This window comes from Macaca nemestrina, chromosome 1 (genome assembly GCF_043159975.1).
Source record: "Macaca nemestrina isolate mMacNem1 chromosome 1, mMacNem.hap1, whole genome shotgun sequence".
Lineage (NCBI taxonomy): Eukaryota > Metazoa > Chordata > Mammalia > Primates > Cercopithecidae > Macaca > Macaca nemestrina.
This window is the reverse complement of record NC_092125.1, coordinates 105,393,743-105,869,121: the sequence shown is the minus strand read 5'-3', so window position 1 is coordinate 105,869,121 and position 475,379 is coordinate 105,393,743. Positions and strand designations below refer to the sequence as shown.

At 45.8% G+C, this 475,379-nt stretch overlaps 16 protein-coding genes, 4 non-coding genes and 2 pseudogenes across 89 annotated transcripts; 10 read left to right on the top strand and 12 right to left on the bottom strand.

Moving 5' to 3' along the window:
- Positions 1–559: 559 nt before the first annotated feature.
- Positions 560–12,038, bottom strand: LOC105497954 (CREB regulated transcription coactivator 2). 9 transcript variants are annotated; one of them, XM_071085045.1, is made up of 14 exons: positions 11,328–12,038; positions 7,930–8,031; positions 7,740–7,853; positions 7,114–7,178; positions 6,399–6,467; positions 6,124–6,227; positions 5,636–5,665; positions 5,402–5,481; positions 5,228–5,277; positions 4,850–5,094; positions 4,094–4,497; positions 2,003–2,272; positions 1,346–1,532; positions 560–1,217 (listed from the first exon to the last, which is right to left on the bottom strand). In XM_071085045.1, the coding sequence occupies exons 1-14, from the start codon at positions 11,484–11,486 to the stop codon at positions 997–999; spliced, it is 2,100 nt and encodes a 699-aa protein (XP_070941146.1). In that variant the 5' UTR covers positions 11,487–12,038; the 3' UTR covers positions 560–996. The 9 variants fall into 9 exon arrangements, 8 of the variants coding, with proteins under 8 accessions (XP_070941146.1, XP_070941150.1, XP_070941170.1 ...); XM_071085049.1 differs by having other exon boundaries at positions 5,402–5,466; XM_071085069.1 differs by having other exon boundaries at positions 11,622–11,752.
- A 39-nt stretch (positions 12,039–12,077) lies between these two features.
- Positions 12,078–18,283, bottom strand: LOC105497955 (solute carrier family 39 member 1). 3 transcript variants are annotated; one of them, XM_011769522.3, is made up of 4 exons: positions 17,505–18,283; positions 15,813–16,031; positions 15,505–15,635; positions 12,078–13,723 (listed from the first exon to the last, which is right to left on the bottom strand). In XM_011769522.3, exons 2-4 carry the CDS (start codon positions 15,997–15,999, stop codon positions 13,067–13,069), a joined length of 975 nt encoding a protein of 324 aa, XP_011767824.1. In that variant the 5' UTR covers positions 16,000–16,031; positions 17,505–18,283; the 3' UTR covers positions 12,078–13,066. The 3 variants fall into 3 exon arrangements, with proteins under 3 accessions (XP_011767824.1, XP_011767822.1, XP_011767823.1); XM_011769520.2 differs by lacking the exon at positions 17,505–18,283 and adding an exon at positions 16,780–16,857; XM_011769521.3 differs by lacking the exon at positions 17,505–18,283 and adding an exon at positions 16,344–16,822.
- A 1,915-nt stretch (positions 18,284–20,198) lies between these two features.
- On the top strand, positions 20,199–26,112 carry LOC105497957 (cAMP responsive element binding protein 3 like 4). 3 transcript variants are annotated; one of them, XM_011769526.3, is made up of 10 exons: positions 20,315–20,750; positions 20,969–21,146; positions 21,384–21,630; positions 21,786–21,907; positions 24,441–24,533; positions 24,664–24,770; positions 24,887–24,955; positions 25,099–25,183; positions 25,358–25,454; positions 25,610–26,112. In XM_011769526.3, exons 2-10 carry the CDS (start codon positions 20,973–20,975, stop codon positions 25,801–25,803), a joined length of 1,188 nt encoding a protein of 395 aa, XP_011767828.2. In that variant the 5' UTR covers positions 20,315–20,750; positions 20,969–20,972; the 3' UTR covers positions 25,804–26,112. The 3 variants fall into 3 exon arrangements, with proteins under 3 accessions (XP_011767827.2, XP_011767825.2, XP_011767828.2); XM_011769525.3 differs by having other exon boundaries at positions 20,199–20,323; positions 25,099–25,454; XM_011769523.3 differs by having other exon boundaries at positions 20,314–20,750; positions 25,099–25,454.
- A 143-nt stretch (positions 26,113–26,255) lies between these two features.
- LOC105497958 (jumping translocation breakpoint) lies at positions 26,256–29,452 on the bottom strand. Its single transcript, XM_011769528.3, has 5 exons — positions 28,945–29,452; positions 28,751–28,788; positions 28,467–28,549; positions 27,581–27,660; positions 26,256–26,579 (listed from the first exon to the last, which is right to left on the bottom strand). Exons 1-5 carry the CDS (start codon positions 29,025–29,027, stop codon positions 26,423–26,425), a joined length of 441 nt encoding a protein of 146 aa, XP_011767830.1. The 5' UTR covers positions 29,028–29,452; the 3' UTR covers positions 26,256–26,422.
- Positions 29,453–33,275: 3,823 nt separating this feature from the next.
- On the bottom strand, positions 33,276–37,929 carry LOC105497959 (RAB13, member RAS oncogene family). Of its 2 annotated transcripts, none has more exons than XM_011769529.3 (8): positions 37,681–37,929; positions 36,291–36,351; positions 35,120–35,180; positions 34,806–34,883; positions 34,303–34,392; positions 34,117–34,182; positions 33,973–34,026; positions 33,276–33,797 (listed from the first exon to the last, which is right to left on the bottom strand). In XM_011769529.3, the coding sequence occupies exons 1-8, from the start codon at positions 37,802–37,804 to the stop codon at positions 33,720–33,722; spliced, it is 612 nt and encodes a 203-aa protein (XP_011767831.1). In that variant the 5' UTR covers positions 37,805–37,929; the 3' UTR covers positions 33,276–33,719. The 2 variants fall into 2 exon arrangements, with proteins under 2 accessions (XP_011767831.1, XP_070941234.1); XM_071085133.1 differs by lacking the exon at positions 37,681–37,929 and adding an exon at positions 36,554–36,963.
- A 4,792-nt stretch (positions 37,930–42,721) lies between these two features.
- On the top strand, positions 42,722–44,162 carry LOC105497960 (ribosomal protein S27). Of its 2 annotated transcripts, none has more exons than XM_011769530.2 (4): positions 42,722–42,796; positions 43,109–43,217; positions 43,561–43,671; positions 44,072–44,162. In XM_011769530.2, exons 1-4 carry the CDS (start codon positions 42,791–42,793, stop codon positions 44,098–44,100), a joined length of 255 nt encoding a protein of 84 aa, XP_011767832.1. In that variant the 5' UTR covers positions 42,722–42,790; the 3' UTR covers positions 44,101–44,162. The 2 variants fall into 2 exon arrangements, with proteins under 2 accessions (XP_011767832.1, XP_024653764.1); XM_024797996.2 differs by having other exon boundaries at positions 42,757–43,028.
- Positions 44,163–45,017: 855 nt separating this feature from the next.
- On the bottom strand, positions 45,018–208,061 carry LOC105498255 (nucleoporin 210 like). Of its 9 annotated transcripts, none has more exons than XM_071084909.1 (40): positions 207,801–208,057; positions 205,080–205,216; positions 194,760–194,891; positions 192,430–192,523; positions 190,654–190,804; positions 188,942–189,074; positions 187,109–187,267; positions 180,765–180,833; positions 178,794–178,900; positions 177,826–177,966; positions 174,545–174,682; positions 173,606–173,761; positions 158,826–159,024; positions 155,444–155,589; positions 150,351–150,572; positions 145,123–145,296; positions 129,451–129,643; positions 119,358–119,446; positions 118,724–118,828; positions 118,323–118,424; positions 116,316–116,444; positions 115,457–115,584; positions 114,211–114,343; positions 111,991–112,053; positions 111,424–111,603; positions 99,468–99,548; positions 99,248–99,379; positions 83,790–83,948; positions 81,405–81,496; positions 78,857–79,031; positions 76,453–76,628; positions 74,834–75,051; positions 71,798–71,934; positions 65,471–65,597; positions 62,567–62,716; positions 55,321–55,571; positions 54,449–54,653; positions 47,408–47,512; positions 45,339–45,413; positions 45,018–45,263 (listed from the first exon to the last, which is right to left on the bottom strand). In XM_071084909.1, exons 1-40 carry the CDS (start codon positions 208,001–208,003, stop codon positions 45,163–45,165), a joined length of 5,667 nt encoding a protein of 1,888 aa, XP_070941010.1. In that variant the 5' UTR covers positions 208,004–208,057; the 3' UTR covers positions 45,018–45,162. The 9 variants fall into 9 exon arrangements, with proteins under 9 accessions (XP_070941010.1, XP_070941006.1, XP_070941035.1 ...); XM_071084905.1 differs by having other exon boundaries at positions 45,124–45,263; positions 180,738–180,833; XM_071084934.1 differs by lacking the exon at positions 207,801–208,057 and adding an exon at positions 207,573–207,759 and having other exon boundaries at positions 45,124–45,263; positions 180,738–180,833.
- On the top strand, positions 47,811–48,664 carry LOC105497961 (large ribosomal subunit protein eL34-like). Its single transcript, XM_071085004.1, has one exon. It carries the CDS (start codon positions 48,258–48,260, stop codon positions 48,594–48,596), a length of 339 nt encoding a protein of 112 aa, XP_070941105.1. The 5' UTR covers positions 47,811–48,257; the 3' UTR covers positions 48,597–48,664.
- LOC139360424 (small nucleolar RNA U3) lies at positions 51,346–51,426 on the bottom strand (annotated as a pseudogene).
- LOC112429569 (U6 spliceosomal RNA) lies at positions 93,295–93,401 on the bottom strand. Its single transcript, XR_003021839.1, has one exon. It is a non-coding gene; the product is annotated as a U6 spliceosomal RNA (small nuclear RNA).
- On the bottom strand, positions 103,060–106,060 carry LOC139356667 (ribitol-5-phosphate transferase FKTN-like; annotated as a pseudogene).
- A 507-nt stretch (positions 208,062–208,568) lies between the features above and the next one.
- LOC105497962 (tropomyosin 3) lies at positions 208,569–249,327 on the bottom strand. 14 transcript variants are annotated; one of them, XM_011769533.2, is made up of 10 exons: positions 248,690–248,910; positions 247,965–248,090; positions 232,203–232,336; positions 228,881–228,998; positions 228,708–228,778; positions 227,213–227,288; positions 226,449–226,511; positions 226,201–226,270; positions 225,108–225,186; positions 208,569–211,569 (listed from the first exon to the last, which is right to left on the bottom strand). In XM_011769533.2, the coding sequence occupies exons 1-10, from the start codon at positions 248,804–248,806 to the stop codon at positions 211,566–211,568; spliced, it is 858 nt and encodes a 285-aa protein (XP_011767835.1). In that variant the 5' UTR covers positions 248,807–248,910; the 3' UTR covers positions 208,569–211,565. The 14 variants fall into 14 exon arrangements, with proteins under 14 accessions (XP_011767835.1, XP_011767840.1, XP_011767837.1 ...); XM_011769532.3 differs by lacking the exons at positions 208,569–211,569; positions 227,213–227,288 and adding exons at positions 212,466–212,903; positions 227,828–227,903 and having other exon boundaries at positions 248,690–249,069; XM_011769531.3 differs by lacking the exon at positions 208,569–211,569 and adding an exon at positions 212,466–212,903 and having other exon boundaries at positions 248,690–248,911.
- Positions 249,328–256,559: 7,232 nt separating this feature from the next.
- CFAP141 (cilia and flagella associated protein 141) lies at positions 256,560–264,820 on the bottom strand. Its single transcript, XM_011769555.2, has 4 exons — positions 264,471–264,820; positions 263,770–263,810; positions 257,797–257,926; positions 256,560–256,885 (listed from the first exon to the last, which is right to left on the bottom strand). The coding sequence occupies exons 1-4, from the start codon at positions 264,501–264,503 to the stop codon at positions 256,784–256,786; spliced, it is 306 nt and encodes a 101-aa protein (XP_011767857.2). The 5' UTR covers positions 264,504–264,820; the 3' UTR covers positions 256,560–256,783.
- An 85-nt stretch (positions 264,821–264,905) lies between these two features.
- On the bottom strand, positions 264,906–278,472 carry C1H1orf43 (chromosome 1 C1orf43 homolog). 3 transcript variants are annotated; one of them, XM_011769581.2, is made up of 7 exons: positions 278,160–278,469; positions 277,662–277,763; positions 272,325–272,442; positions 271,746–271,799; positions 270,299–270,465; positions 270,161–270,219; positions 264,906–265,843 (listed from the first exon to the last, which is right to left on the bottom strand). In XM_011769581.2, the coding sequence occupies exons 1-7, from the start codon at positions 278,223–278,225 to the stop codon at positions 265,648–265,650; spliced, it is 762 nt and encodes a 253-aa protein (XP_011767883.2). In that variant the 5' UTR covers positions 278,226–278,469; the 3' UTR covers positions 264,906–265,647. The 3 variants fall into 3 exon arrangements, with proteins under 3 accessions (XP_011767883.2, XP_011767885.2, XP_011767884.2); XM_011769583.2 differs by having other exon boundaries at positions 278,237–278,467; XM_011769582.2 differs by lacking the exon at positions 277,662–277,763 and having other exon boundaries at positions 278,160–278,472.
- Positions 278,473–278,666: 194 nt separating this feature from the next.
- On the top strand, positions 278,667–334,789 carry LOC105497966 (ubiquitin associated protein 2 like). 30 transcript variants are annotated; one of them, XM_011769566.3, is made up of 28 exons: positions 278,678–278,793; positions 282,893–283,022; positions 285,111–285,188; positions 286,752–286,862; positions 295,038–295,239; positions 295,650–295,745; positions 298,451–298,496; positions 298,913–299,025; positions 304,601–304,653; positions 306,294–306,379; positions 309,294–309,465; positions 312,123–312,321; positions 313,980–314,257; positions 314,422–314,594; positions 317,200–317,389; positions 318,132–318,186; positions 318,447–318,621; positions 318,984–319,056; positions 320,375–320,570; positions 320,658–320,746; positions 322,300–322,353; positions 323,269–323,350; positions 324,222–324,439; positions 324,922–325,027; positions 329,782–329,849; positions 332,038–332,235; positions 332,640–332,690; positions 333,480–334,123. In XM_011769566.3, exons 2-28 carry the CDS (start codon positions 282,933–282,935, stop codon positions 333,573–333,575), a joined length of 3,348 nt encoding a protein of 1,115 aa, XP_011767868.1. In that variant the 5' UTR covers positions 278,678–278,793; positions 282,893–282,932; the 3' UTR covers positions 333,576–334,123. The 30 variants fall into 30 exon arrangements, with proteins under 30 accessions (XP_011767875.1, XP_011767874.1, XP_011767868.1 ...); XM_024797998.2 differs by having other exon boundaries at positions 332,041–332,235; positions 333,480–333,717; XM_071084814.1 differs by lacking the exon at positions 333,480–334,123 and adding an exon at positions 334,157–334,789 and having other exon boundaries at positions 278,679–278,793; positions 295,038–295,206; positions 332,041–332,235.
- LOC112429534 (small nucleolar RNA SNORA58) lies at positions 323,048–323,183 on the top strand. The gene has a single exon (XR_003021826.1). It is a non-coding gene; the product is annotated as a small nucleolar RNA SNORA58 (small nucleolar RNA).
- Positions 334,790–335,678: 889 nt separating the features above from the next.
- On the top strand, positions 335,679–339,503 carry LOC105497969 (HCLS1 associated protein X-1). 3 transcript variants are annotated; one of them, XM_071084877.1, is made up of 8 exons: positions 335,679–335,697; positions 335,890–336,013; positions 336,562–336,824; positions 337,000–337,187; positions 338,541–338,592; positions 338,745–338,851; positions 339,004–339,094; positions 339,240–339,503. In XM_071084877.1, exons 2-8 carry the CDS (start codon positions 335,961–335,963, stop codon positions 339,323–339,325), a joined length of 840 nt encoding a protein of 279 aa, XP_070940978.1. In that variant the 5' UTR covers positions 335,679–335,697; positions 335,890–335,960; the 3' UTR covers positions 339,326–339,503. The 3 variants fall into 3 exon arrangements, with proteins under 3 accessions (XP_070940978.1, XP_011767886.1, XP_011767887.1); XM_011769584.2 differs by lacking the exon at positions 335,679–335,697 and adding an exon at positions 335,722–335,740; XM_011769585.2 differs by lacking the exon at positions 335,679–335,697 and having other exon boundaries at positions 335,857–336,013; positions 336,706–336,824.
- Positions 339,504–351,778: 12,275 nt separating this feature from the next.
- LOC112426569 (small nucleolar RNA SNORD59) lies at positions 351,779–351,849 on the top strand. The gene has a single exon (XR_003017956.1). It is a non-coding gene; the product is annotated as a small nucleolar RNA SNORD59 (small nucleolar RNA).
- Positions 351,850–374,434: 22,585 nt separating this feature from the next.
- On the bottom strand, positions 374,435–375,694 carry LOC139355969 (endogenous retrovirus group K member 7 Env polyprotein-like). Its single transcript, XM_071068702.1, has one exon. It carries the CDS (start codon positions 375,536–375,538, stop codon positions 374,435–374,437), a length of 1,104 nt encoding a protein of 367 aa, XP_070924803.1. The 5' UTR covers positions 375,539–375,694.
- A 25,669-nt stretch (positions 375,695–401,363) lies between these two features.
- LOC105498256 (aquaporin 10) lies at positions 401,364–404,529 on the top strand. Its single transcript, XM_071068701.1, has 6 exons — positions 401,364–401,468; positions 401,823–401,982; positions 402,890–403,027; positions 403,149–403,267; positions 403,497–403,714; positions 404,189–404,529. Exons 1-6 carry the CDS (start codon positions 401,364–401,366, stop codon positions 404,385–404,387), a joined length of 939 nt encoding a protein of 312 aa, XP_070924802.1. The 3' UTR covers positions 404,388–404,529.
- Positions 404,530–408,186: 3,657 nt separating this feature from the next.
- On the top strand, positions 408,187–432,259 carry LOC105497971 (ATPase phospholipid transporting 8B2). Of its 2 annotated transcripts, none has more exons than XM_011769588.3 (27): positions 408,187–408,250; positions 410,483–410,541; positions 410,903–411,016; positions 411,141–411,239; positions 411,539–411,600; positions 411,701–411,773; positions 412,050–412,120; positions 412,763–412,842; positions 414,236–414,394; positions 414,632–414,720; positions 417,737–417,933; positions 421,250–421,458; positions 422,918–422,961; positions 423,564–423,729; positions 423,881–424,069; positions 424,211–424,326; positions 424,647–424,811; positions 424,897–425,008; positions 425,149–425,254; positions 425,397–425,541; positions 425,729–425,912; positions 426,080–426,303; positions 426,562–426,645; positions 426,984–427,229; positions 427,373–427,511; positions 429,973–430,103; positions 430,365–432,259. In XM_011769588.3, exons 1-27 carry the CDS (start codon positions 408,220–408,222, stop codon positions 430,641–430,643), a joined length of 3,573 nt encoding a protein of 1,190 aa, XP_011767890.2. In that variant the 5' UTR covers positions 408,187–408,219; the 3' UTR covers positions 430,644–432,259. The 2 variants fall into 2 exon arrangements, with proteins under 2 accessions (XP_011767890.2, XP_011767889.2); XM_011769587.2 differs by lacking the exon at positions 408,187–408,250 and adding an exon at positions 408,887–409,165.
- LOC112429579 (U7 small nuclear RNA) lies at positions 419,138–419,197 on the top strand. The gene has a single exon (XR_003021848.1). It is a non-coding gene; the product is annotated as a U7 small nuclear RNA (small nuclear RNA).
- Positions 432,260–475,379: the final 43,120 nt, after the last annotated feature.

The window sequence follows — 475,379 nt, the reverse complement described above, 5'->3', positions numbered from 1 at the left end:
GGCACTACTCTTCTCACTATGCTGGTTGTGGGAGTGAGGAGTACGGAGGCCCAGAGGGCTGGTCCAAGGGCTAGCAACCCAATCCAGAAAGAGAAAACCTTCAGAACATACGTGACAACGAAGAATCTGTTTAATTAAAACTAAAATGAATGAATCGTGAAGAGTGGAGAGGGTGAAGTGAATTCCTGCAGTGAGGGAGGGAGGAGGAAGGCTTCCCTGAGACCCAGGAGCACTTTAGACCTGTGGGCTCAGCCAGCAATCACCTCCTCACTCCCTCACTGCCAGGCCTGGGTTTGAGGAAGAGGAATAATTTGACCAGTCAAAGCCCCCATCTGATGCTGCAGCAGGGCCCTGGACAGACAGGAGGGCACATGAAGTGATCTCCCCTACATGTAGGGGAAGCCTACGTCCATGCTAGGTACAAATTCCGAGGCTGTCGGGCCCTTCCACAAAGCACAGTGGTGCTAAGAAGATGCAAAAAGCCTAATAGATAAAAAGACCCATGGCTCTATAACTCCCTAGATCCCCAGCCATGCCCCAAATAATAACCAACCACACCAAGGGTTTGATATTTTTTTATTAACATATAATAATATATTTAATAAAAAATAGTATCCACTCTGGCTCTCTCCTCCATTGCAAGGGGAAGAGTGGTGAGGAGGGGCTGGCACTGCCCACCCCTAGGCATCCGGACAAGCCCTGCCTCCAGGGCTCCTCTCTATCCCCTGCTTTCCAACAGGCTCTGACCTCCAGACAGACGGTTCAAAGTTACAAGTGCTTTAGGCCCTCCCTTGAGTTCCCCCAGGCCCACCCCTTGTGCAGAATTCAGGGGCCACCTGGACAAACCCCTTGCTTTTTCTCATTCTTGGCATCCTTCATTCATGCTAGAAAGAGGATCTGGGGACAGAGAGCAGAGTCTCTACCTGCCAGGGGGAAGGGAGGAAAGGAACGGTGGTGGGGGATGGGGCCAAGAAGAGGGATGGTGATGAGGTCCCCTCATTGGAGCCGGTCACTGCGGAATGAATCCTCCACAGCAGGATCGGGCAGCAGGGCACAGGGGTCACTCAGCATGTTTAGCCCTTCCAGGCCCAGTGGCTCCATGCGTAGCTCATCTTCTAGCCCAAGCCCTAGCTCCAACCCAGCTGCTGACACCTCAAAGCCAGGCACTCCGGCCAGGGCTGCTGCAATCTCCTTAGAGAAACCTGGAGAGGAGTCCCCTGTGGGTAGAATAGACAGGTGAGGACCCCATGTCCTATAAACTTTTCCAAGACCCCTCAATCTCCTACTCATTAGTGAATGTGTCATTCCCTCCTTCCATTTTCCATCACCAGCCACCCCCACTCACCTGTGAGGATGATGTTAGGCCCTGAGCCATGGCGGGAACAGTGGGTCAAGTTCTGGTGGTTGAGGGTGTGGGGATCCTGAGGGCCACCCATTGGCCCCTCACCCCCTAAAAATCCAGGCCCTTCAGAAAAGCCAGGGGGATCCAGCACCAGGCTGGTTGATGGGCTCTCCATGCTGAACTGCTCCAGCTATGGACACACAGACAAATCTTGAGGAAGTAGGATTTAGAACTGGTATCCTGCCTAGCCCTGCTAACATAACCCCTTTGCCCAGAAATCTTCATCCACCCCAGGAACAGAGGCAATGACAGAGGGAGGTGGCAGCAAGCAGAGCGACAGAAGCGAGCACGGGGCCCGAAGTAAGTATGGGCACCGTACCTGCTGGGCCAGAGCATGTGCATGCCAGGAAGAGAACGGGTCAAGGCAGAAGTCATCAAAGAGCAAGCTGAGCAGAAATAGAGGGGCAGGAGTAGGGTCAAACGCAGGAAGAGAGGAGCCCCAAGCTGGCAGTACTATGTTACCTCCGGGGAGACGAGATCTCCCCACCACCCACCCCACCTAGATCTCCCCATTCACAGTGCACCAGCCATGCCATTCAGGCCCCATTGACCCACCCTCACCCCCTCCCCTGCTTTTGAGCAAGGAGCCTGAGTACTCACATTCCCCAGGTTGAAGTCACTCATTGGCCGGTGGTAAGACTGTTGCCCGTGCCCACTGGGCCCAGGTGGGTACAGTGTCCCGTAATGAGACTGCCTGCCTGGGGGCTGCCCACCTGAGGACTGCACTGAACAAGACTGAGAGGGCAGTCCTGGCTGCTGTAGAGACTTTGGGGTGTGTGGCTGGGTAGGCAGAACCAGACTTGGGGAGCTGTATGGGTATGGGGGCAACCGCTGGTCAGTCGACAGTTTACTGGTATCCAGGGGGACGCCCTGAAAAGAAGTAAAGAGAGGGAAGCTTACCGCTCAGTGTATACCCCAAGAATTCTTAGTCAGAGCTTCCCACCTTCTTTAGCTACAACCACTCCCAAAACAAATGTGACAACATTCTACATTCTCACGGGCATCCCTGGGGTTGAGTGCAGTTACTCAAAAATGGGTATTAGTTGGCAGGGTGTGGTGGCTCATGTCTGTAATCCCAGCACTTTGGGAGGTCCAAGGCGGGTGGATCACCTGAGGTCAGGAGTTCGAGACCAGCCTGGCCAACATGGTGAAACCCCGTCTCTACTAAAAATACAAAAATTAGCTGGGTATGGTAGCGGGCGTCTGTAGTCCCAGCTATTCAGAAGGCTGAGACAGGAGAATTGCTTGAACCCAGGAAGTGGGAGGGTGCAGTGAGCCGAGATCACACCACTGCACTCCAGCCTGGGCAACAGAGCGAGACTGTCTCAAAAAAAAAAAAAAAAAAAGTGCATATCAGAATGAAAGTGATATAGTGAGGCTAACACAGGGGTAATTTTAAATCTATTCCATAAGTAAACTATTCTCCTTTTTTGAGACAGGGCCTCACTCTGTTGCCCAGGCTGGAGTACAGTGGTGCAATCATAGTTGGAACTGAAGCCTCAACCTTCCTGGCTCAAGTGATCCTCCCATCTCAGCCTCCCCAGTAGCCAGGACTACAAGCGTGCACGACTGCGCCTGGCTGATTTTTTATTTGTTGTAGAGATTGAGTCTCACCATATTGCCCAGGCTAGTTTTGAACTCCTGGGCTCAAATAATCCTCCCACCTTGGCCTCCCAAAGTGCTGGGATTACAGGCATGAGCCACTGTGCCCAGCCTTAGAAGTAAACCATTCTTAAACCTTGGTACTTGAACTATTTATTGTTAGTAAATAAGGAACTAAGGTTGAGAACTGCTGTTCTATAGCTGTGAAGAGGCCCGAGGGAGTGGGAGAAGAAGGAAGGAAAAGGAGAAAGAAAGGAAGGGAAGTCAAGCTCACTCCACACTCTGGGAACAGAGCCCTTGCTCATCTGGCCTCAGTCTTTCCTACAAAAGCGGGGACCTGAGTAAAGATGGAACATAGATCACACATTCCAGGGACAGCAATGAAGGAGGAAAAGGATAGGAAGGGAGACAAGGGCTAAGAATTTCATCTCTGTGGAAAAAGCCCTAAACTAAGAGTTTCGAGTTCTAGTCTCAACTCTCCCTAACTTGCTGGGTAAACTTGGAAAAGACACTTTCCCTCTAGGTCCTACTTTCCTCATCTATTAAGTGAAAGGATTGGGCTCCACAGTAGGAGATTCTCTGATTCTACAAATTCTATGAAATTAGGAGGGGATACAGGGGAGGAGATGGGACAGGATAGAGGCATCAGATAACAGACAGACACGAAATGGATAGGAACAAAGGAGGCAAATAAAAGGAAAGGGTAAGCTACTATTTGTCAAGCATATACCTGGGCTATATGTGGTGCTAAGTATTTTATGTATGTTATTTCATTTGATCCTCATGAACCATCCTTGTTTTAGAAATGAAACTACTGAGGCTTATAGAAATTAAATAACTTGTCCAAGGTGACTGCTAGTAAGAGGTAGAGCCAGGATTTGAAACTAAAAAAGCTTAACCACAGCTTTTGTGTTTGCACTGTGAAGCAAAAGGAGACAAGATGGATAAACGATGGGGCAGGTGGAGGACAGAGGAATGGAAGGGGATGAGTATAGAGTAGGTATTTGAGGAAAGGAGGGTGGGAGGGAAACAACATGGCAGAAGAAAAGGGAAGGGAGACAGACGTGCAGGGAAGGCAGCCACGCATACCTGAGTGATGGAAGACAAGGTGGGTGACATTGTTGGCGAAAACTGTTTGGGCAGCTGCTGTTGGGACCTTCTGGCGTCGGCTGGGCCCGCGAGCAAACTCAGGGGGCTGAGGGGCACACGGCGGTGGTGGGGGGAGGCCCCAGGGGTAGAAGCAGGGTAAGGGGGGGCGCCCAAAACAGGAGATGAAGTGGAGGAGGAAGAGGAGGAGGAGAGAGCCGGAGCACTGAGTGAGGGGTGGCCCAGGGAGGTGGTGGGTAGTGCATGGCGGGCCAAGGAAGAGGCAGGCAGAGAGGGGTGGCTGTGGGAGCCCTGGAGCTGGGGCTGAGGACTGCTCAGGGAAGCCTGGAGGTTGGGATTGCTTAGGGAGGACTGCAGGGATGGGTGGCTGAGAGGTGAATGAAGTCCTGCAGGCACAGACAAAAAACCAGAGATGCCAACATTACTGATGGGAACTGGGCCCCTTTCCACCCAGAACGGGTAGCAGTGACCAGACTATGAAAGCAGCAACACAACGTCCTCCCTACTCTATCCCTGACAGCACTGCCCATCTGGGGGCTGCCCTTCCTCTTCTTTCTAGGAAACACCACACCAACCAGTTATCACTGGCTGAGAACTGCCGTGAGGGAATCCTGGGGTGCAGAGGTGACAGGCTGGTGTGGGCGGTCACAGCAGGATCTCAGGTGCTCAAACCGCCCTCCCCTTCATCCCTCCAGTCAGGCAGCACCCAGTGGGCACATGGCCAGGACAGCCACTCACCTGGTGCATCATAGCCTGGGCCCAGGCCCATGCCCCCGCTGATGCCCAGGTGAGTCATGGTGTGGGTCAAATTGGAGGTACTGTTGCCCCCACTCAGGCTAGGGTAGGCTGTCTCTTCAGGGTCCAGGGGGGTGGGCAGTGGTGGGGGAAAGTGCAGGTTGGTGAGGTCAGGTAGGGAGCCCCCCGTGTTCATGGCAGGTGGGAGGACAGGCACATTGGCAGGCTGGTCAGGAGATGGAAAGATGCTAGGGGAAGGAGAGAAAAAGAAAGATGTAAATAGGAGTGGGGTGCGGTGGTCAGGGAAGAGCAGAGATCAGTCTTCTACATCTCCCTGTACTTCCTTCCCCCAACTCTCAGCCAACCTCAGGGAATACTTACTTAATTCCAGGGACTTCACAGGACCGAGGTCGGGAAGAGGATGAGGATAGCTGAGGAAAGAAGGAAGAATATGGAAAATGAGGACAGTGCTCAGTGGAGAACCCTGGAAGGCCTGCCCCATGGCAAGGGGATAGCAGAGAGACTAGTGGGTGACACCCGGTGGCCTCCACCTACCTTCTTAGCATCCCATGGCTTCAGCAAATGCTTGTCATCTAGCAAGTTCTCCTCAATAGCAGGTACTTGAAAGAGAAAGACTGGTGATGGGAGAGTTGGAGAAAGAGCCCGTAAGGCAGGACAGGAAGCAGAAGCAGGCGGGAAGGAGTCCTGCTCCCTGAACCTGCACACAATCCCAACACCAGCCCAGAAATTGTTTGGCATCCAGTACCCACAGCAGTGAGGAACACATACCTTTGGGGTCCATTTCACCATCCAGAATACCTGCAAGGGATACAGTGGCGTTGGCTGCAGTGCCCACTTGCCTACCTGCTTTAAATAGCTCCGTGGAGGCCAGGCGTGGTGGCTCACACCTGTAATCTCAGCACTTTGGGAGGCCGAGGCGGGTGGATCACAAGGTCACGAGTTCAAGACCAGCCTGGCCAAGATGGTGAAACCCCATCTCTACTAAAAACACAAAAAATTAGCTGGGCGCGGTGGCAGACGCCTGTAACCCCAGCTACTCAGGAGGCTGAGGCAGGAGAATCACTTGAACTCGGAGGGCAGAGGTTGCAGTGAGCCGAGATCGTGCCATTGCACTCCAGCCTGGGCGACAGAGTGAGACTCTGTCTCAAAAAATAATAATGAATGAATGAATGAATGAATGAATGAATGAATAAATAAATAAATAAATAAATAAATAGCTCCGTGGTTACTCCCAACCCTGGGACAGGGCCACTTACCCCCACGTCGGCTGGGCAGGATGCTGGGAGGTGTGGGGCCTGGGTAGGTATCCTGGGGACTGGGGTTCATCACACTTGTATGAAGGGCAGAGTCAGAGCTTGTCCTATGGGGGGAGCAGGAATGAGCTGACACCAGTGACAGTCTTCCTGGTCCCTAAGCCCTGCCCAGCAAGGGAAAACACTAGCTGGGCTGGAAATGGGGGGTGGTGAGGGAACAGGGCCCCAGAAACTACAGATAAGAGGAGATGTGGCCTAAAGAAGGCAAAGGCCATCACCTGTTAAGTGCAGATGGTAGTCGAAACAACTGCCCCTTCTCTGCAGGGAAATTGCCCCAGGGCATCGTCCTGGGGTAGAAAAACAAAGTCATGAGGAGGAAGGCTGGCAGTGGACAAGAAGGTGGGTATAGGGGTTGGAAAATGTGGGGCAGCCAAGATGGAAGTGAAGATGGCTAGGCACCCAGATCATCCCCTTTTCTTTCTGGTTCTTCTCCTGTTTATGATTGACCCCTCCCCCAGTCAATCTAAGAGAGCTGGAAACCTCTCTGCCAGGACCAGCTGAATGGGAATCTTGGAGCCCAGCAGCTCTTCTGGGTATGAGCACCGAAGGTGAGATGGACAAGGGGAGAGTTTCAGAAATCTAAAAGTGCCAGAGCACTACATCTTGCACCCACCTTTGACAGAAGGTCACCATTTTCACCTGCCCCTCTGCCATTCTCCCCTCCCCCTTACACACACACCCCAAGCTGGCTACAGTTCCCATTGGTTCTGCTCTAGCTGGACTGGGAGGCTTGACCACTCGTGTCAACATGGCCAAGGCTGGACTCTGACCCACCTACTCCAACTGCCTCCACCTCTCTCAGCCCTGGCGTTATAGGAAGAGGTACTGTTGAAACCTTAGCTCAGTAATCCCAGCCCCAACCCAGAAAGGGCAGCTCCCTCCAGAAACATGTCAGAGAGTAGGCAGGAGCTTCCGCCTGCCCTGGACACTTACCTTCGCCAGCTAGACTCTGGGGGAGGAGATAAGTAGGCAGGACTGTAGGGAGAGCTGTCAATGTGAACAGCACCAGTTAAGGAAAAAAGTAGAGAGGACAGATGAGATAGAGGCCAGATGAGGAAAGAACAGTGGAGGCAGCAGATAAGTTGTTTTGAGAAACACATACCTTTCTCCTCTTCTATAAGGGACAACGATAGGATCAAAGAATGGAAGAGAAGAAGGGAATCAGGTCTAACGGGGCTGAAAAAATCCAGGAGAATGTCCAGGCAGGACTTCGAGGATACAGGTACACATGTCTCTGAGAGTGAAAACTCAGAAATGTGAGGAGAAGGGACGCAATCTCCTTTAGCAAGAGACAAGGAAGGCTGCCTCTGGCAGCAAGCTGATGTGAAGACAGCCAGAGCCAGCCAGAGACAGGGGGCACAGCCTCAGGAGCAAAAACTCCTTATCACAGGAGCAGGTGCTGATGCAGGAGCTATGGTTGTTTTCAGGGAAGCTGGGTAAAGAAGAGCTCCAGGAGAAGGATGGGACTGCACAACACTTCAAGTGCTTCCTATAAGTCCCTGAGGAACCCCATCCCACTACCTTTCAGACACTCCCAAGTCCCCTGTGAAGGATATGTGGCGGGGGTATCGGCGAAGTGGGGACACCATTCTTCGAGGATCTCGCTGCACCCGTTCCACCAGCCCATGGTGCCGTGTGCTTCGAGATGAATCCAAAGGTGAGTGGAGGGGGCTCTGCCAAAAAGGACAGAAGTCAGCAGAGGAAGCAGCCTAAAGAACCTCCACTCCTCCCTGGCTGGTGTCTACTCACCTGGAACTCGGCCAGGCCAGAGCCAATCTGGTTAACATTGGGCAGAGACCCACCATAATGAGAGCTCCTTGTGTACGCCAGTCGCAGTTTTTGGGCCTGTAACTGAGACATGGGGAACAAGTGGGAATGTCAGGAAGGTCCTGAGCACTATTTCCTTCAGTCATCCTTGCCATCTCTGTCACCAGGATATGCTGCTGCTGTCACTGCTTTTAAAATATCTAGGCCAAGCACAGTAACTCACACCTGTAATCCCAGCACTTTGGGAGGCCGAGGTGGGTGTATCACGAGGTCAGGAGATCGAGACCATCCTGGCCAACACGGTGAAACCCCGTCTATACTAAAAATACAAAAAATTAGCTGGGCGTGGTGGCGGGCACCTGTAGTCCCAGCTACTTGGAAGGCTGAGGTAGGAGAATGGCGTGAACCCGGGAGACAGAGCTTTCAGTGAGCCAAGATCGCGCCACTGTACTCCAGTATGGGTGACAGAGCGAGACTCCGTCTCAAAAAAAAAAAATCTAGGCCAGGCACAGTAGCTCACACCTGTAATCCCAGCACTTTGGGAGGCAGAGGTAGGAGGACTGCTTGACCCCAGGTATTGGAAAGCAGACTGGGCAACACGGTAAGACTCCGTTGCTACAGGAGGATCACTTGAGCCTGGGAGGTAGAGGCTGCAGTGAGACGTGTTTATGTCACTCTGCTCCAGCTGCCTGGGTGACAGAGTGAGATCCTGTCTCCAAAAAAAAAGTAAATAAAAATAAAGAAATAATCTTCCAGAAAAAAGGCCAGTGTTGGGGTTTGAAAGGTCCACTGAGATTTGGTGCAAATAACCCACCAGAGCCCATCTGCAGACTGCCCTCATCAATGATATCACTACTGTTTGACATCATCCTGCCAGGCGGAGACAGATATTCTGCTCAAGACCTGTCTCATTTGGCATCACTCTAAGCAGAGTCCCTGAGGGGCTGCCAGGAGCCCCCGGGCTACTCACAAGGGAGAGTGCCTATTAGGAACCTCTGCTTTCTTTCTAGATGCATCCAGGACTAATTGGGTCATTAAGAGGAAGGCTACAGATGGATGTCACAGAGCCATTACTGCCAGCCTTTTTCCTTCCCACTCTGGAGAGCACAGGCTTCTGGGCTCTGCCACTTGCCCAGCCTCAGGAAGGCTACACAAAGCCTGCACCTCCCAAACTAGAACATCCAAGGAATGACAACTCTCCTAGCTGGAAAAACAGCACCAAAACCAAGGGACATTCTTCCACTGAATCCTAAGGCTCCTGAATTGGCAGGGAAGCCTGGAGGAAGAGGGTGGAGAGAGCAGTAGCCCACTCCAGCATGGGCCAGAGCCATCTTCCTGGTCTCATCCTCACTTCGGGGAGATATGTCTGGCATAGACGTCAGACAGCCTGACATGGATTTAGCCTGTGTACAGATATCCTATCTCTGTGAGAGGTGAGCATCTATTTCCAAGGCTCAGCCCCTGCCACCAGCCAAATAAACAGGCCCAGGGCAAGGCCATGGGGAGGAGGGTAGCTGAGGAGGGGCAAGTTCTAAGAGCTTCCAGGGTCACACTCTTGTACAGAAGCCAACATCAGAACTGACGTTCTGTTCCAGGAGGTCAGCCTAGTGAGTTCAGTGGGCACTGTGCTGACCTCTGGACCACTTCAAGACCACTATCAACATATATGGCAACCCCAGTCTCTCAGTGGTATAGCCTCCCATGACCATCTCTGTCTCAAATGAGCCCTCCCACCTGGCCAGATAACAGGCTGAGTCCCAGATCTCTTGTCCCTAGCACTAGGCTTTTGGGTCCCCTGGCCATGTAAGCCCACTAGACTTTTCTGTGTAGCTGAGAAATTAACCAATAGGAGCAAGGTGGGTAGAGGGGGCCTTTTAAGAGATCAAGGCACCATAAAGAGAAGCCCCAGCTTTTGAGTTTCACACAGCCTTTCTTTGCACATACAAGCCCTAAGATCCCACGGTGCCTCTGCTAGAATCACAGTCCTGAGGGCAGGGCCTCACGCTATCAAGATCAGACTCCCATCTTCCTGTCTCTGTCCCCAACATGATGAAAAAGCTCCTAAAGGGGAGCAATCTACAGTTAGATCATAATCCTCACAGTGGTTACAGTGGGTTATGCACACACATGCATGTAAGTGTGCACATGCATGCACAGACACCCTCCCAGATTTGCCTCCCCACCTAACTTCTAACTCCCACAAACTAGGGCACATACTCCCTAGAGACTCAAAGGGGAAAGGACGAGGAAAAAAAAAAAAAAGACTAACAGAGTCAAGGGGGATACACACAAAAATACAACCAGAGTCACAGTCACAGATGCAACCACAGTCAGACCAGCAGAAAAAGGCTAGAGATGTTGTAGTAACGTTCCATCATCAACCCTTAAATTCCTTCTAGCTCTCTGCCATGAGGAATCACTGCAATACCCTTATTGCAGTTTTTTTAGAAGAATGTGTCCCTAAATTAAGACTGCATACCACCTAGGCAGACTCCCACCCCTTGGTCCCTCTGACATCCAGCCTTGGAAAGCAAGAAATCAAGGCCGGGGGGCTTCAGAGGCAGCCTGGCAGAGGCCTGAAAGTTCTCTCAAGAACTTTCTAGGAATGAATATTCCCCACACATAGAAACCCTCCAAGGCACCCTACACACGGACCCACAAAGCAGCCATCTCCCTAGAAAGCTCAGCAAACCATAGAGTTCCACACAACTTATGGTCGAACGGTTACCCAGTTTTAGGATTCAAAACTCTACCTCTCCTCCAAGGAGGCCAGGACAAAACACCAAGCAATGGACCTCACCTTCATTCACGTCAGGAAACCACAAGAAGTATTTGAAAAAGGAAGCAAAAGGACGGGACGCAGGAGGGGACTTCCTGCCCCACTATACACAGCACCGCTCGTTCAAACCACGCAAGGGGCCCTTTCCTGGGGGCACCAAAGCGCAGAGGGCAGAGGGACCAGTTTGGAGGAGATCACAAACTCAGAGGAGCCAGGTTACAGGCAAGCAGCCCTCCTCCCAGGCCATACTCCAATACCAGGCATGCTTCAGTAGCGTCCTCGAGGGGACTCCGTCAGGGATGCACAAGGACCACTCACCTCCTACCTCCGCCGGACCCATCTCCTCTCTCCGTCCACTCCCGCCTCACGTACTCGGGCCCCCAGTCGCCTCTACACCCCCAACCTCTCCAGTGTTTCGGTCTCCCCCGGCAAAATCCTTCTTCCTGTCCCTCGGCCCTCAACCTGCGCCTCCCAAACGGCAGCGCCCGTGTCCCCTGCCCCGTTCCGCCTCCTTCGCTGCGACGCCCGCCCCCGCCCCGCCTCTCCGGTCTCCGCTCTGTAACTGCTCAGCTCTGCTCGGCTCCCCGGCGCGGCCCCTCACCCGGGTGGAGCCGATGTCCATCATCACCTCCTCGAAGGCCGCCGTCTCCTCGGCCTGACGCTGCTTCTGCAGCGCGATCTTCTCACTAAATTTGCGCGGATTGGAAGCCGAGGCCGAGGCCGTGGCCGAGCCAGGCCCGTTCGCCCCCGACGTCGCCATCTTCCTTCCCCGTCCCTGCCTGCCACCCTTCCAGTACCAGCCGCGGCCTTCGCCGCGGCCCTGGCCCGGCTCCTCCAGCCGTAGCCACCGCCGCCTCAGCGAGCACAGCGAACCCGGCCCCAGCCTAGCCCTGACCTGTTGAGCGCGGGGGTCGCCGGGAATTGTAGTTTGTTTACGAGACTCCTTCACATCTCCAGTCACGCAGCACCGGGAGGAAACGGACTCCACTTCCCAGCAGCCCTGCTGACTCCGGAAACTGGGGACTTCGCTCCACCCTCTCGGCTACTCCCTGAGAGGCGCAAGCTGGGAAGAGTAGTTCTAAATTAGTCCTGAGACTACGAACGGAAAGGGGAGAGGAATTAGAGAGGAAAGGAAGAGTGAGGGGAGCGGAGAGGAGGGGGACCGGGAAAGAAGTACCAGACACAAAGGAGGAAAAATTTGGTTATCTTCAAGGAAGGGGACTATCGGGGCCTGAGTGAAAACAGTGAGACCAAGAATCTTAAAACAGCTGTAAACATCTGGGACTCAGGCCCTCTCAGGCTGGCCACATGCCCACCCCTTTCCCAAAACAAATGAATCAGATACTGTACAGATATCTAGAAACATCTTTTATTTGGGTAACAGGTCCCAAAACAGGTCAGTTAATAAAATAGATTCTAAAGAATATGGCCCTATGCACAGCCCTCCCTCCCCAAAAATAACGCTATGGGTAGGCATTGCCCTTCCCCCTTGGGCTCCTCGGGTGTATTTAAAAAAGTTTTGGCAGCTCAGTGTTTATCATCTGGGCATGGGACACCATGTCCATGTCCCCATATTCCTAGGGTACAGTAGCAGTAGGTGGCTGCAGCAACCTTCCTCCTATCCCAGCCCAGAAAATATTTCTGCCCCACCCCAGGATCCAGGACCAAAATAAAGAGCAAGCAGGACCCCTTCACTGAGGTGCTGGGTAGGGCTCAGTGCCACATAACTGTGCTTGGAGAAAGAGGAAGGGGATTTGTTTGGCACTTTAAAAATAGAGGAGTAAGCAGGACTGGAGAGGCCAGAGAAGATACCAAAATTGGCAGGGAGAGACCATTTGGCACTAGTCCCCTGGAAGATGGGAAGAGGGAGATAGATATGAGGGCAGGTGCTAAGAAAAGTAGGAGGGGTCCACTCCAAGTGGCAGGGTGCTGAAATGGGCTAGGACCAACAGGACACTGACTCTAGGTTTATGACCTCTACATAGCTGTCCCACAGCAGCTGGGTGCCCACCTCCAGCCTCCCATGTGAGCCTGTCCTTATGTATAGTGTCCAACTTCTGCTTCTAGCAGTCAAGTGTCTTCCCCAATCCTAATGTCCCCTGATCATGTCTCTAGCGACTTGACTATCTCTTGTTTCTTGGGACTGGGGCCAGCCTCTCGTCTGCCCACTTCCCTCTCATTAGTCAGATAGCCCCAAAGGCTCTATCTTTAGCTCCCAGAGAATTTTTTGGTCCTCAGTACTTCCCTTCCCCATTCCTTCCTATTCCCCACAACTGGGGGAGGGAAGGGAGAACAGGGGCACCTGATCATCAATCTCCCCTGCCCCTCTCTTGAAGCACCCTAGATTTGGATGAAGAGCAGGCCAGTGAGTAGGGCAAAGCCTGCTAGGAGCAGGATGACCTTGAGGATCCTTTGTTCAGAACTGGCCAGCTCCTGGGGCAGGATTTCCAGAAAGGTGATATAGAGAAAGGTGCCAGCTGCCATGCCCTCTAGCACAGACTGGGCCAGCTGGTGCAGAGGTCCCGCCGACTCAGCCAGAGCTGCACCCAGCCCGATGCCTAGAGGTGTCATGCATGAGAAGAGGATCCCACAGCCAGCCACCACCTGTGCCCTAAGGTGGCTCTGCAGCAGCCGCAGGGACAGGCTGACAGCCAGGATGCCCTTGTGGAGCAGCAAAGCCAGGCACAGCTCCATCGCCCGAGCCCGGTCTCGCTGCAGCCCCACCGCCAGTCCCTCAAACACGGAGTGGAGGGCCAGGGAGAATACCAGTACACAGGCACGCAAGGCTGAGGGGCTTGCTGGGGCTCCACTCGCCTGTGGAATCCCTGGCCCATCATGCCAATGCTGCGGCCCACCATTCACTGTTCCCAGCAGAGCTCTTGTTTCCTCAAGAGGTGACGGCCCTGACTGCTCCTTGTAAGCCAGTGTGATCTGCTCCATCACCAGGACCAGGAAGAAGCCCATGGCCAGGATGAACTCTTGCAGCGGGAACTGGAGCTGTGGGCAGAAGCGGCAGCAAAACGTTCAGGGAAGGAAGAGTGAGATGCAAAATCTGGTGGAAGCCCAGTTACACAGACTTAGGGTCCCACACAGATACAGGGCTACTCTCGGTCACACAAAGATAAAGTGAATTGGTAACACTGATACAGAATGATACACACACACAGATTATGGTGTCACTCACAGTGTTACATGTAGACCAAAGTTTCTCAGCTTTGGAACTATTAACATTTTTGGGCCAGCTGCGGTGGCTCATGCCTATAATCTCAGCACTTTGGGAGACCAAAGCGGGCACATCACTTGAGCCCAGGAGTTTGAGACCAGCCTGGCCAACATGGTGAAACACCATCTCTACTAAAAATACAAAAATTAAGGCCGGGCGCGGTGGCTCAAGCCTGTAATCCCAGCACTTTGGGAGGCCGAGACGGGCGGATCACGAGGTCAGGAGATCGAGACCATCCTGGCTAACAAGGTGAAATCCCGTCTCTACTAAAAATACGAAAAAAAAAAAAAAAAACTAGCCGGGCGTGGTGGCAGGCGCCTGTAGTCCCAGCTACTCGGGAGGCTGAGGCAGGAGAATGGCATAAACCCGGGAGGCGGAGCTTGCAGTGAGCTGAGATCCGGCCACTGCACTCCAGCCTGGGCGACAGACAGAGCGAGACTCCGTCTCAAAAAAAAAAAAAAAATACAAAAATTAGCAGGGTGTGATGGTGGATGCCTGTAATCCCAGCTACTCGGGAGGCTGAGCCAGGAGAATCACTTGAACCCCGGAGGCAGAGGTTGCAGTGAGTCAAGATTGTGCCACTGTACTCCAGCCTGGGCAACAGAGCAAGACTCTTTCTCAAAACAAACAAACAAGCAAACAAGCAAACAAACAAACAAACAAAAACACATTTTGGGCCAGATAATTCTGTCATGGGAGCTGTCTTGTGCACTGTAGATTAATAGCATTTCTGATCTCTACCTACCAAATGCCAACAGCAGGCACAATGTTCCCTCTATCCCCCTCCCCACTGTGACAACTAAAAATATCCCTAGACTGTTTCCTGAGGAGCAAAGCCACACTCCTAGTTGAGAGTCATGGATGTAGACATACATGAAATGGTCACACATTGGCCCACCTCCCCAAATACATAGAGCCACATATCACAGGACATTCAGGCTTATACGCAGCCACACAGAGACACAGGTCACTCAGTCACAGACACAAAGGATTACATCCAGTGCCACTTCCTCAGTTTTAGGGGAAAAAAGAGAGGAAAGAGCCCAGGATGACTTTCCTGCCCCACTATCCAACGGCCTCAGTTTTTCCTACAATAAACCAAGTCCTATGCCGTGGACTTGATCATTCCTCACAGCCCACTTCCTTAGGCCAAGGCCTAAAAAGGTCAGCAACACCAGGACCCAGGGAATCACCTCCTATCCTTCTCAGGCCTACAGAGACCTCTATCTCCAGCCCTTTAGGAAAGTGGTGAGAGTGAAGATGATTCTTGGAGCACTTGCTGGTAGCTAGAACTGAGAACCCACAGAGAAAGTCACACACCTGAGAAAAAATGTCTTACTGTCTCAAAGGGCATGTAGGGGTCACACAGGGAATGGGGAAGGGGGAGGGAACACAGAAAGAATTATGCCCCATAACCAAAAATCACTATTCATATCACATGCCAAAAGCCTTCCACAAAGTCACAGAGTGGCACATGAATCGATCTCCACAAACCAACACTCTTAGAGGTGTGTGATTTCCCTCCCGCATGTCACATGTCCAGGTCAGCGCTCACCGTCACGTGCAAGGCTGCCAGGGCCTCATCTATGGCAGCCAAGTAGTCAGGCAGCAGGTCCAGGAGACAGGTGGCCAAAAAGACGCCCCCCGCAAAACAGCTTACTAGGCTCAGCGCTTTCTGGCGGGAAGCTGGGTAGGGGTTAAGCACAGAGGAGAATGAGCAAACAAACCCCCTCCAGGGCCCACCACCCCAACCCAAACAATGGCTACCCTAGCCTTTCCCTCCTCCTTTGGTCACTCCCCACAGCCCCAGAGCCCTCCCTAAGCCAAGCATTCATAGGAGTGTGGGGAAAAGGAGAGGTTTACCTGAGGCTTCATGGTTAGCTCCTGGCCGGCGCAGCACACAGATGGGCACCAGGCTGCAGAGGAGGGTGAGCACCAGCAGCAGCACCAGGGCCCCCAACTTCACCTCCAGCCCCACAGGCACTGGAGGCTCTGAAGCTACCGCCTCTGGGCGCCACACCAGGAGCTCTGGCTCTCCCCAGGGCCCCATGGTGCTGCTGGTAGCTCCAGTGACTCTCAGACCTAGGAAGACAGACCACAGTGGGTGGGGAAAAATCATGCAAGGGAAGATGGGGCAAGGAATGGAGAAGCTTGGTCAGCAGAGTGCAGCTCCCTGGCCCCAGCCACTTTGTGACCTTCCCCAACCCAGGGTGACTCATCTACTCCTGTACCAGGAACATTCCTCTCTTCTCACACTTTCTTTCCCAAGTGACTTATTCAGGGAGACTGCAAGGGGGAAACCTAGGCCTGAGAAAGGCTGTATGGGTATCTCATCACCCTTTCACCTGGCGCCCCCAGCGAACTAGGAAACTAGGAGCCGCCTCCAAATAGGACCTGGAGCTGGAGTTCCCCTAAGGAATGTAGAGGCCAGGTCCCCAACTCCTGAACGGAGTGGGTGAAGCCAAAAAGGCTGGGGCTGTGCAGAGATGTCATGGGTATCTTCGTGGGTCGCCTGGACAGGGTAAGTTTGGGTGCTGGATCGCTCCATCGTTCCCCTTTTCCCAGCGTAGAGAGCAAGCGCTTCAGGCCCCAGGCTGGGACCTAGAGGCAGATGGCCAAGGAGAGGGGCCCTAAGAGTCTGCGGTCCCGGGACGGACTAAGGCGACACTGAGGGCGGTGCCTGAAAGTCCGGGCTCCAGGAGGCGGGGTGCGAGGCCGCCAGCGTCGCGGGAAGCAGATGAAGAATGCGTGAACTGGGACTCCTGCTCCCGGGCCCGGGGAGGCCTGGGCAGCCCGACCTGGACCCCGCTCCCAGAGAGCCCGCACTCACCTCCCGAGGGTCTCACTACATGGTCTCCGCGCGCTTCCGGCCTAGAGTCGGGAATTCCCGCCCCCTCGCATAGCTCCCCCTCCCCCACAGAGGCCGCGTACCCACGCCCGACTGCCAATGGCAGCGCCGAGTGGGCGGGGACAGACCGGGAGTGACGTGAGTTAGTAGCAATCAGAGACCGGGAGCGGGCGGAGCAGGCGACGAGAGGAGAGTGAGCGAGAGCGAGGGCGGAGATTAGGAAAAGGACCTCGGGGCTGGTGCCCTGGGGCGCATCTGTGGAGGACTGACGGGCCGGAGCGGGCCGGTCAACAAAGGCTTTGATTATATGGATATTTTTAAAAGAGGGAGACCCCGCACTGTCAAGTCTTCCGGCCCACATCTGAAGACATGTTCCTGGCCTTGGGCCAAAGTCTCATCTGTCTCTCAGAAGGCTCTGACACCCCGTCAGTGCCTCTTGGCGCCCAAGGGAAGGCATTCCCTTCTTGTCACCAATTTCCTTGCCTGCTTTCCCTCGCCAGCACCCACTACAAGGAAAAAGACAAAGCAGAATTGGAAAGCGGGGAAAGCAAAGAGAGAGGGTATGTTTTGAAAATCATCTCTTCTCGACTACTCCTGACACTCAGTGCAGCCTCCGCCTTCTCCAGGTGGGTGGGGACGTGGTGGGACCGGAATGCGGGGTGCTGAAGCCACGCCCAGGGAAGAGCCCCCAGCGCATTCCAGGCTACCTGCGCACCGCGCCTGCGGGCATCTGGCCAGCTCCCGCCACCCTCGCCGGTCTGCTTGCTGTTTGCTGTTCCTTGAATGCCCCAAGGTAGTTGTTTCAGCTCAGGACTTTCACCGTTTCCTCAACCTGGATTCTCGTGACTCGCAACCCTCTGCTATGAGAATCCTCTTCTAGCCTCAAGGGACGGTAAAGACAAAAGAAAATTTAAAAAGGGGGCCAAGCTGTTCTTTTATGCAAAGGTGAAAAAAGCTTCATGGCCTAAAGAAGGAGATGGGATCTTGCTTCCTACAGCAAAATTAATTTTAAAAAATGAAAGAAAGAAAGAAAGAAAAAAAAGAACAGTGTAATGCTTCTCACAAGGCTCCAGAAACGAAGGCCAGTAATTCCTTAAGTAAAAGAAGAATGTGAAGACTTCTTAAGGAGCTGGGTGCGGTGGTCCACGCCTGTAATCCCAGCATTTTGGAAGGCCGAGGAGGGTGGATCACCTGAGGTCAGAAGTTCAAGACCAGCCTGGTCAACATGGTGAAACCCCGTCTGACTAAATATACAAAAATTAGCCGGTCGTGGTGGCGGACGCCTGTAATCCCAGCTACTTGGGAGGCTGAGGCTGAAGCAGGAGAATCGCTTGAACCCGGGAGCCGGAGGTTGCAGTGAGCCAAGATCTCGCCACCGCACTCCAGCCTGGGCGACAGAGCGAGACTCCCCGTCTCAAAACAAACAAACAAACAAAAAATTGGCCGGGCGCGGTGGCTCACGCCTGTAATCCCAGCACTTTGGGAGGCCGAGGCGGGCGGATCGCGAGGTCAGGAGATCCAGACCATCCTGGCTAACGTGGTGAAACCCCCGTCTCTACTAAAAAAAAAAAAAAAAAAAAAAAAAATTAGCTGGGTGTGGTGGCGGGCGCCTGTAGTCCCAGCTACTTGGGAGGCTGAGGCAGGAGAATGGCTTGAACACGGGAGGCGGAGCTTGCAGTAAGCAGAGACCGTGGACCACTGCACTCCAGCCTGGGCGATAGAGCGAGACTCCGTCTCAAAAAAAAAAAAAAAAAAAAAAAAAAAAAAATTATTCGTAATTGGTATAATTAACAAGGAATTATGACTGGAGGGGTCAGGAAACCTGGACTCTGGTCCAAGCTCTACCTTTATAGTTGTCAAATATATACATATATATACACATACAGATATGTCATATATGACTAATAGTTGTATATATTTATGGTGTACAACATGATGTTTTGAAATATATGTACATTGGGGCTGGGCGCGGTGGCTCACGCCTGTAATCGCAGCACTTTGGGAGGCCGAGGCGGGTGGATCACGAGGTCAGGAGATCAGGATCATCCTGGCTAACACGGTGAAACCTCGTCTCTACTAAAAATACAAAAAATTAGCCGAGCGTGGTGGCAGGTGCCTGTAGTCCCAGCAACTCGGAGGCTGAGACAGGAGAATGGCGTGAACCCGGGATGCGGAGCTTGCAGTGAACCGAGATCTTGCCACTGCACTCCAGCCTGGGCGACAGAGCGAGACTCCGTCTCAAAAAAGAAAAAAACAAAAACAAAAACTTGTCAGCTCTATTTGCTGTAAGAACTATATGAGTAACATGAAAATGCCTGACTAGACCCTGTTCCTGTTTTTACTCTTAGCTCGTTCAAATCTTCATGAGGATAATTAACAGCAGTTTGAGTTCTGGGATTCACACTCCAAACTACTGTTTTACTCACCCAGCTACCCTTTTCTGAAATACTACTGGAAAATCATACCTGTATCAGTTAACCTCCATTATTTTATTTGAAGTGAATTCCTGGACCATGAGACATTAGACCAAAGCTAAAAATAAAAATAAAAAAATCAATCAACCCTGAGTTTTGGTATTACTGCTTTCAAGTCATGGATCTGCCTCCTCATAGGTAAAATTTGCAAAATATTACCCGCCGTGTGTGCCTCAGAACCGTTATGGATTAAGGAAGAGAACAATGTTTATGAAAACGTTTTGTAAATTATACAAATGTGGGACATAATGTTCCTGGTAACTGTATGCAAACAATAAGACAACAAAACAAACGCAAAAGCCTTTTTAACTTGTTGCAGTTTTCCTGCCCGGTGTCCCCTCCGCGAATGAGCAGCGTGCAGCGAGCATGTGCGCGCAGTTGCGGTTCTCCATCAACGCCACACTGCTCGGCCTGCGGACGGGGAAACCTGCCATCGCGCGCCTGCGGCCTGCCGAGCGAGGCTCACCGTTCCACTGGGGTCAGTGGGCTATTGACTCCCCGCCGGGGTGAAACCGGAGCTTCCGAGTCACGTGGCGCGCGAAGACAAACCAGGCTGCTCAGGGTTTCCCGTAGCTTTCCCCCAGCTTCCTGGCGATTCATATTCTGGCGCTTACCCCTCCCTTTGGCCCGGCGGAACCCAATCCCCGCCTGACAAGTAAGTCCCGCCGGCCGGACGCGGTGGCGCGCGCCTGTGGTCCCAGCTGCTCAAGGTGCTGAGGCGGGAGAATCACCTGAGCCCGGGAGGTCGGGGGCTGCATGGAACCGTGATCGCACCACCGCACTCCAGCCTGGGCAACTAAGCGAGACCCTGCCTCCAAAAATAAGAATAAAGAAAAAAAAAAAAAAAAAAAGAACTGTGGCCCCATTGGCCTGACTCTCCTGAACAGCCTAGCTGTCTCCGACCAGTTACGAAGGAGGCGGCCTTGAGAGGGTAGTGCCCATTGGCTCGATGTCCTGCCCTTCCGAAACCTAAGTCTTTAGCTTCCAATCAGGACTCAGCTTTGGGAAGAGCGCCACGCGGTGGGCGAGAGGATGCCCTAGTAAAGCCGCAGGTCTTTTGACTCTTTCCGCCTTTGTTTACAACCCTGTTGTGATCTCCCTGTTGAAAAAGCGAGGGCTAGAGAACAGGCATTCAAATATCCTGTGCTCCAGTCACAGCCTTTTCTATTCTTCCGCTAGGAGACACCAAACCCCGGGGAAGATTTACTATAGCTAAGAGAAAACTGAAGCAGAAAGGGCGCGGCTACCTACTTCTTAAATTCCTTTTGTGGACCCTCAGACTCTTAGTCCCCTACTCCCAGATACAGCGGCCCTACCGTGGCTCCTGGCAAGGTGGCACCCACTTTTGTAGTGTAAGGATGGGGGCGGGGTTTGGCTGGGCAGGTCCAGGATCCGAGATCCTGGAAGAAAGAAAAGGTGGTGTGTTTGGGGCGGTCAACGGGCTACGCTGGCTTGACAGGGCTGGACTCTTCAGAACAGGTAATGCTTGGGGGGCCTGTTTGTCTGAACCTGAGGGATAGGGCTGAAGGTGAAATATCCAGGGGACAGGTGAGGGGGCTTGCTAGTGAGAAAGCGCGGGGGGCGGGGGAGCAGGGACAATAGAAGAGGGAGCAGAGGAGCCCAGAAACTGTAGGGTGTAACAGGCAGCAGCCATCATTCCCTTTCTGCAACCCTCTGTCTCACACGCCTTCCTGCAGAAGCATGGATCTCGGTATCCCTGACCTGCTGGACGCGTGGCTGGAGCCCCCAGAGGATATCTTCTCGACAGGATCCGTCCTGGAGCTGGGACTCCACTGCCCCCCTCCAGAGGTTCCGGTGACTAGGCTACAGGAACAGGGACTGCAAGGCTGGAAGTCCGGTGGGGACCATGGCTGTGTGAGTGTGATGAGTGGGAGTTGGGGTGGGGTTGAGACACAACTCTGTTGTAAGAGGCTTCAGCTCCCACTTGGAGACAGGTCGGAAAACAGACCACCCCGAAAATAGATGTAAGTTGTATAATAACTATCTCCATGCCCAAGAAATGAATGGACTGAAAATGAAGCACAAGGCTGATGTCAGGTAGGACTTCCAAAATTCTTCCCCGCACATATATATAACCTTTTCCTACTGTAGGGCCTTCAAGAGAGTGAGCCTGAAGATTTCTTGAAGCTTTTCATTGATCCCAATGAGGTGTACCGCTCAGAAGCATCTCCTGGCAATGACAGTGGCACCTCTGAGGACCCCTGCCGTCCAGACAGTCCCCCTGCCCCCAGGGCAACCAGTTCTCCTACGCTCTATGAAGTTGTCTATGAGGCAGGGGCCCTGGAGAGGATGCAGGGGGAAACTGGGCCAACTGTAGGCCTCATCTCCATCCAGCTAGGTCAGTGTTCTTTGTGGGAAGGGGAAAATGGCCCTTCGAGACTGGCCCTAACCATGGGGTTAAGGGGGTTTACCCAACCTGTGCCACTACCCAGGCCCTGCTGCTGTCAGGGTCCCTAAGTATCCTTTCTCCCAGCTACCTGTTTTCTACTCCAGATCAGTGGAGCCCAGCATTTATGGTACCTGATTCCTGCATGGTCAGTGAGCTGCCCTTTGATGCTCATGCCCACATCTTGCCCAGAGCAGGCACCTTAGCCCCAGTGCCTTGTACAACCCTGGTGAGTCTTGGTGTCAGCCAGAACCACTACTCCTTGATTCATATGTAATGACACAGACAGGGCAAAGGGATGAGGGAATAGAAACTGATGATGAACTGCCTTCGCCCCAGTTTTTGTGGCATTGGGCCTGAAGACCAAGGAGACATGAACAGTTGAACAATTTTTTATTTTTTGAGCCAGGGTCTTACTCTGTCGTCCAGGTTGGAGTGCAGTGGTGCAGTCATGGCTCACTGCATCCTCAATGTCTTGGGCTCAAGCAATCCTCCCACCTCAGCCTTCTGAGTAGCTGGGACTACAGGTATGTGCCACGTCTGGCTAATTTTGGTAGAGATGGGGTTTTGAGGTTTCGCCATGTTGCCCAGGCTCAGGCTCGTCTGAATCTCCTGAGTTCAAGCGATCTCCCTACCTCAGCCTCCCAAAGTAATGGGATTACAGGCATGAGCCACGGTGCCCGGCCAACATGAACAATATGGAGTCTCACTCTGTCACCCAGGCTGGAGTGCAGTGGCACAATCTCAGCTCAACTGCAACCTCCGCCTCCTGGGTTCAAGTGATTCACCTGCCTCAGCCTCCCAAGTAGCTGGGACTACAGGTGCCTGCCACCACACCTGGCTAATTTTTGTATTTTTAGTAGAGACGGGGTTTCACCATATTGGCCAGACTGGTCTTGAACTCCTGACTTTGTGATCCGCCTGCCTCAGCTTCCCAAAGTGCTGGGATTACAGGTGTGAGCCACCGTGCCCGGCCCAACATGAACAATTTTAAAAGCAGGAAAGGACAAGAGAGAGAGAACCCTTGTGGGTAAGGTAGCAACAACTCAGTTAAGGTGGGGTGAGGGAATCTGGGGACAGGGCTCAGGAGAAAGCCCAGACTTTGTGTGCATTGTATTCTTAGCCAGAGCCATTATCTCGGCCTTGGGTCAGGACACAGAAATGGGACAGGCCACCTGGGAATCCCAACTGGTTATAGGTACAGGAAGGAAGAAAAGCAATAGCAGCAATGTTTCCACTGGAACAGTTGCCCAGGAGGCACCCACTGGCTAGTGCTACAGTGTAGCAGAGGTATCACATTAGATGCTTTCTCAAGGCCGGCTGGGCAGAGTCCAAGGCCAGGTAAAGAGGAGGCTGTGCTCAGACCACTGTTCCTCCCTTTCCTCTGAAAATTACTCCTTGTACCCAAAAGGCAGGGACCAGGTCCTAGCCTCTCTTCAAATCTGCAGTTGAAGCTGGGACCAAAAGCCAAGTTAAGCATCTTAGAATCTTTTTTTTTTTAAAAAAACAGAGTCTCTCTATGTCACTAGGCTGGAGTGCAATGGTGCCATCTCAGCTCACTGCAACCTCTGCCTCCCAGGTTCAAGCGATTCTCCTGCCTCAGCCTCCTGAGTAGCTGGGACTACAGGCTCGTGCCACCATGCCCAGCTAATTTTTTTTTTTTTTTTTTTTTTTTTTTTTTTTGAGATGGAGTCTCGCTCTGTCGCCCAGGCTGGAGTGCAGTGGTGCAAGCTTGGCTTACTGCAAGCTCCGCCTCCTGGGTTCACGCCATTCTCCTGCCGCAGCCTCCTGAGCAGCTGGGACTAGAGGTGTCTGCCACCACGCCCGGCTAATTTTTTGTATTTTTAGTAGAGACAGGTTTCACCATGTTAGCCAGGATGGTCTCCATCTTCTGACCTCGTGATCTGCCCGCCTCGGCCTCCCAAAGTGCTGGGATTACAGGCGTGAGCCACCGTGCCTGGCCTAATTTTTGTATTTTTAGTAGAGGCAGGGTTTCACCATGTTGGCCAGGCTGGTCTCAAATTTCTGACCTCAGGTAATCCGCCCACCTTGGCATCCCAAAGTGCTGGGATTACAGGCGTGAGCCACCGTGCCCGGCCACATACATCTTTCAAAAAGAAATACTAGTGAGAAAGTCAAGTTACTCAGTTGATGGGCTCAGGTTCACCACCAGCACCATCTACTCTCCCTACATCCTCTCTTGTGATTTGCTGTGAGACATATGGCTGCCTTTGGGAAGCTTCATATGAGAGGGGACAGAACTTTAGTCTGAGAAGCGGAGCTCAGACCCTAGGGGAGAATAGGCCACTGCCCCAGGGAATTCCCTGTGGTTGACATGCAACTGAATAACACACTCTGCTAAATGGAAGTTAATGGCTGAAAGTGAATCATGTGCTTGCTGTAAGGAAATTACGTAAACTTCACTGTAGTGAGTTCTTTCAGGTTCTCTTGGGTATGGGGAGACATGGACCAGAATAAGCCTTCCCTAGCTTGCTCAGAGTGCCAAGGTCCTAAGTCTCTGGGTGAAGGATATGACAATACCCTCCTCTCTCCCTTCTTGGCCTCAGGAAGTCCCTTTGGCTTGATCTAGAACCTGTCGGAATTAAGGTCTCTGCCCCTCACCTCACCTCTAGATTAAAGTTGTCTCCCAGTGCAAATAGGAAGCGCTTTCCAGAAGGCATGTAGAGGGAGTAGCCTGGGTGTTGCAAATGGGATGACCCCCTCCTCAATCCTATTGCATCTTCTCCTGCCCCTACCCCCAGCTGCCCTGTCAAACCCTGTTCCTGACGGATGAGGAGAAGCGTCTGCTGGGGCAGGAAGGGGTTTCTCTGCCCTCTCACCTGCCCCTCACCAAGGTAACATGCTTCCCCCTAAGGGTATCCCAACCCAGGGGCCTCACCATGACCCTGGCCAATATCCCAGGAGAAGCACTGGGGAGCTGGGGGCAGGTGAAGGACCCAGGACTCACACATCCTGGGCCTCCAGGCAGAGGAGAGGGTCCTCAAGAAGGTCAGGAGGAAAATCCGTAACAAGCAGTCAGCTCAGGACAGTCGGCGGCGGAAGAAGGAGTACATTGATGGGCTGGAGAGCAGGTATGCCTGGGTTATTTCTGGCTTCCTGTGGGCCATGTCTGGGCCCCTTCCTCACCACGGCAGGGAAAATAAGGGACTCAGGTTGCTGAGCCTTGTCCTACCTCCCCACACTCTAGGGTGGCAGCCTGTTCTGCACAGAACCAAGAATTACAGAAAAAAGTCCAGGAGCTGGAGAGGCAAAATATGTGAGTGAAAGCGTTTGTGTGTGCGTTTGTGTGTGTGTGTGTGTGTGTGTGTGTGTGTTTTGAAGGCGGGTACAGCACACAGGGGCGCCATTCTTGGCTCCTGGTACCCAGAAGATACTAACTCTTCATTCCTCCTTTCCCAGCTCCTTGGTAGCTCAGCTCCGCCAGCTGCAGACGCTAATTGCTCAAACTTCCAACAAAGCCGCCCAGACCAGCACTTGTGTTCTGGTACCATTAGTCTATCTACTCCCATCTGCCCCCACGTCCACCATCTTCCCCCACACTTCTATCCTTATACCCCGACTACCCAGCCAGATCTACTTCCCACATCCGATAACCCCAGCTGGCCTCCATTCACTCTGCCCCCTACTCCCTTCCTCTGTTCCTCTTGCTTCCTCCCAGATTCTTCTTTTTTCCCTGGCTCTCATCATCCTGCCCAGCTTCAGTCCATTCCAGGGTCGACCAGAAGCTGGGCCTGAGGATTACCAGCCTCACGGAGGTGAGAGGCAAGGGCAGGGAGCAACCCCTGGCTGAGCAAGGGATGGGGACTGTGTTCTCCAAGGTCGTCAAGAAGCAAGAGGGAGGTCCTGTCCTGTCTAGGGTCTCCCACCCAGGGGAGCACTCTACTACTGCCTTCTTTCCTTCACCTCACAGTGACTTCCAGAAATATCCTGACCCACAAGGACATAACAGAAAATCTGGAGACCCAAGTGGTAGAGTCCAGACTGAGGGAGCCACCTGAAGCCAAGGATGCAAATGACTCAACAAGGACACTGCTTGAGAAGATGGGAGGGAAGCCAAGACCCAGTGGGCGCATCGGGACCGTGCTGCATGCAGATGAGATGTGAGCTGGAACAGACCTTCCTGGCCCACTTGCTGATCACAAGAAGGAATCCTGGGCTTCCTTACGGTTTTGCTTCCCACTGGGATCCTACTTAGGTGTCTGCCCTCAGGAATCCAAATCACTTCAGGACACCCCAAGAGATGTCCTTTAGTCTCTCTCTGCCTCAGGCCCAGTCTGCATTTGTTTGCATATATGAGAGGGTACCTCAAATACTTTTGTTATGTATCTATGATTTTATTTCTTCTTTGGGGATAGGGTTGAGGGGAAATAAGTTTTGAGTGATAAATAAACGTTTTAACTGAAATTGTATCCCAGAAGTCTCATATAAGTAGTAGAAGAGGGGGAAAACAAGGGAGAAGTGGTGGGGAAGACTTGGTAGATGAGGGCCTTAAGTAGCCACCTCCTTTCCCTCTCTGCCCCCATGACTTCCTGCTCCAAGTTACAGAAGGGAAGGAAACCATTTTACTCTTTTTATTCTGCTCATTAATGATCTGAAAGAAGAGGACGGGGAAAAGGGGATTCCACCACAAGGCTCCAAAGAACCAAGAGTGCAAATCAGTCCATTTCACTTTCACTGTCTGAGATTGGGTCTCTAAGACCCAGGATAAAAGGGTGGAATGTAGCTATATGGACTCAATTTGCTTCCGGACCTTTTCCAGAGCCTTTCTGTCCAGTTGTCGCTGACGAATGATGACAAGACAAGCGAAGATCAGGGCCACAAACACAACAGCCCCTTCGAACTTCCAGAATAAGTGTTGTTCCATCAAAGCTGAGCGGCAGCTGAGGGCAGGAAGGAATAGTTATTCCCAGGGAAGGCCAGACAGCTTCTCCCTCTAATCTCCCTTCTACTTCAGCCTAGCCAGGATATATTCAAGAGGAAATCAGAGCCAGGCTTCTGTTGTGTGTATAGTACATAAATCCCTCTCAAATAGATCATTTAATTTATTCTCTGGATAAGCAGAGCTAGTATTAACCAATTTTACTGATGAGAAAATATGGCCAATAACATAATGCTGAGGAATAGAGCTGGAACTTGGGTTCAAGTAATTTGGCTCCAAATCCCGTCTTCCTTGTTTCTTATTTATTTTTGAGATGGTGTCTCGTTCTGTCACCCAGACTGGAGTGCAGTGGTGTGACCTTGGCTCACTGAGGTCACACCACTCCCCTGCCCAGGTTTAAGCAGTTCTCTGCCTCAGCCTCCCAAGTAGCTGGGATTACAGGTGCCTGCCATCATGCCCGGCTAATTTTTGAATTTTTAGTAGAGACGGGGTTTCACCATCTTGGCCAGCCGGTATTGAACTCCTGACCTCGTGATCCACCCGCCTCAGTCTCCCAAAGTGCTGGGATTACAGGTGTGAGCTACCCCTTCCGGCCTTTTTTTGTTTGTTTGTTTTGAGACACAGTCTCGCTCCATCGCCCAGGCTGGAGTGCAGTGGCATGATCTTGGCTCACTTTAACCTCTGCCTCTTAGGTTCAAGCGATTCTCCCTGCCTCAGCCTCCCGAGTAGCTGGGATTATGGGCACCCACCACCACACCGGCTAATTTTTGTATTTTTAGTAGAGATGGGGTTTCACCACGTTGGCCAGGCTGATCTTGAACTCCTGACCTTAGGTGATCCGTTAGCCTCAGCCTCCCAAAGTGCTGGGATTATAGGTGTGAGCCCGGCCACCTCTTCTTTCAAATATTCCATGCTACTGTCAGACCAGGGGAAAAGGTGGGACCATCCATCTAAAGTCATAGGAGCAAAGGAGGTAATCCAGAGAAGAGAAACAGCACTCACCTTTTGAACTCAATTCTCTTAGATGAGCTGCATGTGATTTTCTCTACATACCCTGTGGGACCACACTCAGGGGTAGTTTTCTGCCAGGAGAAAAGAAGCAAAGTACATGTTAGGAAGGGGCAACAGGAAAAACAAAAAGGCTGCCATTCAGAAGGTGCAGGTGCCCAACTATTATGGTTTGGAGTGATAGGCAACAGAGAGCTAATGAAAGAGTTCTGATGCGTATGGTGGAGGTGGTGGCTGCATGTTAGAACACTTCAGAGGCAACAATCTAGGAGAGGCAAGCATACATTCCATTCCAGAGCCTACTATACTAAAAGTGAATAAAACATAGTTATCATCTGAGGCCAGGCGCGGTGGCTCACGCCTGTAATCCCAGCACTTTGGAATGCTGAGGCAGGCAGATCATGAAGTGAGGAGTTAAGAGACCAGCCTGGCCAACATAGTGAAACCCGAGTCTACTAAAAATACAAAAATTAGCCAAGCAAGGTGGAACGCGCCTTCAGTCCCAGTTAGCTACTCGGGAGGCTGAGGCAGGAGAATTGCTTGAACCCGGGAGGTGGAGGTCGTGGTGAGCCGAGACCACGCCACTGCACTCCAGCCTGGGCAACAGAGTGAGACTCCATCTCAAAAACAAACAAACAAACAAACAAACAAAAAAACCATAGTTATCAGTTGAATACTGCCATTAGCTTGGAAAGAAAGGGGCACATTTTCAGGGGAAAGGCAAGTACAGATTTGGACATACACTGAGATCGCAAGAAGAAAGAAAAAAAGATGATGCAAAGGCAGCTTAATAAGACTTGGATGTTAAGATGTTGCTTAAGTGTTTGCTTGGATGTCCAAAAAAAAAAAAGGCGGGGGGTGTAGAGAAACAGATACTCACAGCCTGGAAATTAGAGCATGGAGAGCACTCTGTTGTTACCACAAACTCTTCCACCAGCCAGCATGGCAAATTTGAGGTGCTCGCTGAAAGGAAAGATAAATGCCAATCCCAGACCATTCAGAAAACATTTCTGCCAAAGGCTCTGCCCATCCAAATTCCCGGCACAGCGCTTGCCCTCATTCTATGTGGTGCCGCCCTTTTCCACCTGTGCTCTTGGTATATGGGGAAGATACTAAAACCAAAAACAAACGACGGAAGTGTCGGGTTCCCAGACAATCACCCACCTGACAGCTTCTCCTCCTGCACGGGAGCCTCTGCTTGACTGTAGCGGAGTGGGCGGAAGGGACGAAAGTCAAAATCCAGAAAATAGGGCACCCCCTCCTGCGCTGTCCATGGATAAGGTCTCCCCCAACCCAGGGGCCGGGAGCGATCCTGTCCTCCAGTGACCTCCTTTTCCCTCCCCTTACCCCTTCCTTACCAGAGCTTTAAGGTGAAAGCACAGAGCAACCAGCAGAGGTGGCGGCCCTGGGGGAGGCCATGCCTCCCGGAGCCCGCAGGCATGGAGCGCTAAGTGTCGCACCTGTCGGAACAGAGGGACCTACTCCGCAGGCCTCGTGCCTCCGTCAGAGCGCAGAGGCGGCACTTACTCTGCAGCCCTCCCAGAGGTTCCAGGTCAGGGCAGGGAAGGCCGAAGTTTCCTGTCGGAGCAGAGGATCTTTCGGGACGTCCCCGTTGCCACAGCGAGAAAAATCGATTACGCGTTTGCGGGCTAGGAAGGCGAGCGCCTTCTGCGGGGTCCACAGGGCGCTGGAGGAAGGGCCGGCGGGGGCGCACGGCCCTAGCGCCCGCTCACCTCCGCTCCCGCCCCCGACGCAGCCATCTAGCCCCGTGGATGATCCTCGGGCGCTGGCCCGAGCTGGGGGCCCGGTGTTCCCGGGCGCGTTCCGTCGTAGCCCGCTGGGGCTTGTAGTCTTCCGCGGTCGGTGGCGCCTCGCCTGCTGGGAATTAGCTCGGCGCCCCGTTGCATTGTGGTCCCGGTAGTCTTTGCGAGAATAGCAAATGGCGGTTGCAGAGGCTCGTCTGGATTCTTGGCTCGCTGCTCCCTGGCTGGCGCCTGTTTGTTCATTCTGGGCTGGTGAGCAGGGACAATACGTCGCCGTCTCAGGACTTTGCTCTCTCCTTAAAACCCTAGGATTCACCGTCAAGCTTCAGTTTGTCATCCTTCTGCAGCTGCCCCTTCATCGCCACTGATGGTCCAGTGGAGAAGCTGTGTTGGAGGTCAAGGGATGGAGGCGAAACTGCGCGTTCTCGTCCCTGCAGAAGCGGGAATATCCGAGGCACATGGCGAACGTGAAACTTTCTCCTTGTCTCTTGGCTCCCACTCCGCTACACAGATGAACGGTGTCACCTTCCCTCCTGTTACTTGCTAAGCCTACTCCGCAGAGCTGGTCCTTTGCATAACCTCTTCAAATGTTCTCAACTCTCCCTTGCTCCTACATAGTGGAGTAATCATAAGTGCAATGAGAAAAGCATGAGATTTGAAGTTCCAATAAGTGTTGAGTCTAGGTTCTGGTGGTTATTAACTCCATGATCTTAGGACAGTATCTGACTCGCAGTGTTCTGTGTGAAACGGAAATGCTAATATGCATTTACCAGGACTTTTTCTTGCGAGAGGCAAATGAAATGTGTCTCCATTTCATGAGTAAGTTCAGAGAATATAAGTGACTTGTCCAAGGTCAGCAAGCTAGTGAGTGGGAAAGCTGAGGCTTGAGCCTAGACTGTCAACACCCAGGCCAGAGATTCATTGCCTGCTTTTCATCCTATGTAGTGAAACCTTGATATACACTCAGACCTGCAGTGACTTGACCAGCACTCTGGGTTCATGCTTTACTGTCTGATAATGAATTTTCATTTACTTTTATTTTTTTTCTTAGGGTCTCGGTCTGTCACCCAGGCCAGAATGCAGTGGTGTGATCATGGTTCACTGCAACCTCCCCGTCCTGGGTTCGAGGGATCCTCCCACCTCAACCTCCCGAGTAGCTGGGACCATAGGCACGTGCCACCATGCCTGGCTAAAATTTTTTGTATTTTTGGTAGAGAGGAGGTTTTGCCATGTTGCCCAGGCTGATCTGGAACTCCTGAGCTCAAGGGATCCACCTGCCTCCATCTCAGCTTCCCAAAGTGCTGGGATTACAGGCGTAAGCCACCGCCCTGGGCCTTGGTAATGTATTAATCTAACCTAATTCTGCCCTAATTTGCCCCCTAGTTTCACATATGTGTTACCTGCAGCCTCCCAAGACATTGGGACCATGTGATTTTAGTTTTCTTAGATGCTCGATAGACAAGGAGGTACTTAAATAAACCTCATATAAACATGGGCGCTAATAAAATAATGTGGACCCCACCTCTGAAGATCAAAGGGCTTATTTCCATATTTTTTTTCTTGTTAATTCTGCTCCCCATTCTCCTCCCCCAAGGCATCTTTCTGGGCTAAAGACCACTGCTTCTACCCTCCCCAACAGCTTTAAAGGATAGAACACTTTATTTTGGGATTGACAGTGTATCTGGCTGGGCGCGGTGGCTCACGCCTGTAATCCCAGCACTTTGGGAGGCCGAGGTGGGTGGATCACCTGAGGTCGGGAGTTTGAGACCAGCCTGACCAACATGGAGAAACCCTACCTCTACTAAAAATACAAAATTAGCTGGGCATGGTGCCGTATGCCCGTAATCCCAGCTACTTGTGAGGGTAAGGCAGGAGAATCACTTGAACCTGGGAGGTAGAGATTGTGGTGAGCCGAGATCACACCATTGTACTCCAGCCTGGGCAACAAGAATGAGACTTCATCTCAAAAAGAAAAAAAAAGAACTTAAACATAAGCCACAAATAAGGCTTATCATTACTCCATCAATGCTTGGATACTTACTGCATTTATCAAGTTATTACATTTTGCTGTGTAAAAAATATTATGTATGGTGAAAGGGGGATATATATATTATATATTAAAATATACATTATAATTATATATTATATAATTTTATAATATATATTTATGTATTTTATATATTTATATTTTATAAATTATATATTATACTTATATTTGTTATATGTAATTATAAATTGTAATATATAATATATATATACTTAAGGATGCTGTTCATCAAGCCTGAATTTTCTTTTTTTTTTTTAAGATGGAGTCTGTCTCCAGGCTGGAGTGTAATGGCGCTATCTCTGCTCACCACAACCTCCGCCTCCCAGGTTCAAGTGATTCTCCTGCCTCAGCCTCCCGAGTAGCTGGGATTACAGGCACCCGCCACCATACCCAGCTAAATTTTTTGTATTTTTAGTAGAGATGGGGTTTCGTCATGTTGGGCAGGCTGGTCTCGAACTCCCAACCTGAAGTGATTCACCCACCTTGGCCTCCCAAAGGGCTGGGACTACAGGCGTGAGACACTGTGCCCAGCCCAAGCCTGAATTCTCATTTGCATTTCCAGTAGTTTTGCCATCTTTGTTATTCAGTAAGGAGCTGTTTTTGTTTTTGTTTTTGTCTTTTTGAGACAGAGTCTGGCTGTGTTGCCCAGGCTGGAGTGCAGTGGCGTGATCTCGGCTCACTGCAACCTCCGCTTCCCAGGTTTAAGCGGGTCTCCTGCCTCAGCATCCCAAGTAGCTAGGACTACAGGCACCCTCTAATTTTTTTTTATTTTTAGTAGAGACAGGGTTTCACTATGTTAGCCAGGCTGTTTTTGAACTCCTGTCGTGATCCACCATGCCCAGCCAAAGAGCTGTTTTTGTTAAAATTTGCTTGTCCCAGGCTGGGCGCAGTGGCTCACGCCTGTAATCCCAGCAGTTTGGGAGACTGAGGCAGGACAATCACTTGAGCCCATGAGTTCAAGACCAGCCTGGCCAACATGGCAAAACCCTGTCTCTACTAAAAACACAAAAATTAGCCAGGTGTGGTGGTACATGACTGTAGTCCCAGCTACTCGGGAGGCTGAGTCAGAAGAATCACTTGAACCCAGGAGGCAGAGGCTGCAGTGAGCTGGGATCATGCCACTGCACTCCAGCCTGGGCGACAGAGCCAGACTCGGTTTAAAAAAAAAAAAAATGTCCTTGTACCACCCAAGGGCTATATTAACTGACTATTGTGGCCAGACGTGGTGGCTCATGCCCGTAATCCCAGCTACTTGAGAGGCTAAGGCAGGAGGCAGAGGTTGCAGTGAGCCGAGATCACACTGTTGCACTCCAGCCTGGGAGACAGAGCAAGACTCTGTCTCTAAAAATAAATGAATAAATAAATTAAATAACTGGCCATAGTGCCTGGCACTTAGTAGACGCTCAATATATATTTAAATTACTCAATAGACATCTATGAATAAATGAACTTCTCATTTTCCTCACTAATAAAAGCAGATATTAATGCCTATCAAATACCTAAATGGATTGCTGGCAGAATCAAAGAAGCTTGCACAAATCACTGGATAAAACACTAGGTGCAGTTATTTCCCTGAGGCTAGGACTGTTAAGAGTCCTTCTCCCTTGGAATTTCCTGTGCTCAGGACAAGGCTCTGCCCACAAGGGCATCCAGACCCCATAGCGGAAAGAGGATATCCAGACCTTCAGATCACTCTAGCTCCTGCTCTTTGCTATTTTCCTTACCAACTGAACAGCGGGGAAGAGACAGCGGGAGGATTAGTCCAGGTTCCACAGAAACCCAGCCTGATTCAGGCAGATCAATCACTTTGAAGACACAGTAATTGGATTTGAGTGGAGAACAATTCTGACAATAATCCAAGTTACCCAAAACAGGAACATTTGTGCAAATGGTGGCCTTTATTAAAGACCATGAAAAGTGACAGAACAGGAGCAAATCTGCTAGTGTAGTGCCGAGCTAGCCCTTTGCAGGACCCTAAAACCTGATCTAGTAACAGAATAAATCAGTGTATTTACATTTATGTTTGCCCTGAAAACCCAGGTAAGGTCTGAAGCCTGAGGCCATCTCCCCTTCCTTTCCTCCTCCCTCTTCTTACCTCCTTACCTTCTTTCACTTCCTCAATCGGTTCCTCTCCCTTCTCCCTCCTCTCTCTTCCTTCTTTTCCTTTCTGCTTTTCCCTTTTCTCTTCTCCTTTTATTCCTCATTCTCTTTACCATCTACCTATGTGTCCCTCCAAGCCCCTCTGCTATTTCTCCCCTGCTCAGTCCCTTTGCCCCGTCTCCCTCAGGTTCAGCTTCCAGGGTGGGGAGGCGAGAAAGGGTCCTCAGCCCAGGGAGCACTTGTTGGTGTTCTTCTTGTCGCAAGTTTTCAGGTCAGTACTGGGAGGCTTGTTGCCGTTTCCCTAGAGGGAGAAGGGCACAGGGGTCATGGTGTGAATGGCTGGTTAGGGTGTGAGGGTATAAACTGTTTGAAGTGAATCCACCCTCATGAGAAATCTTAGCATTGCTCCCCTCAGTTCTTATCAACACCAACACACACACACCAGAGTTGTACCTAGTCCAGCAAAACCAACTTACTGATCTCCGGCCTCCTGACTTGAGCAAGATGTCCCGGGCCAGGGAGCTAAAAGCCTAAAGTGGGGAATAGAATCAGTTTGGAGGGAGGAGAATCTACCTTTTAATACTTCCTCTCTTGGTCAGGGATGGGGGTGTGGATCTCACCTCATCCACATTCATACTGGATTTAGCACTAGTTTCGAAAAATCGGATCCCGTGCTCTCGAGCCAACTATAAGGGGTGAAGTGAGAAGGAGAGAATTGAATTAAGGACAGCAGCCAAGTCCTCTGCAATGCAACCTATCTTGGCCCTCCCAGCCCAGTTCTAGAAATTGCTCAGCCTGGCCCTCACCTTATCGGCCTGCTCCTTCTGCACCTTCCTCTTGGCCTCCATGTCACATTTGTTCCCTAGCAAGAGGCGTTCCACCCCAGCCGAGGCATTCTGGGGGGGCAAAAGACAAGTAAAAGTTAGGTCCCGCCAGCTGGGTGCGGTGGCTCACACCTGTAATCCCAGCACTTTGGGAGGCCAAGGCGGGTGGATCACCTGATGCAGGAGTTCAAGACCAACCTGATCAACATGGTAAAACCCCATCTCTACTAAAAATACAAAAGTAGCTGAGCATGGTGGTGCATGCCTGTAATCCTAGCTACTTAGGAGGCTAAGGCAGGAGAATCATTTGAACCCGGGAGTCAGGTTGCAGTGAGCCAAGATGGTACCATTGCACTCCAGCCCAGGCAACAAGAGCAAAACTTCGTCTCAAAAAAAAAAAAAAAGTTAGGTCCTGCCTATCCTTATGGCTCCCTTCATTCTCCAGGTTCTATCCAGTTCCCCCATCTCTTCTGGAGGGTCCTCACCTCCTTGATGCTTTTCATCCAGTTCTGAATATTCTCGAAAGATTTCTCATCCGTGATGTCGTATACTAGGATAATGCCCTGGGAGATGACAAAATTCAACTTGGACCATATTCCCTTTGAGGCTTCCCACTGCCCTGTAAGTGACCCGGCAAGTTCCATCCAATCCATGGGTCTAAACACTAGGCCACGTTGGGCCCGCTGCAACCCACACTACACCCCTCCCATTTTTACCTGCCTCAACCCCTGACCCTTTGTATTCATAATATATTCTGTGGCCTCATCCTTCATCCTTTGTCCAGACCCACACTTCATACCATGGCTCCACGGTAGTAGGCAGTAGTTATTGTCTTGAATCGCTCTTGGCCAGCCGTGTCCCTAAAGAAGGAGAAGGTTTCATGGAATAGAAGAGAGGAAAGAATTCTCTAATGGAAGAATTCTTCCTCTCTCGCAAGAATTTAGCTTTTGCAACATGGTGGGGCAACAGAATAAGGAAACAGTAAAGGGGAGTGGGATTAAAGACGGTTGACCTGATTTCCAGAGATGGTAGTGGCCCAAGAAACAAGCTGTCTTTGCTTATTCATTGAATGCTTGCTATGTGTCCAGCACTGCATATGTATCATTTTATCTAATCCTTAATCTCTCCTTGTAAGACATGTATTATTGTCCCTATTTTACAAATAAGGAAACATGCCGGGGGCCGTGGCTCGCGCCTGTAATCCCAACACTTTGGGAAGCCGAGGCGGGTGGATCATCTGAGGTCAGGAGTTCGAGACCAGCCTGGCCAACATGGCGAAACCTTGTCTCTACTAAAAATACAAAAATTAGCCGGGCATGGTGGCGGGCACCTGTAATCCCAGCTACTTGGGAGGCTGAGGTGGGAGAATCACTTGAACCCAGGAGGCGGAGGTTGCGGTGAGCTGAGATTGTGCCATTGCACTCCAGCCTGGGCGATAAGAGCAAGACTCTGTCTCAAAAAAAAAAGAGGAAACAGATTTGGATAGGCTGAATAATTCATGAAGGTCAGGCAGCAGATAAGTAAAAGAACCGGATTTGTGCACCACTCTGCTCTTATATGTCATAGCATTATGCCTCCACTAAGCTTCATACCACTAAAACCCCTTCAGGGTCTACATTTGGCTCTCTGGGCTCACCATATTTTGGAGAAAACACTAGACTTAGAGTCAAGTCTTAATTCTGCCTGTGCCATTTAACGGTTCACAGCCTGTTTCCAAGTTATGACTGAACAGTTGTTTGTTGTCAAATTAAGAGGATGCTCTGTAGCCAGAGGAGGCAAGAGTTACAAAAAAGCTGGAACTAGTTGGGAGAGCAGGAAGAGAGACGAAGGACAGCTGAGTGCATCCAGAGAAATAGATTAGAAGTGCTAGAAAGAGCAATGAGGAAAGGAAGAGAAATGAAACAAAATAGAAGAAAAAGCGTGTAGGAGGTAAATGAAGTCTGGTGAGGCGTCCCAGAGGATTCACTTACCAGACTTGTAGTTTGATCTTCTTCCCCTCTATATCCACAGTGCGAATCTTGAAATCAATTCCTAGGGGTGGAAAGTATGCACTGAAGTTGAGACATGCATGCACACATGTAAAACTGTGTGATAGGAGGGACAGGAAGGGAGCAGTGTCAGCACCAGAAATTCTGCAGGAGAGGCACTTGGGGAGCAATCTTGTTGGAAATGCCAAGCTAGGAGAATTTTCCCAAAGCTGTATTTGTATAGCAAGAATACTATTTTTACTTACGTTTTATGGATTTTGGGAGGGAAAAGGTGATGAAAATTCTGCATGGAGGCTTAAGATCCTTAGGCCACCTCTTGGGTCCATTCAGCTATACCAGCTGACAACTCTCTGAATTCAGTCTCTGTCTCCCCACCAGATATTACTTTCACATTCCTCTTCTCTGTTTTCTTAGAGCCCTCTACTCTTGGTATTCCACCCACCCTCCTAGTAGAGAGTAAGGAAAAAAGTAGCTGAAGCCAGTCTATGTGAATTAACTAGTAGGCCAAACTTGGCACTAGGAAAGTCTGAGGCTAAACAGGATTACTTTTGAGACAATTAGGAAAGGGGGGCATTTTTCCTCTTCCTTTGTAACCAGAATTGTCATAAGACTCTTCCTGTCTATTTCCCAAGCCAGAGGAGATGAAGAAAGAAGGGAGGAGGGGAGACAATGTTCTTCTTAGTAGAAACTTGGGCACCTCCCCCAAGCCTGCTGGGGGCCCCTGGGAGGAGGATGAGTCACAAGGCTGACTCAGAGACCCCAAAAGTCCCCTCATTTCCACGTTCCTCACCAAGCTGGCTGCATATTCATGATCACAGTCCTTGGGCCGCCCTCCAGCACACCCAGCCACCTTGTTCCACCCTTCCCAAACCCCTGTTCAGCTGAGGTGCAGGGAGACTGGGGCAGGGAACCTGGGAAGTAGATGGTGAGCTGGGGACGCAGTGGGAGAGTTTGAAGGTCGGCTAGAGGGAAAGAGGCTAACAGATCGGTTCGGGAGAAAAAGATGTGGCAGACAGGGATACAGGAAACGTGGAGAATGGATCGAGAGAGTTCTAAGTGGTGGGGGTAGGGGAAGAGGGGCACAGAGACAAAGAGAGAAGAGTTCTTGTGGGTTTTGGGAAACTAAGGTGATGGCACCAAGAAAATGAGGAGCTGGCAGCAGTTGAAGAGTTACCTGAAGGCCTCAGAGAGGTGAGAGGTTTGGTTACCATACAGAGACATGCATGGGGGAGGGGTCAGAGCCAGGGGTTGAGGGACTAGAATTCAGGAGCCTTACTCTAAGGGGACTGAAAATTGGGGTCACTAGTAATCCGGGAGCCTGAGAAGGAGGTCACAAGACAGTAGGGGTCTGGGACATGGCCAGCGGGCTCACCAATGGTGGAGATGTAAGTGTTGTTGAAGTTGTCCTCTGCAAAGCGAATGATCAGACAAGTCTTGCCCACCCCCGAGTCCCCGATCAGCAGCAACTTGAAGAGGTGGTCGTAGGCTTTGGCCATGGCGGACACCGGGGGAGCCGGGGGAGGGGTGGGGAGCTCCCGGCACTGGTAGGCGGGACTGGACGGTTGGCAAACAGAGCAGCACGGAGCCCAGGCCAGGAAGAAGTTTTCCTCCCTCTCCGCCCAGGCTCCGGGAAAAGGAGGGGCGGCACCCCTCCGGGCTCCACCCCCTGCCCGCCCACCCTTTTGGACAGGCCAAGGCGGCCAGCCCGGCCTCTGCTCTCTCGGTTTTCCCTTCCCAGCTTAGGCCGGCCTACCTGTCTCGCTATTTTCCACAGCCTTTTGGTAACTGTAGCTCCCCTCTTACGACCTTACTCTTCTATTCTGAGGCGAGAGTCTGGGGTGAAGGGAAGTAGAGGTTTAACCACGACGACCAGGGGAAGAGAAATTTTAGAGGGATTAGGGGAAGAGAGAAAGAGTTTTGGGAATAACGGTGAAGGTAGGGAGGGCACTAGAAATTGAAAAAAAAAAAATGGGGCTGATTTTTGGAGGTGCTATTCAACGAAGCTAGAAGATGAGTTATCATCGGTTTCTGGGGCTGCGTAAAAGTCAGTCCTAGAATTTTAGCGTTAGTTGTCCAAGCCCTTAGTTCTATGGATCCCAATTCCCTTTGAAAAAAGCGGGATGCGCAGAAGTAGGTTATTTGTTGAGTCAGTCTGCCCTCTGGTGGAACAGGGTGAAAACGTAAATTAGTTTTACAGAATCGGCCCCACCGCCCCAAGACTGACAGTCTACCTAGACACGTCCTGGTGCTTCAGTTGGAACGACCTCTCTAATGGGGGCCGCATGTGTGATTTCTCTGACCAAATAGCTTAAGAAAACAGTGATTTGAACTAAAAATGTCATTCTTCACGTGGATCTTTTAATATGGCCCACTTAAGGTGCAGTACTCCTGAAATCTCACTCAATAGGCCATGAACGTGTAGCCTTGGTAACCAGGAAGCTGAAATATGGGCAGCATGGCTACAAAGAAACAAGTATATCTCTGCCTTTAGAAAAAAATTATTCTTGCTATATGTGTGCTGGGGGTGGAAAAAAATACGAAAAACGAAAGAAAGAAATTGTTTAAGACCCGGTGTGGTGGCTCACACTTGTAATCCCAGCACTTTGGGAGGCCAACGTGAGAGGATCCCTTGGGTCCAGGAGTTCAAGACTAGCCTGGGCAACATACTGAGACTCTGCTTCGACAATAAATAAATAAATAAATAAATAAATAAGCCATACATGGTGGTGTGCGCCTGTAGTCCCAGCCCCAGCTACCTAGGGGGCAGAAGTGGGCAGATCACTTGAGCCCAGGAGTCCAAGGCTGTAGTGAGCCATGATTATGCTACTGCACTCCAGACTCGGTGACAGAGTAAGATCCTGTCTCAAAAAATTTTTTAAATTTGTTTATTTTTAATTAATTAATTTTTTGAGACACAGCCTTGCTCTGTCGCCAGGCTGGAGTGCAGTGGGACGATCTCGGCTCACTGCAACCTCTGCCTCCCTGGTTCAAGCGATTCTCGTGCCTCAGCCTCTGGAATAGCTGGGATTACAGGTGCCTGCCACGAAGTCCAGCTAATTTTTGTATTTTTAGTAGAGACAGGGTTTCACCATGTTGGCCAGATGGTCTCGATCTCTTGACCTTGTGATCCGCCCGCCTCGGCCTCCCAAAGTGCTGGGATTACAGGCATAAGCCACCGCGCCCAGCCCTATTTTTTTTTTGAGACGGAGTCTCGCTCTGTTGCCCAGGCTGGAGTGCAGTGGCGCAATCTCGGTTCACTGCAAGCTCCGCATCCCAGGTTCACGCCATTCGCCTGCCTCAGTCTCCTGAGTAGCTAGGACTACAGGCGTCTGCCACCGCCTGGCTAAATTTTTGTATTTTAGGTAGAGACAGGGTTTCACCATGTTAACCAGGATGGTCTCGATCTCCTGACCTCGTGATCCGTCTGCCTTGGCCTTCCAAAGTGCTGGAATTACAGGCGTGAGCCACCGCGCCCGGCCTATTTTTTTTTTTTAATTATTATTTATTTTGAGGTGGAGTTTTGCTCTTGTTGCCCAGGCTGGAGTGCAATGGTGTGATCTTGGCTAACCGCAACTTTCGGCTCCCAGATTCAAGCGATTCTCCTGCCTAAGCCTCGCGAGTAGCTGAAATTACAGGCATCCGCCACCACCCCCAGCTAATTTTGTATTTTTAGTAGAGACGGGGTTTCTCCATGTTGGTCAGGCTGGTCTTGAACTCTCGACCTCAGGTGATCCATCCACCTCTGCCTCCCAAAGGCCTGGGATTACAGGCTTGAGCCACTGCGCCCAGCCTTTATTTTTATTTTTATTTTATTTTTTGAGACAAAGTTTTGCTCTTGTCACCCAGGCTGAAGTGCAATGGCTCAATCTCTGGTCACTGCAACCTCCGCCTCTTGGGTTCAAGCGATTCTCCAGCCTCAGCTTCCCAAGTAGCTGGGATTACAGCCACCCGCCACCACACCTAGCTAAAATTTTTTTTTGTATTTTTAGTAGAGACGGGGTTTCACCATGTTGGCCAGGCTGGTCTCGAACTCCCGACCTCACATGATCCGCCCGCCTCAGCCTCCCAAAGTGCTGGGATTACAGGCATGAGCCACCGCAACCGGCAAATAAAAAATTATTCAAGGGAGTCTCTCTCGAGCCTATTCTGGCTGCCTATAAAAAAATTAAAGGCTGGGTGTGGTGGCTCACACCTGTAATTCCAGCACTTTGGGAGGCTGAGGTGGGCGGATCACATGAGGTCGGGAGTTCAATATCAGCTTGGCCAACATGGTGAAACCCCCGTCTCTACTAAAAATACAAAATTAGCCGGGCGTGGTGCCACCTGCCTGTAATCCCAGCTACTCGGGAGGCTGAGGCGGGAGAATTGCTTGAACGCGGGAGGCGGAGGTTGCGGCGAGCAGAGATGGCACCATTGCACTACAGCCTGGGCAACAAGAGCAAAACTGCGTCTAAAAAAAAAAAAAATGAGGGCCGGGCGCGGTGGCTCAAGCCTGTGATCCCAGCACTTTGGGAGGCCGAGACGGGCGGATCACGAGGTCAGGAGATCGAGACCATCCTGGCAAACACGGTGAAACCCTGTCTCTATTAAATACAAAAAACTAGCCGGGCGAGGTGGCCGGCACCTGTAGTCCCAGCTACTTGGGAGGCTGAGGCCGGAAAATGGCGTGAACCCGGGAGGCGGAGCTTGCAGTGAGCTGAGATCCAGCCACTGCACTCCAGCCTGGGTGACAGAGCGAGACTCCGTCTCAAAAAAAAAAAAAAAAAAAAAAAAAAAAAAAAGTGTGCTGGTTGTTAAGAAGGCATCTTTTGTCATTTCACTTATCCCCATCACCTTCCGTGTCCATGCTTGTCCCTTCTCAAGCTAAACTATTCAATCTCCTTTTGTCTATTCTCTCACCTCTCATTATCTCCTTGAGTCTTCCCTATTTCTTTTCACTGACCAAACCATGTCTCACCTGTTTGTTTGTTTGTTTATTTATTTATTTAATTTTAGATCGAGTCTTGCTCTGTCACCCAGGCTGGAGTACAATGGCAGGATCTCGGCTCACTGCAACTTCTGCCTCTCAGGTTCATGTGATTCTCCTGCCTCAGCCTCCAGAGTAGCTGGGATCACAGGTACCCAACACCACACCTGGCTAATTTTTTTGTATTTTTAGTAGAGACGGGGTTTCATAATGCTGGTCAGGCTGGTCTCGAACTCTGACCTCAAAGGATCCACCCACCTCGGCCTCCCAAAGTGCTGGGATTAGAGGCGTGAGCCACTGTGTCTGGTCTATTTTTATGTTTTTTAGAGACAGGGTCATTCTGTCACCCACACTGGAATACAGTGGCACTATCCTAGGTCACTGCAGCCTTGAGCTCCTGGGCCCAAACCATTCTTCTGCCTCATCCTCCCAAATAGCTGGGACTACGGACACAAGCTACCACACCTGGCTAATGTTTCAATATTTTGTAAAGACAAAGTCTCACTATATTGCCCAGGCTGGTCTTGAACTCTGAGCTTCAAGCAATACTCCCACCTCAGCCTCCCAAAGTGCTGGGATTACAGATGTGGGCCACCATACTCAGCTTTACCAGTCCTTTAAATTACTCTTCAATTTTTGTGAATTGTCCTGATAAAAATCCATCAGTTCTTTTTATCTTATTTTGCCTGGATCTGGACTTTTCATCCTTAGCAATGTATTATTCGTGCTCACCTCTCTGAACTGTACTTATTCTGGTGTATACCTGCTTTCACTGGAACCTGACTTTTTTTTTTTTTTTTTTTTGAGACCGAGTTTGCTCTTGCTGCCCAGGCTGGAGTGCAATGACTCCGTCTCGGTCCACTGCAATCTCCTCCTCCTTGATTCAAGCGATTCTCCTGCCTCAGCTTCCCAAGTATCTGGGATTACAGGAATGCACCACCATCTCTGGCTAAATTTTGCATTTTTTTTAGTAGAGACGGGGTTTCACCATGTTGGCCAGGCTGGTCTCGAACTGCTGACCTCAGATGATCCACCCGCCTTGGCCTCCCAAAGTGCTGGGATTACACGCATGAGCCACCGCGCCCGGCCTAAATTGTTAAATTAAACCAATAGAAAAAGAGTTAAGAATATAGGTATTTAAAAAATAGTACGGAAGTCCTGGATATGGCTCCTTCTCCCTGGTGTTTTCCTTAACCTTTCCTATTAGGCTCCAAATGTCAAAGTATGACACAAAATTTTAAAAGTGTCCATTTATCCCTGGATAGTGATCAAACGCTGACCTCAAATTAGCAAGGTAACCCTTTCAACATGGTGACGCATATGTGTCACAACTAACAGTTAAAGACCTTCCGAAAATGGCAGCTCCCTTGTCTCTCCACCGCATCAGACCAAAGTAGGACCTTCCAAGCATGGTGGCACAAGATCCTTGCGTCATTTCCTGTAGTGTGCACAATATAAGGGGCAGGATTTCCGCTTTCGCTCTTTTCCGGCGGTGACGACCTACCCACACGAGAACATGCCTGTGAGTGCTTTGGTCCAGGTTTCGGCGGAGATCTCGCTGTTCTGTCTGCACGCTCCCCTCACGCTGATTTCGGATCGTAGAGGGTTCTCATTTACCCTCTGCACTTCTTAGGACATTAACTCCAGGGACCGCAGCGGCCCACGGGCCACCCGCATAGACGGGAGCGGAGAGGAGATAAGATGGCGGCCCAGCTGCGCAGACGCCAGGGGCAGCGAGGGGCGAGCTCTCCCCGGTGTGTGACAGTGGGGGCTGTTTTCGACCATCCCATTTTCGCCGTTGGTTTCTAAATCTCTGCATTTCTGTCCCTGTTAGCTCGCAAAGGATCTCCTTCATCCCTCCCCAGAAGAGGAGAAGAGGAAACACAAGAAGAAACGCCTGGTGCAGAGCCCCAATTCCTACTTCATGGATGTGAAATGCCCAGGTGAGGAGACGGCTTGCTGTAGTGGGGAAAGCACTGGGCAGTAACAGTTGGAAAATGTTGTAGTGTGAGCTGTCTCATATCCTTGAAGCTGTCCAGCAGCTTCAGTTTCTTCACCTGTGGAAAATATTTTCCCTGATACTCTTAAAATTTGAATGTATGAGACTCGCAGAGTTTTGCATCTTAGGAGAAGTGATTCATTTCAGCGTGATGTCCCATCACATTTCACATACAATCCCTACTTTTTTTGTGTTGGGAAACAATGTAATGGATGATGAGTTGGGCATATGTGCAGGAAAGATATGGATGTAATCGAGGAAAAAAATGTTATCTGTTTTTCTTTCAGGATGCTATAAAATCACCACGGTCTTTAGCCATGCACAAACGGTAGTTTTGTGTGTTGGCTGCTCCACTGTCCTCTGCCAGCCTACAGGAGGAAAAGCAAGGCTTACAGAAGGTAAATGGTGTACTAATGTTGTGATTTGGGGCTTTGAGTTTGTTTTCTAGAAATGGAAACATCTCTCAGGATCTTTCAGTCTTACAGTGACAGAGACCGTGTATAATGTAAATTTTTAGACAGGAAGTGTTGGATTTATAAATTTATTTTTTTTTCAAGTAGATACTACCAAAAACTACGTGTTAATCTCAAAGCACTACTGTCTAAAGCGGGGATCAATGGGTGATAAAAGGGCTCAAGTTGATATGAAGTGACCAAAGTGATATATAAATGAGTAGGTAGCTAAGAGTTGAGAAAAATAAAAGATGTGGTGGATCATCATGCATCTGCTTCTTTTGTGGGAGAGGTGGGCAGAATACCTGGACTGATGTCAGCTAATCTCTGAATCTTTTTCCACCAGGATGTTCCTTTAGGAGGAAGCAGCACTAAAGGCACTCTGAATCAAGATGAGTGGGAAACCATCTCAATAAACACATTTTGGATAAATCCTGTTTATTGTCTTGTTTAAGTGTTAGGAAGTTCCTGTCTCAAGTATTCAGGGGCAACCAGAAAGAGAAGAATATTAGAGTCATTTGGGGCACGTAAGTGGCCAATTACTTTAAAAGTCCCTTTGGGGGCATTTTTAACCACCTAAGGCTCATTGGGTAAATTTGTGTTTTTTTTTTTTTTTTTTTTTGAGACGGAGTCTCGCTCTGTCACCCAGGCTGGAGTGCAGTGGCCAGGTCTCAGCTCACTGCAAGCTCCGCCTCCCGGGTTCACGCCATTCTCCTGCCTCAGCCTCCGGAGTAGCTGGGACTACAGGTGCCCGCCACCTCGCCCGGCTAGTTTTTTGTATTTTTTTAGTAGAGACGGGGTTTCACCATGTTAGCCAGGATGGTCTCGATCTCCTGACCTTGTGATCCGCCCGTCTCGGCCTCCCAAAGTGCTGGGATTACAGGCTTGAGCCACCGCGCCCGGCCAAATTTGTTTTTTTAATTGTGATACTATCTCAAGTGTTGTGTTGGGTGTGTGTGTTTTTTTGTTTTTGTTTCTTTTAAGAGATGGAGCCTTGCTCTGTCTCCCAGGCTGGAGTGCAGTGGTGTGATCTGCAACCTCTGCCTCCGGGGTTCAAGCAGTTCTTTGTCTCAGCCTCCCAAGTAGCTGGGATTACAGGTGTCTGCCACCATGCCCGGCTAATTTTTGTATTTTTAGTAGAGACGGGGTTTCACCATGTTGGTCAGGCTGATCTCAAACTGCTGGACCTGGTGATCCTCCTGCCTCAGCCTCCTGAAGTGCTGGGATTACAGGCCGTGAGCCACCACGCCCGTCTGACAGTTAACTTTCTACAACACAGTCCAACACGCCAGTTTTAAGAAACAGCTTAGGATGCTTTATTTATAGTTCTCAGAAGCCTTATCTGGAAATTTAATGTAGAAGTTGTTGTTAGGCTTCTTGTCTAGGACTAGAAATCTTCATTCCCCTACAGTTAAAAGGAACTTGTCCAAGCAGAGATTAGTGTCTTATACTCCATAACCAATGTTGCAGCCGACTTTGGGCCAGTGGAGGTTGTAGACTCATGAAGTGAGGGGGAGAAGTTGTGGAGTTAAAATAACCTAAAGAAGAGGGAAAAGTTGAGTGAACTAAACGTGTATGTCTGAGCTTTTCAAAGAGGACAGAGGCTTTTTTACCTGGCTGTGGTGTTCCTAGAGTTGGTACATACACAACTGGAACTGTTTGTATCTTGTTTAGGAAGGCGTTGTATGCTGGAAAAACGACAAAGGAAATGTCACAAGGCATATCTGAGGAAGGCCTTAAAGGGCAAAGTCAACTCTAGAATGAGAATATTGCTAAAAATAATTTTTCAAAATAAGTAATAGTAATGCACTATTACAGGAAGTTTTTATCCCAATTTAATCCACTTTAGAGTTACCTTCAGCTTTTGGCTAAAAGGTGGGAAAATGGGCGGGCGTGGTGGCTCACGCCTGTAATCCCAGCACTTTGGGAGGCCGAGGTGGGCGGATCACAAGGTCAGGAGATGAGACCATCCTGGCTAACACAGTGAAACCCCATCTCTACTAAAAATACAAAAAATTAGCTGGTCGTGGTGACCTGCTGTAGTCCCAGCTACTTGGGAGGCTGAGGCAGGAAAATGGTGATTACCCGGGAGGCGAAGCTTGCAGTGAGTAGAGATGGCACCACTGCACTCCAGCCTGGGCGACAGCCAGACTCCCGTCTCAAAAAAAAAAAAAAAAAAAAAAAAAAAGGTGGGGAAATGGAATGTACATGATAGTGATGTGTTAACTTTTTTTTTTTTTTTTTTTTAGGCTGTGCATGGTGGCTCACGCCTGTAATCCCAGTACTTTGAGAGGCCTAGGTGGGCAGATCACGTGAAGTCAGGCATTCAAGACCAACCTGGCCAACATGTCATTAAAAATACAAAAATTAGCCAGTTGTGGTAGTGGGTGTCTAATCCCAGCTGCTCGAGAGGTTGAGGCAAGAGAATCGCTTGAAACTGGGCGGTGGAGGTTGCAGTGAGCCGAGATTGCACCACTTCACGCCAGCCTGGGTGACAGTGGGACTCCATCTCAAAAATCATCACAGGATATGGCTGGAGTATAGTGGCACAATCATGGTTTACTGCCACTTTGAATTCCCTGGCTCAAGCAATACTCCTGCCTGAGCTTCCCTAGTAGCTGGGACTACAGATGTGTGCCACCACCACACCCAGCTAATTTTTAAGTTTTTTTGTGGAAATGGGGTCTCACTGTGTTGCCCAGGCTGGTCTTAAATTTCTAGACTCAAGCCATCCCACCTTGGCCTCCCAAAGTGCTAGGATTACAGGCATGAACCATTGCACCCAGTCTGTTGTATTACTTGAATTATCCCTAACTATGAATTTCAGCAAAAGTAGCTGTTATACCTCAAGATTTAGTAGTGGCTTCCACTTCTGAGTGGTGTGTATTTGCCAAATCCAGAGGAGGGCCCCCCCGCCTTTTTTTTTTGAAATGGAGTCTTGCTCTGTAGCCCATGCCGAAGTTCAGTGGCACTATGTTGGCTCACTGCAACCTCCATCTCCCAGGTTCAAGTACTTCTGCCTCAGCCTCCCAAGTAGCTGGGATTACAGGCATGTGCCACCACACCAGCTAATTTTTGTTATTTTTAGTAGAGATGAATTTTCACTATGTTGGCCAGGCTGGTCTTGAACTCCTGAACTCAGGTGACCCACCCGCCTCGGCCTCCCAAAGTGCTGGGATTAGAGGTGTGAGCCACGGTGCCCGGCTGAGGAGGACCTTTAATCCACTAGGTTACTAGGACTAGAAGGCAAACTTAGTTTACACTGCTTGTTAAAATTACATGTGATAAGCAGCTAATTTTCATCCTTATTTGTGAAATAAAATGAAGGCAGTTTCAGCCGGGCGCAGTGGCTCAGGCCTGTAATCCCAGCACTTTGGGAGGCCGAGGTGGGTGAATCACGAGGTCAGGAGTTCAAGACCAGCCTGGCCAGGATGGTGAAAACCTGTCTCTACCAAAAATACAAAAAATTAGCTGGGCGTGGTGGCGGGCACCTGTAGTCCCAGCTACTTGGGAGGCTGAGGCAGAGAATTGCTTGAACCTGGGAGGTGGAGGTTGCAGTGAGCCGAGATCACACCACTGCACTCCAGCCTGGGTGACAGAGTGTGACTGTATCTCAAAAAAAAAAAAAAAAAAAGCAGTTTCCATGTCAAAGTCCATGGTATTGAATACAAGGACTGTTTACCTAAGAAGATGAAAGCTGTTGATGCCAGCACTGCAAAGAGGGTCAAGAGCAGGATCTGGTAAGAGCCAGTGAACCTCTTGAGGATGGCTGAATCTTCACAATGATCTATACATTGGCCATAACAAAACAAGATAATAGTTATTTTATAACAACCATGGACAGATGCTGCAGTTTTTAAATTTAATTTTTTTTTTTTTTTTGGAGGTGGAGTCTCGCTCTGTCGCCCAGGTTGGAGTGCAGTGGCGCGATCTCGGCTCACTGCAAGCTCTGCCTCCCGGGTTCAGGCCATTCTCCTGCCTCAGCCTCCCGAGTAGCTGGGACTACAGGCGCCCGCCACCACGCCCAGCTAAATTTTTTGTATTTTTAGTAGAGACGGAGTTTAACCGTGTTAGGATGGTCTCGATCTCCTGATCTCGTGATCCGCCCGTCTCGGCCTCCCAAAGTGCTGGGATTACAGGCGTGAGCCACCGCGTCCAGCCTTTAAATTTAATTTTTTGAGACAGAGTTTTGCTCTCTGTCCCCCAGGCTGGAGGGCAGTGGCACGATCTCAGCTCACTGCAACCTCCAGCTGATGCTGCATTTTAAAACTTACGACTAAAAATAGTAATAAGAGTATCTGTCAGAAGTATCCAAAACCCAGCTCAGAGAGAAGAGAGCTTCAGTTGTAAACTATGCTTGGTTCAACCACCTCTTTTTGACTTCTTCCTATCTCCAGAGTAGTAAAACTCCAATTCTTGAGCCTGTTATTTATTCCTCTTAGATTTAAAAGGATGCTTTAAATCCTCTGCTACTTTAAAATGCTGGTTACCGCTTCTTCCTCTTCCAGGGACGTTGTCTGCAGGCACTCAGAATGGTCCAGCGTTTGACATACCAATGTAGGCTTTCCTACAATACAGCCTCTAACAAAACTAGGCTGTCCCAAACCCTTGGTAATAGAATTGTTTACCTCTATACCAAGAAGGATGGGAAAGCACCAAAATCTGCATGTGGCATGTGCCCAGGCAGACTTCAAGGGATGCATGCTGTAAAACCTGAAGTTCTTACGAGATTGTCCAAAACAAAAAACATGTCGGGTTCCATGTATGCTAAATGTGTTCGTGACCGGATCAAGCGTGCTTTCCTTATCGAGGAGAAGAAAATTGTTGTGAAAGTGCTGAAGGCACAAGCACAGAGTCAGAAAGCTAAATAAAGAATGAAACTTTTGAGTAATAAAAATGAAAAGACTTAAAAAAAAATGTGGCCTGGCACGGTGGCTCACGCCTATAATCCCAGCACTTTGGGAGGCCAAGGTAGGTGGATCACGAGGTCAGGAGACCATCCTGGCCAACATGGTGAAACCCCATCTCTACTAAAAATACAAAAAATTAGCCGGGCGTGGTGGCGGGCACCTGTAGTCCCAGCTACTCAGGAGGCTGAGGCAGGAGAATGGTGTGAGAATGGAGTGAGACTCTGTCCCCCTACAAAAAAATGAAATGCTGTTTACCTTTAACCCCAGGTAACGTGCTTCCCTTCATGAAACTTGTGATAGTATGCTGATTCCATTTATAATTGTAATCTCTGTCTTGAAACATTTTATTTTCTTTATTTCTTTTTTTTGAGACGGAGTCTCTGTTGCCCAGGCTGGAGTGCAATGGCGCCATCTCAGCTCCCTGCAACCTCCACTTCCTGGGTTCAAGCAATTCTCTTGTCTCAGCCTCCCTAGTAGCTGGCATTATAGGCACCCACCACCATGCCTGGCTAATTTTTGTATTTTTAGTAGGGATGGGTTTCACCATGTTGGCCAGGCTGGTCTCGAACTCCTGACCTCAGGTGATCCACCTGCCTTGGCGTCCCAAAGTGCTGGAATTACAGGTGTGAGCCACTGCCCGGCCAAAACATTTTTTTTTAGATCATCAGTGACCACTTAAATCCACAGTACCTTTCTCCTACTCAGGATGTCATTTTTTGGGAGCACTCTGATTTGTATCTAACCTTATCCTCAATAAAACTTTAGACTTGCCTGTTTTTTCGTTTTTTTTTTTTTTGTTTTTTTGAGATAAGGTCTCAGGCTGGAGTGCAGTGGTACAGTCATGGCTTACTGCAGCCTCCCAAGTAACTAGGACTACAGGTGCACATCATCACGTCTGACTTTAGTTTTTTCTTTGAGATGGAGTTTCACTCCTGTTGCCCAGGCTGGAGTGCAATGGCATGATCTCGGCTCACTGCAACCTCCACCTCCCAGATTCAAGTGATTCTTCTGCTTCAGCGTCCTGTGTAGCTGGGATTACAGGTGCCCGCCACCACGCCCAGCTAATTTTTGTATTTTTAGTAGAGATGGGGTTTCACCGTGTTGGCCAGGCTGGTCTTGAACTCCTGACCTCAGGTGATCCAACCACTTCGACCTCCCAGAGTGGTGGGATTACAGGCATGAGCCATTGCGCCCGGCCTGTTTTTTTTTTTTTTTTTTTAACACCTGGATAATTTAAATTTTTTTCTTTAACTTTTAATTTTTGGTAGAGAGGAAGTCTCTCTATGTTGCGCAGGCTTGTCTTGAACTCCTGGGCTAGAGCGGTCCTCCTGCCACAGCCTCCCAAAGTGCTGGGATTACAGGTGTGAGCCACTGCACCCGGCCTCAAAATAATGTTAAACACATTAAGCAGGACTAAGAAATCAGTTAAAGTATAGTTAACCAAAAGAGAAAAAACCTAATTTGTGACATGATCATATCGTAGTTACCAAAATGTTAAAAAGCCTAATTTGTAATATGGTTGTGTGTGTGTGTTTGTGTGTGTGTGTTTTGAGATGGTTTCTATTGCCAAGTCTGGGAGTGCAGTGTTGCAACTGTAGTTCACTGTAGCCTCAAATTCCTGGCCTCAAGTGATCCTCCCACCTCAGCCTCCCAAAGTGCTGGGATTATAGGTGTGAGCCCTGTTCCTGGCATGTGTATTTTATTAATAGCAACAAAAAAGATCTAAGTGCAGGTCTGATTACTGTAATTTTGTTTTTGGCTCTTTTTCTTTTTCTTTTTTTTTGAGAGAGAGTCTTGCTCTGTCACCCAGGCTGGAGTGCAGTGGCACGATCTTGGCTCACTGTAACCTCCGCCTCCCAGGTTCAAGCGCTTCTCCTGCCTCGGCCTCTCAAAAGACTGGGACTACAGGAGTATGCAACCACGCGCAGCTAATTTTTGTGGTTTTAGCAGAGACGGGGTTTCACCATGTTGGCCAGGCTGGTCTTGAACTCCCAACCTCAGGTGATCTGCCCACCTCAGCTTCCCAAAGTGCTGGCATTACAAGCGTGAGCTACTTGCCTGGCCTTTTGGCTGTTTTTCTTTCTCTCTCTCTCTCTCCTCTCTCCTCTCTCTCTTTCTTTTTCTTTTCTGAGACAGCCTTTCTTTCTCACCTAGGCTGCGGTGCAGTGGTGAGATCTCAGCTCACTCCATCTCTGCCGCCCAGGCTCAAGTGATCCTCCCACTTCAGCTTCCAGAGTAGCTAGGACTGCAGGCCATCACACCTGGCTAATTATTTTGTATTTTTGTAGAGATGGGGTTTTGCATGTTGCCCAGGCTGGTGATTACTGTATATATATATTTTTTTTGAGACAGAGTCTTGCTCTGTCCCAGGCTGGAATGCAGTGGCACAATCTTGACTCACTGCAACCTCCACCTCCCCGTTCAAGCTATTCTCCTGCCTCAGCCTCCCAAGTAGCTGGGATTACAGGTGCGTGCCACTACACCTGGCTCTTTTTTATTTATTTTTATTTTTATTTTTATTTTTAGTAGAGACGGGGTTTCACCATGTTGGCCAGGCTGGTCTCGAACTCCTGACCTTGTGATCCACCTGCCTCGGTCGTCCAAAGTGCTGGGATTACAGGCATGAGCCACCATGCCTGGCCGATTACTGTAATTTTTAAGTGAGAAATATTTTTTAGATGTGGCAGGAGGAACATGAATATATCTACGGATTCTTTTTTTCTCTCTCTATACATTCTGAGAAACTTCTCTAGTAATGAACTATAGAAATGATCCCTGAAAGTATAGCCAATGAATTCTGTTGGTGACAAAAGCACACAATACTGCTGATATTATGATGGTTTACTGCCTATATTAATAATTAGTGAAAGTGCTAACTTTAAGTTAGTGGTCAGTTGAAAATAAAGATGCATGGCCGGGCGTGGTAACTCACGCCTGTAATCCCATCATTTTGGGAGGTTGAGGTGGGTGGATCATTTGAGATCAGGAGTGCCTAACATGGTGAAACCTCGCCTCTACTAAAAATACAAAAATTAGCCAGGCGTGGTGGTGGGCACCTGCATTCCCAGCTACTCTGGAGGCTGAGGGAGGAGAATCGCTTGAACCTGGGAGGTGGAGGTTGCAGTGAGCTGAGATGGTGCCACTGCACTCCAGACTGGGCGACAGAGCAAGACTCTGTCTCAAAAAAAAAAAAAAAAAAAAAAAAAAAAAGAAGATGCAATTTTCCTCCACTCAGGGTCATGGACACCTTGAATTCTATCTATGGACCTTTGTGGGGATCCATGGTCTCTAGATTTTAAAACTCTGCTTCAATACATTCTAGTGATGGTATCTAGAGATACCTTTTTTTTTTTTTTTTTAAATTCCTGAGACAGGGTCTTGTTCTGTCACCCAGGCTGGAGTGCAGTGGTGCAATCATGCCTCGCTGCAACTTCAACCTCCTGGGCTTAGGCAATCCTCCCACCTCAACCTCCTGCTAGGACTTCAGGTGCATGCTACCATGCCTGGCTAATTCTTTGGATTTTTAGTAGAGATAAGGTTTTGCTGTGTTGCTTAGCCTGGTCTTGAACTCCTGAGCTCAAGCGATCCTCCAGTCTTAGCCTCCCAAAGTGCTAGGATTACAAAGGTGTGAGCCACTGCGCCAGCATCTCAGTTTCCTCAGCTCTTGGGAAAAAATACCTACCTCCTAGAGTTATGAGAAATAAACCAAAAGCATATAAATGTGCTTAGGATAATAGTCAGTACAAATCAGATGCTCACATAAACATCAACAAAAACCTATTTCCCATTAGGAGATATACTATAATTTAGTTTAGATTGTTCCCAGTAATTAAGTAGTTTCCCTTGAGGGGTGGGGAAGCAGGTGTGACAAATACAATATAAGGAGACTGATGGTTCTCTTGCTTTTCTAACACCTTTTCATAACTATTCCCATCCTATCCAAATGTGGCATTGTTCCTATTCCTAAACTAGGTAATGCCTGAAATCAGGATTTGGGGGAGCTAAGTCTTGGTTCTAGGGTTAACATTGGCCCATTGCCTGATGCAAAAAGATTTAAATACTTTTGAAGACAACAAAACAGGTAGATTGGCCAGGCGCGGTGGCTCACGCCTGTAATCCCAGCACTTTGGGAGGCCGAGGTGGGTGGATCACCTGAGGTCAGAAGTTGAAGACCAGCCTGGCAAAATGGTGAAACCCCATTTCTACAAAAATACAAAAATTAGCAGGGCATGGTGGTGTGTTCCTGTAATCCGAGCTACTTGGGAGTCTGAGGCAGGAGAATCGCTTGAACCTGGGAGGTGGAGGTTGCAGTGAGCCAAGATCATGCCATTGCACTCTAGCCTGGGTGACAGAGCAAGACTCTGTCTCAAAAAAAAAAGGTTTAAAATACGGCAAATAGTATCGTTACAAGGCTGGCAAACTTGTGTTCAACTGACAACTATTCTTCCTCCTTCCTTTTTTTTTTTTTTTTTTTTTTTGAGACAGGGTCTTGCTCTGTCACCAGGCTGGAGTGCAGTGGCACAATCACTGTTCACTGCAGCCTTGAACTCCTGGTCTCAAGCAATCCTCCTGCCTCAGCTTCCTGAGTAGATGGGACCACAGGTCCATGCCACCATGCCCAGGTAATTTTTTTTTTGTACTTTTTTGTTGATATGGAGTTTTGCCTTGTTCCCCAGGCTGGTCTCGAACTCCTGAGCTCAAGGGATCTGCCCACCTTGGCCTCCCAAAGTGCTGGAATTATGGCGTGGGCCACCGTGCCTGGCGAACAACTATTCTTTTTTTTTTTTTTTTTTTTTTTGAGACGGAGTCTCGCTCTGCCGCCCAGGCTGGAGTGCAGTGGCCAGATCTCGGCTCACTGCAAGCTCTGCCTCCCGGGTTCTCGCCATTCTCCTGCCTCAGCCTCCTGAGTAGCTGGGACTACAGGCGCCCGCCACCTCGCCCGGCTAGTTTTTTTTTTTGTATTTTTTTAGTAGAGACGGGGTTTCACCGTGTCAGCCAGGATGGTCTCGATCTCCTGACCTCGTGATCCGCCCGTCTCGGCCTCCCAAAGTGCTGGGATTACAGGCTTGAGCCACCGCGCCCGGCCAACTATTCTTAAATATATAAATTAAATGTAAAATTTGGGTAGTGTTAAGAAAGCTACCTAAAAGTTGCATTTTGGGTAAGTTTGGAAGATTCATGCCTCAACTAGTTTGAGTAATCTTGGTCAAGTGGCTGAATGTTTCCCATTAACTAAACTGTGATAACATCTGTCCCCCCTTATCTGTGGGGAACATGTTCCAAGACCCTCAGTGGATGCTGCAGATAATATTGAACCCTCTATGTACTATGTTTTTTCCTTACTGAGTTGGGAACTTCCACTTTTTCACTTAAAGGAAGCACTTTCCAGCTTCTTTTTGGCATACCCGAATTGCAGGCATCACCACTCTTGTGCTTTGGAGCCATTATTAAGTAAAATAAGGGTTACTTGAAACAAGCACTGCACTGTGATACCTTGATACCAGTTGATTTGATAGCAGAGACTGCTACTAAGTGACTAAAGGGCTGATAGTGTGTACAGTATGAACACACAGGACAAAGAGATGATTCATCGTAGGGGACCAGAGCAGGACAGTGTGAGATTTCCTTATGCTATTTGGAACAGTGCACAATTTAAACCATTTATTTCAGGAGTTTTCCATTTATTTTTGGACCATGGTTGACTGTCAGTCAAGTGAACCTCGGAAAGCAAAACTGCAGATGGGGGGTACTAATGTAATACATTCTTTCTTCTTTTCCTCTCTAGATTATAAATAGGAATCTCTGATGCTTACCTGCACCCAACTTATCTTTCATAGCCCTCACTACCACTGCCTCACTTTGACTGGTGAGTACACAGGAAATATTGATGAAAACAGGTGATGCCATCTGCTGGAAGGAAGTGAAGTTGACCACTCTTACAGAGTAGATGGCCAGGCCAGGAGTGAGAGGAGAGCGGCTATGGCCAGTGACCACTAGAACTGGGGAGCTGGAGATGACCTTGGAGAAAAGATAAAACCTTTTATTTAAAAGAAGAAAATCAGTTTTGTATCAGTATGTTCCAATCTCAAACATATACAGTACAATAATTGTCAAGATCTGGATTTCTAGCTAGCTGGCCGACAAACAATAAATCATTTACTTTTTTGTTGTTGTTTTGAGAGGGAGTCTCACTCTGTCACCCAGGCTGGAGTGCAGTGGCACAATCTCAGCTCACTGCAACCTCCGCCTCCCGGGTTCAAGCGATTCTCCTGCCTCAGCCTCCCGAGTAGCTGGGACTACAGGCGCCCGCCACCATGCCCAGCTAATTTTTGTACTTTTAGTAGAGATGAAGTTTCACCGTGTTGGCCAGGATGATCTCGATCTTGTGATCCACCCACTCGGCCTCCCAAAGTGCTGGGATTACAAGCGTGAGCCACCACGCGCGGCCAGTCGTTTACTTTTTACTCCTTTAGGTATGTTGACAAAGCTCATGACCTAGATTTTGGACTCTGGGAGTCTGCCTGGCATTATGAAGGAGACGGGTTTTCTTCATTTGATTTTGTCATTTCCCATGGTGATTTTTATTAGGTCACTTAGTAACTTCTTTTGCCCTTGAAGTGCACATGAAAAATATCTTTTCAAATTCTTGATCTCTTGTTCTGTTTTGGTTCAGTCCTTAACATACCTCTAGCTTCCCAAGAACTCTGTCCACTCCCAGTACTCTTATCTCTCCGATATCTTGCTTGTGGCTAAGAACCAATTCTGACTGGTTAATATAAAAGGCTGGGATGAAAGGAATGAGGATTCGTTGCATTCCATTCTTGCTACGTTCACTGACCAGTGTAGCCCACCCATAGACTGAGGTGTCAGCCACACTGAGGGCCTGTAGCAGCTCCTCTGACTGTGGTCGAACCTTGATTATGCAGATATAAACCCCTGAAAAAAAAAGAGGAAAAACTGATCAGGAAGGTTCAGAGGCTCTACTGAGCCAACTGAATTAGGATAGGAAGGAAAAACTGTGACATGCGAATTCAGCAAAAGAGAAAATGTGAATTTAGTTTTGAGTGTTCAATATCAGCACAATATTGGTCACTATGAGGAGGATACCAAATAAAAACAGTCCTAGAGAAACCACAACTGAATTTGTTTACTGAGAATACCATTCTTTCTTTTTTTTTGGAGACAGGGTCTCGTGCTGTCATGCAGGCTAGAGCACAGTGGCACGATCATGGCATTCTGCAGTCCTGACCTCCTAGGGTCCAGCGATCCTCCCACCTCAGCCTCCCGAGTAGCTGGGACTACAGGCATGAACCACCATGCCTGGCTAATTTTTGTATTTTTAGCTGAGGCGGGTGGATCACAAGGTCAAGAGTTCAAGTCCAGCCTGGCTAACATGGTGAAACCCCATCTCTACTAAAAATACAAGGATTAGCCGGGTGTGATGGTGGGTACCTGTAATCCCAGCTACTTGGGAGACTGAGGCAGGGAAATTGCTTGAACCTGGGAGATGGAGGTTGCAGTGAGCTGAGATCACACCACTGCATTCCAGCTTGGGGACAGAGCAAGGCTCCGTTTCAAAAATAAAAATTTTTTTTGTATTTTTTTTGTAGAGGTGAGGCTTCACTATGTTGCCCAGGCTGGTCTAAAACTCCTGGGCTCAAGCCATCCTCCTGCCTTGGCCTCCCAAAGGGCTGGGTTTACAAGTGTGAGAAAGCGCCCCTGGCTAAGAATACCATTCTTATTCAACATGTCAGGGAATATTAAATGATATAACACATGCAGGGCACTTAAGAGCTGGGGATACAGAATGAAGGAGTCAGTGCTGGTGAACTCAGGAAAGGATTTGTGAAAGAAAGACAAGCTTTGAGCGTCATTAATAACTTACGCATCAGACCACCTCTTGGTGTCATTATTTTTAGTCAATGGTAGGAACTGTTTCTCTAGTTACCCATGCTTAATCCTTAGCTGTCTTCGTTTTTTTTTTTTTAAAGACGTAGAATTTCACACTGTTGCTCAGGTTGGAGTGCAGTGGCGCAATTCTACCTCACTGCAGCCTTAAACTCCTGGGTCCAAGTAATCCTCCCACCTCAGCCTCCCAAGTAGCTAGGACTCTAGGCATGTGCCACCATGCCTGGCTAATTTTTAATTCTTATTTATTATTATTATTTTATATATATTTTTGAGACGGAGTCTCGTCCTGTTGCCCAGGCTGGAGTGCAGTGGTGCAATCTCAGCTCACTGCAAGCTCTGCCTCCGGGGTTCACGCCATTCTCCTGCCTCAGCCTCCCGAGTAGCTGGGACTACAGGTGTCCGCCACCACATCCGGCTAATTTTTGTATTTTTAGTAGAGACAGGGTTTCACTGTGTTAGCCAGGATGGTCTCGATCTCCTGACCTCGTGATCTGCCCGCCTCGGCCTCCCAAAGTGCTGGGATTACAGGCGTGAGCCACCATGCCTGGCCTATTTATTATTTTTGTAGAGGCAGAGTCTTGCTCTTGCCCAGGCTGGAGTGCAGTGGCATGAACACAACTCACTGAAACCTTGAATTCTTGGGCTCAAGCAATCTTCCTGCCTCAGAGATAGGGCTACAGGTGCACGCCACCAGGCCTCGCTATTTTATTTTTTGAGAGACAAGGTCTTGCTATGTTGCCCAGGCTGGTTTCAAACTCCTGGGCTCAAGTGATCCTCCTGCTTCAGCCTCCTAAAACATTGGGATTATAGGCATGAGCCACTGCACCTGGCCTTAGTTGTCTTTACATCCTTTCCTTCATCCCTATATCCAGTCATTTCCAAATCTTGCTAACTCCTCCTCTGAAATGTCTCTGACATCTGCCTCTTCTTAGTATTTCTCTATTAGTCTGGTCTAGACCCTTATCAAAATGCATGCTTGGATTATTGCAGTTGGATAATTATGGATAATTAGTCTGGTCCAGACCCCCTAGTCTGGTCTAGACTCTTATCAATTCATGCTTGCGTTATTGCCCCTTCACAGGTATCCTTGCCTGTTATTCCACTTTTCTTTTTTTTCTTTTGAGACCAAGTCTCACTCTGTCACCCAGGTTGGAGTGTGGTGGTGTGATCTCAGCTCACTTCAAGCTCTGCCTCCCGGGTTCAAGTGATTCTCCTGCCTCAGCCTCCCACGTAGCTGGGATTACAGGCGCCCGACTAATTTTTGTATTTTTAGTAGAGGCAGAGTTCCACCACATTGGCCAGGCTGGTCTTGAACTCCTGACCTCAAATGATCCGCCCACCTCAGCCTCCCAAAGTGCTGGGATTACAGGCATGAGTCACCGTGTCCTGGTATTATTCCTCTTTTCTTTATTTGAGACAGGTTATCCATCTGTTGCCCAGGCTATAGTGCAGTGGTATGATCACGGCTCACTGCAGCCTTGAACTCTTGGGCTCAAGGGATTCTCCCACCTTGGCCTCCCAAGTAGCTGGGATTACAGGCATGAGCCACTGTGGCCAGGCTATTCCTCTTTCTCTTCTCTTTTTCTTTTTTTTTTTTTTTTTTGAGATGGAGTCTTGCTCTACTGCCCAGGTTAGAGCATGGTGGCGTACTTTTGGCTCACTGCAACCTCCACCTCCTGAGTTCAAGCAGTTCTCCTATATGAGCCTCCTGAGTAGCTGGGATTACAGGTGTGCACCACCACGCCCGGTAAATTTTTGTATTTTTAGTAGAGACGGGGTTTCACCATGTTGGTCAGGCTGGTCTTGAACTCCTGACCTCGTGATCCACCCTCCTCGGCCTCCTAAAGTGCTGGGATTACAGGCGTGAGCCACCGTGCCCGGCCTCTTCTTTTCTTTTTCTTATCCATTCTATATACTGCCACTAAATCCTTAAAAACTGCTTTCATTTTTTATTTTATTTTATTTTATTTATTTTTATTTTTTTATTTTTTTTGAGATGGAGTCTTGTCTGTTGCCCAGGCAAGATGGAGTGCAGTGGCGTGATCTCGGCTCACTGCAACCTCCGCCTCCCCGGTTCAAGCAATTCTCCTGCCTCAGCCTCCCAAGTAGCTGGGACTACAGGCGTGAGCCACCAGGCCTGGCTAATTTTTGTATTTTTAGTAGAGTTGGGGTTTCACCACGTTGGCCAGGCTGGTCTCGAACACCTGACCTCAGGTGATCCACCCGCCTCAGCCTCCCAAAGTGCTTGGATTACAGGCCCAGTGTTTTTTGTTTTGTTTTGTTTTATTTTGTTTTTGAGACGGGGTTTCGCTCCTGTTGCCTAGGCTGGAGTGCAATGGCGTGATCTCAGCTCACCACAACTTCTGCCTCCTGGGTTCAAGCGATTCTCCTGCCTCAGCCTCCCGAGTAGCTGGGATTACAGGTATGCACCACCATGCCTGGCTAATTTTGTATTTTTGTATTTTTTTTCTTTTTTTGTTGAGACAGAGTTTTGCTCTTGCTGCCCAGGCTGGAGTGCAATGGTGTGATCTCGGCTCACCACAATCTCCCCCTCCCGGGTTCAAGCAATTCTCCTGCCTCAGCCTCCCGAATGGCTAGGATTACAGGCATGTGCCACCACACCTGGCTAATTTTGTATTTTTAGTAGAGACGGGGTTTCTCCACGTCGGTAAGGCTGGTCTCGAACTCCCGACCTCAGGTAATCTGCCCGCCTCAGTCTCCCAAAGTGCTGGAATTACAGGCATGAGCCACCACGCCCTGCCCTAATTTTGTATTTTTAGTAGAGATGGGGTTGCTCCATGTTGGTCATGCTGGTCTTGAACTCCCAACCTCAGGTGATCTGCCCACCTCAGCCTCCCAAAGTGTTGGGATTACAGGCGTGAGCCACCGCGCCTGGCCAAAAACTGCCTTCATTTTTATTTTATTTATTTATTTATTTATTTATTTAGACAGAATCTTGCTCTGTCACCAAGGCTAGGGTGTAGTGGCATTATCATGGCTCACTGCAGCCTCAACCTCCTGGGCCCAAGTGATTTCATCTTAGTTTTGGGGGAAAAAAACAAACCAAACCAAAACTAAAACAAACTTCTCTAGGGCCCTATATTGCCTGGAATGTCCTGTTCTCTTCACATCTAGTTCACTCTTAATCATACTTCTAAAGGTCATTCCCTCTGTAAAACCTTACTTATTTTTGCCTCAGGTTTCATGTAGATACTCCTCCTTTCTTTCTGCTTTCTTTTTATTTATTTATTTGTTTATTTTTCTGAGATGGAGTCTCACTCTTATCGCCTAAGCTGGAGTGCAATGGCGTGATCTCGGCTCACTGCAAACTCCGCCTCCTGGGTTCAAGCAATTCTCCTGCCTCAGCCTCCCGAATAGCTGGGATTACAGGCATGTGCCACCACACCCGGCTAATTTTGTATTTTTAGTAGATACCGGGTTTCCCCATGTTGGTGAGGCTGGTGGTGAACTCCCGACCTCAGGTGATCCGCCCGCCTCAGCCTCCCAAAGTGCTGGGATTACAGGTGTGAGCCACCGCACCTGGCCTGTATTTTTTTCTATCTATCTATCTATCTATCTATCTATCTATCTATCTATCTATCTATCTATCTATCATCTATCTATCTATCTATCTATCTATTGAGAGACAGAGTCTCGCACTGTCGCCTAGGCTGGTGTGCAGTGGCATGATCTTGGCTCACTGCAAGCTCTGCCTCCTGGGTTCACGCCATTCTCCTGCCTCAGCCTCCTGAGTAGCTGGGACTATAGGCACCCACCACCACGCCTGGCTAATTTTTTGTATTTTTTTAGTGGAGAGGGGGTTTCACCTTGTTAGCCAGGATGGTCTCGATCTCCTGACCTCATGATCCGCCCGCTTTGGCCTCCCAAAGTGCTGGGATTACAGGCGTGACCCACCACGCCCGGCCTTATTTATTTATTTTTGAGACGGAGTCTCACTCTGTTGCCTAGGCTGGAGTGCAGTGGCACGATTTTGGCTCACTGAAACCTCTGCCTCCTGGATTCAAGTGATTCTCCTGCCTCAGCCTCCTGAGTAGCTGGGACTACAGGTGCCTGCCACCATGCCTGGCTAATTTTTGTATTTTTAGCAGAGATGGGGTTTCACCATGTTGGCCAGGCTGGTCTCAAACATCTGACCTCAAGTAATTTGTCTGCCATGGCCTCCCTAAGGGCTGGGATTATAAGCATGAGCCACTGCACCTGGCCTGATTTATTTTTTCATCAATAAGTTGAAGTCACGAACATATATGTGTCTATCCTGTAACTCATCACCTGGTAGGGTAACACTAAAAGTTAAAAGGTTTAGGCTGGACATGGTGGTTCGTGCCTATAATCCCAGCACTTTGGGAGGCCGAAGTGGATCACTTGAGGCTAGGAGTTTGAGACCAGCCTGAGCAACATAGGGAGATCCTGTCCCTACACAAACAAACAAACAAAATAAAGAAACAAAAATGGCTGGGTGCGGTGGCTCACGCCTGTAATCCCAACACATTGGGATGCTGAGGCGGGTGGATCATGAGGTCAGGAGTTCGAGACCAGACCAGCCTGACCAACATTGTGAAACCCCATCTCTACTAAAACTACAAAAATTATCTGGGCATGGTGACATGCGCCTGTAATCCCAGCTACTCAGGAGGCTGAGGCAGGAGAATAGCTTGTAACCGGGAGGCAGAGGTTGCAGTGAGCTGAGATCGTACCACTACAATCCAGTCTGGGAGACAGAGTGAGGCTCCATCTCAAAAACAAAACAAAACAAAACAAAAAAACAAACAAACCAAAAATTACTTTTCTTTGTTACTCCACATCTTCTCCTGCTATCAGGTATTATAAACAGTTTGTTGAATGAACCTTCCTTCAGTGGTTGCTAATGACCCAAACCATTCAGACTGCCTGATCTAGCATTAGAGGTTCTCTCATGATGAAGCACTACCTTATTTATACCTTACTTTTTTTTTTTTTTTTTTTTTTTGAGATATAGTCTTGCCCAGTCTGGAGTGCAGTGGCGTGATTTTGGTTCACTGCAACTTCCATCTCCCGGTTCAGGCAATTCTCCCTGCCTCAGTCTCCCCAGTAGTTGGGATTACAGGTGCCTCCTACCACGCCTGGTTAATTTTTGTATTTTTAGTAGAGATGGGGGTTTCATCATGTTGGCCAGGGTGGTCTCCGAAGCCCTGACCTCAGGTGATGCGCCTGCCTCGGCCTCCCAAAGTACTGGGATTACAGGTGTGAGCCACTGCGCCCGGCCCTATACCTTACATTTGATATGAATCCTTTCATTTTTAGATAAGCTGATTTACATATAGTCATCCTAACATCATGCCTATTTCCACTTTTCACTTGTTAATCCTATTCTTTAATTTGGAGTATCTTTCAGTTCAACAAAACATCCAAACACTGTGCTACATGCTGGGAATGCAAGATGAATGAGACACAATGCAGAGCCTCACAGAGTTAATGGGGACTAACAAGAAAATAGTAAATTGTAATAGAAAAGCACAGGGTATTCTAGGAGGCATGTGTTAAAAATTATTTGAATAGGGCTGGGGGCAGTGGGCTTAACACCTGTAATTCCAGCACTTTGGGAGGCTGAGGCAGGAAGATTGCTTGAGGCCAGGAGTTTGAGACCAGCCTGGGCAATATAGGAAGATCATGTCGCTTTTTAAAAAAAAAAAAAAAAAAAAGCATAATGTCATGTGCCTGTAGTCCTAGCTACTCAGGAGGCTGAGGCAGGGGGATTGCTTGAGACTAGGAGTTTAAGATTACAGTGAGCTAGGATCACACCATTACACTCCAGCCTTAGGCAACACAGCAAGACCCTGTCTCAAAAAAAAAAAAAAAAAAAAAAAAGAGTTGAATGGGTTGAATAAAAGTGTTGCCTGAGAAAAATTCCACAGTTATATATCAGATGAAACTACAGATATAAAAGCAGTCAAATAAGAATGGGACAATTGTACAAATAGATAAACAGAATGGGGAAACCAGAGTCAACTGGTGTAACCTACCTTTCTCCATACTGAAATCTGAATGGACATGAAAGACTTTACTTGCTGGAATGTCTAGCAAAGTATTACTGAACTGTACATGGCACAGCATGAGGGTTGCTGGAAGAAGTACTTTTGTAACGGCCAAGGCCTGGTTTGGGGTACAGAATCCTGAAAAGCAGAAAAGAGGTAAATAGCTTTGTCACTAACAAGAATTTGTAAAAAGAGACCATTATACGGCGGCAACTTTGGATCATAAAAAAACATAAGCAAGAAAGAGGGTCAATTATGGCTGGTTTGCCCACCTCTGCTTCAATCAAGGTGAAAGAATAGTGTGAGACCCTTGCATTCTAATTTGTGAATGACTACAGTGGGGCTTCCATTATCAATATCATACATAGGTGGTGTCTTTTTTCTTTTTTTTTTTTTTTTTTTTGAGACGGAGTCTGGCTCTGTCGCCCAGGCTGGAGTGCAGTGGCCAGATCTCCGCTCACTGCAAGCTCCGCCTCCCGGGTTCGCGCAATTCTCCTGCCTCAGCCTCCCGAGCAGCTGGGACTACAGGCGCCCGCCACCTCGCCCGGCTTATTTTTTTTTTTTTTTTGTATTTTTAGTAGAGACAGGGTTTCACCGTGTTAGCCAGGATGGTCTCGATCTCCTGACCTCGTGATCCGCCTGTCTCGGCCTCCCAAAGTGCTGGGATTACAGGCTTGAGCCACCGTGCCCGGCCGGTGGTGTCTTTTTTCAAAGATTTTTTTTGAATTCGTCAGTGGGAGTAAAAAAGATTACAAGGAAGTTAGAAATCTATTAAAAATAGGCCGGGCGAGGTGGCTCATACCTGTAATCCCAGCACTTCAGGAAGCCGAGGCAGGCGGATCACCTAAGGTCGAGAGTTCAAAACCAGCCTGACCAACATGGAGAAACTCCATCTCTACTAAAAATACAAAATTAGCTGGGGGTGGTGGTGCACACCTGTAATCCTAGCTACTTGGGAAGCTGAGGCAGGAGAATCGACTGAACCCAGGAGGCGGAAGTTGTGGTGAGCCGAGATTGTGCCATTGCACTCCAGCCTGGGCAACAAGAGCGAAACTCCATCTCAAATAGATAAATAAATAAAAATAAAGCAGTACAGTTGGGAGGTGGCTTTTAGGTCTAGGATAATTTGTTTTTCATATACAATATTGTAATACAATTACAATATAATTCCAGCCCCAAGCCCCTAGAACTTCATCACAAGTGGTACCTTAAGAGGAATCATATAGACAGCAAGAAGTGGACTGTTGTTATCATTGGGTCAGCTGCAATGGGTGGTATTCTTCTTGAAAAATCTTCAGCAAAATCAAAGGGACTGATGCATGAGGTTTCTCAATAAAATAAGTAGTGATTTTAGAAAGATTCTGGGGAATAAAACGGCAGTCCGTTGGCTGGGTGTGGTGGCTCAAGCTTGTAATCCCAGCACTTTGGGAGGCCGAGGCGGGCTGATCACCTGAGGTCAGGAGTTCGAGACCAGCCTGGCCAACATGGTGAAACCCCGCCTCTACTAATAATACAAAAGTTAGCTGGGCATGGTAGCATGTGCCTGTAGTCCCCGCTACTCAGGAGGCTGAGGCAGGAGAATTGCTTGAACCCAGGAGGCGGATGTTGCGGTGAGCCGAGATCACACCACTGCACTCCAGCCTGGGCGACAGAGCAAGACTCCATCTCAAGAAAAAAAAAAAAAAAAAAAGTCTGTTTCTAAAATCGTTAATTTGGACAACAGTGGGTGAATATGTTACAAAGAAACATTTAGTGTTTTTTATCTATAAAAGAACCTGGGAAATTTTAAAGATAAAATATTCTTTACTTATTTATCTATCTTTGTATTTATAATAAAATCAAATAGCTAATTTGAAAAAAATATGTTAAATGCTTGAAGAACAAAGCGCAAATAGAATTAAAATTATCTCTCTTTTTTTTTTTTTTTTGAGATGGAGTCTTGCTCTGTCGCCCAGGCTAGGGTGCAGTGGTGTGATCTCAGCTCACTGCAACCTCTGTCTCCCGGATTCAAGCAATTCTCCTGCCTCAGCCTCCCAAGTAGCTGGGATTACAGGCACCCACCACTGCACCCGGCTAATTTTTGTATTTTTAGTAGAGACGGAGTTTCACCATCTTAGCCAAGCTGGTCTCGAACTCCTGACCTTGTGATCCACCCGCCTCAGCTTCCCAAAGTGCTGGTATTACAGGTGTGAGCCACTGCTCCCGGCCATCTATTTTTTTTTTTTTTTGAGAGATGGGGTCTTGCTCTGTTGCCCAGGCTGGTCTCAAACTCCTGGTCCGAAGCGATCCTCCCACCACAGCATCCTAAATAATTGGTATTACAGTCATGAGCCACCACTCCAGAGTCCTAAAATTACCTTAAGTGGTTTTTTTTTTTGAGATGGAGTCTTACTCTGTCACCCAGGCTGGAGTCCGGTGGTGCGATCTTGGCTCATTCTAACCTCTGCTTCCTGGGTTCAAGCGATTCTCTTGCCTCAGACTCCAAGTATCTGGGATTATAGGCGCACACCACCACACCCAGGTAGTTTTTGTATTTTTAGTAGAGACGGGGTTTCACCATGTTGGTCAGGCTGGTCTTGAACTCCCAACCTCAGGTGATCTGCCTGCCTCGGCCTCCCAAAGTGCTGGGATTACAGGTGTAAGCCACCATGCCCGGCCTAAAATTTGTATTTTTAAAACTAGAAAGACAATAGTGACTAGGATGAGCCTATTTTAAAACCTTAGTCTTGTCATAATTTCTGAGATCTCATAGAGCTCTATGATTTATTTGTCAAGATGGAGTCAGTTTTGAAATAAAAAGAAAATCTGGATTACTAATCCAAAGGGATAAATGAATTGAGGGAAAATGAGAAAGATAAGAACAATCACTGAAACCATAAAAAGATTCCTGACCTTTAAGATTGACACCATTTCTGCCAGTGGTGATGAAGAGCTTGAATACAGTTGAATTGAGGGTGTTGGTGAGATAAGTCTTGAGGTCATAGCTGAGCATTAATCTTGATGATGCATTGACCACCACCTGTCAGCAAATCAAAGGAAAATCTGCACCTAAGTTCCTAGAGAATCTGATTCCTTCCAGATCCACCCCTCATAACTTATTTAACCAAAAGTATCTGTTTCACACAAGTACAAATTGCCCATCTCATGACCACATATTTGAGAACAACAAAATCTGTTTGCCTTTGAAAACAAAATAACTTTTTTGTTTTTTTGAGTCAGGGTCTTGCTCTGTCACCCAGGCTGGAGTGCAATGGCATGATCATGGCTGACTGAAGCCTCAAATTCCTAGGCTCAAGCAATCCTCCTGTCTCAGCCTCTAGAGAAGCTGGGACTACAGGTATGTGTCACCATGCCTAGCCAAAAAACGACGGGGTCTTGGCCGGGCACAGTGGCTCACGTCTATAATCCCAGCACTTTGGGAGGCCGAGGTGGATGGATCACGAGGTCAGTAAATCAAGACCATCCTGGCTAACACAGTGAAACCCCGTCTCTACTACAAAATACAAAAAATTAGCTGTGCCTGGTGGCGGGTGCCTGTAATCCCAGCTACTCAGGAGGCTGAGGCAGGAGAATGGTGTGAACCCAGGAGGCGGAGCTTGCAGTGAGTGGAGATGGCACCACTGCACTCCAGCCTGGGCGACAGAACGAGACTCAAAAAAAAAAAAAAAAAAAAAAAAAGACAGGGTCTCACTATGTTGTCCCGGGTGTTCTCGAACTCCTGGCCTCAAGCCATCCTTCCACCTTGGCCTCCCAAAGTGCTGAGATTACAGGCATAAGCTACCATGCCCAGCCCCAAAATAACATTTTTTCCAGAAGGAAGTCTTGGGTCCAATTATTCCTTCAGACATATCTTCCCTTTGTATGACTCCCTATTAAAATGCCTTTGAGGCCAGGTGTGGTGGCTCATGCCTGTAATCCCAGCACTCTGGGAGGCTGAGGCAGGTGGATCACTTGAGGTCAGGAATTTGAGACCAGCCTGGCCAGCAAGGCGAAATCCCACCTCTACTAAAAATACAAAAATTAGCCAGGCATGTTGGCGCGTGCCTGTAATCCCAGCTACTAGGGAGGCTGAGGCAGGAGAATCACTTGAACTTGGGAGGTGGAGTCTGCAGTGAGCCGAGATTGTGCCATTGCACTCCAGCCTGGGTGACAGAGTGAGACTCCATCTCAAAAAACAAACAAACAAACATACACATACACAAACACAAAACAACTGTAACTTTCTTTAGGACATTTTCTCTTTCTCTCTGGTTGCATATAATCTCAATCTTTTCTGAAACCTCAAAGTACATTTTTTTTTTCTCAAGAATACTTGTAGTGTTCTGCCTCATATTGTAAGTTTTTGTTTGTTTGTTTGTTTGTTTTTAAGATGGAGTCTTGCTCTGTCACCCAGGCTACAGAGCACTGGTGCAATCTCAGCTCACTGCAGCCTCTGCCTCCCGGGTTCCAGCAGTTCTTCTGCTTCAGCCTCCCAAGTAGCTGGGATTACAGGCATGTGCCACCATGCCTGGCTGATTTTTTGTATCTTTAGTAGAAATGGGATTTCACCATGTTGGCCAGGCTGGTCTCAAACTCCTGACCTCAAGTGATCCACTGACCTCGGCCTCTAAAAGTGCTGGCATTACAGGTGTGAGCCACCATGCCCAGCCCTTAATATTTTAAATTTAAGTGCAATATACTCTACATTCTCCTTAGTATTACCACAGGTTTTTAAAATCCAAGAACCTTAAAACCCAAATTAGTTACATTAATAGTTTAATAAAGAAAGGAATTTTGTCTTTTTCATATTTGTATTTCTGGAGGCCAGCACAATGCCTGACACTTAATAGGCTTCAATGAGTATCTGCTAATTAGTGAATAATTAAATGAGGATTCTACAAAGTACACAAATTAGAATAGGAGTAACCTTTTAACTTCCCTGTAGCATCTAACACCACAACCATTTCCTCCTTTGCCTTCTATGACACTCTTTCTCTCTGCTTTTCTAGTTCCTAATCCCTTCTCAGTCTCTTTTTCTAGTACTCGTTTCATGCTACCTCTGTCCTTGAACCTCTTATCTGCTTATAATACAAGTTCTTTTTGGATGTTATCCAAATTTTCCCTCTCTATCCTTATTTATTTTGTATTGAAGTTACCCTGATTTATTCATTAGTCTTCAAACACAACATGTACTTTTACTTGCCTTTTGTAATTATTTGTGCCATATATGTAATTGTTTATGTCACCACTAGACTATGAGCTCCTTAAAACAAGGTACCAGATATGATATGGACACATATTGAGTAATTTACTCATCTGTAAAGTTGGGGCCAGGTGCAGTGACTCACATCTGTAATCCTAGCACTTTGGGAGGCTGAGGCAGGCAGCTCATTTGAGGCCAGGAGTTTGACACCAGCCTGGCCAACGTGGCAAAACCCTGTCTCTACTAAAAATACAAAAATTAGCTGGGTGTGGTGGCTCATACCTGTAGTCCCAGTTACTTGGGAGGCTGAGGCATGAGAATTGCTTGAACCTGGAAGGTGGAGATTGCAGTGACTAGAGATTGTGCCATTGCACTCCAGCCTGGGCAACAGAGTGAGATTCGGTTATAAAAATAAATAAATACATAAAATAAAACACAGTTGGGATAATACTTTTTTTTTTTTTTTTTGAAACAGAGTCTCGCTCTATCGCCCCAGCTGGAGTGCAGTGGCCGGATCTCAGCTCACCGCAAGCTCCGCCTCCTGGGTTTATGCCATTCTCCTGCCTCAGCCTCCCGAGTTGCTGGGACTACAGGCACCTGCCACCACACCCGACTAGTTTTTTGTATTTTTTTTAGTAGAGACGGGGTTTCACTGTGTTAGCCAGGATGGTCTCGATCTCCTGACCTCGTGATCCGCCCATCTCGCCCTCCCAAAGTGCTGGGATTACAGGCTTGAGCCACCGCGCCCAGCTGATAATACTTTTTTTTTTTTCAACTTTTATTTTAAGTTCCAGGTTACATGTGCAGGATGTGCAGGTTTGTTACATAGGTTAATGTGTGCCATGGTGGTTTGCTGCATAGATCAACCTGTCACCCAGGTATTAAGCCCAGCATCCATTAGTTATTCTTCCTGATGCTCTCCCTCCCTCCATGCCCCCCATATTTACTTTGCAGAGTTAAAAGTGATACGATTAAAAGTGATAGGTGTACCGGATGTTAAAAAAAAAAAAAAAGACTGGGCTAGATGTGGCGGTACACACCTGTAATCCCAGCACTTTAGGAGGCTGAGGCAGATAGAACACTTGAGGTCAGGAGTTTGAGACCAGCCTGGCCAACATGGTGAAACCCTGTCTCTACTAAAATACAAAAATTAGCTGGGTGTGGTGGCAGGTGCCTGTAATCCCTGCTACTTGGGAGTCTGAGGTAGGAGATTTGCTTGAATCCAGGAGGCGAAGGTTGCAGTGAGCCAAGATTCAGCCACTGCATTCCAGCTTGGGCGGCAGAGACTCTGTCTCAAAACACAAACACACACATGCACCACCCCCCCAAAATTAGCCGAGTGTGGTGGTGTGTACCTGTGGTCCCAATTACTTGGGAGACTGAGGTGGGAGGATCACTTGAGCCTAGGAGGTGGAGGTTGCAGTGATCCGAGATAACACCCACTGCATTCCAGCCTGGGCAACACAGCAAGACCCTGTCTCAAAAAAAAAAAAAAAATAGATGGCCAGGCGCAGTGGCTCATGCCTATAATCCTAGCACTTTGGGAGGCTGAGGCAGAAAGATCACCTGAATCCAGGAGTTTGAGACCAGACTGGACAACATAGTGAGACCCTGTCTCTGCAAAAAAATAAATATAATTAGCCAGGTATGCTGGCACACGCTTGTGGTCCTGCTACTTTGGAGGCTGAGGCAGGAGGATGGCTTGAATCCAGGAGTTTGAGGCTGCAGTGAGCCATGATTGCATCATTGTACTGCAGCCCGGGCAACAGTGAGACACTATCTCTTAAAAAAAAAAAAAAAAAGAGATGAGAAGCGCCAAGCCCATAGTAGATACACAAAAAGTTATAGCTACCATGTTTGAGGAATGAAAAAAGAGTAATAAAGAAGTGCTTTGGGCAAAGAGGAAGGAGACATTACATATATTTAAGAGGGGAATAGAAATTTTTTTTTTTTTTTTTTTGAGTCAGAGTCTCGCACTGTTGCCCAGGCTGGAGTGCAGTGGCGTGATCTCGGCTCACTACAAGCTCCGCCTCCCGGGTTCACGCCATTCTCCTGCCTCAGCCTCCTGAGTAGCTGGGACTACAGGCGCCTGCCACCACGCCTGGCTAATTTTTTGTATTTTTAGTAGAGATGGGGTTTCACTATGTTAGCCAGGATCATCTCGATCTCCTGACCTCGTGATCCGCCCACCTCGGCCTCCCGAAGTGCTGGGATTACAGGCGTGAGCCACCTCGCCCGGCCGAAAATATTTAATTAAAAAAAAAAATTCCTTTACTTGATTACCTATCTCACCTACTGAAGAATATTACTCCCTCCAGCAATCCTCTGACTTAGATCAAATTTCGTTTCACTGAATCATTCCCAATTCACTATTTCTCTTATTAAAAAAAAATCCACAAAACAAACTCTTAACCCCAACTCCTTAAAAGAGCTTTCTATATTTGCTGTCTCCAAGTCTTTTTATCCAATTCTCCAATCAAACATTCATTCAGGTCACTCTGGGCGCAGTGGCTCATGCCTGTAATCCCAGCACTTTGGGAGGCTGAGGCAAATACTTTCTTCACTTGCCTTCCAGGATACCCGTATCTCTAGATTTTCCTCCCATTTCACTGGTTGTTTCTTTCTTTTTTTTTTTTTTGAGACGGAGTCTCACTCTGTTGCCCTGGCTGGAGTGCAATGGCATGATCTTGGCTCACTGCAACCTCTGCCTCCTGGGTTCAAGCGATTCTCCTACCTCAGCCTCCTGAGTAGCTGGGGTTGCAGCTGTGTGCCACCATGCCCAGCTAATTTTTGTATTTTTAGTAGAGATGGGGGTTTCACCATGTTGGTCAGGCTGGGTCTCGAACTTCTGACCTTGTGATCTGCCTGCCTTGGTCTCCCAAGGTGCTGGGATCACAGGCTCAAGCCATGGTGCCCAGCCTGGTTGTTTCTTATAAGTCTTTCTTATTGGTTCTTCTCTCAGAGCTCCCTTTTTCCCTTTTGTTTCTTTCTTTTTCCATTTGCCACTAATAAAAAGGCAATCAGAACTCTTAAGATTGAAGTGCTCCCAGAACTTAGTACTTAGATCTTTTTTCTATATATATATATTTTTTTTGAGACCGACTGTCACTCTTTTGCCCAGGCGGGAGTGCAGTGGCTTGATGTTAGCTCACTGCAACATTCACCTTCCAGGTTCAAGCGATTCTCATGCTTCAGCCTCCTGAGTAGCTGGGACTACAGGCGGCAGCCACCAGGCCCGGCTAATTTTTGTATTTTTAGTAGAGACGGGGTTTCACCATGTTGGCCAGGCTGGTCTCGAACTCTTGACCTTAGGTGATCCTCCCACTTTGGCCTCCCAAAGTGCTGGGATTACAGATGTGAGCCACCACACCTGGCCTTTTTTCTATTTTACGCTCATTCTTTTGGTGATCTAATGGCCTTAAATATCTCTATTCCAATGAGTCCCAGACTTTTATATCCAGCTACCTCAACATATCCAGTTGACATTTAAGAGACATATCCAGTTTTACATATCCAAAGCTGACTGTTTTTCCCTCCAAAACTGTTCCACCTACAGTCTTCCCCATTTCAGTTGACGGTAATGCTGTCCTTTCAGCTGTTCAACCAAAAACCTGAATCATTCTGGATTTTCTTATGTTCTAGATATAATCTGTGAGGAAACTCTATTGGCTCTACCTATGAAATATACCTAGAATCTGGTCAACTTCTTACTACCTCCTCTGTCACCACCCTGATCTGCCAACATATGTCACCTGGATTAGGGCAGTAGACTCCCAAATGGTCTTTCAGCTTCTACCTGGCGTCTACTATCTAGTGCCAACCAGTACCCACAGTGATCTCTTAAAACATAAGTAGTCATTCTGCTGGTTAAGAACCCTAAGCACTGTTTAGCTTTGTGTTCCAATAATGTTTGCTGGCTGGCTTCATATCTGTTTTATGAGTGTATTTCCTTTCCTATGATGTATTTTCTCTATGCATATCCTCATATGTGGCAATAGTCACCATAGTCTCTTAAACTCTGATACAGTTATGTTTACCTCTCGATATGTTTTCACTACTCCTGGGATGTCATGAAAAATCATTGCAGTCCCTGGACTCCTGGCCACTCCTACTCCAGTGACAATGTCTGTCTGTAGAATATTGTCAGCAGAAATCATCCATATCCCAGGTTCACCTAGGAAAAGACAAGAGAAAGCACTCGGCTGCAGCCTTTGATATAAATCACTCTAGACTTATTCATACTACAAATCAGCAAACTTTTCAAGCATGCAGATATCTCTTCCCGGGAGAAATGGCCAGCTTTGAAGATAACTGTTTTCTCAGTGTCAGGTTCCTCTTCATATATCATACCAGCAAAATAAAGAATCGTAAGAAGAGCTACTTAGTTGGAGAATGTAACTGTTCTCCTTAGGAAAAAGAAAAGCTCTTTTTACATACAGGGATAGCTTTCTGAATAAATTTTGTTTAGATGCTGCTAAGGACAAATTTGCTTTGAGCTACTGTTTGATGACAGCAAGAAAGACTGCAAAAAAGTGACTACTGGGAAGAGAAAGGATTTATTTATTTTGGCTTAAGTCTAAAGATGGCCGAGGAATGCTAAAAACTGGGTTAGACTTTGTACTTAGCCTGCAGGACTAGTGATCCTGGCATATGGCCCTTTCCTTCATCATATGATGAAGCCTCCCAAAATTCCAGATTGGAAGACTATAGGACAATCCTGTCAAAATCTAGCTAAAAAGAGTAAAAAATAGGTCGGGCGCTGTGGCTCACGTCTGTAATACCAGTACTTTGGGAGGCCGAGGCTGGAAGATCACTTGAGGTCAGGAGTTCGAGACCAGCCTGACCAACATGGTGAAACCTCATCCTACTAAAAATACAAAAATTAGCCAGGCGTGGTGGCACATGCCTCTAGTTTCAGCTACTTGAGAGGCTGAGGCAGGAGAACCACTTGAACCCAGAAGGCGGAGGTTGCAGTGAGCCGAGATCACACCATTGCACTCCAGCCTGGGTGATAAGAGTGAAACTCCGTCTCAAAAACACAAACAAACAAAAAAAGAGAGAGTAAAAAGTACTCTGCTTCATTGACAAGGGATTTATAATCAGGGGATTATAACTCTCATTGTCAACCTTAAAGTAGGGTTAGCTCATTGGTCCTGGATTGCATGTTGGTAGTGGTTGTTTGCAAATCAGCTGTTATAGCATTGGGGGATTCAGCTGTATAGAGCCCCTTTGTATCAAGGTCCAAAACACATAGTTAATGCTAAAGTCAGGTCCAGCATTTACATCACTTTACCTAAACATATGTATCCATAGTTACCAGAAGAGGCTGCAAAGCCAAAGCCATATATTACCACAAGCAGGTGTTACTTGGATGTATATATCCAGGCAGTGTACACCACTTTGGGATATGGTATTTGGAAACCCAAAGAATTCACTCATTTCCTAACCAAAAACTGATTTCTTTTTTTTTGAGAGACAGCCTGTCATTCAGGCTGGAGTGCAGTGGTGCGATCATAGCTGACTGCAGCCTTGATCTGGACTCAAGCAATCTTCCCACCTCAGCCTCCCAATAGTTGGGACCAAAGGCATATGCCACCACACTGGGCTAATTTTATTATTATTATTATTATTATTTTTTTTTTTTTTTGAGACAGAGTCTTGCTCCGTCACCCAGGCTGGAGTGCAGTGGCGCATTCTCAGCTCACTGCAACCTCCACCCCAGGTTCAAGTGATTCTCCTGTCTCAGCCTTCTGAGTAGCTGGGATTACAGGCATCTGCCACCACACTCGGCTAATTTTTGTATTTTTAGTAGAGGCAGGGTTTCACCATGTTGGCCAGGCTGGTCTTGAACTCCTGACTGCAGGTGGTCTGCCTGCCTTGGCCTCCCAAATGATTTTCTATGATTTTGTTTACTTATTTTGAGATGAAGTCTCACTCTGTTACCAGGCTGGAGTGCAGTGGCACGATCTGGGCTCACTGCCACCTCCGCCTCCCAGGTTCCAGAGATTCTCCTGCCTCAGCCTCCTGAGTAGCTGGGACTACAGGCATGTGCCACCACGCCCAGCTAATTTTTGTATTTTTAGTAGAGATGGGGTTTCACCATGTTGGCCAGGATGGTCTCGATCTCTTGACCTTGTGATCTGGCCCCTCGGCCTCCCAAAGTGCTGGGATTACAGGCATGGGCCACCACACCTGGCTTATAATTTTATTTTTAACTCAGTACTTAGGACAGAAATGCTTTGTTTTCAAGAGTATAGTTGGCCAGGGGCCAACCCCTTGTATGAAAATACAAAAATTAGCCAGGTGTGGTAGTGTGTGCCTGTAGTCCCAGCTACTCAGGAAGCTAAGGCAGGAGAATCACTTGAACCCAGGAGTCAAGAAGTTGCAGTGAGCCGAGATCATGCCACTGCACTCCAGCCTGAATGACAGAGTGAGACTCTGTCTCAAAAAAAAAAAGTATAGTTTATCTGGGTACAAGAAAAAACCTTATTACAATGATGATATGTTAGGACTTAGGCCTTCAAATGTGCCTCACAAAATAGCATACACACAACTAGTTCTTAGAACTAAAGCCTTATTGCCTTTTCCTTCCTGTTATCCTTTACTGTCCTTCAATATAGTCATTACCCTCCTTCAAAAGCTGGGAATGGAGGAAAAAACACCGTGCCCTGCACTATCTACAGGATATAAAATAGAGCTATGTATTCAATAGACTCTTGAGAAATATTACTGGCTGGCTTCTAATTGGCTGCCTAGTGAGTGAAACAGGCATTAATCTAAAAATTATCAGTTAACATTACAAATAATAAAATACTCAAAAGTATTTTCTTTCTCAGGCCCTGAGATTTTAGATAATTTGGAAACAAATATTCTAGGGGATTAATTGCTTTCTTGAACTTCTGGCCTTAAGTGACCTCTCCAGCTTGACCTCCCAAAGGGCTGAGATTATGGGTATAAACCACCACACCAGTTCAAGGGATTAATAACTGCTTTTTTGTTGTTGCTGTTAAATAACTGCGTTTTAATCTTCACAACTATCAGTTGTAAGGTTGAGAAAGGGAATGTATACATACCTTGCTGGCTGACAAGGTGAGTACTGAAGCAGATGACATCTCCAACAAAGGTAAGCTTGGTGTCCGGCTCAATGGCATGCTCTACAGCAACAGGAATATAATCTGCCATGCCTGGATGTCTCCGGTCCCAAAGCCCCACAAGTGTCAGCCCTCTGTTCACAGCCTGGGCCATGTAAGTATAGTTCTTATGCCCTGGTCCAATAAGCAGCAAGTCATCTCTGCAAGTAGACATTAAAGGTAGAAATCTTTCAAAAGAAAAGACAATAGTTACAAAATAGTTCTGGGGAACACCCTATCACATTTTATATTCAACAGCTGAAAAGTTCAGAAGGCATTCCACAATAAAGAGTGAGTAAGTAGGCCGGGCATGGTGGCTCACGCCTGTAATCCCAGCATTTTGGGAGGCTGAGGCGGGTGAATCACAAGGTCAGGAGATTGAGACCATCCTGGCTAACACAGTGAAACCCCATCTCTACTAAAAAACACAAAAAATTAGCTGGGCATGGTGGCAAGTGCCAGCTACTCGGGAGGCTGAGGCAGGAGAATGGCGTGAACCCGGGAGGCAGAGCTTGCAGTGAGCTGAGATCATCACTGCACTCCAGACTGGGAGACAGAGCGAGACTTCATCTCAAAAAAAAAAAGAGTAAGTAAGTATGGGCCAAGGATTAGTCTATTACCTTCACATGTATAGTGCCCAAGAAGGCTTTTTTTTTTTTTTCCCCCAGTAAAGCCTTTTGCTAATAATACTCCAATTAGCTCCCTATGGATCTTTTAGTGAATTAGAACTTGACAGATTTAAGATATCCTGAAATTTTTCTTAAGTGACAACTAATACCATTATCTAAGTCGGGTCTTTTTTTTTTTTTTTTTTTTTTTTTTTTTTTAAGACAGAGTCTTAATTGGTCACACAGGCTGGGGTGCAATAGCACAATCTCTGCTCACTGCAACCTCTGCCTCCTGGGCTCAAGTGATCCTCCTACCTCAGCCTCCCTAGTAGCTGGGACTACAGGCACCCACTACTACACCCAGCTAATTTTTGTATTTTTGTAGGGATGGGGTTTCACCATGTTGTCCAGGCTGGTCTTGAACTCCTGGGTCCAAGTGATCCTCTCTGCTCAGCCTCCCAAAGTGCTGGGATTACAGGTGTGAGTCACCCACCTGGCCTCACTTAAAAAAAAATTTTTTTTTTTTTTTTTTTTGAGACGGAGTCTCGCTGTGTCACCCAGGCTGGAGTGCAGTGGCCCGATCTCGGCTCACTGCAAGCTCCGCCTCCCGGGTTTACGCCATTCTCCTGCCTCAGCCTCCGAGTAGCTGGGACTACAGGCGCCTGCCACCACGCCCGGCTAGTTTTTTGTATTTTTAGTAGAGACGGGGTTTCACCATGTTAGCCAGGATGGTCTCGATCTCCTGACTTCGTGATCCACCCGCCTCGGCCTCCCAAAGTACTGGGATTACAGGCTTGAGGCACCGCGCCCGGCCTAAAAAAATTTTTTTAACAAAAGAAAGATCAAATTCCAAATTCAGAATGTGAGGGGAATTTACTGGAGCTGCTATATAATACTAGCCTAATCTGCAAGATTTCTACCCTAGTGTCAATACCATTCCTTTGACTTCCATACCTGTTCAGAGCCAGATAAAGCTGGGTATTGTGTGTGTGGAATTTCTCTCCGATACTATTATAAAACTGAACAGTGAAGGTGAGAGACATGCCCAGGGGAAATGCTGACAGGGTCCTTCCTTGGGCTGTGTATAGCTTGGGTTGGCTGCTCACTCGCAGGTATGTCACCGGTGCTACCTGTGGGAAACAAAACCTACTGGTACAGAAAAAGATGCACTGGAGAAGTGCTGTAACCATATTCTGAGACTTATAATCAATGATAAAGAGTGATGTTTCTCTTCCATAGGAAATAGTTAGCTTTTGATGTGAGATGACTTAAGTCAGAGTGAAAAGAAATATGACAGCATAGCAGCATAGGAAATTCTTTTTTTCTTTTCTTTTCTTTTTGTTTTTTGAGACAGAATCTCACTCTGTCACCCAGGCTGGAGTGCAGTGACATGATTCTGACTCACTACAACCTCTGCCTCCCGGGTTCAAGCAATTCTCCTGCCTCAGCCTCCCAGGTAGCTGTGATTACAGGCGTCTGCCACCACGCCTGGTTAATTTTTGTATTTTTTGTAGAGACAGGGTTTCACCATATTGGCCAGGCTGATCTCAAACTCCTGAGCTTAAGCAATCTGTACACCTTGGCCTCCCAAAGTGCTGGGATTACAGGCGTGAGCCACTGCGCCCGGCTTGAAATGGGTTTTTAATTTTTTTCTTTTTTTGAGATGGAATTTCGCTCTGTTGCCCAGGCTGGAGTGCAGTGTTGCAATCTCAGCTAACTGCAACCTCCGCCTCCTGGGTTCAAGCAATTCTCTGCCTCAGCCTCCTGAGTAGCTGAGATTATAGGTGCCTGCCACAATGCCCAGCTAATTTTTTGTATTTTTAGTAGAGACGGGGTTTCACCATATTGGCCAGGTTGGTCTTGAACTACTGACCTTGTGATCCACCCGGCTCAGCTTCCCAAAGTGCTGGGATTACAGGTGTGAGCCACTGTGCCCAGCAGCGTTTTTAATTTTTTTTTTTTTTTTTTTTTTGAGACGGAGTCTTGCTCTGTCGCCCAGGCTGGAGTGCAGTGGCCGGATCTCAGCTCACTGCAAGCTCCGCCTCCCGGGTTCACGCCATTCTCCTGCCTCAGCCTCCTAAGTAGCTGGGACTACAGGCGCCCGCCACCTCGCCCGGCTAGTGTTTTGTATTTTTTTTTTTAGTAGAGACGGGGTTTCACCAGGTTAGCCAGGATGGTCTTGATCTCCTGACCTTGCGATCCGCCCATCTCGGCCTCCCAAAGTGCTGGGATTACAGGCTTGAGCCACCGCGCCCGGCCGGGTTTTTAATTTTTAAAGCTGTGGGAATGTGAAGAGAAGCTGGAGCTTTATGAGGAAAGGACTTTAATTCATCCATTTCATGCAGAGTGCTCAATATTCATGGTTAAATAATCGATTACTTATCAGGAACACAATCTATATTGTGTTTCACACTGTAAGAGAGCTGCGATACAGTAAGTGAAGTCTAGGTTTGAATCATAGCTTTATCATTTTCATAGCCTCATGTAACTTTTCTGGGTCTCAGGTTTCTTATCAGTTAACAGTTAGATGGGGATTATAATGCCTATCTCACAGGGCTTTTGTGGTAGTTAAAAGAGATAATATACATACAACGACCAATATAGTATATAGTACATGTTTAATGTCTAAAAATTTTTTTTTTTCATGTTAAGACTAACTTATCTCTGAGGTCTTTTCTCATTTTTTAAATTCTAGTAGCAAAGCTTAATTTTTTAAAAAGAGACAGATTGTTGCTTTGTTTTCTAGGCTGCAGTGCAGCAGTTCAATCATAGCACGCTGCAGCCTCAAACTTCTAGGTCCTCCACCTCAGCCTCCCAAGCAGGCATGCGCCACCAAGTCTGGCTATTTTTTTTTTTTTTTCATTTTTTGTAGAGATGGGGGTCTCACTATGTTGCTCAGGCTGGTCTCAAATTCCTGGCCTCAAGTGATTCTCCTGCCTCAGCCTCCCAAAGTGCTGGGCTTACAGGCATGAGTCACCAAGCCCAGCCGATTTTGATAGCAATTGTTCTACACTCCTCTGACACGAACCCTTTTGCCAAAGCTGCTAGGAAGACAATCATATAAATTTAGGCTGATCTGTTTTATAACAAGGGGTCTAAAGTTCATTTTAATTTTATGGCTTATGTCAAGACTGGCCTCTTATAGGTTCATTTCTGACTCCTAGAGATTTCTTCTTCTTTTTTTTTTTCCCTGGTTCATGTTCTCTCATGATAGAGAAGTTTCTAATTCTTTTCTTTTTCTTTTTTTCTTTAATGCATGATAAGAAAATTTCTAGTTTTTCAAAAAAGGAACTCTGCTTCTTAAGGCCAGGATATGCCTTTTATTTATTTGTTTTTTTTAGTAAGTCCCTGAACTCACCTGGACCCCAGTTATGGTTGTTTGGTTGACTCCAAAAGGTTCTATAGAAGTGACTTCCAATACAGCAGTACCTGCAATGGAACCAGCTTTCAGGAGCCCTTCACCATCCTCCTCAATGACGGATGAATTAGGGAAACACTTGAGAACACGAGAACTCACAAAGGCAGCTCCTTCCCTAGGGAACAAGTAAAGAAAGTGGCATCTTTTGGGGGTCCTGTCTGACCGGAGAGAAAAGGGTAAAAATTTCCAGGATCACTGTTAGGGGATGTACTCGAGAAAACTGCTTGCCATTCTCCACGTGTGTAATTATTTGTTCCTCAGATAAAAGTCTGCCTTTGGATTATGCTTATTTATTTAAAATCAAATCTTTTATCATTAAAAAATTATTTAGGCTGGGTGTGGTGGCTCACATCTGTAATCCCAGAACTTTGGGAGGCCAAGGCGGGAGGGTCACCTGAGGTCAGGAGTTTGAGACCAGCTTGGCCAACATGGTAAAACCCTGTCTCTACTAAAAAAAAAAAAAAAGGCCGGGCGCGGTGGCTCACGCCTGTAATCCCAGCACTTTGGGAGGCCGAGGCGGGCGGATCACAAGGTCAGGAGATGGAGACCACGGTGAAACCCCGTCTCTACTAAAAATACAAAAAATTAGCTGGGCACGGTGGCGGGTGCCTGTAGTCCCAGCTACTCAGGAGGCTGAGGCAGGAGAATGGCGTGAACCCGAGAAGCGGAGCTTGCAGTGAGCCGAGATCGCGCCACTGCACTCCAGCCTGGGCGACAGAGCGAGACTCCGTCTCGAAAAAAAAAAAATTTGCCGAGTGTGATAGCTGGCGCCTGTAATCCCAGCTTCTCGGGAGGCTGAGGCAGGAGAATGGCTTCAACCCGGGAGGCAGAGGTTGCAGTGAGCCGAGATGGCACCATTTGTACTCCAGCCTGGGCGACAAGAGTAAAACTCCATCTCAAAAAGAAAATTATTCAGCCAAAACAATTGAAAGCAGGTATTCAAGTAAATACTTGCAAATGAATATTCATAGCAGCACTATTCCCAATAGCCAAACGGTGAAAACAACACAAATTTCTTTTCTTTTTTTTTTTTTTGAGATGGAGTTTCGCTCTTGTTGCCCAAGCCGGAGTTCAATGACGTGATCTCGGCTCACTGCTGCCTCCACCTCCAGGGTTCAAGTGATTCTCCTGCCTCAGCCTCCTAAGTAGTTGGGATTACAGGCATGCACAACCACACCTGGCTAATTTAGTGTTTTTAGTAGAGTTGGGGTTTCTCCATGTTGGCTAGGCTGGTCTCGAACTCCCAACCTCAGGTAATCCACCAGCGTTGGCCTCCCAAAAGCCTGGGATTACAGGCGTGAGCCACTGTACCCAGCCCCAAATTTCTATTAGGAGATGAAATTATAAACTAAATGTAGTATTTCCATATAATGGAATACTATTCAGTCATAAAAAGGAAGAAGTACTGATACATGCTACAACATGGATGAACCTCAAAAACATTATGCTAACTTAAAGAAGCCAATACAAGGCTGGGCACAGTGGCTCACGCCTGTAATCCCAGCACTTTGGGAGGCCAAGGCAGGCGGATCGCCTGAGGTCAGGGGTTCAAGACCAGCCTGGCCAACATGGTGAAACCCCATCTCTACTAAAAATACAAAAATTAGCCGGGTGTGGTGGCAGGCACCTGTAATCCCAGCTACTCGGGAGGCTGAGGCAGGAGAATTGCCTGAACCCAGGAGGTGGAGGTTGCAGTGAGCCGAGATTGCGCCACTGTGCTCTGACCTGGGCAACAGAGCAAGACTGTCTCAAAAAAAAAAAAAAAAGAAAAAAGAAACCAACACAAAATGTTGCATATTGTATGATTCCATTTATATGAAATACATTCAGGATAGCTAATACCGTACACAGAAAGCAGATGAGTGATTGCCAGGGGCTGCGAGCAGGAAAGAAAGAAGAGTGACTGCTTCATAGGTATGGGATCTCCTTTGGTGGTGATAAAGATATTTGGAACTAGATAGAGATGCTGAATATACAATATTGTGAATGTACTAAATGCCACTGAATTTTACACTTTACAATGGTTTTACATTATGGAAATTTCACCTCATACAAAAAATTATTTGGGGGTTAGAAAAATCTCCTAGAGGCCGGGTGCGGTGGCTCAAGCCTGTAATCCCAGCACTTTGGGAGGCCGAGGCGGATGGATCACGAGGTCAGGAGATCGAGACTATCCTGGCTAACATGGTGAAACCCCATCTCTACTAAAAATACAAAAAACTAGCCGGGCGTGGTGGCGGGCCCCTGTAGTCTCAGCTACTTGGGAGGCTGAGGCGGGAGAATGGCGTGAACCCGGGAGGCGGAGCTTGCAGTGAGCCGAGATCACGCCACTGCACTCCAGCCTGGGAGACACAGCAAGACTCCGTCTCAAAAAAAAAAAAAAAAAGAAAAATCTCCTAGAAGGCAAAGGTGTTCTTTCTATGTCAATGTTTTACTGAAAACACTTAAGCTTGGATCCTGGCACTTCCTTATTCTCTCTTTTCCTTACCTGTTGGTATGGAGTTTGAGCTGAGAATTTATAGGCATCAGAATCTGCTGTGGTTGGCACTCTGGATAGAAGAGTTGGAGTTTTTCAAACACCTATAATGAGAAAATAATGCATTCCTCATATTTGGCAAAGACAAATTATGACTTTTACTTACATATGGACTTCAGTATAATCCCCAAGAGATTAACATGCAAATAAATGACAACTACAAATCAACAGTCTGCCTAACTTCTAATTAGTCTAAAATCATCCATAATACTCCTCTCCAAAATGAACCAGGCACTCAAAACATAACTAGGTATTCTAGAAGATATAACCTAATGTTAGCCGTTTCTGACTCTGAGGGACTGAGCATGTAGCAAAGTTTACACTTACCACATCTTCCATATAACTTAGATATTAGGTATAAAATTACTTTGAAATTTCTAATTCTAGCTCTTGTAAAATGACATGAAGTTTGAGAAAAAGAACCTATAATATTCAATTAGCATGAAACACCCTCCAGGTCTTCCACCTTCTAGTAAAGTACTCTTTCCTCTACTCCACATTGAATCAGAGAACCAAAGCCAAAATAAAGGAAAAAATAAAAAAGTCAAAGAAAAAAAAGTCTCAAAATCAGAGGCAGTGAAACTTACTCGACCCATATAAGTGATAACTTGTTTTCTGAATTCTAAAAACAACAGAAACATTTAGCTTTTAGCCTGAGAGTATCTGTAGAAACTATTCATAATCTTACACCTTATGAAAAGTTAGAATTATGTTTTATCCTAACTGTGAATATATTTAAATGGACTTATATCAGCTGGACACAGTGGCTCATGACTGTAATCCCAGCACTTTGGGAGGCCGAGGAGGGCAGATTATCTGAGGTCAGGAGTTCGAGACCAGCCTGGTCAACATAATGAAACCCTGTCTCTACTAAAAATACAAAAATTAGCCAGGCATGGTGGCATGTGCCTGTAATCTCAGGTACTCAGGAGGCTGAGGCAGGAGAATCACTTGTACCTGGGAGGCAGAGGTTGCAGTGAGTCGAGATCATGCCAATGCACTCCAGCCTGGGCAACAGAGTAAAACTCTCTCTCTAAATAAATAAATAAATAAATAAAAATTTTAAATGGACTTATAATATCTATGTCAGGTGGAGTGGATCAGAAATGAATCCTTCTCTAATTACTGTGGTGTTCATATCCTGTGTTCCTGGTATGGGGAGTTGAAGGGAGTGTGTGTGCTACAGTTTCTTTTCTTTTTTTTTCCAGACTGCTCACCTGCAAGTACTAATAGTTTCTGATGTCAATAGTATATAAAAGCAGGCAGGCATGGTGGCTCACGCCTATAATTCCAGCACTTTGGGAGGCCAAGGCAGGTGAATCACTTGAGGTTAGGAGTCTGAGACCAGCCTGGACAACGTGGCGAAACCCCATCTCTATTAAAAATACAAAAATTAGCCAGGCATGGTGGCGGGCGCCTGTAATCCCAGCTACTTGGGAAGCTGAGGCAGGGAGAATTACCTGAACTCTGCAGTGAGTGGAGATTGTGCCACTGCACTCCAGCCTGGGCGACAGAGTGAGACCCTGTCTCAAAAACAAAAAACAGGCCGGGAGTGGTGGCTCATGCCTGTAATCCCAGCACTTTGGGAGGCCGAGGCGGGCTGATCATGAGGTCAGGAGCTCGAGACCATCCTGGCTAACACGGTGAAACCCCATCTCTACTAAAAATACAAAAATTAGCTGGGCGTGGTGGCAGGCGCCTGCAATCCCAGCTACTTGGGACGCTGAGGCAGGAGAATGGTGTGAACCCAGGAAGAGGAGCTTGCAGGGAGCCGAGATTGTGCCACTGCACTCCAGCCTGGGCGACAGAGTGAGACTCCATCTCAAAAAAAAAACCAAAAACCAAAAAACAAAAAAAAACAAAAAACAGGCCAGGCGTGGTGGCTCACGCCTGTAATCCCAACACTTTGGGAGGCTGAGGCAGGCAGATCACTTGAGGTCGGGAGTTTGAGACCAGGTTGACCAACATGGAGAAAGCCCGTTTCTACTAAAATTACAAAATTAGCTGGGCTTGGTGGCACATGCTACTCAGGAGGCTGAGGCAGGAGAATCGCTTGAACCTGGGAGGCGGAGTTTGCAGTGAGCCGAGATCGTGCCATTGCACTCCAGCCTGGGCAACAAGAGCGAAACTCTGTCTCAAAACAAAACAAAAACAAAAACAAAAACTATATACAAGCAATCAGCAGGAATGATAAAGATCTAGGAAGTACAAACCTGTTCCCGGAATCACTCTAACAATTATCTGTCTCTATCCAAAACAAGCTCTTCGTTGATGGTAAGAGAATATAACTTTCTTATCCTTAATATACGAAAAAAAGATTTAGATTTGGAAGCTTACCAGGATCTGTACTTCATCAGAGAGTTCCAACAAATTCCCCTCAAACTGCCCAGAGGAACTGTTCATGCAGTGAACAGTGACCTTGATACTGGTCCGGCCTGCTGCTTTTGTGTGGACAACCATGGCAAAGTTATGCTCTACTGGGAGCTGTAGAAAAACCTAGACAGCGAAGGGATAGATTAAGAAATATTCATGAATAAACATGGTGTCTTCCTTTTTTTTTTTTTTTTAACTTTTTTAATATTAAACATTTTTTTAATTAAAAATAAAAAGTCAGGGAAGGGTAGGAGGGGGTGAGGGATAGAAGACTACAAATAGGGTGCAGTGTATACTGTTCGGGTGATGGGTGCACCAAAATCTCACAAATCACCACTAAAGGGCTTACTCATGTAACCAAATACCACCTGTACCCCAATAACTTATGGAAAAATTAAAATAAAAAATAAAATTTAAAAGTCGCTCAGGCTGGAGTGCGGTGGAACAATCTCAGCTCACTGCAGCCTCGACCTCCGGGGCTCTGGTGATCTTCCCACCTCAGCCTCCCTAGTAGCTGGGACTACAGGGGCATACCACCACACTCAGCTAATTTTTGTATTTTTTGTAGACATGGGGTTTCGCCATGTTGCTTAGGCTGGTCTCGAACTCCTGGCCTCAAGTCATCTGCCCACCTCAGCCTCCCAAAGTGCTGGGATTACAATTAATTTTTTGTTTTTATTTTTAATTTTTGTGGCTACATAGTAAGCATACATATTTATGGGGTACATGAGATACTTTGATACAGGCATAGAACTTGTAATAATCACATCAGGGTAAGTGGGGTATCCATCACCTCAAGCATACTTTAAGTTGAAACCTTTTTTGTTTTTTTTTTGAGACAGGGTCTTGCTCTGTTGCCAAGACTGGAGTGCACTGGTGAAATCATGGCTTCTTGTGGCCTCGACCTCCTGGGTTCAAGCAATCCTCCCACCTCAGTCTCTCAAGTAGCAGGGACCACAGGCATGTGTCCCCATGTGTCAATTAGCCCAGCTAATTAAAAAAAATTTTTTTTTTTCTAAAAACAGGGTCTCCATATGTTGCCCAGGCTGGTCTCAAACTCTTGGGCTCAAGTGATCCTCCTGCCTCAGCCTCCTAAAGTGTTGCAATTACAGGTGTGAGCCGCTGTGTCCAGCTGCATTTATCCTTTCTGTGTTACAGACACGATTATACTCTTTTAGTTATTTTATTTTATTTTGAGATGGAGTCTTGCTCTGTTGCCCAGTTTGGAGTGCAATGACATGATTTCAGCTCACTGCAACCTCCGCCTCCCGGGTTCAAGCAATTCTCCCTGTCTCAGTCTCCCAAATAGCTGGAATTACAGATGCCTGGCAACATGCCCGACTAATTTTTGTATTTTTAGTAGAGACAGGGTTTCACCATGTTGGCTAGGCTGGTCTCAAACTCCTGACCTCAGATGATCCACCCGCCTCGGCCTCCCAAAGTGCTGGAATTACAGGCGTGAGCCCCGGCACCTGCCCTCGTTTATTTAAAAATATACGATAAGTTATTGTTGACTGTACTCACCCTGTTGTGCTATCAAATACTAGATCTTATTCATTTAATCTAACTATATTTTTGTACTCATTAAGCATCCCCACTTCCCTCCCACCCACCCACTATGCTTTCCAGCCTCCAGTAACCATCATTCTACTCTGTCTCCATGAGTTCAATTGTTTTCATCTTTAGCTCCCACAAATAAGTGAGAACATGTAAAGTTTATCTATACCTGGCTTATTTCACTTAACATAGTGTCTCCAATTCCATCATCCATGTTGTTGCACATGACAGGATCTCATTTTTTTTTTTTTTTTTTTTTTGAGACAGGGTCTTGTTCTGTTGCCCAGGTTGAGTACAGTGGCACAATCATGGCTCATTGCCGCCTCAATCTCCAGGGCTCAAGTGCTTCTTCTGCCTCAGCCTCTCGAGTAGCTGGGACTACAGGCATGCACCACTGTGCCCGGCTAAATTTTTTAAAATTTATTTTTTTGTAGAGATCGAGTCTCACTATGTTGCCTAGGTTGGCCTCAAACTCCTGGGCTCAAGTGGCCCTCCCACCTTGGCCTTCCAAAGTGCTGAGATTACAGGTGTGAGTTATGGTGCCCAGCCATCTCATTCCTTTTTTATGGCTAAGTTGTACTCCATTGTGTATATACACCTCATTTTCTTTATCCAATCATCTATTGATGGACACTTAGGTTGCTTCCAAATCTTGGCCACTGTGAATAGTGCTGCAGTAAATATGAGAGAGCAGATATCTCCTTGATATAATGATTTCCTGTCTTTTGGGTATATGTCTAAGAGTGGGATTGTTGGGATCATACGTTAGTTTGGTAGTTCTATATTTAGTTTTTTGAAAACCTCCGAACTATGCTCCATAGTGACTCTACTAATTTACATTTCCATCAACAGTATATGAGGGTTCCCTTTTCTCTACATCCTTGCCAGGATTCATTGTTGCCTGTCTTTCAGATATAAGCCATTTTAACTGAGGTGAGATGATATCTTATTGTAGTTTTGATTTGCATTTCTCTGATGATCAATGATGTTGAGCACCTTTTCATATACCTGTTTGCCATTGGTATGTCTTTTTTTTTTTGGTGGGGGACACAGTCTCGCTCTGTCACCCAGGCTGGAGTGCCGTGGTGTGATCTTGGCTCACCGCAACCTCTGCCTCCCGGGTCCAGACAATTCTCCTGCCTCAGCCTCCCCCAGTAGCTGGGACTACAGAAGCATGCCACCAAACCCAGCTAATTTTTGTATTTTTCACAGAGATAGGATTTTGCCATGTTGGCCAGGCTGGTCTCAAACTCCTAACCTGCCTAACCTGTGATCCACCTGCCTCGGCCTCCCACAGTGCTGAGATTACAGGCGTGAGTCACCGCATCTGGCCTGTATGTCTTCTTTTAAGAAATATTTAAGGCTGGGCCTTAGATCCCATTTGTCAATTTTTGCTTTGGTTGCCTGTGTTTGTGGAGTATTACTCAAGAAATCTTTGCTCACTCCAATGTTCTGGAGAGTTTCCCCAATGTTTTCTTGTAATATTTTCATACGTTGAGTCTCAGATTTAAGTCTTTAATACATTTTGATTTGATTTTTGCATATGGCAAGAGATAGGGGTGTAGTTTCATTCTTCTGCCTATGGATATCCAGTTTTCCCAGCATCACTGATTGAAGAGACTGTTTTTTCCCCAATGTATATTCTTGGCACCTTTGTTAAAAGTGAGTTTCCTGCAGGTGTATGAATTTGTTTCTGGGTTCTCTATTCTGTTCCATTGGTCTATATGTTTGTTTTTATGCCAGTGCCATGCTGTTTTGATTACTATAGCTCTGTCATATAATTTGAAGTCAGGTAATGTGAGTCTTCCAGTTTTATTCTTTTTGCTGAGGATGGCTTTGACTATTCTGGGTCTTTTGTGGTTTCATATAAATTTTAGAATTATTTTTTCTATTTCTGTGAAGAATGTTACTGATATTTTGATAGGGACTGCATTGAATCTGTAGATTACACTGGGTAGTATGGCTATTTTAACAATATTGATTCTTCCAATTCATGAACATGGGATATCTTTCCATTTTTTTGTGTGTCTTCTTCATTTATTTTCTTTCTTTATTTTTTTGAGATGGTATCTAGCTCTGTTCCCCCATGCTGGAGTTCAATGGCATGATCTCAGCTCACTGCAACCTCCGCCTCCTGGGTTCAAGCGATTCTCATGCCTGGCCATGAATAATCTTTTTAATGTGGTGTTAAATTCAGTTTGCTAGTATTTTGATGAGGGTTTTTGCATCAATGTTCATTACAGATATTATCCTTTAGTTTTCTTTTTTTGATAGGTCTTTGCCTGCTTTTGTTATCAGGGTAATACTGGCCTCATATAATAAGTTTAGTTGTATTCTCTCCTCCTCTATTTTTCACAATAGTTTGAGTAGGATTGGTATTAGTTCTTCTTTAAATGTTTGGTAAAATACAGCAGAGAGACCATTAGGTCCTGGGCTTTGTTTTGGTGGGAGACTTTTTTATTTTTATTTTATTTTTTATTTTTGAGACGGAGTCTCACTCTGTCACCCAGGCTGGAGTGCAGTGGCATGATCTCGGCTCACTGCAACCTCTGCCTCCTGGTTCAAGTGATTCTCCTGCTTCAGCATCCTAAGTAGCTGGAATTAGAGGCGCCCACCACCATGCTCAGCTAATTTTTGTATTTTTAGTAGAGATGAGGTTTCACCATGCTGGCCAGGCTGGTCTGGAACTCCTGACCTCAAGTGATCCACCCACCTTGGCCTCCCAAAGTGCTGGGATTACAGGAGTGAGCCACTGCGCCCAGCCTGCCTTGCTGGCAGACTTTTCGTCATGGCATTGATCTGATTACTTGTTATTGGTCTGTTAAGGTTTTGGATTTCTTCATGGTTAAATCTTGGTAGAGTGTATGTATCTAGGAATTTATCCATTTCTTCTAGGTTTTCCAATTTTATTGGCTCATAGTAGCCTTAATGATCCTTTGAATTTCTGTGGTATTGGTTGTCATGTCTCTTTCTTTTTTTTTTTTTTTTTTTTTTTTTTTTTTTTTTTTTGAGACGGAGTCTCACGCTGTTGCCCAGGCTGGAGTGCAGTGGCGCGATCTCGGCTCACTGCAAGCTCCGCCTCCCGGGTTCCCGCCATTCTCCTGCCTCAGCCTCCTGAGTAGCTGGGACTACAGGCGCCCACCACCGCGCCCGGCTAATTTTTTGTATTTTTAGTAGAGACGGGGTTTCACTGTGGTCTCGATCTCCTGACCTTGTGATCCGCCCGCCTCGGCCTCCCAAAGTGCTGGGATTACAGGCTTGAGCCACCGCGCCCGGCCTCTTTCTTTCTTTTTTTTTTTTTGAGGCAGAATCTTGTTCTGTTGCCCAGGCTGGAGTGCAGTGGCCTGATCTTGGTTCACTGCAACCTCTGCCTTCCAGGTTTAAGCAATTCTCCTGCCTCAGCCTCCTGAGTAGCTAGGATTACAGGTGTGCACCACCATGCCTGGCTAATTTTTGTATTTTTAGTAGAGATGGGGTTTCACCATGTTGGTCAGGCTGGTCTCGAACTCCTGACCTTGCAATCTACCCACCTCAGCCTCCCAAAGTGCCGGGATTACAGGCGTGAGCCACCACACCCAGCCAATGTCTCTTTTTCCACCTCTGATTTTATTTATTTTGATCCTCTTTTTCTTAGTCTGTCTAAAGGTTTGTCAATTTTATCTTTTCAGAAAACTGACTTTTTGTTTTGTTGATCTTTTGTATTCTTTTTCATTTCAATTTCATTTATCTGTTCTGATCCTTATTATTTCTTTTCCTCTACTAATTCTGGGTTTGGTTTGCTCTTGCTTTTCTAGTTCTTCAAGACGCTTCATTAGGCTTTTTTTATTTCAATTTTTTCTACTTTTTTGTTGTTGTTGTTTGTTTGTTTTTGAGACGGAGTTTCACTCTTGAGGCCCAGGCTGGAGTGCAATGGTGTAATCTTGGCTCACTGCAACCTCCACCTCCTGGGTTCAAGCGATTCTCCTGCTTCAGCCTCCTGAGTAGCTGGGATTACCTGCCACCACGCCCAGCTAATTTTTTGCATTTTTAGTGGAGATGGGGTTTCACCATGTTGGCCACACTGGTTTCGAACCCCTGACCTCAAGTGATCTGCCCACCTGGGCCTCCCAAAGTGCTGGGATTACAGGTGTGAGCCACTGCGACCAGCCTCTACTTTTTTTTGATGTAGGCACTCATTGCTTTAAACTTTTTTCTTTTTTTTTTTTTTGAAATGGAGTCTCACTCTGTTACCCAGGCTGGAGTGCAGTGGCGTGATCTTGGCTCATTGCAACCTCTGCCCTCCGAGTTCAAGCAATTCTCCCACCTCAGCCTCCCAAGTAGCTGGGCTTACAGGTGCCTGCCACCGCGCCTGGCTAATTTTTTGTATTTTTAGTAGAGACGGGGTTTCACCACCTTGGCCGGCTGGTCTTGAACTCCTGACCTCATGATCCACTGGCCTCGGCCTCTCAAGGTGCTGGGATTACAGGCCTGAGCCACTGCGCCCGGCCTATAAACTTTTTGTTAGTACTGGTTTCGCTGTATCTCATGGGTTTTGTTGTGTTTCCATTTTCACTTGTTTCAAGAAATTTAAATTCTTAATGTATTCATTGACCCACTGGTCATTCAGGAACATATTGTTTAATTACCCTGTGTTTGTATAGTTTCCAAAATTCCTCTTGTTACTAATTTCTAGTTTTATTCCATTGTGGTCAGAAAAAATACTTGATATAATTTCAGTGTTTTTAATTAATTTAAAAATGTATTTATTTAATGTATAGGACAGTTGGAACATGGGGTGTGTGTGTGTGTGTGTGTATATATATTTTTTTTAGACGAGTCTCGCTCTGTTGCCCAGGCTGGAGTGCAGTGGCAATATATCAGCTCACTGCAAGCTCTGCCTCCCGGGTTCACGTCATTCTCCTGCCTCAGCCTCCCAAGTAGCTGGGACTACAGGTGCCCACCACCGTGCCCGGCTAATTTTTTATATTTTTAGTAGAGAGGGGTTTCACCATGTTAGCCAGGATGGTCTCGATCTCCTGACCTCGTGATCCGCCCGTCTCGGCCTCCCAAAGTGCTGGGATTACAGGCTTGAGCTACTGCGCCTGGCCTTTTTTTTTAATTTTTAAAAACTTGTTTTCTGGCCTATCATATTGTCTGTTCTTGAGAATGAGCCATGTGCTGAGGCGATGGATGTGTATTTTGCAGCTGTTGAATGAAAAGTTCTGTAAATGTCTATTAGATCCATTTGGTCTATAGTGCAGAGTAAGTCTGATGTTTCTTTGTTGATTTTCTGTCTGGATGACCTGTCCAATGCTGAAAGTGGGTTATTGAAGTCTCCAGTTAATGTTGTGGGGTCTGCCTCTCCCTTAAGCTCTAATATTATTTGCTTTATATATCTGGGTACTCCAGTATTGGGTTCCTATATATTTATAATTGTTATGTCCTCTTGCTGAATTGACCCCTTTATCATTATATAATGACCTTCATCTCTTTCTATAGTTTTGTCTTGAAATCTATTTTGTCTAATGTAAGTATAACCATTCCTGCTCTTTTTTGGTGTCCATTAACATGAAATACCTTTTTCCATCTCTTTATTTTCAGTCTACGTGTGTCTTTATAGGTGAAGTGTGTTTCTTGTAGGCAACAGATTGTTGAATCTTTTTATTTTAATCCTTTCAGCCACTCTATGTCTTTTATTTTATTTTATCTTATTTTATTTTTTGAGATGGAGTCTCGCTCCTTGTCCAGGCTGGAGTGCAGTGGTGTGATCTCAGCTCACTGCAGCCTCCACCTCCCAGGTTCAAGTGATTTCCAGCTAATTTTTGTATTTTTAGTGGAGACAGGGTTTCAGCATGTTGGCCAGGCTGGTCTCGAACTCCTGGCCTCAAGTGATCCACCCAACTCAGCCTTCCCAAAGTGCTGGGATTACAAGCATAAGCCACCACGCCCAGCCACTCTATATCTTTTAAATTGGAGTATTTAGTCCGTTTATATGTGATGTTATTATTGATAAATAAGAACTTCTCCTGCCATTTTGTTATTTGTTTTCTAGTTGTTTTGTGGTCTTCTCTTCCTTCTTTACTTCCTTCTTGTTTTCTTTTTTGTGAAGGTGATTTTCTCCAGTGGTATGTTTTAATTCTTGCATTTTATTTTGTTTATCTGTTACAGGTTTATTTTATTTTACCTTTCGAGACAGGGTCTTGCTATGTTGCCTAGGTTGGATTGCAGTGGTGCAATTTGGTCTCACTGCAACTTCTGCCTCGCAGGCTCAAGAGATTCTCCCACTTTAGCCTCCTGAGTAGCTGGGACTAGAAGTGCACACCACCACGCCCAGTCAATTTTTGTATTTTTGAAGAGACAGGGTTTTTTCTTTTTTTTCTTTTTGAGATGGAGTTTCGCTTTTGTTGCCCAGACTGGAGTGCAATAGCACAATTTCAGCTCACTGCACCCTCTGCCTCCTGGGTTCAAGCGATTCTCCTGCCTCAGCTTCCTAAGTAGCTGGGATTACAGGAAGGCACCACCATGCCTAACTAAATTTTGTATTTTTTTAGTAGAGACGGGGTTTCACCATGTTGTCCAGGCTGGTCTTGAACTCCTGACCTCAGGTGACCTGCCCGCCTTGGCCTCCCAAAGTGCTGGGATTACAGGCGTAAGCCACCATGCCCAGCAGAGACAGGGTTCTTTTATGTTGCCTAGGCTGGTCTTGAACTCCTGAGCTCAAGCAATCCACCTGCCTCAACCTCCCAAAGTGCTGGGATTATAGGTGTGAGCCACCGTGCCTGGCCTGTTGTAGGTTTTTTTGATTTGAGGTTACCATAATGCTTGCAAATAACATCTTATAACCTGTTACTTTAAACTGATGACACTTAACACTGGTTGCATAAACATACAAACTAACAAATGGGAAAGAAAACTGATAAAAACTCTGCACTTTATCTCTCCTGTTTTTTAACTTTTTGTCGCTTCTATTATATCTTATTATATTCTCTTTGTCTTGAAAAGTTGTAGTTATTTTTAGTAGGTTCATCTTTTAGTCTTTCTACTCAAGATATGAGTAGTTTATACACCACAATTACAGTGTTACAATATTCTGTGGTTTTATGTGTACTTAATATTACCAGTGAGTTTTGTACCTTCAGATGATTTCTTATTGCCCATTAATGTCCTTTACTTTCAGATTGTAGTATTCCCACTAGCATTTCTTGTAGAACAGGTCTGCTGTTGATGAAATCCCTCAGCTTTTGTTTTTCTGGGAAACTTTTTTTTTTTAGATGGAGTCTTGCTCTGTTGCCCAGGCTGGAGTACAATAGCGTGATCTCGGCTCACTGCAACCTCCACCTCCCGGGTTCAAGCGATTCTCCTGCCTCAGCCTCCTGATTAGCTGGGATTACAGGCGCCTGCCACCACACCCAGCTAATTTTTGTAGTTTTCGTAGAAATGGGGTTTCACTATGTTGGCCAGGCTGGTCTCGAACTCCTGACCCCAGATGATCCACCCACCGCGGCCTCCCAAAGTGCTGGGATTACAGGCGTGAGCCACCGTGCCTAGCCTGGAAACTCTTTATTTCACCTTTGAAGGATAACTTCACTGGATATACTATTATAGGATAAAAGTTTTTTTCCTTCAGCACTTTAAATATGTCATGCCACTCTCTCCTGGCCTATCAGATTCCCACTGAGAAGTTCTCTGCCAGACATATTGGAGCTTCTTTGTATATTGTTTCTTTTCCCTTCTGCTTTAGGATCCTTTCTTTATACTTGACCTTTGGGAGTTTGATTATGTCTTGAGGTAGCCTTACTTGGGTTAAATCTGCTTGGTGTTCTACAACCTTCTTATATTGGAATATTGATATCTTTCTCTAGGTTTGGGAAGTTCTCTGTTATTATCCCTTTGAATAAACTTTCTACTCTGATTTCTGTCTGTCTACCTTTTTAAAAATATAGAACACTTCATGAATTTGCAGGTCATCCTTGTGCAAGGGACATGCTAATCTTTTCTGTATCATTCCAATTTTAGTAGATATGCTGCCAAAGTGAGCACTACTATTTTTTTTTAGAAATGGGATCTTGCTCTATCACTCAGGCTCAAGTGCAGTGGTACAGTCATAGGTCACTGCAGCCTGGAATTCCTAGTCTCAAATGATTCTCCTGCCTCAGCTTCCCAAGTAGCTGGAACAACAGGCACGTGTCACGATGCCTGGCTAATCTTTCCTTGTTTGTTGTAACAACAAGGAAAATGTATGTTGAAAATAGCTTTCTAGAAGAACTAGAGGAGCTGGGGGTGGTGGTACACCCCTGTAATCTCAGATGCTTGTGATGCTGAGGCAGGAGGATCACTTGAGCCTAGAAGTTTGAGATCATCCTGGGCAGTATAAGAAGACCTTGTGTCAAAAAAAAAAAAAAAAAAAAGAAGAAAAGAAGACAAAAGAAAGAATAAAGGAGAAAGAAGGAAGAAGAAGAAGAAGGAGAAGGAGTAGGAAGAGGAGGAGGAGGAGAAATAGTGTACAAGAGATTGTTTTCTTAGTGATTTCTTTTCATATTCTCAGCAGCATAATTACGCCTAAAGTAAACCTCTGTTTGTAGTGTTCAATTAATTCTGGCAAGCCTCCCTAAGATTCTTTCTTATGTTACCTCAAAGTCAAATTTTTTTATGTAAGAAGAATGAAAATGATGGAAGTAGTTTCTTTTTTGCGCGTTTTTTTGAGAGACAGGGTCTCGCTTTGTCTTCTAGGCTGGAGTGCCGTGGTGCAAACGCAGCTTACTGCAGACTCAACCTCCTTGGGTCAAATGATTCTCCTGCCTCAGCGTCCCAAGTAGCTGAGACTACAGGTGTGTGCCACCACATCTACCTAATTTTACAACTTTTTTTTAACAGATGGGGTCTCATTATGTTACCCAGGCTGGTCTCAAACTCGTGGGCTCAAGTGATCCTCTCACCTCAGCCTCCCAAAGTGCTGGGGTAACAGGCGTGAGCCACTGAGCCTGGCCTTTGCCTTACTTCTCTCCCATCCCAGGTTCTACTGTCTGAACCCATTTTATTTATTTATTTATTTATTTATTTATTTATTTATTTATTTATTTTGTGTGACAGAGTCTCTGTCACTCAGGCTGGAGTGCAGTGGTACAATCTCAGCCCACTACAACCTCTGTCTACCAAGTTCAAGTGATTCTCATGCCTCAGCCACCCGAGTAGCTGGAATTACAAGCATGTGCCACCGCACCTGGTTAATTTTTTTATTTTTAGTAGAGACGGGGTTTCACCACCTTGGCCAGGCTGGTCTCGAATTCCTGACCTCAAGTGATCCACCTGCCTCAGCCTCCAGGTGTGAGCCACTGTGCCCAGCCCACACAGAAATATATTCAATGAAAAGTAAAAAAAAAAAAAAAAAAAAAAAAGATGAAAAAAAACTGACCATCTTTCTACTTGCCCCTCTTCTAGACTGGATAGGGAGGATTAGAACTTGATAGAATTCTGATAATAGGGAAGGCAGGACCACCATTAAGGCAAACATTGAAGTAGGCATTTCAGGTCCTGTATCCCCTGCCTTCTTGCTGTTCACAACCCTTCAAACTTTCCTTCTAGCGCTCTAGAATTACGACAAAGTCCCATGTTCCCAAATCACCTTTCCCCTGTCCCCTACACACACAAAAAATCCCATTTCCTTTGTGCAGATTTTAATCAGTTATCTGGAAGAGTCTCATGCTAAAAAATGAGTGTTTTATAATTGTTTAATCCAAGTGAACCTCTCAATGGTGGCATTTCCACAGTGTAGGAAATCTACCTATTGGAGCAAGAAGGCCTTTCCCTCTCTCTCTCTTTCTCTCTCTCTGTTTTTTTTTTTTTTTTTTTTTTTTTTTTGAGACAGGGTCTCACTCTGTTACCCAGGCTGGAGTGCAGTGGTGCAATCACAGCTCACTGCAGCCTTCACCTCCCGGGGTCAGGTGACTCTCCCACCTCAACCTCCCTAGTAGCTGGGACTACAGGTGCATGCCACTATGCTTGGCTAATCTTGTGTGTGTGTTTTGTAGAGACAGGATTTCACTATGTTGCCCAGGCTGGTCTCGAACTCCTGAGCTCATGCGATCCACCCACCTCGGCCTCCCAAAGTGCTGAGATTACAGCTATGAGCCACACCGCACCTAGCCCATGAAGGCCTTTTTTTTTTTTTTTTTTTTTTGAGACAGGGTCTCACTCTGTTGCCCAGGCTGGAGTCCAGTGGCGCAATCTCGGCTCACTGCAACCTCTGCCTCCTGGGTTCAAGGAATCCTCCTGCCTCAGCCTCCTGAGTAGCTGGGATTACAGGCGCAGGCCACTATGCCCAGCTACCTTTTGTATTTTTAGTAAATATGGAGTTTTGCCATGATGGCCAGTCTAGTATTGAACTCCTGGGCTCAAGTGATCCACCTGCCTTGGCCTCCCAAAGTGCTGGAATTACAGCTGTGAGCCACTGCACCCAGCCCATGGAGGCCTTTTTTGTTTGTTTGTTTTTGTTTTTTGAGACAGGGTCTTGCTCTGTTGCCTGGGCTGGAGTCCAGTGGCGCAATCTCAGTTCACTGCAACCTCTGCCTCCCGGGTTCAAGGAATTCTCCTGCCTCAGCCTCCTGAGTAGCTGGGATTACAGGTGCATGCCACTATGCCTAGCTAATTTTTGTATTTTTGGTAGAGATGGGGTTTCGCCATGTTGCTCAGGCTGGTCTGGAACTCCTGGGCTCAAGTGATCCACGTGCCTCGGCCTCCCAAAGTGCTGGGATTACAAGTGTGAGCCACTGCACCCCGCCCTTTTTTTATTTTTATTTTTTTGGTGACAGAGTTTCACTCTTGTTGCCCAGGCTGGAGTCAATTGCGTGATCTTGGTTCACTGCAACCTCCACCTCCCGGGTTCAAGCGATTCTCCTGCCTCAGCCTCCCGAGTAGCTGGGATTACAGGCATGCGCCACCACACCCAGCTAATTTTGTATTTTTAGTAGAGATAGGGTTGCTTCATGTTGGTCAGGCTGGTCTCAAACTCCCGACCTCAGGTGATCCGCCTGCCTCGGCCTCCCAAAGTAAGCCACTGTGTGATTACAGGCGTGAGCCACTGCACCTGGCTTTTTTTTTTTTTTTTTTTGAGATAGAATCTCCCTCTGTCGCCCAGGCTGGAGTGCAGTGGCGTAATCTTGGCTCACTGCAACTTCCACCTCCTGAGTTCAAGCCATTCTTCTGCTTCAGCCTCTCAAGTAGCTGTGATTACAGGTGTGTGCCACCACACTCAGCTAAGTTTTGTATTTTTAGTAGAGGTGGGGTTACACCATGTTGGCCAGGCTGGTCTCAAACTCCTGATTCCAAGTCCGCCTCAGCCTCCCAAAGTGCTGGGATTACAGGCCTCATGAAGGCCTTTCTGTTGCCCATTTCATTACCCAATTTGCCTATGCTAGATCTGAGGCAGGAAAAGAAAAAATCTGTGTGGCTCTCAATTATTTCTTTTGCTAGAGAAAAAAGTGATGCTTTAGGTAAAAAAAATTAAAGAAAGGGAGAAGGAGAATAGAGGCCAAGGCCTAGACCATTCCCTCCTTTCACACACTCCTGTTTGTTATTCAAGAAAAAAGCCTGCTGGGCGTGGTGGCTCATGCCTGTCATCCTAGCACTTTGGGAGGACGAGGTGGGGGGATCACCTGAGGTCAGGAGATCGAGACCAGCCTGGCCAACACGGTGAAACCCCGTCTCTACTAAAAATACAAAAAATTAGCCGGGCATGGTGGCAGGCACCTGTAATCCCAGCTACTCAGGAGGCTGAGGCATGAGAATTGCTTGAACCCGGGAGGTGGAGGTTGCAGTGAGCTGAGATCACACCATTGCACCACTCCAGCCTGGGCAACAAGAGTGAAACTCTGTCTCAAAAAAAAGAAAAAGAAAAAGAAAAAAAGCCAAATCCTTACACTAAATTGCATCAAACTAAGTAGAGTTCCATTCTTCCACAATTCCAGTGTAACTAGACTCTAGGAAGTCACAGACAGAAGATCTAACCACTAGAGTTTCCCTAAATTATAGGTTAAGGATATTTTTAGAAAGATTACAAATATATTTTTTAACTTTTTCCAAAGTTCTCTTTTCTTTTTAGCTGGCTACCGAAATATCCTCCTAATTCTAGCTCTTGTAACCCCTCTATTATCTCCCAAGATATAACTCTAATTCTTTGTTCTCGTAAGCACTGAATTGTGACCTAATGGGTATCATGGCCCCATGTCCTTTTTCCTAGGGTAAAACCCAGACCTAGCTTGTTGCCAGTGTCCTCAGACCACCTTGGGTGAGTTTCCTTTAGGTAAAATTTGTTGGTAGCAAACTTTACATAGTTTCTGCCAAACTTGCTTTTTTTTTTTTTTTTTTTTTCAGGTTTCCGTGTGAGATTTAATACTATATGCATCAAAATATCAAAGCTTTTTTTCAGAGAAATATACTCTCAAGGTGAACTGTGGATATCGTAGATGTCTATTCTGAGGTCTTCTGTGGTTCCAGACACAGCAGGTAGTGAATTGGGAGGAGCCAATACCACCAGATACCAAAGGCAACCATGGAGGGGCAGTTTAATTAATCACTGTTCTTAAATTTGTCATTGATATAAGACACCCAGTCCAGAATCAGCTGCCCAGTTGGTAGGTGACTATAGCGCCATGGTACCCGTGGTGCCTGACATGGGAATCCAGTGCCTGACATGGGAATCCAGTTCTTCCCCAATTCCAAGTAGGGTGGGCTGGGAGCGTGGAAACAAAGCAATGCCACCTACAGCCCTCCACATTTACTTTTCTTACTGTTAATGTAATCACCCATGATGTAGCACAAACATTATTATGAATATAATCAAATGTGTGTCTGAACATGATAAAAAATAAAAATTGTATATTTAAACTCTATGCATGGCCGGGCGCGGTGGCTCACGCCTGTAATCCCAGCACTTTGGGAGGCCGAGGCGGGCGGATCATGAGGTCAGGAGATTGAGACCATCCTGGCTAACACGGTGAAACCCCGTCTCTACTAAAAATACAAAAAATTAGCCGGGTGTGGTGGTGCGCGCCTGTAATCCCAGCTACTCGGAGGCTGAGGCCGGAGAATGGCGTGAACCCGGGAGGCGGAGCTTGCAGTGAGCTGAGATCGCGCCACTGCACTCCAGCCTGGGCAACAAAGCCAGACTCCGTCTCAAAAAAATAAATAAATAAATAAATAAAAATAAACTCTATGCATATACTTTATATTCATAGTGTTACTCATCTTACATAGTCATCTGCTCACAAATACAACATTATTACAACAACATTAATAAATATAATATTAAAAGAAAGATCACTTTTGAGAGCTCTGTCCAGCAAAATAAATAAATAAATAAATAAATAATCATACAGTATTATCTGCACACTCAAATTTGGATTCTTTATTGCTCTGCAGGTTTCCAGAGTTCAGAGTTCAGAGAACAGTAGGAAAAGTAAGTAATAATATTGTGTAGTTTAGAGAGTGAGTAATCAGTCTAAAACTTATGATAGGCTGAGCATGGTGGCTCACGCCTGTAATCCCAGCATTTTGGGAGGTCATGGTGGGTGGATCACCTAACCTCAGGAGTTCAAGAACAGCCTGGGCAACAAGGCAAAACCTCATCTCAACAAAAAAAAATACAAAAAAAAAAAAAATAGCCAGGCATGGTGGCATGTGCCTGTGGTCCCAGCTACTCGGGAGGCTAAGGTGGGAGGATCACTTTAGCCTAGGAGGTGAGGTTGCAGTGAGCTGAGATCACACCACTGCACTCCAGCCTGGGTGACAGAGTGAGACCTCATCTCAAAACAAAAAGAAATGTATGATAAAATAAAATAAATTTAATATCAAGATCCCTAAAATAACATAATAAACAGGTAAATTCTTACCTCTGAATGCCTGGGCACTAGATCCAACACATCCCTTTTGCTCACAGACCAGTGGAATGTGAGCCCAGGATTAGCATTGCTGAAGGAGAAAGGGGTCTGGGTACTGGTAACTCCCATGATATAAACTGGCATCTGAAAATAAATAGTGGCATTGTGCTATACAACCTGCCCAGTTGCAATTATCAGAATAATGAATCCTGAAAAGAGCCATCATACTGACCTTGGTAGCTGTGATGAGCCGAGTTGCAGCTGCAAGGATCCTAACAGCCCTTAGCTGAACAACTTCAATCTGTACTTCATCCTGCTCAACAGGGTGGAGAGCAAGCTTAGGCTAAGAGAGAGTTTCTGTGGGGTGGACAGAGATGCTTATGATAACTAGTTTGTTACTGTTTTTAACATTCAGTAAAAAACCTTACCCATGTTTACTGCAGCACTATTCACAATAGTCAATATTTGGAGGCAACCTAAGTGTCCATCAACAAACAAATGGATAAAGAAAATGTGGTACATATATACAACAGAGAACTATCAGTCATAAAAAGAATGAGATCCTGTCATTTGCAACAACATGGATGGAACTAGAGATCATTATGTCAAGTGAAATAAACCAGGCATAGAAAGACAAAGACAAACTTCACATGTTCTCACTTATACATTTGTGGGAGCTAAAAGTTAAAACAGTTGAACTCATGGAGATAAAGAATAGAATGATGGGCTGTGCACAGTGGTTCACTCCTGCAATCCCAGCACTTTGGGAGGCTGGGTGGATCACTTGAGGTTAGGAGTTCAAGACCAGCCTGACCAACATGGTGAAACCCATCTCTATTGAAAATACAAAATTAGCCGGGTATGGTGGCACGTGCCTGTAGTCTCAGCTACTTGGGAGTCTCAAGCAGGAGAATCACTTGAATCCTGGAGGCGGAGGTTGCAGTGAGCCGAGATCATGCCATTGCATTCCAGCCTGGGCAACAAGAGCAAAACTCCATCTCAAAACAAACAAACAAAAAGGTAGAACAATGGTTGCCAGAGGCTGGGAAGGGTAGTGGGTGGGTAGGGGGGATATAGGGATGATTAATGGGCACAAAAATATAGTCAGATAGAATGAAAAAGATCTAGTATTTATAGTATAACACGGTGACTACAGTCAACAATAACATTGTTTATTTAAAGATAACTAAAAGACTATAATTGGATTGTCTGTAACACAGAAAGGATAAATGTTTGAAGTGGTGGATACCCCATTTACCCTGATGTAGTTAATTTATGCATTGTATGCCTGTATCAAAATAACTCATGTTCTGTTGGGAACAGGCCCCCAAATCTGGCCATAAACTGGCCCCCAAAATGGCCATAAACAAAATCTCTGCAGCACTGTGACATGTTCATGATGGCCATGATGCCCACGCTAAAGGTTGTGGGTTTACCAGAATGGGAGCAAGGAACATCTGGCCCACTCAGGGTGGAAAACTGCTTAAGGCATTCCTAAGCCACAAACAATAGCATGAGCAATCTATGCCTTAAGGACATGTTCCTGCTGCACGTAACTAGCCAAAGCCCATCCCTTTGTTTCCCATAAGGAATGCTTTTAGTTAATCTATAATCTATAGAAACAATGCTTATCACTGGCTTGCTGTCAATAAATATGTGGGTAAACCTCTGTTCATGGCTCTCAGCTCTGAAGGCTGCCAGCCCCCTGATTTCCCACTCCACACTCTATATTTCTTTGTGTGTGTGTCTTTAATTCCTCTAGCGCCACTGGGTTAGGGTCTCTACAACTGACCTGGTCTCGGCAAGTGGTGCCCATACATGGGGCTCCAACCCAGGTCAAAGGGTCACCAGAGTGATGGTTGGAGAACGTGGAACTAAGCTGGAGGACACCCGAGTACTCTTAAGCAATCCCCGTGGTGAGTAAGAAGGAGAGCTTGGAAGCATCAGGGTAACAATGGGACAAGTGTGGGCTCTGGTTCATTCCACCTTGGAACCTTTTCACACTGATGATAAGGAGGAAGGAAAGTATATCGAAATAACAGAAGAGGTGACAGAGCAGGTTTGTTTGCCAGTTAAAGCTAAAGTGGCAAAGGAGGAAGAGGTTCATCCCTACCCTTCTGCACCCCCTCCTTATTTTGAAGAAGAAGAGTGGCTTGACCCTCCAGATCTTTCTTTTCCGGAGGACACTGGGCAAAAAGTAGTTGTCCCAGTGACTGTTCAAGCAGTGCTTCGAGCAACTGCTCTCAGTTCTATTCAGGCAGGAATCCAGCAAGCTAGAAGAGAGGGTGATATAGAGGCTTGGCAGTTCCCTGTTAGGATACATCCCCCACATCAACAGGGAAATATAACTATGTTTGAGCCTTTTCCTTTTAAAATACTTAAAGAGTTTAAACAGGCTATCAATCAGTATGAACCAGATGTATGCCTAAAGTGTAAAAAAGGAAAACATTGGGCTAATCAGTGTCACGGGAAACACCATGAGGGGCCTTTCCCGGACTCCATTCCAAACCCAGACATTTCCAGCTCAGGCCACTCCCTCACCCCTGTACAATGTCTGTCCCCCGCCACAGCCGGTAGTGCCGCAGCAGATTTATGCTGCACAAAAGCTGTGAGCCTTCTGCCTGGGGAACCCCTGCAAAAAGTACCAACAGGAGTCTGTGGACCCTTGCCAGCAGGGGCAATAAGATTACTTCTAGGTAGATCTATTTTAAACTTAAAAGGAGTGCAAGTACATATAGGAGTCATTGATTCAGATTACAGTGGGGAAATTCAAATTGTTATATCTCCTTCTGTTCCCTGGAAAGCAGAGCCAGGAGAGTGTATAGCAGAGCTCCTGATTGTGCTGTATGTAGAAATGGGGAAAATTGAAAAACAAGAGGATTTGGAAGCACAAATAAACAAGGCAAAGCAGCTTACTGGGTGAATCAAACTACTGATAAACAACCTACCTGTGAAATAACTATTCAGGGAAAGAAATTTAAAGGTTTGGTAGATACAGGAGCGGACATTTCAATCATTTCTCTACAGCACTGGCCATCCACGTGGCCAATTCAACCCGCTCAATTTAACATAGTTGGAGTTGGCAAAGCCCCTGAAGTATATTAAAGTAGTTATATTTTGCATTGTGAAGGGCCCAATGGACAACCTGGGACTATTCAACCAATTATAACTTCTGTACCTATAAATTTATGGAGAAGAGATTTATTACAACAATGGGGAGCACAAGTTCTAATTCCAGAACAATTATATAGCCCTCAAAGTCAACATATGATGCATGAAATGGGGTATGTCCCTGGTATGGGACTAGAAAAATATTTGCAAGGTTTGAAGGAGCCGCTTCAAGTGGAAAGACAAAGTTCCTGCCAAGGGTTTAGGATATCATTTTTGATGGCAGCCATTGTTAAGCCTCTAGGACCTATACCTTTAAAATGGTTAACAGATAAGCCAATTTGGATAGAACAATGGCCGCTAAGTAAAGAGAAACTGGAGGCTTTACAGGACTTAGTTACTGAACAATTAGAAAAAGGACACATTGCTCCAACATTTTCCCCTTGGAATTCTCCAGTCTTTGTTATTAAGAAAAAAATCTGGTAAATGGAGAATGTTGACAGATCTTAGAGTCATTAATTCAGTTATACAACCTATGGTGGCATTACAGCCAGGACTGCCTTCTTCTGCTATGATTTCAAAAAACTGGCCTTTAATAGTCATAGATTTAAAAAAAAAAGACTGTTTCTTTTTTTTTTTCTATTAAGATTTTATTGTCATTAAAATTGGGAGTGCAAGGATTATAAATTCAGAAAATATAAAATGTACATGAATTTCTTATATTTTTACCTAACAGAGTGACTGAGAATAAAATAAAAATGAATTTTGTGAAATCATGGACTCTTTCAAAATCATGTCTAGTAGCATGGTCTCACTTGAATGATTTGTCAACAAGTGCCATCAGATGTCAGTGAAAATATTCTCACAATGGATTGAAATTTAAGCACTACACAAGCATAAACTTTCTTCTCACTTCAAATATGAAAACAGTACAGGTATAGAAATTTACTTATCTTGACAAGTAATAAACTCTGATATAAAAAATCTCTCACCTTCCCTAAAAGAGTAATGCCTTGTTCTCTAATTCAGTTCCACAAAAGATTAGTTGAAAAATGAACCTGATATTATCTTTTCTTGATGCCACTCAAAGTCTGATCACTTGAATATTAACTCAGATTCCACAATCTTAAAAGTAGCACTAACATACCAGCTTAAATGCCCAGAACAGGAATGGGTTATTCTTTTTGACTAGTATATCCTTCCTTTGCTTTGCCTGGTGAGCTCATCGTCTAGTTCAAACATTACTTAACATTTTAAAAACCTTTACAGAACTTGAACTCTTCAAAGGGTGGGGGAGGGTTTCCTCAAAGGAAAAATTGAGTTGTTTATCAAAGGGAGGAATAAAAGAAGCAGGTATTTGTCTCATTCATCTAGGCTTCTCCACTGTAACCTAGCATTGTATAAGGCACATGAAAATTCCTCAGTGCTAAATGAGAGAATTAAATCAGATGGTTCTGGAGTTAGGACCCTTTCCGTGTCTTCAAACGTGTCACTTTTTTTCTTTGGTTCCCACTTACGTTTGACAAATAGACATGTATCTTTTTAAACAGTTATCTACCTTTTTTTCCAAGAGAGGAATTCTCCCATTTCAACCTATTATTTTAGTATAACTGGATAACCTCATCCCACTCAGAAACAGGCCAGATTCCACTGGGTTGCGCATTGGGAGGAGAGTGCTTCCAGTCCCACGTCTTTACAGGAATCTTCCCGGTCTTACCATAGTTGGCTTCAATGTATTCGAGGGTTTTACAGGGCACATGGACCGTCATGTCTACAAACTCAGTCCAGCACAATGTAAACTTAGGAATCAGGTACTTGAATTATTTTCCTGTTTTGGCCTGAGTGACTCCGTTCCACATGTGATCAGTTTCTTCACAGAAGAAAAAAATGTCAAGTTTTACATCGTCTTTTCCCTGGAAGGATAGTTCCAAGCTGTCTTCTACCTTCCCAAATTTGTGTTTGAGCAGAAGTCCTGCATCCTGAAATGCTAAAATAATATCAGATTTGTAATCTTGTATAAAAATTCCTAGGTCGCTGGGCGCGGTGGCTCACGCCTGTAATCCCAGCACTTTGGGAGGCCAAGGCAGGCGGATCACGAGGTCAGGAGATCGAGACCATCCTGGCTAACACGGTGAAACCCCATCTCTACTAAAAAATACAAAAAACTAGCCAGGCGAGGTGGCGGGCGCCTGTAGTCCCAGCTACTCGGGAGGCTGAGGCAGGAGAATGGCGTAAACCCGGGAGACAGAGCTTGCAGTGAGCTGAGATCTGGCCACTGCACTCCAGCCTGGGTGACAGAGCCAGACTCCGTCTCAAAAAAAAAAAAAAAAAATTCCTAGGTGGACATCTTTGCTATAAGGAATAATGTTGCATTGTCGATACCATCCTAGACAAGTCCCACTGCTCAGCCAGAATGGTACTCCCAATTTGTTTAATGTTTTCGCTGCTAGTTGCAGTAATTCCTTTGCACTCTTCCGAAAGACCACGGCTTCCACAGTGTTATCATCAAGGTACTGCTAAAAGAATGCTCGAGCTTCTTTATATCTACACTCAATAAACCTACAGTGTGGTACTTCTTCTACAAAGCTCATTGGATTCTTTGGAATGAGAACTTCCAGTCCATCAACAGTAACTTGCTGTAACTCTGGCCTGTCAAAAGCTCCTGGATAAAGACCAAACTGTAACTTTCGGAAGGGAACAAATTTACTGTCAATGTGTTCTTTAAGTCTCAAGCAGCCAAGCCAGAGGTGGTTGCCACTCCTCTCATGGAAGACTACCAAGCGAATCGCATGAGTGGCCAATTTGCAGATATAGTGCAGGGGGATTTCCGTTCCAGAAAGGGAGTCTATCCTGTCTAGCCGGGGATCTTTACTCTCAATCTTTAGGCACTGAAATCCCATATTCTCAGCTACCCGAAACCAGCCTTCCTCATTCCTCCATAGGTGAGACTGCAGTGCAAGTGCAGTAAAGTCTCTTGGAACACAGAAAAACCTGCATTGGGAAATGGAGCCATGAGAAGTATTTTTGACTTGTTCAAAGTTCTTATTAATCAATTCCAATACCAAAGGATCAATAAGAAACACCGGTACATTTTGGTTGGATGTTAGCATAATAAATTTTTTAACTGCACGCCACTGTGTGCCATCAAATCCAATTCGGCTTCCTTTGGATTTTGACAAACCAGCTCCATTAATTGTTGATAAATAGTGCTTGTAGTAGTACAACTGAAACAGCAGAAATGCAGAACTTGTCAGCGTTAAAAAGGCCAAAACCACGTTCTTATTGATTCTACTCATTAGTCTGTGGTGCTCACTTGGTTGTCTTTTGAAAGTATCTCACTCGTTTTCATCTTTTTGGATTTGGAAAGGAAGATAATTTTGTTTTCTTTGAAATCCAGTTTTTTAAAAACTAGGTTATGCGAGGATGTCGATGACTGTATATTAGTTTTTCCTCATTCAATGTGTTTCCTTTCAATCTTTCTTTCCATAGCTCCTCTCAAATGACACTTCTTCAGTGAAGTCTTCAATATTCTTCCAGGTTAGAAGTGCTCCCTCCACCTCTAACCTAGTTTTACCTTCCTGATGACACGCCCAGAAGTGTGGGAAGGGCTGGCCAAGTGAAAGTCTACCACGTGATGCTCATGGACTGACTGAGGAGTACCCAGCCCGGAGCGCGCTCAGCCTGTGGCCAGCCTCCCCACCAAGGGGTAGGCAGGTGCCCAGAATGCTGGAGGATGCCCAGTAAGGGCACCTAAGCCACCAGCAGTACTTGTCTGAAGGCGCCCACCCATCCCAGGCTACCGAGCTGAGCCTGCCATACCTTACCTCACTAAAGACTGTTTCTTTACTATCCCCTTAGCTGAGCAAGATTGTGAATGGTTTGCATTTACAATTCCTGCAGTAAACAACCTGCAGCCTCCTAAGCGTTCTCATCGGAAAGTGATGCCACAAGGCATGTTAAACAGTCCAGCAATTTGCCAGAGGTGTGTAGAGCAAGCAATTGAACCTACTCATAAAAAATTTTCACAGTGTTACATTTTTCATTATGTGGACGATATACTTTGTGCTGCCCCCACTCGAGAAATATTACCCCAATGTCATGATCACTTGCAAAATTTGATTTCTCGCACCAGTTTAATTATAGCTCCTGACAAAATTCAGACTACTACTCCTTACTCCTACTTAGGGACCTTAGTAAATGACACTACACTAGTGCCACAGAAAGTAACCATACATAGGGATCAACTGAAAACATTAAATGACTTTCAAAAATTACTAGGGGACATTAATTGGATACAACCTGCTCTAGGCATTCCTACCTTGCCTTGAGTAATCTATTTTCTATCCTTAGAGGAGATCTTAGTCTCACTAGCCCTGGACAATTAACAAAAGAGGCTGAGGCACAGTTACAGCTGATTGAAAAGCAAGTCCATAAAGCTCAGATAAATAGAATAGATTCAGAGAAGACTCCAGATTTGCTAATTTTTTCAATTCAGCATTCACCTACTGGTGGTGTTGTCCAAGGGCAGGACTTAGTAGAATGGCTTTTTCTTCCACACACTAATTCACAGACTCTAACTCCTTATTTGGATCAAATTGTTACCCACGATAGGAAATGGGAGAACTCAGATTGTCAAATTACATGGATAAGATCCTGGAAAAATTATTGTCCCACTCACAAAGGCACAAATACAGCAAGCTTTTATAAATAGTCTTACTTGGCAAACCCGTTTAGCTGATTTGTGGGTATTCTTTTTTTTTTTTTTTTTTTGAGACGGAGTCTCACGCTGTTGCCCAGGCTGGAGTGCAGTGGCGCGATCTCGGCTCACTGCAAGCTCCGCCTCCCGGGTTCCCGCCATTCTCCTGCCTCAGCCTCCTGAGTAGCTGGGACTACAGGCGCCCGCCACCGCGCCCGGCTAATTTTTTGTATTTTTAGTAGAGACAGGGTTTCACTGTGGTCTCGATCTCCTGACCTTGTGATCCGCCCGCCTCGGCCTCCCAAAGTGCTGGGATTACAGGCTTGAGCCACCGCGCCCGGCCAATTTGTGGGTATTCTTAATAATCATTTTCCTAAAACAAAATTATTTCAATTTTTGAAATTAACTAATTGGATTCTCCCTAAATTAACTAAATTTAAACGAATTAAAGGTGCTGAAAATGTCTTCACAGATGAGTCTAATAATGGTAAAGCTTCTTATTCTGGCTCGAAAGGTAAAGTTTTTCAGATGCTCTGTACTTCAGCTCAAAATGCAGAGCTCGTAGCTATAATTGAGGTATTGACTGCTTTTGATATGCCTATTAATGTGAGTTCTGATTCTTCATATGTGGTTCATTCTACACAGTTGGTTGAAAATGCTCAGCTATAATTCCACACAGATGAGCAACTGATGACTTTATTTACCCAATTGCAAACAGCAGTTAGGAGTAGAATGCACCCTTTTTACATCATTCACCTTAGGGCTCATAAACCTCTTCCAGGACTTTTAACTGAAGGGTATCGAATGGCTGATCGCCTAGTTGCTACTACAATATATAATGCTAGACACTGTCACAATTTTTTTTTTTGAGATGGAGTCTTGCTCTGTTGCCCAGGCTGGAGTGCAGTGGAGTGATCTCAGCTTACTGCAAGCTCTGCTGAAAGAAATCAGGCACATTCCTCAGCCCCGGGCTCAACACAAACAGGCCCAGTACAAACACATCCCCCCATATATCTCTCAATTTCCTGAGCTCAGTACAAACACCATATATCTCTCAACTTCCTGAGCCCAGTACAAACACACCCCCCATATATCTCTCAATTTCCTGAGCCCAGTACAAACACCACCTGGAAAATCCCCGATAAGGACACAGCCGTTTGAGGTTTTACTGAAAGCGCGGGAACCAATAGAAAAACTACTAAATGTATAACTTAAAATGTAAACCAATTGTAATGCTGTAACCAAAAAAAATTCCCTTGTTCCTCTGTAACTTTACGTATCCTACTTACATCGGGCTATAAAAAGCAAGCACTCGCATTGTTTGGGGCCCTCTTGTACGCTGTGGAACAGAGGGACCAAGTTCGAACTTGCAGTAAAAGATCCTTGCCGCTTTGGCTTTGACTCTGGACTCTGGTGGTCTTCTTTGGGGAACAAACGGTCTGGGCATTACACCGCCTCCTCGGTTCACGTCATTCTCCTGCCTCAGCCTCCCAAGTAGCTGGGACTACAGGCACCCGCCACCATGCCCAGCTAATTTTTTTGTATTTTTAGTAGAGACGGGGTTTCACTGTGTTAGCCAGGATGGTCTCGATCTCCTGACCTCAGGATCTGCCCACCTTGGCCTCTCAAAGTGCTGGGATTACTGGCGTGAGCCACTGTGCCTGGCCAACACTTTCACTACCTCTGGTCTCACAGCGCAGATACAGCATTACCTGGAAAGAAGCTAAAGCTATTATCCAGCAATGCCCAACTTGCCAAATGATACATTCCTCATCTTTTATAGGAGGAGTTAATTCTTGAGGATTGGAACATAATTCTCGTTAGCGAATGGATGTCACACGTGTTCCCTCGTTTGGGAGACTAGCTTATGAACATGTATGTGTGGACACCTTTTCTCACTTAGTCTGGGCTACATGCCAATCAAGAGAATCTTCTGCCTCTGTTAAACGTCACCTTTTGCAGTGTTTTGTGGTGATGGGCATTCCAGCTCCTATTAAAACAGATAATGCCCCAGGCTATACTAGCCAAGCTCTAGCTACATTTTTCTCTATATGGAATATTAAACACATTACTGGTATCCCATATAATTCTCAAGGACAAGCCATAGTGGAAAGAATGAACCTCTCCCTAAAATAGCAGTTGCAAAAGCAAAAGGGGAGAAATAGGGACTACAGGACACCACATATGCAATTGAATCTAGCATTATTAACTTTAAATTTTTTGAGCCTGCCTAAAGGCCAGATGCTATCAGCAGCTGAACAGCATCTACAGAAACCAGCTACCAAGACAGAAGCAGAAAAACTGGTTTGGTAGAGAGATCCGATAACAAAAAGTTGGGAAATAGGTAAAATAATAACTTGGGGTAGAGGTTATGCTTGTGTTTCTCCTGGACCAAATCAACAGCCGATTTGGATACCATCAGGACACCTGAAACCTTATCATGAGCCAGAGGCTGAAGAGATTCTGGGAGAAACCTGAGGATCCCCTGGTTGAAGCCATGTCGAGACTGATGCTGAGGAGGACCCCAACTGTCACAAGCAACACCCGTCGAACACAGCCACCTACCCGGAGACAGATCAAGAAGCTGTCACAGATGGCAGAAGAAAACCTGAGGAAAGCGGGACAACCAGTCACAATGAATAATTTAACAAAAGCTATGATAGTGGTGATCACCATTGCCATGAGTATTCCTTCAACAAGGGCTGGCACAGAGAACAATTATACTTATTGGACATATTTATCAATCTTGGCTGGCAATAATGCCTGGGTATAATCACTCTATGACAGTTACACATGCTTTCTGACCTCAGTATTTACCACAATAAATCTGCTCCTATAATTGAGGCATACTGCCCTCAAAAACCTATTTGTTAACAGAAATGAACCTGGCCAGAAATAATGAATGTACTTGTTTGGGAAGATTGTATTGCAGAACAGGCAGAGGTGCTGCACAACGATTCCTATGGAAACATTACTGCATTATTGATTGGTCCCCTAAGGGAATGTTTAGCATGAAGTGCACCTCCCACTCTGTGTGCCATGGCCACACTATGTTCAGCTGGTCTGAACAAAACGGTTAGATGGTAGAAATGATAAGAAGTACGGCAAGAGTTCCTATTATCTGGAAACATGGCAGTAGAATGGCACCTCAACCTCAAATTATATGGCCCACTGTAGGAGCTAAACATAAGGATTTGTGGAAACTATTAATGGCTCTTAATAAGATTCAAATTTGGGAAAGAATAAAAAGGCATCTAGAAGGACACTCTACAGACTTGTCTTTGGATATTGCAAAATTAAAAGAACAAATATTTAAAGCATCCCAGGCACACCTGACCTTAATGCCAGGAACTGGAGTGCTTGAAGGAGCTGCAGACAGATTAGCAGCTAGTAACCTGTTAAAATGGATAAAAACACTTGGAGGCTCTGTGATTTCAATGATGATTGTGCATTTAATCTGTGTTGTTTGTCTTTGTATATAGTCTGCAGATGCAGATCCTGACTCCTGCAAGAAGTAGCTCACCATGATAAAGCCGCCTTTGCTTTTATTGTCTTGCAAAAATAAAAAGGGGGAACATGTTGGGAACAGGCCCCCAAATCTGGCCATAAACTGGCCCCCAAAATGGCCATAAACAAAATCTCTGCAGCACTGTGACATGTTCGTGATGGCCATGATGCCCACGCTGAAGGTTGTGGGTTTACCAGAATGAGGGTAAGGAATACCTGGCCCACCCAGGGCAGAAAACCACTTCAGGCGTTCCTAAGCCACAAACAATAGTATGAGTGATCTGTGCCTTAAGGACGTGTTCCTACTGCAGATAACTAGCCAAAGCCCATCCCTTTGTTTCCCATAAGGAATGCTTTTAGTTAATCTATAATCTATAGAAACAATGCTTATCACTGGCTTGCTGTCAATAAATATGTGGGTAAATCTCTGTTCGTGGCTCTCAGCTCTGAAGGCTGCCAGCCCCTTGACTTCCCACTCCACACTCTATATTTCTGTGTGTATGTCTTTAATTCCTCTAGTCCCATTGGGTTAGGGTCTCCATGACCGAGCTGGTCTTGGCAATGTACCCCATACATATATATATTATTATGAATTACAAACATTTGGGAAAAACTTATTAGATAGACGTATTTGTTTTTCTCTTCTTCAAATAATTCTTTAAGGATGGGGACCATATCTTATAACAGTGCCAAGTATTCTGTGGGGTTTTCACTACAGATGACATCTTCCATGCCTGGTTGACAAAATGCCAGACGGGGGCACTAAAAGGCTTTACCTGGGCTGCTGACACCCTCCTCATTACCACTCCCTCCCCATCTCCCCCAGTATGGTTCCTCGATAGAAGAGTAGAAGCAAAGCAGAGCAAATAACCAATACCTGAGAAAACACAATGACTTTGCCAGTATCTTCATTTACTGTCTGGATGGTGCCATGAACCACAGCTGTGCCAACCATCTTCCCTGTAACTTGCCCCCTTCTATTAACAACAGCCACGGTCTGATTACTGATGGAGAAGTGAATGATGGATTGGGGCTGGGGGCCACCTTCAGACATTACCTGGAATTTAAATATACCATTGAATGCCTAGAACATGAGGGAGAAATCATGTCTCTTTTCCCAACATTTTGTCAAAGCAACTTAACTTCTTCATTTCCCCCCATTTCTTGAAAAATATATCCCATATCAACTCAAATGCAGAAGAGATGGAAGTACTGCAAATGATCCATGGGATTCCAAGAGAGTTTTTATATGATGTACATCATAGGCCAGGAAAAATACTAATCTTGTTCTTTATCAGATTCAGTAGTATTTGGGTGAGAGTAAATAAGAGATCAATAGGAAAAGGGGTGTGTGTGTGTGTGTGAGAGAGAGAGAGAGAGAGAGAGAGAGAGAGAGAGGGATAAGGAGAAAAGGTAAATCTTATTTTTCTGCCTGTAAGTTCACCTGCATCATATTCATTGGAATCAGTGTCATTTTCTCTGGAAGAAGTCTGAATGGAGGAAACACCTTGAAGGAGAAAACCAAAAGGACAAGTAACTAACTAGAGTCAATTTTATAACATACCATAGTCATTAAAAAAAATTTTTTTTTTAGACAGAGTCTTGCTCTGTTACCCATGCTAGAGCGCAGTGGCATGATCATAGCTCACTGCAGCCTTGAACTCCTGGGTGCTTCGGCCTCCTGAGTGGCTGGGATCAGAAGTGTGCACCACCATGCCTGACTAATTTCTTTCTTTCCTTCCTCCTCTCCTCCCCTCCCCTCTCCTCCCCTCTCCTTTCCTTTCTTTTTGAGATGGAGTTTCACTCTGTCACCCAGGCTGGAGTGCAGTGGTGAGATCTTAGCTCACTGCAACCTCCGCCTCCCAGGTTCAAGCGATTCTCCTGCCTCAGCCTCCCAAGTAGCTGGGATTACAGGCACCTGCCACCATGCCCAGCTAATATTTTGTATTTTAGTAGAGACGGGGTTTTACCATGTTGGCCAGGCTGGTCTAAAACTCCCAACCTCAGGTAATCCACCTGCCTTGGCCTCCCAAAGTTCTGGGATTACAAGTGTGAGCTACCACGCCTGGCCATGACTGACTAATTTTTTGCAGAGATGGGGTCTCCCTATGTTACCCAGGGTGGTCTCAAACTCCCGGGCTCAAGTCATGCTCCTGCATCAACCTCTCAAAGTGCTGGGATTACAGGCATGAGCCACCAAACCCAGCCCATCATGATCTTATTCTAAGGAAAACTCCTAATTATATACAAAAAAGTTACACACAAAGATATGTAATTTTATTTATAATAGCAAAAAATTTAAAAGTATTTAAGTGGGAATACTTAAATAAGTTATATATCCACTCACTAGAGTAAAAGTGACTATTAAAATTATGTTTACAGTTAACTTTCTTTTTTTCTTTTTTTTGAACACATAAAAGTAGAACAGCTGGCTGGGCGCGGTGGCTCATGCCTGTAACCCCAGCACTTTGGGAGGCCGAGTTGGGTGGATCATGAGGTCAGGAGATCGAGACCATCCTGGCTAACACGGTGAAACCCTGTCTCTACTAAAAATACAAAAAATTAGCCAGACATGGTGGCGGGTGCCTGTAGTCCCAGCCACTTGGGAGGCTGAGGCAGGAGAATGGCCTGAACCCGGGAGGCGGAGCTTGCAGTGAGCTGAGACTGCGCCACTGTATTCCAGCCTGGGTGACAGAGAGAGACTCCGTCTCAAAAAAACAAAAACAAAAACAAAAACAAAAACAAAAGTAGAACAGCTGGGCGGTGCAGTATCTCACTCCTGTAATCCCAGCTACTCAGGAGGCTGAGGCAGGAGAATCGCTTGAACCCGGGAAGCAGAGGTTGCCTTAAGCTGAGATCGCGCCATTGCACTCCAGCGTGGGCGACAGGGCAAGACTCTCTCAAACGAAAAAAAACAACGGTTGCCTCTAAGAAGTGAAATTACAGGTGATTTTCATTTAACATCTTCAAAATTTGTGCTTTCCAAGTTTTATTTTATTTTCTTTTTTTTTAAGAGACAGGGTATCATTCTGTCACCCAGACTGAAGTGCAGTGGCACAATCATGGCACACTGCAGCCTGGAACTCCTCCTGGGCTCAAGTGACATTCCCGTTTCAGTCTCCCAAGTAGCTGCGACCACAGGCATGCACCACTACACATATTTTTCTAAATTTTCTATGAGAACTGTTTTATACAGAGAAACAAAACCAAAAATACTGCATGTTGTGCAAGAGTTAGACACTATCCTTTTTTTCAGTCAAATGATTTTTTTTTTTTTTTGAGACAGGGTCTCTCTCTGTCACTCAGGCTGGAGTGCAATGGCACAATCACAGCTCACTGCAGCCTCAACCTCCAGGGCTCAAGTGATCCTCCTACTTTAGCCTCCTGAGTAGCTAGAACTACAGGCACACCACCATGTCTGGCTAATTTATTTTATTTTATTTTTATTTTGGTAGAGACAGAGTCTCACTATGTTGCCCAGGGTGGTTTCATACGCTTGGGTTTAAGTGATGTTCCCACCTCAGTCTCCCAAACTGCTCACACGGTGGTGTGAGCCACTGTGCCCAGCCAGTCAAATGATTTTTAACTTGTATAAACTAACAGGAAAAGACAAATGATGTTAAGCAAGAAAAAGTACAAATTTTGGGTGAGATAATTTCCTTACTTCAATGTGCCGAGGAGTTGATGTGTATTTTCTTCCCATCTTGTCTCTAGCAATAGCCACAAGTGTGGTTTGCCCAATAGTGGTAGCTCGAAGAATATAATTTTCAGAGTATTCGTCCTGTTCCTCCATTAGCCTGCAAAAACCCATGTATTTTCAGGTGAGAAAGATTTTTGTTTTGTTTCAAGATGGGGTCTTACTCTGTCGCCCAGGCTGGAGTGCAGTGGCATGATCTCGGCTCACTGCAGCCTCAACCTCCCAGACTCAAGGTATCTTCCCACCTCAGCTTCCTGAGTAACTGGGACTATAGGCACATACCACCATGCCTGGCTAATTTTCTTATTTTTTGTACAGCCAGGGTCTCACTGTGTTGCCCAGGCTGGTCTTGAATTATGGATTCAAGCAATCCTCCTGCCACAGTCTCCTATCATGCTGGGATTGCAGCATGAGCCACCACTCTTGGCCAAGATTAGGTTCTGAAAGTGGCCAGTGGTGCATCTTTCCAAGGTGCCTAACATTTTCTGCTCATTTTAACTCTGGTTAGGGGGAATTGCCAGAAAATAAATTTCCAGAGTGAAGACAAATTTCAAGGGAATGGTGGAAGGCTCACGAGAGGCAAAAATTTGTTCTAAGGCTCCAGAGGAATAAGGGCAATATAAAAACAGACTGGTAGAATTGCAAATACTAAATTGCCTGAAATTCCTGAATTTCTCCTTTCTCAGAGGGGAATACCAGTACCTCTGCCTCTAAATATATTTTTGAAGGGTCCTCTAGCCTGAAGCACCCCCAAAAGATATCACCCAAGGAGAAGTTTCAGAAATTGGAAATATTAATGACACAAGGCATCTGAGGACCTCGAGAGAGAGAGAGAGTGTGTGTGTGTGTGTGTGTGTGTGTGTGTGTGTATTTTAAGAGATGTGGGCCTTGCTATGTTGCCCAGGCTGGAGTGCAGTGGCTATTCACAGGCGCAATTATAGTGCGCTATAGCCTCCAACTCCTGGGCTCAAGTGAGTCTCCTGCCCTAGCCTCCTGAGTAGCTGGGACTACAGGCATGTACCCTCACGCCAGGCTCAAATAGGTATTTTGTAGAGAGCTGAATATGGGAAGAGAGTATAGGCTGAAATGTATTCTAACAAAAAAGTAAGGGAGAAAATCTGAAATAATCTAAGGGAAAGCTGACCAGGTTACTAGGAGGGAGAGTCTTATGGTATTATGCATAGGGGAAAGGAAGTATTGAAATGGTACTTACGTCAGGGTGACAATGGCAGAAGCCAACTGCAGTTTGAGTTCCATGTTTCTGAAGTATTTATTTTGAAATGGGCGTTTGGAAGAGCCAAGAACCCTCACAGTCACTAACACAGTTTTGCCTATTTCAACCTAGTAGTTAAAAAGAAAAAGATTTTAGTAAAGGTGTCTCATTCACCAATGGCAGTCTAACTCTTAGAGGGCAGTGTATTTTTTTTTTTTTTTCTTTCATGCTAAATGATCCTGGTCAGCCTTCAATCAAATAAGCTTAATCTGTGTGTATTGTTTTAAATTGTTCTTTTTTTTTTAATTTTATTTTTTTATTTTTATTTTTTTGAGACGGAGTCTCGCTCTGTCGCCCAGGCTGGAGTGCAGTGGCGCAATCTCGGCTCACTGCAAGCTCTGCCTCCCGGGTTCACGCCATTCTCCTGCCTCAGCCTCCCGAGTAGCTGGGACTACAGGTGCCCGCTACCTCGCCCGGCTAGTTTTTTTTTTTGTATTTTTTTAGTAGAGACAGGGTTTCACTGTGTTAGCCAGGATGGTCTCGATCTCCTGACCTCGTGATCCGCCCGTCTCGGCCTCCCAAAGTGCTGGGATTACAGGCTTGAGCCACCGCGCCCGGCCTTTAAATTGTTCTTTAACAGTCTATTTATCTTCATCTGTTTAATGTTGAAATGTTGTTCTTTAAGGGCAAGTATTTCCATTAGCATTACCAGAAGTCCTGGTATACACACACACACACACACACACACACACACACACACACACACACACACAGTAGCTGAGCAGAGACCATATTAAGGAATGCTGGGGAGTGAGAATAAGGCTTGCTTAATTTCTGGGATAAAGCAAACATGTCTCACCTTATCAATCAGATCAAGCTCCAGCTCTTGTATATCTGACACCCTGAGATGGGCTGTTGCTGGACCCAAGAAAGCCAAACAAAGATCATAGACCTCCAAGGTAAGAAATCCAGGATGTAATGGAACTAACTAGAAGTAAGAAGATGGTAGCTGGATAAAGAAGCAAACAAGCTCCAAGCATAATCAAAGCAACTATTTTTACCCAAAGCAGAATAGACAACATCTTGCTTTCTTTGAACTGGGGACTCTCAGAGGTCACGTAACATTATTCAGGCATAGCATAATATGTACCCTTAATGTGATGTTTCCAATCATGGCAAAATATGTACTTTAACAAATATAGATTGGGCACAGTGGCTCACCCCTACAATCCCAGCACTTTGGGAGGCTGAGGCAGGAGGATCGCTTGAGCCCAGGAGTTCAAGACCAGCCTGGGGAACAAAGCAAAATCCTGGTCTCTATAAAAACTTTTTTAAAAAAATTAGCAAGGCTGGGCGTGGTGGCACATGCCTGTAATCCCAGCACTTTGGGAGGCTGAGGTGAGAGGATTGCTTGAGCCCTGGAGTTTGAGACAAGCCTGGGCGACATGGTGAAATCCTGTCTTTACCCAAAACAAAACAAAACAAAAATTAGCTGGGCACGGTGGTTCGTGCCTGGAGTCCCAGTTACTCAGGAGGCTGAGAGAGGATCACTTGAAGCTGGGAGGTTGAGGATGCAGTGAGTTGAGATTGTGCCACTGCACTCCAGCCTGGGAAACAGTGAGACCCTGTCTCAAAAATAATTAGTTGGGCATGGTGGCATACACTTATAATCCCAGCTACTCAGCAGGCTGAGGTGGGAGGATCACTTGAATCTAGGAGCTCAAGGCTACAGTGAGCTATGATCACGCCATACACTCCAGCCTGAGCAACAGAGTGAGACCCTATCTCTGCCAAACAAAACGAAACAAAAAACAAATAGTAAAGAGCAGAATTTATGTTGATTGAATTCAAGCAGAATCCAACATATGTATTCAGCTTCTCAATTATGAACAAGGAAAGGATGTCATGAAGAAAAATCGCATCCATTTATGCCACAATCACTAGTAGGGGGAGAAAGCATTGGGCCAACTAACACTGCTTTTTCTTTCTTTGTGCTACAGTTCCTGCACAATAGCATGTTTTTTTTCACATCATTTGTACCTCAGTCTTCCCTTTTTAAAACATATATTATGACTAGGGTAAGTTAGATTACTTGAAGCTTGTAGAAAGGAACTATATACATATATTAGTATATGGTATTATTTTTATTACTATAAATCAACTAAAAACAAATCCTTTGGCATACTGACTATGGAGTTAGGTTAATGTTTTGAGTTGTCATGTCCTGGCTGAAAACCTCATATATTCATGTTGTAAAGTCAATAGTGGCCTGGCGCAGTGGCTCACGGCTATAATCCTAGCACTTTGGGCAGATCACTTGAGGTCAAGAGTTCAAGACCAGTCTGGCCAACATGGTAAAACCCTATCTCTACTAAAAATACAAAAATTAGCCAGACATGGTGGTGGGCTCCTGTAATCCCAGCTACTCAGGAGGCTGAGGCAGGAGAACTGCTTGAACCTGGGAGGTGGAGGTTGCAGGGAGCCAAGACTGCACCACTGTACTCCAGCCTGGGCAACAGAGCGAGACTCTGTCTAAAAAAAACTAAACAAATAAAGTCAATAGTATATTTAAATATTTTAAGTATCTACACAGATGTGTGCTTTGAAACTTAAAAAATGAAACTTCTTTTAATGGAAAAGAAAAAAACTTCTTTTAACTAGAGATCTCTTATACTGTGTCAGTTCAACCAGAAACAAAAAAAGCACTCCCTTTTGGTTGAAGAATCTATATAGGTTAAAGAAAGAAAGAAAGGAAAATGTTACTTGTGTAACAAGTTTTAGACACAAAATGGAATTTTTCCAATCAATCTCTTAAGAATGAGCGTTGGCCTGAGACCATCAATCTGGGACTGTCTCTAGAGCTCACCTCAACAGAGCTTTCTGCTTCCGTGTAAGTGATGGTGACAACATGCTGCTCACTGCTGTTGACTAAAAAATAACCAGATCCTTCCACAAGGCTAAATATTTCCTATGGAAAAATCAGACAAACAATATTCTGTTCACTTCAGTTTATAAATAGCTCAAAGGAAATAATTTCTACCTACCTAAGAAAGAATATGGATAAAAAGATTACAGTGAATGGACAAAAGACAAAATACAATTATTAAGGTACAATTTTTAAGGACGGCGCAACTATTATCTATGTGTTTCATATATATGTATCAATTATTTTCAACACATAAGTGAGCTTTTTAATTGTTATGCTATCAATTTTAATAACTTTCCCTCCAATACGATTCCATTTAACCAGACTCATACAGCTTCTACCTTCACATCAGGGTGGTTATAGATGGTGGCATTCTCAGGCACTACAGTTACATCATCTACCAGGAGCAGTTCCACATCTACAGATCTGGGCAAGTTGGAAATTTCCTAGAGATATAATAAGAACCACAAAAGTGAATATAAATGTCTAATTCTTGGCCGGGCACAGTGGCTCACACTTGTAATCCCAACACTTTGGGAGGGTGAGGCAGGCAGATCATCTGAGGTCCGGAGTTTGAGACCAGCCTGGCTAACATGGTGAAACCCCGTCTCCACTAAAAATACAAAAATTAGCCAAGCATGGTGGTGGGTGCCTGTACTCCCAGCTACTTGGGAGGTTGAGGCAGGAGAATCGCTTGAACCTGGGAGGCAGAGGTTGCAGTGAGCCAAGATGATGTCACTGCACTCCATCCTGGGAGACAGAGCGAGACTTCATCTCAAATAATAATAATAATAATAATCAATGTCTAATTCTTCAGCTCTACGGGAGAAGTTTCCAGGACTCTCTCAAGTGCCAAAAATAACAGAATTACAGAGGTATATGGTCTCAGCTTTATGTAAGTTGTATAACTTTTAAAGAAGAGCTTTATATTCCAATTATTTAACTTATATTTCTTATATTATAATCTCCACTCACTTTTGGGCTTTTCTTCTCTGAATAGCCCACAAAATTGACTCCAATAAGTACAGTTCCTTTTATCTGACGTACTTTAAGGATCTGATGACCTGAAAACATGCAGAAAAATACCCTGTGAGAAACAATAACATGTAGAATACACGTGTTTCTAGAAAACCACATTCTGCCACAGTTTTTCCAAATGGTGCTTTATTGCAGAGGAAGAAAAACTCTCAATGGGGAAATACACAAGAAAAAACTGTTTTGTTTTTTATTTTTATTTTTTTAGATGGAGTGTCGCTGTGTTGCCCAGGCTGAAGTGCAGTGGCGTGATCTCGGTTCACCACAACCGCCCGGATTCCAGCGATTCTCCTGTCTCAGCCTCCCAAGTAGCTGGGACTGCGCACCACCATGCCGGTCTAATTTTTGTATTTTTAGTAGAGATGGGGTTTCACTATGTTGGCTAGGCTGCTCTCGAATTCCTGACCTCGTGATCTGCCCGCCTCGGCCTCCTAAAGTGCTGGGGTTACGGACATGAGCCACCACGCCTGGCCTGAAAACTGGGTTTTTGTGCTGACCATGCCAATATATACCCATATGACCCTGAGCAAACACTTTATCTCTTAGTTCCTTTATTAAATGAGGGACTGAGCCAGGCAAAATCTAAAATTCTTTCTAGCTTTGATGGTCTATGAGTCCAAAAATAGGCTGACAGGTGTAATGTTTTGTCCAGTTTACAAATGGAAGTGAGAAAGGGATAGTCCTTTGAGATCTTTCATCTTTCATTCTCCTAAACTGTTGTCTACATTTATATGTCATGTAAGTCACTCAACAAAGTTTTTATGTTTTTTTTTGTTGTTGTTGTTGTTTTTGAGACGGAGTCTCGCTCTGTCGCCCAGGCTGGAGTGCAGTGGCCGGATCTCAGCTCACTGCAAGCTCCGCCTCCCGGGTTTACACCATTCTCCTGCCTCAGCCTCCCGAGTAGCTGGGACTACAGGCGCCCGCCACCTCGCCCGGCTAGTTTTTTGTATTTTTTAGTAGAGAAGGGGTTTCACCGTGTTAGCCTGGATGGTCTCGATCTCCTGACCTCGTGATCCGCCCATCTCGGCCTCCCAAAGTGCTGGGATTACAGGCTTGAGCCACCGGGCCCGGCCAACAAAGTTTTCAAATGGCTATTCTTAATTAGATCAATCCAAACTCCTTAAACTTGTATTTGAAGGCTTCCATATTCTGACTCTGCTTTAATCATTAATTTTCTTTCTCTTTCTTTTCTTTCCTCTCTCTTTTCTTTTTCCTTTTTTTTTTTTTTTTTTGTGTGTGTATGTGACAGGGTCTAACTCTGTCACCCAGGCTGAAGTGCAGTGGTGCAATCACAGTTTACTGCAACCTCTACCTACCCAGCTCAAGCAGTCCTTCCACCTCAGCCTCCCAAGTAGCTGGGACCACAGGTGCACGTCAACATGCCTGGCTAATGTTTTGTAGAGACGGGGTCTTGCTATGTTAACCAGGCTCGTCTTGAACTCCTGAGCTCAAGTGATCCTCCTGCCTCAGCCTCCTAAAGTGCTGGGATTACAGGTGTGAGCTATTGCACCTGGCCTTTTTTTCTTTTTTTAATTTAACAAACATGAATCTGCCACTTCACTTAGGCCAGTTTTAATTTTGTCCTCAATATATAATCATGCCTAAATCTGTGAGGCAGTTTCTCCTGATGCCACATTCATTCAACAAATATTTATTGAGGGCCTACTACATGCCAGGTGCTATGTTAGGTAATTAGAATACAGAAATTAAGAAAAAAACACGGCCGGGCGCGGTGGCTCAAGCCTGTAATCCCAGCACTTTGGGAGGCCGAGACGGGCGGATCACGAGGTCAGGAGATCGAGACCATCCTGGCTAACACGGTGAAACCCCGTCTCTACTAAAAAATACAAAAAACTAGGCAGGCAAGGTGGCGGGCGCCTATAGTCCCAGCTACTCGGGAGTCTGAGGCAGGAGAATGGCGTGAACCCGGGAGGTGGAGCTTGCAGTGAGCTGAGATCCGGCCACTGCACTCCAGCCTGGGCGACAGAGCGAGACTCCGCCTCAAAAAAAAAAAAAAAAAAAAAGAAGAAAACACAACGCTTGCCTTCAAAGAAACCCATAATTTAGTGAGGGGTGACTGAGTAGTAAACCAATCACTATAATATAGTGTGATAAGTGCTATTACAGAAGTATGTACAGAGCACATAGAGTATACAAGAGCACAAAGAAGGAATATTTATTTTAGATTGGGAATATAGAGGGACAGAAAACTCCCAGGTTCCCTAGAGGAAGATTTCAACCCAGTGAAGATGCGAGAAAAACATGTTTTAAGAAAATAGAACATAAGCAATATATGCAAAGGAAAGTAGAATGACAAGCCTTGTCATAGGGATCTAAAGTTGTTGAGTGTGAGAAAAATATAGGATATGTGTGGATACTAATAAGAGGTGAAACCAAAGAAGTAAACAGGGTCAGTCTGTTAAGCTACAACATACAAATTTTACCCAGAAAGAATGGGGAGTCTCTGAAGACAATATGGTGACAGTATAGTCAGTGGTCAGGACTACGGGCTTTGATGTCAGAGAGTTTATTGCTTCATCTGTTTACCTTTGTAATCTTAGGTCCTAAAACTGAGCTGGTTATAGTAAGAACTAAATAAATGTTTGATAAATCAATAAATTCACAAAATGGGAACGATAATACCAATCTCTCACGGTGGTTAGAAGATTATGTGAAAAAATGTGTAAAGTACTTAGTGCAGTGCCTGGCATGTCATGAGAGCTCCGTAAATAGCAACCAAAAAAGGATGAAAATAGATATTCAGACTTGTATTGTGAAGAATTATCTTCTGGTGTAGAAGAAAATGGTACAAAGGCTAACTTTTAGATTTCTGGTAGGTACATATTATATATAAAATTGTTGGGAGCAAGCGCCCCAAAATCTGGCCATAAACTGGCCCCAAGACTGGCCATAAATAAAATCTCTGCAGCAATGTAACATGTCCATAATGGCTGTAATGCCCAAACTGGAAGGTTGTGGGTTTACGGGAACAAGGGTGAGGAACACCTGGCCCGCCCAGTGTGGAAAACTGCTTAAAGGCATTCTCAAGCCACAAACAAAAGCATGAGCGATTTGTGTCTTAAGAGCATGTTCCTGCTGCAATTAATTTGGCCCATCTCTTCGTTTCCCTTAAGGGATACTTTTAGTTAATTTAATATCTATACAATGCTAAAGACTGGTTTGCTGTTAATAAATATGTGGGTAAATCTCTGTTCGGGGTTCTCAGCTCTGAAGGCTGTGAGACCCCTGATTCCTCACACCTCTACGTTTCTGTGTTTGTGTCTTCAATTCCTCTAGTGCCACTGGGTTAGGGTCTCCCCGACCGAGCAGGTCTCGGCATAACATGTCTACATATTTTGTATGCATAAAATATATATTAAATAATATTTTATTATTTTTAAATAGAGGTGGGGGGGGTCTCACTACATTGCCCAGGTTGGTCTTGCACTCTTGGGCTTGATTCTCTTGCCTCAGTTTCCCAAAGTGCTGGGATTACAGGCATGAGCCACTGCACCTGGCCTAAACAGTTATATTAATGGTCCACAGTGAATCATGCCTGCTGGTATCCATGCCTTTATGTAGTCCCACCCACCTTGACTCTGGTTTTTGTCAGGTGACTTCCATTAGTGAATGGGACATCAGCAAATGTGACACAAGCAGAAGCTTAATAAGCACTTGGGCGTGAGGGCTTGTTGCTCTTTTAGAACCTCATCTATGCCTCGTGCCTCTCTGACTTAGTCTCACTCGCCTTCTTTTTTTTTTTTTTTTAGACGGAGTCTCGCTCTGTCGCCCAGGCTGGAGGGCAGTGGCCCGATCTTGGCTCACTGCAAGCTCCGCCTCCCAGGTTCACGCCATTCTCCTGCCTCAGCCTCCCGAGCAGCTGGGACTACAGGCGCCCGCCACCACGCCCGGATAATTTTTTGTATTTAGTAGAGACGGGGTTTCACTGTGTTAGCCAGGATGGTCTCCATCTCCTGACCTCGTGATCCACCCGTCTCGGCCTCCCAGAGTGCTGAGATTACAGGCGTGAGTCACTGCGCCAGGCCTCACTAGCCTTCTTAAGCTCATTCTTGCTGTTTCCTCTTCCTGTCACCACTTCAGGTCTCAGCATAAATGTCACTTTCTCAGGGTAGCCTTCCCTGTTCAAGATGAGGTTAGGTCCCCCTAAAGCTCTCAAGTCTTTCTATATTTGCACTTAACACAGTTGTAATGTTTAAAGTCTGGCTTCTTGAGCTATCGTATGCCTTAGACTGTAAGTATATGAGGGCAGAAGCCATGTCTGTCTCATTCATCATTACATCTCCAGTGCCTAGCAGAGGACCTTAAATGTAGCCATTCAATAAATATTTGCTAACAAATAAATAATGTTAGGAAAATAACAGGCAGTCAATACATTTTAAAATTGAGTCAGGCACTGGGCGCAGTGGCTCATGCCTATAATCCCAGCACTTTGGGAGATCGAGGCAGACAGATCACTTGAGTTCAAGAGTTCGAGACCAGCCTGGCCAACATGGTGAAACCCTGTCTCTACTAAAAATACAAAAAAATTAGCCAGGCGAGGTGGTGCAGGCCTGTAAGCCCAGCTACTCAGGAGGCTGAGGCAGGAGAATCACTTGAACCCGGGAGGTGGAGGTTGCAATGAGCCGAGATCACGCCACTGCACTCCAGCCTGGGAGACAGACCGAGATTCCATCTCAATAAATAAAATAAAATAAATAAAATAAAATAAAATAAAATAAAATCAGGTACAATGGCTCATGCCTGTAATTCTAGCACTTTGAGAGGCTGAGGTAGGAGGATCACTTCAGGCCAGGAGTTTGAGACCAACTTGGGCAACATAGTGAGAACCTGTCTCTACAAAAAATTAAAAAATCAGTTGGTCCTGGTGGCATGCACCTACAGTCCTAGCTACTAGGGCGGCTGAGGCAGGAGGATCACTTCAGTCCAAGAGTATGAGGTTATAGTAAGCTACGATCTGCTCCACTGCTCTCCAGCCTGGGAGACAGAATAATATTCTGTCTCTAAAGAAAAAGAAATATATTTTAAAATTAATTTAAGTTTATGTTTTTGTAAGAAATGTTGGCCCCTCAGCCCTAGCTTTGCAAACAAGGAAAACTACCTTCATGTTTTCTAAAAAGTACAAGAGTCGGCCGGGCGCGGTGGCTCAAGCCTGTAATCCCAGCACTTTGGGAGGCCGAGATGGGCGGATCACGAGGTCAGGAGATCGAGACCATCCTGGCTAACACAGTGAAACCCCGTCTCTACTAAAAAATACAAAACACTAGCCGGGAGAGGTGGCAGGCGCCTGTAGTCCCAGCTACTCAGGAGGCTGAGGCAGGAGAATGGCGTAAACCCGGGAGGCAGAGCTTGCAGTGAGCTGAGATCCGGCCACTGCACTCCAGCCTGGGCGACAGAGCGAGACTCCGTCTCAAAAAAAAAAAAAAAAAAAAAAGTACAAGAGTCAAAGATAAAAGGTGATATATAATAAAATCTAAAATAAAATTCTTGCCCATAAGAAAAGACTTAGGGCTGGGTGTGGCGGCTTATGCCTGTAATCCTAGCACTTTGGGAGGCCGAGGCAGGTGGATTGCCTGAGCTCACGAGCCCGAGACCATCCTGGGCAACATGGTGAAACCGGTCTCTACTAAAATACAAAAAATTAGCTGAACATGGTGGCACGTGCCTGTAGTCCCAGCTACTCGGGAGGCTGAGGCACAAGAATTGCTTGAATCCTGGAGGCATAGGTTACAGTAAGCCGAGATAGTACCATTGCACTCCAGCCCGGGCAACACAGTGAGACTGTATCTCAAAAAAAAAAAAAAAAAAAAAAGGAAAGAAAGTGAGTGTAGAAACACTCAGATATATGATTAAGAAACTCACTCAAAATCGCACAACTACATGGAAACTGAACAACCTGCTCCTGAATGACTACTGGATAAACAACGAAATTGTCAGGCCTCTGAGCCCAAACCAAGCCATCGCATCCCACTCCTGCCTGCCAGAAAACAACCCCCCTTTGACTGTAATTTTCCTTTACCTACCCAAATCCTATAAAACGGCCCCACCCTTATCTCCCTTTGCTGACTCTCTTTTCAGACACAGCCCGCCTGCACCCAGGTGATTAAAAAGTTTTATTGCGGGCCAGGCGTGGTGGCTCAAGCCTGTAATCCCAGCACTTTGGGAGGCCGAGACGGGCGGATCACGAGGTCAGGAGATCGAGACCATCCTGGCTAACATGGTGAAACCCCGACTCCACTAAAAAATACAAAAAACTAGCCGGGCGAGGTGGCGGGCGCCTGTAGTCCCAGCTACTCGGGAGGCTGAGGCAGGAGAATGGCGTAAACCCGGGAGGCGGAGCTTGCAGTGAGCTGAGATGTGGCCACTGCACTCCAGCCTGGGCGACAGAGCAAGACTCCGTCTCAAAAAAAAAACAAAAAAAAACAAAACTTTATTGCTCACACAAAGCCTGTTTGGTGGTCTCTTCACACGGACGCGCATGACAGAAATGAAGGCAGAAAGAAAGATGTTCTCTGAAACCAGTGAGAACAAAGCACAACGTACCAGAATCTCTGGGACACATTTAAAGCAGTGTGTAGATGTAAATTTGTAGCACTAAATGCCCACAAGAGAAATCGGGAAAGATCTAAAATCGACACTCTAACATCACAATTGAAAGAACTAGAGGCCGGGCACGGTGGCTCACACCTGTAATCCCAGCACTTTGGGAGGCCAAGGAGGGCAGATCACAAGGTCAGGAGATCAAGACCATCCTGTCTAACATGGTGAAATCCTGTCTCTACTAAAAATACAAAAAATTAGCCAGGCGTGGTGGTGGGCACCTGTAGTTCCAGCTACTCGGGAGGCTGAGGCAGGAGAATGGCATGAACCCGGGAGGCGGAGCTTGCAGTGAGCCCAGATTGCACCACTGCACTCCAGCCTCGGCAACAGAGAGAGACTCTGGAAAGGAGGAGAGGGGAGGGGAGGGGAGGGGAGGGGAGGGGAGGGGAGGGGAGGGGGAAAGAAAAGAAAAGAAAAGGAAGGAAGGAAGGAAGGAAGGAAGGAAAGAAAGGAAGGAAGGAAGGAAGGAACGAACGAACGAACTAGAGAAGCAAGAGCAAACAACTCAAAAGATAGCAGAAGGCAAGAAATAACTAAGATCAGAGCAGAACTGAAGAAGACAGAGACACAAAAAAACCCTTCAAAAAAAATCAATGAATCCAGGAGCTGGTTTTTTTTTTTTTTTTTGAGACGGAGTCTCGCTCTGTCGCCCAGGCTGGAGTGCAGTGGCCGGATCTCAGCTCACTGCAAGCTCCGCCCCCCGGGTTCACGCCATTCTCCTGCCTCAGCCTCCCGAGTAGCTGGGACTACAGGCGCCCACCACCTCGCCCGGCTAGTTTTTTGTATTTTTTTAGTAGAGACGGGGTTTCACCGTGTTAGCCAGGATGGTCTCGATCTCCTGACCTCGTGATCCGCCCGTCTCGGCCTCCCAAAGTGCTGGGATTACAGGCGTGAGCCACCGCGCCCGGCCGGAGCTGGTTTTTTTAAAAGATCAACAAAATTGATAGACCACTAGCAAGACTAATAAAGAATAAAAGACAGAAGAATCAAATAGATGCAGTAAAAAATGATAAAGGGGATATGACCACTGATCCCACAGAAATACAAACTATCATCAGAGAATAGTATAAACACCTCTATGCAAATAAACTAGAAAATCTAGAAGAAATAGATAAATTCCAGGACACATACACTCTCCCAAGACTAAACCAGGAAGAAGCTGAATTGCTGAATAGACCAATAACAGGCTCTGAAATTGAGGCAATAATTAATAGTCTACCAACCAAAAAAAGTCCAGGACCAGACGAATTCACAGCTGAATTCTACCAGAGGTACAAAGAGGAGCTGGTACCATTCCTTCCAAAATTTTCCAATCAATAGAAAAAGAGGGAATCCTTTCTAACTCATTTTATGAGGCCAGCATCATCCTGATACCAAAGCCTGGCAGAGACACACACCAAAAAGAGAATTTTAGACCAATATCCCTGATGAACACCGATGGAAAAACCCTCAGTAAAATCCTCGCAAACTGAATCCAGCAGCACATCAAAAAGCTTATCCACCAACATCAAGTTGGCTTCATCCCTGGGATGCAAGGCTGATTCAACATATGCAAATCAATAAACGTAATCCATCACATAAACAGAACCAAAGATAAAAACCACATGATTATCTCAATAGATGCAGAAAAGGCCTTCGACAAAATTCAACAGCCCTTCATGCTAAAAACTCTCAATAAACTAGGTATTGATGGAACGTATCTCAAAATAATAACAGTTATTTATGACAAACCCACAGCCAATATCATACTGAATGGGCAAAAACTGGAAGCATTCCCTTTGAAAACTGGCACAAGACAGGGATGCCCTCTCTCACCTCTCCTATTCAACATAGTGTTGGAAGTTCTGGCCAGGGCAATCAGGCAGGAGAAAGAAATAAAGGGGGTTCAATTAGGAAAAGAGGAAGGCAAATTGTCCCTGTTTGCAGATGACATGATCATGTATTTAGAAAACCCCATCGTCTCAGCCCAAAATCTCCTTAAGCTGACAAATAACTTCAGCAAAGTCTCAGCATACAAAATCAATGTGCAAAAATCACAAGCATTCTTATACACCAATAACAGATAAGCAGAGAGCCAAATCATGAGTGAACTCCCATTCACAACTGCTACAAAGACAATAAAATATCTAGGAATACAACTTACAAGGGATGTGAAGGACCTCTTCAAGGAGAACTACAAACTACTGTTCAATAAGGAAAAGAGGATACAAACAAACGGAAGAATATTTCATGCTCATGGATAGGAAGAATCAATATCGTGAAAATGGCCATACTGCTCAAGATAATTTATAGATTCAATGCCACGCCCATCAAGCCACCAATGACTTTCTTCACAGAATTGGAAAAGTTCATATAGAACCAAAAAAGAGCCCACATGGCCAAGACAATTCTAAGCCAAAAGAACAAAGCTGGAGGCATCGCGCTACCTGACTTCAAACTATACTACAAGCCTACAGTAACCAAAACAGAGATATATCTCTGTTGTTTGGTACTTGTACCAAAATGGAGATATAGACCAATGGAACAGAACAGAGGCCTCAGAAATAACACCACACATTTACAACCATCTGATCTTTGACAAACCTGACAAAAACAAGAAATGGGGAAAGAATTCCCTATTTAATAAATGGTGCTGGGAAAATTGGCTAGCCATATGCAGAAAGCTGAAACTGGGCTGGACGCGGTGGCTCACACCTGTAATCCCAGCACTTTGGGAGGCTGAGGCAGGTGGATCACGAGGTCCGGAGATCGAGACCTGGCTAACATGGTGAAACCCCATGTCTACTAAAAAAAAAAAAAAAAAAAAAATTAGCCAGGTGCAGTGGCAGGCACCTGTAATCCCAGCTACTCGGGAGGCTGAGGCAGGAGAATGGCATGAACCCTGGAAGTGGAGCTTGCAGTGAGCCGAGAGCGTGCCATTGCACTCCAGCCTGGGCGACTGAGCAAGGCTCCGTCTAAAAAAAAAAAAAGAAAAAAAAAAAAAAAAAGAAAATGTGGCACATATACTCCATGGAATATTATGCAGCCATGAAAAGGATGAGTTCGTGTCCTTTGTAGGGACATGGATGAAGCTGGAAACCATCATTCTGAGCAAGCTATCACAAGGACAGAAAACCAAACACCGCATGTTCTCACTCCTAGGTGGGAACTGAACAATGAGAACACTTGGACACAGGGCGGGGAACATCACACACCAGGGCCTGTCATGGAGTGAGGGGATGGGGGAGTGATAGCATTAGGAGAAATACCTAAGGTAAATGAGGAGTTAATGGGTGCAGCAAACCAATGTGGCACATGTAGACATATGTAACAAACCTGCACATTGTGCACATGTACCCTAGAACTTAAAGTCAAAAAAAAAAAAAAAAAAAGAAACACTCAGGTATATGAAAAGACTTGTATATTTTCACAATACCATGTAACCGGGTCTGCCCACTGCCATCATCTTTTGCTACCATTTCCACTGATTTATAATCTTCGAAATGGGCTAGTGTTTCATTGGAGGATTTCCATTCTAGCATTAGTGAACTGAAATTATCAAACTTTCTCCTATGTTGATCAAACACTGCTAGTTCCAGGACTGTGTCCCTCAGTCTTGACACAGGAATCTGCATTAAAATAAAAAGTAATAAAACAAAAATTTAAAAATCAATAGCCTAAGAGCTGGTAAGATATCTCTAAAGCTAGGGATTGAGTTTTCTCTCAATATTTTTACCTTAACAATTTGCAAACTTTTGCTATTGAAAGAACAATATAATAATTACCTATATACACACACTTCACCTGGATTCACCAGTTCTTAACATTTAGTTACATTTGCCTTTTCTCTCTCTCCCTCTCCTTCCTCACCTTCCAAATATGGATGTTATTTTGTTTTGTTGATGTAGGCATCATTGCACTTCACCCCTAAGTATTTCAGCATGTATCCTAAGAATACGAGAACATTCTGCTATGTAAGAAACAGGTATCACACATAATAATATTAACACTAATTCAATATCAGCAAATGTATAGTCAATATTTTCATTTCCCAAAACATCGCCCCAAAATGTTTTTAAATGTTTTTTAGTTTAGATCTAGAAGTTAATTAAGGTGTATGTATGCATTGTATTTGTTTACCTCTTTAGTATATTTTAATCTAGAAAAGGCACATTTGCCCTTTTTTGTTATTGTGTTTCATGGTATTGAATTTTTTGTAAAGTCCAGGCCAGTTTTTGTTTTGTTTTTTTGAGACAGGGTCTCTCTCTGTTGCATGGGCTGAAGCACAGCAGTGTGACCATGGCTCATTACAGCCTCAACCTCCCAGGCTCAAGTCATCCTCCCAATTCAGTCGCCTGAGTAGCTAGGACTATGGGTGTATGCCACCACACCTGGATAATTTTTTAAATTTTATTAATTTTAATTTCAATTTATTTTTAAATTTTTTTTATTTCCATAGGTTTTTGGGGAACAGGTGGTATTTGGTTACAAGAGTAAGTTCTTTAGTGATGATTTGTGAGATTCTGGTGCACCCATCACCCAAGAAGTATACAGTGGACCCGACTTGTAGTCTTTTATTTCTTACCCCTCTCCACCTTTCCCCCGAGTCCCAAAGTCTATTGTGCCATTCTTTTTTTTTTTTTTTTTTTTTTTTTTTTTTTTTTTTTTAGACGGAGTCTCACGCTGTTGCCCAGGCTGGAATGCAGTGGCGCGATCTCGGCTCACTGCAAGCTCCGCCTCCTGGGTTCACGCCATTCTCCTGCCTCAGCCTCCTGAGTAGCTAGGACTACAGGCGCCCGCCACCGCGCCCGGCTAATTTTTTGTATTTTTAGTAGAGACGGGGTTTCACTGTGGTCTCGATCTCCTGACCTTGTGATCCGCCCGCCTCGGCCTCCCAAAGTGCTGGGATTACAGGCTTGAGCCACCGCGCCCGGCTATTGTGCCATTCTTTTACCTTTGCATCCTCATAGTTTAGCTCCCACTTATGAGTAAGAGCATACAATGTTTGGTTTTCCATTCCTGAGCTACTTCACTTAGAATAATAGTCTCCAATCCCATCCAGGTTGCTGCAAATGCCATCAATTCCTTCCTTTTTTTTTTTTTTGAGATGGAGTCTTGCTCTGTTGCCCAGGCTGGAGTGCAGTGGCACAGTCTTGGCTCACTGCAACCTCTGCCTCCTGGGTTCAAGCAATTCTCCTGCCTCAGTCTCCCGAGTAGCTGGGATTACAGGTGCGTGCCACTATGGCCAGCTAATTTTTTTGTATTTTTAGTGGAGACGGGATTTCACTGTGTTAGCCAGGATGGTCTTGATCTCCTGACCTCGTGATCTGCCTGCCTCGGCCGCCCAAAGTGCTGGGATTACAGGCGTGAGCCACTACACCCGGCCCTAATTCATTCTTTTTTATGGCTGAGTAGTATTCCATCATGCATGTGTGCGTGTGTGTGTATCACAATTTCTTTATCCACTTGTTGATTGATGGGCATCTCAGTTGGTTCCACATCTTTGCAACTGCAAATTGTGCTGCTATAAACATGTGTGTGCAAGTATCTTTTTCGTATAATGACTTCTTTTCCTCTGGGTAGATACCCAGTAGTGGGATTGCTGGATCAAATGGTAGTTTTACTTTTAGTTCTTTAAGGAATCTCCACACTGTTTTCCATAGTGGTCATACTAGTTTACATTCTTACCGGCAGCGGAGGAGTGTTCCGTGTTCACCGTATCTACACCAACGTCTATTATTTTTTGATTTTTTAAATTATGGCCATTTTTTTTTTTTTTTGAGATGGAGTCTGGCTCTGCTGCCCAGGCTGGAGTACGGTGGTGAGATCTTGTCTCACTGCAAGCTCTGCCTGCTGGGTTCAGGCCATTCTTCTGCTTCCGCCTCCTGAGTAGCTGGGACTACATGCGCCTGCCGCCATGCCTGGCTGATTTTTTGTATTTTTAGTAGAGACGGGGTTTCACCGTGTTAGCCAGCATGGTCTTGATCTCCTGACCTTGTGATCTGTCCGCCTCGGCCTCCCAAAGTGCTGGGATTACAAGCGTGAGCCACTGCGCCCAGCAATTATGGCCATTCTTGCAAATAAAAGCATAAAGTGGGGAAATGACACCCTATTTAACAAATGGTACTGGGATAAATTGGCAAGCCACATGTAGGAGAATGAAACTGGGTCCTCATCCCTCACCTTATACAAAAATCAATGCAAGATGGATCAAGGACTTAAATCTAAGACTTGAAACTATAAAAATTCTAGAAGACAACATTGGAAAAACCCTTCTAGATACTGGCTGAGGTAAGGATTTCATGACCAAGAACCCAAAAGCAAATGCAATTAAAACAAAGATAAATGGCTGGAACTTAATTAAACTAAAGAGCTTTTGCACAGCAAAATGAACAGTCAGCAGAGTAAACAGACAACCCACAGAGTGGGAGAAAATCTTCACGATCTATACATCTGACAAAGGACTAATATCCAGAATCTACAATGAACTTCAACAAATTAGCAAGAAAAAACCAATCTCATCAAAAAGTGGGCTGAGGACATGAAGAGACAATTCTCAAAAGAAGATATAGAAATGGACAACAAACATGAAAAAATGCTCAGCATCACTAATGATCAGGGAAATGCAAATCAAAACCACAATGCGATATCACCTTACTGCTGCAAGAATTTTTTTATTTTTTGTGGAGATGGGGTCTCACTGTGTTGCCAGGGCCGGTCTTGAACTCCTGGGCTCAAGCAATCCTCCCACCTCGGCCTCCCAAAGTGTGAAACCCGTATCTCTACAAAAAATAAAAAAGATTAGTCACGTATGATGGTGTGCACCTGTAGTTGCAGCTACTCAAGAAACTGAGGTGGAAGGATCGCTTGAGCCCAAGTTCAAGGTTACAGTGAGCTATGATTGCACCACTGCCCTCTACCCTAGGTGACAGAGTGAGACCATCTCAAATAAATAAATAAGGACCAGGCATGGTGGTTCACATCTGTAATCCCAGCACTTTGGGATGCCAAGGCGGGCGGATCACTTGAGGTCAGGAGTTCGAGACCAGCCTGGCTAACATGGCGAAACCCTGTCTCTACTAAAAATACAAAAATTAGCCAGGCATGGTTAATTACAGGCATGGTGTGTGCCTGTAATCCCAGCTACTCAGGAGGCTGAGGCACGAGAATCGCTTGAACCTGGGATGTGGAGGTTGCAGTTAGCCGAGAATGCACCACTGCACTCCAGCCTGGGTGACAGAGTGAGACTCTGTCTCAATGAATGAATAAATAAATAAATAAATTCAATGTTATACTAGAGCAGGCTCATAGGTAAGCTGATTGTTAGCATCTCTTTACAACTCTGAATAGTGATATCATATTGGTAATCTGAAATTGGCCATGACGGGAATATTCACACCATAGAATTTGGCACATGTTACAAATTGGGTCCCCTTAGTATTTTTTTTTTTTTTTTTTTGGAGAGTCTGTTAAAAATTTACTTGCAGATAATATCAGGTTGCACCACTATTAGTGATGCCAAATTTGATGATCTGCTGAAGGTGGTGATTGCCACTGGAGATCTCTCCAGTATAAAGGTATGGTTTCCCCTGTGTGAGTGATAATTTGAAATCTTGAGACTATCCCATTTCCCAACAAGCTTTCACCTACTAGTCTTAATATCCATTGATGATCTTTGCCAGGACCAATTATTACAAGGAGGATTACAAAATCATAAATTTCTAATTCTATGATTCATTTTATATAAGCTGGTATTTTCCTGGAAAAGAGCATCCTTTTTTCTCTTCCATCCTCCTTCTCTTCCTTCCTTCCTCAATTCATTTCTCTTCTCTTTCTCCCTCCTTCTGTCTCTCTTTCTTCCTTCATTTTCCTCTTATAATCTTGAGCATCACTATGGGATCATGTTTTTGGTTTTGTTTGTTTGTTTTTTTTTTTGAGACGGAGATCTCACTCTGTCACCCAGGCTGGAATGCAGTGGCATGATCTCGGCCCAATGCAACCTCCGCCTCCCCAGTTCAAGTGATTCTCCTGCCTCAGCCTCCCGAGTAGCTGGGACTACAGGTGCCCACCACTACGCCTGGCTAATTTTTTGAGTATTTTTAGTAGAGGCGGGGTTTCACTATGTTGGCCAGGCTGGTTTCGAACTCCTGACCTTGTGATCCACCCCTTCGGCTTCCCAAAGTGCTGGGATTACAGGAGTGAGCCACCACACCCGGCTGGGATCATTAATTTTAAGTTGATATTTCTGTCATTATTTTTTAAAAGATATTTAAGGGGTACAAATGCAGATTTCTTACATGCATGTATGACATAGTGGTGAAGTCTGGGCTTTTACTGTAGTAAACATTGTACTCAACAGGTAATTTTTCAACCCTCTACCATTATTTTTTGGATGCTCAAATTATCTACAATTTGGACAGCAGGGGTCCCTTCAAGTCAGCTTCTTTTTGAGAAGTCACCATTACTCTTTGAGTGCTTCTTTGCTTTCTAACACAAGTTGTTTCAGAATCATTGTGCACTTTCCCTACTGAGCTGGAATCAACTAGTTCTCCAAAATGCTCTGATTCCTTTAAATGGGGACTAGTGTTTAGAAACCAAGATGTTTGTACATCACTGTTGGGGTGTAGGCCCTTTCAGTGAACAGAGCTTGTAAATAAAATTTGTTTACAAAAAGTATCATAAGTTGTACAGCAATTTTAAAACATGTCTGTAAACTCTCTCATATATGTGAGACATACACATACATATATACACACACACATATACACATTCTTTGACAAGATGACTCAATGACTCAACATCATAAATATCCCACTTATTCCAAGTTAATAAATTTAACATAATCTCAATAAAAATACCAGAAACACAAATAAATATTTACAATAATTAGCTGTCCATGAAGCTAATTAAGCAGAGACTTTTAGTAGCTACACAGGTCAAAGAGTACAGATGTTACAGAACTAGTTCAGAAAAGTCACTAAATAAATGTTCTCAGCAAAAACAAAAAAACACAAGCAACCACAAAAGCAGGGGAGGGGAAGAAGCTTATTTCAGAGTTGCTACATTACATTATACGAAATGTTGAGTTTTTAACAAAAGATTAGAAATGTAAAGAAATAAGTATGACCATACATGAGAATAAAAGCAGTTTCCATAGAAACTGTCCTTGAGAATGCCCAGACATTGAGCTTACAAGACAAATACTTCTTTTTTCTTTTCTTTTCTTTTTTTTTCTTTTTTGAGATGGAGTCTCACTTCATTGCCCAGGCTGGAGTGCAGTGATGCAATCGTAGCTCACCGCATCCTGTGCCTCCTGGACTCAAGCAATCCTCCCACCTCAGCCTCCCAAGTAGCTGGGACTACAGGCATGCACCACCATGCATGGCTAATTTTTGTATTTTTGTAGAGACAGGGTTTTGCCATGTCACTCAGGCTGGTCTTGAACTCCCGAACTCAAAGGATCTGTCCACCCCGGCCTCCTAAAGTGCTGGAATTACAGGTATGAGCCACCATGCCTGGGCCAGACAAAGACTTCTTTTTTATTTTTTGAGACAGAGTCTCACTCTGTCACCAGGCTGGAGTGCAGTGGCACGATCTTGGCTCACTGCAACCTCCATCTCCCGGGTTCAAGTGATTCTCCTGTCTCAGCCTCCCAAGTAGCTGGGACTACAGGCATGCGCCACCATGCCTGGCTAATTTTTGTATTCTTAGTAGAGACGGGGTTTCATCAGATTGGCCAGGATAGTCTTAAACTCCTGACCTCATGATCCACTGACCTCAGCTTCCAAAAGTGCTGGGATTACAGGCGTGAGCCACTGCGCCCAGCCAAAGACTTCTAATTAACTTTACTGTCCAAAGAACTAAAGGCATTCATGTTTGAATAACTAAAGGAAAATACAAAAGTGGTATCACATTACATAAAGAATACCAATAAAGAGATAGAAGTCATAACAAAAAAGAACCAAAAAGAAATTCTGAAGTTGAAAAGTACAATAATTGAAACAAAAAATTAACTAGAGGAATTCAACAGCAGATTTGAACAGGCTGAAGAAAGAATTGGAGAACTTGAAGATAGGTCAACTGAGATTATCCAGTCTGATGAATAAAAAGAAAAAAGAATGAAAAAAAAAGAACAAACATCAGAGACCTGTGGAACACCATCACGTGTATCAGTATATGCAAAAAGGGACTGCTAGAAGGAGAGGAGATAGAAGAATAGAGGAAGAAAGAATATTTGAAGAAATAATGGCCAAAACTTACCAAATTGATGAAAAACATTAATCTAAACATTCAAGAAGCTCAAACAACATCAAGTAGAATAAATTCAAAAAGATTTACATCTAAACACATCATAATCCATCTGTCCAGAGTCAAAGATAGAATCATAAAAACAGAAAGGGAAGGGATTCACCCCTCATTAAGGGATCTTCCATGGGATCAATAGCTGATCTTCCATTAGAAACCATGAGGACCAGAAGGCAGTGAGATGACACACTCAAAATGCAAGAAAAAGGGCCAGGTGTGGTGGCTCACACTTATAACCCTAGCACTTTGGGGGGCTGAGGCAGGTGGATTGCCTGAGCTCAGGAGTTCGAGACCAGCCTGGGCAGCATAATGAAACCCCATCTCTACTAAAGATTTTTTTGGTTGCTGTTATTTATTATTTATTTTTGAGATGGTCTCGCTCTGTCACCTAGGCAGGAGTGCAGTGGTGCCATCTCTGCTCACTGCAACCTCTGCCTCCTGGGTTCAAGTGATTTTCCTCAGACTCTCCTCCCAAGCAGTTGAGACTACAGGTGCACGCCACCATGCTTGGGACATTTTTTGATATTTTTAGTAGAGACAGGGTTTCACCATATTGGTCAGGCTGGTCTCAAATTCCTGACCTCAAGTGACCCGCCTGCCTCAGCCTCCCAAAGTGCTGGGATTACAGGTATGAGCCACTGTGCCCAGCCACTTCTTTCTCCTTTTTCTTTCTTTCTTTTTTGAGATGGAGTCTTGCTCTGTCACCGAGGCTGGAGTGCAATGGCACAATCTTGGCTCACTGCAACCTCCGCCTCCCAGGTTCAAACGATTCTCCTGCCTCAGCCTCCCAAGTAATTGAGATTACAGGCATGCACCACCATACCTGGCTCCTTTTTGTATTTTTAGTAGAGATGGGGTTTCGCCATGTTTGCCAGGCTGGTCTCAAACTCCTGATCTCAGCCCCTTGACTGCCCCATTCTACAAGCCACAGTAACTACAGTCCTAAGACAGAGGGACCCCTTGGGTGGGGACCCTGCCTGGAGTGGCGCCCAGGCATTTAAAATTAGCTGAGTGTAATAGCACGCACCTGTGGTCCCAGCTCCTCGAGAAGCTGAGGTGGGAGGATCACTTGAGCCCAGGAAGTGAGGCTGCAGTGAGCCATAATCATGCCATTGCACTCAGCCCGGGCAACAGAGTGACACCCTGTCTCAAAAAACAAAAAACAAAACAAAACATTGGACACCAAATCTCAGTGGAATTTCCTGTTTGGTAAACACATTGATGTCTTCCACCTGATATGTTTTCACCACATCCTAACTCCATGGAGAGGGCATGGAACCTCCGTGTCTGGGACTCTCTGAAGATCTTTCTCAAAGGATACAAAAGGATTTGTATCCTTTATAATGAAACTGTGAGTCATTCTAACAAACTACCAAACTTGGTCAGAAGTGTGCGTGGCCTGTGAGTCCCTCAGTTTGCAGCTATCATCCAAAGTGAGGGCAGTCTTGTTGGGAACTGCGCCCTGAAAACTGTGGAGTCTGAGCTAACTGCATATTGGTGTCAGAATTGCATCGTGGTATTGCCAAGGGTCACTCTATTAAAAAGATATAACGATTGTAAATGCATATGTACCTAATAACAGAGCCTCAAAATACATGAAGCAAAACCTGACAGAATTGAGGAAGAAACAGACAATTCAATAATATTTGGAGAGAGCTTGTAGATAGTTGAACAGGTGGAGATTCCCAGAGGATGGCATGCCGAGGGAGGGCATGGAAGCTCAACACCCCATTCCTATACCTCACCCTATGTATCTCTTCATCTGTGTCCTTTACAATATCCTTTATATATAAACTGGTAAACATAAGTAAATATTTCCCTGAGTTCTATGAGTCACTTTGTGTCCGTAATTGGTTCCTTCCGGTGGGTTCTTGGTCTCGCTGACTTCAAGAATGAAGCCGCAGACCCTTGCAGTGAGTGTTACAGTTCTTAAAGATGGTGTGTCTGGAGTTTGTTCCTTCAGGTGACCAGATGTGTCTGGAATTTCTTCCTTCTGATGGGTTCGTGGTCTCGCTGACTTCAGGAGTGAAGCTGCAGACCTTCGTCCTAAAGCTTTTAAAGGTGGCGCGTCTGGAGTTGTTCATTCCTCCCGGTGGGTTCGTGGTCTCCCTGGCTTCAGGAATGAAGCTGCAGACCTTTGTGGTGAGTGTTACAGCTCATAAAGGTAGTGCAGACCCAAAGAGTGAGCAGCAGCAAGATTTATTGTGAAGAGCAAAAGAACAAAGATTACACAGCCTGGAAAGGGACCTGAGTGTGTGGTGCCGCTGGCTCCGGGGCCAGCTTTTATTCCCTTATTTGGCCCCTCCCATGTCCTGCCAATTAGCCCATTTTACAGAGTGCTGATTGGTCCATTTTTACAACGTGCTGATTGGTGCGTTTACAAACCTTTAGACACAGAGCACTGATTGGTGCGTTTACAAACCTTTAGCTAGACACAGAGCCCTGATTGGTGTGTTTACAATCCTTTAGCTAGACAGAAAAGTTCTCCAAGTCCCCACCCGGCCCAAAAGCCCAGCCAGCTTCACCTCTCAACTTCAGCAAATTAATTGAACCCAAAGAGGTCAGGGGAACCCCAACTTGAGGCCAGTTGGTCAGAAGTTCTGGAGGCCTGCATTTGCAACTTGTGTCTTAGGTGGGGGCAGCCTTGGGGACTGAGCCCTCAACCTGTGAAATTTGACAGTAGCTCCAGGTAGATAGTGACAGAATTGAATTGGAGGACACCCAGCTGGTGTCTGCTGCTTGATACGTGGGGAAAAACGCATACGTTTGGTTACAGGAGTCTTCTTTTTTCTTCTTCCCTCTCTCATATTTTTCATGAAACAGAAATCTTCTGTGTTAATGATTGTGGTGGTGTGAGAGCAGAGGAAAAACACAGTTTGAGAGTTTTTTGCGAACAATTGGTGTGAATGAGGTGGGATTTGATAGAATGGCACTGTGGCACAGAAACATGTGGTTTGGGACGAGAAAGGATGAAAGGATGGGGGATGAGGAACCTTTAATTCCTGGGTGGCTACCTTGTTATCCATGGTATGAAACTGCAGCTGTGCTGTGTTCAGTTACTAAGGGTAAAAGTTAACCAGTGCAATTTAGAGATGGTGGTAGACTCAACAGGGTGGTAAATGCTGTTGTTTTTCTTTCCTTTTTTTTTTTTTTTTTGAGACAGGGTCTCACCCTGTCACCCAGGCTGGAGTACAGTGGCACAGTCTTGGCTTACTGGAGCTTCCACTTCTCAGGCTCAAGCAATCTCCCCACTTTAGCCTACCCAGTAGCTGAGACTACAGGAGCACGTTACCATGCTTGGCTAATTTTTAATTTTTTTTTTTTTTTTTTGAGACAGTGTCTTGCTTTGTTGCCCAAACTGCAGTGCAGTGGTGTGATCTCGGTTCACTGCAACCTCCGTCTCCTGGGTTCAAGCGATTCTCATACCTCGGCCCCTGAGTAGCTGGACTCACAGGTATGTGCCACCACACCTAGTTTTTGTATTTTTAGGTTTCACCACGTTGGCCAGGCTGGTCTCGAACTTCTGACCTCAAGTGATCCCCCCACGTCAGCCTCCCAAAGTGCTGGGATTATAGGCATGAGCCACCACACCCAGCCTTAAATTTTTTGTAGAGACAAGGTCTCATTATATTGCCCAGGCTGGTTGAGACCCTGCTTTATTTATTTATTTTTTTTAAAATTTTGTCTATTTATTTATTTATTTTGAGACCAGATTATGAGACTGGCTAAGTTTTGTATTTTTGGTAGAGATAGGTTTTGCCATGTTGCCCAGCTGGTCTCCAACTCCTGGGCTCAAGTGATCCACCTGCCTTGGCCTTCCAAAGTCCTGGGATTACAGGCATAAGCCACTGCATCCATCCGGGACCCACATTTCTTTTTTTTTTTTTTTTTTTTTTTTGAGACTCTGTCACCCAGGCTGGAGTGCAGTGGCCGGATCTCAGCTCACTGCAAGCTCCGCCTCCCGGGTTCACGCCATTCTCCTGCCTCAGCCTCCCGAGTAGCTGGGACTACAGGCGCCCGCCACCTCGCCCGGCTAAGTTTTTTGTATTTTTAGTAGAGACGGGGTTTCACTGTGTTAGCCAGGATGGTCTCGATCTCCTGACCTCGTGATCCGCCCGTCTCGGCCTCCCAAAGTGCTGGGATTACAGGCTTGAGCCACCGCGCCCGGCCCGGGACCCACATTTCTTTAAAAAAAAAAAAAAAAAAAAAAAGAGGGGGGGATTTAAATTTAAAAGTATGTTCTCTAACCACAATGGGGTGAAATCAGAAATCAGTAACAGGAAATCTGGAATATTCACAAACGTGTGGAAATTAAACAAAAACACTTCTAAATAACCAATAAGTTACCAGCCACAGCAGCCAGGCTGGTCTTGAACTCCTGACCTCAGATGATCCACCCACTTCGGCCTCCCAAAGTGCTGGGATTACAGGCGTGAGCCACAGCACCTGGACTAAAAATAAAATTAAAGGCCAGGTGCAGTGGCTCGTGCCTGTAATCCTAGCACTTTGGGAGGCTGAGGCAGGTAGATCATGAGGTCAGGAGATTGAGATCATGATGGCTAACATGGTGAAACCCTGCCTCTACTAAAAATAAAAAAAAAAATTAGCTGGACTTGGTGGCGGGTGCCTATAGTCCTAGCTACTCGGGAGGCTGAGACAGGAGAATGGTGTGAACCCAGGAGGCAGAGCTTGCAGTGAGCCGAGATCGTGCCACTGCACTCCAGCCTGGGTGACAGAGCAAGACTCTGTCTCAAAATAAATAAATAGATTAATTAATTAATTAAAGAAAAATTCAAATTATGATAGCATCAAAAAAGCAAAATATTTAGGAATAAATCTAATGAGTGTAAAACTTGTATACTCCAAACAGGAAACACTGTTGAAAGAAATTAAAGATACGAATAAACAGAAAGACATCCATATTCATAAATCAAAAGACAATATTATCAAAATGGCAATACTCTCCAAACTGATCTACAGAGTCAATGCAATCCCTATCAGAATCTCTGCTGGCTTCTTTGCAGAAATTGACAAGCTGACCCTAAAAATTTATGTGGAAATGCAAGGGACCCAGAAGAGCCAAAACAATCTTGAAAAAGAACAAAGTTGCAAAATTCATACCTCCCAACCTCAAAACTTACTACAAAGCTACAGTGATCAAGACAGTGTGGTACTGGCATAAAGATGTATAGATCAATAGAACAGATTTCAGAGTCCAGAAATAAACTGTCATGTTTATGATTAATAGATTTGCAACAAGAGTGCCAAGACAACTCAAAGGATAAGAAATAATTGTTTTCACAAATGGTGCTGGGTCAAGTGGATACCAACATGTAAAAAAAATGAAATGAAGCTGGGCACACTGGCTCATGCCTGTAATCCCAGCACTTTGGGAGGCCAAGGCGGGTAGATCATTTGAGATCAGGAATTCGAGACCAGCCTGGCCAACATGGTGAAACCCTGTCTCTACTAAAAATAAAATATTAGCCAGGCGTGGTGGCAGGCACTTGTAATTCCAGCTACTGGGGAGGCTGAGGCATGAGAATAACTCGAACCCAGGAGGCAGAGATTGCAGTGAACCAAGATCACACCACTGCACTCCAGCCTGGGCAATAGAGCAAGACTCAGTCTCAAAAAAAAAAGAAAAAAGAAAAAAAAAACCAAAACACAAAAATGAAGTTATATCCCTACCTCACACCATAAAAATCAACTCAAAGTGGATCAGAGAGCTAAATGTAAGAGTTAAAACTATAAAACTCATAGAATAAATCAAAGGCATAAATCTTCATGCTCTCAGATTAGGCAATGGTTTCTTAGATATAACACCAAAAGTACAAACAACAACTATAGTAACAAAATTGACAAATCAGAATTCATCAAAGTTAAAAACTTTTGTGCTTCAGAAGATGTCATCAGAAAAGTGAGGCCAAGCATGGTGGCTCATGCCTGTAATCCCAGCACTTTGGGAGGCCAAGGCTGGAGGATCACTTGAGGCCAGGAGTTTGAGACCAGCCTGGGCAATATAGTGAGACCTTGTCTCTACAGAAAAAAAAAAAAAAAAATTAGCTGGGTGTGGTGGCATGTGACTGTAGTCCCAGCCACTTAGGAGGCTGAGGTGAGAGGATAGAGAGCTTGAGCCCAGGAGTTGGAGGTTACAGTGACCTATGATCATGTCACTGCTCTGCAGCTTGAGTGACAAAGTGAGACCCTGTGTCTTAAAAAAAAAAGTAAAAGATAACCTATGTGATGAGAGAACATTTTTGCAAATCATATATCTGAAAAGAGACTTGTATGTAGAATATAAGAAATGAAGAACTCTTACAACTCAATAAAAAGACATATAATTCAATTAAAAATTGACAAAGGATCTGAATATACATTTGTCAAAAGAATATATACAAATGGCCAATAAGCACATAAAAAGATACGCAACATAGGCTGGGCATGGTGGCTCACACCTGTAATCCCAGCACTTTGGGAGGCCAAGGCGGGTGGATCACCTGAGGTCAGGAGTTTGAGACCAGCCTGGCCAACATGGTGAAACCCCATTTCTACTAAAAATACAAAAATTAGCCAGGCGTGATAGTGCTTGCCTATAATCCCAGCTACTCAGGAGGATGAGGCAGGAGAATCACTTGAACTTGGGGGCTGGAGGTTGCAGTGAGCCGAGATCGCACCACTTCACTCCGGCCTGGGCGAAAAGAGTGAAGCTCCATCTCAAAAAAAAAAAAAAAAAAAAGATACACAACGTAATTAAACAGTGGGAAATACAAATCAAAACCACAATGAGATACCACTTTACACCCACTAGGAAGGCTATAATCAAAATGACACATAATAGCAATTGTTGGCAAGGATATGGAGAAACTGGAAGCCTCATACACTGCTAGTGGAAATGTAAATGGTGCAGCCACTTTGGAAACAGCTGGAAGTTCTTCAAAAGGCTAAGCATGGAATTAACATAAAAACCACCAATTCCACTCTTAGCTATATACTCTAGAGAAATGAAGACATATGTTCACATAAAAACTTGTAGATGAATGTTCATGGCAGCATTATTCATAATAGCCAAAGGTGGAAACAACACATATATCCATCAACTGATGGATAAACAAAATGTAGTATATCTACACAATGGAATATTACTTAGCCATTAAAAATGCACTACTGATACAAGCTTGAAAACATGCTAAATGAAAGAAGCTAGGCACAAAGGACACATATTGTATTATTCCATTCATATGAAATGTCAGAATAGGCAAATCCACAGAGACAGAAAGTCTATTAGTGGTTGCCAGGGGTTGAGAAATGGAGGAAATAGGGAGTGACTGCTAATGGGTATGGAGTTTCTTCCGGAGAAAATGAAAATGATCTGAAGTTAGATAGCAGCAATGGTTGCACAACTTTGATTTGAACATTTTAAAAGGGTGATCTGCTGGGCGCGTTAGCTCACACCTCTAATCCCAGCACTTTGTGAGACTGAGATGGGTGGATCCCTTGAGCCCAGGGGTTCAAGACCAGCCTGTGCAATATGGCGAAACCCCATCTCTACTAAAAATACAAAAAATTAGCCAGCGTGGTGGCACACACCTATAATCCCAGCTAACTGGGAGGTTGAGGTGGGAAAATCACCTGAGGGGGAAGTTGAGGCTGCAGATAGTGCCATGTACTCCAGCCTGGATGACTTGAGTGAGACCCTGTCTCAAAAAAAGAAAAAAAGGGTGAATATATGCTAGTGTAGGTCAATAGGGTGATGGATAATCATGTCTGTAACTTAGTCTCAAATGGTTCAGGGAAAAAGTTCTTTTCTTGCAACTTGTCTGTAAATTTGAATTATTTCAAATGAAAAGAAAAATGCCATTGAATGACAATGATGTTACAGGGGTAACTTTTATTCTACTCCACTCAGAGTGCTTTAGAAAAAGTAACTCCTTCATAAACTTCAAATAATATTTAATGTGAAGTCTGACTCGAAAAAATGATGTTCACAACCTGTAACATCCCATACTGTTGTTCTTCATAATAAAAGGCAGTATGGCACAAATAACATGTGCTTTGGAGCCAGACAGAATGTGTTCCTTTCTAGCTTTGTGACTGAGAAAATTAATCGACTTTTAGGAGGCTCAGTTTTCTCATCCAGAAAATGGGAATAACTAATTGATTGCTCTGTTCCGTATAGGCTAAGTAATGACTTCTATGCTCCCAAGCTTGGACCTGTACTCAACATTGTTTATTATATAATATGATGTTCTACTTTCTAGGATAGATAACTCATTTATTTTTCATACTCCATTTCCTACTTAGTAGCTACATTATTGCTTACCACTATTCTTCATGATTGGTTTGGAGAAGAGGTAAATTTTATTACTTATTAATATTGTTAATAAAAGATTTGGTAGCAAAGGTATCAGCAAAATTTGGAAGTTATGTAGTCAGATCTTAATTGTCTGTTGCCATTATCACAAGCTGATTATGTAATTAAGTATAGTAAACAAGTGTAGCCAATTCTAATCTAGTTTAATCACCTCTCCTCAGACACTATCAGAAAATGAGTAATGAATAAAATAATTTATTCAATGTTGATAAGTGGAGAAATGGGGACCTTTGTGCACTGTTGGTAAGAATGTAAGACGGTACAGCTGCTGTGGAAAACGGTATGGCGGTTCCTCAAAAAATTAAAAATAGAATTACCATATGATCTGGCAATTCCACTTCTGGATATATACCCCAAAGAATTCCAGACTATCTCTAAAGCATGGAAGATAAAAGTGCCAACTTAGTTGGAAACATACTCTGTACTTACCAGCTGTTTGTTGTGCTGTGGCAGAGGACATGGCTGGGCACCAGCTGGCACCTTGTATACTGGCGTTACTGACATACTGGCAGGGTGGGCACATATGAAGCGAACCTGCAAAACCTCTACAGCTGGACTAGGGTTCAGGACACCTGGATGATTTCCAATTCGGAATGTGAGAACCTTTAAGGAAATATCAAAGCAAGAGATAATTGTGGGTAGATACTTGATGCCAATATAAATGTGTTAGAATTATTCAAATTCCAGCATAGAGAGTCCCTTTCACATTATAATCTGCCAAATCCCTTAAAGACATTATAGTTCTTAATTATCTGTGCTAAAGGGCATTAATAATATCATGAAACTTTGAAAACAAATGGAACATTAAAAAAATCTAGGTCAGGCACAGTGGCTCATGCCTATAATCCCAGCACTTTGGGAGGATCACTTGAGTCTAGGAGTTCAAGACCATCTTGGGCAACATAGTAAGACCACATCTCTACAAAAAATCTAAAAATTAGCGAGGCATGGTGGTGCATGCCTGTAGTCCCAGCTACTTGAGAGACTGAGGCAGGAGGATTCCTTGAACCCAGGAGGTCAAGACTACAGTGAGCCATGTTCATGCCACTGCACTCTAGTCTGGGCAACACAGTGAGACCCTGTCTAAAAAAAAAAAAAAAAAACTAACTTTGACTGGGTATGGTGGTGTGTACCTGTAATCTCAGCTACTTGGAAGTCTGAGTCAGGAGGATTGCTTGTGCCTAGGAGTTCAAGACCAGCCTGAGCAACATAGTGAGACCCTGTCTCAGAAAAAAAAAAGAATCTAACTTTGACCAATTACTTCAGTCTTTTCCTCCACCAAATATTTTGTTACAAGTTCATAAAAAGTGAAAAAACTAATTTGTGTTTCCACTTATTTCTAGTAGAAGTACTAATGAATAACGGAATGTGGAAACAAAAATAAGTTAGGAAACTTCAAATGGGGGTTAATTAGGCCTGAAATTACTAATAGCTCACTCAACAAACTAGGAAAAGAAGGAAACTATCTTAACATAATAAAAGCCTTATCACAGCTAACATCATACTCAATAGTAGAAGACTGATTCCAAAAATGGGCAAAGGCCCAGTGCGGTGGCTCGCACCTGTAATCCCAGCAATTTGGGAGGCTGAGGTGGGTGGATCACCTGAGGTCAGGAGTTTGAGACCAGCCTGGCTGATATGGTGAAACCCCATCTCTACTAAAAACACAAAAATTAGCCGGGCATGGTGCCACACGTCTGTAGTCCCAGCTACTCGGGAGACTGAGGCAAGAGAATTGCTTGAACCTGGGAGGCAGAGGTTGCAGTGAGCCAAGATCATACCATTGAACTCCAGCCTGGGTGACAAGAATCAAACTCCGTCTCGAAAAAAAAAAAAGAAAGAAAGAAACTGAAAATAACAAGTATTGGTGAGGTTCTGGAGAAATGGGAACCCTGGTGCACTATTGGTAGGAAAGTAAAATGGTACAGCTGCTGTGGAAAATAGTATGGTGGTTCCTCAGGAAATTAAAAATAGAATTACCATATGATCAAGCAATTCCACTTCTGGGTATATATACCCAAAACAATTAAAAAGCAGGATCTTGAGAGATAGCTGTATTTGTTGACAGCATTATTATTATTATTATTATTGCTATTATTATTATTTGAGACAAAGTCTCACCCTGTTGCCCAGGCTGAAGTGCAGTGGCATGATCTTGGCTCACTGTAACCTCCGCCTCCTGTGTTCAACAGATTCTTGTGACTCATCCTCCTGAGTAGCTAAGACTATAGGCACACACAACCACACCCTGTTAATTTTTGTATTTTCAGTAGACACAGGGCTTTGCCATGTTGGCCAGGCTGATCTCGAACTCCTGGCCTCAACTGACCCAACTGCTTCAGCCTCCCAAGGTGCTGGGATTACAGGTGTGAGCCACTGTGCCTGGTCAACAGCAGCATTATTCACGATCGCTAAAACCTTACTCTAAGCAACCCAAGTGTCCATCAATGGATGAGTGAATAAGCAAAATTTCTTTTTCTTTTTTTTTTGAGAGTGACTCTTGCTCTATTGCTCAGGCTGGAGTGCAATGGCATGATCTCGGCTCACTGCAATCTCCACCTCCCAGGTTCAAGCGATTCTCCTGCCTCAGCCTCCCAAGTGGCTGGCATTACAGGTGCCCACCACCACGCCCAGCTAAGTTTTGTATTTTTAGTAGAGATGGGGTTTCACCATGTTGGCCAGGCTGGTCTCGAACTCCTGACCTCAAATGATCTGCCCACCTCAGTCTCCCAAAGTGCTGGGATTATAGGCATGAGTCACTGCACCCTGCCGCAAAATTTCATATATACATATATATATATATAATTTTATATGTACATATTTTATATATACATATATATATAAAGGAATATTATGCAGCCTTAAAAGGAAGGAAATTCTGACGTATGCTACAATGTGAATAAACCTTGAGAACATTATGTTAAGTGAAATAGGCCAGTCATAAAAAGAAAAATATTATATGTATTCCATTTATATGAGGTACTCAGAGTTGCCAAAATTAGAGACAGAAAGTAGATTAGTGGTTGCCAGGGGCTGGGGTGAAGCAGAAATGGGGAGCTATTCTTTTTTTTTTTTTTTTTTTTTTTTGAGACAGAGTCTCGCTCTGTCACCCAGGCTGGAGTGCAGTGGCGCGATCTCAGCTCACCACAACCTCTGCCTCCCAGGTTCAAGCAATTCTTCCGCCTGAGCCTCCTAAGTAGCTGAGATCACAGGCGCATGCCACCACACCTGGCTAGTCGTTTTGTTGTTGTTGTTGTTTTTGTTTTGTTTGGTTTTGTTTTAGCAGAGAGGGGTTTCACCATGTTGGCTAGGCTGGTCTCATACTCCTGACCTCAAGTGATCCAGCTGCCTCAGTCTCCCAAAGTGCTAGAATTACAGGCATGAGCCACCACACCCAGCCAGGAGTTATTCTTTAATGGGTATAGAGTTTTAGTATGTTTTGTTTGTTTGTTTTTTGAGATGGGATCTTGCACTGTCACCCAGACTGGAGTGCAGTGACTAGATCATAGCCCACTGTAACCTCAAACTACTGGGCTCAAGTGATCCTTCTGCCTCAGCCTCCCAAGTAGCTAGGACTATAGGTGTCTGCCATGATACTCAGCTAATTTTTTATTTTTTAGTAGGGACAGGGTCTCACTATGTTGCCCAGGCTGGCCTTGAATTCCTGGCCTCAAGTGATCCTCCTGACTTGATTTCCCAAAGTGCTGGGATTACAGGAATGAGTCACTGTGCCCAGCCTTAGAGTTTCAGTTGTATAAGATGAAGAGATGGATGGTAGTGATGGCTGCACAAGATTATGAATGTACATAATACTATTGAACTGTACATTTTAAAAATGATTAAGATGGTAATTTTAGGCCGGGTGCGGTGCCTCATGCCTGTAATCCCAGCACTTTGGGAGTCTGAGGTGGGCAGATCGCCTGAGGTTAGGAGTTCGAGATCAGCCTGACCAACATGAAGAAAACCCATCTCTACTAAAAATACAAAATTAGCCGGGTGTGGTGGCGCATGCCTGTAATCCCAGCTACTCGGGAGGCTGAGGTAGGAGAATCGCTTGAACCCAGGAGGCGGAGGTTGTGGTGAGCCAAGATCGTGCCATTGCACTCCTGCCTGGGCAACAAGAGCAAAACTCCATCTCAAAAAAATAAAAAAGAAAGAAAGAAAAAAAGGATGATAATTTTATGTGTATTTTACCACAATAAAAAATTGAGGAGGAAAATAAGTAATTAGCTCTGAAATTACTAATAGCTAGTTATATATACAGAAAAGTTCACTACAAATATTAGAAAGAAACCTATGCAGTAAGTTATGATTGTTCCACTACACTCCAGCCTGGGCAGCAGTGTGAGACCCTGTCTCTAAAAGATAAAAATAAATAAATAAAATAAAATAGAATGAAGTTTATGGATACAGCACAGTTCCTACCAAGTTAAAATCTTACATTGATTTCCTTATGTGCTGGTTAGCTTTGCTGTTTCACAGTCATACCTTGAATTCTCAAGACCAGTAAAACTGCAAATCTTTGTTACTGATTTTGATAGAAGTACAGCACAGCTGTGAATGAAAACTATGTAAATCCACCAGTACCTCCAAAAATAATTAAAACTCAGCTGGGCGCAGTGCCTCATGCCTGTAATCCCAGCACTTTGGGAGGCCAAGGTGGGTGGATCACTTGATTCCAGGAGTTCAAGACCAGCCTGGCCAACATGGTGAAACCCTGTCTATACAAAAAAACAAAAATGGCTGGGCACAGTGGCTCACGCCTGTAATCCTAGCACTTTGGGAGGCCGAGGCAGGCAGATCCCAAGGTCTGGAGTTTGAGACCAGCCTGACCAGTATGGTAAAAGCCCGTCTCTACTAAAAATACAAAAATTAGCCAGGCGTGGTGGTGCGCACCCGTCATCCCAGCTACTCAGGAGGCTGAGGCAGGAGAATCTCTTGAACCCAGAAGGCAGAGGTTGCAGTGAGCCGAGATTGCACCACTGGGCAATCTTGACTCCAGCCTGGGCAACAGAGTGAGACTCCGTCTCAGAAAAAAATTAGCTGGGCATGGTGGTGTGTGCCTGTAATCCCAGCTACTCAAGAGCCTGAGGCATGAGAATTGCTTGAACCCAGGAGGCAGAGGCTGCAGTGAGCCGAGATCGTGCACTGCACTCCAGCTTAGGCAACAGAGTGAGACCCTGTCTCTAAATAAATAAATAAAAATAATTAAAAATAATTCAACTGATAGAGGGCAATATATTTATTATTCTTATCAGTGTAGATCTAATTAGTTTCTCAAAATTGCTAACCATAGATGATACTTCAAAGTTTCCCTTCCTTGAATTCTTAAAGTTGGGAAACTAAATATTCTAAAGTCTACAAAACAAGGAAGTGAATTATAATGATAATGTGGTTGCAAATAATGTGAAATAAGCTCATTACTACAAAAAGATCTTGTTTAGTTCATGAACTGCTGGAATTCTTGGATGAGCAAATTGAAACCTCTGGGTACATTTTAAGGATAATAAGGTTTTAGAAAAAACAATCCTTTGATCAATAATTAGAATTTTTCTGTTTAGTCCATAAACTAAATTCAGTGGAATCTAAAAAGGAATGGCTGGAAGTACAAAGGAGTACTATACTAAAGAAAATGTTATAAAAAACTGTTTTCCTACTTGTTCCCCTAAATCCAGGCATTGGATCCGGTAGATGTACTGGTTCTGTTTTCTCTTAGATGGCAGCCACACTTGTGCTATTCCAATCTTCTCTGTCTTCTCTGCACTCAATTCCAAAAAAAATCGGGAGGGCTCCAAGATCCATGGACGAGGACCCCCTTCAAATACCATTTCCTTCACAGACTGCCATGTCACCAATGCCACTTCCACAGGATTTAGAGCCTGAAGATATTTAAAGAAATTAATCCCTGACAGGTTAGGGAATTCAATCATTTTCTAAAGTGAAACACTAGTTATCTGAATATGCTGCAAATGACGTTAAACTTAATTCCCAAATTAAGAGATATGTATGCCATGCCTCTCACTTGGAATGCTTCTCAACCTAATCTGGATCCTACCTATCATTTGAATCTAACTATTAGGTTACTTTATCCATTAATTTGTGTCCAGTCATTCTAGACCACACCACTTGTTCATCCTCTAAGCTCTTACAGTATTTATCTGTACCATTCATTTGTACACTGTTCATTTCCTAATGTTATTATATGTATGTCAAATGCTATGTATAAATCTAATAATTTTTGTCATTTTCTCTAGTTATATAAACTCCTTAAGAGGAGTCAGTATCTTATACCTAATTTGTTTTCGTATTTCTCTTCTTCACTGGGATTTAGTACAATGTTGTGCACAGAAAAGGTATTGTATAAATAACTGCATAAGCATTTTTTTCAGGCTAGAGAATGAAAGATAAGATGCATAAGCATTTTAAACTGATATTTTACTACAGTATCAAAGAACTTCTGCCCTAAAAATATAAAAATAATACATCTATACACTTCACCATATTTCTCCAAGAACTTTATAAACTAAGAAGTAGACAAGATAGGTATTACTCAATTCAGTATAGAGGAGTTGTATCCCATTTATAGATGAGGAAACTGGCATTAGGGGAATGAAGTATTCTCAAATTGTAGGTTATTTTTGTATGGCACACAATGTCCACAACAGTGACTAATTTTTTTTATTATACTTTTAAGTTCTGGGATACAAGTACAGAATGTACAGGTTTGTTACATAGGTATACATGTGCCATGGTGGTTTGCTGCACTCATCAACCCGTCATCTACATTAGGTATTTCTCATAATGCTGTCCCTCCCCGACTCCCCCACCCCCCCAACAGGCCCCGGTGTGTGATGTTCCCCTCCCTGTGTCCATGTGTTCTCATTGTTCAACTCCCACTACAGTTGTTAAAACGAAGTAGAGAGTTTTAAAACTAAGTAGAGAGTTGAAGCAATTATTCTAAAAATGTAAGCAAACTATGCTTTTTTTCTGGAACTGTTCAGTCATATTTATTATTGAGTACTATTAAAACTGAACATTCCTATCCCTGATGGTAGTATTCTCTTAAATAATGTGTATATAATTCAATAAATATTCACTTATGAGGATACAGTAATAGAAATTCAAATAAAGTCTTGTCTCACAGGGGAGCCCACAATCTGGCAGAGGCAGACTTAGAGTAGGTAAAGAGTACAATAAGTATTGCAAAAAGACATGTGGCCAGGTGCGGTAGCTCATGCCTGTAATCCAGCACTTTGGGAGGCTGAGGTGGGTGGATCACTTAAGGTCAGGAGTTTGAGACCAGCCTGGCCAACATGGTGAAATCCCATCTCTACTAAAAATACAAAATTAGCCGAGCATGGTGGTGCACGCTTGTAATCCCAGCTATTTGGGAGGCTGAGGCAGGATAATCACTTGGAGGCAGAGGTTGCAGTGAGCCAAGATCACACCATTGCACTCCAGCCTAGGCAACAAGATCAAAACTTGATCTCAGAAAAAAAAAAAGACATGTTACAGAGTACCATACAAGTTTTTGGCCAGGCGTGGTGGCTCATTCCTGTAATGCCAGCAGTTTGGGAGGCCAAGGCAGGTGGATCACTTGAGCCCAGGAGTTCAAGACCAGACTGGCCATCATGGCAAAACTCTGTATCTACTAAAAATACAAAAATTAGCTGGGCATCATGGTGCGTACCTGTAATTCCACCCACCCAGGAGGCTGAGGCACAAGAATCGCTTGAACCCGGGGGGTGGAGGTTGCCAAGATTGCGCCACTGCATTCCAGCCAGGGTGACAGAGTGAGACTCTGTCTCAAAAAAAAAAAAAAAGAAAAGAAAAGAAAAGAAAAGAAAAAAAAAGTTTTTGACAGAAGAAATGAATAGAAAAAATAAACACAGAGGTCTCACAGATGGCTTTTCTGGAAAAGCAAAACCGAAATGATTCCTTTTTCTTAGATGTATAGTCCAAAAATAACCAGACGAACTGAATTGAGCTGATAATGTAAAAGGACAAATTGAGAACTGTACCATGTACTGAAACACAGTAATGATAACAAGGGTAGAACATACATATTTTTAAACAATTTTTTTTTCATCAGGCAAGGGGAAAGACACATGACTAATATACTAGGTAAAAAAGAAAATCATCATCTTACTTCCTATCCTTTAAGGACAACTTTCATTCAGGGGAGATCTATTTGTGGACACTCAATACATATAAAATAAGCCTAAGGACAATGATAAAAGTGAGAAAAAACCTAATGGAACTTTACAGTGAGCCACAGCCAAGCACTTGCATTTAATGAGGCAAGAAGGAGGACTCACCCACCAAGCAAACTAGTGAAACATACTTGAACCTATATTTAATATATATGCTACACAATGTACAATGAGGCCAACTTAAAATGGAGATTTGAATGAATAATTTATCTTTTTTCTTTTACTTTACTTTACTTCTTTCATTAGTGTTAATATTTTTCCCTGTGGATGCTCCTTATTCCAAGAGGCATTGAGTCAGGATTTGTCAGTATCTATCAGCAAGAACTTGTAGATACCAATTTTAGCTCCTGCTGGAATCTAATAGGATGTAGAAAGCATGCCAGTCTCTATCTACTTTTATTCTGAATCGTTGCAAGATCCTTGGGGTGTCGCTTTTCCGGCTGGAAACCTCTGTGGCTGGTGGCACTTTTGCCCAAGTTTTGTTTGGGCCCACAGGGCTTGTTCCATCCACTCGGCCTGGCAGGCTGTGCTTGGTTCATGCTACCAGCCTGGATCTCACACCTGCCAAGGGTGAGCCAGGCATGGAATGGCAACAGGTGTGTGAGTGAGTGAGCATGGGGTCCAGCCACTGCACACAGTCAGGCACACCAGTTGCTGTAGTGGGACAGGTAGCTCCAGGTGCTGGCATGGGCACTGGCTCTCTGCAAGCCTGTGGCTAGATCAGGTGCATTGCAAGCAGCTTCCACGATGCCACTGGGGAACACAGTGGTGCCTGGAAGCTTGGAGACTCCAGGAACCACAGGGCCCCAAAGTGGGAGTCACAGCCCTGGCTTGGGGAGCTCCCAGGTCTCGGCTCCCTGAAGAGTCGCAGTTCTTCTCTTCACCCACAATGTGGTGAGCAAGGGGCATGTTTCAGCCCTGTTTGTGTTATAGCTCTTTCAGCCCTGCCATTGGGCAGGTCCCAAGTTCTTGTCCTGCATCCAGGAAGAATAAGGTACGCAGAACAAGTGGAGGGTGAGCCAGGTGAAGAAGAGATTTACTGAGTAACAGAATAGCTCAGAGGAGGCCCTGGAGTGGGCAGTACCTCTCTGCTGCTGGTCATCCCAGTGTCTGCAACTCTCAGAAGAGAGGAGGCCCTGGAGTTGGTAGCTCCTCTCTGCAGCTGGTTGTCCAACATCTGCCCAGCTCTGGCTGAGCCTGGAGCTTTTATGGGCATCAAAGGGGAGGAAGTCTACACTGATTGGTCCATGGGCAGCCACGGGTGGGCCCAGAAAAGGCATCACAAGTTCCCACTCTGGTCTGCGGGACTGGCAGCCTGGACCCCAGTGTTCAGGCCCTGCCTGGTCTGAAGGTAGGGCCTCACCAGGGACTGCACCTTCTGCCCAGGAACCTGTCTGCCTCCTACTGCTGTTCATGGCACCCAGGCTGTAGGTGCCAAGGGGCACCTGCAGGCCAGTGCTGAGCTGCCCTCAGCTCTCCCTTGGCTTCCCTCCTATGCTTGTTGGTGCCCAAAGTCTGGAGGGGGCCAAGGCAGCAGGGGCCTGCCATGTCAAAATTGCCCCAAGCATGTGCTCATCTGGCCAGACTGTGACAGCACCCAGGATTGGCCCAACTTTGTTCTGAGATCACAGTTGGTGCTGACAGCAGGGAGAAGCCAGGCAGCGGGAGCACGCAGAAGGGGCCTTCCTGGGCCCCCAAGAGTACAAGGATGCCTGGGTCTGCAGCTGCCATTTGGGTGGCTGCAGTTGCATGGCAAGGAGGTGGTGGGGCTGGGGCAGGGGTGCATCTCCTGCCTGCTCAGTGGAGCAGGAGGCCTGGGTCCGCAGCCATGACTTGGGCAGCCAAAGCTGCACCCAGGGAGCTCCTGCCCCACCAACTCAGAAGGAGTGGGGCTCCCGGGGCTCCCACTTGGTGTCGGCTCCAAACGGCTCCATGGAGTGTGCAGCCCCAGCTGCATCTCCCTGCTACAGATGGCGTGAGGGCAGCAGCTGCTCCAGACAGGCTGCCGCTGCCATCAGAACCACTTATCATACTATCTCCATTATAATGAACCAGTCCTTAGGGCTCAATATAACGGCTTCTGTGCTTAAAATCTGTAAGTAGATAGGGTAAAAGATGATTGACTTCCTTCCATAGGACAGAAATTATCTTTCAGAGTTCTTCAAAAGGGAGTATGCTAATATACTAATTTTGGTATTTACAGAGATATATGTGCATGTAAAAATTCAGATAACAACTTAAGATGAGCGTACTTTATGAACTTTTCTGTACATATTTTATACCTCAGTAAAAAAGAAGAAAGGGAAATATCTAAAACTTTCTGATACAACTTAAAGATATTCCTGTGAGGCAGTAAACTCCCTGGAGACTTAGGTTTGAGGAGACAGCTGCAGATCTAAAAACAAAAGAGTGGCAAGTAAAGAGAACATAAATGTCATTGATCCTTAGTAGAGACCACAGATAACTAGCAAGCCCATAAGCGGACATAGTTGAGTCCATTAAAAGAAATGCCAGTTCCTTACCATGAAATATCTTACCTTTAGGGGTTCATAAGCAGCAAATGTAGCACTGCTCTCCAAGTACTTGTCACATTCACTCACACTTACTGTTACCAGAGTATGGCCGAGAGATTTAGCTGCGATATGTGTACTGGAACAATGCATTGGTCCAGGTCTTTGAATACCTGTGAATCAAAAACCATGATTTTTGGCAGGGCGTGGTGGCTCAGGCTTGTAATCCCAGCACTTTGGGAGGCCGAGGCAAGCAGATTGCTTGAGCTCAGAAGTTTAAGACCAGCCTGAAACACATGGTGAAACCCTGTCTCTACAAAATATTTAAAAAATTAGCCAGGCACGGTGGTGTGCACCTGTAGTCCCAGTTACCCAGGAGGCTAAGGAAGGAGGATCGCTTGAGCCCAGGAGGTTGAGGCTGCAGTGAGTCGTGATTGTACCACTACACTCCAGCCTGGGCCACAGAGTAACACCTTACCTAAAAAAACAAAACAAAACAAATATGATTTCAGTGGGGTAACAAGCAGTTAGTTTTCTTTTTTTTTTTTTTGAGATGGAGTCTCACTCTTGCTGCCCAGGCTGGAGTGCAATGGCACAATCTCAGTTCACTGCAACCTCTGCCTCCCAGCTTCAAGCGATTCTCTTGCCTCAGACTCCTAAGTAGCTGGGATTACAGGCACCCAGCACCATGCCTGGTTAGTTTTTTGTATTTTTAGTAGAGATAGGGTTTCACTGTGTTGGCCAGGCTAGTCTCAAACTCCTGACCTTGTGATCCACCCACCTTAGCCTCCCAAAATGCTGGGATTACAGGCATGAGCCACCGCACCCAGCCACGACCAGTTAGTTTTAAAGGAAATTAAGCTACAAAAATATAAGAATTTTAATACATTAAAAATACCACCTTGGGCCAGGCACAGTGGCTCACGCCTGTAATACCAGCACTTTGGAAGGCCGAGGTGGGTGGATCACCTGAGCTTAGGAGTTCGAGACCAGCCTGACCAACATGGAGAAACCCCATCTCTACTAAAAATACAAAATTAGCCGGGCGTGGTGGCGCATGCCTGTAATCCCAGCTACTAGGGAGGTTGAGGCAGGGAGAATTACTTGAACCCCAGAGGCGGAGGTTGCAGTGAGCCAAAACATGCCATTGCACTCCAGCCTGGGTGACAGAGTAAGACTGTTAAAAATAAACAAACATACAAACAAACAAAACCCATCTTGATCTCTTACATTATCAATTAAGCCCTTTATATCAAGTTGATATCTGTTCTTTCTATTGAGAGACATATATAAGACACAGTTGTATGTACAGTGGGAATATATATATATGAGCAAAGATCCTGACTTGAAGCATTTATAGTTTCAAGGGGAAAGTGAAAATGTAAATAAGTCACTTAAAACATTAATAGAAAGTGATAAGTATTATAGAAGTCTAGAAAATAGAAAGATTATTTCAAGCTGGAGAGATCGAGGAAAGTTTAAAGTATCTCAGGCTGAGAAAACAGAATGAACAAAGAAATACAAATGAGATATAAATGAGAATATGAGAGATATATATTAGAGAATTTAAAGTAGTTGATTTAGCCAGGCATAGTGGCTCATGCCTGTAATCCCAGCACTTTGGGAGGCTGAGATGGGCAGATCACTTGAGGTCAGGAGTTCGAGACCAGCCTGGCCAACATGGTGAAACCCTGTCTGTACTAAACATTCAAAACTTAGCCAGGTGTGGTGGCACGTGCATATAGTCCCAGCTACTCAGGAGGCTGAGGGACAAGAATCCCTTGAACCTTGGAGGTGGACGTTGCAGTGAGCGGAGATTACACCACTGCACTCCAGCCTGAGTGACAGACTGAGATTCCATCTCAAAAAACAAAACAAAACAAAACAAAAAATAAATAAAAATAAATACATAACATAGTTGATTTAGCTAGAACCATATATGAAGCAAAAGTATGAAATCATGAAAACTAGGTTGGGTTATATTGTAGAGGGGTCTTGAATATCAAACTAAAAGGATTTTGACTCCATTCCACTGACAATGAGAAGTCTCTCAAGATTTTTGAGCAGAAAAAGTAAGACCAAAGTTGAGTTCATAAAGATCCATCTGATAACCATGATGATCAGAGGTAAGAACAGTCGGGAGGATTTTGTTGTCCTACATGGGAAATAAGGGGCTAAAAATTAAAATACTCTGAGAAGAGGGGAAAGATCACTTGAACCCGGGAGTGAGGGTATGTACATATGTATGCATGTAGTATAATGAACAAGGGCAAAGCAAAAGTCCAATTTGATACCAAGCTTACAGACGTAAGAATTAAACAGTTAAGGTATAAAAATTATTCAGAACAGAGCTTGGCAAAGAGTAAATGCTGAGCAAATCTTAGATGCTACTACTGTCATTATATTGATGAAAAAGCAATGGGGATCAGGATCGAATATGAAGTTCAATAGCAGGAAAGGATGTTGACCTTTATTCATATTTTCTGTTTTACTAGAAAGAGCTATTTTATCCTTTTTCAATAAATTGAATGTATGCATATATTAAATGGCTCTACATTCCTCTTAGAAAGACATACGATATATATATTAGGGAAAGAAAAAAGAAAAGAGCTTGAGGCTAGAAATGGAAAACCTTACTGTGAACTAAAATCTGATATTGACCTTGCACTTGTAATCCAAGCTACATGGGAGGCTGAGAGAGCAGCGTAGCTTGGGCCCAGGAGTTCAAGGTTACAATGTTCTATGATTGCACCACTGCACTCCAGCCTGGGTGACACGGTGAGAACCTGTCTCTAATAATAATAATAATAAATTAATAAATAAATAAAAACTGGCCAGGCACAGTGGCTCATGCCTGTAATCCCAGCACTTTGGGAGGCCAAGGTGGGCAGATCACCTGAGGTCAGGAGTTCAAGACCAGCCTGGCCAACATGGCGAAACCCCATATTTACTAAAAATACAAAAATTAGCCAGGCATGATGGTGGGCATCTGTAATCCCACGTACTTGGGAGGCTGAGGCAGGAAAATCACTTGAACCCGGGAGGTGGAGGTTGCAGTGAGCCGAGATCATGCCACTGTACTCCAGCCTAGGTGACAAACGCGAGACACTGTCTCAAAAAACAAAAATAAAAAAACAAAAAACTGATATTGTCCAGCCACAATGTTGTTCAATTTCTGTGCCTGTGTTTCTACATCTGTAAAATGAGGAGTATAACACTTACTACAAGGCATTTGACAAAATAAAGTATTATAAAGGAAAATAATATGTGAATTTAGACTACAATTGGTAGTTTCTGAATTGTTGATTGCTTCCTTAAAGACAAAGAAAGTAATCTGTCACAGTGGCAGAGTTAAAGATAAATAAATAAAGAGAAAGGATGGAGAAGGTTTAAAAAAGGCTACTTTTACCTTCTTTGAGCAGAGTAAAGACTCCTTGTTTATCCATGTTCAGATCCAAGGATAAATGAGAGCAGTCTGTGAATGCCATGACTTCTTTGGTCTCTTTATTTATGTGATACATTGCAATGGGGATTTCTATAATCTGGCCAATCTCCACATCAGCATGAAATGGTAACAGTTCCATTTTGTTCAGTTTCAGGACATGTATCTGGAGGGGAAAAATTCATCTTTCAAGAAAGTTATGTTAAAAAAGTCTTAGGAGGAGGAGAAGCAAGATGGCCAAATAGAACCCTCCAGTCCCCCCTGCAGGAACACCAAATTGAATGACTATCCATACAAGAAAGCACCTTCATAAGAATCAAAAATCAGGTGAGCAATCACAGTACCTGGTTTTAACATCACATCAAGGAAAGAGCCACTGAAGAGGGAAGAAAAGAGTCTAGAATTGCCAACATCACTCTCTTCCATTCCCAGGCAGTGGCAGCAGCCACGTGGTGCAGAGAGAATCTGTGCACCTGGGGGAGTGCAGTGATTGTGGGATGTAGGACTCTGCATTCCACAATCACTGCACTCCCCCAGGTGCACAGATTTGGAACTCAGTGCTGCCTACTACAGTGGAAAGCCACACAGGGCAGAATTCAGTCAGTGCCTGTGGAAGAAGCATTTAGACCAGCGCTAGCCAAAGGGAACGAATTGCCCATCACAGTGGTCTGAACCTGAGTTCCAGCTAGCCCCGACACTGTGGGCTAAAGCACTCTGGGATCCTAAATAAACTCGAAAGGCAGTTTAGGCCACAAAGACTGCAATTCCTGGGCAAGTTCTGGTGCTGTGCTAGGCTTGAAACCAGTGGACCTGGGATGCATATGACCTAGTGAGATACCTGCTGGGGTGGCCAAGAGAGTGCTTGTACTACTCCTCCCCACATCCCAGGCAGCACAGCTCATAACTCTGGGAGAGTTACTCCTTCTTCCTGCTTGAGGAGAGGCGAGAGTAAAAAGGACTTTGTTTTGCAACTCAGATAATAGCTCAGTCACAACAGGGCATCAGGCAGAGTCACAAGGCCCCCATTTCAGACACTAACTCCCTAAAAAATTTCTATACACACCCTGGGGCAGAAGGGAACCTGCTATCTTGAAAGGAAGGACACTGTCCTGGTAGGATTCATCATCTGCTGATTAAAGAGCCCTTGGGCCTTGGCTGGGTGCGGTGGCTCATGCACGTAATCCCAGCACTTTGGGAGGCCAAGGTGGACGAATCACCTGAGGTCAGGAGTTCAAAACCAGCCTGGCCAACATGGCAAAACCCTGTCTCTACTAAAAATACAAAAATTAGCTGGGCATGGTGGCAGGCGCCTGTAATGCCAGCTGTCAGGAGGCTGAGGCATGAGAATCACTTGAACCCGGGAGGTGGAGGTTGCAGTGAGCCTAGATCACACCACTGCACTCCAGCCTGGGCAACAGAGCAAAAATCCGTTAAAAAAAAAAAAAATAGCCCTTGGGCCTTGATTAAACATTTGGTGGCTGCCAGGTAGTATTTGATGCAGGCCTTAGGTGACACCCAGTGCCATGCTGGCTTCAGGTGTGACCCACTACATTCCCAGCTGTGATGACCATGAGCAGAGACTTCTTCTGCTTAAGAAAAGGAAATGGAAAAGTAAAGGGGACTTTGTCTTGGGTACCAGCTCAACCATAGTGAGGTAGAGCACCAAGTGGGCTTCAGGAGTCCCCAGTTTCAGGTCTTGGCTCCTGGATGGCATTTTTGGACTTGCCCTAGGCCAGAGGGGAGTCCACTTCACTGAAGGGAGAGACCCAGGCCTGGCAGCATTCACAAGCTGACTGAAGAGTCTTTGGACCTCGAATGAACATTAGTAGTAGCCAGGCAGTATTTGCCATGGGTCTGGGGCAGTGGTGCCCACAAGGAGAGACTCCTTCAGTTTGAACAAAGGAGAGGCAAGAATGAGAAGGGGGCCAGGTGCGGCGGCTTACGCCTGTAATCCCAACACTTTGGGAGGCTGAGGTGGGTGGATCACTTGAGGCCAGGTGTTCAAGACCAGCCTGACCAATATGGTGAAACCCCATCCCTACTAAAAATACAAAAATTACCCAGGTACGGTGGTGCATGCCTGTACTCCCAGCTACTCGGGAGGCTGAGGCAGGGGAATGAATCACTTGAACCAGGAGGCGGAGGTTGCAGTGAGCTGAGATCATGCCACTGCACTCCAGCCTGGGTGACAGAGTGAGACTACATTCCAGAAAAATAAATAAATAAATAAATAGAGAAGGGCTTTATCTTGCAGCTTGGGTGCCAGCTTGGTCTCAGTAGAATAGAGCATCAGGTAGATTTCTAAGGTTCCTGACTCCAGGCCCTGGTTCCTGGATAGAATTTCTGGACCTGCCCCGGGCTGGTGAGGAGCTTCCCACCCTGAAAGGAAGGCCACAAGCCTGGCTGAATTTGCTACCCACTAACTGTACAGTCCTTGGGCCTTGAGTGAACACTGGCAGTAACCAGGCAGTGGTCACTGAAAGACTTGGGCAGGACCCAGTGCTGTGCTAGCTTTGGGTCTGACCCAGTGCAGTCCTAGTGGTGGTGGCCACAGAGGGGCTTGTGTAACCCCACCCCCACCTCCAGACAGCTTAGCAAGGAGAGAGAGAGACTGTTTGGGCAAAAGAAAGAGAAGGAACAAGAGTCTGCCTGGTAAGCCAGGGAATTCTCCCAGATCTTACCCAAGACCACCAAAGCAGTACCTCCACAAGTCTGCAAGAGTCACCGCGTTACTGGGCTTGGGGTGTCCCCCAATGCAGATATGTTCTCCATGACCAAAGACAGATCACAACACTCAATTCTCTTTGAATACTTGGAAAGCATTCCCAAGAAGGATGGGTACAAACAAGTACATTGTTCAAAGACTACAATTAATACCTAACTTTTCAATGCCTAGACATCAGTGAACATCCACAAAGATCAAGACCACACAGGAAAACATGCCCTCACCAAATGAACTAAATAAGGCACCAGTGACCAATCCTGGAGTGACAGAGCTATATGACCTTACAGACAAAGAGTTCAAAACAGCTGTTTTGCAGAAGTTCAATGAAATTTAAGAGAAGGATTTCAGAATCCTATCAGCCAAATATAACAAAGATATTGAAATAATTTTAAAAAGCAGAAATCCTGGAGCTGAAAAATTCAATTAACATACTAAAGAATGCATCACAGTCTCTCAACAGCAGAACTGATGAAGCAAAAGAAAGAATCAGTGAGCTTGAGGACAGGTTATTTGAAAATATAGTCTCGGCGCCTGTAGTCCCAGCTACTCGGGAGGCTGAGGCAGGAGAATGGCATGAGCCCGGGAGGCGGAGCTTGCAGTGAGCCTAGATCCGGCCACTGCACTCCAGCCTGGGCAACAGAGCGAGACTCTGTCTCAAAAAAAAAAAAAAAAAAGAAAGAAAATATAGTCATGGTCCAAATGCAATGGCTCACACTTGTAATCTCAGCACTTTGGGAGGCCAAGGTGGGTGGCTTACTTGAGGCCAGGAGTTTGAGACCAGCCTGGCCAACACAGTGAAAGCCTGTCTCTACTAAAAATAGAAAGAATAAGCTGGGCATGGTGGCGCACACAGCTACTCGGGAGGCTGAGACGTGAAAATCGCTTGAACCTAGGAGGTGGAGGTTGCTGTGAGCGGAGATCATGCCACTGCACTCCAGCCTGGGTGATAGAGTGAGATGTTGCCTCAAAAAAATAGAAAAGAAAGAAAATACAGTTAGGGGAGAGTAAAGAAAAAAATAATAGAAAAGAATGAAGATCTAGAAAATGGCCACAAAATGGCAAATCTAAGAGCTAATGGCTTTAAAGAGGAGGTAAAGAGAGAGATTTAAACTACTGATACCTTGAGTAGAAAGACTAAAAGAACCTATGAAAAGGAATAACTACAACAGCTATTCAAGACATAGACAGTATAAGATATAAATAGAAACAACACAAAATTAAAAAGCAAGGGAATGAAATTAAAATGTAGAACTTTTTGTTTTTGTTTCTGCTTTGAGATGGAGTCTTGCTCTGTCACTCAAGCTGGAGTGCAGTGGTGTAATCTCAGCTCACTGCAACCTCCACCTCCCAGGTTCAAGCAATTCTCCTGCCTCAGCCTCATGAGTAGCTGGGATCAAAGGCATGCACCACTATGCCCAGCTATTTTTTATATTTTTAGTAGAGACAGGGTTTCACCATGTTGGCCAGGCTGGTCTCAAACTCCTGACCTTAGGTGACCTAAGGTCATCCATCCACCTTGGCATCCCAAAGTGCTGGGATTACAGGCATGAGCCACTGCACCCAGCCTAGAGTTTTGACTAGTTTTCTCTTTGTTAATTTGTTAGTTTGTTTACGCAATCAGTGTTAAGACATCATCAGTTTAAAATAATGAGTTGTAAGATTTTATTTGCAAGCCTTATGGTAACCTGACAAAAATAAAACACAAGAAATTAAAACATACCACCGGAGAAAATCACCTTCACAAAAAGGAAGGCAGGAAGGAAGCACAGAAGGAAGAGAAGACCACAAAACAACCAGAAAACAAATTAAAAATGGCAGGAGTAAGTTCTTATTTATCAATAATAATGTTGAATGTAAATGGACTAAACTCTCCAATCAAAAAAGACAGAGTGACTGAATAGATTTTTTTTTAAAAGGCTGAGTGCAGTGGCTCATGCCTATAATCCCAGCACTTTGGGAGGCCAAGGCGGGTGGATCCCCTGAGGTTGGGATTTCAAGACCAGCCTGACCAACATGGAGAAACCCGGTCTCTACTAAAAATACAAAATTAGCTGGGCATGGTAGCACATGCCTGTAATCTCAGCTACTCGGGAGGCTGAAGCAGGAGAATTGCTTGAACCTGGGAGGCAGAGGTTCCGGTGAGCCGAGATCACACCATTGCACTCCAGCCTGGGCAACAAGAGTGAAACTGCATCTCAAAAACAAAAACAAAAACAAAAACAAAAACCCAATGATGTGTTTTCTACAAGAAACATACTTCCCCTATAAAGACACATGTAGACTGAAAATAAAGAGATGGAAAAAGATTCCATGCCAATGGAAACCAAAAAAGAGCAAGAATAGCTATCCTTATATCAGACAAAATAGATTTCAGGACAAACTATAAAAAGGGAAAAAAGAAGGCCATTATGTAATGATAAAGGGGTCAATTCAGCAAGAGGATATAACATTTATAAATATATATACACCCAATACTGGAGGACCCAGATGTATAAGGCAAATATTAGAGCTTAAGAGAGCAATAGACCCCACTACATTAATAGCTAGAGACTTCAACACCTTACTTGCAGCATTGAACAGATTTTCCAGACAGATAATCAACAAAGAAACATCAAACTTACTCTACAATGTAGACCAAAAGGATCTAATAGATATTTACAGAACTTTTCATTCAATGGCTGCAGAATACACATTCATCTCCTCAGCAAGAATGAGTATTCTTGATCATATTCAAGAATAGACTACGTTAGACCACAAAACAATTCTTCAAAAATTCAAAAAAATTGAAACTATGTCAAATATCCTCTCTGACTTAGTGGACTAAAACTAGAAATCAGTAACAAGAGGAATTTTGGAAACTATACAAACACATGGAAATTAAACAACTTGCTTCTGAATGACTAGCATATCAATGAAGAAATTAAGGAGATTTTAAAATTTCTTTAAAAAATGAAAATGAAAACACAACATAACAAAACCTATGAAATACAGTGAAAGCAGTACTAAGAGGAAAGTTTATAGTAATGAATGCCTACATCAAAAAAGTAGAGGCTGGGCACGGTAGCTCACACCGGTAATCCCTGCACCTTGGGAGGCCGAGGCAGGTGGATCACCTGAGGTCAGGAGTTTCAGACCAGCCTGGCCAACATGATGAAACCCTGTCTCTAACAAAAATACAAAAAATTAGCAGGGCGTGGAAGCGCGCACCTGTAATCCCAGTTACTCAGGAGGCTGAGGCTGGAGAATCACTTGAACCCAGGAGGCAGAGGTTGCAATGAGCCGAGATCACACCACTGTACTCCAGCCTGGGAAACAAGCAAAACTCTGTCTCAAAAAAAAAAAAAGTAGAAAAACTTGAAAAAAATAACCTAATGTTGTTGTTGTTGTTGTTGTTGTTTCTTTTTCTTTTTCTTTTTTTTGACACGGTCTTGTTCTATTGCCAGGCCGGAGTGCTGTGGTGCAATCTCAGCTCACTGCAACCTCCGCCCCCTGGGTTCAAGCAATTCTCCTGCCTCAGCCTCCTGAGTAGCTGGGATTACAGGCGCGCGCCACCATGCCTGGCTAATTTTTGTATTTTTAGTAGAAACAAGGTTTCACCATGTTGGTCAGGATGGTCTCAATCTCTTGACCTTGTGATCCACCTGCCTTGGCCTCCCAAGGTGCTGGGATTACAGGTGTGAGCCACCGCACCTGGGCAAAGTATCTTGAAGAACTGGAAAAGTTGGCTGGACACAGTGGTTCATGCCTATAATCCCAATACTTTTGGAGGCTGAGGCAGGTGGATTGCTTGAGCCCAGGAGTTCAAGATCTGCCTGAACAATATGGTGAAACCTTGTCTCTACAAAAAACACAAAAATTAGGGGGGCATGGTGGTGTTCACCTGTATTCCCAGCTACTTGGGAGGCTGAGGCGGGAAGATCACTTGGGCCTAGGAGGTAGTGGCTGCAGTGAGCTGTGATCTCGCCACTGCACTCTAGCCTGGGCAAAAGAGCAAGACCTTGCCTGGAAAAAAAAAAAAAACCAACTACAAAAGCAAGAGCAAACCAAAGCCAAAATTAGTAGAAGAAATAATAAAGATCAGAGCAGAAATACATGAAATTTTAAAAAATACAAAAGATCAACAAAATGAAGAGTTGGTTTTTTGCAAAGATAAACAAAATCGACAAACCTTTAGCCAGACCAAAAAAAAAAAAAAAAAAAAAAAGATGACTCAAATAAGTAAAATCTGGCTGGGTGTGGTGGCTCATGCCTGTAATCCCAGCACTTTGAGAGGCTGAGGCCGAGAGATCACCTGAGGTTAGGAGTTTGAGACTAGCCTGGCCAACATGGTGAAAACCCATCTCTATTCAAAATACAAAAAGTAGCCAGGTGTGGTGGCAGGCATCTACAATCCCAGCTACTCAGGAGGCTGAGGTATAAGAATCACTTGAACCCGGGAGGCAGAGGTTGCAGTGAGCCGAGATTGCACCACTGCATTCCAGCCTGGGCGATAGAGTGAGACTCAGTCTCAAAAATTAGATAAATAAATAAAATAAGCAAATAATAAATAATAAAAGTAAAATCTGAGATAAAAAGCAGATATTACAACCAATACCACAGAAATTCAAAGGATCATTAGGGGCTACTATGAGCAATTATACGCCAATAAATTGGAAAACCTAGAAGAAATGGATAAATTCCTAGACATACACAACCTACCAAGATTGAACTATGAAGAAATCCAAAGCCTGAAAAGACTAATAACAAGTAATGAGATCGAAGCTGTAATAAAAGTCTCCCAGCAAAGCAAAGCCCAGGACTTGATGAATTCACGGCTAAATTTTACCAAACATTTAAAGAAGAACTAATTCTAATCCTACTCAAAGTATTTTGAAAAATAGAGGAGAAGAGAATACTTCCAAACTCATTCTATGAGGCCAGTATTACCCTGATACAAACACCAGACAAAGACATCAAAAAACAAACAAACAAAAAAAACTACAGGCCAATATCCCTGATGAATATTGATAGAAAAACTCTTCACAAAATATTAGCAAACCAAACTCAACAACACGGTATTTTTTGTTTTGTTTTGTTTTTTCAGACGGAGTCTCACTCTCTTGCCCAGGCTGGAGTGCAATGGCGCGACCTCAGCTCACTGCCACCTCTGACTCCCAGGTTCAAGCAATTCTCCTGCCTCAACCTCCGGAGTAGCTGAGACTACAGGTGCGCACCACCACACCCGACTAATGTTTTGTATTTTTAGTAGAGAAGGAGTTTCACCATGTTGGCCAGGATGGTCTCGATCTCTTGACCTTGTGATCCGCCTGCCTCGGTCTCTCAAAGTGCTGGGATTACAGGCGTGAGTCACTGCGCCTGGCCTCAACAACACATTTTTTTAAAAGATCATTAATGGCCAGACACGGTTGCTCACTCTTGTAATCCTAACACTTTGGGAGGCTGAGGTGGGAGGACTGCTTGAGCCCCAGAGGCCAAGGCTGCAGTGAGCCATGTTCCTGCCACTGCATTCAAGCCTGGGTGACAGAGCAAGAACTTGTCTCCAAAAAAAATTGCTAAAATAACTATAAGAGTATAACTGGAATGTTTGTAACAAAGAAAGGATAAATTCTTGAGGTGATGTGATGGATACTCTGTTTACCCTGATGTGACTATTATGCATTGTATGACTATATCAAAATATCTCATGTATCTCATAAATATAAACACCTACCATGTACACCTAAAGATTAAAAATTACAGCACTTTGGGAGGCCAAGGCAGGAAGATTGCTTGAGCCCAGGAGTTCAATACCAGCCTGGGCAATATAGGGAGACCCTGTCTCTAAAAAAAGTTTAAAAATTAGCTGAGTGTGGTGGTATACATCTGTAGTCCCAGCTACTTGAAAAGCTCAGGTGGGAGGATCGGATGAGACCGGGAGGCAGAGGTTGCAGTGAGCTGAGGTTGCACCACTGCACTCCAGCATGGGCAACAGAGTGAGACCCTGTCTGAAAAAAAAAAAAAAAAAAAACAAAAAAGGCCAGGCACAGTGGCTCATGGCTATAATCCCAGCACTTTGGGGGATCGAAGCAGGTGGATCACCTGAGGTCAGGAGTGCGAGGCCAGCCTGGCCAACATGGTAAAACCCTGTCTCTATTAAAAATACAAAAATTAGCTGGGCATGGTGGTGCACACCTGTAGTCTCAGCTACTTGGGAGGCTGAGGCAGGAGGATTGCTTGAGCCCAGGAAATGGAGGTTGTAATGAGCTGAGAGTGTACCACTGCACTCCAGCCTGGATGATGGGAGAGAAACCCTGTCTTAAAAAAAAAAATATATATATATATATATATAATTTTAAAATGTTAAGAAAAAGACTTAGAAGAAATCATTCCTTAAATATTTACATACACATGAACATATATAAACACATTATATATATGTTATTCACTATTATACATAATGTAATGATACAGGTCTCTTCTATATACACACACACAAGGTGCTAAACATGTCACTCTACATTTTTAAATTTATTGATCTCTTTAAAGCATCTAACTCTATATAGGAGGGGTCTGGCAAACTATGGCCTGTGTACAACCTGTTTTTGTACAATGAGCTAAGAACAGTTTTTACATTTTTAAAAGTTGTAAAATAAAACAACCACCACCACAAAAAATAATATGAGATAGTGACTATATGTGGCCTGTAAAGACTAATGTATTAGGCCGGGCGTGGTGGCTCACGCCTGTAATCCCAGCACTTTGGGAGGCCGAGGCAGGCAGACCACGAGGTCAGGAGTTCGAGACCAGCCTGGCCAATATGGTGAAACCCCGTCTCTACTAAAAATACAAAAATTAGCCAGGCATGGTGGCACGTGCCTGTAAAAATTAGCCAGGCATGGTGGCACGTGCCTAGCTACTCAGGAGGCTGAAGCAGAAGAATCGCTTGAACCTGGGAGGTGGAGGTTGCAGTGAGCTGAGATCTCACCACTGCACTCCAGCCTGGACAACAGAGCAAAACTCCATGTCAAAAAAAAAAAAAAAAAGAGGCTGGGCACGGTGGCTCACACCTGTAATCCCAGCACTTTGGGAGGCCAAGGCAGGCGGATCAGGAGGTCAGGAGATCCAGACCATCCTGGGTAACACTGAAACCCCATCCCTACTAAAAATACAAAAAAATTAGTGGGGCATGGTGGCAGGTGCCTGTAGTCTCAGCGGCTCAGGAGGCTGAGGCAGGAGAATGGCGTGAACCCTGAAGGCAGAGCTTGCAGTTGGCCAAGTTGGCGCCATTGAACCCGGGAGGTGGAGTTTGCAGTGAGCCAAGATGGTGCCACTGCACTCCAGCCTGGGCGACAGACTCCATCTCAAAAACGACGACGACAAAAAAAAAAAAAAACAAGACTAATGTATTTACTATTTGGCCCTTTACAGAAAAAGTTTGCCGACCTTTCACTTAGAGCACTTCCTCTTTCTTGATATCTTTTAAAAATATGTTTTGGTTGGGTGTGGTGGCTCATGCCTGTAATCCCAGCACTTTGGGAGGCCAAGGCAGGAGGATCCCTTGAGTCCTGGAATTTGAGACCAGCCTGGGCAACATAGTGAGACCCTATCTCTACAAAAACAAAAATAAAAAATTAGACCGGGTGTGGTGGTTCACACCTGTAATCCCAGCACTTTGGGAGACCGAGGCGGGTGGATCACCTGAGATCAGGAGTTCAAGATCACCCTGGCTAATATGGTGAAACCCCGTCTCTACTAAAAGTACAAAAATTACCTGGGCATGGTGGCAGGCACCTATAATCCCAGCAACTGGGGAGGCTGAGGCAGGAGAATTGCTTGAACTCGGGAGGCGGAGGTTGCAATGAGCCGAGATCGCACCACTGCACTCCAGCCTGGGCAACAGACCAAGACTCCGTCTCAAAAAAAAAAAAAAAAAAATTAGCCAGGCATAGTGGTACATGCCTGTAGTCCCAGCTACTTGGAAGGCTGAGGTGGGAGGATTGCTTGAGGTCAAGGCTGGAGTAGGCCACGATCGTGCCACTGCACTGAGCCTGGGCAAGAGAAATCCCATCTCAAAAATTAATAAATAAAATAAAATATCTTTTATTTTGTCATTTTTGCCACTTTCTGTGTTTCTTCTGCTAGTTCCTCTTCCTCTGCCTATGTTTCTTAAAGTGATATTCACGTTACACAGGATCCATATGTTCTTCCTGGGAAACCTTACCCAGTCCCAAAGCTTCAGTGACTAACCATATGCAAACTCTCCAGCCCTAATCTTTCGGTTGAACTTCAGACCCCTATTTCCAATTAAAAGCATCCACTTGGATGCTCCATAGGTGAATTACACTAAATGTATCCAAAACTAAATTCATCATCTTTTCCATTTTTTTGATTTTCTTTTCTTTTTTCACTTTTCTTTTCTTTTTTTTTTTTTTTTTTGAGACGGAGTCTCACTCTGTCACCCAGGCTGGAGTGCATTGGGGCGATCTCAGCTCACTGCAAGCTCCGCCTCCTGGCTTCACGCCATTCTCCTGCCTCAGCCTCCAAGTAGCTGGGACTACAGGCGCCTGCCACCACGCCTGGCTAATTTTTTGTATTTTTAGTAGAGACGGGGTTTCACCATGTTAGCCAGGATGGTCTCGATCTCCTGACCTCGTGATCCGCCCGCCTCGGCCTCCCAAAGTGCTGGGATTACAGGCGTGAGCCACCACACCCGGCCTCTTTTCTTTTTTTAAAGACAGGGTCTCACTCTTACCTAGGCTAGAGTGCAGAGGTGTGATCATAGTTCACTGCAACCTCAAACTCCTGGCCTCAAGTGATCCTCCTGTCTCAGTAGCTAGGACTACAGGCACGTGCCACTACGCCTGGTTATTTATTTTTTTTAAGAGATGGGGGTCTTGCTTTGTTGTCCAGGCTGGTCTCAAACTCCTGGCTTCAAGCCATCCTCCTGCCTTGGCCTCCCAAAGGTGTTGGGATTACAGGTGTGAGCCACCACTCCTAGCCTCTTGCATTTTCTATCCACCCCGCTGGCAAAGTGAGAAACCTCCACATCATCTCTGTGGCTTTAAATGTTTCACTCTCCCCTGCTCAAGTAGGCATCAAATCTGGTTGAGTTTACCTGTTGAAAAAGATTCTCATTTTATCCTGGCTAACATGGTGAAACCCCGTCTCTACTAAAAATACAAAAAACTAGCCGGGCGTGGTGGCGGGCGCCTGTAGTCCCAGCTACTTGGGAGGCTGAGGCGGGAGAATGGCGTGAACCCGGGAGGCGGAGCTTGCAGTGAGCCGAGATCACGCCACTGCACTCCAGCCTGGGAGACACAGCGAGACTCCGTCTCAAAAAAAAAAAAAAGAAAAAGATTCTCATTTTGTCCATTTCCGGCTATTCTCAATACCATTTCACCGGTTCAAGCTTAACTGAAGTTTTTGTCTTCACTTTCTCCCTTCAATCCATTCTAATCTACTAGTCTATAGCACCAGCAAGTATCTTTTGTTTTTTAGTATCATGGTTGTTATTGCCTGACTATAAAAATAATTAGGTATCTTTCAGAACAGAGACCTTACCATACCATTGACCTGTTAAAAGCCTGTGTTGGTTCCCCATTGTCTACAGCAAGGATTGGCAAACCTTTCTGTAAAGAGCTAGATAGTAAACATTTCAGACTTATTCAGGCTACACAGTCTCCGTGGTAACTACTAACTCAGCAGCTGTGGCTTGAAAGCAGTCCCAGACAATATGTAAATGAATGGGAGTAGCTGTATTCTGATAAAAATTTATTTACCAAATAAGGAAGAACTCTAAATTTGACCCTTGGGCCTTACTTTTATTCCATCCTCCAAAAGTCTTGTTCAAGGTCCCACCTCTTTCACAATAGTCTCTGAGAGTCCCATACACACGGATTTCTCTTTTACTAATAGCACTTACTGTACAACCCAAGTAGTTCTCAGGGCTTTAAAATATCTCACATATCATTTTCTTAAAATGTTATTTAACTTTTTTCATGTCAATATATCTTCCTAGTTAGACTTTAAATACTTTAAGATAGGGATCATGTGTTATGTATCTCTGGATGTCCAATAATACCTACGAGATAATAAATGTTCACTGAGTGATGACAAACTGTTAAGTCCTATAGAGAACAGCAACATATATTAAAAATGGGGCTGGGGCTGGGCGATGTGGCTCATGCCTGTAATCCCACCACTTTGGAAGGCTGAGGTGGGCGGATCACTTGAGGTCAGGAGTTCGAGACCAGCCTGGCCATAATGGTGAAACCCTGTCTCTACTGAAAATACAAAAAATTAGGCCGGGTGCAGTGGCTCACGCCTGTAATCTCAGCACTTTGGGAGGCCGAGGCGGGTGGATCATGAGGTCAGGAGATCGAGACCAGCCTGGCTAGCACGGTGAAACCCCATCTCTACTAAAAATACAAAAAATTGGCCGGGCATGGTGGCGGGCGCCTGTAGTCCCAGTAACTTGGGAGGCTGAGGCAGGAGAATGGCGTGAACCCAGGAGGCAGAGCTTGCAGTGAGCCGAGATCGTGCCACTGCACTCCAGCCTGGGCAACAGTGCGAGACTCCATCTCAAAAAAAAAAAAAAATTAGTTGGGTGTGGTGGCGGGTACCTGTAGTCCCTGCTACTCAGGAGGCTGAGGCAGGAGAATTGCTTGAACCTGAAAGGCAGAGGTTGCAGTGAGCTGAGATCATGCCACTGCACTCCAGCCTGGGTGACAGAGTGAGACTCCATTTCAAGAAAAAAAAAAAAAATGGGGCTAGGTACAGTGGCTCACACCTGTAATCCTTGCACTTTGGAAGGCCAAGGCAGGAGGATCACTTGAGGCCAGGAATTTGGGACCAGCTTGGGCAACACAGTGAGACCCTGTCTCTATAAAAATAATACATTAACTGTTTGGGGTGGTGCATATCTGTAGTCCTAGCTACCTGGGAGGCCAAGGCGGGAGGACTGCTTGAGTCTAGGAGTTTGAGGCTGCAGTAGCTATGATCATGCCATTGCCCTCCAGCCTGGGCAACAGAGCAAGACTCAGTCTCAAAAAAAGAAAAAATAAAGGAGAAAAATAGGAAAATGGTTACATAATATACTAAAAAAGAGTTTTCGATCTTTTAGAAACAGATTGACAAACCGAAATATGACACTAGCGATAAAGTTACTATAAAGACCATTTAAAAATCATATGTATAACTATAACAAAAAAGTTAACGTTAAATATTAAATATATGCTAAGCACTGGAGTAAACACGATCTCATTTAATCTTGACAACAAATACTATACTTCCAGTGATCATTTCTATAGTTCATTACAAGGGAAGTTTCTCTGAACATGTAGAGCACTGTAACAAATGCTCAAAATGTTACCTATTACTATTTTCAGTTTTACATGTGTTTTTATAATTAGTATAATAAATACAGAATGCATTTCATCATTTTTTTGCCAAAATTCTCCAGTTAAAAACATTTTTCAGTAATTCTGATAATAACCTTTGAGGTGGATACTAACATCACCCTATGAGGAAACAAATATAGATGTTAAACAAGTGACTATTAAGTGAAACAAGATTCAACCTAGTTACAGAAATATTTTAAACATATGTATTTCTGGCTGGGTGCAGTGGCTCACGCCTGTAATCCCAGCACTTTGGGAGGCCAAGGCAGGCAGATCACCTGAGGTCAGGAATTCAAGACCAGCCTGGCCAACATGGAGAAACCCCACCTCTGCTAAAAATACAAAAATTAGCCAGGTGTGGTAGTGGGCACCTGTAATCCCAGCTACTCAGGAGGCTGAGGCAGGAGAATTACTTGAACCTGGGAGGCAGAGGCTGCAGTGAGTGAGCTGAGATCTTGCCACTGCACTGCAGCCTAGGAAACAGAGACAGACTCTGTCTCCAAAAAAAAAAGTATTTCTAGACTGAATGTGAGTAATATTTTTAAATAGCCATGTTGGGCTATTTTTTTAAAATGTGTTAATTACTTAAATTTAGACAGTAGTGTTGTAGGGATAAGAAGAAGACTATCTGGAGAGTCGTTTACCTTAATTTCTCCATATCGAAAGGGATTTTGTACATCTCGGGCCAAAACAGTACTATTCCCCCTGACCTGACCTGCAGTCACTACTCCTTTAGTGGTTACTATGACCACTGTTTCATTAGAAGAAGTCCAGGTGAAGTTGCCACTGCCACCCTCTACCTGTGAAAACGCACATTACATTCAATTACAATCGGAAGAAAATGAAATTTAAGTGAAAATGTAAAACTTGACTGGTGAAATAAAGTTTACAAATAATAACATAATGTAATAAATTATTTTTGGACACATTAGAAACTGTGACACTAGGTCGGGCGCAGTGCCTCACACCTGTAATCCTAGCACTTTGGAAGGCCAAGGTGGGTGGATCACCTGACATCAGGAGTTCAAGACCAGCCTGGCCAATGTGGTGAAACACTGTCTCTACTAAAAATACAAAATTGGCTGGGAGTGGTGGCACGTGCCTGTAAGCCCAGCTACTCTGGAGGCTTAGGCAAGAGAATCGTTTGAACCTGGGAGGCGGAGGTTGCAGTGAGCCGAGATCGCGCCATTACACTCCAGCCTGGGCAACAAGTGCAAAACTCTATCTCAGAAAAACAAAAAGAAAAAAAGAAAAGAAACTGTGACACTATAGTAAAGTACCTTAACAGGTAAGAGAAATACTAAAGGGAGGCTAAGTAATGGTAGTGTCACAAAATGTCAAAAAAAGACACAACAGAACTTTATAAAACTCACAAGGAAAGGATACTGGGAAGAGAGAAAGCATCCATAACCAAGTCTTGTCACAGATGACATTTTTCAAGAGTATAATTCTGGTTGTCACCAAAACCCAAGTTATACTCTTAGGATTGGGAAGAAATAAATGTAACATTAATCAAATTTCAATAAATTAAGCTATAAGAGAAACCAGCTTATCTCATTGTGAAGCCTTATAGGACACCATACCTGTACTTTATAATGATATAACATTCCCATAGGATGGTGAGGAAATGCCAGAAATTTGGGTGTAAGCATGATGGGAAAATAAATCTTCACTTCTTGTTGGTGTTTGATTAGAAATTTTATAGGCTGAATATCTTTATTCTATAAGAGCAGGAAAAAAGGAGCAAAATGTATTTTGTAAGGACTGTTCTTATAATACACATTCATATACTCAAAATGTCAGCAAAATGGTATGCTCATAAATTAACCAGTTTCTATCTATAAAAGAAATAAAGAAATATTTAACTTCATTAAATAAGCATAGCTACTATGGTTCAATAATAATGAAAATGAAATAATAATGAAAAGGGTTTTGCTAGACCTAAACTAATTATCACAATCAGGGAAAATAGCTTAAAATTCCCTGAAATAAAAGAGGTTTTTAAAAAAATCAACATAGGAAGGGAAATCATACTTTCAGAAGACCGACCCCTGGACATCCATAAACTGTAAAGGCCAAGGGATGCTATAAGCTATTCAGAAGAAAACGAGAACATTTAAAGGTGCTAAGGTAAGAAATTCTCCTCATACTTAAAAACAAGCAAAACTCACCCATATACAGAGGGCCAACTTTTTGTATAAGGTTCTACAGGGCTGGCCAGGCGAGGTGGTTCATGTCTGTAATCCCATCACTGGGAGGATGAGGTGGGTGGATCACCTGAGGTCAGGAGTTCAAAACCAGCCTGGCCAACATGATGAAACCCCATCTCTACTAAAAATACAAAAAATTAGCCAGGCATGTGGTGCATGCCTGTAACTCCAGCTACTTGGGAGGCTCGGGCAGGAGAATTGCTTGAACTTGGGAGGTGGAGGTTGCAGTGAGCTGAGATCACGCCATTGCACTCCAGCCTGGGTGACAGAGTGAGACTCTGTCTCAATTAAAAGAAAAAAGGAGAGAGAGAGGCTGGGCGCGGTGGTTCACGCCTGTAATCCTAGCACTTTGGGAGGCCGAGGTGGGCGGATCACAAGGTCAGGAGTTCCAGACCAGCCTAGCCAATATGGTGAAACTCCGTCTCTACTAAAAAAATACAAAAATTAGCTGGGCGTGGTGGCATGTGCTTGTAGTCCTAGCTACTTGGGAGGCTGAGGCAGGAGAATCGCTTGAACCCAGGAGGTGGAGGTTGCAGTGAGCTGAGATTGCGCCACTGCACTCCAGCACGGGCAACAGAGTGAGACTCTGTCTCAAAAAGAAAAAAAAAAAAAAAGAGAGAGAACGAGAGAGAGAGAGAGCACAATGGGGATGGTAAAAAAAAAAAAAAAAAAAAAGGCCGGGCGCGGTGGCTCAAGCCTGTAATCCCAGCACTTTGGGAGGCCGAGACGGGCGGATCATGAGGTCAGGAGATCGAGACCATCCTGGCTATCATGGTGAAACCCTGTCTCTACTAAAAAAAAAAATACAAAAAAAAACTAGCCGGGCGAGGTGGCGGGCGCCTGTAGTCCCAGCTACTTGGGAGGCTGAGGCAGGAGAATGGTGTGAACCTGGGAGGCGGAGCTTGCAGTGAGCTGAGATCCGGCCACTGCACTCCAGCCTGGGTGACAGAGCCAGACTCCGTCTCAAAAAAAAAAAAAAAAAAAAAAAAAAAAAGATTTGACGGGCATTTAGAAGAATTGACGTGGTGCTTAATAATGTATTGAATACAGAAGCTGAGGGAGAAGGGAGAGTCAAGGGTGACTTCGGATTTTGTCTAAACTGAGTGAAAGGAGGGAGCATTGAAGAAAAAGTAGGTTTGGGAGAGGAAAGTAGGTCTGGCAGGCTACTAAAAATCAGGACACTTATGTATTTGGAGGCATTAGAAACAGATTCATTCCCTATCCCTTTACCCAATAACTCCATTTCTGTTGTTACACAGTATGGAAATTATCCAAAAGGAAAAAAAAATGTACAAAGATACTCAGTTATGCCATTTACAATAGTAAAAAAAAGTGGAAACAATGCAATAGTTCAATGTTTGGGGCATGGGTAACTAAATTGGCATATTAAACCTTTGGATTTTTAGAATTAATAGTACTTTATGCACCTGGTAGTGGTGGCTCACACCTGTAATCCCAACACTTTGGGAGGCCAAGGCAGGAGGATCACTTGAGCCTAGGAGTTCAAGACCAGCCTGCGCCACACAGTGAAATGCCTTCTTTACAAAAATTTTAAAAATTAGCCAGATGTGGCTGGTTGTGGTGGCTCACGCCTGTAATCCCAACACTTTGGGAAGCTGAGGTGGGTGGATCACTTGAGGTCAGGAGTTCAAGGCCAGCCTGGACAACATGGTGAAACCCTGTCTCTACTAAAAATACAAAAATTTGCCAGGCATGGTGGTGGATGCCTGTAACCCCAGCTACACAGGAGGCTGAGGCAGAAGAATCGCTTGAACCCAGGAAGCCGAGGTTGCAGGGAGCCAAGACCATGCCTCTGCACTCCAGCCTGGGCAACAGAGTGAGACTCTGCCTCAAAAAAATAAACAAAAACAAAAATTAGCCAGGTGTGGTTGCATGTGCCTGTAGTCCCAGCTACTTAGGAGGTCAAGGTGGGAGGATTCCTTGAGCCTCGGAGATCCAGGCTGCAGTGAGCCATGATTGCACCACTGTACTCCAGCCTGGCTGATGAAATGAGGCGCTCTCTCAGAAAAAGAAAAGAAAAGAAAAGAAAGGAAAAGAAAGAAAAGAAGGAAGGAAGGAGAAAGAAAAAGAAATGTTTTTAATGAAACCTGAGGCCGGGCGCGGTGGCTCACGCCTGTAATCCCAGCACTTTGGGAGGCCGAGGCGGGCGGATCACAAGGTCAGGAGATCGAGACCACGGTGAAACCCCGTCTCTACTAAAAATACAAAAAATTAGCCGGGCGCGGTTGTGGGCGCCTGTAGTCCCAGCTACTCGGGAGGCTGAGGCAGGAGAATGGCGTGAACCCGGGAGGCGGAGCTTGCAGTGAGCCGAGATCACGCCACTGCACTCCAGCCTGGGCGACAGAGCGAGACTCCGTCTCAAAAAAAAAAAAAAAAAAAAAAAAAAAAAAGAAACCTGAAACCCCAAATGATATATACACGATGACCACAAATACAGATATTTTAATGTACAATAACATAGATTAGAACAGAAAATTTGTAGAGGAATAAACTTATGAGTGTGTTGTTTATCTGTTTCTTTATTTTTGTGAAAGATAAAGGTGGTATATGCTACATATCTGCTTGCACATCAACAAGTCAGCCAAGCCTCTTCAGTATTGTTAAAATACAAACACCGTCTTTTTAATTCCTACCTGGTAAATGATGGAGGTCAGGGATGCACTTATTACCACAACACCATCTTTCAGGGCTTTTACTATATGGTAAGATCCATTCACAGTAGTTAGTTGCTCTTCAAAGTACTCTTTAGGAAAGTCGTGTGTAATCCTGAGATTCTGAAAATCAGCCCCACAGTAACACAAACCTGAAGATAGTTCTTTCCCTGAAGCCATCTTAATCCCAAACCATCTATAAAACTGTAGCTATGCATTCATGGAATAAAGAGATAAAAACAAAACTTTTGCTCTCCCTCATGGAAATTATAAATTGGGGAGATATAATTTTAAAATCGTACTAGTTTTTGAAAGATCTATCAAAGGCAAGCATCAGGAATAGCAAGAGTCAAAGCTTATGCAAATTTTAGTGTAATTTTTAACATTTTATAAATTGACAGTTCTCAGGATAAAATAAGGACCCTAGAAAGTGAGTACAATACTTCACATCTGATATTCATATTACTACTCTCACCACCACAAAACTCTCGTAACCATCTCTGATGTGAAGTAGTAGAATGAGGACACCCTCCAAAGTGTTATCACTGGTACTCATTTCAACTCTTTTCTATACTTCTGACCAAATTATATCTTTTACTTCTGATTTAGCATTCCTCAAGAACAGAACTAGCTGGGCATGGTTGCTTATGCCTTTAATCCCAGCTGAGGCGGGAGGATTGCTTGAGCCCAGAAGTTGGAGGCTACAGTGAGCTAATGACCACACCACTATACTCCAGTCTGGGTGACAGAGCGAGACTGTGTCTCTTTAAAAAAAAAAAGAAGAAGAACAGAATTAATGATAATAATAAATTAGCAACTTGCTTTTCCAAAGGTAAAAATCTAGAATCAAAGAAAAAAAGAGGGCTTTCTAGCCAGGAAGATGGCCCACTCCATATCTTATGTATCTTATCCCTACAAGGAGCTCAGAAAAATAAAAAAGACTGACTCACATCTGAAATATAGATCTTTGTGCCGCTTTTATCAAAGACGTCTACTGTAATGACATACACCTGTCCCACCTCTAGACTCCATCGGTTTCCAGGTTGGACAGTGAAACCTATACACAAATCAAGAAACAAAAATATTAGAAGAGGCTAACATTTTTCTACAATGAATTTAAAAATACAATCTTTATAAAGCTGTTCAAACAGCAAAATGTACTAATAGATGGAGATTATTTCCAAAGTAGGTTCTTTTTTTTTTTCTTTCTGAGACAGATTCTTGCTTTGTCACCCAGGCTGGAGTGCAGTGACGATCTTGGCTCACTGCAACCTCCACCTCCTGGGTTCAACTGATGGTTGTGCCTCAGTCTCCCAAGTAACTGGGATTATAGGTGTGCGTCACCATGCTCAGCTAATTTTTGTATTTTTAGTAGAGATGAGGTTTTGCCATGTTGGCCAGGCTTGTCTCAAACTCCTGTCCTCAAGAGATCTGCCAGCCTCAGCCTCCCAAAGTGCTGGAAATACAGGCCTAAGCCACTGTGACTGGTCTAAAGTAGATTTTTTTGTTGTTGTTTTTTGAAACAGGGTCTTACTATCACAAGATGCTGGAGTGCAGTGGTGTGATCATGACTCACTGCAGCCTCAACCTCTCGGGCTCAGGCGATCCTTCCACCTTAGTCTTCTGAGTAGGTGGGACTAGGCTTAGAACACTGCGCCTGGTTAATTCTTCTATTTATAGTAGAGACAGGGTTTCACCATATTGCCCATACTGGTCTCGAACTCCTCGACTCAAGCGATGTGCCAGCCTCAGTCTCCCAAAGTGCTGGAATTAGACATGAACCACTGCATCCAGCTCTCCAATGTAGATCTTTTAGTTCCTTCTCTCAAATTGTATAAGGCTTGGCCTGGTGGCTCACGCCTGTAATCTTAGCGCTTTGGGAGGCCAAGGAAGGAGAATTGCTTGAGCCCAGGAGTTTGAGACCAGCCTGGCCAACATGGCAAGATCCCATCTCTACAAAAAAAATTAAAAATTAGCTGAGCGTGGTGGCTTGCAGCTATAGTTCCATTACTCAGGAGGCTGACGTGGAAGGATCATTTGACCCCAGGAATTGGAGGCTACGGTGGGCTGTGATTATACCCATTGCATTCCAGCCTGGGCAACAGAGCCAGACACTGTCTCAGACAAAAAAGAAAAAATTGTATAATAATTTAGGGTTCCAAAAATCCTGGTTTAATTTAGTTCATCTCAGGTATAAAGAAACACTTTAGGCTGGGCATGGTGGTTCACACCTGTAATCCTGGCACTTTGGGAGGCTGAGGAGAGCAGATCGCTTGAGCTCAGGAGTTTGAGACCAGCCTGGGCAATGTGGCAAAATCCCAGCTTTACAGAAAACAAAAATTAGTAAGGCATAGTGGCACACCTGTAGTCCCAGCTACTTGGGAGGCTAAGGTGTGAAGATTGCTTGAGCCCAAGAGGCAGAGGTTGCAGTCAGCCAAGATCACACCACTGCATTCCAGCCTGGGTGACAGAGCAAGACCTTGTCTCAAACAAAAACAAAAACAAACACAAACAACAAAAAGAAACACTTTCACTTATATCTGTAGACAAGAAGAAACCATACTTTCAGCTCATTCCTAATGTGTCAGGCAATATTTCAGCTTCTTTCAGTCAGATTCATTGTTTCATGTGGCCTATGAGCATTAAGATTCTTTTTTCCTTGTATAAAGTTTCTTTTCCTAACCTCAAAATTGTATTATATGGATTTTCATATTTTTTTCACAATCTTTCTCAACATGCTTCACTCTTGTGATAGCATTTAATCAGAACAATTTGATAAAATATGTCAAAGTAAGGTTGAATTTGAAATTAAGTCCCAGAATGAAAGTTGAAAGTTGAAGAAATGCTATAGTTTTTAATGCACTCATTTTAGTGAAATCATTTAAACTATCTACCTTTCTGAAAAGTATGATCTAAAGTACCTAAAAATCCAGGCTCTACAACATATATGGTGCAATTTGGGAGTCCAGACACAGATCGCACATGAACATCTTAATTTTTGCTTAAGGAAATCATGTGAGCCAGATTTGGGTGAAAAGGTGAGGCACCAAAGGAGAAAAACAAACAAACAAACAAATGCACAAATGAAAACAAACAAAAGTCCTATCTTTTATTATCCTTTGGAGAGTCAAAACTTAAATGTGTATATTTCTGCAAAAAATCTGAGGGATGCTTAGTCATCTTATGAGTCAGATATTCTTGAATTTCAAATTTGAGGAAGATAGAAAGGGAGAAAAAAGATCATGCTTTGTGCTTTTAATATTAATGTAGCTGCAGACTTCTTTCTCCAAATAAATACCTACATAGGAGCCCAGTATGGAAGCAGGACGAAGTGGCTCCATTCTGGAGGAAGAGACTTTCTGGCTGAAAGGTGAACAGTGCTGATGGAGGCAGAGGGAGAGGCATGACTTGCCATTCAGCAACATGCCTAGAACTCCACAGACAGTTTCAAAATTACTAGTTGATTTTCTGTCTGCAATAAATGTTTAACACCAAAATGTTCTCTGCTTGCCATCAAAGATACTTCTGGGTCACTTATACCTCATTCTACCACTACCATTTCAGATAATCCTGGCAGAAATATAAATTTATTCCATTATCAGTCTATTTAGAATCTAATTAAGACTATGCTTTGTTCTCAAAAATATACTACATCCAAAAGCTAAGAATAAATTACTTCTGCTCTGAGAAACACATAACTGGCCAGGCACAGTGGCTCATGCCTGTAATTCCAGCACTTTGGAAGGCCAAGGCAGGGCTTCGGATCACTTGAGGTCAGGAGTTCAAGACCAGCCTGGCCAACATGGTGAAACCTCGTCTCTACTAAAAACACAAAAATAAGCAGGTGTGGTGGTGCACTCCTGTAATCTCAGCTACTCGGGAGGCTGAGGCAGAAGAACCACTTGAACCTGGGAGGCAGAGGTTGCAGTGAGCTGAGATGGCGCCACTGCACTCCAGCCTGGGCAACAGCAAGACTCCATCTAAAAAAAAAAAAAAAAAGGCCAGGCATGGTGGCTCACGCCTATAATCCCAGCACTTTGGAAGGTCGAGGGGGCAGATCATGAGGTCAGGAGTTCGAGACCAGCCTGGCCAACACGGTGAAACCCTGTCTCTACTAAAAATACAAAAATTAGCTGAGCGTGGTGGCAGGCGCCTGTAATCCCAGCTGCTCAGGAGGCTGAGACAGGAGAATCGCTTGAACTCAGGAGGCAGAGGTTGCGGTGAGCCAACATCGCACCACTGCACTCCAGCCTGGGCGACAGAGCGAGACTCCATCTCAAAAAAAAAAAAAAGAAAGAAAGAAATACATAACTGACATGGCTAAACAGAAAACACTCAATCTGAAATACACTAATATAGACCAGGCACAGTAGCTCATGCCTATAATCCCAACACTTTGGGAGGCTGAGATGAGAGGATCGCTTGAGCCCAGGAATTCAAGACCTGCCTAGACAACATAGTGAGACCCCACCTCTAAAAAATATTTAAAAATTGGCCGGGCACGATGGCTCATGCCTGTAGTCCCAGCACTTTGGGAGGCTGACGTGGGTGGATTGCCTGAGGTCAGGAGTCTGAGACCAGCCTGACCAACATGGTGAAACCCTGTCTCTACTAAAAATACAAAAATTAGCCAGGCATAATGGCAGGCACCTGTAATCTCAGTTACTCAGGAGGCTGAGGCAGAAGAATTGCTTGAACCCAGGAAGCAGAGGCTGTAGTGAGCTGAGATTGCGCCATTGCACTCTGTCACCGAGGTTAGAGTGCAACGGCATGATCTTGGTTCACCGCAACCACTGCCTCCCATGTTCAAGCGATTCTCCTGCCTCAGCCTCCCAAGTAGCTGGGACTATAGGTGTGCACCACCATGCCCGGCTAATTACTGTATTTTTAGTAGAGACAGGGCGTTGCCATGTTGGTCAGGCTGGTCTCGAACTCCTGACCTCAGGTGATCCACCTGCCTCAGCCTCCCAAAGTGTTGGGATTACAGGTGTGAGCCACTGCACCTGGCCCCATCTTTTTTTTTTTTTTTTTTTTTTTTTTGAGACAGGGTCTCACTCTGTCACCCAGGCTGAGTGCAGTGGTACAATCACAGCTCACTGCAGCCTCTCTAACTCCTGGACTCAAGCGATTCTCCTACCCTCAGGCCTCTGAGTAGCTGGGACTATAGGCCTGCACCACCACATCTGGCTAACCTTTTACTTTTTGTAGAGACAGGGGTTTCACTATGTTGCCTAGACTGGTCTTAAACTCCTGGACTCAAGCAATTCTCCTGCCTCAGCCTCTCAAAGTGCTGGGATTACATGCATGAGCCACTGTGCCTGGCCTAAAGCAAATCTTCTAAATACTTTATGGGTAACTCTGTGCCAAACTTAGGTTTAGTTCTGATATGTACTTTACTATAATATTCATAAAATATAAGAGCTAGAAGGAAAGTCAGAAATAATAACATTCCCTTCATTTAACAAATGAGGAAACATCTCAACAGATCTCTAAAACAATTCATTCTTCTAATATCAAAATAAGATATCAGAATAAGATCTAAGCCTTCCATCTGCATTCCAAATCTCATTTTCTGTTGCCTCTCAGAAAACACATGCTCCATCAACTGGCTCTCTTTTCTCCCTTATCTCTGCCATCTTTCTCTGTTTAATTAAGAGAAATGTTCAAGTTTTTCCAATCTTAAAAAAAAAAAAAAAAAAGTATTCCTTGTGTCTTTTTCAAACTTCCACTTTGTTTTTGTCCTTGTGAAAGTCAAGCTGTTTTTACTGACAAAGTGACCCAAGACCTCCTAGTTACTACAACCTTTCAGTCTTTATCTTGACATCACTACCAGATTTGACCTGTTGAACAGTCTTCTCCTCTTTGTAAATTCCTAATTTGGTTATCAGGAAACTCCTCTCTCTGATTTTTCTTTCTTTTCTTTTTTTTTAAATTTAGTTGAGACTCAGTTTCACTCTCTCGCCCAGGCTGGAGTGCAGTGGTGCCATCTCGGCTCACTGCAACTTCTGCCTCCCAGGTTCACATGATTCTCCTGCCTCAGGAGTTCCTCCTGAGTGGCTGGGATTACAGCATGCACCACCACACCCTGCTAATTTTTATATTATTAGTAGAGACAGGGTTTCTCCATGTTGACCAGGCTGGTCTCGAACTCCTGACCAGTGATTCACCTGCCTCAGCCTCCCAGAGTGCTGGGATTACAGGCATGAGCCACTGCGCCCATCCTTGGTTTTTCTATAATACTACCTTTTAAGCATTCCTTTAGATCCTCCTTACACGTCTTTTTCCATATGAACCTTAAAAGCCAGCATTACACAATTTTGTCTTTGGCCAAATTCTCTCACTCTATATAATTTCCCTAGGTGATTTTGTCTACAATAGCTCCAACTACTACCTATCTATAAACTAACTTTCAAATATCTATCTTGATCCTCAATCTTTCTCCTCTAGAGGCATAATGAAAATTTCTGCTTGGATATCTATCCCACAGTTTTGATGATTTAATTTAACATGTGAAAAACTGAACTCATTATCTTTTTCCTTAAAACTGCTCTTTCTCTTATATTCTCCATCTCCATGAACAGTTCCACCAGCTACTCTATGCCAGGTGCTGGGACTCATTATGAATAGTCACCGTCCATGTCCTCAAAAAAGATATATAGCCGGGCGCAGTGGCTCACGCCTATAATCCCAGCACTTTGGGAGGCCGAGGCGGGCGGATCACGAGGTCAGGAGATCGAGACCATCCTGGCTAACATGGTGAAACCCCGTCTCTACTAAAAATACAAAAAATTAGCCGGGTGCTGTGGCGGGCGCCTATAGTCCCAGCTACTCGGGAGGCTGAGGCAGGAGAATGGTGTAAATCCGGGAGGCGGAGCTTGCAGTGAGCTGAGATCCCGCCACTGCACTCCAGCCTGGGCGACAGAGCGAGACTCTGTCTCAAAAAAAAAAAAAAAAAAAAAAAGATATATAAATAGACAAACACAATGTATTTTAATATTTGATACTTTGGGAAAAAATAACAATATGAACTGAAAATATGGGGGGAAAAAAGAACATTTAAGTTCACCTGGGGAATTCAGGGAAGTGCCTGACACACAGTTGGGTCTCAATAAATATTGAATAACTTAATTTATTTTGTAGGTATGATTGCATTTGCTGAAAAATGTCCTGGGTACCTTAAAATGACTAAAAAGCAAACAACATTGGATCAATAAGTCTCCTTAATGTGTGTAAGACAAATAATATAGGCAGCTAACTAACACAATTATACAAGAAATATTATACCTTTCAAGCCTGATAGAATTTTTCTGGTGTTAGCAACTTTTATTGAAGCGGAATAGCAGAAGACTGTTCCTTTCGGAGCAGGGCTACCCTATAGACAGTGTGCCCCGAGTAGAGACATTCTTATTCAGAGTAAGCCTATTAGCCCCTACCTAATCTGCCCCTCCCCTACTCTGTTATTTCTACTATTTCCTGATTCACTGCACTTTAGCTTCACTGTCTTCCTTACTCTTCTTTAATCATGCCAAATATGTTCCTACTTCAGAACCTTTGCCATTGCTCTTTCCTTTTCCTAGAAGTCTTTCGCCAATTATCCACATGGCTTATTGTGCCAGTGTCGCCTCATCAGAGAGGACTTCTCTAATTATGCTAGGTAAAGACTGGGTGTGGTGGATCACACCTGTAATCCAAGCACTTTGGGAGGTTCATTTCAGGCCAGGAGATCATCCAGCCTACTCAGCCTAGCAAGACCTCATCTCTACAAAAAAAGACACAATTAGTATGGCATGGTGGTGTGTGCCTATAGTCCCAGCTACTCAGAAGGCTGAGGTGGGAGGATTGCTCAAGGCTACTGTGAGTTATGATCATGCCTCTGCTCTCTAACCTGGGCATCAGGGTGAGACCCTATCTCTAAAAAAAAAAAAAAAAAAAAAATCTGGCCGGGTGTGGTGGCTCATGCCTGGAATCCTAGCACTTTGGGAGGCCAAGGCAGGTGAATTGCTTGGGTCCAGGAGTTCAAGAGCAGTGTGGGCAACATGGAGAGACCTCGTGTCTACAAAAAATATATAAAAATTAGCTGGGCATGGTGGCAAGTGCCTGTGGTCCCAGCTACTTGGGAGGCTGAGCTGCGAGGATCACTTGAGCCTGGGAGTTTACAGGTTGCAGTGAGCCAAGATTGCACCACTGCACTCCAGCCTGGGCAACAGAGTGAGACCCTGTCTCTACAAAAACGATAATTTTTTGGCCAGGCCCAGTGGCTCACGCCTGTAATCCCAGCACTATGGAAGGCCGAGGTGGGTGGATCATCTGAGGTCAGGAGTTCGAGACCAGCCTGGCCAACATGATGAAACCCCGTCTCTACTAAAAATACAAAAATTAGCCAGGCGTGGTGGCGTGCGCCTGTAATCCCAGCTGCTCAGGAGGCTGAGGCAGGAGAATAACTCGAACCCGGGAGGCAGAGGCAGGAGTGAGCAGAGATCGCGCCACTGCACTCCAACTTGGGCAACAAGAGTGAAACTCTGTCTCAAAAAAAAATAATAATAATAATAGTAATAATTTAAAAATCTAACTATGCTGGACAAAATGGCAGTTTGTATACCCAGAGCTTAGAACAATGTTGAGCATATAGTATAAATATAATAGATATTTTCTGAATGAATTTCTTTCAGATTCAAATATTAAAAAAAATTTCCAAATAAAGCACTGAGAGATGGAGTCCAAATCATGTTTCAATTTTCTGAGAATTTAAATCTTCATTCTCTTCTGTTTTCATTGACTATTACAGGTCTCTGTGTACCTTTCTTTGTTCAATCCTTGCATAGCAGATTTAGTGAATTTTTAAAAATTGCTCTCAACACAATTTTTAAAATATTAGTTAAACATCTACTGCAGACAATAGCATATTTTCTCAAGTATCATGTACAAATAAGAAAGAACAAATTAAATAAAATTCTCACATGTTCTTCCAAACTCCGTTTTCCCCATTCCCCTAATTACAGTTTTTTTATTTCCCTAATTACAATTTGATTGAGGTTGCAAATAAGCACTGAAGTTAGTAGATCCCAAGTTCTAACTACACTCCTTTTCTCTACTTACTCTGTTAGAAATTATCACAGCAATAACTTATAATTCTTTGTTAAAAATAAAACCTACAGGAAAACACTGTAGTAGTACTATAATCATTCTTAAATTATTTTACCAAAGAACATGTCTAGCATGCTCAAGGAAGTGTAGACTGGCAGCTAAAACTTGAACAAAAGGATACTTTTATGGACAAAGACAAGATTAGTCTGGCCCAGTTGTGAGGCAGTCACCATGGCTGTTTTGTCATCCAGTAAAGCTACTTTCTCAGAATGAGACCCATTAAGTGCAACTCTATGGTCTTGCAATTCCAGTATATAATGTTCCAGGGGAAATTTCACCTCTGTAAGACATGAAAGATACATCAATGTAATGACAGCAGCCATTCCAGTAGATAATGATGTATTCTTGATCATAAAGGAGTGATCAGGAAGCAGACATAAAATAAGAGTATGATCTGCCTTTAATGTTTTTCCTGCTATGATGAATTTCTACATGTAACCATTTGTGTGGAGTTTATGAGTTAAAATATATTGTTGGAGGCTCGGTGTGGTGGCTCCTCCTGTAATCCTAGCACTCTGGGAGGCCAAGGCGGGCGGATCACCTGAGGTTAGGAGTTCGAGACCAGCCTGGCCAACATGGTGAAACCCTGTCTCTACTAAAAATACAAAAAATTAGCTGGGCATAGTGGCGGACTCCTGTAATCCCAGCTACTTGGGAGGCTGAGGCAGGAGGATCGCTTGAACCTGGGAGGCAGAGGTTGCAGTGAGCCGAGATTGTGCCACTGCACTCCAGCCTGGGCGACAGAGTGAGACTCCATCTCAAAAAAAAAAAAAAAAAGCTCAATGTAACTTTTACCATCAATAGAATATTAAGCTTTCAGTCGAGAATTGAGTTTCTCAAGAAATAACTTTTGCAAAGATCATTGCAATGATGATTCAAGTCCCTTCTGGTAAAGTGTCTTCACTTGCCCTTCAAAAGCTAGTAAAGCTTTTGTTGTTTTATTTATTTAGTTATTTTTAGAGATGAGGTCTCAGCTTGGCACAGTAGCTCACGCCTATAATCTCAGCCCTTTGGGAGGGAGGCCAAGGTGGGAGAATCACTTGGGACAAGGAGTTAAAGACCAGCCTGGGTAACATAATGAGATCCGATCTGTACCAAAAAAAAAAAAAAAAAAAAAGGAGGCTGGGCGCGATGGCTCATGCCTGTAATCCTGGCACTTTGGCAGGCTGAGGCAGATGGATCACAAGGCCAGGAGTTCAAGACCAGCCTGGCCAGCATGGTGAAACCCTGTCTCTACTAAAAATACAAAAAATTAGCTGGGCATGGTGGCGCATACCTGTAATCCCAGTTACTTGGGAGGCTGAGGCAGGAGAATTGCTTGAACCCAGAGGTGGAGGTTGCAGTGAGCCGAGATCATGCCACTGCACTCCAGCCTGGGTGACAGAGCGAGACTCCATCTAAAAAAAAAAAAAAAAAAGAGCTGGATATGGTGGCAGGAACCTGTAGTTCCAGCTATTCAGGAGGCTGAGGTGGGAGGATCACTTGAGCACAGGAGTCCAAGGTTGCAATGAGCCATGATCATTGATACAACCTGGGCAACAGAGTGAGACCCCCATCTCAAAAAAATAAAAATAATAAAATAAAATAAAAAAGGTATGGGGATCTTGCTCTGTTGCCTAGGCTGGTCTCCAACTCCTGGCCTCAAGCAATCTTCCTGCCTCAGCTTCCAGAGTAGCTGGAATTACAAGTGAGAGCCACCATACCTGGCTAGTTGTTGTTTTAATAGAGAATTCAGATGCCTACTGGCACTGAAGCTAAGCAGCCTAACTCTGCTATTAATATGTTCAACATATGGGGCTATTTCTGTCTAATATTAGTTAAGTACAGCAATTAATACTTTATCACAAAATCTAAAAACCCAAGTATTTTTCATATATAACGTGGAGTTGCTGATCTTGTCAGCAGAAAAGATTTGGGAAATGTGAGTCACAGGAGAAAAAATAAATCACCTTACCTGTCATTCTCCCTTGAACCATTTTTGCAACTTGGTATTTAATATATGTTCCTACCAAGAGATAAATATCATGGGATGGTATAAGAAATATATTCTCCAAAACAAGCAGACGTATTAATGCTGCTGCCACTTTCTAAAAGAGGGAGGGGGAAAAAAAAAGTTTCCATGGACGGAATCCTCACAGTAGTCTTTCTTGTTAAATGCTTACTTCTTTTAAATTTCTTTTAAAATTTTTTATAAATATATTTTTAAAAAGCTTTCCTAATCACAAGTCATAATTTCAGCTAGCCTTAAAAAGTGATCATGAATCTTAATACCTAATTAACTTTCTAAGGTACTCAGACTTAGAACAGAAAAGTCTTCTAAAAGAGAAAAAGTAGGTAAATAAAAAGGTAAGTATGCTGAAATGAGAAAAGGTAAGACTCAATTGTAGAACACAGAAATTCTTTTAGCCAACCTCCAATTAACTGACTTACCAGATTAAGTTACTTTCCACTCTCTGTTGAACACATTGATTTTTATGAAGATTTACCCAATGCAAGATTGGTAGGATTTTCTAGGAGGTCCACACACTCAGGTTCTTGCCATTGAATTAAATGCTTACCAAAAGACATTTTTTTTTCCCAAACCTATTTATGCAAGTTGTGCTTGTAATTATAATCACATTAAAACAAAAACTATAGATGTGAAAAGAGAACTGTTGTTTCTATTAAAAATTTAAATGTTTCAAAAAAAGTTAAAGGCAAGCTGCTAATATGTACTATCAATTAGGTATAAGTGAGAAATGTAAATTATTAGGGAAAATCCTTTAAAATATAAATTTCTGCACTCAAATTCTTCGTGCATCTAAATTTTCACTTGACTAGAAATTAGGGCCGGGCGCAGTGGCTCACACCTGTAATCCTAGCACTTTGGGAGACCGAGACAGGTGGATCACTTGAGGCCAGAAGTTTGAAACCAGCCTGGCCATCATGGTGAAACCCTGTCTCTACTAAACATACAAAAACTAGTTGGGCATGGTGACACACACCTGTAATCCCAGATATTTGGGAGGCTGAGGCACAAGAATCACTTGAACCCTCCCAACCCCAAAAAAGGAAGAAATTAGAAACTGTAATTTATGGGAGAAAGTATATATAGATTTCAAATCAGTGAACCCATGGTCAAAGAAAGGCCTTGCACCTACATCAAGAATTGGTGAATAAAATGTTAGTTATATATTTTAAGAGAAAATGCCAGTCACATTTGTAATTGTAATCAGGCAATAAAATGTTTAAGATAATTTTTTAATGCTTACCTACTTCAAATAACTGTTTCAATTAAATGACCAACTGTTGGCCCAAATCACGTCAGACTAGAGGGCTTCTACTACAGATAAACATAAAAAACTATATTTTCCATAGGCAAGACTATTAGATGAAACATTTACAGCACTGGCCAGTTGTGCTGGCTCACGCCTGTAATCCCAGCACTTTAGGAGGCTGGGGCAGGAGACTGCTTGAGCTCAGAAGTTTGAGACCAGCCTGGGCAACGTGGTGAAACCCTGTCTGTCTCTCCAAAAAAAAAAAAAAAAAAAAAAAAAAAAAAACACAAACCAAAACCAAAACCAAAAAACAGGGTGTGGTAGTGCATTCCTGTAGTACCTGGGCAACAGAGCAAGACCCTATCTTAAAAAAAAAAAGTAAGGAAAATTTATAGCACAAACTTTTTACCTTATAGAATGGTTCATGAATTCGAACTTTTACAACAGCAGCACCAGTTCTAATCCCAGACACTAAAATCACATCTCCTTGTTTCTCCTCTTTTTCCATCTCAGCTATATACATTGGGGGAGCATATTCTGCTTCAGAGTATTTAAGAATCCTAAAGACATAAAATATAATGTGTTTCTAGCAGAATTAAACGAAGTGTTCTTTCAAAAGTCCCTAAGAGACTTTAAACATAGTTTCTTCAATGTCTGTAGAATGTAAAACACTTTCAGCTGGGCATGGTAGCTCACGCCTGTAATCCCAGGACTTTGGGAGGCCATGGTGGGCACATCATTTGAGGTCAGGAATTTGAGACCAGCCAGGCCAACATGGCGAAACTCCGTCTCTACTAAAAATACAAAAATTAGCCGGGCATGGTGGCACGCACCTGAAATTCCAGCTACTTGGGAGGCTGAGACAGAAGAATCACTTGAACCCAGGAGATAGAGGTTGCAGTGAGCCAAGATCACGCCAGTGCACTCCAGCCTGGGTGACACAGCAAGACTCTGTCAAAAAAAGGAAGGAAGGAAGGAAGGAAGGAAGGAAGGAAGGAAGGAAGGAAGGAAGGAAGGAAGGAAGGAAGGGAGGGAGGGAGGGAGGGAGGGAGGGAGGGGGGGAGGGAGGGAGGGAGGGAGGGAGGGAAGGAGGGAGGGATGAAGGGAAAGAAAGAAGGAAAGAAGGAGACCAGGAGCAGTGGCTCACGCCTATAATCCCAGCACTTTGGGAGGCTGAGGCGGGTAGGTCACTTGAGGTCAGGAGTTTGAGACCACCCTGGCCAATATGGCGAAACCCCATCTCTACTAAAAATACAAAAATTAGCCGAGTGTGGTGGCGGGCGCCTGTAGTCCCAGCTACTTGGGAGACTGAGGCAGGAGAATCGCCTGAACCCAGGAGGTGGAGGTTGCAGTAAGCTGAGATCGTGTCACTGCACTCCAGCCTGGGTGACAGAGCAAGACTCCATCTCAAAAAAAAAAAAAAAGAAAAGAAAAGGGAAAAAAAGGCCGGGCACGGTGGCTCATGCCTGTAATCCCAGCGCTTTGGGAGGCCAAAGCGGGCAGATCACGAAGTCAGCAGATCAAGACCATCCTGGCTAATATGGTGAAACCCCATTCTCTACTAAAAATACCAAAAACAACAACAACAACAACAACAACAAAAATTAGCCAGGTGTGGTGGCGGGCCCCTCTAGTCCTAGCTACTCAGGAGGCTGAGACAGAATGGTGTGAACCCGGGAGACAGAGGTTGCAGTGAGCCGAGATCACGCCACTGCACTCCAGCCTGGGCGACAGAGCGAGACTCCATCTCGGAAAGAAAAAAAAAAAAGAAAGGTATTTATGAGCCTCTGGCTAAAATTGTGGTGGGAGTAAAACTTGGATCTGAGATCTTCTCCTTGGTACTGAAGACAAAATTTCATACTCTTATCCTTCTCCCTCTACTTCAGCATGTGCAGGTAGCTTGAATAAAAAGAACTGCCAGAAGATACACCTGGCTCAAATAATTGTGTAGTACTTAGCCCATGAACTCCTCCATAATAACTCAGATTAATTGATCATAAAGGTACCTACATCTATGTCATATTTCATTCTATCAAAGACATTTCCCTCAGTAATTTATCAGTTTCAAAAAAGTACAGACAGTAAGATCATCAAAGTCCACAAAAATGGTTGCTTGTTCAGCATGCCACTTAATGGCAGCTGTCTTCTTCATAGTCAGGTGATTTATGTTTGGTTTCAAGTTTACCTAATTTTGCTGGACAGTTCTTCTCTTGCTGACTCGTTGTCCTGGGCAATGCTCCACTCAAACATCATCCCTGCCAGACTACTAAAAGTATTTCCTGTACAGCAAGTCAAAAGCAGACAAGATAGGATCACATATTAAAAAATATTCAGGTATTTACAACAAGAAAGGGAAACTTAACTAGAAAATTACTTTGAGGCCTCCTTTATTAAGAAATAGAAAGCACTATCATTAATGAATTAAAACATATATATGAGAAAGTTCCCAACACAAACAGTAAATGATGTTGCTGCACAAGCTATCTGAAAGTAAAAAGGACTCCAGCTGATTAACTCCTGACTGACAATAATGATGCCATGCTCCTTCTGTTCCTTTCTACATGAAGGCCACCTCATGGCTGACAAGGCATCCTTAATCCTGGTCCCCTCCGCACAAATTTTTGTAAAAATTTTCCAGGCCAGGTGCAATGGCTTGTACCTGTAATCCCAGCACTTTGGGAGGCCAAGGCAGGAGGATCGCTGGAACCCAGGAGTTTGAGACCAACCTGGGCAACATAGTGACACCTGGTCTGTAAAATAAAAACTTAGCCAGGAATGGTGGCCTGCATATGTAGTCCTAGCTACTCAGGAGGTTGAGATAGGAGGATTGCTTGAGCCTGGGAGGTCAAGGCTACAGTGAGCCATGCTTGTGTCATCGCACTCCAGCCTGAGCAACAGACTCTGTATCCAAAAGAAAAAAAAAAAGCTTCCAGAATAGTTCATTTTTCAAATTAAAAAATCAAATCACTCAAATAATTTACAAAGAAAGTGGCAATACAGGCCAGGCGCGGTGGCTCAAGCCTGTAATCCCAGCACTTTGGGAGGCCGAGACGGGCGGATCACGAGGTCAGGAGATCGAGACCATCCTGGCTAACACGGTGAAACCCCATCTCTACTAAAAAATACAAAAAAACTAGCCGGGCAAGGTGACAGGCGCCTATAGTCCCAGCTACTCAGGAGGCTGAGGCAGGAGAATGGTGTAAACCCAGGAGGCGGAGCTTGCAGTGAGCTGAGATCCGGCCACTGCACTCCAGCCTGGGCAACAGAGCGAGACTCCATCTCAAAAAAAGAAAAAAAAAAAAGAAAGTGGCAATACATTATAATTTTTTTTTTAATCAACCATGGGAAACTTGACCTCACAGGATACTTCAACCTCGGCCTCCCAAAGTGCTAGAATTATAAGCATGAGTCACCACGTCCCACATAAATTTTTTTATTTTACCACCTAAATGTTTTTAATACCACATTATAGCATTAATATAGTATATAGTATTAAAAGCATTAAATATTAGATCAAGATTGTAACTTTTTTACAGATTTCCATTTAATTCTCCTGATCTATAGAAAGTGGATTGATCAAACAGAGCTAGGAATAAATTCCAAAAAATATTCTTAATTGTTGATGTAGGGACCATCAGCAGAAGCTCAGTAGTAGATTGGATATCTAAGAAAAGTTCTGAGGCCGGCGTCGTGGCTCACACCTGTAATCCCAACACTTTGGGAGGCTGAGGCGGGCAGATCACTTGAGGGCAGGAGTTTGAGACCAGCCTGGTCAACGTGGTGAAACCCGTCTCCATTAAAAATACAAACATTAACGAGCATGGTGGCGCACGCCTGTATTCCCAGCTACTCGGGAGGCTGAGGCACAAGAATCTCCTGAACCCGGAGGGCAGAGGTTAAAGTAAGCCACGGTCACACCACTGCACTCAAGCCTAGGCAACAGAGCGAGACTCCATGTCAAAATAAAAGAAAATGGCCAGGTGCGGTGGTTCACGCCTGTAATCCCAGCATTTTGGGAGGCTGAGGTGGGTGGATCACCTGAGGTCAGGAGTTCGAGACCAGCTTGACCAACATGGTAAAACCCCGTCTGTACCAAAAATACAAAATTAGCCAGGAGTGGTGGCACAGGCCTGTAATCCCAGCTACCCAGGAGGCTGAAGCAGGAGAAATGCTTGAACTCAGGAGGCAGAGGTTGCAGTAAGCCAAGATCATGCCATTGCACTCCAGCCTGGGCAACAAGAGCAAAACTCCGTCCCCACCACACCAAAAAAAAAAAAAAAAAAGAAAGGAAAAGTTCTGAGATAACTAACAATAGCAGGAATATTTTATGAAAATGTGTAGCTAATACATTAAATCATACTCAGAATTATTATTCATCTATATGAGCTCCAAATGAGAAAATAGATATTATTTCTAATCTACTTTTGTCACTCAAGTTTTTGTTTCCAAGTGCTAAACATAAAGGGATATTACTTTATTTTAGGTAATTTTGTTGAATCCTCTGAAGTTCTTTACCTTCAGCATCCAATGCCCTCACCATCAGTTCCAGTGGCGAATCATCTACATAAAGTTCCCGGGCCCGAGATACAATTTCAATGCTGTTTATCACATCAACCTTAACATCACAGCGCAGCTCATGGTCAGTCACTACAATGAACCCAAAAACTGAGTATTTAATTCAATAGGTCATGAATCTATTAAATGCCTCAAATACTCAAAACTGTATTCTAAAGATTATGAAAAAGAAAGACTATGACAGCTGCTTTTACCTATGGAAGAAAATAGCATAATAACAAGATATATAAGAGCCTTTCTTTATAACAAGAAGCACTAGACCAGAGATTCCAAAACACTGATCTATGATGATGTTTTTACACATCCATGGAAAATGAGAAAAATAAAAATTTTAATCTTTTTCTCCAAATTCTTCAAGATCCTGATAACAAATAAAAATTTTAAAACAGCAAATAATAGGCTGGGCACAGTGGCTCATGCCTGTAATCCCAGCACTTTGGGAGGCCGAGGCAGGTAGATCACGAGGTCAGGAGATCAAGACCATCCTGGCTAACACGGTGAAACCCCGTCTCTGCTAAAAATACAAAAAAATTATCCTGGCATGGTGGCAGGCACCTGTAGCCCCAGCTACTCGGGAGGCTGAGGCAGGAGAATGGCATGAAACCAGGAGACGGAGGTTGCAGTGAGTTGAGATCATGCCACTGCACTCCAGCCTGGGCGACACAGAGAGACTCCATCTCAAAAATAAATAAATAAAATAAATTAAAATAAATGTGAATAATAAAATTAAGTTGTAGTCATATTACAGGATTATACTTTATTCATATGTCCTACTTTTAAAATGGTAAAAAATTTTCTTTTATGAAATAATGGTGTTAGATTTTAAAAAATGTATTTAGGAAAGTAAAACGGTGGCAACTGTAAGTTGGTCCTATCATTAAACTTCTCTGTCTCTTTCTCTTTTCCTTTATTTCAGTTATTTTTTCTTCTGGGCCATGAGATTAAAAAGCCTGGGAACCACTGTATTAGATCTAGTTAGAGTCCCAGTCCAACCAGAGTTCTAGTCAATATACCCATAATGAAATTCAGAAACACTAATTGAAACAGTACAGAATAAAATGAGAATGAAATAAAAATTGTTTTGTATCACTATATTTTAACAGCACTCTCCCCTACCACATCTGCCATGTATTTGAGAACTGTCTATATAGCTGTTCCACTCTACTATCCTAACATTTTTAGTTTTAGCTTCATTCAAAAAAACTAAAAAGCAAAGTTACTACCACTTTCCAATGACCCAAAATTACCAGTAAACATCAGGGATAAACTCTGTCCCCAGCCATAGATCTGCTTTTATGGAATTTTAAAACCAAAAGAGAGGCCAGGTGCAGTGGCTCATGCCTGTAATCCCAGCACTTTGGGAGGCTGAGGCAGGGCAGGTGGATCACCTGAGGTCAGGAGTTTGAGACCAGCCTGACCAACATGGTGAAACCTCGTCTCTATTAAAATACAAAAATTAGCCGGGCATGGTGGTGCATGCCTGTAATCCCAGCTACTCAGGAGGCTGAGGCAGAATTACTTGAATCCGGGAGGCAGAGGTTACAGTGAACTGAGATTGTGCCACTGCACTGCAGGCCACTGCACTCCAGCCTGGGTGACAGAGTGAGACTCTGTCTCAAAAAAAAAAAAAAAATTAAAAATTAAAATTAAAAATTGGCTGGGTGCGGTGGCTCACACCTGTAATCCCAGCACTTTGGGAGGCCAAGGTGGTCAGACCGCCTGAGGTCAGGAGTTCAAGACCAGTCTGGCCAACATAGTGAAACCCTGTCTCTACTAAAAATACAAAAATTAGCCAGGTGTGGTGGTGCACGCCTGTAGTCCCAGCTACTTGGGAGGCTGAGACAGGAGAATTGCTTGAACCTGGGAGGCAGAGGTTGCGGTGAGCCGAGATTGTGCCATTGCACTCCAGCCTGGGCGACAGAGTGAGATTCTGTCTACAAAAAAAAAAAATTAAACATTGAAAAAAAAAACAAAGGAGAATGTTAATCAGATAATAGAGGAAATGCCCCTCAACAAGGGCTAAGGTACACTAAAATATGCTTATTTCAGGAAATGGTATGCTTCCTTTCACAAGAAATATTAAAAATTGAATTACTCATCCTAAAACTACTTTTTTTTTTTGAGATGGAGTCTCGCTCTGTCACCCAGGCTGGAGTGCAGTGGCGCCATCTTGGCTCACTGCAAGCTCCGCCTCCCAGGTTCACGCCATTCTCCTGCCTCAGCCTCCCGAGTAGCTGGGACTACAGGTGCCCGCCACCACGCCCGGCTAATTTTTTGTATTTTTTAGTAGATACGGGGTTTCACCGAGTTAGCCAGGATGGTCTCGATCTCCTGACCTTGTGATTCGCCCACCTCGGCCTCCCAAAGTGCTGGGATTACAGGCGTGAGCCACTGTGCCCGACCGGAACTACTTTATATAGACAATAGAATTGAACAAATAAGTAAATACATCATAGGTAATGAAAGTCAGTTTTCTCCCTGTCAGAGAAAGAAGTTAAAATAAACAAGGTGAGAAGGCTAGCATAAGCCCTAAGGTCCAAGATTAGAATTGAAAATATCATTATGAGCTCATGTTTATTTTAATATCTATGCAGATAGATATAGAAATAAGTGTAGATATATGTATATACATGATTAGCATATATACATATATTTCCTAGTTATGTTTGCTGAGAGGGCCTAGAAGCAGTGGATACACCAGTAGCAATAAGCACACTGGCACCCAGATCTTGGTTTCTAAATATAATTCTTGTTGTTGAGATGGAGTCTTGCTACATTACCCAGGCTAGTCTAGAACACCTGACCTCAAGCAATCCTCCTACCTCAGCCTCCCAAACTGCTGAGATTACAGGCACTAAATATAATTCTTTAATATAAAGAACCAAGACTCCTTGAAGAAATGGCTAAGATGACCCTGGCCCATCTCATAGAACTAGAAAGTAAGAAAGTACAATTAATCAATCAGTCACAAAAATTAAACAAAAGGTAAGGGCAATTCCAAAGGACATAGGAGCCAAACTGAAAGAGCCCCCAATGGCCAAAGCTGGAAAAACTGGAATAGCAGAATAAATTATAATATTGAAATATAGCCCCAAAATTAAATAAATACTCATGAACCCATACTGACATATATAATTGAATAAATTAACTGGGAAGAAGCTATTTGTAAGATGTAAGACATCTTTCTTTCAGAAGAATACTAGTTAATAAGTATAGAAGATATGAGGGAAATCCCTTGAGCCCAGGAGTTCAAGATCAGCCTGGGCAACATAGTGAGACCTCCTCATGTCTACAAATAATAAAAAGAATCTAGCCAGGTGTGGTGGCACACATCTATGGTCCCAGCTACTTGGGAGGCTGAGGTGGAAGAATCGCTTGAGCCTGGGTGGTCAAAGTTGCAGTGAGCTGAGTCCATGCCACTGCAAGAGCAAGATCCCATCTCAAAAAAATAAAAATAAAATAAAGAACAACACAGTACTATGATTCCTAAGATTCATGAATAAACACTAAAATCAGTGGGTAAAGCTTCAAGGAGAAACAGGATACATCAAAGTATCTCCATCAAATATTTATTAGTTATTGTAGTGGTTAATACATGTGCACAAATTCTTTGGCACTCCTCCTTCCAAGAGGCAAAGGTTAATTCTCCTTCCTGTATTTTTTTTTTTTTTTTGAGACTGAGTCTCGCTCTGTCACCCAGGCTGGAGTGCAGTGGCCAGATCTCAGCTCACTGCAAGCTCCGCCTCCCGGGTTTACGCCATTCTCCGGCCTCAGCCTCCCGAGTAGCTGGGACTACAGGCGCCCGCCACCTCGCCCGGCTAGTTTTTTGTATTTCTTAATAGAGACGGGGTTTCACCATGTTAGCCAGGATGGTCTCGATCTCCTGACCTTGTGATCCGCCCGTCTCAGCTTCCCAAAGTGCTGGGATTACAGGCTTGAGCCACCGCGCCCGGCCCTCCTTCCTGTATTTTTGTTTTGTTTTTTTAAAAACAGGGTCTCACTCTGTCACCCAGGCTGGAGATCAGTGGCACAATCATCGCTCACTGCAACCTCGAACTCCTGGGCTCAAGTGATCCTCCCACCTCAGCCCCCTGAGTGGTTGGGATTATAGGCGCATGCCACTGCACCTGGCTAATTTTTAATTTTTTGTAGAGACAGGGTCTCACTTTGTTGTCCAGGCCAATCCCCCTTCCTTTAAATTGTAGGCTAGGCTTCATGGCCACTTTTAATGAATAGCATATACGAAGGGGAAAATGGTAACTTTACAGTGGAGAAACCTGACAGATACCACCTTAACCAAGTGATCAAGGTTACCACTACCAGTGATAAATCATGCGGATATCATGAACCCCCTGAAATAATGCAATGGGAAGGGCTCTTCAATTCTGTGGGTTTTTTCCCTCAAAATCCATAACCCCAGGCTAATCATGAGAAAAACCCAAATTGAGAAACATTCTATATACAACATCTGACCAGTACTCTTTTTTTTTTTTTTTTTTTTTTCCTTAAACAAGGTCTCTGGAGTGCAGCAGTTCGATCGTGGCTCACTGCAGCCTCAAACTCCTGGACTCAAGCAATCCTCCAGCCTTGGCCTCCTGAGTAGCTGGGTTTACAGGCACATACCATCATGCCTGGCTAATTTTTTCTTTTCTTTTTTTTAGTAGAGACTTGGTCTTGCTAATGTTGCCCAGGCTCGTCTTGAATTCCTGGGCTCAAATGTTCCTCCTGCTTCAGCCTCTCAAAGTGCTGGGATTACAGGCCTCCTGAGCTAGTGCCCTCAGCCCAACACTGTTTTTTGTTTTAGTTTTTGTTTTAGACAAAGCTTCTCTCTGTCGCAGTGCAGTGGTGCAATCCAGCTCACTGCAACCTCTGTCTCTGGGGTTCAGGGGTTCAAGCAATCCTTGTGCCTCAGCCTCCAGAGTAAGTGGGATTACAGGCACATACCATCATGCCTGGCTAATTTTTTGTATTTTTAGTAGAGATGGGGTTTTACCATGTTGGCAAGCCTGGTCTCAAACTCCTGACCTCATGATCCGCCCGCCTCGGCCTCCCAAAGTGCTGGGATTACAGAGGTGAGCCATGCCAGGCCACCCAATACTCGTTAAGTGTCAAGGCCGGGCACGGTGGCTCACACCCGTGAGCACCATTGCACTCCAGCCTGGGAAACAGAACAAGACTCTGTCTCAGGAAAAAAAAAAAAAAAAAAAAGCATCAAAAGTGACTGAAGGCCGGGCGCGGTGGCTCAAGCCTGTAATCCCAGCACTTTGGGAGGCTGAGATGGGCAGATCACGAGGTCAGGAGATCGAGACCATCCTGGCTAACACAGTGAAACCCTGTCTCTACTAAAAAGAATACAAAAAACTAGCCGGGCGAGGTGGCGGGCGCCTGTAGTCCCAGCTGCTCGGGAGGTTGAGGCAGGAGAATGGCGTGAACCCGGGAGGCGGAGCTTGCAGTGAGCCCAGATCGCGCCACTGCACTCCAGCCTGGGCGACTGACTGAGACTCTGTCTCAAAAAAAAAAAAGTGACTGAAAGGCTGAACATGGTGACACCCCATCTTTACAAAAATTAGCTGGGCATGGTATTGTGTGCCTGCAGTCCCAGCTACTGGAGAGGTTGGGGTGGGCAGATCACTTGAAACCTGGAAGCAAAGGTTGAGCCCAGATAGTGCCAGTGCACTCCAGCCTGGGTGACAGAGACAGACTCTGTCTCAAGAGAAAAGTGACTGAGAAACTCACAGATTGGAGGAGACAAAGGAAACATGACAACTTAGTTTAGCAATGTGGTATCTTTAATTGAATCCTAGAGAAGATTAGTGAAACATTAGGGCAAACTGGGTAAAGGGTATATGGGAACTTTCTGCATTATCTTTACATCTCTTTTGTAAATCTAAAATCATTTTTAAATTTAAAAGTTTTAAAATTAAGTTAGCCTTCTACTTGATTAACATTTAACTGACAAACAGAACCCCAAGTTAAAAAAATTAAAGACAAAGACATGGGGTCTGTGAACAAAAAACAACAAGGTAAGTTGAAATCTCACAGGATCTGCTGGTAGAATTACCACTAAGGAAGTGTTCCAGGATGGCAAAGGAAGGAAGGAAGGAAGGGAGGGAGGCTAAGTTTAGGTAATCCATAACTTGATAATCAGGCACTGAATAATCTAGCACTTGTCAAATGAGAAACTAAAGCCCCCTTTTCAGTAGAGAAATGTGTAGCACAATGGCAAACAGAAGCAGCTGTGACCTTACATAAAAATATAAAAAGCCTTGTGCACACAATGCTTACTCATCTGACTACTTCAACAGCAGAAAACTTTTCTTTTTTTTTTTTTTTTTTTTTTCCTGAGAAGTAGTTTCGCTCTTGTCGCCCAGGCTGGAGTGCAGTGATGCCATTTTGGCTCACTGCAACCTCCACCTCCCGGGTTCAAGCGATTCTCCTGCCTCAGCCTCCCAAGTAGCTGGAATTACAGGCGCCCGCCACCACACCCAGCTAATTTTTGCATTTTTAGTAGAGACGGGGTTTCACCATGTTGGGCAGGCTGGTCTTGACCTCTTGACCTCAGGTGATCCACCCGCCTTGGCCTCCCAAAGTGCTGGGATTACAGGCGTAAGCCACTGTGCCCGGCCTAGAAAACTTTTCAATACAAGGTCATTGACCATAAAGAAAAAAAATGCCCAGTACAATGGCCCATGCCTATAAGCTCAACACTTTGGGAAGCTGAAGCAGGATTGCGTGAGCCCAGGAGTTCAAGACCAGCCTGAGCAACCCCACCACCATATCCCTACAAAAAATTAAAAAAATTAGCCAGGCCTGGTGGTGCCCCCCTGTAGTCCCAGCTACTCAGGAGGCTGAAGTAGGGGGATCACTTGAGCCCAGGAGGTCATGGCTGCAATGAGCCACGTTTGCGCCACTGAACTCCAGCCTGGGCGACAGAGTGAAACAGTCCCCAAAAATAAAAATAAATAATAAATAAATGGAATTACTTTGGATGATTTACAAGTAAATTTAGAATGATTAGGAGAAATATCAAACATTTAACTTTTAAAGTGAAAAGAATACAACTTTATTAAATAATATAACATATTTTTATTTACAGCTCCACATTACTTCAGGTATACTTCAGTTGTCCAGACCTTTTCTTCATCTGCCCTGTGAGCTTTTTCACCTAAAATTATGCTCTCAGCTGGGTGTGGTGGCTCATGGCTGTAATCCCAGCACTTTGAAAGGCCAAGGTGGGTGGATTGCTTAGATCCAAGAGTTTGAGACCAGCCTAGGCAACATGGTGAAACCTCCACCTCTACAAAAAGTTAGTGGGGCAAGGCTGGGTGCGGTGGCTCACACCTGTAATCCCAGCACTTTGGGAGGCTGAGGTGGGCGGATCACCTGAGGTTGGGAGTTCGAGATGAGCCTGATCAACATGGAGAAACCTCGTCTCTACTAAAAACACAAAATTAGCTGGGAGTGGTGGCACATGTCTGTAATCCCAGCTACTCGGGAGGCTGAGGCAGGAGAATCGCTTGAACCTGGGAGACAGAGGTTGTGGTAAGCGGAGATCACGCCATTGCACTCAAGTCTCTTACCTCAAGTCTATCCATCATCTTTGTCACAGCCACCTTCTTTACTATACTATCACCAAAACCATCATAAACAAAATTTTATAATAAGCACTTAAGGCCGGGCACGGTGGCTCACGCCTGTAATCCCAGCACTTTGGGGGGCCAAGGCAGGTGGATCACTTAAGGTCAGGAGTTCAAGACCAGCCTGGCCAACATGGTGAAACACCATTTCTACTAAAAATACAAAAATTAGCCAGGCGTGGTGGTGCATGCCTGTAGTCCCAGCTACTCGGGCGGCTGAGGCAGGAGAATCGCTTGAACCCAGGAGGTGGAGGTGGCAGCGAGCCAAGGTCACGCCATTGCACTCCAGCCAGGATGACAGAGCAAGACTCCATCTCAAAAAAAAAAAAAGGACTTAAATGCCAATGGCAAGCTTAAATCTATTTATCTCTATATATGCCTTATAAAGTAGGCAACTCAATAGATATTTGTCCAATGAATTAATGAACAATTTCTCTTAGGCATGTACTTCCCTTTTAAAATGCCCAATCCCACTCCTTTCATACTACTTGCTCCCATTCAGATGCTCCTAGTAGGACACCAAGACTGGCCCTTACCACTGGGAATCTCATCTATGTACACAATTGTATTAATAGTAAAATTGGGAAAGTTGATTTAAGGATACTTAATTTTGGAAAATTAGTCACAAGTCAGACGAAGTTAAGCTGAGAGCCAGGTTTGACATTTTTCCTAGTACTTCTGTGAATTTGTTTATATCAGAATGAATTTGTGTAGTTAAAAATGATTACATTTTTAAAATAGCATATGTGACCAAATCAACGTTTTTTGTTTTTTCTGACTTTCGTATCCTTCTCTATCCTTTTAAGCTACCCTGCATGACATGGTCTTCAAAGATTCTTATATTTGAGAATTTCATACCATATTTCATTGATTCTTAGACACTCATTTTTTATCTTTTAACATCTCTGCAGTTGGGATTTATCTTATAATTGATGACATCTTACAAGTGCTCTCAGCCAGGCAGCAGTCAAGGCATAGTTGTCACTGACTGCACATGAGAAAACATTAAGAGGGCCAGTATCAAAATTTGTAGAATAGGTGTTAGTAGTTGGAAAAAAATCTGGTGAACAATAGTAGAGGACTCTTATTCCCTAGGAACCAAAAGGTTAAAGAGAGTGGGGGAAAAGTGATGACTCAGAAGTACTAGGAAATTTTCCAAAGCTGGAAACAAAAACAGATTAGTTCTATCTAATTGCAAAGTCCACTTAAGGGTAGGCTTTAGGTCGTTTTTTAAAATTCTTTAGGCCGGGCGCGGTGGCTCAAGCCTGTAATCCCAGCACTTTGGGAGGCCGAGATGGGCGGATCACAAGGTCAGGAGATCAAGACCATCCTGGCTAACACGGTGAAACCCCGTCTCTACTAAAAAATACAAAAATCTAGCCGGGTGAGGTGGCGGGCGCCTGTAGTCCCAGCTACTCGGGAGGCTGAGGCAGGAGAATGTCGTAAACCTGGGAGGCGGAGCTTGCAGTGAGCTGAGATCCAGCCACTGCACTCCAGCCTGGGCGACAGAGGGAGATTCTGCCTCAAAAAAAAAAAAAAAAAAAATTCTTTAATTTATTTATCATTATTGTTCTGTAGAGATGGAGTCTCACTATGTTGTGCAGGCCAGGCAGGATGCAGTGAGCTACTGTCGTGCCACTGCACTACGACCTGTGCAACAAAGCAAGACCCTGTCTCTAAAAAAAAAGAAAACGCTGTCCGGGCATGGTTTTCTTTTTTTATAGAAAAAGAAATGCCTGTAATCCCAGCACTTTGGGAGGCTGAGGCAGGTGGATTACCTGAGGCCGGGAGTTTGAGACCAGCCTGACCAAAATGGAGAAACCCTGTCTCTACTAAAAATACAAAATTAGCCGGGCATGGTGGCACATGCCTGTAATCCCAGCTACTCGGGAGGCTGAGGCAGGAGAATCACTTGAACCCAGGAGGCGGAGGCTGCAGTGAGCCGAGATGGTGCCATTGTACTCCAGCCTGGGCAACAAAAGTGAAACTCCGTCAAAAAAAAGAAAAGAAAAGAAAGAACATCCTGCCTAATACTCTTTATTTTTATTTTATCTTAATTTAATTTTATTTTATTTTATTGAGATGGAGTCTCCCTCTGTCGCCAAGGCTGGAGTGCAGTGGTGTGAGCTTGGCTCACTGCAACCTCTGTCTCCCGGGTTCAAGCAATTCTCCCACCTTAGCCTCCCCGAGTAGCTGGGACTACAGGCGTGCACCATCACGCCCGGCTAATTGTTTTATATTTTTAGTAGAGACGAGGTTTCGCCATGTTGGCCAGGCTGGTCTCAAACTCCTGACCTCAGGTGATCCACCCACCTCGGCCTCCCAAAGTGGGGGGATTACAGGCGTGAGCCACCACTCTCCGCCATAATTTTTTTTTTTTTTTTGTAGAGACAAGTCTCACTATATTACCCAGACGGTTCTTGAACTCCTGAGCTCAAGAAATCTTTCTGCCTCAGCCTCCCAAAGTGCTGGGATTAAAGGCGTAAGCCACTGCAGCTGGCTAGGAATCATTTATTCTCCCTCTTAATCATTTGAAGCCAACACCATTTGTGTTAACCATCTATACAAAATACCAGATTATTCTACCCCAGACGAAGTGATAGTGTTTTTGCTCTCAACATACCTATTTCTCGAGCAAGAATAATACTGCTGAGGCGTATCGGTTGCGTAGATTCAGCAATGAGTACAGCTTTTTGGGAACACAAGGTGCCATTTTCATATAAAGGCTCAACAGTAACTGCATCATGATGGGTGGAATGCCTGCCAGAACAAAATTCTTAAGACTATGAAATAGGTGGGTTAAAATTAACTTTTGGTGGAACATAGATTCTCCTCCTTCTTCCACGTTACATACTACCAGGTATATGTAAATGACACTTTTTAAAGCAGGAACATCGCTTAGGGATGTGATAATTAAAGTGAGAGATTGATCAGAACTTTCCCAATGATCCCTTGAGCAATGTCTCAGAAATATCCCTCCCTCAATATTTTTTTTTTTGAGACGGAGTCTCGCTCTGTCGCCCAGGCTGGAGTGCTGTGGCCGGATCTCAGCTCACTGCAAGTCCCGCCTCCCGGGTTTACGCCATTCTCCTGCCTCAGCCTCCCCAGTAGGTGGGACTACAGGCGCCCACCACCTCACCCGGCTAATTTTTTGTATTTTTTAGTAGAGATGGGGTTTCACCGTGTTAGCCAGGATGGTCTCGCTCTCCTGACCTCATGATCCGCCCGTCTCGGCCTCCCAAAGTGCTGGGATTACAGGCTTGAGCCACCGCGCCCGGCCTAATATATATATATTTTTTTAAATTGTTATATTCTTCCTTCAGTATGCAGAAATAGGACTGATGTGTTTCTAGTAATGAGACGGGACTCTCTCATACTCGGAGGAAAGTTTCCTTCAATCCTAGAAACCAGGCTGCTGATATCTAGGATGGAAAAGTTGTCTAAATTATGAGATGTGAGTCCAACTCGAATACCAAAAACATTCATAAATGTTTTTATTTTTTTATTTTTATTTATTTATTTTTTTTGAGACGGAGTCTCGCTCTGTCGCCCAGGCTGGAGTGCAGTGGCCGGATCTCAGCTCACTGCAAGCTCCGCCTCCCGGGTTCACGCCATTCTCCTGCCTCAGCCTCCCGAGTAGCTGGGACTACAGGCACTCGCCACCTCGCCCGGCTAGTTTTTTGTATTTTTTAGTAGAGACAGGGTTTCACCATGTTAGCCAGGATGGTCTCGATCTCCTGACCTCGTGATCCGCCTGTCTCAGCCTCCCAAAGTGCTGGGATTACAGGCTTGAGCCACCACGCCCGGCCTTTATTTTTATTTATTATTATGTTTTTGAGATGGAGTCACTTTGTCGCCCAAACTGGAGTGCAGCAGAGCGATCTCAGCTCACTGCAACCTTCGCCTCCAGGGTTCAAGTGATTCTCCTGCCTCAGTCTCTCAAGTAGCTGAGATTACAGGTGCCTGCCATCATGCCCGGCTAATTTTTGTATTTTTAGTAGGGACGGGCTTTCATCATGTTGGCCAGGCTGGTCTTGAACTCCTGACTTCAAGCGATCCACCTGCCTCGGCCTCCCAAAGTGCTGGGATTACACGCGTGAGCCACTGTACCCCGCTGAATGTTTTTATTTTAAATAGATACAGGATCTCACTATGTTGATCAGGCTGGTCTCAAACTCCTGGCCTCAAGTAATCCTACTACCTTGGCCTCCCTAAGTGCTGGGATTACAGACGTGAGCCACCATGCCTGGCCTCATTAATATTTTTGGAGCGATAGAAGAAATGGCTTTCAATGCTGGAAAGATGCCTTGCATCACCCTCACAGTCAGGAAACACACACATCACACTGGATCATCTTACAAGCCCACTTTCCTTCTACTTCCTCATACAATGAGAGGTGAATTTACACTCTGAACGAACCTCATTACTTCTCCTAGGAGATGGCAAAGGGGTATCTACTCCATCTAGGATGAATGCACTGGCATCCTGAAGCTCACTTCAGTTAGGTTCTCTCACACCTTAGGCAACCACATAACCCATCATTGGGTCCTCTCACACCAGAAAATCATGTCTCTTCACCTTCAGTCAGGAAGTCATTATCCCGGAGTTGTGTGTACCCCCTGTCCTCACACTTCAAGTGGGTACCCTTTTATAAATGGGGCAATTTTGATAATACAGACAGATCTTATCTCCACCCACGATGAATCTTCTCACATTCCCATAAGTTTACACTTCATAGTCTCTGGGCCTCACTTTCCTCGTCTGTGAAATGGGAGTAATAGTACTTACTTCACAAGACTGTAAAAAGCAAATGAGTTAATACATGCAAAGTGCTTAGTTAACCCCCAATACTTGGCTGTTGTGTTTTAAGTCCTTCTCACATTGAATGGCTCATCTATAGTTAGTGGGGACCCTTCGCACCCCAAGTTTTCCTGTTCCTATAGAAATTTCCTCAGACATGGGGAACTTCCTCTTACTCTAGTTGTTTACATTGTAAGTCATCAGTACCTGTTGCCTCCAACACTGGGCTTCCCTTTACCCTGACGGCTGCTCCTAGTGACCACCCCTTCCCAACACACAGAGAAAAGTCCAGTCCCACATCCCAAGAATTCCTCACACGTCTGGAAGATCGTCACACAGCTGGAGGATATACCACATGAGTAGGACACGCCACGCCCAAGAGTCTGCTCCTCGCCACCTTCACTGACATCACACTCTCCTTCCCTACTGGCTAGGCCCCTTCACGTGGCCCCACACGGTTTCCCTGTGGGATCTTACAGAGGGAACCCCTCTCACCCTTACTGGATGGTGAGGGTGCATATCCTTGTCACCCACCACCGCTCACCAAGTGTAGCAGCCCCGCTGCGCCTCCAGCAGGAAAGGCACCCGGCCTGGCTCTCGGCCGAAGGGTAGCAACACCTGTGGCACGTTAAGTTTGTTGGCCAGGGTCCCAAGCAAAACCAGAAACAACAACAGGAGGCGGTGTAGGGGCAAGAAGAAAAAGAGCTTGAAGCCTCGGCAGCTTGATGACGCCGGAAAGCCAGTCATGGCGACTGCCAGGTTTCGGGTTCCCCGCGCTCAACTACAGCCGCACTCACAGCTCCATCAGCCAATCCACAGGCGTGACGTCAGCAGAGGGGGATGGGACCTGCTTCTTGCTCGGAAGTGTGGGCATTTTTAAGCGCAGCCCTGCCGGGCGCGGTGGCTCACACCTGTAATCCTAGCACTTTGGGAGGCCGAGGCGGGCGGATCACGAGGTCAGGAAATCGAGACCATCCTGGTGAAACCCCATCTCTACTGAAAACACAAAAAAATTAGCCGGGCGCGGTGGTGGGCGCCTGTGGTCCCAGCTTCTAGGGAGGCTGAGGCAGGATAATGGCGTTAACCCAGGAGGCGGCGGAGCTTGCAGTGAGCAGAGATCCCGTCACTGCACTCCAACCTGGGCGACAGAGCGAGAGTCCATCTCAAAAAATAAAAAAATAAATGCAGTCCTTCAGCAAGCCAATATAATGGAAACTTTTGGCACAAACCCAGCTAAAACACCTCAAACTCTCTTAAAGGTCTTTCCTAAATACTGGATGGCAGACCTTTTTAACAGTAAGGAACAAGCAGAAAAGTCTTAAAAAACCTTTAATTTCTTCCAGTTCAATTTCTTGTTGCACACCGTTTATCTTAACACTACACCCTCCACCAGACAAAAACTTTTTGCAATGATTTCCAGTCAGCATTGGTCTATGCCTATAAACGGAAAATTGTGCAGTCTCTGGGATAAACAGCTCGACTTTGTCAAGGGAACTGTGTATTTTTACTAGAAGTCAGATTCACGTCCAGCATTCAGGCCAGAATGCAGGAAATGCCAGACACTGGCGTCTCAAAGGCAGCTTTGAAAGTTATCCACTCACAAAGCCGGCCTCTAAGCAAATCCTCTGAGAGCACTTCTTGTTAACTTGTTTTCTCCAAATACCCAAACAGAATATAAACTCAAAGGCTGTTTCAGTACAGTTGGTTAAAACCATACATTTATAGTAGTGATCAGCATTATACATTAAGGAGCATAATAAATCCAGTTTATAAGGATTAATATGGTTGTGAAGGAAAATGTATAGTTCAGCCTGAGATGTCTATGTTAACCTATAAAAGACCCAGCACAGGCCGGGCGCGGTGGCTCAAGCCTGTAATCCCAGCACTTTGGGAGGCCGAGACGGGCGGATCACGAGGTCAGGAGATCGAGACCATCCTGGCTAACACGGTGAAACACCATCTCTACTAAAAAATACAAAAAACTAGCCGGGCGAAGTGGCGGGCGCCTGTGGTCCCAGCTACTCGGGAGGCTGAGGCAGGAGAATGGCGTAAACCCGGGAGGCGGAGCTTGCAGTGAGCTGAGATCCGGCCACTGCACTCCAGCCTGGGCGACAGAGCCAGACTCAGTCTCAAAAAAAAAAAAAAAAAAGACCCAGCACATTAAGTGTTCTTTCTTATCTCCATTTTACAGATGATGAAAATAAACATTTTCTCTATATTAAATCCTGTTGCTCCAGCTGGGCGCGGTGGCTCACGCCTGTAATACCAGCATTTTGGGAGGCCGAAGCAGGTGGATCACCTGAAGGTCAGGAGTTCGAGACCAGCCTGGCCAATATGGTGAAACCCTGTCTCTACTTAAAATATAAAAAATTAGGCCGGGCGCGGTGGCTCAAGCCTGTAATCCCAGCACTTTGGGAGGCCGAGACGGGCGGATCACGAGGTCAGGAGATCGAGACCATCCTGGCTAACCCCGTGAAACCCCATCTCTACTAAAAAATACAAAAAACTAGCCGGGCGAGGTGGTGGGCGCCTGCAGTCCCAGCTACTCGGGAGGCTGAGGCAGGAGAATGGCGTAAACCCGGGAGGCGGAGTTTGCAGTGAGCTGAGATCCGGCCACTGCACTCCAGCCTGGGCGACAGAGCGAGACTCTGTCTCAAAAAAAAAAAAAAAAAAAAAAAAATTAGCCGGGCATGGTGGGTGGGTGCCTGTAATCCCAGCTACTCGGGAGGCTGAGGCAGAATCTCTTGAACCCAGGAGGCAGAGGCTGCAGTGAGCTGAGATTGAGCCATTACACTCCAGCCCGGGCAAGAAGAAAGAAACTTCGTCTCAAAAATAATAATAATAAAAAATAATAAATCCTGTTGCTACCACCCACAAAGATGCGATTTTTAACCCAAACCTCATAGCTTCTCTGGAGAAAGCACATTGAGTTTTAATAAAGAAAAGTCAAATAGGTCTGAGGGTTGGAGGGACTGGTTCTTTATTTCAAAAAGACACTTGTCAATATTCAGTATCAAAACAGTTGCACTATTGATTTCTCTTTCTCCCAATCGGCCCCAAGGAGACCACATCAAAGGAGAGTAACATTTTAAGCCAATAAGCTGCAGGATGTACACCTAAACAGACCTCCTAGAAACCTTACCAGAAAATGGGGACTGGGTAGGGAAAGAAATTTTAAAAGATCAACAAACTGCCAGCCCACAGACTGCAGAGGCTGTCACAGCCAGATGGGGTGGCCAGGGTGCCACAAACCCAAAGAAGCAAAGTTTCAAAATAATATAAAAGTTAAAAAATTTTGTACATAAGCTATTCAAGATTTCTCCAGCACTGACTGATACAAAGCACAATGAGATGGCACTTCTAGAGACAGCAGCTTCAAACCCAGAAAAGGGTAATGAGATGAGTTTCACATGGCTAAATCAGTGGCAAAAACACAATCTTCTTTTTCTTTCAAGGAGGCAGGAAAGCAATTAAGTGGTCACCTCAACGTAAGGGGGACATGATCCTTTCTGTTAAGCAGTTGGGAGGGGTAGAGATGGGACAAAATTTTGGTCTCAGAGGTCTTACCATCTTAATTTGGTCACTTCTAATGAAAAAAATAAAAATAGAAATAACATTATCCAAAGATATCTTAAAGCTGAAAACGAACAGCACATTTTTTGTTTTTGTTGTTTGGCTAACTCCTCCTGGAATCACCTTTCTGGTTTAGCTAGTACTTTGTACAGAGCAATGAGGTTTCCCATAGTGGAGTCTCCCTGGGCTCTGTTTGGCTCTCAGTAAGGCAGGCCTATACCTTTTCCTCTCCTCTATGGAGAAGGGAATATGCACTAAGGTGAAAAGTCACCTTCCAAAAGTGAGAAAGGGATTCGATTGCTGCTTCAGGGCTGTGGAATTATTTGGAATGTTTTACAAATGTTTGCTACAAAACAACAAAAAGGTAATTACAAAATGTGTACATCACAACATGCTTTTTAAAGACATTATGCATTGTGCTCACATTCCCTTAAATGTTGTTTCCAAAGGTGCTCAGCCTCTAGCCCAGCTGGAATGTCCGGGTAGAGGCAGAGACAGTTTGGCGAAAAAGACACAGGGAAGGAGGGGGCGGCGAAAGGAGAAAGCAGCCTTCCAGTTAAAGATCAGCCCTCAGTTAAAGGTCAGCTTCCGGCAGGCTGGCCTCAGGCGGAGTCTGGGTCAGAGGGAGGAGCAGCAGCAGGGTGGGACTGGGGCGTTCTACATCTCATTCAGGTCAAGCAGAGTCTGGTCCAGCATCCTTTGTGTACAGAGGTGCTCCTCTTTGGTGCATTTCAGTTTATCTAATGGGGGTAAAGAAAAGAAGTTACAAAAACTAGAAGTAAATTTCAAGGTCCACCTGCTCTTTGAGACTTGCTCCTGTTGCAGAAAAGCTGCGGACTAATAAGGCAGCTGCTTTCTCAGCCACAGAAGTGAGCTATTACATCATCCAGCTTTGTAGGGCCTTTGGCTTGCCTACTGAAGTTGTAGGTGTTGCTGCACTTCCTGGGTGAGGGAGTTAGGGCCCTTATCAGCCATTTCCTCTCCCTCCCACACCCAACCAACACTTTCAGCTTTCAGTCAATGAAAGAGCAAGCCTTAAGCATCAGCCATCCACTTTTCCAGGTTTTGCCCACATAACAATACCCTCTTGAAATGGTTCACTGGAGTTTGAACATTGCAAACAACAGAAACATCAGAATCTCAGATTATAAAGAGCACAGGAAGATCCTCATGCACTACATGTTTTTTCGAAAAAGTAGAGGCCAAAGTAGTAACTGATGGGATAAATAAAAGGGCGCTCACAGTTAAGTCAAATAATCTCTAAAGAAAACAAAGCCAAGAATACTACTGAAACAAGTAGTTGTAAGCAAACCTTGAGATTGCTGCAGAGCTACTGAACAGAACTAGCTTGTGACAGTTACTTGAAATTAAACATAAAACCAGAAAAAGGAAGCAAAGGGGAAAATGTCAGGAAGAAAATCAGTAGCTGAACATTAAGGAGAATCTAATCTGTCTAGCAATCAAACCACTCTGAGTGCTCTAAAGAGGTGAGGAAAAGACTCAAATCTTCAACTCAGAGAAGGTGATGGCAACACAGACCCATATTCATATCCCACAACTTTTCTTTCACTTCCCTTTTTTCCACCCAGTCAGAAGGACCCATCCCTGGGCCTGCAGATGAAGCAGTTACAACAACTTGTCAAGTCAGTCCTTTTATTGTTAGAAATATCCATGCAAGGGAACATATCCTACAGTCAGTGCACAAGTGAAAGAGCAGCAAATAAGGGTGGAAAACAAAATTCTCGAAAGTTTTCTCACTATAATATCTCAGGCCCCTCCCTTCTTCACCCATAATCTCTTCTAAAGGGACAAAAACTTCACAATGGTCAACTTTACAATGCTGTTGATTTCAACATTCTAACTGCCCCACTTAAAATGCAATTTGCTCAGGGCAAAATAATAACTTTTAAAAAGACAATCAGCTTTTTGTTGGGGTCCAGGTCAGTGGTGTGAGCTGTAAGCTCAGTTTAATGGGCATCAGTGAGCCCTGCCCATCAGTCACACAGATCATGCAGCGTTAGCTTCAGCTCATTAGAAAGCAGGCGGTTTCGCTCAAGTTGGCTGTAGAGACGCTCTGCAGCAGCAACGGAGAGGAGGGGAACACAAGAAAAGGAGAGGAAAAGAGGAGGAGAAAGAGAAAAAGGGAAAGTTAGTAGAGTACCAGAAGTAAATTATGAGTCTTTCAACTAGCTGGTATATATAACATGCATCTGTAAGGCAGGGTGGATGCAAGGAGGATTCAGATAGAGGGCAGTAAGAGTCAGTCAGTTGGTGGAAAGACCAACAGAGGAAATTCAGACTGACGAGTTGGTAGGACAACATTTTGAGGGAGAAAAAATACTTTCTTCACAATATTTATTCCCTGGGTTGAGAAACTGAAATAAGGGAAATGGCAAAGGAAGGCATATAGTTGGCTTTGAAGAAATGTGTTCACAATAATCAGGGTTTGAAAGGAACGGAAGTGAACAGCTGAACGTTTTTCTGTGAAAGCATTCAAAACAGCATTATAAATGGTAGACTGGGATAAATATTCCCACACTCATTCACTCCTATACTTTCTAATGCTTCTTGTTACAGATATTGTGAGATAGACCCATTTCAGAGGACTAGTCAATAAATATTCAATTTCTTCTTCTTCTTTAAAAGAACCCCAAACCTGTCAGAGTCAACAAATAGTGTGCCTAGCCCCAGGGAAGGCAAATTACTGGTATAAGTTAATCAAGACTATCCTGTTGTTTTTCAGCCTCCCTTGCAGCTAGGGGTGATCATATGATCCAGTTTTAACCAATAAGATGTAGAAAGATAGTCTGCTGGGGGCTTCTGGGAAAACTTTAGCTTTCCCTCTTGCCTTCAACATGGATGTGATGACTAGAGTTGCATATTTCAATCTTTTTTTTTTTTTTTTTTTTGAGATGGAGTCTCGCTCTGTAGCCCAGGCTGGAGTGCAGTGGCCGGGTCTCAGCTCACTGCAAGCTCCGCCTCCCGGGTTCACGCCATTCTCCGGCCTCAGCCTCCCGAGTAGCTGGGACTACAGGCGCTGCCACCTCGCCCGGCTATTTTTTGTATTTCTTAGTAGAGACGGGGTTTCACCGTGTTAGCCAGGATGGTCTCGATCTCCTGACCTCGTGATCCGCCCATCTCGGCCTCCCAAAGTGCTGGGATTACAGGCTTGAGCCACCGCGCCCGGCCGCATATTTCAATCTTAAGAGAAAAGACCAAGAGAATCACAGAAAGCCCAGCTACAACAGGCCACAGTTGCTCATGGCTAGATATATGTGATTAAAAAACAAATCCCGTATTTATTTAAGCTACTAGTGGGGGCCGGGCGCGGTGGCTCAAGCCTGTAATTCCAGCACTTTGGGAGGCCGAGACGGGCAGATCATGAGGTCAGGAGATCGAGACCATCCTGGCTAACACGGTGAAACCCCGTCTCTACTAAAAATACAAGAAAATTAGCCGGGCAAGGTGGCGGGCGCCTGTAGTCCCAGCTACTCGGGAGGCTGAGGCAGGAGAATGGCGTGAACCCGGGGGAGCGGAGCTTGCAGTGAGCCGAGATCGCGCCACTGCACTCCAGCCTGGGGCACAGAGCAAGACTCCGCGTCAAAAAAAAAAAAAAAAAAAAAAAAAAAAAAAAAAGCTACTAGTAAGTTGTTTCCTTTTTTCACAAAGTCAGGCTAAAGGACAATTTAGCAAGCATTCCTGATACAAGCAGATAAGTACTCAAATCTAATGAGTTTATCTGGATTTTCTATTTGAAGCACACTTTAAATAGATAGTGGGATATGGAAGATTCAAATCCATCTGACCAGCATAGGGATAATACAAGTTTGGGGACAGGAAAACCAAACTCTTCCTGGTATACTCCTAGCATCAACCTCTGAAATTCATAATTAAGTTTCTCCCTACATTTTACAGCCCGTTTCAAAACGGTCTCAGGACCTTGATAGGAAAAAGATACTTTTCTGTCCTAAAATCATCTGCATATGTGAGCATTGCTCAGGCACCCTGCCTTCTGGGCTGAGGCTTTCCCCAGATTGACCAGGAAGCTAGAGACCAGTATGGTACCAGTAATACTTGCCACTTTATGTACACTATCAAAACAGAAAGCATACATGTATAAAAAGCCTGGGAGAGAATGACTAAAAATAACAGCTGTATTAAAGAGCAGAATCAGGGTGAACCTTTAAAAGTTGCACTTCCCATTAAACCAATGGTTCTCAATAGGAGTGGTATTGTGTACTCTTCTCTCTGAGGGGAGATTTTGAGTATGTGTGGGAGGTTTTGATATCACAATGACTAGAAGGCCCATACAGGTATCTGGTTGGGCAGGGGACAGCAATACACAGGATTGTTCTGTACATCAACAGAACTGTCCTACTCTAAATGACAAACGTTCACCATTGAGAAACACTATACAGGCTGAGAACCCAAATCTGAAAGTCCAAAATCCAAAATGCTCCAAAATCTGAAACTTTTGAATGCCAACATGATGCTCAAAGAAAATGCTCATTGGAGTATTCTGGATTTTACATACACATATGGGGGTGTGTGTGTGTGTGTGTGTGTGTGTATATATATATATATATATATATATTAGAGACAGGGTCTTTGTGGTGACTCTTCATAGACCTAATCATAGTGCACAACAGCCCTGAACTCCTAGGGCTCAAGCACACCCCCTGCTTCAGTCTCCTGAGTAGCAGGAACTATAGGTGTGCATCACCATGCCTGGTATAAATTTCTGATTTTCGAATTTAGGATGCTCAACTGGTAAGTATAATACAAATATTAAAAAAAAAAAAAAAAAAAAAAGCAAAAATCTGAAACACTTCTGGCCCCAAGCATTTTGAATAAGGGATACTCAAAATTGTATTTTTTTTTTTTTTTTTTTTTTTTGAGACGGAGTCTCGCTCTGTCACCCAGGCTGGAGTGCTGTGGCCGGATCTCGGCTCACTGCAAGCTCCGCCTCGCGGGTTCCCGCCATTCTCCTTCCTCAGCCTCCCGAGTAGCCGGGACTACAGGCGCCCGCCACCTCGCCCGGCTAGTTTTTTGTATTTTTTAGTAGACACGGGGTTTCTACCGTGTTAGCCAGGATGGTCTCGATCTCCTGACCTCGTGATCCGCCCATCTCAGCCTCCCAAAGTGCTGGGATTACAGGCTTGAGCCACCGCGCCCAGCCTCAAAACTGTATTAACAGTGTATAAGCTTCATGAGGCCTGGGATTGGACCAGTCTTATTCACTGGGGCATCCTTGTCAAAATAACAGGTGTCGAAATTTGTGAACTAATCTCTCAAACTTCCTGTGATGTTACATTACATAAAAATCTCATGAACAGCCTGAACTTAGATAATACCTATAACCAAGTTAGTTTGTGTGATTCTCACTTGGGAAAGAAGGATGTTATCAGGATCTTTTTTTTTTTTTTTTTTTTTTTTTGAGACGGAGTCTAGCTCTGTTGCCCAGGCTGGAGTGCAGTGGCCGGATCTCAGCTCACTGCAAGCCCCGCCTCCCGGGTTCACGCCATTCTCCTGCCTCAGCCTCCCGAGTAGCTGGGAGTACAGGCGCCCGCCACCTCGCCCAGCTAATTTTTTTTGTATTTTAGTAGAGACGGGGTTTCACCGTATTAGCCAGGATGGTCTCGATCTCCTGAACTCGTGATCCGCCCGTCTCGGCCTCCCAAAGTGCTGGGATTACAGGCTTGAGCCACCGCGCCCGGCGATCTTTTTTTTTTTTTTTTTTTTTTTTTGAGACGGAGTTTCACTCTTGTTGCCCAGGTTGGAGTGCAAAGGTGCGATATTGGCTCACTGCAACCTCCGCCTTCCAGGTTCAAGCAATTCTCCTGTCTCAGCCTCCTGAGCAGCTGGGATTACAGGTGCCTGCCACCACGCCCAGCTAATTTTTGTATTTTTTTTTTTTAGTAGAGATGGGGTGTCACCATGTTGGCCAGGCTGGTCTTGAATTCCTGACCTCAGGTGATCTGCTCACCTCCCAAAGTGCTGGGATTACAGGCATGAGCCACCGCACTCAGCAGTGTTATCAGGATCTTTATCCCTCAAAGCAGCCTGGTCAATGAGAGTTCTGTTCTATTTAGGGAAGAAATAAAGAGACAGAGAAGGAGTGGGAGCATTTTATTGCCTGACTAAATCCCAGAACACAGAGTTCCCCAGGAATTGCCTGAGGTCAGAAAGACAAATGCAGCTGTTCTCTCACTTTGAACTTAGCTTCTAACTCTGCTATCTCTAGTTATTAAAAATTAAGATCAGTACTAGCTCCTTAGTTAAAGTTGCTATACCTAATTAAGAAACAGCCCCCTGGCTGGGCGCAGTGGCTCAAGTCTGTAATCCCAGCACTTTGGGAGGCCGAGGCGGGTGCATCACGAGGTCAGGAGTTCGAGATCAGCCTGACTAACATGGTGAAACCTAGTCTCTACTAAAAACAGAAATTAGCCGGGCATGGTGGCTCACGCCTGTAATCCCAGCACTTTGGGAGGCTGAGGCGGGCAGATCATTTGAGGTCAGGAGTTCAAGACCAGCCTGGCCAACACGTGAAACCCCGTCTCTACAAAATATAAAAATTAGACAGGCATGCTGGCACGTGCCTGTAATCCCAGCTACTTGGGAGGCTGAGGCAGGAGAATTGCTTGAACCTGGGAGGTAGAAGTTGCAGTGAGCCGAGATTATGCCACGGCACTCCAGCCTGGGTGACAGAGCGAGATTCCGTCTCAAGAAAACAAACAAACAAACAAACAAAAACCCATGGAGCTGGATAGTATTCAACCAATGCCACACTGAAAGGAAGAGCTTTGGTTGGGGCTAAGATAAAGCTGCCCAACAGAATAGGTCAGTTGCACCTATCAGATAACATGGGGTTACCACACCTTATTCCTCATCTCAATGATGGTAACAAGCAAGGGCAAAATGGGCCTGTGGTTCTTAGAAATTAAGAGGAGGGGTAACATTAAGGGGACAAATGTTTTACTCTGATGCTTGACTTCACCCCAATACTAGTCCAGGCTCAAGTAACACAGGATGGCTTCTGCAAGGATATTAAGACTTAAACAAAGGAATGAATTTAGCATTAGCACTAACTACATAGTACTTCATTGTTCACTTTGCTACCCCAGCTTGTGGGTCTCTATCCTTGCTCACACTAGTCATACCACAGGGAAAACAGGAGATACCATAGATCAGAGATCTTACTTTTCTCCCATTCTCTCTCTCTTATTTCCTCCTTCTTTTTTTTTTCTCCTGCCTCAGCCTCTCGAGTAGTTGGGACTACAGGCACGCGCCACCACACCCAGCTAATTTTTGTATTTTTAGTAGAGACGGGTTTTCACCATATTGGCCAGGATGGTTTTGATCTCCTGACCTTGTGATCTGCCCACCTCAGCCTCCCAAAGTGTTGGGATTACAACGTGAGCCACCGCACCCGGTCTACTTCCTGCCTTTCTAAGAAGCCTTTCTTCATGTCAAAGCCAACTTCTTCTGCCCAGAATCTAAATATTTAGAAATGCATTTTCCAACATAATAGCCACTAGCCACATGTAGCTAATTAAATTTAAATGAACTACAATGAAATACAATTAAATTTTAGCCCCTCAGCCACACTAGCCACGTTTTGAGTGCCACATGTGGCTAATGTACTAGACATCATTACCAAAAGTTCTGCTGGAAAACTCTGCTCTATATTGCCTATATAATCTTCTTCCTACCAATACCCTCTTTTGCTCCTGAAAATGACTCCTCCTCTTGACTTCTTAACACTCAAAATGTACCCTCAAATTACTAAAGTATCAGTGAATGTCCCATTTTCAGTTATCTTCCTTCTCAGCCTCTCTGTTGAAGAACCACTAGAAACGATCCAACCCGGAACTTTTTAAAGAACTACTCATCCATCTTCTTTGCCTCCAATCAGTTCCATCTGGCTCCTCCTCTTACATAACATTTTCCTCATTGTTTAATTCTTTTTTTTATATTTGCAATTGTCCTTTATGGTTCTAATTTACCTCTATGGCATAAACTACCTGTACCCCATATGGATTCCCAACTCTCTTATGTCAGCCTCTCTGCCTCAAGCCCTAGAATTTTGTTTTTACCTAGATACCTGACAGATTGTCAGCCATATCTTCTTATCCTTCCCCCAGCTCCCCAAACCAGGACAACACGATCTCCTTACATCTTTAACCCTACCATTTTCCTACTCTCTTTTTTTGGGAGGTCTCATTCTGTCACCCAGGATGGAGTGCAGCAGTACGATCATAGCTCACTGCAGCCTCAGACTCCTGGGCTCAAAGGATTCTCTGGCTTCAGCCCTCCAGGTAGATAGGACTACAGGCACGCACCACCATGTTTGGCTAAGTTTTTACAATATTTTGTAGAGACAGGGTCTCACTTTGTTGCCAGGCTGGTCTAGAACTCCTGGACTCAAGGAATCTTCTCACCTCAGCCTCCCAAAATGCTGGGATTACAGGCATGAGCCTGCACCTGGCTCATTTTCCTACTCTAAAACCAGTCATCCTCACATCATGACTGTCTTTTCCTCCTCACATCAAGTGGCCAGGCCTTTCACAATGCCTGTCTTTATTTAGCGCAATCTCTCCTGCCACTACTGTAGCTCAGACCCTGATTATTCTCTCCTAGAAAACTGAATTAACCTAACCCAATTTTTTCCAAAGTGTGGTACATTCACTGCTATAGTTACTTTAATGTGATTAGGAAAAAACACTAACATATGAAACCTTTGATTTTAAAATAGAATTGTGTCAAGTAAGAATAAAATGCCCGGCTCGGTGGCTCAAGCCTGTAATCCCAGCACTTTGGGAGGCCGAGACGGGCAGATCACGAGGTCAGGAGATCGAGACCATCCTGGCTAACACGGTGAAACCCCACGTCTACTAAAAAAAAAAAAAAAAAAAAAAAAAAACCAGCCGGGTGAGGTGGCAGGCGCCTGTAGTCCCAGCTACTCGGGAGGCTGAGGCAGGAGAATGCCATGAACCCGGGAGGCGGAGCTTGCAGTGAGCCGAGATCGCGCCACTGCAATCCAGCCTGGGAGACAGAGCGAGACTCCGTCTCAAAAAAAAAAGAATAAAATAAATTTGGAAATGAGTAGATCTGATCTACTCAACGTAGGCAGCAGTGGATATGGAAAAAGCCATCAAAAATGGTAACGTTAATGGCTGAAATGTGGGAAACACAATGTTAGTGAATCACTTTGCTAATCTGCAAATTCGTTACCAAATTAACTCTACTTATATGCTATTCGGATCACAGCATATTCCTGTTCAAACTCTCCAGTGGCATCCCCATTACCTCCCAAGTAAAATAACTCCTCAGCCTGATTTTAACACACAACCCTGTCCCCTACTCTGTCTACATCTAACTTTATAGCTATTGTGGCCTTCTCATCTCTATCAATGCCTTTATTATTTTGTTTCTCTTTAAATGGAATGCTCAGGCCAGGTGCAGTGGCTCATGCCTGTAATCCCAACACTTTGGGAGGCTGAGGCGGGCAGATCACTTGAGGTCAGGAGTTCGCAACCAGCCTGGCCAACATGCTGAAACCCCATCCTTACTAAAAATACAAAAATCAGCTGGGCATGGTGGCCGGTACCTGTAATCACAGCTACTCGGGAAGCTGAGGCAGGAGAATCGCTTGAACTCAGGAGGCGGAGGTTGCAGTGAGCCAAGATCTCACCACTGCACTCCATCCAGCCTGGGTGACAGAGCGAGACTCCATCTTAAAAAGAGAAACATAAATAAATAAATAAATGGAATGCTCAATATTCACTATCACATGACCCAACTCTGCTTATCAAAAATCCACTTTTGGAACCCAATAAAAATGAATATGCAAGTTTAACATGTTGGTCGGGCGCAGTGGCTCACGCCTGTAATTCCAGCACTTTGGGAGGCTGAAGTGGCTGGATCACTTGAGGTCAGGAGTTTGAGACCAGCCTGGCCAACATGGTGAAACCTCACCTCTACTAATAATACAAAAATTAGCTGGGTGTGGTGACAGGTGCTTATAATCCCAGCTACTCGGGAGGCTGAGGTGGGAGAACTGCTTGAACCCGGGAGGCAGAGGTTGCAGTGAGTTGAGATCATGCCACTGAACTCCAGCCTCGGTGACAAGACTCAAACTCCATCTCCAAAAAAAAAACAAAAACAAAAAAAAAAGTTTTAACATGTTTATGAAATACCTATTACATGCCTTCTTCCATGAGTTTTTCTAATTCATCCCCACTAGGATCAATCTCTTCCCCTCTACTCAACTCCCATAACACTATTATTTGTGGCACTCATAACACAGTATCTGTAGCTTTATGTATGTTCTCTCTCCTAGTAGATTCTAAGCAACTTGAGAGTAGGAATGGTGCCTCCATCTTTATTTCTGTCTCCATCTTAATATCCTATACCTAGAAGATACCAGGAAGTGTCAGCTGAATAAATGAAATCTGAACCTTAATCTCAAAGGCTATGCAGCAGTAAGAAATGGAATGCACAAAAAGAAACCTGAATTTGATATGAGACTTAAAGTTTTAGATTAAGGAAAACTTCCCTGCCTGATTATATCTGTTTAAAAGAAGAGCAAAAGTAATTTTAACAGATGGAATCTCGCTGTGTTGCCCAGGCTGGAGTACCACAGTGGCTATTTACAGGTGCAGTCCCACTACTGATCAGCACAGGAATTTTGACCTGCTCCATTTCTGACCTGGGCCAGTTCACCCCTTCTTAGGCAACCTTGTTGTTCTCCACTCCCAGGAGGTCACCATAGTGATGCCAAATGTAGTAAGGACACCTGACCTGCATAGCACACTACAGTGCAGAACTCCTGGGCTCAAGCAATCCTCCTGCCTCAGTCTCCCAAGTAGCTACAGGTACTACAGGCACATGCCATTGCACCCAGCTAAAAGAAAAGCAAATTTTAAATACATACCCTGCTGGGAAACTAAAGTACTAAGTGAACAACACTTAGGTGCTTGGATTAATATAATTCACTATACTATTTTTTTTTTTTTTTTTTTGAGACGGAGTCTCGCTTTGTCGCCCAGGCTGGAGTGCAGTGGCCGGATCTCAGCTCACTGCAAGCTCTGCCTCCCGGGTTTACGCCATTCTCCTGCCTCAGCCTCCCGAGTAGCTGGGACTACAGGCGCCCACCACCTCGCCCGGCTAGTTTTTTGTATTTTTAGTAGAGACGGGGTTTCACCATATTAGCCAGGATGGTCTCGATCTCCTGACCTCGTGATCCGCCCGTCTCGGCCTCCCAAAGTGCTGGGATTACAGGCTTGAGCCACCGCGCCCGGCCAATTCACTATACTATTAAGAAATCTCTGCTGTGTAAATTGGAATGGGAATTCCTTTTTTTTGAAATGGAGTCTCACTCTGTCGCCCAGGCTGGAATGCAGTGGCACGATCTTGGCTCACTGCAACCTCCCCTCCCAGGTGCAAGCGATTCTACTACCTCAGCCTCCGGAGTAGCTGGAATTACAGGCACTCACCACCAAACCCAGATAATTTTTGTATTTTTAGTAGAGATGGGGTTTCACCATGTTGGCCAGGCTGGTCTCGAACTCATGACCTCAGGTGATCCACCCGCCTCAGCCTCCCAAAGTGCTGAGATTATAGGCGCAAGCTACAGCGCCCAGCCTGTAATGGGAATTTCTAAAATGTTGATATTTAATTCCACAATATGAACCAAGGGAAATTTTTTTTTTTTTTTTTGAGACGGAGTCTCGCTCTGTCGCCCAGGCTGGAGTGCAGTGGCCGGATCTCAGCTCACTGCAAGCTCCGCCTCCCGGGTTTACGCCATTCTCCTGCCTCAGCCTCCCGAGTAGCTGAGACTATAGGCGCTCGCCACCACGCCCGGCTAGTTTTTTGTATTTTTTAGTAGAGACGGGGTTTCACCGGGTTAGCCAGGATGGTCTCGATCTCCTGACCTCATGATCCGCCCGTCTCGGCCTCCCAAAGTGCTGGGATTACAGGCTTGAGCCACTGCGCCCGGCCGGGAAATTTTACTAGTAGAAATTTATGTATGTAATAAATCATTGGCCTCATATGCACATTATTTGAAATATGCATGATTGGCCATTTTAGTTTTCCCAATCATAATTTATCACTTGTCTTATATCCCACTAGTCACACACTAGCAGACAAATGGTAGCAAGTCTCAAATATGTAAGAAAGGTTTAAAGAAGAAAAAGTAAAACTGTCGAGAATTCTATCCTTTGTGTATTCTTCTGTGACTGGGGTTGACATAATTAGTCAATCTTAGCAATAATATATTGGGTTCACTGGGTGTTCTGAGGATGCACCATTTGAACCACAAGTAAAAGGGTACAGAATGTGTATTGAGAGTCACCTCAATGGCTTCTCAATGACACCACACCAAAGGAGGAAGACCTGAAGAGAGAATGGAAACACTGCAGACAGGATGATTTAAGAACCTAGAAATAAGGAATTTAATCTTGTTCAGCTTGAGGCGTGTAACTAAAATTACTATCCTGAGGAACCTGTACTAAATCCATCACTCTGGTAGAATCAGATCAGCTGAGTTTAAATGTCAAGAAAAAATAGACACACACAAAAGTGGCTTTGATTATGTAAGTCAGAGGAGGGGGAGCCTACGATAGCTCTTCCCCACATCACACCCCCAAGGCTCCTTCTTAGGGACAGCAGCAGCTTTGTCAATGACACAAATGCAGGGTGGCATGAGGTTTCCAGCAGCTTAACATTTTAATCTGGGGTGGGGGTGGAAGAAAATACATAAGTTGCTTTGTGTCCCCCCATCCTAATGCCTTGGGGACCAGCCAGGCTGACCCAAATGGAATCCAGAGCGAGAGTGGGGCGTTGGGTTCCCCGAGGAGTAAAGGGGGCAGATCCAGAACAGAGCAGAAACGGTGATAATTATCTGCATGAAAAAGTAAGGATACTCTAGGTGAGAAGGACTAGCATCAATCTAGATAGCAAATTGGGAGAAAGGAAGAGGAAAAAAAGGAATAGGTGGCAGCAGGAATAATAAAAGACAGCCAGACACTTCAGCCTGAGAAATGTGGCTTCTTTTCAGGGTTAGTGGGAAAGATACAAAGAGGCAGATTAGCATCAAGGATCAGGGATCCACAGCAAACAGATGAAGTCCCAACAACTCGTTTTGGTGCTGTTTATCACTTGGCTTGCTTCTGGGACCCAGCTCAATTCTTAGGTGAATTTGGTATTTCCCATCTTGGGTAGTTCCCTGAACTTTAATATCGGGGAACCAATTAAACACACCCAGGAGGCCTGAATTGTATTTTAATGTGTCAGGGCCCAAGTCCCTGGCTCTGTGGGCCCTATTTCCTTAGTTGTATGGATTCTACCTCTAGCAGTATTCCTTCTGAGAAGACTAAATTTGAGAAGCAAATAGAAAAATCACAGCATAATGAAAAAACTATGAATACAAAACATAAAAATTACAAGTCAGTCAGGGTTCTCCTTCTGATCCAAGATTAATTGCCTCCAGAGCTTTTTTTTCTTAGACAGTCTCACTCTTTAACCCAGACTGGACTGCAGTGGCATCATCTTGGCTCACTGCAATCTCCATCTCCTGGTTTCAAGCGAGTCTCCTGCCTTAGCCTCCCGAGTAGCTGGGATTATAGACGTGCGCCACCATGCCGGCTAACTTTTTAAATATTTTTTAGTAGAGACAGGGTTTCGCCATGTTGGTCAGGCTGGTCTTGAACTCCTGGCCTCAAGTCATCCGCCCACCTCGGCCTCCCAAAGTGTTGGGATTACAGGTGTGAGCCACTATGCCCGGCCTTTAATGTTTTTTTTGTTTTTGTTTTTGTTTTTTTTGAGATGGGGTCTCATTCTGTTGCCCAGGCTGGAGTGCAGTGGCACAATCTTGGCTCACTACAACCTCTGCCTCCCAGGTTCAAGCAATTCTCCTGGCTCAGCCTCCTGAGTAGCTGGGATTACAGGCGCACTGCACCACGCCTGGCTAATTTTTATATTTTTAGTAGAGATGGGGTTTCACCATATTGGCCAGGATGGTCTCCAACTCCTGACCTTAAGTGATCCACCCGTCTGAGCCTCCCGAAGTGCTGGGATTACAGGCGTGAGCCACCACCCCCGGCCATGCCTCCAGAGCTTTTGCCAAACAAATAACCAGCACCAATGTTTCAAAGATAAGGGTGGAGATTATAGTTTCCAAAGGATAAAACCAAAGCACACCACTATGCATAGCTTGTACCCCAATCCACCCACAAGCCAAGATCCCAGCCCCACTCTGCTGTCAGATAGTTACATAGAGGTCATGTCATTGAGGGCGTGGTCCAGTTCCTCGCTAATGGCCTTGTACTTCAGTTTCTGGGCATAGAGCTCATCTGGACAGGCACAGGAACCACAGGGAGGAATGAGGGGACAGAGTGAAAGGTTTCAGAAGCAGATGAAGAGAGGGAATCATTAGAAATTAGGAAAGTGTGACTGTGGGTCTAATACCACAGTTAGGAAAACATCTACTCTGGCAACCATGACTGGACATTTTCAGATCTACTCTCTCCTATGACCAACTGCCTTTCTTGATACTCCTAATCGACTGCAGCAAGGGCTGAGAACCTGGGCACAGTCATAACTAGAAATTCCTATTACCAAAAGCACTCAAGAGGATACCACTCCCATTCAGGTACCCAATTCCTAGCAGTGGAAACACTTAATTGAACAAAAATAACAAAGGGAAATAGCATACATCCATATTCAGACACTTCTCTACCTATAAAATGTGAGCCCTATTAGCGGCCCCTCTGCTTCACAGGTTGCCCCTGCAACTCTGCCAAGAGAGCATACCAAAGGAGCATACATCAGAGTTCTCAAAGCAAAGAGTACGTCCCCTTGTCAGCGTGGATGGCAGTTACCAACTTACAGGGACAGAAAGTATTTAGAAAGCTCCTGACAGTGGTCAGTGTTCAGATGTGGTTACTCCACAACTTCATTTCTTGGATAAATACCCCACAACTTGAGTGGTGAAAAGAACTGTGGAAAGTAGCCATGAAATGACCTGCACCTTGCCCTTCTGAAATCATGGCTTCCGTTTAAACCCACAGACTAAAGGTTTAAGACTACTAAATTGGAGATTAATGCAGCCATTATCATTCTCCTCAAAGGGAAGGGTACAAATTGCAGACTATTTGGTGAAGTCTTCTTAAAGGAAAAGATTACATTTGAAAAACCAATTCTAGGGTTTGACCCACTTTGCCTAGCTGTGGCATAGGACAGTGCACGTATTAATACATGCCAAGTCATACCAACTTCCTTTGGTATACAGAAGAAGAGATTAATAGTTAATGGGCAAGGTCTTCCTCTACATTTCTCTATTTCAATCCCTACTCAAGGTTCCATACCTTCCAAGTCATCAATTGTCTTTTCCAGCTTGGCTACCGATCTCTCAGCAAACTCAGCACGGGTCTCTGCCTGGGGGAAATATGAAATTAGTCAGAATCAGAGATGAAGACAAAGAAGAACAATCTCTATTTCTTCCACCTTCTACTTCTGGACCTTTCAGAACCCAAACCAGCCAGTCTAAGTCCACATTAATGTCTTATATACCTCTAAATGTTTTGGGTCCTGCCCTATAATCCCCTCAGCTCACCTCCTTGAGTTTATCAGTAAGAATCTTGATCTCTTCCTCATATTTGTCTTCTTTTTGAGAGTACTGTAAGATAAGTAGATTAAAAATTTCAGAGTAGAAATCAATCACACAAGCAATACCCACCTCCCTACACTTAACTCTTACATTGAATATCCTCTTGGACTAAATGTGCTGAATGGTCCAAGAGTAAGAGCAAGGCCTGGCTCTGGAAAACAGGTCCCTGAAATCCAGAAATCTGTCTTTAGAGCCATGAGATCCTCAGGTTAAAATTTTCCATGACTTTTTAAGATGGATCTAAGCTTTGATATTATTCAGATCAACCCAAGGAGGTGTTTTTCCTTTCCCCTGCTTAATGAGCAAGAGTAGTGGCACCCCAAGGTCACATGACTAAAACACACCCACATGATGGCAAAGTGAAGTCATCTGTCTTGATTGCTCATTAGGTCTCAGAGCTGATTCTGTCTGTTGCCCCCATCTGTCTGCCAGAAAGCCTGTTAGGGCCCCTGATTATTGCTTTTCAGCACAGCAGTATCAGCCTGAGGAGCACATGACTCCAGTAACCTGAGACCATGAAGTTATTTTAATTAAAGCAATCAAAGTGCACAGAAAGTAGCATTAAACCCAGAACCTGAATACATGGTAAGGAGGTAGGAAAAGGACACACCTCACTGAATTATATATGGAATGGGTGTCTCCAGTCTTTCATCAAGGGCAGGGCTGGGCCCAGGCCCCAAAGCCTGTCACTTTCACAAACCAGCCCCTACCTTCTCCGCCTGAGCCTCAAGAGACTTGAGGTTGTTGGTGACATTCTTCAGCTCCTCCTCCAGCTCAGAACACTTACTGTGAATATTTTAAATACCACAGGAGAGGAAAAGGGAAAAGGAAGAGAATAAAAAAAGGGAGAGAGACACACAGACGTGAATTGAACCTATATGTAGAGAGAGTTGGAAGGCATACTGGGGAAGAGATGTTCCCAAGTAACCTGAGCAAGCATCAACCCTCCTCCCTCTACCATAGAACGTGTCAGGAGCTAGACCTTCCTGGGCTCAAAATGTTTGAATACTAATAAAGCACTTGAGAGAAATCCACTACCAGGAATGAGTCATAACTGCTACCTGGGGTGGAGGTGGGAACAAATGCCCAACCCAAACAGTCCCCCAAATCACCCAAAGGAAGGAGACCCTGCGGAGAGGCAGTAAAGCAACTAGGAAAGAAGAGATGAAAGATGCCAAGTAAGTGGAAAAGAATGGAGCATTCCATGAAGAGATGAGACAGCACTCAACAAAATCAAGTGGAGGGGAGGCAGCTGCAAAACAAAAACAAAACAAAACAAAACCACACCATATATATAACCTTGCTGTGGGTTTAATGGTTAGTACCTTTTCTTCAGCAGCACTCAGACACTTCAGGTTCTGGTCCATCAGTCTAATCTGCTCATCCATCTCTCGGCAACGGCTGTTAGTGATAGTCACGGGGATGGCACAAGCCAGGTTGTGGGGAGGGAGAACGGTCAAAAAGGAACACAGCAAGAAAACAAGCAGCAAAACGAAAAAAAAAAATTCAAAAAATGGGAGGAGAACACCACCATGGTCATGATATGTTATGTCTGGCAGACGGGAATGTAAGAGGGAAGCACAAATATATATGCATCAGCACTGACTTTGTTAATCAAGGCCGAGAAGGTACCAACAGGGGAGCAGTTAGTATCTACCCTTGCCCTAAAGTTCCCCAGCAGATTGGCAAAGTGGCAAAAACAGACACCAGATTTATTTTTTTTTAATTTTGTTTGTTTTAGGGACAGGGTCTCCCTATGATGCCCAGGCTGGCCTCCAACTCCTGGGTTCAAGCAATCCTCCTGCCTTGGCATCCTAAGTAGCTGGGACTACAGGTGTGAGCCACCACACCCAGCCAGACACCAGATCTTAAATCAGGACAGCCACTTTGATGTCTTCCACCCCAGGTGGAAGGACCCAGTAGGATCTTCCAGTTAACTGTTCACCATGTATTAGTCCTTATTTGCTCTCAATTCGTAAAACCTACCAACAAAAAATAAGAAAGCCTCTTTTGTTACTTGTCACTAGTCAGGAGAATAAGGAAGTCTACAACCATTCTTGGGCCTAAAAAAGCACTATAGATGACTCCCATTTCCTAGGCCCTGTTTAACAAGGTTGAAGGAATGCTAATTTATTCATATTAGTGCCCAAGCCAAAGGGGAAGGGACAAATTGGTATGACAAGATTTGGGGAGCTAGATACTTACGACTCTGCCAGCTCAGCTCGTTCCTCTGTGCGTTCCAAGTCTCCTTCAATGATCACCAACTTACGAGCCACCTACAGGAAAAGATCCCAGTATAGCTTAGTGAAGCAAAGGAGCCATTTACCACATTATTCTTTGTAAAAGGCTGAGAGAGGGACTAACAGAAAGTCACTTACCTCTTCATACTTCCTATCTGCCTCTTCTGCAATGTGCTTAGCTTCTTTGAGTTGGATTTCCTGGAGTTCCATCTTTTCTTCATCTTTTAAGGCCCGGTTTTCAATAACCTTCATACCTCTGCCAGAAACAGGACAAAAGCAATACTGACACCCTGAGGAGTGTCGTCAGCTCCACTCCAAGGGTCTCAGAATTGTACTTTTAAAAGCCCATTCCTCTCTATCTGCCCTTCAAATGGAAATTCCATGTTACTACTCCCACACCTTAGTTTAATTATTTCATTTAAAATGTTTTGTTATGGTTGGGTGCGGTGGCTCATGCCTGTAATCCCAGTACTTTGGGAGGCCAAGGTGGGCAGATCACCTGAGGTCAGGAGTTCAAGACCAGCCTGACCAACATGGTGGTGCATGCCTGTAATCCTAGCTACTTGGGAGGCTCAGGCAGGAGAATCACTTGAATCTGAGAGGTGGAGGTTGCGGTGAGCCGAGAGCCAGCCATTGCACTCCAGCCTGGGCAATAAGAGTGAAACTCAAAAAAAAAAAAAAAAAAAAACCTTATTGTTATAAAGATAATACATCTTAGCCAGGCGCTGTGGCTCATGCCTGTAATCCCAGTACTTTGACAGGTCAAGGCAGGTGGATCACTTGAGGTCAGGAGTTTGAGACGAGCCTGGCCAACATGGTGAAACCCTGTCCCTACTAAAAATACAAAAAGTAGCCAGGCATGGTGGCAAGCACCTGTAATCCCACCTACTGAGGCAAGAGAATCATTTGAACCCAGGAGGCAGAGGTTGCAGTGAGCCAAGATCACACTGCTGGACTCCAGCCTGGGCAACAGAGAGAGACTCCATCTCCCCCAATGCCCAGAAAAAAACTTAGTAAGAAATTAAATATTAAAATATTAAAAAAATATAGGGATATATGCAGTTGGGCGCAGTGGCTCACGCCTGTAATCCCAGCACTTTGGGAGGCTGAAGCCGGCAGATCACCTGAGGTCAGGAGTTTGAGACCAGCCTGATCAACATGGCAAAACCCCGTCTCTACTAGAAATACAAAAATTAGTCAGGTGTGGTGGCAGGCACCTATAATCCCAGCTACTTGGGGGAAGCTGAGGCATGAGAAGTGCTTGAACCCAGGAGGTGGAGGTTGCAGTGAGCCGAGATTATGCCACTGCACTCCAGCTTGGGGGACAGAGTAAAACTCTGTCTCAAAAACCTAAATAAATATTATTAAAAAAAAAAAAAAAAATATATATATATATATATATAAATATATACACACACACACACAAAAAAATCCCATCCCAGCTTCCCCAAAGTAATCATATACTACACGGTTCTGCAACTTTCCATACTCTTTTTTTTTTTTCCTGGTATTTAGCATGCAGCTATCCTCACTTCTTTTTTTTTTTTTTTGAGGGAAAAAAAAAAAAAAAGGGAGGCTCACTGCAACCTCCGCCTCTTGGGTTCTAGTGTTTCTTGTGCCTCAGCCTCCTGAGTAGCTGGGATTACAGGCGCGCCCCCACCGTGCCCAGCTAATTTTTGTACTTTTAGTAAAGACTGGATTTTGCTGTGTTGGCCGGGGTGGTCCTGAACTCCTGGCCTCAAGTGATCGTCCACCTCAGCCTCCCAAAGCGGTGGGATTACAGGTGTGAGCCACTGCACCCGAGCCCTCACTTTCTATAATTTGCACGCTACTCTAATAGTATACACATAGATGCGTCTTTCATTTTCACAGCTGCACAGTAGTAACGTACCCTTTGCAGGGCACTATTTATTCTGAAAACCCTGAGTTGTCACGCACCTCTGTTCTAGTTTAACTCACATGTGGCAAGGAGACAACTGGTTATTTTCAAAAAGATGAGTTATGATTTGGTTCAAGGGCCATGGTTCTCAACCCTAGGAACACATTAAAATTAGCTGGGGAACTTTAAAAACATCAATGCCCAGACCCCTCTTGCAATTGATTCTAATGGAACTGGGATGAGATCTAAGCATCCACAGTTTTAAATTCCCCAGTGATTTCCCCCCTACCCCACCTAAGATTCTAATAATGCAACCAGGGTTGAGAAGGCTTACTAAAAACAGATTGCCAGGCCCCACATCCAAAGTTTCTCATTCAGTAGATCAGGATAGGAGCTGAGAATGTGAATTTTTACCAAGTTCCCAAGTATTGCCGATGCTGCTGGTCTGAGACCTTACTTAGAGAACCTCTGTTTTAGAGAAATTAATCTCACAAATAGAAATTTATGATCCAGAACGTGGAAGTCATACTGGTGATCCCATTTTAAGGATCACTGGGCCAATTTGTAGGGAAATACCAATTACAAAAGGGTCACAACATCTAAGTTACCCTTACTGTCTTCAAAGGAACAGAACATGCAGAATAGAAAGGAGATCCTGGGCCGGGCATGGTGGCTCACACCTGTAATCACAGCACTTTGGGAGGCCGAGGCGGGAGGATCACGAGGTCAGGAGATTGAGACCATCCTGACTAACATCGTGAAACCCCGTCTCTACCAAAAATGCAAAAAATTAGCTGGGCGTGGCGGTGGGCGCCTGTAGTCCCAGCTACTCGGGAGGCTGAGGCAGGAGAATGGCGTGAACCCTGGAGGCGGAGCTTGCAGTGAGCCGAGATGGCGCCACTGCATTCCAGCCTGGGCGACAGAGCGAGACTCTGTCTCAAAAAAAAAAAAAAAAAAAAAAAGAAAGAAAGGAGATCCTGTATGATAGAGTTAGTATTTTATTTTTCTTGATTGATTGAGACAGGGTCTTGCTCTGTCACCCAGGAGTGCGGTGGCGCAATCACAGCTCACTGCAGCCCCAATTTCCTGGGCTCGAGCCACCCTCCTGCCTCAGCCTCCCAAAGTGCAAGGATTACAGGCGTGAGCCACCACACGCAGCCAGAACTGCTATTTGAAAAACAGTCTATAAGGAAATCTTGATCGGAACTATTACGAATGTCTTTTAAAATCCACACTCCAGGCTGGGCGCGGTGGCTCAAGCCTGTAATCCCAGCACTTTGGGAGGCCGAGACGGGCGGATCACGAGGTCAGGAGATCGAGACCATCCTGGCTAACACGGTGAAACCCCGTCTCTGCTAAAAAATACAAAAAATTAGCCGGGCACAGTGGCGGGCGCCTGTAGTCCCAACTACTCGGGAGGCTGAGGCAGGAGAATGGCGGGAACCCGGGAGGCGGAGCTTGCAGTGAGCTGAGATCCGGCCACTGCACTCCAGCCTGGGCGGCAGAGCCAGACTGTCTCAAAAAAAAAAAAAAAAAAAAAAAAAAAAAAAAATCCACACTCCATCAGGCTTCACTACACACCTCTCACTCTCATCAGCAGCTTTTTCTGCTTCTTCCAGTTTTTGCAGGGCAGTGGCCAGCCGCTCCTGAGCACGGTCCAGCTCCTCTTCAACCAGCTGGATCCTACGGTTCAAGGAGGCCACCTCAGCCTCAGCCTGCATTTGAAGGAAAGAATGGACAAGGGAAGCAGAGGCATGGTGAAAAGAAGTAACTACGACATTAAGATCGGGGTTAACTACCATGAAAAAGCCAGAGTCTCGCAGGGTAGAACTTGTCTTAGCTCAGCTGTTAAAAGATCTAGCAGACATAACTTTATATATATGTATTTCCTCCCTTTCCCATCAACGAACTCCCATATGTTCCACAGGAAGAGTGGTTTAAAACTCAGTTCCTTGCCCAGCCCAGTGAGTTAGTACCACCCACTTCCTGGACTCAGTTCAAATTCCTAAACACACTGCAGTCAGAAAAGAAAGTCAATGAAGTGTTCCTTCTGCCTGAGTTCTGGCTCGGAGGCATATCTCATCCTTAGTAACCGTCTAAGTGTCTCATAAAGCAGAATAAATAAATAAATAAATAAATAAATAAGCAAGGTTTCTTTTTTTTTTTTTTTTTGAGACAGAGTCTCGCTTAGTCGCCCAGGCTGGAGTGCAATGGCGCGATCTCGGCTCACTGCAAGCTCCGCCTCCCGGGTTCACGCCATTCTCCTGCCTCAGCCTCCAGAGTAGCTGGGACTACAGGGGCCCGCCGCCTCACCCGGCTAATTTTTTGCATTTTTAGTAGAGACGGGGTTTCACCGTGTTAGCCAGGATGGTCTCGATCTCCTGACCTCGTGATCTGCCCGCCTCGGCCTCCCAAAGTGCTGGGATTACAGGCGTGAGCCACCGCGCCCGGCCTGCAAGGTTTCTTAAAGAGGGTATCCTGGCTGGGTGTAGTGGCTCACACCTGTAATCCCAGCACTTTGGGCAGCTGGGGCGGGTGGATCACGAGGTCAGGAGTTCAAGACCAGCCTGGCCAATACGGTGAAACCCCATTTCTAATTTAAAAAAAAATACAAAAATTAGCCAGGCTTGGTGGCGGGCACCTGTAGTCTCAGCTACTCGGGAGGCTAAGGCAGGAGAATCGCTTGAACCCGGGAGGTGGAGATTGTAGTGAGCTGAGATCGTGCCATTATACTCCAGCCTGGGCAACAGAGTGACACTCTATTTCAAAAAAAAAAAAAAAAAAAAAGAGGGAATCCTGGATTACCTATTAATTGCTGCTTAACTCAAACTGTTATTCCTATGATCACTTTACTCTAATATATCAGAAAAATGACTAGCCAAGGGAACGTCTTCCAGAATAGCCTTCCAGACTGGAAAGCAAAAGAATGGAACATTGTTGGGATGCCTACTCACCATCCCTTAAACTTGTGCCCCCCTACTCCTTTTTTAAGTTGGCTACAAGGAGCTGCTTCTGGCTAAAATTATCTGTTTTGATAGCATAACAAAAAAGAAAGAACATTTCCACCACACCCACTACCATTCCTCCAAATTTCTGAATTGTCTCCTTTCTATTCCTCCAGCCATCCCCTTAGCTTCACCCTCTAATACAGCTTATGGCGATCTTCCCCCTGGCCTCCATCTCACAATGAAGTATAGGCTAGAGTCCAAGTAAACCCATCCTGGATGGGTTTCCCTAGCAATGGAATAAGAAACAAGGAAAGAAGGAGGCAGCCTGTAGGTGGATGGATAAATTCTAATGGTAGGAAAATCTCTTTCCATGACTGCTTCCCCACTACCTTTACTGGTGGGAGGTACCCTGACTGCAACAATATACGAGAATTTAATATGCCCCTTACACCACCCAGTTCAGATGCTTATCCAAGTGCCTGGTAAACACGATCTCTCTTCTATAGCCCAGATTGTGCCTGAATTCTATTACCCTGATTTCTTCCTGGCAGGCAGGAGTTGGGGCAGCTATAGATATAGCCTGGGCCACTAGCTCTGATGAGGAAGAATATAGACCAAAAGACTCCTTTTTAACAATCAGGATTGGCACAAAAACTTCCACATACAAACATGAGTGGTTGAAGAGACTAGGAAGGGAAGCAGAGGGCTGGGGCTAATCTAGCCACCAGGCAAAGAAAATCGAGAAGTCAACATAAGCTGAAATTACTAACAAACCATTTGTGCTTCTAACTACACTATTCAAAACACCACAAAGACAAGTATTCTCTGCTTCTGCCTCTTCCAGAAAAACAGATGTCCTCTGTAACAACACACATTTATCCTCACAAACCCAACAAGGCCACAAGTGAAGGCTATCAGGCAAGAACTATGAGACACTGCTAGTAAAATGACTTACCCACCTCAGACGAAAAATACAACTAGATTTAGAGGAAGCTCATGAAATGTAAGGCATCATCCAGCTCACCAGTAGTTACCCAAACTGGAGTAGAAGATAACAGGCTCTGGGGCGGGGGTGTATAGTTGCCATGACAGCAAGCTGGCTCAGGCAGTTTCTCCCACAAATCAGCATTTACAATAGAATTCTTAGCAAGGCTGAAAAGGGAGGGGGTGGAAACACATCTTGGTGCCCTCCTAAGAGCATGCACACATGAACAAGCCTGTATCAAAAGCAGAACCCGAGATGGGAGGCCTAGCAAAGTTTCAGAGAACCCCTCGGGGGTGGGGTGGGAGGGAATGGGACCTTGCCTTTCTCTTTTCTGCTAGCACAGAGGATCAGTTCTCTTTACAATGAAACAAAAGCCTGCAGAATCAAGATTTGATACTTTGTTTAAAGGAACAAGGAAGACAAGCTGACTTTTCCCTCATGAGTCTATGCACAGTGCCTGTCCCTGTCAGGTCAAATAATACCAAGGGGTACCAAGAGATTGAACAGGCCTACTTTTTGTTGACCAGGCTACCTGTGGCCCTGGGAAACATTAAGCTCTGCACTTTCCTAATCATCGTAGGTTTTAGCATGCCCCTCCAGATGTGGTTTTGATGTTTCAGCTGACCTATCTCTGCCCAGCTTGGAGGATATACAGTATTCTGTGGTCCTTCCCTTCAGGTAATAATAGGATTCTCCACTGCCCAGGAAGCAAAGATCCTGGGTGGGGGATTGGGGGAGGAGTGGCATGCAGCAGTAATTCAGTCACATTATAAGACGGCTGACAACAGCTTCAGCTATCCTCCACTCCAAAGAGATTTCCCAAATATGTCAACCCCTTCAGTAAAGAAACTGACAGTGGGATGGTACTCTCAGGCAGAACAGGGCCAAGGACAGAAGGGGATTAGCCTAAATCTGGCTTTCTGCCACACTGGGGTTTCTCTTATTAGATAAAAGCCACAGATGAAAATTCAAATGAAAGAGTATTAGAAAGTTAGGCTTCAGCCCTGTGAGTAAAGGACTACTTGAGTTCCCTGTGCTCACAAATGCATTAACCAGGGAGATACCGTGTCCTTGGGGAATTTAAACTTCACCAAAGGGGAGGCAAGCTGGAAGGGAGTAGAGCTATCTGCCCCACAGTAAACAAAGGCGGAGCCTAAGCAGGGGTAAAAGGCTATCTGCCTCTCCCCTGTGAGTGTGTGTTCTAGTACCCGGGGAAAAAAGGAAAGCAAAGCAACCAAAGAAACGTGATAAAGCCTGTTGCTTAGTCCACCAGACCCACAAATAGAAGGGAACCACACAACAGTCAAACATTCTAACCTCTCTAGAGACTAGGAATTTAGGATTAAGGCCAGAATCAAAACTGCTGTTCAAAGCCCACTTCCTCGGTAGTACTCTTAAGGTTTTTATTATTAATTATTTTTTCTCTTTTTGAGGCAGAGGTAGTCTGCTGACCTTACACGCCTGCAGTTGACCCCTCACTCCCCCAATGCCGATACTCGCCCAGGCTGGAGTACAGTGATCCGATCCCGGCTCACTGCCACCTCCGCCTCCAGGGTTGAAGCTATTATTGTGCCTCAGCCTCCCAAGTAGCTGGATTACAGGCATGTGCCACCATGCCCGGCTAATTTTTTGTATTTTTAGTAGAGATGGGGTTTCATCAGATCCACAGGTGGACCTCAGATCCACCCGCCTTGGCCTCCCAAAGCGCTGGGATTACAGGTGTGAGCCACTGCATCCAGCCTCTTAAGTTTTTTAGACTAGAAAAAAATTAAAAAGAGAAAAATATCAGGGACAATTAGGAAAGAGGTATTAAAAACAGATAAAGTGAACTATACATTTATAAATGGTTACAATGGTAAATTTTATATATATTTTTACCACCACTACCACACACACACAAAAAAAAGAGATAAGGAAAAAGACTGCATTTAAACATTATGTTGCCATCTGTTTCCCATTTAGACAGAAGTACAAAGGAAACGCAGAACTGAAAGTAAATTTGACAAGGTGCTACACTATAAAAGACCAATTCCAGGCCAAGAGCAGAAAAGATGGATCCTAGAACACCAGTGTCTCAGTTTTGGACTCATGTAGCTTCCCAATAAGGGTGGCTTGGATGTTCACACAAAGTAACCAGGAAAATAATTAAGTGACAGTCCCACTAACAGCATGAGATGCCATCAGAGAGTGCAGTTTCCAGCTCCAGAGGAGGGAGGAGTCTGCAAAACCCACATTCCAGCAGAATGCCTTAAGAGGATAACAGGTAGACCAAACAACCCTCCTCCCATCCCACAGGTGTCTCCTCCTCAGTAGGGGTTCAAAATTCAGCAGAGCAGAAAGTCAAGATTAAGCTTCTTCAGGCTGGGGAGTAGAAGTAATGATTTCATCAATATTTAACTATTACCCTACTTCCCCATTCTGAGGACTTCCTCACTAGACCTCAGCTCAATAAGCAAATTTGGCAGGCTCTGAGTGAGAGTAGCTTAAGAAACATCACCCCAGGCCGAGTGCAGTGGCTCATGCCTGTAATCTCACCACTTTGGGAGGCTGAGGCAGGCAGATCACTTGAGGTCAGGAGTTCGAAACCAGCCTGGCCAACATGGTGAAACCCATCTCTACTAAAAAAAAAATTAGCTGGGTGTAGTGGTGGATGCCTGTAATCCCAGCTACTCAGGAGGCTGAGACAGGAGAATCACCTGAGCCTGGGAGGTGGAGGTTGCAGTGAGCAGAGATCATGCAACTGCATTCCAGGCTGGACAGCAGAGCAAGTCTCCATCTTAAAAAAAAAAAAAAAAAAAAAAAGGGGGGGGTGGGGGGCAGGAACCACCCACCTTAGAACTACTCCTAGAATGTCCATATTTAAATACTGAGCCTAAGACTCTGCAGCTCAACACATGGCCAGTTCCTCTGGCTAGCCTGTCTTCCTCTTTAAAGCTATCTGGTCTCCAGAAGAAAGGAGATGAGAAAGTACCATTGGCCATAAAGTCACCCAGCCAGTCCATCTCACTTGAACAGATAATGAGAAGTTGCTGGCAAACTGAACAGAAGAAAAAAATCTACCTAGAAAAAGGTGACTGAGGAAGACAACAAGCTCCCATCCCAGCATCTCTATGCCCAGTTATAAAAATAAGTGAGTATTCCAACAATCTTTAAGTATTTAACCTAGAGGGCAGATGTCCACCAATTACCATGCTTTTCTGAAATCCACCCCCTCCCTCCCAAAAACATTCTCAGTTATTTCCCAGAGGAGCAGCCAAAAAGAAAAACAAAAATAAAAACTTACCAAGGGAAAGAACAAAGAATAAACCACATGAGTTCTTTCACTGGATCTTAAATTTTAGCAACAGTTACTTTACTCTCTCAAGATCCTCTAAAACCTCAACTCGTATCAGCTCCATCTATTAGACAACACCCTAGACCCTGGAAAATCTTTTTTTTTTTTAATTGAAACAGTCTTGCTCTGTCGCCCAGGTGCAGTGGCGTGATCTCAGCTCACTGCAAGCTCTGCCGACCCTGGAAAATCTTATGGCTTACACTAAAACTAATCAACCTCTTTTAATCAGAAAGTCGTTTAAAGAAATCACTAGAATAGGCTGGGCACGGTGGATCACACCTGTAAACCCAGCATTTTGGGAGGCAGAGGTGGGTGGATCACCTGAGGTCAGGAGTTCGAGACCAGCCTCGCCAACATGGCGAAACCCCCGTCTCTACTAAAAATACAAAAAATTAGCTGGACGTGGTGGCACGCTCCTGTAATCCCAGCTACTCAGGAGGCTGAGGCAGGAGAATCACTTGAACCAGGGAGGCGGAGGTTGCAATGGGCTGTGATCACGCCATTGCACTCCAGCCTGGGCGACAGAGTGAGACTCTGTCTCAAAAAAACAAAAAAGAAAAAAATCACCAGAATCACCGTTCATTCCACCAACATTTTATGTTCCCACTTTCAGTTGAACAAATATTCCACTAGAGTCACCTGGAATTCATTATTCTGTCTCCACCAAATTGCCCAAGTCAATCAGAAACCTTGAGATTGGCACGCCATGTAATTCTCTGCCATACACTCGCTTATCAGCTCTGCTCGGAAGAAATGTTCTTAACCAGTTCGGCTTGCACTGATCACACTTCCAGGTCATTGTGGGTAGGGCCAGGCAAGTTTGGTTGGCTCCTATATTTGCACTAATGTTGAGAGAAGTACTATCCCCTCCCCTGCCGTTTCACGTAGATTGAGTGGGTGTAGCAGCTGCAAGAGCACCCCGTAAGAGGAAGGGCCCCTGGCCAGAGGTTGAGAGGCGGTCCTGTGGCCTCGAGCTCCTCCAGGGAGGGAGGGCACCGCGCTTCCTCTCAGCCAACTGCTGCCTCATTTCCTGAGCAAGAAGAGGGAGCGGAAAAGCTGCCAGCAGGCAGGCCGGGGTCTTTCCGGCGGTTCCCACCCCACAGCCCTCACCATTTCACAGGAGGCTCAGTACTTCCTCTCCCCGAACAGAAAAGCACCCACCGACTGTAACCCCTTGGGCAGGAAACCTCAAGCAAGAGCAAAGTTCTCCCACCCTCCAGGGGGAAGTGGGGGAGGGAGAAGCCGCTGAGCCCCTCCCCCGGCCGCGCCCGGATCAGAGGGACTGAATGAATGAGGTGGAGAAAAAAAAAAGAGGAGGAAGGCCACACCCCAAACCCTGTGCCTCAATTCCTTCAAAGGTCAAGCCTGCTCGACCGAGCACTCAGTTTCCCCCTCGTCCGCTTGCTGTCCTACTGGAGCTGAGCCCCACCCATCCTCCGCGCTCCCAACTTCATCTACGAGCAGGCCGGCCCTCAGAGGACCATGCTCCACGGCAAAAGGGACCTTATTCCGCTTGCCGGCTACTCCAGCGCCTGACCCTCCCTCATGAGCCTCGCCATCTCCGTACCTGTTCCCGAGCCCGCCTTTCTCCCTCAACTTCTCGTTGGAGGCGCTCAGCTCGCTCCTCTGCATCATCTGCCTGCTGCTGCAGAACCTGGATCTTGCGCTTCACCGCCTCGATGGTGGTAATCCCAGCCATGGTGCCCACCCAGCTACTGCTCGCGCTCCGGTTCCTGCCTCCTCCGCTCGGCGTTGCAGCCTCCTCTCACTCTTACTTCCGCCTGCTACGCCCTGAAATACCGGAACTTACCAACCCGCCCGGATGTGACGTTCCTCTGCCGCGCCCTCCCACCGCCAGGCAGGCGGGAAGGCAGTCCACTGGAGGGAGAGCCGCGGCAGGGAGTAGATCCTCCCAGTTGCCCCGGGCTACTGCTCCCGGCCTTACCTTGGGCCAGTAAACTGGGACGGGGTTGGGACGAGGGAATGTTACCATGGTAACTGGGCGGCGCTTCGTGGTCTAGCCTTTCCCGCCAGGCTGGCTGCCCACAATGGTTGCGCCCTTTGCAGGTAGTCCGCTGACCTTACACTCCCGCAGTTGGCCCCCACTCCCGCAGTTGGCCCCTCACTCCCACAATACTGATACCCCTCACCGCTCACTGTATTTGCTCCACAATATAAACATCCTACAAGTCTCTGCTTCCACTCACCCCACGACAAACTCCAAAACCAAGTTCTAAGAAAAGTCTAAAAGACTTTCTGGGCCTCAGGGTTCAAAAAGCCCCACTCAGTCTCCTTTCAAAGTCAACTCAGGTAGGTAGGTTCTCTCTCCCGTCTCCTGGAAGTCAATGAATGGAACTGTCGGAGTGGAAGGAATGTGGCAAGTTGGCACAAATTCTCATTCTATTTGGCATGGTATGAACTTAAGTGCTATTTGGAACAGACTTTTCCCTTTTTTATTTATTTATTTTTTTTTGAGACAAGATCTCGCTCTGTTGCTGGAGTGCAGGCGGTGGCGAGATCACAACTCACTACAGCTTCGAACTCCTGGGCTCAAGCGAGCCTCCTACCTTAGCCTCCGGAGTAGCTGGGACTACAGGTGCACGCCGCCCCATCGGGCTCCCTGTTCTTTTATTATTTTTGTTTTGGTTTTTATTTTTTGGGACGGAGTCTCCTCTGTCGCCCAGGTTGGAGTGCAGTGGCGCGATCTCGGCTCACTGTAAGCTCCCCCTCCCGGGTTCAAGCGATTCTCCTGCCTCACCCTACCAAGTAGCGCCCTCCACCACGTCCGGCTAATTTTGTTGTAGTTTTAGTAGAGACAGGGTTTCACCGTGTTAGCCAGGATGGTCTCGATCTCCTGACCTCGTGATCCGCCCGCCTCGGCCTCCCAAAGTGCTGGGATTACAGGTCCCTGTTACTTTTGAGTGTCATTATGCACCAAATTAACCAACCTTCCAACCCCTCCAAACCTTGGAATGATTCAGGACTTGGTAATTTAATCATCAGCTGAGTGTGGTAGCTCATGACTGTAAGCCTAGGACTTTGGGAGGCTGAGATGGGAGATGGCTTGAGACCAGGAGTTCAAAACCAGCCTGGGCAATATAGCAAGACCTCATTTCTAAAAATAAATTAATTAATTAATCATCACTTAAATTCCTTTTGTAGATGAGAAAGATATGCCCCCATTTTATCAGGAAGAAATCCTCTATTACAGACCACTGTCAGCCGACACGGGTGACTCATGGCTGTAATCCCAATATTTTGGGAGGCCAAGGCGAGAAGATCACTTCAGCCCAGAGTTTGAGACCAGCCTGGGCAATATAGTGAGACCTCGTCTCTACAAACAATTAAAAAATTAGCCAGGCCTGGTGGCAGTACTTCTGTAGTCCCAGCTACTCGGGAGGCTGAGGTGGGAAGATTTCTTGAGCCGGGAAGGCAGAGGTTGCAGTGAGCCGAGATTGCACCACTGCCTCCGGTCTGGGTGACAAATTGAGAGCCTGTCTCAAAAAAGTAAAAAACAGATGACTGTTACTAGATCCTTCATGCAACAGCCAGATATGTGCCTGTAAACTGTACTGTAGAATCGAGCCTCCATTCTGTTACAACTTTCACCAATTTCACTGCCACTATACTAAGTACCCCAAGGAACTGGTGGTGAGTTAGAAACTTCCCCTTGGCCAGATGTGATGGATCATGCCTGTAATCGCAGCACTTTGGGAGGCTGCAGCAGGTAGATCACCTGAGGTCAGGAGTTTGAGACCAGCCTGGCCAACATGGCAAAACCCCGTCTCCACTAAAAATACAAAAATTAGCCGGGCATGGTGGTGCCCACCTGTAGTTCCAGCTACTCAGGGAGGCTGAAGCAAAAGAATTGCTTGAACCTGGGAGGCAGAGGTTGCAGTGAGCTGAGATGGCACCACTGTACCCCAGCCTGGGTGACAGAGTGAGATTCTGTATCAAAAAAAAAAAAAAAAGGCAAAACAGACCAGATGCAGTGGCCTACGCCTGTAATCCCAGCACTTTGGGAGTCCGAGGCAGGTGGATCACAAGGTCAGGAGTTCAAGACCAGCCTGGCCAAGATGGCGAAACCCTGTCCCTACTAAAAACCACAAAAGAAAAAAATAAAAATAATAAAAATAAATAATAATAATAAACTAGCCAGGTACGGTGGCAGGCACCTGTAATCTCAGCTACTTGGGAGGCTAAGGCAGGAGAATTGCTTGAACCCGGGCAGCAGAGGTTGCAGTGAGCTGAGATCGTGCCACTGCACTCCAGCCTGGGTGACAGAGTGAGACACAGTCTCAAAAAAATAAAAATAAAAATAAAAATAAAAATAAAAGAAACTTTCCCTACTGGCACTGCCATGCAGGATTTCTGGAAGCACAATAGTAAAGAGACTTGAGAATGTTATCTTCCCTCTTATTTCTTTGTATTCCTTCCACCTTCCCAGTAGGTAATCGTGATAAATTTTTTCCACTGGGGCAGCTCTCTTTTCTCCTAGAAAATTAGGACATGGAACAGGACTTATAACAAAGAGTCCTAATCCCTGAAAGGAATAGTAGGCAAGACAGTTGCTACCCTCAATGTTTAGTTCTGAGAATGCTCCCTCCAGAGCCTCTGTCTTCCTATCACCTTTTGGAAATACCGAGCAATGAGACTATTCAGAAGAAACAACTTGGATAGATAATAATTTTCTCAATAGAGTAACCTGCACACTGATTTTTCCCCCAGAAATTAGGAAGGAAGATCAGGGTTCTGACACTTAATAAACTCTACCCTGATGGCCTAAGAATTTTTCTAACTTGTTTGGAGAAGTCTGATCAAGATGTGGCTGAAGTGACACTTTGTCATCTGGGTGCTGCTCAGCAGGGGGCACTATTGTACCTCCCTGTGCCCTGGTAAAGAAGCAGAAGACCTCATCCTAGCCAAACCAAAAGGGTGTTGAGAGCACCACTGCATTCCTGAGACTGGTAGATTTGAGCAGATAATCTCCTCTTGATCCAGGGAAACAGATGGACTGACTCATGATAGCCTTTAGAAGCACAATGGATAGCCAGCAAGGGGCCCAGTGCTATTGTTTTCCTAGTAACCAACAATACAGTATATCAACAGGTGTATATGTCCATCGTTGTCCCTTCTGTCCCCATCCTTCCCACCACCTGTCCCTAAAAAACGATGTTATGACTCTATGTCCTAACAATGCACTCCTCTTTCCCTTTGTTTCTCCCTGAACAGCATCTGATTTCATATTGGATTAAAATGATCTTAGATGTGGTTGCACAACAATGTGAATATGCTACTACTGAATTAGACATTTTAAAATGGTTAAAATGGTAAGTTTTATGTATGTGTATTTTACCACAACTTAGAAAACAAAGTTAGACAAACTTAGGGAGGAAAAAAACAGAAGTGTGGACTCGCCTTGCCATACCCTTGCCCTTTCTTTATTCAAGCAGTCCTAGTAAATCCTGCACTTTTCAGAAAGGCTTGTCAGATAACCTGAACTGCTTGTGTAAACATGTAGTTATTGACTCCCTCCTCCTTCTCTACCCCTTATATCTACATCAAGATAATATGCTCTGTTTACTTATTTATTAACCTCAAGGACAAAAGCTGAGCTGTTAACTCCCTTTGTATTGGACAGAGTATATTCCCCCCAAAGATGCATATATTAGGCTGCTGATGACTCTTACCTTTGTTTTCTGCTTTTAACCTTGTTGCTCCTTATTCAGCACCTCTCCCAATTCCTATAAACACTGTAATTTCCTTCTTTGACCCTTTGAGGCAGGGGTCATCGAACTTTTATGGTCTTGTGGCCAGAGAGAAAAGAAAGCCAGCAGATAACATGTACATGAATGAGCATGACTGTGTTCTGATAAAACTTTATTTACAAAACCAGGCTGTTGCAAGATTTAACCCACAGGTGGTAGTTTGCTGACTCTAGCTTTGAGGAAAGAAACCTTTCTTCTTGCTTGCTCCTGGCCATAACCTTCCTCTCCTGTTTCTTGTTCTTATGTATATCTCTGAGGGTACTTTCTGACTTGGGAAAGCTAATGAAGGGAAGAGGGGTTGAATGAGTATTTTTAACCCTCACTTTACATACTTAAATGGGTTTTGGTGGATTCCTATGTAAATATGAAGAAGTTTCTTTCAAATGAATATACTGAGTAGACCATATCTAGGTGAGGGATGCTATGTGTGTGTATGTGTATGTACATGTGTAAAACAGATTAAGATAGACAGAATTCATCCCCAGGAAATCCTTTTATATTCCTAATGATTTTGATGTATTGCATAGAGACTCTGTGTCATTCTCCTTCTCATGATCTCAGGTTAGACTTGTTTGTTCTTTCTCTTGGTCCTGGAAACACCTCCTCAAGCCCACATACTAGCTGTTTCAGCCTAAGAACAGACCCAGATTGATGTTACCCAATTTATCACAAAACTGTTATTAACCTGACATTGTGCTAGTTTGTGAAAACTTCTATCTTCATGCCCATATGTTAGAAACAGATCCATTCAAATATACCAGGAACCTAGGCTATACAACTCCAGCAGGCCATCCACTTGCCCAAAGCCTGGGGGTAAGCTATAGATTTGGTAGGGCTGTTTTTTGTTTTGTTTTGTTTTGTTTTTTGAGTTTTCCAAGAAGGGGGAATTTTTATTATTTTAAATAGAGACAGGGTATTGCTCTGTCACCTAGGCTGGAGTACAGTGGCATTATCATAGTTCATTGCAAGCTTGAACTCCTAGCTTCAAGCGATCCTCCCATCTCAGCCACCTGAGTACCCAGGACTACAGGCACATGCCACCACACCTGGCTAATTTTTTTTTTTTTTTTTTTTTTTTGAGACGGAGTCTCGCTGTGTCGCCCAGGCTGGAGTGCAGTGGCCGGATCTCAGCTCACTGCAAGCTCTGCCTCCCGGGTTTTTACGCCATTCTCCTGCCTCAGCCTCCCGAGTAGCCGGGACTACAGGCGCCCGCCACCTCGCCCGGCTAGTTTTTTGTATTTTTTAGTAGAGACGGGGTTTCACCGTGTTAGCCAGGATGGTCTCGAACTCCTGACCTCGTGATCCGCCCGTCTCGGCCTCCCAAAGTGCTGGGATTATAGGCTTGAGCCACCGCGCCAGGCCCACCTGGCTAATTTTTAAATTTTTTGTAAGGATAGGGCCTAACTATGTTCCCCAGGCTGGTCTTGAACTCCTGGCCTCAGGCGATTCTCCTGCCCTGGCCTCTCAAAGCAAAGTGCTAGAATTACAGGTCTGAGCCACCACACTGAGCACAAGAAGGGAGAATTAATAGTTTGTGGTGGCCTGGCCAGGTGCGGTGGCTCACGCCTGTAATCCCAGCACTTTGGGAGACCAAGGTGGGCAGATCACAAGGTCAGGAGATCGAGACCATCCTGGCTAACACGGTGAAACCCCGTCTCTACTAAAAATACAAAAATTTAGCCAGGCATGGTGGCGGGTGCCTGTAGTCCCAGCTACTTGGGAGGCTGAGCAGGAGAATGCTGTGAACCTGGAAGGCGGAGCTTGCAGTGAGCTGAGATGGCACCACTGCACTCCAGCCTGGGCGACAGAGCGAGACTCTGTCTCAAAAAAACAAACAAACAAACAAAAAAAAAACCTATAGTTTGTGGTGGCCTTAATTTTTGGAAACAATGAGTTTAAATGATGTATATTATCCAGTTTGTGTTTCTAACCTCTGGCATAATATATTCAATTCCCTCCACTTTCCCTGGCCACTGAAAGTGGCGGAAAACAAAACAGAAGATCAGAAACCTAATGGCAGAGGCCAGGCATGATGGCTCACACCCCTAATACCAGCATTTTGAGAGGCTGAGGTGGGTGGATCACTTGAGGTCAGGAGTTGGAGACCAGCCTGGCCAACATGGTGAAACCCTGTCTCTACTAAAAAATACAAAAAATTACCCGGGCATGGTGGTGGATGCCTGTAATCCCAGCTACTCAGGAGACTGAGGCAGGATAATCACTTCCTCAGAGCCGAGATCTTGCCACTGCACTCCAGCCTCGGTGATAGAGCAAGACTCTATCTCAAAAAAAAAAAAAAAAAAAAAAAAAAGCTCAGGCACAGTGGCTTAGGCTGGGCGCAGTGGCTCACTCCTGTAATCCCAGCACTTTGGGACACCGAGGCAGGCAGATCACTTCAGGTTAGGAGTTCAAGACCAGCCTGGCCAACATGGCGAAACCCCGTCTTTACTAAAAAAAATACAAAAATTAGTTGGGTATGGTGGCACGCACCTGTAATCCCAGCTACTCGGAAGGTTGAGGCAGGAGAATGGCTTGAATCCAGGAGGCAGAGGTTGCAGTGAGCCAAGATTGCGCCACTGCACTCCAGCCTGGGCAACAGAGCGAGACTCCATCTCAACAACAAGAATAAAAAGAAACCTGGCTGGGTGGGGTGGCTCACGCCTGTAATCCCAGCACTTTGGGAGGCTGAGGCAGGCGGATCACCTGAGGTCAGGAGTCTGAGACAAGCCTGGCCAATATGATGAAACCCCGTCTCTACTAAAAATACGAAAATTAGCCAGCCAGGTGTGGTGGCGCTTGCCTGTAATCCCAGTTACTCAGTAGGCTGAGATAGGAGGAGAATCACTTCAACCTGGGAGGTGGAAGTGGCAGTGAGCCGAGATAGCACCATTGCACTACAGCCTGGGCAACAAGAGTGAAACTCCGTCTCAAAAAAAAGAAAGAAAGAAAAAAAATCTAATGGCAGAGAGACCAAATATGAGGATCTAAAAGCATTTACGAATGGTTCATTCTGTCTGTCCTTCTAGCTATTTTCCAAAACCAAATGTGATTTTATTTTATTGATTTATTTTTTGAGATGGAGTCTCTCTCTGTTGCCCAGGCTGGAGTGCAGTGGCACGACCTCAGCTCACTGCAACCTCCGCCTCCTGGGTTCAAGCGATTCTCCTGCCTCAGCCTCCTGAGTAGCTGAGATTACAGGCACCCGCCACCACACCTGGCTAATTTTTGTATTTTTAGTAGAGACAGGGTTTCGCCATGTTGGCCAGGCTGGTCTCAAACTCCTGACCCCAGGCGATCCACCCGCCTCGGCCTCCCAAAGTGCTGGGATTAGAGGCGTGAGCCACCACGCCCAGCCCAAATATGATTTTAAATATTACATGCTTCTTTTTTCCTACTAACTCAGTTCACTGAGAGACTTGTTTCCACCAATACTGGAACATTTTTGTTGTTGTTGGTAAGATTCCTATGGTACTTTTCTTCTAAAAAACTTTTCAATCTAATCTTCCATTTATCTTTGCGGCAAACTTCAAGGTTGAAGATGAAGGAAAGTAGGTGATGACGGGATAATATGACATGGAAAAGAGAATTTATTTTATTTTAGAATGGGAAAATTCAGCCCTAGACAAGCTGAGTAATTACTCACGGTATAGAGTGAAGTCTGGTGGTGATAACCTTTACCCTCTAAGGTTCCTTCTTAGTTTCTATTATAGTCTGTCACTGTAAGGATCTCTCTGCTGCCCTATGAGCAATGCTTCGTATGGCATCTCCATGGCATAAAGGCAAATGCCCACATTGGCCAAGATAAATAAACCCATATAGGGCCAGGTCAGTGTGACCTCCATTTCCCATTGTGAAATCCGAGCTGGTTTTGTTGGACAGTTGAGAGATGAGAGGTTCCCTATTAATACACATATCCACATGCCAAGACTTGGACATAAAAGCTAAGAATGTAGCATGGGGGAGGAGGTAGGATAAGTGACAGCATTCTGAACTTCGAGTCCCCTCTCTGTCCATGTCCTGGGAAAGATAATTAAATTCCTGGGCTGGTGAGAGGAGATAAATGAGACTTTTACATGTATTTTAAAAAAAAAAAACAAAACTTTTCTTTTAACGTGTTGGAGATGTCTTAAGGAAAGAAAATACCTGCCATTATGAGAAAATACCAGCATGTGGTTATATGCAAAAATGTACGTGAGTATATATGTCTGTGTTCCATGAACCCACAAGCGTGTTTGGAATTTCTTCATACATTAACATAAAGATCTATATGTGTAGATTAAACCCATCCTCCATCTCTCTAATACTCACATCAGCAGCCTTCTTCTCTGCCAGTTCCAGCTTCTCCTGGGCATCCTTCAAAGCTTCTGAATACTTGTCCAGCTCATCCTCTGTCCCTTTCAGTTTCTTCTGCATGGCTGCCAGCTCATCCTCCAGCTATAGGAGCCCAGAGAGTCACACACAAAAACACACAAACACAACAATGCAGGGTTGGACTCTGGGCTCTTGGAGCCCTGAGTGTAACCTCCATGTTACCGTCCCTAGCGAGACACACTTTCTCCCCAGCCACTTCCAGCCCACTGCCTCAGGAGTTATGCTGTAGCTTGGCCTGTGACCGTGTAATCTCTCATCCTAAGATGACCAAGCCATCCTGGGTTTTCATCCAAGACCCTTGGATGGTAAATATCTAAAGTGTAGATGCCCGTGATGCTATTTGAGTGAAAAGAGATGCTCTTTCCCTTTAGAACTCTTACCTTTTCCTCTAGAAGTCAAGGGTTCTTCCAAAACATGATCCATTTCTACTTAAATTCAGCAGACATACTGTGGCTCAGAAGAGGCCACTGACTTTCCCAAGGTCACAAAGGCAGTCTGAGACAGATATGTTAGATGTCCTCTGCTCCTCCAGTGAGGCTGGGGAGTCCATCCCACCCCAAAATGGAGGTGACACCAGTAGTCACTGTCTTTCCCATGACAACTCCCTTCCATTTCACAGTCTTGTTCATTAGCAGATGAGAGAGACCGATGCTAGTGCCTACCTGTTTACTTCTTTCTTCTGCCTGCTTCTGCTCAGCTTCAGCTTGCTCTGCCCGATCCAGAGCATTCTCCTTATCTAACTTCAGCATCTGCATCTTTTTCTTGATGGCCTCCATCATGAGCAGTGGCTGTTGGTAGGCTCACCTGTGAACACTGGAGAACTGGAGACTGGGGCAAGAAAGAAGGGGCTGCTGCCTGAGTGACCAGGAGGTCCCCAGACTTGAGTCTTTATCTGTGCTCATAGCTCCACCTTTTGTTCCTAATATGGTCTTTGCAGCTCCCTCCACCCCATCATTGTTCTCCTGGGGGAACACAGGGTGAGACGCTTTGATGAACTGACATCACCAGCAAAAAAATATCTAGGAACAGCTGAGGCTGATTTTAGACAATGGAAAGTGGGGGAGGGAAGAGGTTCTCCCTGACCCTAAAACTTTCCACTCATTCTGGGCAGCTCTATGGATGTTTTAAAAGAGCAGGAAGAGGGCAGGGAAGAACATTAAAATAGAGAAGGGTACTTCGGCAATTCTAGGTTGGCAGTTTACATCCAGAGGGTCCTGGTTGCCTTTCAGCATCCCCTTTCACTCTCCCCCAGACCGTGTTGAATGCTGGTAAAACTCCATTAGCTGAGTTTTAGCTTTCGATTTCTGGTATTCAAGGAGCTTGGGCAACAGGGAAGAAGGGAGGTCACAGATGATCCTTGACAATTCTCCCAGATCCCCAGATCAAATTGCTGTGCTATTTTGAGAGTCTCCAATTGGCAGAGAGACTTTTTTCCTCCCCACTAAGAGCCACAAGAGTAGAGTAAGAGGGTGGGGTTGGAATCTCCAAGATCTATCCCAGAGCTTCAAGTGAGGTGGGGAGAGAAACAGGGGAGGGTCAGAACAGTACAGACAGGATAATGCCCTCTGTTTTCCCACAGTAATCTTAAAATAGAACTGTTGTACTCTCTCCTCTTCTTCCCTTTGTCTTCTCCCTTCTTAATTCTCCCCAACACTGCCGCTCACCACATCATCATAATCATCATTATCAGCTCTATTCTTCCCAGTTTAGTTCCAGGCCATGTTTATTCTTCCATTGGGAGCCTTGTTACTAACAGGTGGCAAGGATACCAGTCCACTGGCACCATACACCTGAAAATATGCCCGGGGAGAGGGGGGCACTGTTCAAGGTGACCAGATATATTGGACAAATATAAATGGCTCTAGTTAGTCATTTATGTCAAGGATAGTGAGAGTTAATGCCAAGCCCCAGCAATGGGAGAACTGAGACACCCACCAGGCCAGTGGGTAGAGCAGAGCTGGAGTCCACTCTCAAGAGCTTCCAGTCACTAGAGGTAGATAGGCAGATAGACCATCAGCTGACTCTTGACAGAGAGAGGAGAAACCAAGTCTCCTTTCCCTGGAGATTAGCCAGGGAAGGGGTTAGGGAACAGGGAGAGGAAGGAGTAGAAAATGGGGGTGGGGTGGGCAGGTGAATAAGGGGGAGAAAAATACGAGGACAAGAAGAGATAAAGAAAAGAGATATGTCCCTTCTAGCATAAGGGGACAAGAAAGAAAGATTTGATCCTCAAATTCCAACTCTCTCCCACTCCCACACCAGCCCTCTTAGGTTAAGATTGAAATCCACATAGGTTGCAGCTACTGGACTTTTGGGGGGGTCCTGGAGAAGAGATTCAGTAAAAGAGACAGGAGCCCCAGAGATTGAAGTATGAAAGAGGGTGGTGCTGAATCACCAGCTGCTGTAAGAATATGTTTGACATTTAGTTGGTTCCTAATTAAACAACCCAATATCAAACATATCACACAGAAGCAGGCAGGAGAGCTTTGGGGGTCATCTGCCTTCCTCCCAGTTGCAAAGAAAGAATAGTGCAGAAACCAGGCACCAATCATGTCTAGATGGAGAGCCACCTCCTTGAGGAAGGGTACTGGCCCCTGCTCTTCACCTCCCAATACAGCCAGTTCTTGCTTATCGCCCTACGTGTCATCCCTGCCTCAGCTCCTCCTCTGCCAGCGCCTGGCCTTTGCTGGATCACGTTGGCCTAAACCAGGAAGAATACCTGGAAGGGCTCCACATCCGGGCAACTATCATTCCCTAGAGCTCCCACACAGAGCTTCTCCCCCTGATGTCACGGCCCCAGCGCCCAGAGGATCAGCTATGTCAGCAGCTCCTCATCAAAATTGCCACCTGCTCTCTTCAATGCCATTCCAGCTGCCCTGAGGCTTTCCGGGGCGGGAGCAGAGGACTTGTACATCCTGCTTTACCTTTCCAACAGAACTCCTAACCTTCCCAGATCACCCCCACAAGACTACTGAGGTCCGTTCAGGAGGCACCATCCTGGCACTGTCCTGCTCTTAAGTGCTGCAGATGCTTGGCTCCCCCTTTCTGCCGGCTTAACGCTTCTCACCTTCTCCCCATGTCCTCCAGGCATCCTCGTTAAAGTCACCCTTGGATGTCCAGAAGAGAAGAATAACTTATCTCCCTGGCAGGCTCCATCGTGGGCTCCAGAAGAGAAGACTTAGAGTTCCCCACCTTGCCCAGCAGAAATGAAACTAAGGCTTTAGGTCGAGGGTAAGAGAGGAAACTTCTGCCAGGAAGCAGCCTGCAGTCCACAGGAGTCCTCTTCTCTTCTAGGGCTTTTTACCAGAACTCCAGTCTGGCTTCTCCAAGGGTTTTCCCTCACAGGAATCCAGCCGGATTCCCATATGGGGGATTTCTGTTTCGGAGAGAATCAGATCTGTTGAGTGTCATGTGGCAGGCAGATGCTTCTCTCCACTGTGGCAGAAAAGAGCCCAAGTTATAGCTGCATTGGGGGCTGGGGGGCTTGAGTGGAAGTGTGGAGGTGGGAGAAGGACGCTCTGCTTCAGCCCCCAGGCCTGTTCCATGTGTCCTTGTTCCCATTCCAGACACCCACCCCAACCCCCAGCATATACCAACTCCACAGTGTCCTTGATCGAGATCAATAGCTTGTCCCAAGCCCCAGTCAATTCCTGTTGTGTGGCTCTTGCCTTTCAGGGGAAGACTAACAAATGGGCATATACAGGCCCCAAGGTAGGCACCTGTGATGTTGTCTTATGTCTTTGTTCCTTTTTGGCTCCTAAAGGGGATATGTATGTAATTTGTACTTTCTTGCTCTCCCTTCTTACCCTTAACCCCTCAAGTTCTAGTTCCTTTCTCTGAGAAAGTTACCCATACTCAAGAACCAGAAGCTGGAGGAAGAGAGGCTGGGAAAGAGACTAGCAGGAATGAAAGGACTTTAATGTTTGGGGCACTAGAGGAACAGAGAGGCAGACTGGGAATGTGGAGGCAGGGGAGGAGCAGCTGTCTTGGAAGGATACTTTGTATGGCATACCTAGGCAGAAACATCAGATGGCCTTTGATGAAAGCTGTTTAGCTCTCCTGGAAATACCTACTATGCAGCCATTTCAAACAGGAATGAGCCCCTCTGAGCCAGAGGAGCTGGGTATAGCATCCGCCACAGAGGGAAGAGGGGCTGAATGGGTGTGATGGGGTGATGTTATGAGAGCAGACAGAATACACAGAGAGGATCAGAAGAGATGGGCTCTGTAGGGGGCCAACCTGCCAATACTGGAGCCAGCCTGGCACTGACAAGCCCTGGGGGAAGAGGCCAAGGTCAGGGATCAAGGCAGAGGGGATGGGGCATTCTGTGGGTTCAAAGGAACAGAGGAAAGAAGAATAGAAAAATAGAAAGAGTTGGTGAGGGAGTCTGGTTGGAGGTAGGGGGAGCCCAGGTAATGGAAAGGAATTAAGGAAAAAAACTATCATAGGAGCAAGAAAACATCATTATGGGTTACCATTTATCGGACATTTTGTGCTACTTGCTGCTAAGTGCTTTATTTAATCCCCATAGCAACCCAGTGAATTAGGCATTATCTCCCTTTTTACATACAGCATAAGGAACTATAACTCTGAAAATTAAAATAATTTGCACAAGGCCACGCAGTCAGTGACAAAGCCAGCACTGAAACCCAGATCTATCCAGTGTTAAAGCCTGTTCTCCTAATGCCAAGCTATACTGCCTATGCAAAAGAAGCAAAGAGTGGCCTGGGAGACACATATGGGGGAGGATTTAAAAAGTTAAGGGGCAGGCCGGGTGCAGTGGCTCATGCCTGTAATCCCAGAACTTTGGGAGGCCGAGGCAGGCGGATCACAAGGTCAGGAGTTTGAGACCAGCCTGGCCAACATAGTGAAACCCTGTCTCTACTAAAAATACAGAAAAAATTAGCCAGGCATGGTAGCGGGCGCCTGTAGTCCCAGCTACTTCTGAGGCTGAGGCAGGAGAAGCGCTTGAACCCGGGAGGCAGAGGTTGCAGTGAGCCGAGATTGTGCCACTGCACTCCAGCCTGGGTGACAAGAGAGTGAGACTCCATCTAAAAAAAAAAAAAGAAAAAAGAAGTGAAGGAGCAGCTGGCTCTTTGGCTCATGCCGATAATCCTAGCACTTTGGGAGGCCTAGGCAGAGGACTGCTTAAGCCCAAGGGTTCGAGACCAGCCTGAGCAACATAGTGAGACCCCATCTCTACAAAAAATAAAAATAAAAAAAAAAATAGCCAGATGTGGTGGCATGTGCCTGTGTTTCCAGCTACTCAGGAGGCTGAGGAGGGAGTATTGCTTGAGCCCAGGAGGTCGAAGCCACAGTGAGCCATGATTGCACCACTGCACTCCAGCCTGGGCAATGGAACGAGACTGTCTCAAAAAAAAGTCCTGGTGCCGTGGTTCACACCTGTAATCCCAGCACTCTGGGAGGTTGAGGTGAGCGGATCACAACATCAGGAATTCAAGACCAGCCTAGGCCGGGCGCGGTGGCTCAAGCCTGTAATCCCAGCACTTTGGGAGGCCGAGACGGGCGGATCACGAGGTCAGGAGATCGAGACCATCCTGGCTAACATGGTGAAACCCCATCTCTACTAAAAAATACAAAAAACTAGCCAGGTGAGGTGGCGAGCGCCTGTAGTCCCAGCTACTTGGGAGGCTGAGGCAGGAGAATGGCGTGAACCCGGGAGGCGGAGCTTGCAGTGAGCTGAGATCTGGCCACTGCACTCCAGCCTGGGCGACAGAGCGAGACTCCGTCTCAAAAAAAAAAAGAAAAAAAAGAAAAAAAAAGACCAGCCTGGCCAATATGGTGAAACCCTCTCTACTAAAAATACAAAAATTAGCCGAGCATGGTGGTGGGTGCCTATAGTCCCAGCTACCCAGGAGGCTGAGACAGGAGAACCGCTTGAACCCGGGAGGGGAAGGTTGCAGTGAGCCAAGATTGCACCACTGCACTCCAGCCTGGGTGACAGAGTGAGACTCCATTTCAAAAAATAACAAAAAAAAGTGAAGGTGAGATTGAGATGAAGCTTCAGAAAATAGAGGGTAGGGGAGGACACAGGCAAACAGAAGGAATGGGCGACTCAGTCTCAGGTTTCTGGGTCAAATCCAGGTCACATGTTTTGTCTCCTATAAAACTTACACCATACTTGTTATTTGTTCAGTGCCTGCCTCTCCAACTAGGCTGTGAATTCCACGTCATCTGGTGTGTAAGTACTCACGAGTAGTTGAAGATAGGGTTTGGGAAGCAGAGGTGATGGGAGCTGGGGTTGAATGGATATGTAGCAAAGAGGAATGGACATGGGTGGAGAATGATATTTGATTGGATAAGAAGACTGGTCTAGAAGTCAGCAAGCAACCTCTGGAGGACCTGGGTCACAGAGAAATCTCCTGAGGGAGAACATGGAGGATACCTACTGTGTGCCAAGCACTGGGCTTGCTCTGTATTGCTATATACATTATCTTATTTAATTCTTCAAATGATCCTATGAGATGGGTATTATTGTCCTAATTTTCAAAAGAGGAATTTTTTTATTTGAGATGGAGTCTTGCTCTGTCACCCAGGCTGGAGTACAATGGCACGATCTCGGCTCACTGCAACCACTGCCTTCTGGGTTCAAGCAATTCCCCTGCCTCAGCCTCCCAAGTAGCTGGGATTACAGGGGGCCGCCACCACACCTGGCTAATTTTTGTATTTTTAGTAGAGTCAGATTTCACCACATTGGGCAGGCTGGTCTTGAACTCCTGACCTCAGGTGATCCTCGTGCTTCGGCCTCCCAAAGTGCTGGGATTACAGGCGTGAGCCACCACACCCGGCCCAGAAGAGGAAATTGAGGCCAGTTAAACTAAATCACTTCCACATGATGGCACAAGAATTAAAGAAGTGAAGCCAGAATTTGAACCCACACCTGACTTCAAAGCCTGTGCTCTTATTTTTATACTCTACTGCCTCTGGATCAGTGGGATGTGTAGGGGCAGAGGAAGAAGCTCTGACACATAGAAGAAAAATGGGGGATTTAGTAGGAGACTGAAGGATGGAGACAGACTTGGGTTGGAGGGAAGGGTATGAGTTTTGCAGTGGAGACATAGGCACATAGAGTTAAGGTCAGGACAGGACAAGTGACCAGTGAGGATGCCAACGGCAAGGTGAGAGCACAGGGCAAAGTAATGTATAATGGCACTTACATCAGGGAGCGATGGTGTGTTCAGGGAGTGTATTCAGGGACTCATGGTGTATTCCTAAGCTGTCACTGGCTGTGAAATGGGGGTCTCTGGCTTGGGATGTCATTCACATGTAAAGTGGACCCTTTTTATTTTTGAGACGGAGTCTTGCTGTCACCCAGGCTAGAGTGCAATGACACAATCTCAGCTCACTGCAACCTCCGCCTCCTGGGTTCAATCGATTCTCCTACCTCAGCCTCCCAAGTAGCTGGGATTAGAAGCGCCTGCCACCACACCGGGCTAATTTTTTGTATTTGTAGTAGAGATGGGGTTTCACCATGTTGGCCATGGTTGGCCAGGCTGGTTTTGAACTCCTGACCTCAGGTGATCCGCCCATCTCAGCCTCCCAAAGTGCTGGGATTACAGGTGTGAGCCACCCCGTATGACCTGTAAAGTGGACCCTTGTAAGTAAAGTTGTCTATGGCCTTCATATGATGCACATGGTCAATCAGTACTTTTCAGTATTTTTCAGAATTTTGAGTGCCTTTGACTGCTCTTTCCAGCCCCCTAGAAATCCCACCATTCCTTATTTCCTTTTTTTTTTTTTTTTTTTTTTTTTGAGACGGAGTCTCGCTGTGTCTCCCAGGCTGGAGTGCAGTGGCGTGATCTCGGCTCACTGCAAGCTCCGCCTCCCGGGTTCACGCCATTCTCCCACCTCAGCCTCCCAAGTAGCTGAGACTACAGGCGCCCGCCACCACGCCCGGCTAGTTTTTTGTATTTTTAGTAGAGACGGGGTTTCACCATGTTAGCCAGGATAGTCTCGATCTCCTGACCTCGTGATCCACCCGCCTCGGCCTCCCAAAGTGCTGGGATTACAGCCTTGAGCCACCGCGCCCGGCCTTCCTTATTTCCTTACAACTGCAACATTACCTGCCTGATTCCTGGAGACATTTAAGTCTGGAATCCTCTCACTTGGCATAGGTGGGAATTCAGGCCCAGCAGAAAGAGACTTGTCCAAAGTTTCACAATAACTAGCTAACTCAAAACCCAAAATGCAGGCCTCCTCACTCAAGCACCACAGTGTCTATAGATTAATAGCCACATTCAGAGCAATTTGTCCAAATATAAATAAAAGATAAGTGAAAGTGATATCTGAGAGGTGGCAAGCAAAATCCAGGAAGTTAAGATTACGGTAGCTGAAAAATAAGCACTTTTGAAACAAATCAAGATTTAGACCTGAAAGAATGAACCCAGTGGTCTAAGTCTGAACCTTTAAGAACTAACTTTATTTGTTATACCAAATCAGGATTCTCAACTCACAATGTCCACCCCTCCCCACCCCTGCCCCCTTACATCAATACAGTAAATCCCACTCCGACCACAAGGTGTCACTCTTGTTTTTACTGTTGTTCCATAGATTGTTTCCCAAACAGCAACAAGGGATTAACAAGAGAGTGGAGAAGTGAGAGTGGGAGCCCTGTCTTAAGTTCTGGGCAGACAGCAAGATCCAGGTACGTTTTGGGGAGGAGGTTCAAGGTGATAGAGGCTCTAGAAGGCTAGGTTTGCAGGCATGTTGAGAATGGAAGAACAGTGTTTTGGATGCCATCAGAATCTCTCTATATAAAAAGCTTTGCCCATCTGATTTAGTTCCTGCTGGTACTGCTGATGCTCCTTTTCAAACAGCTGGTGCAGGGCAGCTTGACGGACCTGATTGAGAGGGCAGAATAGTGTTGTTTGCCTCTGTTTACCACCCTTTCTTATTCTTTCTCCCTAGTTGCTTTCCCATTACTTGTGTTCTCTTGGAGCTAGACTTAGCTGTGACATAAAGCTGGGTGGTAGCAGAGAGGCTGAACCAGTGGAGAGGAAGCCTATCCAATTTTTTTCTCCACAGGCAAAGCCCTATATTCAGCAAATATTTGCTGAGAACAGACCATGAAACAGGAACTCTACTAAGTAACTGGGATACACAGATGGTTACATGACAGCAAGCGGGGACCCTGGGAGAGAGAGAGGTACTGAGAGGCAAGTGCTATGCACTAAGAGGCAGTTTTCTTTCTTTTTTTTTTTTTTTTGAGACCGAGTCTTACTCTGTCACCCAGGCTGGAGTGCAGTGGCACAATCTCAGCTCACTGCAACCTCTGCCTCGGTTCAAGTGATCCTTGTGCCTCAGCCTCCCAAGTAGCTGTGATTATAGGCATGTGCCACCATGCCCAGCCAATTTTTGTGTTTTTAGCAGAGACATGGTTTTGGCATGTTGGCCAAACTCCTGGGCTCAAGCAATCTGCCTGTCTTGGCCCCCCAAAGTTCTGGGATTACAGGTGTGAGCCATCACGCCCAATATGAGAGGCAGTTTTGAGTCTCACCAAGATGAAAGGAGCAGGAACTACAGTATACTTTGGGACTTTAAGATGTGCCTTCCACCTGTAAGGTGGATGCAAAGAATCACTTAATGAAAAAGAGTTTTGGCAATGGAGTTGTGTTGCTCTGGTGTAATGCTGAAAACCTAGAGGCAAACAAGATAAAAGTGCAATGACACACACTAAGAGCTTGGAAAACTCAGTGGGCAAAGGCACAGAGCAGCAGTGAATGAGACTTCAGGCTGCCCTGCTAGAACTCACCATTAGTAGTTGCTTTTTGGCCAGTGCCAATTCCTGTACCATGGTGTCCTGCATCCTTAGGGTGGCATACGGGTTTCTTCTCTGGCCCAATGTCATTTGCCACAGACAGTGAGTATGTGAATTTCGCCACCTGCTCCAGGTACAGAGGTGGGGGTTGAATGGGTGGGTTAGAGTTAGGAGTAGAGACAAAAATCCCATAGAGTGAGGCTGTTTCTTTTTTCTTTTTCTTTTTCCTTTTTTTTTTTTTTTTTTGACAGAGTTTCACTCTTGCTGCCCAGGCTGGTGTATAGTGGCGCAATCTCGGCTCACTGCAACTTCCGCCTCCCAGGTTCAAGCGATTCTTCTGCCTCAGCTTCTCAAGTAGCTGGGATTACAGGCGCCTGGCATCATGCCCAGCTAATTTTTTGCATCTTTAGTAGAGACAGGGTTTCACCATGTTAGTCAGGCTGGTCTCGAACTCCTGACCTCAGGTGACCCACCTGCCTCGGCTTCCCAGAGTGCTGGGATTACAGGTGTGAGCCACGATGCCTGGCCCAAGACTGTTTCTTCACCTGGAACCTCTGCCCCACTGTTAGAAGACTGTAAAATCCTTGAAAGGGTAATTTAGAACCTAGTATGTATTAAGTACATAATATCATTTAATCATTACAATAACTATGTGGCATAGGCGTTATTTATTTATTTATTTTTGAGACGGAGTCTCACTCTGTTGCCCAGGCTGGAGTGCAGTGGCGCGATCTCCACTCACTGCAACCTCCGCCTCCCAGGTTCAAGTGATTCTCCTGCCTCAGCCTCCCGAGTAGCTGGGATTAGGCATTAATTTTTACATAATACAGATAAGGAAACTAAAAGTTGTGAGATGCCCAAGGTCACTTAATGGCAGACCTGGGTCTCAAATCCAGCTTCTTTTTTTGAGACAGAGTCTCACTCTGTCACCCAGGCTGGAGTGCAGTGAGGCAATCTTGGCTCACTGCATCTCTGCCTCCAGGGTTCAAGTGATCCTCCTGCCTCAGCCTCCTGAGTCGCTGGGACTACAGGCATGTGCCACCACACCTGGCTAATTTTTGTATTTTTAGTAGAGACGAGGTTTCACCATGTTGGCCAGCCTGGTGTCGAACTCTTGACCACTGGTGATCCGCCTGACTCAGCATCTCAAAGTGCTGGGATTACAGGTGTGAGCTACTGCGCCTGGCCCCAAATCCAATTTCTCTAAAGCTAATATCCCTTCCATCATACTAGTGATTCTCAGCCCTGGCTAGACTGGAATCTTCACTGAAGTTTTAATTTTTTTTTTTATTTTTAGAAATAGTCTTAGGCCGGGCGCGGTGGCTCACGCTTGTAATCCCAGCACTTTGGGAGGCCGAGGCAGGTGGATCACCTGAGGTCGGGAGTTCAAGACCAGCCTGACCAACATGGTGAAACCCCGTCTCTACTAAAAATACAAAATTAGCCGGGGTGGTGGCACATGCCTGTAATCCCAGCTACTCGGGAGGCTGAGGCAGGAGAATCGCTTGAACCCGGGAGGCGGAGGTTGCGGTGAGCCGAGATCGCGCCATTGCACTCCAGCTTGGGTAAAAAGAGTGAATGTCTCAAAAAAAAAAAAAAAAAAAAAAAGAAATAGTCTTGCTCAGTCACCCAGGCCAGAGTGCAATGGCATGATCTTGGCTCACTGCAACCTCTGCTCCCAGGTTCAAGCAATTATCATGCCTCATCCTCCTGAGTGGCTGGAATTACAGGCGCCCGCCACCATGCCCAGGTAATTTTTTTTTTTTTTTTTTTTGAGACAGAGTCTCACTCTGTCAGCCAGGCTGGAGTGCAGTGGCGCGATCTTGGTTCATTACAGCCTCCGTCTCCTGAGCTCAAGCAATTCTCCTGCCTCAGACTCCTGAGTAGCTGGGATTATGGGGTCATGCCACCACACCTGGCTAATTTTTGTATTTTTAGTAGAGACAGTTTCACCATGTTGGCCAGGCTGATCTTGAACTCCTGACCTCATGTAATCCACCTGTCTCAAACTCCCAAAGTGCTGGGATTACAGGCTTGACCCACCACGTCCACCTGCTAATTTTTTTTTTTTTTTTTTTTTTTTGAGACGGAGTCTCACGCTGTTGCCCAGGCTGGAGTGCCGTGGCGCGATCTCGGCTCACTGCAAGCTCCGCCTCCCGGGTTCCCGCCATTCTCCTGCCTCAGCCTCCTGAGTAGCTGGGACTACAGGCGCCCGCCACCGCGCCCAGCTAATTTTTTGTATTTTTAGTAGAGACGGGGTTTCACTGTGGTCTCGATCTCCTGACCTTGTGATCCGCCCGCCTCGGCCTCCCAAAGTGCTGGGATTACAGGCTTGAGCCACCGCGCCTGGCCTCCACCTGCTAATTTTTAAATTTTTAGTAGAGATGGGGTTTTGCCATGCTGGCCAGGCTGGTCTTGAACTCCTGAACCTCAAGTGATCAGCCTGCCTCAGCCTCCCAAAGTGCTGGGATTACAGGAGTAAGCCACCATGCCAGGCCAGTTTTAAGCTTTTTAATATATAGAAGGAATATAAATATACATCATGCATGTACATATGTGTATATATCTACTGTTGGCATTTTTAAAAAATCAAAAGTACATTTCCACATGTTGAAAAACTTGAATCCACACAGAAATATACTAAGTGAAAAGTAAAAACTCACTGGGTGCAGTGGCTCACGCCTGTAATCCCAGCACTTTGTGAGGCTAAGGCAGGTAGATCACTTGAGGCCAGGAGTTCAAGACCAGTCTGGCCAACATGGTGAAACCCCATCTCTACTAAAAATACAAAAATTAGCCGAGCCTGCCACGCACCTGTAATCCCAGCTACCCAAGAGGATGAGGCACAAGAATCGCTTGAACACAGGAGGTGGAAGTTGCAGTGAGCCAAGGTCGCACCACAGCACTCTAACATGGATAGTGGAGTAAGCCTGTCTTAAAACAGAGAGACTCTGCCTCAAAAAAAAAAAAAAAAAAAAAGTGTTATCTCTGACTGGGCAAATATATATACATATATATATATACTTTGTTGAGAATGACTTAGTTTTTACTTTTTTTTTTGAGTCAGAGTCTTGCTCTGTCACCCAGGCTGGAGTGCAGTGGCGTGATCTCCAGTCACTGCAACCTCTGCCTCCCGGGTTCAAGCAATTCTTCTGCCTCAGCCTACTGGGTAGCTGGGATTACAGGCATGTGCCACCACGCCCAGCTGACTTTTGTATATATATATTTTTTGAGACAGGGTCTCATTCTGTTGCCTAGGCTGGAGTGCAGTCTGTGATTATGGCTTACTACAACGTCAACCTCTTGGGCTCAAGCAATGCTTCTACCTCAGCCGTCTAAATAGCTGGGACAACAGGTGTGTGCCTGGCTAATTTTTATTTTTTGTAGAGACGGAGTCTCACTATGTTACCTAGGCTGGTCTCAAACTCCTGGGCTCAAGTGATTCTCTGCCTTGGCCTCCCAAAGTGCTGGGATTACAAGTGTGAGCCACCACACCCAGCTACTTGTGCACGTTTTCAGAAAATGTTTCTATCATAAACTGGGAAGTACATCTTCTTTTTTAAAAAACATGAAATCAGCCGGGCGCGGTGGCTCATGCCTGTAAGCCCAGCACTTTGGGAGGCGGAGGCGGGCGGATCACGAGGTCAGGAGATCGAGACCACGGTGAAACCCCGTCTCTACTAAAAATACAAAAAAATTAGCCGGGCGAGGTGGCGGGTGCCTGTAGTCCCAGCTACTCAGGAGGCTGAGGCAGGAGAATGGCATGAACCCAGGAGGCGGAGCTTGCAGTGAGCCGAGATGGCACCACCGCACTCCAGCCTGGGCGACAGAGTGAGACTCCGTCTCAAAAAAAAAACAACATGTAATCAGGCCAGGTGTGGTGGCTCACCCCCATAATCCCAGCACTTTGGGAGGCCAAGGCGGGCAGATTACTTGAGGTCAGGGGTTCGAGACCAGCCTGGCCAACATGGCAAAACCCCAACGTGGTGAAACCCTGACTCTACTGAAAATACAAAAATTAGCCAGGTGTGGTGGCAGGCGCCTGTAATCCCAACTACTCGGGAGGCTGAGGCAGGAGAATTGCTTGGACCCGGGAGGTGGAGGCTGCAGCAAGCTGAGATCGTGCCACAGCACTCCAACCTGGGCAACAAGAGCGAAACTCTGTCTCAATAAATAAATATATATATATATAAAAGCAATACTGTCATGAACATTCTTGTGTATGTACCTTCTAGTGCTTTTCCAAGTATGTATATTTAAGATAAATTCCTATTTTTGCCAGTTCAATGGGTATGTAAATTTAAATTTTGATAGATTTTATCAAATTGCCTTTGTAAACATGGCTGTATCAACCTAGACTCCTATTGAAATCATGTGGTGTTCTTTTTTTTTTTTTTGAGACGGAGTCTCACTCTGTCGCCCAGGCTGGAGTGCAGTGGCCGGATCTCAGCTCACTGCAAGCTCCGCCTCCCAGGTTTACGCCATTCTCCTGCCTCAGCCTCCCAAGTAGCTGGGACTACAGGTGCCCACCACTGCGCCTGGCTAGTTTTTTGTATTTTTTAGTAGAGAGGGGGTTTCACCGTGTTAGCCAAGATGGTCTCAATCTCCTGACCTCGTGATCCGCCCGTCTCGGCCTCCCAAAGTGCTGGGATTACAGGCTTGAGCCACCGCGCCCGGCCATGTGTTCTTGTTTCTTCACATCCTTGCTAGCTCTGGATATAACCTGTGAAACCTTAAAAAAAGGCTTCTCCTATCCCATTTCAGACCACTTTAATCAGAATCTCCTAGGGTTAAGAACTAAGCATCGGTGTTTATTTATTTAAATTAAATTTTTTGGTAGAGATGGGGGTCTTGCTATGTTGCCCAGGCTGGTCTCGAACTCCTGAGCTCAAGCAATCCACCTGCCTTGGCCTCCCAAAGTGCTGGGATTACAGGCATGAGCTAATGTGCCCAGCCCATTTTTTGTTTTGAGACAGGGTCTTCCTCTCTCACCCAGGCTGGAATGCAGTGGTGGCATCACTTGACCTGGGCTCAAGTGATCCTCCTGCTTCAGTCTCCTGAGTAGCTGAGACTATAGGCATGCACCACCACACCTGGCTGATTTTAATTTTTTTGGCAGAGACAGGCTTTTCCTATGTTGCCCAGGCTGGTCTCGAGCTCCCGGGCTCAAGCAATCCCCCTGCCTCAGCCTCACAAAGTGCTGGGATTACAGGTTATAGGTGTGAGCCACCATGCCAGGCTTGCATCAGTTTTTATTTTTATTTTTTATTTTTGTAGAGACGGAGTCTTGCTCTGTCGCCCAGGCTGCAATGCTAGAGTGCAGTGGTGCGATCTTGGCTGAGTTCAAGCAATTCTCCTGCCTCAGCCTCCCAAGTAGCTGGGAGTACAGGCACACACCGCCATGCCCGGCTAATTTCTTTTGTATTTTAGAAGAGACAGGGTTTCCCCATGTTGCCCAGGCTGGTCATGAACTCCTGATCTCAGGCAATCCTCTTGCCTCGGCCTCCCAAAGTGCTAGGATTACAGGCGTGAGCCACCGCGCCCGGCCGCATCAGTGTTTTTTCAAAAGCTCATCAGGGTGAAAAGGCTATGTAGCCCAGTCTTGTGAATCTTCTCATTCACTGATTCAACAAATACTGCACTACCAACCACATAATTAGTACAAAGCCAGGCAACAAATACTTGAATTCTTAATAAAAAAAGAAAATAAAAACATGCTTCAATTTTCCTCCAGAGAATGAGAGGCAGGGGACAATAAAAACCAATCTATATCACCTAACCTACTGGGCACTAACAGGCTGATCTCATTTGCTTTGAGGACAAGGCTGCTTCTCACCCCTTCTGCATCTCTTTTCCTTCTTAATGAGCCCCTAAAGAGATGCAGCAGAATTGGGAGATGGCCCAGGGAAGACAGCAGAGTGGAAAGGTCAAGCTGAAAAGTAAAGGGAGGGGATAGAAGCAGATTACCTGTCAACCATCTTCTTAAGTCCCATGGCCCTTTGAAAACTCTGCAAGAAAACGTAGTTCTGTTGATCTGCCTCAGTCTCCAGAACCTCACCCCTAGAACCCTGTTCTAATGAGAGACATAGACCTTTTTTTTTTTTTTTTTTTTTTTTGAGACAGAGTTTTGCTCTTGTTGCCCAGGCCAGAGTGCAGTGGCGTGATCTCGGCTCACCACAATCTCCGCCTCCCGGGTTCAAGTGATTCTCCTGCCTCAGCCTCTGAGTAGCTGAGATTACAGGCATGCACTGCCACGCCTGGCTAACTTTGTATTTTTAGTAGAGACAGGGTTTCTCCATGTTGGTTGGACTGGTCTCGAACTCCTGACCTCAGGTGATTTGCCTGCCTCAGCCTCCCAAAGTGCTGGGATTACAGACATGAGTCACAGCACCCAGCCACATAGACATTTTTGAGAAAGCAATTTCCTAGGGGGAAATAGGGAGAGGAAAGCTCTACTTTCAGAATGGATCAAAGAAAACATACAGGGGTTGGATGGAACACATATTTGAATACCTACTATGTTCTAGACATAGCCTCCCCTCCTGTTACTAACTACATTGTACCCTTGTTACATCAAAAGCCTTTCCCAGTAAAAGATGCACTTATAGTAAATTGATCTGGAAACCTCATCAAACTTCAGCCCAGCCCCTCCTTCCAACTCTGCGTACCTCTTCTACTTTTGTCATCTTTTCCACAGACATGTCTACAGATTTGCTTGATACAGCCCTGAGGAGACTGACAGGCTCCTCTTTTTGTTTAGTTCAGTAACCAAGGTTTCAGTAGTCATAGTAACATTTACGCCTCCAACAATAACCCTGGGCCTAGGAGTTGATTGGCCACCTGGCCTGTTGCCCCAGAAACCTTGAAAGAATCCTTGTTCTGCATCCTTCTGTTGATGACACAGGCAATTCTATGAGCAAGGGTCACAGTCCTGATTTTAGGATTTCTTGTGCTAGGGTCCCAAGGAGTATCTGTATGGTCCTAGGTCCAGGGTATGCACACAGTCCCACCAATTCTCTGGAGGCAAATCCTCACGCCTTATACCCTGTTAGAAATGTGCAGATAACATTATCAAATGCCTGTTTTATTAAAAGACAACTATAAAGGACTGATTCATGTTTTATTTGATAATAGTTCATTTTATTAAATAATTTATAAAGTCAGACCAGTGCATTGGCTTGTTAGGGGAAATCATTCCTTCCTACTGTCATATAGCCTGGCAGATTATGTCAGGTGCCAAAACATTCCCTTTTATTCAATTTATTCATGAGAGTGTGGAATTAAAGTAGATCCTTGCATGTCAGGAAAGCTGCAACACATCTGGTTTAAGTGGAGCACAAGGGTAAGTTATTCCACATTCACCAACTTCCCCACTTGACCTCCCACCAGTTCCTGTCTTTTTCCATCAATCAACTCTAAGACGCCCTAAACCCAAACAGTTCCCATTCAACTGTGTACAAAGGTATAGATATGGAAGACATCTCTCTCCAACTCTCACCTTTGGAATTAAATAAACCTGGAACAGGGAAGGTGAACTGGCTGAAACCAAGTGAAGATTTTTAAGAAGCTTTGACAGAAACATTAAGAATAACACCTGAATGCAAATCCAGAAAAAAGTGCTACTGGGGGAAAATAGTCTTAGCCAATGTTCTAAAAATGCCCATAAGAAAAGGTTGGGGAATTACCCTTTAGACACAAGCTCTAAGAACTCTGGATACAACGGGAACTTCGATGGATACAGTCTGGGCCTGCTGAGTCAGATGTCCCCAGGGCAGCCCGGCAAGCAGCCTGTCTTGCACACTGCAACTGACTGGCTTCATCTACGGCAAGAGTCCTTCAGCTCCATCACAGAGTACTCTCCAATGTGTTATAGTTATCCTTAAAGCTCTTCAATTCAAGGAAGTGCTTGGCACGTTTACTCTTCTGACTTGAGGGGAGGTATGTCACCTGGATGGTTGTTGGGGAGACCTCAGGGGACTGAGTTAGGTCTTTGGCTGCTGACTGGTGGTGTCGCTGAGAGCTCCCAATTCGTGCTTTAACCCTGAAAAACAGAGAGGAGAGGTCATTCACAGAATGAGGACTAATCAAATAAATCAGGGCTTATCCCAGTCTATAAATGCAGCAATAGCCACGAATAGTTAATTGTGTCCTATCTGTCCTATTTAGTAAACTAGTTACTAAAACCCCATCTAGTAGCTTAGAAGTAGCAGAGAGGCTGAGCACGGTGGCTCATGCCTGTAATCCCAGCACTTTGGGAGGCCCAGACAGGTGGATTGCTTGAGGTCAGGAGTTCGAGACCAGCCTAGCCAACATGGTGAAATCCCATCTCTACTAAAAATACAAAAACTAGCTGGGCGTGGTGGTGGGTGCCTGTAATCCCAGCTACTTGGGAGGCTGAGGCAAGAGAATCACTTGAACCCAGGACACGGAGGTTGCAAGCCGAGATTGTGCCACTGCACTCCAGCCTGGGTGACAGAGCGACTCCATCTCAAAAAAAAAAAAAAAAAAAAAAAAGAAGTAGCAGAGAGGCTGGGCATGGTCACTTATACCTGTAATCCCAGGACTTTGGGAGGCAGAGGCCAGAGACCGCTTGAGCCCAGGAGTGTTTGAGACCAGTCTGGGAAACAAAGTGAGACTCCATCTCTACAAAAAATTAGCCAGGTATGGTTGCAAGCACCTGTAGTCCTGGTTCCTCAGGAGGCTGAGGCAGGAGGATCGCTTGAGCCCAGAATTCGAGGATGCAGTAAGCCATGACTGTGCCACTGCACTCCAGCCTGGGCGACAGAGACCCTGTCTCTCTCTCTCACACACACCCTAAAAAAGTAGCAGCACTCCAGCCTGGGTGACAGAATAAAGGCCCTGTTTGGGTGCCCTGACACACACCTACTCACACCAAAAACAACTAGCACCAGAGAAACCAATTTCCCAGAGTTCTTGCCTCTGGCTCAAGCTTTTTCTTGAGAGACAGGTATGCCCTATACAGGTTATCACCTTGTTTTGAAGATTAGGAAGATAAGGGTCCAATAATTAGCTTACACAAAGCTGTAAGTGACAGAACTGGGATTCGAACCTAAGGTTGTCAGATTTCAAAACTTATACTCTTCACTATACCCATTAAAACATTCCTAGAAACTACCAATCAAACGTAATTTTTTGTTTTTGAGATGGAGTCTTGCTCTGTTGCCCAGGCTGGAGTGCAGCGGCATGATCTCAGCTCACTGCAATGTCTGCCTCCTAGGTTGAAGCGACCTGTCTAAGCCTCCCGAGTAGCTGGGGATTACAGGCGCACACCACAATGCCCAGCCAATTTTTCTATTTTTAGTAGAGACGGGGTTTCACCATGTTGGCCAGGCTGGTCTTGAACTCCTGACCTCAGGTGATCCACCTGCCTCAGCCTCCCAAAGTGCTGGGATTATAGCTGTGAGCCACCACGCCTGGCCTTCAAAAATAATTTTAAAAAGATTGTGATAAAATACATGTAACATAAAATTTACCATCTTAAGCATTTTTAAATGTATAGTTCAGTAGTGTTAAGTATATTCACAGTGTTGTGCAACCAACCTCCAGAACATTTTCATCTTGCAAAACTGAAACTATACCCACTGAACAACTCCCTATTTTTCCCACTCTCCAGCCCCTGCAACCATCATTCTACTTTCTGTCTCTGAGTATGACTACCTAGGTATCTCATATAACTGGCATCATCCAGTATTTATCTTTCAGAGAGTGAATTTTGAACAGACTTCTGCTGACTTCTAGACCAAATGCCCTTTTCCAGTCTCTCTACATGTTCATTTTCATTAGTGCTCTGAGCAGTTTTTCTTTTTTTTTTTTTTGAGACAGTCTCTCGCTCTGTTGCCCAGGTTAGAGTGCAGTGGCATGATCTTGGCTCACTGCAACCTCTGCCTCCCAGGTACAAGTGATACACGCACCTTAGCTCCCGAGTGGCTGGGACTACAGGTGGACACCACCACTCCCAGCTAATTTTTTTTTTTTTGAGACGGAGTCTCGCTCTGTCGCCCAGGCTGGAGTGCAATGATGCGATCTTGGCTCACTGCAAGCTCCACCTCCTGGGTTCACGCCATTCTCCTGCCTCAGCTTCCCGAGTAGCTGGGACTACAGGGCCCGCCACCAAGCCCAGCTAATTTTTTTTTTTTTTTGTATTTTTAGTAGAGACGGATTTTCACCGCGTTAGCCAGGATGGTCTCGCTCTCCTGATTTCGTGATCTTCCCGCCTTGGCCTCTCCAGTGTTGGGATTACAGGTGTGAGCCACCGCGCCTGGCCTAATTTTTGTATTTTTAGCAGAGACAGGGTTATGCCATGATGCCCAGGTTGGTCTCAAACTCCTGGGCTCAAATAATCCACCCATCCCAGCCTCCCAAAGTGTTGGGATTACAAGTATGAACACTGCAGCTGGCCTTCTAAGCAGTTTTTACTAGGACCTTTCATTTTTTTTTTTTTTGAGACAGACTCTTGCTCTGTCACCCAGGCTGGAGTAGAGTGACACAATCTCGGCTCACTGCAACCTCTGCTTCCTGGGTTCTAGCAATTCTCCTGCCTCAGCCTCTGGAGTAGCTGGGATTACAGGCATGTGCCACCACGCCAGGCTAATTTTTGTATTTTTAGTAGAGATGAGGTTTTGCCATGTTGGCCAGGCTGGTCTCTAACTCCTGGCCTCAAGTGATCCGCCCGCCTTGGCCTCCCAAAGTGCTGGGATGATAGACGTGAGCCACTGCTCCAGGCCTTGGACCTTTCATCCTTTAAGACAAGGTGGCCCATTTTTAGGCACAGAGAGAAGACAGGAGAGACATACCTTTTATCTCTTGAGAAAGGGCAATATTCAACATAGCATATTAATTCTTTTTATGGCTAGTAACTAACTTTTTATTATTATTTTTTTTTGAGATGGGAGTCTTGCTCTGTCACCAGGCTGGAGTGCAATGGCGCGATCTCGGCTCACTGCAACCTCCACCTCCCAGGTTAAAGCAATTCTCCTGCCTCAGCTTCCCGACTGGCTAGCATTACAGGTGCACACCATCAAGCCCGGCTAATTTTTGTATTTTTGTAGAGATGGGGTTTCACTATGTTGGTCAAGCTGGTCTTGAACTCCTGACCTCAGATAATCCACCTGCCTCGGCCACCCAGTGTTGGGATTACAGGCGTAAGCCACTGCATCTGGCCTAAGTTTTTATTCCAGATTGACTTTCCTTTCTCACCAAGAACTTTGATTTTAACATTTGCATGAAAATATGAGACTATGTTTAATATGTATTAAAAACATTCCCAAACAAAAGTCATGAATCCTCTCCTGTGACACAAATGCTCAACAGCTGACTCTATAGTGACAGCCTTTGTTTCAGACAGGGTTACTAATGTTTTAAGTGGTAGTAAAAACAGATTTTTTTTTTTTTTTTTGAGATAGAGTCTCACTCTTGTCACCCTGGCTGGAGTGCAATGGCACGATATCGGCTCATTGCAACTTCCGCCTTCTGGGTTCAAGCAATTCTCCTGCCCCAGTCTCCCGAGTAGCTGGTATTATAGGCGCCGGCCACCAGGCCCAGCTACTTTTTGTATTTTCAGTAAAGATGAGGTTTCACCATGTTGGCCAGGCTAGTCTTGAACTCCTGACCTTGTGATCCACCCTCCTCAGCCTCCCAATGGGCTGGGCGCCTGGCCAAAAAAAGATGTTATTTAATTCTTACTTTTATTGGGCCAAGACACAAAAAGAACACTGAGACTCCATACAGAAGGAATCCCTGTGTGTGCTGAAAAACTATTCCCTTTGCTAGGCTACACCAATTTTGACATTTTTTTGGGCTTAAAAAAAAGACAAGAAAAATGCACACAGAAGTAAAAACTTCTCTGACTAGCTTGTATAGTCCCATCTGCTTTCTTTTCTTCATTTTTTTTTGAGACAGAGTTTCACTTTTGTTGCCCAGGCTGGAGTATAATGACGTGATCTTGGCTCACCACAACCTCCACCTCCCAGGTTCAAGTGATTCTCCTGCCTCAGCCTCCCGAGTAGCTGGGATTACAGGCATGCACCACCACACCCAGCTAATTTTGTATTTTTAGTAGAGATGGGGTTTCACCATGTTGGTCAGGCTGGTCTTGGATTCTGGACCTCAGATGATCCTCCCGCCTCAACCTCCCAAAGTGCTGGGATTATAAGTGTGAGCCACCGCACCCGGCCACATCTGCTTCCTAATGTAAGAGACTGATCTAATAGTCTAGAACTTGACAACTCTTATGGTACCATGGATTTTGTTCATATTGCTTTATGAAGGTAATTGCATTGTGGGAACAGTCCAACAATACTATACCAGCGCCCTTTGACACCTTCCCCTCCAAACTCACACAGTGGCCAGCTCACTCAGGGCCTCTTGATAGCGTAGGTACTCATTCTGGCCAAAGACCTTAGGAAAGAGAAAGGAAGAGTGAGGATCTCTCAGCCTGAGGGATCTCTTTAGTGCCCTGAAGAAAAAACTGGCTTACCCCTGTCCCATAGCGGGCTGTCTCATAGCCATCCAATAGGGTATCGATGAGGGCTTTGCGTACACCCTTGAAAGGTGTACTAGTGTTTCGCAGATCTAGCAGGTAGGAGCGGAAATTCTTGCCCATTAAGGAACGGGGATGCCGGCCTTCAGAATGAAATGGGATTTCTGTGGAGAAAACAGCACAATGATATACTTTCTTTCATTCTTTAGTTTTTTTTTTTTTTTTTTTGAGATGGAGTCTTGCTCTGTCACCAAGGCTGGAATGCAGTGGCGGTGATCTTGGCTCATTGCAACCTCCACCTCCTAGGTTTGAGCAAGTCTCTACTCTCAGCCTCCTGATGAGCTGGGATTGGAGATGTGCACCACCATGCCAGGCTTATTTTTGTATTTTTAGTAGAGACAAAAATAGAAAAGAGTTTCACCTTGTTGGTTAGGTTGGTCTTGAACTCCTGGCCTCATGTGATCTGTCTGCCTCACCCTCCCAAAGTGCTGGGATTACAGGCATGAGCCACCACACCTGCCCCATTCTTTAGTCTTTCTAGTTAATTCCCCAAACTTAGAAATAGGTCTAATGAGGCTGGGTGCAGTGGCTTATGCTTGTAGTTCCAGCACTTTGGGAAGCCAGGGCAGGCAGATCACCTGAGGTCAGGAGTTTGACAGCAGCCTGGCCAACGTGGTGAAACCCTGTCTCTACTGAAAATACAAAAATTAACCGGGCATGGTGGTAGGTACCTGTAATCCCAGCTACTGGGGAGGCTGAGGCAGGAGAACCACGTGAACCTAGGAGGTGGAGGTTGTGGTGAGCCAAGATCGTGCTACTGCACTCCAGCCTGGGCAACAGATCAAGACTCTGTCTACAAAAATAAAAAGAAATAGGTCTAATGAAATGAGCGAGTTGAGTGAGAGGGAGATTCTGATTAATGAGACCAAAGGTACAAAGCTATGCCTGAGTGGTCATTTGATGGTAACACCACAGCTGTAACCTACATCAATGACACGTGATAGTGTCATCACATATTTTGCCATCCTGCTTACCCATCCATCCTAGGTTTAAGATATAAACTGTTTTCATAGAGATACAGCATATATGACAAGTGTTGACAGAATGGAAGAAATTCAAGAACAATCTATCTTGGGCTTAGTGAAAAAGCAGGTGCCACCTATCCTTTGTGGAAAAACAAGCAAATTACCATCATCTACTTCATGAAACTAAAGATCTCAAGAGAAGAACTTTAAAAAACAAAACACCCAGACTCTTTGGAGAATAACCTGCTTATATCATTTCCTTCAGCAAAATCTCTAACCCAGTACTTTCAAAACTCTAGAATTTCCTACTAGCCAGGGATGTGCAGAAAAGACAAATCCTACTATATAAAGTGGGTTCATTACTCTGTTCTAGGTGGGCTTTCAGGATCCTAGAATGGATACTGTCAGGTATCCCTTACCAGAGGTACGAATGGCATCCAGAGCTTTCATCCTATACAGATAGTTGTAGCAACCTGTTGAGGAAAAGACTGGTGTTAGGCATAAACCTAAAAAGATTCCCCAGGCCAGGCGTGGTGGCTCACGCCTGTAATCCCAGCACTTTGGGAGGCTGAGGCGGGCGGATCATCTGAGGTCAGGAGTTTGAGACCAGCCTGGCCAACATGGAGAAACCTTGTCTCTGTTAAAAACACAAAATTAGCCAGGCGTGGTGGGCACACCTGTAATCCCAGCTACTCAGGAGGCTGAGGCAGAAGAGTTGCTTAAACCGGGGGGGTAGAGGTTGCAGTGAGCCGAGATCGCACCATTGCACTCCAGCCTGGGCAACAAGAGCGAAACTCCGTCTCAAAAAAGGAAAAAAAAAAAAAAAAAAAAATTCCCCAAACTCCAGCAAGCTAATAAATGGGCTCTGCATCTAGCATATATCCAGTAACAGGAATAACTAAGGCTTTATTGCCAGCAGCTTTTGACAACTCTGAGAGAAAAGGAATTCTGGACTTGTGGGACTCCTCACTGAAGCCTTTCAAGAGCTTGCCACATACTTTGATTTCCCTGGGTTTCCAGTTGTAGCAGTCTAGCATCATCATCTGCAAGGAGCTGAGGCTCATACTTGATATCCTGAACCCTGGAGAGTCGAATATCAATCTCTTCTTTCAAGTCCTGTTCACATAAAGAAAAGAATACACAAGTATTTACCCTGCACTCTGCTTTCCACCAATCTGAAAATGGGGCAGAGTTAAAGAACAACTAGGACAACAGAAATAGAGAAGATGCTCATGATGCTCATGTAGTTAATAAAATCACCAGATAAGAGGTAAGAATTTAAGAATGAATGTGATTGGGTTTTCCAATAACCTCTCCAAGCTGCACATCTCTAAGCTAGAACTTTTAACTTGCCAGAAATCCTTCAAGTTATACAGCATCAACATTATTTCTAATTTTTTTTTTTTTTGAGACAGAGTCTCGCTCTGTCACCCAGGCTGGAGTGCAGTGGCGCAATCACAGTTCACTGCAACCTCCGCCTCCCAGGTTCAAGCTATTCTGTCTCAGCCTCCAGAGTAGCTGGGATTACAGGCGCGTACCATCATGTCTGGCTAATTTTTGTATACTTAGTAGAGATGGGGTTTCACCATGTTGGCCAGGCTGGTCTCAAACTCCTGACCTCAAGTGATCCGCCTGCCTTGGCCTCCCAAAGTGCTGGGATTACAGGTGTGAGTGACTGTGCCTAGCCTCTCTTGCCTCAGCCTTCTGAGCAGCTAGGATTACAGGTATGCACCTACCTAGAGGCTACTTAAAAAAACCACACACACACATTTAGCTTTTAAAATAGCCAAGTCAAATCCATGGTATAAAAATTTTAAAGATACTAAAAGGGGCCGGGCATGGTGGCTCACACCTGTAATCCCAGCATTTTGGGAGGCCAAGACGGGTGGATCACGAGATCAGGAGATAGAGATCACCCTGGCTAACATGGTAAAACCCGGTCTCTATTAAAAATTCAAAAAATTAGCCGGGCGTGGTGGCGGGGGCCTGTAGTCCCAGCTACTCGGGAGGCCAAGGCAGGAGATTGGTGTGAACCTGGAAGGCAGAGCTTGTGGTGAGCTGAAATTGCACTACTGCACTCCAGCCTGGGCAACAGAGCGAGACTCCGTCTCCAAAAAAAAAAAAAAAAGATGCCAAAGGTAGCACCTCTCAGTCACCCAGCAGCAATTACTATTTGCAGTTTCATATCGATCTCTCTTACCTAAGAGAGTTACCAGAGCCCCAGGAAATAAATTTTTTGTTCCAACTTTTTAGAAACTTCCATTGTGAAACATAAAACACACAAAATACAGATAACATATATGTACATTTTAAATAATTATAAAAATCATAATGAACACCTATAACCAATATCCAATTTATGCAATGGAACATTACCACTAACTTTGAAGTCTTGTGTGGCCATCCCTCAATGAATGCTCCCCATCCCAAACCTTGTCAATAGTCTTCATACACTTCTTCCGTTTTATCGTGTCACCCTAAAAAAGATGCTTAGCTTTGCCTGGTTTTGAACTTGATACAAATGGAAAAATACTTTAAGAATCCCTCTGCAAATTGTTTAAAAAATTTTTTTTCTTTTGAGACAGGGTCACACTCTGTCACCCAGGCTGGAGTACAATGGCACAATCTCTGCTCACTGTAACTTCCTCCTCCCGAGTTCAGGTGATCCTCCTGCCTTAGCCTCCTGAGTAGCTGGGGTTATAGGCACACACCACCATGCATGGCTATTATTAAAAAAAATTTTTTTTCTGAGACGGAGTCTCGCTCTATCACTCAGACTAGAGTGCAGTGGCATGATCTTGGCTCACTGCAACCTCTGCCTGCTGGGTTCAAGCAATTCTCCTGCCTCAGCCTCCCTAGTAGCTGGGACTACAGGCGCATGCTACCATGCTCGGCTACTTTTTTGTATTTTTCGTAGAGATAGGGTCTCACTATGCTCGTCAGGCTGGTCTCAAACTCCTGACCTTGTGATCTGCCCGCCTCAGCCTCCCAAACTGTTGGGATTACAGGCGTGAGACACTGCACCCGGCCCATTTTCAAACTTCTTACAGTGACAGGGTTTCCCCATATTGAACTCCTCAGCCAACATGATCAGCCTGCCTTGGCCTCCCAAAGTGCTAGGATTACAGGTGTAAGCCACCTCACCTGGCCTTATTATTATTTTTTTTTGAGACAAGTCTCACTCTGTCATCCAGGCTGGAGTGCAATGGTGTGATCTCTGCTCACTGCAACCTCCGCCTGGGATCAAGTGATTCTCCTGCCTCAGCCTCCAGAGTAGCTGGGATTACAGGCACGCACCACCACGCCCAGCTTATTTTTTTGTATTTTTAGTAGAGTCGGGGTTTCACTGTGTTGGCCAGGCTGGTCTTGAACTCCTGACCTCAGGTAATCTACCCACCTCAGCCTCCCAAAGTGCTGGGATTACAGGCATGAGCCACCGCGCCCAGCAAAATTTTTAAAATATACTTGAGGTTGAATTTATATATAATAAATGCATTCATTTTATGTATATAAACTGATGAGTTTGACAAATGAACATATCCCCTTCACCACCACGTCAATCAAAATAAAGAATATTTTCATCACCTGGAAATCTCCCCTGTCCCAGCCCAGGCAACATGTACTCTCTTTTTTTTTTTTTTTTTTGAGACGGAGTCTCGCTCTGTCGCCCAGGCTGGAGTGCAGTGGCCGGATCTCAGCTCACTGCAAGCTCCGCCTCCCTGGTTTATGCCATTCTCCTGCCTCAGCCTCCGGAGTAGCTGGGACTACAGGCGCCTGCCACCTCGCCCGGCTAGTTTTTTTTTGTATTTTTTAGTAGAGACGGGGTTTCACCGTGTTAGCCAGGATGGTCTCGATCTCCTGACCTCGTGATCTGCCCGTCTCGGCCTCCCAAAGTGCTGGGATTACAGGCTTGAGCCACCGCACCCAGCCCATGTACTCTCTTTTACAGTTCTGCCTGTTCTAAAATTTCATATAAATGGGGTGGAAGCATATGGTGCATATTCTTTTGTCAATGGCATTTCAACTTTTCTCACTCAGCATGGTTTTTTAGTCTGTTTGTTTTTGGTGAGACGGAGTCTTGCTCTGTCGCCCAGGCAGAAGTGCAGTGGTTTGATCTCGGCTCACTGCAATCTCTGCCACCTGGTTTCAAGGGATTCTCCTGCCTCAGCCTCCTGAGTAGTTGGGATTTTTTAAATTGTATTTTTAGTAGAGATGGGGTTTCACCATGTTGACTGGTCTGGTCTCGAACTCCTGACCTCAAGTGTTATCTGCCCAACTTGGCCTCCCTTAGTGCTGGGATTACAGACATGAGCTACCACGCCCGGCCCACTCATCATGTTTTTGAGATTCATTCATGTTTGCAATTTTTTTCATTCAAAAGTATTTTGAGCATTTGTCTTCGTATATATATCTTCAGTTTTTCATTTTTTACATTATTCCATATGAATATGCCACTATCTATTTTTTAGAAACAAGGTCTTGCTCTTGCCCATGCTGGAGTGCATCAGTGCAATCATAGCTCACTGCAGTCTGTAACTCCCGGGCTCACATGATGTTCTGGCATCAGCCTTCCAAAGTGCTAGGACTATAGGTGTAAGCCACTGCACTCAGCCCATATAATCATTGAAAAGGGGACATTTGAATTGTTTCTTCTTCAAATATTATGAACAATGCCGCTATGAATAATCTTGTACATGTTTCTTGGTACACAAGAGCAAAACTTAGTATCTCTATGGTAGGAGAGAAACTGCTGGAGCAGGGATTAGGTACATGTGCAATCTTACCAGACAATGACCAGTTATTTTCCAAAGTGGTTTTACTAATTTATACTTTCACTAGCAATGGTTGAGAATTTAGCAAAAATTTTTTAAGCAAAAGGAATACTGCTCTCAATTAGACCAAGGGACCCCTGAATAGCCAAACTATTGATTGGTTCACGATGTGCTAGAAACTAACCCTATGTCTCTCTCATGAGGCAGGAAGGACGTTAAGGTTTCAAGCCAGGACATCCTCCTAGAGTCTTTCCATGTAGTATTTCAGCAAGGAACAAAGAGGGAAAGGTTAATAGCACTGGTTAATGAAAGTACAGTGCTCTAGGAGTTGAGGGAGTCATGAGCTCTAGCTCTACAAGTAACCTGTTTTTCATTCAGCAACAAATTACTGAGTACCTGCTATGTGTAGGCTCTGGCACTAACCTGTTTTCATTCAACAAGAAATTACTGAGTACCTACTATGTGTAGGTCCTGGCTTTATAGTCGTGAACAAAACTGGTATGGTGCCTGCATTCTTGAAGCTTACGGTCTAGCGGAAGAGAGAGGCATGTTTTAAATAAATGGACAAACATAAAAGAAAAATTATGGTAAATGCTATGAAGAAAAAATCAAAGTAAAATGTGCAAATAAAGAGGGGGGAACCTACTTTAAAATAGGTAATAAGCATTTCTTTTTTGGAAGTAACATTTAAGCTAAGATTAAAAGAATGAATGAGCTAGCCAAATGAAGGCCATTCCAGATCAGAGGAGCAAAAAGAGTGGAAAATTCAGCCAGTAGAGCTGGGTCCCAGTGATCTGGGGAGAGCCACACAAAAGGAGGTTGGTAAGGGAAGCAGGTGTCTTTTACTTAGAAACGAAAGACTAAAGAAGCAGAATGAGGGTGACAGCAGAGTATCAATAACTCTTATTCACATATGCTGGGTTTGAGATGCCTATTAGAAATCTAAGTCAAAATGTCAGGTAGTCAGTTCGCAATATATGCATGGAACTCAGGAAAGAGTTCTGGGATAGAGATAAAATTTCATCTGTAGCTAAAGCCAAGGAAAGGAAGACAATCACCTAAGGAGAAAGTACAGACAAAGATAAAAGACCACTGGGTTATTCACTTCCTACATGTCTTCTGGTAAACTGCTTCCTTTTCTTGGGCTTGTTGGTAACATGAATGGTGGAACTACGTGATTTATGGAGCTTCTATTAAGTCTACAGTTATGTAGAGGTAACCCTTCTCATTGCTCTTGGGTTAACCTTAATGATCTCAACCCCATCCTAATCAAACAAAAAACACTGAGTAGTTTAAGATGAGCTGGGAAATATTTTACTACAAAGAGTTGGGAACTCCGACCCAAGCCCTTCATTCTGCAGATAAAATAACAGAAGTTCCTGCTTGCCACAGCACTGAGCAGGAGCCAAGTCCCAAAGTGCACAGTGCCTGCTCAACTTAGAACAAGCACAAGTGCACGCAAAGAAACACGAGAATTAAAGTCATCACTAAAGGCAGAGCAAATCTCATTCTTGACCCTAAAAGATCTGAAAAGTATGTTTAACTCGTGCCCTAAGGACCTACCTTGGGGGCATTGTGTCCCACAGGGACATGAGGTCCCCTTCGAGATTTCATTGCAAAGCGCATGATTTGCCTCTTCACAAAAATAAATAGCAGTACAAACACCTGTCCAAAAAGATGTAAGAATCCTTTAATAAAAAGACAGTTGGGTATTTTTTTTTAAGCATGCCTTCATTCCAAATCGCCAGATTCTGGCTTTCGGGAATGTTTCAGGGTAAAACTTGGGGTAAAGCAAGACCGTTATGATAGGGGTGGATCTAAGAAGCCAGTAGCAGGGAGGCGTGGGGTCTGTGCTCTAGTGTTAGAGGGAGAGTTCTAGGCCAAAGAGGGCGGGTCGGCTGGAGTAGGTGACTTAAACTCCCACCTACTCCTGGAATAAGGAATCAAAGCCCAGATAGGCGCAGGTGAGTGGGTGGAGAATGCAGACGGGGAACAGCTCAAGAAGAGGGTCTATACTGGTTAAGATGCGACAGCAGGAATGGGGTGGGGGAATCTCCTCACCAGGCTCCCGTAGGCCATCACCAGCACGACATTCACCCCGGATAGCCAGTTACTGCCGGACGCCATGGCCTCCCTACCTCGCGCAGAGTTGTTCGGGTTTACCCCGCTGTCCTGGCTGGTCAGCCCAGGCTCCGCCGCAGCGACGGCGCCTGGGTCCCCTGGAGCTCCCCGGCCATTTCCTTATGGGGGAAGACCAAGCCAGACCCGGCCTGAAAACATGGCGGACAGGCAGGGGGGCTGGGAAAGGAGAACGATGCCTTCCAGCTTCCCCCTGACACGTGACTCAGGCAGGCAATGGCACCCAGGAGCGTCGAGCGCTGAGACGCGGAACTACGACAGTAAGAGGAAGCCGCGGCCATCCCTGGGTCACGTGGTGGAGGCAGGGCCGCCGTGAAGGAGGCGGAGCGGACTCGCGGAGCCGGAAAAAGGTGTCTCGTGGCGAGGTGGCACGCGCACGCTTGCGTGCGCGCCCCTTTTAGCGTCACGCGCTGGGGGACGCAGGAAGGCAAGTGGGCGGGGAAAGGCGCGAGAGCGAGCGCGAGAGGGAAAAGGAGGGAGGGGGTGGGGAAGAGGGAATCTTATATCACGTGACAGGGGCGGCGCGGCCCGGGGTGTCAGTGTGGAGGAGACTGAGGTAAAGTTGGGAGCGCAGCGGCGTTGGCGGCGTCGGCGGCGGCAGCGGCAGCGCGGCGGGGCCGGGTATTGTCCGCGGCCCCTTTAAATCCGCGATCCCCCTTTTACCCTCCCTCTTTTCTCCCCTGCCCCCGCCGTATGCCCCCTCCCTCGGTAGGCCCCCCCGCACCGTGTGTTCCCCCACTGTACACCCCCCCTCGTAGTCATGCGAGCCCTGGCGCCCCCCCCCCGCGAGTCGGCCGCCGGAGGTTTTGTTTATGGTTGGGTTCGGGGCCTAGTGGGCCGCGCCAGAGCCGGGGCCTCGATTTGGGAGCGTGGCCGGGGCGGGGCTTGGAGCAGCCGTAGGAAGGGGGGGCCATGCGGCTAGAGCCTGAGAGGGGAGAGCGAGAAAGAGCGCGAGCGAGCGAGGCCTGGGCCTTGCCTGAGGTAGGGCCCTCTCTTCACCCCGGCCGGTGCCTGCGGAGGAGAGGGCCTCCTCCCTTTCCACCCACTGCGGGCCTCCCCTGATCCGGATCCGGCCTGGTTTGGGGGTGGCGTGGGGGAGGGAGGGCGATGGGGTGGAGCTGCCCCAAACTCCCCCATGTGGCCCTCAGTTTGGTGTGCGAAGGATTAATTTGTTCCGGCTGGGAGGTAGGAAGGAGATTGGCCCCGTGGGCTCTCGATGTGGCGCTGAGGGGGGTGAGCCTCCCATCCTCCACGCGTGGGCTTGCGTCCCCTCTCCGTTTCCAGGCTCTTTGTCAGCTCCTTTTCCCTCCCTTCTTTCTCACCAACCCAGTTCTTGGAATATGTTTTTGCTGCTGTCTTTAGCTTCCTGTTTATACTGTAGTTTGGGTACCCCAGACAATTATGTTATTTGGGAAGCTAGACATGGAAGCCCCCATAGGGTGTATTACGCTTAAGGGACGTCACTAGAGCACTGGGGTATTTGTTCACTCTTCTCATAATGGGACAGGAATGCCCAATTTCTTCAAACCCTTAACCTTGTGGACAGCCCTTAAATTGCTTTGCAAACTGATGTCACAAACTGGAGACTGCTCCTTTTCCACCCTTCTTGAAATGTAGCCACCTCTGGTGTAGGATGTTGTGAGAAGAAAAACATCACAGTAACAGGCGTTTTTGTTATTATTGTTAACGTTTTTGCCTTTGACTCTCCCTGATTATTACATGGAGAAACCTTTTTTTTTTTGTCTTCTCTCCCATCCTACCTTCCTCCGCCCCACATCCTGTTTTGGGGATACCTGATGTGACTTGCTGGGAGGTGATGAGCATTACTAGTAACCAGCATTTCTAGAGAATTAAAACATTTTGGCTGTGTATCATTTGATAAAACTGCTTTGAAATCTGTCTCCATTGTACTTAAATATTAGACTGTCCCAATGATTATAGAGAATTAAAACATTTTGGCTGTGTATCAGTTGATAAAACTGCTTTGAGATCTGACACCATTGTCCTTAAAGATTAGACTATCTCAATGATTGTTTCCTTTGTGAATGGGAAGTATTGCTGGCACGTAAACTAGTGATGAAAGGCCTAAAAATGTCCTGTTTTGTTTTTTGATCTTTAAAGCTCCTCCTTGCTATGTCCTTACTGGGAAGTACTCTTGCTAACTAGATTTCAGGGTGGTGGGGAAGGGGATGCAGGGACCATTTCAGCAAAGCATCTACAGAAATTAGTTGTTCTGTTAGAGGTAGCAAGTTTTACCCAACCCAGTCCAGCTTCAGTTTCTGAATTGTTTCTTAAATTAGATTGTAAGCTCCCTGAGGGCAGCTACGAAGTCATACTGCTTTTGTATTTTCCTGAAGTATTGGACACATAGTAGATTCTCAATAAATATTTGTTATTTAGTTTTTTCAGTGAAATTTCTCTGGCTATTTTTTTAAGTAGCTGGTTTTCAAAAAAGAGTCAAGGGCACTCCTGTGTTGAAACCTGTGTTTACTCTCGCACTATTTCCTTGGTCTCCAATACTTCTCACCCTACTTCCTTTAAATCTTTTTATTTTCTAAGAAAGAGCAAGTAAGTAACAAGATCTTCGCCTCCAGTGTGATAGCTGGGAATGGGTCTGCTTGCTACTAATTCTGTGCCCTCAAGTGATCCATTCCAGATAACTTACTTTTGACCTGTTGCTCAGCGTTGTCACTACTAGGTGGTAAAATTTTCTTAGTCACATTTCGAAGCACTTGTAAGAGGGAAATGTTACTAGCAAGAGTGATTAGGAGGGTTTTTTTCTTTCTTGGTTAATTATATCTTTCAAGATGACTTTTTAATATGTTTACATCTGACTGGTACAGTATATGCAATCGTATATAGCTAGTCATGCAGTTTATGCCTGCAATATAACTTATTCTCACAAATTGATATCACATGTGGAGTAGAAAACAGTCATTATTTGTAAGTTACAGTAGTGGGTTGGAAATGACTATGCCATATTAGAAAGTTCATCTTAGAGCCGATTTTAAAACAAAATAGTTTTCCTTTCATCTTGATATATATACGTATATATGTGTATATGTAGTCTTGTTGATTTGGATTCGGGGTACTTGGTTAAACAACTTTTTTTTTTGTAAAGTTGAAACTTGGCTATAATGCTAACCTGGGAAAATGGGCTACTGTGTAGCAAATAATCCTTTCTAGCTTGAAATATTTATGGGTCTTTGTGTGCCTATATATGTAGGGAGAAGAGGTAATGGCTTAAAAATTACCTGAAGCTGCCTTAAAAAAATCTTTCTTGATGCAAAGACCTGTGTAACCTATTGACGCAACTTGGTGAAGAATTTATGCATAGAAAAAGTCAACTTTCTCTGTGACATCCAAGAAAATCAGATGAAATTCACTTCCCTAATAGTTAATCCTTGCATATTTCTTTAGAAGTCCTTCCTCCCACTCGAATCCAGTAATATCTCTGGGCAGTCTAGAATTATGCTGTATAAGGTTTCATTAACAAGAAAAATTAAATATAGAGCAGAAAAGTATAAACTTATCCTCTTTGGAAGGGAATAAAGGCAGAGTAACCTATTATTTTGAGCACTCCATCATATGATTAATGTTTTCTTTTGTACTAAATGCAGCAGCTGAGATTGCATTATAAAACAAAGTATGAACTAAAGGAACTTGAATTCAGTAGAATCCTTCATTGTTAGAAGTCTTGTAACAAAAACTATATTCTGGTTTGGGGAAAGCCCTGTGTGTTCTGTGTCTCTTTAAAGACTCAACTAAGTCATCTTGCCAGCATTAAGGTCTCAAGTTTAAAATGATTTCCTAGAAGCACTTTCTTCCAAATAAAACTTTGTGCTAGATGCTTTTGGTTTGAGACAAATTTGAGATTCCTTGTGTATTAAGGTGAGTGGTGGAGGGTAATTGCCATTCTGGTTTCTTGAAAATGTGGACTAGGAGACCAAGAGAAGCACCTGTGAAAGCAGTGTGTTGGAATCATTTTCAGAGAACAGAGATTCTGGACAAAGTCGTTGGGGCTAATATGTACCCTGTTGAAGGCTGTGGTTTAAAAAAACAAAAAAACCCCACAAACACAAAACAAACCCGTAGCATACTGAGAGAGATGAAACTTGAGGGAGAAAGAAGAGTCTAGACTTGAACTTGTGCTTTCCCAAACAATGGAGGTCACATGCAGCTTACATAAAAAAGGTTGTAAGGCAGGTAAGGCTGTTTTCTTAGGTGATTGAATATAGTATTTAAAATTATTTTTCTGGAGTGTAGACTAATTTCCTTCCTGGAAGGCTTTTGTTTCCAGACATTACTGATTATCTTTACTTCTGTCAAAGGTACTTTAGATGCTTGCACCTATATAAAAGGCTTTTGATTATTAGCTAAATGTAAAGTGTGCTTATAGGGGACTAGTAACCAAACTGCTGTAACTTCTTAAAAAAGTCGCTTACACATGCTTTATACATTTCTTGTTACATAAAAATGGATTAACAGCTATAGCTCCTTAAGGAATTGATCAAGCTAATTATGTTGTAAGAATAAATGAATCTTCTTGATTTGTTCCTTTGAAGAAGTGAAAGTGTTTGGTGCTGAAGGTGCTGGTGAGAGAGTTAACGTATTTTGCCCACATTTAATACCTAATTTTCTTTTAAATCTTTCAGTATTCTACCTTGTAAATACTGTTATTTGTATATACTGTAAATGATGACGTCGGTGGGCACTAACCGAGCCCGGGGAAACTGGGAACAACCTCAAAACCAAAACCAGACACAGCACAAGCAGCGGCCACAGGTAAATAACCCAAAGCATATGGATTCATGGATAGCATTGCCAGCTGATGCTGGTTTCCATGCAGTACAGCATCATTCTGTGCTTTGAACTGTTGGTTTAGGTTCCTTATTTTTGTTTTCTAGTCCTTGGCTCTGTTTTTACTTAGGTTCTGATAACTGTTCATGACATGCTGTAAGGCAGAATGCTTACTTTTTTGTTGTTTGATAGTGTATTATGAGGCTTAGCACTTTATTAGGGGTCCTGTGCTTTTTATCTTTTTTTTTTTTTTAAGATAGGATCTCCCTTTGCATAGGTCAGAGTGCGGTGGCACAGTCACCTTTCATTTGTAGCCTCAACCTCTGGGGCTTAAGTGATCCTCCCGCCTCAGCCTCTTGAGTAGGTGGGACTACTAGTGCACACTACCATACCAGGCTTATTTTAAAATTTTTGTACAGATGGTAGTCTTGCTGCGTTGCCCAGGCTGGTCTTGAACTTCTGGGATTATAGGTGTGAGTCACTGCCCGGCTCTGTAACTCTTAAGATATTTAAGATAGCATTTCCCTTTTCTTACCTGGGCCATTTTAGCAATACCTTTCTGTTTCTTAGACCTTCCACCTTGATATCTCTCTCTCTTTTTTTTTTTTTTTTTTTGAGACAGAGCCTCGCTCTGTTGCCTAGGCTTGAATGAAATGGCGCGACCTTGGCTCACTGCAACCTCCGCCTCCCGGGTTCAAGCAATTCTCCTTGCCTCAACTTCCTGAGTAGCTGGGATTATAGGCGTGTGCCACCACGCCCAGCTCATTTTTGTATTTTTAGTAGAGACAGAGTTTCACCGTGTTGGTCAGGCTAGTCTCGAACTCCTGCCCTAAGGTGATCCACCTGCCTCGGCCTCCCAGGGTACTGGGATTACAGGCATGAGCAACTGCACCCTATCCCACCTTGATATCTCTCTAGCCAGCCTTTTCCATTCCAGATTTTAACCTTTGCTCCTCTTTTCCCCAATTTATCTTTTATTTTCCTATCCGGTCCCATTGAGGCCTTACCTGGTTGTTCCTTTCCCACGAGGAGCTGGCAGCTTCACTGTGTTTCTTCAAAACTAAACGAAACACGTTAGAGCATTGCTCAATTTTAAGTTTTAAGGAGTAAATTAATCTCTTGGATATTAATTTTGACGTAGATATATTCTGTTTCTCACATCAGGTTGATGTTAGTTGGTATGTAATGTGAATGAATTACTTATATTTGATTATGGTCAGATAAATTGAATATGTAAGACTGGAATTTCCCCCTTATGCATTTTTCTTTCATCTGTGTTTTCAGGTGAATTTCTGGTAGAATTATAATACTTAGTTGGGGCAGTAAAATTCCTAGTATCTTAACATACACTGGATATACAGAAGATATGTTGAGTCTATTGTCAGACTTGTAGTATTCTAAGCTCTAAGAATAAGAGGATGGTGTTGGTTATCACAGAAATAAGAATAGAGTTTACACATGGCTTTGTAACTTAATATGAATTAAGGGGCAGATGTTTCAGAGTGGTTCTGTGATTCTAAGATGGAAGTCCCTTTAACTGTGAAGATTGGTGAATGAGTTCCTTACTCTTTCTGTAACAGTTTCACTCAATTTTTGTCATTTTACTGATTTAAGCATCTTTTTTTTTTTTTTTTTTTTGAGGTGGAGTCTTGCTCTGTTGCCTAGGCTGGAGTGCAGTGGCGCTCTCAGTTCACTGCAACCTCGTTCCTCCCGGGTTCAAGCAATTCTCCTGCCTCAGCCTCCGGAGTAGCTGGACCTATGGGTGTGCGCCACCACACCCAGCTAATTTTTGTATTTCTAGTAGAGTCAGGGTTTTACCATGTTGGCCAGGCTGGTCTCGAACTACTGACCTCAGGTGATCTGCGTTCCTCGGGCTCCCAAAGTGCTGGAATTACAGGCATGAGCTACCACCCGCGCCTATCCCTGATTTAAGTGTCCTAAATGGTGCTTTATTACTTGCTCATTTGTTATAAGGAAAAGAAAATTGGGGCAGTTGAGACGGACGCAGTAGGTTTTTGTTCTCTAAACTGTTGCCTCATGATTATGCTTTCTTGATCTCATCTCAATTCCTAGGCCACTGCAGAACAAATTAGACTTGCACAGATGATTTCGGACCATAATGATGCTGACTTTGAGGAGAAGGTGAAACAAGTGAGTGTACCACTAATTTACTGTATGCTATGAGAAAAGATACCAGGATTAAGGCATAATCAAATACCATAGATAGATGCCAGGATACTTTCTCCTGTAGGTATTGGGAGAATTTTCACCTGAAATATAATAGGTCAGGCTGATAAATAAGTGTTTTCATTCTCTCATTTATTGTAGCCCTTTGTTTTTTTTTTTGTTTTTTTTTTTTCAGATGAAGTCTCACTCTGTCACCCAGGCTAGAGTGCAGTGGCATGATATTGGCTTATTGTAGCCTCTGCCTCCTGAATTCAAGCAATTCTCGTGCCTCAGCCTCCCGAGTAGTTGGGATTACAGGCGCTTGCCACCACGCCTGGCTAATTTTTTTGTATTTTTAGTAGAGGTGGGGTTTCACCATGTTGGCCAGGCTGGTCTTGAACTCCTGACCTCAGGTGATCTGCCTGCCTCAGCCTCCCAAAGTGCTGGGATTACAGGGGTGAGCCACCGCACCCCGCCTATTGTAGCCCTTTGGATAGATACTTAGTTTGGAAATTTTATCTTAATTTTAACCTCTTGCCTGTTGCTGATGCCATTTTGTAGAAACTGAGCAGTTTTGGATATAGGAAATGTGGAAATTCATGCTGAAGCCTGTGTGTTTCAGAGTTTGGTTCTGTATTTGATGCTTAATTGCTTTGTAAATACTTTTGACCTCATCCCTGAACCACAGGTGTTAATATTTGGCTTTTGGAAATAGAATACCAAAATTCTCCGTTTTCCTTTTTTTTAGGGGTAGGGGTGGTTCTGGAAAACCTGCTAGGCAAATTCTACATCCTTTTTCTTTCTTTTTTTTTTTTTTTTAAATTTTGAGACGGAGTCTTGCTCGGTGGCCCAGGCTGGAGTGCAGTGGCGCGATCTCAGCTCACTGCAACGTCTGCCTCCTGGGTTCAAGCGATTCTCCTGCCTCAGCCTCCCAAGTAGCTAGGCTTACAGGCACCCACCACCACACTTGTATAATTTTTGTATTTTTAGTAGAGACAGGGTTTCACCATGTTGGTCAGGCTGGTCTCAAACTCCTGACCTCAAGTGATCCGCCCACCTCGGCCTCCCAAAGTGCTGGGATTATAGGCATGAGCCACCGTGCCTGGCCCTCATCTTTTGCTTTTTAAATCTGTTTTTTTCTTTTTTTTTTTGAGACGGAGTCTTGCTCTGTCACCCAGGCTGGAGTGCAGTGGCCGGATCTCAGCTCACTGCAAGCTCCGCCTCCCGGGTTTACGCCGTTCTCCTGCCTCAGCCTCCCGAGTAGCTGGGACTACAGGCGCCCGCCACCTCACCCGGCTAGTTTTTTTGTATTTTTTAGTAGAGACGGGGTTTCACCGTGTTAGCCGGGATCGTCTCTCGATCTCCTGGCCTCGTGATCCGCCCGTCTCGGCCTCCCAAAGTGCTGGGATTACAGGCTTGAGCCACCGCGCCCGGCCTAAACCTGTTTTTTTCAAACTCAGCTGATACCGTTTCCCTTCACCTAGTTTCCTTTCATTGGGAGTGTGAGCATAAGCCTATTCATGATGGTTGCTCTTTTTTCTCTTTCAGTTGATTGATATTACAGGAAAGAACCAGGATGAATGTGTGATTGCTTTGCATGACTGCAATGGAGATGTCAACAGAGCCATCAATGTTCTTCTGGAAGGAAACCCAGACACGGTAGAGTGCTTATAGAGTGTTCTAGGACATGGGTCCTCAATTGGGAGGCTGGTAATATTCTAAAAGTAGCAAGTGGCAACACACCTTAAAGCAGAGCACCTTTTTCTCGAAGTAAAGTTGGGAACTTTCTTGGAGATTGTTCACCATGGGTTACAGATACTTAAAATTTATGTGTACTACATCCTCTTTATGAGGATAATGGTCATAGGAGAAAACAGTGAAATCAGTCTCTGCTAATTGGCCTGAAATAAATTATTTATTCCAGGCTAGTGACTTGTTTTCAGGCTGTGGGGTTAGGCTGAATTAGAGGTGCGATTTGATAGCCTTGGATATTGCTGTTGAACAAAGTCACACACTATATTTGATTCTGGTTTTGGTTTTGGTTTTTTTCCTATTTATTTATTTATTTATTTATTTTGAGACGGAGTCTCGCTCTGTTGCCCAGGCTGGAGTGCGGTGGCTGATCTCAGCTCACCGCAAACTCTGCCTCCCGGGTTCACGCCATTCTCTTGCCTCAGCCTCCTGAGTAGCTGGGACTATGGGTGCCCGCCACTGCGCCCGGCTAAGTTTTTGTCTTTTTAGTAGAGACAGGGTTTCACCGTGGTCTCGATCTCCTTACCCGCCCACCTTGGCCTCCCAAAGTGCTGAGATTACAGGCGTGAACCACCGCACTTGGCCTTTTTATTTCATTTTATTTATTTTACATATTTGATTCTGATATCAGGACATTCCCCTCAGTATCAGCTTTGCATTGCACAATACTGTTTCATTGCCTGAACTTATTTCTGTTGAGGTAGCAGAGAAACAAGCTTTGTAGCCTGCTGACCATCCCTGGAGATGATAGGGGATATCTTGGAGGATCTCTTGCCCTGAAATTTAGACAAGTTGCTTTCACTTCTCCTTCCCACTTCATGAGAATTGTGTTTTTGTGCTTGTCTTATGTTTGTAGCAAATTGTAATCCTCTGACTGCCTTATTAACCTTCAGAATGTTCCTACAATGCTTACTAGAGAAATTTTGTTTTTTTAATAAGCAGTGTATTATTATTATTATTTTGAGACAGGGTCTTACTCTGTGGCCCTGGCTGAAGTGCACCGACATGCTGCAACCTCCTTGTCCTGGGCTTAGGTGATCCTCCCACTTCAGCCTCCTGAATAGCTGGGACCACAGGCATGGGCCACCATGTCCAGCTGATTTTCCTATTTTTAGTAGAGCCAGGGTTTCTCCATGTTGCTCAGGCTGGTTTCAAACTCCTGGGCTCAAGTGAGCTGCCTGCCTCGTCCTCTCAAAGTGCTGGGATTAGGGGTATGAGCCACTGCACCTGGTCCAGTGTATTACTTTGAAATCATTTTCATTCATTGGGTGTTATACTGGGGCTCTTTGGTTGGGATAGATATTAAAATTCATCCTTAGAGATAACAACTTTTTTTTTTTTTTTTCCTTGAGTCAGAGTCTTGGTCTTGTTGCCCAGGCTGGAGTGCAGTGGTGCGAACCTGCTTTCTGCAACCTTCACCTCCCAGGTTCAAGTGATCCTATGCCTCAGCCTCCGGAGTAGCTGGGATTACAGGCATCTACCACCACACCTGGCTAATTTTTTTTTTTTTTTTTGAGATGGAGTCTGTCTCTGTCTCCCAGGCCAGAGTATATCCCTGCTCACTGCAAACTCCGCCTCCTGGGTTCAAGCAGTTCTCATGCCTCAGCTTCCTGAGTAGCTGGGACTACAGGCATGCACCACCATGCCTGGCTGGTTTTTTGTGTTTTAGTGGAGACAGTGTTTCACTATGTTACCCAGGGTGGTCTTGAACTCCTGAGCTCAGCCAATCCTCCTGCCTCGGCCTTCCAAAGTGTTAGGATTACAGGTGTGAGCCATGGAACCTGGCCTCAGATACAACAACTTTCTGATACTACAGAGTCACTCCAGCTAAATGCAGGAGGTTTGTCAATTTCTTTGAGACAATGGGAAATAATAATGGAAAACTTTTAACAACAATTGAATTTAAATTGGTGGATTTTTTTCTTCAAAAGTGTAGTCCTGTATTAAATTTTACACTATTGACCTTATTTGAATATTTACTGTCTGGTCAGTCAAGATATAATGCTTTTGATTTGTTTGGGTTTACTCTAGAAGAATTGTCTCTAGATTTTATGGGGGGAGCGAGGTGGGGCTATTTATGTTTTTTTTAAAGTCTGAATGTTTTTTCACATATCACATTTTATCTTACCTTCCAGCATCTTCTGTCTAGTGCTGTAAGGCTAATGTTACACAGTATTAAAAAAGAAAATAAGCTGGAGAATACAGGTTTATGCTACGAATAGACCAGCTACTAGTGAAACCAATGGGAAGCAAAGTCAGCTACCAGGGATGTTGGATGTATTTGAGTGGGTGAGATCATTTCAGAAATCTGAGGGTGCCTTTGGGAAGATAATAGTAATTCTTTTTCCTTATAGACCCATCTGGTGCCAGCAGCAGATGTGCATACAGAGGAGGGAGAAAGGTTACAGTTTCCTGAAACTTGCCAGGTTTTGAGACAGTAGCATAAATTCTAAAAGCTGTTTTGAGTCTAGCTTCCAGAGTGTTCCTGGTGTATATTTAGCTACAGGGTTGTTCTAACTTACTGTGAGCATAAAATGACCCACCAACTGTAATGTGTAATAGGCTTGGGTTGGAAGAGTAGGCAGCCACAAACTTCCAAGTCCTGGGTAGGTAGTCTTTTTAAAACAAATGAATTAAGAGTTGGGTTCTTGGCCCTGCCACCCAGGCTGGAGTGCAGTAGCATGATCACTGCAGCCATGGACACCTGGGCTCAAGCAACCCTCCCACCTCAGCCTCCTTAGTAGCTGGGACAACAGGTGTGTGCCACCACACCGGTTTTTTTTTTTTTTTTTTTGAAGATGGAGTCTCGCTCTGTTGCCCAGGCTGGAGTGCAGTGGTGCGATCTTGGCTCACTGCAGCCTCCACCTCCTGGGTTCAAGCGATTCTCCTGTGTCAGCCTCCCAAGTAGTTGGGACTACAGGCGCCTGCCACCACGCCTGGCTAATTTTTGTATTTTCAGTAGAGATGGGATAAACATCATATTGGCCAGGCTGGTCTCAAACTCCTGACCTTATGATCTGCCTGCCTTGGCCTCCCAAAGTGCTGGGGTTACAGGTGTGAACCACTGCGTTCGGCCTATTTTTAATTTTTATTTTTTGAGATGGCAGTTTTGCTCTTGTTGCGCAGGCTGGAGTGCAATGGCTTGATTTCGGCTCACTGCAACCTCTGCCTCCCGGGTTCAAGCAATTCTCCTTCCTCAGCCTCCCACGTAACTGGGATTACAGGCATGCACCACCACGCCTGGCTAATTTTTGTATTTTTAGTAGAAGTAGGGTTTTGCCATGTTGGTCAGGCTGGTCTTGAACCTCTGACCTCAGGTGATCCGCCCACCTCAGCCTCCCAAAGTGCTGGGATTACAGGCATGAGCCACTGCACCTGGCCCCAGCTGTTTAAAAAAAAACACACATTTTGAGAGGTGAAGTGAAGGTCTTGCTGTATTTTGCAGCCTGGTCTCAAGCACCTGACTTCAAGCAATCTCCCCACCTCTGTGAAATTATTAGTTTAGTAAACTACTTACTATGGACAATTGACTCTTTGTAATATGTAGATATTCTTTTATTATATACATATATGTTTTTTGAAATGGAGTCTCGTTCTGTTGTCAGGCTTGAGTGCAGTGGCATGATCTCGGCTCACTGCAACCTCTGAGTCCCAGGTTCAAGTGATTCTCCTGCCTCAGCCTCTGGAGTAGCTGGGACTACATGTGCGCACCACCCCACCAAGCTAATTTTTGTATTTTTGGTAGAGACAGGGTTTCACCATGTTGGCCAGGCTGGTCTTGATCTCTTGACCTCATGATCCACCTGCCTCAGCCTCCCAAAGTGCTGGGATTACAGGCGTGAGCCACCACAGCTGGCCTACAATTTTTTTTTTTTTTTTTTTTTTAATTTAAAACTTACCGGCTGGGTATGGTGTCTCACACCTGTAATCCCAGCACTTTGGGAGGCTGAGGCACGTGGATCACTTGAAGTCAGGAGTTCCAAGACCAGCCTGGTCAACATGGTGAAACCATGTCTCTACTAAAAGTCGAAAAATTAGCCAGGCGTGGTGGCATGCGCCTGTAATCCTAGCTACTTGGGAGACTGAGGCATGAGAATCACTTGAACCTGGGAGGCGGAGGTTGCAGTGAGCCAAAATCAAGAGCCACCGCACTACAGCCTGGGTGACACAGTGAGACTCTGTCTCAAATATATTAGAAAAATAATAAAAATAAAATTTACTATTTTAGCCTTTTTTCTTTTCTTTTTTTTCTTTCTTTCTTTTTTTAAATCCAAGACAGTGTTTTGTAATCCCAAAATGCTGGGATTACAGGTGTGAACCACCACACCTGGCCCTGTTACAATTTTAAATTTCGTTTTTTTGAAGTTAAAAAACTTTGTGGACTGGATTTGATTATGCCTGTAAGCGTAGCACTTTGGGAGGCTGAGGAGGGAAGATCGCTTAAGGCCAGGAGTTCAGACCAGCCTGGCAATATGGTGAGATCCTGTCTCTTAAAAAAAAAAAAAAAAAAATTCAAAAATTAGCTGGCTGTGGTGGCATGCGCCTGTGGTCCTAGTACTTAGGAGGATGGGGCAAGAGAATCACTTGAGAGCCCAGGAGCTGGAGGCTGCAGTGTGCCATGATCACACCACCACACTCCAGCCTGGCTATAGAGTGAGACCTTGTCTCTTAAAAATACTTTTATTGGCCGGGCGCGGTGGCTCAAGCCTGTAATCCCAGCACTTTGGGAGGCCGAGACAGGCGGATCACGAGGTCAGGAGATCGAGACCATCCTGGCTAATATGGTGAAACCCCGTCTCTACTAAAAATACAAAAAACTAGCCGGGCGAGGTGGTGGGCGCCTGTAGTCCCAGCTACTCGGGAGGCTGAGGCAGGAGAATGGCGTAAACTCGGGAGGCGGAGCTTGCAGTGAGCTGAGATCCGGCCACTGCACTCCAGCCTGGGCGACAAAGCGAGACTCCGTCTCAAAAAAAAAAAAAAAAAAAAAACTTTTATTATGGTAAGATATATTACATGAGACTTATTTTAAAATGTTAAGTACGTTCATAATGAGTGTGGTCATTACTACTATTCATTTCCAGAACTTGTCCATCATCCCAAATAGTAATTCTGTATCCATTAAATAATAAATCCTCATTCCTCCCTGTTCCCAGCTTCTAAGTAACCTCTTCTATATTCTGTTCTGTTCTTCTTTTTTAATATGTGTGCTGCCGAAGTGAGCACTTATTTTCTTTAAGCAAATCTCAGAATTGTGTGAGACCGTTCTGTTTTCTTTTTTTTTTTTTGAGATAGGGTCTTCTGTCGCCCAGGCTGGAGAGCAGTGGTGTGATCATGACTCACTGCAGCTTCTGCCTCCTGGGCTCAAGCAATTTTCCCACCTCAGCCTCCCGAGTAGCTGGGACCACAGGCGTGTGGCACCGCACCTGGCTAACTTTGGTATGTTTAGTAGAGACAGGGTTTTGCCATGTTGCCTAGGATGGTCTCAGACTCCTGGCCTCAAGTGATCCACCCTCCTTGGCCTCAGAAAGTGCTGGGATTATAGATATGAGCCACCATCCCTGGCCCTGTTTTCTTTTTTCTTTTTTTTTTTTTTTTTGAGACGGAGTCTCGCTCTGCTGCCCAGGCTGGAATGCAGTGGCCGGATCTCAGCTCACTGCAAGCTCCGCCTCCCGGGTTCACGCCATTCTCCTGCCTCAGCCTCCCGAGTAGCTGGGACTACAGATGCCTGCCACCTCGCCCGGCTAGTTTTTTGTATTTTTTTTTTAGTAGAGACGGGGTTTCACCGTGTCAGCCAGGATGGTCTCGATCTCCTGACCTCGTGATCCGCCCGTCTCGGCCTCCCAAAGTGCTGGGATTACAGGCTTGAGCCCCACTGCGCCCGGCCTTCTTTTTTCTTTTTTCTTTTTTTTTTTTTTTTGAGATGGAGTCTCACTCTGTCACCCAGGCTGGAGTGCAATGGCAGGATCTCAGCTTACTGCAACCTCCGCCTCCTGGGTTCAAGCAGTTCTCCTGCCTCAGCCTCCCTAGTAGCTGGGATTACAGGCACCTGCCACCACGCCCAGCTAATTTTTTGTATTTTTAGTAGAGATAGGGTTTCACTATGTTGGCCAGGCTGTTCTTGAACTCTTGACCTCAGGCAGTCCACCCACCTCAGCCTCCCAAAATGCTGGGATTACAGGTGTGAGTCACTGCACCCAGCCCTTTTTTTCTTTTTTTTTTTTCTTTGAGAGGGAGTCTTGCTCTGTCGCCCAGGCTAGAGTGCAGTGGTGTGGTACGATCTCACCTCACTGCACCCTCCTCCTCCCGGGTTCAAGCAGTTCTCCGCTTTAGCCTCCTGAGTAGCTGGGATTACAGGTGTGCACCACCACACCTGGCTAATTTTTGTATTTTTAGTAGAGACAGGGTTTCACCATGTTGGCCAGGCTGGTCTGGAACTCCTGACCTTGTGATCTGCCTGCCTTGGCCTCCCACTCCCAAAGTGCTGGGATTACAGGTGTGAGCCACCGTGCCTAGCCACCCAGCCTGACCTTTATTTATTTATTTATTTATTTATTTAGAGAAGGAGTCTCGCTCTGTTGCCCAGGCTAGAGTGCAGTGGGGCATCTCAGCTCACTGCAAGCTCCGCCTCCTGGGTTCACCCCATTCTCCTGCCTCAGCCTCCCGAGTAGCTAGGACTACAGGTGCCTGCCACCACGCCTGGCTAATTTTTTTTTTGGATTTTTAGTAGAGGCGGGGTTTCGCCATGTTAGCCAGGATGATCTCGATCTCCTGACCTCGTGATCCACCCACCTCGGCCTCCCAAAGTGCTGAGATTACAGGCATGAGCCACCATGCCCGGCCATCAGCCTGATCTTTTAAATGAAATTGCTGTGTGTGTTTTTGTGTGTGTTTTTGTGTGTGTCTGTAGGTAGGTAGCTATAGCTGTTTTCCTCCTAAATTTATGGGTGAGTTTAGAGAATGTGCCCAAGAGTAGAATGCTGCTCATTCATTCTGAATTCATAGGTAACTTTTGGAAACATTGTTTTCTTTTTTGCTTTATTTGGTATGAATGATGCTATAAAAAGTTGTGGGTCACTGACTCTGAAGGAAATTAGTGTTTTGTTTTGTTTTTTTTTTTAGCCCAGGAAATAACACTTGAAAGATAAGGACCTGGCCGGGCGCGGTGGCTCACGCCTGTAATCCCAGCACTTTGGGAGGCCGAGACGGGCGGATCACGAGGTCAGGAGATCGAGACCATCCTGGCTAACACGGTGAAACCCCGTCTCTACTAAAAATACAAAAACAAAAAACTAGCCGGGCGAGGTGGCGGGCGCCTGTAGTCCCAGCTACTCGGGAGGCTGAGGCAGGAGAATGGCGCAAACCCGGGAGGCGGAGCTTGCAGTGAGCTGAGATCCGGTCACTGCACTCCAGCCCGGGCTCAGAGCAAGACTCCGTCTTAAAAAAAAAAAAAAAAAGAAAGAAAAATAAGGACCAATAACTTGGTCCTTTGGCTAATATGCTTAAGTGACTGAATTAGATAGAGGTCTTTGTAATCCTGTTGGAAGTGATCCCGGCAATCTGTTTCCTATAAGTACCTTCCCTACAAAAAAGACTGGGCTCGGTGGTTCACATCTGTAATCCCAGCACTTTGAGAGGCTGAGGTGGTGGATCACCCGCGGTCAGGAGTTCGAGAGACCAGCCTGGCGAACATGGTGAAACACTGTCTCTACTAAAAATACAAAAATTAGCCAGGCATAGTGTTGTGTGCCTGTAATCTTAGCTACTCGAGAGACTGAGGCATGAGAATCGCTTGAACCTGGGAGGCGGAGGTTGCAGTGAGCCAAGATCACGCCACTCCACTCCAGCCTGGGCAACAGAGCAAGACTCTGTCTCAAATAAATAAATAAATATAAAATAAAAAATGAAGGACTTTGCTTTTGGTAGTGATGTGTATAAAATATTTAAACAGAAGTAAAAGCAAACTAATGGAAGTGTCTTAGACATGGATGCTGAGTGGAGAATGGTTAAGTCAATCAGTTGTCCCAGCTTTCATCTCTGGTGTCCTCCATATTGATTAGATATGGATGCTCTACCCTTCTATAGCATTCCTGGGAGATGGTCGGGAAGAAGAAGGGAGTCTCAGGCCAGAAGGATGGTGGCCAGACGGAATCCAACGAGGAAGGCAAAGAAAATCGAGACCGGGACAGAGACTATAGTCGGCGACGTGGTGGGCCACCAAGACGGGGGAGAGGTGCCAGCCGTGGACGAGAGTGTATGCATGGGGCTTTATCAAAACCAGCTGTGGGTCAGTAATGTCTAGACTCTAGGGATGTGCCAGGGCTCTGCTAGGCAGGACCCAAGAACCATTATATTATCCTTTTGCTTTTCTTGCCATCATCTCTTCTGAGACCTTGACATCTCTTGCATGTAGCCTTTTGTACCAACAGCCACCAGTCTGGCATGAGATTACCCTGTAGTCATTTGTAAAGTTAAATTTGACGTGCAGCTCTCCGTTAAGGCACATTACCATTCCCCGAGTAACATGTTCCCATCCTTCCAGCTCATTTTCTCTTCATTGTTTTTTTAATTCCCAATACCATATTACATACCATTTATATATTTGTATATATCTTGTTGACTGTGCTCTGGCCATCTGTGGTTTGGTTTTTTTGTTTGTTTGTTTGTTTTGTTTTTTAATTTTTATTTTTATTTCAGTTCGAGGTCAGGAAAATGGATTGGATGGCACCAAGAGTGGAGGGCCTTCTGGAAGAGGAACAGAAAGAGGCAGAAGGGGCCGTGGCCGAGGCAGAGGTGATCAGTTTGTAGGGGGATGGATACTGGGGGCAGGTTACTCTTTATTCATTAGCGGTCTGCTTTACTTTTTATTGTTAGAGGTAGTCTCACTCTTACCCAGGCCGGAGTGCAGTGGCCCAGTCATAGCTCACTGCAGCCTCAGACTCCTGTGCTCAAATGATCCTCCTGCCTCAGGCTCCCTAGTAGCTAAGACTACAGGTGGCTGCCAATATGCCTTTTTTTTTTTTTTTTGAGACGGAGTCTCACACTGTAACCCAGGCTGGAGTACAGTGGCACGATCTCAGCTCACTGCAAACTCCACCTCCCAGGTTCACACCATTCTCCTGCCTTAGCCTCCTAAGTAACTGGGACTATAGGCACCCGCCACCACGCCTAGCTAATTTTTTTTTTTTTTTTTGAGATGGAGTCTCGCTCTGTTGCCCAGGCTGGAGTGCAGTGGCCAGATCTCGGCTCACTGCAAGCTCCGCCTCCCGGGTTCACGCCATTCTCCTGCCTCAGCCTCCCGAGTAGCTGGGACTACAGGCGCCCATCACCTCGCCTGGCTAGTTTTTTGTATTTTTTAGTAGAGACGGGGTTTCACCGGGTTAGCCAGGATGGTCTCGATCTCCTGACCTCATGATCCGCCCATCTCGGCCTCCCAAAGTGCTGGGATTACAGGCTTGAACCACCGCGCCCGGCCCAATTTTTTGCATTTTTAGAAGAGACGGGGTTTCACTGTGTTAGCAAGGATGGTCTCGATCAAGGTGGTCTCAATCTCCTGACCTCGTGATCCGCCTGCGTCGACCTCTTAAAGTGCTGGGATTACAGGCATGAGCCACCGCGCCCAGCCACTTTTTTTTTTTGAGACAGAGTCTCACTCTGTTGCCTAGGCTGGAGTGCGGTGACTCCATCTTGGCTCACTGCAGCCTCTACCTTTAGTAGAGACGAGGTTTCACCATGTTGCCCAGGCTGGTGTTGAACTCCTGACCTCAGGTGATCCACTTGCCTCAGCCTACCAAAGTACTGGGATTACAGGTGTGAACCAGTATGCCTGGCCCACCTGGCTTAATTTTTGGCTCACTGCAACCTTTGCCTCCCGGCTTCAAGCGATTCTCCTGTCTCAGTCTCCCGAGTAGCTGGAATTACAAGCGTGCACCACTATGCCTAGCTAATTTTTGTATTTTTAGTAGAGACGCAGTTTCACCACATTGGCCAGGCTGGTCTCGAACTCCTGACCTCAAGTGATGCGCCCGCCTCGCTAATTTTTAAATGCTTCTGTGGAGATGGAGTCTTAATGTCTTGCCCAGGGTGGTCTCAAACTCCTGGCTTCAAGAGCTGTTCCTGCTTGGCCTCTCAAAATGCTGAGGTTATAGGTGTGAGACACAGCACTTGGCTCCAGGGTCTTCTTTGTTTAAAAGCAAATTAACATGAAGTCTAGTTAATTATTGAAGTCTCATGCATATATTAGAGGTTACAGAAGGGGAGAGTGAGAAAGAAGGTAGATGTCATTTCCTCTAGTCTTTATTGCTAGTATTGTATTTGCTTGAGGACGTGGTAGTCTGAGCAGCAAAAGAACAATCTCTCTGACGTGTCTTCCTCTATTACTCTATTAGTAGTCCTACTCTATTACTGATATGTAACATGGGACAGAGAGAAAGAACATCTGATAGTATCAACCACGTTTTATTCCTGAGCTGCCTCAGCTGGCAAGGTAGTTTTTTGTATTTTTGAGGCAAGGTTTCACTGTCACCCAGGCTGGACTGCAGTGGTGTGGTCTCAGCTCATTGCAACCTCTGCTTCCTGGGCTCAAGTGATCCTCCTGCCTTAGCACCCCAAGGAGCTGAGACTATAAGCGTGTGCTACCACACTTGGCAAATTTTTGTACTTTTTGTAGAGATAGTGTTTTGCTCTATTGCCTAGGCTGGTCTCGAACTTTTGGATGCAAGCAATCCACCCGCCCTCAGCCTTTCTTCTTCTTTTTTTTTTTTTTTTTTGAGACGGAGTCTCGCTCTGTCACCCAGGATGGGGTGCAGTGGCCGGATCTCAGCTCACTGCAAGCTCCGCCTCCTGGGTTTATGCCATTCTCCTGCCTCAGCCTCCCGAGTAGCTGGGATTACAGGCACCCGCCACCTCGCCCGGCTAGTTTTTTGTATTTTTTAGTAGAGACAGGGTTCCACCATGTTAGCCAGGATGGTCTCGATCTCCTGACCTCGTGATCCGCCCGTCTCGGCCTCCCAAAGTGCTGGGATTACAGGCTTGAGCCACCGTGCCCGGCCAATTTTTTTTGTTGTTGTTGAGACGGAGTCTCGCTCTGTCGCCCAGGCTGGAGTGCAGTGGCGTGATCTCGGCTCACTGCAAGCTCCGCCTCCCGGGTTCACGCCATTCTCCTGCCTCAGCCTCCCGAGTAGCTGGGACTACAGGCGCCCGCCACCTCGCCCGGCTAGTTTTTTTTTTTTTTTTTTTTTTGTTTTTTTTTTTTTTTTTAGTAGAGACGGGGTTTCACCGTGTTAGCCAGGATGGTCTCGATCTCCTGACCTCGTGATCCGCCCGTCTCGGCGTCCCAAAGTGCTGGGATTACAGGCTTGAGCCACCGTGCCTGGCCCACCCTCAGCCTTTCAAAGTGCTGGGATTACCACCATAAGCCACTGTGCCTGCCTGGCAAGGAAGTTTTACATCAACTTTTAAGATACATCTCTCTTCTCTTTTTGTCATTCTTTCTTTAGGTGGCTCTGGTAGGCGAGGAGGAAGGTTTTCTGCTCAAGGAATGGGGTAAGTTCCATTGATCTAATGTCTTAATGTTTTTTCCCTTAAAAATTACTGTAGGCAGCCTTAACCAGAATGATCAGAATGATTTCTAGACTATATGGTCAAAAAGATGTGAGGACTTAGGACTCATTTTTTAGGGATAAACCTTTACCACCTGAATCATTACCTATATTTTATATATCTTTATTTCAATCAATACACCTGTTATTTTCTCAGAATGTCTTAGATATATGTTGAGATTATACCATGAAATTTTGGGTAGAGTGATAAGTGAGAAAAAGTAGGTAACACACAGGATTATAGAATAGGGCCATGATAGATTTGTACTAGAAAGGATGCAGTCAAGATTTTGATTCTTTCAGTTAATATTTGCCAAAGCTGCTTAGAGGTCAAAGACTCTTAAGTTTTATTTTTTCCAGAACCTTTAACCCAGCTGATTATGCAGAGCCAGCCAATACTGATGATAACTATGGCAATAGTAGCGGCAATACGTGGAACAACACTGGCCACTTTGAACCAGATGATGGGACGAGTGAGTGACCATTTATCATTCATTTCTTGTCTCGGGGAATCTAAGGAAATAGTTTTTTTGTGGTTATAGTTACATTAAAATGTGGAGGAATAGTATTTGGTTATGGAGATAGGGTGAGAAAGGGCTTGCAATTGTATTACTATGTGTACTGTTTATGTAACGTGCATATGGGCACATTACGCATGCTATTTCAGTTAATGCTGCTTTATATTGTATGAAATAGTTGTTATTTATCATCACTTTCCAGATGACAAAACTAAGGCTGAAAGAGAGGTTATAAATTTGCTAGCATTTGAACTCAGCGTTGTTTGACCCTGAAAGTCCATGCCCTTTCAATTATACTATGTCATGCTATTAGGTCCAAGTGTATTTTCTAGTGTTTATGTTAGGGTAGCTTTGCCTTTTGAAAAGATAGCCAGAATTAATTAATCAAGCCACTGCTTGTAAAGATGAACAAGGCCCAGAATCAAAGTCCACACTATCCATTTATTTGTTTTCTGTTACTGAGATAAGAATATCCTTTTTTTCCCTTTATTTTTGGGACACATCAGTATATGAACAAAAAGATTTCGAAATCTCTCTAGTCTTTCTGGTGCCCCGTTGAACAGCCTTCTTGGTGTGATGGAGTATTGAGGATTGGAATAAGATTACTTTTTTGTTAACTGACTTTGGTGCCTGTGTCTGGGCTGGATATAAATGTTTAAGGAGGCCGGGCGCAGTGGCTCACGCCTGTAATCCCAGCACTTTGGGAGGCCGAGGCGGGCGGATCACAAGGTCAGGAGATCGAGACCACGGTGAAACCCCGTCTCTAAAAATACAAAAAATTAGCCGGGCGCGGTGGCGGGCGCCTGTAGTCCCAGCTACTCAGGAGGCTGAGGCAGGAGAATGGCGTAAACCCGGCAGATGGAGCTTGCAGTGAGCCGAGATCGTGCCACTGCACTCCAGCCTGGGCGACAGAGCGAGACTCTGTCTCAAAAAAAAAAAAAAAAATGTTTAAGGATATGTTAAGCTGTCGTATACACCTAAGATGTGTTTGGGGGTGGATACGTGTGCCACTTTTAATAAGAGCAGTTCATTTTAGTAAGAAAACTCTGGTGTACTTTCTTGAACAGCTGTCTTTTTTTTTTTTTTTTTTTTTTTTTTGAGACGGAGTCTCGCTCTGTCGCCCAGGCTGGAGTGCAGTGGCGCGATCTCGGCTCACTGCAAGCTCCGTCTCCCGGGTTCACGCCATTCTCCTGCCTCAGCCTCCCGAGTAGCTGGGACTACAGGCGCCCACAACCGCGCCCGGCTAATTTTTTGTATTTTTAGTAGAGACGGGGTTTCACCGTGGTCTCGATCTCCTGACCTTGTGATCCGCCCGCCTCGGCCTCCCAAAGTGCTGGGATTACAGGCGTGAGCCACCGCGCCCGGCTTGAACAGCTGTCTTATTCTGGCTGAGCTAACACATGAGAGCCTAAGGCTTTTTTCCCTCTTACAAAGGGGGATGAGTAGGGCCTGAAATAGGCTCTTTGACTCCTTACCTGTTTAAATTTGCCTTGTCGCCTTTCTCAGATACGTGATCTCTGGGCCTTTAGGAGAGCCTTTGGCACAAATAGCTTCTCACCTTTTTCCTACAATATATTATTCCTGAGACTCTGAATGTTGTCTGCTTTTTGTTCGCCAAGTTGCTATCTTATAAATTCATTTTTAACGTATTTCATGGGTGGAGGCTGAAGTTGAATTATAGGTATCTTTGAATTTCTGCATTGTTTAGTTATAAAATGTCCTGTTATAGTTTAACTTACTATACTTTGGAGACATTAGAACTGCTCTTCATTCATCTATTGATGGCTTTGTAGAGGCAGTAGTAGCAGTCTATAACAAATAAGTTACTGTTTTTGAGCTCTAGCTTATTCCTGGGTATTTGGCTTTTTATCTTTGGCAGGTAAGATGGTGGAAGTTGAAAAGTTTGTTTTTAGTTGTGAATGGAAATTCAGGCATCGGGTCCCAGTCCTTAGCCTTAGCTGTCTTCAGTAAGGATCTGGTTGGGTAAACAGGGAAGGGTAAAGTGTGTGTGTTAATTTCTACTGAGTAGAAAAGGAAGCAGATGTGGAAGGCTGGAATTGGAAATCTGATTTGTGGCTGAATGTGATGCCACTATCATCTTGTTAGTGTGAAAGTGTTGATTATAGCTTCATGAATTCCCATTGTTGTTCATTTCTTTTTTTTTTTTTTTTCTTTTCTGTTTTTCTTTTTTGAGACAGTCTTGTTCTGTCACTCAGGCTGGAGTGCATTGGTGCGATCTTGGCTCATTGCAGCCTCTGCCTCCCGAGTTCAATCTGTTCTCATGTCTCAGCCTCCTGAGTAGCTGGGACTACAGGTGCACGCCACCACGCCTGGCTAATTTTTGTATTTTTAGTAGAGATGGGGTTTCACCATGTTGGACAGGCTGGTCTCAAACTCCTGACCTCAAGTGATCCACCTGCCTTGGCCTCCCAAAGTGCTGGTGATTACAGGTGTGAGCCACCACACCTGGCCATTGTTAATTTCATGGTATTAACATACCTTCATGCATAGTTTCTTTTTGTGTTTTCCTGATAGCAAACTTCAATTTCCCCTTTAAATTAAAAAAAAAAAAAATTTCCAAACCTACCCTTAAAATATCCACAGGTACAATGGGAATTATGTATTTGGGCAGACATTCTCATTTACAAGCAAAATTTCACTGGTTGTTTTTTCTTTTCTTTTTTGTTTCAGGACTTAATTTCATTGGGGTTGAGGGGTCAAATTATCCCCGAAAATTTGAGACTGCTCCTGGTATGATACATCCAGGTGCCTAACTGCCCCGGACATTTTTGTAGATTTTTATGAGCTGTAATATCTGTGGATAGGTCATTTTTCTATCTTTCTGCTTTTTCTTTTTCTGCCTTTTCCTCTCATTTTTCTGTGTCCACTTTTCTTTCTGTTCACTTAATGAATAATTGACAATTACACTGATTGCTTTCTGCTAATGGAACGGAAACCCTCGTCTGTTGTTTAGAGCATTTCCATCTTTACTGTTCCTTAATGCTTCCTTAGATCTCTCTTCCTCAGCCATGACCGTGTATCCCGAATAGGAACATATCAGTTAGGTATCTACATTCCTCCTTTCCATCCCAGTTGAAGTCATCAGTGTGCAGAAAAAAATTCTTGCATCAAGAGCTTAGATTAGATAACCTGTTAGATCACATCTAACTCTAGGATTGTGTATAAGTGCTAACTCATCTTGGATTCCATCGAGCCAGGATAAGATGGATGTCATTGAGAAGAAAGTGTGGTATCAATGAAGGAAGAGAAAATAATCTGATTTGTAACTTGTCTGTACTGATATTGGACTTTGGTTTCGTGAATATTGTCATTATTAAGTGGTTTGGGATTTCCCTGGTGCAATTTAAATATTTTCCTGGGAAAGTCTTTACAATGAATGTATTTTCCTTTAATAAATAAGATTTTTGCATTATTCAATGTTTAGAAGAATTTTAGATGGGTTTTGTATTAGAATACTTCTAATGTGGTGTTAGAATACTTCTCTTCAGTGGCGCAGTATCTGAATGTGAGACTTTTCATTCTTATAAGCTTTTTCCAGTAGGAGGGAAGGATTGAAGAGTTATTTAATATATATTACCCTAGCAAGAAAATAAGGGTACTCTTGTCCGTTCTTTAGACAGGTTCTTGTTTTTACTGTGCCTTTGGCTGAAGGGAAGAGTCCTGGTTCTCAAAGAAATTCTCACCCTTATTTTTTAAGAAAGGGCATTTTTTCTTTCTGAAAGTACATGTATACATGAAGCACAAAAAAGGAATGTGGAAGGTGGCTTGATTGCTTTTGGATTTCTCCAGTAGAAACTGTATCCCAGCTTTGGTTTACCAACAAACACAAGGAGAGTGTATACTCCGATTGTCTGTGCCTTGACCACAGCAGGTCAGATTTCAAGTTCTTTTTTTTTTTTTTTTTGAGACGGAGTCTCGCTCTGTCACCCAGGCTGGAGTGCAGTGGCCAGATCTCAGCTCACTGCAAGCTCCGCCTCCCGGGTTCCCGCCATTCTCCTGTCTCAGCCTCCCGAGTAGCTGGGACCACAGGCGCCGCCACCTCGCCCGGCTAATTTTTTTTGTGTTTTTAGTAGAGACGGGGTTTCGCCGTGTTAGCCAGGATGGTCTCGATCTCCTGACCTTGTGATCTGCCCGTCTCGGCCTCCCAAAGTGCTGGGATTACAGGCTTGAGCCACCGCGCCTGGCCAGATTTCAAGTTCTATATGAGTAGGGTTAGGACAATATCATTGATACTTGATTTTTCAGTCTTGTTCATTATCTTTTGAAGAGAACAGCTCTATATGGGGCTTTTCTTATATAGTTAAACCAATAAGATCTATAAACTTGACTTCTGCTGAGTATGCATTTTTAATCCAATTCTCATAGCAGATAGTTTTCAGTGCCCTCAGTTTGGGTTTCAAACCCACCCTTCTTCACTGCTCTTTCACTATTAGGTGGTAACCATTTGTGTTTCTCTATCAGTGCTACTATCCTTCAGACTGCCTGCAGTTTTTTTTGTCTTATACTAGATAAAGAGGTGTAGTTTGCATGTTATGGTTTAAATTGGTTGCTGCCGTTTCACTGAATTGACCACTAAATCGACCTGAGGGCCTTAAAGATATTGCTTCGAGCATTAGGTGGTTGTCTGTCTGCCGCCCCCAACCCCCATCCCTGCTTTATAACAAAAACTGAAAGTAGCTGTGAAATCATAATCTTGTTAAAACCCTGGTACTCTGAGGTATGCCTTTCTAAAGAGTCTTTCCCTATCTTTGAAGCCCAAGAATTTATTTTTGTTTTGTTTTGTTTTTGTTTGTTTGTTTTAAGACAGAGTTTCACTCTTGTTGCCCAGGCTGGAGTGCAATGGCGCGATCTCGGCTCACTGCAACCTCCACCTCCTAGGTTCAAGCCATTCTTCTGCCTCAGCCTCCTGAGTAGCTGGAATTACAGGCATGCGCCACGACGCCTGGCTAATTTTTGTATTTTTAGTAGAAATAGGGTTTCGCCAGGCCAGGCGTGGTGACTCACGCCTGTAATCCCAGCACTTTGGGAGGCCGAGGCGGGCGGATCACGAGGTCAGGAGATCGAGACCATGGTGAAACCTCATCTCTACTAAAAATACAAAATATTAGCCGGGTGTGGTGGCGGGCGCCTGTAGTCCTAGCTACTCAGGAGGCTGAGGCAGCAGAATGGCATAAACCTGGGAGGCGGAGCTTGTAGTGAGCCGAGATGGCGCCACTGCACTCCAGCCTGGGCGACAGAGCGAGACTCTGTCTCAAAAAAAAAAAAAAAATAGGGTTTCGCCACGTTGGTCAGGCTGGTCTGGAACTCCCGACCTCAAGTGATCCACCCACCTCGGCCTCCCAAAGTACTGGGATTACAGGCATGAGCCACCGCACCTGGCCTTCTTCTGATTACTAAATTTTAGTCATACTTTTGGCAGCCAAAAAAAGTAATACGTTGATGTTTTCTACACATGTTTTGTACTGGCGTTTAATAGTGAAGTTACTTCAGTATTTTTCTTTATTCTCAGGTGCGTGGAGGACTGCAACAGAGGAGTGGGGGACTGAAGATTGGAATGAAGATGTAGGTATTCCCAGGTCATTCCTCACTAATGCCTTCTATCCCTAAGTGTTGTTTAGGGATAGAAAATGGGTATGTTTCTACCCCTCAAAATTCACCCTTAAGATTCTGACCCAAAACTTTTACATCCAAAATAGTGTTCTGAGCCAGAACATTTCACATATGTTATATGAAGGAGACTGGGCATGAACAGGACTCTGTGGAACCACACTATGGAAAGGGCAAGTGCACTTGTGTAAGTCCAATATCTGATTGTCGGATTTATCCCAGGAAGAGATTGGTGGTTGGGTAGGGCACCAGAAGTGGAGTTAGGCAGGTAGTGCATTGAGTAACAGCTGCTGGTGGTACATGACTACTTGGTGCTTTTAAGTATTTCCTTTAAGGTCCTGTAATGGATTGGCAGTGGATACAAAGCTAGTGTTGTGGTACCAAATCCTCAAACTTGTAATCTGGTTGACTCTGGAACCCTTGTATTTATTTGAAGCCCAACTGTATAATTGTGATTGAGATAAATATCTGTCAAGCTATCTGCCAGCTTGACTCAACTTGGAAGCCTCATAGATGGGTGGCACGTAAACAAGCTCTATGAATTCATTTGAATACTACCTGAGTAAGAATTTTGCTGATTCCTGGTCACAGTCAAGCTTTTGCTATGAATTATGGTTTTCATTGATCGTGGATAAACTCTTGTTTTAACATTTTTAATCTGTGTACTTTTCTATACTTTCGCGTAGTTAGGCAAGACAGCTTTTGTGATAAGAGGAAATGACGTGAAGACTGTTTTGGTTGCCAGTTCTGGGTTTTTTAAATTTCAGAGGCATCAGCATCACAGGGTGATTATTTTCTATTGTATAATCAACGAACTAGACTGCTTTGTGAAAATGGGCAAATTATGTTCCTTTCTGAGATTTGGCTTGTCTGCTTAAGCAACTTTCAGAGAATGATACATGGTGTTGGGTATTAAGGGGAGAGTGGATTCTCTGTGCTTTAGCGATTTTAATCAAGAAATAAAACCGAAACCCAAATCAACTTTTGAATAGTAGGAAAAGTTAATCCCTACATTTGCTTACCTAAGTTTAATGCCTTAATAGTGGAAAGACTAGATGTCACAAAGTCAAATATTAAGGTAAAAATAACATCTAGTTAAAATGATCTTCGAAAAAAACCTTAATTCACCAGTACTTGGGCCCTTACTGCTCAAAAGCCAAAAATGAACTTCTTTTATTTATTTCTTCATCTTGGTTATGATCTTTCTTTGGGAGGGGTGGAGCTGTGAAGGGAGTAGTAGAATACAAGTGTGCTTTGGGTAGAGGTGGGAATTAGGAACTGTAATGGGAAAATATAGAGGGATTTTCTTTTCTTTTTTTTTTTTATGTCTAGCATCCCTGTAAGCTCAGTATGCATATGATCATGTGACTCCACTATATTTTACTGGGTTCCTTGGTTCTACTCTTTCTTTGGCTAAAACCATTGAGGATATATTGAACGGCTTGAAAGTCAATCCATTCAGGATTCCTCAGGGTAGATAGTTTTCTCTTTATAGGGCTTTCACTTTTTCTTGATGTTTAATTCCCCTTATCTATGCCAAGTTTCTGACTGTAGCATCCTTGACACCAAGAGTGACTAATCCCTCTGTTTTCCAGCTTTCTGAGACCAAGATCTTCACTGCCTCTAACGTGTCTTCAGTGCCTCTGCCTGCGGAGAATGTGACAATCACTGCTGGTCAGAGGCAAGTGTGCAGTAAAATTTATTACCATTTCTTTAAACATATCTGCTAACTGTAAGGAGGAGTGGCACTGGCCTTTGTAAACTCCCATGGTGTCAGTAATAATAATAACCAAATTACATTACATTCCTCTTAAGTTGATGGAGAGACTTCTTTTTTTTTTTTTTTTTTTTTTTTTTTTTTTTTTTTTTTTTTTTTTTGAGATAGAGTCTTACTCTGTCAGCCAGTCTAGAGTGCAGTGGCACGATCTCGGCTCACTGCAACCTCTGCCTCCTGGGCTCAAGCAATTCTCCCGCCTCAGTCTCCCGAGTAGCTGAGATTATAGGCATGTGCCACCACGCCTGGCTAATTTTTCTATTTTTAGTAGAGATGGTGTTTCACCATGTTGACCAGGCTGGTCTCGAACTCCTGACCTCAGGTAATCTGCCCACCTCTGCCTCCCAAAGTGGCTGGGATTACAGGCGTGAGCCACCGTGCCCGGCCAGTTGATGGAAAGACTTCTAAAACTTAGTACTAGTTAATCTACTGAATGGAAGTTTATATGTTACAATTTTAAAGTTGATTCTCCCCACAAATAGCACTTTAATTACAAAGATCAGCCTTTCATATCACCAGCATTGAGTATATAACTTGTCTTGAAGTAAGTCAGGGAAAGAAGAGCCAAAAGTGGAAATGTTTTCATTTATTTCTGAATTTTTTAGAACCGTTCAGTAGTTTCTTCTCCTGTTCTCTGAGCCCTCTGACTATAATGGTCGCTTTTTTCCTTTGGATCAGCAGGATCCAGCTAATAAACATTTTAGAATTTGAATCTCTAGGGATCAGTGGTAGGAGATACACTCTTCAGGGAATATTTTTAGTTCCCTGGAAACTTCTTGGATTTTTTCTAGACCTGGGCCTGATAGCTCAAAAATTCAGTTTGACATTACCCAGAGTTAGTGCAGACCCCACAAGTTGAAGGCTCAGTTCCACAAGACTGCCTCAGCTTCAGAGGTTCTGCCAGCCAGCTACAAATTTGGAGGTTCCCATCACCCCCTTAGCAAGTTTGATGACTCACTGGAATGACTGTGAACTCAGGAGTTTTACTTGCCATTACTGTTTTGTTTTTGAGATGGAGTCTTGCTTTGTCACCCAGGCTGGAGTGCAGTGGCGTGATCTTGGCTCACTGCAACCTTCACCTCCTGGGTTCAAGCCATTCTTCTGCCTCAGCCTCCCAAGTAGCTGGGATTACAGGCATGCACCACTATGCCCAGCTAATTTTTCATTTTTAGTAGAGGCGACATTTCACCATATTGGCCAGCCTGACCTCTGGTGATCCACCCACCTCTGCCTCCCAGAGTGCTGGGATTACAGGTGTGAGCCACTGCACCTGGCCCATTACTGGTTTATTGTAAAGGTACAACTCAGGAACAGCCAAGTGGAAGAAATGCACAGGGCAAAGTATGAATGGGTGTGTGGGTGGGGCACACACACCTTCCTTGACTTCTGCAGGTATCCTGAAGCTCTCCAAATCTTATTGTTACGAGTTTTATTACCTAGGCATGATTGATTAAATCATTGGCCATTGGTGATTAGACTTAATAGCCACCTCCCCTACACCCCTGGAATTTGGTGGGATTGGGAGGGGCTTCTGAAAGTTCCAACCCTCTTACCTGGTCTTTCTCTTTTTGAGACAGTCTCACTCTGTTGCCCAGGCTGGAGTGCAGTGGCACAATCTTGGCTCACTGCAACCTTTGCCTCCCAGGTTCAAGCGATTCTCCTGCCTCAGCCTCCTGAGTAGCTGGGATAATAGGCACCCACCACCACGCCTGGCTAATTTTTGTATTTTTAGTAGGGTTTTACCATGTTGGCCAGGCCAGTCTGAAACTCCTGACTTCAACTAATCCATCTGCCTCGGCCTCCCAAAGTGCTGGGATTACAGGTGTGAGCCACCGTGCCCAGCCTTATCTGGTCTTTCTAGTGACCAGCCCTCATCCTGAAGCTATCTGGGGCCCCACCCTGGGCTACCTCATTAGCGTAAATTCAGGTATGGTTGAAAGAAGTGTGTTATGAATAACAAAGGATACTATCACTTAGGAAGTTCTAAATGTTTTAGGAGCTCTGTGCCGGGAACAAGGCAAAGCTCAAGTATATATTATACCACAGGTAACTTTTGAAATTTTACGAAAATTGCGGGAAAAAATATCTTCCAAACTTGCCCTGTTCTAAAGCCATTTGAATATTCCAGTGTTCTGGTATATGATTTTCTATTTTAGGAATTGGTAATGACAGGTATTCGGTATAAAAATCATGGATAAGTACTTCTAAGTTTTGGCTCAGTTATTGAGCTGCCGCATTAAAACTAGCATTTGAGGCCAGGCGCGGTGGCTCACACCTGTAATCCAGCACTTTGGGAGGCCAAGGTGGGCAGATCACGAGGTCAGGAGATTGAGACCATCCTGGCTAACGCAGTAAAACCCCCATCTCTACTAAAAATAAAATAAAATAAAAAATTAGCCAGGCGTGGTGGCAGGTGTCTGTAGTCCCAGCTACAGGCTGAGCCAAAGAATGGCGTGAACCTGGGAGGCAGAGCTTGCAGTGAGCCGAGTGCCACTGCACTCCAGCCCCTGCACTCCAGCCTGGGTGACAGAGAGAGACTCTGTCTCAAAAAAAAAATTTTTTTTTGATATTTCATTAAATTAATAACTTAAAAAATTAATCATTATTATTGGCAACATCAGTGGAATTCAGCTATATACTATAGTGGCTCTTATGCATCAGTTATTTTGGGAAATTAAGCATTTCAAGGCTTTGTGTTTGAGCCCTAAAAGGGCTAGAAGCCCTAGCAAGTGGCTTCATTTTGATCTAATCTGATTTGAGTGTTGGGGAATGTTAGCATGTTTAGTCATTATTCATCAAGATCCCTTCCCTTCCCCACTAGAATTGACCTTGCTGTTCTGCTGGGGAAGACACCATCTACAATGGAGAATGATTCATCTAATCTGGATCCGTCTCAGGCTCCTTCTCTGGCCCAGCCTCTGGTGTTCAGTAATTCGAAGCAGACTGCCATATCACAGCCTGCTTCAGGGAACACATTTTCTCATCACAGTATGGTGAGTAGGAAACATGGTTTGTCCTAATCAAACCTTCCTGCTAATCCTAACACACATACGTGGTTCTTTCCAAAGATAGTCAGGTTTTTGGTAGGTGAAGCATCCTCTTTGTTTTCTTAAGCAGACTTGGATGTAGAGATGTTTGAGTTGGGTAATAGGGGATAGCTCTAAGAGAGGACTTAGTTCTGGACAGACTGAGTATTCTTACAAGAATAAGTTAACATCATTTATTGACTACTCATTGTGCTGAATGAATACTATTTGCCATTACTCTTGAGAGAAAATCAGTGACATAAACTTGTCAATTCATTTTAATCCTTTTGCAGCCCTCATTAAACTCTGATGGGAGATTGTAGCAGGTCCCCATTTCTTGATGGGGCAGAATTTGTCTTCTGTATTTACTTAAACCAGATATTTGTAGACAAGGCCTCCAGACACCTATGGTCTTCCCATTTCTGCCGCTTACTAGCTGTGTCTCCGTTTCTACGTAAGTGGAGATAAAAGTGCTAGTCCTTTCTGTCTCCCCAAAGGTGGCTATACAAGTGTGGTTTCAGTAGTGGTATTATGAATAACTTAGAACATTTATGGCACATTACTTGTTGACTCAGAGCATTTAAAACATTCAAGGTCATTAACTACATCAAAGGAATCATTTAAACTAAACAAAGATGCTGCAAGTACCAGTTTTCTCATAGTCAGTGAGTCCTAAGAAGTACTGCTTTTTCTTTTTTTCTCTTTTTCTCTCCTGTCTATTTTTTGATGGAGGGATACTAAAGTTGTAAGAGGTAAGCAGACCGTGTGTGCATATAATTTTATTTTTCCAGTTAGAGTAATTAGTTTAACTAGAAAACTGCCAAGCTAGCTACTAATTCAGAACTCGGTCAGTTTTTAACTGTTGTCTTAAAATGTTTTTTGTGTGTGTTAACTTAGTAATTTGGTGGTCAACGTCCTGCCACATCTGAAAGGTAACAGGTGAGAAGAGGTGAGAGAAGGGAAATGGAGAGAAGTGTTGGGATTAAGTAGAAAAAGAGGAAAGAAAATAGCACCAAGATTGTAAGAAGGTGTAATGAAGATCAAGAAATAACTACCAACCCTTAAGATAAATGACTGGAAAATGTGGTTATGTGATCTATGTCTCTTAATTGTTAATTGCCCTCTTAATGTCTGGAATTATGAAAATTTACAACGAAATCAGACTTTTGATATCAAAAAGACATTTTCATCTGGGGACAGTGACACGCTCTTGTAGTCTCAGCTACTCTGGAGGCTAAAGTGGGAAGATTGCTTGAGACTAGGAGTTCAAGACTATAGTGAGCTATGAGCTCGTCACTGTACTCCAGCCTGGGTGACAGAATGAAACCCTTTCTCTAAAAAAATTTTTTTAAATTTATTTATTTAGAGACAGAGTTTCACTCTTGTTGCCTAGGCTGGAGTGCAATGGTGCGATCTCGGCTCACCCAACCTCCGCCTCCTGGGTTCAAGCAATTCTCCTGCCTCAGCCTCCTGAGTAGCTGGGGTTACAGGTGCCCGCCACCACGCTCGGCTAATTTTGTATTTTTAGTAGAGACAGGGTTTCACCATGTTGGTCAGGCTGGTTTCAAACTCCTGACCTGAGGTGATCCGCCCGCCTCAGCCTCCCAAAGTGCTGGGATTACAGGTGTGAGCCACTGCATTCGGCGCAGTGATTACCCTTTAGAACTTGTATGTACATGGAGAAAACAATCAAATCATACTGATTCGTTACTTGATTGTCTAGTGTAGAAGTTGGGATGCCCTTTAACTTTTCCTTTTTGCCTCTGTGCTAGTTATTAGCAGCATCGAGATGAGGCTCCACTTAGTTGTTGTTTCTTTTGAGTTTTTTTAATGAGAAGGGCAAGGACCTTAATGGCTAAAGTAAAATCTTACATTACATTTATGTTAATTTTATTGGTTGATTTAAAAATTTTTGGCCGGGTGCGGTGGCTCACGCCTATAATCCCAGCACTTTGGGAGGCCGAGGCGGGTGGATCACGAGGTCAGGAGATGGAGACCATCCTGGCTAACACAGTGAAACCCTGTCTCTACTAAAAATACAAAAAATTAGCTGGGTGTGGTGGCCGGTGCCTGTAGTCTCAGCTACTCGGGAGGCTAAGGCAGGAGAATGGCGTGAACCCGGGAGGCGGAGCTTGCAGTGAGCTGAGATAGCGCCACTTCTCTCCAGCCTGGGCAACAGAGTGAGACTCCGTCTCAAAAAAAAAAAAAATTCTCCAGTCAGCAGAATTTTATCCCTGAGAAGCAGGAAGAAGGAAGTAATGATGATATAAAACTTATATAGTTTTAATGGCTCTCTTTTTTGAGTGATGACTATGTGCCATGCATGTATTAAGTGCTTTAATTTAATCCTCATACAGCTTTACTTTTATTCCTATTTCCAGATGAGGAAAGTGAGGCAAAGAGAGATTAAAAAATAATTTTTCCAAGCTTACATAGCCAGGATTTCAATCTAAGACAGTCTGACTCTAGGTCCTATACTCTAGTGGACTACGCTGTATACCCAGTGTGACAGTATTCTTTACTTGCTTGATCTATACTGGCGCTCTGTCTGGATAAGTGTCTTTATGAGTAGCTGAACAAGGTTACTGGCTGTAGGTTTCTCTCATCTCTTTATTGATCTACAGGTGAGCATGTTAGGGAAAGGATTTGGTGATGTCGGTGAAGCTAAAGGCGGCAGTACTACGGGCTCCCAGTTCTTGGAGCAATTCAAGACTGCCCAAGCCCTGGCTCAGTTGGCAGCTCAGCATTCTCAGTCTGGAAGCACCACCACCTCCTCTTGGGACATGGGCTCAACGACACAATCCCCATCACTGGTGCAGTATGGTGAGAAGATGGAAAGTGACTTGAATCTTTAAAGCATTGGAGCATTACTGTCAAGAGGCTAGCAGGGGGAGGGGGTGGAGAATGTGTCCTGAAGTGAAGAAAAGGGGAAGCTAGTTGATTACCTTCCTACATGTATTTCCCCTAATCAAATAAGCTGAATTCAGAAAGTTGGGGAATAATAAAATTTGAGGCTCTATATTTCTCATCAGATTTAGAGGCTGGGCATGGTAGCTTACACCTGTAATCTTAGCACTTTGGGAGGCTGAAGTGGGAGGACAGCCTGAGCCTAGGAAAAATCGTTTTCAATTAAATGAGCGTGGTGGTGTGCACCTGTGATCCCAGCTCCTAGGGAGGCTGAGGCAGGAGAATTGCCTGAGCCCAGGAGGTTGAGGTTGCAGTGAGCTGTGTTTGCACCACTGTACATTAGCCTGGGCTGCAGAGCTAGTGTGTAGCTAGCTTTTCTCAAAAAAAAAAAAAATTTTAACCATATACATATTTGCAGTCTTCTGTTGATTGGGGTTTTAATTATTATTCTCCTTAGATTTATCTTCAGTGTTTGAAAATAACATATTGCCTTTAGGTTCATAGACTTCGCCATCTTAAGATTTTATACAGTAAGTCTTCACTTAATGTCATTGATAGGTTCTTGGAAACTGCGACTTTTTGCGAAACATAAGACAAGGTCTCGTTCTGTCATCCAGACCAGAGTACAGTGGCACTATCTTGGCTCACTGCAGCCTCATCTTCCTGGGCTCAAGCAGTCCTCCCACTTGAGCCTCCTGAGTAGCTGGGACCTCAGGCTTGTACCACCGTGCCTGGCTAATTTTTTATTTTTTCTGGAGATGGGTTTTCACCATGTTGCCCAGGTGTGTGTAGAACTCTTGGGCTCAAACAATCTGCTGGTCTTGGCCTCCCAAAGTGATGGGATTGCAGGCATGAGCCACTGCGCCTGGCCATTTTTTTTTTTTTCCCTCATCAACATTATAATGAAATCATGTTGAAGGAAACTGTTATTCAAAGATGTGCCATGCATTGTTTTTGCTTAAAGCCAGTTTCCAAGCACCTATGGATGATGTTAAATGAGAACTTGCGGTACTTTAAACTTGGACAATTTGTGCATTCCTTTCTTACACAGGCTGGGTAATGGTGTTGATTTAATTAGGCTTTATTTAAGGATGGATGTAGGCCAGGTGCGGCGGCTCATGCCTGTAATCCCAGCACTTTGAGAAGCCGAGGCGGATGGATCACTTGAGGTCAGGAGTTTGAGACCAGCCTGGCCAACGTGTTGAAATCCCGTGTCTACCAAAAACACAAAAATTAGCCAGGCGTGGTGGCACGCACCTGTAGTCCCAGCTACTCTGAGGCAAGAGAATCGCTTGAACCCAGGAGGTGGATGTTGCAGTGAGCTGAGATTGCGCCATTGCATATTGCATTCCAGCCTGGGTGACAGAGCGAGACTCCATCTCAAAAAAAAAAAAAAAAAAAAAATTGTAATCCAGTGATTTTCACCTATAGAAATGAGATTAAGCCCCGAAAGAGGGCCTGCTTATGAGTTTCTGATTTTTACAGTCCTCATTCATGATGCTAGTGCAGGATAATAGCATTTCCTTGAGATTCATCAGCATCTCTGGCTTCATATTCTGGGTTTCCTCTTGCAGATTTGAAGAACCCAAGTGATTCAACAGTGCACAGCCCCTTTACAAAGCGCCAGGCTTTTACCCCGTCTTCAACCATGATGGAGGTGTTCCTTCAGGAGAAGTCACCTGCAGTGGCTACCTCCACAGCTGCACCTCCACCTCCGTCTTCTCCTCTGCCAAGCAAATCCACGTCGGCTCCACAGATGTCGCCTGGATCTTCAGACAACCAGTCCTCTAGCCCTCAGCCAGCTCAGCAGAAACTGAAACAGCAGAAGAAAAAAGCCTCCTTGACTTCTAAGGTACTTAAACTTTTAGGTAGATAACATCTTATGGCAAGGGGTGTGGGGCTTGGAAATTGAGATTAAAAGGTAAGTTTGGAAATTTAAAGGGAAAGTTTTTTTTGGTCTTTAGTAAGGTTGTATTAAAGCCATTACTTTCTCTTCTCCTTCACCTTTCTCTATAGATTCCTGCTCTGGCTGTGGAGATGCCTGGCTCAGCAGATATCTCAGGGCTAAACCTGCAGTTTGGGGCATTGCAATTTGGGTCAGAGCCTGTCCTTTCTGATTATGAGTCCACCCCCACCACGAGCGCCTCTTCAAGCCAGGCTCCAAGTAGCCTGTATACCAGCACGGCCAGGTAGAGGAAACATTAGCCATAAGACCTCTCTTATTAACCTTTTACTACTTTTTTAATCTGCGGGTAATTTTTAGAACTCTGGAGAGGCCAAGCCTCTCTGCATGGCTGGGGGAAAATAGTCAATCATAGCACTTTGAGTGCTTTAAAATATTATTATTAGGGTTATCTATAACTAAACAGGTAGAAATATGCCCCCTAGGGACTGGATGTGATGGCTCACACCTATAATTCCAGCACTTTGGGTGGCCAAGGCAGGAGGATTGCTTGAGGCCAGGAGTTCAAGACCAGCCTGGGCAATATAATGAGTCCCTGTCTCTACAAATTTTTTTTTTTTTTTTTTTTTTAAACACAGAGTGTCACTCTGTTGCCTAGGCTGGAGTGCAGTGGCACGATTTCGGCTCACTGCAACCTCCGCCATCCGGGTTCAAACGATTCTCCTGCCTCAGCCTCCCGAGTAGCTGGGATTACAGGTGCCCACCACCATAACCAGCAAATTTTTGTATTTTTTAGTAGAGATGGGGTTTTACCATGTTGGCCAGGCTGGTCTAGAACTCATGACCTCAAGCGATCTACCCACCTTGGCCCCCCCAAATGCTGGGATTACAGGCGTGAGCAACTGTGCCCCCAGTTTTTTTTTTTTTGTTTGTTTGTTTTGTTTTTTTTGTTTTTTGTTTTTTGTTCTGAGATGGAGTTCTGCTTCGTTGCCAGGCTGGAGTGCAATGGCGTGATCTCGGCTCACTGCAACCTCTGCCTCCCGGATTCAAGCAATTCTCCTGCCTCAGCTTCCTAAGTAGCTGAGATTACTGGCATGTGCCACCACGCCTGGCTAATTTTTGTATTCTTAGTAGAGACAGGGTTTCACCATCTTGGCCAGGCTGGTCTTGAACTCCTGACCTCGGGTGATCCGTCTGCCTCAGCCTCCCAAAGTGCTGGGATTACAGTCATGAGCCACCATGCCTGGCCCAGAGTTTTGCTCTTGTTGCCCAGGCTGGTGGAGTGCAATGGCGCAATCTCTGCTCACTGTAGCCTCCGCCTCCCAGGTTTAAGCAATTCTCCTGCCTCAGCCTTCCTAGTAGCTGGAATTACAGGCATGCGCCACCATGCCTGGCTAATTTTGTATTTTTAGTAGAGACGGGGTTTCACCATGTCAGTCAGGCCAGTCTTGAACTCCTGACCTGAGGTAATCCACCCACCTTGGCCTGCAAAGGTGTTGGGGTTACAGGCGTGAGCCACCACGCCCGGCCCAAATCTTATATGGTTCTTGAGGGAGCCTAGAATTCAGAATTCTCTAAAATGAGTGTGAACAAAAGATGGCTTTTCCTGTGCTTAGGGTCCATGAATGTATAGAAGGGGCCAAGAGTAATGTATCCTGTATACTGACATTTAGCCACTTTTTCTTTTTTATTTTGAGACAGAGTCTTGCTCTTGTCACCCAGGCTGGAGTGCAATGGCACTATCAGCTCACTGCAACCTCTGCCTCCCAGGTTCAAGCGATTCTCCTGCCTCAGCCTCCTGAGTAGCTGGGATTACAGGCGCCCACCACTATGCCTGGCTGTTCTTTGTATTTTTAGTAGAGACGGGGTTTTGCCATGTTGGCCAGGCTGGTCTTGATCTCCTGACCTTGTGATCTGCCCACCTTGGCTTCCCAAAGTGCTGGCATTACAGGCATGAGCCACAGCTTCCGGATCCACTTTTTCTTATAACAGCAGAATGTAGGGGGGAGCCAAGGGACTTTTTTCTTCCTTGAAGACTTGAAGATGTTTTTAAGATTTTTTAAAATTTTTTTGTTTGTTTTTTTGAAACGGAGTCTTGTTCTGTCACCCAGCCTGGACTGCAGTGGCACTATCTCGGCTCTCTGCAAGCTCCGCCTCCTGGGTTCCTGCCAGTCTCCTGCCTCAGACTCCCAAGTAGCTGGGACTACAGGCGCCCGCCACGCCTGGCTACTTTTTTTGTATTTTTAATAGAGATGGGGTTTCACTGTGTTAGCCAGGATGGTCTCGATCTCCTGACCTCGTCATCCGCCCGCCTCGGCCTCCCAAAGTGCTGGGATTACAGGCGTGAGCCACTGCACCCAGCCTAAATGTTTTTAAGATTAATTCTTAATTTAGATCTCTGGCACTATAGAAGGTAGGGATTCCTAGTGTTATCAGGAGAAAATTTTTTTTTTTTGAGACGGAGTCTCGCTCTGTCACCCAGGCTGGAGTGCAGTGGCCGGATCTCAGCTCACTGCAAGCTCCGCCTCCCGGGTTCACGCCATTCTCCTGCCTCAGCCTCCCGAGTAGCTGGGACTACAGGCGCCTGCCACCTCGCCCGGCCAAGTTTTTGTATTTTTAGTAGAGACGGGGTTTCACTGTGTTAGCCAGGATGGTCTCGATCTCCTGACCTCGTGATCCACCCGTCTCAGCCTCCCAAAGTGCTGGGATTACAGGCTTGAGCCACCGCGCCCGGCCTTCAGGAGAAAATTTTGATAGATTCTTTTACTTGTTGCTGAAAAATTTCTTGATTCAAATCAAGTTATTCCACTAGTAGATCTCCACAATTTCCTTAGTATCAGTAGATCTGATCTATTTTGTTTGTCTGAGATTTTTTTCTTCATTATTTACAGTGAATCTTCCTCTACAATTTCATCTAACCAGAGTCAGGAGTCTGGTTATCAGAGCGGCCCAATTCAGTCGACAACCTATACCTCCCAAAATAATGCTCAGGGCCCTCTTTATGAACAGAGATCCACACAGACTCGGCGGTACCCCAGCTCCATCTCTTCATCACCCCAAAAGGACCTGACTCAGGCAAAGGTAGTGGCTTCATGAACCCCTGGGAATTGGTTAGGAGAATAGTGGGCAAAAATTCCTTAAATATTAGTGTTTTACTTTTCAGCAAATGGTGCAAAGAAACTTTGGAAGTAGTGATTGAGAATATGAAAAAGGCACACATCTGTGATTAGTGAATTAAAAGTTCTTATCAGCAAACCTGGAGACTGATGAGTCAGGAAACCATTCTCTTGTACAAAAAATTCATTGTCACTAGTAGAATCAGTCTCAAGTGCCTGTCCTGTCTTCTGGGAAGATGTGATTGCCAGATTTCTGGGTGCATGTCAGTAGACCTCACCTTGCTATGTCCTGGCATGGTGAGGGAGACAGCATATGCCAGAGGTGATGTTGAGTGACTGTCAGATGCTGCCAGTGGAATAGGTGGTATGACTGAACTGTTGTACTCATCCTTCCCCAAAAATCACTGAATGTGGACTTTGGGCCGTTCCTCTATCTGTTTTAGGTTTGGGGTGTCTTCAGCAATTTGTAGGGTTTCCTTCTTTTGCTTTTGGTCACACAGTGTTGGTATATCTCAGTTCTGTTGTTTAATTTTTGTTAGTATTTTGGTTTTTTGGATAGTCTGCATTGTATTAATATTAATCCTTTTGGTTAATTTACAGAATTTCTCCTAAAGATTTGTTGACCAAAATAAAGCTGAATCAGTGCTAACTTGCCTCATTCACATGAGTTTGTCTGTTTCTTGCTCTTCTGTTTTTTTTTTTACCAGAATGGCTTCAGTTCTGTGCAGGCCACGCAGTTACAGACCACACAATCTGTTGAAGGTGAGTGTTCTTCAGGCTTTTCCCCTCTTACGTTTCTGGTTTTCTATCTTAAAATGGTGATAATCCATTAGTTCCCTTCATTGTACAAATGAGACCTATGCTGTGTAATTCTCAGCATTAAAGAAAAAAGATTCTACGTAATACAGTCCACTGTTAAATAACTCATCCTCTTGTCTTTGGAGCAGCCTGGGACTGTAGTCACCGCTTATAGACATTCCCTTTTTTCTGATAAGTGGACTTCCTTCTTTCTATGTTTCTAGGTGCTACAGGCTCTGCAGTGAAATCTGATTCACCTTCCACTTCTAGCATCCCCCCTCTCAATGAAACGGTATCTGCAGCTTCCTTACTGACGACAACCAATCAGCATTCATCCTCCTTGGGTGGCTTGAGCCACAGTGAGGAGATTCCAAATACTACCACCACACAACACAGCAGGTGATTTGGGGTGAGGATGGAGGTTGGGGTTGGTGAATAGCAGTAACAGAGCTCTCTGGTTCTTTCTTATTCCCTTGACCTGGCAGAGACCACATTAGCCCTGCTTTTGTGGTAAGTGGGTGACCTGAGAACTGTGGGAAGTGAAGACAGAGGAGGCTTGTTTTAATTTTCCCCTTTTCAACATCCACTTTTGCTTTAACTGCTGACTAGCCCTGGCTGGGCATTGTGCTTAACATATATATGATCTCAGACCTCCTTGGTGTCTCATATTATCTCTTATTTCCTTGTTATGTTCTTGACTGAAGCTCTAGGTCAGGTAACTATAGCACTATGGCTGATGGCAACCTCTTTTATTCTGACAGCACGTTATCAACGCAGCAGAATACCCTTTCATCATCAACATCTTCTGGGCGCACTTCGACATCCACTCTTTTGGTAAGTGTGATGCAGAGAGGGATGTGTGGTTTTCTTACACTTAGAACTATCCAACCCTAAGATTGTCCCAAGAGAGAATTATTGAAAATTTCTTCATGAGTCGGCAAAATAATTGATTTGAAGTTGCAGGAAAACGAGTAAAGGGATGTTAGGAACCCAAGAGAGGCAGAACAATCCCTAAACATTGAGCTCTGGGCCATTGCTAAAAGCCCTGAAAGTGACTTTCTGACTTTTTCCGCCTACTGAATATATAGTTGGGCTTTGTATGCTTTAATAAATTCTGGAAGAACATACCTTTCTAACTGGTAGGGCTGTTCTCTTTTCTTGGTCGTGGGTATGCCAAACATGAGTTCTGAAAAGAAATCAGTGCAAGGCTGGACATTTTTGTGAAGGTAGATGCCAGTTGAGAGCTTTTGGTCCAAGAGTCAATTTTGTTGTTTCGATTTGTAACAACTATTAATAGAATTAAGCTGAGCCTGTAAAGGGAAGGACCCATTTTGGACAAAAGTGTCAGATTTGCCAGAAGCCTGGGAGATATGAGGGCTAAGGCTCCTTTAGGAGTCTCTGTTCAAATACACAGTTTCAGGTTTAAAGTCAGAATTGTGGCCAGGTGCAGTGGCTCACCTCTGTAATCCCAAGACTTTGGGAGGCCAAGGCAGGAGGATTGCTTGAGCCCAGGAGTTTGAGACCAACCTGAGCAATACAGTGAGACCTCATCCCCGCACACATTTTTTGAAGGTTGGCCAAGCCTGGTGGTACACTCATAGAGTCCTAGCTACTCAGGTGGCTGAAGTGGGAGGATTGTTTGTGCTCAGGAAGCCAAGGTTGCAGTGAGCCAGTATTGCACCACTGCACCCCAGCCTGGGCAACAGATGGGACCCTGTCTCAAAAAAAAAGTAAAATCAGAATTTTTGCTTTCTCCTAGTCCACAAACTGGTCTCAACTAGTAAAGAAAAGTTGGGGAGAGAAAGCTGTGATGTATTTTTTACATCTCAACTCTCTCTGTTCCTTTATGAACCAATGTTAGTCTCTGAGGAATCTGTCTCCATTTGCGTTACTGTCTTTCTGAACAGGATGATGATGTGCAGTGAGTGTGTTACCATTCGAATGCCAGATGAGTCTTGAGGAATATGTAGCTGGAGATTATTTCTAACTACTTTAGCAGAGTGTACTTTGGTACCTTGCCTACTTGGTCTCTTTAATTAGGAAGTTGACATAATAATATATTCAGCAGGAGGGATTGTCTTATCTTATTTTTCCTGACCTGTGACGCTGATCTCTTTTCTTCTTCTCTCTTCCACTGCTCCCCCTTTTGAAGCACACAAGTGTGGAGAGTGAGGCGAATCTCCATTCTTCCTCCAGCACTTTTTCCACCACATCCAGCACAGTCTCTGCACCTCCCCCAGTGGTCAGCGTCTCCTCCAGTCTCAATAGTGGCAGTAGCCTGGGCCTCAGCCTAGGCAGCAACTCCACTGTCACAGCCTCGACTCGAAGCTCAGTTGCTACGACTTCAGGTAGTCTTGCATAAGCAGATGGCATTCCTCTGGGATGGAAGAGGTAAGTAATTGTGTGATAGGATAAAAATGTAATTTCTCTTTTAGGAAAAGCTCCTCCCAACCTCCCTCCTGGGGTCCCGCCGTTGTTGCCTAATCCGTATATTATGGCTCCAGGGCTGTTACATGCCTACCCGGTAAGTGGGACTAAAGGATCTTCTTCAAAAGGTGAGGATGCTGTGGCTGCTCTTTTTATAGCTCTGGCTTCAGATGGACCCCTGTGAATACCAAAACTTGCACATACTCAAGCCCTGCAGTTGGCTCTGTGGAATCCATGTATATGGGTTTTGCATTCTGTAAATGTGACTGTATTTTTGATCTGTGTGTCTGGTTGGAAAAGATTCACGTATAAACAGCATGCAGTTCAAACCTGTGTTAAGGGTCAACTGTAATTAAAATGTAAAATAAATGAGGAATTGCCACATGTAATCAAACTGGTTTTTAATCTTTGCAGTTTTGGAAAAAGTACTAATGGACTAAACTGAGGCCAACCCATCTATTGTGTATCTGCTCTGGTTTATGGTGCACACATGTATGCATGTGTGTGTGCACAATATGTATGTATATGTGTGATGAGAATATCTGCCCTGTTTGAAACACAACTTCTGGGCCTCAGAAGCCAAAGGCCAGAATGTTCATCTAGAATCCTTTTTAGTGTCTTAGATAATTATGACTATTATTTTATTTTCTGAGACAGATCTTGCTCTTTTACCCAGGCTAGAGTGCAGTGAAACAATCATAGCTAGCTCACTGCAGTCTTGAACTCTGGGCTCAAGCAATCCTCTCACCTCAGACTCCCCAAGTAGCTAAGACTACAGGTGTGCATCCCCATGCCTGGCTAAGTTTGGAAAATTTTTTTTAGAGACAGGGTCTTCGTATGTTGCCTAGGCTGGTCTCAAAATCCCAGGCTCAGGTGGTCCTCCTGCCTCAGCCTCTCAAAGAACTGGGGTTATATATAGGCCTGAGCCACTACTCCTGGCCCTAAGAGTTATTTTCTCTGATTTGATTAAATCTGTAACTCTTGAGTGTGTTTGCTGGTCTGGCCTGGTTAGAGGAAAGTTTCCTGACTCAATCTGGGACTTTGAGAATAAGTGGGTGGCTGATAGTAGTAGTAGCTTTTTGCCCTAGTGTCTTCTTGACCTTCAAGTATTTGGTAGCTATTAAGATGAGGGGTATATGAAAAAGTTTTTAAAAAGATACCTGTTCCTGCCCTCATGGACAAAGTCTAGATAAATATTATACTGCTGACACATCCAAATAACACAGTTACACATTTTTAATGTGTAGTCACTACCTTAAAACCCTGAAATTGGAGAAAAGTAAAATATTCTTTATGGAGGAGATTATTTTTAAGCCAGATTTTGAAGAGTATAAGAGACAGAGAGTTGTAGAATAGAGAGTAAAACTGGTTGTTCATGTATATTTTGTGTCTACTCTATTGGTATCAAGAAGCCAGCCTACTAGAATCAGTAGTATTTAGCTCAAGGAAAGCTTCAAGACCTTTCATGAATCATTTAATCTCTTTGTACTTTACTGCTTTTTCCTTAAATAAAATTGAAGGAAATAATCCGTGTCCTGTTCTAACCCAGAATGAGGATGAATATTCTGTTGAATTAGCTTGTCTCTTGGCTCCTTAGTTTGCTAACATCATGACCAGTTCCTGTTATTGCTATATATCTGTATCTTTCAGCCACAAGTATATGGTTATGATGACTTGCAGATGCTTCAGACAAGATTTCCATTGGTGAGTATGTGGGATAGAGCTTTGGAAAATAAAGTAGTCTTAAAATTAGTGTTGGGAGAATTACCTCAGTCACAGACATAGCTCTTTCCCATCCCAGCCCTCCATACACTCTGATCTAAGGCATATTAGAATATCGGGATTTTGGGGAGGGTTTCCAATAGAAGATAACTTTTTTTTTTTTTTTTAAAGACAGAGTCTCACTCTGTCTCTCAAGCTGGAGTGCAGTGGCGTCATCTTGGCTCATTGCAACCTCTGCCACCTGGGTCAAAGCCTCAGCCTCCCGAGTAGCTGGGATTAAAGGGGCCCGCCACCACCCCTGGCTAATTTTTTGTTTGTATTTTTAGTAGAGATGAGGTTCCGCCATCTTTGCCAGGCTGGTCTTGAATTCCTGACCTTGTGATCCACCTGCCTCTGCCTCCCTAAGTGCTGAGCTTACAGGCGTGAGCTGCCGCACCCAGCCTTTTTTCTTCTTTTTTTAAATCAGAGTTGTGGCATCTTAGTAAATGCCATTTAACCTAATCTATAGCCTAGTAAAGTAATCTGGAGCACTCAGGGTGCTTTTTGTTTGTCCCAGTCACTTTAAATTACAGAATGATCTGTTTTCTCAGTAGAATAAGCTTGGTATAAACTGATAGGGATGACATCTAAAGTGCTGAAAATATTGGTCCTCATGGACTTTGACATATTCTCAAGTGGGCATACCCGTAGACCTTGCCTGACTGTGCTCATGGCCAGGCAAGGGGGACAGTGTATGCAAGAGTAATGTGGAGTTTGTGCTAACTCTAGCCAGCTTAATTAGTGACTGGATAAATTGCACAACTCTCACATTCTTCTGTTCTTTCCTCTGTGGAAATAATACTCATGCTGGGGAATGAGTGACATTGAATGTCTGCTCTTTTTTTCCCTCTTTTCTAGGATTACTACAGCATCCCATTTCCCACACCCACTACTCCGCTGACTGGGAGGGATGGTAGCCTGGCCAGCAACCCTTATTCTGGTAGGATTGGGATGGGACTAAATAAATAAAAAGGGAGATAGTGTTGGGATTGATGGCAGAAACCTGATTGGTAGCAAGAAGGAATGTGATAAATCAGGATTGGTAGATTCAAAATCCTGCTAAAGTTGGGCATGTCGTGGCTTTTCCTATTCATCCCACTTTCTGTTGTCTCCCTGTGATTTCTAGATGATATCTTAGCCAGGCATGGTAGCACACACCTGTAGTCTCAGCTACTTGGGAGGCCAAGGTGGGAGAATTGCTTGAGCCCAGGAGTTCAAGACCAGCCTGGGCAACATAGCAAGACCCCATCTCCAAAAAAGCGATATCTTGACTTAGTTTCAAGCCATTTGCTAGCTTTTTCCAGGAAGTACAGTGGTCGATGTGGTCTTCTCTGCTCATCTCTGCCCCTTTATGCTACTCACAGTGGCAATCTCACTGCCTTGCTAGGTCTGGGGCCTTCTTCTTTTACCTGACCTATCATTGTCCTCATTGACTTACCATTTTCCCTGATCCATCATTGTCTTTCAAGTCCAGCATGGGGTATTCCTCATGGAGGAGAAGAGGGGAGGGAAGAAGGGGGAAGATGAAAGAGAACACAAGTGGGCAGAGAAATTGTGCAGGTGCCTTATTCCAGGAGCCTGTCCCTGCCATAGCATTGCACAGTTATTCAACACTAGTCCTTGACTTACAGCAACTGTGCTCAGTATATGCTGAGCAACACTAATTGGAGCCACTCAGAAATGTAATTCAAGGAATTGAACTTTAATAGTCTTTGAACAGGATCTCCTGGAATCATGTGAAACCAGAAGAGGTAATTCTGCATTGGTATTGGGGTGAAAGAGGCAGGTACATTTAGCCTCTCCTGTCACAGGTGACCTCACAAAGTTCGGCCGTGGGGATGCCTCCTCCCCAGCCCCGGCCACAACCTTGGCCCAACCCCAACAGAACCAGACGCAGACTCACCATACCACGCAGCAGACATTCCTGAACCCGGCGCTGCCTCCTGGCTACAGTTACACCAGCCTGCCATACTATACAGGGGTCCCGGGCCTCCCCAGCACCTTCCAGTATGGGCCTGCTGTGTTCCCTGTGAGTACCTGGCTTTGGTCACTCCTTGTGGTGAAGGATCTTAGCCCTGGACACTATTCTAGCTGCTTTTAAGGATCAATGACTTCAATAATGGATGAGGAGGAACAGTTTCCACCTCTGGCCTGTTTTTGGCCTGGTGCAGGGTGATGGGGGAATGGGGCTGGAATTGGTGGAATTAGGATAGGGATTGCCTAGTCTTAGAATTTGCCAAAGGGAGAATATGATACCATACAGCTTTGCTTCACTCAGATTCATTCATTCCCTGCTGCCATTGTCCCTTTTTCTTCCTCCAAACTATCAATTCTTGACTTCATTAGTAGATTCTAGAACGGTTAGTAAGGAGCTAATTTCACTAAGCAAGCTGTGGTCAACCTGCATCAGGATAGGTAGCCATCTGAATGTCCAGTACCTGGAGCAGGACAAGTGGGACAGATGGTATTCTGCTGCCACGTCACTGCAAGTCTGGCCTTTTTGCTCTTTAGGTGGCTCCTACCTCTTCCAAGCAGCATGGTGTGAATGTCAGTGTGAATGCATCGGCCACCCCTTTCCAACAGCCGAGTGGATATGGGTCTCATGGATACAACACTGGTAAGCTGACCTTGTCCCTGGCTCGGTGGTATCTGTGGGGTGTTATTAGATAAATTTCAGGGAGGAAGACTTGGTGCTTAAGAAAATGGGGTTGGTGAGGGTGTACCGCTGCCCCAGGTATGATTGTTTTAATACTTGGCTGACTTGGGTATCTGTGGGAGCAGCACCAGCAGAGGAGCTTGATACTAGGACATGTGTCCACTCTTTGTGACAGGAATGCCCAAGAGTATGTGTTGGCTTTTAGAATATGTTGGTTGGCCAAAAGTGTGGGTGGAAGTAGGGCAAGGAGCCCCAAGATTTTGCTGAAATGTAAGTGGAGGCAAGTGTTGATAATATGTATGGCACTGATAATACAAAAGGGGGTATATTCACTGAGTAGTAGCATTAAGTGGGTTCATAGCTAGCAGACTACGATAAGTTTGGCTTAAATCACTTTGTAGCACTACTTTTATGTGTCCTTTTTTATTCCCTAGCTAGAAGACCTAAACCATGGAGGAAAAGGAGTAGGCGTGACTATTACTCAATAAAGTGGGAACTGTACTGGGAGAGTTGGGCCTTTAGGTTCCTTCATTTGTATGGCTGGTCTCTTTGCAAAGTCTGTTTACATATGTGATGGCAGGAGGGAATTGTAGGAATCCTCTGGATGGGTACTTACCTAAAAGATACTCAGCCTCTCCCTTGCTTCCATACCTGACATCTGTGCTCTACTTTTGGAGGACAGGGAGCGAGAAGAAATCTTTGAATAATATAATTGTACTTTTTCAGCGACTTGTAGATGAATAGGGGAGGAGCAGGTTTCTGTGATTGCTTAGGATTGGGGATGGGGGTTGTCCTTCAAAGCTGTCAGCTCAGTTACAGTTTCATGGTGATTTGGATAGAGCAGCATGTGTTCTTCACCCTTATGTGGGCTCTGGGTGGGTCAGTTGCCCACAGATTTCAATAATTGGGAACAGCACAGAAGGCAGTAAGGACTAGGAACTGATAGCCAGGTGGAGCTTTGAACTGTGCTTTATGAGTTAGAGTGGGTCATCAGTTAAATCCTGAGAAGCTCCATTGAGATTTAATACATAGACTCCTTGTGGCCACCCCTCTTATCGAGCAAGGTCCACCCTGAATCTTGGTGGGGAGGATTATAAGCTTTTTGACTTGGAGTGGTGGCCCCGTTCTGAGGACATTAGGTTGAAGTCTTAGTTGGACCAGGTTCACAAATTTTAAGAGGTAGGTGATTGATAATATAAGAGAATTGGCATACCTGATTCTAGAAATCCCAGCTTCTTGCCTCCCTTCAGAATTCAGAAACGTATTATATCAGCCCTTGAGAACCCCTAGTTCCCAACCCCACAAAGGGCTTTTGTCATTCCATTCATTTATTTTTATGTATTTGATTCCTTTTAGGAAGAAAATATCCACCCCCTTACAAGCATTTCTGGACGGCTGAGAGCTAATTTGGCCCAAGGCTGGGGGCTATGTTTTGTGTGTGTGTATAAATTTGCACTGAAGTCTTGTTTCAGAAACCAGACCACTGAGGAGAGCCTGCTGAGCTGAGGCCATGGCCTGCGTGGCTTGGGGAAATGAGTTGGTGGATACCTTCTGGGCTTTTGAACTTGCCCCTCCCCCATTTCCCTCTCCCCCATGTGTCTGACCCTGTCTTACCCATTTCAAGTTCAAGCGGTGCAGCACCTTCGAAGCATCAATGCACACACCCGCTGTTGCTTTTGATTTCTGGAAGGCATGTAGTTTCAACTTGTAACAAAAATATTTGTAGTCTTCAATAAACTGTGGTATTTCTTTAGCTAACTCTGGCGTTCTTTCCGTGCATGTCTTTCTGGACACTAGGAACCAATGCTGTGCTATGAATGAAGGGTGGAGGGTGGCCTTTTTAATCAAACCCCAGCATAGCCAAAGAACTATTAATTTTTCAGTATGGTGGTTTCATGAAGGTGGGGGGAGGGGAAATAGCCTCAGTTTCCTGCCTGTTGATTGGTTGGTAAAGGAAACTTTGTAGAAATCCCCAATTCTCCATGTTTATGTTGCTTCATTTTTCCATTTAGATCTTTCCTTTGCCTCTTACATAAGCAGTGGGGGAAAGGACAAAAAAGTTTGGAGTGTCATGTCATGGTGAAAGGCAAAAGAGATAGTGTTCAGAGCTGTTAGAGAAGTATCTTCCAAGGCTTAATTCCCACATCTATCTGGTTCCTAAAGGCCAAGTGGCTAAGATCTGATAAAGTCATTAGTGATCAGCTAGTTGATGACTCAGGCTCTGTGGAGACTATGCTATCCTGGAACATTGTTCTTAGTCCCTTGATGGCTTTTCAGAAATCTTGGATTATCAGTTTTGCATTTGCGGGTATAAGCTAAGGATGTGTGGGAGCGGTTTGGTCAGACATCTCCTTGACTGTGGAAATTCTAATTCCCTCCCAGTCCAGCTAGCATACAACATTAGCCCTTTGTTTATACAGTTAATGTGGACAGTGAGATCACCACCCTGGGTTAATTAGAAACCAAAGTATTCAGCTTTCCTTGTATTTGTTCCCAGCCCTTTGGAGTAATTTTGTTCTGTGGAGTGTGACCACCTTTCCCAGGGGCTGCCATGGTGGGAGAGAGAGATTCATGTTTCTCTGCCCTGCTGCCCACGTGATACTGGTATTGTCACTGTTTGGGGATAAGTAGGGGGTGTTGATGTTGGAAGGAAAGCAAGAGAACTCTGTAGTCTGAAGATCTTTCTAATAACTGGGAAGGGGTAATGAAATCAGTACCCATTATTTTCTAGGTCTCTAATACTATCATTGAGATTATTATGGCTACTACAGAGTATTATGGTTCCTGCATTCCCAGTCCCTTCAACCTCATATCCAAGATAAGGCCTCTGGACTAGAAGTTATTTTTAGCCTAAACTCTGGAAAGAATGAGATCAGGTAGGGGCACACTGGAGCTGAATTCCTCCCTACCACCCAGCTTGAGCATCCAGTTAGTCATTTCTGCCATTCCTAGATACAGGCAGCCTAGCCTCACTGCAGAGAGTGACCAAATATGCTATTTTTTTTTTTTTTTTTTTTTTTGCCTTTGCAGTAAATTGTCTCTTTTGGTTTGACTTTAAAATGTTCTACTTATATCCTGTTTATTCCACCTTTACTCTCAACTCTTCCACACAAACTATTAGCTTAAGCCTTTTCCATAACTGAACCTTCTGTTCTTAAAAGTTATGACTGTTACCCAGTGATTTGCTAGATGGGCACCTCAGGTTTGAAAAGGGAACGGAAAAAATACCCATTAGCCCCTTAAGATATCGTTCCCTTCTTTTACTTCAGTGTCTTTAGACAGTTGATGCTTTGGAGATAAGGAAGTATTTTCTCTTGCTTGGTTTTCTGTAGTTCTGTTATTTTTCCTAGTTAGTGTTTGCCCCTCCCAGGAATTATCTGGACTTAAGATGTTGGGAAGTTTTTCCAGATTAAGATACCACTTCAAAAGTGACTGTTCAAGATGGGCTTAACTTTGGAAGGCTGCCTTTGTCTGAGGCATTGGGAGGATTTGGGTTCTAGAGTTTGAATTGTGGGTGAATGGAGGATTCCTTATTTGTGATTTGGCCACTCTAGTACAGTGTTTCTAAAACACTTTTCCATCAGTGTTCCTGACAGCAGAGGAGAAGGAAATGTGTACCTCTGATGGGAAGGATCCAAGGGCATAGACAGAAAGGCAAAGTTTTTCTGAAGCTTCGTTTTATTTTTATAAAAACTAATATATCTTTTTAAAATCATGCTTTATATTCCTAAATTACTTACTTTTCTTCAAATCTTTGTTTAAAAATGGAAAGTTTAAAAGATGTTAGATTATTTATTTCATGGCTTTCCCTATCTCCTTGACCCATTGCCTTATACCCCAGTGATAGAGTGTAGTATGAGTATTTGAGGAGTACAAATTAAAATGACATGTTGTACTACTCTGGTTTATTTAAGGTTGTAGTGGTTAGTAGGGAGTTTTCAACAGGAAATATGAGAGTTGGGGTATGGGTTAGAACTTTATCTTACGGAGAAGCTGAAGTTGTATACTGAAAATGACATGGTTTTTGTGTTCCACCTAGGCTATAGGAGATGGCCTACTCCTGTCTACCTATCCCTCACCACCCCACTACACTTAGGCTTAAATTGTGTACATGGAAATTGATCTTGATGGCAGGCCTTTACATATTAAGTTTAAAGATTTAGCCTAGATGCTCCAAGACTAAAGAAGCTGGACTGACTGAGCTGAGGCTATGAGAATGAGAGTGCCCTTGGGGATTAAAGTGAACTGCTCCTCGTACTTATGCAGTGGAGGCATAGATTTTGAGCCCAGAAATGTCACTTCAGGAAGAGAGAGGGCCAGACTGCCCGAGTCTCCAGGAATAAAACTGAGTGGAGTTTGGGTGGATTGATTTGAAATGGACATTAAAATTAAAAGTTTATTATATTCCTGCTAGACTTTGGCACAGAAGTGTTTTGAAACAGTATATGCTAGTGAGGTTTGGTCATATTCCCTTGCCCACCAAAAAAACAACCTCACTCTCTCATGTATACTCAACACACACCTGGAAAGGTCCAAAGAACCCTTAGGGAGCTTTTGTTTCATAAACTCTTAACTCTCAGGACTGACGTGAAGCTGGAAAATCAACCAAAATTCCCTTGCATTGGTATAGCTAGAAAGGCTACAGATACCACCTCAGGAATAAGGGCCAGGTAGCTAGCTGAGCTAATCCTCCTGTCTGTTTCCTCCTCCCCCAGGTGTTTCAGTCACCTCCAGTAACACGGGCGTGCCAGATATCTCGGGTTCTGTGTACTCCAAAACCCAGGTAGGTGCCTGGCTCTGGACAGAAGTGGAAAAGAGATAGACATAGAAGAGGTGGAGTTGTAATGGTAGAAATACAGTGGACAAGAACAACCCTAGGAGAGGTGGCAGGAAACCCATCCTACTTTTTCTAAATGAAAGGTCTTCTCTAGACTTCACTTCCTCTAAGAAGTTAAAATTTAGCCCTCTGAGAAAAAAACAGAAGTGTAATAGGAAGGTGAAGCGTGGCAAATTGTTTAATGTGTCATGTGATTTACTGTGCAACTCTCCTGGCCCCTTTTCCTACCTACTCCCAACCTTTTTCATGACTTTTCAAGAGAGTAAGTATGAGAGTGACAGGAAACTAGTTCATTCCATTCTTTGAGTAAATCTGTAACAGTGGGAGTGGGAAAGGAGACACCTAGTAACTAATGAAGCATTTGAGTGATCCACAGGTTTGTTAGGTTGCTTTTATCCCCCATCACCATAAATACTTAAAGTTTGTTATTAAGCACTGGGGGTCTGGGGCAGGGCACTTCATGAACAAGACCTTCAACACTTCAAATATCTCAGTATGTGTTTATTTCTTTTGAAATATCCATGGAGTTCTTTTTGTTTTTGTTTTTGAGACAGAGTCTTGCCCTGTCACCCAGGCTAGAGTGCAGTGGTGCAATCTCAGCTCACTGTCAACTCCATCTCCCGGGTTCAAGCGATTCTCCTGCCTCAGCCTCCTGAGTAGCTGGGATTACAGGTGCCTGCCATCACGCCTGCTAATTTTTGTATTTTTTAATAGAGACGGGGTTTCACCATCTTGGCTAGGCTAGTCTTGAACTCCTGACCTCATGATCCACCTGCCTCGGCCTCCCAAAGTGCTGGGATTACAGGTGTGAGCCACTGCGCCCAGCGGAGTTATTATTTATTATTATTTTTTTTAAAGGAATATTGGAAGGGGTAGGGACAGTTGGTTTGCCTTTTTTTTTTCTTGGAGACAGTCTCAAGAAGTCACCCAGACTGGAGTGCAATGGTGGAATCTCAGCCTTCTGAGTAGCTGGGGCTATAGGTGTGTACCACCAGGCCTAATTTTTGTATTTTTGTTTTTTGTTTCTTTTGTATTTTGTATTTTTGTTTTTTGGTAGATACAGGGTTTTGTCATGTTGCCCAGGCTCATCTTGAACTCCTGGGCTCAAGCAATCCACCTGCCTTAGCCTCCCAAAAGTGCTGGGGTTACAGGTGTGAGCCACCATGCCCAGCCTGGAGTTCTAAGTTCAAATTTCATGATGTTCAAATATGACATTCAGTTTTACAAAGTGCTTCCACATTTCATCCTCTTATTTAGTCTTTTTGTTTGTTTTTGGTTGTTTTTTTTTTTTTTTGAGACGGAGTTTCACCCTTGTTTCCCAGGCTAGAGTGCAATGGCGTGATCTTGGCTCACCACAACCTCCACCTCCCGGGTTCAAGCGATTCTCCTGCCTCAGCCTCCCGAGTAACTGGGGTTACAGGCATGTGCTACCATGCCTGGCTAATTTTGTATTTTTAGTAGAGACCGGGTTTCTCCATGTTGGTCAGGCTGGTCTCAAACTCCTAACCTCAGGTGACCCGCCCACCTTGGCCTCCCAAAATGCTGGGATTACAGGCGTGAGCCACTGTGCCCAGCCTTTTTTTTTTTTTTTCTTCAGATGGAGTCTCCCTCTGTCTCCCAGGCTGTAGTGCAGTGGCACAGTCTTGACTCACTGCAACCTCTGCCTCCCAGGTTCAAGTGATCCTCCTGCCTCAGACTCCCAAGTAGCTGGGATTTACAGGTACCCGCTACCACGCCTGGCTAATTTTTGTATTTTTAGTAGAGATGGGGTTTCACCATATTGGCCAGGCTGGTCTTGAACTCTGTGTGATCCGGCCATCTCGGCCTCCCAAAGTGCGGTATTACAGGTGTGAGCCATCGTGCCCAGCCTATTTGATCTTTACAACAGGTTTGTAGTGTCCCTGTTTTGTATCTGACGAAACTGAGGCCAAGAGGTTGAGTAGTTTGCCTAGGTTCACACAGTTATTAAATAAGAGCAGAGCTGAGACTGAGACCTGAATATGTGATTTCAAGTGTACTGTGCCTTCTGTGACACCATGCTGCTTTCTGAGGGTCAGGGAGCTTGAGCTCAGGAAAATCCCAAGATTGGTTTGCTGATCCCTTTTACTCTGTCTCCTCCTGGCCTCCTGGATAGCAGTCCTTTGAGAAACAAGGTTTTCATTCCGGTACTCCTGCTGCTTCCTTCAACTTGCCTTCAGCCCTAGGAAGTGGGGGCCCCATCAATCCGGCCACAGCTGCTGCCTACCCACCTGCCCCCTTTATGCACATTCTGACCCCCCATCAGCAGCCGCACTCTCAGATCCTTCACCATCACCTGCAGCAGGATGGCCAGGTAATAGCCCTTCCCCCTCTCTCCTTTCCCTTCCTCTTCCTATCCCTCAAAACTGCCTTCCCTTTCCTTTTCTTACCCTTCCTCACCACCACCTTCACCCAATCCCTCCCCAGCGCCAGTCATGGGCACACAGCACATACAGACACAAGCGCACATAACACGAGCGGCCGGCAAAGGATATCTCAGAGAAGGGGCCAGATTGAAACCTTTTTTGCCCAATTCCTTTGGTGCCCTTCTCCTCCTGTGCCACAGTTGTCCTCATCCCATCAGACCTGGGTCACACCTCCCTTCTTTCCTTTCCCAGCCTTCCCTCTTCCCTGACATTTTAGCTTTCCCTTCTAATGGTGGAGTTCTATTGTCAAAGTTTGTCCCTTTATTTTCCATATATCCTGGTTCTGCCTCAGCTACCATATTTGCAGATGATTCTCTGTTGCCAGCGCCAGCAGGAGGAGCAGGTAATGAAATTGAATGATCATATGCTTGAACCCACTCCTTTTCAGTCCCCATTTCACCTTCACAGCCTCAGGGAACTTGAAAAGACTGCGCGGTCACAAATCGGGATACACAAACACAAACACCTTGCTGAGCTCTCTGGCCTCCCCTTCCTCTCTCCTTCTCCCCTCCCCAACACCCTCTTTATCTTTGTACCCTTCCCCAACTGTGGAAAACATTTGGTTACCAGAATGGAAAAGATTATTGGGGCAGCATCTGCAGCCTGAGGCCTCAGACTGCCTCTCGTACCTGCCTGAAATGGGCTCACAGATGTGATGTGTGGTAGGGGTGGGGATCTGTGGGGCAATGCAAGTGGCCTCTTGAGAGCTCCATTATAGGTGGCTGGGGCTGGAATAAGGACTTCCTTCCTCTCAAAGACAGCTTTCCAAATTGAGGCATTCATGGGGATCAATGGAAATGAAATTGCCTCGTGATCACTCATCTCCAAGAGCAGGGGAGAGAAGGGGTAGTAGGAGAAGGTAGAATTGAAAATGAGTAGAACTAACTCACTACCTTATCTCCAAAGGTATCTTGCCCTCTTCATCTTTTCCCTATTTAAAAGTCAAAAATGCCTTCCTGCTTGTAAGAAAGGGGCTTTAGCAGCTATGCAGACTAAATTTTCTATGGTTCTAATAGTAGTGAGGGGAATGGGAGAGCAAGACAGTTTGCACATCTCCACCTGAAGATGTTACAAATTTGTACCACTAACTAGACACCTTTTTCCTCCCCATCATCCTCCCATTCCCCTGCAGACGGGCAGCGGGCAACGTAGCCAGACCAGCTCCATCCCGCAGAAGCCCCAGACCAACAAGTCTGCCTACAACAGCTACAGCTGGGGGGCCAACTGAGGCCCTGACCCTCTTCTCCCGGTCCCATCTTCTGAGAGGGCTTCTCAGCCTGGAAACTATGGAAACAACATCAAAGAGAAAGGAATGTGGGGGGTTTCCGCTGCCCCCCACCCCCAGCGGCCCACCCCATGCCTCAGCTTCATGTCTGTCCCATTCCTATACCATCCCCACCCTGTTGTATGTATTATAGGATTTGTATTTTCTCCTTTTTTTTCCCCCCTTCCATTCCTTCTCCCCTCTTGCATTCAAGATTATGAAACTTTGCTATGGGCCCTGCCCTTCCTTTGCTTCCTCCTGTTCACCCTGGTGGTGTACGGATGAGGTGGGGAGGTGGGACCCCCAAATATATATCAGCCCAACAGCCCTAAGTCTCCTCCTTTATTATTAGGAAAACAACAACAACAAACAAAAAAAAATGGCGTCATGAATATGAACAGCATTGTCAGATGAATTAGTTGAAGTGTTTTTTTTTTTTTTTTTTTTTTTTGTACTGTGTCCTCAAATTTAATGGATTAATGTGTCTTGTATATATAAAAAGAAAACCTCTACCTTCAGCCTCTGCCTATTCTTGCTCCGTCTAGGACATCCTCAATTTCGTCGATGACCAGCTTGGTGAATAAGTATTACTGTACCAACGGGGCCTCCTCTAGCAGGCCCCTGAAGGCAGTGGAATAAAATGAAATCTTCGCCCTTTAAGAACTCCTGACCTTAATGTGGTAGTAGTATCTTGTCCTTGAGGGGATTTCCTTCCCTTCACCCCTAAGACTTTCACAACCTGTTGACTGGAAAGAACCACCACAAATCTTCATTTCCTCCAGAAACTGCTACATCTACAGCCGATTTCAGGCAGTAAAGGGAGAGGGATAGAGGAGATTGGGTGGAAAATGGAGAGGATCAAGAAGGAGCTGAGACCATTTCAAAGGAAAAAAATGGCTTTAAAGAGTTTTAAGTTATGACTTAAATGGGTCCAGGTAAATAAACTAAAAAGAAGTGAAGGCAACATGTATCGTCTGACAGAACTAAATCTTGGAGTAGGGTGACGGATAAAAGACTACATACTGGGTACAGTGTACACTGCTGGGGTGATGGGTGCACTAAAGTCGCAGAAATCACTAAAGAACTCATCCATGTAACCAAACACCACCTGTACCCCAAAAACGAAATAAAAAAACCAAAACCTTGGGGCACATTCCCCCTAGGAATGGACTACTGTAGTAGTTGCTTCTTGGGTGCTTTTCTGTGACATAGCTATACCCAATTCTTTGAAAAAGAATCTAGAGCCAAGTCTGGCTTGGGGATGGGGTACAGGGAGAGACAGGTTTCGGATAGGCACAAAATGAGGCCAGTCGCTTTGGGAGGCCAAGGTGGGCAGATCACCTGAGGTCGGGAGTTCGAGACCAGCCTGGTCAACATGGTGAAACCCCGTCTCTACAAAAAATACAAAAGTAGCCGGGCAGGGTGGCATATGACTGTAATCCCAGCTACTCAGGAGGCTGAGGCAGGAGAGAACCTGGGAGGCGAAGGTTGCAGTGAGCCGAGATGGTGCCACTGCACTCCAGCCTGGGAGACATGAGAGAAAAATTTGTCTAAAAAAAAAAAAAAAAAAAAGATACCAAAGGGATACTTCTTTATCGTCCCTAATTTGTTCCTTCTCAGGACACAACTAGTTTCCCTTCCCTTACAAATCCTTTGTCTTGCTGGTTGCAGAGCCTGCTTAGATAAAAGAATCCTATATGGTTATAACAAACTCCCTAGTAGCTAGAGAGGTGGAGGAAGTTAAGTCCATGCGTCTCATGTCTTGATCTCTGGGGAATTCAATACTAGAAAGAGCTTGGAAAAGCATTTTGTTCATTTGTTCATCCCTCTAACAGCAGACGTCACCCAGGTCAGTCAAAAGGAACGCCCGAGTAAGAGGCGAGGTGGCTTCAGCTGTTAGGCTGGCCAGCCCCGGGGGTGGGGAGGTTGAGGGATGCCCTCAAGCCGGTTCATCTGTGCGGCTGGGCTGCCCTCTGGCGGCTTTATGCGAGTGCCATCCAGAGTCAAACCCTCGAAATCGCTTTTCGGACTGAGTTGTCTCCAGAAAGAACAGGTTTAGGAGGAAGGCGGTCATAGGAAACTGAAAGTGCGTCACGCTCACTCCCGTCACGGAAACTGGTCTCTAAAAGGTGGGGTAAAGATAAAGCCTTTCAAATTTGAGGAAGACTTTCCGTCCCGCCTCCCTTGCACGTCCGGCTTACAGTCGTTTACGACAGTGTCACGATCGCGGGCTTGCTTTCCGGTAGCGTGGGCTGACGCCTCGCTCAATTTCCCACAGGGCTGCGCAGGTTTGCCCCTTCTGCGAATGGACCACTGGAGGGGTTCAAAGGTTCGCGTCCCAATACGGGAATGAGCCTCTTTGATCTCTTCCGGGGCTTTTTCGGCTTTCCTGGACCTCGGAGGTGAGAGTAGGTCCGGCTTGGACAAGGGTGGGGGTCGTCTGAGGGGAGCTTGACCCCTACGTCTTATTTTTTGGAAAAACATCCTCTGTCCCACTCCTTCAACTCCTGTAGAGAGGACAGAAGTCGCAACATTGAATACTCACCCCGCCACAGTAACCAAGGCGGTCGTTAAGAGGAGAAACAGCAAACTAAGCCTTTCTCCAACCTGGGGTGATGCAACAGGGACCCGGGCGGGGAAGACAATGGGGGTCGGGAGAATAGGACAGTGAGCAAGTGAGCAGGACCTTGGGAGAGAGGGGAGGGACTCTGGGGGAAGGTGTAAGAAGGGAGCTGCGAGCCGAGGTCTGACTTTGATTAAAAAAAAAAAAAAAAAAAAGAAAGAAAGAACTGTCAGCCATTGTATTAATGTTTTGATGCGGCAACCAGTCCTCCGACCCTCTCCCCAGCTTCCCAGACCACTTGCTCTTGTCCCACTTTGCCACCCATGAGTTGATTTTATGGCTTAAATCGTGCTGACATCTTGGTGGCCAATCTGCCTCCACTCTCAGCCACAGAGATCCCTTTTTTGGAGGGATGACTCGAGATGAAGATGATGATGAGGAAGAAGAGGAAGAAGGGGGTTCATGGGGCCGTGGGAACCCAAGGTTCCATAGTCCTCAGCACCCCCCTGAGGAATTTGGCTTCGGCTTCAGCTTCAGCCCAGGAGGAGGGATACGTTTCCACGATAACTTCGGCTTTGATGACCTAGTACGAGATTTCAATAGCATCTTCAGCGATATGGGGGCCTGGACCTTGCCTTCCCATCCTCCTGGTGTGTGGCTTTCCCTGAGGGACAACCTGCGGTTTCTAGTGGGTTGGTGGGTGAAATAAAGAGCCTGCAGGGAGTAGCTGGGGGATGGGAAGTGTGAGAAGACTGATGATTTCAGGGAGATTTATAGAGCCCAAGTCCTTTCCCACCCCAGCAAACACCTGCCACCTTTCTGCAGAACTCCCAGGTCCTGAGTCAGAGACACCTGGTGAGAGACTGCGGGAGGGACAGACACTTCGGGACTCAATGCTTAAGTATCCAGATAGTCACCAGCCCAGGATCTTTGGGGGGGTCTTGGAGAGTGATGGAAGAAGTGAATCCCCCAAACCAGCACCAGACTGGGGCTCCCAGAGACCATTTCATAGTGTGAGTATCCCATTGGGTCCTAAAGTGAGAGCTTGTGAGAGACCACTAATAAAGTGCAAAGACTGGCCAGGCGCGGTGGCTAACGCCTGTAATCCCAACACTTTGGGAGACCGAGGGTGGATCACCTGAGGTCAGGAGTTCGAGACTAGCCTGGTCAACATGGTGAAACCATGTCTCTACTAAAAATACAGAAAATTAGCCGGGCGTGGTGGCGGGCACCTGTAATCCCAGCTACTCGGGAGGCTGAGGCAGGAGAATTGGTTGAACCCAGGAGGTGGAGACTCATGTCAAAAAAAAAAAAAAAAAGTACAAAGGTTGCACTTTTTTTTTTTTGAGACCCAGCCTTGCTCTGTTACCCAGGCTGTGGTGTAGTGGCACAATCTCAGCTCACTGCAACTTCCAATTCCCAGATTCAAGTGATTCTCCTACCTCAGCCTCCTGAGTAGCTGGGATTACAGTCACCTGCCAAACACCCGACTAATTTTTGTATTTTTAGTAAAGGCGGTGTTTCACCATATTGGCCAGGCTGCTTTCGAGCTCCTGACCTCAGGTGGTCCACCCACCTTGGCCTCCCAAAGTGCTGGAATTACAGGTGTGAGCCAACATGCCTGGCCAAAGATTGCAATTCTTGTTTGAATCTGACAGCCTTGGGCTGGAATCCTAAGCCCTCCATTTAGTGTTTTCTGTTTTCTCTATTAGGCTTGTGGGATTTTCTTTGGGGGGGGAGATGGGTGTTCTGTTTCTTAAAAAAAAAAAAAAAACAATAAACCACCACTGGTCTAGATAATTCTTGGATAAGGCAGGATTGTGCACAGAGTATAGACATATATCAGTTCAGGAAGTCTTTCTGGTAGAAGGATACATAAAACAGCCAGGAAGGAGGAAGGAGTGTATAAATAAAGCTATTCTGAATGGAATTATCTCCCCCCGGGGCAGTGGGTTTTGGAGCTCAGGATTAGTTTGAGGTCTATGACCTTTCAAATTTCAGATTAGAAGATGTCTTAGGCCGGGCGCGGTGGCTCAAGCCTGTAATCCCAGCACTTTGGGAGGCCGAGATGGGCGGATCACGAGGTCAGGAGATCGAGACCATCCTGGCTAACACAGTGAAACCCCGTCTCTACTAAGAAATACAAAAAAATAGCCGGGCGAGGTGGCGGGCGCCTGTAGTCCCAGCTACTCGAGAGGCTGAGGCAGGAGAATGGCGTGAACCCGGGAGGCGGAGCTTGCAGTGAGCTGAGATCCGGCCACTGCACTCCAGCCTGGGCTACAGAGCGAGACTCCGTCTCAAAAAAAAAAAAAAAAAAAAAAAAAAAATAGAAGATGTCTTTTCACTTACTATGGTTTCTTCTGCAGTTTGATGACATATGGCCTGTGGACCCCCATCCTAGAACCAGAGAGGACAATGGTAAGTCTGGAGGAAGGGGAAGTTTATCAGCCTTTTGTTACTCTTCTGAAGTTCTGTCCATTTTCCCTCCCTGAAGTTTCTTCCTGTACACTTGTCTCCTTTTTTCCCTTGGACTCTTTCTCTCCTGCTTCTTCATCTCTCTGCTCTTCCAGATCTTGATTCCCAGGTTTCCCAGGAGGGTCTTGGCCCGGTTCTACAGCCCCAGCCCAAATCCTATTTCAAGAGCATCTCTGTAACCAAGATCACTAAACCAGATGGGGTGAGTTGAAAGAAAGAGGTAAAGGAAATTGTGGCCAGGGAATGAATGCCCTGAAACAGGAATCTCTGTAAAGAAACAGGGATCTCTGTAAAGAAACTGCTGAGCGTTATCGTTAGTGATGTGAGGAATATGGTGGGGACTTCTCCTTGTAGATAGTGGAGGAGCGCCGGACTGTGGTGGACAGTGAGGGCCGGACAGAGACTACAGTAACCCGACACGAAGCAGAGAGCAGTCCTAGGGGTGGTAAGTTAAAAGACAAAGGGGTTCATCTCAAGATTCCTTGGGGAAGGGAACTCTTACTCTTCTACCCTTGAATATTATTTCTCTCCTTTGCTTCTGCCTGGTCTCTTTCATTTAGCCTATTTGTGTATATGACTTTCTTCCTTAGATCCAGAATCACCAAGACCTCCAGCCCTGGATGATGCCTTCTCCATCCTGGACTTATTCCTAGGACGTTGGTTCCGGTCCCGGTAGCCTTGTTAACCCTCAGAGGCCTTCAAAGTCCTTTCCACCTTTCACCCATTGCCCACCATTAATAAGCTTAGCTTCTCCTCTTGCCACCTCAGGGGCTTGGATATGTGGAATAGTGAATTGGGGGCATGTCAGTTTGTCACTCACCCAAACTGACCAATAAAACTTTTATTTATGCTAATTATTTGTCTTGGTTTTGTCAAGGCTATTTCAGTTTCTAGAACCATCCAACACTTCCGAAATTATCTTGGTCCTCTGCCTTCTCCTTATTCCTTAACTTTTTATTCTACATCTAAAACCTGAGTAGAAAATGATTTTTCTTTCTCAAGCAAGAAATAAATTAAAAAAGAAAAAAAAGAGGCCAGGTTTGGTGGCTCACACCTGTAATCCCAGCACTTTGGGAGGCTGAGACAGGCAGATCACCTGAGGTCAGGAGTTCAAGACCAGCCTGGCCAACGTGGTGAAACTCCGTCTCTACTAAAAATACAGAAATTAGCTGGGCATGGTGGCGGGTGCCTGTAATCCCATGCTGAGGCAGTAGAATCACTTGAACCCAGGAGGCAGAGGTTGCAGTGAGCCGAGACCGTGCCATCGCACTCCAGCGTAGGCAACAAGAGCAAAACTCCATCTCAAAAAAAAAAAAGAAAAGAAAAATGATTTTTCTTACTGAGGAGATAACTAGAAATAATTTCAGGAAAACTTCTAGAATTTCTAGAAAGGGATACATCAGATTCCCAAAAAAGGGTGTGGGTGTGGAAGTGTGGATCACTGACTGGAGAGTTCATGAGGTAACTGAGGAAGTACACGGGTAAATTTTCCTTACTTTACTGGCCTTAAAAAAATTGTTATGTGGCTGGGCGTGGTGGCTCATGCCTGTAATCCCAGCACTTTGGGAGGCCGAGGCAGATGGATCACGTGAAGTCTGGAGTTCGAGATCAGCCTGACCAATATGGTGAAACCCTGTCCCTACTGAAAATACAAAAATTAGCCAGGTATGGTGGCACATGTTTGTCATTCCAGCTTCTTGGGAAGCTGAGGTAGGAGAATTGCTGGAACTCAGGAGGCGGAGGTTGCAGTGAGCTGTGATCATGCCATTGCACTCCAGCTTGTGCAAAAAGAGCAAAACTCCATCTCAAAAAAAAAAATTACTATGTATGTTAGAGAAAATACACCTGGCACAAATGTTACTAGGTCCTTTTTTCTTTTTGAGGCAGGGTCTCATTCTGTCACACAGGCTAGAGTGTAGGGGAGTAATGTTGGTTCACTGTAGCCTTGACTTGGGCTTAATACTTCCACCTCAGCCTCCTGAGTAGCTGGGACTACAGGCATACACCACCATGCCTAGCTAATTATTTTTTCTTTTTTTTGGTTATTTATTTATTTTTTGTATTTTTTGCAGAGACCGAGTTTTGCCGTGTTGCCCAGGCTTCCTTTTCTCATTATAAAAGTTTTTAATCCGGTGTGTTAGACTGTACATATCATCCCAGCTACTTGGGAGGCTGAGATAGGAGGATTACTTGAGCTCAGGAGGTGGAGGTTACATAGCAAGATCCTATCTCTAAAATATATATATAGATTTATATGTGTAACATAAATATATAGATTTATATGCATAATATATAATACAAATATATAATATATATTATATATGATTGCATATATATTATATATGATTACATATATATGATTACATATATAATATATAATTGTATAATATATATAATATATATTTATAAATATACAATATATATTTATAAATATATAATATGACATATAAATATATAATATGATATTTATATATAAAATATATTTATATATTTTATATATATATATATTTTTTGAGACGGAGTTTCTCTCTGTCACCGGGCTGGAATGCAGTGGTGTGATCTCAGCTCACTGCAACCTCTGCCTCCCGAGTTCAAGCGATTCTCCTGCCTGAGCCTCCTGAGTAGCTGGGATTACAGGCATGTGCCACCACGTCCAGCTAACTTTTGTATTTTTAGTGAAGACGGGGTTTCACCATGTTGGCCAGGCTGGTCTCGATCTCTTGACCTCGTGATCCACCTGCCTCAGCCTCCCAAAGTGCTGGGATTACAGGCGTGAACCACTGCACCTGGCAAAATTTTTTTTTTTTTTTTTGAGACGGAGTCTCGCTCTGTTGCCCAGGCTGGAGTGCAGTGGCCGATCTCAGCTCTGGCTCAGCAAGCTCTGGCTCCTGGGTTTACGCCATTCTCCTGCCTCAGCCTCCCAAGTAGCTGGGACTACAGGCGCCCGCCACCTCGCCCTGCTGGTTTTTTGTGTTTTTTAGTAGAGATAGGGTTTCACCGTGTTAGCCAGGATGGTCTCGATCTCCTGACCTCGTGATCCACCCGTCTCGGCCTCCCAAAGTGCTGGGATTACAGGCTTGAGCCACCACACCCTGCCCAAAATATTTTTTAAAAATTAGCTGAGCAGGCTGGGCATCATTACTCACGCCTATAATCCCAGCACTTTGGGAGGCTGAGGTGGGCAGATCACTTGAGGTCAGGAGTTCAAGCAGGCCAGGCACTGTGGTTCACACTTGTTTTTTTTTTTTTTTTTTTTTTTTGAGACGGAGTCTCGCTCTGCCGCCCAGGCTGGAGTGCAGTGGCCGGATCTCAGCTCACTGCAAGCTCCGCCTCCCGGGTTCACACCATTCTCCTGCCTCAGCCTCCCGAGTAGTTGGGACTACAGGCGCCCGCCACCGCGCCCGGCTAGTTTTTTGTATTTTTTAGTAGAGACGGGGTTTCACCGTGTTAGCCAGGATGGTCTCGATCTCCTGACCTCGTGATCCACCCGTCTCGGCCTCCCAAAGTGCTGGGATTACAGGCTTGAGCCACCACACCCTGCCCAAAATATTTTTTAAAAATTAGCTGAGCAGGCTGGGCATCATTACTCACGCCTATAATCCCAGCACTTTGGGAGGCTGAGGTGGGCAGATCACTTGAGGTCAGGAGTTCAAGCAGGCCAGGCACTGTGGTTCACACTTGTAATCTCAACACTTTGGGAGGCCAAGGTGGGCGGATCACTTGACGTCAGGAGTTCGAGACCAGCCTGGCCAACATGGTGAAGCCCCAACTCTACTAAAAATAAAAAAAGTTAGCTTAGTGGGGTGGTGCACACTTGTAATCCCAGCTACTTAGGAGGCTGAGGCAGGAGGATCACTTGAATCCAGGAGGCGGAGGTTGCAGTGAGCCGAGATTGTGCTGCTGTCCTCCAGCCTGGGTGACAAAGCGAGACTCCATCTCAAAAAACATAAATAAATAAATTAGCTGAGCATGGTGGCCCACATCTGTAGTCTCAGCTATTCAGGAGGCTAAAACAGGAGGATCTCTGGAGGCTGGAGTTCGAGGCTGCCATGATCTATGATCACACCACTGCATTCTAGCCTGGACTACAGAGTGAGACCCGATTACAACAACAAAAGCTTTTAGCCGGTTGCGGTGGCTCAAGCCTGTAATCCCAGCACTTTGGGAGGCCGAGGTGGGTGGATCACGAGGTCAGGAGATCGAGACCATCCTGGCTAACATGGTGAAACCCCGTCTCTACTAAAAATACAAAAAACTAGCCGGGCGTGGTGGCGGGCGCCTGTAGTCCCAGCTACTCGGAGGCTGAGGCGGGAGAATGGTGTGAACCCGGGAGGCGGAGCTTGTAGTGAGCTGAGATCGCGCCACTGCACTCCAGCCTGAGCAACACAGGGAGACTCCATCTCAAAAAAAAAAAAAAAAGCTTTTAGTACTATGGTTAAGAGGGCAAATCTGAGGCCAGTCACAGTGGCTCACACCTGTAATCTCAACACTTTGGGAAGCTGAGTGGGGAAGAACAATTGAGACCAGCCTGGCAACATAGGAAAACCCTGTCTCTACAAAAAAATTTAAAAATTAGTTGGGCATGGTGGTGCATGCCTGTAGTCCCAGCTACTCAGGAGTCTGAGGTGGGATGATGTCGAGCCCAGAAGGTCAAGGATGCAGTGAGCCATGACCATGCCACTGCACTCCAGCCTGGGCAACAGAGTGACACTCTCTCTCAAAATAAAAAGGCCAAGCATGGTGGCTCACGCCTGTAATCCCAGTACTTTGGGAGGCTGAAACAGGCAGATAACTTGCTGTCTCTACTAAAAATACAAAAATTAGCCAGGCATGGTAGTACAGGCCTGTAATCTCAGCTACTTGGGAGGCTGAGGCATGAGAATCACTTGAACCCGGGAGGCAGAGGTTGCAGTGAGCCGAGATTGCACCATACACTCCAGCCTGGGTAATAGAGCAAGACGCCGTCTCAAAATATTAAAAAAAAAAAAAAAAAAAAAAAAGAGTGGTGACTGGGCGTGGTGGCTCACGCCTGTAATCCCAGCACTTTGGGAGGCCGAGGCGAGTGGATCACGAGGTCAGAAGTTCGAGACCAGCCTGACCAACATGGTGAAACCTCGTCTCTACTAAAAGTACAAAAATTAGCTGGGCATGGTGGTGCGCACCTATAATCCCAGCTACTCAGGAGGCTGAGGCAGGAGAATCGCTTGAACCCAGGAGGCAGAGGTTGCAGTAAACAGAGATCATGCCACTGCACTCCAGCCTGGGTGACAGAGCGAGACTCTGCCTCAAATAATAATAATAATAAATAAATAAATAGGCCAGGCATGGTGGGTCATGCCTATAATCTCAGCACTTTGGGAGGCTGAGGCAGGTGGATCCCGTGAGGTCAGGAGTTCAAACCAGCCTGGACAGCATGGTGAAACCCCGTCTCTACTAAAAATACAAAATTAGCTGACTGTGGTGGTGGGCGCCTGTAATCCCAGCTAAAAATACATAAATAAATAAAACAGCCCCAAAACAACAGCAACAACAACACACACACATGCACACACACAACTGTAAGGGATCTTTCTATTCTATTAATCTATTTGTCTATCTTTGTGCCCATATCATACCTTAAAATACTATAGTTTTATTTAGTAAAACCAGTCTTCCTGCCTTTTTATTATTATTTAATCCGTCTAGTGTATAAAAATACAATTGGTTTTTCTAATCAACTTTTTAGAATTCCATCACAAATATAAATGGAGCTAAAAATCACCAGATACATGAAGAAAGCATCTAACATGAGTGGTAGAGACAAATGAAGCAACTTGTAAGAAACAGAGACTATGCAGAGAGATTAAAAACTTTAAATGTACACTTTTTTTTTTTTTTTAGATGGAGTCTCTCTCTGTTTCCCAGACTGGAGTGCTGTGGTACAATCTTATCTCACTGCAACCTCCACCTCCAGGTGGAGGCTCAGGATTCTCCTGCCTGAGCCGCCCCAGTAGCTGGGACTACAGGCTCACACGCCCGGCAATTTTTTTTTTTCTTTTTTAGACTGAGTCTTACTCTGTTGCCGAAGCTGGAGTGTAATGGCACGATCTTGGCTTGCTGCAACCTCCACTTCCTGAGTTCAAGTGATTCCTGCCTCAGCCTCCCAAGTAGCTGGGATTACAGGTGCCTGCCACCATGCTTGGCTAATTTTTGTATGTTTGGTAGAGATGGGGTTTCACCATGTTGGCCAGGCTGGTCCTGAACTCCTGACCTCAGGTGATCCACCCGCCTTGGCCTCCCAAAATGCTGGGATTACAGGCCACCCAGCCTACATTTCTGTGTTTTTGATGAAGACGGGCTTTCACCATGTTGGCCAGGCTGGTCTTGAACTCCTGACCTCAAGTAATTTACCTGCCTCGGCGTCCCAAAGTGCTGGGATTACAGGCATGGGCCACTGCGCCTGGCTTATTGCTTCGTATTTCTAAGCACTATAAAGATTTATGTACTTGGCCGGGCGCAGTGACTCATGCCTGTAATCCCAACAGTTTGGAAGGCTGAAGGGAGAGAATGGCGTTAGCCCAGGAGTTGGAGACAGTCTGGGCAACATAGTGAGACCTGTCTCTACAAAAAATTAAAGATTAGCCAGGCAGGGTGGTGCACACTGTAGTACTTGCTACTGGGAAGGCTGAGGTAGGAGTATCACTTGAGTGCAGGAGTTCAAAGCTGTAATGAGCTATGATTGTGCCACTGCACTCCAGCCTGGGTGACAGAGTGAGACTCTATCTCCAAAAAAAGAAAAAAACACCACACACACAAACATGATAGCAGAAATGAAAAAAAAAAAAAAACTATAAAAATTAGGAAAATAAAGTTCAATTCTCCAAAAAGTAAACAAAATAACTGATCGAAAAATAAGAGAAAAAAGGTTGGGCGTGGTGGCTCACGCCTGTAATCCCAGCACTTTGCGAGGACAAGGCGGGTGGATCACGAGGTCAGGAGATGGAGACCATCCTGGATAACACGGTGAAACACCGTCTCTACTAAATATACAAAAAAATCAGCTGGGCGTGGTGGTGGGTGCCTGTAGTCCCAGCTACTTGGGAGGCTGAGGCAGGAGAATGGTGTGAACCTGGGAGGTGGAGTTTGCAGTGAGCAGAGATAATGCCACTGCACTCCAGCCTGGTGATAGAGTAAGACTCCATCTCAAAAGAAAGAAACAGAGAGAGAGAGAGAGAGAGATAGAGAGAGAGAGAGAGAGAGAGAGAGAGAGAGACATAAAACTAGAATGGCATAAATTATCAATGAAATGTCATGAAAATATTCCAGAATTTTAAAATATTACTTAATGTTTTTTGAGACAGAATCTCACTCTGTCACTCAGATTGGAGTGCAGTGGCACAATCATAGCTCATTGCAGCCTCGAACTTCTGGGTTCAAGCGATCCTCCTGCCTTAGCCTCCTGAGTGGCTGGGTGTGCACCACCACACCCAACTAATTTTTGTTTTTTGTTTTTTCATTTTGTTTTTGGTAGAGACGGTGGTCTTGCCATGTTGCCCTGGCTGGTCTCCAACTCCTGGGCTCAAGTGATCCTCCCACCTCGACCTACCAAAGTGCTGGAATTACAGGAATGAGCCACTGCGCCCAGCCTGAAGGATGTTACTTTCTAACCTGAAAGGACTTGCCACACGCCGGACCAATGGTGAAAATAAACTCACTCTAAGGCACACCATATGAAATTTTAGAACACTGGAGACAACAGAGTTTAAAAGATTCTAGAGGGAGAGAGAAAAAAAAATGGGGAACATGTTCTCAGGATCTCCTGAGGGCTGTGTCAGTAGACGAAACAAACAAACAAAAAACCCTAAAGGATCAAGAATCATAATGTTCTCAAACTTTATCAGCAACATGAAGTATAAGACAATGGAGATCCAGCAATCCAACTACTGGGTATATTTTCAAGGGAACTGAAATCAGTATGTTGAAGAGATACCTGCACTGCCATGTTCATTGCAGTACTGTTCACAATAGCCAAGAGTAGGAATCAACCCAAGTCTCCTTCAGTGGATGAACGGATAAAGAAAATGTGGCATATATACACAATGGAGTACTATTCAGCCTTACAAAGGAATGAAGCCTGGCTCGGTGGCACGCTCATGTTGTCCCAGCTACTCAGGAGGCTGAGGCAGGAAGATTGCTTGAGCCAGGGAGTTCAAGGTTAGCCTGGGCAACATAGCCAGACGTCATCTCTAAAATAAAGACATTCTTTATGGGAAAAATGAAAACCAAAGAATGAGATTCTGTCATTTACAACATCGATGAACCTAGAGCACATTATGTTAAGTGAAGTAAGCCAGGCACAGAAAGACAAATACCACATGATCTCACTTATATGTGGAATCTTAAAAAAAACCTCATGCAAGTATAGAGTAGAATGGTGGCTGCCAGAGACTAGGGGGTGGTGAATGTTGGGGAGACATTGGTCAATGGATACCAAATTTCAGTTGGACAGGAGGAATAAGTTCAAGAGATCTATTGTACAACATGGTGACTATAGTTAATGACACTGTAGTTGGCTGGGCATGGTGGCTCACACTTGTATTTCCAACACTTTGGGAGGCCAAGGCAGGCGGATCACCTGAGGTCAGGAGTTTGAAACCAGCCTGGCCAACATGGTGAAACCCCATCTCCACTAAAAAATACAACAATTAGGCCAGGCACAGTGGCTCAAGCCTGTAATCCCAGCACTTTGGGAGGCCGAGACGGGCGGATCACGAGGTCAGGGGATCAAGACCATCCTGGCTAACACGATGAAACCCCGACTCTACTAAAAAATATGAAAAAAAACTAGCCGGGCGAGGTGGCGGACACCTGTAGTCCCAGCTACTTGGGAGGCTGAGGCAGGAGAATGGCATAAACCCGGGAGGCGGCGCTTGCAGTGAGCCGAGATCGTGCCACTGCACTCCAGCCTGGGTGACAGAGCGAGACTCCCTCTCAAAAAAAAAAAAACAAAACACAAAAATTAGCCAAGCGCGGTGGCACGTGCCTGTAATCCCAGCTACTCGGGAGGTTGAGGCAGGAGAATCACTTGAACCTGAGAGTTGCAGGTTGCAGTGAGCCGAGATTGCACCACTGCACTCCAGCCTGGGCAACAGAGTAAGACTCCGTCTCAAAAAAAAAAAAAAAAAAAAGGCTGGGCACAGTGGCTCACGCCTGTAATCCCAGCACTTTGGGAAGCCGAGGCGGGTGGATCATGAGGTCAGGAGATTGAGACCATCCTGGCTAATATGGTGAAACCCCGTCTCTACTAAAAATACAAAAAATTAGCCAGGCGTGGTGGCGGACGCCTGTAGTCCCAGCTACTTGGGAGGCTGAGGCAGGAGAATGGCGTGAACCCGGGAGGTGGAGCTTGCAGTGAGGCGAGATCGTGCCACTGCACTCCAGCCTGGGCGACAGAGCGAGACTCCGTCTCAAAAAAAAAAAAAAAAAAAAAAAAAAAAAAAAAAAAAAAATTCAAAAATACGTGTCTACATTGGGAAGCTGGAGGAACAAATGCATATATTTGCTGTGGGCAGTACAATGTGTACTAAATCCTTACCTTCCATACTCTAAACACAATAATTAGTTTCTTTTTTTTCTTTTTTTGAGACGGAGTCTCGTGCTCTGTTGCCCAGGCTGGAGTGCAGTGGCACGATCTCGCCTCACTGCAAGCTCCACCTCCCGGGTTCACGCCATTCTCCTGCCTCAGCCTCCCGAGTAGCTGGGACTACAGGTGCCCGCCACCATGCCCGGCTAATTTTTTGTACTTTTAGTAGAGACGGGGTTTCCGTGTTATCCAGGATGGTCTCGATCTCCTGACCTCGTGATCCGCTCGCCTCAGCCTCCCAAAGTGCTGGGATTACAGGCGTGAGCCACTGCTCCGGGCCAATAGTTAGTTTCTAAAACAAAAAATAAGTACCCTGTAAGCATATTTAGATATATAATGCTAAATATTAAAGAAAACATTTTAAAAGTTGGTAATGGTTGGCCGGGCCTGGTGGCTCACACCTGTAATCCCAGCACTTTAGGAGGCCAAGATAGATGGATCATGTGAGGCCAGGAGTTCAAGACCAGTCTGGCCAACATGAAGAAACCCCGTCTCTACTAAAAATACAAAAATTAGCTGGTGTGGTGGTGTACACCTGAAGTCCCAGTTATTCAGGAGGCTGAGACACGAGAATCAATTGAACCCAGGAAATGGAGGTTGCAGTGAGCCGAGAGCACACCACTGCACTTCAGCCCAGGCCACCAAAGGAGATTCTGTCTCAAAAAAAAAAAAAAAAAAGATTGGTAATGGTTGCCTCCGGGGATTGGAAAAGGATGGACCATATTGAAACTGAAGTCAGGAAGCTATTTTTCATGTGTTGTAGAATGATTTGACTTTGTCCTGGCACAGTGGCTCATGCTTATAATCCCAGCCCTTTTAGAGCCCTGTCTAAACAAACAAACAAACAAAATCAGCTGGGTGTGGTGGCATATGCCTATAGTTCCAGCTACTGAGGAGGCTGAAGCAAGAGGATCACTTGATCCCAGGAGACTGAGGCTGCAGTGAGCTATTATTATACCACTGTACTGAAGCCTGGATGACAGAGCAAGATCCTGTCTCAAAAAAAGAAAAAAGAAAAAAACAGAAAAGAAAAATGTTTAATTATTTCACTCTTGAAGTATTCATATAGCCAGGCACAGTGACTTATACCTGTAATACCAGCACTTTGGGAGGCCAAGGCGGGTGGATCACCTGAGGTCAGGAGTTTGAGACCAGCTTGGCCAACATGGCGAAACCCTGTCTCTGCTAAAAATACAAAAAATTAGCCAGGCACAGTGGTGCACGCCTGTAGTCCCGGCTCCTTGGGAGGCTGAGACGGGAATTGTTGAACCTGGGAGGCAGAGGTTGCAGTGAGCAGAGATTGTGCCATTGTACTACAGCCTGGGCCAGAGAGCGAGACTCCATCTAAAAAAAAAACACACACAAAAAACAAAAAATCTCCATATATTAGCAATAAATTAAAATTTTTAAATTTACAAAAGTAATGCAAAAAAAGTGAGTTAATGTAAAGAAATAGCAGTCTTGACATTTGACAGGGTTGATACAACAGACCAGTGGAGGAAGAATGGATTGTTTTTTTTTTTTTCTTTTCGAGACAGAGTCTTGCTCTGTCGCCCAGGCTGGAGTGCAGTGGTGTGATCTTGGCTCACTGCAACCTCTGCCTCCTGAATTCAAGCAATTCTCCTGCCTCAGCCTCTCGAGTAGCTGGGATTGCAGGTATGCGCCACCATGCCTGGCTAATTTTTTTTTTTTTTTTTGTATTTTCAGTAGAGACGAGGTTTCATCACGTTGACCAGGTTCGTCTCAAACTCCTGACCTTGCGATCCACCCACCTCAGCCTCCGAAAGTGCTGGGATTACAGGCGGAGCCACCATGCCCAGCCTGGATGGATTGTTTTAAGAGATGATTTTGGAAAAACTGGAAGAAAAGAAAACTACTCTAATGCATGCCAGTTCAGATGGATTGGAAATATAAAGGTTACAGGTGAAACTGTTAATGGTGGAGGGCATCCAGGTTCTTAGCGTTTTGAAGGAAGAATTGGACTAAACGCACAAAAAAAGCAAGAAAGGAATGAAGGGGTTCATTGAAAATGAAAGTACACTCCACAGTGTGGGAGCGGGCGAGCAGAGGGGCTCAAAGGCCCTGTTACAGAAATTTTGGGAGTTTAAGTACCCCCCTAGAGGATTCCATTGGTTATGTGGTGTACGCCCTATGTAAATGGAGAGGATGAAGTAAAGTTACAAAGTCATTTACTTGGCCTAGGCCCTATGGAGAGATTATTTCCTGTCATAGCTGAAGTGTGAATTGGCCTTATGTTCCCTGCCTCCAGATCCCATTTTCCTGTCTCAAATCTATAATGGTAATAATAGAAGAACCTGTGTTATCTTTCTGACTTTGAAGCAAAAGAGGGCTTCTTAAATAAGACCTCAAAATACAAGCCATAAGGCAGACAACGGGTTAATTTTTTTATATCAAAATTAAGGAGCCGAGCGCGGTGGCTCACACTTGTAATTCCAGCCCTTTGGGAGGCCTAGGCGGGTAGATGACCTGAGGTCGGGAGTTCGAGACCAGCCTGACCAACAGGCAGAAACCCCGTCTCTACTAAAAATACAAAATTAGCCAGGCATGATGGTGCATGCCTGTAATCTCAGCTACTCGGGAGCCTGAGGCAAGAGAATCGCTTGAACCTGGGAGGTGGAGGTTGTGGGGAGCCGCGATTATGCCATTGCACTCCAGCCTGGGCAACAAGAGTGGAACTCTGTCTCAAAAAAAAAAAAAAAAAAAAAATTAAGGGCTGAGTGTGGTGGCTCACACCTATAATCCCAGCACTTTGGGAGGCTGAAGTGGGCAGATTGCTTAAGCTCAGGAGTTTGAGACCAGCCTGGGCAACATGGTTAAGCCCCATCTCTACCAAAAATACAAAAAATTAGCTGGGCATGGTGGCACGTGTCTGTGGTCCCAGCTACTTGGGAGGTGGAGGCAGGAGGATCACTTGAACCAGGGAGGTACAGGTTGCAGTGAGCCAAGAATGTGCCATTGCACTCCAGCCTGGGTAATGAAACTATATATATATATATATATATATAAATTAAATAATCCTGCTCAATAAAGGAAACTATAATCAAAGGTACTACATAGGAATAGACCTAGGGGGGAATTTGCAAAATTTAAAGCAAGCAATTGGTTAATATCTAGACCACAAAACCCACTCCTCAAATCAATAAGGCAGTAAACTAAAAGCAAGAAAATAGGCCGGGCGCGGTGGCTCAAGCCTGTAATCCCAGCACTTTGGGAGGCCGAGGCGGGCGGATCACAAGGTCAAGAGATCGAGACCACAGTGAAACCCCGTCTCTACTAAAAATACAAAAAATTAGCCTGGCGCGGTGGCGGGCGCCTGTAGTCCCAGCTACTCAGGAGGCTGAGGCAGGAGAATGGCGGGAACCCGGGAGGCGGAGCTTGCAGTGAGCCGAGATCGCACCACTGCACTCCAGCCTGGGCAACAGCGTGAGACTCCGTCTCAAAAAAAAAAAAAAAGAAAAAGAAAATAGGTAAAAAACATGATTAAGCACTCACTGATGAGTAGCTTCTAACTTTCATTCTTCTGAGTTTGCTGAACCCAGATGCCATTCCTGGGAAGGAAAAAAAAGGAAAAAAACAAACATGGTAGGCAACCACAGAAGGGGAAATCTGAATACTAACAATACCTTGAATGCAATCAGAAAAATGCACATTAAAATATTAATAAGATACCACTTTACACCTATCAGGTAGGCAAAAATTAGTCTGGTAATACCAAATATTAGCAAGATGCAAGATGTGAGGAAACAAATCCCTGCTGTACTCCTGGAGTGTGAGGCATGCAGCCATTTCCATTTTTGCAGTGAAGAAATCTGGGCCTGGCGCGGTGGCTCAAGCCTGTAATCCCAGCACTTTGGGAGGCCGAGACGGGCGGATCACGAGGTCAGGAGATCGAGACCATCCTGGCTAACACGGTGAAACCCGTCTCTACTAAAAAAAATACAAAAAACTAGCCAGGCGAGGTGGCGGGCGCCTGTAGTCCCAGCTATTCGGGAGGCTGAGGCAGGAGAATGGCGTAAACCCGGGAGGCGGAGCTTGCAGTGAGCTGAGATCCGGCCACTGCACTCCAGCCCGGGCGACAGAGCGAGACTCCGTCTCAAAAAAAAAAAAGAAAGAAAGAAATCTGGCAGAACTTTGTGAAATTAAATATGCACATGCTCTATGACCCAGCAATTCTAATCTGTCAACGAAAAGAGTGGAACTTTGTACAATATTTGAAGAGATTTATTCTGACTCAAAGATGACTGACCATGGCCTGTGACACAGCCCTCAGGAAGTCTTGAGAACATGGGCGCAAAGTGGTTGGAGTGCAGCTTGGTTTTATACGCTTTAGAGAGGAATGACACATCAATCAAATACATTTAAGAAATACATTGGTTTGGTCCAGAAAGGCGGAACAACTCAAAGTGGGGGGCTTCGAGGCTATAGGTAAATTTAAATGTTTTCTGGTTGGCAGTCGGTTAAGTCTGTCTAAAAACCTGGGATAGATAGAAAGGGAATGTTCAGGTTAAGGTAAAGATTGTGGAGACCAACGTTCTTTTGAAGTCGCATAATGGCTGCCCTTGGAGACAATAGGTGACAAATGTTTCCTATTCAGATCTTAGTTAGTCTCTTTAGGATTGGGAGGGTCTGGAAGAAAAAGATGTGTGTGTATATATATATTTGTTTGTTTGTTCGTTTTGTTTTGTTTTTGAGATGGAGCCTCGCTCTGTCTCCCAGGCTGGAGTGCAATGGCGTGATCTCCGCTCACTGCAGCCTCCAACTCTTCAGTTCAAGTGATTTTCCCTCCTCGGCCTCCCAAAGTGCTGGGATTACAGGCGTCAGCCACTGCACCCAGCCCTAGCTATGTTAATAAAGATTCTTTATGGATGTAGATTTTCCCCACAAAGAACAGCTTTGCAGGGGCATTAAAATGCCATTAAAAATATGACAAAGAAACATGTTTTGGGGTAAAATATTTTGATTTTCTTCTTTGTCTCGTAATGTTATACCAGAGTCAGGTTGGAAAGCAAATCATTATATATAGGGTTAAATAAAACCCATCTGATGAGAATTTATGATTTGTAAGGCATGACTCCCCAGATCCCTTAGATAGGAATTTGGGCAAGATAAAAAAAATCAGAGTTTAATCATCAACTCCTTCATATATGTTACAGAGAAACTTGTGTCTAGATTCTTGCATGTGAGTATTAAATATATATATTTAAAATTTCTTAAATATACATATTTTAAAAATTAAATAATCCTGCTCAATAAAGGAAACTATAATCAAAGGTAATAGATAGTGAATAGACCTAGGGGGGAATTTGCAAAATTTAAAACAAGCAATTGGTTAATATCTAGACCATACAACCCACTCCTCAAATCAATAAGGCAGTAAACTAAAAGCAAGAAAATAGGTAAAAAACATGATTAAGCCTTCACTGATGAGTAGCTGAGTACGCAAGAATATTTATCACAGCATTATTTGTGGAAGCTCAATGTTAGAACTTAGTTTCAGGTGACTTTCATTAACAAAGTAGAAAGGTTAAATATAGGCCCGGTGCAGTGGCTCACGCCTATAATCTCAGCACTTTGGGAGGCTAAGGAGAGCAGATCACCTGAGGTCCAGAGTTTGAGACCAGCCTGGCCAACATGGTGAAACCCTGTCCCTACTAAAAATACAAAAATGAGCCGGGCTTGGTGGCAGGCGCCTGTAGTTCCAGCTACTCGGGAGGCTGAGGCAGGAGAATCGCTAGAACCTGGGAAATGGAGGTTGCAGTGAGCTGAGATCACGCCATTGCACTCCAGCCTGGGCAACAGAGTGAGACTCCATCTCAAAAAAAAAAAAAGAAGGCCGGGCGCGGTGGCTCAAGCCTGTAATCCCAGCACTTTGGGAGGCCGAGACGGGCGGATCACAAGGTCAGGAGATCGAGACCATCCTGGCTAACACAGTGAAACCACGTCTCTACTAAAAATACAAAAAATTAGCCGGGCGTGGTGGCGGCGCCTGTAGTCCCAGCTACGTGGGAGGCTGAGGCAGGAGAATGGCCGGAACCCGGGAGGCGGAGCTTGCAGTGAGCCGAGATGGCGCCCACTGCACTCCAGCCTGGGCGACAGAGCGAGACTCCGCCTCAAAAAAAAAAAAAAAAAGAAAGAAAAAGAAAGGTTAAATATGGGAGTTGCATAGTATAGAATGCTACTCAGCAGATATACAAAATATTCAAAAGACAACATGGAGAGATCTTAAAAATAGTAGTGAGTGAAAAAACAAAACCATATTTTTGGTACAGTAACACTTATGTCAATTTAAAACTACACCAAGGACCGTGTGCAGTGTCTCATGCCTGTAATCGCAGCACTTTGGGAGGCCGAGGCAGCAGATCACCTGAGGTCAGGAGTTTGAGACCAGCCTGGCCAACATGGTGAAACCCCATCTCTACTAAAAATACAGAATTACCCGGGCATGGTGGCAGGTGCCTGTAATCCCAGCTACTTGGGAAGCTGAAGCAGGAGAATCACGTGAACCCAGAAGGAAGATGTTGCAGTGAGCTGAGGTCACACCATTGCACTCCAGCCTGGGCAACACAGCGAGGCTCTATCTCAAAAAAATAAAACTAAAACTAAAAATAAATAAAATACATTAAAATAAATAAATAAATAAAACTACACCAAGGAACTTCTGGCTATAGCAGTGTAAAGGGGTCTGTGGGGCAGGCATGGTGGCTCAAGCCTGTAATCCCAGCACTTTGGGAGGCCGAGACGGGTGGATCACGAGGTCAGGAGATCGAGACCATCCTGGCTAACATGGTGAAACCCCGTCTCTACTAAAAATACAAAAAATTAGCCGGGTGAGTTGGCAGGCGCCTGTAGTCCCAGCTACTCGGGAGGCTGAGGCAGGAGAATGGCATAAACCCGGGAGGCGGAGCTTGCAGTGAGCTGAGATTCAGCCACTGTACTCCAGCCCGGGCGACAGAGTGAGACTCCATCTCAAAAAAAAAAAAAAAAAAAGGGGGGTCTGTGAATCTTCACAAAAAACAACTATGAAATTAAATAAAATTGCTCCAAACAACTATTTCAAGTCTCTGGAAACTGAGCAAGGCAGAAAACAAATTGAGGAGCTTTTATTCTTGAAAAACTGCTACAGCTTCAAGCAAAAGCAATGTGAGTTTGCAGCCTTCTTGTCTGAGGCTGCTCCCATCCAACTTCCATGGTGGCTGGGAATTGTAGTTTTACCAGTGTGGAACTGGCCGTGAAAACCAGCATGTTTGCTGTCACAGTGGGTAGACTGAAATTGTAAGAGTTAGGTGGAGGCGGACAAAAGCCTGCAACGTTCTCAGCTGAATGATATGAATTTGGTAGGAAATAAACAGGCAAAAAACCCTCTAGCTGTGCTAGCTCAAAGTGGCACACCTAGTTGGGTTCAGTGGTGGAAAAGTCAGAAATTTAGGTGGAAAATAGGAACTACAAAAGGGCTGAGATAAGCTCTCCTACATCCCTGGCTCACTGAGAAACTATCATATGCATGGAGGATACCTCAGAGAGCTCCCTGAAAAAATAAAAGGCAAGGAAGACTTGAACACTGGCTGCACATTTTAATGCACTTCTCAATCTTCAAACAGATATATTGGCAGAAGTGGATGCTATATGGGCTTGAGGTATTTGAAGACAATGCTTAATCTAATCATTGGCTGAACACTGTGCTATGTAATCATAGGGGTGATATTGCTGCAGGATAATTAAGGAATCAGAGAGACTGAGGGGTTGAGGAGGAATTGTTTAATTATTTAGGTGCACTGACCAAATCAGATTAACGTCCAAAGGACTGAGCCCCGAACAAAGAGTCAAGCTACCTTTTAAGCATTTTGTGGACTGGGGGGAGATCTGTGCAGGGGGAAGCATATTACAGAAGTGAGAAACAAAATTATTCAATTAAGACATGCATTACATCATTTCTTACTTTTCAAGGAACAACATGTTTTACGACTTGAGATTATCTGTCTAGTGACCTTGCAGCTGCACAGCTAGAGAAACAGAATCTTCACAATGCTTGGGAAAGGGAAAGATAAGGCTCACTAGCCACAGAAAAACAGGCAGTTAATTTTAAAGGACTCCAGCCCTTTGCCTTCCTCAAGGGGAATTGGGTTTTCTTACATACAACTGAGTTTTTGCTTACACAGTGTTTAACTTCTTCTTTTTTTTTTTTTTTTTTTTTTTGAGACGGAGTCTTGCTCTGTTGCCCAGACTGGAGTGCAGTGGCGCAACTTCGGCTCACTGCAAGCTCTGCCTCCCAGGTTCATGCCATTCTCCTGCCTCAGCCTCCCAAGTAGCAGGGACTACAGGTGTCCGCCACTATGCCTGGCTAATTTTTTTTGTATTTTTAGTAGAGACGAGGTTTCACTGTGTTAGCCAGGCTGGTCTCGAACTCCTGACTTTGGGATCCACCTGCCTCAGCCTCCCAAAGTGCTGAGATCACAGGTGTGAGCCACCATGCCCAACCTACAGGCTTTAATTTTTTTAATTCCTGTTCTAATACCTGAGGGAACTTTTTTTTTTTTTTGACACAGAGTCTAACTCTGTCACCCAGGCTGGAGTGCAATGGCTCGATCTCAGCTGACTGCAACCTCTGCTTCCCAGGTTCAAGTGATTCTCCTACTTCAGCTTCCCGAGTAGCTGAGAGTATAGCTGGGTGCCACCATGCCTGGCTAAATTTTGTATTTTTAGTAGAGATAGGGTATCACCATGTTAGCCAGGTTGGCCTCAAACTCCTGACCTCAAGTGATCCATCCACCTCAGCCTCCCAAAGTGCTGGGATTACAGGCATGAGCCACTGCACCTGGCTGGAAAAATTTATTATTGTTATTATTTGAGATAGGGTCTCACTCTGTTACCCAGGCTGAAGTATAGTGGCATGATCTTGGTTCACTGCAACCTCTGCCTCCCGGCCGCAAGCAGTCTTCCTACTTCAGCTCCTGAGTAGCTGGGACCACAGGTACATGCCATCACAACCTGCTAAGTTTTTGTAGTTTTAGTAGAGATGGGGTCTTGGTATGTTGCCCAGGCTGCTCTCAAACTCCTGAGCTCAAGCCACTTGCCTGTAGTCCCAGCTACTCAGAGAGATGAGGTGGGAGGGTCACTTGAGCCTGGTAGTGTAGAGGCTGCAGTGATAGTGTCAATGCAGCAAAAGTGCTGGGATTAAAGGTGTGAGCCACCATGCCTGACCCCTGTGAGAAAATTTTAAAAACGAGGATAAATGGCCGGGCACGGTGGCTCATGCCTGTAATCCCAGCATTTTGGAGGCTGAGGTGGGTGGATCACCTGAGGTCAGGAGTTGAAGACCAGCCTGACCAACATGGAGAAACCCTGTCTCTACTAAAAATACAGAATTAGCCGGGCATGGTAGCACATGCCTGTAATCCCAGCTACTCACTACTCAGGAGGCTGAGGCAGGAGAATCACTTGAACCCGGGAGGCAGAGGTTGCAGTGAGCCAAGCTCACACCATTGCACTCCAACATGGGCAACAAGAGCAAAACTCCATCTCAAAAAACAAAAAACAAGACAAAACAAAAAAACAAGAATAAAAAACTGAGCAGACACATTAGCAGCTTCACACTGTGGAATGATAGACTCTACAGTTTAACTCCAGACAAATCACACACACACACACACACACACACACACACACACACACACACACACAGACATACCAGCATCACCAGCATCACCATCATTCAGAAAAATACAACAGAATTCAGAGTTATTACAGTCTATTATCTAAAATGATCAGTTTTTTAGGGGAGGAAGAGGAGGATAAAATGACCAGTTTTCAACAAAAAATTATAACACATGCAAAGAAACATAAAAAACAGTAACTCATATCCTGATTTTAAAAGTCAATAAAAACTAGCCAGGCACAGTGGCTCACGCCTGTAATCCCAGCACTTTGAGAGGCTGAGGTGGGTGGATCACCTGAGGTCATATTTTTGAGGCCAGCCTGGTCAACATGTTGAAACCCCATCACTACTAAAAATACAAAAATTAGCCAGGTGTGGTGATGGGCGCCTATAATCCCAGCTACTGGGGAGGCTGAGGCAGGAGAATTGCTTGAACCCAGGAGACAGAGGTTGCAGTGAGCTGAGATCATTCCACTGCACTCCAGCCTGGGCGACAGAGCAACACTCCTTCTCCAAAAAAATATAAAATAAAAAACAAAAACTGAGGCCAGGCGCAGTGGCTCACGCCTGTAATCCCAGCATTTTGGGAAGCCGAGGCGGGCGGATCTCGAGGTCAGGAAATTGAGACCATCCTGGCTAACACGGTGAAACCCCGTCTCTACTAAAAATACAAAAAAATTAGCCAGGCATTGTGGCAGGTGCCTGTAGTCTCAGCTACTTGGGAGGCTATGGCAGGAGAATGGCGTGAACCCGTGAGGCAGGGCTTGCAGTGAGCCAAGATGGCACCACTGCACTCCAGCCTGGGCAACAGAGCGAGACTCTATCTCAAAAAAAATAAATAAATAAATGAAGGGGTGGCCTGCCCCTCCAAACCTGTGGGCATTTCTCGTTAGGTGGAACGAGAGACTTGAGAAAAGAAATGAAACAGAGACAAAGTATAGAGAAAGAAAAAGTGGGCCCAGGGGACCAGGGCTCAGCATACAGAGGACCCGCGCCAGCACTGGTCTCTGAGTTCCCTCAGTATTTATTGATCATTATCTTTACCATCTCGAAAAAAGGGAAGTGGCAGGATAATAGGATCATTGTAGGAAGAAGGTCAGCAGTAAGACATACAATAAAGATCTCTGTGACATGAATACGTTTAAGGAAAAGTGCTGTGCCTTGATATGAATATGCAAACATCTCCATAAACCTTTTTAGTGCATAAAGAGCAGCATTGCTGCTAGCACGTCCCACCTTCAGCCCTAAGGCGGTTTTCTCCTTTCTCAGTAAATAGAAAATACAATCAGGTTTTACACCAAGATGTACCATTGCCCAGGGATGGGCAGGAGACAGATGCTTTTCTCTATCTCAACTGCCAGGAGGCCTTCTTTCCTCTTATATTAATCCTCCTCAGTCACACACCCTTCACGGGTGTCAGGCTGGGGGACTTTCCCTTCCCATGAGGAAAGTCTTTCAGGTCTTTCCCTTCCCACGAGGCCATATTTCAGACTATTACATGCAGAGAAACCTTGGACAATACCTAGCTTTCCTAGGCAGAGGTCCCTGCGGCCTTCCACAGTATGTGTGTCCCTGGGTACTTGAGATTAAGAGAATGGTGATGACTTTTCACAAGCATACTGCCTTCAGGCACTTGTTTAACAAAGCACATCCTGCCCAGCCCTAAATCCATCAAACCTTGAGTCACCACAGCACATGTCTCTTGCAAGGACAGGGTTGGGGGTAGGGTCACAGATTAACAGTATCTCAAATACAGAGCAAAATGGAGTCTCTTATATCTACTTCTTTCTATATAGACACAGTAACAGTCTGGTCTCTCTTTCTTTTCCCCACAAATAAATGAAAATAAAAACTGATTCTGAGTAGGCCTAGAAATTGAATTTGACAGACAAAGATTTTAAAGCACATATTATAAATATGTTCAAGGAATTAAATAAAAACGTTAAACAATGACTCAATAAATATGGAATCTCAATAGAGAAATAGAAGCTATAAAAAAGAATCAAACAGAGATTCTAGAATTATAAAGTATAATAACTGAAATGAAAATTTTACTAAATGAACCCGACAGCAGATTTAAGATGGCAGAGGAAAAAATTAATAAACTTGAAGATAGATGAGTAATAATAATCTAGTCTGAATGATAGAGACAAAAATGATTGAAGGAAAGTGAAGAGCTGGGTAGAGTGGCTCACACCTGTAATCCCAGCACTTTGGGAGGCTGAGGCAGATAGATTGCTTGAGCCCAGGAGTTCAAGACCAGCCCGGGCAACATGATGAAGCCCTATCTCTACAAAACTTACAAAAGTAAGCTGGATATGGTGCTGTGCCCCTGTAGTCCCAACTACTTGGGAGGCTGAGGCAGAAGAATCGCTTGAGCCTGGGCGGTCAAGGCTGCAGTGACCATGTTCATGTCACTGCACTCCAGCCTAGGTGACAAAGCAAGACTGTCTCAAAAAAAGAAACAAAAAAACCAAAAAACAAAAAAACAAAAACGAAAAAAAAAAAGCCTCAGAGGCCAGTGGTACATCAAGCATGTCAATATACATGTAATACATGTCCAGAAGAGAGGAGACAAAGGGTCAGAAAAAAGTAGCTGAAACAAAAATAGCCAAAGGCCAGGTGCAGTGGCTCACACCTGTAATCCCAGTACTTTAGAAGGCCAAGGCAGGCACATCACGAGGTCAAGAGACTGAGAGCATCCTGGCCAACATGGTGAAACCGCATCTTTACTGATAATACAAAAATTAGCCAGGTGTAGTGGTGGGGGCCTGTAGTCCCAGCTACTCAGGAGGCTGAGGCAGGAGAATCGCTTGAACCCAGGAGGCAGAGATTGCAGTGAAGTGAGATCTCACCACTGAACTCCGGCCTGGTGACAGAGTGAGACTCCATCTCAAAAAACAAAACAAAAATAATAATAATAGCCAAACATTTTTCAAATTTGATGAAAAACATTACAGATCTAAGAATCGCAATAAACCTCAAATACCTAGACACATCATGGTCAACTTGTTTAAAGACAATTGGCTACTAAAATTTGAACAATTTCAAATTTTGTTCGAAGATTAGAGAAGATTAGTCAGGCTCTTGTACAAGAATGGTATGCAAATTTGTGAAGTAGTCCATATTTTTACATGTAAGTAAAAGAAAAAATGAAAGCAAATGTGCTCTATATATAGAGTAATACTACTGTGTTAAGTACACAGATGCATATAAAAAAAGTCCGAGCATGGAAGAATGAATTTAAAAATGAGTGATTACAATAAAAAAGACAAAAATATATTTAAAGCAACAAGAAAAAAAGACTCATCAAATACGGGGGAAGAAGTACACAATTAACGGCAGACTTCTCATCAGAAACAATAGAGACCAGGAGGCAATGGAATGAGATATTTTAAGAGCCGAAAGAAAATTAGGGCCATGTGTGGTGGCTCATGCCTGTAATCTCAGCACTTTGGGAAGCCAAGGCAGGTGGATCACTTGAGCCCAGGAATTTGAGACTAGCCTAGACAACATGGCAAGGCACCATCCCTACATAAAATTTTTAAAAATTTAGCCAGTTGTTCCAGCCTGGCCAACATGGCCAAACCCTGACTGTAATAAAAATACAAAAAAAAATTAGCCGGGTGTGGTGGCTAACACCAGTAATCCCAGCACTTTGGGAGGCCGAGGTGGGTGGATCACTTGAAGTCAGGAGTCTGAGACCAGCCTGGCCAACATGGCAAAAACCTGTCTCTACTAAAAATACAAAAAATTAGCTGGGTGGGGTGGCGGGCACCTGTAATGCCAGCTACTCGGGAGGCTGAGGCAGGAGAATCACTTGAAGCTGGGAGGCGGAGGTTGCAGTAAGCCAAGATCACACCACTGCACTCCAACCTGGGTGACAGAGTGAGACTTGATGTCAAAATAAATAAAAAGGCCGGGCATGGTGGCTCATGCCTGTAATCCCAGCACTTTCGGAGGCTGAAGTGGGCAGATCACAAGGTCAGGAGATCGAGACCATCCTGGCTAACACTGTGAAACCCTGTCACTACTAAAAATAAAAAAAAATTAGCCGGGTGTGGTAGCAGGTGCCTGTTGTCCCAGCTGCTTGGGAGGCTGAGGCAGGAGAATGGCGTGAACCCGGGAGGTTGAGCTTGCAATGAGCTAAGATCACGCCACTGCACTCCAGCCTGGGTGACAGAGGTGAAGGGGTGACCTGCCTCTCCACACCTGTGGGCGTTTCTCGTTAGGTGGAACAAGAGACTTGAGAAAAGAAATGAGACACAGAGACAAAGTATAGAGAAAGAAAAAGTGGGCCCAGGGGACCGGTGCTCAGCATACAGCGGACCCACGCCGGAACCGGTCTCTGAGTTCCCTCAGTATTTATTGATCATTATCTTTTTTTTTTTTTTTTTTTTTTTTTTTTTTTTTTTTTGAGACGGAGTCTCACGCTGTTGCCCAGGCTGGAGTGCAGTGGCGCGATCTCGGCTCACTGCAAGCTCCGCCTCCCGGGTTCCCGCCATTCTCCTGCCTCAGCCTCCTGAGTAGCTGGGACTACAGGCGCCCGCCACCGCGCCCGGCTAATTTTTTGTATTTTTAGTAGAGACGGGGTTTCACTGTGGTCTCGATCTCCTGACCTTGTGATCCGCCCGCCTCGGCCTCCCAAAGTGCTGGGATTACAGGCTTGAGCCACCGCGCCCGGCCTTTTTTTTTTTTTTTTTAAGACGGAGTCTCGCTTGGTCACCCAGGCTGGAGTGCAGTGGCCGGATCTCAGCTCACTGCAAGCTCCGCCTCCTGGGTTTACGCCATTCTCCTGCCTCAGCCTCCCGAGTAGTTGGGACTACAGGTGCCCGCCACCTTGCCCCGCTAGTTTTTTGTATTTTTTTTAGTAGAGACAAGGTTTCACCGTGTTAGCCAGGATGGTCTCGATCTGCTGACCTCGTGATCCGCCCATCTTGGCCTCCCAAAGGGCTGGGACTACAGGCTTGAGCCACCGCGCGGGGCCATTGATCACTATCTTTACCATCTTAGAAAAAGGGAAGTAGCAGGATAATAGGATCATCATAGGGAGAAAGTCAGCAGTAAGACATATGAATAAACATCTCTGTGACATAAGTTTAAGGAAATGCTGTGCCTTGATATGCATATGAAAACATTTCCATAAACCTTTTTAGTGCATAAAGAGCAGCACTGCACTAGCAAGTCCTGCCTTTCGCCCTAAGGCAGTTTTCTCCTTTCTCAGTAAACAGAACATACAATCGGGTTTTACACCGAGATGTTCCATTGCCCAGGGACGGGCAGGAGACAGATGCTTTTCTCTATCTCAACTGCCAAGAGGCCTTGTTTCCTCTTATATTAATACTCCGCAGCACAGACCCTTCACGGGTGTCAGGCTGCGGGATGATCAGGTCTTTCCCTTCCCATGAGGCCATATTTCAGACTATCACATGGGGAGAAACCTTGGACGATACCTAGCTTTCCTAGGCAGAGGTCCCTGCTACCTTTGGCAGTGTACGTGTCCCTAGGTACTTGAGATTAAGAGAATCATGATGACTTTTAACCAGCATACTGCCTTCAGGCACTTGTTTAACAAAGCACACCCTGCACAGCCCAAAATCCTTTAAACCTTGAGTCACCACAGTACATGTCTCTTGCAAGGACAGGGTTGGGGGTAGGGTCACAGATTTTTTTTTTTTTTTTTTTGAGACGGAGTCTCGCTCTGCCGCCCAGGCTGGAGTGCAGTGGCCGGATCTCAGCTCACTGCAAGCTCCGCCTCCCGGGTTTATGCCATTCTCCTGCCTCAGCCTCCCGAGTAGCTGGGACTACAGGCGCCCACCACCTCGCCCAGCTAGTTTTTTGTATTTTTTAGTAGAGATGGGGTTTCACTGTGTTAGCCAGGATGGTCTTGATCTCGTGATCCGCCCGTCTCGGCCTCCCAAATGACCTCGTGGGAGGCCTCGTGGGAGGCCCGTCTCGGCCTCCCAAAGTGCTGGGATTACAGGCTTGAGTCACCACGCCCGGCCAGGGTCACAGATTAACAGCATCTCAAATACAGAACAAAATGGAGTCTCTTATGTCTTCTTCTTTCTATATAGACATGGTAATAGTCTGACCTTTCTTTTCCCCACACAGAGGGAGACTCCATCTCTAAATAAATATGTAACAAAATACAAAAAATTAACTGGGCATGACGGTGCATGCCTATAGTCCCAGCTACTTGGGAGCCTGAGGTATGAGAATTACTTAAACCCAGGAGGCGGAGGTTGTAGTGAGCCAAGATGGCACCACTGCACTCCAGCCTCCAGCCTGGGTGACAGACTGAGACTCTGTCTCAAAAAAAAAAAAAAAAGTTGTAAGGGATAAAGGTAAAGCAATGCTTAGAAGATTTGTAGCTTAAATGCCTTTAGTAGAAAGAAAGAAAGGTCTACCATCAATAATCTAGGTTGGGCATGGTGGCTCACGCCTGTAATCCCAGCACTTTGTGAGGCTGAGGCGGGTGGATTACCTGAGGTCAGGGGTTTGAGACCAGCCAGGCCAACATGACGAAACCCTGTCTTTACTAAAAATACAAAAACTAGCTGGGTGCAGTAGCACACACCTGTAATCCCAGCTACTCGGGAGGCTGAGACAGGAGAATTGCTTGAACCTGGGAGGCAGAGGTTACAGCTGGCCAACATTGCACCACTGCATTCCAGCCTGGGCGACAGAGGAAGACTCTATCTCAAAAAATAAATAAATAAATAAATAAATAAATAAATAAATAAATAAAATAAAATAAAATAAATAATGTAAACTTTCACTTCAAGAAGCTAGAAAAATAAGAGTAAATCAAACATAAAGTAAATAGAAGAAAGAACATAATAAATGCCAGACTGAAAAATCCATGAAATAGAAAACAAAAACTTTAGAGAAAAGCAATTAAACAAAAACTTGGTTCTTTGGAAAGATCAACAAAACAGACATATCTTTAGCTAGATTGCCCAAGAAAAGAGGAAAGAACATACAAATTACCAAAATCAAGAATGAAAGAAGGGACATCTTGTCTGAGTGTGGTGGGTCATGCCTGTAATCCCAGCACTTTGGGAGGCCAAGGCGGGCAGATCAACTGAGGTCAGGGGTTTGAGATGAGCCTGGTCGACATGGGGAAACCCTGTCTCTGTTAAAAACACAAAAAAAGTAGCCAGACATGGTGGCAAATGCTTGCAGTCCCAGTTACTCAGGAGGCTGAGGCAGGAGAATCACGTGAACCCAGGAGGTGGCGTCTGTGGTGAGCTGAGATCGTGCCACTGCACTCTAGCCTGGGCAGCAGAGCGAGACTCCATCAAAAAAAAGAAAGGAAGGAAGTATGGAAAGAAGGGAGGGAGGGAGGGAGGAAGGAAGGAAGAAAGGAAGGAAGGAAGGAAGGAAGGAAGGAAGGAAGGAAGGAAGGAAGGAAGGAAGGAGACATCTCTTTAGACCCTAGAAATTAAAAGGATAATAAAGAAATATTATGAATGTATATGTATGCCAACAAGTTAGGGAATTTACCATTTTTTGGATTTTTTTTCCTGATCAAATGGCTCAGATTGTCGAGAATTTAAATGATATGGAGAAAACCCTAGAAAGAGACAAATTAGAAAAGCTAACTAAAGAAAGAATAAAAGAAAATCCAAATAGACCTATACCAAGTAAAAGGAAAATAATTTGGATTTAAAATCATCCCACAAGAAAATGCCCAGGCCCAGATGCTTTATTACTAAATTATATCAACACTTAAAGAACAGGCCGGGTACGGTGGCTCACGCCTGTAATCCCAGCACTTTGGGAGGCAGAGGCAGGTGGATTACCTGAGGTCATGAATTCAAGACCAGCCTGGCCAACATGGTGAAACCCTGTCTCTACTAAAAATACAAAAATTAGCAAAGTGTGGTGGCTCACACCTGTAATCCCAGCTACTTGGAAGGCTGGAGCAGGAGAATTGCTTGAACCTGGAAGGCAGAGGTTGCAGTAAGCTAAGATCGCACCACTGCACTCCAGCCTGGGCAACAGAGCAAGACTCTGTCTCAAAACAAACAAACAAAAACAAAAACAAAAAAAAAAAAGAAAAAGAAAAGAAAAAAAAGCAAAATAAGAGGATAAAGAGAGGCCAGGCACGGTGGCTCACGCCTGTAATCCCAGACCTTTGGGAGGCTGAGGTAGGCGGGTCACTTGAGCTCAGAAGTTCAAGACCAGCTTGGAGAACATAAGGAGACCCCCGCCTCCACAAAAAAATTTTAAAATTAGGGCCAGGCGAGGTGGCTCACGACTATAATCCCAGTACTTTGGGAGGCTGAATCAAGCAGATCACCTGAGGTCAGGAGTTTGATACCAGGCTGGCCAACATGGCGAAAATTACTAAATTTGTACTAAAATTATAAAAATTAGCCAGGTATGGTGGTGGGCACCTGTAATTCCAGCTACTCAGGAGGCTGAGGCAGGAAAATCACTTGAACCCGTGAGGCAGAGGTTGCAGTGAGCTGAGATTGCACCACTGCACTCCAACCTGGGTGACAGAGTGAGACTCCATCTCAAAAAAAAAAAAGAAAAAAAACTCCTAAAAAATGCTTTATGTTTGTATACAAAGAAAGAGTCACATTCTGAGATCATATACTTTTTTTTTTTTTTTTGAGATGGAGTCTCGCTCTGTCGCCCAGGCTGGAGTGCAGTGGCACAATCTCGGCTCACTGCAACCTCCACCTCTCAGGTTCACGCCATTCTCCTGCCTCAGCCTCCCGATTAGCTGGGACTACAGGCGCCTGCTACCACGCCCTGAGGTCAGGAGACCAGCCTGGCCAACATGGTGAAATCCCGTCTCTACTAAAAATACAAAAAAAAAAAAAAAATTAGCTGGGCATGGTGGTGGGCGCCTGTAATCCCAGCTACGTGGGAGGCTGAGGCAGAATTGCTTGAACCTGGGAAGCAGAGGTTGCAGTGAACTGAGATCATGCCATTGCACTCCAGTTTGGGTGACAGAGCAAGACTGTGTCTCAAAAAAAAAAAAAAAAGGGTCTAATAGAAATTTTTCTACCTGGAAACATGAGTATGTGGTATAAGGATAATGAGCACATATTACTTTAGAAACTATGAAAATAAAACCAATTTTTTCTTCTTTTATAAAGTGACAGGGGAGAGAGATGGAGGATATGGTGACTTTTTTTGTTTTTTGTTTTTTTTGAGACAGGATCTCACTTTGTCACCTAGGCTGGAGTACAGTGGCCAAGATCTTGGCTCACTGCAGCCTCGACCTCCTAGGCTCAAGTGATCCTCCCATCTCAGCTCTCCTGGTAGCTGGAACTACAGGCATGTGCCACCATGCCTGGCTAATTTTTGTATTTTTGTGGAGACGGGTTTCATCATGTTGCCCAGGCTGGTCTCAAACCCCTGAGTTCAAGCAATCTACCCACCTTGGCTTCCCAAAATGCTAGGATTATAGGCGTGAGTCACAGCACCCAGCTGTATATGGTGACTTTTGATGCTCTTTTTTTTCTTTTGATTTTTTTTTTTTTTTTTTGTAGCGATGGGGGTCTTAGTATGCTGTCCAGGCAGCTGGTCTCAAACTCCTGGCCTCAAGCGATCCTCCCACCTCAGCCTCCCAAAGTGTGGAGATTACAGGCTTGAGCCACCACACTCAGCCCTAAATGTGTTTGTTGTGTTTTGTTAAAGAGCCGGGGCTGCTCTGCCTATGGAGTAGCCATTCTTTTATTCCTTCACCAGAAAAAGAAGAATAAAAGAGCCAGGCCTGGATCGGGGTATGTCTCACTATGTTGACCAGGCTGGTCTCGAACTCCTGGGCTCAAGTGATTCTCATGCCTGGGCTTGGCCTCTCAAAGTGCTGGGATGGAAGGCATGAACCACCGTGCCCAGCCACTTTACTTCTTTACAAGTGTATCTCTGAAGATCACTCCCAGATAAACCTTCTACATGGAACTCTCCATATCAGAGTCTTTCCAGGGAGATCCAATCTAAGACATTTAGTTTTACCAACCCACACACTTCATACCATTAGCCACCCTCCTTGAGTCTTTCAGGTTGAAGAATATCAAAAGACAGACTGGGTGTGGCAGCTCATGCCTGTAATCCCAATACTTTGAGAGGCTGAGGTGGGAGGATCACTTGAGACCAGGAGTTCAAGACCAGCCTGGGCAACATAGTGAGACCCCCCCCCATATCTACCAAATACATACATACATACATACATACATACACACGTACATAAAAACATTCAGAACAGGGATCTCTGAGGGAAGAAAATATTAATTTTTTTTTTTTGCAGTGGGGGACAGTCATGCTCTGTCACCCAGGCTGGAGTGCAATGGTACAATCTCGGCTCAGTGCAACCTCTGCCTCCTGAGTTCAAGTGATTCTCCTGTCTCAGCCTCCTGAGTAGTTGGGATTACAGGTGTATGTGCCACCACGCCTGGCTAATTTTGTATTTTTATTAGAGACAGGGTTTCACTATGCTGGTCAGGCTAGTCTCGAACTCCTGACCTCAAATGATCCACCCACCTCGCCCTCCCAAAGTGCTGGAATTACAGGCGTGAGCCACTGCACCCAGCAGAAAAAAAAAAATTTTTTAAGTTAAGAAGGCAGAATTGAGCAGAGGGAGTAGTTGACACACAATGTGGTTGCAACAGAACCTTAAACTGATCCTCAGATTTTACAGGGAGCTCTGGAAAGAAGATAATATTTCAGAGTTGTCCCAGATGAAGGCAAAGGGACCATGACTTTGTGTCGCTGCATTAGCCAATCATTGGCTGCAGGAAAGAAAGGTCAAGACAATTTCCTGTGGCTGATGGTAATGTCCAGTGAGGGAGGCAGCAGTGGGCCATCAGTGGCTGATATTCCTAGCAGCTGGGGAATAGGCTCATGATCCTAGAAAGGGAATCTGGGTGAAACACTGGTGTTTTCTACAGTTTATCCTTTTTTGTTTGTTTATTTTTGAGACAGAGTGGAGTGGGGCGATCTTGGCTCACTGCAACCTCTGCCTCCTGGGTTCAAGCTAATCTCCACCTCAGCCTCCCAAGTAGCTGGGATTACAGGCGCCCGCCACCACATTCGGCTAAATTTTTTTTGTATTTTTAGTAGAGACGGGGTTTCACCATCTTGGCCAGGCTGGTTTTGAACTCCTGACCTCGTGATCCACATGTCTCAGCTTCCAAAAGTGCTGGAATTACAGGCGTGAGCCACCGCGTGATTCATTCTTCTTTTTGTTGTTGTTTTTTGTTTTTTGAGACAGTGTTTCACTCTGCCATCCAGGCTGGAGTATAGTGGCACAATCTCCGCTCACCGCAACCTTTGCCTTCCGGGTTCAAGCGATTCTCCTGCCTCAGCTTTCCGAGTAGCTGGGATTACAGGTATGCACCACCATGCCCAGCTAAATCTTTTTTTTTGAGACAGAGTTTCGCTCTTTTCGCCCAGGCTGGAGTGCAGCGGTGCAATCTCGGCTCACCGCAACCTCCACCTCCTGGGTTCAAGTGATTCTCCTGCCTCAGCCTCCTGAGTAGCTGGGATTACAGGCATGAGCCACAATGCCCAGCTAATTTTTTTTTTTGTATTTTTAGTAGAGATGGTGTTTCACCATATTGGTCAGGCTGATCTTAAACTCCTGACCTCAGGTGATCCGCCTGCCTCGGCCTCCCAAAGTGCTGGGATTACAGGCGTGAGCCACCGCACCCAGCCAAATTTTGTATTTTTAGTAGAGATGGGGTTTCACCATGTTGGCCAGGCTGGTCTTGAACTCCTGACCTCAGGTGATCCACCTGCCTCGGCCTCCCAAAGTGCTGGGATTACAGGTGTGAGTCATCGCGCCCGACCCATTTCATTCCTTTTATAGTTAGTTTGCCCTGTTGGGGAAAGGCATCTGTAGCATTCTGATTGGTTTCATTTCCTGGGGGAACTTTGAGAGAAGGATTAAGTGGAAAAGTTTATAGCCTTTTTACTGCTGCAATTGGTTTTGAGGCTCTAAGAACTTCTCATTATCCCCTCCTGTACCACTAATTCCAGATTCTCCTCACCTTTGGCTAGCACTTCTGCTGGTCTAGACAGCTGGGTAGCAGGGTGATCTAGACAGCTGGGTAGCAGGGTGACCCAGACCCTAAATGCTGAGAGTGCCTTTGGTTACCATGTGGCTACTATACTTTTCTTTTTCTTTTTTTTTTTTTTTTGAAACAGAGTCTTGCTCTGTCGCCCAGGCTAGAGTGCAGTGGCGTGATCTCTGCTCACTGCAAGCTCCGCCTCCCGGGTTCATGCCATTCTCCTGCCTCAGCCTCCTGAGTAGCTGGGACTACAGGCACCCGCCACCGCGCCGGGCTAATTTTTTGTATTTTTAGTAGAGACAGGGTTTCACCGTGGTCTTGAACTCTTGACCTTGTGATCCGCCCGCCTCGGCCTCCCAAAGTGCTGGGATTACAGTCAGTCATGAGCCACCGCGCCTGGCTGGCTGCTATACTTTTCTATTTACTGTTAGAATTGATCACAGTAGCACCAAGAGGCATCCCAGTGGATGACCTGAATGCCAAAGTATTCCTCCTGGCCAGGCATGGGGGTTCACGCCTGTAATACCAGCACTTTAGGAGACTGAGACAGGAGGATTGCTTGAGCCCAAGAGGTTGAGCTTGCAGTGAGCTATGATCACGCCACTGCAGTCTAGCCTGGGTTACAGAGCAAGACTCTGTCTTTAATTTAAGAAAACAAGGCTGGGCGCAGTGCCTCACACCTGTAATCCTTGCACTTTGGGAGGCTGAGGCGGGTAGACCACCTGAGGTCAGGAGTTCGAGACCAGCCTGGCCAGCATGATGAAACCCCATCTCTACTAAAAATCCAAAAAAATAACTGTGCACGGTGGCGTGCTCCTGTAATCCCAGCTACTCAGGAGGCTAAGGCAGGAGAGTCCCTTGAACCCGGGAGGTGGAGATTGCAGTGAGCCAAGATCATGCCACTGCACTCCAGCCTGGGCAACAAGAGCAAAACTCCAACTCAAAAAAAAAAAAAAAGGCCGGGCGCAGTGGCTCACACCTGTAATCCCAACACTTTGGGAGGCTGAGGCAGGTGGATTATTTGAGGTCAGGAGTTCGAGACCAGCCTGGCCAACATGGTGAAACACCATCTCTATTAAAAATACAAAAATTAGCCAAGCATGGTGGCATGCACCTGTTATCTCACCTACTCGGGAGGGTGAGGCAGGAGAATCACTTAAACCCAGGAGACGGAGGTTGCAGTGAGCCAAGATCACGCCATTGCACTCCAGCCTGGGTGACAGAGAGACTCTGTCTCAAAAAACAAAACAAAACAAAACAAAACAAAAAATACTTGGCTGGGCACAGTGGCTCATGCCTGTAATCCCAGCATTTTGGGGGTGGGCAGATCACCTGAGGTCAAGAGTTCAAGACCAGCCTCGCCAACATAGTGAAACCCTGTCTCTACTAAAAATACAAAAATTAGTTGGGCGTGGTGGCGGGTGCCTGTAGTCCCAGCTACTCAGGAGGCTGAGGCAGGAGAATGGCGTGAACCTGGGAGGCCTGTAATCGAAGCCACTTGAGAGGCTGAGGCAGGAGAATTGTTTGAACCTAGGAGGCAGAGGTAGCAGTCAGCTGAGATTGTGCCACTGCACTCCAGCCTGGGCAACAGAGTGAGACTCTATCTCAAAAGAAAAAAAAAAAAAAACCAGATCAGTAGATCCTTTTGTCACATGCCCACTGCCACATCCCAATTGCTGTAATGTTGATCTTTTAGGGTAAAGTAATGTAATTCAGATTTCATGGTTTTTTTTTTAATTTTTATTTTTGTTATTGTTGTTGAAGTCTCACTGTGTGGCCCCGGTTGGAGTGCATTGGCATGATCTCAGCTCCCTGCAACCTCCAATTCCCAGGTTCAAGTAATTCTCCTGCCTCAGCCTCCCAAGTAGATGGGATTACAGGTGTGCACCACCATGCCCTGTTAATTTTTGTATTTTTAGTAGAGACAGGGTTTCACCACATTGGCCAGGCTGATCTCAAATTCTTAGCCTCAAGTGATCCAACCGCCTCAGCCTCCCAAAGTGCTGGGATTACAGGTGTGAGCCATCGTGCCCAGTCGGACTTCATTTTGATGGATCAAACACACTGTAAGTCCTTGGAGGGTGGTACCAGTTATGGGCAGGAAAGGCAAACCTATACTCAGAATACGGGTCAATTTCAATCAAAGGTGGTGGGGTGTACTGTCATCAACTTATCCCTGAATGGCTGCTTGTTCTCCTCATGGGATAGAGCCATATGGGGGCTTAGCCCTGGCGTTTATTAATGACAGATTGAACACTGGCAGCAGCCGTAGCTATTTCAGCCTTGGTGAGTAGGAGTTTGTATTAGTCAGAGTTCTCCAGAGAGACAGAACCAATAGGATATACTGGAGAGAGAGAGAGAGAGTCAGAGAGAGAGAGAGAGAGAGAGAGAAGAGGGGATTTTTAAGCTCAGTCCACTGACTCATATGTCAATCTCCCCTGGAAACACCCTCACAGACACACCCAGAAACAATGCTTCACCAGCCATGGAGGCGTCCCTCAATCCAGTCAAGTTGACACCTAAAATTAATCATCACAGAGCTCATGGAGGTGGGCCAATGCATCACCTCTATCTCTACGACCAGTTACTCCATTCATTGTACCCATTGTTCAGAGCTGGGGTGGCTGATGACAATGGCTGAGTCATTCTGTCTCCTTGTCTGTTCAATGCCTCCTTTATAATGGATGCTCTCTGGTGGGCATTAACATGTTGTACAAAGATCCTTACACTCCAAGACCACTCCCATCGTTACAGAGTCTCACCCTGTTGCCCAGACTGGAGTGCAGTAGGGCAATCACAGCTCATTGCAGCCTTGAGTTCCTGGGCTCAAGCGATCCTCTCACCTCAGCCTCCCACGCTGGACCACAGGCGTGGGCCACCATGGCCTGGCTCTCAGACCTTTTTGTCTTTGATCTTTCAATCTTTCTTCTCAAGCTCCTGACCAACCAACTGGGGCATTTGCCACTGACTATGTGACTGTGTGAATATTCCGCCCATGTGAATATTCTCACGTAAGGCTACTTCTCTTTCCACACAAAGGGGATGACCAGATATACTGTCCAAATCTTTGTCCCTGGAAGGATTTCCCTTCACCACTATCTTCCAGAGTGAAGGGGTGGCCTGCCCCTCCACACCTGTGGGTGTTTCTCGTAAGGTGGAACGAGAGACTTGAGAAAAGAAATAAGACACAGAGACAAAGTATAGAGAAAGAAAAGCGGGGCCCAGGGGACCGGCGCTCAGCTTACAGAGGACCCACGCCGGCCCCGGTCTCTGAGTTCCCTTAGTATTTATTGATAATTATCTTTACCATCTTAAAGACAGGGGAGTGGCAGGACAATATAAACAAAGAAAAAAGAGGAAATCGGCAGTAAGACATATGAACAAAAACCTCTGTGACATGAATAAATTCAAAGGACAAGGCTGTGCCTTGAGATGCATATGCAAACATCTCCATAAACCTTTAGGCAGCATAGTTTGTCTATCACATGGGGAGAAACCTTAGACAAATACCTAGCTTATCTAGGAACAAAGTCACACCCTGCACGCCCAAAATCCATTAAACCTTGAGTTACCACAGCACATGTCTCTTGCAAGGACAAGGTTGGGGGTAGGGTCACAGACTAACAGCATCTCAAATACAGAACAAAATGGAGTCTCTTATGTCTACTTCTTTCTATATAGACACAGTAACAGGCTGATCTCTTTCTTTTCCCCACATTTCCCCCTTTTTTTTTTCAACAAAACCACCATTGTCATCATGACACAAAGTAATAGAATATCACAAAGCAAGTGGAGGCAGGATGGTGTTAAAATTAAAATTTTTGGGCATGCATAGTCATGGATAACATTTTATCAGAAAACAGGGTTTGAGAGCAGACAACCTGTCTGACCAAAATTTATTAGGTGGGAATTTCCTCGTCCTAATAAGCCTGGGAGCGCTACAGGAGGCCGGGGCTTATTTCATCCCTTCGGCTTCAACCGTAAAAGGCGGCACGCCTCCAAGGGGGTCGTTTATAGGCCTACCCTCAGAGCGCATTCTCTTTCTCAGGGATGTTCCTTGCTGAGAAAAAGAATTCAGCGATATTTCTCCTATTTGCATAATGAAAAGAGAAGAAATATGGCTCTGTTCCGTCCGGCTCACCGGCGGCCAGTTCAAGGTTGCCTCCCTAGTTCCCTGAACATTGCTGTTATCCTGTTCTTTTTCCAAGATGCCCAGATTTTATATTGTTCAAACACACATGCTCCATAAACAATTTGTGCAGTTAAGGCAATCATCACAGGGTCCTGAGGTGACATATATCCTCCTCAGTTCACAAAGAAGATGATAGAATTGAGAGATTAAAGTAAAGACAGACATAAGAAATTACAAAAGTATTAATTTTGGAGAACTAATAAATGTCCATGAAATCTTCACATTTTATGTTTTTCTGCCGTGGCTTCAGCTAGTCCCTGCGTTCAAGGTCCCTGACTTCCCGCAACGTTCTCCCTCCCTTTTCCTCTATATAAATGTGCCATGGCGATGAAGGCTTGTTCGTTCTCTCGATTTTGACGCAGGATTCTTCGACTGGTCCGGCACACTAAAAACAAGCCGATTAAACAGAGACACATAATTCCAAAATTTACTGCAGTAGAGTTCCCAATAGACTTAATCCAAGTCGTGGGGTTTAATCCATAAAGATTTTTTGCCACTTGATCTAACGCCTCAGCTCCAGGCACAATATTTAAGTGACTTTGAGAGGCTTCAAAAATTTGTTCTTTTAATTTAGAAATGTCTAAAGTGAGATTATCTTCTCTTCCCTGTAGATGGCGTCTAACCATGTCCCAGTGATGTTTAGACTCATTATAAACTTGGGGTGTAATACAAAAATCTGACGTATTCCAGTCACACTGTAACTGGAAACGATGTTCCAAGCTCATGAGTCTATCTCCCATCCAAATGACGGTTTGTCTAAGATCATTAATTTGATTTGCCAATTTTTGATCGATACCAGATTGTGAATTCCACAACCTTGTGGAATTCTTTTGCCAATTGTCAACAAAGCTTACTGTCTGAACAGAAGAGTGCAATGCAACTCCTGCCACAGTGGCTGTAGCTGTGACTGCAATTAATCCCATAATCACTGCAATTAAAGTAAAAATGAATCTTTTGGATCTACTTAAAACGCCTTTTAATATTTCAGTCAAAATATGGATGGATGGTGAGGCCTCCCATGGTCGGTCCATGGACACAGGGATCCACACGCCTTCTCTTGCTCTCACCAGCAGAATACGGTGCTGCCAATCAAAAGTTGAATCAATGCAAGTAAACAATCTGCAATTTTCACAAGTTATAGTTTGGGAGTCTGGTTTAATAACTATATTTCCTATGACTAACATATAAGGGGGCTTTACACAACTTTGTAAAGGAACTGTTAGACTGGAATTTAGGTTGATAGAGTAAAATGGCTTATAATCTCTTGTTTCTATAGTTTGATTTCCAGACCAAATTCTAAGGCGGTATGAAGCCACAGTAAGTCTCCATAATTCTGGATGTTCAGGACCAAAAACAGGACTTATCATTTTTGGTCTTGGAGTAGAGATTCCCTTTTCTCCCCATATCCAAGGGTAGAAAGACTGTAATTTTTTGTGCTTATGTTTATCTAAATTTTCCGTTAAATCACTATCAACAGTTGGACTCACTAGTGCACTGGGACAGAATTGAGTTTGTCCTGTGCAATCGTGGTAGAATTGACCTCTAGGTGCCCAATCTATAACTGTTCCGAATGTATTGTTTTGTAATATCACTGCACTATTGGCCACACATTCTTCCCAAACTAAATCTTTTGATTCTCTGGAAATCTCTTTGGGGCAAGGTTTCCCTTTTGGCCTAAATTTTAATGATCTTTGATAAGAAAAGTCTTGTAAATAGTTTACCTGTGGTTTGAGTGACATTCCGCTTACCATGTGATAAGTAAATCTACTGGTGGGACTGACAGTAGGTACTTCTACCAACCAATTTTGAATAGCAGGCATTAAACATCCTGGTGCTCTCCCTAGGCAAATAGGAGGATAACGATACCCAATGGAAATATTTATCATCATTCCTTCTTCCTCCGGTTTGGCAGGGCAACGATCATCTGTGGGACCAGGTACCCACATACTATTATTAACATATACTTCAATAGGATTATCCATCCATGTAACTGCCCGAATTAAGGGCGGGAAAGGCACATAGGCCCAGTAGGTATAATTAGCTGCAGCTGCTCCTGCAGGCATGGGGAGACTTACCACCGTTGATACAATCATTAAAGCTGTAAGCAGCATTTTTTCTGGGGTTTGTGTCACCTTTGTGCTAGCTAGGCTTTTTCCAGCTAACGATGTCAGCTTCTTTAACTGTGCCCAGGTCGGCAGCTCCGCCTTCTCGGTGCGTGGTGACTTCATCTGTTCTTTTGATATCATCACTTGGTTCATCATGCGAGTCAATGGTGCTCGATTGCGGTGTTTCTGTCTCCGTGGAGGCGCTTTTCTTTGCATCTCCGATGGGTTCATTGTAGAACTTCAAATGTCTAGTGGGTATCCAAACAGGAAGCTGATTTTCTCCTGGTGAAACACAAGCAAAACCTCTTCCCCAGGTTATCACCTTCCCTATTTCCCATGTCTTATTTTTGTTGTCTTTCCACCAAATCAGTTTTCCTTCATGTGGACTGTTCTTTTTACCAGTAAGATGTTGTTCTGCAGAAGTAGTAGTCTGATTTCTATAAATGTTTAAAAAATTTAAAGTATAGAGTGCTAGATTAAGCTGCATCTGAGGAGTGGTATACTCCTTACTGTCTCCCCCTTTTTTTTGTTTAATTAATTGAGTTTTGAGTGTTCTATTAGTTCTTTCAACTATGGCCTGTCCTTGGGAATTATAAGGAATTCCTGTTGTATGTGTAATATTCCACTGATTTAAGAATTTTTGGAAAGCTTTACTACAATAACCTGGTCCATTGTCAGTTTTAATTTTTTCTGGAACTCCCATTACAGCAAAACAAGATAATAAATGTTTTTTAACATGGGAAGTACTTTCTCCTGTCTGGCATGTTGCCCATATGAAATGTGAATAAGTATCAACTGTTACATGAACATATGATAATTTTCCAAATGAAGGTACATGGGTAACATCCATTTGCCATAATGCATTAGGACACAGACCTCTGGGATTCACTCCTGCCTCTTGAGTGGGCAGGTGTAGTACTTGACACTGGGTGCAATGTTGTACAATATCTTTTGCCTGTTTCCATGTGACATCAAATTTGTTTTTTAACCCTGCTGCATTTACATGAGTCAAAGCATGAAGTTCTTGTGCTTTTATGAATGCAGAGGATACCAGTAAGTCAGCTTGTTCATTTGCTATAGTTAAAGGTCCTGGCAAATTAGTGTGTGCTCGAATATGAGTAATATAAAATGGGAAATTTCTTTTTCTTACAGTTTGTTGTAATAAATTAAACAACTGGTTTAACTGATCATCCATGCTATATTTAATTAGAGCTGTCTCAACATCCCTTGTAGCCTGTACTACATATGCAGAATCTGATATAATGTTAACAGGTTGATTAAAATCTTGTAACACTGTAATGACTGCAACCAACTCTGCTCTTTGAGCTGATTGATACTGAGTTTTGATTACTCGCTCTTTTAGTCCTGTGTAAGCCGCTTTTCCATTGCTGGAACCATCAGTAAATACTGTCAGAGCATTTTCTAAAGGCTCATGTCTGGTAATTTTAGGTAAAATCCAAGTAGTCAATTTTAAAAACTGGAAGATTTTTGTTTTTGGGTAATGATTATCAATAACTCCCACAAAATTAGCAAGGCCAATCTGCCATGCACCAGAATTGATAAAGGCTTGCTTAACTTGTTCCTTGGTTAAAGGAACAACTATTTTGTCTGGGTCATTACCACACAATTTTATTATCCGTAATCTTGCCTGACCAATTAATGTAGCTATTTGATCCAAGTACAATGTAAAAGTCTTAATTGTACTGTGAGAAAGAAATGACCACTCCACAAGATCAGTGTTTTGAATAATGATGCCTGTTGGAGAATGTGTAGTAGCAAAAATCAAAAGTTGGAGTGGGGCTAAAGGATCTATCCTATTTATTTGCGCTGACTGAATTTTTTCTTCCACTAATTTAATTTCTTTTGTTGCCTCTGGGGTTAATATTCTTTTACTATTTAAGTCTGGATCTCCTCTTAGGATAGAGAACAAATTTGACATGGCATAAGTAGGAATGCCTAGAGTTGGCCGAATCCAATTAATATCGCCTAACAATTTTTGAAAGTCATTTAATGTTTTTAAAGTATCTTTTCTTATTTCTATTTTTTGTGGCTTAATTTTTCTATTTTCTATCTGCATCCCTAAATAATGAAAAGGAGCAGAGGTTTGGATCTTATCCGATGCTATTGTTAGTCCTGCGTTGGCAACCTCTGCTTGCAGAAATGTGTAACAGTCAATTAATTTTTCTCTTGTTTCTGCAGCACATAAAATATCATCAATATAGTGAATGATATAACAATCTGAAAATTTGTCTCTAACTGGTTGAAGGACTTGACCTACGAAAGTTTGACAAATAGTTGGACTATTAAGCATTCCCTGAGGTAGTACTTTCCACTGAAACCTGGTGGCTGGTTCTATATTATTTATGGCTGGTATAGTAAAGGCAAATTTTTCACAATCTTGCTCTGCTAGAGGAATGGTAAAAAAGCAATCCTTAAGATCAATTATAATTAAAGGCCAGTCTTTTGGGATCATGGCCGGAGAGGGCAATCCGGGTTGAAGAGGCCCCATGGGTTGAATTATAGCATTTACGGCTCTTAAGTCCATTAACATACGCCATTTGCCTGATTTTTTCTGAATTACAAATACAGGAGAATTCCAGGGTGAGAATGAAGGCTCAATGTGTCCTTTTTTTAATTGTTCCTTTGCTAATGAATGTAAAGCCTCCAGTTTTTGCTTCGGTAGCGGCCACTGATTTACCCATACCGGTTTTTCTGTTTTCCAAGTTAATGGAATGGGTTTAGGAGGCGCTACAGTGGCCGCCCCTAAAAAGGATACCCTATTCCTTTTCTTTCTTGATTTTTCTTAGTCTCAATTGGGACTTTAATGCCATTTTCATTTTTTCCTAACCCCTTTCCTGGTATATATCCCATCTTAGTCATGATTTTTTGACTCGTGGGGCTGTATAATGGAGCGGGCATAATGATTTCCGCACCCCATTGCTGTAATAAATCTCGACCCCATAGATTAACAGGAATTGAAGTAATCATTGGCTGAACAGTACTTTCTTGATTATCTGGTCCTAAACAATGTAAAATCATTGTACTTTCGTACACTTCTGAAGCTGTGCCTACGCCGACAAGTCTTGTAACAGCCTTTTGTTTAGGCCAATTTTTTGGCCATTGATTTAAAGCAATGACAGAGATATCTGCTCCAGTGTCTACCAACCCTTCAAACTGTTTTCCTTGAATAATGGCCTTACACACAGGTCTGCTCTCAGAGACCAGATTTGCCCAATATGCAGCCTTTCCTGCCGGATCAGTGCTTCCGAACCCTCCTGTTCTTTTTATCTCACTGTTTCCAACTTTAATATAAGGTAGGAGTAATAGTTGAGCAATCCTGTCTCCTGGACTGGCACTCCAAGGAACTGAGGAACTAATAACCAATTGAATTTCGCCTTTAAAGTCTGAATCAACCACACCAGTATGAATTTGAACTCCTTTTAGATTTAAACTCGATCTTCCTAAGATTAGTCCTACAGTCCCCTCAGGCAATGGGCCATATACCCCTGTGGGGATTTTTTGTGGAGGCTCCCCTGGAAGCAGAGAGACTGCTTGTATGGTGCATAAATCTACTGATGCACTGCCGTTTGTGGCGGGGGATAATTGCTGTATTGTGATAACTGGCTTATTCCCTGAGACACTTGTGGCAGTGGGGGTTGTTGTTCCTGAAAACCCTGAGGAACAAAGGGCTGAATTTGGAATGCCCCAGTTTGTTGCGGGGCCTGAGGCTGGCCCCTCCTCTCGTTTCCCGACAGTAGTTGCCCATTTTTATCAAATTTAGAACGACATTGATCACCCCAATGTTTTCCCTTTTTACATCTTGGACATAGGCCAGGTGGCTCTTTATCTGTTCTTGTAGTAGCTTGAGTAGTTATATTTTGTTTATTTGAGACTAGGCAATTCTTTTTTAGATGACCAATTTGACCACAATTATAACATCTTCCCCTAAATGTTCTAACCTGTCCTCCTAAAGCAACTCCTGTGATTGCTTGAGCCATAAGCATAGCTTTATGCATAGCTCCTCCAATTCCATCGCAGGCCTTAACGTACTCTGAGATTACATCTGATCCTGCGGGAACCTTTCCTTTTAATGGCTTAATGGCTGATTGACAGTCAGGATTGGCGTTTTCATATGCCATCAACTCCACTATGACCTTACGGGCATTCTCATCGGTAATTGACTTTTGAGCAGCATCTTGAAGTCTTGCTACAAAATCAGGGTAGGGCTCTTTAGAGCCTTGTCTTATTGTATTAAAGGAGGGGCAGGCGGTTCCTGGGTCTTGGATTTTCTCCCAGGCCCTAAGGCAGATAGCCCTGATTTGCTCAATGGCCTCATTTGGCATTATTACTTGTTGGTCAACAGTGCTCCAATTTTGACCTATTCCTAATAGTTGATCTGCATCTATGTCAATTGGAGGATTGGCAGTCCTATTTTTTCGGACCTGTACTTGTGCCCCATCAATCCACCAAGTCTTAAATTGTAAAAATTGAGAGGGTGAGAGTGAGGATTTTGCCAGAATCTCCCAATCATAAGGAATAAGTCTATGTCCATGAGCAATGGAATCTAATAATGTTCTCATGTAAGGAGAGTTGGGTCCATACTGTTTTACTCCCTCTTTCATTTCTTTTAGCATTTTTATAGAAAAAGACTTATATCTGGCTTCAGCTATGGGAAGCTCTCCCTCTTGGGCCCCTTCTCCAGGTGGTCTTGCTTCTAATATTACTGGGAATTGCCACGCCTCAATATCTCCTTGTTTTCTTGCCTCATCAATAATTTTATGTAACGCACTACCCTGTGTACTAGGCGGTGCTGTAGGATTAAGTTTCATGGTGGGCGGTTGAGGATATGGCACCCTGCTCTGTGGCACTGGAAATGTTCCTGGCTGTCCATACGGATTTTCTGGGGGCTGCTGATACTGTAGTTCAGCTGGCGGCCAGTATTGATAGGCTACTGGCGGCTGGGTCTTATCTTCTACCAGCTGATATTGTGGACACTGCATTTGGAATGGCATTGCCATGACAGAGACTCTATCTTTTTCTATTTGATCTTCTTTTGGAGTTTGTACTTGTTTAACCTGCGTTTGAGGTTGTAAATTTACAGGCATCTGAGCTGCTGGAAGAGCAGTTGGCCATCGTGGTTTAGACTCTGATGGCTCTGCTAATTCTGGATTTTTTTCTTCTAATTTTAACGTTTCAGGATATACTACCTCCTGTAATTGATTATTGTCAACATTTTGCGTTGACCGAGCCATAGCCGGCTCTGATACACATTCACAGTGTGAACTTTCCTTTCCTTTCCGGGATTCTATCCCTGCCTCTTTTTCACAATCTACTGCACAGCTTTTAGGGACATCAGAAATTGGAACGCTATCTTCTTCTGTTTGAAATGGTTCTAAAGCTACTTTAATAATGACCCAATCATTCCATACTGTGAGCGGAATGATTTTACCTTCCCTGCTTGCTTGTTTTAATTCTTTGCCAATTTTTTCCCAATCTTTTAGATCTAAAGTTCCCTGTTCCGGAAACCATGGACAAAACTGCTCTATTGTTTGAAACAGCGTAATTAGATTTTTGGTAGAGACTTTAACTCCCCCTCTTTTTAAGAGAATTTTAATAAAGCTGCGATAAGAGGCATATTTACTCTTAGTTTGCCCCATTGTTACCCTAGGTTCTTCCGAGCGCACAAGCTTACCGCAAGGCTGACTGTAGACGTACTCGGGAGTCTCTCGTCGACTTGTCCTCAATGACCACGCTCCAGCGTACCTTCACCTTAGAGAAAAGCCCCACGTTGGGCGCCAGATGAAGGGGTGGCCTGCCCCTCCACACCTGTGGGTGTTTCTCGTAAGGTGGAACGAGAGACTTGAGAAAAGAAATAAGACACAGAGACAAAGTATAGAGAAAGAAAAGCGGGGCCCAGGGGACCGGCGCTCAGCTTACAGAGGACCCACGCCGGCCCCGGTCTCTGAGTTCCCTTAGTATTTATTGATAATTATCTTTACCATCTTAAAGACAGGGGAGTGGCAGGACAATATAAACAAAGAAAAAAGAGGAAATCGGCAGTAAGACATATGAACAAAAACCTCTGTGACATGAATAAATTCAAAGGACAAGGCTGTGCCTTGAGATGCATATGCAAACATCTCCATAAACCTTTAGGCAGCATAGTTTGTCTATCACATGGGGAGAAACCTTAGACAAATACCTAGCTTATCTAGGAACAAAGTCACACCCTGCACGCCCAAAATCCATTAAACCTTGAGTTACCACAGCACATGTCTCTTGCAAGGACAAGGTTGGGGGTAGGGTCACAGACTAACAGCATCTCAAATACAGAACAAAATGGAGTCTCTTATGTCTACTTCTTTCTATATAGACACAGTAACAGGCTGATCTCTTTCTTTTCCCCACACAGAGCTGCTTCTGAGTGAGGCTGCAATGCAGGAGGATTCTCATTTTTGGCATTTCCCCATTTACCATGCCAATCCATCTGTGAGTGAAGCTTGGGCTTTTGCCTTCCCTGTCAGCGAGTCACAGGGATCCCTGACGGGCCCATAGGTGGGAGCTGATGAGAGATGTCAGTGCAACACTGCTGAGTGACCTGGGAGTCTGGGCCACTTGCTTTGAAGCTTGCTTTGCCCTCTGATCCTGCTTATGCCTGATATCAAAGATGCCACTTCTATCTTAAAATGTTTTTGTTGTTGTTGTTTTGTTTTTTGAGACAGGGTCTCACTCTGTCGCCACGATATGTTCTTGCTGGGCCCACTCTTCCTAATGACGTGGAGGATCTGACAGAGCCCAGCTCTGGTTAGTTCTGGCCACTTGGTCACTTGATGTCCTATAGTCAGATGTTTGTCTCTACCGGAGCCCAGGAGCATTTCAAGAGCTGCTTTTCAAATGGTGGGTATTTTCCTGCTGCAGATGGCATGGATTTGCTCCAGAGCTCCAGGGGCCTACATTATGATTCTCCTATGAGAGCTTGCCAAACCAAAACCAACATCTTCTCCAACCACAGATATTCCAGTCTCTTAGGTTCTGCTAGGTCAGAAGGCTGCAGAGGCCTTTTCTGTTATGGCCCCACTCAAAGTTGACGTCCTTCAGTGTCAGCTAGTAACTTGGCCAGGGTTGTATTCCTAACTGTGAAATATTGCTCCAGAGTCCTAAGAAGATTGATATTGTACTTCTTGTTTTTCCTTAGTGGTGGGAGGCATGAGATGCAATATCTGACCTTGACTTTGGATAGATATCCCAGCATGTCTCAGATCACCATACCTCTAAAACCTTAACCAATGTAGCAATTTCCTGAATCTTTGTGGGGTTTTATTTCCTACTGTCTGAATACATGTATCTTTCCAAGGCCTCCAATATACTTTTTGCTCTTCTGGTATGACTAGCATGATGTCATATGTATAGTGGACTGGGCCACTTGCTTTGAAGCTTGCTTTGGAGCTAATATGATGTTCTTCAGAATGTTCATATAGTCAAGATGCCTTCAGAGTATATTATGACAGAGGGCCAGAGAATTAACATAATCCTGGAGTCGGGCACCGTGGCTCACGCCTGTAATCCCAGCACTTCGGGACGCCGAGGCAGGCAGATCTTTTGAGGTCAGGAGTTCGAGACCAGCCTGACCAACATGGTGAAAACTTGTCTCTACTAAAAATACAAAATTAGCTGGGCATGGTGGTATACACTGTGATCCCAGTTACTTGGGAGGCTGAAGCAGGAGAATCGCTTGAACCTGGGAGGCAGAGGTTGCAGTGAGCTGAGATTGCGCCATTGCACTCCTGCCTGGGCAACAAGAGCGAAACTCCGTCTCAAAAACAGAACACAAAAAAATGTTAAGAAGGCAGAACTGGCTAGACATGGTGGCTCACACCTATAATCCCAGCACTTTGGGAGGCTGAGGTGGGCAGATCACTCGAGGTTAGGAGTTCGAGACCAGCCTGGCCAACATGGCTAAACCCTATCTCTACTAAAATTACAAAAATTAGCCAGGTGTGGTGGCATGCACCTGTTATCCCACCTACTCAAGACGCTGAGGCAGGAGAATCGCTTGAACCCAGGAAGTGGAGATTGCAGTGAGCTGAGATTGCGCCACTGCACTCCAGGCTGGGCGACAGAGTGAGACTATCTCAAAAACAAAACAAACAAACAAAAACAAACAACAAAAAAACATAATCTTGGGACAAGCCTATAAATATTGTTGTCCTTCCCATGTGGATGCAAATGATCCTGCTTCTGATTCTCCTTTCTGATCCATTTGGGATGGAAAATAACATTCACCAACCAAATTAATGGCTATACACCAACACCCAGAGGCTATGTTAAACTGTTTTACGGCTGGCCGTGGTGGCTCACACCTGTAATCCCAGCTCTTTGGGAGGCCGAGGCAGGTGGATCACGAGGTCAGGAGATCGTGACCATCCTGGCTAACACGATGAAACCCCATCTCTATTAAAAATACAAAAAAAAATTAGCCGGGCGTAGTGGCAGGCACCTGTAGTCCCACTACTCGGGAGGCTGAGGCAGGAGAATGGCATGAACCCAGGAGGCAGACTTTGCAGTGAGCAGAGATCATGCCACTGTACTCCAGCCTGGGGGACAGAGTGAGACTTTAAAAAAAAAAAAAAAAAAAAAAAACTGTTTTACAAAGTTACCATGTGGGATACAGCGACTGCAATTGGGGTTGTTGTTTGGTTAAGTTTATGGTACACTGCTGCCATCTGCCATGATCTAACCAATTTTTACAGGAGGTGAGGCAGGAGAATCGCTTGAACCCAGGAGGTGGAGGTTGCATTTAGCTGAAATTGCCCCACTGCACTCCAGCCTGGATGACAGAGCAAGACTCCAAAAAACAAAAACAAAAACAAAAAAACAGATTAGCAATTATGGTTTAGGAGTCATGCAGCTGGAGCCTACAAGATTCTGACCCTCTCTAAACTGCTCCTAAGATCAGTACTTGAGATATTTTGCAGACCCTGCACTTGATGGATCAGCTGGCCCCTCCCAGATCGATAAACTGGCTCATCTGATCTTGTGGCCCCCACCCAGGAACTGACTCAGCACAAGAAGACAGCTTCGACTCCCTATGATATCTTCTCTGACCTGACCAATCAGCACTCTTGGCTCACTGACTTCCCCCACTCACTAAGATGCCCTTAAAACTCTGATCCTCTCATGTTTGGGGAGACTGATTTGAGTAATAACAAAACTCTGGTCTCCTGCACAGCCAGTTCTGTGTGAATTACTCTTTCTCTATTGGAATTCCCCTGCCTTGATAAATCATCTCTGTCTAGGCAGTGGGCAAGGTGAACCCATTGGGTGGTTACACAAAGGTGTTAAATCCTATGTCACAGGCGAGTGCTCTCATATCAATAAATCTTCCATATCTACATCTTCCATATCTAACTTTGTGTTCCACCTCCCTTGATCCAACATTCTCAGTATCCAGTTCCATGTGTCTCTACCAAATTCTGCAGGTACGTATTAGCCAGATCCTGAAGTTCCTTTACCATGTATTTTCTCCCTTCTCTTAGTAGGCCAGAACATTCTCTTTGGGTCTTTGCTAGAATTCAATCCTTGTTATTTGTCTTGTTGCCAGGAGAGGAGGTGGTGATAGATCCTGGAGAGGATGAGTATCATCTTGTAAAGCACCTGCTTCTTTTGAAGCCTTTGTATGATCATTTTGCAAGTGAAGAGTGAGCCAGCTGGGCATGGTGGCACATGCCTGTAGTCTCAGCTACTCTGGAGGTTGAGGCACGAGAATTGCTTGAACCCAGGAGATGGAGGCTGCAGTGAGCCAAGATTGCACTCCAGCCTGGGCAACAGAGTGAGACCCTGATAAGGTTTGGCTGTGTCCCCATCCGAATCTCATCTTGAATTCCCTTATGCTGTGGGAGTGACCTGGTGGGAGGTAATTAAATCGTGGGGGTAGGTCTTTCCCATGCTGTTCTTGTGATAGTAAGTCTCACGAGATCTGATGGTTTTCTTTTTTTTTTTTTTTGAGACGGAGTTTTGGTCTTGTTGCTCAGGCTGGAGTGCAATGGTGCCATCTAGGCTTGCTGCAGCCTCTGCCTCCTGGGGTTCAAGAGATCCTCCTGCCTCAGCCTCCCAAGTAGCTGGGACTACAGGCGTCTGCCACCATGCCTGGCTAATTTTTTGTATTTTTAGTAGAGACAGGGTTTTGCCATGTTGGTCAGGCTGGTCTTGAACTCCTGGCCTCAGGTGATCTGCCCGCCTACGCCTCCCAAAGTGTTGCGATTACAGGCGTGAGCCACCACCCCTGGCCTGAGATCTGATGGTTTTATAAGAAGGAGTTTCCCTGCACAAGCTCTCTTTGCTTGCTGCTATCCATGTAAGATGTGACTTGCTCCTCCTTGCCTTCTGCCATGTTTGTGAGGCATCCCCAGCCATGTGGAGCTGTGAGTCCATTAAACCTTTTTCCTGTAATAAATTACCCAGTCTTGGTATGTTTTTACTGGCAGTGTGAAAATGGACTAATACAGATACTGTCTCAAAATATATATATACTGAGCAAACTCTGCAGGCTTGGACAGAGGTTTCAGAGGAATCTGGGGACTCAAGATTCTGTTGTATCTACCTAGATGTCTCTAACCCAAGTCTCAAGATCCTACAGTTTTTCTTTTTTGACCCTAACCTTCGCATAGGAGATCTACAGGGGCTGAGACTTCAACATTCTCTAAAGACCTACTACTTATATAATTAACACTTGAGCTGCTCCTTCACTCTAATGCCCAGTGGATACAGGGGATTAGGTTTTCCTTAAATGCTGTCAAAAAGGCCTGATGGCTTTTGTAGTCTGCCTTGATGTGGTGATTAGTTTTTTTTTTTGTTTTGTTTTGTTTTGTTTTGTTTTGAGGGAGTCTTGCTCTTGTCACCTAGGCTGGAGTGTAGAGGCACGATCTCTGCTCACTGCAACCTCTGCCTCCTGGGTTTGAGCGATTCTCCTGCCTCAGCCTCCAGAGTAGCCAGGCTGACTAAAAATGATCCACCTGCTTCAGCCTCCCAAAGTGCTAGATTTACAGGCTTGAGCCACCGTGCCTGGCCTGTACATGGTATTTTTTAAAACTGCATATTGGCTGGGCGCAGTGGCTCACATCTGTAATCCCAGCACTTTGGGAGGCCAAAGCTGGTGGATCACCTGAGTTTGGGAGTTCAAGACCAGCCTGACCAACATAGAGAAATCCTGTCTCTACTAAATACAAAATTAGCCGGGTGTGGTGGCACATGCCTGTAATCCCAGCTACTTGGGAGGCTGAGACGGGAGAAGCACTTGAACCCAGGAGGCAGAGGTTGTGGTGAGCCGAGATCACGTCATTGCACTCCAGCCTGGGCAACGACAGTGAAACTCCGTCTCAAGAAAAAAAAAACAAAAAACTGCATATTGTCTGTTTCCACCTACTAGAACATAAGCTCTAGGAGGGCAGAGACTATGTTTTGTTCACCACTCTTTCTCCAGTGTCTAGAAGTAGATTCTCTGAATGCATTCAATTGGAGGCTTGAGATATGAAGAAGTAGGAGTGTGAAGGCCTCATGTCGAGCCGTGTCAGGGGACGCAAAGATGGAGCATTCTCTAACCTATGTGAGACTCGGCATAAGGGAAGTACAAGCACTCAATGTGTGGTTTCATTCCCACAGTCTATGGTCTTTAGCCCAGTCTCTCCAGATGCCTGTTGAGTTCTTCAAGCATCCAAATGGTTTGGGGAAAGGCTTCAGGTTCTAAATGAGAGGCTTTGTGGGTTACCAGATGGAGAGTCAGAAGATGTGGATTTGAATTCACTCAGCCATGAAATAGTTGTGTGATCCTGGGCCAGGCACAGTGGCTCTTGCTTGTAATCCCAGCAGTTTGGGAGGCCTAGGTGGGTGGATCACTAGAGGCCAGGAGTTCGAGACCAGCCTGGCCAGCACGGTGAAACCCTGTTTTTGCTAAAAAATATAAAAATTAGCTGGGCATGCTGGTGCACACCAGTAGTCCCAGCTACTCAGGAGGCTGAGGCAGGAGAATCGTTTGAACCTGGGAGATGGAGGCTGTAGTGAGCTGAGATGATGCCACTGCACTCTTGCCTGGGCGACACAGCAAGACTGTCTCAAAAACAAAACAAAAGAAAACAAAAAAAAAGAAACAAAAAATTGTATGATCTGGGGAGATCTAAGGCCCACTAGCCTCATCTGTAGAATGGAAACAACAATACTACTTTGCAGAACTGACTTTAGGACCAAGAGATCTAATGTATATGAAGCAGGGTACTTCCTTCGATTTGTCAGGATGGGGGAGGCTAGTCCTGTGATGAACGGGAATGAATGATAGAAGAGACAGAGGTTGGGCAAACTCCAGGCTCTGTGCTCATAGCCTGCTCCCGGACATTCTCCTGTTATCTCTCTGTTTCCTAGCCTACACACGGGCACAGACAGTAGCTGCTGTTCAGGAATTGAGCTAATAGGTTTTTGCTTGTTTGTTTTGAGATGGAGTCTCGTTCCATCACCTAGGCTGGAGTGCAATGGTACGATCACAGCTCACTGCAACCTCCGCCTGCCGGGTTCAAGTGATTCTCCTGCCTCAGTTTCCTGAGTAGCTGGGATTACAGGTGCCCACCACCACGCCCAACTAACTTTTGTATTTTTAGTAGAGACGGGGTTTCAGCATGTTAGTCAGGCTGGTCTCAAACTCCTGACCTCAGGTGATCCGCCCACCTCGACCTCCCAAAGTGCTGGGATTACAGGTGTGAACCAATGCGCACAACCTAGCTAATGGTTTTAAAGTCTGTTCCTTGTCTTTGCTGGGGCAGGCAGTAGCTGTGCAGTGGCAGTGTGCCTGTGCAGACAGAGGGAGCAGTGAACAGCGATAGGGTGTTTCCACCATGGTCGTCACTCAGGCCCCGGCTGGAATCAGGCGCCACCTCCAGATCTGCAGCCTCCTGGCCGGGCAGTTCCTGGCAGAGTTTCTGGGTGTGTTTGTGCTTATGGTACGTAGGGTCACTGGGGAAAGGAAAGAAGGGGGTGGGCAAAAGTTCCTGACTTCTTCTGGTGTCCTTATCTCTTTCTCTTGGTGTCCCCCTTCCTCCCAACTCCCTATCCGTTTTTGTTTTTATCCTCTCATCTCTCCTAATCTCCTTTCCTGTCCTTCTTCATCCTTTTTATTCTTGTCACTTTTCTTCTTTTTTTCCCACATTCTTTCCCTTTCTTCTTCCTCCACTTTCTCCATTTCTTTTCTTTTCCCTTCCCTCGTTCTGCTTTTCTCCTTCCCTTGCTTGTCTTCCGTGCCCATTCGTGTTCTTGGCTTCTCCCCTGGCCTTCCCAACCTTTCTCCCTGTTGGTCTCCTGGGCTCCCTGTTCCTCATCTCTCCTCTTTTCACCAGCTCCTCACCCAAGGAGCTGCGGCCCAGGCTGTAACCAGTGGAGAAACCAAAGGCAACTTCTTCACCATGTTTCTGGCTGGCTCTCTGGCCGTTGTGATAGCCATCTACGTGGGTGGTAACGTCTCAGGTGAGGAGGGTGGGGTCTGGTCATCAGAGCAGGTGGGACGTGCGTGCGAGCGTGTCTGTCTGGTGATGGTGGAAACGCAAATCCTTCTGTGACTCATGGACATTATCTCCTTGAGCTTGACCAGTGCCCCGGACTGAGATAAGCCTTTGGCCCCACCAGCCCGTCCCCTTTCTGTATCTCTCCATCCCGTTTCCTTACACTAGTGCTTGGCTCACCTAGACAGAAATCGATGGCAGGGCACGAAGGGCAGGTGCTATCCTCTTGTGTCCCCCACCTGAAGTCCTCTGGGGGCTCATCTCCACTCAAGACCTCTCCTGCTTTGGTTGGAGCCTTGAGACATAGTGTGTTGCTGTGGAAAAAGCAGACAGACTTAGGTTTGTTTTATTTATTTTTTTGACGGAGTCCTGCTCTGTTTCCCAGGCTGGAGTGCGGTGGCACGATCTCAGCTCACTGCACGTCTGCCTCCCGGGTTCAAGCCGATTCTCCTGCCTCAGCCTCCTGAGTAGCTGGAATTACAGATGCGTGCCACCACACCCAGCTGATTTTTGTATTTTTAGTGGAGATGGTGTTTCACCATGTTGGCCAGGCTGGTCTTGAGCTCCTGACCTCAGATGATCCACCCACCTCAGCCTCCCAAAGTGCTGGGGTTACAGGCATGAGCCAATGCACTCGGCCCAGACCTAAGTTCTAACCTTGGATTCACAATGTGACTTTGATAAGTTGCTTAACATCCTGGAGCCTCAATTTCCTAAGCTGTGTGATGGGAATAATGCTACCTGCCTGAAGAGCTGTAGGAAGGACAGCTGGGTGTGGTGGCTCACCCCTGTAACCCCAGCACTTTGGAGGCTGAGGCAGATGGATCACCTGAGGTCAGGAGTTCGAGACCAGCCTGGCCAACATGGCGAAACTCCATCTCTACTAAAAATACAAAAACTAGCCAGGCATGGTGACGTGTGCCTACAGTCCCAGCTACTCGTAGTCTTAGACAGGAGAATTACTTGGACCCAGGAGACGGAGGTTGCAGTGAGTCAAGATTGCACCACTGTACTCCTGCCTGGGTGACAGAGTGAGACTCCACCTCAAAAAAAAAAGAAAGTCATAGGATTAAGTAGGAGGTTGTCACAAGATACAGGTCATAAAGACCTTGCTGGTAAACAGGTTGCAGTAAAGAAGCCAGCTAAAACTCACCAAGACCAAGATGACTACACTGACCTCTGGTCTTCCTCACTGCTATACTCCCACCAGTGCCATGACAGCTTACAATGCCAAGGCAACTACAGGAAGTTACCCTATATGATCTCAAAGGGGAGGCATGAATAATCCACCCCTTGTTTAACATGTAATCGAGATACGACCATAAAAATAGGCAACCAGCGGCCCTCGGGGCTGCTCTGTGTATGGAGTAGCCATTCTTTTATTCCTTTACTTTCCTAATAAGCTTGCTTTCACTTTACTGTATGGACTTCACCCTGAATTCTTTCTTGCGTGAACTCCAAATGCTTTCACATTTCATTCTTTTATTTGTTTTATTTTTATTTTTATTTTTTTTTTGAGACAGAGTTTTGCTCTTGTTGCCCAGGCTACAGTGCAATGGCGCTATCTCAGCTCACTGCAACCTGTGCCTCCTGAGTTCAAGCGATTCTCCTGCCTCAGTCTCCTGAGTAGCTGGGATTACAGGTGCCCACCACCACCGCCAGCTAACTTTTTTATTTTTAGTAGAGACAGGGTTTCAGCATGTTAGTCAGACTGGTCTCAAACTCCTGACCTCACGTAATCCACCCACCTCGACCTCCCAAAGTGCTGGGATTACAGGTGTGAACCAATGCGCAAAACTGAGCTAATGGTTTTAAAGTCTGTTCCTTGTCTTTGCTGGGGCAGGCAGTAGCTGTGCAGTGGCAGTGTGCCTGTGCAGACAGAGGGAGCAGTGAACAGCGATAGGGTGTTTCCACCATGGTCGTCACTCAGGCCCCGGCTGGAATCAAGGGCCACCTCCGGATCCACAGCCTCCTGGCCCGGCAGTGCCTGGCAGAGTTTCTGGGTGTGTTTGTGCTCATGGTATGTAGGGTCACTGGGGAAAGGAAAGAAGGGGGTGGGCAAAAGTTCCTGACTCCTTCTGGTGTCCTTATCTCTTTCTCTTGGTGTCCCCTTCCTCCCAACTCCCTATCCGTTTTCGTTTTTATCCTCTCGTCTCTCCTAATCTCCTTTCCTGTCCTTCTTCATCCTTTTTATTCTTGTCACTTTTCTTCTTTTTTTCCCACATTCTTTCCCTTTCTTCTTCCTCCACTTTCTCCATTTCTTTTCCCTTCCCTCGTTCTGCTTTTCTCCTTCCCTTGCTTGTCTTCCGTGCCCATTCATCTTCTTGGCTTCTCCCCTGGCCTTCCCAACCTTTCTCCCTGTTGGTCTCCTGGGCTCCCTGTTCCTCATCTCTCCTCTTTTCACCAGCTCCTCACCCAAGGAGCTGCGGCCCAGGCTGTAACCAGTGGAGAAACCAAAGGCAACTTCTTCACCATGTTTCTGGCTGGCTCTCTGGCCGTTGTGATAGCCATCTACGTGGGTGGTAACGTCTCAGGTGAGGAGGGTGGGGTCTGGTCATCAGAGCAGGTGGGACGTGCGTGCGAGCGTGTCTGTCTGGTGATGGTGGAAACGCAAATCCTTCTGTGACTCATGGACATTATCTCCTTGAGCTTGACCAGTGCCCCGGACTGAGATAAGCCTTTGGCCCCACCAGCCCGTCCCCTTTCTGTTTCTGTATCTCTCCATCCCGTTTCCTCACACTAATGCTTGGCTCACCTAGACAGAAATTGATGGCAGGGCACGAAGGGCAGGTGCTATCCTCTTGTGTCCCCCACCCAAAGTCCTCTGGGGGCTTATCTCTGCTCAGAACCTCTCCTGCTTTTCCCCCAGACATCAGTGTGCCTGGCTGGAGCCTTGAGACATCGTGCGTTGCTGTGGAAAAAGCAGACAGACTTAGGTTTTTTGTTTTGTTTTGTTTTGGTTTTTTTTGATGGAGTCCTGCTCCGTTTCTCAGGCTGGAGTGCGGTGGCACAATCTCAGCTCACTGCCACCTCTGCCTTCCGGGTTCAAGCCGATTCTCCTGCTTCAGCCTCCTGAGTAGCTGGAATTACAGATGCGTGCCACCACATCCAGCTGGTTTTTGTATTTTTAGTGGAGATGGTGTTTCACCATGTTGGCCAGGCTGGTCTTGAGCTCCTGACCTCAGATGATCCACCCACCTCAGCCTCCCAAAGTGCTGGGGTTACAGGCATGAGCCAATGCACTTGGCCCAGACCTAAGTTCTAACCTTGGATTCACAGTGTGACTTTGATAAGTTGCTTAACATCCTGGAACCCCAATTTCCTAAGCTGTGTGATGGGAATAATGCTACCTGCCTGAAGAGCTGTAGGAAGGACAGCTGGGTGTGGTGGCTCACCCCTGTAACCCCAGCACTTTTGGAGGCTGAGGCAGATGGATCACCTGAGGTCAGGAGTTCGAGACCAGCCTGGCCAACATGGCGAAACCCCGTCTCTACTAAAAATACAAAAACTAACCAGGCATGGTGACGTGTGCCTACAGTCCCAGCTACTCGATAGTCTCAGACAGGAGAATTACTTGGACCCAGGAGACGGAGGTTGCAGTGAGTCAAGATTGCACCACTGTACTCCTGCCTGGGTGACAGAGTGAGACTCCACCTCAAAAAAAAAGAAAGTCATAGGATTAAGTAGGAGGTTGTCACAAGATACAGGTCATAAAGACCTTGCTGGTAAAACAGGTTGCAGTAAAGAAGCCAGCTAAAACTCACCAAGACCAAGATGACTACACTGACCTCTGGTCTTCCTCACTGCTACACTCCCACCAGTGCCATGACAGCTTACAAATGCCATGGCAACAACAGGAAGTTACCCTATATGATCTCAAAGGGGAGGCATGAATAATCCACCCCTTGTTTAACATGTAATCGAGATACAACCATAAAAACAGGCAACCAGCGGCGCTTGGGGCTGCTCTGTGTATGGAGTAGCCATTCTTTTATTCCTTTACTTTCCTAATAAGCTTGCTTTCACTTTACTGTATGGACTTCACCCTGAATTCTTTCTTGCATGAGCTACAAATGCTTTCACATTTCATTCTCTTATTTATTTATTTATTTATTTATTTTGAGACAGAGTTTCGCTCTTGTTGCCCAGGCTAGAGTGCAATGGCACCATCTCAGCTCACTGCAACCTCTGCCTCCCAGGTTCAAGTGATTCTCCTGCCTCAGCCTCCCAGGTGGCTGGGATTACAGGCATGCACCACCACGTCCGGCTAATTTTGTATTTTTAGTAGAGATGGGGTTTCTCCATGTTGGTCAGTTTGGCCTCGAACTCCTGACCTCAGGTGATCTGCCCACCTCAGCCTCCCAAAGTACTGGGATTACAGGTGTGAGCCACCACGCCCGGCCTCCTTCTTGTCTTGTATGTCCTTAGCAGCTTGACCTTGTAGCCATGTGGCCATGCTTTCTCTTTTCACAATGGCAGCCCTGGTTTAAGGTCAAATTCCCAGCTTAGGGGATGATCCTTATCTTCTGTCTGTCTGTGTATTTATATGTATTATGTATGTAAAGTTTATATATGAAAAAGCTTTAATTAATTGGTTTAACAATAAGAAGTGCTTAAATCAAACATTTTATCAGAAAAGTAAAAAGTGGAATGCCCTTTATTTAGTTCATGTGACTTAAGTAATCTTTGGGAAATAAAGACAGTTTGAAAGATTATTGGCAAAATAAAAAAATCTTCAAAAATGTAAACATTTTGGCCGGGTGTGATGGCTCATGCCTGAACCCCAGCTCTTTGGGAGGTTGAGGCGAGGAGATCACTTGAGGTCAGGAGTTCAAGACCAGCCTGGCCAACATGATGAAACCCCATCTCACTGAAAAATACAAAAAGTAAGTGTAGTGGTGCAAGCCTGTAGTCCCAGTTACTTGGGAGGCTGAGGGAGGAGAATCACTTGAACCCGGGAGGTGGAGGTTGTAGTGAGCCAAGATCAAGTGACCACACTCCAATCTGAGTGACAGAGCAAGACTCTGACTAAAAAGAAACAAAAAAACAAAACAAATAAAAAATGTAAACATTTGGTCTAAATTATGCAGATATTAAGTTTGCTAAATTCTTTTTTTTTTTTTTTTTTTTTTTTTTTTTTTTTTTTTTTTTTTTTTTTTTGAGAAGGAGTCTCGCTCTGTCGCCCAGGCTGGAGTGCAGTGGCGCGATCTTGGCTCACTGCAAGCTCCGCCTCCCGGGTTCACGCCATTCTCCTGCCTCAGCCTCCCGAGTAGCTGGGACTACAGGCGCCCACAACCGCGCCCGGCTAATTTTTTGTATTTTTAGTAGAGACGGGGTTTCACCGTGGTCTCGATCTCCTGACCTTGTGATCCGCCCGCCTCGGCCTCCCAAAGTGCTGGGATTACAGGCGTGAGCCACCGCGCCCGGCAAGTTTGCTAAATTCTTTAAGGTCATAAGCTGCTTCTTTGACTATTAAAAATTGTTCAGGCCAGGCGCAGTGGCTCACACCTGTAATCCCAGCACTTTGGGAGGCTGAGACGGGCGGATCATAAGGTCAGGAGATCGAGACCATCCTGGCTAACATGGTGAAACCCTGTCTCTACTAAAAACACACACACAAAAATTAGCTCGGCATAGTGGTGGGCGCCTGTAGTCCCAGCTACTCAGGAGGCTGAGGCAGGAGAATGGTGTGAACCCAGGAGGCAGGGCTTGCAGTGAGCTGAGATGGCACCACTGCACTTCAGCCTGGGCAACAGAGCAAGACTCCGTCTCAAAAAAAAAATTGTTCAATTTAGGCCAAGTGCAGTGGCTCACGCCTGTAATCCCAGCACTTTGGGCAGCTGAGGCAGGTGGATCACAAGATCAGGAGTTCAAGACCAGCCTGACCAATATGGTGAAACCCTGTCTTTACTAAAAATACAAAAAAATTAGCTGGGCGTGATGGTGTGTGCCTGTAATCCCAGCTACTCAGGAGGCTGAGGCAGTAGAATCTCTTGAACCTAGGAGGTGGAGGTTGCAATGAGCTGAGATCGTGCCATTGCACTCCAACCTGGGCAACAGAGGGAGACTTGGTCTAAAAAAAAAAAACCCAAAAACAAAAAACAACGACAACAAAAAAATTGTTCAGTTTATCTACTTTGGAGCATTAGATTAAATGTGTTATTGGTACATGTTCCAAAATTATGAAAAAATCCTATAATTCTAATATGACTTAGCATATGTTATTAATAACTGTTGCATAACATTTTGTATGCCACAGAAGTAACCAAAATTTCCTAGTCAATGTGGCTTTACTAGTGGCTGTCCTAAGACTTTTTTTTTGAGATGGAGTCTTGCTCTGTCACCCAGGCTGGAGTGCAGTGGCATGATCTCAGCTCACTGCAACCTCCGCCTCCCAGGTTCAAGCATGTCCCCTGCCTCAGCCTCCTGAGTAGTGGGATTATGGGTACCTGCCCTATGCCTGGCTATTTTTTGGATATTTGGTAGAGATGGGGTTTCACCATGTTGGCCAGGCTGGTCTCGAACTCCTGACCTCAAGTGATCCACCCGCCTCAGCCTCCAAAAGTGCTGGGATTACAGATGTGAACCACTGCACCCAGCCCTAAGACTTTTTATCATCCACAGACAATTGTCTTGTTTTGATCTTCTTTAGACGGTGGTTTATAATCAGCCATAGGACTTTAACAGGTGCACTTAAATGCAGGTTTCTGAAACTTTGGAGATTGTGACATTAGAGTAGAGGAAACAACTTTCAGAACTCTCATGGAGAGCTGAAATGTTCATAGATATCTAACAAAAGTTAACTGCATAAACTAAAGAAGACTAAAGCAATCTTTTTGCCTTTGCTTAAAACATTGCTGATCCTTTGTTTTATTTTTCAGAATCAAGGTAACTTTTCTTTTCAGATATTTACAGCTTTTAACAATCCAGTAAAGTACACTCCTGTGAATAACACTTGGAGAATATTTATCTCTCTACCTGATTTCTCCAGAATTTGGAAATTATTTGTGTGTATTCTTAATTTATGGCAATGCAGTTATTTGCATAAGGGTAATAATAATCTGTTTTCTTTTGCAAGAGGACACAATTGGAGAAATTGGTTATTTTACCAAGACTTTGACTGGAATGGTGTGCTTTCCATTAAGGAATCAAACTTGACTTGTAAAGCCTATAAAAGCCACTTAGTTAACTGAGCTCATAACCTTGCCTACACAGTCCCTGTACAGGGTTTCTGACCTGTGGTAAGTAAAGAATGTCACCTTCTAAAAGGTCCAGGAGCCCCAAGTTATCTTGGGACCTCAAAAGGAGAGGAGGAATTTACCCAACTCATAGGTATGTGAGGGTACAAACCCATGACAGGGCTCAGCTCTAAAAAAGTCTTATCTAAGATTCTTTCTATGGAACAGAGTTCCATCAAAGACAATTTTAAAAGCCTATGTGAAAATTATTTATTCTTGCTGCACTTTATACAATCATCAGGCCAAGTATAATAAAGCACATCAGTCTTACCATAAAAATGGTCTTTCATAAAAATGGGAAACTGGAGAGAGAAAAATTGTTTCAAGAATTATGATACACTTGTTATTAAATTCCAGTCTCAGCAGTTGTCTTTAAGTTTGCTTCTGCGATTTAGGCTAACCCTGCTTAATCCTGTGAACCAACCAGTGGCCTCTGACTGCTGCTCAGAAGAAACAAGAGGGATGGGTAATGTAAAAATCTGCATCAATATTCTAATTCTGGGCATGTACTGGAATCATCTAGCAACCCCGTATCAGCATGGTTCCAACAGTTCCTCAGTTCGTGGAAAGCCTTCTAGTTTAGTTTACTTGGGATAATTTTACTTATTTTGCTTTACTGTTGTGGAATATATAGCTGTTGTAATCTTTGTATAGGAATGCAGGACAAGCTTACTGAATGTTTTCTTAAATTGAACACTTACAAATCTTCCAGAGTATCACCTTCTGTCAGAACTCATGAGTGGCCCTCATCATACCAAAGCTCCCTTCCCTTCCCTTCCCTTCCCTTCCCTTCCCTTCCCTTCCCTTCCCTTCCCTTCCCTTCCCTTCCCTTTCCCTCCCTTCCCCTCCCCTCCCCTTCCTTTCTTTTGAGATGGAGTTTCATTCTTGTTGCCCAGGTTGGAGTGCAATGGCACAGTCTCGGCTTGCTGCAACCTCTGCCTCCCAGGTTCAAGCGATTCTCCTGCCTCAGCCTCCCAAGTAGCTGGGGTTACAGGCACCTGCCACCATACCTGGCTAATTTTTTTTGTATTTTTTAGTAGAGACAGGGTTTCACCATGTTGGCCAGTCTGGTCTTGAACTCCTGACCTCAGGTGATCCGCCTGCCTCGGCCTCCCAAAGTGCTGGGATTACAGGCGTGAGCCACCCTACCTGGCCCATACCAACACTTTCCAACTGAACTCCTCCTACCATGAATATGAGAGATGCTGAGAGTTAGGCAAAAATATCATCACCCCTATTCAACCTGAAGAACTTACAGCAGATGGATCTTAGTCCCTCTGCAACCCTTAGGATTAGTGGTTCTCTTATAAAAGGAAGGGGGGAAATGTCAGAGGCATGTGAACCAGAGCAAGTCTATTTTGAATACGAGCTGAGTAAAAGAAGAGTGAGACTTACTGGGCTGCATTCACAGATGATTAAGGCATTCTAAGTCACAGGATGAGTTAGGGAGGTTGCAATAAGATACAGGTCATGGCCGGGCATGGTGGCTCATGCCATGATAGTTTATAAATGCCATGGCAATGACAGGAAGTTACCCTATATGGTCTAAAAAGGAGAGGAGTGAATAATCCACCTCTCGTTTAGCATATCATCAAGAAACAACCATAAAAATGGACAACCAGCGGCCCTCGGGGCTGCTCTGTCTATGGAGTAGCCATTTTTCTATTCCTTTACTTTCCTAATAAACTTGCTTTCACTTTACGAACTCGCCCTGAATTATTATTATTATTATTATTATTATTATTATTATTATTTTTGAGACAGAGTATTGCTCTGTCACCCAGGCTGGAGTGTAGTGGCGTGATCTCAGCTCACTGCAACCTCTGCCTCCCGGGTTCACGTCATTCTCCTGCCTCAGTCTCCTGAGTAGCTGGGACTACAGGTGCTCGCCACCATGCCTGGCTAATTTTTTTGTATTTTTAGTGGAGACTGGGTTTCACCGTGCTAGCCAGGCTGGTCTCGATCTCCTGACCTCATGATCCACCTGCCTCGGCCTCCCAAAGTGCTGGGATTACAGGCGTGAGCCACTGCACCTAGCCTGAATTCTTCCTAGTGTGAGATCCAAGAACCCTCTCTTGGGATCTGAATTCAGACCCCTTTCCTGTAACAAGATTAGGCATCAGGAGAAACTGACACACATGGATGATATAACAGATGCCTCAACGGATCCTGTGGGGGAACTGGAGCTGGAACAGCCCTTTAGAGTTGTTGCAAAGCAAGGTAAAGAGGCTAGACTTTTATATCCCTGCATCAATCAGTGTTGGACATGGGCTCCATGAGGGCATGTAACCTTCAGTGATGCACCTTTCTGACTTGAAGGGCATTGCCCAATGAGGGAGGTAGCTATGTGGTATCAGCAGCTGATATTACCTGCAGCTAGTGCATGGGCATATTGACTCCCAAGGGAGAATCTGGGTGGAGCACTATAGTATTCATTAAACCCAGTAAAGAAATACTATTTCACACAGATGTGCCCAGGACAGTGGTAGAGCCCACAGAGTTACATAAGTCATAATGGTAGCCCTGAAGAACCTCATAAACTGTATATATTTTTTTTTTTTTTTTTTTTGAGACGGAGTCTCGCTCTGTCGCCCAGGCTGGAGTGCAGTGGCGCGATCTCGGCTCACTGCAAGCTCCGCCTCCCGGGTTCACGCCATTCTCCTGCCTCAGCCTCCCGAGTAGCTGGGACTACAGGCGCCCACAACCGTGCCCGGCTAATTTTTTTTTTTTGTATTTTTAGTAGAGACGGGGTTTCACCGTGGTCTCGATCTCCTGACCTTGTGATCCGCCCGCCTCGGCCTCCCAAAGCGCTGGGATTACAGGCGTGAGCCACTGCGCCCGGCCATAAACTGTATATTGTAATTTTTTAAATTGCATATTGTTTGTTTCCACCTACTAGAACATAAGCTCTAGGAGGGCAGTGACTATGTTTTGTTCACCACTGTTTCTCCAGTGTCTAGAAGTAGATTCTTTGAATGCATTCAATTGCAGGCTTGAGATATGAAGAAGTAGGAGTGTGAAGGCCTCATGTCGAGCCATGTCAGGGGACGCAAAGATGGAGCATTCTCTAACCTATGTGAGACTCGGCATAAGGGAAGTACAAGCACTCAATGTGTGGGTTTCATTCCCACAGTCTATGGTCTTTAACCCAGTCTCTCCAGATGCCTGTTGAGTTCTTCAAGCATCCAAATGGTTTGGGGAAAGGCTTCAGGTTCTAAATGAGAGGCTTTGTGGGTTAACAGACGGAGAGTCAGAAGATGTGGATTTGAATTCACTCAGCCATGAAATAGTTGTGTGATCTTGGGCTGGGCACAGTGGCTCACACTTGTAATCCCAGCACTTTGGGAGGCCAAGGAAGATGGATCACTAGAGGCCAGGAGTTTGAGACCAGCCTGGCCAGCATGGTGAAACCCCGTCTTTCTTTCTTTCTTTTTTTTTTTTTTGAGACAGAGTCTCTCCCTGTCGCCCAGGCTGGAGTACAGTGGCGCAATCTCGGCTCACTGCAACCTCCGCCTCCCTGGTTCAAGCAATTCCCCTGCCTCAGCCTCCCGAGTAGCTGGGACTACAGGCACGCATCACCACGCCTAGCTAATTTTTTTGTATTTTAGTAGAGATGGAGTTTCACCATGTGGCCAGGATAGTCTTGATCTCCTGATCTCATGATCTGCTTGCCTCGGCCTCCCAAGAAACCACATCTTTACAAAAAAATATCAAAATTAGCCAGGTGTGGTGGACCTGTAGTCCTATTGACTTGGGAGGCTGAGGCAGGAGAATTGCTTGAACCTGGGAGGCGCAGGTTGCAGTGAACTGAGATGGTGCCACTGCACTCCAGTCTGGCGACAGAGAGAGACTCTGTCTCAAAAAAAAAAAAAAAAAGAAAGAAAGAAAGAAAATTGGTGATCTTGGAGAGTTCTAAGGCCCACTGGCTTCATCTGTAGAATGGAAGCAATAGTATTACTTTGCAGAACTGACTTCAGGACTAAGAGATCTAATGTATATGAAGCAGGGTACTTCTTTCGATTTGTCAGGATGGAGGAGGCTAGTCCTGTGACGAATGGGAATGAATGACAGAAGAGACAGATGTTGGGCAAACCCCAGGCTCTGTGCTCATAGCCTGCTCCCGGACATTCTCCTGTTATCTCTCTGTTTCCTAGCCTACACACGTGCACAGACAGTAGCTGCTGTTCAGGAATTGAGCTAATGGTTTTAAAGTCTGTTCCTTATCTTTGCTGGGGGCAGGCAGTAGCTGTGCAGTGGCAGTGTGCCTGTGCAGACAGAGGGAGCAGTGAACAGTGATAGGGTGTTTCCACCATGGTCGTCACTCAGGTCCCGGCTGGAATCAGGGGCCACCTCCGGATCCGCAGCCTCCTGGCCCGGCAGTGCCTGGCAGAGTTTCTGGGTGTGTTTGTGCTCATGGTATGTAGGGTCACTGGGGAAAGGAAAGAAGGGGGTGGGCAAAAGTTCCTGACTCCTTCTGTGTCCTTATCTCTTTCTCTTGGTGTCCCCCTTCCTCCCAACTCCCTAAGCGTTTTCGTTTTTATCCTCTCATCTCTCGTAATCTCCTTTCCTCTCCTTCTGCATCTTTTTTATTCTTGTCACTTTTCTTCCTTTTTTTCCACATTCTTTCCCTTTCTTCTTCCTCCACTTTCTCCATTTCTTTTCCCTTCCCTCCTTCTGCTTTTCTCCTTCCCTTGCTCGTCTTCCGTGCCCATTCGTGTTCTTGGCTTCTCCCCTGGCCTTCCCGACCTTTCTCCCTGTTGGTCTCCTGGGCTCCCTGTTCCTCATCTCTCCTCTTTTCACCAGCTCCTCACCCAAGGAGCTGCGGCCCAGGCTGTAACCAGTGGAGAAACCAAAGGCAACTTCTTCACCATGTTTCTGGCTGGCTCTCTGGCCGTTGTGATAGCCATCTACGTGGGTGGTAACGTCTCAGGTGAGGAGGGTGGGGTCTGGTCATCGGAGCAGGTGGGACGTGTGTGCGAGCGTGTCTGTCTGGTGATGGTGGAAACGCAAATCCTTCTGTGACTTGTGGACATTATCTCCTTGACTAGTGCCCCAGACTGAGATAAGCCTTTAGCCCCACCAGCCCGTCCCCTTTCTGTATCTCTCCATCCTGTTTCCTCACACTAATGCTTGGCTCACCTAGACAGAAATCAATGGCAGGGCACGAAGGGCAGGTGCTATCCTCTTGTGTCCCCCACCTGAATTCCTCTGGGGGCTCATCTCTGTTCAGGACCTCTCGTTTGTTCCCCAGATACACACTGCATCGGTGTGCCTGGCTGGAACCTTGAGACATAGTGTGTTGCTGTGGAAAAAGCAGACAGACCTAGGTTCCAACCTTGGATTCAGTGTCTTCTTCTTCTTCTTCTTTTTTTTTTTTTTTTGAGATGGAGTTTCAGTCTGTTGCCCAGGCTGGAGAGCAGTGATGTGGTCTCTGTTCACTGCAACCTCGGCCTTCTGGGTTCATGCGATTCTCCTGCCTCAGCATCCCGAATAGCTGATTTTGCAGGTGCCTGCCACCACGCCTGGCTAATATTTGTGTTTTTAGAGGAAATGCGGTTTCACCATGTGGCCAGGCTGGTCTGGAATTCCTGACCTCAAGTGATCCACCGCCTCAGCCTCCCAAAGTGCTGGGATTACAGGCGTGAGCCACTGTGCCCAGCCCACAGTGTGACTTTGCTAAGTCGCTTAACATCCTGGAGCCTCAATTTGCTAAGCTGTGTGATGGGAATTATACTACCTGCCTTAAGAGCTGTAGGAAGGAGCAGCAGTGTTGTCTGGTGACAATGCCTGGCAGTGACACTTGATAGATGCTGTTTTTCTTTCCTTGATCCTTGAAGGGGCCCACCTGAATCCAGCCTTCTCCCTGGCCATGTGCATCGTTGGACGCCTCCCCTGGGTCAAGCTCCCCATTTACATCTTAGTGCAGTTGCTGTCTGCTTTCTGTGCTTCGGGAGCCACCTATGTTCTCTACTATGGTGACAGAGGGAACAGAGGGAGCCGTGCCTTGGGAGCACCTGTGGGTGGCCAGGGGTGCCTCAGAATGGTTTTGGATGAATGAGCGAAGAGGGAAATCCTGGGTGTTCCCCTCCTCCACAGATGCCCTACAGAACTATACAGGTGGGAACCTGACAGTGACTGGCCCCAAGGAAACAGCCTCCATTTTTGCCACCTATCCTGCCCCCTATCTGTCCCTGAACAACGGCTTCCTGGATCAGGTAGGTGTGAGGGGGAGACCTGGGGACACAACTTTCGCCCCATTCCTCGGGACCCCAGCCTATTGTTCAGTCTCTGGGTGGAGTGTGGGTTGGGTCTATCTTGGCGCCCCCCACCATCCCCAACTGCCTGTGTTGCACAAAGCCAGATGACATGGAATATTTGGATGAGAGAGGGTAGACGGAGCACTTGGCAGCTGACAGGGAACCCTCTGCCTCTGTTGACTCCAAGGTTCTGGGCACCGGTATGCTGATGGTGGGGCTCTTAGCCATCCTGGACAGACGGAACAAGGGAGTCCCTGCGGGTCTGGAGCCTGTGGTGGTGGGGATGCTGATCCTGGCCATCGGGTTATCCATGGGTGCCAACTGTGGGTTTCCACTCAACCCTGCCCGGGACTTGGGCCCACGTCTCTTCACCTACGTGGCTGGCTGGGGTCCTGAAGTCTTCAGGTGGGAGATAGCCTCCCCTGGTGCTGGCCTCCACTCACCTTCCTCTGCTAAGGGCTCTGTCCCTGGGTCCACAGCACTCAGCCTTTAAATAGCTCTCTTGGCCTCTTAGGACAGTGTTCTTTCTCCAAGTCACATGCTCCCCCTTTCTCCCTTGCTTCCCTCCCAACTTTTCACTGAAACAGTAAGATTTAGAGGTTGTGTTCTTAGGCATGCCATATTACCTCCGTGCACATTAGCGACTTCATCAGCAAAATTAATATATTCAGATAATTCCCTAAGGCAAGAGGCTGGACCAAGCTCTCCTGGGGTTCCGTCTTCTAAATACTATGCTTTGGTGCCAAGGCAATCCTCTTCCTGGTGTCTACCACCCTGGGAACAACTTTAGTGCACTCTCTTGTTACTACCCCCTGTCCTTGGAGAGGGGGAGGCAAAGGGAGTCACTCCTGATACCTTCCCATTGTCCTTCTTTTGCAGTGCTGGTAATGGCTGGTGGTGGGTGCCTGTGGTGGCCCCTCTGGTGGGGGCCACCCTTGGCACAGCCACTTACCAGCTATTGGTGGCTCTGCACCACCCTGAGGACCCAGAGCCAGCTCAGGATCTGGTGTCTGCCCAACACAAAGCCTCAGAGTTGGAAACTCCTGCCTCAGCTCAGATGCTGGAGTGTAAGCTATGATTAGGACAACCCTTACTTCACTCATGGACCCTGGAGCCAGCCACTGACCCCGCCTGGGAGCAACAGTTATTCTTCCCCTTTGTTAATGTGCCAGAACCTGGGAGGCTTCTCTGTTTACCCATTTGGCATCCCTTCTTCCTAAACTAAGAAGGATCCTGGACAGGGAGAAGTGGAGGAGGATAAGGTACCAGGACTCAGGCTTCTCATTCCCTCCTTCTGCAAAGCGGTTTTCTGACCCTCAAGGCCTCTCGTAAAGTAGTTGCTCGAGGTAGCCGCTAGAGGGTGCACACCTGGCCGCTGGATGGGGACTGCTCCGGGCATCTGCAGGGTGGAGGGGGCCCCCATCCAGTGTAGGGCACAACTCTGGGGACTGCCCTCCGTAGCCTGTCCCGACTGCCGACTCCCAGCTCGCATCGCCTCGGCGCCTCCCACTTTCACCCCCTCAGGGGCGCCTCCCCCAGAGGGTGTTGGGGACCGTGTTAGGTGTAGGGAAGCCGCCTCCACCCAGGGGGCGTGGTGGGGGCGGAGGGAGGGCGGGCGGAGGGAGGGCGGGCGGAGGGAGGGCGGGCGGAGGGAGGGCGGGCGGAGGGAGGGCGGGCGGAGGGAGGGCGGGCGGAGGGAGGGCGGGCGGAGGGAGGGCGGGCGGAGGGAGGGCGGGCGGAGGGAGGGCGAGAGGGCGGTGGAGCACAGAGATAGAGAGCAAGGCGGGGAAACTGAGGCACCGTTCCTAGAAATCTTGGTGCTGTGTCGTTCATTCAAAGAGAGTTGAGAAACAGTGAAATGAGCCAGGGCGAGGAGGTAAGGTGAAGGAACCGAGGGCGGACGGCTCCGAGGTGCGAAAGTCTGGGGCTGAAGGCAACCTAGCGCTGGGGAAAATTCTGGTTGTTCACCACTTCTACAGCTCTCCTGCCGCTCCCTGCAGAGGATGCTCGTTTTGCAGAGAAGGCAGTGTTCCTCTATTCCCTTCTTCCGAATTTAAAAAAAAAAAAAAAAAAAACAACCCTCAGAACGATGTAGCCTCCCGAATTGTTTTTTCTTTTAAGATGCGGATGAGTACGTGTGGCGAGTTCGCGGCCCGGCCACGCCGAGCCTCGGAAGGGCTAAGACCCTCCCCCTGCCCCGCACAAAGATGGCTGCTCCCTCTTCCCCGCTCCTTCTCCCCTCCCCAAAACCCCCTCCCGCCCCCCGGTCCCCGCCGCCGGCTCCGTCACTTCCGCCCCGCCGTGGCCGAAACTGACACAAAGTAGCGGGCCGAGGCCCCGGTGGAGCGGGGCCGCAGCTGGGGGGGCGGGAGCCCGCGGGGAGCCGAGCCGAGCGCCCCCCGCCCCAGCCCCCGGCATGGGCAGTACGGGGCCGCCGGGGCGGGCGCCGAGCGCTGAGCGCTGAGGTGAGGCGAGGCGAGGCGAGGCAAGGCGGGGGCGCCCGGGAGCGCGGGGCCGGGAGGGCAGAGGGAGATGCGGCCGCAGCCGCGGGGCTGGAGGGGCCCGGGAGCGGGTGTAGACAGGGGAGCACCAGGGGCCGAGAGTCGGGAGCTGCGTCCAGACGGGACGGAGGTGGCTGCCGACTGGAGAGGAGGGGCTGTCGGGTGCCCGGGGACGGGGTAGAGCGGGGGGCTGTGTGTGCAGGATGGGAGGATGGGGTGCCGAAGGGGCGCGTGGAGAGCAGGAGAGCGGCGCGAGTGCCAAGGAGAAGCTCGTGCAGTCTCGGCCAGGGGAGACCCGCCCAGAGAGTTGTTGGGCGAGAGGAGTAACCGGGACCCGAGGGTTTGGTGCCTGGAGAAGGGAGTTTGGGCTGGTAGGCTTTGTCTCAGTAAGGTGGAGGTCTCTGCCTGAGGAAAACTGAGGGTGTCAGGAGGGGCGGTAGCTCTGGGACATGATAGCTGTGCTGGGAGCCCTGAGTTCTGTCCTTGGTGAGGGAAGGTGGCCCGAGCTCGTGTTGGTGGCCAGTGAGCTGGGGGTCTCGAGTTCCAGTTCCTCCTGTTTCCCTGACCTGCCAGCCTCCTCTGAAAGAAGTGGCCAACCTTTGGGGCTCTTGCTTGGAAGGGAGCAGGGATCGGACCTATAGGAGGAGCTGTTTTCCTCCATGGAGCATTGCCTGCTTGCCGGGGCTGGCTATTTTTATCCCAAATGTGGCCGAGAGGGGGCTGGGGCTGGGTGACCGGGCAACGTGGCTGATGGGCCTGACCTGCTCAGAAAAAACCCAGGCTGTGTGAGACTTTGAGAAGGAAAAGTGAGAGGGGATCCCTGTTCCCAGGTTTCTCCTCCCTTCCCCTTGGAATGATGGCCCCCGCAGAGGGGATGAGGTCTGGGGCCAAGCCTGCTTCCAGTCTCCCCAGGGTCTCAGAGGTAAAACAACTTTCCTGGTCCATATCCAGACTCCTGACTCCTGATGGCGTGTGCAGCTCTTACATTAACTCTTTCATGGGACTCAAACTCAGATCTTTAGGCTGATAGTGTTTCTTGATCCCTTCCTCCCCAAGGGCGGGGCTGCCCGTAGAACTTGTGATGTCCACCCTTGCATCCTTTAACCTCTCCCTGTGCTCCCCACCCTCCCGTGACTCATACTCAGACTGGGTGGAGACCCTGGCTGGGGGCCCTGGAGGAGGGCTTGGCATCTCTAAAATATGGATGAGGTTTTTCTTCCTGAGCCAGGCACCCTGGCCTGCCATAGTTGGAGAAGGTCAGGGATGAAAAGGACTTCTGGTTTTCAGGATTGCCTGACCTGGTGTAAGGGCGGGATCTGAGCTTGCGCAGGGAGAACTGGTGTGGGTGACTAGGCCATGGGCAGAGTCTGTAATTACAGAGGTTGGCCAGACAGGCAATTAGTATCTCTTGGGGCTGACAGGCTGGTGGGGTATGCCTGGTAGGCTAGAGGCAAAGGGAACCAAAGAGGATGAGGAGGTGAAAGGCCTTCCACCCAGAAAAGGAAAGAGGAGGTGACTGGCTGGCAGTTTCCTTTGGGCCAGGCTGGGGAGTAAGGATGAGGCTCTGCCTTGTAAGGCCAGGCCTTGAACCTTTTGGGAGAAAGAAAGGACATGGGAAGGTGGAAGCAGGCAGAGGCCTGTCTCACTGGTGCTCCCTGAACCTGCATCCTGTGCCATACTGACTGGACTAGGCTTGGAGTGGGATGGAGGGAGGGGCAAACTCCCCACCAGGGTTGGGAAGACCCCTCTGGCAGCCCAGAAGGGTGGCTGACCCAGGCTGAAGGGAAGCTGTTTGGGGACTGTGCAGAGAGTGAGGGCCATGCCTCTAATGTGAGCTCCCCTGGAGGAGGTGATGATGGAAGCCCTAGTAATGGGGGGTGGGGATGGCAGGGAACTTATAAGCCTTTCGAGAAGGGTGGAGCCTGCCCACCCTATTTCCTGATGCCCTGCCAGGTGTTTCCTGGCTTATGTTCCCTCCACCCCACCCTTTGGGGAAACTGCTTTCTAGTAAGCACAAGCACTACTCATTGCCACCAGAACACATGAGAACCTCCATTGTCCCTGGGATGGATACCTTGAGAGCTCTGCCCCTTTTTTCAATATCTGGCCTCTTCTCCTTTCCCTACAGGCATGGGCTTCTGTAAAGTATCAGTCCCCCATGTCACCCAAGGGAGGGGCATGATGGGAGGTGGTGGGGGAAGTCCCCTCTTTCCCAGAGACCCATCATGGCAGTAAGAGGAGAGACTGGGAAGAGGAGGCTGGGGGAGGGGCAGGGTCAGAGCTGGAGAAGAGGGTCTTCAAAAGAGGTCTCATGAGGGGAGGGAAGGGTTACCCTCAGTTTCCTGACCTCATTTGTCTGTCACTTCTTGCAGGGTCTCCCATGGGATTGCTGGGACCTTGCTGGGTGAGATGGCACTGTGTGCAAAAAAGCGCCCCCCAGGTAAGACAGGCAAGGAGGGGAGATCCCGGGAACCATCAAGAGTGGGTGTTGTTATGGCTCAGGGAGCAGAAGGAAAAGGGACAACTGGTATGGGTCTGAGGGAGGGTAGCTTACAGCAGTCTCTACCAAGCTTAGGGGGAACCTAGGAAACCGAATTCTTCCGCTTGATCCCAAAGCTGGGTTATGTGCCAGGACGGCGCTGAGCACCTACGCCCCGAAACACCTGCAGTCTTATCGTGGGGCACCTGCAGCTCCTGCTCTCTGGTCCAGGGAGCTGTGTTCTCATCTCTGCTTGGTCCTCTCACCCTCTCCCTGCTCCCCTCATTTTTTCATCTACCAGTCCTTCCGGTTTTTCCGCGGGCGGGGGTGTGTGTGCGTGAAAGCGGTTGCCCCCAACAACGCCGGCAGTCCGCTCACCCGCATTGGCCGGGCCCCCGCATTGGCCGGGCCCGGGGGTGGGAGGGGAGGCGGGGCTCGCGCGCGAGCTTTCGCCTACGCGGCGCGTTGGCAGGCTGCGGCTCTTGCAGTCGGGGAGCGGGCGGGGGCGGAGCCCTAGGCGTGCTCGGCGTGTCCGGGGCCACTCAGCGCACGCTGGCATCCGCCAGGGGGAATGGGGGGCGGCGGCGGCGGCGCAGCTGAGCTCGCGGTGTCCCCGAGCGCCGACGGCCGGGAGGATGGCCTGGGCTGCGGGTGGGGCGCGTGCCCGACAGCCGGGGCTTCCCTCTGAGCGGCCGTGGCTCCTGCACCTCCCCGGGGGGCCGCCCAGTCGATGCCGCTAAGGCCAAGGACGTATAGACGGTCTGCCCGCCCCCACTCACACCGGGATCATGACGGTCCCCAAGGAGATGCCCGAGAAGTGGGCCCGGGCCCAGGCGCCTCCCTCTTGGAGCCGAAAGAAGCCCTCCTGGGGGACAGGTAACTGGAGGCAGCACCTGGCAGCTCTCCCGCACCCATTATTTCCCCACTCCAATCCCTACATTCATTTGTCCCCAGCCTTCCCCTACCTCCCCTGATCCTCTTTCCAGACCCAGAGATCCTGGCTCCGAAGGATCCAGTCCCTACCTTCTTCCTTTGCATGGTCTTTGGTGATTGCGCAGGGGACTCAGCCCAAGGGAGCCCCTCTAGGGAAGTTTATGGGAGTGAAGTGGCTTGGTAGGCAGGGGGCACTGTGGCCTGGGGTTTTGTTACTGCAGTGTGCTCTGCAGGGGTCCTGGGGTGTGTAGAAAGGGTTCTGGAATGCTGTCTTTGGCTCCTGGACAGGTTTAAGGAATTAGGTTTGCTGCCACCAAGTTACCCCTTTTTGCAGCATGAGGTCATGGTGACCTCCAGGGAGATGGGCTGGGGAATCTATTATAGAACAGCTCCTTACTCTGGGACATGAATTTGGTGCCTGCAGTCCCAGACCTGCAAAGGTTTGGGATAGGTTTACCTAGACGGGTGTCAGTAACTGAGTGACAAATGAGCCCTTTAAAGGGAAATGCGTGCAGATGGTACAAGGAAAGTCCAGTTAGAGCGCAGCTGTTTCCATTACATTTCATTCCTCCCACCTCCATCTCTATCTCAGTCTGCATGACCCATATCCCTGAAACGCCCCCCCTCCCACTTTTCTACTTGAAGATGAGCTTTGAAATAAGATGATGTCATTGTGGGCCAGTCAGAAGCAGCTGCTGGTGACATGTGACAAGCAGAGGCTCCTGTAGTGGGGACTGCACGTGGGGCTGGGATGCTGCCGCAGAGCAGCTCCAGGGCACAGTGAGCCTCCTTCTTGCCACCTACCCAACCCTCCAAATTAGGGAGACAGCAGTACTGCTACTAGATCTGCAGTGGTCCCCAGGGGGAAGGAAACTTTACGTTTTCAGCGCTACTCCTTGATTATGACGATATATGCATTAATAATAGCAGCAAAGGGGGCTGGGGAATCCCAGGACTGTCAGTGGTTAAGATTCCTCTGCAGTGGGGGTGGGGGAGACAAACTGGGTGCTCCCAGTGGAAGACTGTGAAGGTCGGTGGTGAGGAAAAGAGAACATACCCTATCCTGTGAATGTAACCTGGAGAGCCGTGTGGTCAGGCTGCTGGTGAGAGGTGGACTGGAGGGAAGAATTTGATGTCCCCCCTCAGTTGTGGAGCTAATTCCTTAAAATGATGTTCTGTGGAAAAAAACAGGGAACCCCCACAAAGTGTTGGTCCAGACCTCAATTTGCTCCTCCTGACTGCAGCATCATTTTGTTGCAGAAGAAGAAAGGAGGGCGCGGGCTAATGACCGAGAATACAATGAGAAATTCCAGTATGCGGTAAGTGACTCTAGACCACCCGTTCCCTGTCTCTGTTTGGAGAGGGGAAAGGGGCAAGGACAACCTACCCTTGGGACTGAGGGCTACCTGGGAAGAGTGGTTGGGGGAGGGGAAGGCAAGCTCCTCCGCCACTCTCAATCTGCTACGGTGCTGAATTTTTCATGCCTTCACCTGTCAGTGAAGCAGAATACATTGACCCCCTTGAGACTCCCATCTCTCCTCCCCTTTCCCACTCCCACACCTGTGTTTGCTGGCTTTTGGGGTAGAGGTCTGGGGAAGTATAAAGATGGGGGAGGCAGCCTCAGTCTGGTTCTGGGTTGGGGCTGGAGGCTGCTCATTATCTTCTCTCCTACTGCCATAGAGTAACTGCATCAAGACCTCCAAGTACAATATTCTCACCTTCCTGCCTGTCAACCTCTTTGAGCAGTTCCAGGAAGTTGCCAACACTTACTTCCTGTTTCTCCTTATTCTGCAGGTAGGTGACCCACAGTAGATTTTTTGCAGCTCCCCAAACTGAATAAAGCCAAGGAAGAGGAAAGGGAGTGAAGGCATCAGATGGGGCCTCAGAGGCATACTTCTCTTTTTTTTTTTTTTTTCAGTTGATCCCACAGATCTCTTCCCTGTCCTGGTTCACCACCATTGTGCCTTTGGTTCTTGTCCTCACCATCACAGCTGTTAAAGATGCCACTGATGACTATGTGAGTTGGTTTCATTCCTCTGTTTTGTCCCAGTCACCCACCCCTACTCCAACCCCCACCCCCAACTCACAGCCACCTTCACCCAGCACAATTTCTTGGTGACTTTGACATCCCTTACCCGGTCCGGCTAGATCTCTGATGTCTTTTTGCTGAGGGTGGGGAGGGGGAGTCAGGGAGTGAATTGGTTTGTGATGGGGTATATATGAGGTGTTACCCAGCATGCTCTGAGTTCTACTGATTAACGAATTCCTTCGAAGCGAGGGAAAGTGTCTTACCTTTCACAGTTTTCTTCTTTTCAGTTCCGCCACAAGAGTGATAACCAGGTGAATAACCGCCAGTCTCAGGTGCTGATCAATGGAATGTGAGTGCCTGTTGGAGACAAGAGCTCTGGGGAGGAAGGGGGTCCCCTAGGAACCTCTTTAGCTCCTGACAGCCTCTTCACTGTCTTCTTGTTGCCTCAGCCTCCAGCAGGAGCAGTGGATGAATGTCTGTGTTGGTGATATTATCAAGCTAGAAAATAACCAGTTTGTGGCGGTAAGGGACAGGGTACCCCTCTAGGCTGGTAGGGTTCTTCCTCTTCTTTGTCAAAAAGGGATGAATCTTTCCTGATTTACTGTTGCCTCGTAAACACCCATGGCAGGAAACTTTCTCACATCAGAGGCTTCTGTGTCATGCTGATATGCCTGGGACTAGCCATTTATGCATCTGGAACTAAGCAAACCGAGAATGCTTGGATGAAGGAGCCACCATCACAGCCCACTGGGGGTGGAGGTTTGCATATTTGGACTTCTCATTAGTTTTTCTCTCTAGGCGGATCTCCTCCTCCTTTCCAGCAGTGAGCCCCATGGGCTGTGTTACATAGAGACAGCAGAACTTGATGGGTAAGTGGCATGCTCAGTGTCAGCCCTCTCCTTCTGTCTCTTTGGAGGTAAAAAGATTGTCTTTGAATGAGGTTCTCAGGCCTGGGCTCTGTCTGAATTTGGAAAAATTAGGGTAAGAAGAGCTTTGGATGGGATGTGCAAAGTGTTATTCGGCCGGTATTTGCGGGGCTAAGCAGTTATACACCATGCTTAGGTGTCACCAGGTAGAATTTAGAGGATGGGGAAAGGTGGGTATGGTGACTCACTCCTGTAAATCCTAGCATTTTGGGAGGCCAATGTGGGAGGATTGCTTGAGGCCAGGAGTTTGAGATCAGCCTGGGCAAGATGGTGAGACCTCGTCTCTACACACACACACACACACACACACACACACACACACACACACACACACAAAATAAATAAATAAAAATAAATAAATCATTTTAAAAATTAGCTGGGTATGGTGGTTTTAACGCCTGTAATCCCAGCCACTTGGGAGGCTGAGGCGGGAGGATCGTTTGAGCCCAGGAGTTCGAGGCCTTAGTGAGCTATGATTGTGCCACTGCACTCCAGCCTGGGCAGCAGAGCAAGACCCCATCTATGAAAAAAAAAATACTTAGAGGATGAGGAGGGATCGGGGACTCAGGGATACTGTCCTTCTAGTGAGACCAACATGAAAGTACGTCAGGCGATTCCAGTCACCTCAGAATTGGGAGACATCAGTAAGCTTGCCAAGTTTGATGGTGAGTAATTTTGGGGGAGCAGCCTGAAGGTAGAGGAGGGGCGTTGGGTTTTGCTTGGGGGCGTTAAATTATACCTTTTCATTTGGACTTTTTGTTGTTGTTATGCAACTTCCTGGACTGTTTTGGGGAGGGGAGTGTTGGTAATGTCATTTGGCTCCCTCTTGATTGTGAGTTGATAATTATTTCAAGGGAACTTTGTGGCTGATAGCTCCCCACTTGCTATGCATGTTGAGAGAAATTCAGCATATTCTTTTTGCTTATTAGCTTGGAATAATAATATATGTCCCTTATAAGACAAACCATACAAAGTGTATAAGAAAAAGTGAATGAAGATCAGTACCATGGCTCACGCCTGTAATCCCAACACTTTGGGAGGCCGAGGCGGGCAGATTTCTTGAGACCAGGAGTTCGAGACCAGTCTGGTCAACATGGTGAAACCCTGTCTCTATTAAAAATACAAAAATTATTAGCTGGGTGTGGTGGTGTGTGCCTGTAATCCGAACTATTCGAGAGGCTGAGGCGGGTGAATTGCTTGAACCTGGGAGCTGGAGGTTGCAGTGAGCCGACATCGTGCCACTGCACTCCAGCCTGGGTGACAAGAACGAAACTCCATCTCAAAAAGAAAAAAAAAACATAGAAAAATTAGCCAGGTGGCGTGGCGTGCATCTGTTGTCCCAGCCACTCGAGAGGCTGAGGCATGAGAGTTGCTTGAACTAAGGAAGTGGAGGTTGCAGTGAGCTGAGATCATGCCACTGCACTCCAGCCTGGGCAACACAGCAAGACTCTGTCTCAAAAAAAAGCAAAAAAAAAAAAAAAAAAAAAATAGCTCTTCCTTCTTCTTCTACCCTGCTCAGATAGCCACACTGACAGTCAGTGTGTGTTCATCCACACTTTTCATACATGTTTGTACAAACAAATATTAGGTCATGCTGCTGCTTTTTTTTTTGAAACACTCTGTTGCCCAGACTGGAGTGCAGTCGTGCAATCTTGGCTCACTGCAACCTCTGCCTCCCAGGTTCAAGCGATTCTCGTACCTCAGCCTCCTGATTAGCTAGAATTACAGGTTCCCCGCCACCACGCCTGGCTAATTTTTGCATTTTTAGTAGAGACAGGGTTTCGCCATGCTGGCCAGGCTGGTGTCGAACTCCTGACCTCAAATGATCTGCCCATCTTGGCCTCCCAGAGTGCTGAGATTACAGGCCTGAGCTACCGTGCCTGGCCTGCTTCATTATTTTCCTGAAGAGCTGCATCAGCTCACACTCCCACCAGCAGGGTGTGGATGGGCCCTTGTTCTTGCATCCTCTTCCCTCAGTGCATTTTCTCTTTGTTTTATTGTCTTGTGGTCAGGCTGTAGACTGGACCTTGAGCAGTGGAATTTTTGTCTCCTGTTCAGGTGAAGTGATCTGTGAACCTCCCAACAACAAACTGGACAAATTCAGCGGAACCCTCTACTGGAAGGAAAACAAGTTCCCCCTGAGCAACCAGAACATGCTGCTGCGGGGCTGTGTGCTGCGAAACACCGAGTGGTGCTTCGGGCTGGTCATCTTTGCAGGTGAGCCTCCTAGCATCCAAAGAAAGAAGGGTAAGAGGGACCCAGCCAGCCCTCCCTCAGGAGTATGGGATGAGGTGGGAGAATACCTAAGGTAAAAAACCTCCAGCTCTGTATACAGGCCTTTTATCCAGCCAGTGTCTCTATTCCCCCTTGGTGTCCTGCAGTCTGGGGATCAGGGCAGAAGCCCAGAGGCAGATGTGTTATTTGGCTTTCCCAGTCCTTCCCATTTTTTTCCAGGTCCTGACACTAAGTTGATGCAAAACAGCGGCAGAACAAAGTTCAAAAGAACGAGTATTGATCGCCTAATGAATACCCTGGTGCTCTGGGTAAGGCGCCCCACATCTGGTCCCTGCCCCTGCCCTCGGCTTCTCCCTGGGTGGCTCCTTTTCCTTTCCTCTCTCTTCTTTGGGCAGTAGTCTTCAAATTTGGCTTTAAAGCTAGTAGCAGGTCAGCTACACAAAGGCAGTGTTTATTTTAGGCTCCTTTTAGTTGGAAGATGTTATTTAAAAAAACTTTAGGAACGTGCATGAATCAACAACTTAAAGCTAAAACAAATCATCCCTTCTCTGATTCCAGTTCTGATGATGACTTTGTAAAGCATGTGACCTTCTGTTTGCTTTTGCCAGGGACAAGGAGGCCTTCATGGGGATGGAGAGGGAATTAAAAGAAAAATTTCCATTTGGAAGAGGTTGGCAGGGTCTTTTCCCCCCAACTTCTAAGAACGAAGGATCCCAAAGGAAAAGTTTCTGTTTTGGTTTTTGGCAATTCCTGAATCCTTCTCTTGTTTAGCTAGAAATCTGAACTCCTTGTTGGGCTCTCCTCCCCTTCCTGCGCCCTGACTGTCTGCTGCCTGCCCCCTACATGCCAGCTTGCAAAGGCTGGGGCCGGCCTCTGGTGAGCTGGTTTCCGCTCTGACTTTAAAGGGTGTGCAGAAACCCAGCCTGCTGGGCGTGGTTGTCTATCACATAGGGGGCTTCAGTCGCCCCCTGGTGGTCATTGGGCACCAATCTCCTATTTTGTTTCAAAGCCTCAACAGTGGAGGCAGCTTTGGAAATAGATGTAGGAAATTGGACAGTGGTCTGGTTTTTTTACCAGTCTCTCCAGAGACTCCAAAATTTATAAGATTTTTGACTAATCAAGAAATCTAGACCGGGGTGGTGGCTTACACATGTAATCCCAGCACTTTGGGAGGCCAAAGTGGGAGGATCATTTGAGCCTAGGAGTTCGAGACCAGCATGGATACCATAGTGAGACCCTATCTCTACAAAAAATTGAAAAATTAGCCAGGTTTGGTAGCATGCACCTGTGGTCCCAGTTAGTCTGGAGGCTAAGGTGGGGGGGGGATTGCTTTCCCGGGAGATTGAGGCTGCATTGAGCTAGGATCATGCCACTGCACTCCAGCCTGGGCAACAAAGCAGGACCCTGTTTCAAAAAAAGAGAAATCTACGTTTATGAAGGTATAGTTTGTTTCCCAAGTTTTTTTTAAAAAAGGCAATCTTGGCCGGGCGCGGTGGCTCAAGCCTGTAATCCCAGCACTTTGGGAGGCCGAGACAGGTGGATCACGAGGTCAGGAGATCGAGACCATCCTGGCTAACACAGTGAAACCCCGTCTCTACTAAAAAATACAAAAAACTAGCCGGGCGAGGTGGCGGGCGCCTGTAGTCCCAGCTACTCAGGAGGCTGAGACAGGAGAATGGCCCGAACCCGGGAGGCGGAGCTTGCAGTGAGCTGAGATCCGGCCACTGCACTCCAGCCTGGGCGACAGAGCGAGACTCCGTCTCAAAAAAAAAAAAAAAAAAAAAAAAAAAAGGCAATCTATGTGAGATAGTGAACATTATTGTGGCTTGGCATTTTTGTTGGCTTGTGGAGGCCTAGCCCAGGTGAATAGATGATTTACAGTAAGTTTTGTGGTATGTTAAAAGTAGCTCATACCCACTCTTACCAACTTTGAGGACTCTGGAAGGTTTCAAGGTGCCAGACCGGGAGCTAATCAACTATTTCAGTTTCTTCATCATATAGATGAAATAATGGTCAGACAGAAGGCCACGTGATAATTGGTGACAGACTAGAACCTGTCACCAATTCTGAGCTTTTTCCACTAGAGCAGGGGTTTCCAATATTTTGACCTCCCTGGGCTACACTGGAAGAAGAATTGTCTTGGGCCACACATAAAATACACTAACACTAACAATAGCTGATGAGCTTAGAAAAAAATAATTGCAAAAAATAACTATTTATTTATTTATTTATTTATTGAGACGGAGTCTTACTCTGTCACCAGGCTGGAGTGTAGTGCAATGTCATGATCTCGGCTCACTGCAACCTCTGCCTCTTGGGTTCACGTGATTCTCCTGCCTCAGCCTCCCTAGTAGCTGGGATTACAGGTTCCCGCCACCATACCTGGCTAATTTTTTGTATTTTTAGTAGAGATGAGAGATGGGGTTTCACCATGTTGGCCAGACTGGTATTGAACTCCTGACCTCATGATCTGCCCGCCTTGGCCTCCCAAAGGCGTGAGTCACCGCACTTGGCCTTTGTTTGTTTGTTTGTTTTTTGAGACAGGGTCTTGCTTTGTTGCCCAGGCTGGGGTGCAGTGGTGCGATCTTGACTCACTGCAACCTCTGCCTCTCGGGTTCAAGCAAGTCTCATGGCTTGGACTCCTGAGTAGCTGGGACTACAGGCAAGTGCCACCAGGCCTGGCTAATTCTTTTGTATTTTTAGTAGGGATGGAGTTTCACCATGTTGGCCAGGCTGGTCTCAAACTCCTGACCTCAGGTGATCCATCCGCCTCAGCCTCCCAAAGTGCTGGGATTACAGGCGTGAGCCACCGCGCCTGGCCTCTCATAGGGTTTTTTTTTTTTTTTTTTTGAGACGGAGTCTCGCTCTGTCGCCCAGGCTGGAGTGCAGTGGCCGGATCTCAGCTCACTGCAAGCTCCGCCTCCCGGGTTCACGCCTCCCGGGTTCATGTCTCAGCCTCCTGAGTAGCTGGGACTACAGGCGCCCGCCACCTCGCCCAGCTAGTTTTTTGTATTTTTTAGTAGAGATGGGGTTTCACCGTGTTAGCCAGGATGGTCTCGATCTCCTGACCTCGTGATCCGCCCGTCTCGGCCTCCCAAAGTGCTGGGATTACAGGCTTGAGCCACCGCGCCCGGCCTCATAGGGTTTTAAGAAAGCTTATGAATCTGTGTTGGGCCACATGTGGCCCAGAGACCACGGGTCGGACAAGCTTGCACTAGAGCATCTGAGCTTTTGAGGGCTCAAGGGATGAGTACATCACAGATGCACTTGGTTTTGAGGGCTTCCTACATGTCAGCCTCACCTGTGTTTCTCATTCCTCCCCAGATTTTTGGATTCCTGGTTTGCATGGGGGTGATCCTGGCCATTGGCAATGCCATCTGGGAGCACGAGGTGGGGATGCGCTTCCAGGTCTACCTGCCGTGGGATGAGGCAGTGGACAGTGCCTTCTTCTCTGGCTTCCTCTCCTTCTGGTCCTACATCATCATCCTCAACACCGTTGTGCCCATTTCACTCTACGTCAGGTATGTGCCTTCTCTGCCCTGGGGTTTCTCCGGGGAGTCAGGTGGTCCCATAGAACTTTTCTTTTCTATGAAGATGAAGTCCTTGAGAAGTAACTTGAAGTCCTCTTCTTCCTGTACCGTAAACATTTGATGTTATCTGTTTATCTTTGTGGGCAGAGCAAACTTTTTACCACAGTTTCCTGGTACTTGGAACTGTATTAGAGAAAAAAAAATATTGATTTCTTCAGCACCTGTTTATTACATGCCTCCTGTGTACAAAGAAGTGTGCTAGGTGCCATCACACATAAAAGATGAATTAGGAATGGATCTCCTTCCTTCTAGGTGCTTACATCTAGTAAAGGAAGGAAAATCTAAACACATTATAAAACAAAATAGGGACCAGTGCTGTAGAACTCGACCTAGAGTCTTCTGTGTGAAGCAAGGGGATACAGAGATGTATTAGGTGGCCTCTGCCTTCAGCAGCAGCAGATGGATGGGTCGAGGAGGGGAGATCTAGACAGTGTCAGACTGAGATACCATGTGGGAGGCACAGGGTGCCGGGGGCTGGGAGGGTGTCACTCCCTAAGCAGGTAGGCAGGGAGGGAGAGATGGCATTTGCTCTGGGCTTTGAGTGGTGATTGGGCTGGGTGAAGGTGGAGCCGCAAAGGAGAGGGGGAGGGGAGGAGAGGGCTGGAAGCATAGGTGTGGAGATGGGAGCCTGGGAATGGCCTGTGGAAATAGTTGGCCAGGGTCTTGGGCCAAGAGCGAGAGCTGGAAACATAGCTTGCTACTGATTGTGGAGGCTTTTGAATCTTTGCCTGTGGACTTTGTACTTACTAACCATTAAAAGTTATTAAAGAGACCAAGCACAGTGGCTCACGCCTGTAATCCCAGCACTTTGGGAGGCCAAGGTGGGCAGATCATGAGGTCAGGAATTCGAGACCATCCTGGCCAACATGGTGAAACCCTGTCTCTACTTAAAATACAAAAATCAGCCAGGTGTGGTGGCAGGTGCCTGTAATCCCAGCTACTCGGGAGGCTGAGGCAGGAGAATCGCTTGAAACCAGAAGGTGGAGGTAGCAGTGAGCCAAGATTTCACCCCTGCAGTCCAGCCTGGGCAACAAGAGCGAAACTCTGTCTCAAAAATCAAAATAAAGCAAACAAACAAACAAAAGTTTTTGAAGGAAGTGAAAAGAATGTATTCTATATTGTAAAAATGCATTCCAAGTGTCACAGCTCTTTTAGAATTTCCCTAGCAGGTTTTCCGGTTTTCACTGGAGCCCCTCCCCCACAAAAAGAAAAAAAAAAGCATTCTAAAAAAAATCTAAAGAATGCTTTAGGAAGTGTTGACTGGCAGTGGTGTACAGCATGAATAGGATCAAGGCGACATCTAGGATGTTTGAGGTAAAGAGAATGTTAGCAGGGACAGGCCAGTGAGAATGAAGGGGAGGAGGAGGAAGAGGAGGCAGGAAGAACGGCCAGGGGAAAGGAACTTTCTTGCTTAGTGTCTTGCCCTTGAGATAAGGGAACCTGTGACATTTTTAAGGAAATGTTTTATGGAGGTGCTGAAAACTTGTCCTGTCTCCCATCTTTAGTTCATACAGATTCCCCAAATAGCCCTCAACTCGTTCCCAGCCTCCAATCTTAACTGCTGGTGATAATAAATAGAAGATATAGCATTTCTCTGCTGAGGGAATACAGTTTAGGCTTTTCCAGGGTGTGAAAAGGAGAGTCAGAAGGTTCTGGGTTTAGTCCTGTCTCCTCAGTGGCCATGTGACCTCAGGAAAATCCACAGTCACTCAGGGCCTCACTTGATCTCAGTTTTCCCGTGTGAAACAGGAACAGGAGTACTTGTCTCACCTTTTAATAGGATGTCTTGATATAAGATACTGGCTTAGAAGATAACATTTTAAACTTAAATGACTGTACAGTTATTGGGTGGTAGCCTGTTCGTCGTGACTGTTACCACTCCCTTCTGTATTACTATTTAAATGCCTTTTTGCTTACAACCTAATTTTGTTTTCCCACCTATGGGCTTTTGCTATCTGTGTTTTGTATCTCAGTTCACTTGAAGCCCTTGGAGCAGCTAAAACAGTTTTCTTTCTGAGTCTCATCAGGTCACAGTGTGTATGTTTGGGGGAGACTGAGAGGGGGTTGGAGAGCTGCGTGAGGAGAAGGCTCTTCGGAATGTGAAGACATTCCCATTTGCCTGGTAATGGGATCCTGATAGGAGCCTTAGTCAGGTGGGAAGCAGAGCTCCGGATATGGCCCCATTGCTTGGCTGCACTGGACCTAAACATGGCCCTTTCTGGAAATGCTAACAGTGCATATGATTAGCAAAGAAGAGGATATGAACAGACCTGGAGATGTTAAAGGCACTATATTGACCTGGCACAGTGGCTGTCGCCTGTAATCCCAGCACTTTGGGAGGTGAAGGTGGGAGGATCTCTTGAGTTCAGGAATTCAACACCAGCATGAGCAACACAGCGAGATCCATCTCTATAAAAAATGAAAATTAGCCAGGTGTGGTGGCGTGCACCTGTAGTCCCAGCTACTGGGGAGGCTGAGGTGGGAGGATTGCTTGAGCCCAGGAGTTTGAGGCTACAGTGAGCTATGATTATGCTACTGCACTCCAGCTTGGGTGACAGAGACCCTAGCTCAAAAAACAAATGAGCTAACAACCACCACCACAGAGCGCTGTGCTGTTGTGAAGTGGCGGTGTTCTGCAGATGCCTAGGGCCCTCTCTGTCTGGAGTCAGCACCTCAGCCCTGCCCCCTGTTCAGAATCAGGGATGTAGCGCTGCAAGCCCAGGGTGGAAGGAGTGCACCTGCCTGTGCTGGGACAGTGAGGAGTGGGCTTCAAGCCTACTCCATTTCCCCTCCCTGGTGCGGCCCCTCTTTGAGGTGGCGTCTGCGTTGCTGTGGCATGCACAGCACCCTCATTATTTCTCTCTCTTTTTTCTCTCCCCTCCCTCTGGCACTTTCACTTGTTTTTCTCTGCATGGTTTCTGTATTATTAGTACTGAGGTAAGAACTGGCCGAGTGCCTTGTCTACAGCCCCTTCTCCTCCTTTGCTGTCTGTCCTGCCCACCCAGGCCCTTTGCCCCTTCTTGTCTGGAGAGCGTCAGGAGGGTCGGGTCGGGGCATTCCTCTGCTGGCTGTGTGCAGCCGTCTCCACCTTCAGGCTCTCCTTGCCCTTTCCCACCCAGGTTTCTGTGCCCAGGTGTCTTCTCCGTTCTCGTCTCTCCCCAGGCGGAGGGCCTGCAGCGAAGGCCCATGCGGGTGGGGCACCTCCTCCCCTTCCCGACCCAAGCTTCACCTCTTGTCCCCTGTGCAGTGTGGAGGTCATCCGTTTGGGCCACAGCTACTTCATCAACTGGGATAAGAAGATGTTCTGCATGAAGAAGCGGACGCCTGCAGAAGCCCGCACCACCACTCTAAACGAGGAGCTGGGCCAGGTGGAGTACATCTTCTCTGACAAGACGGGCACCCTCACTCAGAACATTATGGTTTTCAACAAGTGCTCCATCAATGGCCGCAGCTACGGTATGGTGGCACCACTGGGGACTGGACGCTTGCACCTCGCCTGGAAGGACAGTGGAACTGGGGCCCCACAGTTTCCTTAACATTGGTTTTTTCTTCCTTCCTAGTTGGGTCTGAGGGGCCTCGAAAGGGTCCATCCTGGCCAGGCACAGTGGCTCATGCCTGTAGTCACAGCACTTTGGGAGGCTGAGGTGGGAGTACTGCTTGAGCTCAGGAGTGCAAGACCAGCCTGGGCAACATAGTGAGACCCCATCCCTACAAAAAATTTAAAAATTAGCCAGGTGTGGTGGCACCTGTGGTCTCAGCTAGCCAGTGACTCAAGAGGCTGAGGTGGGAGGATCACTTGAGCCTGGGAGGTCAAGGCTACAGTGAGCCATGATCCTTTTACTGCACTCCAGCCTGTATGACAGAGTGAGGCCCCGTCTCTTGAGAAAAATTCACACACAAAGAAGAGGTCCATTCTGTGTCCCATGTCAGGAAGCAGATCCTGGCTGGGCGCAGTGGCTCATGCCTGTAATCCCAGCACTTTGGGAGGCTGAGGCGGGTGGATCACCTGAGGTCAAGAGTTCGAGACCATTCTGGCCAACACGGTGAAACCCAGTCTCTACTAAAAATACAAAAATTAGCTGGGCATGGTGGCAGGTGCCTGTAAGTCCAGCTACTTGGGGGGCTGAGGCAGGAGAATTGCTTGAACCCAGGAGGTGGAGGTTGCAGTGAGCCGAGTTTGCGCCATTGTACTCCAGCCTGGGCGACAAGAGTGAAACTCTATCTCAAAAAAAAAAAAAAAATTAGATTCTGAGAGTCCTCCCCTGATGCCCTGACCCTGGTCTCAGCTCCAGGAATTAGGGAGCTCCATGGCTGTTTGAAGTGAGACACTGGCCTCTGGGCATCCTGGCCAGGCAGAACCCTGCTGCACTCTCCCCTGTTGCTGCTCAGGGTCCTTGTGAGTCTGTGGAATGTGGCTGTGGTTGGACTTCCCAGTGTGGCCCTGCCTTAGTGGCCTGTGGCTGTGCTGCTGGGATGGCCTGGGGCAGCATGTGGGGCTGACTTTTATGCAGAGTGTGGACCCCTCTTGTAACTGCTTTCTGTACTGACTGATGCCTTTCAGTCAGTGTCTGAGCCTTGTCTGCTGCACAGGTCTAATGGGTGCAAGGAGGCCTGGGAGGTGTGGAATTGCAGCTGCCCTAAGGGGAGTGCCACCTAGGGTGGAGACAGGGATGGTGAGCAGTGGGTGCCGGGGCTCTTTCATGGCCAGGCCTTGGGGTTCTAGGGTCTAGGGTGCCTGCTGTCTCCTATCCCGCAAGGTCAGTAGTGTGACTGAGTGACTCACACTGTGACAGCTGCTCAGCGATTAGGGTTGAGGGGCTCAGTGGCTGTGGGGATTCTGTGTTGGAGGTGTTTTCCGTGCTCTGGAGTTCTCTGGCTCTGACATTGCTTCTTTTTCTGCCCTGGCTGTATGTAGGTGATGTGTTTGATGTCCTGGGACACAAAGCTGAATTGGGAGAGGTAAGATTCAGTCTCCCTAATTCTTTTTTTTTTTTTTTTTTTTTTTTTTTTGAGACGGAGTCTCGCTCTGTCGCCCAGGCTGGAGTGCAGTGGCCGGATCGCAGCTCACTGCAAGCTCCGCCTCCCGGGTTCACGCCATTCTCCCGCCTCAGCCTCCCGAGTAGCTGGGACTACAGGCGCCCGCCACTTCGCCCGGCTAGTTTTTTGTATTTTTTAGTAGAGACGGGGTTTCACGGTGTTAGCCAGGATGGTCTCGATCTCCTGACCTCGTGATCCGCCCGTCTCGGCCTCCCAAAGTGCTGGGATTACAGGCTTGAGCCACCGCGCCCGGCCTTAGTCTCCCTAATTCTATGTGCCAGTGAAACAGGGTGCCTGGCCAGTAACAGTTAGTGTAGTCAGGAGTGATGTGTTGTCTGGATAGGAGATGGAAGCTGCTTGGAGAAATGGGTGTTTTAAGGCAGAACTGGTGATGACAGAATTGGGAATTTTGAGGTCCACCGTGGACAAGAGCCTACTAAGACTTGGGAGGGCCGGGACGAACACTTCCCCGGGATGCAGCCCGGCGCCCCAGCCTTTCCTAAGAGCTTTCTTACGTGTTCCAGAGGCCTGAACCTGTCGACTTCTCCTTCAATCCTCTGGCTGACAAGAAGTTCTTATTTTGGGACCCCAGCCTCCTGGAGGCTGTCAAGATCGGGGACCCCCACACACATGAGTTCTTCCGCCTCCTTTCCCTGTGTCATACTGTCATGTCAGAAGAAAAGAACGAAGGTGGGCTGAGGAGCCGGCTCGCACTCTTCCCAACTGACTCTGCCCTTGGGCTCTGCTCTCCCCTGCAATGTGGCTGGGCTGGGGCTTCCTGGGCGGGGCACATGGCTGAGAGAGGCCACTTACATCACGTGTATTCTTCCTCCCCACCCAGGAGAGCTGTACTACAAAGCTCAGTCCCCGGATGAGGGGGCCCTGGTCACTGCAGCCAGGAACTTTGGTTTTGTTTTCCGCTCTCGCACCCCCAAGACGATCACTGTCCATGAGATGGGCACAGCCATCACCTACCAGCTGCTGGCCATCCTGGACTTCAACAATATCCGCAAGCGGATGTCAGTCATAGGTGAGGCCAGGACTAGGGTGCTGGGGCGTTTGGGGGCAGCATTAAGGCCTGGAATGGGTGAAGTGTGCCAGGTGACTCTTGATGTGTTTAGGTTGCCTGTCTGAATTTCTCTGGCACTTTCTCTACCTGCCCCATTCATAGTGCGGAATCCAGAGGGGAAGATCCGACTCTACTGCAAAGGGGCTGACACTATCCTGCTGGACAGACTGCACCACTCCACTCAAGAGCTGCTCAGCACCACCACGGACCACCTTAATGTGGGTGTGAGGAGAGGAGGGCCAGCCTGGGGGTTCTACTCTTAGTGTGGGGGAGGCGGCTTGTATGTTTTATTGTGTAAATGTAAGGTCTACAACGTGATGTTTGGGTGTGTATATATAGTGAAGTAATTACTACGGTCAGACACGTTAACACATCAGCCAGCTCCCATAGTTACCTCTTTGTGTGTGTGTGGTGACGGTCCCTAACTGTGGAATGTGGCACACGCCCAGTCTACAGTGCAGGATTATTCATTGTCGCCCTCATGCTGTCCCTTAGCTCTCCAGACTTACCCAGGTGTGCCTTTCCACTCTGCCTCCAGGAGTACGCAGGGGAAGGGCTGAGGACCCTGGTGCTGGCCTACAAGGATCTGGATGAAGAGTACTATGAGGAGTGGGCTGAGCGACGCCTCCAGGCCAGCCTGGCCCAGGACAACCGGGAGGACAGGCTGGCTAGCATCTACGAGGAGGTTGAGAACAACATGATGGTACGGGCTGTGGGACAGGCCAGGGGTGGGCACGGAGGGCTCATGCCTGCGACTCTTGTGCCAGGAATCCTTGTGGTATTTTCAGCTGCTGGGTGCAACGGCCATTGAGGACAAGCTTCAGCAAGGGGTTCCAGAGACCATTGCCCTCCTGACACTGGCCAACATCAAGATTTGGGTGCTAACCGGAGACAAGCAAGGTGAGAGCCCAGCAGGGCAGAGGCAGTTGCAACTGACAGTAGCCCTGTTGGACCCTTGCATGGAGCCGAGGACATCAGGCAGGCGAGTGTGCTGACCTTGTTGGGTGCCTGTCCGTAGCTCCTGCGTTCTCTCTTGGTAGAGACGGCTGTGAACATCGGCTATTCCTGCAAGATGCTGACGGACGACATGACCGAGGTGTTCATAGTCACTGGCCATACTGTCCTGGAGGTGCGGGAGGAGCTCAGGTAAACAAGAAGCCTGAGGGAGGCGGTGCTCTGCATTGTGCTCAGGGCTCAGGCGGGGGTTTCTGGACCCTGTTTAGGCTTGAATCCCTGCTCCCCACTGCCGTCCTGAAAGACCACAAGCATATCGTTTCCACCTCGACAGGAAAGCCCGGGAGAAGATGATGGATTCATCCCGCTCCGTAGGCAACGGCTTCACCTACCAGGAGAAGCTTTCTTCTTCCAAGCTAACTTCTGTCCTGGAGGCCGTTGCTGGGGAGTACGCCCTGGTCATCAATGGTCACAGCCTGGTAGGCATCGCTGTCCTTAGCTTGGGCAGTGTCTTTTCAGGGAGCACTTCTGTCCAGGGCTTTTATATCTTGTTTTAATTTCCCCTGACTTCAGAGAAGACTCTGGTCTCAAAGGGGACCGGGAGGAGCTGAGACTCCCAGGTGTCTCCTGGAAAGACTGGCTTTCTCAGGTTTCTCTGTGCTCCAGGCCCACGCACTGGAGGCGGACATGGAGCTGGAGTTTCTGGAGACAGCATGTGCCTGCAAAGCTGTCATCTGCTGCCGGGTGACCCCCTTGCAGAAGGCCCAGGTGGTAGAACTGGTCAAGAAGTACAAGAAGGCTGTGACGCTTGCCATTGGAGACGGAGCCAATGATGTCAGCATGATCAAAAGTGAGTGTGGGCTATGCAGGTGTGTAGGTCGGGCTTGAGGCTGGGGAGGGGCCCACTGGGGTCTCTGGACTGCAGAAGAATGATGGGAAGGGGGTTGTAACTTGGTAGGCTCTAAAGTGTGTGGCCGGTGGCCATCTTCACCCTCTTGTCATCTCCTGTCTCTGCAGCGGCTCACATTGGTGTGGGCATCAGTGGGCAGGAAGGGATCCAGGCTGTCTTGGCCTCCGACTACTCCTTCTCCCAGTTCAAGTTCCTGCAGCGCCTTTTGCTGGTGCATGGGCGCTGGTCCTACCTGCGAATGTGCAAGTTTCTTTGCTATTTCTTCTACAAAAACTTTGCTTTCACCATGGTCCACTTCTGGTTTGGCTTCTTCTGCGGCTTCTCAGCCCAGGTAATAAGTGTTCCCGGTCCACTGTAGTGCAAATCTGTTAACCTGAGTGCAGAGGTTCTGTCTGTCTTGTTTATCACTCAGTCCCCCAGGGCCTAGCTATTTTCTGGTACATACTTTTTAAAAATGCTTATTAAAGGAGGAGAGAAGGAGCCTGAGAAAATTTCTTAGGGTTCTCTGTGTGTGACATCAGCTGTCTTCCTGTGCCTGATGTGTAGCAAAGAAAGGTTGCGTGCTCCCTTGCTCCCTGTTCTCTTCCAGACCGTCTATGACCAGTATTTCATCACCCTGTATAACATCGTGTACACCTCCCTGCCAGTCCTGGCTATGGGGGTCTTTGATCAGGTATGGGGGAGTTTGATGATCAGATGGGATGCGGGGAAGGTCACTGCTTGAAGGAGTCACATAGACAGGTGTGACACTTGTGCCCATTGTCTGTGGCCACTGGGAAGGCAGTTCTTTCAGCTGGGGAAGGTGTGACTGGTTCTCCCTCCTGGTTGCAGCTGATCTAGAACTCTCTTGGGTTGCTGAACTAAGTTAGACTGGGGGTACCTGGCTTGAGGTTGGTTCTAGCTGCCAAAGACTTTGGAAAGAAGGAGGCAGGGACAGAGTCTGCCCTTGGCCTTGTGGAGTCAAAATGGCAACCTCTGAGGCCCCCTATGCTACATGGTCCTCCCACACAGGATGTCCCTGAGCAGCGGAGCATGGAGTACCCTAAGCTGTATGAGCCGGGCCAGCTGAACCTTCTCTTCAACAAGCGGGAGTTCTTCATCTGCATCGCCCAGGGCATCTACACCTCCGTGCTCATGTTCTTCATTCCCTACGGGGTGTTTGCCGATGCCACCCGGGATGATGGCACCCAGCTGGCTGACTACCAGTCCTTTGCAGTCACTGTGGCCACATCCCTGGTCATTGTGGTTAGCGTGCAGGTATGAGGCCGTCCAGGAACTCCCCTCTTCTCTGGAAGGAGTGAGCCTTCTGTCCCTGGGGCTGCCGTGGGCACCACAGTTCTGTTTCTGGGTGAAGGGATTTTTAGGGGGTGCACCTGCCTGATTATGCCTACTTTCTGCAGATTGGGCTGGACACAGGCTACTGGACGGCCATCAACCACTTCTTCATCTGGGGCAGCCTTGCTGTTTACTTTGCCATCCTCTTTGCCATGCACAGCAATGGGCTCTTCGACATGTTTCCCAACCAGTTCCGGTTCGTGGGTAAGTCCCCGTGGCCTCCTTGAATCAGTGAGGAATCACAGCTTTTCCGGGACTAACAGGACGGTCAGCCAATCTGCACATTTCAACGTTTCTTATGTGCCAAGTATTCAGTGAGGTGCTGAGGGAATATCAAGTTATATCTGACCCAGGCCTTGCCCCCAAAGAGCTTCCATATCCATGAAAGTGAAGAACAGCCCTGCCAGACCATGGAAGGCCAGGCTTCACGGTCAGTAGAGTTGCTTTTGTTGAGTTAGCCAGGGACAGTTCCAGAGAGGGGGCTGCTGTGAGTGGAGGCAGGACTGGGGAGTCAGATTCCAAGTTGGAGAGCTGGAGGTGTTTGTAGGGAATGGAGACTGCTCCAGGTAGAATGGGCAAGAATGCTCATTGAGAAGCAGTGGGGGAGAGGCTGGAAAGGTGGAGCATTTGAGGTGTCGTTTAGAACGCCAGGCTGTCAGGATTGCATCCAACTTGCTGGGAGTCTTGATTCATTTATTTAGAGGAAGAGGAGGGAGCAGCATCAAAAGACTGCTTGAGAAAGATGAAGCTGGTGTTGATGTCCAGCAAGGAAGTTACCAGAGTGACCAGTGCAAACTGGTTCAGAATTGGTGCCACAGTGGCCGTGGTGGGTGGCAAAGAGGTGGGAGGTATGAAGTGAAGGAAGTATTTACAGATCTTGGCATTTGCTTCAGATCTGTTTGTTCATTTATCACACGAGCAATTTTTTTTTTTTTTTTTTGAGACAGTCTCGCTCTGTTGCCCAGGCTGGAATGCAGTGGCGCGATCTCTGCTCACTGCAAATTCCGCCTCCCAGTCTCAAGCGATTCTCCTGCCTCAGTCTCCCGAGTAGCTGGGACTATAGGCGCCCACCACCATGCCTGGCTAACCTGGCTAATTTTTGTATTTTTAGTAGAGGTGGAGTTTCACCGTGTTAGCCAGGATGATCTCAATTTCCTGACCTCATGATCCGCCTGCCTCGGCCTCCCAAAGTGCTGGGATTACAGGTGTGAGCCACCGTGCCCAGCCCACACAAGCATTTTATAGCACCTAGTATGTGACCCGTTATTCTGAATGCCCGGGGCGGGGGGGGGCAGCAATTAACCAACAGGTGGAAGCGGTTGCCCTCCTGGATTTTTTATATGAGAGAGACAGATAATTTATACATGAACAGATATAATGTCTGGAACTAATAAGTCCTTTAAGAAACATCAAGTGGGCTAGAGGGTGACAAGCATTGTTAGCAAAGACCTCTTGTGGAAGGGACATTGGTACAGATACTTTTTTTTTTTTTGAGACAGTCTCACTCTGTCGCCCAGGCTGGAATGCAGTGGCATGATCTTGGCTCATTGCAACCTCTGCCTCCTGGGTTCAAGTGATTCTTCTGCTTCAGCCTCCCAAGTAGCTGAGATTACAGGTACCTGCCACCACGCCTGGCTCATTTTTGTATTTTTAGTAGAGATGGGGTTTCACCATTTTGGCCAGGCTGGTCTTAAACTCCTGACCTCAAGCGATCCACCCACCTCGGCCTCCCAAAGTGCTGGGATTACAGGTGTGAGCCACCGCGCCCAGCTGGCACAGAGAAATCTGAATAAAGGGAAAAGGAGCCTGCCATGTGGCTCTCTGGGAACCGTCAATCCAAAAAGAGGAAACAGCAATATATACAAAGGCCTTCAGCCCGGGCCTGGGAGGAGGTCTTCTGCACGTGGAGCTGGGGAGCTGGGGAGGAAATGAGTTGGAGGGTGGGGGTGTGGAATCATTCTGGATTATTTAAGCCCTTATGGGTTTATTAAAATATTAAAAACTTTGAATTTTTAATATTAATCTAAATGTGAGAGGAAGCCATTGGAGGGTTTTGAGCAGAGAAATACCATAAGCTTACAATGTTTTTAAAGGGCCACTCTTACAGTTTTGTGGATAATAAAGCGTAGGGGGCAAGGGTGGAAATGGGAGACTAGTTAGGTGAGAGCCTGATGAGGGCTTAGAATAGAGTAAAAGGCCGCGGGATTCCAGAGATGTTTTGAAAATGGAACCAACAGATTGAATGTGGGGTCCAAAGAAGAGAGAAAAATGAATCAAAACAAAAATTTAAAAAGAAATGAATCAAGATCCATTGCGGGGTTTTTAGTTGGAGCAACTGAATGCGTTGTGGCATTTCCTGAGCTGAGAAAGACCCGGATCAGATTTGGGGGAAGGAAACAATAGTTGAGTTTGGGCCACGGGAAATTCGAGATGCCTGGTAGATGTTCAACAGACATGTCAAGTCTGGCAATTGAAGCAGCAGGTCTGGAGCTCTGAGGGAGTTTGGAACTAAATTTGGAGATCTACATTTGGAGGGTGAGCCTGGAAAAGCGGGAAGCCAGAGGTGACTTAGGCTTTGAGAGTGGGGAAGTGGAGCTGCCAGAAATGGGAATGGGGAACGTCCGCCTTGTGACTCCCAAGGCCACTGACTCCTCTCCATCCCCAGGGAATGCCCAGAACACCTTGGCCCAGCCCACGGTGTGGCTGACCATCGTGCTTACCACGGTCGTCTGCATCATGCCCGTGGTTGCCTTTAGATTCCTCAGGCTCAACCTGAAGCCGGATCTCTCTGACACGGTGAGAAGCTGGGCTACCTGCTGTGGGAGGCAGAGATGGGATGGCCCGAAAGGCCTCGTGTGAACCCTGGGGGGCTCTGTGGGGCCGTGTGGCTGCTCAGTGTGTTGGTGCTTATCTGCTCTTCCTGGGGACAGACACCGTGTGCAGCTGGCCACGGAGGCCTCTGCGTCAGCCTGGTCCTGGGTGCTGTGGGTCCCTTCTCCTTGGCGATGTCTGACACCTCCACGATGACAGAGGGCTCTTCCCTGTGCCCCTCTGCAGGTCCGCTACACGCAGCTGGTGAGGAAGAAGCAGAAAGCCCAGCACCGCTGCATGCGGCGGGTTGGCCGCACGGGCTCCCGGCGCTCCGGCTATGCCTTCTCCCACCAGGAGGGCTTCGGGGAGCTCATCATGTCTGGCAAGAACATGCGGCTGAGCTCCCTCGCGCTCTCCAGCTTCACCACCCGCTCCAGCTCTAGCTGGATTGAGAGCCTGCGCAGGAAAAAGAGTGACAGTGCCAGTAGCCCCAGTGGCGGTGCCGACAAGCCTCTCAAGGGCTGAAGGCCGAAGATGGATGCCCTGTGCCAGTGACCAGAGCACTCGGGGCTGGCCAGTCACTGAGGGAACAGTGTCTCGGAACTGCTGGTCCTCACTCCTTGCCTCCTGTCCCCCCGGTAGACTCTGTCCTGCTGGTCCCACCACACATGGCTGGGACATCCGTTCCCAGCTGCAGGCCCTTCCATCAGCTGGGGAGCAGACCCAAGGGCAGAGCAGAGGCTGAGGCACGGGGAGCCAGCCCCAGTTGGGGACCAGATGTAGAACCAAAAACAAGAAAAAACTGTGAGAGATTGCGTCTGCCCCTGCCCTGCTTGGGACCCACAGGGAGACTATAATCTCCTTATTTTTTTACTCCTACTCCCCAGAGGGGCCCTAGTGCCTCTGTTCCTGAATTACACAAGAATGTACCATGCCGGGAAGCCAGAGACCTGCGGGGGCCTCGGCCCCTCACATTGTGTATGTCTCTCCTTGATTTGTGTTGTGTCCAGTTTGGTTTTGTCTTTTTTATTTGGCAAGTGGAGGAGGCTTTTATGTGACTTTTATGTTGTGGTTGGTGTCTTAACTCTCCTGGGAAGAGGAGGCTGGCACACACTGGGATGCCGCAGCCTGGCCGGCTGTGGGGTGGTTTGGGAGGATCCATGTCAGCTCTCCCTGCAGTGACCAGTGCTCTGTGGGACAGAGGAGCTGACCAGGGAGGGAGGTACCCATCAGCAGAGGGTGGTGGGAGAGTGTGAAGGAGGGTTTGGTCCTGTCTGCTTCCTCACCTTGAGAGTAAAGTGCTGCCCTCTGCCCCTAACACACATACATATCAATTCCTGGATTCCTTAGTCCTGCTGGCCTTGGGCTGGAGCCTAGGAAAGTGGCCCCCAAATCCTTAGTGAGCTAAAGCTGGGTCTGAAATTTGGTCGGTGGGGAGGGGTAGTTTTCTTTTCTTTTTTCTTTTTCTTTTGTTTTTGAGATGGAGTCTCACTCTTGTCATCCAGGCAAGAGTGCAATGGCACGATCTCGGCTCACTGCAACCTCCGCCTCCCGGGTTCAAGCGATTCTCCTGCCTCAACCTCCTGAGTAGCTGGGATTACAGGCGCACACCACCACGCTCGGCTAATTTTTGTATTTTTAGTAGAGATGGGGTTTCACCATGTTGGCCAGGGTGGTCTCAAACTCCTTACCTCGTGATCTGCCCACCTCAGCCTCCCAAAGTGCTGAGATTACAGGCGTGAGCCACCATGCCCAGCTAGGGGAGGGGTAGTTTTCTTTGATTTTAAATTTAAACCCAAGTTTATTGGCAGACTCCCTTTTGACCTCCCTTTGCCTCCCCATCTGGTGCTTTCTTGCACCTACACCCCAGGGCCCTGTGGTGGGGCTACAGGGGGAAACTGTGCACCTGAGATGAGGCTGGAACAGGAATCGGCCTCTCTGCTCCCTTCTTCAGTAAGCAAGGAGCCCTGCCCCTCAGGCCCAGCCTCTGGCAGGAGGTGGTGGAGTCCTTGTGCCAGGTAGTAGAGGAGGAGAAGGGCAAAACCAGGCCCAGGCCAGCGCCTGGCTTGGTCTGGATGGGACACTGTCGGAGTTTGGCCACAGCCTGTCCTTTACTTCGTCCACACCTGTGAAGCTATTCCCTAAATAAGGTATTTCCTAAGTTAGTCGCTACCTAATCAGCCTTGAGAAGAATCCTTTCCTCTTCTTTGGTAGTGGGTCGGGGGATACTTCAGGAATGGTGTGGAGCTGGGAGTGGGTAGGGGGATTTTAAATGTTCCATGTGGGAGCCCCGAAGGAACTGGAGGGGCTGCAGTGAGGTGGGGGTGGGTGGGCAGGGAATGGGAGAGGGGAAGTCTTGGCAGGGAAATCCCTTTTGGCCACACAGTTTACAAACCCAGTATCATGTCTGTCTGTGTGTCTCTCAAGGTGAGAGTCTGATTTTTATACCAAAGAGGAAATGATTTTTTTTCATATTTTGTTTGTCTATATTATATAAATATATATATACAGTTATATATATATATATATTATTTTTTGGTTCTCTCTCGTTTTTTAGGGAGGGAAGAAAGTACCAAGTTGCATTGAGCTGTAATTAAGGAACATTATAATTTATGACACATTTCTATACTTGCAAAAATTATATCATTTTATGGATATAAGAGAAAATGCCTTTTTATAAAATTTCAATTTCTGAGAAGTGTGTAATTTGTCTCTTTTCTGATGTTTAACCAAGGCTGGTGGTGAAAGTAAAGACAGAAACTGTCTCTTAAATGTAATTGAGTGGGTAGATCTGGGATATCGTGGACAAACTGGAATCTGACTGGTGGGGGATAGCACCTCGCTCATTTGCAGACTTCCCGGGATCTGAGTTTCAGCTGAAGATGAAGATGGGGCAGTGGGTGGTACCGAACGGCATATCGTATGGACTTTGGCTGGGTGCCTAGGACCTTGAACTGTTTACCTTTCTCCAAACACAGGCCAGCCTCTAATCCCTGACACACGCCAGATGGATGTGTGTGTTGGCAAAGTACGTGATAAATATTTTAAGGTTTTGTTTTTTAACGCCCCGCTTTTCTGCATGCCTCACATCTTCCTGGCTTCTCAAGTGAGTATCAAGGAAGCTAAGTCTTACTAATGTAAGGAGCTTTCCTCCAGGGAAGGGAGGGCGGATGAGGATGGGGTCCTAGGAGTCAGGGCTAGGGTTAGTGCTGGCCTGAGGAGAAAGAAGTATGGCTTCCTCCACTGATGGTCAATATCAGCATGATCCAGCCCCACCCACAGGCTGATTTCCCCCTGACCCAGCCAGAACAATCCTTACTTCTCAAAAACGTAGACTGGATGCGGTGGCTCAAAGCCTGTAATCCAAGCACTTTGGGAGGCTGAGGCAGGAGGACCACTTGAGCCCAGCCCAGTTCAAGACCAGCCTGGGCAACATGGGGAGACCCCGCCTGTATTTAAAAAAAAAAAAAGGGGGGGGGTGCGGCGGAGGGTGTATGGGGGAAAGATGTGAAGATAAGATCTATTTCCCTCTTCAGGAGAAAAGGCCCCCGGCGGGAATCCCGCCACTGACCCCCAGGAACACCACCTGACACCCACCTCCACCCAGGAGAGGCTGTCCAGTCCACACCAGCCTTTCTTTGGGGTCTGTCTGGAAGCCTGAGCTTTGGGCAGCAAGTGGCATCCGGCCTCAGTGCCCCCACCAGCGAAACAGAAAGAGGCCTTAATCCCTTGAGGCTGGTGAAGCCCCAACTCCACCCCTCCCCCAAGACGGGTCTTCAGCACTGCGCTGGCCTCCCGCTGGGGGTCTGTTCAGCCGCTGGGAATGTCTCCCCTGGCTCCTCTCGCTGACCCGGGCTCTCCTGCACCCAGGATCCTATTAGGTGTGTCTGAGCGGCAGGGCCAATGTCATTTTAACTTTCTTTCATCTTGGGGACGCGTTTTCTCCGTCGCGATATAGACACACGCCTCCACGGAGGCTCCGGACACTCGGCTCCCCGTTTTCTCCCCTCTGCCTCAGGCATCCCTGGTCTTCCTTCCCTGTGCTGACTGAGCACTTGGGCTCCTGTTGGAGTGGCTTCCAGCCCCTAGGGCCCCATCGTCCTAGTGCCTTTTCTGAGTGCGTGGAGGTGAAGTCCGTCCGATACCCCAGCTTTGTTCCACTGAGCTCCTTATCTCCAAAGGCCTTCCTCTCCACTCCGCTAAAGCAGCACACACCCATGGGCGCCCACTGCCGTCGGGAGGAGCTCCACCTGTGAACTCTCCCAATTCATTCAGCATTTGGCCATCCATATTCTTCAATTCTTCCCCCTTCCATCTGTGCTTCCAGCGCAAACAACGGCCCCTCCCATTCCTCCTGGTCGCTTGCTTACTTTTGTGAACTTGCTTTCCAATTCAGTCCGGAGCCCGTGGTCTGATACTCGTCGCTCTGCCCCGGAACATTCCAGCCTTGGATCAGCCCAGCGTCTCCCAGGGTGAGCTGTGGAATGCTGAAGGGCAGCACACGACCACGGAGCAAGAGGAGCGGCAGCTGCACGGGCTCCCTCTGCAGGCGCCTCTGTACGGTTAGGAGATGCTGGGAACCTCATTCTCCTGCCCCTCCCTCAACTCCTGCCACCACCTCCCACCCTGCTCTCAGCAGATGGTTCTGCCTCCTACTTCACGGGGCAAAATAACTTCTGCGGCTTTCCTCTCACCTACAAATCTCACTGCGCACAGGCGCGCCGGCCTTCACCTTTCCTTTCCCCTGCCTAGGGAGGCTGGGCCCTCCTAACCTGCTCCCTGTGGCCCCGCCCCTCCCCTCCTCCCACCACTGCCCCTTCCATTGTCCTTCACCGGGACCCTCTCTTGACCTTGCCTTCATTTCCCCCTCCGTTGATTCTTTCCTTCCCCAAATTAGCCTGCTCAGTTTTCTTCCCCCTCACCCGACCCCTAACCCCTATCAACTCTGTTGTGGTCTGTGTCCCTCCCATTAGCCTCTCTCTTATCTCCTCCACTGCCTGTAATCTGGCGTCTCCTTCACCAGCTCCTGAAATGCTTTCACTAAAATCACCTTTGACCTTCATGTTGGCCAAGTCCAGAAGGCATTTCCAGGTCTGATCTGACTTGCAATCTCTTAGTCATTTGACTGTGTTGGCTGCCTTCTCCTTGAAACTCTGCCCTCTGCTGACTTTGTTCCACCTTCTCTTGGTAACCGCTGCCTCTCTGGTTGATCCTTCCATCTCCTTCCTTGGAGCTCCTTCCTCTGTTCTTCTTCCCACCATGCCCCAGGACTCCATCCTTGGCTCTAAGCTTTTCTGGTCTGTTCAGGGTCCTTGAAGGTCCCCGTGCAAATCCATGGTTTAAATAAGATTTGTTTAAACAAATAAGATTTAACAATTAAATGGAGAGTCACCATTGTTCACCTCTAGATTGGACTTCTTCCTCTCACTCCACGCTCCAGACCCTGTATTCAATTATCCATTGGACCTCTCCACTAGGACGACCCACCACCACCTCATATTCAACATACCCCACACTGAACATTGTTTTTCCCAACACCCGTTGCTCCTCCCGCATCCTCTATTTCAGTGCGCAGCATACAATCTCACCAGTCACCAAAACAAAGCCAGACGCACATGTCCTGGAGAAAACATGTGCCACAACACTCTGGGGCCACAACACTGTAAATCATATATTTCATCTTCTTTGATGTGGAGCACGAAATGATTAAGCTGCAATGTCCTGAGCCACTGTTTCCCAGTGATTGTGACCCAGGCAGGGTCACGACAGCCATATTTCTGTCCCCAAAGAGGGGCTATTTAGGTTGGGACTCAAAACACAAAGAAAATCTGCCACGAAGGTTCAGTATCACTTTCCTTGGTCCCAAAAGAGAAACTGGAGAGACCAGAGTGCTCAGATTAACAGGCAGGCAGCTGCAGCGTCCCGTGGTAGCCACCCCGCAGAACATGGGGGAGGGACTCACTGATAAAGCACCAGGACTACCGACTGTAGTCTCTACTTCAAAGGGAGCAAGCCATTGACGGAGATGCACTAAACACTGGGCTCTGTGACTGAAGGAAGGAGCTGAGTTCTCCTGCTTATCTCTGTTCCAGTGTCCTTTCTTGAAGGACTGTGTCCTGACCACAGTGACAGACATGACCTGTCTGACCTTTCCAACCCTTCCTGGAAACTTTCCAGTTCTCAGTGAGTTGCTGGGAGCTGCCCTGCCCAGCACCTGCCTGGGGAGGGTGTAGACTTATCTTGCCGGGTTGAAAGAGGGAAGTCTTCCCCAATACTAGTCTGTTAAAACACACTGGGCGGGGCACTGTAGCTCATGCCTGTAATCCCAGCACTTTGGGAGGCCAAAGCGGGTGGATCGTCTGAGGTCAGGAGTTTGAGACCAGCCTGACCAAAACGGCTTAACCCTGTCTATACAAAAAATACAAAAAATTAGCTGGGCATGGTGGCAGACACCTGTAATCCCAGCTACTAGGGAGGCTGAGGCAGGAGAATCATTTGAACCTGGGAGGCGGAGGTTGCATTGAGCCGAGCTCATGCCATTGCACTCTAGCCTGGGCAACAAGAGCGAAACTCCATCTAAAAACAACAACAACAACAACAAAACAAAAACACACACACAGTGGCCCAGCACAGTGGCTCACGCCTGTAACTCCAGCACTTTGGGAGACCAAGGCAGGCAGATCGCTTGAGGCCAGGAGTTCTAGACCAGTCTGGCCAACATGGTGAAACCCTGTCTCTACTAAAAATACGAAAATTAGCCGGGTGTCCTGGCACGCCCCTGTAATCCCACTTACTCGGGAGGCTGAGGCAGGAGAGTGACTTGAACCCAGGAGGCAGAGGTTGTAGTGAGCCGAGATCGCACGGCTATACTTCAGCCTGGGCGACAGAGCAAGACTCCTTTCTATAAAAATAAAATAACAAAACAAAACAAAACACACACACAGAGACACACACATGCACTCTCTCTCTCCAAAACGTGATGGAGTGTCTCCTCTTAAGAAAGGAGTGTTTGCCGGGCGTGGTGGCTCAAGCCTGTAATCCCAGCACTTTGGGAGGCCGAGACGGGCGGATCATGAGGTCAGGAGATCGAGACCATCCTGGCGAACACGGTGAAACCCCGTCTCTACTAAAAAATACAAAAAACTAGCCGGGCGAGGTGGCGGGCGCCTGTAGTCCCAGCTACTCGGGAGGCTGAGGCAGGAGAATGGCATAAACCCGGGAGGCGGAGCTTGCAGTGAGCTGAGATCCGGCCACTGCACTCCCGCCTGGGCAACAGAGCGAGACTCCGTCTCAAAAAAAAAAAAAAAAAAAAAAGGAGTGTTTTTGGACACAGAAAGGGGGAGTTCCTCCAGCCTAGCACAGCCTGCATTTGGCCTGGGCTGGAAATTCTGCAGAAATCTTCCACCCTGCTACTGGGAATAGGACTGGGAGGCCTGAGCCGTGTTTTCTGTCTCTCGGGGCCCAGCAGGGACTTGTGTGGGCCCCAGGACTGGGGCAAGGAGGAGAGGATGCCCAGGTTTACTCAAGGGCATGCAGGAGGTGAGGAGGGGGTGACAGGTGGAAGGAAAGGACCATGTCTCACTCCCCACTCCTTCCTCACGGGCTGCTCTTCATTTTACTCGCAGCCCCGCAGTGTACAGCTACAAGCTGGGGGTGCCGCTTTTTCTGGTCCCCCACTACCTTGGGTGCAGCACTTCTGCCAGAACCTTCTGGGCGCCTGCTCCTGTGCCTGAGCCCCCCACGCAGGGAGGGACACCCCCGGGGCGGGAAGCAGGTGGCTGCACAGCTGAGTAGCTGCTTCTACAACACCTGGAGAACCGCTGGGGATGGGAGCGAACATGCAGGAGTCTGGGCCCGGGGGTTGGTTCTCCTCTGCAGGGGAAGGGAAGATTTCTAGAAATGCAGAAAGTCTATTCTGTGGAGGTACCAAGGATACCAGAAGACTATAGACCTCCTTAGTACCCCCAGATGCTGGCTGTTCTCTAGGTCTACCCTCACGCAAAGAAGTGGGTGAGATAGCCTTGGACCCCGGCTTTGGATCCAGCATAGTGGAACGGGCCAACTTGCCCTGCCTGTCAGGTTTTCTGCAATGTCTGGGACTGTGGTTCTGCATCCTTTTGGCTCAGGTTCACCTCTGAAAATCCAGTGAAGCCATGTGATGAAATGCTCATGTACTTTTACAAAGTGCATGCAGTTTAATAGGCTCCTCAGCTGTTCACCTAGGGATGCCTGAGGCAGGCCTGCCCTAAATGTTCATGGGACTCAGGGCAAGTAGCAAATGGAGGCCCACATACCACGTGTCTGAGTACAGAGGAGTTATGAGATCAAAGTATGCTCTGTCCTCCTACCTTGACAGATACATCTTGCTAACAACTTGGAATGGCAGGTTTAAATTTAGAACCTGCCCCTTTGGCCTTACAGCCCCCAGCCTGCCCCTCCTCTTCCCACTTCCCTCCCTGTCCCATTCTGCACTGTGAGGGGCCTTGCTCCTGCAGCACACCCCAGCACACAAGTCCAAGCTCCATCTGCACACCTGCGAACAGCTGTTCCTGGCCATTTACTGGAGCCAGGTGTGCACACTGGCAGACGGGTCTGCTTGCCAGAGAATACCTGAGGCAGAAGGCTGCAGAGACCTTGGAAATGAACTCAACACCATTTGGGTAGAAAAATGCCAGAGTCTAGAACAGTGCTTCAGGTGAATGACCAGCTTTTAAAGTTTCCAATCTGTTAAATTTCTTTCCTTTGTTTTTTTTTTTTTTGAGACGGAGTCTCACTCTGTTGCCCAGGCTGGAGTGTAGTAGTGTTGTCTTGGCTCACTGCAACCTCTGCCTCCTGGGTTCAAGCAATTCTCTTGCCTCAGCCTCCTAGGTAGCTGGGATTACAGGCGTCCGGCACTACACCAGGCTAGTTTTTGTATTTTTAGTAGAGATGGGGTTTCACCATGTTTGCCAGGCTGGTTTTGAACTCCTGACCTCAAGTGATCCGCCCACCTCAGCCTTCCAAAGTGCTGGGATTACAGGTGTGAGCCACTGTGCCCAGCCTTTCTTTCCCTTCTTGAAAATAAATAAATAAAATTTCCAATCTGTGATAGGCTGGCTGATACTTTTATAAAATACAATGAAAACAAATTCCTGGAAAATGGAAAATGATCAGGAGCTTGGATGTTGCAGCAAAGTCAAATTGTGATGAAAGTTTCTAAATGCTTGGCTTTTCATTTCTTTTCTTTTCTTTTTTTTTTTTTTTTTTTTGAGGTGGAGTCTCACTCTGTCACCCAGGCTGGAGTGCAGTGGCACAATCTTGGCTCACTGCAACCTCCACCTCCTGGATTCAAGCAATTCTCCTGCTTCAGCCTCCCGAGTAGCCAAGTAGCTGGGACTACAGGTGGGTGCCAGCACTCCCAACTAATTTTTTTTTTTTTTTTTTTTTGAGACGGAGTCTCACTCTGTCGCTCAGGCTGGAGTGCAGTGGCGCAATTTCTGCTCACTGCAAGCTCCATCTCCTGGGCTCATGCCATTCTTCTGCCTCAGCCTTCCGAGTAGCTGGGACTACAGGCGCCCGCCACCAAGCTCGGCTAATTTTTTGTATTTTTAGTAGAGATGGGTTTCACTGTGTTAGTCAGGATGGTCTCGATCTCCTGATTTTGTGATCCGCCTACCTTGGCCTCCCAAAGTGCTGTGATTACAGATGTGAGCCACTGCACCTGGCCTGATTTTTGTATTTTTAATAGAGATGGGATTTTGCCATGTTGGCCAGGCTGGTCTCGAACTCCTGACCTCATGTGATCCACCTGCCTCGGCCTCCCAAATGCTGGGATTATAGGTGTGAGCCACTGTGCCCTACTGCTTTTCTTTTCTTTCTTTCTTTTTTTTTTTTTGAGACGGAGTTTCACTCTTGTTGCCCAGGCTGGAGTGCAATGGCATCATCTCCGCTCACTGCAACCTCCGCCTCCCAGGTTCAAGCGATTCTCCTGCCTCAGCCTCCTGAGTAGCTGGGATTACAAGCATGCGCCACCATGCCCGGCTAATTTTTTTTGTATTTTTAGTAGACACAGGGTTTCTCCATGTTGGTCAGGCTGGTCTTGAACTCCCAACCTCAGGTGATCCGCCTGCCTCGGCCTCCCAAAGTGCTGGGATTACAGGCGTGAGCCACGGTGCCTAGCCTCTGCTGCTTTTCATTTCTGTACTTGGCTCATTGTGGTCCAGTAATAAGCCGTCTGTTGAATGTCAGTAGTTCAAGGGCCACAATTTGAGTGCACTGGTCTAGAAGGAGGCAGTGTGGGCTCTAACTGGGCAAGTCCAGTCGGCCCATTTGACTCATCATTTTATGGGAAGGGCATGGCCAGAGGTGGTGGTGGTGAAGGGAGCTCTCTAGATGAGCCTGCATCAGTAGCCTTTCTTGTCTGAGTCTGGGTGGTATTGTCAGAGGCGTTTGAACCAGAGCAAGTCCATCTTGAATAGGGTCTGGGTAAAATAGGGCTGAGACCTACTGGGCTGCATTTCCAGGAGGTTAGACATTCTTAGTTATAGGATGAGCTAGGAGGTCAGCACAAGATACAGGTCACAAAGACCTTGCTGATAAAATAGGATGCAGTAAAGAAGCCAGCCAAAACCCACCAAAACCAAGATGGTGACACAAGTGACCTCCGGTTGTCCTCACTGCTCATTATATGCTAATTATTAGCAGGCTAAAAGACACTCCCACCTGTGCCATGACAGTTTACAAATACCATGGCAACGTCTGGAAGTTACCCTATATGACTAAAAAAAAAAAGCGGGGTGGGGGGAGTAATACTCTCCTCAGTTCCAGGAATTGCCCACCTCTTTCCTGGAAAACTCATGAATAGTCCACTCCCTGTTTAGCACATAATCAAAAAGTAACTATAAGTATAATCAATTGTTACTTGATTAGTCTGTTCTCATGCTGCTAATAAAGACATACCCAAGACTGGGTAATTTATAAAGGAAAGAGGTTTAATTGACTCACAGTTCAGCATGGCTGGGGAGGCCTCAGGAAACTTACAATTATGGCAGAAGGGGAAGCAAACATGTCCTTCTCCACATGGTGGCAGCCAGGGTAAGAATGAGAGCCATGCGAAGCGGGAAGCCCCTTATAAAACCATCAGATCTTTTTTTTTTTTTTTTTTGAGACGGAGTCTCGCTCTGTGGCCCAGGCTGGAGTGCAGTGGCCGGATCTCAGCTCACTGCAAGCTCCGCCTCCTGGGTTCGGGCCATTCTCCTGTCTCAGCCTCCTGAGTAGCTGGGACTACAGGCGCCCGCCACCTCGCCCGGCTAGTTTTTTGTATTTTTTAGTAGAGGCGGGGTTTCACCGTGTTCGCCAGGATGGTCTCGATCTCCTGACCTAGTGATCCGCCCGTCTCGGCCTCCCAAAGTGCTGGGATTACAGGCTTGAGCCACCGCGCCCGGCCAAAACCATCAGATCTTGTGAGTACTTACTATCATGAGAATAGAATGGGGGAAACTGCCTCCATGATTCAATTACCTCCCACCAGGTCCCTCCCATAACAAGTGGGGATTATAGGAACTACAAGATGAGATTTGGGTGGGGACACAGCCAAGTTATATTATCAGTTGAGCAGCCCATGCCACTGCTCTGCCTATGGAATAGCCATTCTTTTATTCTTTTACTTTCTTTCTTTTTTTTTTTTTTTGAGACAGAGTCTCACTCTGTCACCCAGGCTGGAGTGCAGTGGTGTGATCTCACTGCAACCTCTCACTGCAACCTCTGCCTTTTGGGTTCAAGAGATTCTCGTGCCTCAGCCTCCCAAGTAAATGATACTACAGGCATGAACCACTATACCTGGGTAATTTTTGTATTTTTACTAGAGTCAGGGTTTTGCCATGTTGCCCAGGCTGGTCTCAAACTCCTGAGCTCAAACTATTCGCCCGCCTCGGCCTCCCAAAGTGCTGGGATTACAGGCATGAGCCATGGTGCCTGGCCTATTCCTTTACTTTCTTAATAAACTTGCTTTCACTTTATTGATTTGCCTCAAAATCTTTCTTTCTCGAGATCTAAGAACCCTCTCTTGGGGTCTGGATTGGGACCCCTTTCTGGTAACAGCATGATGAAGGGATGTAGTGGGATGTAGACCCCTGAACTGTGTAGGAATTCTAGCATGACTTATCAAGAAGTCTGAAGTATTATCTCATATCATGGTGCTAAGTCTCCACTGGGCCAGTGGCCAATGACAGGCAAGGGAATCAAAGGCATGGTATGTATTCATAAATGAGGAAATCTGTTATATGACAGAAGAGCTTAATTCTTATTTTTTAATTTAAAAAGGTTGTTTTTTTCAGGATGGGGTCTTGCTATGTTGCCCAATCTGTTCTCCAACTCCTGGCCTCAAGCAATCTTCCCACCTCATCCTCCTGAGTAGCTGGGATTATAGGTTTGTACTACCATGCTGGGCTGAAAACTTTTTGATATCAAAATTTTGATTTGGTTTTTACTATTTGATGTGTAAATACAGAAATATGTTACAAGCATCAAAGTTCAAGTAAACCAGGTGTGTCAAAATAAATCTTTAGATAAATAAGACTGTGCTATGAAATAAATTGTATCCCCCCCTCAATTCATATGTTGAAGTCACAACCCCTAATGTGACTGTATTTGTTTTTGTTTGTTTATTTTGTTTTGATTTTGAGACAGTCTCACTCTATCACCCAGGCTGCAGTGTAGTGGCACAGTCTCGGCTGACTGCAATCTCGGCCTCTGGGGCTCAAACCATCCTCCTTCATCCGCCTCCTGAGTAGCTAGAACTATAGGCACACACCACCATGCCCAGGTAATTTTTGTAGGGACAGGGTCTTGCCATGTTGCCCAGTCTTATCTCAAATTCCTGAGCTCAAGTGATCTGCCTGCCTTGGCCTCCCAAAGTGCTGGATTATAGGTATGAGCCACTGTTCCCGGCCAGTATTTTTTTTTTTTTTTTTTTTTTTTGAGACGGAGTCTTGCTCTGTCGCCCAGGCTGAGTGCAGTGGCCGGATCTCAGCTCACTGCAAGTTCCACCTCCGGAGTTTAGCCATTCTCCTGCCTCAGCCTCCTGAGTAGCTGGCACTACAGGCGCTCGCCACTTCAGGCTGGCACTACAGGCGCCCGGCCCCCGGCCAGTATTTTGTTACAGCAGCTGGAGTTGACTAATACAGACTGATTGGATAGCTTTAGATCATCCTAGAGGACAGCTCTTGAGCTGGGCATGGTGGTACACATCTGTGGTCCCAGCTACTTGAGAGGCTGAGGCAGGAGATGTGCTTTAACCTGGGAGGCAGAGATTGCAGTGAGCTGAGGTTGCACCACCGCACTCCAGCCTGGGTGACATGAGTGAAACAACTCCATCTCAAAAAAAGAAAGAAAAAAAGAAAAGAAAAAGAGAAGAAGAAGAAAAAAAACACAACCTTGCTTTTTACCTTCTTCTAATTTTATTACAGTGTGGAAAGTATTGTTTGCATAATATTAGTTTATCCAAGACTTTATTTTTGCAAAGTTTAATTAATCTGAACTTTCTAAATTTCCTTTGCTGGCTTTACTGGTCAGATAAGCTGCTTTACTTCCACTAAATATTTCAGAGAAGGAGAGTATAAACAACTGTACTCACCTAAATGGAATGATAACTGCTAATAAATGTTTTTATAAAAAGACATCCTGAGGCCGGGCGCGGTGGCTCAAGCCTGTAATCCCAGCACTTTGGGAGGCCGAGACGGGCGGATCACGAGGTCAGGAGATCGAGACCATCCTGGCTAACACCGTGAAACCCCGTCTCTACTAAAAAATACAAAAAACTAGCCGGGCGCGGTGGCGGGCACCTGTAGTCCCAACTACTCGGGAGGCTGAGGCAGGAGAATGGCGTGAACCCGGGAGGCGGAGCTTGCAGTGAGCTGAGATCCGGCCACTGCACTCCAGCCTGGGCGGCAGAGCGAGACTCCGTCTCAAAAAAAAAAAAAAAAAAAAAAAAAAGACATCCTGGCCAGGCACGGTGGCTCACGCCTGTAATCCCAGCACTTTGGGAGCCTGAGGCGGAAGGATCACTTGAGCCCAGGAGTTCAAGACCAGACTGGACAACATGGTGAGACCATGTCTCTAGAAAAAATACGAAAATTAGCCAGGAATGGTTGCACTCGCCGGTAGTCCCAGTTACTGGGGGGCGCAGGGCGGGCGGTGGGGCTGAGCTGGGAGGATCGTTTGAACTCAGGAGGTCAAGGTTGCAATGATTACGCCGCTGCACTTCAGCCTGGTGACAGAGCAAGACCCTGTCTCAAAAAATAAAAAATAAAAAGACCTTCTGATGTTTTCAGACACTGTGACCCATCAATCTGTGAAAGGAAGGTAAATCTCAGGACCCCAGAGTCACTAAGCCAAGGGAAAAGTCAAGCTGGGAATTGCATCAGGCAGACCTGCCTCCCATTTTATTGCTAAATAAGATAGCTACAAAGATAAAAGAGCTACATACCTCCCTCACAATCTGTCCACAAGGAAATTCCTTGTGGGCCTCAAAATCTTTATCCTAAAATAGTTCTGTTGAATTTCACCCTGGCAATGTAAACTGTTAGCTTATTTTCACATGTACAGGACAGAAAGTCATCCCTCTGCTGACTTGAGACAAATTCTTATCTTATTGCTTCCTCTGCCCTATTGTTAATGTAAAAATGCAGATTCACTGAGCCAGAATAAATTGTGTACTCTGTGAAAGGCTGATCAAGGACTGAAAAGAATACAACTTTTTTTTCTTATCTACCTATGATCTGGAAGCGCTCCCCCGTACTTCGACTTGTCCCTCCTTACCAGACAGAGCCAGTGTACATCTTGCACATATTGATTGATGTCTCACGGCTCCCTAAAATGTATGAAAGCAGGCTGTATCCCGACCACCTTGGGCACATGTCCTCAGGACCTCCGGAGGCTGTGTCATGGATGTGTCCTTAACCTTGGCAAAATAATTTTCTTGAGACAGAGTCACACTCTGTTGCCCAGACTGGAGTGCAGTGGCGCAATCTCAGCTCACTGCAAGCTCCACCTCCCAGGTTCACGCCATTCTCCTGCCTCAGGCTCCCGAGTAGCTGGAACTACAGGTGCTCGCCACCACACTCGGCTAATCTTTTGTATTTTTAGTAGATATGGGGTTTCACCATGTTAGTCAAGATGGTCTCCATCTCCTGATCTCAAGATCCGCCTGCCTTGGCCTCCCAAAGTGCTGGGATTACAGGCGTGAGCCACCACGCCCAGCCAGCAAAATACACTTTCTAAATTGGTTGAGGCCTGTCTCGGATATTTTGGGTTTACAAATCTAAGTCATTCCGGATGCCATCAGCTGATGGTTTTTGCTGTCCTCTCACACAAGCCTCAGGGCCCTTGCTGTATGGTACAGACCCCAATAGGGTCTTCTGGAAGAAACATCCAAGAAAGATAACCTTAGGAACACAGAGGAAAGAATGAAACGAAGGACCCAAGACTCAGAATTCCTAGGATCATTTCAGTTCCGCAGTAGGTGACCTCATGACGTCAGCGTGCTGATGCAAAACCACTAGAATGAAAATTAGTTCCACGAGACTCAGACTGTTGATCACATTTACTTGAACTGTATTCACCATTATTACTTGGCTACCAGTATGTAAAAGACTTTTGATGAGAATGGTGGTATTAACAAATGTGATTTTTTTGACATTGTATGATGAATTATGTCAACAATCTTTATAACTTAGTGACCCAGTATTTTCCAAATAACCAATGCATGATGTTACAAAATTTTGTATAGTTAAAAAAAAACACTTAACTTGCAAGACAGAACAATGGATTTTCATGTACAAAAAATATGAAAACTTAGCCAGGTGCGGTGGCTCACGCCTGTAATCCCAACACTTTGGGAGGCTGAGATGGGTGGATCACGAGGTCAGGAGTTTGAGAACAGCCTGGCCAATATGGTGAAACCCTGTGTCTACTAAAAAAAAACTTAAAATTAGCCTGGCATGGTGGCATGCACCTGTAATCCCAGCTACTCGAGAGGCTGAGGCAGGAGAATCGCTTGAACTCAGGAGGCAGAGGTTGCAGTGAGCCAAGATCACGCCACTGGACTCCAGCCTGGGAGACAGAGGAGACTCCGTCTCAAAAAAAAAAAAGAAAACTTTATGAAGTTGAAATTTGGTTTCAGATTCCATATTGCAACTAGTCCTTAAGGAAATACCACTTGTTGGCCAGGTGTGCAAACTCATGCCTGTAATCCTAGCACTTTGGGAGTCTGAGGCGGGTGGATTGCTTGAGGCCAAGAGTTCGAGACCAGAGTGGGCAACAAAGTGAGAGCACTGTCGCTACAAAAAATAAAACAATTAGGCCAGGGGAGGTGGCTTATGCCTGTAATCCTAGTACTATGAAAGGCCAAGGCAGGCAGATCGCTTGAGCCTAGGAGTTTGAGGCCTGCCTGGGCAACATGACAAAAGCCGGTCTCATACAAAAATTAGCTGGGTGTAGGGGTGCACACCTGTAGTCCCAGTTATTAATACTTGGGGGTGCTGAGGCAGGAAGATTGCTTGAGCCTGGGAGGCAGAGTTTGCAGTGAGCCAAGATCAGCCACTGCACTCCAGCCTGGGCAAAAGAGACCCTGTCTCAAAAAAAAAAAAATTAATTGGGTGTGGTGGTGCATACCTGGAGCCTTTGCTACTTGGAGGCTAAGGCAGGCAGAACACGTGAGCCCAGGAGATGGAGGCTACAGCGAGCCACGATCATACAACTGCACTCCAGCCTGGAAGATAGAGTGAGAACTTTGTTAAAAATAAATAAAGTAAAATAAAATAAACTACCACTTGTTGAGTTTTACATCAAAAATGAAAATCCACAATTATCTGAAAAGGCTATTAAAATTCTCCATTTTCCAACTACATATCTATGTAGGGCCAAACCTTCTTTGTATACTTCAACTAAACCATCATATAGGAACAGATTGAATATAGAAGCCAAAATTAGATTCATATTGTCTTTTATAAGCCAGACATTAAAGTAAAAGCAAAAATTGTAAAACAATGCCTCTCTTATTTCTCTTTATTTTAAACAAACAAAAATTTGGTGGGGCACAGTGGCTCATGCCTGTAATCCCAGCATTTTGGGAGGCCGAGGTGGACAGATCATCTGAGGTTGGGAGTTCAAGAGCAGCCTGGCCAACACGGCAAAACCCTGTCTCTACTAAAAAACTAGACAGGTGTGGTGGCATGCACCTGTAATTCCAGCTACTTGGGAGGCTGAGGCAGGAGAATCGTTTGAACCTAGGAGTCAGAGGTTGCAGTGAGCCAAGATCTCACCACTGCACTCTAGCCTGGGTGACAGAGAGAGATTCTGTCTCAAAAAAAAAAAAAAATTGTCTGGGCGCAGCGGCACACGCCTAAAATCCCAACACTTTGGGTGGCCCAGGAGAGCAGATCACTTGAGGCCGGGAGTCCAAGACCAGCTTGGCCAACATGGTGAAACCCTATCTCTACTAAAAACCCTATCTCTACCCCGCCTCCCAGGCTCAAGTGATTCTCCCACTTTAGCCTCCTGAGCAGCTGGTTCTACAGGTGCATGCTACTACACCGGGCTAATTTTGGCATTTTTAGTAGAGACAAGGTTTCACCACGTTGGCCAGACTGGACTTGATCTCACCACGTTGGCCAGACTGGACTTGATCTCCTGATCACTTTGACCTCCCAAAGTGCTGGAATTACAGATGTGAGCCACTGCTCCTGGCCTGTGCCTGGACACTTTTAATTTCTTTTTTTTTTTTTTTTTTTTTTGAGACGGAGTCTCGCTCTGTAGCCCAGGCTGGAGTGCAGTGGCCGGATCTCAGCTCACTGCAAGCTCCGCCTCCCGGGTTCGGGCCATTCTCCTGTCTCAGCCTCCTGAGTAGCTGGGACTACAGGCGCCCGCCACCTCGCTTGGCTAGTTTTTTGTATTTCTTAGTAGAGACGGGGGTTTCACCGTGTTAGCCAGGAAGGTCTCGATCTCCTGACCTCGTGATCCACCCGTCTCGGCCTCCCAAAGTGCTGGGATTACAGGCTTGAGCCACCGCGCCCGGCCAGACACTTTTAATTTCTAATATGGTAAATATTCTTAGACATAACTCACATAAACAAAGGCTCTTTGGAGTCCTCAATATTTTTAAAATTATGATAAAATAGATAATATAAAATTTACCATTGTAACCATTTCAAAGTGTACAACAAAGTGGCTTTAAGTACATTCATAATGTTGTTCAACCATTAGCTTTTTTTTTTTTTTTTTGATATGGAGTCTCGCTCTGTCACCCAGGCTGGAGTGCAGTGGCGTGATCTCGGCTCATGCAACCTCTGCCTCCTGGGTTCAAGCAATTATTCTGCCTCAGCCTCCCAAGTAGCTGGTACTACAGGCGCGCACCACCACACCCGGCTAATTTTTGTATTTGAGTAGAGATGGGGTTTCACCATGTTGGCCAGGCTGGTCTCGATCTCCTGACCTTGTGATTCCCCCTTCCCAGCCTCCCAAAGTGTTGGGATTACAGGCGTGAGCCACTGCGTCTGGCCTCAACCATTACCATTATCTAAGTCTCAGGTCTCTCATTACCCCAAGTAGGAACTTCATACCTAGAAAATGGCCACTCCCATGTTCCTCTGCCACCCCAGATCTCGGCAACCACTCATCTGCTTTCTGTTTCTGTGGGTTATTTCTACTATGGAAATTTCATACAAATGGAAATATAATATGTGACCTTTTGTGTCTCTGGCTTCTTTCACTTAGCATAATATTTCAAAGTTCATCATGTACTATTACTTAATCCTTTCTATGGTCAAATAATATTCCATTGTATGAATATACCACATTTTGATTATCCATTCCTCTGATGGACATCTTACGTTGTTTCTACCTTAAAAAAAATTTTTTTTTAGGCTGAGGATGGTGGCTCAAGTTTGTAATCCCAGAATTTGGGAGGCTAAGACAGGAGGATCGCTTGAGCCCCAGAGTTTGAGAATACCCTGGGCAACATGGAAACACCTAGTCTCTACAAAAATTTTTAAAAGACAGGGCGCGGTGGCTCATGCCTCTAATCCCAGCATTTTGGGAGGCCAAGGCAGGTGGATCACCTGAGGTCGGGAGACCAGCCTGGCCAACATGGCGAAGTCCCATCTCTACTAAAAATACAAAAATTAGCTGGGTGTGGTGGCGGGCGCCTGTAATCCCAGCTACTCAGGAGGCTGAGGCAGGAGAATTATATTTCCATTTGTATGAAATTTCCATAACAGGCATAACCCACAGAAACAAAAAGCAGATTAGTGGTTGCCCAGATCTGGGGTGGGAGAGGGACATGGGAGTGGCTACTTACTAGGTTTGAAGTTTCTACTTGGGGTAATGAAAGAGCCCTGGGACTTAGATAATGGTAACGGTTGAGGCCGGGTGCGGTGGCTCACGCCTGTAATCCCAGCACTTTGGGAGGCTGGGGCAGGAGTTCGAGACCAGGCTGGCCAATATGGTGAAACCCCATCTCCGTCTCTACTGAAAATACAATTCTCCTGCCTCAGCCTCCTGAGTAGGCGGAGGTAGGGTTGTAGTGAACCGAGATCATGCCGTTGCACTCCAGCCTGGGAAACAAGAGTAAAACTCAATCTCAAAAAAAAAAAAAAAGGCCGGGTGCGGTGGCTCAACCCTGTAATCCCTGCACTTTGGGAGGCCGAGACGGGCAGATCACGAGGTCAGGAGATCGAAATCATCCTGGCTACCATGGTGAAACCCCGTCTCTACTAAAAAATATGAAAAACTAGAGGTGGCGGGTGCCTGTAGTCCCAGCTACTCGGGAGGCTGAGGCAGGAGAATGGCGTAAACCCGGGAGGCAGAGCTTGCAGTGAGCCGAGATCGCACCACTGCACTCCAGGCTGGGTGACAGAGCGAGACTCTGTCTCAAAAAAAAAAAAAAAAAAAAAAAAGAAAGAAAGAAATTGAAAAATTAGCCGTGCATGGGGATGCACGCTTGTAGTCCCAGCTACTCAGGACACTATTAAGCAGGAGGATCACTTGAGCCCAGGAGTTCCAGGCTGCTGTGTGTTCACACCACTGCACTCCAGCCTGGGTGACAGAGACAGATCCTATGCCAAAAAAATGCCTTTTTTTCTTTCTTTTCTTTTCTTTTTTTTTTTTTTTGAGACAAAGTCTCGCTCTATTGCCCAGGCTGGGGTACAGGGGTACAGTGGCGGGATCTCAGTTCACTGCAACCTCCACTTCCTGGGTTCAAGTCATTCTCTTGACTCAGCCTGCTGAGTAGCTGGTATTACAGGTGCACACCACCATGCCCCGCAAATTTTTTGTAGTCTTAGTAGAGACGGGGTTTCACCATGCTGGCCAGGCTGGTCCCAAACTCCTGACCTCGTAATCCGTCCACCTCGGCCTCCCAAAGTGCTGGGATTACAGGTGTGAGCCACCATGCCCAGCCAAAAAACCATTTTGTTTAGAGACAGTCTTGCTACGTTGTCCAGGCTGAGTGCAATGGCTATTCACAGGCATGATCATACCATACCGTACAGCCTGAAACTACTGGGCTCAAGCGATCCTCCCTCCTCAAACTCCTGAATAGCTGGGACTACAGGCGCACCACTGCTTTTGGTTTTATTTCCACCTTTGGCTAGTGTGAATAGGGCTGCTATAAACATTCATGTGCTGCCGGGCGCGGTGGCTCAAGCCTATAATCCCAGCACTTTGGGAGGCTGAGGCAGGTGGATCACCTGAGGTCTGGAGTTTGAGACCAGCCTGGCCAAAATGGTGAAACCCCACCTCTACTAAAAGTACAAAACTTAGCTAGGCGTGGTGATGAGTGCCTGTAATCCCAGCTACTTGGGAGGCTGAAGCAGGAGAATCTCTTGAACCCAGGGGGTGGAGATTGCAGTGAACTGAGATCACGCCATTGCACTCTAGCCAGGGCAACAAGTGCAAAATTCTGTCTCAAAAAAAAAACAAAACAAAACATTTTTGTGCAAGTTTTGATTTGAACACCTGTTTTCAATTATTTTGGTTATATACTAGGAGTAAAATTGCTGGTCATATGGCAATGCTATGTTTAACTTATTGAGAAACTGCCAAATTGTTTTCCACAGCAGCTGCACCATTTCATATTCATTTTCCATTCCCCGGCCTACTTTCCTTTTTGAAATAATTATTGCTGGCAGCTGGGCGCAGTGGCTCACGCCTGTAATCCCAGCACTTTGGGAGGCCGAGGCGGGAGGATCACGAGGTCAGGAGATCGAGACCATCCTGGCTAACACGGTGAAACCTCATCTCTAGTAAAAAAAAAACACACAAAAAATTAGCTGGGCATGGTGGCGGGCACCTGTAGTTCCAGCTACTCCGGAGGCTGAGGCAGGAGAATGGCATGAACCTGGGAGGCGGAGCTTTCAGGGAGCCGAGATTGCGCCACTGCACTCCAGCCTGGGCGACAGCAAGACTCCATCTCAAAAAAAAAAAAAAAATTATTACCAGGCCTGGTGGCTCACACCCGTAATCCCAGCACCTTTTGAGGCTGAGGTGGGTGGGTCACTTGAGGTCAGGAGTGCAAGACCAGCCTGACCAATGTGGCGAAACCCCGTCTTAACTAAAAGTACAAAAATTGGACCAGGCGTGGTGGCTCACGCCTGTAATCCCAACACTTTGGGAGCCTGAGGCGGGCGGATCACCTGAGGTTGGGAGTTTGGGACCAGTTTGACCAACATGGAGAAATCACGTCTCTACTAAAAAATACAAAAAAATTAGTCAGGCGTGGTGGTGCATGTATGTAATCCAGGCTACTCAGGAGGCTGAGGCAGAAGAATCGCTTGAACCCAGGAGGCGGAGGTTGCAGGGAGCCGAGATCACTCACTGCACTCCAGCCTGGGTAACATGAGCGAAACTCTGTTTCACCACAAAAACAAAAACAAAAACAAAAATTAGCAGGGCGTGATGGCGGGTGCCTGTAATCCCAGCTACTAGGGAGGCTGAGAAATGAGAATCACTTGAACCCGGGAGGCACAGGTTGCAGTGAGACGAGATCATGCCACTGCACTCCAGCCTGGGCAACAGAGAGAGACTCCATCTCAAAATAAATAAAATAAAATAAAATAATTATTATGGGCTGGGTATGGTAGCTCACACCTGTAATCCCAGCACTTTGGGAGGCCAAGGCTGGTGGATCACTTGAGGTCAGGGTTTTGAGACCAGCCTGGCTAACATGGTGAAATCCTGTCTCTACTAAAAATACAAAAATTAGCCAGGAATGGTGGTGGGCGCCTGTAGTCCCAGCTGCTTGGGAGGTTGAGGCGGGAGAATCATTTGAATGCAGGAGGCAGAAGTTGCAGTGAGCGGAGATCACACCACTACACTCTAGCCTGGGCGACAGAGTGAGATTTTGTCTCTAAATAAATAAATAAATACATAAATACATAAATAATTAGCCAGGTGTTGTGGTGCCTGCCTGTGGTTCCAGTTACTCAGGAGGCTGAGTTGGGAGGATGGCTTGAAGGTCAAGTTTACAGTGAACTGTGACTTTGCCCCTGAACTCCAGCTTGACTGACAGAGAGATACAGTCTCAAAATATATATATATATTTATTTTATATATATATATATTTTTTAATTTCTAGCTCACTATGGTCTCAAACTCCTAGGCTCAAGTAATCATCTTGCCTCAGCCTCCCCAGTAGCTGGGATTACAGGCATGGATTACAGGCATGGATTACACCACGCCCTACTAATTTTTGTATTTTTTGTAGAAATACAAAAATTCACTGTTTGGGCCAGGCTGGTCTTGAACTCCTGACCTCAAGTGATCACCTGTCTTGGCCTCCCAAAGTGCTGGGATTACAGGAGTAAGCCACCATGCCCAGCCCCAGCTTCAGTCTTTTACATGTAGATATCCAATTGTGTTCTCAACAATCTTTGTTTTTAGTATAATTATTTTGTCTTTTTAATTTTTTTGTTTTTTTTTTTGAAACAGGGTCTTGCTGTGTCTCATGATGATGCAGTGGCATCATCACAGCTCACTACAGCCTAGAACTCCTGGGCTCAAGTGATCCTCCCACCTCAGCCTCCCAAAGTGCTGGGATTACAGGCATGAGTCACTGCCCGTGGCTCAAAATTTCAATTAAGACAGAGATCTATCGTGCCAAATGGTGACTGTAGTTAATAATAATGTCTATTGGCTGGCATATTTGCTCATGCCTGTATTCCTAGCACTTTGGGAGACCAGGGAGGGCAGACTCCTTGAGCCTAGGAGTGCAAGACCAGCCTGGACAACATAGCAAAATCCTGTCTGTATAAAAAAAGAATTTAATATATATTATGTATATGAAAATCAATAAGCAGATTTTAAATGTTCCCATCACAAAAAAATGAAAAGTATGTGAGATAATGCAGTTGCTAGATTGATTTAGCCATTCCACAGTGCATATGTATTTCAAAACATCATGTTGTATAACATAAATATTTATTTTATTTATTATTTATTTATTTATTTTCTTGAGATGGAGTCTTTCTCTGTCACCAGACTGGAGTGCAGTGGCACAATCTGGGCTCACTGCAACCTCTACCTCCCAGGTTCAAGCGATTCTCCTGCCTCAGCCTCCCGAGTAGCTGGGACTACAGGTGCCCGCCACCACTCCCAGCTAATTTTTGTATCTTTAATAGAGACAGGATTTCACCAAGTTGGCCAGGATGGTCTCAATCTCTTGACCTCGTGATCCACCCACCTCAGCCTTCCAAAGTGCTGGGATTACATGTGTGAGCCACCATGCCTGGCCAGTGAGCTATTATTATACCACTGTACTGCATTCTGGATGACAGAGCAAGACCCTGTATCAAAAAACAGAAAAAAAAAAAATAGAAAAGAATTTTTTTCCACTGGATATACATTTATATACACACACACACACACACACACACACACACACTTTTTTTTATTATTATACTTTAAGTTCTAGGGTACATATGCACAACGTGCAGGTTTGTTACATATGTATACATGTGCCATGTTGGTGTGCTGCACCCATTAACTGGTCATTTACATTAGGTATATCTCCTAATGCTATCCCTCCTTCCTCCCCCACCCCACAACAGGCCCCAGTGTGTGATGTTCCCTTCCTGTGTCCAAGTGCTCTAATTGTTCAATTCCCACCTATGAGTGAGAACGTGTGGAGTTTGGTTTTCTGTCCTTGCGATAGTTTGCTAGAATGATGGTTTCCAGCTTCATCCATGTCCCTACAAAGGACATGAACTTATCCTTTTCTATGGCTGCACAGTATTCCATGGTGTGTATGTGCCACATTTTCTTAATCCAGTCTATCATTGATGGGCATTTGGGTTGGTTCCAAGTCTTTGCTATTATGAATAGTGCCACAATAACATACGTGTGCATGTGTCTTTATAGCAGCATGATTTATAATCCTTTGGGTATATATCCAGTAATGAGATGTCTGGGTCAAATGGTATTTCTAGTTCTAGATCCTTGAGGAATTGCCACACTGTCTTCCACAATGGTTCAACTAGTTTACAGTCCCACCAACAGTGTAAAAGTATTCCTATTTCTCCATATCCTCTCCAGCTCCTGTTGTTTCCTGACTTTTTAATGATCGCCATTCTAACTGGTGTGAGATGGTATCTCATTGTGGTTTTGATTTGCATTCTCTGATGGCCAGTGATGATGAGCAATTTTTCATGTGTCTGTTGGCTGCATAAATGTCTTCTTTTGAGAAGTGTCTGTTCATATCCTTTGCCCACTTTTTGATGGGATTGTTTGATTTTTTTCTTGTAAATTTGTTTAAGTTCTTTGTAGATTCTACATATTAGCCCTTTGTCAGATGGGTAGATTGCAAAAATTTTCTCCCATTCTGTAGGTTGCCTGTTCACTCTGATGGTAGTTTCTTTTGCTGTGCAGAAGCTCTTTAGTTTAATTAGATCCCGTTTGTCAATTTTGACTTTTGTTGCCATTGCTTTTGGTGTTTTCGACATAAAATCCTTGCCCATGCCTATGTCCTGAAAGGTATTGCCTCGATTTTCTTCTAGGATTTTTATGGTTTTAGGTCTAACATTTAAGTCTTTAATCCATCTTGAATTAATTTTTATATAAGGTGTAAGGAAGGGATCCAGTTTCAGCTTTCTACATATGGCTAGCTGGTTTTCCCAGCACCATTTATTAAATAGGGAATGCTTTCCCCATTTCTTGTTTTTGTCAGGTTTGTCAAAGATCAGATGGTTGTAGATGTGTGGTATTATTTCTCAGGGCTCTGTTCTGTTCCATTGGTCTATATCTCTGTTTTGGTACCAGTACCATGCTGTTTTGATTACTGTAGCCTTGTAGTATAGTTTGAAGTTACGTAGCATGATGCTTCCAGCTTTGTTCTTTTGGCTTAGGATTGTCTTGGCAATGTGGGCTCTTTTTCGGTTCCATATGAACTTTAAAGTAGTTTTTTTACAATTCTGTGAAGAAAGTAATTGGTAGCTTGATGGGGATGGCATTGAATCTATAAATTACCTTGGGCAGTATAGCCATTTTCACGATATTGATTCTTCCTATCCATGAACATGGAATGTTCTTCCATTTGTTTGTGTCCTCTTTTATTTCATTGAGCAGTGGTTTGTAGTTCTTGAAGAGATCCTTCACATTCCTTGTTAGTTGGATTCCTAGGTATTTTATTCTCTTTGAAGCAACTGTGAATTGGAGTTCACTCATGATTTGGTTCTTTGTTTGTCTGTTATTGGTGTATAGGAATGCTTGTGATTTTTGCACATTGATTTTGTATCCTGAGACTTTGCTAAAGTTGCATATCAGCTTAAGGAGATTTTGGGCTGAGATGATGGGGTTTTCTAAATATACAATCATGTCATCTGCAAACAGGGACAATTTGACTTCCTCTTTTCCTAATTGAATACCCTTTATTTATTTCTTCTGCCTGATTGCCTTGGCCAGAACTTCCAACACTAAGTTGAATAGGAGTGGTGAGAGAGGGCATCCCTGTCTTGTGCAGGTTTTCAAAGGGAATGCTTCTAGTTTTTGCCCATTCAGTATGATGCTGGCTGTGGGTTTGTCAAACATAGCTCTTATTATTTTGAGATACGTCCCATCAATACTGAATTTATTGAGAGTTTTTAGCATGAAGGGCTGTTTAATTTTGTCACAGGCCTTTTCTGTATCTGAGATAATCATGTGGTTTTTGTCTTTGGTTCTATTTATATGATGGATTACATTTATTGATTTGTGTATGTTGAACCAGCCTTGCATCCCAGGGATGAAGCCCACTTAATCATGGTGGATAAGCTTTTTGATGTGTTGCTGGACTTGGTTTGCCAGTATTTTATTGAGGATTTTTGCATCGATGTTCATCAGGGTTATTGGTCTAAAATTCTCTTTTTTTGTTGTGTCTCTGCCAGGCTTTGGTATGAGAATGATGCTGCCCTCATAAAATGACTCAGGGAGGATTCCCTCTTTTTCTATCACTTGGACTAGTTTCAGAAGGAATGGTACCGCCTCCTCCTTGTACCTCTGGTAGAATTCGGCTGTGAATCCATCTGGTCCTGGACTTTTTTTGGTTGGTAGGCTATTAATTATTGCCTCAATTTCAGAGTCTGTTATTGGTCTATTCAGGAAATCAACTTATTCCTGGTTTAGTCTTGGGAGAGTGTATGTGTCCAGGAATTTATCCATTTCTTCTAGCATTTTCTAGTTTATTTGCATAGAGGTGTTTATAGTATTCTCTGATGGTAGTTGATATTTCTGTGGGATCAGTGGTGATAACCCTTTATCATTTTTTATTGCATCTATTTGATTCTTCTCTCTTTTATTCTTTATTGGTCTTGCTAGTGGTCTATCAATTTTGTTGATCTTTTCAAAAAACCAGCTCCTGGATTCATTGATTTTTTTGAAGGGTTTTTTTGTGTCTCTATCCCCTTCACTTCTGCTCTGATCTTAGTTATTTCTTGCCTTCTGCTAGCTTTTGAATGTGTTTGCTCTTGCTTCTTTAGTTCTTTTAATTGTGATGTTAGGGTGTCAATTTTAGATCTTTCCAGCTTTCTCTTGTGGGCATTTAGTGCTATAAATTTCCCTCCACACACTGCTTTAAATGTGTCCCAGAGATTCTGGTATGTTGTGTCTTTATTCTCATTGGTTTCAAAGAATATCTTTATTTCTGCCTTTATTTCATTATGTACCCAGTAGTCATTCAGGAGCAGGTCGTTCGGTTTCCATGTAGTTGAGCAGTTTTGAGTGAGTTTCTTAATCCTGAGTTCTAGTTTGATTGCACTGTGGTCTGAGAGACAGTTTGTTATAATTTCTGTTCTTGTACATTTGCTGAGGAGTGCTTTACTTCTGACTATGTGGTCAATTTTGGAATAAGTGCAATGTGGTGCTGAGAAGAATGTATATTCTGTTGATTTGGGGTGCAGAGTTCTGTAGATGTCTATCAGGTCCACTTGGTGCAGAGTTGAGTTCAATTCCTGGATATCCTTGTTAACTTCCTGTCTCATTGATTTGTCTAATGTTGACAGCGGGGTGTTAAAGTCTCCCATTATTATTGTGTGGGAGTCTAAGTCTCTTTGTAGGTCTCTAAGGACTTGCTTTATGAATCTGGGTGCTCCTGTCTTGGGTGCATATATATTTAGGATAGTTAGCTGTTCTTGTTGAATTGATTCCTTTACCATTATGTAATGGCCTTCTTTGTATCTTTTGATCTTTGTTGGTTTAAAGTCTGTTTTATCAGAGACTAGGATTGCAACCCCTGTTTTTTTTTGTTTTTCATTTGCTTGGTAGATCTTCCTCCATCCCTTTATTTTGAGCCTATGTGTGTCTCTGAACATGAGATGGGTCTCCTGAATGCAGCACACTGATGGGTCTTGACTCTATCCAGTTTGCCAGTCTGTATCTTTTAATTGGAGCATTTAGCTCATTTACATTTAAGGTTAATATTGTTATATGTGAATTTGGTCTTGTCATTATGATGGTAACTGGTTATTTTGCTCATTAGTTGATGCAGTTTCTTCCTAGCATCAATGGTCTTTACAATTTGGCATGTTTTTGCAGTGGTTGGTACTGGTTGTTCCTTTCCATGTTTAGTGCTTCCTTCAGGAGCTCTTGTAAGGCAGGTCTGGTGGTGACAAAATCTCTAAGCATTTGCTTGTCTGTAAAGGATTTTATTTCTCCTTCACTTATGAAGCTTAGTTTGGCTGGATATGAAATTCTAGGTTGAAAATTCTTTTCTTTAAGAATGTTGAATATTGGCCCCCACTCTCTTCTGGCTTGTAGAGCTTCTGCTGAGAGATCCGCTGTTAGTCTGATGGGCTTCCCTTTGTGGGTAACCCGACCTTTCTCTCTGGCTGTCCTTAACATTTTTTCCTTCATTTCAACTTTGGTGAATCTGACAATTAAGTGTCTTGGAGTTGCTCTTCTCAAGGAGTATCTTTGTGGTGTCCTCTGTATTTCCTGAATTTGAACGTTGGCCTGCCTTGCTAGGTTGGGGAAGTTCTCCTGGATAATATCCTGAAGAGTGTTTTCCAACTTGGTTCCATCCTCCCCATCATTTTCAGGTACACCAATCAGATGTAGATTTGGTCTTTTAACATAGTCCCATATTTCTTGGAGGCTTTGTTCATTTCTTTTTACTCTTTTTTCTCTAAACTTCTCATCTCGCTTCATTTCATTCATTTGATCTTCAACCACTGATACCCTTTCTTCCAGTTGATCGAATTGGCTACTGAAGCTTGTGCATGTGTCAGGTTCTTGTGCCATGGTTTTCAGCTCCATCGGGTCATTTAAGGTCATTTTTGAGATGGAGTTTTGGTCTATCACTCAGGCTGGAGTGCAGTGGCCCGATCTTGGCTCACTGCAAGCTCTGCCTCCCAGGTTCATGCCATTCTCCTGCCTCAGTCTCCCGAGTAGCTGGGACTACAGATGCCCGCCACTATGCCCGGCTAATTTTTTGTATTTTTTTTTTTTTTAGTAGAGACGGGGTTTCACTATGTTACCCAGGATGGTCTTGATCTCCTGACCTCATGATCTGCCTACCTTAGCCTCCCAAAGTGCTGGGATTACAGGCGTGAGCCACTGCACCTGGCCAGAAAAAAATTTAATTATTTCATTCCCAGCCTACACCCTAAATATATACAATTTTTATTTGTCAATTTAAAAATAATTAAGGCACAGGGCACAGTGGCTCATGTCTATAATCCCAGCACTTTGGGAGGCCAAAGTGGATGGATTGTCTGAGGTCAGGAGTTTGAGACCAGCCTTACCAACATGGCAAAACCCCGTCTCTACTAAAAATACAAAAATTAGCCAGGCATGGTGGTGCATGCCTGTAATCCCAGCTACTTGGGAGGCTGAGGCAGAAGAATGGCTTGAACCCAGGAGGCAGAGGTTGCAGTGAGCTGAGATGGCGCCATTGCACTCCAGCCTGGGAGACAAGAGTATAACTACATCTCAAACAAAACAAAACAAAAATAATAATTAAGGCTGGCGTAATGGCTCATGCTTGTATCCCAGCATGTTGGGAGGCTGAGGTGGACAGATCACCTGAGGTCAGGAGTTTAAGACTGGCCTGGGTATCATGGGAAAACTGAATCTCTACAAAAAATACAAAAATTAGCTGGGTGTAGTGGTATGCACCTGTAGTCCCAGCTACTTGGAAGGCTACTTGGGAGGATCACTTGAACCGGGGAAGTCGAGGCTGTAGTGAGCCAAGATTGCGCCACTGCACTGCAGCCTGGGTGACAGAGCAAGACCTTGTCTCAAAAAATAGTAATAATAATAATAATAATAAAATAGCTGTTCTAGGATAATCAATAAAAATAGTAAAAGAGTGTATAATTGGGCTGGATGCAGTGGCTCACACCTGTAATCCCAGCACTTTGGGAGGCCAAGGTGGGCAGATCACAAGGTCAGGAGTTCGAGACCAGCCTGGCCAATATGGTGAAACTCCATCTCTAATTAAAAAAAAAAATACAAAAAATTAGTCAGGCGTGTTGGCATACGCCTATAATTGGGAGGCTGAAGCAGGAGAATCGATTGAACCTGGGAGGTGGAGGTTGTAGTGAGCCGAGATCACACTACTGCACTCCAGCCTGGTGACAGAGCGAGACTCCGTCTCAAAAAAAAAAAAAAAGACTTTAGTCTGCATGAGAAGTGCATGCATTGCCAACATGGTACCTACTGACTGTAGTTTCAGTAGCTCTCTCTTGTTTCCCTAGCTGGGTGTCTGCATTACACCATGGTGCCCAAAGGCAAAGTGGGCCCAGGAGAGAAGAAGCAGATATTCGAAGAGAACAGAGAGACCCTGAAGTTCTACCTGTAGAGTATATTGGGGGCCAAGGTCATTTTTCTCCTTTATTTCTAAGGGAAGAGACGACCCCTCATATTGTCTTATGCCCAATTTCTGCCTCCAAAGAAAGAAGAAGTAAAAACTAAAAGGCAGAAATGGAATTCACAGGCAGATAGCCCAGCATTGAACCCTGAGCTTGGTAGTTAAAAATCAGCCCCTGACCTAACTGCTTGTTTTATCTATAGATTTCAGACGTTAGATTTCAGACATTGTATGGAAAAGCATCGTGAAAATCCCCATCCTGTTCGTTCCGTTCTGATTATCGGTGCATGCAGCCAGCCCCCAGTCATGTACCTACTGCTTGCTCAATCAATCACGACCCTCTCATGTGGACCCCCCTAGAGTTGTAAGCCCTTAAAAGGGACAGGAATTGCTCGCTCGGGGAGCTCGGTTTTTGGAGACGTGAGTCCACCGACGCTCCCAGCTGAATGAAACCCTTTCCTTCTACAACTCGGTGTCTGAGGGGTTCTTGTCTGCGGCTCGTCCTGCCACATTTCTACTAATACTGCCTGTCTTAATACTCTCTTGTGATATTAATACTCTCTTGTGACCTTGTGACCTTGATACTCTCTTATGACCTTGGTCTTCTACTCAACTGCCTCATTTTGGGCCTGGTTGGCCCTGGGCTTTAGTTTTTAGCCAGCGGATCACGAGGTCAGGAGTTTGGGATCAGTCTGGCCAACATAGTGAAACCCTGTCTTTACTAAAAATACAAAAAATACTAGCCGGGCGTGGTGGCGGGCACGTGTAAATCCAGCTATTCAGGAGGCTGAGGCAGGAGAATCACTTGAACCCGGGAGGCGGATGTTGCAATGAGCCGAGATTGCTCCACTGCACGCCAGCCTGGTGACAGTGTGAGACTCCATCTCAAAAATAAATAAATAAATAAAAATAAAATAAAATAACACATGTGGGACAGGTATGGTGGCTCACACCGCCTCAGTCTCCCAGTGTGCTGAGATACAGGCATGAGCCACCACGCCCGGCCAGCCTTAATTATTATTATTTTTGTTTTGTTTGTTTGAGACGGAGTTTTGCTCTTGTATTCCCAGCACTTTGGGAGGCTGAGGCTGCAGGTGGATTACTTGAGGCCGGGAGTTCAAGACCAGCCTGGCCAACATAGCGACATCCCATTTCTATTAAAAATATAAAAATTAGCCAGGCTTGGTGGCGTATGCTTGAAATTCGAGCTACTAGGGAGGCTGAGGCAGGAGAATGGCTTGAACCCGAGAGGTGGAGGTTGCAGGGAGCCAAGATCATGGCACTGCACTCCAGCCTGGGCCACAGAGCGAGACCGTGTCTCAAAAAGTAAATAAATAAATAAAATAAAATAAAACAAAAACACATAGGGCCGGGTGGCTCACTCCTGTAATCCCAGCACTTTGGGAGGCTGAGGCAGGTGGATCCTAGAGATCAGAAGTTCGAGACCAGCCTGGCTAACATGGCAAAACCCTGTCTCTACTAAAAATACAAAAATAAAAATTAGCCAGGCATGGTGGTGCATGCCTGTAGTCTCAGCTACTCGGGAGGCTGAGGCCAGAGAATCACTTGAACCCAGGAGGCAGAGGTTTCAGCGAGCCGAGAAGGTGCCACTGCACTTCAGCCTGGAAGACAGACAGAGGCTCTGTTTAAAAAAAAAAAAGAAGAAGAAGGAAATAATAAATCTAAGAACAGAAACTAGTGAAACAAAAAACAAACATAGAATAGTATAAATCAACAAAGCAAAAAGTTGGTTTGTTTAAAAGAACTAGGATTAATAAACATTTTTTTTTTTTTTTTGAGATGGAGTCTTGCTCTGTCGCCCAAGCTGGAGTGCAATGGCGTGATCTCGGCTCACTGCAACCTCTGCCTCCCGGGTTCAAGCCATTCTCCTGCCTCAGCCTCCTGAGTAGCTGGGACTACAGGCAAGTGACAGCATGCTCGGTTAATTTTTTGTATTTTTAGTAGAGACGGGGTTTCACCTTATTAGCCAGGATGGTCTCGATCTTCTGACCTCGTGATCCGCCTGCCTTGGCCTTCCAAAGTTCTGGGATTATAGGCGTGAGCCACTGCGCCCGGCCTATATTTCTTTTTTTTTTTTTAGTGTACTCATTTCATCAGAAAATTAGGTAAACCTCGGATCACAAAGCCATAGCAAAATAATTTTGCAAGGTTAGAATGTGGTCAAGAAACCAGTTACAATTTAACTGGATTAGACTTCAACACAGTGTTCCTCTAAATAACCTTCATTTAGGAATATTACATTCCGCCAGTATCTGGAAAGACAATAAATACTTTTCCTTTTTTATTTTATGATTGTAATTATTATTATTTTTGAGACAGAGTCTCACTGTGTCCCCCAGGCTGGAGTGCAATGGTGCCATCTCAGCTCACTGCAACCTGTCTCCTGGGTTCAAGTAATTCTTGTGCCTCAGATTCCCAAGTAATTAGAATTACAGGCACGTGCCACCATGCCTGGCTAATTTTTGTATTTTTAGTAGAAACAGCATGTTGGCCAGGATGGTATTTGAACTCCTGATCTCAGGTGATCCGTCTGCCTCGGCCTCCCAAAGTGCTGGGATTACAGGCTCATGCCACCACACCTGGCTAATAAATACACTTTTTTCTGTCACTGAAGAAGAAATTTCCCCTCTTGATGGGCCGACACTATTTTGTTTTTACTGCTTTTTTCCCTTTTCCTTTACTTGGTTCCCCCTTTTCATGGAGCTTCTTTTATTTATTTATTTTCTTCTTTCTTTACCGAGGCAACCAAGTTACACAGAGCTTCTTTAATTTCCCATTTAGAAAAAAAAGTGCAGCTCACTGCCAGCGCTCATTTAATTTTACATAAACAGGCTCTCTGAGGCTGAAGCAAATCTGACTGATTTTCAATATGAAAATAAAATATCAAAACTGTTCTTGGAGTTATTTCTGAACAGAGTTAACATCAGAATCGTCTGAATCATCAGAATCATCTATTTCAGAAAAACCCGATTCATCAAATGAATCTTCAGCCAACAACTGTTCCAGAACGATGTTAACATCACGCATAGGAATGCTACATTTTCTAGGATTTGACATTTTCAGTGATCGAGAATTACTATGTTTTGTAAATGGAAATACCACTACTAAAAACAGAATGCTATAAATAGAACGATGGCTTTTGTTTCCAAAGATGTGATATACTAGAATGATGCAAAATAATAATAAAAGCAAGATATTTCCTGGCAAAGTTATCTTGAGGTAAACACTGCAACCACAAGCACTGCTGGCAAATATTCCTGGGGCAGACAGGAAAAGGGTTAAACACATTTGTTTATCCTTAAAATGTTTTTTTTGTTTTTGTTTTTGTTTTTTTTGAGAGATGTGGTGTCTCTGTTGGCCAGGTTGGTCTCTCTTTTTTTTTTTTTTTTTTTGAGATGGAGTTTTGCTCTTGTCGCCCAGGCTGGAGCACAGTGGCACTATTTCTCGACTCACTGCCACCCCTGCCTCCCGGGTTTAAGCAATTCTCCTGCCTCAGACTCCCGAGTAGCTGGAACTACAGACGCCCGCCACCATGCCCAGCTAGTTTTTTTTGTATTTTTAGTAGAGACAGGATTTCACCGTGTTAGCCAGGATGGTTTCAATCTCCTGACCTCGTGATCTGCCCGCCTTGGCCTCCCAAAGTGCTGGGGTTTACAGGCGTGAGCCATCGTGATTGGCCAATGATGACTTTTAAGAAAAAGCAGTGGCTGGTCGCGGTGGCTCATGCCTGTAATCCCAACACTTTGGGAGGCCAAGGCAGGCAGATCACCTGAGGTCAGGAGTTCGAGATCAGTCTGACCAACATGGAGAAACCTCGTCACTACTAAAAATACAAAATTAGCAGTCTGTGGTGGTGCATGCCTGTAATCCCAGCTATTCAGGAGGCTGAGGCAGAAGAATCGCCTGAACCTGGGAGGCGGAGGTTGTAGTGAGCCGAGATCACACCACTGCACTCCAGCCTGGGTGACAAGAGCTAAACTCTGTTTCAAAAAGAAAAAAAGTCATTACTGAGTGAAGATGCAGCTTCACTGGCAGAAGATATTTGAATTACACATACCCAAACAATTTACATTGGAATATATAAATAACTACAAATAAGTAAAAGGCAATCTTCCATCTAAAAATTGGGCATAAGATTTTAATGGGCATTTCAAAAAAGATGATATCCAAAGGGCCAATAAATATGAAATATATTTAACCACAGGGAAATGTACATTAAAACCACAAGTAGACACTACTACATACTTACTAGAGGAACTAAAATAGACTGGCAATACCAAGTGTTGGCAAGAATGTGAAGCAACTGTGACTTTTATATTTTGCTGGTGGGATTGTAAATTGGTTCACGCACTTTTTAAAAACTTGTTTTAAATTTTTTTTTTTAAGCCAGTCATATTTAGCAGTGTTTTTGTTTTATTAAGAGACAAGGTCTCATTACGTTGTCCAGGTTGGTCTTGAGTTCCTGGGCTCAAGCCATCCTCCCCGCTTGTACTCCCAAAGTGCTAGAATTACAGGAGTGATCACTGACCATGCCTGGTGGGTTCATACACTTTGGAAAACAGTTTGGCAGCATCTACCACTGTATTAGCTAAAAGTATGCCCACCCTATGACCAGAAAATTAACTTCTTAGGTGAGAGAAGTACGTGCATATATCCATCAAAAGACATGTTCAAGATTATTTACAGCAACTTTATTCACGGCAGCCAAAATGTCAAAATAGCTCAAGAGTATCAACTGGAGAATAAACAAATTTTTTACTCATATAATGAGGTAATATATGGCAATAGAAAGAATGAGCAATAGATAACCCAACAGCATGAATTAATCTCACCTTCATTCTGCTGAACAGAATAAGCCAGATACAAAAGGTAACTTTGTATATGACTTCATTTATGCTAGAATCAAGAGAGGCAAAACAAATCCATGGTTAAACTTTCAGGGGGTGGAGGGGTGGGGGTAGGGAGGAACCATCTGGGATATCTTTATTAGATAGAGAAATGTCCTGGCCGGGCGCGGTGGCTCATGCCTGTAATCCCAGCACTTTGGGAGGCCGAGGCAGGTGGATCACGAGGTCAAGAGATCGAGAAGAGACCATCCTGGCCAACATGGTGAAACTCGTCCCTACTAGAAATGCAAAAATTAGCCAGGTGTGGTGGCATGCACCTGTAGTCCCAGCTACTCGGGAGCCTGAGGCAAGAGAATTGCTTGAATCTGGGAGGCAGAGGTTGCAGTGAGCCAAGATCGCGCCACTGCACTCCAGCCTGCCAACAGAGCGAGACTCTGTCTCAAAAAACAAACAAACAAAAAAACAAATGTTCTATATCTTGCTGAGCTCAGTGGCTCACACCTGTAATTCCAGCCCTTTGGGAGGCCAAGGCAGGCGGATCACCTGAGGTCAGGAGTTCAAGACCAGCCTGACCAACATGGAGAAACCCCGTCTGTACTAAAAATACAAAAATTAGCTGTGCGTGGTGGCACATGCCTGTAATCCCAGCTAATCCGGAGGCTGAGGCAAGAGAATCGCTTGAATCCAGGAGGTGGAAGTTGCAGTGAGCCGAGATTGAGGCATTGCACTCCAGCCTGGGCAACAAGAGTGAAACTCCGTCTGGGAAAAAAAAAAAAAAAGAAATGTTCTATATCTTAATCTGGGTGGTGCTTTCCTGGATGTATTCCTATGCAAAGCTTTATTGAACTATGCACTTCATATTAACGCACTTCACAGCTATGTATAATATATTTTAATAAAAAGGTATATAAAAATACTATTTGGCCGGGCACCGTGGCTCATGCCTGTAATCCCAGCACTTTGGGAGGGCAAGGCAGGTGGATCACTTGAGGTCAGGAGTTCAAGACCAGCCTGATAAACATGGTGAAACCCCATCTCTACTAAAATACAAAAATTAGCCAGGTGTGGTGGTGCACACCTGTAATCCCAGCTACTCAGGAGGCTGAGGTAGTAGAATTGCTTGAATTTGGGAGACGGAGATTGCAGTGAGTCAAGATGGCACCACTGTACTCCAGCCTGGGCTACAGAGCGAGACTCCATCTCAAAAACAAACAAACAATCAAACAAACAAACATCCCTTTGTGTCCTGTCTCAGACACTATTCCCCATCCCCCAAGGGAAGCCTGTATCCTGATCCCCAACACTATAGATCATTTTTGCACCTTATATAAATGGAATCACGTAGTATATACTATTTTGTAATGTGCGTCTGTGCGTCTTTTATGTTCATGAGATTTACCATTACATGCTGTATAAAAATAGGTAGTGGGCCAGATGAGACCTGAGGGCAATGGTTTTTCTTTTTCTTTTTGGAGACAGAGTCTTGTTGTGTCACCCAGGCTGGAGTGCAATGGCATGATCTCGGCTCACTGCACTCTCCGCCTCCTAGGTTCAATCGATTCTCATGCCTCAGCCTCCCGAGTGGCTAGGATTACAGGCGTGAGCTACTACACCTGGATAATTTTTGTATTTTTAGCAGAGATGGGGTTTCACAATGTTGACCAGGTTGGTCTCAAACTCCTGAGCTCAGATGATCTGCCCGCCTCAGCCTCCCAAAGTGCTGGGATTACCGGAGTGAGCCACCACGCCCGGCCCTTTTTGAAGACAAAGTCTCACTCTATCGCCCAGGCTGGAGTGCAGTGGTGCTATGGCTCATGCCTGTAATATCAGCACTTTTGGAGGCTGAGGTGGGCAGATCACTTGAGGTCAGGAGTTCAAGACCAGCCTGGGCAACATGGTGAAACCCCATCTCTACTAAAAATACAAAAATTAGTTGGGCATGGTGATGTGGGCCTGTAATCCCAGCTACTTGGGAGGCTGAGGCAGGAGAATCACTTGAAACTGGGAGGCAGAGGTTGAAGTCAGCCAAGATCATGCTGCTGCACTCCAGCCCGGGTGACAGAGACCCTGTCTGAAAACAAACAAACACACACACACTCCAAATGGCAGGTGCATGAGCTTTAGCTCAGCTATCTGCAGTTGTCTTTGGGTAATGGGGGTGTCAAGTGGCAATGTTCCAAGTCTGACTTATCTTGAGGGAACTAAATGGCTGTTATCATCCCCAGACCTCACGTCTACATTCTGCCCGATTCAGAGCAAGGGAGGGGAGCGTCTCCTGTGCCGTCCACCCACTCTGTCCTTGATCAAACCGAGCCCTTTGACCAGGGAAGTGCTGTGCCCTGTTTGTGCATGCTTGTGGGTGCAGGGAAGACACAGATGGAGAGAGATCCCCTGACTGGCTTACATCAACCTGGTTCATCCCTGGAACTTGGGATGGAGTCAAACCCAACAACCCCTGGGCCTGCTCCAATGAAGACAGGGAGTGTTTATCAATGAGCAGTGACAATTACTACCACTCCTGAGAGCAGATGAATAGGTTTCAGATGTGGGGTTTCTCTAGGTCAGCAGAAAGCACCCGATCCCAAATGACAGAGGAGCAGTGTGTGTTAAATAAATGTGTGCACATGTGTGAATAATTCAGGGTCCTCTAACCATGAGGCCCGGGACAAGAACCACACTTACCCACATCAAGTCAATGCTCTTGTCTGCAAGAACATTGTTTATTGTGGCTGGAGCCCAGATAATAAGGAGAAAGTGGCAAGAGATGAGGCAGGAGAGAAAAGCAGGGTGACTTCTGGAGAACCCTTTTCTCGGTGATGGCATTTCAGCCTTATCCTGGGAATAAGCCAGAGCCCTGAGGGGTTTTAAACCCAATGACTTTAGGGGTCTTTCTTCCCATGCTACCATTTCCCATGGTTCAAAGGTTAACAATAAGGCTAACTTCCAATTTATTCAATTCTCAAGTTATTTATTCAATAATCTAGAGTTCTTCCTCTCTACTTCCCTCACCTCCTCTTCAGTACCTTGTTGTGGGTGGAGCTCCAGGAAGAGGATGGGGTGTGGTGCCTGGAGGCGGAAGTGTGTATCTTGATTGTTTAACCTGGGAACCCTGCGGGCAGAGGGCGTAGGGGTTGAGAGAGGAGAGGAAGGCGCTAGGAAGGCACTGGAAAGACCCCGTAAGCCGGGCAGCTCCTAAACCACAGCTAAGCATGTCTGGAGGAGAAGACTGATTCCGAAAGCAATGAGGAAATGATTAGTTGTTTCATAGTGGGTTGTCTGGAGCTGTAGACACACAGGCATTTTTGTACACAGGTAAACACAGGCCCGTTCTGTTATTGACCACACGTTTGTATGAAGCCTCAAACTCACGTGTCCTCCTGCTCATGGCAACCTCCACCTCCTGGCAACCTCCACCTCCCGCGTTCAAGCGATTCTCCTGCCTCAGTCTCCCAGGTAGCTGGGATTATAGGCAAGTGCCACCATGCCTGGCTAATTTTTGTATTTTTAGTAGAGATGAGGTTTCACCACGTTGGCCAGGCTGGTCTTGAACTCCTGACCTTAGGTGATCCACCCGCCTCAGCCTCCCAAAGTGCTGGAATTACAGGTGTCAGCCACTGCGCCCAGCTTCTCTGAAGTATTATTTGATACTTTTCTTTTGAAGTTTTCTTCTTCCTGTATAGAATCTATTTCTGAAAATTGCTTTTCAGTCTGCTTTTTGCTCATTTGTTTTTATCGTCCATGCTTGAGGTTTTTTCAGCTGTCTGGTGATCTTTGATTATTTATAAGACAGGCAAATATCTGTTAAGTCCTTAAACATATGGTTCACTCAAGTTAGGATCATTTTAGGAGGTTTTCTTTACAAAATGGCCATTTACAAAGACAGAGTATAGGAGAGCTATAACCTCTGGTTGAGAGACACAGGCAGCCAAAGGTGACCCCTAAGAGAGGAACCAGAGGAACAGATACCTTGATCTCACTCTCCTCCTCCCTCTGGGCTTCTTCCTGGGTTCTGTGTTGTCTAGACCAACTGCAAGTCAGAGGGTGTGGGGTATTGCTCATGTGGTCTCTTCCTGGAATACCCCCAGTGCAGAGGGCCAGGCAGCGTGGGTGGGGAGAAGCAAAGAGAAAGCTCTGATATGGGAACCAAGGCGCTGACTGGAAGCTCACGTGGCGAGCATCTGGACGGGACTGTTTGCCGGGGGAATCCCCACATGTCTGGATCTTTAGGTCTTTCCTCTGGGGTCAGTCAGGTTACCCAGAGAAGAATCTCCTTCTAGAAGGGAACAGGCCAGGCTGCCAGTGTTCTGGCCCCCGAAAGGAGGCAGAGGGCTGTGGGTCTCAGCCGGGGGCATTCGGCATACACAGTCCCTTAGTTCCCTAGTTTACAAGCCATAGCCATGCTGTCAAATGTGCCTGATATCACCCAGTTCAGAGACCCTCTGTTTTATTCTGTACAGAGAACAAGCTTGCAGATTTCTGTGGGAGGAAGGGAGGGGTAGTTACTCGGTAATGAAGGATGCTTCTCAAACAGCTTTCAACCAGTCCTCCTTGTTCACACATTCACACATTCTGAGACACACAAACTCAGTTCCAGAGGTGCTTGGAGCTGACAGCTCATGAACATTTTGAGGATTTTATGAATAGATGGGTTGCTTCTCAGTTTTCTCTGCTGGCCATTTAGGATTTGGCTTGTTTTTCTTTTTCTTTTCTTTCCTTTCTTTTTTTTTTTTTTTTTTTTTTTTGAGTCAATATTCTCGCTCTGTTGCCCAGGCAGTAGCATGATCTTGGTTTGCTGCAACCTCCACCTCCCGGGTTCAAGAGATTCTCCTGCCTCAGCCTCCCAAGTAGCTAGGGCTACAGGCGTGCACCACCACACCCAGCTAATTTTTGTACTTTTAGTAGAGAGGGAGTTTCACCACGTTGGCCAGGCTGGTCTTGAATTCCTGACTTCAAATGACCCGCCCCCTCGGCTTCCCAGAGTGCTGGGATTGTAGGCGTGAGCCACTGTGCCTGGCCAGGATTTGGATATTTCGAGTTGCCTACATCAGTTGCCACCTAAACCCAGAGGGTTTTCTGGTTCCTGGGCTACATCTGGAATTTTCAAATCTTCTTTGGCTGAAACACAGTATATTTGAGAGAGGGCTTGCAAGAAAGAGGAAGAAAAGGCATCCTGGGGCCAGACTGGGAAGTGTTTGAGTAGATTGTACTTTTTTTTTTTGAGATGGAGTTTTGCTCTTGTTGCCCAGGATGGAGTGCAATGGAGTGATCTCGGCTCACTGTAACCTCCGCCTCCCAGGTTCAAGTGATACTCCTACCTCAGCCTCCCGAGTAGCTGGGATTACAGGCATGTGCCACCATGCCAGGCTAATTTTGTATTTTTAGTAGAGATGGGGTTTCACCATGTTGGTCAGGCTGGTCTCGATCTCTTGACCTCATGATCCGCCCGCCTTGGCCTCCCAAAGTGCTGGGATTACAGGTGTGAGCCACCGCACCCGGCCAAGTAGGTTGTACTTAACTCTAGAGACCATGGGCTTAGGGGTGGGAGATAGCAACTGAGGTCTAGGTACATGGGTCCTTTGAGAAGTTTATTATCTATTAGGTCCCAATTTTCTTTCTTTCTTTTTTTTTTTGAGATGGAGCCTCGCTCTGTCACCCAGGCTAGAGTGCAGTGGCGCAATCTTGGCTCACTGCAACCTCTGGCTCCCAATTCAGCCTCCCAATTAGCTGGGATTACAGGCGCCTGCCACCATGCCTGGCTAATTTTTGTATTTTTAGTAGAGATGGGATTTCACCATGTTGGCCAGGCTGGTGTCGAACTCCTGATCTTGTGATCTGCCTGCCTTGGCCTCCCAAAGTGCTGGGATTACAGGCGTGGGCCACCACACCCGGCCAAGTCCCAATTTTTTATTGCTTCCTATATGATGCCTCAGTAGGGGTGTGGAAACAGTAAACTATAAAGTGCTGTACTAATGTGATGCATTATTTTTTGAATGCAGCCAGAATGTTCCTGTCTTTGTCCTTGCTCATACTGTTGCTTCGGCTTGGAGTTTTCTCTATCTTCTCCCTCACCTCTCCAATCCATCCATCTCTACTTATAGAAATGATACCTTTGACTGGGCACAGTGGCTCACGCCTACAATCCCAGCACTCTGGGAAGCCGAGGCCCAACCTCCAGCATGTGTCACAGAGTGAGACTCCATCTAAAAAAAAAAAAAGAAATGATATCTTTAAGGCCCAGCTAAAGGTCAACTTTACTATGAGTCCGCTGCCCTCAAACTACATGAGAACTTTCAAACTTTAACGATGGCCATTTTTTTCTCACCTCCATTCCTGCCCACCTGTATTAGTCAAGGTTCTCCAGAGAAACAGAATATATATTTATCTTCTATATATACATATGTGGATATAGAATATATATCTTCTGTATATATAGAATATACATCTTCTATATAAATATATATTTATAGATACATATCTTCTGTATATATAGAATATGTATCTTCTCTTTATATACTATATAACATTATATTACTATAATATATAACATAAATATATTAATACAATAATATATTACATATAATATGTTAATATTATATATATATGTGTGTGTATTAAGGAATTGGTTTGTGCAATTACAGAGGCTTGGAGCTGGTGAATCCCAAGATCTGTAGGGTGAGTCAGCAAGCTGGAGACCTAGGACAGCTGATGGTGGAGTTCCAGCCTGAAGGGTGAAAGTCTTGACACTCCGGAAGAGCTGATGTTCCGTTCAAAGGTAGGAAAAAGCCAGTGTTCTCTGTTTCAAAGGCAGTCAGGCAGGAGGAATTCTTACTAGGGGAATAGTCAGCCTTTATGCTCTATTCAGGCCTTCAGCGGATTGGATGAGAACTACTTACATTAGGGAGGGCAATCTGCTTTACTCAGTCTAATTATTTAAAAAAAATTAATTATTAATTAATTTATTTGGGACATGGTCTCACTCTGTCGCCCAGGGTAGAGTGCAATGGCATGATCTCAGCTCACTGTTACCTCCAACTCCTGGGTTCAAGTGATTCTCCTGCCTCAGCCTCCCAAGTAGCTGGGATTACAGGTGCCCACCACCACTCCCAGCTAGTTTTGTATTTTTAGTAGAAATGTGGTTTCACCGGACAGGCGTGGTGGCTCACGCCTGTAATCCCAGCACTTTGGGAGGCCGAGGCAGGTGGATCATGAGTCAGGAGTTCGAGACCAGCCTGATCAACATGGTGAAACCCCATCTCTACTAAAAATATAAAAATTACCCGGGCGTGGTGGTGCGCAACTGTAATCCCAGCTACTCAGGAGGCTGAGGCAGGAGAATTGCTTGAATCTGGGAGGCAGAAGTTGCAGTGAGCCAGGATCTTGCCATTGCACTCCAGCCTGGGCAACAGAGCAAGACTCTGTCTCAAAAAAAAAAAAAAAAAAAAAAAAGAAACGTGGTTTCACCATGTTGGCCAGGCTGGTATGGAACTAACTCCTGACTTCAGGTGATCCACCTGCCTTGGCCTCCCAAAGTGCTGGGATTACAGGCATGAGCCACTGCAACCAACCTTTTCTTCTTCTTTTTTTTTTTTTTTTGAGATAGGGACTCTGGTCCAGGCTGGAGTACAGTGGCATGATCTCAGCTCACTGCAACCTCCACCTCCCAGGCTCAGGTGATCCTCCCACCTCAGCCTCCTGGGTAGCTGAAACCACAGGCACATACCAGCATGCCTGGCTGATGGTTGTATTTTTTTGTAGAGATGTGGTTTTGTCACGTTGCCCAGGCTGATCTCGAGATCTTGAACTCCTGGGCTCAAGGGATCCACCCACCTGAACCTCCCAAACTGCTGGGATGACAGGTGTAAACGACTATACCTGGCCTAAATGTTAACCCCATCCAAAAACACCCTAACAGGCTGGGTGCAGTGATTTATGCCTCTAATCCCAGCACTTTGGGAGTCAGAGGTGGACGGATTACTTGAGGTCAGGAGTTTGAGACCAGCCTGGCCAACATGGTGAAACCCTGTCTCTACTAATATACAAAAATTAGCCAGGCGTGGTGGCGAATGCTTGTAACCCCAGCTACTTGGGAGGCTGAGACAGGAGAATGGCTTGAACCTAGGAGGTGGCAGTTGCAGTGAGCCAAGATGGTGCCACTGCACTCCAGCCTGGGTGATGAAGGGAGACTCTACCTTAAAAAAAAAAAAAAAAAAAAAAAAAAAAGCTACCCTTAAAACATCCTTACAGAAACTCTAATAATAATGTTTGAGGTATGCCATGGCCCAGTGAAATTCACACATAATTTTTTTTTTTTTTGAGATGGGATCTCACTCTGTCACCCAGGCTGGGGTGCAATGAATTGATCATAGCCTTGAACTCCTGGGCTTAAGCAATCCTCCCACCTCAGCCTTTTCAGTAGGTGTGCCACCAAGCCTGGCTAATTTTTTTTTTTTTTTTTTTAAGATGGAGTCTGGTTCCGTTGCCCAGGCTGGAGTGCAGTGACAACACTCCACTTCCTGGGTTCAAGAGATTCTTGTGCCTCAGCCTCTGGAGTAGCTGAGATTACAGGCATGTACTACCATGCCTGGCTAATTGTTTAGTAGAGACGAGGTCTTGCTATCTTGCCCAGGCTAGTCACGAACTCTTGGGCTTAAACAACCTTCCCACCTGGGTCTCCCAAAGTGCTGGGATTACAGGTGTGAGACATCACACCCAGCAATTCAAAATTTTTTGTAGAAATAGGGTCTTGCCACATTGCCCAGTCTTTTCTCAAACTGCTAGCCTAAGCAATCGTCTTGCCTCTGCCTCCCAAAGCGCTAGGATTACAAGCGGGAGTCAGCATGCCACCAACACATAAAATTAACTGTCACACTGCACTTCCTTGCTTTGGTTGTATTGTAAGGAACTGGGAACCTGCAAGCTACTTTCCCCCAACTCTCTTTCCAGCTGGCTTCTGGCTAGGTTCTGCAATGGGTGTCCCTGGTGAAAGATGAGAAGGGAAGCTAAAGGAATAGGTCTTCTTGTTCTCTTCTTTTGGCAGTTCCTCTGACAGTGGCAGCAGCAGGTGGATGTAGGCTCCTAGATTCCTTGCTTCACGAGCACAGTGATTGTGGCCACAGCAGCACAGTGACTGTGGACTCTGGGGCTGGAGGAGGCAGCAACAGTGGTGTGACTTTGGGCTCTTGTAACAACAGCAGGAATGCACTCCTTCCCTGCAAGGTGATATCTGCAGTGATTCCAATGAGAACCATAGCAGCAGTGGAGGCTCCAGCAGCCTTGATGGTGCAGTCATCATGGACTTTAACACTTTCTGGCTGGGTGCAGTGGCTCACATCTATAATCCCAGCACTTTGGGAGGCCAAGGAGAGCAGATCACCTGAGGCCAGGAGTTCAAGACCAGCCTGGCCAACATGGTGAAACCCTGTCTCTACAAAAATTACAATAATTAGCCAGGCTTGGTGGCAGGCACCTGTAATCCCAGCTACTTGGGAGGCTGAGGCAGGAGAATTGCTGGAGCCCTGGAGATGGAGGTTGCAGTGATGGCGCTACTGCACTCCAGCCTGGGCGACAGAGTGAGATTCTGTCTTCAAAACAAACACACAAACAACAAAAACACTCTTTCCTGTTTGCTCCTACAGCCTAGAAGTGGTGGTACCTTCCTGTAACTACTAATATTTGAGTACCTTCACTTTCTCCTTTTGTTCTTTTAGCCCTTCCAACATCTTTGTAACTAGCTCCTTATATTACATTCCCTTAGTCTGAAATACTTGGTGTGGTTTTTGTTTTCTTAAGCATATCTCTGATTTATGAAAATCAGACATAGGCCGGGTGTGGTGGCTCATGCCTGTAATCCCAGCACTTTAGGAGGCCGAGGCAGGTGGGATCATGATCAGGGGTTCAAGACCAGCCTGGCCAACTTGGTGAAACCTCATCTCTACTAAAAATATAAAAAAATTAGCTGGGCGTGGTGGTGGGCGCCTGTAATCCCAGCTATTCGGGAGGCTGAGGAAGAATTGCTCGAACCTGGGAGGCGGAGGTTGCAGTGAGCTGAGATTGTGCCACTGCACTCCAGCCTGCGTGACACAG

Excerpts from the sequence above, each read along its gene's own strand:
- LOC105498255 (XM_071084905.1), bottom strand. The coding sequence starts at position 208,003 with ATGACTGGCTTTCCGGCGTCATCAAGCTGCCGAGGCTTCAAGCTCTTT. Across the intron at positions 114,344-115,456 it reads TCTGCCATTGTCACCCTGAC|GCTAATGGAGGAACAGGACG; the intron begins GTAAGTACCATT and ends GGGTTTTTGCAG. Across the intron at positions 62,717-65,470 it reads AAATGGTGTCAATCTTAAAG|GATTCTGTACCCCAAACCAG; the intron begins GTCAGGAATCTT and ends TCTGCTTTTCAG.
- LOC105497962 (XM_011769532.3), bottom strand. The coding sequence starts at position 248,806 with ATGATGGAGGCCATCAAGAAAAAGATGCAGATGCTGAAGTTAGATAAG. Across the intron at positions 228,999-232,202 it reads GCTGCTGATGAGAGTGAGAG|AGGTATGAAGGTTATTGAAA; the intron begins GTGTGTAGTGAA and ends TGTTTCTGGCAG. Across the intron at positions 228,779-228,880 it reads CAGATAGGAAGTATGAAGAG|GTGGCTCGTAAGTTGGTGAT; the intron begins GTAAGTGACTTT and ends CTTTTCCTGTAG.
- CFAP141 (XM_011769555.2), bottom strand. The coding sequence starts at position 264,503 with ATGTCTGTGGAAAAGATGACAAAAGTAGAAGAG. Across the intron at positions 263,811-264,470 it reads AGATGACAAAAGTAGAAGAG|AGTTTTCAAAGGGCCATGGG; the intron begins GTACGCAGAGTT and ends GTTTTCTTGCAG. Across the intron at positions 257,927-263,769 it reads CTTAAGAAGATGGTTGACAG|GTGGCGAAATTCACATACTC; the intron begins GTAATCTGCTTC and ends TACCTGGAGCAG.
- LOC105497971 (XM_011769587.2), top strand. The coding sequence starts at position 409,078 with ATGACGGTCCCCAAGGAGATGCCCGAGAAGTGGGCCCGGGCCCAGGCG. Across the intron at positions 414,395-414,631 it reads CGGGCTGGTCATCTTTGCAG|GTCCTGACACTAAGTTGATG; the intron begins GTGAGCCTCCTA and ends ATTTTTTTCCAG. Across the intron at positions 414,721-417,736 it reads TGAATACCCTGGTGCTCTGG|ATTTTTGGATTCCTGGTTTG; the intron begins GTAAGGCGCCCC and ends ATTCCTCCCCAG.
- LOC105497959 (XM_011769529.3), bottom strand. The coding sequence starts at position 37,804 with ATGGCCAAAGCCTACGACCACCTCTTCAAGTTGCTGCTGATCGGGGAC. Across the intron at positions 34,884-35,119 it reads CCTACTACCGTGGAGCCATG|GGCATTATCCTAGTATACGA; the intron begins GTATGAAGTGTG and ends GTCATCTCCCAG. Across the intron at positions 34,393-34,805 it reads GGATGAAAAGCATCAAGGAG|AATGCCTCGGCTGGGGTGGA; the intron begins GTGAGGACCCTC and ends TTGCCCCCCCAG.
- LOC105497960 (XM_011769530.2), top strand. Across the intron at positions 43,218-43,560 it reads CATGGATGTGAAATGCCCAG|GATGCTATAAAATCACCACG; the intron begins GTGAGGAGACGG and ends TTTTTCTTTCAG. Across the intron at positions 43,672-44,071 it reads AAAAGCAAGGCTTACAGAAG|GATGTTCCTTTAGGAGGAAG; the intron begins GTAAATGGTGTA and ends TTTTTCCACCAG.
- LOC105497969 (XM_071084877.1), top strand. The coding sequence starts at position 335,961 with ATGAGCCTCTTTGATCTCTTCCGGGGCTTTTTCGGCTTTCCTGGACCT. Across the intron at positions 336,825-336,999 it reads CTTGCCTTCCCATCCTCCTG|AACTCCCAGGTCCTGAGTCA; the intron begins GTGTGTGGCTTT and ends ACCTTTCTGCAG. Across the intron at positions 338,593-338,744 it reads TAGAACCAGAGAGGACAATG|ATCTTGATTCCCAGGTTTCC; the intron begins GTAAGTCTGGAG and ends CTGCTCTTCCAG.
- LOC105498256 (XM_071068701.1), top strand. The coding sequence starts at position 401,364 with ATGGTCGTCACTCAGGTCCCGGCTGGAATCAGGGGCCACCTCCGGATC. Across the intron at positions 401,983-402,889 it reads CGTGGGTGGTAACGTCTCAG|GGGCCCACCTGAATCCAGCC; the intron begins GTGAGGAGGGTG and ends TGATCCTTGAAG. Across the intron at positions 403,715-404,188 it reads TGGGGTCCTGAAGTCTTCAG|TGCTGGTAATGGCTGGTGGT; the intron begins GTGGGAGATAGC and ends CTTCTTTTGCAG.
- LOC105497958 (XM_011769528.3), bottom strand. The coding sequence starts at position 29,027 with ATGCCTGCGGGCTCCGGGAGGCATGGCCTCCCCCAGGGCCGCCACCTC. Across the intron at positions 28,550-28,750 it reads GCAGGAGGAGAAGCTGTCAG|CGAGCACCTCAAATTTGCCA; the intron begins GTGGGTGATTGT and ends CTTTCCTTTCAG. Across the intron at positions 27,661-28,466 it reads CATGCTCTAATTTCCAGGCT|AAAACTACCCCTGAGTGTGG; the intron begins GTGAGTATCTGT and ends TTCTCCTGGCAG.
- LOC105497961 (XM_071085004.1), top strand. The coding sequence starts at position 48,258 with ATGGTCCAGCGTTTGACATACCAATGTAGGCTTTCCTACAATACAGCC.
- LOC139355969 (XM_071068702.1), bottom strand. The coding sequence starts at position 375,538 with ATGATAAGTCCTGTTTTTGGTCCTGAACATCCAGAATTATGGAGACTT.
- LOC105497954 (XM_071085045.1), bottom strand. The coding sequence starts at position 11,486 with ATGGCGACGTCGGGGGCGAACGGGCCTGGCTCGGCCACGGCCTCGGCC. Across the intron at positions 5,095-5,227 it reads TGTGAAGTCCCTGGAATTAA|CATCTTTCCATCTCCTGACC; the intron begins GTAAGTATTCCC and ends TCCTTCCCCTAG. Across the intron at positions 4,498-4,849 it reads CCCAGGCTATGATGCACCAG|GACTTCATTCACCTCTCAGC; the intron begins GTGAGTGGCTGT and ends CTGTGCCTGCAG.
- LOC105497957 (XM_011769525.3), top strand. The coding sequence starts at position 20,973 with ATGGATCTCGGTATCCCTGACCTGCTGGACGCGTGGCTGGAGCCCCCA. Across the intron at positions 24,771-24,886 it reads ATTGATGGGCTGGAGAGCAG|GGTGGCAGCCTGTTCTGCAC; the intron begins GTATGCCTGGGT and ends CCCACACTCTAG. Across the intron at positions 24,956-25,098 it reads GAGCTGGAGAGGCAAAATAT|CTCCTTGGTAGCTCAGCTCC; the intron begins GTGAGTGAAAGC and ends CTCCTTTCCCAG.
- LOC105497966 (XM_011769566.3), top strand. The coding sequence starts at position 282,933 with ATGATGACGTCGGTGGGCACTAACCGAGCCCGGGGAAACTGGGAACAA. Across the intron at positions 298,497-298,912 it reads TTTTCTGCTCAAGGAATGGG|AACCTTTAACCCAGCTGATT; the intron begins GTAAGTTCCATT and ends TATTTTTTCCAG. Across the intron at positions 322,354-323,268 it reads TTCAGACAAGATTTCCATTG|GATTACTACAGCATCCCATT; the intron begins GTGAGTATGTGG and ends CCTCTTTTCTAG.
- C1H1orf43 (XM_011769581.2), bottom strand. The coding sequence starts at position 278,225 with ATGGCGTCCGGCAGTAACTGGCTATCCGGGGTGAATGTCGTGCTGGTG. Across the intron at positions 277,764-278,159 it reads TGATGGCCTACGGGAGCCTG|GTGTTTGTACTGCTATTTAT; the intron begins GTGAGGAGATTC and ends CTTTTTGGACAG. Across the intron at positions 272,443-277,661 it reads TGGGACACAATGCCCCCAAG|GACTTGAAAGAAGAGATTGA; the intron begins GTAGGTCCTTAG and ends TTATGTGAACAG.
- LOC105497955 (XM_011769521.3), bottom strand. The coding sequence starts at position 16,497 with ATGGAGCGATCCAGCACCCAAACTTACCCTGTCCAGGCGACCCACGAA. Across the intron at positions 15,636-15,812 it reads AGCTAACCATGAAGCCTCAG|CTTCCCGCCAGAAAGCGCTG; the intron begins GTAAACCTCTCC and ends ACCCCTACCCAG. Across the intron at positions 13,724-15,504 it reads TGGCAGCCTTGCACGTGACG|CTCCAGTTCCCGCTGCAAGA; the intron begins GTGAGCGCTGAC and ends TTCTGCCCACAG.